The sequence below is a fragment of the Nyctereutes procyonoides genome, unplaced genomic scaffold (assembly GCF_905146905.1).
Source record: "Nyctereutes procyonoides isolate TBG_1078 unplaced genomic scaffold, NYPRO_anot_genome, whole genome shotgun sequence".
Lineage (NCBI taxonomy): Eukaryota > Metazoa > Chordata > Mammalia > Carnivora > Canidae > Nyctereutes > Nyctereutes procyonoides.
The window spans coordinates 27656-569836 of NW_026575052.1; the positions used below are offsets into that span (position 1 = coordinate 27656).

Below are 542181 nucleotides of genomic sequence, written 5' to 3' on the forward strand. Positions count from 1 at the left end.
TGGACTTCATCAAAATAAGAAATCTTTACCCTTCACAAGACACCACTGAGAAAACAAAAAGACAAGCCCCAAACTGCGTGAAAATGTTTGCAAATCATATATCTAATAAAGAACTTGTATTGAGAATACACAAAAACTTTTAGAACTCAATAGGACAAATAATCCTATTTAAAAAAAACAAACAAACAGGCAAAAGTAGGCTGTACTTAGCGAATGGCCTCCAAAGAATAGATCATGGAAAAGAGGAAAAAAATAACTTTATAGTGGGGAAGGTTGACAAACATTGCCTCGGCCGGTGGTCGGGACTCACGCCATCCCTGTCCATAGCACGTACCTTTGATACAATGGCAGGAGAACGGCACTTACCTCTGTGGTGTTCTTCCACAGAATCCACAACCCCAGTATAACCATGAGGAAAAAAATCCAAACCAAAGGACGGTCTATACAACCCCTGACCAGCGTTCCTCAGAACTGAAGGTCAGGAGGAGTGCCTGGCTCACTACGTCGATGGAACGTGTGACTTGATCTCGGGTTTGTAAGTTTGGGCCCCATGTTAAGAGTAGAGATTACTTAAGAATGAAATATATATTTTAAATATTTTATGTATTTGACAGAGAGCACAGCAGAGGGAGCAACAGAAGGAGAGGGAGAAGTAGACTCTCTGCTGAGCAAGGAGCCCAATGCGGGACTCGATCCCAGGACCCTGAGATCATGACTTGAGCCGAAGGCAGGCATTTAACCGCCTGAGCTACCCAGACGCCCCAAGAATAAAATCTTTACAAAAAAAATGGAATGTCATTAAAAGCAAGAAAAACAAACAAACAAACAAACAAACAAGAAATTGTCATAGCCCAGAGGAAACTAAGAAGACGTGATAACGAGATGGCCCCCCACAGGAAACGTGCGTTCCTAGAAAACGCAGTTCTAATGCCGTCTGGAGTTCAGTTACCAGTGGATGCGGATGCTGGTTTCTCAGTTGTGACAAACATCGTGGCAATATTAAGATGCGAACCACAAGGAAAACTAGGTAAAGCTTCTAAGGTTATTCTCTGAACTATCTGCAACTCTTTTAAAAATCTATTCTAAAATGTATTAAAGGCAAACAAACAAGGGGCACCTGGGTGGCTCAGAGGGTTAAACCTCTGACTCTTGGTTTCAGCTCAGGTCATGATCTCAGAGTCGTGAGATTGAGACCCTCGTCGGGCTCTGCACTAGGCGGGAGCCTGCTTACGATTCTCTCTCTCCCTCTCCCTCGGTCTCTTTCCTTCCTTTCCTCCCTCCCTCCCTCTAAAAAACAAAGAAAAAACCAAAAGGAAAAAATCTGGATATTTCATCAGAGATAGTGTATGAATACCTAGTGAGCTTTTGAAGATATGCTCTTTTTTTCCGCTTTATTGAGGTATACTAAGATTTAAAGGGTACCTGCTGATGATTTGGTGTGTACGTATAAGCTGTAAAAAGACACATCCCATCTAGTCAACCTCTGTCACCTGGTATCATTTGTATACGTGTGTATCTTGGGGAAACGTTTCAGTTGTACTCTCCCAGCAAATGTCAATCGCACAAGACAGTGTTACCACGCATGAGGAAGCCTGGGAGAAGGGTTCGATTCGATCCTATTTTCCACTACAGTTTGCATTTCTTCCGTGTCCTTTCTGTCAAGAAAGGCAGAGGCTGGCATGTGGGCATGAGGTCCAGATGCGAGTCCCTGTTTGGGTCATTTCACCCTAGGGCTACCTCTGAGGTTTTGTCCTTCCTGTTTTACACTTGAAACTCCTGAGACTCAAGAAATTTGTCCCAAATTGCACAGCCAGAAAGAAGCTACGGAGCGAGCTACGGACAGTGTGACAGCAGAACCCATTCCTCCTTCTCTATCACACAGCTTCCAAGAAAGACATTCCAGGTGGTCCGAGGAGTCATCTGATCTGACTTCTGCGACATCGTGCAGTCCTACCACTGAACCGTCTCGAGACCCCAGGGTCCACTGAGAAGGACCTTGAAGAGCATCCAATCCGTCCCCGAGGGGCAGTTCTGGTGCACAGCTGGGTTAAGCAAGTCTTGGCTCCCTGAACCCCAATTTCCTCCTCTCCAAAACAAGAGTGGTTTGTAAACCACTGCTCTCAGACCCTTTTATACTCTTAAAAATACTGACGATACAAAGAGCTGTCATTTATGTATTATCAATATCACCACTTTAGAAATTAAAACTGAGAAACTTTTGAATAACAATTTCCCAAAACAAAAGGAAATTCAGTGATCCATGTCATTGTTTGGCAGTTTTTGCAAATCTCTCTGACGTCTGGCTTACTACAGTTTAAGACAGCTGGATTCTCTCACTTGCTTCTGCATTTCATCTCTTCAAATCACGTGTCACAGAGCCTCTGGAAAGCTCTAAGAGAGATGAGGATGAGGATGAGGATGAAAGAGAATGAGGATGAAAAAGGCAAGTTAGATCTTGCTGGTGCTATTGAGATCGTTTTTGGGCCCACTTGTCTGCAGGGGTCCTGGACCACCCTGTGAGAACTATTTTGAAAGGTCGTCCAGAATCACCTGGGGTGATAAACACACACTTCCTGGCCTAGCCCCCATCTGTGGTGTCAGAGTTCATATTGATCAAACTTCCTTGAACACTGGAGTGTGGAGATACCTGGTTGGCAGAGCCCCAAGATTCCTGCCAGCCTGGTTCATCCAAAACCGCTGAAGCCATTGTGGGTGTATGTGAAATGTTTTTATGGGGATTGGGGTGGGAGCTCACCGGGTCCTGATTCGGATGGTTTGACTTTTGTGTTTCGTATCTAATAAATTTCATGTTCTCTAGAAAATATTTACATGCAAGGTAGATTGTGAGATTTTAAATATTCAGAGTGAGATTCCATAATGCATTTAAAAACCTTGTTAACTGTGATTTTATTCGTACCCATCCTCCAGTAGGAAAAAGCCACTACGGTGGGACCAGGCTTACATGTAAGTCATTTATAATGTATGTTAAAACCTGTATAATCTGTGCAATTGGTGTGATCCAACTAGCTTAGGCCTTGAATGAGTCACAACTGGGTCACTAACGAGCCATCAACCACCTGTGACTCGTTTCTCGTGAGCACTGTGTGCAAGGTGCGGTACGGTGTGAAGGCTTCGAAGGGTTCGCAGGAGAAATCCTCACTTGTGCTGGAGGCGCCAGGCCTGGTTCGCAGCACGGGCCTCCAGGGGGGTGCAGGGCGACGGGAGATGCCCGGAGGCTGCGGGGTCGCCCCTGGGTCCTCCGCGCCTCGGGAGGTCAGCGCCGCGCGGGCCTGGCCTCTCAGGCCCCACCTGCTCGCCGCCTCTCGGCACCTGCTGCGTCCCCCCGCGTTCCCCGCTCCCACCACACCCACCGGCCCGGACGAACCGTGTCCCCACGGGGTTGAACCCCGCAGCGCGCGGCAGCGATGGCAGGAAGGGGCGGGGGGGGCGCTCAGGCGACAGGCGTTGTCCCAGTCCCGGGTCCCCCCTGCCCCGCCCCGCCCCCCGTATCCCCGGCCCCCCCCCTGTGCTCCCCGGCCCCCCCGCCCCCTGTGTCCCCTCCCCCGGCCCTCCGCTGGCGCCGCGCCCTCCCCGGGCCCGTCCCGGGCACCCCCTCTCCGCGCCCGGCCCCCCAGCGCCCAGCCTCCGCGTGCAGGTCCGAGGCGCCCCGCCCCCCGCCCGCTTCGCGCGGTCATCGATGTGCTCGGCGCTCTCCTGGGCCGGCCTGGGAGTGGGCGGGCCGGCTTGCGTCGGGTGGTCTAACAGGCGCCGGGCGGGGCCAATGGCGCGGCCGCACGGCTCCGCCCCCTCCTTCCGATTGGTCGGCGCCGGAGGGGCCCGGGGGCCCGGGAGCCTGGGGGATAGGACTCAGCCTCGCCGCCGCGCCGCGCCCTCAGCTCCCGGCTCCGTGGTTCCTGCCCGGCCGCCGCCGCCGCCGCCATGGCCGAGTGAGTGGGGCCCGGCGGCCCCGGACTTCCCGGCGGGGCCGCCCCGACGTCCTGGGCCCCGCGGTCGCTGGAGCGCGGCCCGCAGCCCGGGTGCTTCGGGGTCGCCGCCTCTGGAAGGCCCGGGGCGGGGGAGGGCGGAGGGCGGAGGGCGGAGGGGAGGGAGGGGAGGGGAGGGGGCCCCGGAGCAGGGGGCCGGGGGGCCGGGAGCAGCCCGGGGGGGGCGGGAGCAGGGGGGTCGTCCGCGGCGAGCTCGGGCGGGCGCGCGCGGTGGGGACGCGGCGGGGACGCGCGGAGCGGAGCTGACCCCCCGCCCCCCTGCAGGGCTGACGTCGCGCTGATCGGGCTGGCGGTCATGGGCCAGAACTTGATCTTGAACATGAACGACCACGGCTTCGTGGTGAGTCGCGCGCGCTGCCCGCGGGGCCGGGGCCGGGGCCGGGGGCGGGGCGCGGGGCGGTGCCGGTGGCCCCGGAGCCCGACCACCTGCTGCTGCTGCGGCTCCCGCGGGACGGGGCCTTGGCCCAGGACGAGAAGCAGCGACCTCGTGGATGTGGCCCGGACGCCGCGGGTCTGCCCCATCCTCGATCCCGATCCCCGATCCCCGATCCCCGATCCTCTATCCTCTATCCTCGAGGAGGCGTCCGCCCCGCCCCGGGAGCGCAGAGTCTCACTCTGCTGCCGGGTGAGACCGGGGCCGAGCGAGGAGTGAGCGGCGCAGCCGGACGTGCCCGCTCGGACCCGAGTACTGGCGGCGGCTGCTGGCTCCTGGCCTGACGCTGAGCCCGGCGGGGGGCGACCCCGCTGACCTGCCGCGGCCGCTGGCTCTGGCCTCTGGCCGGGCTCACTCCTCGCCTCGGCCGAGCAGCTTCCCCGTAATCTAGGGTCTGAAGGTCCTCTGTGCCCTGGGTCCTCCTCATCCGACCTTTCGTCCTGCTAGGTCTGCGCCTTCAATAGGACCGTCTCCAAAGTGGATGATTTCTTGGCCAACGAGGCAAAGGGAACCAAAGTGGTTGGTGCTCACTCCTTGGAGGAGATGGTCTCCAAGCTGAAGAAGCCGCGGCGGATCATACTGCTGGTGAAGGCCGGGCAGGCCGTGGACGACTTCATCGGCAAGCTGGTGAGGCGGGCTCTGCGCCCAGCTGCTGCCAGCGGGGCAGCTTCTCCCCTTCCTTCCTTCGGTTATTTTTATTTAGGAGATTTTTTTTTTCTCTCCCGTGTCTGGATGCGAACTCCTCAGTTCAGACAAAACGATGCTTAAACGTCTCGGTGTTGGTTAACGTGATTGGCACTAATTAAGTCACCGCATATCCTCAGGTGGTATTAATTACGTAAGAATGAAATTCTGAGGACACTAAGACATTTCCATAAGAATTCATCAGCAGGGATCCCTGGGTGGCACAGCGGTTTGGCGCCTGCCTTTGGCCCAGGGCGCGATCCTGGAGACCCGGGATCGAATCCCACGTCAGGCTCCCGGTGCATGGAGCCTGCTTCTCCCTCTGCCTGTGTCTCTGCCTCTTTCTCTTTCTCTCTCTGTGTGACTATCATAAATAAAAATTAAAAAAAAAAAAAAAGAATTCATCAGCAGTAGGAACACACAGTATTCATCTCAGTCCCTGTCTTTGATATTCAAAAAAACTTATTATTTTGGTTGTACATTAAGCATGTTTAGTTCTCTTCACTAAAAGTTAGAAGACTTCATTTTTCTCAGCATATGTATAAAGTAACACCTTGTAAATCATTGTATGATTTATTTTATTTTTATTTTATTTTTTTTTTAAATTTATGATAGTCACACACACACAGAGAGAGAGAGAGAGAGAGAGAGAGAGAGAGAGGCAGAGACACAGGCAGACGGAGAAGCAGGCTCCATGCACCGGGAGCCCGACGTGGGATTCGATCCCGGGTCTCCAGGATCGCGCCCTGGGCCAAAGGCAGGCGCCAAACCGCTGCGCCACCCAGGGATCCCTCATTGTATGATTTAATATGAATGATGAGATTCCCTTAGGGAATCCTAGGAACTACAATGCTGGGTACTTCTTTTTTTTTTTTTTTTTTAAAGGTTTTATTTATTTATTCATGAAGACACAGAGAGAGGCAGAGACACAGGCAGAGGGAGAAGCAGGCTCCATGCAGGGAGCCTGATGCGGGACTTGATCCCGGGTCTCCAGGATCAGGCCCTGGGCTGGAGGCGGTGCCAAACCGCTGAGCCACCCGGGCTGCCCTGGGTACTTCTGAATGATTTGTTGACTCTAGCAAGTGTATCTTTTTTTGGAAGAAAAATACGTGTATGGACTGCAGTGGCCATGCTAGGGCAGGCAGGTGACAAAGTCCCGAGTGCCCCAGAGGTTCTGCTGTTGTACTTCTGGCCCTGAGTCTCAGCGGAAGGGGGACTGCTTTGCCTTAGGTGCTAATTCTGGTTCTTTAACGCTGTAGTCTGACCCCTCCTTTAGGCAACCCCCCATGGCCCCAGGGACAGGGCATGTGGTCTTTGCCAGGCTGTCCCCTCACAGAAGGGCCCACGACCACTCACCCACTGGGATGGCCGGGGGAGAGGAGGAGCCAATGGTGAAAATAGCTGTTTCCCCGGGGACTGTGCCCAGCAACATTGGTTGAAGCACCGATGCTGTGAGCGGCTTCTGGGGCACCTCTGGGGCCCTTCCCTCAACATACCTCACAGTTTCTGGCAACAAGCTTGCTCCCAGTGCCGTGCAGCCGTGGGTGCTCTTCCCTCCAGCAGAACCCACAAAACTACACACGGCATATGGGTGGAGGGGAACCTGGGGAAATGACTTAAGAAGATACTCAAAGCCAGGATCCCTGGGTGACTCAACGGTGTAGCCTTCGACCCAGGCGTGATCCTGGAGTCCCGAGATTGAGTCCCACGTCAGGCTCCCTGCATGCAGCCTGCTTCTTCCTCTGTGTGTGTGTGTGTGTGTGTGTGTGTGTGTGTCTCATGAATAAATAAATAAAATCTTTAAAAAAGAAAAAAGATACTCAAAACCATTTTGTAGGAACAGCTCTGAGAAAACCAAGGCATTAGCTGTTCAGAAGAAATGTTTCGCTGTGAGAATGTAGTGACAATAAACAAAGACAAGGGATGTTTTACGGGAGTCGTGTTAACAGTGGGGGTGTCTCCGCCGGGAGAGGACCTTGTAACCAGTGTGCCACCGTTAAAAAAAAGTGATCTAGAAAGGAAGAACACTGTGATAAGGAAAGGACGTACCAAGCTTTCTGTGTAGCAGGATGCTAAGCTGGTCACCATTAGCTACGCACAGAATGGACTGGAAAGTGGTAGTTTATTCTTCAGCATAAAAAAATACGAAGTCGTGTTCGCTGGAGCCTCGTGCAGGGAGTCTGAATAATAACTTAATAGAGTCAGGCTTAGCTGTGCTGTGGAAAGGTGTGCTAGTTTGAGGTCTGGTCTCCTGCCATCTCCAGACAGGGCTGATCACGTCATTTGGTCAGGCACCAAACCAACTGATGGCTACTTATGGATCTCCACTCTGCCCTGAGCAGATTTTACAGGAAGTGACGTGATCCTTTAGAACAAGTCCTGTTCCCAGTGTTTGGGGATGTAAAGCAGCCAGTGACACACAATGGAAATACAAAATTTTGCAGGTAGCTTTTGGTTGTCATGAAATTTTAAAGAGAATAATCTTACTGGCAGAGAATTCTGACTAGGCTGCTAGCCCTACCCTTGCCCATAGGATCCAGCTCTAGCCAAGGGAGGGAGGACTACTGAAAACTAAACTATATATGCTTTTAGGCTGGATTTATTTGAGAGAAATTCTTGTTTCAACTGGTCAAAGTACATTCTGTTTTTGTCTTTCATTTCTTAACGCTAGTATCTGGTTACAGGTACCACTGTTGAACACTGGTGACATCATCATCGATGGAGGAAATTCTGAATACAGGGACACCACAGTAAGTATTCTTCAGTCTGAGTTCTTCCTGGGTCTGAGAACATTGTAGAAAAACGTATCAGCATAGCACCTGTGATAAAGGAGTGGACTGTCCTTCTGTAGTGCTGACCCTGGGGCTTGGTGTGGAGCTGCCATCCTCAACCATTGCTTCTGCTAAGACATACCTGAGGTCTCTTCAATCACACGTGGAACTCAGAAAGATGACTTCCGCTTAGATAGAGTAGGGCTGCCCGTGTGTGCCTAGCTCGTCCCTCTGCCTCCAGCCCATGAGATGTCTGTACGACAGGGTTGAGAGCCACGGCTCTACTGGCCTCATGTGTAGGAGACCCTGAATGATCTCAAGTGCTGAATGGCAGAAAGTCATACTTGTATGAAACCAGCTCTTAAAAGTAAAACCGTGGAAAACCCATCAACTCTTAATGGAGTCTAATAGTCCTAGATCTTCTAGGGAACCGAGAATGTGTGTTGGCCTTATTATTTCCTTTTGGGGGAAGGGTAGCTATTTTAAACTTCATGAATTTTTTTTTAAATTTATTAAGTAATCTCTACACCCACATGGGGCTCAGACTCACAACCTCGAGATCAAGAGTCACCTGCTTTATTGACTGAGCCAGCTGGGCTCCCGGATTTTTTTTTTTTTCCTAACTCAAACTGAGGCAATCAAATTTCTCTTTTTACTTAATTAATTTTTAATTAATTATTAAAGTAGACTCCCACCCAACATGGGGCTTGAACTCACAACCCTGAGATCAAGAGTTGTGTGCTCTACCACTGAGCCAGTCAGGTGCCCCAGGATAAAATTTCTTTTTTTTTTTTTTTTTTAATTTTTTTTTAATTTTTTATTTATTTATGATAGTCACAGAGAGAGAGAGAGAGAGAGAGAGAGAGAGGCAGAGACACAGGCAGAGGGAGAAGCAGGCTCCATGCACCGGGAGCCCGACGTGGGATTCGATCCCGGGTCTCCAGGATCGCGCCCTGGGCCAAAGGCAGGCGCCAAACCGCTGCGCCACCCAGGGATCCCTTTTAAATTTTTTTTAAATTTTTTATTTATTTACAGGATAAAATTTCTTGAATGATCAGGTTCTTGGATCCTTGGGCCATTTCACATCCAGTGTGGGCTCTCCATACCTGTCCTCTACCTCCTCTTCATTCATTGAGAGAAACTATTTTATGGAAGCATAATGAAATTGTTTTTCTCTCCTGCCAGAGACGGTGTCGAGACCTCAAGGCCAAGGGAATCTTGTTTGTGGGGAGTGGAGTCAGTGGTGGAGAGGAGGGGGCCCGGTATGGCCCCTCCCTTATGCCAGGAGGGGACAAAGAGGCCTGGTGAGTATCCAAGGTGCCACCCCCCTGTCAGCATAAGGGAGCCTGAGCTGTGAGGAGGGTGAGGCATGGGCATTTCTGCCACCCTGATCTCAGTGGTGCCTGAGTGTTGGAGATGCTGGAAATATTTCTTTTATCTATACCTTTCGCTACTTTGACATCACATGTGTGCATATTCTCTTTTGCGTTTTGTCTTCTGTTACTTCCTCCAAGACTGACACTAGGACGTTCTCAATAGGCTTAACAGAGTTCAGAGGCTTTAAGGAAGGTTCTGTTCGAATAATGTCCTGGGCACGGTCTGAAGTTAGAAGTAATGTCTGCCTCTACAATTGATGCACAGTCCTAAAATAACTGTTTATTTAACAATTGTGAGTAATGGAAAAATCTGACACGGCCTGCCTGTTTTGTGCCTGGGAAAACGAGGTAGAAGTTTTCTATTTGACTTGTGGGAAAAACAAATTTTGTACTGTTCACTGTGCTGTATGTAAGAGGAAGTGTTGGCCATAGAGGGGGAGGTGCACTGGTGATGTAAGAGGAGGAGTGCGTAAGGCGTGGGGGTGGGGGGCAAGCAGGACAGAGAATCCAAATGAAAAGGTGCAAGTAGTAATCACCCCTGACACAGACTGAGAGAGCCAGACAGGGCTGGAGAAGCAGAAGAGAAAGAGCGAGCAAAGGAGGGATCTTGTTGAGGGAAACGTGGAAAGGTACCATTCTTTTCTGAATGAGTTTGAATTCCAAATATGCTAGAATTATATTAAGTATAAAAGTAAGGAGTGACCCAGCCTAGTTCCCAGAGGTGTAGGGCTTACTGGGGAAGATTATTTTTTAAACTCCCTGTCGTCTCGGGAAAAATAAAATAAACTACCTGTCTCGGGCAGCTCGGGTGGCGCAGCAGCTTAGTGCTGCCTGCAGCCCGGGGTGTGATCCTGGAGACCCGGGATCGAGTCCCACGTCAGGCTCCCTGCCTGGAGCCTGCTTCTCCCTCTGCCTGTGTCTCTGCCTCTCTCTCTCTCTCTGTGTGTGTCTTTCATGAATAAATAATAAATAAAATCTTAAAAAAATAAAAAATTCCCTCTCTGATGAATAGGTTGGGGAATTCCTGCAGCATGTGAAATCTAAAGATTTTATTTATTTGAGCAAGAGCGTATGTGCACAGATGCACAAGTTTCAGCAAGGGGAGAGGTAGGGAGAGAATCCCAAGCAGACACTCTGTTGCGTGCAGAGCCCAGCACAGCACTCGATCCCAGGACCCTGAGATCATAACCTGAGCCAAAATCAAAAGTCAGACCCTTAACCGACTGAGCCTCCCCAGGCGCCCCTGCAGTATGTGAAATCTAGAAGTAGAGAGAGGCCTTCCTTCCTGCCTCTCAGAAGCTTACGAACATTTTATCTCGGGCTAGGCACACAGACGATACACGTGAGAACATCTGATAAGGCGCAGGTGCCCCAGTTGCTCCTGGACTCCTTCTCCCAGGCCCAGCTGGAGAAGTAGAAGCCGCACCGTCATCTGAAAGGCTCAGTACGAGCTCCGTGATGTTCTGAAGCTTAACATTTAGCTGTCTGAGCTCTAATCCTGAACGTTAACTTTGCAATTCTGTCAATTCTGTGTCTTTACCAAACACTTGTTGTAAAGAAGCCTTTATTAGTAAGTAGTGAGGAGACCAGAAGCAGAAAGCCTTGTGAGCTAACCTGGCCTCCTGCGGGGCAGTGGGAGGGACGAAGCACAGCAGCCTTCCTCTGGGTAATAAGGAAACCTGCGCAGTTCTGCACTCCCGGGATTGCGCCCCGCCCGGTGACCTGCATCCAGACTCGTAAAAGGCATCTGTCTCTGCAGGAACTTCCCTGTTGCTTGCTGTTTGGAATCACAGCTCCTTTTGACAGTGCAGAGGAAATTTCTCCGGGTGCTTTCATGCTTCCAGCGGGTCTGTCTGCTTTAACCAGATGGTCTGCAGCCTCTGACGGGCTTACCCCGTGGTCTTGGCACATTGGTTACTTTTTCCATGAAAGGGAGCGCTTCCACCTCCTACTTGGAGAAAAAAAATCGGGGGTGGAGGGAGGTCCTTGAATATTTGAGATCTCAGTCCTCTTTTCAGCAGCTAAACTACATGGTTCCACCCCACAGGCCCCACATCAAGACCATCTTCCAAGGCATCGCTGCGAAGGTCGGATCGGGGGAACCCTGCTGTGACTGGGCAAGTTCTGGCTTCTCTTTCAAGCCAGGTGGTAACTTGGGCGCAAACATGACACAGTGCACACAGCCAGGACCACCTTGTGGCAGCAGTTGGTTGTGTGACAAGCATCTCAGTCTTGAAGTCGCTAGTGCAGCTGAGGCCCAAGATGCATGCCTGTTTTACTTGTCCTTGCATCTTAATATTTCAGAGCCTTGAGGCTGGTATTAGAAACAGGCCTCCTCAATTCATCTAAAAGTTGGATTCTTTAAGAAGGTACAGCAAGGATGAGGTGAAGCGAGATTTGTTTTAGCCGTGTGACTTCATGAAAATGAAGAAAATGTCAGAATCAAAAGCGGGCTTTCTCTGCCTGCATGGAAGGAGAACTGAGTGGCTGATGCGATCAGATGTCCTGGCCACGGATGTGGACAATCTCTCCCATAGCCTGGGACGCAGGTATTCTGTGCTTGAACAGAGTACGCTATACATGGCCTTTTGCCTTCACGAAATGGGAGGGAGGTCCAGGCTCACTCCTGTATGCCTCCCTCCCTGCATTTTGTGTTGCTGCTAAAATCAGTTTTATCCCTGCTGCAGCCTCGGACCATGCCATGGGTGGGAAAGGCACTAGGCTGGGAGACCTGGCCTGTAATTCTGGCTCTCCATTCACTGTGTGACATGAGTGACTCAGTACAGTGTGGGCTTCAGTGTTCTCGTCTATAAAATATGGGGGGTGGGCTGGATGGTCTCCGAGATCTCTTTAGCTCCTAATCCCATTTTTTAGTTTTATTTTGTATGAGGGAGGTTAAGAGGGGAGATGGAAGAGGCCTGAGGTGTACGAGGAATTGGGGAGGCCTGACCCTAACCCTGACCAGGCCCAGTGATGGCAGCGGGCACCCCACGCTGGTCCATACATCTTAACCAGCCATCATGGAGTTCGGGCAAAGTCTGCCTAGGCCAAGAGGTGCTGGGCTGGGTTTGGAGGGTTGAGGATTTTCTCATTAGTATGAAGGATTAGGAAGGGAACTTTCAGGCCTCAGTCGCTGATTACTACAGTAACAGGACACAAACAGTCCCCTCTCTGTAGACATGTTTAGGACAAAATGGTGAAGAAAAAACTAGCACTGGCCCTCAAGTGTCCCGGTCAAGTCGGGGATTGACTTTCCGTAGCCTCAGGGCGTTAATCTCAGGATATTGAAAAAGCTGGTAGAGATACTAAGAGCAGGGTTCATTCGTGAAGTTACAGGAAGGATGGGGTGAAGTAAGATGTTATTAGCCCTGTTACTCAGCAGCCGCAGAAGGTGTCCAAATCAGAAGGGGGCAGCTCAGAGGGTGGAAGTCTGTGATGTGGGCGTCCACAGTACGGCTCACGGCAGTGACAGAGCAGAGACGGCACACCAGGCCCGGCAGACCTCGCAGGGGGACGCCTGTCGTGGGGATGGATGCACCTGACGGCAGCACCCGATGCCACCGAGTATTTGACCACGATACCCCTTTTGTTCTGCCTCCCGAGCCACTAGACAGTTTTCAGATTATTTGGCTTCCCGCGCAGCTCGCCTGCAGGGACGGAACGAGCCAGTGGGACTGACACTGTAAGCACTAAGGATCCGTAGTCAAGTTTCTTGTCCTAAACTCACAGGCTGGTGTTCTGACTGTATACATCTTGCCAGTGTTCCTATAAGTCCGTGTCTTGGCCGCTGGGAGACTGGCAGGAACACGTTTCTGGGCTTGGTAGCCGTTAGAAACAACCACGACACATTTATGTTTTTAAAAGTACAAGTGATTTACTTAGCCGACTTACTGTAAGCCCGGTGAGTAGGAGAGCGGTGACCTCAGGAGGACGAGGGCTCCTTTCACTTGGGGGCAGGGCTGGGGGCACGGGGCCCTTAGTAGCAGGAGAGGATGGGAGACAGTGGCTGAGGAGCTGTGGGTGCTCGAAGTGAATTGGGATGTTTGGAAAAACCTTGAGAGGAACGAATTCAGAGTGAGTCTGCAGTCACGCCGGACTGTGCTGAGCTGTGTGGAGCTGTTATGGAGCGATTCTTAATTTTAAAAATACTGCAGATATTTGCTTCGTATTTGTCATTTTTTATAGGGGGAGGGAGCCTTGCCAAAGAACTTGACGTGGGCTTTTCTGAGGTATTACCCGCTGCTCTGACGGCCTCCTGGTGCCCGTTGCTCTGACAGGTGGGAGACGAAGGAGCAGGACACTTTGTGAAGATGGTGCACAATGGGATAGAGTACGGGGACATGCAGCTCATCTGTGAGGCTTACCACCTGATGAGGGATGTGCTGGGCATGGAGCATAACGGGATGGCGGAGGTGAGTCCCAGGCCTTGCCCCCGGCCGCAGGGGACTCTGCTCAGATGAGAGGGGTTTGCTGGCCACGACGAAGCCTTCCTCTGCCTCCTTCCTGTGGTCACTGCTGGTGGCAGGTTGGTCTCGGCCTCCCATCAGGGGACACGGTAAGATAGGACAGCTGGTCACTGAGCCGAGTCCCCAGGTTACCTGGGCGGCAGTCATTACCACCATTTAGTGACCATTCCCGTGTCAGGCCTGTGGCCTTTTACTGGTCCTCTCATCGTCCCCCACGGGAGGCGGAATCGAAACTTGCTTTCCTGGTCAGGTTGGGACCGGCTGTTTGACAGTTAATCAAAAAGGTCAGAGTGGGGGGGAACATTTTATCATGAACCAGATGTTCAAACATACAGCAGAGTTGAAAGAACGCTTGTGTGCGCACCACCCAGATTCTCCTCTGGGATTTTACTAAACCTGATCGAATATCTGCCCATCTATCAGTTTGATCTTTTAAAAATACACGTCGAGGTAGACATCAGGACTCCAGTCTCTAGACAGTCTGCATCGTTACTAGGTAACATTTATTTTAACTGAAAAGAGGAAGGCGCATTCATCACCCGTCCAGTCCTTTTCTCGAGGCGTGGCTCTGCTGGCCAGCACCGTAGTCCTCTCTCTCACCATCTGCAATTTCTGCTCCCAGTGACTTCATGTGGAACACGGTTTAGAAATACTTACTTGTGAGATGTCTGCAGCAGAACCCTTCCAGAATTTTTTTTTTTACAGGTTTTCCTCCTCATTTTTTGTTTGCTTTATTAAAGTTTATTACCTTTTTAATCGTCTTCACCCAGTGTGGGGCTTGAACTCACGACCTGGAGATCATGATCTGCACCCTCCACCGACTCAGACCGCCCGGCACCCGTCCTCCTGGCAGTCTCCACTTGGCTTCACTGATTTGCCTTGACTGTTCTTTCCAAAACAGTTTAACTTGATTTTCATTGGAAGAGCGCTTTTCATTTTTTGTGTTCAAATGTAACTGACTGACTTAGAGGTCAACGTATCTATTCAACAAATACTGCGCCTGCTGCTTTGTGTGCTAGAAACTGTTCTAAACCTTGGGGATGTGACCAAAGTCCCTGTCTGCACAGAGCTGGGAAGCCAGGCTAGCAATTACGCAGACGTTCGTTGGCGGTAACTGTTACACAGAAGAGGAGAGGGGAGTTAAGGAGGTCGGGGGAGCAGGGAAGGCCTCTGAGGGGGCAGCGGTGTGAGGTGAGGAGCGCTCGGCTCTGTGGGAAGAACGTGCTGGCAGGTGCTGGCAGTCACCGGCATGACCACCTGAAGTCACGTACCTTACATACCACCTCACATACCGCTGACTGGTGGTGAGCAGAAAACTCAGCTCGGGAGGCAGCGCTCGCTCGCATGCACTTAGAGCCCTGGAGCCTCGGGGCGGAGCAGATGGAGCGCGTGGGTCTGTATTTGCAGAGGAAGGCGGTGAGCCAGGGAAGGGGGCCCTCTGGGCAGCCCCTGCTTTCTCTCACCCGGTTTCCTCTCACGTCCCGCACTAGGCATTTGAGGAATGGAATAAGACGGAGCTCGACTCTTTCCTCATTGAAATCACCGCCAATATTCTCAAGTTCCGAGACAGTGATGGCCAACACCTGCTGCCCAAGATCAGGGACAGCGCAGGGCAGAAGGGCACGGGGAAGTGGACTGCCATCTCAGCCCTGGAGTACGGCGTTCCCGTCACCCTCATCGGTAACGTGCGGCCTGGCCTCCGCTGAAGCCTCTCGTCTCCCTGGTTTTGCTCTCGCTGTCTTGGAAGATGGGGGTAGCCTGGCTACTAGGGAGCGGGTCTTCAGGGGAACGTGGGCGGCCTCCGGTGCCTTCTGCTCCAGCGCAAGAGGCTGACGCCCTTGAATCTCTTCTCTCCCTCCTGTGGCTTTGAGATGCACTTGGGAGTGCCTGGCTTTCCTACCCAGTTCGACCTTCGGGGTTGCTTTTGTCTGAGTGACTGAACAGTGGCTGGTGACTCCCATGACTTTCTAAGGGGAAAGTCACCGTAACGAAATTTTTCATACACAAGTTTACCAAATGACATAAGCTTATGTACTCAGCATTTCTTATAAATGTTTTGCTGAGGTGTCCCCCTTCCCCTGATATTTATTACTTTATTTCATTTAAGGTTTATTTATTTTTAAGTAATCTCTGCCCAGCATGGGGCTTGAAGTCATGATCCTGAGGTCAAGAGTCACCTGCTCTTCCTACTGAGCCAGCCAAGCGCCCTTCCCCCAGATATTTTTTTTTTTCCCCAGATATTTTTTAAAAAGAGAGTATTACCTATACATTTCAGGTCCTTTATATTCCCTCCCTCCCTCCCTCCTTCTTTCCTCTCCCTTTAGAACAAAAAGCCACCATCCTGGCTATTCATGTGTGTCATTTTCATGCATGTTGTTTGTTTAATAGCAGTGAGCTAAGCATCAGACTCAAGATACAGGGGAAAGGAAATTCTAGAAAGCAGAAACACACAGAGAACAAATAATAAGAGGATTAATAAAACTACGAGTTAGTCCTTTAAGGATAAGATAGGTACACTTCTGGCAAGATTGAAAATGGAGAATAAAACAAGGTGGCTAGCATGCTGAATGAAGGGCTAATCGTTGCTCCGCCTCCAGTAAAACATTCTCCCCTCTGCTCATCTGGTCACGGGTGGCCTTTCCCTCCCTCGTCTCCCCCCTCCTTTTCATTTGCTAGAACTATGGCTCCCCGTGACCAGGGACGGTGCTGGGAGGTGCCCTGAGGGCAAGCTGGTTGCATAGCCAGCTCTGCAGAAGGAAGCAGTCACTTTTTTGCTAGTCGCTGGGTGCTGCCCTGGGCAGGGACCTCGGGGACGACAGCGGGGGACGGTTTCTTCATCGCGGACTCCAACAGGAGTACTGTAGGTTCCTCTCGCTTGAGAGACTTGGTCCCCTTCTGCCAGTGGAAGGCGGGCCAGGCCTACTCCCTGCTCGGTGCCATTCTCATTTGGGGAACTAAGGGGGAAGTGAGTCTCAGGCTGATCCTTGGGTAACACCGAGTGTTGCGCCACGCTGGCCTCCTTGCGCCACGCTGGCCTCCTTGCACCAGCTGTTACCCAGAGGCTTCCGCCCTCCCGTGCTGAGTCCCCCTCCAGCACCCAGCCACCGTGTGTGTGCGCTGCTGGCACGGCAGGGGTGCTGCCCCAAGATGAGCGATGCCTGCTCATGGGGTGCTTGGAGTTTGGGCAGGGTGGTCAGGTGTAGGGCTGGTTCTTTTCCTTGAAAACAAAGACCAGAGATTTGACTTCATTTTGTCTGTGGGGGAAGGAATATTTCGAGTAATCTATCCTAATTATATAAATTGTCAGCGGAGCAGGAGTCTTCTATAAGGGCTAATTGTTGAAGATGGTAAATGTCTTGATACTAAAGTACCGTATCATGATGTCATTTATTCAAATAAAATCGTGGTGCTGATGGACATACTAGAAACTAAATTTTAACAATTACGTGTGGAGTTTTTGTGGGGTGAGCCTGTGCTATTCCTCAGTACTCGTTTCAGATGAGCCCCATGTCCAGGCAGTGCCACCGTAGCCGAGCGTCCAGCCCAATCCCAAGGCAGCCTGACGGTAACTAGTTTTCAAGGGGTAGTGAGTGCTTCTAAGGAAGAGAGTTTGAACATTTAAAAATTAAATTTCTCGGGCAGCGCAGGTGGTCCAGCGGTTTAACGCGGCTTTCAGCCCAGGGTGTGATCCTGGAGACCCGAGATCGAGTCCCGTGTCGGGCTCCCTGCATAGAGCCTGCTTCTCCCTCTGCCTGTGTCTCTGTCTCTCTCTCACTCTCTCTCTCTCTGATGAATAAATAAATAAAATCTTTAAAAAAATTAAAATTAAGTTTCTCTCAAGTGAAACTGAAACTTTATATATGGACCAACAGACAAATTCTGAGTAACAGTGGTTTCACCTGTGTTGTGACTCGAACTTGAACTTACAACCCTGAGATCAAGAGTCGCATGCTCCACCGCCTGAGCCAGCCAGGCACTTCCAATTCCCCTTCTGAATGTTGTGTTGATCTTTGTGGTTGATACCTGTATTTATGTTGGAAGATTGACTTGTTTGGACTTGTAGTTCTCAAATTGTCTAGAGCTTTCTCAAAATTCAAAACCTTTTTTAAGCTTAAAAGTTCTTTCTGCACCAGGTTAGATGTTGTGGCCCAAGGTTGAGACTTCAGCTCTTTGCACTGCTGGAAATCCAGCTCCTTTTCTAGTTTTCCTCACCCTCTCTGGCTTATGTGTACTCTTTTCCCTCCGGTTTTCTGTGTGAACTTTGGTAATGTTATCCCCTCCCCTGCGCAGGAGAAGCGGTTTTTGCTCGATGCTTATCATCTCTGAAGGATGAGAGGATTCAGGCTAGCAAAAAGCTGAAGGGTCCCCAGAAGATGCAGTTTGAAGGTGATAAGAAAGCATTCCTGGAAGATATTCGGAAGGTGGGGCCCAGTCCCTGGCAGTGGTGCTTGTTGGCGCTTCGGGAGGCAGTGGGGTGGGAGGACGTGGGAGGCCCAGGTGGGGGCAGCAGAGTCCAGCCCTGTCCCGTTACCCCTGTCCATGCTAGGACCTGCACCGCGGGCGGGGGGCACGTGGCTGGCTCTCGCTCTGACGGGGCCGTGGTTCTTTAGGCCCTCTATGCTTCCAAGATCATCTCGTACGCTCAAGGCTTTATGCTGCTGAGACAGGCAGCTACAGAATTTGGCTGGACCCTCAACTATGGTGCCATCGCCCTGATGTGGAGAGGGGGCTGCATCATCAGGAGGTGAGTGCGGGGGGCACAGAGAGTGGTGGTCTCTGCGCCTGTGTGGACAGTTTCCCTGGGACTGGTTTACACGGTCACATCCCGCCTTTATGCCGTATGTCAGCTGTTAAACCAGATTGTCTGCGCTACACCCTTTAAAGTGGTCCTGTGAGAACCATCGTGCCCTCTGGCCTTGCCTCTTGGGACTCTGGCACCCTCTTCACTGAGCCAGCAGCTGGCTTAAAGGGATGAGGAGAGCAAGCTCGTACCCTGCTAGGGCGTGTGTCTGCTCCCGACTTCTCTTCCCGCTCTGCCGGCATTCAGCGTGCTGAGGCTAATGTTCGCTCATTTCTTCCCTCCTAATTTCAGCGTGTTCCTGGGAAAGATAAAGGATGCGTTTGATCGGAACCCACAACTTCAGAATCTACTACTTGATGACTTTTTCAAGTCAGCGGTTGAAAACTGCCAGGTAGGTATCCCCCCGCTGGGTGGTGGGAACCGTCTCAGCGGGTTTTGTCTTTCACTTACGGGCGTCAATGCACATGGAATTCTGTTGCTTTGACTGGGAGCGGTTATCTACTCTGTCTGTGGCTTGTGTTTGCTCAGGACTCGTGGCGGCGGGCAGTGAGCACCGGAGTCCAGGCGGGCGTCCCCATGCCCTGCTTCACCACCGCCCTTTCCTTCTATGATGGATACAGACACGAGATGCTACCGGCCAACCTCATCCAGGTGAGCTCTCGGAGTAGGTGCCAAACATCGACCTGGCTGGTGCCGAGGGCGGCGTGTCCACGTATTACTCCAACCAACCCAATTTCTTGTTTTCCAGGCTCAGCGGGATTACTTTGGGGCTCACACTTACGAACTCTTAGCCAAACCCGGACAGTTTATCCACACCAATTGGACAGGCCACGGTGGCAGCGTGTCGTCCTCTTCATACAATGCCTGACCAGACTGGTTACCCGCCACGATTCCCTAGACTGGGACATTCCACTTGCCACTTGCCACTGCTTACACAGCCCTCTGCCCTACTTTCTGCTCAGACCTTTTAAAGTAGTCTCTCATAAGAGACTCCTGAAAAAGTTAATGTGAGTTTACTTACTTGTAAAGTAGCTGGGTGAGCAGCACCGTGCCCTCTGGCCTGGCCCCTTGGGGCCGAGCAGGAGGTGCCCGCGTGCACACCAGCGTGAATCATGAATCAGCTCCCAGCAACAGTTTTCCACGTGTCCCCTGTGATTAGGGAGGCAGGGCAATTTCCCCTGATAGAGGCACGCATAGATGGGAAGGGTTGCTGTGGGATTTTCTCAAACTGGAATCTTTGTATCATGTAATAGATTTCCCATTCTCCACTTAATAAAAGGTACATTCTACTTACCGTCTTCTCTAGACTTCAGTAGTCTCACATTGGCCACAGTGAGCCGTCCTCACCCCGGCAGAAGGGTTTGCAGCAGGTTTCATCACATGGGAGTCTGTTTCCTTTGAGCCTTGTTCACTTTTTCCTCTGCATTTTCTCCAAAAGAAGACTCCAGAATAATACAAGAAACACAGCAAAGTTAGGATCCCGATTAACTGTGTGGGAAAAGATGAGAAGGGGATACAGGGGACCTGAATGTGTTCCCAGGTTGGGCACTGGGTCCATGGACGTGCACTGATGACAGTCCTCATGCCTTTTGTGTTGTCACACTTGATACTACTACACGACATGGTGGGCTCAGGGTGCCCACCTCTTTCTCTTTGGCCCTGAGCCAGGTGCTTGGGTTTGGGGTGGGATTTTTAGCAACCAAGCGTCCTCCTTGAATCTGGCCTATCGACTTTATCTTATTTACTCAAGGACAAAAGTTCCTGCCAGCATACTTCGTAGTGTTCTGTGGCCTGATGCCAGTGTAATTGTTTTATTCCAGCAGCCTAACTCCAGGAAGATTTCTCTGGAATGCTTTAGAAAGCCCAGAGAGTACCCTAGAATAGAGCAAAGGGCTTCCTTGTTTTGACAGCTGGTGCGGAATCTGACCTCTGACCTTTTTCAGAAAAGTGCAGGGGTTCACAGAGCTATCATGGGAGGCGACCCTTTTCATTAAATGTTCGGCATTTGAAGCTCTCAGCCTGGATGTGACTACTTAGCCAGACAGGGCCGGCACCCCTCCCCGCCCCACCTGCAAGTCTAAGAGGTGCTGAGTCACTGCCCATGACAGGGCTCTTTTGTAAGGGGGAAGAACCACTCGATGCAGCTTCTCTCACAGGTGACTGGTGACCACTTGCTCGAGGCAGACAGGCGTTCCTAGGATGGAGAGCGAGTTCCCTCAAAGAAACACTGGTGAGGGGTTGGGGACGGAATGTGAAGCTGGACTGTCCACAAGAGTGTCTTGAAATCCTAATCATCACCTGCAGTAGAAGCTCCTGCTCACTCTCCAGAAGCTGTGAAGCTTTAGATCCAGGCCCTTCACCTACTGGCTGTTGGACTTGGGCAAATTACTTACTATCTCTGCTCTGAGTTTTCTCATTTGTAAAAGACAATAATGGTACCGTCTCCTCAAGGCTACTTTGAGGATTCGCGGAGTAAGAATAGGCCAGTGCCTGGCAGATGATAAGCTCCTGTATGTGGCATTATTACGACCACGTCAGGGTGTACCTGTCCCTGAAGCAGTGGGATTTCTGAGAGTCAGAAACCAAATTACTTCTCAGCACCCAGTGGGGAGCTCACTCTGCAAACCAGTCCTCAGAAGGTTCCTGGTGGGGCTCCCCTGTGTGCTGCACAGTGGGGTGTGTGGGTGTGGCCCCACACTGCGCGACGCCACGTTGGCCACTCGCCCACAGGAAGTGCTAGAGCACAGACGGAGGGGCGTCAGTGCACAGGTGAGCCGGGACACCCGAGGGTACACAGCTCTGCTAACCGGCATTGTCCCCACAGGTAAGTCACCCCAGTCCTCCACCTTGCCATTTCTTCATCTTCAAAGTGGGGTTAAAAATCACTTCCTCGGGTTATTGGGACAACAAATGGGATTATGGATAAACTACTTGGCACACAGCAAGGGCATAGGAATCTGGTGTTAAAAGAATGAAACAGTCCTCTGCCGACGTCCTTGGTGGGGAGACTGGTTTTACTATATAGGCTCCTGTGCTTTTGAATTTTACCTTCCGTGACTGGCTTGAAAGATCAGTAAAAGCCTGTACGGGCTCTAGTACGGGCTGCCCAGCTTCCCGGGGAGGAGCCCAGGTCCCTATTCAGTCCCGCCAGGAACTCGCTGTGCTCCGTGTTACTGAGCCCAGGTGCCCGTGTCTGTTCTCATCCACGTGAAGGGGGTGATGAGCTGTTCTGAGGAGGAAATGAGTGCCCGCCCAGTGACGACTATTCAGGGTTCACCATTTCTTACCCAGCTCGTGTGGAAAGTGGGACTTCTGGCCCTGGCCAAGTCTGTCCCTGCCGACCCGACCATGCAGGGACAGTCTGGTGGCTAGTCCAGCAAAGAGCCTCCCTGTGCAGAAATCCCAGGCCCCTTCGTCTTCAGCCACAACTCCTGCTTTATTGGGGACACAGGTTGGTTATAAAGACCACTGGATCAGACAAGCGAGTAGACAGGATTTCTTGGCAAGGAGACCTTAGGTGGGGGATGGGCAAGTGGTACGCATTCTCTGACACGCGGAGTCCATCCCTTTGGGAGGAGCAGAGGCCTTTGGGATGGTTAGCACGTATGTGCCGTCTAGAAATCCTCTATGTTGTCCCAGGTACTACCGAGTGCTGTGTAACAGACCACCCTAAGCACAGGTAAGAGCCATTAGTAGTAGTGTCCTAGTTCTGTGGGTTAGGACCTGGAAGGGCCCGGGGGCACAGCCTGTCTCTGTTCCACAGTGTCCGGGCCACTCCGTGGCTGGGGTCATTTGGAGGGGTCTGGCCTCTTCATGCCTCTGGTGGTCACTGCTGGCTGCTGGCTGGGACCTCAGCGAGGGTGGAGAAAGGCACACGTGGCCTCACGCGGCGCTGGGATGCCTCACAGCACGGCAGCCTCGGGCTGCGCTGGCCTCTTACACGGGGGCTCCGCCCCAGAGGTGAGGGATCCTGCTAACAGCAGACACGACACGGCCCTGGAAGACGTAGCCTGGGCGCCAGCCAGCCGGCCGCAGGTCAGCCACAGTGCATCAGGTACAAGCACGTCATTAGCACCTCCACTTCAACGGGGGGTGGGGGTGGGGGGGAGGGTTAGACGTGACCTCTAGATGGCAGAGGATGTGGGGAGCGTGTGGGCCCGCAGATACTGACCGGATTTTTTGAGGAATTTGATTGTCACACGGGCTCCCCTGGAGAAAGACCATTCGTTACATGGAGAAGTCAGGCGCTCGGGCCTGCTTTGGGAGTCTTCCTTTTTTTTTATTTTTATTTTTTTAAAATGTATTTATGATAGTCACAGAGAGAGAGAGAGAGAGAGAGAGAGAGAGAGAGAGAGGGGCAGAGACACAGGCAGAGGGAGAAGCAGGCTCCATGCACCGGGAGCCTGACGTGGGATTCGATCTGGGGTCTCCAGGATCGCGCCCCGGGCCAAAGGCAGGCGCCAAACCGCTGCGCCACCCAGGGATCCCTGGGAGTCTTCCTGAGCCGCACGTACAGGAATTCAAGTCACAGGGTGCACCGGGCACTGCTCTAAGTGAACTCCTTTAGCACGACACTCTCTGCAGCAGGCCCTGGCGTCGTCCCCCATTTGTAGATGAAGCCCAGGGACGTGAAGTAACTTGTTCGAGGTCACGGAGCTCCTGAGCCCTGGAACCAGAACCTTGGCAACCTGGCGCGGGTCTGTGCCCTCAACCATTAGACTGTCTGACCGCTCCACGTGTACAATTCACGTCTTTCCTCGGCCCCTGGCACACCTACTGCACACCTACCATGTGCCAAGTGCTGTGCCGGGGACCTCGCGTCCGTGGGGAGAGAAGACGGGAGGCCCTGACTCCGTGACCCTGTGGAATCCACACGACAGCCAATGCAGGTTTTTTTTTTGAATCAGCATTTTACGGTGCCATTTTGGGAGGAAACAAAGGATGACTCCTCCTGAATTACGCGCTCACGGTGCCCAGTCTAGGGCAGCGGAGAAGGACCCAGTGAGCCCCCGGACGTCCGCGTCCCGTTTACGGCGAGGGCGCGGCTCAGAAGCCCGGATGCCCATGGTCCCAGCACGTGGGCCTCGGCGGAGCGCTCTCCCCTCGGGGCCTTGTTCCCTCGCCTATCGCGTGGGGCACCTACCTGCGCGCGGCGGCCGCTGAGGTCCCAAAGGGCCGGCTCCTGCGGGGGGCAGGGGGCGGCGCGCTCGGTGTGCACAAGGGTCGCCTCCAGCCGCCGCGTCGTGTGGCTCCTCCGCGGGGCGAAATCGCTCCCTCGCAATTGGGCCGTTTTCCGCGATGCGGTCACTCGGCTCCAGACCCTCCTCCGCGGACTCTTCCACGGCCCCCGGAGTCACGCCCGCGGGGAGGCCGCGGCCTTCCACGGCCGTGTACACGTGCACATCAGTTTTTCCGTCTTTTTTCCGAGCGGGCGGGTGGGCAGGGGGGCAGGATCTGAAGCCGACGGCGCACAGCGTGGGGCCCGACGTGGGGCCCGTCCCCAGACCGTGACTTGGGCGGGGGCCCGGTCAGGCCCTGCGCGCCGGGGGCTCGGCGGTTCGGCGCTGCCTGCGGCCCAGGGCGTGACCCGGGTCCCGGGATCGAGTCCCGCGTCGGGCTCCCTGCGTGGACCCTGCTGCTCCATGAATGTTAAATAAACAAGTTCTTTAAAAATAAAAGCCACCTCGGGCGGAACTACCTCAACATGTCCTTCGAGGTGGGGGCCGCTGTCCTTTGACGGAGGCGCGGAGCCCGCCCGCCCCGCCCCGCCTGGACCGCGAAGGCGCTTCCTAGAGCGGCCGCCAGAGGGCGCGCGGCGGGCGGGGGGGGCGGGGCGCTTCGCGGTTTGTCCCCTTGCGCGGCCCGTCTCCCGGCGCCGCGGCGGGAAATCCGAGGGGCTCCTCCCGGCCGCCGCCTCCCTCTGCCGTCGCGCGCCGGCCTCGTCGGGCCGCTGTCATGGAGGACGACGAGGGGGCCGAGGAGCAGGAGCGATTCTCCCACCAGCAGGTACAGGAATGCCGGGTCCCGGCCCGGCCGCGCGGGGGGAGGACGGCGTCCAGCTCCCGCGGACGGAGGGGCCCCAGGCCTCGCCCGGGCGCTCCTTGGGGCGCGTCCCCCGGGCCGGAGCGCGCGCTCGACCCGCCTGCGCCTGCGCGGCTGCCGCGGGGGCTGCTGGGAGGCGGTCTCCACGGTGACGGGGTCGCCGTCGGGTGGCTGGGGGCGGGCTGCGGGGGGGCGGCCGCGGTCTCCGGGCTCGCACGCAGCTGTGCTGCGCGTGGGGCCTGCGCCCCGGGACACGCTCCAGCCCACGCACTTGGCGCGGGCCCGGCGCGTGGCCGCCGGGACGGGCGGGGCGGCCCCGGAGCGCGCGTGCGCAGCGGGCTCCTCCCCGCGTGGATCCCGCCCCCTCCCCGCGTGGATCCCGCCCCCTCCCCGCAGCCCCGCCCCTCCCCGCAGCCCCGCCCCCCGCAGGCGGCATGGGGTGGGGGTGATGCTGGCCTCCTCCCGGGCGCCGTGACGGTCGCGGGCGGCCCCGGGGAGCACACGGGGCAGAGCCGCGAGAGCGGACCCTGTAACGGGGGGAACCGGGGGCGAGCCCAGGGCACCAGAGTCCTCCCGCCGGTGTTAGGCTTCGGAAGCCCTTCGTTCGCGGCCTCCCGTATTGGGGGAAGCACAGCGCAGTCCACGGCCGCAGCTCCACACCCGGATTCACCAGCCGTTAATCCTTTGCTGTATTTCCTCCTCTGCTCTCTTTCTTCCGAATCATTTCAGATTTAGTTGCAGGTACCTTGACACCTTCCCGTTAGGTTTGACGGCTCTGGTGTGCCTCCCCCGACGACGAGGGGATCCTCCTACACAACCTCAAATGGCACACTCAGGAAGTTTAATGCGGCGAATCCTGGTGTCTGATGATCCGTCCATGCCCACACTTCCCCAGTCGTCCCAAAGCGGTTTCTCCTGATCTGTTTTCTTTCCTCCAGGACCCAGGCAGGGGTCATAACTTTCATTTAGCAATCCCGTCCCTTTGATCTGTCCTGGGACAGTTCTCTCTGTCTTTCCCGACACTGGTGGTTTTGAAGCGTCCACTGATGGCAAAGGTGTAGTGGGAGAGAAACCCTGAGAGCCGGGCTGTGCTTTTCCTTTTCGTATTCTCAGCCCCCGGTACCTGCTGGCTGAAGAGATGAGTAAGGCTGCAAAGATGGGCTGAGAAATCGGTGAGCGGGTTGAGGATCCCACCACCCATCAAGCAGCTGTTCTTGGCCCAGAGTAGGGAACACAACTGACAGGGTCCTGCCCCTGGGGAATGTAGGGTCTAGGGAGTTAGCCTTGAAGTGCGGTGTCATCTCTGGCATTGAAGAGGCACTTGGCCCTGCCCAGGAGGCATGCAGGAGGAGGGTCAGAAAACTTCCTGAGAGGCTCCCTGTCCCGTTCCTCTAAGGACACTGCTACCTGTACCTAAAAAAGATGATGGTGGCAGGCCATATTCCTCCCAGGGTGATGGTCCTTTTGTCTCCTCCTACCATCGGTCTTTTGGTTTCTGAAACTAAGGAAGGTAATTGCCCTTGCTTATCTGCCTGGCCTCTACCCTGGGGTCCTGGACCTGTGTTTCTGCAGTTCCTCCTCATCCTGTCTCAGCTGTGAACACTTGCTGAGAGAGCTTATGCTGTTTGGGGTACAGCTGTCCCCCTGTCCGGTTCAGTTCTGTCTCCAGCACGGAGAAGGAACACAGCCAAGGGTGCAATAAGTTTGTGGACATGAGATCCTGGCTTGGCTTTGTTTTGCTCCTTTGCTCCTCCTCTGCATGGGAAAGATATGTTCTTCAGTATCTGAAAGGTTTGCTGAGGAGCAGTGAGGGTCCTGGGGAGGTGGGCTAGCAAGCCAGCAAGTCCAAGGAGGGTCCGATGTGCCCTCACAGGCCTTTCCTAACATGGCCCTAAGCATTTGTCCTTTGTCACATGCAGGCCTGTGCATGTCTGGCAGAGACTTAGAGCAGAAGGATGGGATCCTTTCGCATTTCACTAGATTCACCTTTGTCTGGTTGTTCATTGTTCCTGAAACACCTAGCATATGCCTTTACTCAGCGGGAATGGGTACGTATTTATGGAGTAGCTGAGTAAAGTCGTGCAGATTCTTTCTAAGTGCAAGTCTGACTTTTCTCCCTGCCGACCTGCCGCTGTAATTCCTTATCTTTACTTGACCTAAATCATAACCATTAACTAGGAAGTAACGTTTCTACAAGTCACACTCCAGAGGGCCTCATTAATTTATTAGTACACTTGAAAAGTCACTCAGCCATTAGGAAAGTGCCCAAGGAATTGAGAACAGACCCTCTCCTTGGTCTTAATTTTCTAAAATGTGAAAACCTCTTCTTTGCAACCTGACCTATGAAGTGTTTCAATTTTTGCTCCAGAGGCTAAAAGCAGCCGTGCACTACACTGTCGGTTGTCTTTGCGAGGATGTCGCATCGGACAAAGAAGTGCAGTTCAGCAAGCAGACCATTGCAGCCATCTCAGAGCTGACCTTCCGCCAGTGTGGTACGAAGCCAGGGCCTTCCTCTGTGTACAGAAATCCCCAGAGTTGCTTTTGCCTGGGAGCAAGGTGTGGGGTGGGCGGGGTAGCATCGGGCGCTGTGCAGGAAACACTTCCGGGCTGTAATATCCAGATGTTTTATGGGCAGAACTTTTGTTTTCTCTATTACCCAACACTGGGCATGAAGACCTTTATTTTATTGTGTTTAATTGCCTGGAACGTTACACGTTAAAGTTTTAGATCATTGCTCTCTAACATTTGTATATTGCCAGTGCCAGGGTTTAGTCCACAGCTGAGCCTGTAACATTGGTATCTGCTTGAAGTTCCAGGAAAGTAACATCTTCTCAAGCCCTAACTTGTAACAAGATTTAAAGTTAAGGGCCAGTTTCATGGAAGGAGGTGTGGCCACAATGACCACAATTATGAGGAGGAGGTCGCAATGAATAAAACGGCTGATAGCTCGAAAAACACAAAACCAAGACCGGCTAAAGGCTCCCGGTCTGGGGATGGGGTGGCCCAAAGTGCCTCAACCTGCCTTGGAAAGAGTGACGCAAGGATAGCTAAAGCACATCTTTTTCTCTTTCAGAACATTTTGCCAAAGACCTTGAAATGTTTGCAAGGTGAGTAAGGAGCTTGCGTTTTGCTGTGTGTTTGCATCCTATTCATACCCTCCACCTGGTGGTATATTTCAGGAGGGCTTTAGTCTTTCTTGTGTGTGCATTTTGTGGAGGCTCATCTCTAATCATGATTCTGCAAGAATAGGAAATCTGCTCTAATCACGTCCATTCAGACTTGATTTGGCTTGTTTGTTTGTTTTCGATGCCTTCCAAGTATCTTTTTGTCAAAGCCGCAGAGTTGTTCAGTTCCCGGTTAAGAAAGTAGTAAGAACAGCTCCGGGGCTGTGAACGTGCGGGGCGTGTGTGCTTTGAAGAACGTTTCTGCAGGACGGTGCGGGGCACGTGCGCGCTGAGTGCCGGGCAGTGATTGCAGGTGGGCCTCCGGGCAGCACCCAGCACCCGCCCGCAGTCAGCCTCGGGTTTGCAGCATCAGTCACCAGAGAGACACGCACTCCTTGAAAAGCGGGTGACTTGCTTTCAGCGGGTAAGCTTTGGCTTTTACAGGTGATTTATGCTCATCTCTTCAATTAGTACCTCAGGTAATTGAAAACAATCGCAACGAATTGCTTTTATGAAGCAATTTGAATGACTGAGGCCGGAAAGGGCTAAAGCTTTCCAATTTGCTCACACTTCTGATTTGGTGCCAGTCTCTCCCGCACCCTGAGCTTTTCACCTTGCTCCTGTTAGCTCTTGGTTGCTCGGGTGAGTATTTTGAATGAATTAAAGCAGTAGGTTCTCAGAGGGCAGACTCTAAATCTTTGCTGCCTCTGTGTGTATGAATCCCTAAAAACCGCTTAGCATCTCCAACTTGGCCAAAAAGGGAAAGATAATATGGAATACTAATAGCTCCTGCAGTTTATTCATCGTTAAATCAGGTGGTGGCTCCTTTGCGTGGCGCCCAACCCCACCCCCCAGCTGCTGCATCGCCTGTGAAGTACCTTTATCACCTTTCCTTGCCGTTTCTTTCCTTTTTTTGGGGAAAATACAACTTCTTTTTATTACAGAGTGGCACAAAAATATGAATATGTAAGCCAGTGATTATTTGATGTAAGCGTAAAGTTAATCAACACAGCACGGGTTCTCCATCTCAGCATCACTGACATTGGCTAATTCGGGGTTGTGGTGGGGACTATCCTGTGCATTGTACGGTGTTCATGGGCTTCTCTGCCCTCTGCCTGGTAGATGCCAGCAGTAAGCCCCCAGCTGTGACTTTTCCTGCCATTTCTGGGGTAGCTGTGGGAAAAGACAAGGTTTTTAGATGCTTTTATAAAAACACTAGAAATAACGACTTTGGAAATATTTAGCATTGTAATACCTTGAGCTTTCATGGGCTCTGTGTTGTTTTTTTTTTTTTTTTTTTTTTTTTTTTTTTTTATGTTAAGAGGCTGATTTCCTTTGCTGGGTACTTGGCAGGTAGAGGGCGTGGTGTGTGCGTTTTACTTGAGCTGTAAGCTCCCCAGGGACGGCCGGCACCTAAGCCAAGGGGTCTGCGCAAAGGCTGTCAAGCTGCTGTTGTCTAAGAGAGAGGCAAGGCTTGCTGGCTGAGCTGCCTCACCTTTTGCGTGTCCAGGGGTGTCCAATGCTCTTCACACTCCCCCAGCCCCCAAACCCTGAGCCAGCAAAGTGCAAATTTTCTTTGAAGACTGGACCTTTGCCTAATTTCACACTGATCTTCATAATACTTCACTTTGCTATCATATTAAAAAAAAGAATCGTGTTTTAAAATTTCTCACAGGGGTTGCCTGGGTGGCTCAGCTGGTTAAGTGTCTGCCCCCAACTTGGGTCATGATCCCAGGGTCCTGGGATCGAGCCCTTCATGGGGAGGGGGTGTCTCTGCTGAGCTGGGAGTCTGCTCTCCATCTCGCTCTGCCCTCTTCCCTGCTCTTGCGCGCGCTCTCTCTCTCTCTCTCTCTCAAATAAATAAAATCTTCAAAAAAAAAAAATAAAGTTTGTCATGGAATGACATTGATATTCCCAGGTCAGCTTCGTTTATCGTGTGGCTTTGTTTTGTCCCCGCGGCCACTGTCTTCTAGAACTGTGAGTCCTGCATGGAGTCTGAAGGACTGTTTTCAGGCCCACTGTGTATTAAAGGGTTTTTGTAGGCTGGGAACCCAGCCAGTATTTTAACATTGTTTCTATGGAAAATGCGTTTAAATTTAAATAGTTCTCCTGTAAACTTTGGAAAATCATCTCCCGATTTAAGTTGTGAATTTCCCTTAAATTTAGCTTTGAAATCTCTAGTCATCTAATATCATTACTATGTTCAAGATGTAACATTTTGAAGATAGATATTAGTAAATAAATTCTAGGAATATTTTGGGAATAGTCTTTAAAACCTGTGTTGCTGAAAGTATTACATGAAAAACTGCTTTATAATTTTCCCTTGGGTGATTTCCTGGAGTCAGAGGTTTGATTTAGGAGAGTCTCTGAGGTGTGGCGGCGGCACAGGCTGTACCTGCCCCTCCGTTTAGGGCAGTGTTAGCCTTAGATAGGTGTGTGGTGGAGGGGGTTGGCTTTGCCGCTTCCTAAATGCTTCCTTGTGAACTGACTAAACTTACCCTGTAGACAGTTCAGTAGGCTGCTTCCTTTCATCTGTTCCTTTTGTGGACTTGGCGAAGGACGTGAACACGGGTAGAGCGGCCGGACGGTGGGCCTGAGGGCCCCACTGCGACCGGCACCTAACCGCCTCCACCTGCTGTGGCCCCTTGCGGCCTCTTCCCTCCTCTCCTGGTCCCTTGCACATGGCTAATTAGGAGCTGTCTCCTGGAACGGTCCAGTCAGCGCAGGCGGGGTTGTCAGTCGTGAGGAGGGACACATGGTATCTGCGCATTTAGCAGGATGTGAAGGTTTAATTCGGCAAAATTATAGAGTGTGATTCTGTGTGATTTTACTGTTAACAGGTATTCGGTGAGGACTTTATGTATCTTGGCCACTTAACTGGTTATTAAGGGTACAGAGATGCCTACTTACTCCCGTGTGCAAAGTCTCTACGTATTTTTGGAGGAAATTGGAAATGGCAAGGAATGGTGTATTTAGAGCAATAAATTACTAACTAGAGCTTATTATCTGAAATTATCTCTTTTTTTAAAACGATTTTATTTATTTGTTTGAGACAGAGAGTGCGCACACGAGCGGGGAGAAGGGTCAGAGGGAGAGGGAGAAGCTCCCTTCCTCAGTGGGGAGCCCCACGTGGGACCCAGGCCCTGAGATCATGACCTGAGCTGAAGGCAGATGCTCAACCAACTAAACCACCCAGGCACCCCTGAAATTACCTTTTAAAGCAAAGATAAGAAAACTGGAATGAGAATTTGAGTCCCAAGTTGTGAGCAAGACACAGACCCCAGTTCCAAGGATGTTCTTTGTTCTGGCTTGGCTGTCGACGAGGAAGCACGTTAGCTCCTTGTTGGGAAGTGGGGTGTTAGGGGACACCTGCCTGAGCCTCTTCCTGTAATTTAGCCCTTGGAGAAGAGCTTCAGGATCTTGGTATCTTTGTTCTTGTCTTTAACGTCCGTGTAAGCACAGGCGATCTTTGTGTTGGGAGATACCGTGTTGTGTCATTTTCTCTCTTCACTAGAGGCGTGCCCAGACACTAATTGCCCCGACCCCGGCGTGTGCTGTGAGCGTCGTGCCCATGCAGGTCCCTGCTCGGGCACCCGTGGCCTCGGCTGGAGGTGGACAGATGGGCTTCTGCCTTCCATGGTCTTTTTATTTAATTAGTATCTTGGCTAAGTCACTTCACTCATCTTTATGTCACTGTTGGTTAATGAATTTAATCTAAAAAGATGGGCTACTTAGAGATCCTTGCTAGTTTGGAGTCTGACCATGAACTTTTGGGTTTCATCAAAACTTGAAATGATACTAAACATTTTGGTGAATTGTTCCTGCCCTTTCTACAGACATGCAAAAAGAAGCACAATTAACACTGAAGATGTGAAGCTCTTAGCCAGGAGGAGTAATTCACTGGTGAGAGATGAATTTCTTTCCTCACTCCCCTTTCCCATCAGAATACATTATTCCCAATTAATCACTCGCAGCCATGAAGCGATTCCCTAGGGCACCTTGCATTAAAAACGAGAGACGGTTGAACCATTCAGACCTGCCCGCAATTTATAGTCTCTCTTTCATCATGATGGATCTTGCTAAGCCAATTTGAAATTTTCTAATCAGCACTCTCTGGATTTCATAATTTGCCTTTTTTGTAACATCTCAAAACTTTGGCCCTGTATTTCATTTACAGCACGATGTCAGAGACAGGCCATGGGTTAGAGCGTGTGGGGATAGTTGTGTTACGGTGACCACAGCTCTGATGGGCCAGCTGTGGAAGGAGTGTGTGCACGGCTGGGACGGGCAGAAAACCGTGCACATTTTCTCTCTTTCCAGAGAAATCTAGACATCGTCTTGACTGTGCCCTCATTTTACAGGTGATGCTGTGATCATCCCGGGTTAGTGGCTGTGGCCTGGGGCCCACCCAGGGCACCTGTGAGGTTCTCTGACCTTGTCTAATCCTTGCAGTAAAATACTTTACGTTCCCTGTCATGTGAGCTCCACCAGGGCGGGGATCTTTGTCTCTTCTCTGCTGCATCTGCTGTGCCTAGAATAGGGCCTGGCACACAGCAGGTGCTCAATAAGTAGTTGTTGAATGAGTCTGTATAGCAGTTGACAGTTTGCAGGGGTCTTTTGTCATTATTATTTTACATACATTATTTAAAACCTCACAACCACCCTCTGAGGTTTTTAGTAATGATCGATTGGCCCGATTTTATAGGGGAGGCAGCTGGAGTTCAGTAACTTCCCGGAGCTGAGCTCGAGTCTCCCTGGTGGAGAGGGGCAGTAGGCAGCACCACTTCCCCTGGGCTCTCTTTCCCCCTCTGCTCTTCTACCGTCCTCTCTCCGAAGTCTAAGTCAAGGTGAAAGACACTGTGATTCCTCGGGAAAACAGCTAAGGTGGCGGGAGGGGCTGCGTATCCGTGGGGAGGACCCTTCTCTCTCTCCATACGTTCTGTGCGGGTCATACTGGTAGGTGGTTGGTCTCAGTGAGCAGTTTCTTCCTTTTGCAAAGGAATGGTCAGTGCAAGTCATCTTAGAATATTAATTGGGAAGTTACCTGTTTATTGCACATTTGTTTACTTCGAAATACTGTTTTTATTTTGGGCTCTTAATTTTTTTTTCATGACAGAGGTGCAGCTAAATTTACCCATTTGAGAAAATCCTCCCGGAGGGCAGGGACTTTGTGTTACTTACCTAGTATCCCTAGTACCTGGTGCATAGCAGTTGCTCAGTGACGTTAGTCGGGTACACTTAGAGGCGGGTCTTGATTGTACTGGTGCTTGGTAGAGTATACATAGGCCTGGCGTGCTCCTGCACGCTCCACCTTTTAACTCTTGATTCCTCGGGGAGCTCCTACCTGTTTGGTAGGAGTGTGGGCAGCAGTTGGTTGATTTTTGTAGTTGATGACCTCTTCCAGGAAAAACTGGAAGTTCTATTTTACTCTAAGGAACATAACCCAAGCTTTTCCACCCAAACTCTTATGGCAGGAGTGGTTAGGAGGGGTATAGATTCCCACCCCCCGCCCCCCAGTTTATAGAGTGGCTTCACAACCAGATCAAAATGGAATTCTTTAATTTTTTTTTTTTTGTAGCTAAAATATATCACAGAGAAAAATGAAGAGCTCACTCAGTTTAACATAGAGCAAAGAGCGAAGAAGAAGAAGAAGAAGTTAGAGGATGACAAGACAAAGTCATTGGCACTGGCAGAGGCCGCAGCCTCGGGAAGGGACAGTTCGGCTCCGTCGCCAGGGGCAGAAGCAGCCTTCCGGGAGGGCCGCCAGGAGCAGGTGCGGCCCTGAGGGATTTTTGAAGGGATCAGTAGAGATTAAAGGAAAAAGGCGAGGCGGCTTGTTGGGCCGCGCGCTCCGGTCGTGGCTGCAGAACTAGTGTCAGAGCCGGAGAGTCTCCAGGAAAATGCTCCTGTCTCCCCCGCTCTGACACACGACTCCGAGGGGCAGAGGTCGGAAATCGTATCTGTCGCCATTAATAAAATGATGTCAGCAATGAAATGTGGTCGGCTTCTTCAAGCAAACATCTTAGTTATTTCTTTATTCTTCTACATAATTCTTCAGGCTGACAGCCCCGAAAGACGAATGAAGCTCTCTGCATTTATATTGTCCTTTTGATCACCAGTGTGGCTTTGAAGCCTGTGCCACGTGTGGCCACGAAGCCAATGTGATGCTCACAGGTGGATGTTTGGAAAGTGTCCGTTCTACTTTTTAAAGGTGATTTTCCCCAGAAACACAGTTTATGCAGTTTTTCTCTGGCTCTTTTGTAATTTTACCACCGGGCAGGAGTTTGCTTGAGAGGAAGACCTGCTGCATTCCCAAGCGCTGCCATCTGTCGTGCTGGTTCAGTCAGCGAGGGCCGGAGCTTCCAGTCCTGCTGCCTTCTCTTCGGGCGTCTGGGGGCCCAGGGCGCACCGCTCCTCACGCGGGCAGGAGGGACAGGGAGCAGGACTGCATCTGGGGGCCGTCCTGTGCGCCAGGCTGCCCCCGGGGACCCGCGTGGAACCCCAGCGCGTCCTCAGCCTGACGGGAGGCATCTGATTGTCCCCGGGTCTTCCTGATGCGCAGGCCGAGGCTCAGAGGTGAGCCTGCTGCCCGGGATCTGCTGGGCCGTAGAGAAGCGTTCACCCTGACGGTGCTGCCTCAGGAGGACACCCGTTCTGGATAGAACCACCCATGCCCGGCATGATCCGTAGAAGACACCCCCCCCCCCCGCCCCCGTTTGGCTCTCGAAGGGACATGGTAAGCGGTGCCCCCAGGAAAGCACTCAAGCCAAGCTTCCTGGCCTCACGTTCTGCAAATGATGTTATCTTTCCACCTCAGAAAATGAGCGTGACATCCGTGTGTCATGTCAGTGAAAAGAAAAGGAACCCTAAAGCTTCTGTCCTTCCGATCATAGTCCGTGTGTGTGAGCAGCTTCCTTTTTGGGTCAAGGCGCTGCGACGCGGCATCAGGAGAGGTTAGAGCCGGACGCTGTGACCTTGCAGAGGTCCGCACTCCGGTGGCTTCCTGGTTTTGCGACTCGTGGCCGTGTCTCTAGCTTTGTGTCCTCATCAGCGCAGGAGAGTCCGCGGTACTTGGCAGTGGCCTGTGTGTGACGGGGGAGGTGCGTAGGATTGTTATGACGGGTCTTGGCTTTTGTTTTTTAAAGGTTTTCTTTGAGAGAGACCGAGACTGCGCAGAGAGAAGCCGCGGGGAGGAGGGGACAAGCAGGCCCGCGGCTGAGCGGCGATAGCGTGGGGCTCCGTCAGGACCCCGCATCGTGACCTGAGCCGAGGGCAGGTGCTCAGGCGCTGAGCCACCCAGATGCCCGAGCATCTCAATTTTCAATACCATTTGTGGGAACTTTCTTTTTAAATTTTTTTATTTTTTGTGGGAACTTTCTTAAGCAAAAGAATCCGTCTAGAAAGAAAGGGCGGAGCCGCTCCTCGGGCCACCACTTTAGCCTGGAATCTTCACAAGCCTCCGACCAAAAGGAGTTTAAGATGGACTTTCCCTCGGGGGGGCGGGGAGCCCGGACCTTGGGAAAGTGGAAACGTCAGCGTTGGCTTCTGGAGAGAGTGGCCGGTTCGGTGGCTTCACTCCCACCTGGAACGCTGCCTCGTGGCCACGTGTAGCAGGCTTGGGGCGGTGCCTCGGTTTACCCGCTGCCCCGCTGGGTGCCGAGGGTCTGCCGTGCCCTTGTGTGACTCTGAACCGGGTCGGGGAGGGCAAGGCCGGGGGCAGCCCGAGGCGAGCGCCGGCCGTTGAGTGGCCCCGCGCCCCCGGCTCTGCTCCTCCGCCTGCCGCGCTGGGGTTTGTTCCGTTGGGGGCGAAGTGCGAGTTTCTGGTCGTGAGCGGGGGCTCCAGCAGCGAGGGGCCCGGCGCCTCCCCGGGCGCTGGGCGGGGTGGCGGCCTCGCTGCTCCCTGGCCCGCGGGCAGCGCCCGCCTCTGCCCTGCGGTCTGGGTTTCCGTCCGGGTTGCGGGCGCGGGCGCGGGCGCGGAGCCGAGGCCGGGCGGGCTGGGGGCGCGGGTGCCGAGGCCTCCCCGCCCGGTCCCGCCTCGCGCCCACCGCGTGTTGCTCACGTGGCTCCCGCGGCCGCGGCGCGTCCGGCAAGTGCGCAGCCCGCTCTGTGGGCGCCTGGGGGGGCCGGTCGGCCCGGCTGCCGGCCGAGGCGGGCGCCCGGGGGACGGGGACGGGGGACGCGGGACGGGGCCGCGCCCTCCGGCCGGATGAGGGAGGGGCTGCAGCTCCGCCCCGCGCCACGGCCCCGCTGCCCCCGGCTCCTCCGCCCCGGCGGGCCCCTCGCCCGGCGACCCCCTGGCGTCTGCAGCCCGCGCGCGGGTCCCCGGCACCGGCAGGGCCGCCCCTCGGGGCCGTTGCTGCCCAGCTCGGCCCGCACGAGCCCGCGGCCGGCACCTGCCCGAGGGCGGGGCCCCCGCGGCCTCCCGGACGCTGCCCGCTGGCTCGGAGCCGTTGACGTCATCACGCTCTCCGCCGCGAGGGCCCCCGACTTCGTGAGGTGATTTACTTTTCTCGCTTTTCCATTTTGAAAAAGTTCCAGGGAAGTACATAAACTTGGCCATTAAAAACGGATTTTCCTCTAAAATCACCGGCCGAGTTTCAGGCGTGTCGTTTATCACCGGCTGCCCCCGGGAGCGGAGATCAGCCCCGACCCGAGCGCTCTCCCAGAGTGATTTGTGGGCGCCCGGGAGGCCCCCGCGGGATGACGGATCGCCCGCCCGCCCGCCCTCACCGCGGGCCTCAGCCAGCACGATGGGCCAAACCAGCCGTTTCTTCCGTCGACTGAAAATTCTTGACTTTTCCTTCTCTGACTAGAGCGATTTCCTTAAGGTCTTTGCTTAGCCTTCTCATCCTTCATTTTCTTTTTTCAAGGATTTTATATATTTATACCTGAGAAACAGAGACAGAGAGCGGGAGAGAGAGAGACAGAGAGAGACAGAGAGGGAGAAGCAGGCTCCATGCAGGGAGCCGGACGGGGGACTCGATCCTGGGACCCGGGGTCAAGCCCTGGGCCCTCCGGGCATCCCTAACTTTCTCATCCTTTTAATGGAAATACGATTTATTCTTCTGAAGCATCTCTCTCTCTTTTTTTTTTTTTTTTTGTTTGTTTGAGGAAGGAGTTATGGATCTTTTAATGCTGGCCAATCCAGATGGTTATTATTCTTTCCTTTGTCCTCTGCTTCTTTTCAAAAGCATCTGCAGGAAGGAAGTGATAGAAGTGATAGAAGAAAAGCCTCGTGACTTTCCTGGCTGGGTGGTCCCAGTGGATCCCCCAGGCAGGTGCGGCGCCCTTCTCAGGAGGGGCAGTAGGTCCCCCCCTCAGAGGTCCCTCCAGGAGAAGGCGCCCTGCAGGGTTTTCTGGAAGACCTCCTCCCAAAAAGAAAACTCCACCCCTGATTACCCATACAAAGGATTGTAAGGATGGATTGGAATAAAATGTATAAACAGCCGCGATCTTTCTTCTTTACGCACTTGTCTTCTCCTTCCCATGTAACTTGAAAGGTTTTATTTATACTTTAAAATATCTTATTTTTAGTAATCTATATACCCGACATAGGCTTGAGCTCATGACCCCGAGGTGAAAAGTCTTGTGCTCCACCAACTGAGCCAGCCAGGCGCACCCCAAAGTGATCATTTTTGTTGTGGTGGTTGTTTTTTAAAGATTTTTAAAAATTTTATTTATTCATGGGAGACAGAGAGAGGCAGAGACACAGGCAGAGGGAGAAGCAGGCTCCATGCAGGGAGCCGGACGTGGGACTCGATCCCCCGTCTCCAGGATCATGCCCTGGACTGAAGGCAGCGCTAAACCACAGAGCCCCCAGGCTGCCCAGGGTGAAGGTTTTATTTTATTTAATTTTATTTTTTTATTTTTGTTTTTTTAATTTATGATAGTCACACAGAGAGAGAGATCGAGAGAGAGGCAGAGACACAGGCAGAGGGAGAAGCAGGCTCCATGCACCGGGAGCCCAACGTGGGATTCGATCCCGGGTCTCCAGGATTGCGCCCTGGGCCAAAGGCAGGTGCCAAACCGCTGCGCCACCCAGGGATCCCGGGTGAAGGTTTTTAGATGCTAAACTTTGAAGTTCAGAGATTCATACCTAGAGTTACAGGAAGTTTCTGAGGGTCAGGCCTAGCAGGAGGAAAATTGGCAAAGGCCAGCTGGAGGAGCGCTGTAATCTTTCTCTCTTCTCTGGACACCAGGGGAGCAGACATGGAGTATGACTGCTGACCATTCCGTTCTGTTTTCTGCAGAGCTGAGCTCATATTCATAATTACTAGCTGAGTAAAGTATAATGTGACGGAGGAGCCTTAATAGCATCCATATTTCCAAACACAGCAGCTTTAGGCCAGTAATTGGGTCAGTGCACTGGTGGAAGATGCCAGCCTGAAAGGCCAGCTAACCTTCAGAACTTTGTCTTTTAACATTTTTCTAGAAGATAAACATACTGATTGTTTTTCAGTTTCAGTTGGGGTCATACATACACAGTCCTTAGGATGAGGGACCTAAAACTTTGAACTAAGTTATAGCTGAAGGATAATGAGGCCCTACTAATGAGACTGGCAGGAAATCCGTCAAGTTTAAGCTTACCTTAGTCCAGGGGACTTAAAAAAAATGTTAACTGGCTTTGACTGCATGTTAGACTAGATTAATATGCTCATGATGAATACATTAGGGTAAAAAGGGTATATTAGGGTCATTTTCTATCATCAGGTTTTGGGTAGACTGTTCTCAACGTATTCCTTTCTGTAGTTCAGTATAGACAAGTGTGTGGATGTGGGCCTCAGCACCTGGACAACTTATAATTCATCTTCATGCATTTTTTAAAAGATTTATTTATTTTAGAGAGCGAGATTGAGAGAGTGAGTAGGAGGGGCAGAGGGAGAGGGAGAGAATCTCAAGCAGATTCCCCGCAGAGTGTGGAGCCGGACGCAGGGCTCTATCCCACGACCCTGTGATCACAATCTGAGCCGAAATGGAGTCAGACATTCAACCAGTTGAGCCACCCAGGCACCCCGCTTGCTTAGTTCGAATATTTGGCACCAGAATGGATCCTTAACTGCTGAGGAAGAATTGAGTGTGACATAAACCTTTCACCACCCACATCTTAATAGCAACTTCTCCAATAGAGATATGAATTCTATTTTTTTAAGTTTATTTAAATAATTTTTACACCCAATGTGGGGTTCAAACTCATGATCAAACATCAAGAGTCACACACTCTTCCAATTGAGCCACTTAGGGAGCCCCCGAGTTCCATTTTCAAGAAATCAGAAGAGGAAAAGGTAGGTATTAAAAAGAAGGAAAATTTCAGTTTCTAGACAAGAAAGGAAGAGGCAAAGGGCACCTGGGTTACCCACTATTTCTAGCTTGTCATAACCCTAATAAAAGTAATGCTAATTTATCTGTTCCACTTATAATTAAATGATCAAAAATACATGCACTTTTTTAAAGATTTTATTTATTTATTCATGATAGACATGGCGGGGGGGGGGAGGCAGAGACACAGGCAGAGGGAGAAGCAGGCTTCATGTTGGGAGCCCGACATGGGACTCGATCCCGGGACTCCAGGATCACGCCCTGGGCCAAAGGCAGGTGCTAAACCGCTGAGCCACCCAGGGATCCCCCACTTGTCTTCTTAAAATAATTACAAACTGTCAGAGAAGCTAGATTTTTGACAATAGTTCTTGGAAATATTGAGGAAAATCCAGTATTTATGCATGAAGCAGTTGGTTCACTTCCTTGTGACTGCAAAGTGTGTTCTTTTACTTTTTATTATTATTTTTAAATATTTTACTTATTTATGAGAGACACATAGAGAGGCAGAGACACAGGCAGAGGGAGAAGCAGGCTCCCTGCAGGGAGAGCGACATGGACTTGATCCCAGGACACCGAGGTCACGCCCTGGGCTGAAGGCGGCGCTAAACGGCTGAACCACCCAGGCATCCCAAAGTGTGTTCTTTTAAAAAAGATTTTACAGGGATCCCTGGGTGGCGCAGCGGTTTGGCGCCTGCCTTTGGCCCAGGGCGCGATCCTGGAGACCTGGGCTCGAATCCCACGTCGGGCTCCCTGTTCATGGAGCCTGCTTCTCCCTCTGCCTGTGTCTCTGCCTCTCTCTCTCTCTGTATGACTATCGTAAAAATAAAAAAAAAAATAAAAAAAAAAAAGATTTTACAGGGGATCCCTGGGTGGCTCAGTGGTTTGGCACCTGCCTCTCCCTCCGCCTGTGTCTCTGCCTCTCTCTCTCTGCCTCTATGAATAAATCTTTTTAAAAAAAACTTCCACCGCCTGTGTCTCTGCCTCTATGAATAAATCTTTTAAAAAAAAACTTCAAGTAATACAAGACACAGCTGAGATAATTTAAGGCAAAACCCTACATATAAAATAGAATGGAGAAAAACCCTGAAGGAAAAAAGAAAAAATTTTTGTGGATGACTAAGAAATAAAACAGCTAAACAATCAATCTGGTTAGTAAAGGCACATTAATCATTTTTGTAACTAATGCAGGTTTTCTTTTCCCAGACTACTATTATTTTATCCCTTCTCTCTGAAAAATGAAAACCCATTCGCTTTTTTTTTCCTTTTGCTTTTCCCCAGAAATTAGAGGTTGGTAAGTGGTAATTAGCACAGCTCCTGTCAAAGCCAATTGCCTAATGGGGACCGACATTTGACTGGAGTCGGAGGAATGGAAGACGGCTAATGCGGAGCTCATTAGTCCCCGCTGGTTCCTTGGACGTTCTCCTCTCCTGAGAGAGAAGGGCAGGCTGCCCTGCTCGCTCTCCTATTTGTAGATATATTGCTGTGCTGCTACGTTTCTGTTCTAGAAGGCCTGGAGGCACGGGCACTGGGAAGGTAAACGGCACCAGGGGCAACATAATGCGTCTGCAGCTGTGCACGCTACGCACTTGGCTGGAGTTTGCAGACTAAGGTCTTCGCCTCATGGACCCAGACGGGAGCCTCCGCAGCTGTCTTGCTCCTGCTCCGCGCCGCCCCTGGGGAGCTGAGGGGACCTGCTCCGTGCCAGGTACTCGGATCTTCCTCAGCCGCTTCGTTTAACCGTTTCAGCTGCGGGCTGGGCTTGCCGCTCTGCTCGGCGTCGCCCGAGCTGCCGACTGAAGCTCTGCAGTGTACCGGACAGACTAACCCCAGCCAGTATTTTTGATTCGTGGGGCAAAGATGGAGATGTTGAAAATCTGTTCCAAATCGGTGTACGAAACCCTAAGAACAAGTCTGTACAGGAACAGGATGTATATGGACCAGAAGCCTCTGCTCTGCACCCAGAGACACACACAGTCGTATCGCATGGAGATCAATTTAATGACCTTTCCTCCCAGGGGCCGATAAAACAGAGTAGACAACCGGCAACAGACATAATCTCACAATTGGAAATGGCGAACCACACTCTCCCTGTGTCCCTAGGTCTGCAGACTTAATACGCGCCTTTACACAAACCGAGAAACTCCTGGAGAAACAAGTTTGCGGCTGTAAACCAACTCTGTTACGTCACCTTCTCCACCATGATTTGTGTCTGACATTCTGCAGCTCTGGCTTCAGAACAAGGACGGGGAGCCTGAAACACGGCCCTTTCTCTCCACTGCGCTTACAGCTTCTGTCCAACGGAGGACGCGAGGTGCCCTGGGAAGGCGTGGGGCGCTGTTGCCGCAGCTGAGCATCCAGGGCAGGCGGAGGGCTCTCCGGGCGGCGGGAGGCTGGTGTCTGGCCACTTGCAGGAGAGCGGGTGAGGCAGGGGTCGGGGTCAGGGTCGCACCGTGACGCAGCAGCTTGGGAGATCCAGGCACAAGGGGTTTATGGAAAATAAAACAAGGTCACGGGCCTCCCAGCTGTGGCTACGTGGGCTCCCTCCTGGCTCGCTTGGGCTCCTGCGGTTGTGCGGGCCGCGGGCTCCTCGCCGACATGCTCCGCAAGGAGCGCAGGCTCTGCACCTGCTGGAGGCGCAGGCTGAGCTCCTGGCGACAGGCCTGCTGCACGGCTTCCGTCTTCCCGAGGCCCCAGCTCAGGGCAGCGGCCAGCGCCCGGGGGTCTTCCCTGGTGACCAGCTGCGGCGAGAGAGAACCAGTGAGAGCCGCGGCCGCCCTCCTCAGCGGCGGCCCCCGCGCCCAGGGGCACAGCCCGCGCTAGTCTGCGTGCTCCAATGCCGGCTTCGCCCAGTCGGCGGTCACGGGCCTCGTCTTACCCTCTGACGCCAACAGGAGCGGGTCTCTGCAGGGAAGTTTCCCGGGAGCAACTGTAAAGTCCTCCACTTAGGGAAACGCGGCCGCACACCGGTCACAGGTGTCCCCCCTTCCAGCTACACTGGGGAGGCGCTCGCCGAGGAGGACGCGAGGGACCCCCCGGACGAGCCTTTCCCTCCGATGGTTTACGAGTACGGAGCCTCCTCAAGTGCCGACAGAGCCAGAAGCCTGAGCCCTGCGTCCCCCCTGCCAGCTTGGCTCGTTCTGTAGCCCTGGGCCCAGAGCATGATGTCTGAGGAGCAGAGCGAGGGCCCCATTTCGTTCAAGCCATTTTCATAGAGATTAAATGGGACAGCTGGCACAGCCCAGTCGAACGGCAGCTCCGAGTCAGCTGCGCTGAGCCTCATGCCCTCCCGCCAGGGGGGTCTGCAGGGCTGCACTGCGGGGGGTGGGGGGGCTCAGGGCCCCCGGTTCTCGCCCACCTCCAAATCCTGACTGGACAGGCTCAGCTCCGGGGCCGGCTTCTCCTTCAGCGCGGCGAGGACCTGGCTCGCGAGTGCGCTCTCGGAGGTGCTCTCGCCGTTACTGCCCGTGTCGCCCGCATCCACCTCGTCGCTGAGGTTGCCGCTGGACGCTGCAAAGCAGACGTGAGACAGGGATCGCAAGCAGCAATGAGCAAGACGGGAGCGCGCCACTTCAGGAGGCCAGCAGCTGTGGCTTCACCCTTCCTGGAGCACATCAGGAATGCCGGCTCCCCCAGGAAAGGCTCTCCAGGCCCTCGGCCCTCAGGGTGACTCCCCTGGCCACTGAGTCCTACCTTGCTGCTTTGACAGGATGCTGCCTTCCTTCTCCAAAGCCTGGAGGTAAAGCTCCAAGAGCTGCTTGGACTGACGGGCTTCCTCCCTCTGGTCAAGAACCTGCTGGAGAGTGTCCTGGAGCCCCTGCACTGTGATGCAACTTTGGCAAAGTTCCTGAGCCAGGTCTGAACACGGAACATCGATGAGCACCTAACAAGCAAACACAGACTTTAACCTGAAGATACTGTCAACACACGGCGGCCCCAACCTGTCCTCGGCAGGCTCCCTCCTTCCTTCAGCAATCCGTGTACTTGCCGCCTCTTGCGAACCTGCCAGGGTGCGGCAACCACGCTGCTGGGAATTTGTTTTATGGACAAGCACGTGTGCGAGACGACATTGGTCTAAGTTTTTTGCAGCATAACCCAAATGTCCAAGAGTGGGGGAGACCCCTTAAACAAGTCATGGTACATGTACAAAAGGGAATATTATGCAGTGGTGAAAAAAGGGGAACAAGTGTCTTTTATATACTGATCTAGAATACTCTCCAAACATTTTATCATTGTATTTATTTATTTGACAGAGAGAGAGAGAGAGAGAGCACAAGCAGGAGGAGCAGCAGGCAGAGGGAGGGAGATGCTTCACCAACTAAGCCACCCAGCAACCCTGGAATATTTTTTTTTTTAAGATTTATTTTAGAGAGATGTGTGTGTGCACGTGGTGGTGGGCGGGGGGGGGAGGGAAAGGGAGAGGGAGTCTCAAGCAGACTCCCTGCTGAGCGTGGAGCCACGACCCCTGAGAGCATGACCTGATCCAAAATCAAGAATTGGAGGCTCACCCAACTGAGCCACCCAGGTGCCGCTCTCCAAATATTTCTTAAAGAAAAAGTAGATATGCTTCAACTCGTGTAATAGAAGGGAGGAGAAAACATATTTGTCTGGTATATAAAATATCTGTAGAATGGGAAACTGAGATATTGCTTATCTCTGGGAAGGGAAACCCGGTGGCTAGGGGCAGGACTCAGATTTTTTGTGTGTATCACCCACCCTCCAAAAAACAGCTTTATTGGTATAGAAGACACATGCCACACGATTCATCCCTGTAGAGCGTACACCTAAGTGGGTTAGAACATTCAGAGTTGTGCAGTCATCACCACGATCCAGTTTAGAACATTTTCACTACCCCGAAAAGAACTGTACTCCTTAGTATGTACTATTTCTCCTCAAAGCTCCCAACCCCAGGCCCTGGCAGCCCTAACCTATCTTCTACTTTGTACAGATTTGCATATTCTGGCCACTTCATATAAATGTGACTATAAAATCTGTGGCCTTTTTTTTTTTTTTAAAGATTTTATTTATTTATTCATGATAGACACAGACAGAGAGAGAGAAGCAGAGACACAGGCAAAGGGAGAAGCAGGCTCCCGGATGGGAACCTGACATGGGACTCGATCCCGGGACTCCAGGATCGCGCCCTGGACCAAAGGCAGGTGCCAAACCGCTAAGCCACCCAGGGATCCCCCATCTGTGGCCTTTCATGTCTGGCTTCTTTTGCTCAGCATATTTTGAAGGCTTATCTGTGTCACAGCAATGGGTTAATACTTCTTTTTTTTTTTTAATTTTTATTTATTTATGATAGTCACACAGAGAGAGAGAGAGAGGGGCAGAGACACAGGCAGAGGGAGAAGCAGGCTCCGTGCACCGGGAGCCTGACGTGGGATTCGATCCCGGGTCTCCAGGATCGTGCCCTGGGCCAAAGGCAGGCGCTAAACCGCTGAGCCACCCAGGGATCCCAATACTTCCTTCTTTTTAAGGGCTGCATAATATTCCACTGTGTGGACAGACCACATTTACTCATTCATTGGTGCATGAGCATTTGGGCTGGTTTCACTTTTTGGCTACCAGTATACTCTTCTGTACCTCTTGGATTTTGAGCCATGTGAATGTATTTTCATTATTTATTCAAAAATATGTAAGTTTATAAGTTTAAAAAATTACTAAAAAGCCACCTCCTGGCAGGGGCCTCCCTGGAGCCCCCAATCTAGACTACTAGCCCCGCCGCCCTCGGCACACTGCCCCACCTACTCCTCCTCCAATATGCTTCCTGTTTTGTCTGCCTCCCTCCATTGGAATTCTCTGTCTGGCTTGTTCGTCACTGTACCCCCAGACAGAACCATGCCAGGCACAGGGCAAGGGCTCAAGAAATATTTTTTGGAATTAACACATACTATTTTCATACCAGTTTTACTGGACAGGAAATGCATGCAAAGAGCCTTACTGGCTCAAAGTCATAGTGGATGGAGCTGGGATTTAATCTGGCTCCTCCTGACTCCACATTCTTTGGCACTACATCCTTAACTCCTCTGGTGAGCCGAACTAGGTCTATGTGGAGCCTGAGCATCTTCCTGTCTTTTTTTTCTAAGATTTTATTATTAATTATTATTATTATAATATATTTTAAAGATTTTATTTATTTACTCATGAGAAACTCAGAGAAGAGAGAGAGAGAGAAAGGCAGAGACATAGGCGGAGGGAGAAGCAGACTCCATGCAGGGAGCCTGACGTGGGACTCGATCCTGGGTCTCCAGGATCACGTCCTGGGCTGAAGGCAGCACTAAACCGCTGAGCCACCCGGGCTGCCCAAGATTTTATTATTTTGAGAGAGAGGGAGAGAGAGTATGAGCAAGGGGAGGAGCAGAGGGAAGGAGAATCTCAAGCAGACTCTGCACTGAGCATAGAGCCCAACGTGGAGCTCAATCTCACAACCCCAAGATCATGACCTGAGCTGAAATCGAGAGGCGGGCCCTTAACCGACTGCACCCCCAGGTGCCCCCAGGCATCTGTATTTTCCACTGTAGGTGCGAGAATTAGAAAATGAAAAGTCTTGGTTGTCAACAAAATACTGTTTAAAAATTAAGAAATAATTGAATTATTATGGGAAGGCACATGGAAACTAAGGGGTTGGGGGCAGCGGAGGCCGGGTGACAGAGTGTGGCTGCAGGCTGCAGAGGGGCCTCACCTGGAGGTCTTCCTCCGACAGGAGGATGATGCTGGATAGATCTTCCTTCAGCTGCCTGGCCACATTCTTCCACTTCAGCCCTGCCCCACTGTCTGTCTCATCCACATCAAAGGACTCTTGGGAAATCCAGGCTGTGCCTCCATCTGATGTAGGGGAGAAAAAGACCAGTCACAGTCAGAGTGACCTACAGTGCTGTTTTCACCTCCTCCTCCAACACACAGGCCTCGAGGATATCTGTACGTCCTTCCGACTGACCATTTAATGTCAGTGGTGAAGGAAGCGCCTTTTCTCAAGGATTCGTGGGAAGCACAATCCTCATCCAAGACCTAGATTTTCCCTTCTCTTCTACCTTTTATCTATTTCCGTGGGAAACTGCTCTGTATCTTCCTTACAGAAAGAAGCCACTTTAAACCGGAAGCATTGTCATGCACACGCAGGACCCTACCACATTTCCCTTTAGGTGAGTTTTTGTGTCTCTGGGGCTTGTTTTTGTATACAAAGACATTCATTGTCGCCAGCACTTCTGTGCTTGGGATTAGTCTTGTCCCTGACTGGAGGAGCCGTAGACACAGTCCCTGGGGCTGAGTACAAAGGTGGCTGGCAGGGCCGCTGCTGAAGAGGGATTCCCTCAATTTAGTGGCATGGGGACCGTCTTCAACGGGGACACTTTTTTAGCCTTCGATCCCATTCATCAATATTAGTCCCTTTGTATCTATAGTAACGATGACGATGTTAACATTTACCGAGTCCTTTCTGGGTATCAGACAAGACCTAAATGCTTTTTATCAGTGGTTCTCAACTGGGAGTGATTTTGCCTCCCCAAGAAGACATCTGACAACGTCAGAAGGCATTTTTGGTTGTCAGGATTGGGGTAAAGGGACACTACTGGTATCTAGTGGGCAAAGTGCAGGGATGCTGCCAAACATCCTGCAATGGACAGGACAGATGCCACAACAAAGAATTCTCCAGCCCAAAATGTCAATAGCATTGTCAAGAAACCCTGGTTTGATATATATTATGTTCTATCATCCCTACAACACCCTAGGAGAGAGAGGTACTATAATCATTACCTCAGTAAGGTGCTAAGAAGTTAGGAAACGTGCCCAAGGTCACACAGCTAGTAAATAACAATCTGGAGTGAAGCCTGGCAGCCTGACTCCACCTACGGCACTGATCTCCCGTGGCCATGCTGCATTTTAGTTACTTTTGTTCTATGAGTTATTTGATAACTGAGCCCACATCTCATTCATCTTTCCCCCAAGACTCAGCACCATGCCTTGCTTGGCATGCAGAAGGTGCTCAGTAAACGTTGGCTGCATAAATGCCGAACCAGACGAGCAGCAACCAGGTGGCTGTGCACTAAACCGAATCATGGCGGCTGTTGTATTGCAGGTGATTTTGTATATGGCCAGAGTTTCTCACCTGAATTGTTGTATGTCCACTTCTCGTTACTGGCCAACGCTACGAACTTAGTATTGGAAGGCAGACACAGGAAGTAATCGTCATCATCCACGATGGTGCCATCCTCTGCCAGGACCAGGGTGACTGGTGCCAGGGACTTATCAATGGCCAGAATGTCACAGGCTGAGAGGAATAGAATATTTGGCAGTTGACAAGTATCCATAAGAAACTACATCAGGGGATCCCTGGGTGGCGCAGCGGTTTGGCGCCTGTCTTTGGCCCGGGGCGCGATCCTGGAGACCCAGGATCGAATCCCACGTCAGGCTCCCGGTGCATGGAGCCTGCTTCTCCCTCTGCCTATGTCTCTGCCTCTCTCTCTCTCTGTGACTGTCATAAATAAAAAATAAATAATAATAATAAAAGAAACTACATCAGTCTCTGGACTCTCACTACACATGTGTTCCCGGAGCACAGCAGAATTCTTGGTAGTTAACAGGAACTACAATAACAACTACAGTTACTAGCGTTAATATACCACTTCCCACATGCCTGGTAATAAGTGCCTTTTGTATACAGTATTTAATCTCCTAAAAATCCTGTAAGGTAGGTACGATTGCTATTTCCATTTTACAGATGTCAAACTCAAGGCCCAGGGAGGTCAGGTAACTTGTCCAAAGTCCCACGGTAAGTGTCAGAGTTGAGATTTAAACCCACAGCCTGACTCCTGAGACTTTCCTCCAGCTGCTCTATATCCACATTGGGAGGCACTCGCATCTTTACTTGGATGAAAAACAAAGTCTGATTCCTTGTGAACGAGCGGCCTTTCATTCATTTAAGCAGTGGTCACCTCAAATTCTGTCAAATGTTGAAAGAAAGAAATAGAAAAAAAGGAAACGGCTTTGTGTTCTTCGTGGCGTCGTTCTGCAGCCTTTCTAACCCTACACGAAGGCCCAAGAGAAGCAGAAGTTTGTATCGATGGCTTCTCAACTTTATGGTCAAAGGGCAAGAGGCTTGTCCAGGGCAGGTCTGTGACCATCCCATTTAGCGATGGCAAAGCCTAAGATGTGAAAGGGAGGAGAGAGAGCAGCAAAGTGGCCCGGAGACTACCGATCGGGCTGGGCGATGCTGTCCGGCACCCAAACAGAACAGCAAGCCTCCCGAGGCTGCTCCAGAGAACACAAGCTCCGACACCAGCTTCTGTGCCCCGTGCATCCGGACCATGCGCTCAGGGGAACTGAAACTTCAGCAACCCTAATGCCCCAGAAATATAGGAGCACTGATGCAGCAAGAATCGCGTCACTAAAGCCTTTATGATGCTTTGTCTGCTCCTGGGTCTGTGGGATCTTGTGGGTCTCGGTGACTCCGAGAGGAAGCACCGCGCACCGACACCCACCCTGGATGCAGATTCCCGGGGAGGGCTCGGCTCTCACCTTTCACCTCTCAGAGCTTCCCTGAATAAACAATCTATTGCTACTGGCTCATAATATTTCATGTAAACGCATCATCGGCTTTGAGAGTCGCAACAATCCTGTAAATAGGACTGGAAACCTCATATTCTGCTCGTGAGGAAGCTGAAGGTGCAGCAGCTGGGGCGCGTGGGGCGGCTTATGGCATGTGCTCCTCGCCCGAGCTGCAGCGAGGTAGCCAAACGCCCAGGAGCCCGCCCAGGACCCTGCAGGGAGCCCGCCCGGAGCCGCCCAGGAGCCCGCTCAGGACCCTGCAGGGAGCCCCCCCGGAGCCCGCCCAGGACCCTGCAGGGAGCCGGCCCGGAGCCCACTCAGGACCCTGCAGGGAGTCCGCCTGGAGCCCGCCCAGGACCCTGCAGGGAGCCCCGCCGGAGCCCGCCCGGAGCCCACTCAGGACCCTGCAGGGAGCCCGCCCGGAGCCCACTCAGGACCCTGCAGGGAGCCCGCCCGGAGCCCACTCAGGACCCTGCAGGGAGCCCGCCCGGAGCCCACTCAGGACCCTGCAGGGAGCCCGCCCAGGAGCCCGCCCGGAGCCGCCCAGGAGCCCGCTCAGGACCCTGCAGGGAGCCCCCCCGGAGCCCGCTCAGGAGCCCGCCCAGGACCCTGCAGGGAGCCCCCCCGGAGCCCGCCCAGGAGCCCGCTCAGGACCCTGCAGGGAGCCCCCCGGAGCCCGCTCAGGAGCCCGCCCAGGACCCTGCAGGGAGCCCCCCCGGAGCCCGCCCAGGACCCTGCAGGGAGCCCGCCCGGAGCCCGCCCAGGACCCTGCAGGGAGCCCCCCCGGAGCCCGCCCAGGACCCTGCAGGGAGCCCGCCCGGAGCCCGCCCAGGACCCTGCAGGGAGCCCCCCCCGGAGCCCGCTCAGGACCCTGCAGGGAGCCCGCCGAGCCGCCCAGGAGCCCGCCCAGGACCCTGCAGGGAGCCCCCCCGGAGCCCGCTCAGGACCCTGCAGGGAGCCCGCCCTGAGCCCGCCCAGGACCCTGCAGGGAGCCCCCCCGGACCGCAGGCCCCGCCCGGAGCCCGCCCAGGACCCTGCAGGGAGTCCCCCCCCGGAGCCCGCCCAGGACCCTGCAGGGAGCCCGCCCGGAGCCCGCCCAGGACCCTGCAGGGAGCCCCCCCGGAGCCCGCTCAGGACCCTGCAGGGAGCCCCCCCGGACCCCGCCGCCCCGCGGACACCCTCGCCAGGCCGGCTCGGCAGCGCCCGCGCCTTCAGCCCCCGCCCGCGGCCCGCGCCCACCCTTGCGCCTCAGCTCCTCGAGGCTCGAGGCCGCCACGCCGTGCTGCTCGCGGCTGTGGTTGCGGCGCAGCACACACGGCTTCAGAGTCCGGGTCTCGGCCTCGGCGGCCCCGACCAGCGCCATCCTCCGCAGAGCGGGCCCGGCCGACCCGGGGAAGCCGGCGAGGCCCTGCGCGACGCCGTCCCGCCCCTCCCCAGCCCGGGGCGTGCCGGGAGATGTAGTTCTCGCTGCGGCACGTCACGCGTGGGACCGAGGCACGCCGGGAGCTGTAGTTCCAGTTGCCGCTAATCACGTCTGGCTCCGGGGGCATGCCGGGAGATGTAGTCTCTGCACTCAGAGCCTACTTCGTTACGTTGCTGGATTTGGCAGAGAAGTGTTTTTTCTACTTTATGTTTAGTCTCAAAAGCGGGATCAAAATGAGGTCAATAGGGATTTATTTTGAATTATGAAAGACACATGTATACTCCCTTGGGTTTTTAGCGCACTCTTATTTACATACATAGATGCATGATATTAATGCCTAAACAGTCTGTCATTGTGCCGTATTAATTTGTTTTCCCTCTTCATGCTTAAAGGATCTGCGAGATGTCTCAAACCTCAGGATAATCTGAAGGAAGTCAATTTTTTTTCAAGATTTTATTTTTTTGACAGACAGAGAGCACAAGCAGGGGGGATGATAAGCAGAGGGAGAGGGAGAAGCAGACTCCCCAGAGAGCAGGGAGCCCAACGTGGGACTGGATCCAAGGACCCAGGGATCATGACCTGAGCTAAAGGCAGATGCTCAACCGACTGAGCCACCCAGGCGCCCCTGAAGGAATTTTAAAAATTGATGACTGTAGTTTTCAGTCCTGTTGAAAATTTAACAGAGAAGCATAAGACACTCATACGTTTCCACCAGTTGGATTCCCAGCTTTATCTGTGCAAATTGGGTTGGGATCCTGGAGCGAAACACTTATATAACCAGATTAAACATTCAGGTCTCAAAGAAATCAGAGAGGAAAGGGAAAGATTCGAACTAAATCACTGTTTGACATTGTCCAGCTGCTGCTTGGCAATAAATTCCTTTTTTTTTTTTTTTAATTTTATTTATTTATCCATGAGAGACACAGAGACAGAGACGCAGGCAGAGGGAGAAGCAGGCTCCCTGCAGGGAGCTTGATGCAGGACTCGATCCCAGGTCTCCAGGGTCACGCCCTGGGCGGAAGGCGGCACTAAACCGCTGAGCCACCCAGGTTGCCCATATTCCTCTTTTTTCTAATACTACTACTTACCCCCTCTGAAAAACGTTTAATATTAAAATAATAGTAAAAAACTTTAAAAAGTTCCTCGCTTAAAAGGGGAGGCCTATTGTGTAAATGAGAAATAGGCCATATTCATTCAGTCTCTTCCATACTTTGTTTATAAGAAAATAAGGCATTATCTCATAAGATAAGGGTAAGCGTTTAAAACAGTGTTGGGGGCACCTGGGGGGCTCGGTGGTTGGGCGTGCCTTGGACTCAGGTCATGACCCCGGGGTCCTGGGATTGAGCCTCACCTTGGCCTCCCCGCGTGGAGCCCGCTTCTCCCTCTGCCTCTGTCTCTACCTCTCTGTGTGTCTCTCATGAATGAATAAATAAAATCTTAAAAACAAAAACAAACCAAGAAACACAAAACAACAATCTTTGTAGGGAGAACTGTTCCTTGAGGCAGCCCTTTTGAATACTCCATAATCCATCAAAACACCGCAATATGGACTGGCCCATTGTGTAACACGTGCAGTCTTTGTGTGCGACCCTACACTCGGCCTAAAACCTAACAACTCGATGACTCTAGAGGACGAGAAGGATCTCCTCGGCGGAAAGCCGCGTTCAGCGTCCCCCCGGCGGCGTGCAAGCCGCGGGCGGACTCCTCAGATGCTGCGGTTGGGTGAGCATCCGCGGTAGGCTCTCCGCAAACGATACCGAGCCGGACCATTTCCTGATTAATTTCCACGTTCCTGGGGATCCCTGGGGGGCGCAGCGGTTGGGCGCCTGCCTTTGGCCCGGGGCGCGATCCTGCAGACCCGGGATCGAATCCCGCGTTGGGCTCCCGGTGCATGGAGCCTGCTTCTCCCCCTGCCTGTGTCTCTGCCTCTCTCTCTCTCTGTGACTATCATAAATAAATAAAAATCAAAAAAAATATTTCCACTTCCACGTTCCTTCCCATTCGTTCATTCGTTCGAGACCTAGCGAGTCCATGCCTGTGCCCGAGGCACCGTGGGGCCGGACAGCGACTTAACGCAGGGAGAATGATGCAGCGAGGACGGGCTCAGGATGCTGCCGGCAGCGGGGCCCGAGGGCACACGCGCGGTGACCCGGCCGTGCGAGCGCGCCCCGCTCGGGGTCGGGGCTCCCGCAGGCGCCCTCATCGACTGCTCAGTGCCGGCTGCTCTGGTCTGGGCGGGCGAGCGCGTGGGGGCTCCTGGGAGGCGCTCGCCCAGCGGCGATGGATTAGCCAGGCCTCAGGAAGATGGCGTCCTCGGAGCAGGCAGAGCCGCCGAGCCAGGTGAGGGGAGAGGGCTGCCCCGCCGCGGCTGCCGCGGCGCCCCGAGCCTCCCCGCCCGGCGGCCGCGACCTCAGGCCCCCGGCCCCGCCCCCGGCGGCCCCGCGCGGGTCGGTGCCGCCCGCGCTCGGCCGGGAGGCGGCGGGACCCTCGGGGCGCAGGCGGCCGCGGCGGCGGGGCTCCTGCCCGGGGGCGGCCGCGAGGGGCCGTGGGCCTCGGGGGGGGGGCGCGGGGGGGCCGCCGCCTGCAGAGCCGCCTGCTCCCGCCCGTCGGCCGCGGGGTCGGCCCCACGCCTCGCGGGCCCGGGGCTCCTGCCACAGCCGGGCCCCAGCAGGTCGCGGTGCGGGGCCTCCGGGACGGGATCCGCGGGCGGGGCGGCGCGGGCGGGGGAGCCGGAGGCCGGACCGCGACCCCGACCCGACCCGACCCGACCCCGACGCCGACCCCGCCCCTGACGCCGACCCGACGCCGATCCGACCCCGACCCCGACGCCGGACCCCGATGCCAACCCCGACTCCGACTCGACCCCGACTCCGACTCGACCCCGACCCCGACCCCGACCCCGACCCGACCCCGACGCGACCCTGACCCCGCCCCTCCCGCTCCAGCTCCCTCCTTCGTCGCCGGGGGGCGCCGCCTGAAGCCGCCCCCTCCGCGTCCCTGGCGGTGGGGCTTCCGCAGCCCCGGCACGGACAGCACCTGCCCCCAGACCAGCTTCTGCTCCCGCGAGCGCCTCGGAGACGACGCGCGGGTCGGAGCGGCGGGAGCCCCGGGCGGTCTGGGATCCCGAGGCGGCCGGGCCCCCTCCGGCCTCGCGCCGCGGGGCCCCTGGAAACCCGGCTCTGCCGACCGCCGCGTGCTAGGGTCGCCCACCGCTCGGACGGCGGCCGTCAGCCCCGACTCCTCCAGGGCCTTAGGTCGCCAGCGCGGGGAAGGCCCCCAACAGCCCGCCACCTGCACCGTCCTAGTGCCCGAGGGCCCCTTGGTTCAGGAGATTGTCCCCCGGTAGGTGTGCAGCGGCTCCCAGGCCCTTTGCGGGGCTTTGGCCCGCACCTGTTGGCTTGTCGGCTCTGCCTGTCCTTTGCGCTCCTGTCCAGAGCTGCTGGAGCTGGGGCTGCCCCAGGACGCTGGCCTCCATGCCGGATCCTGTCCGTGTCTAGCACTAAGCCGCAGGTGCTCACTGACCAGGAACCAGCTCCCGCAGGACTCGCTTGCCGCCTCGCTGTCAGATGCTGATCCACGCGGCTTCCCCGGTTCTGCAGTCAAAGCAGAGTGGAGTGGAAAGGATCACTTGCGAATTCCTGTAAACCTGGTTTGCAGGAAGGAACACATTTTACCTTCGGGACGAGTCAGTGCTTATTTCACAGAAGGTCTCCGTCGGTCGGCCTTGTGGCCTCGGTCTCTCGTTCCACCCTTCCCTCCTTTGAGAGGCCGCGGAGAACAGCGGCGTGGGCCCCGGCGCCATCCTGCAGGCGTAGGATCCTAGCCTCACGGCTCACTGCTTTCTTTGGCTTTGGTTTCTCCATCTGCACACTAGGAGTGATTCTGGTGCCTGTCTTCGAGGGTTTCTCTGAGGAGTAAACAAATTAACTTATTTAAACCTTTTGAAGATTTATTTGAGAGAAAGAATGTGTGCACCCGTGTGTGCAAGCAGGGCAGGGGCAGAGGGAAGAGGAGAGAGAGAGGGTCTCAAGCAGACTTCTCTGCTGAGTGTGGAGCCAGCCGGGGGCTTCATCCCCAGACCAGAGATCATGACTTGAGCCAAAACCAAGAGTCAGACACTTAAGCGACTGAGCCACCCAGGTGTCCCCAAATTAACTTATTTTGGAATAGTGCTTGCCATGCTGTGATGTTGTTATTGCATTCGTTGAACTCTGGATTTTCACTCGCCAACAAGAGAAATCTTTCTCAAGCCTTATTACAATGTTTTAGGATATGGTTTTTCACATGTTGACTACCAGCCCACTAAAGCTGTTCTTTTCTTTGTTCTGGAGCAATTTCTTTCCAATTTAAAGGAATACCCCGAATGCTGGTGTTTATCCTAGCTGTCCTTTGTGACTCTTAGATGGTGACGCACTTGCTTTTTTTCTTAATGCTGACCTTTTTGGTCTTTTTTCAAGACATTCTCTTGGACTTAGAAATCATATTTATTGCTTCTCATCCTTGTTCTGTTTCCCCCATGTTACTCCAGTTTGCATGGTTGATCTCTTAGGAGAGGCCCTTCTAGTCTGTTCGTGGTATGGCCCATAGGAGTGGGAGCTGTTATCCTGTTTCTGCACTTCTCCACCAGAAGAGCAGAAGCATGATTCAGTCTAATTGTTTAGTGGTTATTGAATATGGAACGTATTACAGAATATAGATTTCAGGTCCGTTGAGATTCCCTGGATAGACTACATTTGGGATTGAGAAAACACAGAAGCAGGGAAGGGAGAAGAACCCAGTGGAGACAGTAAGGAGTAGAAGAGCACGGCCTTGTGTCCCGACAGACTTTGAACTCCAGCACTCACTTGCCACTCCACCTCTCTGACCTATTTTTCCCTTTGTAAAATAATGATTACCCTGAAGCATTGTTCTGAGGGTTGACTGAAATCATGAATGTAAAGAACATCTGCTGCACACTAAGTGCTCAGTGAGTGTTAGTTTCCTTCTTGAAGAATCTATGCACAGGTTTGGAAGTCTGCCGAACTCTTGAGTAATAGTAGTTCAAATGAGGTATTTTTCCCCTCAACTTTTTTTTTTTATTTTGAAGAATTTCCAACCTGTAGAAATGTTGAAGGAGTAACAGAGGGAACTCTTGTAAAACTCCCATAAGAACTTTGAGATACAGTGTTTACATTTTGCTGAGTTTGCTTTATTCCTGTCTCTTTACATGTATTTTTTTTTAAGGATTTGAGAGTGAGTTACAGACATCATGGTATTCCATCCTAGAATACTTCACCTTGTCATAAGAGTGAGATTATTGTCTAATGTAACCATAATACCATTATCACACAAGAAATTTAATATCGATAAAATATTTAATAATACAGTCCACATTCAGATTCTCCCTATTAAGAAAACTCCAAATCCAATCAAGAAATAGGGATTGCGTTGATTTTTCTCTTAGTACGCTTTAATCTAGAATGATCCCCTAGTCTTTAAATTTCTATTTCTTTCTTTCTTTCTTTTTTTTTTTTTATTTATGATAGTCACAGAGAGAAAGAGGGAGAGGCAGAGACACACAGGCAGAGGGAGAAGCAGGCCTCATGCACCGGGAGCCCGACGTGGGACTCGATCCCGGGTCTCCAGGATCGCGCCCTGGGCCAAAGGCAGGCGCCAAACTGCTGCGCCACCCAGGGATCCCTTTTTTTTTTTTTTTTTTACTGAAGTTTAACATATACGTAGAAAGCACATAAGCCCTGTATCTAGCTTGGTGAATTTTCAGCGTGAACATACATATGTAACCAGTACTTACATTATGAAATCAAACATTACAAGGACCTCAGAAGCCTCCCTGGTGTCCTTCCTGTCACTGTCCAACCCCCTTAAAGGTTGCCCCTAGTCTGATTATATCCATTATTCATAATCCATAGATTAATTTAATAGTTTATTGAGTGACAGAGTCCTTATGGCCAAAACTTTTACTGTGGAATTCTAGTAGGTGTGTTGTGGTCAATTTAATGAGTTTTGACAAATTTATATACCTATATAGCCACTACCACAATCAAGATCAAAACAATTCTGGTATTCCTACATGTTCCCTTATGCTGTGTCCCAGTAAGTACTGGCCTTTGGCCTCAGGAAATCTGAACTGCTATCACTATTGATTATGTTCGGCAGTGATTTTAGTCCTTTTGAATGAATTCATAATGTATGCGTTCTTTTGTCTGTGTCTCTCTTTTTTTTTAAGATTTTATTTATTATTCATGAGAGACAAACAGAAAGAGGCAGACACACAGGCAGAGGGAGAAGCAGGCTCCCTGCGGGGAGCCCGATGCGGGACTCAAGCCCACGACCCTGAGATCAGGACCTGAGCAGAAGGCAGATGCTCAACCCTTGAGCCCCCCAGGTGCCCCTTGTGTCTCAATTCTTTTGCTCAGAGTAACGTTTGAGGAACTTACATTAACTTACATTGTTGTGTCAGTAATTCATTACTTTTTTTTTTTACTTTTTTTTTAAAATTTATTTATTTATGATAGTCACAGAGAGAGAGAGGCAGAGACACAGGCAGAGGGAGAAGCAGGCTCCATGCACCGGGAGCCCGATATGGGACTCGATCCCGGGTCTCCAGGATCGCGCCCTGAGCCAAAGGCAGGCGCCAAACCGCTGCGCCACCCAGGGATCCCAATTCATTACTTTTTATTCGTGTGCAATATTCTCTTGTATAGGTATGTCACAATTTGTTCATCTGTTCACCAGTTTATAGACATTTGGATTCTGTTAATCATCTCTTACTGCATAACAGTATTACAATAGATTTATACAGATTACCAAAAACACACATTCTTTGTTTCAGTTTTCGTGAGTCAGGACACAGTTTAGCTGAGCCTCACAAGGCAAGACATCAAGGTGTTTGCTGGGGCTGTGATCTCATGTGGATCTTGACTGGGGAAGGATCTGCTTCCTAGCACATATGGCTTTTGGCAGCATTTAGTTCCTTATGGCCTGCAGACTGAGTACCTCACTTTGTTACTGGCAGTCAGCCAGGGGCCACCCTCAGTTTTTTGGCACAGGGGTCTTCCTGACATGGTCACTTGGCTTCCTCAAAGCCAGTAGGGGAGTCATACGTAGTGTAATCACACACATGTTAATTACATGCTTCCTGCCACCTTTGCCATCCATGCCCTGTTGGCTAGAAGCGAGTCACAGGGGCCATTCATGCCAATGGGACCACTCGGGGCATGGATACTAGGAGCTGGGGATCCTGAAAGTCACCTTCGAGTCTGTTCCCCCACGTGATTGGTTCTAGTTTGGGATTACTATAAATACTCATGTATTGTGAAGAGATAGGTTTTCTTTCTTTTTTTTCTTTTTGTAAATACTTATCAGTGGAATTGTTGGGTCACATGATAGGTATATGTTTAGTCTTATAATAAACTACCTAAGTGTTTTTGCAAAGTTGTATTAGTTTTTATTCTCACCAGCAATATATGAGCATTCCATTTGTCCTACATCCACACCCACACTTGGTATTGTGTCTTTTTAATTTTAGCCATTCTAGTGAATATGTAGTGGTATTTCCTTGTGGCTTTGATTTGGATTTTGTGATGACTATTAACATTAGGATCTTTTCATATGCTTACTGGTAGAGGCCAGGGTTCATTTTATTCCCCCTTATGGATATGACTTATTTCAGTATCATCTGTTGAACAGATTACACTTTCTCCATTGAATTGTCTTGCCACTTTTGTCAAAAATTGAAAAATTGGGAGTGCCTGGGTAGCTCAGTTGGTTAGACATCTGCCTTTGGCTCAGGCTGTGATCCTGGAGTCCCGGACCGAGGCCCATATTGGGCTCCCTGCTCAGCAAGGAGTCTGCTTCTCTCTCTGCCCTTCACCCTGCCTGTGCTTGCGTGCGCTCGCGCTCTCTCTCTCTCTCTCTCTCTCTCTCTCATTCTTTCTCTGTAAATAAACAAAATATTTTTAAAAAATTAAAAAATTATATATACATAGGTCAGTTTCTGAGCTCTATTTTGTTTCATTTATTTCTATGTCTATCCTATTGCACATGAAATACTGTCTTTATTGCTGTAGCTTTATAGTAAATCTTAAAATCTTAAAATCAGGTAGTGTAATATATTTTGATTTTATTGTTTTCCAAAATTGTTTTAGCTTTGGTCTATTTCATTTCCTTACAAATTTTAGAATCAATTCTTTAAGAAAGCTTGTTGGGATTTTTACTGTGATTGTGTGGAATCTATAGATCAATTTGGGGGAGAATTGACACTTTGTCAATATTGATTTTCTGATTCATTAACATGGCATGTGTTTCATTTAGTTGTCTTTGATTTTTCTCAGTAGTGTTTTGTAGTTTTAAGTCTATAGGTCATGTACACATATTGTTAAATTTTACTCTAAATATTTCATAATCTGGTACACTGATTATGGAAGTCATGCAAATTTTTGTTTTTAATTGTTGAATGCTAGTATGTAGAAATAAAATTGTATCATTGTTTACAGTAGTCATACTATGGAAATAGCCCAAATGTCCATTGATAGATGTAAGATACATACACATACATATATAAATGAATATATAATGGAATACTATTCAGCCATAAAAAGAATGGAATCTTGCCATTTGCAAAAACATAGGTAGAGCTAGAGAGTATAATGCTAACTGAAATCAGAGGAAGACAAATACCATATGATTTCACTCATGTGGAATTTAAGACACAGATGAGCAAAGGAAAAAAAAATGATAGAGACAAACCAAGAAACAGACTCTTAACTGTAGAGAACAAACTGATGGTTGCCAGAGGGGAGGTTGGTGGGGGGGAAGAGTGAAGCAGGTGATGGGGATTAAAGAGTGCGCTTATCATGATAAAAAAAATAAATAAAATTGAGTTTGTATGTTGGCCTTGTATTTATAATCTTACTACACTCACTTATAATTCAAATAGCTTTTTTGTAGATTGTTTGATTTCTCTGTACATAATCGTGTCATCTGCAAATGAAGACAGCTTTACATATTTCTTTCCAATTTGTATGCTAGGACTTCTCATACAGTGTTAATAGGAATATTGAGAATAGATATATATTTTTTAAAGATTTTATTTATTTATTCATAAGAGACACAGAGAGAGAGAGAGAGAGAGAAAGAGGCAGAGACATAGGCAGAGGGAGAAACCTGCCCCATGCAGGGAGCCTGACGTGGGACTCGATCCCGGGACCCAGGATCAGGCCCTGGGCCAAAGGTGGCGCTAAACCGCTGAGCCACCGGGGCTGCTCGAGAACAGATAGTCTTCAATTCTTGATCTTAGGAGAAAATTCATTCAGTCTTCACATTTAAAAATGATATTAGCTGTAAGTTTTTTTGAAGGTGCACTTTATCAAGTGGAGGAGATTCAATTTTTTTCAACTTTTATTTTATTTTATTTTTTTAAATTTATTTATTTATGATAGTCACAGAGAGAGAGAGAGAGAGAGAGGCAGAGACACAGGCAGAGGGAGAAGCAGGCTCCATGCACCGGGAGCCCGATATGGGATTCGATCCCGGGTCTCCAGGATCGCGCCCTGAGCCAAAGGCAGGCGCCAAACCGCTGCGCCACCCAGGGATCCCTCAACTTTTATTTTTAATTTGTTGAGTGTTTTTGAAAAAAAAAAAATTGTGTGTTTTGACTGTTGTCAAGTGCTCTTTTTGCTATGTGTTGATCCTGTTGTTTTCTTTATTAATATGATGATGCACGTTGATTTTTCAAATGTTAAATCAATTTTCTATTTGTTAGGTAAATTCTACTTGGTTATGATGTATTATCCACATTATATTTTGCTGGATTTGGTTAGTATTCTGTTAAGGCTTTCTTCATTTATGCTTAAGAAAGATATTGAGTTGTAGTTTTCTTGTGTGTGTTTCTGTGAAATTTTTGTATAGATTTGGTATCAAGGTAACATTGGCCTCATAGAATGAGTTGGGAAATTTTACCATTTTTTCTATTTTTTGAAATAGTTTGTATAAGATTGGCATTACTTTTTCCTTAAATGTTTATGAGAATTCACCAGTGGGGGGGGGGGGGAAGAATTCACCAATGAAGCCACCTGGGTTTAGAATTTTCTTTTTAAATTTTCGTTACATACTTTCTTTTTTATTTTTATATTACGTATTTATTTTTGAAGACTTGATATTTTTATTTTATTTTTTTAAAGATTTTTTATTTATTAGAGACAGAGAGAGAGAGAGGCAGAGAGGCAGATACACAGGCGGAGGGAGAAGCAGGCTCCATGCAGGGAGCCTGATGCAGGACTCGATCCCCGGTCTCCAGGATGAGGCCCTGGGCCGAAGGCGGCGCTAAACCGCTGAGCCACGTGGGCTGCCCCGATTTTTTAAAAAAGATTTTATTTATTTATTCATGAGAGACACACAGAGAGAGACAGAGACAGAGGGAGAAGCAGGCTCCCCACGGGGCCTGATGTGGGACCCGATCCCAGGACTTCAGGATCATGCCCTGAGCCAAAGGCAGACACTCAACCACTGTGCCACTGAGGCGTCCCCCTTAATTTCTTTTTTTAAATTAAATATTCTAAATTATGTTAGAATATTGTTTAATATGCATTTTTAAGATAGATAAGGCTGTTAAACTGTTCTTTGGGCATTTTGGTATGTTGCATGTCAAGGAATTTTTCTTTTAATTTCTTAAAATATTTTATTTATTTATTCATGAGAGACAGAGAGAGAGGCAGAGACACAGGCAGAGGGAGAAGCAGGCTCCTCGCAGGGAGCTCGACGAGGGGGACACTATCCCAGGATCACGCCCTGAGCTGAAGGCAGACGCTCAACCACTGAGCCACCCAGGTGCCCCTGTGTCAGGGAATTTGTCATCATTTCAGTTGTCAAATTTGTTGCTTTAACGTTTTTTATAATATTACCTTTTAAGTATCTATAGATATGCAGTGATTTTCCCTTTTTCATTCCGAATACTGCCAGTTAGTGTCTCCTCTTTTTTTTACTGATTGGTTTAGCTGGAGGCTACCAATTTTAATACTCCTCAAAAAACTAGCTTTGGGTTGCCTGGGTGGCTCAGGGGTTTGCCTTCAGCCCAGGGCATGATCCTGGAGTCCTGGGATCCGGTCCCCGCATTGGGCTCCCTGTGTGGAGCCTGCTTCTCCCTCTGCCTGTGTCTCTGCCTCTCTCTGTGTGTCTCTCATGAATAAATAAAAATAAAATCTTTAAAAAAAGAAAAACTAGCTTTTATTTCATTGATTGTAGTTTTTTCATTTATTTCTTTCCTTCTATTTTGAGTTTCATTTGCTCTTATTTCTCTAGCATATTTTCTAAAGTTAGTATGGTACTTAAAATGTTATTTCCTTTCCAGCACAGTGTTAGTTGCATCCCACAAACTTAAATTATGTTGTTTTCATTTTTGTTCAATTCAGAATGTTTTATTTCTCTGTGATTTCTTCTTTCACCCATAATTTAGAAATCTAATTTCCAAACATTTGAGATTTTTCCACTTTTTTTTTTTAAAAGATTTTATTTATTTACTCATGAGAGGCACAGAGAGGGGCAGAGACACAGGCAGAGGGAGAAGCAGGCTCCATGCAGGGAGCCTGATGTGGGACTTGATCCCTGGTCTGCAGGATCACCCCCCCCCCCCCCCGGGCCGAAGGTGGCGCTAAACCGCTAAGCCACTGGGGCTGCCCTCCGCTTTTTTTTCTATTATCGATTTCTAGTTTACTTATTTTTATTTTTTTTGAATATTTATTTGAGAGAGAGAGAGAGAAAGCACATGCAGTGGGAGGGGTGGAGGGAGAGGGGGAAGCAGACTCCCCACTGAGCAGGCCTGATATGGAGCTTGATCCTAGGACCCTGGAATCATGACCTGAGCTGAAGGCAGCCACTTAACCACCAGGCGACCCTATTTATTTTTATTTTTATTGATTTTAATATTTTATTTATTTATTCATGAGAGACAGAGAGAGAGAGAGAGAGGCAGAGACATAGGCAGAAGAAGAAGCAGGCTCCCTGTAGGCAGCCCGGTGTGGGACTCGATCCCAGGACCCAGGGATCATGACCTGAGCCAAAGGCAGAAGCTCAACCACTGAGCCACTGAGGTGCCCCTTGATTTCTAGTTTAATCTCGTGGTCAGAGAACATCCTGTATGTGGCTTCAAATCCTTTAAATTTGAGATTTGTTTTATGGTCTGTCTTGGTGAATTTTCCTTGTGAACTTGAAAATAATGAATATTCTGTGGTTGTTGGTGGAGTGTTCTATTAATGTCAGTTAGGCTGAGTTAGTTGATAGTTAAGTTTTTTGTATCCTTACTGACTTTTTTGATTAAGGAAAGATTATTAAAGTCTCCAACTGTAATTGTGGATTTGTTTATAGCTTTTTAATTCTGATTTACTTTATGTATTTTGAAAATCCGTTATTGTGTGCATACTTATTCAGGATTATTAGGTCTTCTTGATTGATTCCTTCATTTTTGAAATGTCCCTGTTTATATTTGGTAGTATCTGCTATTTTGAGTTGTCAGAGATTAATATATGTATTGCACCTTCCTTATGACTATTGTTTGCATGGGTGTCATCTTCCATCCTTTGGCCTTTTACCTATGTTTATTTTTGTTAAACGTGGTTTTCTCCTAGACAGCATGCAGCTAGATCTTAGCTCCCACCACCCCCTGCCCCCCCACCAGCATAGTATGACAATCTCTGCCTTCTAGTTGGAGTGTTTCATTTACACTGAAGTAAACATAAATATGGTTGAGTTTAAGCCTACCATCTTGAAATTCTTTTCATCTGTTCTTTGATTCCTACTATCTTGTTTTCTCTTGGATTGAATTTTTTTTTAATTTTTATTTTTTCTTTATTTATGATAGAGAGAGAGAGAGAGAGAGAGAGAGAGAGGCAGAGACACAGGCAGAAGGAGAAGCAGGCTCCATGCACCGGGAGCCCGATGTGGGATTTGATCCCGGGTCTCCAGGATCGCGCCCTGGGCCAAAGGCAGGCGCCAAACCGCTGCACCACCCAGGGATCCCGGATTGAATTGTTTTTTTAGTGTTTCATTTGATCTCTACTATTGGTTTAGCTTCTGTTTTTTGTTTGTCAGTAATTGCTGTGAGTTTTTATGATATGTTAATGTTGCCAGAGCCTGCTTTCAAGTGATATACCAATTCACATGGAGTGTAAGAACCTTAGAACAGTATACTTCTGTTGCTTCTCTCATCCATTATGTCATTAGTGTCATAGGTTTTACTTGTACCTATGTACAATCCTGCAGTACACTTTAAATTATATCTTTTTAAAGAAATAAATGTATATTTAACATATCTTATCAGCATATTTACCATTTCTGGCATTCTTTTGTGTAGATCTAGTTTTCATCTGGCATTATTTTTCTTCTGGTTACAGAATTTCTTTTAACATTTCTTGTGGTACAGATATACTGTTGACAAATTCTTTTGGTTTTTTTTCCCCCCCTGAACAGTTTCTTTTTTTTTTTTTTCTTTTTATTTATTTAATTAATTATTATATTTTTTAAGATTTTATTTATTTATTCACGAGAGACACACAGAGGCAGAGACACTAGCAGAGGGAGAAGCAGGCTCCATGCAGGGAGCCCGATGTGGGACTCGATCCCGGGTCTCCAGGATCACACCCTGGGCTGAAGGTGGTGCTAAACCGCTGAGCCACCCAGTCTGCCCTATTTTTAAAATGTTATTAAGATTTAAATTTTAATTCCAGAGTAGTTAACATACAGTGTTGTATTAGTTTCAGGTGCACAGTTATGCAGCAATTCTATACCTTACAAAAATCATGGAATGTTTCACAAATTTGCATGTCTTCTTTGCTCAGGGACCATGCTAATCTTCTTTGTGTTGTTTCAATTTTAGTGTATGTGCTGCTGAAGCAAGTATATTTTATTTTGAATTTATTTTTGAAAGATATTTTCACTGGACATAGAATTTAGGTTGACAGGTTTTCTCCTCCACAGGTATTTTATTTTATTATTATTATTTTTTTAATTTATTTATGATAGTCACAGAGAGAGAGAGAGAGGCAGAGACATAGGCAGAGGGAGAAGCAGGCTCCATGCACCGGGAGCCCGACGTGGGATTCGATCCTGGGTCTCCAGGATCGCGCCCCGGGCCAAAGGCAGGCGCCAAACCACTGCGCCACCCAGGGATCCCATCCACAGGTATTTTAAAGATACAATACTATTGTATTTTTTATTTGGTTTGCATATCTTCTGATCAGGAGTCTGAAGTCATTCTTAGTCTTGATTAATATTTGTAGGTAAAGGTTCTCTTGTTTTCTGGCTGCTTGTAAGATTTCCTCCTTTTCATGGGTTTAACAATTTGATTGTGTAATGCCTTAGAATGCTTTGCTTAGGGTTTGCTGAGTTTCTTGGATTTGGGAGTTTATAGTTTTCATCAAACTTAGGAAATTTTTGGCCATTATTTCTTCAGATATTTTTCATTCTTTTTCTTTTTTCTTTGTCCTTCATTTTGGTCAGTTTTTATTGCTGTGTCTTCAGATGCACTTACCTTTTCTTCTGCAGTATCTAGTCTGCTGGCACTCCCCATTGAGTGAATTTTTTATTTCAGATATTATATTTTCTTCTCTAGAAGTTTTGCTTTCTTTTTATGCAATATATTTCTTCTCTTACTATGATCCTGTTTTCCTTTGAATTTTCTTTTTATTGAGGGATAAATGGCATAACATTATCAGTTTCAGGCACACAACATAATGATTCAGTATGTTTTTTTTTTTAAATTGCATTAAGTTCTTCAATAAAGTTATAACACCTGTCTTAATGTTCTCTTGTGTGCAAATTATTTCTTCTAATTTTTCTTATTATTATGAATCACACTTCTCTGCCTCCTGACATCTGTTGAGATTATTGATTGGGTGCTGGATACTATGAATTTTACATTGTTGAGGATCTGGATTTTGAGGCCTTAGTTTGAAGAGTTTTGAGATTTGTTCTGGTGGGTAGTTAAGTTGCTTTTGGCTCATTTTGATAATGTCCAGTCCCATTTTAAAACTTTATTAGGGTAGATCTAGGGTGGCCTTTACCCTAGGGATAATCTGCCCTTCCCCTACCAGGACATGGCCCTTCAGGTCTCTACTGAGTTGAGTGCCCTGACTGAGCAGTGAGGACACCCACTCTGGTGCTTGCGGCTCATAAGGCCTGCGAGGACCCTGGGAGCCATTCATCTCATGGCTTCTTCATTGCGATTTCTCAGCCTTGTAGAGTTTCACTCTGTGAGCGTACACTTTTAATATGCAGCAAAGATGTAAGGGAACCTCTGTGTGTATTTTTGGAGCTCTGTTTCTTTGTAGCCCTCTCCTCTGGAACTCTGTCCTGCAACTTTTAGCTGCCTTAGCCTCCCTGAACCCTAGTCTCTGTTTCCTCAGCTCAGTAAGACACCTGCCATGCTCTGCTGGGACCCCCACCTCCCCCTTCTTGGTCTGAAACATGCCTCCCAGCAGAAAGGCAGAGTGATCTTAGGGCTCACATCATTTGTTTTTGTTCTGTCGGGAATCACTGTTGTCCAAGGTCTACAAACAGTGGTGTCATGTATTTTGTTTAGTTTTTAATTGTTCACAGTGGGAGGTTAAATCTGGTCCCAATTACTCCATCACAGACAAAGCAGAAGTCTCTTAGTTGATTTTGAGCAGAGGAGTGCTAGGATATAACTTCTGTCATCTCACCCTGAGTGTGGGGTGGTGGTATTATTCCCATTACTCCCATGGATGGGGAGATGGAGGTTCCGAGAGGTTGAGCAGTATACCCACAGTCACTCAGTTACTGTTGCCAAACTTCATGCACTTGCCTCTGTGCCAGGACCTCTCAAGAAATAATTGTTGAGTTGAACCTTATTCTTTTCTGTGAAGATCTCTAGGCCAGACTGGCATAGGACATACCCAGAGTTACGCAGCCATGTGGCAGGTGCGGAATGGTCACTCTTGGACCTGGATGGTCTGCCAGGTGCTCGGGCCTGGGGTACGTGTGCAGCAGGTCTTGGCCACATCTCAAGGTCAGCACTGGGATGCACCTTTTGGCTGAGGGACGTCAGAGCCTGGGTGGCAGGAGTGAGAGCACAGTTGTGCCTGTCAAACTGGGAGCATTTCTCTCTGTCACTGGGGTCTTTTTTTTTCCCTCTGTCCTACATTATGGCTCTTCTTTTCTGCTCTCTGTATTCTCGCCCCTAAGGATCCTGACGATGCATTGCCTTAGAGCCTGTTTCTTACACCTTTGCAGTGGGCCTCAGCTGGTGATTTCTAAGCCTTACTATTATCTATTATTATTATTATTATTATTATTAAAGTCAAGACCACTCTGTCAAAATTTCCAAGATCAAGGTGGAATATAATTTGTAGAGATTTGTCTCAAGCCAGAAAATAGATTTGACCACTTAAAGGGGGTTGATGCAGGGGTAGGTGTTTGAGAACTGTTGGGCTGTCATTAAAGTTGGGCTGGTGAGACCGACAGGCCTGAAAGTGCTGGGAGGAGTGAACTTCTGACAAGCAGGTGGTTGCTTAGACCTTTGCCCTTCTTTGAAGCGACACCTAGAGCTGCATGTTAAAGATGGGAGTCTGGGGATCCCTGGGTGGCGCAGCGGTTTAGCGCCTGCCTTTGGCCCAGGGCGCGATCCTGGAGACCCGGGATCGAATCCCACGTCGGGCTCCTGGTGCATGGAGCCTGCTTCTCCCTCTGCCTGTGTCTCTGCCTCTCTCTCTCTCTCTCTCTCTCTCTCTGTGTGTGACTATCATAAAAAAAAAAAAAAAAAAGATGGGAGTCTGTGCCCCTCCTCATCATAAGGAAGCAGAATGGGCAGGATTCTCCAAGGGGTCCTGTTGGTGTTTGGATGGGACAGTTCTTCATTGCATGCAGTGCTGGGCATAGAGCCTCCCAGGCTCCTGCCTTCTAAGTGCCAGTGAGATTCCCTGGTCATTGTGACAGCAGAAACACTTCCACACATTTTCAAATGTTCCTCTGGGATGTGTGTGTGTGTCAAGGTGATTCTGGCCTGGCGTTGAGAACCATTGGACCAAAACACTGGGAGTAGGCCAGGTTTGCGTTAAGTTGTGGATGAAGTGTCCCAGGGGTGAACACGTGTCCTGCTGTGGTTCTCTGCTTGCTTCCTTTGTGTGTTTATATATGACTTGATTCCTTTGTTTTAACTTTTTTGGTTAAAAGAAGCTTAAGATCGGGATCCCTGGGTGGCGCAGCGGTTTGGCGCCTGCCTTTGGCCCAGGGCGCGATCCTGGAGACCCGGGATCGAATCCCACGTCGGGCTCCCGGTGCATGGAGCCTGCTTCTCCCTCTGCCTGTGTCTCTGCCTCTCTCTCTCTCTCTGTGACTATCATAAATAAAAATTAAAAAAAATATATATAATAAAAAAAAAAGAAGCTTAAGATCATACTTATTGGGTACCAGTGATATTTTAAGTGCTGAAGATTGGCCTTCAGTAAGATGGTAAAGTGCCTGCCTTTAAGGAGCTTAAAATCAGTGGGGATAGATAGGTAATAAACTAGTTATCCAATGAAGACTTTTGGGTGGTATTACCAAGGAAATCAGTGTGGAGAGTAGTAAAGATTAAGGCTGTTTTGGTCATCAAGAAACTATTTTCTAAAAATACTAAGATGAAAAATGGGGGATGGTCCATTTTAGACTGCAGGTATTCCAAAACGAGCTGGAGAATCATCAAAAATGTAATCAGCTTAGGCAATTGCTAGATTGGTGTGAGGGCTTCTGTGAGCTCACTGATACCGTCTAACAGACCTTAGTAGCTCTGTGAGTTTGAATAGGGTATGGGGAAATCTTATTCTTTTTAGTAGCCCTGACACTTGGGCCTGGAGTCCTGCCTTTGGTGTGCTGACGAAGGCTCTGGAAGTCAAGACTTGAGGAATTTGGAGAGTGTCGCTATTCACATTCCTTGATGGGGGTATGCACACACGTTTTGGTTCTTTTTTTTAAAATATTTTATTTATTTATTCATGAGAGACAAAGAGAGGGAGAGAGAGGCAGAGACACAGGCAGAGGGAGAAACAGGCTCCATGCAGGGAGCCCGATGTGGGACTCGATCCTGGGTCTCCAGGATCAGGCTCTGGGCTGGAGGCGGCGCTAAACTGCTGAGCCACCCGGGCTGCCCCCGTTTCGGTTCTTAAACACTTTGAATATCCCTGGAAGAATCTATAAGGAACCAGCATCAGTGGTGGGTCCTCTTAGGAAGAGGGGAGTGTTGGAATGAGAGGGAAGCTTTCTTTTTAAAAATTTTATTTTATTTTAAAGATTTTATTTATTTATTCATGAGAGACACACACAGAGAGAGAGAGAGGCAGAGACACAGGCAGAGGGAGAAGCAGGCTCCCTGCGGGGAGCCCAGTGGGGGACTCTATCCCGGGACCCCAGGGTCACGATCTGAGCCAAAGGCAGATGCTCAACCACTGAGCCACCCTGGCATCCCATCTTTTTAAAAATTTTAATATTTTATTTATTTTTCAAGCAGAGTTCACTTCTGTAGCTCACAGTTTAAAAAGGTACAAAAGGGTATATGATGAAAGGGTGTATTGTTAGTACCATAATACTGTTTGCCCTCCACCAAATGCTAGCTCTTCAAGAGATGAACTAATTTTAAAGGAAGTTCCTTGGTGATAATGATTCCTAGTGATTAGTTGTATTTAAACAAGAAGAAGGCTTCCTAAATATTAAAGCTGTTTGGGTTAGATTTAAGTCAAATAACCCACATTATTATTTGGGGGGTTGCATTAAGAGTGTCACTTAATGAAATGCGGTCTGGACAAAACTCGATGATTTTAAGTAGAATGGTTCAAATCCCTTTAGTCCCAGTTACTGACTGAGTCATCATGGGCACATTATTTAACCTCCTTTGCCTCAGTTTCTCATCAGCAATGATTTCCAGACATTGTAGAATTAAATAAGAAGTAAATAAATGTTAGCATTTCGTTATTTGCCAAGTAGAGCCCTCAGGAAGATAATGACGTTGAGTCTGTCATCCATTCAGTTGAGTAAGAACCATTGTTTTTTTTCCTTTCATTCATTAAGCAAATACCTTGGAAGCCTAGTGTGTGCCTGCATGAGCCCCAGGGACACAGTAAGCAGCACAGTTTCTGCCCTGTGGAGTTCGCAGCCAGTGAGGGACACAGACACAAGTAAAGGTGCAGTTCTGCTCAGTCCTTGAAAGAGGTGGATGGTGTTAGGACGTAATTGAGAGGGTTCACCCTGTCGTGGATGTCAGAGAAGTGCTTCCCCAACGAGGTGACGAGGTGACGAAGCTGAAACGAAGGACGAAGCTGAAACGAAGGACGAGTCAAACTGTCAGGGGCGGGGGAGGGGCGGGGCGGGGACAGCCTGTGCAGAGGCCTGTGCGTCTGGGGGGGTGGAGCTGGGCAGTGTGGTTCACAGAGACCTGGGTTGCGGTCAGTGGACACGAGGCCTCGGTCAGTGGACACGAGGCCTCGCAGCCACACCGAGAGGGTTTTCTGTATTAGAGCTTTTGGGGTTGTTTACTGGGTGGGCGAGGCGAGATCCGATTATTGCCATTTTGAAGTGATAGTCTGTTTGCGGTGTGAGAAGTGAGTTAGAAGAGAGCCCGGCATGGATGTGGAGGGACCCATGCAGAGGCTTTGGCAGTGGTCCAGGCAGGAGATTTTGGAAACTTTGACCCAAGTGATGGCAATGGCAGTGGAGGTGGAGAGAAGTGGGTGGACGATTCCATGGGTATTTAGGAAGGAGTGTTGGCAGGATTGATCATGTGTTAGCTCTGGTGAGTGGGGGAGAAAGAGCTATCCAGAATGATCTTTTGGACTCTGGTTTGTATGTTTTGGTGGAAGGCTGTGCCATTCTCTCAGACAGGGAACATTGGAAGAGGACAGGTGTGGCGAGGGAGAGGATGATGAATCTGTGGAGGAACTTGAGTCCAGAGGAGGCCAGAAGGTGGCTGGATGTAGAACCCCGAGGGGACTGGGCCAGAGATCTGAATGGGGGAGGTTGTTGCTGCTGCTGCTGCTGCTGGGAGCCTCGGGAGGGAGCAAGCAGGATGCAGGACGGGGGTGGGGGGTGTGGTGGTGGGGGGAGGCCAGGAATGCAAGCTCAGATTCCTTAAGACTTTCCATTTGGTTTCCTGTGGGCTGACCTCGTCCTGGGTCTTTGAATGAGGAGATAGAGTGCTCCCAGCAGAGGCCTGGCCACTGCGCTGTGTGCCAGCCGTTAGGCAATGGGGTGTGGGGAGATCTCTGGGGCCTCTCTGTGGCCTGGACTCTTTCCTCTCCCACCTTCTTTGCCTCCCCCTCCCCCACCAGGAGGCCTGACACTTGCCATCTGAATGAGCTGGGAGGAATATGGAGGCTGGAGGCTGGCTCTCGAGACCCACAGATTAGCTGCACTTGTCTGGATATTATCTGTAGATGATTGGAGATTGGCTTGGACATCAGTAACAATAAACTAATCCTAATTCTCTCAAACTGCTTGTTTTATTCTTTTGGAGATTTGTGAGTTTCCTCCTAGTCTGTCTGTCTCAGTCTCCCCCTTTTCTCTAAGTGGTCAGATCATCAGCCAAAGGGAACCAGTGGCTAGTTTCTTTGCTTCCTGGCTCCTAGTAGATGCCTGGAGAAAATCCTGAGCGTGGGCACCTGGGGCCCCCTTGTGGCTGGATCCGGTTCTCCACTTCGGCTCTGCTTTTCTCCCATCAGTTTGGTGGGAAGATGATGCAAAAGGGAAGTTTTGCTCTCGTGCTGCCTTTCCTCTGGATTTTGCCATTCCGTGGATCTTATGATGGTCCCCGGCCCTTGCTGCTTGGCTGCTGATCTTGGGCCCTCCTAAGCCAAACCTAGCCTTCTCCTGGAGGTGCTGTGGCAGTGAACCCAGCAGCAGTCTCTTCACATTCACTGGCAAGTTCAGACCCCACGGGCGGGCTCCTTCTTACAGGCAGCCCACCGTGGCACGCTCCGCAGTCTGAGAAGCTGGTGCTCTCACCACCAGCAGGAATAGATGTTGTGATGCTTCAGAAACGAGTATCTTTGGTTTTTTGATGTCCATTGGGTGGCACTGTGATCTTATTTTTGTTTCTGTTTTTCTGTGCAGCCAAGCTCTACTCCAGGAAGTGAAAATGTGGTGCCTCGAGAGCCTCTGGTAAGTACTCAAGATATATAGTGTCATTTTTCTAATCGCTAAAATACTGTGTGAGTGTGGAGAAACCCAAGGATCCTATAGTTTTGCATCATTAGTCTCTCTTCAGAAGTAGTTGCTGTGTGGAGACTAACTTAGTGACCTTTGACTTCTGACTTCTTTTCTGGCCTGCTGGAGTTAGTGGGCTCCCTCCTTAGTAAAGCCTGGTCTTTTCTGAACAGAAAGCATCTAGCCCAGGGCGTGATGCACCACTTTGTTTATTGCTGATCGCTATTAATCAGTGGGATGCCTGAACCCTTTGGAGGTGGAGTTGGGACCAAGTTGCTACTTGATTGTCTAATCAAGTCAATCCTACCCTTCAGGGTGAGAGCACTGTCAGGTGGCCTTTGAGGGGCAGGTAAGGCAGGGAGTTCTTTATGGTCTGGCCAGTAATTTGTGATGCTCACTACCAACATTATCTGCTTATAGTATTGACAGGGAGGCAGCCTCCTGAGTACTGAGGGTAACTTTCTTCACGAATTGCTTTTGCTTTGGTGGTCTGAGCCCCTGTCCCTGCCAGCGCCCCCTATTTTCATTCTAGCTTGCATTTCAGGGACTGCTGCAAATCCTGTTCGTTGGGTAGTAAGACTTGTTCTGCACCCATCAGATAAATTTATGAAGGGCCAACTTTTAGAACTTTGTCTTTGTTTGAATGGTGATAGCCAGCTTGGGGATGCACCGCCCAGCTTTGGTTTCCCAGGCCTGGTTCTCTTCCCTCTCCTCTGGCAGTAGTGGGAGGAGGTGATGTGAGGTCCTTAGCTGGCATGAACAGGCCTGAATTCTAGCCTGTACCCAGGCTTCCCAAGATGAAGGTGAGTTGGACTTGGCTGAGCTGTAGAAAGACCAGGGTGATGCAAGCCCTGTTGGGAAGTGCTGTTGTCTTCCGTGACACCCGCTGTTACCACGTGTTACTAAGTCCGGCTCCTTTCCCACCACGCCCCACAGTGGCTTCGTTTTTCTCTTGGTATTACCTGGGTTTGTCAGGGTGGTAGGAGAGCCAGAGGCTTCAGAAAGGCTTTGCTTTGCCAGGGCCTTAGCTAGGGAGCTGGAATGTGCCCCTGGGGTCTGCTAGTGCCCCGCAGGCTGGAATTGTGGTTGGTTTTGGACTCAAGTCCAAACTGAATGCTGTAGTTCTCTGCAGCCCTTTCCCTCCATGGTCTCCTTTTACATTTTTATCTACTGACTTAACTATTGATCACCGGCAGAGCTGGCCGGTCCTCCTTTTGCAGCGTGATTGGGTAAACTCTTGGGGGTTCTTTCTAGCAATGACCCATAGGCAACGGCAGCCTTGCTGATTTCTGGATGTTTGGAGCCCTGCAGCCAGCCCCTTTGCTCTGCTCACATTTCTGGATGCTGTTCTTTTCCTGCTGTACTCCGCATCTGCTTGTTGTTTGGTTGTATGTTCATTTCTTTCTTTTCTGGGAGGCCCTGAGCAGTCTTCAAACCCTAGTAGCTTGTGATCGTCCAGAGTTCAGACTCATTCTCTCCAGGCCAACTCTACAATTACCTTATATTTAATTAATATTTTTCCCCTCTTTACGTACTTGCTACATAATTGCTCAGAGGAAAGAAAACACATAGCAGCAATTTATATATATATAAAAAAAACAATAATTAAAAAAAAAAACGAAATAAACTCCCATCTCATTTGGGCTGATCCTATGAGTTGGGTAATTAGGGCCCTATTAAAAGGTGGACCCTTTCTCCTTCCCTTCTTTTTTTTTTTTTTATTAATTTTTTTTATATTAAACTCCCACAGCCTCTCAGTCATGCTCTTATTGCTTTTGGCCAACCATTCACAGCAGCCTGATTAAATGAGGGCACCAGCCGAGCTGTATGGTCTTGTGTGAGCTACTTCTGCCTCTCAAGAGTGGTGGTGGGAGGGTGCCAGGCAGTGGGGCCCCTTCTGGACTTGTGAGGACTCGTGGCAGGTGGGAGCACAGGACTTTGAGCTGGCAGTAGGTTGGATGAGAGTCACAGGATGCTGGCAAAGGGATGGGGTGGTATCCGTCCCTCAGAGAAAGTCCACAGTCCTCCGTCCGAGTCCACCTTCCCTAGGGGAACTTTCTTAGGCATGCACATTTGTGGGCTCTTGGATGCTCAGGGAGAACAGACAATTGAAGAATAAAATTAAGCCTTCTTCTTAAGTAATTTATGCATTTTATTGGGGGGAAGAAAAGGCATTTGTACACATGAAACAATTAGCAGACAGCACAAGACCATATATAATTTAAGCAAACAGTACAAAATCGCATATAATTTGGTGCAGAATTGCCTGGCTGGGAGTATAAGAGCCCTCATTATTCAGAGAAGGATGAGATCTGCCCGGGGTATACTTAGGGATTTTTTTTTTGTGAAACTTGAAGCCAGGTCCTGAGGAATAGGATTTTCAAGTGTTGGGGGGGACACCCTGCTAAGTGTCTTTCACTCTTGTTTTTAACTGAGAGCGTATTTTCCACAAAAAAAATTTTTTTTAAAGATTTTATTTATTTATTCATGAGACACAGAGATTTGAGGCGGTGGGGGGAGGGGCGTTGTTGTGAGCAGAGACACAGGCAGAGGGAGAAGTAGGCTCCATGCCGGAAGCCTGATGCAGGACTTGATCCCAGGACCCCGGATCACACCCTGGGTGGAAGGCAGAGCTAAACCGCTGAGCCACCCGGGATCCCCACCCCCCGCCAAATTCTGTCGTGGAAGCTGCCTGCTGTCTACACTAAAAGGGCTAAGCATAGGATACTGAAGGCATATAACCTTATTCTTGGTCTCCTTAACCAAGATCACTTTGGAGTAATTTTTCCCTTTATTGGAAAGGTGAGTTATGACAGAAAAGGCTCCATGGAATAGTCAGTACAATGCCGATGACATGGACGGTGATGTTCGGGGGTTAGCATTAGTTTTTTGCTTTATCTGTCAGAGAAGGAGGGCCTGATTTTCATTTCTGCTCTCCAGACCAGAAGAACAGTCTTGTGATTTTGTTGTTGAGGAGTATCGTCTTGAAGTCTCGAAACAATACGTTGGTGTTTTTAGCCACCCCCTTTCTGGTTCCACCCATGTAGTGACTGCATGTTACCTTCTCTCACCCTTCAGTCTCCTCCCCGCCATGAAAAAAACCACCTGGGCCACCTTGGCCATATTAGTGAGATAGTTGCTCTATAATGTTGTAATGCCCTCAGGGCTGGAGATTGTTGAACAGACCGGTCACGATAAGGTCTGTAAACTCCCAGTTGAAATTCCCTTATTATTGATGATAAAACTGTGCCAAAGTTAAAATGGCCAATTGCTTTTTCCTTCTTTATACTTTCTTCGCTGAGGTTGGCCTCAAGGAGTTTTGACAGACCTCCGGAGTATTGACCTCCACCCCCTCCCCATACCTGTTGAAAACTTGTAAATTCTCTCAGACCCGAGTTTTCTTTTTTAAAATTTTAAAAAAGATTTTATTTATTTATTTGAGACAGAGAGTGAGAAAGAGAGCATGAGTGGTGGGAGGGGCACAGGGAGAGGGACAGGCAGACAGCAGACTTCCCACTGAGCAAGGAGCTCAATGTGGGGCTCAATCCAAGGACCTTGAGATCCAAGGACCTGAGCCAAAGGCAGACACTCAACCGTCTGAGCCCCCCAGGTGCCCCTCATTCCCTGTGTAGGCATGTGCTTGGGCCCTGGGTCAAGTCCCTGCACCACTCGCCCAGGATCAAGCCCCACTTGGCCGGTGGGTCTTTAAATGGGTGGACGGGGGGGGGGGTGGGTGGGGTGGGTGGGGGGAGTGTGCCAGAGTGGCTCTGTTGGTTAAGCATCTGCCTTCGGCTTGGGTCATGATCTCAGGGTCCCGGGCTCGAGCCTCACATTTGGCTCCTTGCTCAGCAGGGAGTCTGCTTCTCCCTCTCCCTCTGCCCTTCCCCACTGCTTGTGCTCTTTTTCTCTTCTCTCAAATAAATAAATAAATAAATAAATAACCTTAAAAAAGAGTGGGTAGGCGGTAGTTTGCATGATAACTCGGGTTCTGTCTTGCTGGGATTCAGAAACCACGGTTAAGTAACCATCTGAGAGTCCTTTTAGTCATCTGAGTTTAGGTTATTTGAAGTGAGCAATAAATAAGGTTTCGTTTGCACGTTGCTCACTGGTTTCAACACAGGTTCCTCCATATGCAGCAATACTGCAGGCCGCCCACTTTATACAATGCTTATGGATTTGGGTTAAACTAGCATTTTGACTTTTTGCTCTTTGAAACCAAGTTCTTCCTAATGAATGAGTCTTCGGCCATTCTTTCTTCCTCTGACTTACAGGTGTAGTTTTTTTGTTCTGTTTCGGTTTTTATCTTTCCCCTGTATCCATCCCAATACTCCCAAACTACAGTGAATTTATTTTTATAAAATATGATGGTCATCTCTACTTTATCATCTTCCCTAGGGTTAATCATTTGTAGTAGGCTGAACTATTTTAAAAATAAGGATGCTCTGCACTCACAGAGCCAGCCCATATGTCAGCTTTGCTGTCTAACTACAGAAGTATCCTGTGGCCTCTGACTTCTCCCTCAGGCTCACAGAACCTTGCCTAGGGGGTCCTGCATCATGGATCTGATCCCAGTTCTTGGGGAGCTCATCCACATTATGCCTGGGACACTGAAGATTTTCTCTTTTGTTTTTAAGTCAGTTACCAAAGGCTGGGAATCAAAAGGCCATTAATATCTTGATGAATTCAGGGAGTTAGCCTGCGAGCTCTTTAAGAATACCTATAGCTAGTTGGCTGTCTCCTAGAGCCCTCTCCAGTGGATTCCTGGCACTCACCCTGTATTTCTATCTTTTATGGCTGGAGTACTTCAGTTGTTCTTGCTGGCGGGCTCACTGGGGACAGGTGCCTCTCGTGCTTTGTCCCCACCAGAAATCTGAAGGAGATTGTCATTCATGTGCTCCACCCATTTCTTTGTGTAGAGTCATGTGCATATGTGGTATGTCTATGTGCATATATAGAACATATAATACATAAATTTCATGAATTTCAAAGCAATTGGTAGAGAAATAAAGTGAATTTTTAAAAAATATTTTATTTTTAAGTAATCTGTGTACTGGACGTGGGGCTCAAACTCATAACCCCGAGATCAGTGGTCACATGCTCTATGGACTGAGGCAGCCAGGTGGCCCTAAATTCATTTTAATATTGTATTCATGAAGGTGCATTCACAAGCACAGGGGTATTCATGAAACTAGCCCATTTAAAAATTTCAGAAAATTGTCTTTTTTGTTTTCAGGAAAGATAAACAAACATGACAAATCTAAAGCATTAAGCATTATTATTGTAAGACTCTGTCATGGTTGATTCCTGTGCTGACTTAGGTTTATTCAAGTGAGCTGTAATTCCCACTCAGGGACATCTCTCTGGATACAGGTGAGTGGGGGTGACATTATAGGGATAACCCTAAATCTGATCTACTTATTTTTAAAAAGCAAATCCTGTGCAAATTTTGGTAAACTATTGTTAGCAGCACATGACAGGGGTGGGGTGGGGTGGGGTGGGGAGCACCACGACTGCTGCTGAGAAACTTGGGACTGAAATCTGGGTAGACAGCCGTCGGGCGGGGCTGGCGGGACACCTCTGTCTTGGGAGCAGGCCTGTGGCCTGGTGCCGTTCAGATGGGGAAGGTGTTTGGCTCTCCTCCTTCCCCACTCTCATCAATGGTGGAAATCCTTCAGTGATGAAAATGCTACTCTTTGAACACTGACACCCCTTGTGGGGAGGGTGCCAGAGAGTCCTGCAGGTCATGGTGGGGAGGAAGCCGATGAGAGTCCTGGATGAACTTGAGAAAAGCCTCATTTGGGCTCTGGGTGGCTGGTCTGTAATCTCTAGGCCACTTACTGATTTTGAAATTGCTGTCTCTCCCTACTTGGTCCTTCCTGTTCTAGAGGAGGTTTATTGAATTAGACTAGGTGGGGCCCTTTAAGTTCTTTCCTCTTTCAGGCCAGTGAAGAGGTGGTTTTCTTCAGTTGTGAGGTATCCTTTTACAAATAATTATTAGATGAATCGAAACTCGGAGGAGTAATAATTAGGGAAATGGAATTTGAAATAGTTAACTAAGCTTTGTTTATCCTTTGGGTTCCTGGCTTTCATAGTAATACTTGCTATTTGTTACAGTTCCTGCAGTCAGAGGCCCTGACTGCCGGACAGCCGAGCAGGCAAGCGTCCCGACTTAGAGAACCAGGACCGAGGAGCCGAGCACCCGTGTGCTCTTGCGGAGTTGCACAGAGATTGGGCGAATTCGGTCTGTAATCCTGTCACCCGCATCATTCTTCCAGAAGGAGAGGCTGAGGTTGCTCCCGGTCTCCTGGAGATGGTCTCCGAGTTCTTCAGGCGCCCTTAGTCATTGCTGAGGAGGGTGTAAAGGAAGCTCTTACGTGGGCCGAGGGACGGTCAAAGGTTTTTCTTTTGCTTAAAATCAACTGTTATCTTATTTGAAAGACTTTCCATTTATTTATTTATTTTTTTATAAATTAATTTTTATTGGTGTTCAATTTACCAACATACAGAATAACACCCAGTGCTCATCCCGTCAAGTGTCCCCCTCCGTGCCCGTCACCCATTCACCCCCACCCCCCGCCCTCCTCCCCTTCCACCACCCCTAGTTCATTTCCCAGAGGAAAGACTTTCCATTTAAAAGTGTTTTTCGTTGTTGCTTTTTTTAAAGCACGACCTAAAGGATGGGTATTCCCTGTGGCAAACTCTGTAAACCTCCCCCCAGCCCCTGGCTTGAAAAGCCCTGGATGGCCTGATGTACGGAGGGCAGCCAGGTGCCCGATGTTTTCCAGGAAAATTTCAGTTGAAATATTTTCGCGCATTCTCAAACCATGCAGACCAATTTGGGTTTGAAAAATACGATCTTGTAGTTAATCCCACTTCTGTGCTAGGAGAAGCCGCAGGAAGATGAAGTGGTGCTTTGCAGGAGGATGCGTTCGCCGCCCTGCCTTCTTCCCTCCCAGCTCTCCTTTCTTTTATGGTTTGTAGTTATAACCAAGATTTATGCTTGTTGCTCCACAAATCTTCTCCCTGCCATTATGAGTTTGTCTGAGCAGTCTAGAGACGGGGCCGACACTGAGTGATTCTTGAGGTAAATCTACCCGGGGGCACTCTCTGACGCTCAGAGTCACAGAGGAGCTAACTCAGAGCCCCCAGTGGATCGGATAAATTGCCCCTGTCGAGAAAAAGACGTGCTGTCACCTTTGTGACTTCTTGCCTTAGTTGTGTCCCCGGTGGCACAGGGGCCTGTGTGTGCTTCCTGAGTCTGTGGGGTGGCACTCTGGGTCGGCAGTCCCACCCTTCACCCAGCAGTGTCTGTCAAGAGGCCTTTCTCTGTCTCTGTGCCTCTCCTCTGTCTCTCCTCCTCCCTCTCTGTCTCCGTCTCCCTCTGTCTGCTGTGGCTTCCGTTGGCCAGAGCAAGAGGGTCTGTGGGGCAGGGCAGCCTTCTCCAGCCTGGTGGGGAGGAGCTGCTGACAGGATCGGGCACACAGATTGATTATTTGTATAAATTGTATAGTTTTCCCACACAGCACTGCATTTGGATGGAGAAGGGGAGAAAGTAGACAACATGTATTAAACGTCTTTTCTTCCCCTTCCTCCTACTTCTTTTTGCTGTGTCCTTTTGGCTTGTGTGTATTTCCGGGAGTTATTTCAGACCTCTTGTCACATGAAGCGGCAGCATCAGTAAATACATATTTTTTTAAAGTGTCAAGATCTCACCCTAGACGCACTCCTCGAAGCGACTGACCCGCGGTAGGGCACTGGAAGCCGCTCCGGGAGGCCCCGGGTGCAATGACGGCCCGACGGCTCCCCGGCTGGGCGCGCTCGCCCCCCGTTCTACAGGCCAAGAGGTTGTCGGCTTGCCCTGAACCTGTGTGTACCAATTGTTTTGTTAGTGGATGGGGCGGTTTTGTTAAATATGCTGTAAACAGGTGAAATACAAACATGAACGGAGGGAGCTACAAATAGAGAGTGTTTTATGAACATAAATGGGAAAAGAGGGTTCTGTGAAAGCTAAGCGGAAAGCTTTGGTAAATGTAAATTGCAAATAGGTCTTTTCAGGTGTGAGCAAGATGACAAACTAGAGGAAGATCCTAAAAATCTAGAAGTATTCAGTACTTTGATTTGCATTACTGGTGTCTTTAAGTTCTCACTTTGCTTTAGAAATTGTGAAGGGTGTGTCATGGGTGGGGTTTATGCAAGAAAGACGTCTGGGAACTTCAGTCTGTGGGCCCACACTCAAAGAAAAGGTCTTGGCTCCACATCAGAAAATTAGCAAATGACTGTACGTTTATAGGTTTTAAGTTAAAGTAAATTGTTTAAGGTATGCAGAGTAGGCTCCATTTTTAATGATTCCCGGCTTTAACCGATTTTTCGATTAACTGACCAATTACCGGCTCTGATGACCTAGGTCAGGAGGGCTGCTCCAGTGCGTTTTGCTGGCCTTGGTGCTGGTTTCTTTATGTTTGTCAGCTTGTTTCATCCTAACAAACCAGCAAGAACTACTCTCTTTTCCTCAGTTTACAGTGAGGAAGCCAGCCCGGGGCAGTCCAGTTCCTGCAGTTTGCAAGGGGCGGGACTGGAATTTAACCTCACGAGTGCATACAGCCCAGCTGTCCTGGGCGTCACGGGCGGGGACAGCGTGCTGTGAGCTCGCCTCCGCTTGGAGCCAGGGCGCGCAAGGGGGGCTTTGGCTCCGCTCTGTTCGGGGGCTGCCTGGTGAGTCTGTGCTGCCTCAGAAGCTGTTGCCTTCGTGCGCACTCCCTGGTTGCAGTCTTTTGTATGCATCTTAGCTGTTGAAAAGGCACCTATTAATTTATCACAGGTGATGTGGGCCTCCTCGTGCTGGAGGAGGCGTCTGCACCCATGTACCTCACTAATGACAGGTTAAGGGATCGAGGCGAGATAATAGGATCTTTTCATCTGTGTCTCTAGAGCAAGGTGCTGTGTCCCCCGGTAGCTTCTAGGGGGCAGCAGCTGCTTGTTATTTTACCTCCTGCTGGCGGAGGGGAGGAGAGGTTCCACAGCCCAGCAGTTTGCTTTTGACTCTGGCTCTTGACGTGGTGCTGGGCCGTGCAGGTCTTCAGGGAGTCACCTGAACCCACATTAAGTAAAGAAACTGCAGGATCCGGGATATTCCATCCCTGCTTTCTCTGCCCCCCTCAGGTAGATTCTTTATCTGCATCCCCATCAGCATCCATAAATCCCTCACTGTCAAGAGTTCTCAGCAGAGTTCACTTTGCTTTGAAGATAAGAGCCGCAGAGATGTCTTTAAGAGTAAATTCTTTTTGTCAGATCTTACTTGTTGCCATTGATAACCCACTTGAATAATGTGTAGATGTTTTGAAATTTTCCCCTGTGGGCACGTGTCTTTACTCTGTCGGGAACACGACTGTCCTATGCTCAATTACCTGTTCTTCCTTTGGGCGCTTCCCTCGCCCCCCCCTCCTTCCCTGCCCCACCCCAACCTGGGTTTGCAGAGGTGTGTTTTGGATTCTAAATGACGCACTTTGGGAGCATATGGAAGGGGGGACTTTGGATTTGCCAGTTCCTTTAGACTTTGGGGCCCAAGCCTGACACGTGGCCAGCTTGTGCCTTGTTGAAGTGAGAGGCTGGCACCCACCTTCCCACAAGCCCACGTTTCACCAGGGCCCTGGCTCTCAGATCTCCTTCCAGCTCTGTGGCTCAGGCGAGTGACGGAAGGGGAAGGCCTGGCTGCAGGCAGAACCGGATGGTTGCAGTAGGCACGAGAAGCAAATTGGCCACGACATTTCAGCCCTGGGAGGTTTATTCAGGATTAGCTAAGAATTCTCAGCCCCGGCTCCACTGTGGGAGGAGCCCGTGACTGATGGCCGCTCTCGGGGCTCTGCAGGCTTGCGGGGCTTTCATCTGCAGACCCCAGAGCACGGGGGACGGGTGGGAGTTTCCACTGCAGCTCCGAGAGTTGCTTTCCTCAAAGACAAAGGCATGCCTCTTCACCTCACCTCTCCAGCTCTCTCTGTTGTCTCTCTGAAAAATGGCAGTTAATAGAATCTGCTAATGAACAGAAGAAATAACTAGAAGTAGTGGCAGGTCGTTTTGACAGTGAAGTGGTTTATAACTTCTGTTTATCAAACGATTATAATTATTATTATTGTTATTTCTATTGGATTTTTGAAGAATTCAGCCTGGCCTCCAGAGCCCCATTGATACAACATTTTATTTCTTTCTTCGTAATGTCTAGAAAATAACTTTATTCCAGTGAAATCCAGATGGGGAGCCCTCCCCCTGGCTGCCGCCCTCCCCCCCGCCCCCCCCCCCCCCGCCCCCAGCTCCATTCTCTCCCCTTTCTGCGTATCTTCCAGGACCTGGGAGGGGGGGGTGGGGGAGAGGGGCTCCATCAGGTGGGGGATCCCCCACTGGCCAGCCCCCGCAGAGCTAACTGGCTACAAGAACGCTGTGGTGTTTGTTTTTGCAGTTCCTGGATTTGGTTTAATGTACAATTGATTTTTTTAATGTATTTAATCATTTTTTTCTTACCTCATAAGGATTAACCTGCACAAACCTCATTTTATCCTAAGTGTGGCTTTGGGAGGAAGGGAGAAGAAAATTGAGTTTCTCTAGCTCATTTTATTCTTTCACTTTTTATTTTCCGAGTGGCTTTTCCTGCCGAAGCAACTCCGTAAAATACAATGTCTTTTAGTGGCCATTACTTACTCATTACTAACTGGTCTCTCCTGCTTCCCTTTGTCTGTGAACTAAATACAGGGGGCCTAAAGATAATTGGTAGCTCTATCACAGACTCGCCAATTATAGATCAACAGGGAAGACAGCCCAGTGATGGTTTGTGGTTGGCACTGGCTGCCCACCTAGCAAATGTGAGTTATCACTCTGTATCTGCCAGCGGGCCGGGCTTCACTGGATCAGTCCTTTCCTAATTTTGTACCTTGGCTCTCCTAATTGCCGCGCATGGTCTCCCTGATTTACAGATGTCAACGTCCTTTTCATTTATCCCCATGTGTGTGGTTCTCACGTCCATCTTGTTCTTGCTTGGTTCCTGCCTCTTTGTTATGTCTATGAAGTATCAACATAGGTTTTGTTTCTGTTTTTCTTTGCGGTTCCCTGTAGGCCTAGAAAGGTTAGGTGGCAGGCTGCAGATAAAAGATGCTCTCAAAATTAGTGGTTTTCTGTAGTTTTGTCTGCTGAGTCCAAGTGAAGGCAAGTCTTAGTGGGTGCTCACTTTAGCCCCCTTTTCGAGTGTTCATCTCATTTGTATTATGGGAGACACAGGAAGGAAGAGTGTTGCATTTCACTGTTAGGTTGTTAGGTGCAGACGTAGCCTAGGAGTCCCCATGTTGTATGGTCATATTTCCAAGCAGAGGGTATGTTTCGTTTGTTTGTCTCCTGGGTATTCAGCACCCAGGCATCTTGCTAACCCCACTATGGGATGGGCAGATATCCTTATAGCTCGGATCTGGGCGGGAAGTAGGCGCTCAGTACATGTTTGTGAAGTGTGCGTGTGCGTGTGTACGTATACTCACTCTGGTAGTGGTGATGAGGAGCCTGGGAGCTAGAGAGCACAGCTGCTGCCTGGATCCTGACTGGGGACTCAGGGTGTGAGGTTCCCACTGGTGCCTACGTACGCGGGTGTGTAGTGTATCATTGCCACGTAAGCAACATAAAGCGGGCATTTTATGACAGGGAACATCAGAGGAAACATTATAGCTGAGACCTTTATAGCCTTTCCATTATTATGGTTTAAATCTTGACAGTCTTTATTCGTAGTGACACTGGGACCAGCAAAGACAGCGCTCACTCCCACCTCCCTGTCCTCTCTCCACATCCTGTTCTGTCGCCGTGATAGGCATCATAAGTGTGCAGGCAGCAGAGCTGCTTTGCAGTTTGTCTAGAAACAGCCCCTTTTGACTCAGAAGTTGGAAACCAGATGACTCACCGTTCTGTTTGTTTTATTGCAACTGTCATTTCGTAAAATGCCCTGAAAGCTTTAAACTGTAAATGCCAAAGTGGGCTTTTCGTCTTTTTCATTTTGTTTCCTCTTGTGTTATCTCTCATCTTTTCTCTCATGCCTCTCCTTTCTCCTTCCCTTTCATACTTCATTTCTCTTTCATTACTCTCTCTCTTTCCCTTTCTCCCTGCCTCCCCTCTGCCTTTTGAGGACTGTCATGGCATCTGCGTCGGAGCAGCCTGTGCTAACATCCTGGTGAGCTCTCTCCAGCCACCTGATTGAGAGTCTACACCTTCAAGTTTTTGTGTGGGGCTTAGACTTGGAAGCAAACGTCCATGAACATCAGAGTTTGTGAAGTATTCGTCGGTGGCAGCTCTAAAAGCTAAGTGCCATGTTGGACCATAACAGCTACTCACCTTTTGTGTGTCTAGGTTTTGCACAGTTGTGGGTGTGTCCCAGGTCTCCCCATGCATCCATCTCTTGCCTTTGTGGCTGCTGCAATGGTGGTGAGGGCACTAGGATTCCCTAGGATGGACTGGAGGACCAAGCACCGGTCTCCCTCAGCGAAGTGCTGATTCCCTAAGAGGGCCTGGAGCAAGCAAGCACCTCTTCCACTCTGAGATGTTATTTAACTGGAGTTCCTGAAGTAAAGAGCACCTGCTGAGTCTTACAGCTCAGGTGGGATATTGGGATCTAAATTTTTAAGGACTTGAGCGCTTAAACCAGGACTTGCAGGATCTTTTTTTCCGGCAGTTTCTGACACTGCGGCACTTGACTGAGTCACCTGATTGATGACATGAGCATCACTGGGTGTTAAACACCTGGCCAGGGAAACAGGGCCCCTCAGTGGATTTCCCCAAAGGATGGCAGACAGATTGTGGAATTTTAATGAAGGTGGGGTGGGTCCCTGATGTTCATCTGCTTTGAGGCATAACACAATCCCGGCATTAACTTCAGGAGTGTCGGTTGGAAGCCTGCACTGGTGTCAGTGGTTCTCTGCCACGTTTGTCAAATCCATAAATCCAACTGAACTAATTTTAGAAGTAGCTAGTTAGAGTTAAAAAGAGCGAGAACTTCAAACATACAGGAATCTCTCTTAATCGGATACTCCTTGTTTTTCTTTTTCTTCTTTTTAAAGGCTTTTGGTCTGTTTTGGCCTTCAGAGCGAGCCATCCTCTGAATTCTGTTATGATTCAACTTCTTTCCTATATGTCTCCAAGGAAGGAGAGTGTTTTCCAAGTGAATCAGGGTGGGGCGGTGGTGGGCCGGGGGTGGGGGGAGGGATAGGGTATTGTTAAAATGTTTAGTAGATTGATGACTGTGAGTTCTGTGTATCTATCTGCTGGGCAGCATTCAACGCAGAACGCTGTTTCTCACCCACTTGGCTGGATGTCTGATTCTGACACAACCGCCATCCCTGCTGCTGGAAAACAGAAAACCACAGGCTGTTAACTTAATACTCTTCCGTTCTGGGGCTAGGGTGGGAGCAGGGTGGGAGCAGGGCAGAATCGAGCTGGCAGGTAGGGGCAGAGAGAGGGGCCGTGGGTTCACATCAAGATCCTCTAACTCCCCACTGGAGACAAATGTTCCCCTGTTCCAGGTGACCATTTGAGCAAAGATTCTAGAGTTGCTGGCCATTTTAATTAGACCTCAATGAGAAGTGCCCCGAAGCCTGTGTATGACCTGGACGTTACTCCTTGGGACCAGGAGCAGCCTGCCAAGTGTCTGTTGCAGGTTCCCCCCGGATTCCCTACCTATGGATGTTTTCTCCCTTCTTGGGCAGCGCCTGTTTGAGAAGCAGAAGGATCATTTAGTGCTCATGGCTTCTCTGCTGAGCTATCCAGCAGGGGTGCCAATTCTTCCATTTAGCTGACTATTATATAGCCCTTAAAAGGGAAGGGTTTATTTTAGCTGGCTGCTATATTGATTGCTACAGGGACGTTTCTATTTTCACTGGCTGCTATATTGACTGGGAAAGGGAAAGGGGCCGTATTGCCGGGAGCTGTCATATTGACTGTTCCAGAAAAGATCTGTATTTAAGCAGTACCAGTGCACTGGGATCTCCCAGGCAGGATATTAATGCTAATTCATCCGCTCACCCCCTGCTGTGAGTGTTATTTGTTTAAATCTGTAGATTCCCACAGCGCGTTTATATCCTCACTAGAGTGAGCTCTGCTCCCTGTAATTATTTAACATTATATGCTGATATAAATTGTAACAGTTAAAGAATGGTAATGAGTAGCCAAAAAAGAAAAGAAACAGGAGGAAAAATAGAGAAAAAAAAAGAAAGGGAGAAGATATATTAAAAACACATGTAATGTACACGTATCATAAGCGTGTACTCGTATGACATTAGAAACAGCAGAGAACAACTTCTGGCATCCTTTCTCCGACTTCAGGCCGGCTCATACAGCGTGGCCGAGTCCATGTGTTGTGCATCTGTGTGTACGCGCACGCACATGTGCTTGCATCCCCTGCCAGAGGCTGTACTGATGTGCATTCTGCTGGGCCATTTGCACACTCGTGTATTACTCCATGCAGTGTGTGTAGGTACTCTGTGGAGCAGGGGGAAATTTGTCCATTAGCATTCAGTTTCTTGATGATTAGCTAATACCTGATTTTCTTTGGAGCTTCCGTGTTCACGCAGGAACTCTGGGCCCGAGACCCGCCTCTGGGAACGCCATGGGGAATGCTCAGTTGGGACTGAGCTAACAGGCCATTGGGTGTCACTGTCGCGCTCTGTTGGCTGCAGTTGAAAGAGAGCTTTTCTGCTGGGGAAACTAGATCTTGAAAGAAAGAAGTTCTGCTCAAGTTGGAGGTGTTGTCTCTGAGAGGTTTGTCTGCATTTTGAGGCCCTGTTCTAAAGACAGTGGTTTCATTTGCTTGTCTTTGCTCTGCCAAGCCCTGGCATTTTTATTGTTCTTGAAAACCGTGTGCTCATGGCCAGTTTGGATACCAGCCGGAGCACACAGGATGAGGAATTCCCATGAGGAGAGAACTTCCGCCTTGATAAAAAGAGGCAGCTTAACAGCATTCTGGAAACCCTTATTGAACAAGGAGAGAGGGTTTGAGCAAGAACTTTAAAACAGAGGAAGGGAAATCCCCTTACACAGCCTAAATTTGGTGAGTGCCTGCAGCCCATCCTGGACCTCGTGGAGGTGGCAAGTGTGCTGAGCGCCAAGCTGCTGCCTGGTCTCAGAGGAGCGGGCGCGCTCCTCCAGCTGGCTGCTCCGGCAGCGTGGAGCCGTGCCAGGCTTCACCACAATTCATACTGTGTCAGTTTAATAAATGCACTGCTTAAATTATGAAATTACAAAAGAAAAAAGAGAATGCACTTATTCAGACTCTTAATACATTAAAAATAGGGCATTAAAACTCTGACTTTTTTTTTTTCCTTCCAGGATCAATAATGAACAGGAAGGGTTGTAGACATTAACAGTCATGGACATTCAAACTCTTATACATAAATTATCTCAGAAAAATGCGCATAAGACTTGAATAATGTAAATACATTAATGCATTTAATAATTTAAACATTAAAGCACAAGCAGGAGTTTGAGGCAGAGGCTGTTCTGAGGTAAGGGATTGGTCCTAGAAGGCGTGTGTCCTAGGATCGATGGGTGATTTCCCCTAGAGACACCCTGGGAAGAGAGTGCCTGGCCTGCTGGTGTGAGCTCCCATGCCAAGAATCCCTGGACATTTCTGATCTCAGCTGCCTCCCAGCCCCACATTTTCGCATGTCCCGACCTTCGTCCTCAATTCCATGTTCTTGCTAGTTGCGTGCTTCTAATTATTTGTTTGTTAGAAAATCAAATGCTTCCACTTCAAAAACCAATGAACTTTGAGAGTGTCTTGGTTGGAAAACCAAGCCAAATTAAAAAAATCCTTCACCCAGCTCTGGCTGCTTGTATCTGGGAATACGGAAGTGGTCGTTATCATCATCAGTGGCGCTCTCCGCCTGGAACTCCCCCCTGCCCCTATAAGCCCCGTGGTCAGTGAGTCCGGGTTGCAGTGCACTGATGGATTTGGAGACAGATCTAGTGAGAGGGCAGAGGTGTTAGCCTCTGGGTGTTGGCCTCTGGGTGTTGGGCATAAAGGCCGCAGGTCACCATGCCAGGAAACAAGACAGGTTCAGTGGAGGTAGACTCTGGTCGGTGACTGATCATGCCTCATTTTGATTTGAGGGTTTTTTTTTTTTAAAGGTTTTATTTATTTATTCATGACAGATACACACACAGAGAGAGGCAGAGAGACAGGCAGAGGGAGAAGCAGGCTCCGTGCAGGGAACCCAACGTGGGACTCGATCCCGGAACCCCAGGATGACGCCCCGGGCTGAAGGTGGTGCTAAACTGCTGGGCCCCCGGGGCCGCCCTGATTTGAGGGTTTAACCGTCAGAGAGACTGATGTTAGTTTGTTACCCTATCCTCCAAAATCGTATTTACAACAGCAGAAACACTGGAGAGTTAAAGCCCCCCTTTCTGGCAGAAGGCAGAGGAGCTGGACTTGGCCTTTGGCACCCGTGCTGTAGCGGGCCCTCCCGCAGAGTAGGAAGCCTGGACAGCGCGTCTCGGGGTCTGGTTTCCTGTCCCTCGTGCAGTTCTCTGGTAGCTCCCCAGCATCGTTTTGTAGCCTGGCTCACACGAGAACCGGAGAACCCTTCAGCAGATGTGTTCTAGGGCACACAGTCTGAGAACTTTTTCTACCTGTAGGGGAAGTGTGTTTACTTGGTCAGTGATGCAGGTTCGCTCGCCTGGGTTGGCTGTGGCCTGAGGGACCTGAGAAATGGCCATCAGATGGTAGTGACCGGACAGAACCTGTTCTCGTGATCGCCAGATCTGTTGGAGTCGGGTCTCAGACCTCCTACCTGAAACTTTACCTGGGGTCGTCTTGATTTGACCTAGGCCGTGTCTGTTCTGGCATCTGTGGCTTTGTTTGCACCCGTTTCCAGTCTCTGTTGCAGCCAAAGGCAGCCTGCTCTCCAGCAAACGTGCTTCCAAGCCAGCTCATGACGATTCTCGGGAGCGGGTAGGCTGGCCTCGTGTGGGCAACGTACACACAGAATTGGGCTGTGCTGCCCAGACGACTGGCCAGAAGGAAAACCAGTTCTTTAGAAACTGGTAATCAAGCGTTGGTTTAGAAGGAAGTAGTGTCAGGAATGGGTGAGGGCCCCCTGGGAACAGATCTTGAGGTCATTTTGTCATCCTTGGGATGTACTCAGTTTCTTTTCCAGACCTTGTGAACATTGTCTTCATGTCACGGCCCCTTCCCCTCCTGTTTTGCGTTAAAGAGGCGCGGCATTCCTGGCCAGTTTCATTTCAGCTTTGGGATGAAATGTCAGTCCCAGGTATGACTGACCTTTTTCTTTTCCAGAATTTTTCAGAGACCAAGCCTGCTCCCTCTGTTGCTTGCTTGTTGACCCTTGAACAGTGTCTGCCTTTGCAGCCTGCACTCCCCACTTCATCCCGGCAGAGGGAAGGAAGTGAAATCGGGAGCCCTAGGACCAGGGGGAGTCTGATTCTCTTTGGGTTTTGCTGGTCACACCCAGGGAAGCCTGCTTCTCTTCCCTCAAGTTCCAAGAACTGTTTTATGGCCTTAACCGCATAATAGGCCTGTGCTAGACTGGGATGTGCCGCGGAGGTGGGGGTGATGCTGGGGACGGCCTCAGTCTCCTGCGCCGGCTGCCATGAGGCGGAGCGAGCAGATAGTGCTGCTTGGGGGTCAGTTCACCCCTGTGATATATCCCTTATGCAGATTTCCTTTGAAGAGTGAGGAGTCAGGTTCATTAATTAAAGGAGCCTGGCTCCAGCGCCCTGTAATTATAGGTGCTAGAAATCTGAATTTTAAGAGGTCTGTGCAGCTGCATTTTGAAAAATGTAGGGAGGCACCAAGAAATACAGGCTGTGGGCAAGAATGTGGCTGAACCAGATTTGGGAGGCTCGGGTTTTGGCAGAACTCCCCTTCAAATTCATATTTATTCTCTCGCTCTTTTTTTTTTTTTTTTTTAATAGGAAGCCGAAGCTCGGATTTTTATTTATTTATTGTTGTTATTATCATTATTTTTCTGGATGAAATTTACACCCTGTGATAGGCTGGTATTGTCAGAGAATGAAGGTAAAAAGTATAAACTAGAAGATGCTTAGTTTTTAAGGAAGCAAGGGATATCTTTGGGTTCTAGGGATGTAGTGTTCGAAAAAATTAAGTAATTTCTTTCTTGAAACGAGTGAGGGGGAAACGTAACAGAAAGCTATTTTGAATATGATGAAAGGAGAGAAGTCCCAGGCATGTGAGGGACTCTAGAATCTCAGAGCCGCTTCTCTTCCCCAGAATAGTGTCCCCTCTGCCATAAGTCACTTTTCGATGTGGACCCAGAAGTACAAACAGAAAATTTCAGACCTTTGTGGGAAGTCCTGACCTGTCCCTTTTCTTTCTCGTTTCCTTAATCATTTGTAGGTTGACCTTTGGCTTTGGGTGGTTTCTCTCTCTACCCTCCCCATCTCTTTTAAAAAAATTTTCTATTTATTTATTTTTTAAAAATATTTTATTTATTTATTCATGAAAGACACACAGAAAAAGAGAGAGAAAGAGAGGCAGAGACACAGGCAGAGGGAGAAGCAGGCTCCATACAGGGAGCCCAATGCAGGACTCGATCCCGGGACCGTGGGATCACGCCGTGGGCTGAAGGCAGACGCTCAACCGCTGAGCCACCCAGGGATCTGTCTGTCTGATTTATAAGATCTCTTTTTACTTCTTGTTAAAAACCTTGATTTTGGGCCGTGACTATTTTGCATCTCTGTTAATTAACATGGCTAATTTGGAATGTGGATAGGAGGGGGGAAATTAAGATGAATAGGGGTTCCTTCCTCACCTCCCCCAAGAAGGAAAGAGGAGGCAAATGGTGAGTGGGGTCTCACCATAGACCCATGTCTCTGAACACCCAGCTCAAAACAAACCTGATGCCTCTGTGAGCTTTCCTTGTCCGTACTGGCTGTCCCAAGAAGACAGCTTGCGGGGCGGGGGGTGGGGGGTGGGGTGGGGTGGGGCGGGGGGGGCGGGTCTTGCAAACATTACCCCATTTCACGGTATGGACCTTCTGACTCTCCTTTGGGAATTACGAGGGGCTGGGAAAATATTATAAATAAATAAATACACACAGACATATAAATATATATGTTAAAAGATAATCTTCTGTGCTCTTTTCTTCCATTCACTTATGTGTGTATACTGGGAAATCTTCTACTAGTGAACCCATAAAATGTGGAGTAGAACAAAAGTCTCGAAGGCTGTCATTTGCTGCATTTACAATATGCAGATTGCAATTCCAATTAGATTGAAACCTCTATTTAGCAGAGTGGTTTTGTGAAATAAATAACTTTTGAAGAAGGCCTACTACATATAATAAATACCTATTTTTCCTTCACTTGCTGGCATCAAGCTTCCTGCCTTCCAAACACTTGCCCTGAAGTGCTGATTCAGAAGCAGGCGGCATCTTTGGGCTCTTTACAGAAGAAATGCTTCTCCTTTGCTTTCCTGGCACAGGGATTTCATCCTTGATTTACAGTGCTCAGCTTGTTAGCGCCGGCGAAGGGGAGATGGTGTGAAGGTCATTATGTCCGTTTTGTCCTCTTGGAGAGACAGTGAGGGGTGTGTGTTTCTCCCTGTGTGCTTGTGGTGGTTCAGGTGCCCCCCCCCCCCCCCCCCCCCCGTCCAAATGAGTCAGCCAGAACTCTTGTGTCTCTTTCCCACCCTCTCTACTACATGTCATCCAACAGGGGGGTGAGTGATTTTGAAAGCCTAATTCAGAATTTCAGGAAGAGTAGCACACCACCTAGTAGAGAGCTTCCTTCCAGCAACCACCCCCCTTCATCCTCCTCTCCTTCTCAGCCCAGCCGTGACAAACTGGCGGGTAATGAACAGATCAGGTCCTCCTATTAGGGGAGTCCCGATGCTGGAAGCTGCTCTCACTTTGTGCAGGTCGGTTAGCAGCTCTGCGTTTGTGAGTGGTGGTGCTCTAAGTGGTCCTAGCAGAGGGCAGGGAGTGCTGTGGGGGAAAGCGAACAGAAACGCTCTTTGGAAGAGAGAGTGCTTAAAAGGGAGAGAGGGGGCAGTAAGGTGCCCAGCTTGAAAGCACCTGGTGAAAATACTTGGACTTGCAGGGTTGCGGTCCTGAACACCACCGCCTGTCTCAGCAGCGGTGCTCTGGGCTATAATAGGATGCCTGATTACAAAGAACATTCTGAAGGCCACTTAGTCCCAGGTCAGGCTGTGCATTAGGCGGCTAATCCTTTGCCGTAACGCTGGAGTAGAATCGCAAAATTGGAAGTAAGCGGTCTGTTGTATTCCGGCTCTGGCAGTAAATGGTTCTGTTACAGGTGCTGCCCTGTGTGGCTTTTTCTCAGCTTCCCAACTTTTCTTTCCCCAGTGGCAAGAAAAATTCGTGGTGAGAGCGTCCTCTTCTGCATACCAGTGACGTAAAAATGACTTTTCTAATCTTATGTGCTCGCTTTTCTCATCTTTGTGATTTGAAATATTGACATGTAGGTTAATACAGTAACATGCAGGGGCTACGCATAGACTCAGGTCCTTGAGCCTGGCATGTTAGAGCAGAAAGAAATACCTAATTGCATCAAAACCACTCTAAGTTCATATATGTGGAGCCCATCAAGCTGAAAGCATCCAGACAGCATCTGCTGTTATCAAATCACTCGCGAATCCAGCTAATTAAAATAGAGCTTCATTTTTCTGAACCATTGTTTGGCAGGAATTCGAAACGGGTCTAACCCAATTTCTGCGTGTTTATGAGCCTTTATTATATCAGAGGTACTTTTCTGTAAATGTACAGGGCAGCGTTAAATGAATTGACCCGCGCGGTATTGCTATAGACGCACTGTGGACTTGCTAATGATCTCTCCTCCAGCTTTCTGGTTTCCAGACAGACCCCGGAAAGCCTCATGCTCTCCTTTTCTATCCTCTGCTCTTTGTCCTTTTTTTTCTTTCTTTTTTTTTTTTTTGATTTTCAATTTTTAACTTTTACCTTTGACCGCCTTGCTTTCTTTGAAAACAAGACACACTTTTCATATTTGCTCCCTCGATGTTTGCTTTTCCGTTTCTCTGTTCTTCTCTTTTCTTCCTCCCCTCCTCTCCTTGCTATATTCTTCCAGGGGATCGGATTTGCCTGCTCCCGAGTTCTCTCCATTCCCTATTCCTTCTTCCCCTTCACTGGTCACGCTTCCCTTTGACATTCTCTTCAGTGCCTTTCCTCAACCTGCTCTTTTTTCCTGTCTCTCTTCTTCCCACCCCCTCCCATTTTTCCTAATAAAACGTTCTTATACCTTTGTCTCCACATGCAGATGCAGATTAGGGCAGAAAGTCGGTGCCTGTGGAGGTAGAGGCATTGGCTGCTGGGAGGTGACGTCAGCCTGTTTTGCTTCTCTGAATTTGCCTGCATGCTTTATTTTCGGTTTTAAAAAGATTTTTCAAACCACATCTACTCTAGTTTATAGTCTAATAATCTTACTTTGAAGATCAAAAGTGTGGTATAAATGCTAACTAATTCTTCCACGTGACACTGTGGTGTGTCTCTTGGCAGCCTTAGTTCCATTTTACAGATGAGGAGGTAGAAACGGGAAAGGTAGGCACCTCTTAGAAAGTTATCAGAGAAGTTGGTGACTGAGTTAGAAATAGGACTAGTTCAACTTTGGCTTTTGCTTCTTTGACAATCCCCTCCTTTTTGGAGCTTAACTCTTCTCCCTGTAAGAATCCTCTATCTGTAAGACGACATTGTGGGGATACTGTGCCTTTTTGCCCTTTTTTTCATGTACTTACTTTTAGCCTTCTGAAGTTTTTTTTTTTTTTACATTTGTAGTCTTTAGACATTAAATGAATTTCTAGGTAATTCCTAGGAAAGGAGGAGGCCAAACCACTTAGGAGCTGGTAAAAAACCCGTCCGTTACAGTCTTGAAGCAGAGCCCTCACTTTCTGCTTCCAGCAGCTTCCCGTAAGTGGGCCCACGTCACACGCGCTGGCCCCAGTGATCAGAGCATTGTAGGAAGCATTGCCATATTTGATTGAATTTAGCCATTCGGGAATGACGTGTGTATGAAGTCGTCTCTTGCATTATTGTGGCCTTTATTATTGCTAATGCGTTCTGACATTACAGGTGTAGCCTTGGCCCTCCCACAAAGGGCAAGGCTGCTCTTACCAAGCTTAAGAGCAGAATTCATGAAGCTGTTTTATACAGCGAAACTGGTGTTCACATTTAGTTAATAAGCAGAGTAAGGGAAATGCTTTTATAGAAAAGATAGCCAAGTGACAGAGGCTATCCTAATTCCTCATCCAGCATTGTTTCAAAAACTGAATCTGTTATTGTTCTCCTACAGAGAACTGGGGCCACTGGATAGAACGCTCAGGAAAGTAGATTTCAGCTCCGTTTAAAGAAGGATTCCTGAGGGGCACCAGGCTGAGACTCAGTCGGTAGTGTGTGTGACTCTCTTGATCCCAGGGGTTGTGAGTTTGAGCCCCATGTTGGATGTAGCGATTATTTCAAATAAAATAAATAAATAAAATAAAATTTAAATAAAGGACTCCTGAAAATGAATTGACAGTCTCTTGAGAGTGAGTTCTCATGTTTATCTTGTTTTATCGTAAGCATTCACTTGGAAGCCCACTGATCATTTGTCAGGGTTGTCGAAGAGGGAGGAGTCTTAGATCATATGTGGGACCAGATGGCCTACTAAGATCCCTTTTGACTTCTTTCCTTGTCTTGGATTGTAACAGCAAAAGCAGCATCTTTGCTTATTGTACTGGTTTTATAAGTGCCTGGTGCACTGTGCAGACCCGGTGGATGCTCAGTAAACTATTCATTATTTAATCTTTGGCTTCCTCCTTCTTAATCTAACTTGAATAAAAACTGTTCTTGTTCAGTCCGAGAAAACCACCATCTCTGGCTCCCTCCTAGAGGAGTCATTTTGGATAGGCACAGTGAGATGGCCATTGATATCTGTAGGAAAACCAAACAAAACACTCTGCAACTTTGGGCTGGGAATTACATAAAATGAGTTATATACTTTCTTACTTTATTAGGCAGAGTATCTGGAATATAATTTAGTCCTCATGACTCAGTATTGTCATTGTGGACATAAATGTTTATATTGTGTTGTAAGTGTAGCTCTGTTTTCAAAAACTGAAATTTAGATATGTTGTATATTTGCCCTTACTTGGAATGGTTCCACCTTTGCAAACGACCCCAAACTAATAAACTTTTTGAGTTTTTTGTTTGCTTTTCATAGATGTTTCTCTCTTGACATTTGTTGCTAGGCTTTTTTCGCTATCTGGTCTTTGTTCCATAAGTATCTCTCTATTAGCTGGCTCATTTCTCCTTTCTTTCTTTTTCTTTCTTTTTCCTCCTTCCTTCCTTCCTTCCTTCCTTCCTTCCTTCCTTCCTTCCTTCCTTCCTTTTTTAATTTTTTTCATGTTCTAGATTATGGATTTTATTAAAAACAAAATTTACCCTCTACCTGGTACAGAATCACTAAGGAAAAGTTTCAAAACAAGGTTAATAAACCACTAGTTCCCAAAGTCCAGAATCGTTTCTCCTTTCTTATTTGCAGTTTTAATCTTCTGTAATTTGGATATCAGATAACTAAGCTTGTATGTAAAATAAATCGTTAAGTAAGTAGTGTGAGTAAAGCTTTGCTATGTGCAAAATGTGTGGAATCTGTTGTTTGTTTTTTGTTTTTCGCAATGGTGATTTTTTTTCTTCCTTCTCTCCTTTCTCTTCTCTGTTGGTTTTCTCCTTTTTAAAAATTGTTTTTGAATTTATATATATATATTTTTTATTTGGATGAGATTAGAGAGCTGAGCTCCAGAACGGTTGGGTCTTATCCTTGACCTTTCTTGACCTGAGCCGATATCCCTGGTTGAGGTATCAAAGGCTGCCTCTGGGAGTCAACTTAGAATTTTATAGAGTGGCATGGCTGGAGGGTCCAGAAAGTCATCTGTGTAAGCCCCCATTTTACAGAAATGAAGGAATCTGTGGCACGGAGTGGGGACGTGAGAGGCCGGGTCTCAGGACATGTTAGTGTCAGGACTGTACTCCATGTGCAGATATCTTGAGACCCACCCTGCTTTCTTTCCTGCCATCCCACCAGGTTCCGTTCCCTACCAATTTGGAGCAAAACATGGGTGAATGAAGAAATAGAGGGTTTGTGTAAGGTAAAGTCATGGAGAAAAATTCTCTGCTGGCAGGTTCAGAATGAACCAGTACATAAACCAAAAAAGGCTTCTGTTTGTTGCAATGTTTGGCTGTGTTTGCACTCAAGGCTGATATCGATATTATAGGGGAAGCTTTAATCCTTTCATTCAAATTTACAAGAAATGCTGTTTCCTTTTAGTTAAAAAAAAAAAAAAAAAAAGTCCAAGAGAGCATTTGATTTGAGAAACCAAAAGTCTAGAAAATGTATCCGGGAGTCCTCGTCAATTCGGGGCATAATGAAATATAAAAAATACTCAATAAAAGCTCCTTTATTACTTTAACTGTTTAAATGTGGAGTTTTTAGCCATCAGGTTAATGTTTTGGTATCATTTTTTTATTTGATTGTGAGCACTTTTCCAGGTAGCTCTGCCACTCGAGCGCTAATCGGATTCCCACAGATGAATGGTGCTAGCTACAGCCTGACATCACCGCAGTTTTGCTTCGACATTATTTTATTTGGTTTTCCTGTAAAAGTTAATAACTCTGTGTCCATGTGTTTAAACAGGCAGGAAGAGAGAGAAAGGACAATGAGCAGAGAATGATGAGTGAGGTCTCAAGAAGCTTCTACCAGATTGTGGAAATGTGGGGATTTTTGTGATTTCCAAGTATTTCACCCTCTGAGTGGGGTGTGGAGAATCAAGAAGGTTGCAGAGCAAGATGGCAATTCATAATCCTTCAGATAGCAAAAAGTGAACTTCTGTTTCCCAGACAGAGCTGGAAGGAATTAGAAATGAGTTACTATTGATTTAGAGGGGAAGGAGGAGGAGGAAGAGGAGGATGCTCAATGGAACTGATTTGCTTAATGGTGAAAATTGTTTAAATGTTGCGTTAATTGTAAGTAAATTACATGCTCATTTTAGATGACCAAGATTGGTTAGAACGTCAGATGTAGGGTGTAAAGACCCTCCTTTATCAGAGGTGGGAGATCTGTAAGGAGGGCCTCATGGCCAACGTGGCTCTGGTGTCTAGTAGGCCTCTCTTGAATCTTTCATTTTTAAAGGTGTGGGGATTTTTTGTTTTGTTTGGTTTTTTTGGTTTTTTTTTTTTTTTTTTTTTTTTGGGCAGGGGGTTGTTTGTTTGTTGGTAGCTGTGGCTGTTAATAATAGGAATGTTCACGATGTTTAGTGAATGATTACGGAATGGTTCAAAGCCATGATGATTACCAATTGGTTCTTCCTGTGTGCTGTGGATTTCCTCGCTGAGCTATAAGTTTCCAAATTGGAGTTTATCAGAGAAGGCAACTGGAGTGATTGTGTTTGATTCACTCTTCTGAATTTACATCGTGGTCCTGTGAGTACAGATCTGACAATGGGGATGCCAGTCAGGTCTACAGCCCTTGTTTCAGTGCTTCTGGAAGATATAAGAGTGGTGACTCTTTCCCCATCTCTGTCTGAGGCATAGCTTGACTTGCTTTTCTGTTCCGTACTCTTGTTAGGGATAAGTTCCTCCTAAAGTCAGCTACAGAGGTGTGACCTAGGTCAGATACCACTTTCTTAGAAGATGGAACCTGGCCTTCAAGGTTCTAATATCATATGGATATTAGGTACCTCTGTCATCTGTCACCCTGCCTCCCAGCCTGAGTGGGTTCCACCGATACGGCCTATCTCTATAGACAGCCTATTCCTGTCCACTCTCTGGGGCTTGTGCGCTTGAGGAGGAGGATGCTTTTCCTCTGACAGGAGCTGATTTCATTTTACTTTTTGAATAGAAACTGTTTCTAATCCCTATCATCTTACTGTAAATTTGAAGACTTTTGAGTCTGCCAGTATTATGAATCATACTTTTGGATCTCATACTTTTATTTTTTTCCCTTAGGCCATAAGACAATCTAAACTAAGAGCAGAAACTAGGACTTGGTGGTCTTCTGTTAGTGCAGATCTTAACTATTTTACTTTCTTGTGCTCTCCCCTGGATGTGAAAGGTGATTTAAAGGCTATCCACGTGTCATTTTATATTTTATATTTTATTTATTTATTTACATGCAAAATATTTTACCTTTTTTTTTTTTTTAAGATTTATCTGTTTATTAGAGAGAGAGCATGAGCAGGAGAGACAGAGGGAGAGGGAGGGAGACTTAAGCAGACTCTGCACTCAGGGCTCGATCTCATGACCCTGAGATCACGACCTGAGCCGAAACCAAGAGTCAGATGCCTAACCGACTGCACCACCCAGGTGCTCCTGTATACAAAATATTTTCAATAATACACTATCCAGTTAAGCAGTATCTAGCCTCAAGGCCAAGGCAATTGCACGTGAGCTAGAATGGCGTGTATGCCGGCCTAGCTGAAAATTCTTTTTTAAATTTTCTTTCTTTATTTTTTTGTTTTGGCAGAGTACAAATTAATTCGGTAGGTTAAGGAGGGAGTACTACATGCAGAGAGGGAAGATCAAGTACAAAAGCAAAACAGTGTGGCAGAATGTCACTGTATGGAAAGAGGACCTGTCTCTCCTTTGTTTGTGGCACAGCACTATAGAGCTAGAGGTATCCTTGCTTCTGTTTATGAAAACAACTTGATACCTTCTTTTTTTTTTTTTTAAAGTTTTTTTTTAATTTTTATTTATTTATGATAGTCACACACACACACACACACACACACAGAGAGAGAGAGAGAGAGGCAGAGACACAGGCAGAGGGAGAAGCAGGCTCCATGCACCGGGAGCCCGACGTGGGATTCGATCCGGGGTCTCCAGGATCACGCCCTGGGCCAAAGGCAGGCGCTAAACCGCTGCGCCACCCAGGGATCCCATGATACCTTCTTTTTAAGACTGTCCGTCATCTGCTTATTTGTTCAATCCCAGTACACGTGTACAGTGGTATCAGGATTGTAGACTTGTACTCCCCTGGGAAACAACTTTATTAACTACAGGCCAGTGCTTATGTATGACTCCCTTAGTCCTCAGACTACAGTCTCCACTTGTTTCCTAAGGTATGTAGGTGATTTTCCCATACGCCCTTCAATGAAGTTCTGTCCTATAGCTGAAACACAGATTCTTTTTTTTTTTTTAATGAATTTTTACCCCTTCCCTCATTTCTCCTACCCCTCAACCCATCTTGAGCAGTCACCAATGTATTCTCTGTATCTGTGAGCTTGTTTTGGGGGGAGGGGGTTTAAGGGTTTTATCTGTTTATTTATTTGCAGCACGGGAGTGGCGGGGAGGGGCTGAGGGAGAGAGGGAGAATCCCGAGCAGACTCCCTGCTAAGCGGGGAGCCCACTGGGGTGGGGGTGGGGGTTCCATCTCACGACTCTTGGATCATGAGCTGAGCTGAAACCAAGAGTGAGACGCTTGACTGAGTGAGCCGTGCAGAGATCATATGGTATTTGTCTTTCTCTGACTTATTTCATTTAGCATAATACCCTCGAGGTTTATCCGTGTTGTCACAAATGGCAAGATTTCATTCTTTTTTTTTTAATGCCTGAATAGTATTTCTGTGTGTGTGTGTGTGTGTGTGTGTGTGTGTGTGTGAGAGAGAGAGAGAGAGAGAGAGAGAGAAGGAGGAAGGGAGGGAGAGAGAGAGAACACATAATAATTTCTTTATCCATTCATCCATTGGACACCGGTTGTTTCCATATTTTGGCTGTTGTAAATAATGACATTTGTCATTTTAAATTCTTTTCTTGCTGTCTTTGCATTCAAACTGTTTCTAGGCTATATCTGCTTCTTTTGTATTCAAATCTATCTCTTAACATTTAGTTTCTCTCTATTTTTTTGGTAGGATGTCTGGTAGGAGTGCCATTTAGTGACCCCTCAAAGGTTGTATTGTATTAGTGTTGTATTGTGTGTGAGGTGACTATAGACAGAATTTCTTGGTCCAGAGCTTATCTTCTGTGGAATCCAGGAGCCCATCTCATTGCCCTCGGAGCACAAGGTGCAAAACTATCGTGAAGGGACCCTGTCCTGCATCGCCTGGTGGTCATCCATTCATGACATAACCTTCATCCCCTTCCTCATCATCCCACGTATCGATAGTGCAAGACCAGGGAGGAGGTTTGACCAACCTCTGTGTGGCCCCGACTTCAAAAGAAGTGGGACTTGAAGCACTGTTTCATCTGCCGAGCATCTGAGAGGTACTGGTGTTTGAGAGCAGTAACCTTCAGAAAGTAAAACATTCAGCCTGTGGCGGAGAGAAAGGGATGGGGAAGTAGAAGCAGTGGTATCATTAGGAAGGTCCGGGGGACTGAATACTACATATTTGTAGTGTTGGAGTCACCAGCCACCGTCACCAAGTGAGCTCACAGTTCTCCTAGGGAGCATTGCTCTTGGACACTGAGTCATTACATTCTTTTGGAGTGATTCAACTCAACAGCTTGACACCTTCATTAATTTTACAACACGAAGCCTGGGTGCTCTCTGCTTCCTCTTTAGCAGCGCGGGGAAATTAGAGGAATATAGAAGATGCAAAACCGAGGGAAACTGGCAGAAGGAGCCGTCAAGGAGCTGCTGAAAGACACTGTGTTAAGGAATTGAACTCCTTGCCTTTTCTTGGTATCTCTTGGGATCGAGCACCCAACTCTAGCCACACGTCTCTGGCACATAAACCTTTTATTTCTGTTCCTGGCACGCCGGCTGGACCTCCGACTTGCAGCCAGCTCGTTTGCCTTCTCCGCTGAGGTCACTGCTACTGTGATCCGTGTATAATGGCATTTCCCTCCTCTTTTCAGTATGGAGGCTATTACAGTTTCTTCTCTAAGCAGGACTTCAAACAATTTGCTGCCAGTTGGATTTCAAAGCCAAGGAAAAGGCAAATGTCATCCTTTTTTCCTCCCTTCTTTGGGTAACTGCTTTGTTGGTTGCATCAAAAATTAGAGGGGCTGCTATCTAAATTCAGGTGGGGATGCATGGGGACAAGGCATTTAAATTTGCTTTTCTTTCTCCCTGAAGGAGAAAATCCTTTTCCATCTCAACCTTTCCTAAAAAGGAACTTTGATCTTCTCAACCCAGAAGCAAGGGTTTTCATTTCCTCCACGGCAAGTGTGTGTACTACTACGGCCCTGTCTGTGGTGCCGTGACAGTCGAGCTGTGCAGCAGCAGCTCCTCGGCTTTTAAGGCTCTGGCTGCCCCAACTGCACCAGCTCCCCGTGGGCTGCAGGGTGGCACCTAGAGTACTCGCCAGAGTCTCCCCCCATCCCCCTAAAATCACTGTCACTTGATATTAAACAGTGCGTGTTGGCTTAAGATGCTTTTTATTTCCATACACATTTCTGGAAGAACTAGTTTAATCAAATAACAAAACAATGACATTCTGACAAGCAGTTCATGCAATATTTTTAACTCGGGCCAAGAAGAAAAATTTAAATGCAGAGGTATTTCACTTTGAAAGGTAGTTTTTGTGCACGCGACGTTGCCACTTTTCGTGAAGGCTTTTACTACATATATCAGTGTGTTTTAAGAGAGACTAAGGTCAATAATGCGTGCTTTGGAATTCCCTAAATACAGATTTACACAGTAGACCTTAAAAATATTGTGTCCTATCATGTCAGCTCCTGTGCACTTCAGCCAGAGATACTTTATTTCTTTAATGTGAAAAACAGAAGGACAGAGGAGAGTAAAACAAAGGAAATTAGGGCCCACAAGCTTAATTAGTATAGGGTTGTAACCCAAATCAACAATGGGAAGGACACAGTGACAAAAACCAGGAAATTCCAAGTTGGAAGAGAGGCTCTTTCCTTTAACCCCCGAGTGCCGAGTGCCCGCACACTCCTGGCCCAGGTGCAGAGGCTGGCGCACGTACCCCTTACGCTGTCCGTCGTTATCTTTGAACTTCCTGGCTTTTGTTGACTTTCCCCTCTCCTTTCCCCCTTTGATGTAAATGAAACATACCTCTGTGTGTGTGTGTGTGTGTGTGTGTGTGTGTTAACTGTAGATAAACGGGCTAAAAGTACCTCTTGATTTTGTAACCCTCAGAGAAGGAGAATGAGTAAAAAAAAAAAAAAATTCCTGTCACTGTCATCTGTTCATTTTTAATGAGCAATTTTTAAAAATTGAAAATAAAAGAGGAAAATGAATAGGTGTTGAACCAGCCCGTGATATGTAAATGCCAACTAGTAATTACCTAAAACCTCAATTTTCATTCTGTTTCATCTTGCAAAACATTTCATTTTCCCTGAGTGAAAACACTTCTCTGGGGCCCCGTGCGAGTCAGCGGGCGGCCGCCCTGGGCTGCGTGGCCGCGGGCTCCGGCTAGGGGGCACTTTGGCTCTGCGCTTGGGCTGCGCGGCCACCTCAAGGTTATTCCCCTCCCGCCATTCAGGCGCCCTCCCCCACGCCTAGGCTGCTTTCGGGGAGCCTGGCTCCTCCTTGCCCTTGCGCGGGATCGCGGATCGGGTTCGGGTTCGGGCTGACCGAGCCTTCCTGTGCATATTAACTTTCCCTCGGCCTCCCTGAGAGGCAGCCTCCTCTGGAGAGCAGCTTTCTGCCGCCCCCTTCCTCCCTTGGGGATTTCAAGCACAACAGTCCCGGTTTTTGTGTTTACTGCTGCTGCTTTTTCTTCTTTCTTTTAATTTTGGTGACCGGGGTGGGGGCGGTTAGGGGTGGGTGGTGGGTGGTTGCGACTCCCCTGGCTCAAAGCTCACCCACGTTTGCTCCCCGTTTGCTCCCCTGCTGCCGCGAGAGCAAGGGTTCTGACGTTTCTTGTGCGGGCTCCTAGATTTCCTTTCACTCTGGCTCAGGATCTGACACCTTCTGGGTGCATCCGTGCAGTGTCCTGGTATGTGGCTCGTGGGTGCCCCCGCTTCCAGGGCCGTTACCCTTCTCAGCCCCTTCCCTAGCTAGAAGGAGAGCAAGGAGGCTTGAAAGAGAACGAAGAATCTGAGCTTGGCGGCCACAGATAAGAGAGGGTTCTGGATGCAGAGAGCCAGAATTATGTTGTCCTAGGACCCTGGATCTGAGAGTGCTCTGCCTGGAATCTCAAGGAACACGGCCTCTTTAGTGAGATATATAGCTTCATAATTAGCCCGTTGCATTTTTTCACGAGTGCTAGCATCAGCGTTCTACGATGTGTTTCTCTGATTAACAGCTGCTTTGCAACTATTTCCTTGTGCCACCGATGACCATATTTGTCAAGGAACTCCTGACAGAGTACTGATTTCTTACTAAAATGTAGCATTTCTGTTTGAAGAGGGTACTCTCCTTCTCGGCACTGCCCGGCTTTTAAAGTCAGCCCTTGTTAAAACTCGAGTTGGCTTTGGTCTAACGCTTGTTAACAGGATTCTGGGTATCTATCTACTTTAGAGCACGAGCGTAGGAACCTTTCACAGGCAATTTAATCTTCTGAGCAGCGCACGTGTGGCGGCGCGGCGGCGGAGTGGGGTTTCAGGCCTGCACATCGGTCATTTCTTTTGCCCTCTGGTTGTGATCTCTCTGGGTTAAAAAGGACTTGGCTTCGGTTGTTAGTATCATTAATTTTTGAATATTTTTAATATTTTAAAATGGCTAATGAATGCTCACATTTTAGGAGATAGATGTGTATGGAGCACACAGGAGTGCTGGAATTGGTGGCATTCCAAATAAGTGTCACCGGAGACAATGCATCCGGTTTACGAGTCAGGTGCAAAGTGCTAAGGCTTCCTCACACCCCAGGTTCGTTATTAGGCAAGCTCTGTTCTCCCGTCTCCCTCGTGCAGGAGATAAAGTGTGCGTCCTGAAGATGACAGTGTGTAGGTCCTTGTGGGCGAGTGGGAAACACACAGGAAGCACCTTTTCAGCAAAGACTGTCAGAACTTCGGTTCTCCTCACCAGGGATTACTTACCCTACACAGTGTGTTTAACAGCACTGCTCACCGTGGAGAGCCCCCGGGGATACTGCGTTCCATTGCTTCACAGTTACAAATCCTGGATCTCTCGCGGTTGGCAGATCATCTGGGGTCCCCTTCCCCTTGGCTGTGGCAGGCCCTCTGGAGCACCCATTGCAGAGGTGGGCCGTCACTTTAGTGATAAACAGGGAAAATGATCACATTTTCCTGAGCCTGAGGAGTTGATGGTGCCGGCGTCGTTTTATTTGGCTTTGGGGCGGGCAGAAGGCAGGGCCACAGGAATAGGGGTGGCGAGAAACTTTGCTTCAGTTTTCTTCCAAGTTGGCCGTCTATATTTTTATGACACCGGTTCCTGGTAATTCGAGGTGCACTCGGTAAGAACTCGCAGCGCAAGAGGAGGGGAAAGGGAAACCGATTCTGCCGTTTCTCGTGGACTCAACGGCAAGTGGCTTCCAACAGCCGCATCAGGTGCTTTGCACCAGAATTTTCCCGGGCTTGCTGCACTCCCACAACATTTGCAATAAAGTTCCTGTCTCCGTTTTACATCTTTGACATTGAGGCGGAAGATTTGGCCTGAATTTATGTAATTTAGTTGGGCACAAATATAACCCATGAATAGTCACATTCATTTCCTAATTAGAAAATCAAACGATAATACAGGACAGGCTGCAGGCACCCCATCATGTTGGCCAACAAAAGCAGGCTGTGTGTGTTGGACCTCTGCAGAGGAAGAGTCAGTTGAGTTGCTTCATGAAGTTAATGAAAAGTGTCCAACAATGGGCGAATGAAAGATGCCGACCGAGGGTGCTGGCAGTTAGTTAGTGCACTAAGATCTTTGTATTATGGAGAAAGATTTGGGGGAAACCTCTTACCATCTGTGGATGAATCCCCGGCATATAAAATTCCAGGTTGGACGGGCCTTTCCCCCCCTATTGTAGTACCGGGTCCTTGGGTGAGGGAAGTGGGGTGGGGAGGCGTAGAGAGTAGCCGAAGAAATAATTAGTGAAAGGGGGAGAGAGGTTTTCATATGTTCACACTTACACATAGCTGCTTATCTGGGTATCTTTCTTGTTCAGCACATTATGTTGGGGCTGTTAGTTTGGATGCTTTATATTTTTGCATCTGGTATAGCGATATCGATGCTGTTAAATATGTGATTTGCCTGTCGCCTGCATTTTCAGACAAAGATCAAGAGGAACATAAACAAGCCCCAAATATACTTTATGTAGGTGTTTGGCAGCATGATTTTATATGGCTTGAAATTAGTGAATGGAAACTTTAAAAGAAATTGTTCATATTTTTGCAAGTTTGAAGTGTGCCGGGACTTTGTCAAATTCCCGTTAAAATAAATACGTCAATTTCATCTCCCTTCCGAATTCATTTATCTTGCTTTTTTAAAAGGTGTTTTCTACTTTACCTGATGTTTAAATTGGATTCGCTCGTTTATGCTGTTCTTTGCTATATCCCCCACGTTTTTCTTAAATGAATTACTAATGACAGAGCACTCCATCATTCCCTCTCTACAGCCACTTTAAGGAAAGCATGGTGATCTAAACCTTTTAACCTATTAAAGATGATTTTTCCCAATTGAATCAGACCCACCACAGGTGTAATAACTAATCATTTAAACTACACCTGCTATTATGTATTTTTAAGCCATTATGCGTGTTGGATAGATGATAATTCATGTTTATTGCATTGTCCGATGGATCCGTTTTGCCTACAGTAGGCTGATTAATGTATTTAAAGAAATAAGAGATGCAATTTTTAAAAAAAAAATTGATGGAATGCGCCAAGCACTGCATTGAGTGCACCATTAAACCCATCAGAACTTTGCTCTCTGACCAGAAATGCATATACCAAGGACTATATTAAAAAAGCAAGGTGAAACCTGTGCGTTTTAGTGGTGGGATTCTGTTTTCTTTCTCTGTCATGGAAAATTTTGGAAGGATGAAGGAAAGGTCGATGCTTCTATGGGTAAATGAGAGGAGCCATGCTGTTAATATCTGCTGCTTACGGCCTGCTCGTCCACATTCCCTCTGACACCTGGAGCACACACCACAGCATACAGGCATCGCCGTGTGATACTGGTGCCGTAATTGTCTTGTGCGTGGAAGGTGTAGTTTTTTTCTCCAGGTGAAGAACAGGCATTCCCCAAGCCGTTGGAGCCAGGCCAATGGGCATCGACTGTGTGGGGCCTGTGGCTGTGTAGCTGTCTACTCCTTCCTGGACTTGGGCCTCCCTTCCCCATGTCTCTCCCCTCCCTCCTTCCCCATGTCCCCCTCCCACTTCTCCTCTCCCCTCTTCTTCTGCCTCCCCTTCTGCTCCACTTGTCCCATGGCTACCTTCTCCCCTGCTGCTCCCTCCTCCTCCCCAATCGCTCTTCTGTTTTCCTCTTCCTTCCCTCCCTTCTCCCATCTTTTCATTAAAATGCATCTGCATCCATTTTGTAGATGTCTCTCAGATTTTTCTTAAGTTTGGTGCGACCAGAGGAGATGTGGTTGAGTTGCCAAGGGGGCGCAGTGTGGAGTTTTCAGGTCTAGAATCTGGAGCATCAGCTTCTCTCTAGTCCAGAGCTGGTTGGTTACCACTGCAGCTCCTGATGGGGGTTAAGGGGTTTGCAGTGCTGGACGGATTACGACCAGTCTCCGGGAACACGGGTGCATCTTAGCGTTTTATCGCTGCCAGGTCTGAATCTGAAGGTGTGGGACCCCTGAATTCATCCTCTAGGGACAACATCTCAGGCTAGCCTCCAATAGAGGGATTACGGGGGAAGATACAAAAGGGAGTTGACCTGGCTTTTTGTGTTTCTTTCCCATTTATCCTCATATCTTTTTTTTTTTAAATTTTTTTTAATTTTTATTTATTTATGATAGTCACAGAGAGAGAGAGGCAGAGACACAGGCAGAGGGAGAAGCAGGCTCCATGCACCAGGGGCCCGATGTGGGATTCGATCCCGGATCTCCAGGATCGCGCCCTGGGCCAAAGGCAGGCGCCAAACCGCTGCGCCACCCAGGGATCCCTCCTCATATCTTTTGTTGCCAGAGAAGTCTGTCCGGTCTCAAGACTAACTTCATATAAAATAGGAGGAGAATATTGTAAGTCGTATTTCGTTGGTAGTCACGGTAGCTTATGCTTGCGTCTCTGGATAGCTGCCCGCCTTCGTTTGAAGGATCTTAGAAGAGTCCCTTATATTTAGTCCCTTAGAAATGTTTCTTTCAACAGCTAAGGAGCGAAGTCCAGGGTCTGTTGACTTTACCTGTAACATGAGATGATATTATTCTTTTGGTCTTGGTGAGATGAATAATGCCAGTCACTTAGAACAGCCCCCTTTCCTATCTGGGGCAGGTTGGCATGTCCCACCCATTGCGCTAGCGCCAGGGATGGAGAGCACGCAAGCCACGTGCAAACACATGCTTCACGTGTGCTGAGTGATGCGAAGGTTAATACCCTCAAGTGATTTCCTCCTACCCCCTCCCTGGCTTATTTGTAGATATGAAGATTTCAGTAAATAATGTCATCATCAGAGGTACGGGGATCATCTGTCCGTCTGTCAGCTTTTAGCCATGAAACCCCAAACTTTGTCCTTTGAAGTCTCTTCAGGATTGAGCTCCATTGCATAAGAGGGACCAGTGTGAATGGCTGTGTGCGTTGTTTCTTATATAATCCTTCCCAGCCGGTCTGTGCTCAGCACTTTGCCAGGCTCTGTGGAGGCAGCGTGGTCTCTTCTCCTCAGACGCTTGCAGTGTAGTTGGGGAGGCAGCCTGAACATTAGAAGACAGTATAATTATGTCTTCAATTATATGGTACACACTACGAGCATTAAAGAATTTAAGAGAATAGGGAGATCAGAGATGGCTTGCTTATTTAGGGAAGGCTTCGAGGAGTTAGCACAGGCTATGAAAGGGTTGTGCTGGCGTGTGTGTGTGTGTGTGTGTATACACGATTATGCGTGTGTGTGTGTGGGGGGGGGTATGCACACAGTATTTAGACAGGTAGAGGCGGGAAAGGCAGGCCTCGAAGAACAAGAGCATACCTTGAGCACAAGTATAGGGACATAGGTTCGCATCACCAGGAGAGGGTTACCTGCCGAGGAGTATGAAGATTCAGCTTAAACAAGGAGAAGAGGAAAAGATTATTGCAAGGTCTTAAAAGCTAGGCTGAGAGGATTAGATTTGATAGAAACAGGTATAGGAAGCCAGTTAACTGACATAGCCTTCTATTCAGGTAGATTTTTAAATGTGAGAAATAACTGCTTATAAATTTGACCACAGTGGTGTGCTTATTTTTATGGACCTGGGATAAACTGGTAGGATTTTTAATCTTTAAATTGAGACTATTGAAATTTACTTTTCTTCTTTTGTCTCCCTGACCAGATTGCCACAGCGGTGAAGTTTCTACAGAATTCCCGTGTCCGCCAGAGCCCACTTGCAACCAGGAGAGCATTCCTTAAGAAGAAAGGTACAGATTCCTCACAGCCATGCATTGTGGCCTGCAGAAAGGGACGGGACACGGGGCAGATGGAAGCCACAGTGTTGCTGTAGCTGTCCCACTGGTGTGGGGGTGAGGGGCACCCCCTCAGAGGAGCCCAGGCTTCTTTCTTTACAGTGGAGCAGAGAGATGATACCGTCTGGATTTAAGGTCAACACCTTAGCCCAGGACAGCCTGGCACGGGGAGCGAGAAGAGGCCCATTGGAGGATGCCTGATTCTGGTCCATTCTTCTGATAGTGTGAGCCTGGCTCACAGTGGCTGTAGGTTAGGAGGTCAGCTGCCTCAGTAAAGAATCAGGAAGAAAGAAATGGAAGGAGGAGGGGAAATGAGGGGACTAAACGAGGTCAGGTTAAGGTCAAGCTTTGGGTCAGCCTGGTTCACGGACCGAAGTGGTAAATTACTGGTTTTATGGTATTTCTGTAAGTGAGGATTAAATGGATCTTGACAAATTCAATATTGTCCAAAGCAGAAAGAATCCCTTCTGGCTGTTGCAATTTAGGATATTTTTCTTTTTTTGTAAAATACAAAAACAGATCCCGAAACAAACAAAAAAGGGATCTGACTTTTCACTCTTTGAGCATGTAATTTTCTTGAAAGCTGGAAAGTTGTATAGAGGCCCTTCTACACCATGGTAGGGGGAGTGAGTTTCTCCCCCCTCCCTCCCCAAAACCCTTTTTCTTTAGGAGCTGGAATGTCAGCTTTAGAATTCTACGTTGTGAGCTTTAAGTCATCTGTGGCTGGAAGAGAAGACCGAGTGGTTTGGTGGTGTTTCCTCAGTGTGCTCCATGGCGTCCCACCACAGAGATGCTTGCCGGACCGTGTCCCAGGCCCACACCCCTGGGGTTTGGGCAGGACGAGCCTGAAGCTCTCCCTTCCCAGGCATCTGTTCCGAGGCAGCCTCGGGGCCGGCCCCTGCAGCGGAGCTGTGAGGGGTGTTGTGCATTTGCTGGCGGCATTGTGCTCGCCCCCCATCAGTAGGAGGTTATTACAATTTGGAGTGCGTTGGCCGGTCTCTCCACTCCGCAACCATCATGCCATAAAAGAGTTTTTCCTTGAAATATGTGTACCTATGGGGAGTAATTAATCATAAAAGCTTGGGGATTTCAGCTCTCTCATCAAAGCATTGAAGCCGGCGAAAGCTGAGCCTAAAAGCTGTGCTGATTACCCGGGGTAACCTGAGACAAAATCTATGGTTGCCGAGAGATCCTCTGCCCCAGTATATTGTACAGTATTATAACTGCCTGATCTTCTCTTCCACTGACAATGACCAGTTATTCCTCATTTTCTCTCAAACGCAGCTGGGTTAGAATTTCATTTGCAGAAGGTATTTAGAGCAATTTAGAGACAAATGTCTCTGGTGTTTGCTCGGCACTTCCCCACCGCAGGCTTTGCTGAGCAGTTTTAGTATCAGGAGCTCCATCTAATCTGTTTAATTTTAATAAATCCCTGACTGGGAGAGGGAGAGAAAAAAAGAGAGAGAAACTCTGGACCAAATAATACTTCTTTTGAGTTAGTTGGCTAATAATTACTGCGGAGAGGAAACTGTTTTGTGCAATTACTATTTGTTGCTCCTTTAAAAACAGTGCGAAACAAAACCAATCGATGAGTTAATCCAGCGAAGAGTGCTTGCCCTATGCCATGCCCCGTTCTGGGCTCCGGGGACCCCGCAGAGAAGAGGGCAGACAGCGTCCCTGCCCTCCCCGGGCTTACATTCTAATGGGGAAAGCTAGACAGTTAACCAGCAGGAAAACGAGAGCCATGGTATTTCGAGTGGCAGGTGCCACGGAGAAAACTAATGCGGGGCGCACAGGGTTGAGGAGCCCCAGTGCTGGGGTGGGAACGGGTTGCACGCCTAGCCAGGGCCGCTCAAGTAGGCCTCTCTGAGAGCGTGGCGTGAGCACACGCCTGAGGGAGATGAGTTTGTCGGTGTGGAGTGGGCACAGTTCCTCCTCGACCCCTAATGTGGGCGAGTCTTTAGAATTTCAGGCAGCAGGAACCCCGAGGGGCCTCCTACCCTTCTTCCTCTGAAGAGAGCTACAGGAGTCTACCCTGAGCCTCAGTCCAGAATCTCTGGACGTAATCACCCATCTCCATTATCCTGTAAAATGCTGCTTCAGTCAGTAATTATCTGTTTCCGAGTTGAATCCCAGTAGGGTAAGTTCTGGCAGGACCTTTTCTGGGCAGAGGATTCCAAGGTTTGATTGGCATCTGGGCAAGAAGAGCCCCTTCGTGAATTTACACTTCACTTTTTGAATTTCCGGCTGTTCCTTGGGTCAGGTGTACATGGTTTGCGGAGTTTGGCGCCAGCTCCCTCATCCCCTGATGGGGTGAGGGAGGAGGGACTTTTGCAAAGGAGTGAGCCTCTCCCCTGTTCCTAACTGTTCTTGGGAAGGAAAGAGAGTTGGCTGGCTGGTCTGTGGGGGCAGGGAGAGGGTCCTGAGGGGAGGGACCAAGGTTCTGGCATGCTCCGCACGCCTCCCCTCCCCGCAGGAGTGTCCCCACAGGACTGGCTGCAGGGGTGGGTATGGAGCACCGGCTTTGGGCGAGCTCGCAGCTACTGTAGTCTTGGCTTTTCCTAGCAAATGTCACTTCAGGGAATTGCAGTGCAGCACTGCCTTGAATTATAATCTTGACTTTCTTTTTTTTAATAAACATCTCTTTCCTGAAAAGGCAAATCCAATTTTGTTTTTCTTTTAATATTATTTAATATTTAATATAGAAATTGAGGTCCCTGTAGTGCATGTCAGTTCAGTGGAAAATGAGGGTTACTTTAGGCACATCAGCTGAGTTTGTTTTAATGTGAAACCACAGCCCGGAGCAGGGCTGCAGCCTGCCTCTGTTACCGACAGGTTAAATGTTGTGCTCTCTCATTCGGGGGGCTGGGGAGACTGGGGGCGGGCTAGTGGGCAGTGAATGGGAGAGACAGGCAAGAGCATTGGTTTGCGAAGATCTGTGTCGGTGGGGGCTTTTTTGTTTGTTTTTTGTTTTTTTGAGTTCTCTTTTGGATGCTTCAAAGTCTGAATATGGAGTCATTAATGAGAAACATGAAGTTATTGGAATCATTTATCATTTTCCTTGAAGTCTGTACTGCCATTTTGTGTAATTTACAACATTTCTTTGTTTTATCGAGAATTTTTTGGATGAAAGAGAAAAGCAGCTGTTCACCTTAGGACTATTAGAATAAATGTTTTTGTTTTCCTTCCAACCACTTGATTCTGCAGATGGCACATCAACCGTGTAGTCAGCCGCGCATGAGCATCACTGGACTGTGCGTGGGGTTTAAGCCCTCCTGGAACCGGACTGTGTACAGAGGCAGTTCTCACCAGGCAGGCATCATGTCTGGCCTTTAAGTGGGCTGCAGTCCAGGACGTTAGAGTAGCTTAAAAACAGCAGTAGAATCGGTCCAGAAAGTTAGAGGCTTGGACAGCGTTGTCAATAGGCTTCTGTTGATTTGACACCCTATCCAACCACAAAATGTAGGAGGCAGGCTGCTTCTAAACATGTTGGCAGGCTGAGTGTAAGGTGGGTAAAAGTGATGCCTGTTTGGGGGCGGGCGGGGGGCAGGGGCGAGGGGAGTAGGTGAGGCGGAGGGGAAGATAGCGTTGTCTGTTAGCTTACTTTAATGTATCTATTGCAAAGCAGGTTTCTAGAAAAACGATGAGCATCATATGCTTCTCTGTATAGTCCTGCATAATGGGGTCTGGGTGGTGTTGGCCGAGACTTTTGCTTATTGTGCCTTTCTCAAGTGTGTAAGTTAAGGGCTGTGTTCTTGCTCATCTAATACGTAGTCCAGGGGGAAAAGGAAAACCAAACAAACGGGACACATCACCATCCTTTCTCATTCTAAAAGGTGAAACGAGATCTTATCTTTCTTCTGTTCCTGGAAGCAGAACCCCGGTAGCAAAGCCGCCTCCTTGCTGGAAATGAACTTGAGGAAGAAACCTGATGGTCTCAACCTTGGTAGTGGGGTAGAGGTGAAGGGCTGCTCTCACTGGAGTATTTCAAGGGGGAGTAAATTCTTAACGCAGATTTCAATTTAACTCTCTTTTATTACTTTTCTTTTTTATCATTTACGTCCATTTCATGAGGTAGTTTGCATGTCCTTGAATGGAATCTCGTTACCATGAAAGCTTTTTTAGCATTGATTTCATAACAGTCTTAATTTAATAGCTCCGTCATTACTGAGAAGCTCTGGGAGTGGGGCCCTGGCTTTCCAGGTCACTGACCTTTTAATTACAAACCTTGTTCTGATGGCCAGGTTATCGACTGGACAGCTCCCAGCTTGTGCCCCCAGGATGAGAATGAAAATAACTGTGTTTCCTCCCCCATCTCCAGGAAAAAAAAAAAATTGTAACCTCATGTGTTTCTAAAATTAATTTTCTCCTTCAGCTTTACTTTATAATTAATTCTTTAATGTGTCTTAGTGAAGCCAGAAGTCTTTTTATAACGCTGTTTTTTTTCTAGAGCTTGGGTCCAGCAGAGAGCTTGGAGGGGGCAGGGAAGGGAGATCCCATGGTTGGCTGTGGCCCATTTCCTCACCCTCAAAAACTCCTGTGGCTGAGCTGGAAGGAAGGGTATTGGCTCTGTGAGGGGCTGTCTGGCCCTTCTGATTCTTTGTTAATGAGATGCGGATTGTGGCACCAGAGTTTTAGATTCATTCCTGCATTTGCTGGAGTAATTGTGCCTTCTCTGACATGGATGTTTTATTTCTTTTAAAAAATATATCTTATTTTATTTCTTTATATTTTTTTAAGTCATCTCTACCCCCAAAGTGGGGCTCAGATCCACAGCCCCCAGGTCAAGAGTCGCATGCTCCACAGTCTGATCCCGCCAGGAGCCCCGAAGGTGGACGTTTTAAAAAGGTGCTCCCCTTTTGGGCAAAGATAAGGGTTGGGTGATTTTTTTTTTTTTTTTTATTACTGTCTTATCTGTTAGTCTTAGATGACTGGGAGAAACCAAATACCCTACCTGAGGAGTTGTGCTCAGTCATGAGCTTGAACTGCATTTGGTGATCTAGGTTCTTTCTCACTGATGATGAATAGGGAAAGAAAAAGGAGAGGATGGTGGCTGGTAAGTAGGGTGTCCACTGGTCCCCGTTTGCCCAACACTGTCCTGGCTTTAACACTGGAATTCCTGTGTCCTGGGATTCCTGTACCCCTTAGGCCTGCACAAACAGGACACACCCTGGCGGGGCAAGCCTTACCCCTGAGTGCGAGCTATCGAGACAGACAAGTGTAGGTTTTTTTGGAAGCTGGAGGAAGAAGTTCATCGGCAATCGGTCCCCAGGTCAAATCCCGCCTGCAGCCAAGTGGCATTTCCTCAAACACTGCCTGCTGTCACTCCCCCGGGCCCCGCCCTGGTGTGGTGTGATCCCGCACAGGGAGCCTCTGGGGCCTCAGGTACAGAGAGTCTCTGGGGCTGGGGCCATGCCCTGCAGGTGAGTAAGGAGCAGGCAGGGCTGTGTATGGCAGCCTCGGGCTTGTTCCTGAGGATGATTGAGCACCTCCATCCATCTGTTGTGAACGGACCATCTTCCTTCCCCGCCAGTCTTGCATCTGCATATCCGTCACCTGCTGTTCTGGACCAGCCTATTCATCACACTGACTGGTGTTCCCCCCATCAATTTTCCTGCTCCCCTTGTTATCCAAACTTGTTTTGAACTCCAGAGATTTTTTTTCAGCATCCAGGATGAGAGCTGCAGCCGCTAGACCGACTGAAGGCCATGGAAATGGGGGCACCATCGCTTCCCTGTCCAGAGGGGGAGCTGGTACACTTGCTACCCCCCAAAAGACTGGGTCATTAGGTGCCTACACTTCACCCTGCCCTGGGGGGACCGTGGTCCAGAGGAGCTTGCGGGGAAGAAAACAAAGCTCTTTTGGATTTACCCAGTTGCTTTCAGGTTTTCCCTAAAAATGAAGAATGATTTTTCTTAGCCTTGTGTGTCTACGACAGTGCTGCAAAGAAACCCAAAGTGACATTGTCATGTATGGTAGTAGTATTTTTGAAGCCAGCCTGCCTGCCTGCCTTCCTTCCTTCGTTCCTTCCTTCCTCCCTTCCTATTTTTTGGAAAGGTAAGCTATGTATGTGGCTTCAAAAATTCAAACTGTAAAGAAGCATATACAGTGAAACCTAGTCTTCCTTCTGTCTCTTGTTCCCGTCCCCCCACTCATTCTCTTTTCCAGAGGATGCTTGTTTATTCAGTTTCTTATGTATCATTCCCAAGATCATCTATCCATATAAAGGAATGTTAATATTTATTAGTCCTCCCAGAGAAACACAAACAATTTTAAATGCAGTAGTAGCATATTTTACACTTCACCTTTACACTTGACATTACATTTGGGCATTCATTCCACATCAGCACCTACAGATTGGATTCATTCTTCTCAGTGGCTGCGTAGTACTCCAGGATGAGCATGTATCAGAATTTTTTTAAACCAGTTCCAAATTAGTGGACATTTAGACTGGTTCCTACCTTCTGCCATTTCCGATGATGCCCCGGTAAATATTCTTCTATAGATATCGTTGGCCCTGGGTCTGGCACTAGGTTAATGTAAAAGTGTTTTGGGATCCCTGGGTGGCGCAGTGGTTTGGCGCTTGCCTTTGGCCCAGGGCTCGATCCTGGAGACCCAGGATCGAATCCCACATCGGGCTCCCAGTGCATGGGGCCTGCTTCTCCCTCTGCCTGTGTCTCTGCCTCTCTCTCTCTCTGTGTGTGACTATCATAAATTAAAAAAAAAAAAAATTAAAAAGTGTTTTGCACTTGTGAGTAGGCAAGGGTATATTTTTCTTGCTTAAAATTTTGTGAGACTATGAATATAAAGAACATAAAACTTTTCTATTATAAACATGACTATAGGTAGAAAGAAATTAGAGAAAAAAGGCTGCGTAACAAATTGTTAACGCTTAGCACAGATTTGGATTCTGAGGGGACTTTCGGGTCACTGGTTACAAGAAAAATGCTTTCTTTCTAAAAGAATCCTTTTTTAGCCTGTTTTTGAAGGGATATAGGCTCATTAAGTTTAATTTTTGAAAATTCAAATAAATGGAAAGCTTCAGAAACTTAGTTACAATTTGTTCCAAATGAAACACATGGTTTCATTTTCTTTTGTCATTATTGGACGTTTCATGGGTCCTTGGCCATCGGTCAGGTGGTCAGCCTTTATTCAGTACCTGTTGTTTGTGGAATATTATCACATTAGGCCGTTGCTGAGAGAAAAATGAAGCACCTGTCTTCCACGGCGTAAAAGGCTCATTAAAAGGGGGCAGGGATGCGGGCGGAGTGCCCCGGAACTGTGTCTACACTGATCCACGAAGGGTGGCAGGGTGGCAGTTAGAAGTTGGTCCTGTCCGACCAGCAGAGACTGGAGTATCAAGCTCACTGGGCTGTGAGTCCCTCGAGGGCAGAGACTGGGTCTCGTGCTTCCCAGCTGCCTCCACCCACGCCCAGCAGAGCCAGCCCCCAGCCCCGGTGAGAGGCTAATGAGGGAGGGGCTGAGCAAAACAGAACTAGAAGGCACTTACCAGGACAAGTTGCAGGAGGAGCTCAGCTTTTCTTAAGTCTACACTGCACATACCTGTTCATCTCTGGTGCACCTGTAAGGTGGTTTCAGGGCTGCCGGCCTGAATGCCGTTGCCAAACTAGAGTACAGCGTTTGCATGCAGTCCTTTCTGTCTTTAGCCTTACAGTATCCAGTGAAAATGCGCTTCTCCAGCGACTTAGGTTGGCAGAGCTTTCTTAACCGTCCTAACGCAGACATGGAGTGAGCGGCAGGGGATGTAAATGGTCAGAGGAGAGTGGGGAAGAAAGCGTTGGTGAGAGAGGCTCATGTGGAGGCTCAAGGTGCTGTTAGCTGGATTGGCCTGTGGGCTCCGTAGGAGAGAGAATTAGGTTGGTGAGATGGGCGGCGAGGGAGGAGGCAGCCTTCGGACTCTGTATTACAAATCACGCTTGACAACATTACTTGAACCAGTTGAAACTGTGACAGTGCTATCGAGGAAGTTAACTCTGGGCTCTATATTTAAACCAAATAGGCCTGGCAGTGGTAGAACCAGCCACAAAGAAGGCACTGCCAAGTCCGTTGTCAAGTGTGGAGGATCTGGACTGGGGAGGTGGCAGCAAAGATGGAAATAAAAATGCCAGCTTAGGGGCGCCTGGGTGTCTGCCTTCAGTTCAGGTCATGCTCTCAGGGTCCTGGGATCAAGCGCCACAGTGGGCCCCCTGTTCAGCAGGGAGCCTGCTTCTCCTCCTCCCAGCTCGTGTGCTGTCTGTTGCCATCTCTTACCTCTTTCTCAAATAGATAAAAATCTTAAAAAAAAAAACCAAAACTTTGTGGTTTACAAAAGACATTAATTTCTTCTTCACCATGGTCTTTTAGTAGGCAAGTTAATAAATATATATTTTTAAAGATTTTATTTATTCATGAGAGACAGAGAGAGAGAGAGAGAGAGAGAGAGAGAGAGAGAGGCAGAGACACAAGCAGAGGGAGAAGCAGGCACCATGCAGGGAGCCCGATGTGGGACTCGATCCCGGGACCCTAGAACTACATCCCGGGCCGAAGGCAGCGCTAAACCGCTGAGCCACCCAGGGATCCCAAGTTAATAAATATTTGTTGAATGAATGAATACATGATTTAACAAATCTCCATTTTACAGATGAGGACACAGAGGCTCAGAAAGATTAAGTAGTGCAAATATGTGGCAGAAGTAGAAGTAGGACCAAGTCTTCCGACTAGAATGCCTTGAACTCTACCATATACTTTCTGGGAAGGAAGGACAGAGCCACAGACTTTGTAGGAAAAAGAATAAGCCCTTCTCAGTAGTAGATTGGGGGTGTGAGGTGGAAGAGACAGGACGAAAGGTGACTCTTAGGGTGGTTTTGGTGTGTATAGCTGTATAGAGGGATAACTGACATACAATAAACTATACGTATTTAAGTTGTGCAAGATTTACAACTTTGACACATATATAGCTGGGAAACCATCATTGCAGTCACGATAGTGAGCACCCTAATCAGCCTGAAACGTTTCCTCCTGCCTTCCTCCTGCCACACGCCCACACTGCCACTCTGGTTCCCACACAAGCACCAATTTGCTTTCTTTCATATGGATTACTCTGCATTTTCCAGAATTTTATATAAATGGGACTGTATGGTATCTGTACTTTATCTGGCTTTTTTCATATAGCATAATTATTTTGGGCATCATCTACATCGTTACATGCATTAGAGCTTCATTCCTTTTTATTGCTGAATAGCATTCCATTGTTTGGATATAGTACAGCTTGTTTATCCATTCACCTGTTGTTGAATACTTGAGTTTCTGTTTTTTAGCTATTAAAAATAAAGCTTCTCTGAATATTTGTGTATAAATCTTGCAGGGACATATGAATCTTTCTCTCTTGAGCAGGTACTGAGGGATGGAATGTCTGGATCATGTGGTGGATCATGTATGTCTAACTCCTGAACAGATTTCCAGACTGTTTTTCAAAATGCTTGTGTCATTGTATGTTCTCCACAGTCGTGTATGAGTGTGCAGGGTTTGGAACCTGGAAAAGAGGAAGGTGTAGGTATCATATTTGTAATGTTTGTCCAGTGGTAAAGCCACATGGCTTCGGAAGCAGTGTTAGTAGAGACTAAATAGGACGCCTGGGGGGCTCAGTGGTTGAGTGTCTACCTTTGGCTCAGGGCGTGACCCCAGGGTCCTGGGATTGAGTCCTGCATCGGGCTCCCCGCAGGGAGGCTGTTTCTCCCTCTGCCTGCCTCTCTGCCTCTCTCTGTGTGTCTCTCATGAATAAATAAATAAAATCTTTAAAAAGAAAGAGAAAGAGAGAGAGACTAAATAATAGGTCATGTGTGGAGTACTCTAGCATGGGAGGTAATAGTGCAAACTGCCTGGTTTGCAATGCTAGCGTCACCACTTTTTTGCTATGTGGCTCTGGATAAAATACTGAACCTCACTGTGCTGTGATTTCTTTATCTGTAAAATGGAGTTCGAGGTAGCATTTACTACAAAAGGTTCTTGTAAGAGTTAAATGAAAATAAGGTGAAAAGCACTTAGCAGACTGCCTGGCGCTGAAAATAAGGGCTTGGTTGACAATGACCACAGTATGACAGAGTGTATCTTCTTGGAAGGCCTACTCCTAACGGGCTGTAGAGAGTTAGCTGTGATGTCATGTTAAAAAGACAAAGGTGTTGGTATCATAAAAATTCATGTCACAGGAATGTCTAGGAATTTTGAGCAGAGAGGGATTTAATATAGGCAGTTAGGAGCTTGCTCACTCTAGAAAGGGCCAGAGGAGTGGAACCAAGGCCTGGTCTCCAGGAATGACTTTCAGAACATGGAACGACTGACTGGCCAGGGGAGCCGCTCCGCCCTCCTGTTTCCGTCAGGAAAGTGGGGAATCGGGAGGCTGCCACCGGCACGTTCCAGTTGAAGAGCACGCCCTCGTAGCTGTGACTCGGGTCAGGAAGTTGCCACTGCCCCCACTGCAGCGCGTCCAACATTCATACAAACAGTGACAGGACATTGGAGTGTGAGCTTGGCTTCTGCATCTATAAAAGTGCCCCTTGGCGCCCGTGAAGGAGGCCTGAGGTCGGGCCTCGCCATAGGGAACCTAGGTATTTCCGGTGTCCTGCCTGCCGACTGGCCCATGTTTGCCACAGGTACAGATCTGTCACCTCGTTTCTACTTTTCATATCACCGGTGAGTGTACCTACCTCCCATCAAGAACTCTCTCTGCCAAGGAGTTTGGGAAGGGCAGCTTTAGTAGCCGGCTTCTCTTACGGAGGAAGGCACTCCAGGAAGAGGGGAACAGACGCGGAGTGCCGTTGGAGGAGCCCGTGGAAGAGAAAGACTCACACACACAACGTATTTGCCCCCAAACAGCGTCTAAGCATCTATTTGTCACAAGCCTCTTTCTTACTGAAGGCTTAACTTGGAATTTTTCAGGCCATTTAGGTAAACGGCCCACAAAATGAGGGAAGCATTCATTTGGCTCCAAAGCTGGCTAATAAAAAAAGTCATCCAAAAGAGAGTTCGTGGTTTCAGTGTTTAAGCAGGTGGCAGCGGTTTAGTTGTAAATCTAAAGTTATTTCATTCAACAAAGAGCAAATTGTATGTGTATGTGAAAGAAGGATTTTTTTTTTTTTTAGTCAACTATTTTTGTTTTTGAGAAAAGCTGTGCCTTTAATTTTTAACAAAAGCTGTGGCGATGTATTTTCTAGTTTGTCCAGGAGATAAATATTGACGTGGTCCTTATCGTCGCTGGCTTCTTCGTGAGATGGTTGTAAGAACACTTGTCACTCCTCTCTGGCTCACTTAGGGATGGGAGTTGTAATGAGATTTAGCGGCTGAGGGCGGGCAAGCGGGTTTTCAGCAAAGGGACTGCATGATATGTGGGTTTGGAAAAGTCGGACGCAGAGACTTCAGAAACTTAAGCTACGGTCCGTCCGACATTAGGCAATCGCTATGATATTTTATGTTGATGGGACTCTGGTTAGAAAGTAACTTGGACTGGCATTCATTAATGTACCAATCCATTGTTATAGTAACATTTTTGAGCCTCTCCTGCTTTGTGTGTGTGTGTGTGTTAAGAGGATCTGTATTTGTGAAGCATGAGTTAGTGTGCTTTTATTTTAAATTTACCTTTCATTGTAGGCTTGCTAGATTGGTCAGTTGACAGCTTTATCTTCTTCCCATTCGTGATAGTTAAGTAGATGTTGCTCCTAACGGTCCTCAGGCAGTGGCATGCTGGGGCACCTAGGCTCCTATTTAAAATGAACAACTTAGGACACCTGGTGGCTCAGCGGTTGGGCGCCGGCCTTTGGCTCAGGGCATGATCCTGGAGTCCTGGGATCGAGTCCCACGTCGTGCTCCTGCGTGGAGCCTGCTTCTCCCTCTGCCTGTGTCTCTGCCTCTCTCTCTGTGTCTGTCATGAATGGATAGATAAAAATCTTTTAAAAAAATAATAAAATAAAATAAAAAATAAAATAAAATAAAATAAACGACGACTACTTTTTCCCTTCCAACTTTCCACAGGCATGTGTCTGGTTTCTAAACCTTTCTGGTAGGAACTAGTCTTCTCAGATGATACCCCTTTCTTCAGACAGAAAACTTGCAAATGCTCTGGTCTCTTACTGTTAATTATTCTGTTTAGTTTTAAAAGCCTTTCGAGCCATCTTTCTGTAATTAGATTGTTGAGGAGATTGTACTAAGACGGTGGTCTTTAGATTTTGTGTAGATTTTTAGTTTAAGTGATTGCAGAGGCTTTCATTCATAAAGTTGAAGTTTACCTTATCATGGCATTTCAGGGGTAAAAATCATGACCCTCTGTGATAAATTAAATATCACAACCACACAAATGTCATCTTTTCAATGAAACCTAAAAGTGCAGAGGAATGGGACTCTCGTCCGCTCTGTTTTTGGCTTCAAGCTGGACCTGTACTCTCAGCCAACAAGAAAAGTATTTTACCACTGACAGGAATAAACCTATGAAGCTAAAGAACAAAGCCATACCCTCTCCTGCTTTGCGAGTCACAAACAGAATTGTCAATTAAATTATTCTAATTGCAAAATTTGGGGTCTTGGCCGAAAGAACACAGGTTGAGTTTGAAGAAGAGGCTGTTAGAAAAATCGGTTTAACTTACAAATGGAGCTAATTTGTACAGAATGTAATTGAAAGAGAATAAATATGGAGATTCATGATGACCTCTTTTGAGTCCATTTCTGATATTTACTTAAATTTTTTTCAGTCAGAGCCTCTCCGTGAAGCAGTCCTGAAAAGAGCAGACTAAGTATTAAAATAGATCAGAAAATAGTGCAGTTGTGTGCAAGACCTGAATACCTGATTTTGGAAGATTTTTACCATTCATTCATGCATTCATCCCAGCAAATATTTATTGAGCATATTTTTTACAAGGCATTGTGCCGGCCCTAGGACCAAGAATCTCAGGGTTAATAAGACACAGCATTCTGGGGGTGGAGACAGAAATGTGAAATGTGCAGAATTGTTGCAGTTAAGCAAGGTGCTCTGAGAGCGGGTAGGTGGGTGGGGAGGTTTGCATCGGGAGGGTTGCAGAAACCAGAGTACAAAGAAACCAGAGTACTCCGTGCTGGCCGAGTGACAGCCAGCTCAAAGACTGCAGGGCAGGAGAGGAGCCTGATTTGATCCAAGAACCCATAGTAAGCATGAGGGAAAGGAAGAGTGACATCTTACCCAGCTTCCATCTTAGAGATGCCATTGAAAAGAAAAGTTCTGTTGGAGTTTCATATCCCTCAGTCTGTAATTTTTTTGTACCATCAGTGAGCAAGTTCATCCCCGCTCACCAGGCATTCCTAGTGTGCAGTGTGCTGGACGCTATGCTAGGTGCCCGCAGTGAGGACACAAAGGGCCCAGGCCAGTGGAGGACCTGGTGGTGAGACCGTAGAAACGACCAGGGATACGGTTCCTGCAATTAGTTAGCAAGCTCAGGGTGGCTCGATGTCGAACCTGTAGGATCGCCTCTGGCCTAGGCAGTTTGCGCTACAGGTAAAAGAGCATTCTCACATATCCTGACTCATTTACTCTTCATGGTGACCCAAATTAGTTCTCAAAAATAGTGCCCATGAGCACGGAGGCTTCGGGCCACCCACGGAATCTGAGGCACGGGCGTCTTGTCACCCTGAGCCATCGACGTGCTGCGCACTGCCTGCTGGGACGCCCTCCGGGAAGGGTCCTGGTATTAGAAATGAAATCCGGAGTGACCATGGAGGTCATTTATTTCATGCACCCCTTTCATTTCTGCTATCAGGAATAGAAGGTGAACGTAATTCTAGTTTTATTTAGTCGGGGAGGCTTTCTGGCTGCCTCCACGAGGGCTCTCGCCCAGAGAGCTCGTTCTTGCGCTTGAGGAGAGGAAGGGTCGGGGTTGAGGGGGTGGCTGCGTTCCTAAGTGCCGGTGACTGTTGTTCTGTTTGGAGGCTTCCATCAGGACAATAAAGGGTAAATAGGGTGATCTCTGCTCCAGTGGAGAGGTCGAACGGCTACGTTACACAATCTTCTAGAGCATCTTGCAGCAAATACATGGGTTATATTAAAAATTGCAATCATATCATTTTTTATAGTAAATTGCTGACCTTATGCAGTAGAATCAGCTTTATTGAATTTCGCCAAAAATGCGTTTATAATTCTGCCGTACACACATGATATTCATGTCCTTGCTGTCCATGTGGAAATGTCCCTTTTTATGATGTTAAACAAATTAAATCGACTTTCTCCCAAGCCACCGTGCCTCACCTTTAAGATCCACTCTCAGGAGTTGAATGAACCTCAGTGGAGCAGAGCTCGCCCACCTCGGCTCGGATGTCATTACATTGCGCAGGACCTAGGAAGCCTTGCCCCACTGACACAGATCTGGCTTCGAGACTGTTTCGAGGTGGTTCCAGGGCTGTTAATGTATACTGTGTATACAGCTGAACGCTAACAAGGCCTTACCATAATCACTCTGTTTGTTTTGAGGAAATGGTAGGTGTTTGTTTAAAAGCAGTTCGTGATGAATCAAGAGTAGTACACACGTATGGTTAGTTCTCAGCTATTTGCTGGCGAGTATTCATCACAGAAGTTTAATCTTAAATCAGGTCTTTAATTCTCAGTAGCTCTGTCCCCTTTCCAACCAGTGATGGATGTGGGATGCTAACTAGTTTTCATGTCAGTCTCCCAACAAACTCAATCAGGAAGTTATAGTGCATGTTTAAGTGAAGAAAACATTTTTAAATTATCTGCTTCTTAGAATCATTGCTCTGAGTTTGTTTCTCTTTTATATGGATTGTTATATATGTCTATCCATGTGTTTGTCTGAATTGCTAGTTCCGAGTTTCATACACAGAGACAGTACGATAGAGTGGGAAAATCCGTCCATCCACTCTCTAGTTTACTGAATGTCCATTTCCTCCGTGGCAACATCTGTGCCAAGCACTGAAAATGGAGGATTTAATATTAGTGGTCTAGCGAGGTTCTGTGATATGCAAACAGGTGTCACACGGGTGTACTTATAGTAGGTGTACTATATATAGGGGGCTGTAGTAGGTGTACTTAGAGGGGCCCAGAGGAGGAGGTGATCAGTCTTGTGCTGGTGGAGGAGGATCGGAGTGGAGGGGTTAGAAAAGGTGTCATTATAGGGGAGGTTACCCTCATAGGAGTCCCCGAGAGGATTAGTTGTCTCTAGGCTTTAGCGAGCATGTTGACTTTAATCTCTTCAGGGATGGGATGGGAACATTGTCTCTGAGACCAGGAATGGCCTGGATATTTAGGAAACAGACTGGGAAGTTGGAGAGGTAGGCAGGGGTCAGACCTTATGTGTTTGGGTTTTATTACGTGCTCAGTGGTGAAGCTATGAAGAGTTTTATGTAGAATAATATATCCTGTTTGCGTTTCCGAAAGCTCTCTCTGAAGGCAGGGTGGTGGGCAGTGGGGAGTTCACAGCAGTAATTCAGGTGAGAAGTGATGGATGGACAAGGGCAGGTGGTATGGGGTTGGAGAGGGTGGATTAGCGAGGGTGTGAAGGAGAGTCTGCGGGAGTTGGTGGCTGAATGAAATGATGCAGGGAGTGAAGGCGAGGTAGGTGTCTGCGCTCACTGCCAAGGTTTTTGGCCTGTGGACCTGGATAGAGGAGAAGAGAGTGGAGAGAGTGCCGGGTGGGGAGTCAGAGGACGTGGTGTCCAGAGGCGGGCCCTGAGGAAGCCCTGGAGCCCCCTGTGGTGTGCTCGGCGCTTACGCTGTTGGCTGCGCCATGGTATGTAAACACCAGACACCAGTTGTGTGGTGTGGGTCTCCTGGCTCTCGTGCCGCTTCCACGGGTGACTGTCAGGCTTGCTCTCTGTGCGGAGAGACCCTGGTAAATGGTTTTACTGAAATTTTAAGCTCTCTGAAGAAAGAGAAGATGGTATTTGTGAAGCAAGTGGTCTTTAACCTGGAAATGGCTTCTCCGTGAGAAGGCTGTCACTGCTTTGTGGTGAAGCCGGCCTCTCCTTTCCAAGAAGAGGGTCCCACCAAATCAGACCATGATCATGGTGGGCTGCCACTGAAAATGCTTCTTCCAGAAAGTTCCTCTCTCCCCCTGCCATCTCTCTGTTCCTTATTTGTTCTTCCCTGAGTTTGGCCGTTTATTTTACTTTTTTATTTGGTCCATTTATGTCTGTATGTATTTCCAGTGATCTACTCATGATGGCCAGTAGGCTCTGCTGATGTGGTCTCCATGGGTGTCAGGGCGTCCCTGCACAGCGTACGACCTGATGCTTACAGCAACCTGACCCTGCATGTGCTTTGGTTTTCTGGTAGCAGATGGCCTTCTCCGTACCTTAACTCTTAGGGATTGATGAGTCAGAGGGTAAAACGTGTGTGGAGCTAGGGCAGGAAGCCTAAGGCAGGAGTGAGGGTGAGAGAGCCCCAGTTGGTGCTGTTAGTGCTCGAAGACTCCGTGGGAGGTCCCGGAGCTCAGCGCAGGTCCCCTGGAGGAGGGCTGGGAAGAGCGTTTCACTTCCTCGGGCTCCTCCTCTGCTGCTGGTCCGACGCCCCCCAGGCCCAGGCACTCAGCCTCCGCCTGCCCTGCAGCTCCCCCTGGGCCGTGTCTGTGCCTGGGGCAGAGTGCACTTGTTCTGGGGGGAGATTATGATCTCCAGTTTTAAAAAGCATATATGTCAGACACCTTAAGAAAGAAAAAAGTATATGTGAAAGCAAGTTTCTTTCCTGTAGGTGTCTGGCTCAGTTGGCTTTTGTCCAGCCTTTTCAGAGAAAACAGCCTCCTTGTTTGATTTGGGGCTGCTTTAAAGCTGGACATCTCCAGGATCCGCCCCTCCGGTCCCCTCATTAGTCCCCTGCAGGACGGCTCCCCCGCCCTGCCCTGTCGGGTCTCCCGCTGACCGTGTCTGTCTGGGATGGTCACTGTTGTAGTCCGCTGTGGGGGCTTTTGCCTCTTCCTTCCGCCTTTTTTAAATTAAGCTTTTTAAACATTTTATTAACAAGAAATGGTCAACGAGTGGTTTGGGTGTTGTATTCCCGTCCATTCGCGTCTGGTAACTTTTCAAGACATTGACCTGAAGAGCCTCTCTCCTTCCTCCCTCGCTTTGCACGTGGTAGGGGCGGGGGGTGGGGGGGATGGGGAAATTACGGAGAAAAACATGTTAGAGATGACTTCCAGTGTAAAACGAGAGGGAAAAATCAATGTTTAAGGAAACCCAAAAAAAGCACCTCTCATTATAGTAATTAAATGGCAGCATTTAACCTATCAGAATGTTCTGCATGTGAGAGACAAGCCGAGGAGCTGTGGGTTTGAAATTACAGCTCTAATCCTCAGGGAAGAGAATAGTTAAATAATTTGTTTTCGAGGTGCGAGAGCAGAGCCGGGGAGGCTGTGCGTGTGCCTGGTGTGTGTGCGTGCGCGCATGTGCGTGCCCCGTGAGGGTGAGGGGCCGGGTGCCCGTGTTTACCGAGAATCCCCCGGAGGTCGGCATTTATCAGCACCTGTGTGCTGTCAAGAAGAACACAAGCTGCTGTTGCCCGTTCATTAGGCTTCCAGAAGAGTCCGGGTCTCCCTTGGCCGGCGTTGCATCATAGCCGTGGGACTTGCTTCACCGTGGCCCCCGGGACGCTCGGGACAGCCTGGAGGGCGGCCGCGGGCCGCGGGAAGGGACCAAGCGGGATCATTAGAAAGACTGTGCGCGGCCCAGGCTGTCAGGACGACGCGCTCCGACCTGCGGGGCCAGGCGGACGGTCCCCGAGCCCTGGGCCAAGGGCAGGGGCCTCCTCGTCCTCTGCCAGCCCTCAGGGCCGTGGGCAGGGTTGGCCCTGCCGTGAAGCAGCATTGGGGCCTGCCTGAGTGACAGGGATTAACCGTGTGTCCCGTCTGCCCCGTCGGTGCCGTGACCTTGTCTCTCCGCAGCCCTGCCTGGAGGCTGGTGTTGCTAACGCTCTGGCCCTCTGGCCCCTGCTCTGTTTCTCTAGAAATCCCACAGCTCGGCAGCTGCGATCAGAATTCCACAGGATAGGCTGACACACGGCATAGGGCCGCCGTGCACATCTGTCCCCGTGCCCCTCATTAGATGAGCTCTTCGGTGACTTGGGGCGGGGGTGCTGACACACGTGTCCCTTCCAGGCTCACGGTCCCGCTGGTCGGTAGGCAAGCACGAAGGGTTTCTATTATACTAATAAGGAGCCCTGGGGACACTGGTTACCGCGTGACAATCGTCCCCTCGGAGGGCCCGAGGCAGTCTGTGCTCTGACCTCATCCTGAGGGAGAGCTGATGAAACAGGCTCCCGCGCTGCCTGCTGCCGGGGCGGGGGGGCGGGGGGGGGGCGGGCAGGGTTGCTGGGTGTTTCTTCTTCTGCTTCATTATTATCGGTCTTGCTTGTCTTTGGGGCATTTCATCAAAACTTCTTCAGTTTTGCTTAAGAACTTTAAAGAGCTGATGAACCTAATGGAAAATTTTCTGTAATAACTCAGTACAGCACCTCACTTTACAGATACCAGCTAATTGATCCTTAGAGCACCCTGGGGACAGTGGAGAGGATCAGAAGGGCAGTGGTGTCTTTTACTTTCCGTTTTATAGACTGAGAAACTGAGGCACCTGGAAGAATCTGTGACTCGGGCCGGATGGGGGCTACACAATCACCTGGGTTTTGATTCCCCCCCCATCCTTCCCCCTGATCCCCACTTGACACTACATCTGGGACCTAAGTTCATGTTCATAAATACAGATTCCTGTGATCAGTCATAATTGCTGCTGGAGTCTCTGCCCTTGTTCATTTTAGCCAGTCCCCTTGATGGGCATCTAGATTATTTATGTTTCTTACCAATATAGCAACTCTTCTTTAATGTCCTTGAGAAATAGGCATTTTCTTACTTTTGTGATTACCTTTTTTAGGGTAAAAACCTTAGAGTGGATCTCTGGGTTAGGGAAATGGGCTTGTCTTCGCCTTATTGTGCAGTGCTGGCCTGCACTCTGGCAGTCTGTGCCGGTTCCCACGTCAGCAGCTGCCATTGGTGGTGCCCTTGAGCCTGAGCACGGGCTCCATGTCGTCAAGCGTGTCGTCTTCACTGCGTCGTCTTTTGATCAAGCGTAGAACCCGCTATTCAGACACACACACACACACACACATGCACACACACCTACCTCAAAAGCATAGAAATATTCACCTGCTTTTTTCTTCTATGGATTTAGTTTTCTTTTATGGAATTTGCTTTGTTGTTAGTAGAGCAACAGGGAGTATAATTTTGTTTTTTCCTAGTGACCAACTCAATTGTTCCAGCACCATTTTTCGGACAGTTCCCACTCATGTCGCATATCACCATTATCATATATGAAACTCTTAAAGATGCTGATGTGTGATCAAGGATGTTCTGTTCTTGTTCTCAGATGTATATATTGCTTGTTGTTATCTTGATTGTTGTAGATTTGTTACTTTTTTTTTTTTTTTAATCTGTGTAGCCTAAATTGTATTCTTCCTTTGTTCTTTTGAAGAATATTCCTGGGTCTTCTGGCCCTTGTGTCCTTCTCAGCTCCTGTCAGAATCATCGTATCACATTTCCTCCTCTTCTCCTTGATCCCACCCCTCCCCTTCCCACGGCAATCAAAAATAAAATCCTTTTGGGATTTATATTATAATATCCAGTTTAGAAATGGCTTTGAAGAGAATCAGCATCTTTGTGGTGTGCATTTTCCACTCATGGATGTGGTGTATCTTTCAAGTAAAATATATTCCTCACTGATAAAGTTTGAGAGTTCTTGTATTTACACTTTTGGGCCTTTGTTTTCATGATATTTTTAAATTGATCTTTGCTGATATTTAGAAAAGCTATGGATTTTTATGTTTTAAAAATTATCTTACTGTGTTCTTTCTAATAGTCCCAGTTGTTCTTATCTTAGGTACTTTTCTTAGGTTTTCTCAGTAACACATTATGTGAAAATAACATTTTCACTTTCCAGTGTTCTATGACTTCGTTATTATTTTGGCTGTGCCTTCCAGAAGAGGATTAATTAAGTACATGTGCTTAAGGAGGTAAAATGCTTTTCTTCAAAGCATCAGTTTAGAAATGAAGGGCAGAGGAATATGAAAGAAATAATAATGATCCCTAGACTTTTCACCTGTGTTGGCCATTATGTATTCTTTGGCCAGAATTGTTTGACATACTCATAACAACTTTGTATTAGACTAGAAAGTCAACATTATTTCAATTTTATTCAGATGGGAAAGCTGAAAGACAGTGGACATGATTTCCAAAGTCACTTGGCCAGTAGATCAATGACTAGACTCCAGAATTGTTGCTACTTGCATGAAGCAGAACCACTGCCTTGGAGAGGGAGAAGGAGGGGCTGGTGGTTAAATAGAGCTGCTGCCACTCGCCAGCACTGCCACGGCCCTCCCTGCAGTGTAAAGTCTGGGGAGAAAAGGGCAGGTTTTTGACTTAAAGAGAACGTGAAGACTGTAGGACATCTCTACAGAAGTAGAGACCTCTCCATTCTCAGGATGTGTGCACTAAAGGCAGCTTCTGTGTCATCAGGCTGCTGCTACCCTCACCCCGAGACACATTATGGCAATGGATGGGACATGGAGTCGTTTTATTAATGTGTTTTTATTAATTGTGCAGCACAGGTAAGGGGCACTTGGGCTTCCATTGTCATCAGATGGTAAGATCCGAACTCTGCTTTTAGCTCTTTCCTGCACGGAAACTTTGGTATGTTCTTTCTTTCTTTCTTTCTTTCTTTCTTTCTTTCTTTCTTTCTTTCTTTCTTTCTTTCATTCATTGAGAGAGAGAGCATGAGTGGGAAGAGCGGAGGGAGAGAGAGAATCCCAAACAGTCTCCATGCTGAGCGCCGGGCCCAATGCAGGGTGCGATCTCACGACCCCAAGATCATGACCTGAGCCAAAACCAACAGCTCAACTGACTTTGCCACCCATGTGCACCTTTAGTTCTTCATTTCTTGTAGGATCAAATCCTGCCTGTGTATACTCTTTCCAACCTGGTTTTATTTATTTATTTTTTTGCCGTTTTTAAATTTTGAACAATTTCAGAACTATAGAAGAATTGAATGGTGCACTGAACATCTAGATACCTTTTATCCAGTCTCTCAGTTAACATTTTACCACATTTGCTTTCTCCCTCTCTCTCACTCTCTTCCTACACACATTTTTCTTTCTGTTTTAAAAGTAAGCTGCAGATATCATGATACTTCAACCCCAGTTACATCAGCATATCACCTAAAATAGGGCGTTCTCTCACATAAGTACACCACATTGTTACACCTAAGAAATTAACACTCATTCTGTAAAATCATCTCATGTTTAGTCCATACTTAAATTTTCCCAGTCCCCAGATTTCTCCTGTACCTTGTCATCAAAGTTCATTCAGGGCATTTCACTTGCCAGGTCTCTTCATCAGGAACCATCCTCTTGCCTTATCTCGTTTTACTTGTCATTGACTGCTTTGAAAAGGTTAGTCAGGTCAGTTTTATAGAATATCATACATACTGGATTTGTCTCATTGTTTCCCCTTGATAAGATTGAAATTAAACATTTTTGGCAAGGATACTTGATAAGCAGTATCGTGTCCTTATTATTGCATCAAGTCAGAAGGTGAGAAATGTTACATTCTTCCTAATGTGGCATTAAGTCAATCACTTGGTTTGTCAGGTGGCTACCAGATTTCTCCACTGTAAAGGCACATTTTCTCCTTTGTAAGGAATACGTCAGCTGAGAAGTGCATCTCAAAGAACATGTTCTCTTATTACACAACAACCTATCATTCAGTGGTTTTAGTGACCAGTGGAGATTCTTGCTTGAATCAACTATTTTTTTGAGGATTTTAAAAATAGTGACTTTCTAATTTTATTATTTTTTATACATTTATTGTCTAGTATTTTTCTGTAAAGAAGAACTTTCTTACTTTCCCTCTTCTGTCTCTCATTCTTGCTCTTACTTTGAGTATCACCATATACTAAAGAGTATATACTAAATAGTTCAGTGTTATAGTCCCTTTTTATCATATTTCATTTTAATGCTCACATTATTTCAAGTTAGATCAGTGGGTGCCTGTTCAGGTTAGCTCCTGGGTCCCTAGCTTTTCAACACAAATGTCTCGGGTGCACCTGTCTGTGCCTGAAGCCAGGAATTAGATATTTTCCTCAAGTTTCATTTAGTAGGAATGTACTTGGAACCTGGGATCTACACACTGGTTTTACACACACACAATTTTATTTATATTTATTCACATGGTACATATGTATGTACATATACACAATTCAAGCTGAATATTACAGGGTTTTCCTTAACATCTCTTATTTTGCATTTATATATTACAGTGAAAAACTGGATTCTGACGTTTGATAATGGTTATCTTTTATTGTTTCTAATAAAGAAAAATGGTTTTTAAGTTACAAACTAATATTATTATCAACATTTCTCTTACTGAGGAGTTGAGAAAAGTTTGAGCCATCTTTGCAGATCTTTCTGTCCTTGGATCAGTTTAGCAGTTTTCAAAGTTTTTGATAGACCCCTAGGGCCCCCTGACACCCTCACAGGGAGTCAGATCAAAGTGATTTTCTTTCTTTCTTTTTTATTTCTTTTTTAAAGATTTTATTTATTTAATCATGAGAGACACAGACACAGACAGGGAGAAGCAGGCTCCATGCAAAGAGCACGATGTGGGACTGAATCTCGGGATCCCAGGATTACACCCTGAGCCAAAGACAGACTCTCAGCCACTGAGCCACTCAGGTGTCCCGAAAATGACTTTCATAGCCAGCGATAAGACATGATTCCCCCGTGTCACTGTGTTGACATCTGCAGTGACAGTGCAGAAGTAATGGTGGGTAAACCTGCTGGCCTTTCACTGTAGTTTTTATTGCTGTGCACTTGCGGCTTTTTTTTTTTTTAAGCCATTTCATTGAAGACCGTCCTTGATAAAAGAGTAAAAATGATTAATTTTATTAAAACTTGCCACTTGAGTATGCATCTTTGTAATGTTCATGTGACAAAATAGGAAATCAGCATAAAGCCCTTCTGTGTACGCAGCAGAGTGGTTACCTGAGGAGAAGTTCTTGTGTGATTGGTTGAGTTACGAGCTGAACTGGCTGCTTTTCTCTTGGATATCATTTTTATGACAGAGGAACTGTGATAAAGTCAGACTTTAGTATTTAGAAGACATTTTCTCAAAAAATGAATAAAGTGAGCCTGTTGTTTTGTGGAAAACATACTGACGATATTTGTTGTCAATAATGAAAGTTGAACCTTCAAATGAAATTAGAATTTTGGAAAAACATGTATCCACCACCGTGAACTAGGCAGTTTCCCTGTGAAGAATTCTGATGAGACCATGGTGATGCTAATGAGCGTGCTGTTTTGTATGTCAACATTTGGAAGCTCTGCATAACTTAGTGAACCAGTATTTCCTGAATGGTCAACACATGATTTTATAAAATTACACAGTGAGTAAAATGTCCAAAGTGCGAGATAGACCAATGGATTTTAATGGAACAGGATATGAAAGTTTCTTGAAATGATTTCAGGTACCACATTGCAGCTGATCCTTAAGAAACTGCCGCTTGTGGAGTTTTGGTGTAGTATCACAGAACAATAGCCACAGTTATCTGAGAAAGCTCTTAAAAGACTCCTCTCTTTTTGTACTGTATATTTGTATTAGACTGTATTTTCTTCGTTTGCTTTAACCAAACCAACATATCGCAACAGATGGAATGCAGAAGCAGATATGAGCATCCAGTTGTCTTCTATTAAGCCAGATGCAAAAGAGATTTGCAGAAAAGCTAAATTGTGCTACTCTCCTCACTAACCATTTTTTGTTCTGGAAACTAGTTTTTTTTTTAAGGTTATTTGAGAGAGAGAATGTGTGAGTGTGCATGCAAGTGGGGAGAGGGGCAGAGGGCGAGAATCTTCAAGCAGACTCCCCACTGAACATGGAGCCTGATGTCAGTGTCAGTTTCAGGACCCATGAGATCATGACTTGAGCTGAAACTGAGAGTCAGACGCTTAACCTGCTGTGCCACCAAGGAGCCCCTGGTTATGTTTTTTAAAATAAAAATGTTATTCATATTAACACATAATAAATTTCTCAGTTTTGATTTTTTGTAAAGATTTTTTATTTTTAAATAATCTCTACACCCAACGCAGAGCTCAAACTCACAACCTTGAGATCAAGAGTCATGCTCTTTTGACTGAGCCAGGCAAGTGCCCCTTCAGTTTTGAATTTTAATTGAAGAATAATTGACATAAAATATTGTATTAGTTTCAGGTGTACAACATAGTGACTTAACATTTTATGTACATTATGAAATGGTTGCCAGAATAAGTCTAGTTACTGTCTGTCACATACAACATTGTTGTAGTGGGCAGCCGGGTTGGCTCAGCGGTTTAGCGTCTGCCTTCGGCCCAGGGTGTGATCCTGGAGACCCGGGATCGAGTCCCATGTCAGGCTCCCTGCATGGAGCCTGCTTCTCCCTCTGCCTGTGTCTCTGTCCCTCTCTCTGTCTCTCATGAATAAATAAATAAAATCTTAAAAAAAAACCCCAACAAAGTTGTTGCAGTATTATGACTATATTCCCTATGCCGTACATTATTATATCCCTATGTTTTATTTATTTTATAACTGGAAGGTTGTACATCTTAATCCCTTCTCCTATTCTGTTCACCTCTCCCCTAACCCTTCCTTCTGGCAGCCGTCAGTTCTCTGTTTCTATTAGTTTATTAATGCTTTATTTTTTAGATTCCGTATATAAATGAAATCAAACGGTATTTGTCTAACTTATTTCACTTAGTCTAACACCCTTTAGGTCCGTCCATGTTATCGTAAATGGCAAGATTTCATTCGTTTTTTTAAATATCCTATTGTATATATACCACATTTTCTTTATCCATTCATCTTTTGATAGACACTTAACTTGCCTTAGATCTTGGCTATTATAGATAATGCTGTGGTGAACATAGGAGCGTATATATCTTTTTGAATTAGAATTTTCATTTTCTTTGGATAAACACCTAGAAGTGGAATTGCTAGATTGTAGGATAGTTTTATTTTCAATGTTTTGAGGAACCTCCATACTGTTTTCCATAGTGGTTGCACCAATTTACATTCCCACCAATAGTGCAAGAGGGTTCCATTTTCTCTGTATCTTTGCCAACACTTATTAGTTCATGTCTTTTTGATAACAGCCCTTCTGGTGTGAGGTGATATTTTATTATGGTTTTGATTTGCATTTCTTAAGTGGTTAGTGATGTTGAGCATCTTTTTATGTGCCTGTTGGCCATCTGTATGTCTTCTTTGAAAAAATGCCTATTTTTAGGTCCTCTGCTCATTTTTAAAAATTGGATTGATTTTTATACTGATTTATATAAATTATTTGTATGTTTATATTGGATATATCATCTGCAAATATCTTCTCCCATTCAGTAGGTTGTCTTTTTGTTTCCTTGATGGTTTCCTTCTCTGTGTAAAATCTTTTTAGTTTGACATAGTGCCATTTGTTTTTTCTACTTTTGTTGTCCTTCTCTGAGGAGACAGATCTAGAAGAATTGCTAAGACCAATGTCAAAGAACTTACTGCATGTTTTCTTCTGGGAACTTTATGGTTTCAGGTCTTAATTTAAATCTTTAATCCATTTTGAACTAATTTTTGTTTATGGTGTAAGAAAGTTTCATCTTGGGCAGCCCGGGTGGCTCAGTGGTTTAGTGCCTGCCTTCAGCCCAGGGCTTGATCCTGGAGACCTGGGATCTAGTCCCACATCGGGCTCCCTGCATGGAGCCTGCTTCTCCCTCTGCCTGTGTCTCTGCCTCTCTCTCTCTCTCTCTCTCTCTATCTCGTGAATAAATAAGTAAATAAAATCTAAAAAAAATGGGAGATGCATTTTATTAAAAAACAACAAAAAAAGTTTCATCTTTTTACATGTAGCTGTCCAGTTTTCTCAGTACCATTTATTGAAGACTACCTTTTCCCAATTGTATATTCTTATCTTCTTGATTGTAGACTAATTGACCATTTATATTGGGCTTATTTCCGGGATCTTTGTTCTGTTCCATTAATCTTTGCATCTGTTTTTGTGCAAGTCCTATACTGTTGATTATTGTAGTTTTGTAGTGTAGTTTGAAATTTAGGAGCGTAATATATCCTCCAGCTTATTCTTTCTCAAGATGACTTTAGCTATTTAGGGCCTTTTTGTGGTTCCATACAAATTTTAGGATTATTTGTTCTAGTTCTGTGAAAAATACAAACTGGTGTTTTGATAGGAATTGTATTGAATCTGTAGATTGCTTTGGGTACTATGGATATTTTAACAACATTAATTCTTTTTTTTTTAAAAAAAGGATATTCATTTGTTTGAGAGAGAGAAGAAGAGCACAAGTGGGGTTAGTGGAAGAGGGAGAGGGAGAAGCAGACTCCCCGCTGAGCAGGGAGCCCAATGCAGGGCTTGATCCCAGGATCCTGAGATCATGACCTGAGTCGAAGGCAGACACTTAACTGACTGAGCCACCTAGGTGCCCCCTTAACGATATTAATTCTTAATTCTTCCAATCCATGAACATGGTGTATCTTTCTATTTATTTGTGTTGTCTTCAATTTCTTTTATCAGTGTCATAGTTTTCAGAGTATAGGTCTTTCACCTTCTTGGTTTAATATATTCCTAGATCTTTTATTCTTTTGGATGCAATTATAAATGGGATTGTTTTCTTAATTTCTCTTTCTGGTAGTTATTGATGTATAGAAACACAACAGATTCTGTATATTGATTTTATATCCTGCAGCTTTACTGAATTCATTTATTCTGATAGTTTCTGGACGGAGGCTTTAGGGTTTTCTGTACATAGTATCATGTCATCTACAAATAGTGACAGTTCTACTTCCTCCCTACCAACGTGGATGTTGTCCATTTCTTTCCCTTGCCTAGCCTAATTGCTGTGGTTAGAACTTCCAATTCTGTATTGACTAAAAGAAGCAAGAGTGGGCATCCTTGTCTTATTCTTGATCTTAGAGGAAAAACTTTTAACTTTTCACTATTGAATATGGTATTTGTTGTGGGTGTTTGTAATATAGGGCTTTTATTATATTGAGGTACATTCCCTACCTACTTAGTTGAGAGTTTTTATCATAAATGGATGCTGAATTTTTCAAGTGCTTTTTCTGCATCAACTGAGATGATTTGATTTTTTTAAAAAGACTTATTTCAGAGAGAGGGAGAAAGAGAGTGAGGGGAGGACCAGAGGGAGAGGGAAAGAAAGAGAAGAATCTCCAGCAGACTCTTCTCTGAGGATAGAGCCCGACGTGAAACTTGATCTCACAACCCTGACCTGAGCTGAAATCAGAGTCGGACACTTAACCATCTGAGCCATGCAGGCGCCCCAGATAACCTAGTTTTTTTTTTTAAGATTTTGTTTATTTATTCATGAGACACACACACACACAGAGGCAGAGACACAGGCAGAGGGAGAAGCAGGCCCCATGCAGGGAGCCTGATGTAGGACTTTATCCTGGACCTCCAGGATCATGTCCTGGGCCGAAGGCGGGGCTAAACCGCTGAGCCACCCGGGCTGCCCGATGACCCGATTTTTATCCTTCATTTTGTTGATGTGATATGTTGTGTTGATTGATTTGTGGATATTGAACCATGCTTGCATCCCTGGATTAAATTCCACATGGTCATGGATTATGATACTCTTAACATATTGCTGAATTCAGTTTTGCAGGTATTTGCACCTATGTTCATCAGGGGTATTGGCTTATGTGGGGTTTTTGTTGGTGGTGGTTTTATTTTGTTTTGTATTGTCTTCGTCTAGTTTAGATATCAGGGTAATGTTGGTTTCATAGAATGAGCATGGAAGCATTTCTTCTTCTTGAGTTTTTTGGACAGTTTGAGAATGATAAATGTTAACTCTTAACGTGTTTGGTAGAATTTACCTGTGAAGCCATCTGGTCATGGACTTTTGTTTGTTGGGAGTTTTTTGATTATTGATTCAATTTCATTACTAGTAATAGTAATAGTAATAGTAATCCTGTTCATATTTTCTATATTTTCCTGATGAAGATATGAGACTTGAAGTCTCGTATCAGTGAGGATCTTTACTGCTTCCCAACATGCCCCTTACAACACTTCCGTTTACTCTCTTTCTCCCTCTTGTGTTGTTGTGGGATTTTTTTGTAGTTTAGTACTATATAGATTTATTCAGTACTGTATATTTATTTAGTACTATATAGATTTATTTAGTACTATATAGTTATGGTTATTTTATACAATCAATATTTATTTGTATTTGTTTTTTCCTTTGTTCCTCATAATTTCTTGAATTTCTTTTTATTTATTTTTTTAAGATTCTATTTATGTATTTGAGGGAGAGAAAGAAACAGCAAAGCAAGGTTTGGGCAGAGGGAGAGGGAGAAGTAGACTCTTTACTGAGCAGAGAGCCTGACTCAGGGCTCAATCCCAAGACTCTGGGATCATGACCTGAGCCAAAGCAGATGCTTAACTGACTAAGCCACACAGGCACCCCCTTTCCTACATTTCCGCCTTCTGTCTAGGATCATTTTCTTCTGTCTGAAGAATTCCTTGAGTGTTTCATTTAGTGTCGGTGTGCTAGTGATGATTGCTCTGATTTTATGTCTAAAAATGACTTCATTTCTCTTCATTTTTAAAAAGGCTTTCTAATTTTGAAATTATTTTTTTAAAGATTTTATTTATTAGAGAGAAAGCATGTGTGAGCAGGGGGAGGGGCAGAGGGAGAGAGTGTCAAGCAGACGCTGTGCTGAGTGTGGAGCCTGTCACGGGGCTTGATCTCATGACCCTGAGATCATGACCTGAGCCAAAACTAAGAGTTGGTCACTCAACTGACCGAGCCACTCAGTTGTCCCTCCTTAATATTTTTTTTAAAGATTTATTATTTATTTATGATAGAGAGAGAGAGAGGCAGAGACACAGGAGGAGGGAGAAGCAGGCTCCACGCCGGGAGCCCGACGCGGGGCTCCATCCCAGGACTCCAGGATCGCGCCCTGGGCCAAAGGCAGGCGCTAAACCACTGAGCCGCCCAGGGATCCCCCCTCCTTAATATTTTTAAATAAATTGCAATAGTAGCACAATGACTTCCCATATACCTTTCACCCAGATTCCTCAAATGTTAAGATTTACTTCACTATATATCTCTTTCTCCCCACTTTTCTCACCCTCCCTCCTTCCTTCCCTCCCTCTTTTGTCCTCTCTCTCCCTTCCTATACACATGTGTGTGCATGTATTAGAATCAGGAAAATAGTTTGATAAAGTTCTATATTAGAATGTAGAATTAGAATCAATGCACTTTGTTCAAAATAGAGTCAGTTGTCTTATTATAATGTCGTTTGCAGTAAAAAAGAAATTTCTTTCCTGGTTCGCCATCCAGGCCATAATCATGAGTTGCTTATGACTCCCGTTGTCTCCTTAGCCTCCTCTGACTTGAAACATGAAAGGCTTTGTCCTGACATTCTTGTAGGAGATAGGACAGTCTTGTACCCTGTACATTGGTTTGCATTTCTGGTGTGTCCTGATGGCTAGATTTAGTTCATGCACTTCCGAGTGGGAATACCACTGCAGTGATATACCGTGGTGTTCTCATTGCATCACGGTAGGCGGTGTGCAACATCGGTCTGTCCTGCTGGTGTTGCTTTCATTTTGCTCTGCTGGTGTAGGTTGTGTGCCTCCCAATGTTCCTCTACTATAAATTTACTATTTTTCTCCTTTGTAATAAGTATCTTTTGAGGAGATAGTTTGAGATCATGTAAACATCCTATTTTTCATCAACTTGCATCTACTCTTTTTGCCATCCATTAATGATTTTTAATCAGTTCTTGTGAGGATTGCTGAATCTTCATATTGGTTGCCTCAGATCAATTATTATGAGGATTGCTGACTGGTGATTTTCTAATTCTTTCTTTTGAAATATGTTCTTGCTGGTACAGAATTCTAGATTGGCAGCTGTTTTCTTTCAGCACTGTGAAGACGTTATTGTGTTATTTTCTGGCTCCCATTGTTATTTATCAGTCTCATTATTGCTCCTTTGAAGGTAATATGTCTTTTTCTTCCCTAGCTGCTTTTAAGATTTTTCTTTTTATTTTTAAAGCAGTTTTACTGTGATTTGCCTAAGATGGTTTTCTTTATAGTTATCCTGCTTGAGTTTTATAGAGCCTTTGAATATGTGGCTTGATTGCCTTTTGTTAGCTTTATAAAATTATTGACCATTATATCTTTAAATATGCCTTCTCCCTTGCTCTTGTTCAGTTCTCTTTCTTGGACTCCAGTTATAATTATGTTAGGGCGTTTTTTCCACGTTCTGTATGTCTTTTATGCTCTATTCTGTGTTGTCCATCCATTTCCTCCTCTTTCTCTTTACTGACCTATCTTCTAGTTAACTAATCCTCTCTTCTGCTGCGTCCAATTTGCTGTTAAACTATCTATTGAGTTCTTAAACATTTTACAATTGTAGAGTTTCTGTTTGATTCCTTTGCATCTACTCTGATTGATCTCTCTGTGTACCAGTGCCACATTATCTTAGAATATGTTTTATTATCTCTTAGGGTTAATCTTCCCGCATTGTCTTTTCCATTTTCAGAATTTTTTTTGACTGCTATTATTACTTTCTGTAAAATTTTCAAAATTAGCTTGACTAGTTAGAAAAGAGACATAAGACTGTTGATGTTTTAAGTATTAGAATCACATTACATTTATAGATTTGTTTAGGACAGATGAAATCTTTATAATATTGACACTTCCTGTATAAGAATAAGGTAATCCTTTCCAGTTATTCAAGGTTTCTTTAATATCCCCCATTATCTTTATATAGATCTTGCCCATTTACTTTTAAATTTATGTTCTGATATTTTGTCTTTTATTGCTGTTTAGAGTCGTATCTGTTCTTTCATTATATCTTCTATCCAGCCTTTAAATTTATTTTTATTTTTATTTTATTTTTTAATTTTTATTTATTTATGATAGTCACAGAGAGAGAGAGAGAGGAGAGAGAGAGAGAGAGAGAGAGGCAGAGACATAGTATGAGGGAGGGAGAAGCAGGCTCCATGCACCAGGAGCCCGACGTGGGATTCGATCCCGGGTCTCCAGGATCGTGCCCTGGGCCAAAGGCAGGCGCTGAACCGCTGCGCCACCCAGGGATCCCTTATTTTTATTTTTTTTGAAGATTATTTATTTTTGAGAGACAGAGGGAGAGAGAGGGAGAACACGTGAATGCCCAGGGGAAGAGGCAAAAGGAGATGGAGAGAGAGAATCTCAAGCAGACTCCCTGCTGAGTGCAGAGCCTGATGTGGGGCTTGAATGAGGTCATGTCTTTAGCTGAAATCAAAGAGTCAGATGCTTAACCAGCTGAGCCACCCAGGTGCACTTGGCCTTTAAATTTAAAGGTGATTTTCATATATCGTTGACCCTTGATCAGTGTGGGCCTTAGGGGTACCACCCCCCCCATCCTGTGCAGTTGAAAATCTGTATAACTTTTGACTACCCCAAAACCTCACTAATAGCCTACTGTTGATTAGAAGCCATACTGATGACATAAACAGTTGATTAATACATATTTTATGTGTTATATATATTATATACTATACTCTTATAATAATAAACTAGAAAAAAAGAAAATGTTATTAAGGAAATCATAAGGAAGAGAAATTACATTTCCAGTACTGGACCGAAAAACTGCACGTAAGTGGACCCACGCAGTTCAAACTCATGTTGTTCAGGGTCAGTTGTACTAATTTTCAATGTCAATATGAAACTATATGATTTATAAAAGATGTTTTTTCTTTCTTTTTTTAGTTGATTCATATTAGTTTTTCTGGTATATCATTTTTCCAGGTAAAAACACATATTGGGAAATCACATTTTACCTATTTTTTACAGTGTTTCTGTCTTTTCTTATCCAGTAGCATCAGTTTATGCCTCTAGAAAAGTGGTAAATAATGTGATGCTTTGTAAATATCTGTGTCCTATTCTTGGCTCTAAATAACATGCATTTATGTTTCCCTGTTAAACATGATGTCAGCTTTAGATAGTGACACTAACCCACGTAAATCTGTCTGTCTGCATCTCCCCAGCCTCCCATCATGTTAAGAAAATATTTATTAGGGGATCCCTGGGCAGCTCAGCGGTTTGGCATCTGCCTTCAGCCCAGGGCGTGATCCTGGAGTCCTGGGATTGAGTCCTGCATCCGGCTTCCTGCATGGGGCCTGCTTCTCTCTCTGCCTGTGTCTCTGCCTCTCTCTCTCTCTCTCTCTCTCTCTCTCACTCTCACTCTCTTACTCTCTCTGTCTCCCTCATGAATAAATAAAATCTTTTTTTTAAGAAAATATTTGTTAAGAGTTTTTATTAATATATCATAAAAATATTTATTAAGAGATCCCAGGACTATTTCTGTGGTGGGGCAGGTTGCTGATTATTTTGTGTACTAATCACTAAATAATCCTCAGAATTTCAGCTGGAGCTGTAAAATTCCCCCTGGTATCACCGAAGACATCGTGACTTATTTTTTTCTTGGTGCCATTTGCTCTCCTGCTCTGGTCTGAACTTTTTGCTCTCCAGACCTGCTGTGTAGCTGTCATCCCTCTGCCATTATTTTGGGTAGTCCCCTTATTTCTCCCTTCTGATCAGTTTCCTCGTCTGGTTTCTCTGTGTTCTTTTCTTGGATTGCTTCTTTGGTTTGGTAGAACAAATCCTTTAGAAGCTTCCTAAGAAGCAGGTTGGGGGAGGGGGGGAGTGGGAGAGTAAACATTCTTAGACCAACCATTTCTGAAAATGTTCATAATTTTACCCTCACTTTCCATTTTTAGATTGGCTAGATTTAGAATTCTAGATTGGAAATAATGTTGCATCAGAATTTTGAGGGTGGGTACCTTCTATTGTCTTCTAACCTTCCAGTGTTGATGCTGAGAAGTCTGATGCCGTTCAGATCCCTGATCCTTTCTTTGTGAACTGTTTGTTTCCCTCTGAAGTGTTTAATTCTTTTCTTTTTTTTTTTTAAGATTTTATTTATTTGAGAGAGAAAATGAGCATGAATTACGGGGAGGAGCAGTGGGAGAGGGAGAAGCTGACTCGCTGCTAAGCAGGGAGCCCAATGTGGGGCTCAATCCCAGGACCCTGGGATCATGACCTGAGCTGAAGGCAGATGTTTAACTCACTGAGCCACCCAGGTGCCCCTGAAAGGTTTACTTCTTTTTTTGGTTTTTTTGTTTGTTTGTTTTAAAGATTTTATTTATTTATTTGAGAGAGGAGGAAGACTCCTCCCTGAGTGGGGAGCCCGATATGGGGCTTGATCCCAGGACCCAGAGGTCATGATCTGAGCTGAAGGCAGATGCTTATTAATCTGCTGAGCCACCCAGGTGCCTTACTTCTTATCATTATTCTATATATTCTGAAATTTCACTGAAATTTTCCCTGTGCATTAGGGAGGTTTTCTTCCATTCACTGTGTTCATCATTTGTTGAGCCTTTCATTAGAAAACTCATATCCTTTAGCTTTGTGGCATGTTCCTATATTCTTTCTTTAATCATTTTCTCTCCTTTGTGTTCTCTTTTGTTTTCCAAGAATTCCTGTTGGATGTTAGATGTCCTGGTTGATTCTCAAGTATATTTTTTAAACTTTTTATTTCCTGTTTTCCATCATTTTGATTTTTTTTGATCTACTTTGTGGACAGTTCCTTCCAATATTTTATCTTGTAATAATTTTATCTTCCAATATTTCTCTTGTGAAAAGATTTTTTTTTCCTCAGATCTTTAAGTGACTTCTTTTTTCTCTGAGTGTTCTTTTTTCTGGCATTCTGTTCTTGTTTCTTGGATGCAGCATCTCTTTTTTTCCCTGAGAATATTATTATTTTTTCCTGTTGTCTAAATAATTTGTTTCCACTCAGTTCTTTTTTTTATTATGTTTTTAGGGCTCTGATTTTTATTTTTGAGATTTCCTTTAAATGTCTGGCAGTCAAAAAAAGAAAAATGTCTGGCAGTCTTTTGCTGTCTAACATTTAAGACAGAGGCTGTAAAAAAACTAATTGGAAGGTCCCTGGGCATGAATCCTTTTTAGCATGTTAATATAGAATGAGTTAAAATAAAAATCAGAGCGAGGTGTTCAAAATGCCATGTGTCCAGCTGGAAGTCTCCTTTAAAAAGGGATTTCAAGAGCAATTTTGATTATACAAAATTTTTACTGTATTATACATAACTAAAGTCTCTGGCTATGATGTGATTTCATTTTATGTCCAACAAATCAACAGTAATTGCTTTTGGATGACAGGCTGCAGGTGATTTTTCTCATTTGGCTTCTCTCAGTTTTTCTCTGTTAAAACAGTTGTTTTCAGTTTTGGAATATTACTTTCATGATCAGAAAAATATCAAAAACAGTGGGTGTTTTCCATTTTCCTTCCCTTAAACATCATCAGTCTGTAGGATATTTGGAAAAATTGAAGCAGAACATGGAGTTTAATTAATTTAGTGCAATCAGGTGGCTAGATACTGGACACAAGTTAAGGATTTTATTCAGCTGTTTCCTCAGACAAAGAATCTTCTGAAATTAAGAGTTGACATAGCCAACTTGTTAAACTGCTCACTAGATTCCATGAGGACAAGAGTGGTATTTTACTGATTGGTCTTCAGCTCCAAAACAGTGTCTGATTTAGTAGGCTCTCTGCTATGTATGTTGATGGATAAATAAGTTAACAAAATGTGCCATTGCTCCAAAAAAATGGTTTTGGAATAACCAGATACTCATGTGAAAAAATCAACTTTGACTCTTACCTCACAATATACATAAACAATAAAGGTAAATCTGTGAAGTTTCTAGAAAAACACAGAAGAGTATCTTCATACTTTTTAGGTAAGCAAAGATTTCTTATTTAGGCTGTGAAACCTACTACCATATAAAGAAAAAAAGAAGATCTACATCAAAAGTAAAAACTTCTGGGATGCCTGGGTGGCTCAGCGGTTGAGTGTTTGACTTTGACTCAGGACCTGATCCCAGGGTCCGGGATCGAGTCCCACATCGGGCACCCTGCATGGAGCCTGCTTTTCCCTCTGCCTGTGTCTCTGGCTCTCTCCCTCTGTGTCTCTCATGAATAAGTAAATAATAATAATAAAAAAAGTAAAAACTTCTGTTCATGAAGCAATAATGGAGCGAGAGGACAAACAATATTTCTGGAAAAAGTTGCTCATGATATATGTATTCGACAGAGGTCTCATATTTAGAATGTATAAAGAGCTCCTACAAATCAGTAAGAAAAAGTCAAATAACCTAATTTTAAAAAGTGTTCAAAAGTGGCACCTGGGTGGCAAAGTCCATTAATTGTCTGGCTCTTGATATCAGCTCAGATCATGATCTCAGGGTCATGAAATTGAGCCCTGCCTCAGATCAGGTTCCATGCTCAGCATGGAGTCTGCTTGATTCCTTCCCCCGCCCCACCCCAATCGCTTGTGCTCACTCATGTGCTCTTTCTCCCTCAAATAAATAAAATCTTAAAAAAAAAAGTGTTCAGAAGATTTGAACAGATGTTTTATTAAAGAGCATTTCCAGGGATCCCTGGGTGGTGCAGCGGTTTAGCACCTGCCTTTGGCCCAGGGCACGATCCTGGAGACCCGGGATCGAATCCCATATCAGGCTCCCGGTGCATGGAGCCTGCTTCTCCCTCAGCCTGTGTCTCTGCCTCTCTCTCTCTCTCTCTATCATAAATAAATAAAAATTAAAAAAAAAGAGCATTTCCAAATGGTTGACGAGCATATAAAAAAGATGCCTATATCATTACTTATTGGGGTAATATACAAAACTGCAGCAAGTCACCATTATACACCCACCAGAATGACTAAAATTTTAAAAACTGAGAATACTAAGTGTTAACATGAATGTGGAGCAGCTGTAACCCTCCCATACATTGCCAGTGGGAGTGCGGTTACTTTGAAAAAAAACTGTCACTTCCCATTAAAGTTAGATATATCCTTATTCTGTGACCTAGCAATTCCAGTAATAGGTATAGACCCAAAGGAAATCTCCATGAAGAGACATGTACCTAAATTTATGTAGCTGTTTTATTTTTTATTAAAAATAGCTCAAACTCAGCCCAGGTGGCTCAGTGGTTTAGCACGGCCTTCAGCCCAGGGTGTGGTCCTGGAGACCCAGGATCAAGTCCCACGTCAGGCTCCCTGCAGGGAACCTGCTTCTCCCTCTGCCTGTGTCTGTACCTCTGTGTGTGTGTGTGTGTGTCTCATGAATAAATAAATAAAATCTTAAAAAAAAATAGCCCAAACTTGGGAGGAAATGTCCATCAACAGAATAATGGGTAATTTGTGATATAAACACATAACAGAATATTACACAGAAAGAAAAAACGGATCAGTTATTGCTTTGTGCCGCCAAATGGATGAATCCTAAAGAATTTTGTCAAAGAAGTCAGATATAAAAGAATACATATCATTTATATGAAATTCCAGAACAGGGAAGACTAGTATTAAGGATCAGAGTAATAGCATTGCCTTGAGGAATGTGTAGATGGGAAGGGCTGCCTTTTGGTGTAGTAGGATATTTCTGGTCTCCATCTGAGTAGTGGTTACACAATATATGCATATGTACAAATTCTTCAAGTTGTGTACATAAGATTAACTAGTATATTATCTCTCAATTTAGAAAAAAACAGGACTCATTCTTATTAGACTAGAGGAAAATAGAATTTGGAACTTTGCATTTAGAGGGAAGAAAAGATGATCAGATCGACAAAGGTCAGGAAAGGAAAAACAAAAACTATAAAACTAGAGGCAGTGAATATAATAAATATTCATGCATTAAAACAATTCCTTTTTAAACAACAGATTCCAGACCCACTACAATCTGACGGAAAAAAGGGCCAGTTTTATACTGTTTACAGGAGAAACATCTGAAATGAAACAACATAGGAAAATTTAAAATGAGCAATGGGCCGTATGTAGTGAGCAAACACAATCCAAAAGAAGCAGAATTGGCAGTATTCATATTTGCGGATTAGAAATTCCAAGTTAGAAAATATTAGAAAGAATAGTCAGTTTATACCATTAAAAGTTCACTCCACCCAGAAGGCATAACAATCATGTAACTTAATGTACTTGAAAACATTTTATAAAACTATATAAAGCAAAAGCTATTAGACATACAAGAATTTAAAATCATATAGCTGAAGATATTAACATATTTCAGAATTTAACATATCAACAGTCACAAAATAAATGAGTGTGAAATAATCAGATAACAATGAATAAACTTGTGTGGTATATAAATATATAGAATTTTATACCCACCAAATGGAATATTTAATTTTTCAGTACCTATAGTACATTTATAAAAAGTTAGGTAAATTGACCACAAAAAAAAATCTCAAAGTCGAAAGGCAGAAATCACATAGCACCCCTTTCTCTGACTAGAAGACAATGAAAGTAGAATTTACAATAAGAAGACCTGCAAGAAACTTTGGCCACTTGGAAAATTTAAAACATTCTTCTAAAGAATTCCCTTCATCTACTTTGGATTTTTCTGACATTCTTCTTTTAGTTTCTTGATATGAGTTTTTAATTTCTTTTCTTTCTTAATTTTATTTTTTTTACTTCTTTTTCTTTCTTAATTTAAAAAATATATTTTATTTACTTATTTGACAGAGAGAGAGAGAGAGAGAGAGAGAGAGAGAACACAAGCAGGGGAAGCAGGAGAGGGAGAAGCAGGCTCCCTGTTGAGCAGGGAGCCTGACTCAGGGTTTGATCCCAGGACCCTGGGATCATGACCTGAGCTGAAGGCACTCTACCAACTGAACCACTCAGGTGCCCCTTAATTTTTATTTTAGGAATTAGAAAAAACAAAAACAGAGAAGTCTGGTATTCCCTCAAAATACATTCCTGAAATGAGGAAGTACTGAACATAGGGTATGATTTTATTGACTCTGGATACATAGCAGTAGTTTTCCACATATTTTTACCAATTCCTTCACCAGAGTCTGAGAGTATCCTTCTTAATATACTAAATGTGTCTGGTCCCTAAAAAAACAACAAAACAGGAACAAGACCACTTTCTCAGATTACTTTCATTTGCATTTATTTGATTAATAGCACAGTTGAACTTTTAAAATATGTTTATTTCTTCTCAGAAATGTTTATTCAATCCTTTATTTTCTGCTGGGATATTAGTGCTTTACTTATTGATTTTTAAATGCCCTTTATATATTAAGAATATTAATTCTTTGTCATGTTTGCAAACATTTTCCCCATTGTTCCTTGCCTTTTATGTTTTTTAATATATAAAAGTGATTATTTTCATATAATCAAATCTATCAATCTTCTAATAACTTCTCTATTATTTTTATGAAAGAGATTCCTTCCCCATAATTATTAAATAATAATAATTATAGTAACAACAACAGCAACAGCTAACATTTATTGAGGGGTGATTATGTGTCAGGCAATGGGCTAAGTGGCTTTATTTAATCACAAGAACCCTGTGAGGTGGGTATTTTTTTTATTATCTTCTTGCATTTGAGAAAGAAACTAATGAGAGAGGTTCAGTAGTTTATCCACAAACACCAAAACAGCAATAAGTTAAATATTCACACACATTTTATTCTAGTATGTGGGTTTGTATTTTTATATTTAACTCTTTGATTCCTGAATTTAATGAAATGATATGAAGTGACACTCTTTTCAAACATCAGTTTTCCCAAAACTGTTCTTCAAATAGTCTTTTCCTCTTTGTTTGTTTTGCTTCCTTTATTATATATTAAATTTTAGTATATAACAAAGTCTCTTTCAGGAATATCTATTGTATTTATTAACCTATGCACTCTTGCACAATTGCCACAGTGTTTTAATTTTGTATCTTTATCATCAGTATTAATATGTATAAGAACAAAATTCACTCCCATCATTTTTCTTTTTCAAAGACATTCTGAGGGGTGCCTGGGTGGCTCAGTTGGTTAAGTGTCTAACTCTTGATTTCAGCTCAGGTCATGATCCCAGGGTCATGGGATCCAGCCACATACTCAGCAGGGAGTCTGCTCGAGATTTTCTCTCTCCCTCTCCCTTGCTTGCACATGCACATATTGTCTCTCTCCAATATAAATCTTTTTTAAAAACCCCAAACAGAGATGCCTGGGTGGCTCAGCGGTTGAGCATCTGCCTTCGGCCCAGGGCGTGATCCTGGAGTCTGGGGATCGAGTCCCATGTCGGGCTCCCTGCATGGAGCCTGCTTCTCCCTCTGCCTGTGTCTCTGCCTTCTCTCTGTGTGTGTCTCTCATGAATAAATAAATAAAATCTTAAAAAACAAAAACAAAAACCTAAACATTCTGAGTTAGAGTTCTGGCTTTTAGTAATAACCAAGTAGCTTGTATCAGAATAACATTCTCACCAATAACAGATATAAGTTCTGGACAAAATATTTTGAAAATGTTGTTTGAAGGCACAAGAAAGCAACCAAATGCAACCAGAAAATGGAGTGTTTTTGATTCTTGAGAGAAGGAACAACTCTGAGTGAGAACCAAATCTTACGACTTTTTGCTTGAGGGATTTCCAGTCCATCGGGTTCTAGCAAATAGAAGTTAAACAAGAAACTGCCAACACGTTTGTTTGAAGAATTGGGGGATGGATTTCAAGGATGCCAGAGTGGCTAGAACTTGAAATAGAAGTTGCAGGAAGAAGAAAACTTTGGAGGGAGTAACCCCAGCCTGCATATAAATGCTCTTCAAATTCTAGCCTAGCTCCTGAACTGCCCACATACAGGGCAGGTGTCACAGGTTTCAGGCTGATTTCAGCGGCCATCTACTGTGGAAAAGGCAGCATTTAGAGCTTGAGCCTTATCAAGTTAGGGAGTCTTGGTAAACCCCTTGGACTTTCATTTGAATCCCCAGAAGGAACACCCATTAGGAGGAGAAGTAGGAAATGCCTATAACTGTGGCATTTTTCCTAGGATTAAGCACAGAAAAGAAAGAAAGTATAAAATGGCCTGCCCCAGATTAGGGTGATCTGCCAGTAATTTGACTACCTACTGCGACAAAACTCAGTTCTTCAGAAGGAGACAGCAGGACCCACAGCCTCTAAAACCTATCATCCACAATGCCCAGTATAAAATAAAAACTTTCTAGACATGTGAAGATGAGCACACAAGAACCTGTGACCCTTACTTGAAGTGAAAATCAATAGAAATAGGCTCAAACAAAAGACAGCCACTTTAAAATAACTGAAAAAAATATATCGAAAGAATGTATGTGAAAAATATGAGTGAAAGGATGAAGAGGTGTGGAGTGTCTTAAAGATATGGAAGCTATCAAAAAGAACCAAGTGAAATCTTAGGACTGAAAAAGATTAAACCTGCCACTGAAATTTCACTGGATTGGATTAATAGCCAATTTGGCATGAGAGAAGAAAGGATCAGCAATCATGAAAACAGGTCAGTAGAAATCATCCAAACTAAAGTACAAAGTGGGTGGGGGGATTGAAAAAACAGGACCAGAGCTTCACTGATCAAGTTGCCTAACATTCAGGTAATCACAGTCCCAAAATCTGAGAAAAATGAAACATAAAACATATTTGAAGAAATGTTGGCTGAAAAACTTCCAGTTTTGATTACAGCATGCAGACACTCAGCAACCAGGAAGCGTGACCGACCTCAAGCAGGATAAATACAGAGAAAATTACATCTATTATATTATAGTGAAGCTGCTGGAGACTAAAGACAAGAAAAGGGAACAGTCATCAGTCTGATGGCTGAGTTACAGTCGGAAGCTGGTTAGCCCACGAGGTAGTGGAAGAACATCTTCAAAACACGGAAAGAAAAGACTGTCAATCTAGAATTCTATACACAGTAAAAATACCCATCAAATATGAAGAAATAACTGTTTCTCGGCAAAAGCTGAGAGAGACTGCTGTCAGCATAATAAATACCAAGGGAAGATCTTCATACTGAAGAGAAAATGATACCAGTGGAAATTTGGGTCCTCAGATGGATAAAGAGCATGGGGAATGTGAGATTTGTGGGTGAATATAAAATACTATTTTTATTTTTATTCTTAAATTTTGTAAAAGTTGTCTAAAGCAATAATATGTTTTTGGATTTATAACACATACATATATACGTAAATGTGATGAACATTAGAACAACAACACAAAAGGCACAAGGGGGTGTAACTGAAGTTGATTTTTAGTAAAACATGTCAGTATGTACACTATAGGCAGATATAATGATATGTATCATTTTAAGGTCCTTAATATGTGAAGTGGTATAACATTAATTCACAGTAGATTCTGACGAGTTAAGGAAGCATACTGAAATCCCTAGAGGAGCTAGTCTAAATAAAGTACAAAGAAGTATATTTAAATGTCCAGAAGAGGAGACCGAATGAACTCCCTAAACATTCCTTATTATTCTCACTTGTACATTTTTATCTGCTTTTGCAAGGTAAACTTTTGGAACTTTTGAAAAAATAAAAAAGATTGGAATTTCTATTGGATCAAATCTTTCAAAATAATTTGAAAAGTCTATTCCATTTATTTCACCATTCTTATTTCTCTTGCAAGGTTTCTTTATATAGATCTAATATATTTAAAGATTTTTCATAGTAATTTTGTGTTTCTTGTGACTACTGTGAAAGGAATTTTTCTTTTTTTTTATTGTTGCTGGTACATAGGAGTGCTATTGAATTTTTTTAAGTATAACAAATCTAGCCATTTCATTAAACATTTTTTGAATTGATTTTTCTGGATATGTTATCCTATTATCTACAACTGATTATTTTTTTATATTTTTTCCAATTCTTAAATATTTTATGTCCTGCCTTATTGCATGGGATGGAACTTCAAAAATAATGTTATATGTTGATTGTGGCAGTGGTAATGAGTTTTATGGTAAAACATGATTTTAAAGAGAGAAAAAATAGATTGTCCCCAAGTGTTACAAATGTATCTTTCAGCTATTGACGGTCTGCAGTCCATTAAATTTAAGTTTGCTTTTATTCACGTTTATTCACAAGTTGAACAAGTGTTCAGTGAATGCCCACTACAAGTTGATCCATAGGTTAGGCTTAGGGGATACAGCAGTGAATAAGACAGTAAAAGTTAAACATTAGAATCCTTAGAAGACCGTTCAAGACAAAAGGAAGGTTACAAAGCTATCTAAGTTTGGCAACCAGGGGAATATCGTATAGATGGCAATCACCACGGACTAGTGTCTGCCTGGGGTGACCAGAGAAAGCTCTGATGGTGGGAGAGAGCCCAGGACAAGGGACAAGGTAGGAGTAGGACTGGAAGGAGTCTGCAGTGGGTGGAGCATCAGGGTAGAGTGAGGAGTGCAAGGCCCGTTGGGCTACTGCAGGGTGAATATATGGCTACTGTTTTACACTCACCTCTGGGGCTCCTCGGAGGTTCTAAAGAGATGTTTCAGGGGCAAAGAGGGATCAAGAAGGTGGGACTCTGTGTTTGCTCCATGCGCCAGGTCTCTCCCCAAACCTAAGCAGCTGTTTTGCATATTAAGTTCCATTTATTTATTTATTCCTTCTACACAATTTTGTTGAACACTTACCAGTGCCAGTAGAATCAAAGCAGTGTTCTAGTTGCTGGGAGTATAGCAGTGAATAAAATAGCCCCCAGGCTCTGTCTTCATGGAGCTTATATTCTAGTGGTGGTGAGGAAAGGAGATCGTTAGGGCGATAAAATGGAACCATAATGTAAGTGGAATAAGAGCAATAGAGAGTTCTTGGAAGGTTGCAATTTTAAGTGGAATGGTCTGGAAAGTCTCCACCAAGATGACATTTAAGCAAAAACTTGAAGAAAATGAGGAAGCAAGCCATGCAAATTTCTGGGCAGAAAGAGTTCTAGGAAAAGGGAACCACCTGTACAAAAGCCTGAAGAGGGAGCATGTTTGGCAAATTCTAGGAACAGAAAGGAGGCCAGAGTGCAGGCAAGGTGGAGTGCAGTGAGAGCTGAGATCCCAGCATTGACAGGAGGTGAGGTCGTATAGAGCAGTGTTGATCCACGTGAGGGCTTTGGTGTTACTTTTAATAAAATGGGAGACCATCATAGGGTTTAAGCAGAGGACTTACATAATCTGACTTAAGCTTTTTCAGGATCACCTTGACTGCCACGTTAAGAGTAGACAGTTGGAGTACAATGATGGAAACTGGGAGAACAGTCAGATGTTAAGTTCCCAGTCACATCCCTTGGCTAACGTAACGTATGACCGTAAATCCAGCAGAATATCCTGATCTGTTGGATCTGAAGTCTGAAAGAGAAGCAGAAGTTAAAGATGGCTCTAAGGGTTTTGGCCTTGTGACTAGAAGGATGGAGTTGGCATTAATCTTGGTGGGGCAAGATGAGGAGCTCAGTGTTAGACACAGTAGGTTTGGGGTCTCTATCAGGGAGACGAGTGGAGATCCCAAGTGGGCAGACGGGTTAGTGTGAATCGAGTACAGAGGGGAGGTCTCAGCTACAGATACAAATTTAAACAACGTTAACTTCTTGATTTTGCTAATTGTATTGTGGTTATATATGAGCATAGGCTCCCTGCCCAAGAATTAGAAAATAAATACTGAAATACTTAGGGGAAAGAACTTAATCTTAACTGTAACTTAATCTTAAACAGTTTGGGGAAAATATATAGATAGATTGATAGAGTAAATAATAAAGCAAATTTAGCATTTAAAGAATCTGGGTGGAAGATATATGAGAATTCTTTGTACTATTCTTGCACCTCTTCTGTAAGCCTGAAATTATTTCACAATAGAACACTTTTTAAAAGCGAAGTAAAAATATAGACATTTCAGATAAACAAAACTGAGGGAATTCATTGCTGGCACACCTGCACTGAAAGGAACTAATGGGGTTTTCAGGCAGAAAGAAAATGATCTTACCTGAAGACATAGAAATGCAGACAGGCAAAGGGAAGGGACAAATAGAAATGGAGATTGACTGTGTAAAATAACAATGTCTTTCTTGTGGGGTTTATTTTATTTTTTTTAGATTTTATTTATTTATTCATGAGAGACGCAGAGAGAGGCAGAGGGAGAAGCAGGCTCCCTGTGGGGAACCTGATGCAGGACTCGATCACAGGACTCCAGGATCACGCCCTGGGCCTAAGGCAGGTGCTAAGCCGCCGAGCCACCCCGGGATCCCCTCTTGTGGGGTTTAAAACATCTATAATTGGGACACCTGGGTAGCTCAGTGATCCCAGAATCCTGGGGTTGAGTCCCACATTGTGCTCCCTGCATGGAACCTGCTTCTCCCTCTGCCTGTGTCTCTGCCTCTCTCTCTCTGTGTCTCTCATGGATAAATAAAATCTTTAAAAAAAAAAATTAAGAAAGCACTTAAAATTTTCAAAAAAAAAAACATGTATAATTGAGATGTATGATGATAACACAGGCAGAAGGATGGATGAAGTGTTGGAATTATTGGCAAAATGGTAACATTTCTCATTTCTGTGAAATGATAGTCAAGGGTGTGTTGCAGTATCTAGGGCATCAGTTCTCAGACATTTCCAACCTAGGACCCCTTTCACTCTTAAAAATCGAGGATTCCCCCATTAGGCAAACACAACGGTAATTATCATTGCAGACACACAATCCACTGATAGATGCTGAAATTAGAGGTGGAAGTTTGAGAGTCTCTCCTCCAAGCTGTTTTATAACTACAAAAGGAAAGTTAGTAACACTACAGTGAAGAAATCCATCAAAAGCCACCTTGACTACAAGCCAATGGAGGGGAAAGCTGAATTAAAAAGTTGGCAAGAGGAGAAAGGAGGGCATTAAACAGATCAAAAGGAAAACAAATTGTGAGATGAAAGAGATAAACCCCCAAATTTCAGTAGTCATGTTAAATGTAAATAGACTGACTACTCCATTAAAAGCAAAGTTTGTCAAGATTTTATTAAAAAAAAAAAATCTAACCCCCATTCAGTGCTGCTTACAGCAAACACAGCTTTAATGAAAAGACACATAGTATTAAGAGTTAAACAATGGGAAAAGATACTACACAAACACTAACCAAAAGAAACCATGTACTGATATCAGACAAGATGGACTTAGGAGTGGAGTGAGAGATAAGGAGATTTCAGAATGATCAATCACCAGGAAGATTTGACCTTTCTAAGTATGTATATACCAAATAGCATCACTTCATTATGCGAAAGCAAAAGTGGACAGAACTGAAGGAGAACTAGACAGATCTGCTATCACAAGGGAAAGTTTTAAAACCTCTTTCTTAATAATTGATTGTACAGACAGACAGCAATGAAGTTTCTAACAGCAGTTAACAAACTTAGGATAGTTTGTTACACACACAGTGCCTGTGTATATAAAACAGTGTGTATCGGCACCAAACCAAGACACTAAATATGCAAAAAGACGTTCAACGTCATTAGTCATCAGAGAAATGCAAATTAAGTTCAGAATGAGATGATCACTTCACACCCACCAGAATGGCCAAGATGGAAAACCCCTGGACTTTGGTGTTGGCTGTGGAACGGCTGGAAGTCTCCGGCACTCCTGGTGTGAGTGTAAATTGGCCTGACCACCTCGGAACGCTGACAGTGTCTGCTCGACTGAGAATACGCACACCCCATGTGATCCGGCAGTTCCCCCGAAGTCTGCGTGTAAAAATGTGATCAGCAGCACTGCTGTGGGACAAACGGATAAACTGCAGCTCGGGCTTGTCCTGTGGAGGCGACTCTGGGCAGTCAGGGCGGGCAGAGCGCGGCGCGTCCCACAGGCGCGACCCGAGCAGCGGCAGGAGTCCTGTGCGAGACTTTCTGCTCTCTGCAGCGCCCGTTTCTGCGTAGTTCAAAACAGACCCAGTTCCTCCTTGGCGGTAGAGGATAAGTGGTGACGAGGACACGGGAGGGCTGTTGCCGGAGGCTCTTGCTTTATTATTTTTTTTAAAAAAAATCTGGGTGGTATCCACAAGGATATTTACACCGTGTGAAAATATGTCAAGCCGTGTGCTTACACGGTGTGCTCGTGGCGGCCCGGGGGGCTCGGCGGTTTAGCCGCCTTCAGCCCACGGCCTGGGCCTGGAGTCGGGGATCGAGTCCCGCGTCGGGCTCCCGCATGGAGCCTGCTGCTCCCTCCTCCTGTGTCTGTGTCTCTGCCCGCCCCCCTCTCTCTCTCTGTCTCTCATGAATAAATAAAAATTTTTAAAAATTAAATAAAAAAATAAAATGTGTGCTCTTCTATATATTTGTTGAACGCCAACAGATGTACTTAAAACTACAATAAGGCCATTCTTTTATCTTTCAGGATGGCAAAGAAAAATCTTGGTAGCATCAGGAAGGCAGGTTGTGGAAACACACACACCGGTGGGAAGTGAGTGGAAACCATTCCGAGGAGGGAGGGTTAGTCAGTGTTTATCAAAATTAAAACTGCACATATCTGGGCTCACTCCCAGGGACAACTCGCACATGTACGAATGGCACATACAAGGACTTGTTTTGGGGCTTTGTGATACGTGTTCTGTAGGGGACGAGTTAAATAAATTATGGCATGTCCACAAAATGGAATGCCTGATAGCCACTAAGGAGAATGAGAGAGTGGTACAGGTACTAATAAGGAATGCTCTCTAAAGATCAATGAATTAGGGACGCCTGGGTGGCTCAGCAGTTGAGCATCTGCCTTCAGCTCAGGGTGTGATCCCGGGGTACCGGGATTGAGTCCCACATTAGGTTCCCTGTAGGGAACCTGCTTCTCCTTCTGCCTGTGTCTCTGTCTCTGTCTCTCTCTCTCTCTCTCTTTCTCATGAATAAATAAATAAAATCTCTAAAAAATAATAAAAATAAAAAATAAATGAATTAAAAATAGCAAGTTGTAGCATAGTGTTTACACCATGATATTATTTGAAAAAAATATATACATGCACATGTATACACTAATACATAAAATGTCTATTACATGGATATAGAAAGGCACTTTCCTATTCATAGACTGTCTCTAGGAGGCATGTGAGAGCCTAGTAGCAGTGGTTAGATCTTCTCTGGAAGATCTAACTGGATGGCCAGGTGGTAGGAGTGGGAGGGAGGCACCTTTGCGCTGTATACTCCTTGCATCTTTAGAGTACAGAATTGTACTATGGGAATATATCTGTTAAATATTAATTTTTAAAACAATTGTTAAAAATCCTACAGAAAAGTGTTTTGCAGGATACCACTGTATCGCTTCTCAGTAAGTCTGGTATGGCCACATTTTTTTTTCACATTGAAACAGATCTCCGGTTTAACACCAGATGACACAGTTGGCTTTGCATGTGGGTGCCAAGATGTATGGGGGAAAAGTTCCCCGTGGCAAGGTGCTCACACTGCTGGGTGTGTGCAGTGAGCTGACGGGCAGACGGCAAATTCAGACGTCCTATGTTGCGCCCGCTTGCAAACACAGCACTCCTTGAATGGGGTGGAGGGCCCTCCCTGCTGCTTGTAGTGTAATTTTTCTTTTCTCAACATCTATAAGTTGGATTCAGATTAAGTTAAAAGTGATGCAACTCTCCTGCTTCCTTTTGTTCTTTTTTAAAATGTAATTAAGATCAAGCTATGAATATAACATCTGCTTTTTATGTCTTAATGTACCAAAAGCATTTTCCCATGCTATCAGAAATTGTTCGTGAGAATGTGCACAGTTGAATAATATCACATTACTGAAATGTGTCCTAATTTGTCTAATCAGCCCTCTTTGGACATTTACGTTGTTTAAATGTTTTGCTCTTCTTGAAAATATAGTGAGGAACCATCTTTGTGCATTGGTCTTATACTACCATATTTAATTATTTCCTTGAAGTAAAATTGTTGAGTCAAAGGGTTATGAACATTTTTATTTTTTAAGATTTTATTTCTTTATTGGCGGGGGGGGGGGGTGCAGAGGGTGAGGGAGAGAGAGAGTCTCAAGCAGATGCCATGTGGAGCACAGAGCCCAACGTGGGACTCAGTCTTGTGACCCTGAGATCGTGACCCAAGCTGAAATCAAGAGTCGGATGCTCAACGAACTGAGTCGCCCAGGTGCCCCTGAACATTTTTAAATACTCTTGAGATAGAGTGCCGAATTGTCTTCTGGAAGCTTCTCAGTTTGTACTTCCACAGCACCTTTGCCAGCTTTGGTATTCTAATGCCAAAAATGTCATTTTTATTTAGAAAAAATTCAGTCTTAATAATCTTACCAACACGTCTGAATGATACACCAGGAGTCAGGGTGGAATGTCAGTGTCTCCTTTCAGCATGAACAGAGGTTTGGAATACTTCCCCTGTGTTGGCTGGAGTCGTGCAAATTCCTGTCCATCTGCGCCCATAGACACTAGGACCTGAGATAGACTGCTTACTGTCCCAGTAGCCCCACTTCCTTACCTGGAAATTGGGAGCCAAAGGGGCCACCCCTGGCCACCTGGGCTAAACACTGCACAGGCTCACGAGGTGCCCCGGGCACAGTGACGTGGAGCCCCAGAGTTGCTCTCCTTGGTGGCCGTGCTGTTGTTTGGGATTCAAACAGTTTAAAATGTAAAAAGCTCCTAAAATTATTATTTGAACACTTGAGCTTAATTAATTTTGGCTGTTATTTCTAGGTGGAGGATGGAAATACAAATGATTTTTACTTTCCGTGTTTTTCTTTATTTTCTGTGTTTTTTTTCTGTAGTTGAAAATTCAAATTCACTTGAACTATACGAATAGGTGTTATTTTTACCCTCAGTAGATAGACGGGTCTATGTATTATAGATCTTCTGTTTATATATTATACAATATTACATGTATTAAAAATAGAAGACAGACAAAATACTCTTTCAGCATAAGAAACTACGGGGAAGTTTCTTGCGGAAGAGGTCTTAGGGAGGCTGCCATTTAACAGGTAGGGAAGATGAGGTCTTGGCTCTCACATTGCCTAGCAAAATAAGCACTCAAATATTTATGGATTTGGTTGAGTACTAAATATTTATCTCTACGCTAGTAATGTTGACTATAGCAACCAATACCAAATTCATTTGAACTATACAAATAGGTGGTGACAAAATAATTTATGTACTATATTGACCTATTAGGACATAGCATGTTTTAATGTGTTAATATCAGATTAATATGAGGACTTCAAAAAAGTCTGATAGCTGCATGGTAATTTAAAACTTTAGGAATGGGACGCTTGGGTGGCGCGGCGCTTGCGTGTCTGCCTTCGGCCCAGGGCGCGTTTCCGGGAGACCTGGGATCGAGTCCCACGTCGGGCTCCCTGCATGGAGCCTGCTTCTCCTGCTGCCTGTGTCTCTGCCTCTCTCTCTCTCTCTGTCTCTCATGAATAAATAAAATCTTAAAAAAAAAAAGAAAAAAAAACTTGAGGAAGTAAGTTGAATGCCAAATCATAAGCCTTCTGATCATATATTTAAGATTCAAGATGTTAAAGAAAACCCCAAATGTACATTGAACCATCACTGCATTCAGCTGTGTCTGAAGAGTGACTTGGTACACTGAGCGCTTGTGCCAGCTTCTCCTTAAGGAACAAAAATCTCCACCTTGATTTGGGACCCACAGTAAGTTGTTTCCCAAATCAGTAACATACGAAACAGAGCTTATGGCTGGCCCTACCATCGCAAAGCAAATGTTTGTTTTGTTGCAGTGATGGAAACATTTCCATTGGTGAAGCAAATATTTAGAGCTGAAAGAAACATTTGGGCGGCCAGGATGTGTCAAAATAGAACAGATGCCTGCCTTTAAAAACACACACACACACACAAACACACACACACACACGCAAAAAGAAAGAAAAGAAAGCCACCTTGTTCTTGGCTGCTATGATTACAGCCACAATGGGTTAAGCAAGAAATTAGAAAATGTGGATAATATTCTAATCCCAGTTTCTGGGCCCAGCTCTGCACCTTTTTTCTGTCTTGGTTTTTCTCTTCCAGAAAATGGGGATAACCGTTTTAAGTGATTTTGCTCAGGATTCAGGGAGGCCCCCCCCCCCTCTTCCAGATAGTCTCTGTTCTTAAAAAATAATTTATCCCTTTGAATGGTAAATGGAATACAGTTCCTAAGGACAGACAGTGAAAAGTCTGCCTGCAGGCTCTGTCCCCAGCTACCAGTCCCCTCGCTGTCTGTAACCAGCGTTACCTGTGTCCTGTTTTATGCCTGTTCACACAACTAAATAGGTGTGTTTGTGGGTGTAGATGTATACATTCTTTTTTTTTTTTTAATAATAGAGGTTCTGTATACCATTTACCTTGTTTTCACCCTATGCTTCATATATATTCTTTTTATTTTTCTTCTTTTTCAAGACCATTGATTCTAAGAATTTGCTTATTAAAAATGTGCTAGGTGTGTCAAACAGTAGAGGGGAGCAGGCATGTCAGGCTGCTTGTATTTGACACACACACCCCCACTGCTGCCCTGTAAAAAAAACTTATTGTTGAGAATCTGGATCTGCCTCTGGGGCTCACCAGGGGCTGTGGGTGAGTCACTGTCCCTCTCTGTGTCCTTTTTCTCTTGATTTTAAAACACAAGAAAAAGGAAAGGAAAAGAACAGATCAACCAGATGAGCTTCAGCTTTTCTTCCAGATCTGAATCTCTTGTTTCTTGGTATGGTTGTTAAAAGGTGGGGAAAAAAAAATTTTTTTTTTTTTAAATACACTTCTCTGCTTCTTCTAAAACAGGAGCAGGATTCAAGTATAATTAAAAGTGCTTATTAATTTGGTTATTCTGCGTATGCACAAACATAACTTTGGCTTATCTGGCCCTTGGCATCCAAGTAGCTATGATTCCTAATTATCACGCCCTTCAGGCTTTAAAGACACAGTTCCTGCCCCAGGACTTGTTCGGGCGCAGGGCTGACTTCTCAGCCTGTTGCCAGGGCCCTGCCAGCTTAGATGCTGCCCTCCACAGTAGCCGGTGACGGTGTTTGCCGTGCTATGAATCCTTTGGAAGTGATGATCAAATAACAAAATCAACTCCTATTTGCTTTTGTTTTTAATTTAGCGGAGAGGGATTAAAAGGAAAAAAAAAAAAACCTTTAGACTATAGATCTAAAAGCAGACACTGTGGATGCTGATTGGAAGCCCTCCCAGTCTTTCATAGGAGAGATCTCAATTTGTGTTACACAGAGGGGCAGCTCACTTCTGTCTTGTTCACCAGTTATACTACTCCCCAGAGAAGCTCAATAAATTTTATAGGGAAGTTTCCTCCTTCTGCGGAAGGAGCTAAGCTCGGTGACTGGTGTGCCTGAAGTAATTTAGGGCTCCGGGGGACTAACGGATCTGAAGGAAAGGTACAAACTTGTGATCCTGGTCATTGATCCTGCTGAGCGGGGTTCCGTGGCCGGGCTTTGGAATGAAACTGCTCCCCCGGACTTGGGGGACAGCACCGCGCGGACAGCCCCGCATGTCTGGCCGGTGGGGCCTGCACAGCCCGCCGCTGGCGTGCGGGGCTTTTCCCCAGCGGTTTGAAACCTCCAAACTTGGACTTGGCTGAGTTTTTACATCTCTCGTCTGCCTCTCGGAGACGCAGAGAGAGCCTCTTGCACTGCATCAGGAGAGCTGCCTGCCTTCCCTTTTCAGACTTCACGGCGGAGAGAGGCCGCCCGCTTCCACAGGCTCGAAGCTAACAGCGCAGTACATTTTGCACTGGCTTTTTACTCAGTGATTTATACTAGGAGACGTGGCTGGGTGATATCCAGTGTCCTTTTGTCTTTGTGTTTATTTTTCTTGCACATTTAATGTATTTAAAGGATATATTGTCTTTATGGTTCACTGGGATAAGGGGGTGGGGTGGGTGCAAGTTTTAATGAGAGGTCCCCGGCTCCCTGCGTTGAGATGAGAATTATATTCTTGGTTAGGTATCTTTCTTTCTTTCCTTAGGTGGCAGGAGGCAGTGTTTTGCTGCTTTTTGAAATAGCATTTCTACCTAACGATTTTTAGAAGGGTACCGAGAGGACATTGAATTTCAGGGCATCATCAGCAACTTTTCTCCTGTTGTTTGAACTTTCCTCATTTAAGGAGACAGGAAAGTCTCATGTCTTGTTCCTGAATTTACATATTAGCATCAGGATCGTGGGAACCGGCCTAGCATGGCATCAATTTTTATTAAAAAACTCTTTCATTCAGGGGGTAATGATATTTGGAACTAGTTTTCTCAAAAACTGTTTTCACCGCTTGGGAATAGTTAATCAGTAGAGGAGAAAGCACTTGGCTTATTTGCTTAATATTTTAACCGAGTGAATTAGGTTGGGGGGCTGGGGGAGGGGATAAGAAAGTGGGTGGGGGAGGCCCCATAAACAAGGTGATATATAATATTTTTTTTGTTCTCCTTTTAAATAAATACCGATCAGCTTTATGTTCAGAGACAATAGGAGCCGTTGGCTTAAATTTGCAGTTTACTGTATTTATGGCTGTAATATCAAGGTGCTGCCGTCGTAATTTCATGCCCCAATGAGAAGAGCAAGGTCGAAGCAAATGCTTCCATCGGCATCTGCTAACACACTAACTCATAAACAAGGCCCGGCTGGATCAGGTGGCACGGAATAATACAGGCTAATGAAATACAGCACAGCTTTCCATTACTGTTAGTTTTTACAGTGTCGTCATTACGTGTAATTTATGTTTAAAAAATTCAATTTTATACAAGGCACTGGGAAATAGGGGTCTACAGGTCATCCAACGACTTTTAGAGGCTCTGAGAGTCCTTATTGTACTCTACTGTTCCAACGAAATGTTAATAAAATAAAATAAAAATACTTTTTTCCCTCTTCCCTCCCCTAGCCTTCTCTGAGAGAGTTGATTTTTCTTTTAATTTGGGGAGTATTTTTAGCCAGCTGTCTTCTCTGCCTCATCTCCTCTCAGAGTGTGCATGGGGAGATAACTCGTAGTGTTCTCAGAGAGGTGACCCCCGCATGGTTTCTGCGCGTCCCAGATGAATCACCCACGTCCTGTGCACGGGGGACGAAGATGGCCCCGGTGGCCAGCCTGTGACGGCCGCCCTTTGCTGCTGGCCCTCTGGCCCTGTTCCCTGATCCCAGCCAGACTTGACATTTTTATTATAAAACTCAGGCCGGGCTGGAAGTTGCCATTGGGTGTTCATCACCTTGCTTATTTCCAAACTATTCCTACCCCTACTGTCCTGGTTGCTGTTTGACCTACGAGATGCAGGGGATGCTGCTGTCTGCTGTCACCTGTCTTTCTGCTTCACCTGCATAGGGCCAGGCCCCGTGGCAGTGCCCAGCGGTTACTGGGGACAGCATCGAGCTGACTTATTCTGAGAAGCTCTTGCACAGCCAGGTCCCGCAGGAAAAAGTCAGCTCCTCCCAATGCCCGGTTTGTCTGAGTCCGTGGGAAGGGACCTGCAGTGGTAACGCTCCCAGCTCACAAAGTCAACCAGTTTGGTTTTGTTTGCATTTGAACCGAAACCTTTAGAAAAAGAAAACAGATCTGTGTATCTTCTAGGGGATATAAATAAGCAGGTGCAGCAGCTGCCCCCTCCCCCAGGCCTTTCACTTCAGTTGCCACAGCAGTAACAAGGGGCTTTATTAATCAATAGCTTGTAGCTTGCTTGCTCTGTTCTTTTAAAAGAATCCCACCCTGGGGAAAGTGTTGGAAAAGAAATCTTTGGCCAGCTTCTGCACAGGGGCAGCAGCCGTCTCCTTGTAAAGGGCACCGGTTCTGGAAGTAGGTTCCAGAGAACTGAGAGAACAACGAGTCCACGTGGATTCCGGGGTGTGTGTGTGTGTGTGTGTGTGTGTGTGTGTGTGTGTGTGTGTGTGCTTGGGACCTTCGTTTGCATAATGTGAATTGAGACCTCTTGGTTTTGCCAGTCAGGCAGCAGCAGTGGTCTTAAAGGTGAAATGACACTTCCTCTCACAGGCAGGCGTCCTGGCCTCCCGCTCACTTTGGACACGTGCCCTCGCTCCTTTCTCCTCCTCTTGGCCAAAGCTAGCGAGTGGATGGAATAACTGAGCAGGACTTTCTTAGTTTTACTCTCTAGCAGTGATACGTTTTAATTGTCACAGACCAGGGCTGGTAGCTCTTGGAATTGGCAAGTGGCAGAGGTGAAGTTACTGAAAGCATCTCAGTGCAAAGTGCTAGTGATATCGGATAATGCAAACTGACACCCCAGCTAAAAGGAAATCGTAGGCTTTATTGAAATTAGTTAATTCTTCCAAAAGCAGCAGCTAAAGGAAAGACTTGAGGTGGTGCACGGGGGAGGGCAGGAGGTTTGCCCGCCACAGGACGGCGACACCCTTTGCCCCCCGTCTCTGCTCTGCTCAGCCCTTGCTCGGTCCCTCTGCGGTTAGATTATTCCTTGCAGATAGCAATCAACTGGAAGGAAGTGTGTGTGTCTAATTTGCATGAGATTATTTAAAACAACAACAAAAAAAAAGGTCTGCATTAGTCAGGGTGATGGTAAACAACGCAAAGAGATGCCTTTTATAATATAGCCTGTGCCTCAGCTTTCGCAGCCAAATATAATTCACTTCCAATTGGCGGTTTCCTTTATTATTCCTTTTAACCTTTGGGATTCTGCAAGGTCTCAGTCTAAGCTCTCTGCTGTTTGTCTTGTGGGGAGCGGGGGTGGGGAGGGTGGACCTGGATGCCCTGTGTGTGGGTCCTGGGGCAGTCCCTCTTCCCTGAGGGCAGGGTCGATTCAGCGCCAGGAGCACACGGCCATCCGGGTGGATAACTGTTGTATTCTGCAGGAGATGACACCCCTTCCCGCCAAGTCTCCGTGAGTTCCCGATGACTCACCTGAGTGGAGAGAGGCCTGAACCTGGCTGGCCAGTGCCCCACCCCCACCCCCAAGCTGGGGGTGCCCCAAGGAAGAGGGCTGTAAGGGAAGCATAGGCACCGGGTTATGAGAGGCCTTTGGATTTATTGGGAGCTAGAATATTAGAAGGAGACGGGGACAGGGACACTCTCCCCTTGTCATTCTGGGGTTCAGAAAAGTTGTTCAGGTGTCACTTGCAGATAGGATCCTGTGTTGTTTTGGTTTAGGCCCCCAAACACCATTCGCCGGCTCTCACCTGTGGAAGGGGTGCCAGGTGGGGCTGAGAGAGACCATTTTGCACTGTTCTCGACCTCTCACCAGCTGGGAGACTTAAGACGTGATTTCAGAATCTGCCATTAGTGGTTTCTGTGCTAGAGGGGGAGGTCACCGGGGCAGATGGAGAGCCTGCAGCACCATGCCCTGCATCGTGGGGTCTGAGGCCCGTTTCCACCATCCTCCAGCCTTACTTGTTGTTCTTTATCTGTTAAATGAACGCAATGGCTGGGATCATGGTCCAGCTCTGAAATTGTATTATTCAGTGAGATCATGAAAATGCTTTTTTTTTTTTTTTTTTACAAGAAGAAAAGTGATTCATTTTATGTAACTAAATCAAAACCCTGACTCTCTGGAGGACTGGGCATATCAGAATTCCAGCCAATGTAAATTTAGAGCATCAAATGATAAGGTCTCTGAAAAACAAGAGCTTGGAAGGAAGTGCTGATGCCCTTTATACCACGGCCTCGCTAGTGGGCTCGGCTGCAATAATGCAGGGAACATGTTTTATTAGGAAAATAGGCTTCGTAAGAGCTCGGGGCCAGAGGGCAGAGCAGTGGGCAGGGAGCGCTGTCCCTTTAACCGGCTCTGGCTCTCAGGGCCGCAGCACAGCCCCTGACTTACTGTATATTTCCCCAGCGTTAAACATTATCGTACTTGTTTATATTTGAAAGAGCCAAAAGGGAACATGAGAAAGCAACTGAATGCTCCTTTTGGGAAAATTATCCTCATTTGCAGCCAGTGGCTGACAAGGCACATGAAGCACCAGGTTTATGAAATTCCATGGTGTCCCAGTGACCGTCCGTCCTGCTGACGCCGCACGCGTGCCTGCCTCCCCCGCGGCGGAGGATGCACTGGTTAAAACCGTGTCTTTCCTTCGAGAACTCTGAAAGGGCCTCCCCTTGTCTTTGGAAGTTGACCGGCCGGTCAGTCCCAGGTGGATGGAGCCTGAGAGGCGGCGCTGAGTTTTCCCTTCCTGGGGGCTTGGCCGTCTGCCCTGCCTCGGTCTCTCTCGGGGGGCCTTTGTGGCCAGCTGGGGAGCTTGGGAGGAGGAACGCAGCGGCCACATAGCCCCACGGGCCCAAGGGTCCTGTCACCTGCCCTTTCACCTGCCCGGGCGTGTGTTGAGAGCTGAGAGCGGGGTACGCTGGGGCCACCCCCCCCCCCCCGCAGCACTCCACTGGGGCTCCCCCCGGGGGGCGGGGAAGGGGCAGGGCTGCAGTTCCAAGGTGGGGGACAGCCCTCACCTGTTGGGCGGAGGGAGGGGGCCGAGGGCAGGGCCTGACCAGTTGCAGAGGCGCTCGGCCAACTTCCCGGCAGCGGCGTGGGGCCGCGCGGCGTTTGGCGCAGTAACGTGCCCGGTGCATCAGGCCCTGGGCGGAGCGGGCGCGAGCTCGGAGGTGCTGATCCCCGAAGCTCGGGGTATTTCATCCACCCCAGGGGAGCTGCGGCCCGGACCGAAGAAGCCCTCGGCCCTGGTGTGAAGGCCCCCGTGGCGGCTGCACGGGATATGGGACCCCTGGACAGCCCGGCTGGGGGGGGGGCCCTCTGCAGACCTGGCAGTCCCCTCCCCGCGCTGCCGGCCCGGCGCCCGAGCACTTCTGCACCCGCAGTACCCGCTTGGGGGGGGCGGCCCTGTGGGGGGCCTTTCTCACGCCTCTTTCCTGTTCTTCCGCTTGGTTGACACCCTCGTCCTCTTCCCCCAGGGCCCGCGTCCCCGGTCCGCCTCAGCCGCGTGCCCCCTGGAAATGGGTGCTGCCTGGCCCGGTACCCTCCCGTGGGCAGATCCTCTCCACGGGGCGTAGCCACTGCAGGTGGCGCCCTGCTGTCCCCTGCTGTCCCGAGCGCAGTGCGCCTTCCTGTCGGGAGGATTAAAACAAAGGGAAGCAGAAAAGCTAGCCAACGGCGATACAGGCAGCCTCTGCTAGGCTAGAGCAATAACCATCTGAAAGTTTGGGCCTGGCCTTGTTTTGATCTGTTTTCTTGTTTTATTTTCTCCTTTACATTCTATATCCCATTCATACTAATCACAGTCCTGATTTTTCTTTTTATTTCTGCATTTGTCATAAAATAAAGCAAATTATTCCCGTCTTCGGAAACGATCGAGACTAATTAGTCGTCTCACCCAATAATTAGTTTTTTGTTTCCCTGTCTGTTTTCATGCATTATTGTTAGTTTTTCCCCCTCTTTTTTTAACACCATTACAGATTAAAATGAGTCACATTTGCAGTTGATGGTATCTGTTTTCGGGGAAGAATGGAGAATTGCAGTACGGAGCGACTTCAAAAGCAGCAATAAACTCAAGGATAAATTAAGGAAATTGAATGAGCCACATTTGGAAGCAGTGTGGAGGCTAATATTCTGTCGCTTAAGGTTAAATTGCAACTGAGAGAGGTTCCGGAGAATCCGAAATCGGGGAGGAAGCTTACCGGGATCCTAGGCACTCTGTGGCTCCCAGGGTCTTGTCTCAGGGGAGACTTCGTTGCAGCCCGGGACGGTGGCAAAAGGTATTCACCTGCAGTTATGTCCTCTTCTCCCCCCAGGGCTGACAGATGAAGAGATTGATTTGGCTTTCCAGCAGTCGGGCACGGCTGCCGACGAGCCTTCGTCCTTGGGCCCAGCCACACAGGTGGTTCCTGTCCAGCCCCCTCACCTCATTTCTCAGCCGTACAGTAAGTCACCCGCTCAAACTCCTGCTTTAACCTTGACTGGGGTTCAGGATTCCGGCCAGAGAGCAGGGCTTCCCATCTCCCAGACTCAGCAAGCCGGGAGAAACCGGGACTAGTAGACCGTTCTTGGGTTCTTCCAAAAGAATGTGACACACCCAAATCCTCTCCTAGAAAAACTTTTAAATATGCGACAAAGGTTTAAGAAGAGATGAGGGACCAGAATAAATGAGTTTATTGTGTTGTTTCAAATATTTTGGTTACAAGTAAGAACCTATAAAAGTATTTCTTGGTTCTGTTTCTATTTACTTACATCATGCTTTTGCGTGTCACTCTTTCACGAACAAGAACCTGAACGTCTGATTCATGGCTGCATTCTCGTTTGTTCCCTGAAATGACTCCACTCCTAATTTTATTTTTTAAAGTTAATATTAGCAGACTTGGGGTGGCCTCTCCACCCTTCCTTCCTTCCCTCCTTCCCTCCTTCCCTCCTTCCCTCCTTCCCTGTCCTGGCTGTGCCATGTATATTTATGTGGTGACAGTCTGTTAGAGAATTTCAGGTTAAATGTAAAGGTCCTTTTTGAATTAGCTTTTAATTATTACATGAGAACATGACCCGTGTTTTTAAGTGAAGCTGTTTGAAGAATAATGGTTCTTCAAACTACTAATAAGTGTTCAATCTCCAAAATGCAGCCAGAACCCCTTAAGTCACTTATAAAAAGTCTGAAAAGGTTAAAATTACTTCAAAGTGATGGAAAATAGCTCGAGTTTTGTGTCTTTAACATAACTCAGCCTTGGATCTGTTGTCTTTCAAAATGGTTTTTTTATAATTATCTTCATTTTAATTGTCTATCTCAGAAGTTTTAGTTTTTCAAAACACGTTCATTTAAAAGCGTTAGATGCCAGATATTGGAAGGCATAACTTAAAATGCCAGGCTTGTTTTGACCCCCACCACGTGGTCTGGAGTGCCCCTCTGGCCCTTGCTTTGCTGTCTTCCTCACTGGCTCAGTCGGGGGCCAAGGGAGGGGCAGGAGGTGGATCATGATGTCCCAGATCCCATTTAGATATGCCCGTTCTTGAGCTTTCTGGATAGGGCTGAATGGGTGAGATCGAGTAGCACGAGCTCAAGTTCGCCTCATCCGTGGTCACCTTGTCTCACAAACCACTCAAGGTGACCTCTGAGACCCAAGAAACAGTGCTCAGCAGTGAGCCTTGTGTTGGAGCAACTGAGTCAGTAGCACCTACTTGTCGGCCTGGGACTCACGTCTCCCTCCTGGCCAGCATTCTTGCCCATCTACCGTTTTTGTTTTGGGTCACTGAACATGCTCTCCGTGCTTCCTTCTATCCAAAGGCTAGGTCTCCACACTTTTTCTTTAGTTGTGTCCCTGGGCACAGACAGTTAATGGGATTTGTTGAGGACAGGCACTGGCAGCTGGGGTGCAGAATTTTCTAAGACGCACATCTGTTCCATTCCAGCTGTTTCCTCCATGGCTTAAAACCAAACAGGTCTCTCGGCTACTTGGAAACCTCTTGCTCAGAACACATTGTTCTGGTTGGTCACAGAGTCGGCCTAAAACATCTTGCACGTGCCTACTTTCTGGTAGGCACAAAGGGTTAAACTGTTGGCCTTTCTGAAAGAGGCAAAAGAAAGGGCTGAAAGGCCTGGGGTGGCGGGTGGTGCAGACAGTGCTGTCCTCTGAATTCTTCTGTCCAGGTCTCTCTGAGAAAAAGCATTACGAGTTTAGGTATTTAGGTAGGAGTATTTTTAAGAGTCTCCCAACCCTAAAAATAAAATACATCTTAGAGACAGACTCCTTCCTGCTCTGACGCTAGTATAAAAACAATGGTAATGGCAATTTTAAATCCCTTAAGTTTCTACCTGTCATTGTTGAGCTTCATTCCTCTTGTACTGTTACACTGCTCCTTTCAGCTCCGGGGGTGACTCTCTCTACCTCTTCACTTCTGTACTTTTGCCAAGAGGTGTCAAAACTGCTCAAAAAAAAAAAAAAAAAAAAAAAGAAAAGAAAAAAAAAAAGAAAGCTTGATTTTGATTAATATAGAGAAACAAGACTTTGCCTGACTGATAATAAAACTGATAAATGACATTTGAATTACTTGTAGCGGTAATTTATTACATAAAATATCTTTTATTTGACATGCGATTAGTTGCTGGAAGCATCACTCAATCTGACTAGTTTAAACATGCTCTAAAATGAACCCCAGTAAAAACCAGGGCTGTCTGCTGCTGGCGTTATGAAATATACTAATCCTGGAGTGAGGAAAAAAATCTGACTTTAAATATTTAAATGATTAATTGGGTTTATATATTTTTTTTACCTTTCTAACCCCCTTAATTACAAGCAAACTCAGGGGAGTTTCTGAACTAGGTGTGCAATCTGCATGCTTATCACTGAGGCATTGTCTGCGTCCTGGGAGGGATTTATGGCCTCCACTCATGTGTGTTCCTGCCTATTTTATATCTAGAGCCCCTTCCTTCCCTTGTCTTGGCTCTTTAAGGACAGACATTCCATCTCTGAACCCAATCCTGGAAAATGGGATTCTCTGGGCGCAGTCCCAGACGCTCAGGTCTCAGGGAAGTGTAAGCTTTTGCAAGATGACTCCAGGGAGCCTGGTGCTCTTGGAGTGTCACCTCTGCACTCGCCAGCCCTTCTGCTTGGTGGCAGGTGTCCCACTTTGTACCTCTTTTGGTATCTCTGTTCTTTGGTGAACGTGGTTGACCTTGAGACGGTAGTAAATGCCTCCCGTGTCAGCGGAGAGAACTTGGACACCTGCCAGGAAGGTACCGGGTCAATCCATCTGTGTTTATTAAGCATCTACTGTGTGCTTATTAGCACGGTATCGTCAGAAATGCAAAATGTGATCCTTAAAAATCTTATAGGCTCTCTGGGAGAGAAAAGATAGACTCTTAAGAAAAGGATAATAATATAAGACATTGTGATTTAATGCCAAAATTAATTATACAGACAAGAAATTCCATAAGAATACAGAAAAGAGAAAAATTAATGTGGGCTAGGAAAGTCAGAGAAGGCTTTGTGAGAGCAGTAGGAGGTTGACGCTGAGGGGAAGCTTGGTGTCACCTGATGTGAGAATACACCAGTGTTGTCAGGGCTCTAAGGCAAGTCGGGCAGAGCTCAGGAAAAGTCAGGCTGGGATTTGAGAGGAAATCTGACATTCTCTGCTTCTCGTTTTGCTTTCTTTCTGTTTGACTTTGAATCAGGCTACACAGCACCTACCCACCCAGTCCCGAACATAAAGTTCTGATAAATGCTTGCTTGATTTCTTCGTTCCTCCCAAAGAAACAAGAAGCAAGGTAGCTTTGGGATTTAGGCAGGGCCAGTGTAAATTTTGTAGGATAATGTTTTTTTCTTTTCACTTTAGGCTCAAATATTTTCCCTCACTGTCTTTGATAACCAACTTAGGTCCTTCAAAGATTAACCTGTATAGCTTCAGTTAGGATGTTTGTGTGTGAGGTTGTTGGAAGGCTTTGACATTTGATTAGAAATCCTAAGAGTGGGCAGCCCCAGTGGCCCAGCGGTTTAGCACCGCCTGCAGCCCAGGGCGTGATCCTGGAGACCCTGGATCGAGTCCCATGTCGGGCTCCCTGCATGGAGCCTGCTTCTCCCTCTGCCTGTGTCTCCGCCTCTCTCTCTCTCTCTCTCTCTCTGTATCTCTATGAATAAATAAATAAAATCTTAAAAAAAAAAAAAAAGAAAGAAAGCCCTGTTTAGTAGTATATACTTAACCCTTGATTATCTTCATTTGCTGAGCAAGCATTTATTATCCTATACCTGCTATGGGCCAGACACTGTGCTAGGCCCCCGTCAGTGAAACGATTACTAAGGTCCCCTTGCCCTCTCCAGTTTTCCCTATCTAATAGGAAAGGCAGTTAAGGGATGCCTGGGTGACTCTGCCAGGGCGTGACCCCGGGGTCCGGGGATCGAGTCCCACGTCGGGCTCCCTGCATGGAGCCTGCTTCTCCCTCTGCCTGTGTCTTTGCCTCTCTCTCTGTGTCTCTCATGAATAAATAAATAAGTAAATCTTTAAAAAAAAAAAAAAAAGGAAAGGCAGTTAGGCAAACAGCAGTGCCTGTGGGGTAGGTCCAGGTGAGGCCAGTGGCACAGACAAGGCAAAGGGGCACTTCAGAGAGCAGGGGCTGTTTAACTGGATGGTGGGGGTGGGGAGGTGGGGATGGGGAATAGGGTCAGTTCATTGACCAGCCAACATGGACAAGACCAACCAGGCTGAGGCAAAGGCATATGGACATGACCCACGGGACGTTCAGTGGCTGGAGTCTGGGATGGCGGTGTCGGAAGAGATGCCTGGAGAGGGAGGTGGCAGCCAGGCCATCACCCTAATGGATGGCAGTCAGAAGCACGTGGATTTTTTTTTTTTTTTAACTTCAAAATGCGTCATCTGATTACCTTTGAGGCTATGTTGTCTATTTGACCATGTTACTCTTAGACTAGTATTAAAACTCTTGTATCATCCCAGAAGATGCAGTGTGGGGAGTTGGGGAAGACACTCTGGGAGTGCACGAGGTGTTGTCCAGACGCTCTTTGGCTGGCCTGCTCATTGCTGCCCCTCAGGGTTGGGGGCAGCCGTCAGCCAGCTCCAGGAACTCTTTCCAATGCCTCCATTTCGGTGGGATGGAGGTCCCGTTGGCCTGCTCAGTCCCCTGTTCTCTGCTGCACTACACTTAAATGTTTATCCACTTGTCTTTTCTATTAAATTGGAGTTACTTGAATTAGAAGCTTTTTTTTTTTTTTTTTTTTTTTTTTTTAATCTGTAACCCAGGGCTCTGATGAGTAGGTGCTCTAGAAATGCTTGTTGAATGGATAGATGGTGGTGGAAACATGCTTGGGAGTTGAAAGGTTGTCTTGTAATACCAGAGGCTGGGGGGAGCTCTCCAGGGAGCTGCTGAGTGGAGGCTCCTGTGTGCTCGGCTGTGCAGGCTGCAGGGGTGGAGCACAGGCCTTGCCTTCAGGAGGCCACCGTCCAGCTATTTAGTGGAAGCCCAGTGCTTGGGGAAGTGAAGACCGACCCATGCCATCTTGCTTGGGGTGATGGTGAGAGCTTTTGGAACTTATGAAGACAGAGCTCAATTTTGGCTTATATAGTAGTTTCTGGTCTGTATATTGAAGACAACATTTCTCCAATTTTTAGGAAATTATGTTTTTTCTTTTGTCCGTGTGACTGGTTTAGAACAGCAGCTTTTGAAGAGCTAGCGCCCTGTCTGTTTTGTTTGCTTTGTGCTACACCCATTATGGTGCCGTGTGGGTGCTGCATAAAACGCCATTTGTGGATAGCGAGGAGGACAAGTGTCCCAGGGAAGAACCAAGTACAGAAGCCCATTACTCAGGTTTCTTAGGCCATTGAAAGGGTCTTTGGTGGTGGTGGTGGGTAGGATTATATCTGTGCTCACGGTACAGCCTGTGTTCCTCTTGTAAGAGTCCGCAACAAATCACAGAAAACCCGAAGTAAGAGTGGCTCACGTGAAATGGAAGACTATTTCTCAGTTGTGTAAACAGGGACAGTTGTGTTCTTCATCCCTGACACCTGGCTGGCATCCGTCCCGGGCTCCAGTGTGGCTGCCCCAGCTCCAGTTGTCCCGTCTGCTGTCCACCCAGCAAGAGTAGGGACGAGGAGGGAAAAGGAGCAGCCGTCCGAGGACACGGCCTGGAAACCGCGCACATCATTTTCACTTTCTGCCCACGGGCTGGAGATCAGTCGCGCAGCCGCACCCGTCCACGCAGGAGCCTGAGAAGCGCAGCCCTGGACCTGGCGGGACACGTTCCCAGCTTCTCCCATCCCGCGCGACGTTTTGAATTAGAATAAACCCTAACCTCAGGATGTTGGTTTCCCCCTGGGTGGACAGGAAGGCGCACACGGCTAGTTTCAGTGGAGTTTGGGAAGCTTTACCTGGTGAAATAGGTGGGTTTAGGATTGCTGATTCTAGGTGTGTGCCCTGGCACCGAGCGGCCGCGGCCATGGCGTATGCCTGTCTCTTAAAGTACATCATCATCGGCGACACAGGTGTTGGTAAATCATGCTTGTTGCTACAGTTCACAGACAAGAGGTTTCAGCCAGTGCATGACCTGACTATCGGTGTAGAGTTTGGTGCTCGAATGATAACTATTGATGGGAAACAGATAAAACTTCAGGTGGGATACGGCAGGGCAAGAGTCCTTTCGTTCCATCACGAGGATTGCTGATGTTATTATCATGCTTCATAAGTTATATAAATGTTTATTCTTTTGTATGTGTCAGAAATCAGAGGAGGGATTTTAAAAAGTTGAATTCGAATTCTCAGGTCTTGCTTTTTCCCCCTGGTGTCAGCTGCTAACTGAGCAGAGAGAGAACCTAGAGCCCATGCTGCTGGCTGTTCACAGTCTCGGCTGGCTCCCTTCATCTTTTCTCTTTGTTTTAAAAATTCCAGCAGAGCCTGAGTGGCTCAGTCAGTTGAGCGTCTGCCTTCGGCTCGGGTCGTGATCCCAGGATCCTGGGCTCGAGCCCCATGTCAGGCTCTCCATGCAGCCCGGAGTGTGCTTCTGCTTCTCCCTCTGGCTGCCACTCCCCCTGCTTGTGCTCTCCTGCTCTTTCTCTCTGTCAGATAACAAATAAAATCTTAGAAAATTCTAATAGGTTTTTTTCTAAATCAGCCTTATTGAGGTATAATTTACCTAAAATAAAGTACACCCATTTTTTTTGTACAATTTTGAGTTTTGACAGGTGTACACTGCCGTGTAGGCATCACCACACCGTAGAACATTTGCAGGACCCCGGAACGTTCCCTTGTGCCACGTTCCCAGCCAGCATGATTCTGGGGCAACCCTCGGTCTGCCTTCTGTTGCTTCTGACTAGACTTCTCTTTCCTGGGGCTTTCTATAAATGGGAATCATACAATGTGGGCTCTCCCTTTTCTGGTCTTTCGCTCAGCATGATGTTTTTGAGCTTTACCCAAGTCGCTGTGGATATCAGGGGTCCCTTCCTTTTTATTACTGAGCAGTACTCCGTAGGATGGACGGGCCACACCTGCTTGTCCGTTCACTGGCGGATGGGCTGCGGGCCGTTTCCACTTCTGAGCTCTTATACCGAAAGCTCTCAGGAACCTTTGCGCACGGGTCTGGATGTCTTTCTGTCTCTTGGGTAAATGCCTAGGAGTGCAGTTTCTGGCTACGTGTTAAGTGCGTGTCTATCTCAGGAAGAAACTGCCAGACTGGTTCAGAGTGGGCGCACGTATCACGTCCCCATCAGCGACACATGAGCGATGTGGTCAGTGCGTAGCCTTGTTGTTGGTGTCCTTGGTCTTTTTTAACACTGGTAGTTTCCATGCGTCCACCGTGGTGTCTCTTAGTGGTTTGAGTTTACGTTTCTGGGATGGCCAATCCTGTCGAGTGTCATTGTACATACACGCTTACTGTGCCTTCTGCAGGCCTTCTTTTGTGAAGTGACTGTTCCATCTTTTGGCTCTTTTTAATCGTCTTCTTGAGTTGCAAGAGTTCTTTATGTCTTCTGGATTCACGTGCTTTGTTGGATGTGTGTGTGTGTGTGTGTGTGTGTGTGTGTGTGTGTGTGTGTTAGTATTTCCTCCTGGCCTGTGGCTAGCTTTTTCTTTTCCTTTACTGCCTTGTGCAAAAGATTTTAGAATTTATGATGTCCATTTATCTCTGGGGCTTTTGTTTTTTTTCTGTTTTTGTTTTTACAGTTTATGGTTTTGGTGACCTATCTCTGAAGACTTTCCCCAAGGTTGTAGAGATTTTCCCCATTTTTCTTCTAGAAGTCTTATCTAGCGTTTGCTTTAATGTTGAGATCTGTGATTCATTTTTAGCTGATTTTTATGTATGGTACAATGAAGGTCAAGGTTCAGTTTTGTCTGCCTGGATGGCCAGTAGTGCCAGCACCATATGTATAAAAGATTATCCTATCCCCATTGAGTTACCTGTCCTATCAAAATCAATTGTTTATATGTGCGTGGGTCTGTTTCTAGACTCTTCTTTAAAAAATGTTTTTTCAACAAAATAGTGAAATATATTTCACATATTGTAACACTCACCCATTTCAGATGACTTTTAGTATCTTATTGAGTGATACACTCATAATCAGGGTTAGATCACTTCATTCCCCCAAATAAGATTCTGTGTGCCCATTTTCTGAGAATCTCACCTCCCACCCCAGCCAAGCACTAATCTACTAATCACTACAAATTTACCTTTTCTGGACGTTTCACGTAAATGGAATCATACTCTCTGTGGTCCCATGCACCTGCCTCCTTTGAGTTGAGCACAGTTGAGGTTCGTCCATGTGGTGGCATATGGCAGCACTTCCTTCCTCTTCCTGAAGAGCATTCACTGTATGGGTAGGCTGTCTTTTTTTTTTGGTGGGGGGGGGCAGGCTGTCTTGTGTCTGGCAGTTCACCAGCTGATGGACATTTAGATTGTCTCCAGTTTTGGCTGATCTGAGTCGCACTGCTAAGAGCCTTTGTGTGCAAGTCTGATGTGGATGTATGTTTACGGTCCTCTTGCATAGATCTCTAGGAGTTAAATTGCTAGGTCCTATGGCAGTTTTATATTCCTAGATTTTTATTAATTTTTTTCTTTCTAGTCAGCTTTTTCGAAGTATAATTTATACATAGTAAGATTAATCAGTTTTAGGGGCACCGGGCAGCTCAGTTGGTTAAGCATGTGCCTTTGGCTCGGGTCATGATCTTGGGGTCCTGGGATCGAGCCCCATGTCGGGTTCCCTGCTCATGGGGGGTCTGCTTCTCCCTCTGCCTCTGCCCCTCCCCCACGTGTGTGCGTGTGCACTCACGTGCATGCGCACACTCTCTCTCAAATACACAATCTATCAAAAAGATTTTTTTTTATCAAAAAGGATTAATCAGTTTTAAGTATATAGTTTGGTGAGTTCCCAAATTGTAACTCATTTAACTCATGTCACCGACACCTACATTCACAATATAGAAAATCCCCACGACCCCAGGAAGCATCTTTGCGCCCCCTGCACCAGTCCTCTCTCCAATCTATTCTGGGTCATGAAAGTTCTGCCTTTCAGAAATTTTCATGTGAATGATATCATGTAGCTTGTAGTCTGTTGTGTCTGGTTTCTTTTCCTTGTTTGAGACTGATCCATGTTGAGATATATATAAGGGACGCCTGGGTGGCTCAGTGGTTGAGCATCTGCCTTTGGCTCAGGGTGTGATCCTGGAGACCCGGGATTGAGTCCCGCATCAGGTTCCCTGCATGGAGCCTGCTTCTCCCTCTGCCTGTGTCTTTGCCTCTCTCTCTCTCTCTCTCTCTCGAATATATAAATAAATAAAATCTTAAAAAAAAGATATATATATAAAACTGATCAAATTGCACACACACACACAGACATCTATAAATACACATGCTTCTGTGATCTATCCCCTCCCCCCACCCTCCTCTTCCTCATATTCCTTTAAAAATATAAAAACCATTCTGAATTCACAGCTGAATAAAAGCAGGCCGAGGCGGGACTTTGCCACATGGGCATAGTTTGCGAACTCCTGTTACTGACCGCACAGTTTGTCCATTGACCATTGATAGTTGTTTGGATTTCCAGTATGAGGCTATTAAGAAAAATGCTGCCGTGAATGTTCGTGTGCAGGTCCAAGCCTTTGTATGTATGCGTGCTTCCTTTTCTCTTAGTCTCATACCTGAGAGTAGACTGCCTTGTCCACACGTTAGGTGTATGTTTGACGTTGTAAGAAATTATAAAACTCTGGGATCCCTGGGTGGCGCAGCGGTTTGGCGCCTGCCTTTGGCCCAGGGCGTGATCCTGGAGACCCCGGATCGAATCCCACGTCGGGCTCCCGGTGCATGGAGCCTGCTTCTCCCTCTGCCTGTGTCTCTGCCTCTCTCTCTCTCTCTCTCTCTCTCTCTCTCTGTGTGTGTGTGTGACTATCATAAATTAAAAAAAAAAAATTAAAAAAAAAAAGAAATTATAAAACTCTTCTACAAAGTGGTTGTACCATTTTACATTCCCATCAGCAATGCAAGAGAATTTCAGACGCTCCACATCCTTGTCTGCACTTGGTTTTCTCCGTTTTTAGTTTTAGCCATTCTAATGTGTACGTCATGGAATCTCGTACTTCTAATTTGTATCTTCCTAATGACTAATGACATTTCCGTGTGCATATTGGCCATTCATAGGTCTTTCATGGAGCATCTCTTCCAGTCTTTCTCACGCTTTTTTCTAAATTCTGTCTATTTTACTGTTGAGTTCTATGGATGTAGCTCTTTATCAAATAGATGTTTTGCAGATATCTCCCCCTGTCTGTAACTTTCCATTTTGTTTTCTTGGCAGCGTCTTTTGAAAAGCCCCAATTTAATCTTTTGATCATGTCCATTTTATTCTTTTTTTCCACTTTTATGGCTTATTTTTGTATTTTAAGATGCGGTTGCCCACCCCAATGATTTTCTCCTTGTTTTCTTACAGCAGCTCTAGAGCTTTTGCTTCTTGGCTTCATGGTGTGATCCATTTGGAGTTAATGCTTGTGCATGACACAAGGTGAAGGTTGAGATTCACTTCTTCCCCTGTGGCGCTCCACTTATACCAGCACAGTCATTACACAGATTATCCTTTCCTCATAGAAGTACCTGGGCCTCCTCATTAGGAAAAAAAAAAAAAAAAAAAAAAAAAATATATATATATATATATTATATATATATATATATATATCCCTTGACTACATAAGCCTGGGTCTGTTCCTGGACTCTTCTGAATTCTTACAGGTTAATTGAGCACATGTATTTTATTTTTTATTTTATTTTTATTTTTATTTATTTATGATAGTCACACAGAGAGAGAGAGAGAGGCAGAGACACAGGCAGAGGGAGAAGCAGGCTCCATGCACCGGAAGCCTGACGTGGGACTCGATCCCGGATCTCCAGGATCGCGCCCTGGGCCAAAGGCAGGCGCTAAACCACTGCGCCACCCAGGGATCCCGAGCACATGTATTTTAATCTGTGAGGGTAATGACCATCAGTGTCCTTCCTGCCTAAAGATGACGCTGCCTGCAGCACCGCAGCCCAAGAGAAGTGGCAAGATTGTCTTTCACGTGATGTTCGTGTGAAGAGAGGCCTTGAATTTTCAGAGGTGACGACTGTGGGGCGTCCATGGTGCCTTTGCCTCACCGCTGCCCAGGTGCATCTCTCCTGAGCAGAGCTGTCGTGTTTCTGGTCGCTGCGCTCTGGTTGGTCTGTCCTTGCGGCCGCTGCCAGCCATGCTCCGCCGTGTGACCGGCGGGTCCATACATGCAGTTAGCCCCGCCACTCCGTGCTGTGACAAGCACCAGCTTGGCAGGCTGGCTTTTTTCCAGGACCTCACTGTGGAAGAGCCCATCTTATTTCATTTTCAGGGTGGCTTGTTGGGCTGATGTGAGCAGCCAGCTTCGGCAACGCGTGGAGTCCAGGCCTGGTGGGTGAGCGTGGACGGGACAGCAGCGAGGCTCGCCCGGTTGCTGGCAGCACCTCGCCCTGCGCTCAGGCCATCCGCCTCCGCGGGGCCGCGCCAGTGTCTCCCTCCCTCTCCCAGCAGGACGCGTCTGTGCAGTTGCCAGCTCTATATGGTTCATGAACCTTTCCTGGATCGTGGGATTTCCACAGTATCAGTGAGTCCAGGTCTGTGACTTGGGAGCTTCGGGTTCACCGCTGCTGAGTCGTGGTGGGAGTCCCGGGCCGCCCATGTTCCCCGATGTCTGTTCCCGCCTGCTGGCTCAGGCTCTCTTGGTCAGTGGAGGTTTGGCTAAAAGAATGGAGTAACGTCGGTTTAGTTGTGTTCACCGATGGTTTAGGAGCCACAGGGATGCGTCTCCCAGCCTCTGACAGGGCACCTTCCGCCGTGGATTCGCCTGAACCCCGGCCCTTTGGGCCGACAGACCTCCATGGAGACCATCTGAGCTCAAGCTAGTGACAGAGTGCCTGGGAGGTTCAAGGAGGCCTTGTTTCCAAGAGCCCTGTGCTCTTCTCCCTGCAGCGATTTGCCCTCTGACCTTGCCACAGCCTGAGGCAGGGGGCAGTGCCTGGGGGCCGGGAGTGGGGGGGGAGTTGGGGGGGGCTGACGGTCTCTCCATTCTTTGCGGGATGCCAGCGATGCGGTCTTGGTAAAGTGTCAGGCCATGCAGCTCGTTAGCTGGTCGTGCCTGCTGGGGACGCGCTGGGGCAGTTGGAGTCTGAGCGACAGTAAGTACATCACCGTCCCTCCATTCTTCCAACGTAGCAAAGCTCTGCCGTCCTCAGTCAAGTGGCCTGCTTGGTAAGGAGAGAACATCCTTGGGGGCCATCGGGTTGGTGGCTCCAACCTCCATGGGATCTCTGATCTCAGGCTTCTTGTCTTCTTTGTACACAGGCTTCCAGACGAGGTTCTGAAGCTTCTAAAAAGCGCATTCGTTGCACTACTTTTATTTCCAAGCAAGAGCAGAAAAGTGATTGGTCTGGTCTCTGTTCTTGACTGTAAAATTCTGGACATTTGGGGAGCCTGGGCACCCGGTGCCCTGCTCTCCATTCCGTTGTGTGGGTCTGCACTGGCCTTGGCAAAGATGGGCCCCAGGGTGGGCAGCTGGGAGGACTCCAGGTGGTCAGGGCTGGGGCTTTGAGCCAGTTTGGGATCACACCGAGTGCTTTCTCAGTCGCTCTGCTCGGCTACCCTTTGAAAGGCGTGCAGCAGGTCAGTTTCCCTCTATCTTAGTTTCTCTCTTTTTTTCATTTTGCCACAAGACAGAATTGTATCACACATCTCCAAAACGAGTAAAATGGCATTTCAGCTTCTTGTCTTTATAGACTCTCTGAACTTTAGGAAAGATCATTCTGGTCCCTTTTCATTAATAATGAAAACCAAGGGGCAATAAAATGTTCTTAACGTGAGCATGTCAGGGACGAGCCACAGTGCGGGGGGCGAAGGGTGCACCCGGCAGGGAGCCACAGGTGTTGCTTGGTGCTTGAGGAGGTCAGAGTTCTGGGAAGGTGGCAGCAGCTGCCGCGGGGGTTCCGGTTCGCGCACCCCTGAACTGCCAGCACCTGCTCAGCCTCCCGGCTCCAGTACCCACGGTGAGTGGCTGTGCTTCCCAAGACGCCATACACTGCGGGAAAGAAGGACCCAGGAACACTTTGGGTTCTGGTCCAGTTTCTTGCCCTGTTGCAGCTGTTTCCTTGCAGGGTATTGAGTGGGGATTTGAGAAGTCAGTGGTGAACACGATATACTGGACGCATGCCCATCTTGAAGGTGTTGTCTCTGGGGACTCTGACAGCACAGACGGGTGTGCTGGGTGTGGACGGAAGCTCTTCTGACCAGTGAGTCTCTTGAAGAGTGACGGGGTTACTCTATCTCCACCTTTTCCTCTTAAAAATGAGCTTGTACTGGATCTTGGTTGTTGCGTCAGAGCACTCGGAGCAGCGTGGGCTCAGAGCGAGACCAATGAGAAGGTTGCCAAGGACTCAGAGCCTCCTGGCTCCGCTGGGTCAGGGTGAGAGGTCCATCTGTGTCACGGGTCTCAGAGCTTTGGGTTCTGTGAGCCGCGGTGCTCACATAACACCACGTAGACGCTTGTAGGATGGGGATGGGATGTTCACTACAGCAGAGCAGCAGAAAGGAGCTCTTTCTCTTTTTGGAGATGGGGGAGGGGCAGAGGGAGAGGGAGAGAGACTCTCAAGCGGGCTCCATCCATCCCAGGACCCTGAGATCATGACCTGAGCCAAAATCAAGAGTTAGACACTTAACTGACTGAGCCACGCAGGCGCCCCAGTGGAGCTGTGTTCTGGAGGCAGTTCCTGGGACCCTGAGTGTCCCTGCACAACCCTGGAAGGGAATGAGGAGGTCCGGGCTTGCCATAACCCACTTCCCAGAGCCCGTGGGAGAGTAGATGGACACATTTATACACAACGTGGAAAAGCTACACACCAGGAGACACCATAGGCAGAGTCAAAAGAAAAATATACGGGGAGGGATTTTTGTCACAGACTGTCCAGGCTCCTCCATCACTGTCGCCTCTGCCTCCTGAAACTCCATTCAGCTATATAAGAACTTTCTACAAGTTGATGAAATTGATAAAGAAACTGAGAAGAGTAGGGATCACATACAATGTGCCGAAAGGGCCGCGGCAGTGCAGGTGCTCAGTGAGGTGGATGCAAATGACAATGGGCGTGAAGTACTCCTTTCCACCTGGTGTGGGCGGAGTCCGAGTGGCTGAGCCCGTGGTGCTAGAGTGGCCACAAGGGGATGGGCACTCTCGGACGTGGCTGGTGGGGGCGGCCTGGCTCAGCTCCCCGGAGGACCACCTGACAGGATCTCTCAAAACTACAGATTGCACGTTCCTCTGATCCAGGCTCCTACGAGTTCACGTGTACAGGTGTGCTCGAACACTTACGTGAGGTGACGTATGTACACGGCCCTTGGGGAATAGTAAGAGGCCGGAAATCAGTGGGGGGATAGCTTGAGTGGAATGCCACACGGCTATGAGGAAAGCAGGATGCGAAGTAGGGAAGCAGAAGGAACACGGTGCGTGTCGGGGTTGCCTCACACGTGCATTCAGAGCCTCCGGCGGGACGGACGGGAGGCTGTTCCAGTGGCTCTTGTGGTGGAGGAGCCTGTTGGCAGTAGACTGACGGAGCCACGTGCTGTTTGGACCACATGCCTCTATCGGCTGATTCAAAAGCTGTAAAACAGAAGGGGAGTTGAGGGCTGAGGGAGAGACCACCTGTTGATCACAGTTTGTGCAGGAGAGTCCAGGCCTGGGCCACTTCGGGAGGCTGGTTTGGGATCCACAGGCTGTGCCAGCAGTGGGGGCAGGTGGCCAACCCGAGACCCTTCCAGGCCCCTGCATCACTGTCACATCTGCCTCCTAAGACCCGATTCAGCAGCTCAGGGGGGAGGGAGCATCCACCCCGTCCCCTGGGAGGTCTTGGCCCCTTGGATCCCCCGGTGACCTGCGTCCTGCTCCTGAGCCTGGAGGAGGTCGCTCTCCTCCCCTTTGGTCAGGAGACGCGGGGGGCTCCTGGGGGGCTTGCAGGCACCGGAGGGGGGAGGAGGAGGCTGGGACACACGGTGTCCCGTGGGCTTTGCCCTGAGAGCAGTGGCGCTCTTCTCAAGAAGTTTGGGTTGCTCTTCTGCTTCACCTTTTCTCTCCCAAATGCGCATCCGGAGCCCAGCTCCCTTGTCGTAGCAGAAAGGGTGCCTCCTGGATGACTTGGCACGGGCACCGTGGTCTGATTCTGCAGACTGACCAGTGTCCTGCAGTGTCGGTCATTGTGGAGACGGTGGGCAGTGCCTTCCACGGCCGATCCCTTGAGCGGAGGCAGAGCATCAGAGAAGATTATGGACACACAGGCACCTTGTAAACAGTCCGTGGGAAAGATTACGAGGTAGCAAACCCCGCTGTGCTCCTGTGGGGTCGGAACTCCGCTCGGCAGTGGGGGCATCTCCTAAGTGGCGTTCTGGAGCCCCGGGCCGGGGGCCTGCTCCTGTGTGACTCCGGGTCCCCCACGGCAGCAGCATGCATTCTCCCCAGCCTCTCATCCTGTCCTGTCTGTCTTACTTTCCATGGTCCCGGGCAGCAGCCGCCTCCCCACCTCTGCCCCCCTCTGCCATCGAGGGTCCCCAACGCTGTTCTCCCTGAGCATAGAGCTGACTGGGTCACTCGTGGACTCAGAGCCTCCCGTGACCCTACTGCTAGTGACGATCTGGTTCGTGACCCTACCGCTTGTGACACGATCTGGTTCCTTGGCCACGCTCCACACCCAGCCACGGCGTGTCCCACCTCCCCCCCCCCCCTCCACCCTCCACCGCTCCCGCCTGGCTGACCCTCCCTGTTCTTGCTGGCCTCTCCTCTTGGGTAGGCCCAGGGGCTCACTCGGGCCACACTGGCCGCCTTCTGTCCTTTGAGCGCAGGTCAGCCTGCGCCGCCACGTTGCTGTCCCCTGCCTGGATCTCTGGCCCAGGGACCCCACATGCTTCAGCATCTGCCTCCTCCAAGGCTCTGCGGCCCCTGGCTCCCCTCCCCGGCCCTCCCCCACTCTCATCGCCTCGTTGGGCCTTCTTGTTGCTTGAAGATCTTATTTATTGAAGTCCTCTCTCCACCCGACGTGGGGCTCGAGTCGGGACCCCGAGGTCAAGGGTCGTACATTGCAGTCGTATAGCTGAGCCCGCCAGGCACCCCAACCGTTGGGCCTCCTCGAGCAGTCTCTGCACTGACCTTGTTTGGTCACTTGTAAGCTGCGTCCTGCAGCGGTTCCAGGGCAGAGCAGACGGGCACGGGGCCTCACTGCCACACGCTCCGGGGCCCCTGACCCTGTTGGGCGCACAGCTGACGCCTCATGCGGTCCTACAAACAGCATGCAGCCTCCTCCTGTCCCTCCCCCGGCTCTGAGGTGGCTCTTTGCTCCTCCCTGTCCGAGGGAGGGCCTGGGGACCTGTGTCTGCGTCAGCCTCACTGCACCCTCTGTCCCAAGTGTGGACGCCTCTGCCACCCGACTGCCCCGCGGCAGGGGTGCGGCTGAGGCGGGGTGTCCCTGGAGCGCTGTTCCCGCTTGTCCTGCTGTCCTGTGCAGCCGCATCACAGTTGACGATCCTTCGAGAGGAGGAGGCGGTACCTGTGCTCTCCCCTGCCCGGGAGAGATGTGTGTGCTCCTCCTGACCCGCCTCTGCTCCCACCCTCAGGCCCTGTGGGGTCCCGATGGAGAGACTACGGGGCCTTGGCCGTCATCACGACAGGCATTGTGTTCGGCTTTCACCAGCTCTACAAGGTATGTCCGCCCCCGCTCTGTGTCCCCCGACCCCCTTCTCCCCAGTCCCAAGGTTCACCTGTGTCGAGACGCTCAGCCCTGGGGCACGATGGCAGGAGAGGGGCCGTGTGGAGGCAGAGTGCACGAGTGAGCACGGTTTCTGCGTGGGGAGGGGAGGGCGGGGGGGGCGCCCGCCCGCCCGATTCACCGGTTCACTCTCCACCTGCCCCCCGCTTGGATGGGTGCCCTTGGCGACCTCAGACCCTGCGCACCTGCTGCCCTGGGTGTCGCACCTCAGAGCCCCCACTGCAGTGACTCTGGGGCCCGTCGGTCAGCAGGCCACGTCGAGGACTTAGAACAGTGCCCGCACGTGCTGAGTAGTCAGGACGTTTTTAAGAGACAGAATGACAAGGTAGTTGAGAGCAGGAACACTGAGCCCAGCTGCCGCATTACATCCCGACTCGGCCACTTAGTAGGAGCTCGGTGGTCCCATCTGTAAAGTGGGGACAACGGTACCGGTCTCACGAGGCCGCTGTGAGGCTCCAAGGGTCAGCGCACCCTCAGAAAGCGCCATGTGCCGGCGCACAGGAAGAGCTCTATGTGCCATTATTCTACTCGAGTATTTGGAACTGGCTTTGGAATCTCAGTATCATATTTATGGGCTCTGTTTTTGTTTCCTATATATTTTGTTGGCGTCTGTGTAAATCCCTAGGTTTATTTTTTCCCAAACTTCATAGTCAGCCCTCAGGATCCCAGACGTCACTGCTTACAGCAGAGCTGCAGGCATGACGGGAGCGTGTACTCCCTTGGTACCAAATACTGGCCAGATGCGAACTACCAGATCCTCACTTTGATTTGAAGCAAGTGAGTCTTTTCTGGAAGATGCAGAGCGGGGTTAGGTCCCGGAGACAAAAGGTAAAATAGGGACGGGAGGACTTGCCGTCTGCTGGTCCCAGAGAGAAGGCCTCTTTCCCCCTGAGGCCACCTGCAACTCCACCCCTTATTTGGTGATAAAAAAAAAAAAAAAAGAATCCGAATGAACACCCAGATTCAGTCACCATTGTAACTTTTAGTACGTGAAACGTGTTTGAACACTGTGCTCTGGGATTCTTAATTTTTGACTTCGTGCAAACGCTAGTGACAGCGGTGTAGGAGAGTATGGTTTTTTCAGAGCAACGTCTCTTCTTGGAATTGGAAATTTCCATGTCAGGAATCCCGAAGCAAAATGTCCTAGGTCCTGGGGCTTCTCCCACGACCCGATGCACGCCCCTCCTTACCCTGTGTACGAAGAGCCTGTTTCCAAGTAGCTAACTGCGTACAGTCACCGAGAAGAATAAAATGCTAAGATAGAATCCTCAAAATAACGTCCCAGTTCTACTAAGTGGGGCCCAGTCATCACGTGGCCCCCTCGGACGGCCGGGGTCCAGCGCAAGTGGAGCGCAGCTCCCGTCAGAGCAAAGCAGAGGTGTCTTCGGTTCTTGCCACGAAGCTCTGATCTTTATTCTTGGCCTTAAAAATAAAAGAGACATTGAAAGATCGGTTGCAATGCTGACGAGAATTTCTTTAGTTTCTTTAAACTAAAGAAGCAGTAAGAGCCACCACCTTACTATCTTAGGGATACGTAATGATCCAGGCTGGGGCAGCTAGCGTGTGTGCTCCTTCCTTCGGCTTTTTTGGTCTCAGAGTTAGAATTTGTAGTTTGTTACACCTAAGAATCTCAGGAACCTTTGAACCTGGAGTGTAAGGCTGCACATTGGATGAGTTTCGGCTCAGTTGTGGGTAATAACTCACACGGTGCTTGAAAAGCACTTTGCAAAATAGAAGATGCTTCTCTGTGTCTGCTGAATAACGATCTCCACTCAGGAGTCGCTCTTGAAGTGAGTTCTCCGCAAACCCCTCGTGAGAGCCCTCCTTCTCCTTCCCCAGGACAGAAACCCTGATGGACAAGTTGCCGTCTTTCTTTTCCCCATGTGGGCCCCAAACGGATTAGGAAAGCCAAGGGCTTGGGTCCCGCCTGCCGGTCACCACGCCTGCCAGCCGGGCTGTGCTGCCTCCAGCGCACCCCGAGAAAGCTGGGACTGGGCTCACGCTTCTGAAACGAGAGGCGCCAAGTCCTGAGCTTTCAGAGGGGAAGCGCGAGTAGCGTCACGCGGGCCTCCAGCGTCACCCTGCTGCCCGCCGCCTGCCCCTTCCCACCTCAAAGTAGGCAGCCGGTTACCGGCCACGTCCCCCTTGCCTTCTTTCTGAATGTCCTAGGACCCTCACCCTGCCCTGGGCTCCCGGATTCTGGGCCCCCTTGTTGGTTGCCCTGTGGCGTCCGCTTCCTTCTCCCCGGGGCCGGTGTCTTCAGCTTCTGCCCTTGTGTCCGGGGGCATTTGACTGCATTTGGCTCTTACCCGAAGGACACTGGTTCTGAGGGTTCAAGGCACGGTTTAGAAAAAAACTGAGGTGTGCCCTCTTTCGACGGCCTCGGAATACCTTACGTTATTCCCTAGTGAAAGGACCAGTGGCCCAGAAATCTGCTGTGGATTTCCATACAGTTTCTCCAATAATTTTGTTTATTTTCTTTTACTCATTTGTCTCTGAATGATAATTCATTTCGCGAGGCTCAGAACGCCTAAAGGATCAGGGAAATATACAGCGGGAACGTGCCTTCCGCCGCTCCCTGAGGCCACCTGTGGCTCGGGTCTTGTATCCCCGTCTACACTTCCACCTTACAACTTTTAAAGCAGAACTTCAATTTTTATTTGTTGTTGTTGTTATAGAAATATATGTAGTATCATTGAGATAATTAAATAAAAGGACCAAAAGTAGACCAACTTGACCTTAACTTGTCCCTACTTCCTGGTCCTCGTCCTTATGAAGCTTCTTCATCAGCCTCGTGACTCGAGTACCGCGTTCGCGGTGTCTGCGTCGGGTTCCCAAGCCCAGAGGGCCGGGGGGATCCGGGTGCTCAGAATCCCAGACCTTGCTGGGGAGACCCCGAGCACCCACGCCTGGGGGCTCACGCCCAGCCTGCTCCTCATAGAGATACCTGCTCCCCCTCATCACGGGCGGCCGAGAGGACAGGAAGCACCTGGAGAGGATGGAGGCGAGCCTCTCGGAGCTGAGTGGCAGCGTGGCACAGACAGGTAAAGATTAATGACTCCATCAAGTCGCCCTCCGAGCCTTGGTAAGCAGCCCCGTCTCTGCCCTGCCCCCCCCCCCCCCCGCTCCACTTTATGTGGTGACTTCATTTATCTGCTCTGAGAATCTGTTCACATTTGCAAATGAAGCCGCCGTCATTTCGGTTTAATTTGAAATTGCTTGTTTACTGTCGGCGCGGCCTCAATTAATTATGTTTTTACGGAAAGGCTCCCAACCTCAGAATATTAATAAGGGGAATAAAATGACAGCCTTTCTAAGGGCTGTAAAGTTCATTTTTAATTTCTGCTTCTGTGAGGTTTTCAGGGGGGTTTCAGTGATTTTTCCCCCTTCCCTCTAAGAATCCAACGCAAGGTCAAGAAAGGCTGTAATTACTGCGGCTCCGGGGACCCCGGCCACCTCCTCTGTCATCGACTCCACGGGGCTGGCGTTCATTACCCAGTGCCCCAGCGATGGCCCAGATTAGCTGGGACCTGTCGCACTAGAGGTGGCTTTTCCTCTTTAAAAACTTGTTTACTAGAAGGAGGCTCTGAATCTAAAAACTCAGGCAAGTGCCAGAACTTGTGTCCCAGGCGGGAGGCTGTCCCCCTGGGGTGTGTTTGCAGAGGCCCCGGAAACACTCGGATGTGTCCGCCCCGGGGAGGCTGATGCGGGGGCCCAAGGAGACTCGGTCCGGTGACCCCGTGACCCGGGGGCGCTCCGGCAGCCTCGGGGTTAGGTGCGGAGGGCAGCGAGGGGCTGGCAGCAGGAGAGCAGGATTTGTAGTCTCTCTCCAGGCCCTCAGGATCGCAGGCCTGAGGCGCGTTCCTGCCGGCTTCGGGGAGCCCGAGCGTTCCACGGGGACCCTGTGAGGGGCTGACGTGCGGGCAGCACTGAAGCCATAAGCACGTGTCATCGGAGGGGAGAGGTTCAGGACGGGTACACTGTTGGCCACGGACATGTGCCCAGTGGAAAGATGGAGCAGGGATGCGAGAGGTTAGACTCGGTGCAGGTACCTGGCCCGGAGCGCAGAGATGCCGTGCGTGGCCCCGGCCGGGGCGGGGGGGGGGGGGGGGCTGCAGATAAGTTAGATGCGGCAGCTCTAGGTGTGTGGACTGGGAGGGGAGGAATCTGTGTGTCGTTTAACAGATGCGACTGCTTTCTCCTCCCAGTGACTCAGCTACAGATGACTTTAGCGTCTGTCCAGGAGCTGCTGATTCAGCAGCAGCAGAAAGTCCAGGAGCTCGCGCACGAACTGGCTGCAGCCAAGGTACTTCTCCCTGACCCTCTCCAGATCCGGGCCCGCAGCTTGGGCTCTGTGGGGCCTGGGGCCCAGGGCCCAGGCTACTGTGTTGTGCGGGGTTCCCCTGCGTCCTGCCCGTTACACAGCAGGGGCCACCATCGCTCTCCACAGAGGCGGTCACTGCCTCCCTGTCCCCTCCTAGCAGGAGGGAGGAGAAGCAGCTCTGCCTGGGGGCCTCCCGTTCCCGTGGCAGCGCACGCCCGAGCTCGGGAGGTGGTCGGTGTGGACACAGGGTGGTCTCCATGAGCACGTTAGGCCACAGGTCATGGCATCGCCAAGAGCAAGTCCAGGCAACAGGGAGGTGGGGGGACGGTGCCCAGGCTCAGGGTGAACTCTGCTGCGGCGGGCGGGTCCTCCAGGCCAGGCCTGAGCAAGTCAGACTTCCCTGCAGGAGCACCAGCGGGGGTTGCCCGGGCAGGTCCATGCCGCACAGACCCTCGAACCCGGCTTCCTGGGCCACGGGTGAGCGAGCTGTGTGAGCACAGCAGGTTCCTTAACCTCGGTGAGGCTTAGTTTCCTCCTCCGTCCCTGAGGTGGAGCTGGAGCTGGAGCTGTGGGGGCGCCTCCTCCACCGGCCGCATGAGCCGGGAGCGCCGGGAGCGGGGGGTGCGTGGCTCCTCCAGCTCCGGGATCTCAGGCTGCAGTCTGGGTCCTTCCGAGGCAGGACGTCCGCAGTGCTCCCCACCCCATCCCCTTTCCCCCGCTGCTTTCTGGTTGCTTCTGCAGCCCCATAAGGAACCTCCTCTGAGTAGTTCTCCCGGGAGAAGCCCCACCCCCGCACAGAACCAGATGGGAGCCCGAGCTCAAATCTTTGGCATTTAGAATACCAAGGGAAACAGGAATCTTTCCATTTCCTAAGGAATCTGGGGTGGCTCCTGTGAAGAGGGCCCCCAAGAATCGCCTCTTGGGTCCCCCACACGGAGGTGCTGCCTGCAGTTCCTCCTCAGCTGGCTGCGGTTGCCCGGGGCCACCTCCAGCCACTGTGCGCGCTCCCCGTGGGCGGGCGGCCCGTAAAGCAGCCGGGAAGGGGAAGGCCTGGTTACGGACACCCCCCCCCCCCCCCGACCTATTATCTTTGGGAGTGGTGGCCTGCCAATGGCCAGAAGCCATTCCGGAAATTGGAAAACTGTTTGCAGACCTTAAGCATCAAGATTAAGACCACATGTTGCATTTTAAGAAGGGAGGGGGCCCCAGATCGTGCCGGGCGGCGCCTGCGTGCGCAGGGGTGCTGGCCCTCCCGCGGGGCCTCACCCGCGCTGAAGCGGGGCTCACTGCTGTGCTGTCTGAACCCACATGCGTGAAGACTTTGGTTTCCCCATAAACCAGAGACTCAGAGCTGTGTTTTGTCAGCTGTAATGTAAGTTTTTATATCTGGCTTCCAAGCTCCTACTGCAGCACTGTAAAAAATTAAAAAGAAGAGCGTTAAGTAATTAAAAAACCTACATAAAACCGAAGGCTGGGAGTTTTCTACAACTGTTTTTTAAAGAGACTGGCTAAAAAGCCCCAGATGTCAGATTTTATTTCTAAATCCTGGCATCTGGCACCATATGCGTTTGGAAATTTGAGTCCTTTGTAGGCCGGTGAGTGGAAACTGCTCCCTTGTTAATGGGCTGCTGTGGCTTTCGGGGTCTCTGAGAAGCCAGAACAGTGGCTCCCGGATCTGCGCTGTCTGTGGTCTGCAGGGGAGACCCCGAGGGGACGTGTGCACGGCAACTGCTGTTTGCGGGGGGCAGGGGCCGTGTGCACTCGCTCCAGGACCCCCCAGCCACTGGCCCCGACGGGCGGCCGGGACGTCCAGGGCCCCTGCCCTCCGCCGGCCTGGGCCACCCCGTCTTCTCCTGAGCTCACGGTTCAGGTTTTCTGGGTCAGGCCGGGGCAGAGGTGTTAGGGAAGCCGGGGCCCCGCACAACAGCTCCGTGCCTTGGAGCCTCCTGGGGTGGCCTCCAGCCTGGTGGGTGCAGGGCCTCACACCTGGGCCCCTCGTGCCTGGAACTGGCCCAGAAACCCTCACAGGCCGCGTGGCCGCCGGCAGCTGCGTCCGGGGCACCGCCGCTGGGATTCTCCCCTCTGTCTGTGCCACCAAGGTTTGCCCTAGAAAGGTGTGGAAAACGGTGCAGGGCAGAGGGGAAGGGTCTGCGGGATGGCCGTGCGGGCGGGGCGCTGTGGCAGCTCCCCCGCAGGTCCTCTTCGGGGAGGCCGTTGGCCTTAGGTCCTGGGGCAGCTTCCTTCTCTGTGGAGCCTCCGGAGCCTCCCGCAGCAGTGGCTGTGGGTGGTGGCAGGGCAGACGCTGTCGCAGCTTTGCGGATCGCGGGGCGCAGCCCGGGATGCGGCGGGAGCCTCGGGCCGCCGGCCAGCGAGGGAAGGTGCCCCCGGGCCCAGCCGAGCGGATGCCGCAGCCCAGCGAGGCGCTTGACTTCTTTGGTTTCCCAGTGCACGTAGACGTCACGTTCGTGCTGTCCCAGACTCCGCTGCGGACGCTAGAGCGTTACGCCCCCAAAGTGTGCATGCCCGACTTTGAAAGTACTTTATTGCCAAAAACAGAAGTAAAATACGCTAGCCGTCATCGGGGCTGCCAGCGAGTCCTGGTTGCTGATCGCCGGTCGCTGTAGCAAATACGATGACAATGGAAGTCTGCAATGCAACAAGTGCCGGAACGTGGCCCGGACACAGAGCCAAGCGAGTGGCGGTGGGAAGATGGTGGCGATGGGCTCGCCCCTCCAGGCTTCCACGCACCGCCCGTGGTGCCCTGCTCGGGGCGTGAGCGCAGGGAGACGGGCTGGGCTTGCGGTCCCGGAGGCCGTGGGCGCCGCCCGATGCCGTCTGCGCAGCGGTTGGTGAAGACGTGGGATTCACTTACTTTATTAGTTTAAACGAGATATTTCCGACACGCGTGGGGACGGAGGGCCGCAGGGCGGACGCTGTGCTCCCGCAACCCCGTGCCGGGCATGGTCCCCGCCACGGCCGCGCCCCACACTCTCCTGCTGCAAACACAAGGCTCGCGTCTCTTGGAGGACGACACGGGCTCTGGCGTCGCTGTTCCTTGTGTGGTCGGAGCACCGTCCTCACTCCCCCGCACACGTCTCGGCTGCTTGATGGCGTCCGGGAGGAGAGGTGGACACGCTTGGTTTGGGGTGCCTGGCGGGCGGGCTCCTGAGGGGCAGGGGCAGGGCCGTCCCCGGGACCCCAGGCTGCCGCGTGGGGCACTCACGCCCTGAGCCCGCAGAGCCTGCGGCCCCTCCTGCCACCCTGGCCAGCGCTGCACGGGGCGGGAGGGGGCCCCGCTCTGACCCTCGTCTCCCGTGTTTCGACCTCAGGCCACGACGTCTACCAACTGGATCCTGGAGTCGCAGAATATCAATGAGCTCAAGTCAGAGATCAACTCCTTGAAGGGGCTGCTCTTAAATCGGTAGGAGGGGGCAGCGCGGGCCGGGGGGCAGCCAGGGAGCGGGGAGCTGGGCCCAGGCCGCTCGCCGCGCGCCCCCAAGCCCTGCCAAGCGGACCTGACCCCCTGGTCCCCATGGAATCGGCTTCGGTCCCGGCCACCCTGGGGCAGGAAGCAGGAGCGGAGACCCGAGCTCCCTGCCAAGTGTCGCACGGGGAGGTTTTTAGCTAAGTGGGGCATTGTCACCCTGCTGGTCACGAGGCCACTGACCCCACAGCCCGAGGCCAGGCCTTCCCGCGCCCACCCAGGCCACAGACCAGGAAGATGGGGCCCCGGGCTCCGCTCCCTGCAGGCGCCCACCCTCTCCCCAACCCCGCTCCCAGGCGCGAGGGACCGGGGGGGCTGCCCACGGGCCGGGGCCCAGGGGAGGCAGGCCTGGCCCCGAGGAGGCGCCCTGCGGGGGGCGGGGGGCTCTGCGCAGCCGCCCCAGGGCCTGGTCTCTGGAGGGGAAGGGAGGGGCCTGGGGGACCTGGGTGTCACCGTGTCCCCTGCGTGGCAGCCCGGGGTGGGGGGGCTCTGGAAGGGAGGACCCAGGTCTGGGCACCGCCAACCCTGTTCCTTGTCCCCCCGTGTCAGGAGGCAGTTCCCACCGTCCCCCTCGGCCCCGAAGATCCCGTCCTGGCAGATCCCCGTCAAGTCCCCGTCACCCTCCAGCCCCGCTGCCGCCAACCACCACAGCAGCAGCGACATCTCGCCCGTCAGCAATGAGTCCACGTCGTCCTCGCCCGTGAAGGAGGGCCACAGCCCCGAGGGCTCCACGGCCGCCTACCACCTGCTGGGCCCCCAGGAGGAGGGCCAGGGGGTGCTGGACGTGAAGGGCCAGGTGAGGATGGAAGTGCAGGGCGAGGAGGAGAAGAGGGAGGACGAGGAGGACGAGGAGGACGAGGACGTGAGCCACGTGGACGAGGAGGACTGCCTCGGGGTGCAGCGGGAGGACCGCCGGGGCGGGGACGGGCAGATCAACGAGCAGGTGGAGAAGCTGCGCCGGCCCGAGGGCGCCAGCAACGAGCACGAGCGGGACTGAGCACCCGGGGCTCCCGGCGGGCCCTGGGCGGCCCCCTCGCCTGCGGGGCTCGGGGCGGGGGCCTGGTCGCCGAGCACCTGCCGACCTCGACCTCGCACCTGCATGACAAGAGGTAGTCTAAGTACCTGGCTCCTGACCCTCGGGGGCTGCTGCCACCCCTGCTGCCCACCTCCCAGGGGCCGGGATCGGCGCTTCCAGAAGCCTCACTCCGTGCCCTTGCCGCCGGGCCGCCCCCGCCCGTCTGCTGGCCTCGCTTCCGCCTCGCGACTCCGCTGCCCCTGCGGCGACACTGGTCCTCGCCTCCCCGAGCCGGCGTCGGGCCTCCCCGCCTGCCCGCCCGGGAACGTGCCCCGCTAGACGCTACTGCTGTACATAATTGTAATAAATACGAGTTGTCACTATTTACCTGCTGCCTCCGCTCCGTGTGTGCGCGGGCGCCCTGGGCCCGGAGGGGGTGAGCCCTGCCCAGGCCGAGGTCCTGAGCTGCTCCCGGTGCCTGTGCCGCGGGGCGACCTCCTGGTGCCGGTGGGGAAGGGACCTCGCCGCAGCATCTGGGCCTGGGGTGAGCGTGACCAGCTCCCCTTCCTTAAATGGACGCGTGTGTTCCCGGGAGAGCGTGTGTCCCGCTCGTCTGCCTCCCCGGCTCCTCGCCCTCCCCGCCTCTGGAACCTTCACGGCGGCTCCGCTGTGCCCAGAAAACGCACGCGACCCTCCCCCCGGGAGCCCCTGCGCCCAGGAGCCCCTGCGCCCAGCCTGGGCTGCAGCCCCGTGGGGAGGGCCGCGTGCAGGTGCCTGGCAGGCGCCAGGTGCAGGGAGCGTGGCCGTGGATGCCGTGCCCGCCGCCCGCCCGCCCGGAGCCCCGGGGCAGACGCTCGGCACTGCGGCTGCTTTGCCTTGAGGACGTTTCCTGCCCCCTGGGCCCTTCCGGGGGTTCGGAGCCCCCCACCTGCTGCTGCGGACTCCTGGCTGGCCCCGTGGCCCAGGGCCCTGTGCGGGTGACGGTGACTCGGGGTCCGGCCCCTGGCTCTCCGGTGTCCCCTCCGGGGCTCGCACCTCCTGTCACATCCCTGCCGTCCCTTTTCCCAGCACACGCTCACCCGGACTGAGTGTACCCCACATCACGAGTCCCCTCTGCCCTGTTGCTGCCCCCCCAGGAGCCCGGCTGCTCAGCCTGCGGGGGCGACCAGCCCGTCCCGTCCTGTCCCGGCCGAGGGCTCCCAGGGTCGGGGAGCCAGGCGGGCGGACCCCAGACCAGTGAGCAGAGGCCGGAGGCCAGGTCCCCACGCTGGCCCGCCACAACCCCGTCAGTGCCCGGGAGCCCCTGGTCCCCATGGTGCCGAGGGGTCTCCCCATCAGCTCTAAGGCTGGGGGCCACTTGTCGCCTCTGACAGGGTCTCGAGCTTTGCAGAGGGGGCACCAGATGGGGAGAGCAGAGGGCAGGGAGCCCGGCGGGGGGCGGGGGGGGGTGGGGGACTCCTGGACAGGGCTCCCGGGGCCTTGCCGCCCCCCGGCCCGCGGCGCACACACGGGGACGGACCTGGAGGCCTTTGCCCTGTGGGTCCCGGGCTCCCGTGTCCACGCTGGAGGACAGCGGCCTGGCGAGGTTTCAGGGAGGAAAAAACCCCTCCCCAAAACGGCGTGAGCGCTGCCTAATAAAGGCAGCTGCTGGACGGAGGGAAAACAGCCCTTTGAAAAAAAAGCCTTTCATTAGAAAAATAATGCATTTCATCCAAATAAGGTAAAAATATTTGGAAAGGGGCAGAAGTGAGCGGCAGGCAGCGCCCGCAGGCCTTCCTGGAAGGAGGAAGGTTCTTAGACCCAGTGACAGTGTAGTTTTGTAAAGTGTCTTTTAGAAAAGAAGCGGCCCCAGCACCGGGAGGTCGGGCGGCCCCGCGGCCGAGGGTCCTCACTGCCCCCCTGGCCCTGTGCTCACCCGCAGCCCGACGCCCCTCGGTGGGCCTGCCCCTGCGACCTGCTGTCGTGCAAGCACAGGTTGGGGGCTGCGGAGGTGGGGACACAGCAGGGGCTGGAGCGCAGGCCAAGGGTCCCCCCTTATTTTAATAAAGATGAGAAGCCCCCCCCACCGCCTGACCCTGCGGCCTGCTGTCTCCCTGGAAGTGAATCGTGTCTGCGGGGGGCTCGGGGGGCTCGCGCCCAGTGGGCTGGGTGGTGTGGCCTCCCCCGGCTCCCCTCCCACCCTCGCCTTCTGCCGGGAGCGCTGAGGAGCGTCCCTGGGTCTGGGCCCCCACCTCCCCCTCCCCTCCCCCCCCCAGCCCCCGGAGGAGGAAGGGCAGGCAGGAGACAACCTGATCCCCAGAAGTTTACTTAATCCTTCGTGCCCAGGCCCCGGAGGAGGGTCGGGGCTCCAGCAGCAGAGGCGAAGGTGCTGGTCGGGCGGCGGGTGTGGCTGCAGCCTCGGGGTCGTGCTCACCTGGGGTCAGGCCTGCCCCGCACAGAGGTCCCCCACTGCATCCGTGCGAGGCCCACACTAGGGGGGGACGCTCTCTGCAGCGCCCAGCTCCCCCGCCGCGCCCCAGCATTCTGGGGTGGCTTTCACCCGAATCCCAACAGACTTCGGTGGTTCTGGGGCTCCCTGGAGGTCACGCTCTTCCAGGGAAGGAGATGAGGTTTTACTGTTCCTCAAGGAGGACGCCCGGAGCCTTTCCCTGCTCCCTGACGAGTCCCGGAAGGATCTTTGTAGTGAAAGGTACCCGCGCTCCGTGCCCAGGCCTCGAGTCCGGGCGTTGGCGTCCCCGGGGTGCCTGCTGGACACGGGGTGACCTGGGGGGGGAGGGCTCTGGCCACGGCCGAGGGGTGTCAGCGGTCGGGAGCAAGCTTTGGACTCCACAGGCCACGCGTGTCCCCCGAGGGGCAGGGGTTGTGGGGCTCACAGTGGCAGCGGGGAGGGGCAGGCCACCCAGGTCCCGTCCGCCTCCCACAGTGCCAGGGCCCCCAGGAGCCTTGCTGTCCAGTCGGCCCCACAGGCCCCCAGGGCTGCAGCCCGTCGGAGGGGCCCTGCTGTCCCCCCTGCTTCCCCGAGGCCTGAGTGGGGCCCCAGGGCGGCCACACTTGGCCCGCCAGCGTCCTGCCCTGGTCCCTGGCCAAGACGTCTTGCCTGTGGGGCTGTGGCCCCGGGGAGGGGACCCTGCTGTCCCTGTGGGTCCAGGTGGGGACGGGGCCCAGCTCCCGTGGGTGACGCAGCTGCCGGGAGCACCCGGGCCGGGCCAGGTCTGTGGGAGGTAGGCAGGCCGCTGAGCTCAGCGTGAGCCTGTGCAGCTGGTTCTGGCTCTTTCCAAGAGGTTACAAAACTCTTGAATTTGCCCCAGTTTGGTGTGGGAGCATCACACCGCCGCAGCTAATTACATCCAGGAACGCAGACGTGTTTCCCTGCATTTCCCGCCGAGCCCAACAAGCCGGGGGCGGGGCTGTGCCGCCCGGGCCCACCTTGCGCCCCTCGGTCGTGGGCATGGGGACAGGGTCTGTGGGGCGGCTCCCGCTGGGTGGGGTGGGGTGGCCGCTCCGCTCTGTCCTCATCCCGGGCAGGGCCTGGCCCCGGCCGTGAGCTGCTGCGGCATCTGACAGGCATCCTGACGGTCACGGGCCTGGTCGCCCTCAGGCTGTGGGGAGGGTCACCCCGAGAGCCAGTGACCCCCGCCCCGGCCCTGGTGCCTCCTGCCTGCCCGCAGCTAGGCTGGGCCTCCCTCCCGCCCCCGCGGGCGGACCCTGAGGGCCCTCTGGGCCGGGGAGACCCGGGGGGCCCAGGAGCCCTTGAGGGGCCGCTGCCCGCCCCAGCCTCCGGGGGGCCCCCCGCAGCCGCAGGCAGCCGGGCGCTCAGCACCCCCTCGCCGCCAGGTCCAGGCTTGGCTCTGGGCCGCCCCTCAGGCCCCTTGGGAGGGCTGCTCGGCCCACCAGGGCCTGCGAAGCTCCAATAATGGTTTTAATTTGTTGAACTTGCGTTTTATCCCATAAATTAGTCACTGTTTTATTTAACAGAATCGAGATATCCACAAACAATAGGCGAGTTCCAACTTGAACATTTTAATAAGACAGAAAAAAGTATATATTTTCGCGTCTGTTACTAACATATTTATGTAAATAGCCCGTGGGCTGCGTTCCAGGAAGAAGGAAGGAAAGGAAGGGCCTCCTGTGCTGGGGCCGCGCTGGAAACGTGCTGCGGGGTGCGGCACCCCGACTTCCTCAAGGTGGACCCCGCGCCTCCGCTCCCTCCGAGGCCCAGCGATGCCGCTGGGAGCTCCAGGCAGGAGCCGGGCCAGCATCCGGATGGGATCCGGGTCGCGCCGTCCCGCCCGGGCAGGTCCCTGCAGGAAGGAGGAAGGACCCTGCCCAGCGCCTGCCCAGCGGCCTCGCCAGGCGCGGTGCCCTCCGGCCGCCCCCGGGTGGGCAGGGCCTGCGCCCCCCGACGGGCCCCAGCCCAGGCGAGACCGGCCCGCCGGGCCCTCCCGGTGCCGCCCTGGCACACGCGCCGTCCACACCGCCGGCTCCCCGCCAGCCCACCTGGGGCTCGTTTTAAAAATAAAAAACTTGATAGGTTTTTTTCCAGTTTTTATTGAGTGAAAATGTCAAACCTTGCATCAGTCATGCAAAAAAAAAAATCAAATAAATAAAACACATATATTAAATTTCTAATAGCGCTAAATTCAAGTGGAAAAATATTCAGTTAACCAGGTGCCGAGGAGACCAGATTCAAGTAATCAGAGCACACGCTGTTCAGTTCGGTTTTCACGTTCTGCAGTTTTCGTCTCAGAACCTCTCTATATATCTCTATATATCTATATATGTATATACATATAGATATATACACACACATATGTGCATACATATTATTTTATATTTATATATATACACATACATAGTTATAAAACATTAAAAAGAGCATTGGTGGATCAAGCATTATTTTCCCCACAGAAAGAAAATAAAACAAAAATTACACATTAAAATTCAAAATGAGCTAGCAATGGCTTATAGTCCTAGTGTGCAATATGAAGGTTACAAAAGGCTAGACTTCGCACTGTCGGCATCTTCGATTTTCTTTTTTTTTTAATTTTTTTTTTAAAGTCTGCTACATTGAAAAATGTTTTTGTGTTTTGTTTTTTTCTTTTTTTTTTTTTTCCTTTACAAAACTCCCTCCACGCACCCAGGGGCGGTGGAGGGCAGAGTCTGGGCGAGCGCTCAGCAGCAGCGCGGCGCCCACAGAGTTCGGGAGGCTCTGCGCGGGGCTGTTTCGGACAAGGATTTGCTCCTGTTGCATCAGGTGCGCTCAGTGGGACCCCCAACCCCCTCCAAGCGCAGGTGGTCCTGGCTCCCGGGCTGTGGGCGGCCAAGAGGACACGCGCGCACACGCACACACACGGACAAAAAAGAAAAAAAAAACCCAGTGCCCCCTGCCGTCACGTGAGGCCCCCTCGGCCCCCTCGGCGATCGGGGTGACAGGCCGAGTTGCAGGGTCCCCCGAGCCAGGCTGGTGGCCAGGACCCGAGCCGCCCCGGGCGCCCCTGCCGCGTGGGCCTTCCTCCCCAAGCCCGCTCGGACCTGTGGGCGCGGGGCGCGGGGACCTGGTCTGGGTGGGTTGCACCAGCAAAGAAGCATCCCAAACAAAAGTAATTTAAAATAACAAACTGGAAAAAAAAAAAAAGCCCTATAAAGCCACACGCATAACCAATAGAGAAAAACTCAAAATTAACTACAAACTTGTATCAACAGCAATAGTCCTTTTTTCCTTGTTTCTACAAAATTCAAGTTAAAAGTTGGAATCGCGCAGCTCCCGTCAGTGCTACTGTCGAGACAGCGTCACTCGGGTAAGGCCCCGAAAACGAATGGAACGAAATCCCACGTGAGCGATTGCACTCGGCGTCCACCCGGGGCGGGGCCGCGGCGGCCTGTGCTCCCGGGCCCGCCTGCCTTTTTTTGTGTTTTTTTTTTTTTTTTGTTCTATGTAGAATAATAACCTTTACAGGAAAAATACTGTACAGCTTTCTCGCGTTTTTCCCCATTTTGAATATTAAAGCCCCGAAGAGTGGTATCCTTCCGCTCCACGGCGTGGGTGGCCGAGGCCCCGCCGGGCCCTGCGCCCTCGCCCCGAGGCCCCCGCCGCAGAGGCCGCGCCCGGGGGTCCCCGCGCGGCGCCCCGCCCCACCCCCACCCCCACGCCCACCCCCGGGGGCTGGCTGGGCTCCCTCCGCCGCAGGGGCCGCGGCCCCCAGTCCTGAGCATGAGTCCCGCCGGCGCGGTCGTGGGGCCCGGGGCCCGCGCCCCGGGGGAGGACACCCCGACAAGAGCACCTTCTGTTTCCCTGAAGAAGAAGACCCCCGCCTGCAGCCGAGGGGAGGGGCGCTCGCAGCCGGTCCTCGCGGGCGGGGGGGGGGGGGGCGGGGGGCCCGGAGCACCAGGGGGGGGCCCCGCCTCTGTCCTGAGACGGACTCGGGGTCCGGAAGCACCTGCGGGGCGGCGGGGCGGGGGCCGCGGGGGCGCGCCCGGCTTGGCCCGACGCACAAATCGCATCTCGTACAGCGGGAGTCGCGGCGGCCCCGGGCGCCCCCGCCCGTCCCCGCCGGTCCCCGCGCCCCCCGCCCCGACGCCGGCTAGGGCTAGGGCGAGGCCGCGGCGGGCGCCGCCAGCTCCGGGCTCCGCGCCCCCGGCCCCGCCGCCCCCGCCGCCCCCGCCGCCCCGCCGCCTCGGGCAGCGACTCCTCCGAGTCGGTGCGCAGGTCCTCGTCGTCGTCGTCGTCTTCGTCGTCGTCGTCTTCGTCGTCGTCCTCGTCGTCGTCGTCGTCCTCGTCGTCGTCCGCGTCCTCCTCGGGCAGCTCCAGCTCCTCCTCGTCGTCCTCCTGCGAGGACTCCCCGGCCGCGGGGCCGGGCGCGGGCGCGGCGGGGCCGTCGCGGGGGCCGTCGCGGGGGCCGTCGCGGGGGCCGTCGGCGGGCCGGGGTCGCCGGGGTCGCCCAGCCCCGGCCCCGGCCCCGGCCCCGGCCCCAGCCCCAGCCCCAGCCCCGGGCCGGCGGGCGCGGGGGCGGCGGCGGCGGCGGCGGCGGCGGCGGCGGCGGCGGCGGCGGGCGGCAGGAAGAGCAGCGCGGGCTCGGGGCCCAGCGGCGGGGCGGCGTCCGGGGCGCCGGCGGGGCCGGGCGAGGCGGCGGGCGGCTCCCCGCGCTCCTGCTTGTCGTGCTTGCGCTTGTGCGAGTCCATCTGCGACATCCCGACCACCGTGTGGCGGCAGCCGGGGTAGGTGCAGTGGAAGTGCGAGCAGCGGAGCTTGTACTTGCAGTCGGCCACGGCGCAGTCGGCGCTCGAGCTGAACTGGCGGAAGCCCGCCGCGCTGATCACGTCCTGCTTGCCGTGGTGCTTGCGGTGCGCCGTGACCTTGGTGCTGTCCGTGCAGCGGAAGCGGCAGCGCAGGCAGTGGAAGTGCGTGCTCGCGCCCGAGAACGGGCAGTCGGCGAAGTGGCAGCGCAGCGACGCCTTGAAGCGCTTGAAGTCGTCCAGCACCAGGTTGTCCACGCGGTCGTGGTGCTGCGCGTGCTTGTACATGTGCGTGCGGCCGCAGAACTTGTAGCCGCAGTTCTCGCGCGTGCAGTGGTAGTGCGTGACCTTGAGCGAGAACTGGCACGCGGCGTCCTTGCAGTCCTCGTACAGGTCGAAGCGCCGGAAGCCCTCGAGCATCATGCCCTCGTCCAGCATCTTGCGCGACGCCGCCGTCTTGCGCCGCTTGCCGAAGGGCGACATGTCCTCGATGATCCAGAAGCGCTTCTTGGCCCCGGACGCCGCGGGCATGGAGATGGTGTTCCCTGCGGGGCGGGGCGGGGCGGGGCGGGGCGCGGTCAGCAACCCGGCGGCGCCCGGAGCGCTGACCCGAGGGCGCCGACCGCCTGCCCCCCCCCACCCCCCCCCGGCTCCCGGGGCCCCGCAGCCGCTCCCCCCCCCCCAGCCGGGAGCCCCGGGCGGCCCCCGGTCACCCCCGCCTGCGGGGCGGCCGCACAGGCTCCACGGCGGGTGGCGCCCGGCCGCGGGGCCGCGGGGCCGCACTGGCCAGTTCGGGCGGGAAGTGGGGACGCCGGCGCGGGCTGAAGCCGAAGGGGGAATGTGGGCGGCGCAGCGCGGCTACCCCGGCCCGGGCCTGCACCGCCTCTGATGAGGGCCCCTCCTCCGCGGCGCCCACCTGTCGGCCGGGGGGCCGGGGGACTGTAACTCCCCGCGGGAGGGACACCTGCCCGCTTCTTGCCAGAAGGCTCGTTCTGGTCTTGTTGGGGTCGTGGGCCCCCCCGTTTGCTGGGAGACACCGGCCCTGCTGAGTGGCCAGGGCTCGGCCAACAGAGGGGCGCCCACCTGTGCCCACCCTGCTGGACCCAACGGCTCCCCTAGACTTAGGACACCCCAGTGGCAGGGCTGCCTGCCTGTGCCCGTCAGCGTGGTTAGTCCTGTACCCCATTTCTGGGACGCACCATGGGCCCTACAGCTGCAGGGTGAGGGGCAAGCAGCCCCCTGGCGCGGCACAGGCCCCCGGGGGGAAGGCCGCGGTCCTCGCACTCCCTGCTCCACACCCTAGAAACCAGAGAGAAAGCTTGGGGCCCGGCCCTGCGCAAGGCCAAGGTGGGCTTCCTCCAGGCTTCCCCCTGGGCTGACCCGTGCAGCCCGCCCCAACCTGCCTACAGAGCCGCGAGCCTCCGGGGCCCCGCTGGGCGGCATCATCCGCCTAGGGGCCCTACCCAGCCACCCACCCTTAACAGGGGACACCAAGCTCTGTCGCAGGGTGGGGGTGCCCAGCACAGCACACAGGCCTGGGGCCTGGAGGTCAGGTGAGTGAGGAGTGGCTGCTTTGGGGCCAAGGTCACAGGGTCGTCTGGTTATGCCTGCGATGGCTTTCCAAGGGCTGCACCCCCTACACGGGGCCCCTGCCCTGCCCTTGGCCACAGCCCGAGACCTGGTGCCGCGCTGGCCCAGCAGTCAGGCAGAATGGGAGGCACAAATGAGCAAAGGAAGGTGCAGAGGCGGGTGATGGGTGCACCAGAGGGCGGGGAGGGCAGGTCCCACCCCTGCAGATCATCAGATCTGCAGGGGGGAGGGGGGACAGGAGTCATCACTGAGCACGGCCGGGGCCTGGGCCACAGAGCCTCCCTCTGTCCTCCTGCCCGGCTCCGGGGCTGTGGGTTCTGGCTGGTGGCAGGAGCCCGCCCGGACCCAGCGCCGAGCGGGAGTGTAGAGGAGCTGTCTGCAGGGGACCAGGTGGCCCTGTCCTCGGCCCAGCAAGGCCACAGGAAAAAGGCCAGGTCCCCGATCACAGCCTCAAGGGTCAGCTGGGGTGACAAAGGCTGGCGAGAAGGCACGTGCGAGTTACCTGCAGCATCCTGAACTACGGGGACGTCACTTTTTACTGGAGTTGGAGTGGCAGTGGCGGGCGGGAAGCGGGGTGGGCTGCTGACAGGGTGGCCCAGGCCCCGGGTGGCTCCGAGAGTGGCACTGAGCAGAGAGTATGAGAGACAGGGCGGAGAAAAGAGGCATGGGAGGGAGGGGAGGGGCGCCCGCAGCACGGCCGCTGAGAAGGACGGGGTCAGTGCGGGCTGCGGAGCCACGCGGGCAGCCTCGTCGCCAGCGGCAGCAGGAGGAGGAAGAGGAGGAGGAGGAGGAGCCGGGCAGCCTGGAGAGGGTGGAGAAAAGCAGAAAAAAAAAAAAAAAAAAGAAAACCAAAACAAACAAAAACAAACAAAAAAGAACCAAAATGAGAAACCCGATGGCAGAAGCAAGTATGGTATGAAAACACGTGGACAGATGAGGAGCAGAGAGGCGCCAGGAGAGACGGGAAGGAGACGGCAGAGGAGGAGAGGCCGGGGAGGCTGTGCGGGGGCTCTCGCAGGGCTCAGGCGGCGCCGCAGGGGTGGGGCCGGGCCAGGCGCTGGCGGTCCCCGGCCTACCTGCCCCTCCGCCGGGGCCTGTGCTGCTGGTCCAGGCGCTCGGAGGACAAGCCTGGGTCCTCGCCTGGGAACTGAAGCCGACGGCTGGGTGCCAGTGGGCGGTGGCCTCAACGACCCGTGTCCCACCGACCGGCGGGCCCTGTCCCCGCTCGGGCCACCTGGCTGGCCCGGCCGTCTCTTCCTGGCCCGCTGCTCGGGCCCGGCCGCCGCTCACCTGCCGCGGTGCTCTCGTTGCCCACGGGGGTGCTGGAGCAGCTTCGGTCCATGGTGGACGACTCGGAAGACATGGCGCCCGGGCTGCAGCCCGTGTAGTCCATGTACTCATCGGTCTCTGTGTCCATCAGGCTCGGGGGGCCCTGAAAGGTGGTGGGGGGGCACTCAGGAGGGGGCCGCCCACCCGCCGGAAGCAGGAGAGGGACGCGGGCCACGTCGGCGACTCGGGCAGAGGGGGCACGGCCTGGGGCGCCGCCCTTACCTGGGAGGCGGGCACGCGGTCGAAGTTCTTCCCCAGCATCCTCCGCATGTGCTTCCGGGCGTGGGAGGTCATTTGGTGCTTGAGGAGGAAGGAGAACTGGCAGCCCTCACGGATGCAGTGGAAGTGGCTGTTGACCTGGTTGTACTTGCAGCCTGCGGACGCACCCACAGCCGTCAGCCCCCGCGCCCCCAGGCCTGGTCCCACCCTGCGGCCTGGCGTGGAGCCCGTGACAGTGGCAGGCCGGGCCCCCTCCCCTGCCCTCAGAGGGCCCGGGCCTGGGGTGAGAGGCCCTGATGACCCGTCCCCAGGTCAGCCCCCTTCCGGCAAGCACGACGTGTCTCCATGTCCCCCGTGGGAGCCCGGGGGCCTGCCTGCCACCGGGGAGCCTCTGCCCTGCCCTGCCCCCACCCACCTCCGCCTCCCTCTGGGCCAAGAACAAACAGCAGGCAGGGCTGAAACAGTGTCAGCGTGGGGCAGGTGAAGGCCTGCCCGTAGCCATGGCACCGGGGCTGGCCAGGTGTCTCGTATCATCCCCAGCTTTGTTTGGCCCCAACTATCACCGACAACCCCCAAAGTTGAGTAAATACGGATGGCTCCAGAGCACCCCGACGCCCGTCAGAGGAGCTGGAGGACAGCACGGGCCACCGAATGTTGACACCTGTTGCTACGGCTACCAACCCTCTGAATTCTTTCTGAATTAATACTTGAAAGGAAGGTTTGCTTCCTGCCCTTCCTGGCAGGGGCTTTGAGTGCTCACCCGTTCCCTATGGAGGGGCCGTCCGCAGCAGCAGCGGCCCCACCTCTGCCCCCCACACCCGGCGCCAGCACCTGAGGCCCGGCAGGCCCGCCCAGCACCCCAGCCGCCTCCTGGCCCCTCGTGTCTCCCTGACCGATTCCCGCCCCACACCCGCAGGCCCTGAACATGGGGCTCCATCCTGAGGCCCTCCACCTGCAGACCCGCCCCCCATGGGCATCCCGAGGGCAGCTGGGGCAGGGAGCGACAGGGGGCCTCGGTCGGCGGGGGGGGGGCCCTCCGGACAGCTTCCCTGCGGAGGGCCCAGGTCTCCCCGACTCAGCTCCCCAGCATCTGCTGCCAAAGCTCAGGGCCATCATGTGTGGCCTTCCCGGCCCCGGGGCCGCCTCCTCCTGGGTCGCCCTGGGTCACAGGTCACATGCTCTGGGCTGACCCACCATGTACCTGCTTGTCCAGCAGACAAGCCACCAAGCATGGTGCCGGCCAGAGCAGACCCTGAAAACCCTTACTGCCACCACCCCTGCCACCTCCTGCCACAGCTGCTCCGCATGCAGCTGTTCCTCCCTAAGCACCTGCTGAACGAACCAATGAGCTGACGAAACAGAGTCCGTTCTGCACAAAGCCCTCAGAGGGAAAGCCCTGGAAAGAGAGCCCAGGGCGGGCAACTTCAAGAGCTCCTATGTCACCTGCGTGGCCTCTTGAGGGGGAAGCAGATCACAGGGTCAGGGCCTGCCTCTGCCACGTGGCAGTTCCCGGGGGGCAGGGAGGGGGCCGTTGCCCCCAGTCGCCCTCGGTGTCTGGTCTGCCATTGGGCAGGGCTGAGAGGTGAGGACCAGGAGAGGGGGCCGAGGCCACCAGGGCCCCGGGGGCCAGAGCTGACCCCTGCCGCCTGCCGCTGCCCCCAACCCCGGCCGCCAGTACCTAGCCTGCCACACTCCTCGCGCTTGGTGAAGTACTTGAATCCGTTGGCTGCGCGCCGCTCGGCTTTCTCGTGCTTCTTTATGTGCCACGGCAGCTTGGTGGTGATGTTGGTCACGAAGTAGCAGCCGGTCCGCAGGCAGTGGTAGTGGCCGCGCATCCGGAACTCGCAATGCTGCAGGGAGGGTGGGAGGGTCAGGAGCTCCCACCGGGCCGTGGCAGGCCCCGGTGCATGTGCCCTTCCCTGCTCAGAATCTCAGGTCAGAAAGCAGTGTGTCCCTCTGGCCACTCGACTGAAACATCCTACCTGGCGGTCCTGCCGGCCAATCCCACACCCGGGGCAGACATCGCTCATCAATGCTAGCACTGTCCTCTGGCCGCCAGCCCTGGGACCGGGCTCCTTCTCGAGGTGCTCTGCCCACCAGCCCCCTCCAGGACTAGGCCCTGCCTGTGTGTGACCTTGATCCGCCCTTCCTGTCTGGGGCACGGACAGTTCAATCTCTAGCTGTCCGATGGGCCTAGAATTTTAAAATTGTAGGCGTCTGGGGGAAGGGAGCATAGTTCCAGGACGGGCGGGACGATGCCAAGTGCACCGTGGCTGCCGGATGAGTCCCCACCGTGGGCAGGGATGACAACACGGGACCTTCCTGACGGACCACCAACCTGGACGCTCCTGGCAGCCTCCAGGGACGGGAGGAGAACCATTCCAAACGGGCGTAAGGAACAGAATCCCTGCCAGGGGGAGCTGGGCCCGGGCCCCCCCGCCCCCTGCCCCCGCACTGACCTGGTTGGGACAGAGACACTGAAGCGAGTAGTACGCGAACTGGTCCCGCACGTTGACCAGGTTGTTGTTGGGGTTGATGTGGTCCAGGCAGTGCGACTCCGCCTTGCCCGAGGTTTTGCAGACGTACTTGCAGTTCCCGAAGAGACAGTGGAAGTGGAACTTGTTGGCATACTTGCAGTCCGTCGCGAGGCAGGGATCGCTGGAATGAAACCACAGCCCAGAAGGTCAGTGGCATCCCGGGGCCTCCCCACCGACACCCTGACACCCTGACAGTCCTCGTGCTGTGGTGCGGCCCGGACGAATGGCCCCTGGGCTGCCCTCCTGCTCAACGAGTGGCTCCAGCCAGAGGAGACTACAGATCCCAGCATGCAGTCCTGCCTTCTTTTTGGAGCTCGGAGGTGCAGGAAGGATTGCAGTGTGCAGGCTGCCCAGAGCATTGCATGCTGGGACACGTAGTTTCCATGGCCACACCTCAGGATTATAGATAAGGACGGCTCCAGTAACCTCTTGGATGTGAAAGTGCGAGATGGCGCGGCCAGCCCTGGCGGGGGGCCAGTGAGGGCCTGGCGGCCTGGCACGGGCACTGCCCTGGGTGTGGCTGACTGACAGGGTGCAGATGGGTGGGCAGCCCTACCAGGAAGCTCCAGTGGGAATGTGCACCTGGTGCGGGGCCTGCTGAGGCGCATGGCTGCCGGGGGGGGGGGCCCCCAGGGTTGGCCCGGGGCGTGGGGCTCCTGCCCACTCAGAGGACCTCACAGGCCAGCTGAGTGGTGGAGCCTGGAGGGGCGGCGGGGTGCTGGGCGGAGCCCCCGTGCCGGCCTGCCCTGGCCGCAGCCGCCCTGCCCCACGGCCTGCCTCCTGCGCTGCACATAGGTGCGGGGGTGCCCTGCCCCGGTCTCCTGCCCTGGCTGGCTGCCCCCTCGGTGGCCCCGGGTTGGGAATCCTCCAAGCTGGGGAAACTGGGAGGGCTTACCGCCGTGGGGGGCGGGACGGAGGAAGGGGAGCTCCGGGGGGACGGAGAGGAGTGCAGGTCCCCTTCCATGCCACAGGCCCAGCCCCAGGTGCTCAGAGAGGGAGGACAGCTGCCACTCAGGCCGTGTGTGTTCACATCCAATTTATTACTTTTATTGAGAACAGGAAGCCGCACATATCACGATACAGAGTCACCGTTCTCGCCACAAGGCGCCACCACCATCCAATGAGGAAGGGCCCTTCCACCCCTGAGAGCTCAGACCACCTTGCAGGTGGGCATGGGCCTGGAGGGGGCCTAGCCCCCTCGCCCCCCCACCCAGGACTTAGCTTGCTCTGCAGAGGCTGGGCCGCGGGAGCGAGCCACAGACACCGACAGGGAGGCGCAGAGCCGATGCCGCCCTCCTTGCCAGGCGACGACCGCCCCTCCCAGCCCACCTGAGCCGGTCCTCACAGTGTCACCTCCCCCCACCCCTTGCCAGCTGCCCGCTCTGGGAACAGGCAGGGAGGTCAGAGCAGCAGTGTCTTTGGCTAGAAAGACCCGGCCCGACGACGGTGTCCCAGAGAGGCTGGGGACGGCCAGAGCTACCTGCAGAGGGAGCGGCAGTGGCCTCTGCGGCTGCCCTTGCTAGCACCTACTCCCGAGACACGCGGGGGACACGGGACTCCCGGCTCATCGAGGGACTCACTTCTCCTGGAACTGGAGGAATCCGGGTTTGACCTGGGGCTTGGCGTTTTCTAGAGAAGTCGTTGCCAAGGGCGAAGTGGGCAGGTGAGGCACTGGCGCTGGAATCTGAGGCATCTGGGGTATGGTGGAAGCCAGCTGCTTCCAGGCGAGCAGCGTGGGGGTGGAGGGCACGGCGGCCGGGCTGGGAGTGGGACCCTCCAGAGCGGAAACTGTGGCTGTGGTGACGGGAGGTGCCGACGGGGACGAGGGGGCCAAGGCAGGTTTGGTCTCGGCCGCGGTGGCAGGGAAGGCAGCCTCTGCGGTTCCCTTCACAGCTCCTCCCTCCGTCCGCAAGTGGAAGCTGCAACAGGCAGAGGCGCCAGCGTCTCGGGTGGGAAGTGATGAGAGCCCGGAGCAGGGAGCCCTTCCCTGGGGCCGGCCCCATCCACATGAGGAGCCGTGGTGCCCTCCCCAGCCCCCAGCTTGGGGCGGGGTCCTACCAGGAAGGAAGGACTGGCAGCCAACGGCTGCGTCCTCTGGTCCTGCACCTGGGCTCCCGGCCCGGCCCTCTGGTCCTGCACCTGGGCTCCCGGCACGCCCTCACTACACCTTCCCCTGTGACCCTCGCGCTGTGTCGGCCCCTGACAACAGGCCCTGGGGCACCAGGTCTGTGCTTCCAGAATCTGCTCGAGAGTTAAAGGTGGGTCTCAGCCTCCAAGGTTGGCTCTCCTGCAGCAAGTGGAGCCTGAGCTGGGGCCCAGCAGCAGAGAAAGTCTGTTTTAAATGTCTGCGCGTCCTGCGTTCCATTACAGCAGGCAGCTGGTCTGTGCTTTTCAGCTCAATGGGTTTACAAATTAATTTCATTATTTTTAGGCCAAAGAGGATCTACAAATCCACGATGCTGGGCTTGGAAAGGCCTGCTCCTAGGGTCCCTGCCTGGGTCAGAGCAGGGGTCTGTGCAGCTAACTCTCAGGGAGCATCAGGTAGGGCTGCCTGCCGGGCCGCAGGGGCGTGGGGTGTGGGGAGCAGGGGGCAGCAGGAGACTCTGCTCCGGGGCTCTAAGTGGGGCCTGGACGGGCTCCGAGGACCCTGCTAGGAGCTGAGCAGGTGGAGGGATGGGGCAAGCCCGCCTTCTCTCAGGCGGTACCTTCTAAGTGGCCAGCTCAGCCTCTGAGGTCTGCTGGGAGCTGCACACGGTCCTGCTTGGAAAGCAGCTGGAGGCCCGAGCAGCCCCCAGCCTCGCCCAGCCTCGCCCGGAGGTGGGGTGCAGGGCCCAGGACCCCCACTCACTTGGCATGCTTGATGGCTCCGTCCAGGGTGCTGAAAAGTGCGCCGCACTCCTCCACCACGCAGTGGAAGTGGGCCTTGTGGAGGAAGTCACACTGGGCGTCACAGAAGTCCTTGGTGCCAAACCTGGCAGAGGAACCGTGGTCAGAGGAGACCCTGGGGCACCGGCCACCACGACCCTCCCTGCTCCTTTGCTCTGCCAGGAAGCCCCTCACCTTCGGAGGTACACCTTCCAGGGCTCGGACAGCTTCTCCTGAACCAGCGCCTTCACAGCCTTGCCCAGGAAGGGCGAGGACTCCATGGCGGCGCTGGCCTCCGCCTCTGTCTTGATGTTCAGCAGGCTGCCGAGGTTGGGGTTGCCCTGAGACATCTGCAACGGGGACAGGGGCCGTGCTGCAGGCTGGGGACCTCAAGACACACATGTGCCACTGTGGGCGCCGCCACGGCTCTCGCAGAGGATGAGCGCAGCCGAGGAGAGAGGAGGCCTGGCCCCATGCAGCTTCGGCCACAGCCGAGCCCACTCTGGGTGGACACTGCCACGGGGCGCGGCGCTACCCTGGCCCCGTGGAGATGCCAGGGCTCCTCCACACAGACCCCGTGGTGCTAAGATCCATCACTAGAGCAAAGGCTGGGACTCTGGGCACACACTCCAGCCTAGCTTTTCCCAGACTTCGTGGCTCCCTGCTTATTTTCCTGCCAGGTTTTCAAAAGAAGTGCAGGAGGAGGAGGTAGGGGGAACCCCTAAGAATTCCTTGAGAACAAGAGAAGGCACACAAAGGAGGAGCGGAGAGGGAGGGCAGGAGGCTCTTGGGGGAGATGAGGGTGGCTCAGGGCTGCTGGGCCTCGACGACGGGGAGTGGGGAGGGTGAACCCGTGTCAAGGCTCGACCCACATGGCACGTGCCCCCCCCCCCCCCCCCCGGCCAACAGGAAGGAATGGGGGGGGCGGTGACCCGAGAAGGAAAAAGGAGAGCAAGAGAGCAAGGAGGGAGGGCGGGAAGGGGAGGGCACGGGCCCGCCGCAGAGGGCAAAGCGCATTGGAGGCTCCCTCGCTGCCAAGGGTCCAGCCGGGACCCCCCACCCGTGAGGTCCGGCCCAGGCCCGGCTGCCTTGGCAGTCACTCGTGTGCGGTAACCAAATTAATCTTGCTGTAGTCAAATTTATCATGTGAAGGGGGAAAATATATTTGAGATGATGTATAATTTACAAAGACCCTGCATTATTTAAAATAAATATTCCGGAGCGACCTCTGTGGAAGGCGTCCGAGACCATTACTCAACCCGAAAAGTGGAAATTGATGCTTTGCTCCCACTTTAGGGCCCCTCCCCCACCCCCTTTTTAAACAAACAAAAAAATATATAAAATAAATAAATAAAATTAATAACTGAGAGCAGAAGAAGTTAGAGGGCTCGGAAAAGCTTTTGGAGCCCTCCATCTGAAGGGAAAAAAAGGGTGTCAGAGGCTGGAATATATTTCTTCAGCCAGTTCATTAAATTAATTTGTAAGCAGTGGCTCTGAAATTATATCCGATGAAAAATGGCCTCAAAATTTAAATGGTACAAACTCATCTTATTAGAGGCAAAACATTAAAAAACAAACACATCCCCCCCACCCCCCAGCACAGCTTTAATTTCTCTGGGTGGGGGAACGGGAGGCGTGTGATGGATGGTTCTTACCTTATTCATAAGCGAGGATAAAAGAGATGAATTTGCCGGGACTGCGTGGCCATTTGATTCATTACTGGAACACAAACCAAGGGGCTTTAGCTCAGATGTACGTGGGACGGAGCCCAGATTCCCACCCGTCCCAGCCCACGCCCAGGGCCCCGCCGCGCCTGCTGCATCCACCCAGGCAGGAGGGTGGCCCCCTGCTCGGTGGGGTCCAACTCTGACTCTGAGGGAGCTGGTCCCAGAGCCTCCTGCCGTGGCACAGGGCTGGGAGGCCCCAGCCTCGCCTCACCTGGGCTCCTTCACCGTCAGGTCTAAACTGCGGTCCTGGGAGACCTCGTGGGGAACCGGGGCGCCAGCGTTCTCACCGGGCTCCTGCTTCACTGGGGCCGGGGGGAACCTGGCAGGGGTGGCCTGCTGCCCGTTTCCTACAGGGGAGGGGAGGGAAGACGGCCTTAGAGGGGCCTCGGGCCTCGGTGGGGGGCACACACTGGACCCCGCGGCCCCCAGGGCACAGAGCGCGGGGGGCTGGGTGGGCAGGAGCCCCTGGGGGAGCCCCGGCTGCTGGTCAGCGGTTCTCCCCACTGACATGATCGCTTGTGACGCTTACCCCTGTGTGGCAATTCTTCAAGTGATAATTATTGCAAAATTATGTCAAAGTTGTCCTGGCTCAGGGCCTCCTGGAGGAGCGGGGCGGGAGGCTGGGGAGGGGGCTGGCACGGGGGTGGGGGCCCTTCATTTTCTCCACCGACTGTCACAGTCAATTTGTGGGGCTGCCGCTTAGGCTTTTATTAAAGACTCTGTTAATGCTGAGGGGAAGTGGCAGATCCAGACTGGGAGCTGCGCCCCCGCCCCCCGCGGGTCCCCGGACCCCTGTTGCCGGGGCGACGGCCCTGCCTTCCACTGAGCATGCCTAGGAGGGGCATCCGCTGTGTCAGGGCTATGGAAGCTGATGGCCAATCAGAGCGGTTCAAACTATGTGACCTCGCCGTCAAGCTGCCCAGGGCAGGGACGTGAGGCCCACTCAAGCCGGGCGGGCTGCTCGGGGCTGGTGGGGTGCGGCCGCTGGGGGAAGGCTGCAGCCGGGTGGGCAGAGGACTGGGAGGCGGAGCAGAGTGGGGCGGAGGAGGCTGCTGACGGGGAGCGTGTCCACCGAGCTTGCCCTGCTGTCCCCAAGGGGCTGAACTAGTACCGTGCCCCGAGGCTCTGCTGCAGCTGACACGGCCGCATCACAGGCAGCAAGTGGCGTTTTATTAAAAAATAAAGGCAAGTGGGCCCCCTCCCCTTGACCTTTCTTTTGGGGGAAGGAGACTTTTCTAATGAAAAGGACGAATTTGCCCGTGTGGCCACAGAGCCCAGCGTGGCCCTGAAGGGGGCCCACCCCAGCCAGCCGGCAGCTGTCCAGGGGGGCCCGGCCCCGGGCAGACCTGCTGTCCCTCCCGCACCTGGGATGGAAGGTGGGCCGCTCCACTTCCTGCTGGCAGGAGCGTCCCACTGGGACAGCACAGTTTTCAGAGTCTGAGTCCACCTGCCGGTAGCTCCCCCACCCCCTGGGAAATGGCTGGGCCCCCTGGCCAAGCACTGGCAGGCCCTCCGGGAGGTCTGGGCAGGTCCCTGGGCTGGGCCGCAAGGACCTTAGGTCTCACAGGGGAGCAGGGCTCTTGGGCTCAGGAGCCAGGCCACTGAGGTGCGAGTCTGGGCTTGGCCACCTCCTACTGTGGGGCCCGAGCCGGCCGCCCCCACTGTTCCTTCAGCTCCTCCAGGCAGGACTGTGCCTCCCGGCTGGGTCCCTCGCACCCGCAGCTGCCTGGGAGGCCCTCCCGAGCACAGGGCTGCTGGACGGCTAAGCACGACGGGGGAGGGAGGGGAGGAGCCAGGTGAACAGAAAAGCCGGAGAGTTTCAGAAACACAGAAGACTTATTTAAAAAGTAGAAAACGTGAGAAAGGAGAACCGCGGCGCTTGGTGAGCCAGAGGGAGGGCAGCAGGGCTACCACGAGGCTGCGGCCGTGCTGTCCCACGTGGCAGCTGAGGGCCAGGCGTGACTACGTTAAAGCAATTCCAGTTGAAATCCAGTTCCCTGGTCTCACGGCCAACTTCAAGCACCTGGCAGCCCCCTGTGACTACTGCCTGCCGTGGTGGACAGCACAGGATGGAACGTTTCCGTGGTCGCAGAAAGTTCTATCAGACCTCGCTGACTGACAGGAAGAGGCCAGAAGGATGTCCCCGGCCTCGTGGGGCTGGATGGGTGTGAATCTCAAGCATCCCTTGAGAGCCCCCGCCAGGAGACAGAGAGGGGGCCCCAGGGAAACGTGGGGGCTCTGGGACTGCTCTCCTCGGGGGCTGGCCCTGGGACGAGGTGGGGTGGGTGTCAGGGCAGCGGGTGAGGAACAGTTCCCCAGGATGCAAAAGCTCCCCACGAGGCCGAGGCCCGGCTTAACCGCCTCCTCTTCACAGATGAAGGAACAGAGCTGCCCGGGGTGGGGTGCACAGGCCAGAGCGAGAGGCCCCGAAAAGCAAATTAACAGTAGGAGGCAGAGACCAGGCAAAGATGGGGGCCTGGGCAGGCAGAGGCCGCGGGCGCAGGAGAACACGGGCCTCGCCAACCCCCACCCCTCTCCCGCTCCATTCTGCACACCCAGGCTGTGGGCTCCGGGGGTCTGTGAGCCGCGTGCTTCCTGGGCAGAGCCCAGCCTGCTCACCTGGGTCAAAGGTGGCAGAGGGCTTGAGGGCGGCCGCGGCCAGCCTGGCCATCATGGGCGAGATGAGGCCCTTGCTCGCAGAGATCCTCTCCATGATGGAGCCGGGTGGCACCGGGACGGAGGTGGCAGCCGCTGGGGCTGAGTCGCCGGCTCCCGAGGCGGCCAGAGTGGGGGTGTCAGCGGCCGCGGAGGCAGCCGCCCCCGACGACATGGCGCCCAGGAGGCCGGGGGTGCCCACAGGCAGGGAGGTGCTGCTCCGACCCGGCAGGATGGGGAAGTAGGGGGCGGCGGTGGGCAGGCCTGTGTTGGAGAGAGCCAGCGCCAGCGGGATGGACGCAGGCAGGCCCTGGGACAGCAGCCCAGGGATCTTGCTGTTGGGAGGCTTGGAGGCGCTGGGCACGGCCTCGGTGGCGGTGGCGGCGGCGGCCAGGGAGGCGGAGGACTGCTGGCTGGTCGGGGAGGCGCTCAGGCTGGAGTTCTTGCTGCTCAAGGCCGAGAAGTCGACCAGGTCGTCGTTGCTCGACTCCTCGTGCTCCGTGTCCTTGGAGCCCAGCAGCGAGGACGGCAGCCCCAGCACGCCCGAGGAGCGGACGTGCCTGCGCTCGTGCTTGCGCTTGTGGGAGGTCATCTGGCTGGTGGAGGTGAAGGTGAAACCGCAGCCGGCGCGGATGCAGTGGAAATGGTTGGTGGCCTTGCTGTACACGCAGCCCTCGTACCTGCACTCCTCGTACTTGTAGAACTTCTTGAAGCCGTCCTTGGCGTACGCGTCATCCTTGATGTGGTAGCTCTTGTGCTTCTCGATGTCACACTTGTTCTTGAAGGTGAACGTGCATCCGGGGCGCCTGGACAGGACACGGGGAGCCTGTGGCAGGGCCCAGGCGGGCACCCGGAGGAGCTTCTGGGCGGCTCCCCGCCCACGCCCCCTGAGCTGTTGGCCCCATGGCCCGTCCCCGTCCCTCCCCGCGGGCCCATCCCCATCCCCATCCCCATGGCCCGTCCCCGTCCCTCCCCGCGGCCTGTCCCCATCCCCATGGCTGGTCCCCGTCCCTCCCCGCGGCCTGGCCAGCCCTGCTCACCTGCAGTGGAAATGCGTGGTCTTCTGCCCGTAGAACTGGCAGTCGGCCGTGCCACAGTCCTCGGTGGCTCGGAAACGCTGGAAGCCATCGTTGATGAGCTGGGTGTTCTTCTTGTGGAAGTTCTCGTGGGTCATCACATCTGACGTGCTCGTGTACACCTTGTTACAGCCCACCTGCAGGGCAGACTGGCCATCAGGGGGACGGAGGCCGGGCAACCCTGGGCCACAGTCAGAGGCTGACCTCCCTCCTCGGGGCAGCACCGGCCCCACAAACATCCATCCAGGCAGTGGAAAGCCTCTCGCACCCTCCGGCCCTCCTGGCCTGGCCTCTGCCGAGGGCTGAGTTGCCTTCGGGTCTCTGGACACCTGCTGGCACAGGTGCGGTGGTCCTGTCCCACAGGAGGTGAGTTCGGGGTCCTACTCTGTGGCTCTACTTCCAAAGCCCCCGGCAGTGGCCAGGGCCGGACCTGGGGGCCTAGCGGTCACCTTCAGCCCAGGACTCGATTAGTGGACAGTTGCTGGCACGGGGCCTTCCCCACCCCACCCCAGCTGGGCCAAGGCAGGCAACGTTGCCATATTGAGTAAAAACCAGTGGAATCTGAGCACTCTTGAAGGCTGGGCTGTGCCAGTGTCTGCACCATCTCAGGGCCCGGAGAGCGAGCCCCCCTCTCCTCCCGGCTGTTCCACGGAGCCCATAACAACCCCCTGACAAATACCGGGGGAGGCACGCCGGCTGCTATTTGCAACCCCAAGTCGCTCCCCCTGGACCTGACACCTTGAAAAAGCCCAGACTCTGCGTGGCATTAAAACAGAGAATTAAACAAAAACCTCCTCAGGAACCATTTGCAATTCTGCTCTTGGTGTTAAAGCCTGAAAAATGTCGGTCTGTATAAACAGCTCCCTGAATTTCACCCGCACCAAGTATGGCCATGGGGACAGCCCCGCCCTGGCCCGCCAGCCACTGCCCACGCCTGCGCCCCCCGTGCCGGGCCAGGAGACAGGGAGGCCCCTCGCCCAAGGCCATGTCCCCCACCGCGCCCCCACCCCGGCCGCCCTGCCCTGGGAGCGCGAGGGGCACCTGCATGCAGTGGTAGTGGGTGCTCTTCCCGTTGAGGTGGCAGCCGTGGTAGTAGACGCTGCAGTCGTCCAGCGGGCTGAAGCGCATGAAGCCATGCTGGAGGGAGTTGTCGCGTTTCTTGTGCATGTTGTAGTGTCGGATCACGTCCTGCTTGCTCGTGAACCTCTGCGGGAAACAGCTGCATGGGTGGGGGCCGGGCCAGCCACCTGTCCCGAGCACTGGGCCTCGCTCTCCCTGTAAGCACTCCTGCTCCCGGAGGGCCCCAGGCCAGCACAGGGCACCAGACACGGAGCGATTCAGAGGGTTCCGGAGCCACGGACCCAGCCCTGACCTCCCGCCAGGCTCCCAGTGGTCACGCCCAGGAGCAGAGAAGCCGAATCAGGCCGGGCCCCTCAGACCCAGGCTCCGATGGCTGAGAACTCAGGTTGCCCGGCACCACACATGGGCCGTGCCAGCTTGGGCTCCTTGGTGAGCCAGAGGGGACAGCCCGCACTCCTCTCTCATTGACCCGCCCCGTGCTCCCCAGGGGAGGCCCTGACCCTAAGTCACAGTCTGAGCCTCAGGGTTATCCTGTTAGAGGGGGCAGGACTACCGCCCTCATGAGGACACCAGGAGGGGTCAGGTAAGGTGCCGACGCCTGCTGGCCCGGCCCTGGGGCCGGGCAGGCTCCCCGGGAGGGGAGCTCCAATTACCATCCCAGGGATGCAGATGGCTCCAGATCCCATCAGATGCCTATTCAGCTGCTAGATTTCTGGGTTCTCTGCCTGCTTGAGTTAAGCTCAGGCAGCCTGAGCGGAACCGAGCACCCCCACCCCGCTTCTGAGGAGCCCCTCTCAGGGGCAGGGGCTGGGCGGGCACCCACTGGGTCCTACCTGGTAGTTACACTCGGGGTCCAGGCAATGGTAGTGTTCTCGGTACTGGTAGGCGCAGTGGATGTGGCCGCAGTGCTGACTGCCCGAGAACCTGCAGGGAGGACGGTGAGCTCAGGCCTCCCCGGACAGCAGCCCCAGGAGGACTCTTCCCAGGTCCCTGGCCAGAGCAGCCAAGAAATTCTTTGTCCATTCGCCGGGGACAGCGCCCCTGGGAAACAAGGGGCTCTGGGGCGGAGGAGGGGCGGGTAGTCCATGGGGTCAAGTGTCAGAAACCTGAGGAGGCCAGGGGGAGTGACTGCTCCTGCGGGGAATCCTCGAGCCACTGAACTGCAGACCTGTCTCCCTGTCCTGGGAATGAGGGCCCACTGAGGCACACGGGCCTAGCACCAAGATGGAGAGGAAGAAGCTGGGGCGGGCCAGAGGTCAGAGCAGAGACAGGCGCAGAGGCCTGGGGCGGGCGGGTGGTGAGGCCCCGCTGCCTATCCTGCAGGTGTCACCCGTCAGCCCCCCGGGTGCTAAGCCAGGTGCTGGAGATGCAGGCTGGGAGGGCCTGGCTGCTGAGAGGCGTTAAAGCCTCTCTCTGTCCTGGGCTTTCCTGACACTTGAAACAGCCCAGGGTTATGAATTTTTAAAGCACAGCATCTGTTCGGCTTCCTGCGGCAGGGAGCGTGCTCTCCAGCCGACTCCGCAGCCAGGAGCCCCACGCTGCCTGGCCGCTGCCCGCCGCCCAGGAAACCCCGTGCCTTGCCCGGGCCCCGAGGCTGCGGGGGCATGCATGTGTCTTGGTGACGGCTGCTCTGGGGAGAGCCCACAACCAGAGAGAAGGCTGGCCTCAGACTGCAGGGCAGGGGCGGACACCCCCACTTGCAAACACACATTTACATCGAAGCAGCCAAACGGGCCATCTGCTGAGGCCCTAATAATAATAATGATAATAATAATAATAGAGAGAACGGAGCAAAGCTAAAAAGACAGGGAAGGATGGGAAGAACCTAGAAGGTCAGGAGAAAGACGAGGCCGGGAGCGGCCCCTGCCCTGTGCAGCCTGGTCAGAAGCTGGCCCTCAGTGGCCTGACTTGGGGAGTCTGCGGAGGGGGGGTGCTTCACCTGCCTTAAAAATGTTCAGGAGCGGGTCTGGAGTCGGGCGGCGAGGATCAAGGCCTGGCCCAGGGAGCACACTGAGGCTGGAGAGGACACCCGCCCACACCCCCCACGCCGTTCTGCGCTGGCCCGCATCCCACCGGGGCTCTGTGTCCACTGTGGCGGGACCCTGGGCTCACCTGCGACCAGGCCCTGCCGAGGGCTTGAGGGCGTGCGGCCCAGCCCACATCAAGGGGGCAGACCCCAAGGGGCTCTGAGACGGGGCGCAGACAGACCCTCGGGTGATCTGAGGGCATGAGTGCAGGGGGGAAGCAGCAGGCCCCCCGGACTGGCCGTCACACGCACCTACGGTCCCACAGGCCCCAGGCTTCCTGGCACCACCCCACCTTCTCTCCGGGGCAGTCTCCGCCCCAGGGGCCTACCTGGCGATATATTTCTGGTAAATGTTTACATCTTCGGTGACAGCTGGTTTATCTGTGGGCAATCCATTCCTGGCGAGAGACACAGGGCACAGCCGATTAGCGGAGGGTAGCCTCATGCCCCGGGAGCGGCTGGGGGCAGCTCCCTGCCCTGGGGCCCTGGGGCCCTGGCCCTTCCTTCTCTTGCTCTGTCGTGTCCTGAGGCTCCTCCTCAGTCGTGGGCCTGACGGGTGTCCAGCGGGCTAGGAAGCCCTGAAGCTGGGGCCTGGCCCCCGTTGCATGCTGGGAAGCCCCCAGGGGAAGGGGCGAGAGCGGTGCCAAGCACAAGCGATTAGCTGGTCAGAAACCTGCTCCCCCAGCTCCAAGGCCAGCGGGTAGCTCCCTAGGTCAACTCCTAGGATTTGGGCTCTGCCTCAAGTGGGGGGTGGGGTGGGGTGGGGAGGGCCCCTCCCAGCCCCACACAACTGAGCCACAGGTAATTTTACCATTGCCTGGGGGTTAGCAATGAGTGTGGCCAGCCCCACCCCAGACTCCTGCCTTCTCGGGCTGCCTTCCCCAGGGCCCAGGCTTTCAACCCGGGAGCCAAGGTCACCAGGGTGGAGCCAGAGCCCCTAACTCAGACCTGGGCTGTGCCAGCCCCCCTCAAGGCTGCCTCTGAGGCAGAGAGCGCCTGTCACTGGCAAATGGGGGTCACAGTAGTGCCCGGCGTGTGTGTCAGCAGATGAGCACATGCACAGAAGCATGCGGTATGTGAGAGCGAGTGTGCATGCAGCAAGACGTCCGGTCCACACCCCGGGCATGAGCGAGTGCGTGTCTGTGTGTGGATGGGAACCTGAGCGTATGTTAACCGGGGTGCGTGCTGGACATGCATAAGGTAGGACGGGCTTCGGAGGCAGAGACGTGGGCCTCCCATCCTGGCGACCCTAGGCCCGGGCCCGGGCTCGGGATGGGGGGTGCCTTACTTGACGGTGGAGACAGTCCCCGTGGTGATGGAGTCTGTTTTGGAGAAGGTCGACTTCAGGTACTCGGGAGTGTTGAAAGGCAGGGAGGCAGGTGGCTCAGGTCCCGGCCCGGGGGCGCTGGGAGCGCTGGGCATGCTGGGGAGGGACGCAGGAGCCAGGCTGGGGGTGGGTGGAGCCTTGGCGGGACCTGGTTTCTGGATGGCTCTGACATCGTACTTGGAGGGGCGCCCCACCTTGCCGGTCTTGAAGGCGATGGCCCCGCCCATGTCGGGGCTGCCCTCCCCGGGCTTGAAGAGGTGTAGGTATTTGACATTCTCCAGGTCGTACTTGGATGGCTTCTTGTAGGTGCTCCCGTTCTGGGGCCGCAGGTTCTCGCCTGTCTTCAGTTTCTGGATGAAGAAGTCGTACTTGGAGGCGCGGGCCACCAGGCCCTGCATGGGGACGCTGCTGTGGGAGGGCAGGGGCAGGATGGTGGCCTTGGTCTCCAGGTGAGCTGTGCTGCTGGGCAGCCGCAGGCCGGGCAGGGGCCCCACCACCTCCTTGCCCGCCCGCTCCTCGGCCTTGCTGCTGTGGGCCGGCCAGGAGAGCTGCTCGCCGGCCTTGAGCTTGCGGATGTACTCCTCGTATTTGGAGAAGCGTGCCCGCTTGCTGAGGGCGTCCTCGGAGGCGGGAAGCACGGAGGAGGTGGCCACCTCGGGGGTGGAGCCCGCATGCAGCTTCTCGAAGCTGATCTTCCTGGCCAGCTCGTCCCTCGTGTTCTGGTCGTCGTAGCCGAACATGCCAAGGAACTCGGTCATGGTGGAGGCGGCGTAGTCCCGGAGCGAGGAGGCCTCTCCTGCAGCATGGGGAGAGCCAGTCACCCCTGGGAGGCGGCAGGGTCGCCAAGGGGTGGGGGGCACCCCTCCCATGAGCCGCCACCCACAGAGGGAGGAGGCTGGCATGGGGAGGGGGCGGAGCACGACATGATCTATGGACATTTGGCTCACTTGTTAGGTTTTACGACTCTTAAATTAATTTGTTTAAAAAAAAAGTAATTAATACCGGGGTAAAATAAAACGAGTTCATCAATGCCAGGAAAATCAATTTCCTAAATGTTCTGGCCGATGGCTTTTCAGTACATTAAACAAAGTTTCATAAATGTCTCCTCTCTCTCGCCTTGGCCTAATATGAAAGAGAAGTCACTTTACTGGAAGTAAGGCCAGATCCCAACCTGCCTCCAGGGCTGGGGTGACACGGGGGCTGGGGACAGGAGGGATATGGGGCGGCGGGCAGTCGGGGGGGGGGACCCCGGGGGCAGACACGGTCGGGGCGGGACTGGCTGAGCCCACCTGCATGGAGGACTCTCCCGGACCCCCCAGGTGGACACGCAGCCCCTCGTCCCTGGAGGTGGAGGGCCTGCCCCAGCATCCCCAGGAGCTGGCCTCTTGCCTCCCCACCAGCCCCCCACCCCCCCGCACGGTTGCTGAGGGTCCCAGGCAACAGGGCTGAGGGGGCAGGAGCCCTGCCAGCGCCTTCACTCAGACTCACTGGGGGCTGCTCGCCCCAGGGGAGGGTGACGCTGTGGGGAACCCTACAAGCCTCCTCCCATCATCCTGGAGCTCCGGGTACGGAAGGTCATCCTGGGGAGAGGGTTGGGGCCTGAGATGCTGGCCTCGCCAGCCCTGGCCGCGGACGGACTGCAGCCTCACCGAGATCCTGGAGCGACATCCCCGCTGGGACATGAGCAAACACACATGCGCACACCCTGGCCACCCTCGCAGGTCCACAAACCACCCCAGACCCTACATGCGTCTCCCAGGATGAGTCTCATGATGGTGGAGGCAAGACGACCCCACTCTGCCAGGGGGGTTCCTGTGGAGACCTGCCTCCTTGTGCACACAGCACATGTGTGGGGCCCCAGTGTACACAGGTGTGCTCACTCCTGTGCAGACACTGACACCTCCTACGTGCCATGCCCCGCATGGGGGGCGGACGTGCACAGGGGAGAGGCCCCCGTAGGCCTCAGGGACACGCGTGTTTCCTCCATGGTCGCCTGAGCCAGCAAAGCAGGGCGCGCTCAGAGTAGCAGGACCCCAGGCTGAGAGTCCTCAGGGCTCCGCAGGAGAGAGCACAGCTCACGAAGGGCTGGGAAGCCCAGGACCCGTGGGGGTCACCTCCCGACCTGCGTCCCAGCCCACGGGGTCTAGTGAGGAGAGGACAGTCGCAGGCAGCACCTGGCACCCCAGGTGGGCAGACAGCCGTTCCCTGGAGTGGGGTGGCTGGGGTGGGGGCGCTGACCTGCCCTCAGGCCACGTGGGGCTGGGGGCCCGGCCTGGGAGGAGTGGGCGCTGGCTGCGAGAGTCAGTGGTTCAGGGACCAGGGAAAGGGGCTAAAAATAGCAGGAGGCAGCTGGCCCTCACTATATATGGCAGAGACGAGGCTCAGAAGGGCAGGCGGCTCAGAGGAGGGGGGGGCCCAGCGGGGGTCTGGGGCAGCCCGGAGGCCTGTGCGCGTGTGAGCCCCCGGCCCCAAGGAGGGGCCTGTGCCTGGTGGGCGGCGAGGGCTCCGGCGGCTTCTCCCTGGTGCCCGGGGCGGACCGAACGGGGTCCCAGGGCGCCTCCAGCCTGGGGAGCAGTGCCGGGGGCAGTTCCAGCCCGGCCCCTACGTCCCAGCTGTCCTCCTGGGGAGAGCGAGGCCGGCAGCCAGGCAGAGCGGGGCCCCGACAGACCGCGGCCGGTCCCCGTCCCTCCCTCCCCTCTGGCTCAGCACAATCACCTTGTGTCTGGGAACGGCAAGGGCTTTTCCTATCAGAGGAAACTGAAGGTCACACTTTTCCTCATTGATCTTGCAATGTTTGTTAATTACTCTGTCACTGATGTGGCGAAGGATAATTAAACAGCTCTGTTTATATCTTATATGCATAATTATGTGGCTGCGCAGGGCTCCCCGCGCAGGGAGGAGATGCGCCCCTCGCTGCAGGGGAAGGGGTCGGGGAGCAGGCAGGGGAGCTCGGGGCCCCCCGCACAGGCCTGAGGGAGGCTGGGAGCCAGAGCCGGGACCCCGGACCTGGGGTTCCACCCTAGCGCAGGTGACCCCTGTCCCCCCAAGGCTGCAGGCCCTCCCCATGCAGTGGAAGGAGCTCCGGGCAGCTCTGAGTCTAAGGACAAGGAGGCAGCGGAGGGCCGGGCCTCGGCCACCTCGTGGGAAGAGGTCAGCCAGAGGAGCATGCCCGGGGCAGGTGGGTGTAACGGGATATGCACACTGGCCGGCTGGGGCCATCCTGCGGCCATTGTGCCCCAGCCCGAGGTCCCACGGGGGGCAGCCAGTGTCCCTGGGAAGGGGACGGCTTCCGGGAGAGGGCTGGGGCGGGTGGGCGAGCAGGCCCAGCCTGGAGCTCTGCTCGGCACTCCTGGGGCTCACCAGCCCCCGCAGGCTCCCCTGACGCAGGTGTGGGCACCGCAGTCTGTCCTCATCCGTCGCTTCCCCGGACCCACTGTGCGCACGGCCGCCCCCAGCCCGCGCACACCTGGGAAGCTGCGCTCCGCCCCTAGCAAGTCTCCCCTGTTCTTGCCATGGCCCCAGGATCCCCCCCTCTCCCGCTGGGCCCCCCACGGCATCATGCCCTCTGCCCCTCCGTCCACCAGCCCGGGCGGCCAACACCTACCTGAGGCCTGCTTGGTGGCAGGGCCGCTGTCGTCCTTGGAGGCCACGCCATCGGACTCCTTCTCCGCCACGGCGCTGCCATCCTTGGGGGGCTCCTCGCCGTGGTCCTCCTCGTCACTGCAGCCCTGGGGCTGCACCATGTAGACGCCCTCGGGGGGCAGCTCCAGGCCCTCACGGACGATCCGCCCCAGGCCAGGTGCGGGCGCAGGCTCCTCACTGTACTCGCCGTTGACCCACTTCTCGATCACCGCACGCCTCTTGTCCTCCTCGCTGCGGGCACCCCGGGCCACACCGGCCTCCCGGTCCCGCGGCCGCAGCGGGCTGCCCTCGGCCTGGGGGCCTGCGTCCGCCGCCTTCTCCACCACCACCTGGCGGCTCAGCTTGGCGCAGATGGCGTTCAGCTTCAGGCCGCCTTTGCGCTTAGCCGCCATCGCGGGCTTGCCTGCGGGCGGGTCGGTGCACCGGGTGCCTTCAGCTGCGGGCGTGGACGGAGGGATCAGAGCCCAGCCCTCCAGGAGCACCCCCCACCCCCTGACCCCAGGGCCCCGCAGCCCGCCTGCCCCCCCCCCAGCCTGTGAGCCCCAGGGACCCGGCTCGCCCCGTGCCCCGCGCTCCAGGCCCCGCACCAGGGCGGGCGTGTGCGAGGAGGCTCAAGGACACACCAACGGCACATCTTCCAACACGAGGGGCTGGCTCCTCCTGAGCACCTGGCTCCTGGAAGCCCATCCTATGCCCGTTCCCTAAACTCCTCTTCCGAGAGGCAGGCCAGGCGTGATCCCGGGCAGAGGAGGGGACACACAAGGACCCTGAGGCACGCACGCAGGCCTGCTCTAGCCGTGAGCCCGCCACCCCGCGAGCCGCCCTGCGCCAGCCTCCTGCCTTCTGGCCCGGCCACAGGTGGCTGGCACCCTCCCCACCTGAGCATCTCAGGCACCAGAGCCAGCGCCCGGTCCCCACGGACTCCCACCTCTGCTCCCCAGACAGCCCCGAGGTCTCCTCCGGCTCCCCCAGCCACCCGGGCCCTCTGAAGGCCTCTGTTTTTCCTCAGTCCCGTCCTCTCTGGCCATTTCCTGTCCCCAAGCCTCAGCGAGGGCCATTCAAGGGCAGAGCACCTCACGGTCCCAAGAGAGCTGCTCGTCCCTGTCCAGGGACCTCACTCGGCGTCCTCGGGGCCTGGCCGACTCCGGGAAGCCCATTCCCAGCCTGGAAAAGCCGCAGCTGGAGCAGGCTGGGGTTCCTCAGACCCCACGGAGGGCACGAAAGCTGTAGCATCGGTGCCTAAGTCCCGAACATGACCCCTAACTAGGCTGCCCGGGGTCTTGGCGCCTCCTCACGGCTGCCGAGTGTGGCGCCCAGGCCCTGGGGTCGCAGGTGCACAGCAGACCCACTGACCACACACGTGGGACCTGCCACAAAGGCCAAGGGTGGACGCACATACACATTTGTGTCTGTCTTCTGTCCTGCACCTCTCCGTCACTTAGCCCCGATGTGTGCCAGCCCCTGCGGTGGGCCCGGCAGACAGGCTCAGCCACCCCACAGGGGGCCCGCTGGCCTCTCGCGTGTCCCTCAGCGGAGGAACGGGCACGTCTGAGTCTCCACCCACAGTGGTCAAAAGGCCGAGTGAGGGCAGGGGCTCTGCTCCCAGGGCCGAGGGCTACGGGGCTTCCCTCTGATGGGTCAACGCCCTGAAAACCCCCACACCTGGAAGCCCCCGGAGGGCCCCCCCCCGCCCAGATGGGCTGGCCACACTGCCCACCCACAGGAGACCGGCTTGTACGCACGGGTGCTTGTACGACGCCCGGCAGCCATACGTGCCCAAAGCCGGCTGCCTGCGCGGAGCCCGGCCGGCGACCCAGCCCAGGGAGGCAGAGAAGGCTCCGCTGGGCTCTCAGCCTTGCCCAGGCCAGGGGCCCACTCTACAAGTACGCCCGATCTCCGGGTGCGTGCTGCCCACTCCCGGGTCTCCAAGCACGGACGCCGCTCTTCTTCGAAGCTCAGTGATGGGTCCCCTAGTCACACCAGCCCCGACCCCTGGGCCAGTCGCCAGGCTGTCTGCAGCAGACCTACAGGCAGCGGGCCTCACCTGGCCCCCTTCGCCCTGCCCCGGTGGGGAGGGGAGGGGGGAGTCGGGGAGCCTGCTCTATTTTTACCAGGAGGAGGTAAGCAGCCAAGTGTGTATGGCAGACAGCAAATGGATCTATAAATATTTATCCCAAGGAAGAGGAAAGCAGAAGCTCCCAGGGCTGCACTTGCTGCTGGTGACACCCCCTCCCTGGGCTCCCACCCATCCTGGAGCCTCCCACCACTGGGGCCCACCCAGTCCAGCCCACCCTCTCCTGGTCTCGGCCGCGGGCCCAGCTCTGTCCCTCCTGGGCCCCCACCAGCTGTGATGCAGCTGTGAGCCCAGGGCCCACCCCCAGCCCGCAGGCCCCTTTGCTCCGCCTACACCCCCCACACCTGCCCTCCAGCTGCTGCTCTGCCCCAGCCCACCTGCCTTCCAGATGCTGCCCTCCCTCTGACTCTACTGCTGGTCCCGGGGGTAGAGGTGGAGAAGGCATGTGGGTCTGGGGTGCAGGGCAGGAGGCAGAGGCCAGGGCAGCGGGAGGGAGTATGAAAGAGCGAAGGTCCAAGCGGCCTGCCCACCCGCCTTCCGGCCTACTCCATGGAGTCCTTCTCCCCCGCCCCCCATCAGGGCCCTGGGACATACAGACTACCCCCCTCGTGGTCTGACCCCAGGCTCCTGGCCATGTAAACATTCCCCCGACTTTCTTCCCTAAAATATAAACGCCGTGGCCAGGCCTCAATGGGAGGAAGCCATCCGTCCCCGGCCCTGTCACTGCCCCCTTTCATCTCCTTCCCGCCACCAGCCTGCCCGCTGCTCTATTTACACTGGACACTTCCTCTGGGAACAATACTGCCCAGGAGGCAGGCTTGGGCCAGAGGGTGGGAAGGCGAGGGGACTCCTGCGCTGCTTACTCAGGGGCGGGCTCCAGAAAGGAGACAAGGGGCAGCTGCGGGGGCCCAGTCCGGCCCCGGGAAAGAGCGGCCAGGCCCTGCAGCCAGGCCACAGGCCCAGGGCCTCTCCTGGCCTCTAGCCTCTGGCCCCGTGGGGTGAGCCTTCGGAGGTGGCACGGCACCAGGGCACAGCCTGGCTCTCCCCCTTGCCAGCTCAGGGCCCTGGGCAGGCTCTCTCCCCATGAAAGAACCACAGTAACTGTCAGGGGGGAGGATCCCGGCACACGAGGACCTGGGAGAGGGCGGCTGAGCCCTGGAGGGCCGAGCCGGCAGGTGCAGTGCACATCCAGGCAGGCGATCCCAAGACCTGGAAACCTCATCTGGTCATCTGGTCCAGAAGAGAAAGGGGAGAGCGGAGACGCTGGGGCCCCGGTGGGGGCGGCAGGCTGCCCACTCAGCAACGAACGGCCCCTCCCAGCTCCCGGGGTCTCCAAGCTCCACCAGACCACCTGCAAGCAGCTCTCCTGGCAGCAGGCAGGGGGACAGAACCCGGAGCCTCCGGTACATCCCTGGGGTCCTATCTCAGGCTGTGCCTCGTGGTGACCCAGTGAGGCAGGTGCCACCATCATCCCATTCGATACACGAGGCCACCGATCCTGGAGCCACGAAGACACCCCAGAGCCCGGGCTCACAAGGGCCGCAGGCTGAGCGAGGCGCCAGGGCTGCCACCGTGTCCTCAGCTCAGGCTTCTGGGTGGGCTGCAGAAGTCCCAGGCCTCTCGGCCCCGTGGCCCCCTCACCCCCACTCCTGGTTCCCACAACATGGAGCCCCCTAAAGTGTTAACTGCGATGGGTAAAATGGTGCAGCAGATTGCTACAATAAATAATTTACTGATATTTATAAATATTCAAATCAGCCAGCTTCAGAAATCCAATGACGGGAGGGCCTCGGGAGGAAGGCCCGTTATGGCAGGAATCTCATCACTCCCTCCACAGGCTGAGGAGGCCAGGGCTCCTGCCAGCTGCGGGGGGACGGGGGCTCCTGGGGCTGTACCTGGGCCCTGGCCCCTGATCTCTGGGGACTAAGGGGGTGGGGGCGGCTGGAACCACCGTGCCTGGGCCACCCGTGCTCAAGGGGAGAAGCCCGGGGTCTCAGGCTGCTGGTCCCGCCTTGGGGGGAGCCCCTGGGGGCTGGGCAGGCCTGGCATCCCCCCCTGCCCCCCCACCCCGTGAGTAATGTGTTTCGGGGCCGGGCAGCCTGTCAGCTACCAGGCTCCGGGTGCTTTATGGGCCCTGCCTGGTGGCTCTGAACTCCCTGGTAGGAAATAAAGTTCTCCCTCTGCGTCCCTTCTAAACATTTCACTCAGTGGAAACGGTGTTTAAGAAAAATGAGGACATATTTCTTCCTAAGGATGCAGTGTCCCCTTTGGGCAGCCTAACGCCTGCTGTACAGCAGGCGGGGGGACAGGGGCCAGGCACCCATCCCCCAGGTTGCGGGTGCTCCGGGGCCCACCTGCCCGCGGCCACGCAGCTCCAGGGCCACAGACGCCGCCAGGCCCGAGTGGCAGGGCAGCTGGCACCCTCTGAGTACCTCCGCCATGCCAGGGATCGCCCTGGGCACTTCACGGTGTCGCCTCCCTGACCCCCGACAGCCCAGGAGGCTTCTGACCTGTCCCCACGTCCAGACGAGGAAGCAGAGCCCGGCGAGCCTGGCAACTGCCTCCGGTCGCCCAGGGTCAGCGCTGCAACTGGACTCCCACGGGGCTCGGGTGTCCAAGGTCACGGTCCAGCACCCCCATGGCCAGGGGACGGGTGCGTCCATTCTCACGGCCTCCCAATCACCGGGGCGGCAACACTGCAGCCTCCACCCTGTCATCCCTGAGAACTTGCACCTGCCAGGCCACACACCCCCAGCTTTGGGGGGATGTGTCTGCGTCCACTCAACACGAGCTCCCTGTGCCGGCAGGGCCCTGGGCTTATCCTCAGGACACGCTGTGAGCAAGACAGACAGACCGTCCGGGTTCCCGCCATCACCGCCAGCTCAGATCTGGACCAGGGCGCAGACGTTCAAGTCAGTTCAAGCACCAGCACTGTCTGCGAGTCCAGGAGCCACAGGGGCAGCGAGTCTGGGGAGTGAGGAGGGGTCCCTAGAGACCGTGCTGCATCCCCTGCCCCCCAGCCCCCTGACTGTCCCTCCCATCTCTCTCCTCGCCCCCACTGCCAGCCTGTTTTGCGTTCATTGCTCGGTCCCCCATCTTCTCCAGCTGTGACTCCCACCCCCCCCCCCCCCCCCCGCCAGGACCTGTCCCCTAGGAGAGGAGGTTCCTTCTGTCTTGGGCCTGAGCCCACCCCCAGCTCGGAACAGAAGGGCCGCCCGGCTTTTGCAGGTAGGAGCAGAGGCTACGGCTCCCCAGGGCTCTCGACCACGCCCCCTGGTCCCCAACAGCTCTGAGACGGGAAGTGGGGGGGCCCCCGGCCGCTGAGCCCTACTCACCCCCCTTTGTTTATTTATTTATTATGATTTTTTAGTCCAGTTAAAAGGTTTACTATCCAGACGCGTCTAAGTGGCCTCACTTAGCGTAAGTAACTCTATAAATCAGGGGAACTGTTAGCATCCACCGCACAGGCTGGCTATCAATCTCCCCCAGGTCACAGCCAAACAGGAAGGGGAGAAAAAAAGAGCTACCACCCAGGGGAGATTTAAAACACACACACGGCGCACACACAGACCGAGCACACGCACACACACTCGGGTGTCTCTGTATTTGTACAATCATGTTATAAGTCACACGTGCACATGCAGAGCGGCCCGGAAACTGGCCCTGCTGTCTGTGGTTGTGGTAACAGAGCCCAAACGGGGCTCCTGCGGCCCAGAGGGAGTCAGAGCCCGAGGGAGGGGGCTCCACTCGCTGGGTCCCCACCACTCCACTCTCCGTGGCCCCTGTGCCTGCAAACCCGGAGGACCGTGCTCCCCCCTTTGCTGTGCCAGAGGTGAGCGCTCAGCAGGGAGGTGCAGGCGACCCAGCAGCGGGGGCAGTCCCGGCCACGCCCTCGACACACAGGGGACTCCAGGAGGGTGGCACCATCCCGGACTGACCGGCCGCCTCAGAGGGAGCCAAGGCCAGGAGAGCGGCCAGAGCTGCCCCCCTGGCCGGCCTCGGGGTGCCCCTACCTCTTCACCCCAGCAGGTGTGGCCCCGCATGCGGCCGTGAGGACACAGGCCCCGAAGGCTGCAGGCTGCAGGCCTCCCGTGTGGACCCCGAGTAGGGGGACGGCCGGCCGGCCCACGTCTCCCACCTCGCCCCGAGGCCTCACCCGCCCGCCTGCCCGCCGCATCTCCCGTGAACTCTATTTCTCTTTCCTCTCTGAAAACAACTGAGCTGTAAATACTGTTTAACCTTCTCCCCCCCCCTCCCCCCACCCCCTCCCCTCCGCACTATAAAAACACAAATATGCCATAACTCAGCCGGCCCGGCCGCCCAGCCTCCAACATGCCCCGCGCCCGGGCCTCTCAGGAAGGTCATTACAAACGACTTTCCGATTCACTGCTCCTGAAATAATTTTGTGTATTAAAACCTGAATCTGCACTTTCTGGGGCCGAAAGCCTCGCTTAATTATGGCGGGTGTCCTTGGGACGGACAGTGATCCTTCACTTGCCAGCCCGCTCCAGCCCTCCACCCGCCAGCCCGCCCCCCTCCCTGGGCCCAATCTGTTTTCAAAGTGTGTCTGTCCTTTATTAAATTGTTTTCTTTTCCACATTATCAGTTGCCATGGAGACCTCATCTCTCGGATTATTTGAATTTCATTATATCTATTGATTTGGGAGCATTTCATCTTTTTTATTGTTTTTCTGTCAATTTTCAAAACGAATAACCATCTAATTTGCGTCAGTGCTGATTATGTTTGTCCCTCAATAGAGGTCGGCAGCTGCGCTGGGGAAACAAATCAATGAAAAACCATCATAAAACTCCCCACTCCAGTCTCCGGGATGTGTGGGTGACATTCCACGCCTGTGAGAGACACACTCATCAGCTCCAAGTTCAGCTACGGTGGCAGCGGCTCCGCTCCACGTCCGCCTCCTCTGGCCTTAATATTTAATTTCGCGATTTGGGGCATTATTAGTGGTGTTTTTATTAGTGACTGTGCATGTGAGTGTTTGGTGGTGGGCCGGCTGTTCCGTTAATTTGTGGGTGAGGCTGGGAAAGCCCAGAGGAGGGCAGGGCGGACGGTGCTGGGTGCGGTGGGAAGTGGGAGAAGCAGGAGGGGAGCCCCGAGGGGGGTGGGGGGGGGACGGGGGAGGGCCCGGGAACAGGAGGACCAGCTCAGGGGCCGGAAAAGCGGGGGTCGCGGGAGGAGGACCGATAGAAGGGGAGGAAAAGAGGGAATTCAAATTGCTTACTTTGTTGGTTTTTTTTAAATAATTTATGCAATTTTAAGCATTTATGTATAAATTTTTTAATAAGCCACCCTGGAGCAGGATGGCCATTAACATCCCAACGTCCTTCTGTCCAATGGGCTGGCGGAGAGGATCAATTTCTGAGAGTACTTTCCCTTTTTTATGACATGATAAAATGCTTTTAAAGCAACTTACACAAATATGGAAATTTTTTTTTTCTTTTTTTCCCTGTCCCCTCTCCCTTCCCCTAACAGCCTTCTCACCCGCCAGGGAGGGGTGTGTGTGCACGGGCGCACGGCTAGGCGGGCGGGCACACACTCGCACACGCACTCGCACACACAGGCTTGTGCCCCTCCCGCTCCCTCTCCTGCTGCGGGGGGGGCTGGCAGGGAGACAGCCCCAGTTCTAACTGGAACTGGCCGCCTGTCCTTCTAACAAGGGCATAAACTTTCATTACCCATGCACGCAGTCAAAGACAATTTAGGGAAACGCGCTGCTCGGAAAAGGAAAACCTCAGCGATTCGTGACCTACGCCGCCGCCATCTGGGGGGCTCTCGTCTCCAGCTCCAGGGAGTCAGGGCCCTGAACCTCTGGCCCTGCCCACCGCGGGGTGGGGGGCCTCAGGGCAGCCGGCAGAGGGAGGGCAGGGGCCCTGCCCTGGCTGGCCGAGAGCACCCGGGCGGGCCAGCCAGGGGACAGGCCCCCTCGTGTTCTCCCCCCACACCCCCTCACTAGCCGCACCGGCCACGGGCCCTTGAGGGCAGGCACGGGGCTCATGCCTTTCTGACACCCAGTGCTGGCACAGAGCAGAAGCTCGGCTGTGCGGATGGATGGACGGACGGTTGGACGGAGGGACTGAGCGAAGACACAGTTAGGAAACCAGGCCCAGATGCCCTCAGGCCCCAGCAGGACACTGGCGATGCTGGGGAAGGCTCCCTCTCCAGGTATCACCGGCCCTGCAAGGGGGCCTGGGGCAGGAGTGCCTCTGGGTACAGAGGATGGGGGGCACTGGAGTGAGGAGACAGTGTGGGGGGGACAGCCTGGCCGCCACCCTCCCCTGGGCCTGAGCCCCAACTCCCCGAAGAGGACAAGCATCCTACGCCCTTACTGCCGGGTCCCCTTCACCCTGCAGCCCCTCCTCCTGATGGGCAGCAGAGGGGACGATCCTGCAGCCTCCGCAGCCTTGCCGTCTGGGGACAGTGCCTGCCCCCCCACCCCTGTACCACGCTCGGGCACGGGGACTGTGGCAGCTTCCAGATCAGACAAATCAACACGAGGAACTCGGTCCTCTAACAGCTCGCCACTTGTAAGAACCTAGTTAGGTCTGTGCCCGGGCCTCGGTGTCCTCGTCTGAAACAGGACTGCAGAAAGGATGGCGTCGAGGGACGTGTCTGCAGGGAACACGTGGGGCCTGCCCAGACAGCAACTGTGGGCGGGGAGGGGGAAGGCGCTTCCTCCGGGACCAGAGTCCAGCCTCCCCGAGATCTAGGATCTCCCTAGATCTCCCACAGCCCCGCTCTCTCCTTGGGCCATCAGCTGTCCGGGCGACTGAGACCCGAATGCCCGCGCCCGTGCCCTCGCCCCAGAGCATCTCCTGGGAGGCGTCCCTGGCCCCGGGTGAGCCTGACCCTCGGCAGAGCAGAAGCGCCCCTCCGCGGCCTTGGGGGCAGCAGCCAGACAGCACCCCTGCGGTAGCCGGGCCACCCCAGCCCACGGTGGGGACCCAAGGGGAGCCCACCCTCCCCTTCTTCTGTGTTCAGATCCCCACCCCACCCCCCGAACTGTCATTAAAATAACAAGTTTCTGTTACAATCTAAACATTCCCACATCGCATAAAGGGTTATATTACACCCGAGTCACTCCCGGGCCCATGTTTGCACAGAAAAGCTCACGGCAGGTCCCCCCTCCTGATGAAGTGACTTATTAAAGTTTAAACAGTAATTAACAGAACAATAAAAATAAAGGGATGTTTGGGGAGTCATAGCGCACACAGGGTTTTTGGCAGTGCCAGCAGTTTTTCAGTGCCCTGTGCTGGCAGCAAACTGCGACTGTGAAGCCAGGGGGGACGGAGGACGGGCCGGGACTGGGCCAGGCGGCTTCAGGCCCAAAGGGTGAGGAAGCACGGGGCACAGGGGGGGCCCGGAGATGCGGGTCGGGTGCAGGGCGGCGGGAGGCACCGCCCGGTGGCTGAGGCTCTGTGGGGCGCGAGCACTTCCGGGAGCCTGGTCCCGGATGGGGGAGCGCCATGGGCATCGCCAGGCCTGCCGTTTGTGATTCCTGGGCCTGGCCCGCAGTCCCCCCCCCCCCCGGCTTCTCCCCTGGATCCTGTGCTGGGGCACCTGGCACCCCTGGCCGCTGTGCCCACCACAGGGACTCAGGGAAAACCGTCCCCTCTGCCCGCTGTGGCGGGGCCACCAGCCAGCCCCAGCACGCCCGGCCCCACCTCAAGGGAGGAAGCAGGGGGCCAAGGTGGGACCACACTGGTGGGGCTGCTCATCACACGGGGCCTGGGGAGCCGGGCCTGGAGCGTGGGTCCAGGGCCGAGCCGGTCATCCTTCACGCCATCTGGTTCTCCCCGCACAGGCTCAGGCACCTGACTGCAAGGGACGGCGGAGGCCGGGGACAGCGGAGGCCCGTGATGAGCCCGGGAGGAGGACAGGCTCCACCGGCCCCAAGAGCCTGGGGGGCTGAGGAGGAAGGGACAGTATCTTCAATTCAGGTTCTTCCCACCAGGGCAGGGCAAAGGGCCAACTTGGGGACAGTGAGGGCCGTGAGAGCACTCCTCCCCTCCACCTCCTGCCACCTCAACCTGCGCAGGCCCTCCTGGGGATGTAAGTTCTCCTGTCACCTCTCTCCACCTTGGTGTCTGGGACCAATGGCCTGGACCAGCTTGGAGCCCAGAAACCGGCCCCTGGCCTGGGGAGGGCAGCCCCTCGGGGGCCCTGGCACAGGCTCCCAGGCTGGTTCTCCACATCACAGCTGCAGGGGGTGACGTGAGCAGCTGCAAGCCACACGTGGAGGTGAGGCGCTGGGCCGGGGCCAGACACGCTCTCCAGCCCTGTGTCTCCTGGGATCTGGTTCCTGGGCAGCTGCCAGGCACACAGGGAAGGGACTCTGGCTCTGGTGCCCAGCCATGCCCCTGCCTTTCGCCACACTCCTGCGGGCACAGCCCGGGGAGTGCTGGCCCACGCGACCTCAGTGCCGCCTGGCTCTAGACACGGGGGACAGCCCTGAAGATGTGGAGCAGAGCTCCCTTCCCTCTCTTTCCTGGGCAGAGTTCTTTGGGGCTCCACCCCCTGCCCCAAGATGAGTGACTCACGGTGCCAAGAGAGTGGAGGGCCAGGCAGATTCAGCTGGACAAGGGGGCAGGTGATGCTTCCTTGGGGAGCCAGCCTGGAAGGAGGTCAGGGGCTCAACCCTCCTGCAGCTGGAGGAGGCCCCCTGAGTCACCCAGCGCCAAAGCTGGGGTGGGGGTGCGGAGACACACTCAGGGTTAGGATAAGGACTGACGGGAGGAGGGCAGGTGGGGACAGCAGGCCCCTAACAGGTGTGCTCTAACGTGGGCACACTGCTGCTTGTCCTAGAACCCTCCACCTTCTCCCCTGTCCCGGGGGTGTGGCAAGGAGCTCTTGCCGGACTAGGAGCTCCCAAGGGTGGCAGCAACCGGGGCACATGTCCTAGATTTGCAAAGAACTTTAGAGCTGGAGGGGAGCTGAGGACCAGGACGTTGGGAGACTCGAAGCCCAAGTCACTAAGGCATCAGGACCAGACACATCCGGAGCCTCAGCTCCCACCAGGGCCCTCTCGTGACCAGATCAAACTGCCACGAATTTATGCTTCAAAGGGGAACTTTCTGTAGCCCGCTGGCCCCAAACCCCACAAAGGTTCCCTGCTGGAAAAGCTTCAACCCCACACTGGCCCATCTGGGCAAGGACCCCAAAGGGCTCTAAAGCAACGCTTCCAGGGTACAGGGCCTGAAACTGAGGCTCCCACTGCTGGAGGGTCTGTGGCCCAGCTCACCCGCTGGAAAGGGGCAGGACGTGTGGGTGGGTGACTACAAGAGGGAGAGGGTGTGGGATGCAGGGCAGAAGTGCACGTATTGGGAGGGAGGGGATGTTCCTTTTGCAGAGGTTGAGACTCCCGGGACTTGTGAGTTGTGCTGCGAAGGGGCAAGCAGGGCAGAGCAGCATTCTGGGATTCAGAGGAAGGGTCTGGACGAGAGACAGCCCCAGGAGGGAAGGGGAGGACAGCAGCAGGTGGCAGAGGGGTGCCTTGCCGGACGCCGCCACCCCACCCTCCGTACGGCCCATCTCCACAATCCCCTTGCTAAGGCCACCAACGACACGAGGGGACTAATTTAGGAGTATTTTTGAAACTGTGGCTCTGGTGGAGGGGTTTAGCAGTTGTCAGCCATCTGGAGTAAGGAATTACTGTCACCTCCCTGATCCTATAGCCCTAAACCCAAAGCTGGTTACCCGCTCCAGGGGGAGGCAGCAGGTGGGTGGGGCGGGGCCCCCTCCCAGGGAGGTGCCCACAGGCCCAGAAGCCCCTCCCTTGCCCTAGGAGGGGGCCTGTGGCTGGGGAGGGGGGCCCCGGAGCCCAGGGTCCTCTGTGCTCTGTGCCCACTCAGGCTCCCCCGCCCGCTCACGCACACTCACTCCCTGGGCCGCGCCGGCTCGCGCAGGGGCCGTCAGGTAAATTAGATCTGAAAGCTGACAATTTCTGACCATATTTCCTTGATTATTTCAAACAAATGCACAGCAGCCGCTGTAAGGAGATTAAAGTGACATAAACGTCCCGAGTGGGAGGGGGGAGGGCAGAGGATTCAGGTCACCCCCATCCGTCCCCCGCCTGACAGACGCTATATCGCTATCCAATCCAATAAAAAATCCCCCCCTTTTGCTTTAATTAATTTTACAGCTAGCTTGCTTAATTACTTTCAATCAAAATCCTCCTGCCATCGCAAAATTAGAGATGGTTGAGCTCCATTAGCCTAAATTCTTCATTTCCATATAGAAAAGAGGCTGTCTGCATCGCCAGCCTGGGTCCCTGGCAGGACAGACGCCCGTCTGCCCGCCCGCTGCCAGCCTGCCCGCTCCTGGCCTGCGCTCCGTGGCTGTCTCTGGCCTGTGCATTCCCCCGTCCCGCTCCACCACTGCTCCTGGGGGCACACGCCCCCTGACTCACGGGGGCCTGCGGAGCCGGAGCCGGGCTGGACGACCCGGACCAGGACCCGCTGCTCCTGGCTGGAGGAATGGCCCATCCTGGGACCTGGTGTTCTTGCTCAGGGGCCCCTGCTGCTCCCCTGGGGAGCCTGGTCCCCTGGCCACCCAGGCCCCCCCTCCGAGCCCCGAGCGGACAGTTCTGGTCCTCTGCCTCACCCCTCCTCAGCAAGCAGGGCTCCTAGGGACACGGGAGTCCTTCCAGCCAGGCACTCAGGCCCCGGCCAGCGCAGACCCCCGGAACCCACATCACCCGGGTCCCCTCTCTGCTGTTGCCTGGGCCGAGAGCCTGCGTGCTATCTGAGCGGCTCCAGGGCCAGCTGTCTGGATGGTGCTGACGGGCAACGCGGCAGCCCCCACAGACCCTGGTGTTCTCCAGGGGGCCCCACGTGGGCCCCTCCTCGTCCTCTCATGTCCCTGGTTCCCAGCCTGCAACAGCTGCTCCTCCACCCCCAGCCCGGGGCGGGTGGGTGGCGGCTCTGGGCTCCGTCCACATCCTGTGCCTGCCCGGGCTCTCTTCTCCTCCTCTCCACCTGCCTCCTCCTCGCAGCCCCCAACCCCAACTCCGGAAGCTCCACTTCACGTTTTCCACGCTACAGCCCAGAGTGTCACCACAGGGTCTGGCCCAACCTGGGCTCCAGCTGATTAAGGATCTGCAACAGGATGTGGGGATTACAGGAAAACCTGGCTCCGGATCTACAGGGGCAGGGGGCCAAGTCCTGGCCCTGGGACTCCCCTCCCCTCCCCTCCCCTCCCACTGCTGCCTGCCACCTCCCTCTCAGCTGCCAGGGGCCCAGGGAGGCTGAGTCTCAGGGTCCTTGCCGGGGTCTTGGCTGGACTCTGACAAGTGGATGACACTGGGTGGCATGGGGGGACCCAGCCCATTCTGGCAGAAGGGCAGGATCAGGGTGCAGTGGGGAAGGGGAGTTATGGCTGAAGTCTACCCTGGACCCTTTAATGGGGACAGGAAGCTAACCTGGTCCTCCCCGGGACTGGGACTGGACCGGATGGAGGCTGGGCGTCCTGGGTCTGACCTGTGGGCAAAGGCAGAGCCAGGTGGGGCAGGCCTGGAGAGGCCCTCCTAGGCAGCAGGCCTTACCCAAAGGCCCAAAGGCTGTGGGTGTGAGGCCAGCTTGGGTGGGGCGGGGAATCGGAACCTGGACCTCCAGAGCCTGGCTTCCCGGGCGTCAGGGGCCCAGCGCTCTGTCTACTGGCACCTCACTGGTCTTGCTCTCAGGGTCAGCCCACGTTCTCCTCTTCTGGGGCCCAGGTGAGGTTCTCAAACACATCCCCAGGAGCTATTGGCAGACACTTGCCGGGGTCCCGCTGGCCCTGGGGACTCGGGGAGCATGGTTTCAGGTGTCAGACGGCCCAAGTCTACTGGGGAAGACACACCAGCACCACTGAAGGCACAGGAGGGAGGCCAGCTGTGAGTTCCGGGAGGGCTTCCTGGAGGCCAGCAGGTGCAGGAGGTAAAGAGGGGTAGCAAGCAGAGGCACAGACGCGCCAGGCCCCAGCCGGGCTCCCCGGCTCCGGCTCCGGCTCCCGCTGCAGCATGGCCCTCCACGCAGGTTGGCAAGCTCTCTCTTGCCCCCCTCTTGAGTGAGTCATCGGCAGAGGTGCCTCGCAGGAGGAACAGTGGGAGCGGCCCACTCCTCAGTGCCACTTGCTGACTTCCTGGCTGCTCTCCTCCCACAGGGACCGGGCTGAGCCGCGTTCCTGCTCGGCCCCTAAGCACGGTGCCTGGCACAGATGGGCCAACCGTAGAAGGGCATCCAGAAGAGCAAGTCCTGGGCCAGTTACCCAGAGCCTGAAGGGGCACGGCCCTGGGGGGCTGGCACAGCTCACCGCCCATCTCTGGCCTGCCAGCCAGCACCTGTGGAACAGAGACCTGGCCACCCCCCTGGGCCCTCCCCTGCCCCCAGCGTCCTTCAGAGGTCCCAGGCAAAATTTCCTTTCCTCCTGGAAGCCCTCTGAGATCACCACACTCTGTAGGGTCCCTTCCTCCTCGTGCTCGGCTGATGCCCTGCCCCATGTGGCAGCATTTCTGTAAGAACTTGTTTAATTACCCTCTATCTCCCTGGACCGCGGGATCCGTAGGACGGGACTACTGCTTTAGCAGAGCGCCTGACCCAAATAAATATTTACTGAATGAATACAGAAAACTAAGTGCTTCTCAAGTTCATTAGGGGAAGAGCTGGGATCAGGGGCGTGGCGGGACTGCCGCACCAGGCAAGCCCCAGGATCTCTAGGAATCTCTCCTCCCTGGGCCGGCGGAGGCTGAAGCCCCCAGGGCCCCGGCCCTCTCGAGCCTCAGGCTCACCTCCAAATGCCCTTCACAGGGCTCTGCCTGGAGAACAAAAGAGGCCCCAGTTGTTCCAACATTTCTCTGGGAGAGGAACAACTGTTGCCAGCCAGGCCCCTTCGGAATAAATCCAGCAACTGTTTGCACTGCGGGCCGTGCGCTCCCTCCACCTCCTGTCTCTGTCCCGAAAAGGAGAAAAAGGAAATTGAGAAAAGTTGGGGCAAAATCCCATCCCGAGCCCTGCGCCGCCCTACGGCCCTTCGAGTCTGTCTGGAGAGGTCATGAACACAAGAGGGCACGGGGACAGCCACCTGCCACTGCAAACAACTGGGACAGCCACAGCCAAGGGTGAGGCCGTGACATCAGGACCCAAAAAAAGGAGAAGGGAGTACAGGCTGTGGGGAGAGATCAAAGCCAGGGAGGGGCTGTGGGGGGGGGGGCGGGAGATCTGGCCCCGTAGTGGAAGGAGAGCGGGGGTGAGGACCGGGGAGGCCGACTGGAGGCTCCTGGAGGCCAGGCCAAATGGGGAGGCAGGAGGCTTCTGTGGGGCAGTGGCTACAACGGGGGGCGGAGAGGAGGGAAGGAGAAGTTGACTGGGGAAGAGGGAGAGAGGTCTATTAAAAACCTCTCAGTGCATAACACAAAATGTCAGGGTTTATAGCTTCATTCTTGGCATTGCCGGGACCGAGAACCCAGCACAGAAATGTCACCGCTTGTCATGTTTAATCACCTGCTGTTTGTTAACACCTTCCCTGCAAGGAGCCTGTCTCAATCTGCCCCTGGGCCCCCAAGGGACCCGGAAACAGAAAACATCCCCGTCTCCATCCCTGTGCTCCTGGCGCTGCCCCGGGGTCCCCAGGGAGGAGCCCCATCCACCACCCATCTGCAGGCCTCCCAGGACCCCAGAGCGATCCTTCCCGTCAGAGAGGCCAGGGAAAGGGGCCCATGCGGTGCGAGCAAGAGGCTCACCCTCCGGTTCGGCCGGGTGCTCCCAGGCTGCCTATTTGCCTCCTGCCCCTTCCACCTGCCTTTTAGGGCCGGCTGGCTGGCTGTCCCTTCTGTCCAACCAGCCTCGCTCCCCGACCGGGGGGCCGGGGGTGAGAGGCGGCGAACACAGGCCGGCCCGCCCAGAGCTCCAGCGCCTGGCATTCACCAGTCTGCTTGAACAGCAACCGCCATATAACACGGAACATTCCCAGTCACTGTCCTCAGAGCTACGGCCCGGGATCACAGCATCTGCGGTGCCGGCTTGGCGCGCTCTTGGGAGCATGCTTTCCTGAGTTGTTCAGGCTAGATAGGCTCCGTCCTACTGCCCCTTAATTCCTTCCTCTGGGGTGTGTGGGGGGTAGGTGTGCGGTCGGAGGGTGGAAGAGGCCGCTCAAGCTGCCTCAGTTGGCCCAAGGACACCTGGCTGCTCCCTGCTTGTGAAAGCAGTGTGGTCAACACCTGCGAAGGGAGCTGGGGCCTCTCTGGGATGACACCTGCCACACCCCGTACGGCCCCCAGGTTCAAACCCCACGCAGGGACAGCTGTCTGTAAAGCAGCAAGTTCATCCTTGACGGTTCCCAAGGGGGCCCCATCACTTCTAGAAGCGATGAAGGCCAGTGGTGATATTCACCCCTAGCTGGGGCCTCCCATGACCCCAGAAACCATCCTGACCTTCCCCTCTGGCGCAGTCTCTGCTCGCACGGAAACACATCTGACACACATGCGTCCACCACCCTGACTCCTAGGAGAAAGCCCATTCACTTAGACTTTCTTCCTGAGGGGCCTGTGTTCTGAAGGGCCCGCTCGTTTCCATTTCACCAAAGAGACAAGTCAGAATGTTTTCCGACTCTCCTTCCACCCTTCCGGCCAACAGAAGGGATTACTCCCATTCTCAGGAGATAGGCAGTAACCAGGGCCTCTAGGGGGACGCTTCCTCCAAAATGCTGCGAATGCAAACTGCATGAACTAGTGCATTTCACTTGGCAGGAAGGCCCGGGATGTGTCCACATGTCACAGGTGGGAGACAGGTGGGACCCAGAGATGTTTGGGGAAGGGAGCCAGACTGCACAGTAAACATCCTGGGCTGGGCTACCAGGTGAAGGGTCCTCCAGAAAGCCCGTCTTCCCATTGGGAGGCAGCCCTACCCCCTGCACTTGGGAACATACTCATCATTGTCCCCGGGACTCCTGCTTCCCCACCTGTGAAACAGGACAACTCCCTGTCTTTCTCTCAGGGAACTGAGGACGAGAAATGGGATATTAAATGTGGCACGCTCTGCATCTCTCAGAAGGCAGGCAGGTAGTAGGTAAGCTCACAGGTGCAGTGGCATCCTCGCCATAGGGAGAAGGACTCAGCCATAAAGGGGCGGGGTGCGGAGGTGGGTGCACAGGTGCAAGTCCTCTCCTATGTCCAGCAGAGGTTTCCCGGCAGTGCCTCGTCCTGCCTGGGCAGGTGCGTGTCACACCCCCCGGAGTTCACGTGCACCTAGCTGAATGCAGCAGCTCATGGAGCTGGGTGTTTTAGGTGGAGCCAGTTGTCACCCACCCATCCTGGACAGAGAATATTCTGGTCCACGGGCTCTCCAGGACCCCAAGGGAGGCACCGTGTCAACCAGCCCATCCACCTGCCTCCAGAACTAAGGTGTTCACGGGACATGGGTCTTTCCAGTCCTGGGCAAACCAGGGCGACTGGTCGCCATGCTGGAGACTATGCAGTGTGACGGCTGGAAAGTGCTCCTGAAGCTCTGTTTTCTTGCCTGTCAAGAGCGCATGTCCTTGACACCCAAGACGTGCTCCCGGGTGAACGACCACACAGGGCCTTCTTATGCATCAGGGACATCAGACGAGCCTCTCCACCTAGGGGGTTTGAAAAGCTGCCCCTATTACGGACAGGGACTTTGAACACACATGAAATGTGTCCCTCAACTCAGCAGGCCATGGTGGAGCCCAAGAGGAGCGGGGGCCTGACCTGAGGTTTGGGGGAGCTCCGGGTCTAGACCGTTCTGCCCAAGCCTCTGGAATTTATCAGATGAGCACGGCTTCCCAATGAGGCCCCATGCTACAAGCCTTCCATTAATTTACTACTCGATGGGAAATTACTCCTCACCCAGGAATATAAGTTTTCATCTTATTTTAAGTTAGATTCTTAAAGCAATTAGCAAGGCATCTGGCGATGACCTCACCGCCGTGGCTGGGCCCTGCGGGGCAGAAGGGCCGCCCTGAAGCTGCACAGACCCCTGGCTCCAGGCCCACAAGGGCAGTTCGGGGAGAGCGGGGAGCCCCTAGACACCGGTCCTGGGTCCTGGGAGGGACGTGGGGGTGGGGGGCACACGGAAGTCTCTGATATTTGCTGTTTGTGGGAGACGGCCTTTCCAGCACCACCTGCCCATGAAGCTCCTGGTGGCAATTGCCGAAAAGCCTCAGCAGCTGGGGCCATGGGCACATTTTCTATTTTTAATTGTTCGATAGGAATATTAACTCATCTAGGACCGCTCTCAAGACATACTTCCCGGCCAGAGGGTTTCCCCCATTTCCCAGACCTTCCTCTCTTTCCCTCTCTCGAGTCAGAAATCAACTTCAAAATTAGTAACTGGAGACACAGACCTCGGTGATTTTGCAAAGATCAGAGTACTGGGGAGAAAATAAAGCAGACACCCCTTACCCTGAGGCCCCGGGACGGACCTCTGCTCCCCTCCCCGAGCTGCTGACCCAAGCACACGTGGGCACCGCCACTGCTGCCACAGCCCCGCTTTTCCTGGCTGAGGAAGACTCGCAGTCTCTCTCGCTCCCCTCGGTCAGCCCCACTGACCGTCTGCTTCACTCGTCAATCTCGAGGGCCACCCAGAGGGGCTGGGGACACTGAGGAGGCCCCTAGGGAAGGAGGCACGTGTCCCAGGGCCCAGACGGGCCTGGCAAAAGGCTGACTCTCCTTTTTGCTTCCATCTCTGAAAGGAAGGGAGGGCTGGGTCTCTATGGAGCCCAGAGGAGAACCTGCCAGCAGCTCCTCTGTGGGAGCAACACCAAGGGCTCCCGGCCCAGTCCACCAGCAGCACAGTCACACACCCCAGCCCGAGCCAAGTGTCACTTGAGCTTGAGACGGACCACACTGCCGGGAAGAAAGTGTTAGGGACGAACCCAAACCCTTCGGTCCCGTCACCCCATATCCCGGGAAGCCCCCCAACAGCACGGGACCACTTGGTCTCTTCTCCCCTACGTGCCCTTGGCCCCCCTGCCCTGCTCTTCCTTCTCAAGGTCACGGGGCTGTCCACACCAGGAATATTTACTCACCAGACTGGCCCTGTTAGCAGCACTCACCACAAATATGCTTTCTGATAAAGTTGGCAGAAAAAAAGTTCTAGGGCTCAAAACAATGTCAGAAATCATCCCCCACCCCCAGCAAGCGAGGGTGAGGTGAGGCCTGCAACCAGGCTGCACAGCCAGCCGGGAAGAGTCCTGGGGGAGGCTTTTGTCACTCTCACGGTTCTCCTTCCTGTTTTACTTCCCAACATACAGCCTGTTGCCAGGGCACCGGGGGCTGGGATGGTTCTGAGCGGGTACTGGGGCTCGGCCCCCACGAGGCGCAGCCTAGAAGCAGGGGCACGGGGGGGGGGGGGGGGGGGCAGGCCTCTGCCTCCCCCAGCGAGGAGCCTCCTGGGAGCCTCCGGAGGACAAGGCCGGCGGCCTCTTACCTCTGCTTCTCCCCGGGCCGTCTCACCTCACTGAGCCCCCTTCCCACCCACCCGCCCTCCCTCGGTGCACATGGGCTTTAATGTTTTTATTACCTGTTTGACTCGCTGCCTTATTGCTTCTCCCCTTAATGGGGCCGTAACCGTGGAAACGAGGAATAAACGGCCACCAGAAAATGAGATGATTAAACAGGTCACCCTGGCAAAACAAACTCAGCCAAGGAACCTCTGGGGTGGGAGGGGAGGCTCCCCCTCCCCCAGCAGGACCAGAAGGCTTGGACCAGGCCGCCCTGCATCCCTGTCCTTAGAACTGGGGCAGGTACTCGGGGGGGGGGGGGGGGGGGTGCCCCCTGCTGGGCAGTGGGGGCACCTGGCCGACCCCTCCCCAAGGCAGCCCGCCTGGCTTGCTGTGGCCTGGGCTCTCCGCCTATGGGGTCTCCGGCTGCTGCCCGCCAACACAGAGGTGACAACGGGGGCCGCAGACAGGCACGCGGGGACGGAGACGTGTGAGAGCCTCTGCCTACTCCTCTCCTCTCTCATTCAGCTCCCCCCCACCCCGAGGTCACAGAGAAAGCCCTGAAGAAAAGGCCTATGCGGGCCAAGCTCAACTCAAGAGGGTTTCCTCTGGGAACCCCTGGTCTCCAGAGACACAGAAATGTGCCCATCCCCCACATCTCCCTGCTCCCCGGAAGCCAGCGGTGCCCTCCCCTCAGGCCAGGAGGCAGCAGGGAGGCAGGGCCCTCTTGGCCTTCAGAGGAGTCTCCACAGCCTGGAGCCCAGGGCACTGGCTGAGGCTGTAGGGCCAGAAGCAGCCCCAGGAGGCAGCCCACGGAAGCTCTAAGGACCCCAGCCAGCTCAGGAACGGCCCAAACACTGTGCCAGGGGACAGAGGCCCGAAGTCTCAGCAAGGCGGGGGGCGGGGGCTCCTCCTGCCACAGGGTCTACCTAGCTGGAGGGGCCCTGGGACCCGGAGCAGGACCTGGAGAGGACAATGGCCAAGCTGCAGGGAGATCTGCTGGCGGGGAGATGGAGACAGGCAGAGGAGGAAGTAGAGTCCCAGACCACCCTGGCCCCCGCCCTCTGGTCCCCCACAGGTCGCAGGGGGCTGCAGGTGCCAAAGACTCTCCCAGGCCCAAGCCACGGTCGCAGTCAGCAGCTACTGTGGCCCCATCTAACCACACAACGGCTGTCTTTAGCCCTGGGCCCCCTTCATGTCATCCCTAATCCCAGCCCCACTCCTTCCTGTAAACCAGGCTATAGAGAGCTCTCAAGGAGCTAAAACTCAGGTCCCCAGGGAATGGGCCAGCGTTTCCTGCCTGCCTCCTTCTGCCCCCACTAAGAAGCTGGGAGGCACTTGGCGAAGAGGCACATCAATCAATCAACTGCGCCAGCACTAACAGTGGGAAGGCAGGAGACCAGCCCCGTACCCAGTGCCAGGAGGAGCCGTCCACACAGAGCGACTGTAACGGAGCAGGAGGAGCAGCAGAGCAAAGTTCTTTCCTGGCCTTGACCTTCTGGGGGCCTGGGTACAGAAGTCTGAGTGCCACCCCGACACACCACTGCCGTGGGCCCAACCAGATCCTCTGAGAAGCAGGCCCCCAACCAGCCCCTTATCTCCTATCTCTTTCCAGGGCCAACTGGGTAGGAGGCTTTAAAGAGGAGGGGCCAGGTAGGCTGGAGGGCCTGGCTGTAGGGAGCTGGGTGGTCCGTATGGAAAGGGCAGAAAGCTGTGGTTGCAGGATGGGAAGCAGGAGTGCGCCTGGGTGGGGGTGGGGGTGGAGAGGACGATAAGGCAGCAGGGAGAAAGGCCACCTGGAAGTCCACAAGGTGCTGGGGGTGCGGAGAACACCTGGCTGCCTATCTCCTGTCCCATTACTTCCCATCCTTTATCAAGTTCAAAGGCCACTCCTTCAGAGAGCACCCTGAGCTCCCCACCCTGTGCTCCTCGGCCGGGCCCGGCCCGTGTGACAGAGGAACACACCTGCCTCCCTCCACCAGGCAGGTCCTGGAGACCAGGGAAGGCCCCAGCGGCTGCGGCTTCACCACGGCAGCAACTCCAACAGGTGCTCCCTCAGGCCTTCTGAATCCCTGGCCTCACCACCCACAGGGGGCCTCTTCTGGGACAGGGGACACTATGTCCGGACCAAAGCGGGCTGTGAGGATGTCAGGCTGCCCTGAGGCAGCCAGAGGGGTGAATGCTGGACCACCAAGTGGCCGATTTCCACCACCCATCCGGGGACGCCGGCCTTCTCCTCCTCCCCTGCTCCTTCTTCCTCCTGGTGTACCGTGGCCCAGCGACCCTAGAACAGCAGCTGCCCGCCTTGGGGACCCACAGGCTGGAATTACTACAGAGCAACTTCCTTCTTGCCCCCCAAAGATGAGGAGAGGGAGGAGGAGATGTGGCAGGCGCCAGGGGGTCAAGGTTTAAAGCCCAGCTCAGACAGGAGCAGCCTTGTGGGCCCTGGGGCTGGAGAGAAACGGCCCGACCCCTGTAAGCAGGCGGGCCAGCCAGAGGAGCCTGGTGGTGGGCCAGCCCCACTAACCTGGCGGGGTTGGGGCAGGGGAGCCCGAGCCTGGACTCTTCCCGGCCCCACCCGATCCCCAGCCCAGGGACTCGAGCCAGGGGCAGCAGCTCTAATGAGGAGATGCTGCTGCGTGACTCAGCCCTCCAAAGGTGTCTCCATTTATTTTATTTTTCCATCATAAAAACCCAAGCTGCAAGTCAGCCAGATTCCCTGGCCATGGGGGCTGGGCGAGCAGTGGCAGGACGGCCAGGCCGTGCAGGGTCTCGGTGGCCCCGGGGCCCTTCTCGGAGTGGACAGCCAAGATCTCCTGGCCCGGCCCTCCAGGGAGAGAGGGCCTGGGGTGGGCCCTCTAGGGATCCTTCCAGAGCCGCCCTTGCTGCCTCTGGCTCCTGTTGCAAGAGAACGGCTACTCCAGGGCTTTATACCCTGGATTGTGCTCTGACGTCTCACGACTAGGACCACGGCTTGGTTCAAGGGCCACATCGCAGCCCAGAGATGCCTGTCTGCAATGCCTTCTTCCAGAGAGGAGGCCCAAGCCATGTGCTTCTGTCCTCGTCCACTCCCCCGCCTCCAGAGCTGCCTCGCAAAAGCGCCGCGGCACAATGGAGTTGGGAGCCGGGGAGCAAGAGGCCTGAGAGGTCCTCTGATGCTCGGGGGCCCCACCAACGTCACAGCCAGCCTGTGTGAATGGTACCAGGAAGCCGGCTACTTCCGAGACAGCCCATCTGTCCTTGGCTCTGACTGCTCCTTCCTGCCAAGATGGCACCTACCCCTCAGCAGACTGGCAAAACCGGTGCCCAACCTGACTGCAAGGACCGGCCCAGCGCAGACTGGTCGAGTGGGTGTATCTGGCCAAGGAAAGGCTTGAGGAAGGAACATCGAGGACAACCTGCTGGGGCTTCCTGCACAGCTGAGGCCAGGGCTGGGGTGCAAAGGTGGGGGCGTGGGTGTCCGTGCGCGATGCCTGGGGGTCCCAGCCCTCCTCCCGCTGATCTCCCCTTGACACCATGGCGACCCAGTGGACAGTGTCCCCCCTCTCGGCTCTCTGTCCATGGCCATCCCCTTGAACTGGCTCACTTGCACCTTGGCCCCTGACCTGCAGGGCCTCACTGATGGACAGGTCAGCCCTGGGCAGCCCCTCCTCTCCTCCTCATGCTCTCCCTGGGGACAGCGGGGCAGTCACAACCAGACCCTAAGAACCAAGGGCAAGTTCCTTCTCAAAGTTCCACTGCTGTTTCAGGCTTCCAGTCCTGCTGGGGCCCAGCCAGAGCCTAGCTGGGGGCCTAATCCTGGGGAGCTTCCCAACTGCGGGATGGATTTACCTGTGTCTGAAAGCTCCCTCCCTCTCCCCTCCCCTGCCCGGCTCCCTCCCCCAGGGAAATCACTCTAAAAGGGCCTAATGGAACTATGTCCTCCTCTCTTCCTCTCTCTCCTCCCTCCCTCCTCTCTTTCCCTTTCCTTTTTTTTTTTATTAGCATTTGTGGAATTTATTCCCAAACTCTCCTAATCTTCCGTACACAACCATTTGATTTGCATAACCCAACCCCCTCTCATAAAAACTGGCTGCTAGTTTAATTAAAAAATGTAAATTTGCTGTCATCTCGGGGCCTGGTGAATTAGGACGACATCGGCATTTTTTATTGCTAAAGACGTCCAGATTGATCCAGCCCTTGGCTGAACTATAGTGGGGGAACAAGGGTCCACATGGCCCCTGAGGGTCCTGGGGTCCTGCCGTCCCTCCTGAGAAGCCCAGGTTATCCAGCACTGAATGGCTTCTGGACAGGGTGCTTCAGGACCCAGACCTGTCCCAGGCGGGAGAGGACGTCGACCCCTGATCCCACGCTTACAGGGCCCCTGGCTCCCAGCAACCTCTATGGGGCTAGTGTCTCCACACTGCGCTGTACTGTGCCAGAGAAGCTCTCGGGGAAGCCCTGCCGGGTCGCCGGAGAACAGAGCCCCTCACAGCACCAGCGCGGAGCCCTGCTAGCCACGAGCCCTTCGGCCGCAGCCGGGGCCAGAAGCACACCCCAGGCACTGAGGGTGCGCCCCAAGATGGGCTCAGAGGGGATCTCAGAGTGCCCACCTGCTTCCCTTTTTTTGTGAAGAGGGAAAAAAGTGCTTTTCCTTGGAAGTTCTGAAATTAAGTGAAACTTCCAAATTCAGAGAAAAGGCTGAGCTGGTAGCAGCAGATGACTCCTCCAGGAAAAGTGCGCGCTAGGACACCTCAAGCTCCGCCCGCTGACAGGCCAGAGCTGGGGGGGGGGGGGCTTCGGGGAGAGCCCTGCTCCCTCGGGAGGGGGACCTGTCCACCTCAGTGGCTCCTCCAGAGCCTAACCCTGGGGTGCTGGAGCAGTCCGTCTCCCTCAGCCCCAGAGACGCTCTAGAAGGTTCTGCCTCCCACAGGCCCAGGAGCCTCTCTCTGGTCCGGGACACCCTCCAGAAAGGCTCTGGGGTCGTGTGCCCCCAGCAGACGGGGAGGGACCATTGGTGTAAGGCAGGGGGACAGACGCCAGCTCCAGCTGGCACCCAGGTTACAAGGAGGAAGACGAGGAGGGCCCGCCTGCCAGCTGAGTAATGCCTGGGCCCGCGGTGCCCGCCCACAAGCAGAGCCCAGGCCGGGCAGGGGGTGGTGCAGGGCGCCTGGCCCATCTCTAAGGCCTGCTCCTGGGCTGGGTTGGGCGGGGGCCCTTCTTCTGAAGAAAGGGGGTGGGGTCCGGGGGCAGGAGGCGATGAAACACCTGATTATACCTGATTACAGTGAGGGTGGGCGTGTGTGGAGGCCAGGGAGGGGCGGGGGCAGCAGTGGCCTTACAGACCTTCACCACTTTGCCCAGCAGGGGGTGTCACACCTTTCCTGGGCACGCAGGCCCCAAGGACCTCCACCTCACAGTACCTGAGATCACACCTGCTGGACACGGACAAAACTCAGAGCCACCGCCCGTGCCCGCACACACAGGCACCCACTTCCCAAAGCTGACCACCGTGTCACCCAGCCTGGGCCCCCCAGTACTGCCTCCCTCCTGCTCTTTCTGCCCACTCCCCTTTGACCTCAGAAGGTCAAATGTCAGCTCATGGGTCCCAAAGGGCAACGCCATGAACTTGGGCCCATTAAAAACAACAACCCTGACAGCCACCTATTCTCTCTAAGTGAGACAGGAGGGTTCAGAGATCAGCGTCAATGAATTATCAGTCTGTTTCCTACGGACTTCTTTCAAAAAACATTTAGAAAGAAGGCAGTGGCTTTTGTCAGGCCAGGATCTGAGGGTCCTGGTCAAAATGTGGTTTCAAGAGAGAGGGCTAATTGAAAGCCTGAGGCGCTTATGGTAAACCTCACTCTGGGCTCCGGTTGGAACCCCAGATGGGAAGAAAAGAAAAACACTGAAAAAATTAGATTCAAACCAATGAAAACACGAAAATATCAGGATAAACTGCCCCAAGCCAGCACCGTGCTACCTGGGAGCCTAGTCTCTGTGCCATACTAGGCCCCCCCAAAACCCACAGTTCAAATTCAGTAGTTTGTCTGGTGTACCCCTTGTGTGTGGGGGGAGCTACAAAAGGGGAGGGGAGAGAGTCCTGGGCCCCTCACTTTGAACTGATAACAGCCGCCTCATCCCACGGATTCTCAGGTGAAAAATACTCATTAGCCATAATAAGCAGCTTGATCATCCGACACAGCCTTGTCCCAAATAAATTAAATTCCTTTACCTTGACACAGTCGCCCCGAAACCAGACTAACCACCTTTCCCAACAGGACGCTGCTTTCAAAAACTAAACCACCCCCCACTAAAAAAATAAAAACACACACCCCAGAGCCTGACACACAGAGATCTTTGCCGGAGAAAAAGAACACACACACACACACACACACACACACACACACGCAACACGGAGCCATTCAAAAAACACGGAGAACAAAAACCCCCACAAAAAACCCCTAAATCCTCTCTCTGGGTGCCCCCCAGCTCCCTCTCCCCTCGGTTCTTTCATAATGACAAGCATCAAATTAGTCACAGTCACTAAGCAAGTAACAAATAATAACAATAATATCATCAGAAGCCTCGCAATCCAGAAACCAGGGCGAGAAGCGCAGCGGGCGCCGGACCCTCTCCAGGCCAGCCCCCACCCCTGCTCAGCTGCTACCTCATTGGGCTAAAAATACTAACTTCCGTAAAAGAACCGAAAGAAAAGTGAAAGAGCCTCCCCTGGTTCCCACCGCCGGTACCTGTACCAAGATCCATGCTCCTCTCTTTGGTCCCAAACTCTTCGAGGAACGCCAAAAACAGAAGGGGAAAGAAAAAAAACATCTGTTTAGTGTCTCGTGGGGCCCCCGCCGCCCCCCCGCCCCCGCGGCCGCCGCCCCCCCCCCCCCGCGGGCGCCGGAGCGGTCCCCGGACCCGGCGCGGGGCAGCGGCCCGGGCAGAGCCCAAGTTTCTGCCGCCCGCCCGGCCGCCCGCCCCCGCCGCTCTCGCGCTCCGGCATCGCGCGCTCCGCAGCTCCGCTCCGCTCTCCACTTTACTAAACTAAAAGAGAAACTATTTATAGACGCGGCCCGGGTCGGGGGTCCGGGCGGCCGGGCCGAGGGGCGCCCCCGCCCGCGCCCCGCGCCCCCCGCGCCCCCGCCCCCGCCCGCGCCCCCCGCCCGCGCCCGGCCCGAGCCCCGCGGCGGCGCCCCCTGCCCTCCCCCGCCCCAGCGCCGCACTCACCATAGTCGGAGAGTCGAAAGCCGAATTCACTTAAATAATCAACTTTCATAATACTTAATTAATGCCTAATTGCAACTGATTACTCCCCGAATAACAAGTTGTTTTAAAGCCCTGATGTCATTGCTCCTGACGGTAACACTCAGGGTAACAGTTTGGCAGGAGGGAGCGGGCGGGCGGGAGGGCCGGGGGCGCTGCCAGGCGCCGAGGTGATTGGCAGGGCGGCCGCGGCGCCGCCTCCTCCGGGCCCCGCGCGCCGCCCCGGCAGGTGAAAGAGCAGCGCGCGGCCCGCCCGTGCCCGCCCGCGCGCGCCCCCGCCCCGCCCCCGCCCCCGCGCCCGCCCCCGCGCCCGCCCCCGCGCCCCCGCCGCCAGAGTGAATGGGCGCGCGCTCGCCCGCCGCCGCGCCCCCGCCCGCGCCCCCGCCCCCGCGCCCCGCCGCCAGAGTGAATGGGCGCGCGCTCGCCCGCCGCCGCGCCCCCGCCCGCGCCCCCGCCGCCCCCACGCGGACGCGCGGCCCCGCCGCCCCCGCCCCGCCGGCCCGCCCCATTGGCCCAGCGACGCCCCAAACCTCAGACTTCGGGAGGGGGAGGCGGGGCCTCGGCGCGGGCCGGGCGGCGGGGGGGGGGGGGGGGGGCGGGGGCGGGCGGCGCTCGGGTCCCCGCGCCCACTCCGGCGGCCGCCCGCCGCCAGCCGCGCGCTCCCGCGCCCCCTCCCGCGCCCCCCGCGCGCTCCCCCCGCGCCCCTGCCCCGCGCCCCCCGCCCCCCGCGCGCTCCTGCGCTCCCCTCCCCCGCGTGCTCCCGCGTCCCTCCCAACCCCACCCCCCGCGCGCTCCCGCGCCCTTGCCCCGCGCGCTCCCTCCCGCGCGCCCCCCCGCGTGCTCCCGCGTCCCTCCCAACCCCACCCCCTGCGCGCTCCCGCGCCCTTGCCCCGCGCACTCCCCCGCGTGCTCCCCCGCGTGCTCCCGCGCCCTCCCAACCCCACCCCCCCGCGCGCGCTCCCGCGCCCCCCCCCAACCCCGCGCGCTCCCGCGCTCCCTCCACACACCCGCGCGTGGACTCGCTCCCTCTCCGCGCCCCTGCCCCGCGCGCTCCCGCGCTCCGGGTGCTGGCTGGCCCCGGGGCTCCCCGCGCACAGGGCCGTGCAAACTTTTCCACGAGGGTGGGCGCAGGGGTGAGCGCCGTGGGGCCACAGGGCCGTGCCTGCTGGGTCGCGCGTGCCCTGAGGTCTCCCGGCGCGGGGACATCCGGCTCGTGTTTCCCCTCCTTGCTGACTCTGACGGTGGGGGCAGTGGCGAGGCTGTTCGGTGCCCAGGAGTTAAAGCTGCGGGGAAGTGGGGGGGGTGGGCCTGGGGGGGCAGGCGGGACAGGACACACACGTGGGCCTCGCAGGGCTCTGTGCCACCCGCTGCAGGCTGCGGGGAGAGCCAGGACCCCTGGCTTCCACTTTGCCTTGAAAAGCACTCGGGTGTCCTCCCGGACCCCGGCTGCCCCGGGCCGACCCAGACCCCCTTACACATCCCTGCTCTTCACTAGGGCTTCTCTCCCCTTCCTCTGCCCCAAAGGTCAGCCCCCTGGCCCCACAGTGGGGTGAGGAGGGGCGTCCAGCACCTCCCCGTTCCCCCACTCCACTGGGCAGCCTTTACTCGGGTCACCCCACACAGACTCAGGCCAGCACCTGCCTTGGCTCCCTCTGCCCTCCTGCCCCTGCAGGCCTCAATAAGGAGTTTGGCCCCAGCATCCTGCCACCTGCCCCTCCGACAGGGGTCACGGTCTGCCAGCCCAGAGCTCCTGTGCCCTGCTCTTTCCCCGAGAAAGCACTCTGGTGGGTCTCTCTGTCCCCAGATGTCCCGGCTCTGGCCAGATGTGTTGAAATTCCTTTATTTTTGTGATCCAAGTTACCCATTGGACTTGGAGGGCCTCCAGGAAGGAGGTAGCCAGGTGAGCAGGAGCGTAGACAGCTCTGCTAGCCCAGTACCTAGGTCTCACTGTCACTAGCTCTCCCTGTGTCCCTTGGGTGCCAGTGCTGGGCTCTGCTCTCCTCCTGGTTCAGGGAAGGCCACACTGCCTCCAGGTAGGGGAGGGGAAGAGACCCTGGGTTTTCTCTGATCTTTGGGCAGGATTCAGCAAAATGGCACTGGCTTATTTTTGCAATATTTCTGTTTTGCAAAGGGAGAGGCCCAGGGAAAACTTGGGACAAAAAGAGAATAATCTTAGTCTATTCTTTCTCCCACTTTCCCCTTACTTTTGTTCTTCATCTTCTTTTTCTTCTTTTTTGTTGTTGTTCCAAATGGCCCAACAGAGAGATTAGCATCCCTTCCCTATCTGCCCTCCCCGGTGCCTTCTTGGAGAGACCCCTTTGCCTCTCCACAGGCAGCCCTCTGCCAGTCAGTCATGCCCGTTACTATGTAGGATAAGCAGCTGGAGAGACCCAGACACTTTACTGAGGATTCCCTTGACCCTGAAACCCTGAGCAGAGCTTCTGAACCAAGCCATGTGCTACCAGGCGGTGAGGACAAGCGGTGGCGCAGGCCAATCTCTGAAGGCATCTCTGCGTCCGGGACTACTCTGCAGTATACGCATGGCTCTGGCTGCCCTCACCTCTGACTCTCCAAAGCAAGGCTTACAGCTTTGGGCTGCAACGTCAACCCGATCCTGAGTGTCTGCCTCCCCACCTGGGCAGCTGGGTGTGGAAGGAAGCCTGGAGACCTACATCACATAGGAGTGGAAGGGTGATTTCTGGGTTTATTTGATGATGCACGTACGGGGAGCCCCCTGCATATGTGGCCCACACAGCCTTCTAGCTATCTCCGAAGGTCCTTCTGGCCTTCTGCTGATGGGGCTCAGGGCATGCCTTCCAGTCACCTAGACAAGGCCTGCTGACATGGCTGCATGGTGACTTTGGGGCCTGCGGTGGAAGGACGCAGGGCAGACAGGGCCAGCCAGAGGGACCCGTCAAGCACGGTGGTGGAGGGAGGAGTGGGCTGCCTGAAGAGCCTCTGTTGTGCCAAGGCAAGAGCCACAGTCGGCCACTACAGGCTTACAAGGGCTTGCCCAAGAGCAGATAGGCCAGGGAGGCACAGAGAATGAGGCCATCTTGGCGTGTTATGATTTGAGAAAGTCTGAGAAGAAGGCTGAGGCATTGAGGTCATGAGGTGTGAGTCAGAGGCTGCATAATGGAGGGGGTCCCCAGATTCCTGTGTCTCTCTCTCCCCTTGGGTGTGTGCTCAGAGGAAGGGGAGAGGCCCAGGACTCTGGCATCTCTAAGGTTATGGCCCATTTTTGCATTGAGGACCCCAATGCGGTGACCCCAAGGCCAGGCCCCAGGGAGGACATCTGTGCCTGGGACTCGGGGCATGGGAAGCCCAATGCCTCAATTCTTCCCGGTCTCAAGGCCCTGGGTCCAGAGACACCAGTACCTCCTTACATGCCCCATCCCATCCCCAAGAGAAAATGCAGAGCCATGCCCAGCAGTCCCGGCCGCCAGGCCCCTCGCGGGCCCGGGGAAATCCGTCAGCTCTCCCCAGGCCGCGTCCGGGGTTGGCTCCGGGTCCCCTCACACCCCCAGAGTGGGCCCACTCATTTTCTCCCCCTCCCGAGCCTGGGGCCTTCTCACTCACCAGCCTGTTTACACACCAGGTATCTCAGGCTTTATCTGCTCTCATTCTGAATTTGTAACTTTCACATAAACTTGAACAAAGCTCCTTTTGTTCCTGCACCCCACCCCAGGATCCCAATAAACTGGTTCCCTCTGAGGCGACTGGGCCAGGGCACAGGAGCCTTGGCCAAAGGACTGTGTGTACATGTGAACAAGCATGTTCGCACCTGTGAGGGAGTCCGTGTGTTTGCGTGTGAGTGCACTGCTCCGGCTGACAGTGGGAGGGTGTCAGGGAGAGCGTCGAGTGAGCAAAGTGTGGACAGGAAGCACCCCGGCACGGGGATGGGACAGTCTGCCCGGGCACTAGAAGTCGCGGGCCCTGGACAGGTGGGTGTCCGGGCGGGGGGCAAGCAGGGTCGGAGAAGACACAGGGCAGAGAGGAGCGGTGGAGCGGGTGGTGCAGCAAGAGGCCGAGGCCAGGCTCAAGCTGAGTATAAGGGAGATACAGGGATCGCATTATGGCAGTAGAGGGGCTGGCACAGCCGCACGCTCGGCCCCGTAATCCTGTTAGCCAGCAATCTCCATTCCGAAAGAGCTTCATTTCTTTGTGAATATTTGTAAACTAGATATCTAATGGAAAATTATAGGAAAATTATAGTGAAATTCATGACGGAGAAATCCGATTATCCCTAATTCAATTATGCCATCTTAGCCCACACAGCACATTTCCCATTTTTTTCCCATAAATACCGATGCCAGGGGTCCCGGTAATCAAATAAAATTGAAAATCATCTTCCCATTAAATTCAATTAGCCGCAATTTCTAAAGCCTATCAGAGATTTTAATTACTAAATTATAAAATTCTCCAATGCTAAATTGAAACCAAAAAAATTGCACATCCTTATATTTCAGAGAAAAAAAAAAGGGGGGCCAGCAAAATCCTTGGAAAAAATGCCCTCCTTTCTGTACCCAGCTCCGAAGCAGGTTCCCCACCTGGAGGGACCTCACATCACTGCCTACTTGCCCAGTTGGGGATGAATCCGGGGGCACGGAAGACAGGCCTCTGCCAGGGAGGGGTTGAGGCACGGTAATTTAGCAGAGGAGCAAACCACACCCCCAAGCTTCAGTGTGGCTGGCCCCGAGAGAGGACCTGCCTTCCTCACTGGCTGTCCCAGCTCCTGAAATACTCTCAACTCTGTCCCCCACAGACAGGCCTATAACTGCCACCTTCTTGGCCCGTGGACAGGGCGCAGGCTCAGGTCGCAGCTTGGCCTCGGGGCTCTGCATGGTTCTAGGGCAGCAGAGCAGAGGCAGTGCGGGTGCCCCAACCACACGCTGGAGGGGCCCCCAGATGGCCTGCGCTGGGTCAGAGGCGGCAGTGGGACGGAGCCTGGCGTTGAGGGTGGACAGCGATTGTGGGATGGCTCTGTGGCCCCGAGTCTCCTCTAGAGCATTCCCAGGGCTCATGGGTCCTGGCAGTGTACCAGCCTCCTGGGAGAAGAGCTGGGGGTGGGCCTGGCCCAAATCTGGCCTCTCCTCCACTTGCAACTCATTCTCTGTTCTCCTCACCCTCTTCTGGAAGGCGGGCAGCCATCAACTGGCCAGAGGGCATGCCCTGGCCCCACAGCAGCACTCGCTCTTTCACCGCTTCTCCTTTTAGCACAGTGTTGGCCACAACCCCAACGGTAGCCCTCCTCTCTATCCCCCACAGGCCACTTACCCAGCTCTAAGGGCTGCTCTGGAAGTCAGAAGAGCCTGGGGACGTGGCATCAGTGGTGGCATAAAGTGACCCTAGGCCTGAAACCCAAGGTGGGTGGCTGGGTGGGCGGCCGATGGGCCCGGCAGCTCCAGGGCAGCCAGCAGCAGAGTTGCCAGCAGCCCAGCACCCAGGGAGCAGGGAGCAGGTTTAATTTGCCAGGCAGGCAGGAGTGCCAGCAGGGGAGGCACCCGCAAACAAAACAAAAACAAAAAAGTTAATTATCTTTGGCTTTTTCTTAATAAATATCCAAACTGGCCCGGCCGGATCCTCCGCTTTGTAGGGAGAGAGAAGAAGGAGGAAAAAACCCCAAACCAAATCCAACAGACTCATTCTCTAGTCTACCTTTCCCTTTGTCTCTCCTCCTTGTATTCGTCTCTTATCAGAGGCAGTACGAGTTTCACATTAATTCCCAAATTTTGCAAGTCAGAGTACGGCCACAAAAAAAATTTTGCTTTGAAGTTTTGGGGAGGGAAAGCAGGAGCGTAAAGAAGAAAGCAGCAGGTGAGAAGGCCAGGACAGAAGGCCAGGAGAGCCTGAGAGTAGGACGTTAGGAGATCAAGCGTGATGTGGGTTCCCCGTGGGCGCCGCGCGACCTAGACCTAGCCCCTAGACCTAGCCCGTGGCCCAGCCGAGGCGGGACCTGGTCTGGAATGTGGTGTTGGCACTGGATTTCAGCTACAATGATCAGCAACGGCAACATGGAGATAGAGTCTCCTTTTAAAACCCTGAAACCACCTGGGTCTCCCTGGCCACATGGGCTCCCCCGCTGCAGCCCCAGGAGCCGGGCTGGGACGCTGGCTGGGCCCCCAGGCTGCGAGGCTCTTCTGTGTGGACTCGCAAGTGTACCCAGGGAGCGATGGGCGCTGCCGCCGCTGCCGGGGCCTGCCTGAGCCTGGGGCGGCGGGCAATCCCTCAAGGAGCACTGAGTCTGGAGCCCCCTGACTGGGTTCAAAGCCCAGCTCCCTCCCTCACTGGCTGTGCCACCTTGACCAAGTCACCCACTGACCCTCTCTGAGCCTCCATTTTCTCAGGATCAAAGAGAATAAAGAGAGACTGCCCAGGGCTGGGGGGCGAGGAGGAGTGTAGAGTGATTGCTGATGAGTATGCGATTTCTTTCTGGAGTGATGAAAATATCAGAGAGTGATGGTGATCACGCAATATATTGGGAATATACTAAAAAAACCCTGAATTGTACACTTGGCTTGTAAATTATACCTCAGTAAAGCGGATTATAAAAAAGTGCGGACAAAACCAGGGGGAGAATGGCAGCGCTCGCTGCACGGAGTGGTCGTAAGGGCGTAGCACGTAGCCTGGCACGGAGGAGGGAGCGCTCAGTCAGGACGAGTGAGGAGGGACGGACACGGGCCTGGCCGGAGGGGTTGGCACCGGAGGGCCGGGGCTGGGTCCCCAGTGCTGGGCTGCCCCCACCCGTGGATGGGGTCCTGGCGGCCGTCCCCTGGCAGGGATGGGAGAGGGCACGGCCCTCCTCCTGCCTCTCTGCTCGGGTCCCTGGAGAGGAGGCTGCCCACCGTGGCAGGCGGCCTCCGCCGTTCACTCTCCTCGTCTCACGGAGCACTCATATTTTCCATGTGCAGCAGACCGTGAATTCACCTTCATACTAGTTACAGGGTTATTTAGCTTCTCCTGACACTGACAATCACCAAACTTTAATTCGCTGCTTGGCTTCTCCCTGCTGTGCCCTCTGCCCACCCCCAAAATCCCTGGGAGAGGGTAGGAAGGACCTAGTCCGGCCCCCTGTTGCCAAAGTCTGCCCTTCGGAGTGATGGAGTGATGGAGTGACAGCAGGAGGGGGGTGCTCAGGAGGAGAGGCTGATGGGCAGAGGGTGGGGGCGGGGCTGGGGAACAGTCGGGAGAGAGGAGGGACCACAGGGGCAGGGCCGAGGGGGGCTCCCGTCCTGCTCCTCGGGCCTGACACTAATGTATTCAAGCCGACATCCATCCTATTGTGCATGAAGGCTGGGCTGACCGGGCTGTGGATCTGAGGGCTGGCAGCCCCAGCCAGGACCCACGGGGCCGGGGCTCGCTGGGCTCCCAGGATCAGGCCACTGGCACAGACTGGCCCCCTCGCCTGATGCTGGGCAAGGAGGTGTTCATCTGGGCACCCACCTGAGGGAGCCCATCCCTACTGACCTGAGATGCTGGCGCTCATGTTCTCCTGCCTTCCCCTGCGCCAAGTCTCCCGCGAGGCTAAGCCAGCTTGCCTTGCAGAGGCTTCCCTCTGGCTTATTGGTCTGCTGCCAGCATCACATCTCTCCATCACCTCACGTGGTCACTATCATCTTTCCCCAAATCCTCCTCAGAAGCCAAGGTTTGCTCTGAGAACCATCTAGTTCAACTAGGGGACTCTCTTATGCCCCAAATCCATGTTGGCCCTGTCAAGAGTCCCAGGAGCAGACAGCCAAGCCAAGAGGAGGATTCTCCACGACCAGAGGCCTGGAGGAGGACCCGGACTGGGAGGTGTGGAGCAGAGCCAAGAGGAGGGCAGGTGCAGGGAAATCCATCGGGGGGTTCGAGCTGTGTCTGCTTCCACCAAGCCTCATTCCACTGCCCCACTCCTGCTGGCGGAGGAAGTGGCCGTGGTGGCCTGGGCAAGAGAGATGTCACGGGGCCAATGGCACAGAGGGAGAAGGGGCTTGTTGACTGCAACTGTCCATTATGGCTCAGATTATAAGCATATTGCACAGGGCTCTCTGCACGATGCCGAGGAATCCAATACGCTGAAAGGTTAATGCAATCAATTAGGGTGACAAGGAAGTAAAGTAAAGCCTTCGGAGTAGATGAAAAGGAGAGAGAGAGAGAGGGAGAGGGATAGAGAGAGAGCACGCGCACCATGGAGCTGGGGGTGGCAGTATGGGTGGTGGAAGGCCAGGAGGAAGAGAAGCTGGCGGGATGCCGGGAGGGGGAAACAGATGCACAATAGGCCAGGAGCCCATGGAAAGAGGCCTAAGAGGGCCGGCAGCAGAAGCAGCAGGAGCGGACGGCCAGTGGATGCGGCACTTCATCCTCCCTGCCCCGGCCTCCCTCCCCGCCAGACCAGTCGCTCCTCTAGGGCTCGAAGCCAGGCTCCCAGATCTGTTCACAGCACCAGCGACGCATCAGAGCAGCCCTGGGCCCTGCCTGTGAATGGAACAAGTGCCCAGCACGTAACCTCTGGGGCCTTCTCCACCGCCACTGCAGCCTAGTCCCACCTCTCCCAGAAGGGGCCTGGGTTCTAACTCAGATTCTTCCCACGGCCTGCTTCACTCCCAGCAGCACCCCTGAACGCGACCTTCACAGCTCTCCCCAAGCACCTAGTTACTGCCTGCAACAGCCCGGGAGGCACGGAGCATGTGCAGGACAGCCGTTTATGGAGGATGAGAGAGAGGGGCCCAGGGAACTTATGGACCTCCCAGAGCCCTGTAGCAGAGAACCCCAATGCCCTCAGCCCGCTACCTGTGGGGCAATTCCTTCCATGGTGCCCACTGGAGTGAGGGCACTCACCTTCCCTAAGAAGTGAGACTCTCAGGGCCCTGGGCAGGGGTGGGGAACCCCTTGGAACCTGCCCAGGGACGGCCAGGGCTCTGGGAGGTGAAACGCTGTGAGGGAAGGAGTGAATGTGAGTTCTTCCGACCCATCAGGCCCCAAGCCAGGCACCTCTGACCACACTGACTCACTGGTCTGCAAAAGTAGCTATTCTGGGGGCACCTGGGAGGCTCAGGCGGTGAGCGTCCGACTCTTGATTTCTGCTGGGTCCTGATCTTAGTGTCCTGAGCTGGAGCCCCGAGCTGGGCTCTGCACTTGGCGGGGAGTCTGCTTGAGATTCTCTCTCCCTCTGCGCTCAGCCCCTCCCCCTGCCCCTTTCCCCAAAGACACGCTCTCTAAAATAAATAAATCTTAAAATAAAAAAAAAAAAAAAAAGAAGCAGCAGCAGCTATTCCGCTCACTTTACTGAAGAGAAAAAGAGCTTAGAAAAGGCTGAAGGCTACGCAGGGCTCCTGGGGTGGGATGCCAAGCTCTCAGGAAATGGTGGCTGTCGAAGACAAGCCTGGACTTCTAGGTGGGTGGGACCTGCAGAGGACAGGGCCCTGAGGAGGGCAAAGAGAGGGCATGGCCCCTCACAGACCCGGTCTGCAAGCCGCCCACGGCCCCCGGGGATGGACTCCCACCCCTGCCCGAGCCCCCAGTGCAACCCCATGGAAGTTGAGAGCACAGGGCAGCATGACAGGCAATGCTGTGCACCTACTTAGTGCCGGGAAACTCTACACTTAAAATTGGCTACAATGGTAACTTTCATGTTAATGTATGTTTTGCCACTTAAAAAAATAGAGCAGAGGTCAGGAGGCTCTCTTCCTCTAAAGGGTTTGAGAGTAAATATTTAGTCTTTGCGGCCCATGTCCTCTGTTGTTGCTACTCCGCTCTGCCCCTGTAGAGTAAGAAGTAGGCAGGACCAATATGCAAATGAGCGGGCAGGGTGATGTTCCAATAAAACTTTATTTACAAAAATGGGCAGTGGGCTTCCAGAGAATGGAAGCACCTAGGGCTGACTTTGAAGACCCAGGATGCCGTCCTGCCGCCTGGGGACAGAGGTATCCAATCTGGACCTTGCCGAGAAGCGGAGGGAGGGCTGGGCAGAGGCTCTTGTTACCAGCAGAGGATGGATAAAAAAAAGACAGAACAAGCGCTGGTACGGGCAGCCCCTGTCCAGGAACTGGCCCAGCACCTAGCCTGCCCGGAAGCCCTTCACTTGGCGTGCGATCCTCATGGGGATATGAAGGGGCCGGCGGGGCTGACCCGGAGCTCTCTACATCCTAGGGCACCCAGAGGTGTCCCGCCGCCGATGCCGAGGGGATGGGATGGGCAGCAGTGGGCCAGGCGGGCCAGAAGGGACGCCAGGGGAGAGGAAGGCAAGGACAGAGGCCCGGGAAGCGGAGCTGTAACCAGGGTGGAGCTGGCGGCAAAGGGAGGAATCTACGGGCCCCAGCGAGAGCGCAGGGCGCAGGCCGGGCCTGCCCTACACCGGCCGCCTCTGATCACGTTTTCAGGGCCACTGCCCGCAGGCACAGACAATGCTGGGGGAGCCTTTGAAGTCCCAAAGGGATGCCGCGGTGGGAGCCACGAATCTCCTCCCTTCCCCCCGTCCTCCCGGGGGAGGGGGCCAGCAGGACAAAACCCGGAGCCGGTCACAGCCAGGCCCGAACCGCGTGAGACAAAGGGAAAACAAACAGGTTTGGAGTCAGGCGCACGGTGCCGTGTCTGTCCCCCGCCCGCCGAGCTGGGATGATGGATGGCTTCAGCCAGCCAGCTCGCCCGCCAGGCAGGTCCCGCTATTTACATAACACTGGCGTTCCACCGGTCACCTCTGACACCGCGCTGCCTGGGGCCGAGGCCCGGTGGCCCTGAGGTTCCTCGAGCCTCTTGGGGACTGAGACAGCCTGTGAAGGCCCAGCCAGCGTGGGGAAGCCCAGGCTGATCCGGGCGCACGGCCCGAGGCCTCCTCCCTACCAGCCACTCACAGGGGGAGGAGGCCACTGGGGACGGGCAGCTCCAAGGACAGAGGCCAGGCTGCCGTCCTAGGGCTTCCAAGTCCACAAGGCTCCCCAGGAGTGACGACCAAAGCTTCCAGGGACCGCCAGCAGCGGCTGCCACAGCGGGCGGACAGCACCACGGAGCACTGGGGACGGTCCGGAGGGACGGCGAACCCTGGCACCGGGGGTGCTTCTGCCCACACGCCCTCGGACACATTCCATGCCCACGGTCCACAAGCCACGCGTCCGCACCCCATCCAGCCTAAGAGCCAATGTGAGACGTTCCTACTGGCGCCATCTTTTCTGGCTGGGTTCAAATGGGCAGGGTAGCTCTACTGCCTGGGGTCCGTCTTCCCAATCCCCCCCGGGTGCTCTGCACGGCTGGACCCAGCCCAGAGCGACACCTGTACCAGGCCACCAGTGCAGGGAAGACGCAGGACCAGGGAGGACTCTCAGGCCTTACCTCGTCGTGGGTCCTAGAGGCTCCTCTCTCAGAGTAGGGGCGTTACTTCATCCTGGGGAGGGAGAGAGAGGAGCCCCATTAGTCTTTCAAGGCAGGATGCCCACAGCAACACGGTGCCTGCCCTCCACCCTGCTACGTGCCCAGGGCTCCCTGCCACCTATGGGCCAAGGGGCTGATGCTCCAGGACCGAAGGAAGGGGGTCAAGATGGATTTTGTCTCATTGAAGTATATGCCAACCAAAACCTAAAAATATTCAGAAAGCAGGAAGAGCCGACGGGGTATACAGGGTCCTCGGGACACCCCTAACCGAAGAGAGAACAGTCAGACCCTACTGCACACATCTCTGCAGAGGCGGAAACAGGAGTCTGTGGGTGGAGGGATGCCGTGGCTAAACCGAGGGGCCTGGGGACCGCAGGATACAGCGGCGCCCGTCCCGCCACTCTCTTCCCCAGCCCCTGGGGCTTTCCCCCCACCCCATCATAAAAATGACAGATGCCAAGCTGCTCACTACAGTAAGGGGGTGACAGAGGGGCAAGGGTGGACCAGGGGCCATGGCACCGAGAAGCCTCACCTCCCAGGATCAGGCTAGGACAGCACCACGTACCCTGAGGTCCTACCAGTGACACGCAAGCCACGCTGGGGGCCCACACAGGGAAAGGGACACGGTCCAACCACACAGAGCGTCTTTAGCCAACATATAACTCAGCCCAGCTCTCCGGGCTCAGACCCTCCTGCCCAAAGCTGGGGTTTGGGGAGCCAGGTTCAAATGAGACAGACTCCTGATGTAGATAGAAAATCCAAGGAGCCCTCGGCTCCCCACCCCTCCTCCAGGGCCCCCCAGCCCTCCTCCACGCCCCCACCCCCCCACACCCCCCCACAGGGGCCTCAGAACCCTACCCACATTCGGGGAGGATTTTCTGTTTATTACGTTTTTTCCTCCCCACTCCTTCATTTGTGGCTTATCAATGATGCAAGAGGAATAACACCAATTTCCTTAGGCTGTGTAATCCCCAAATCAGATTGGGGGGATTGCAAGAGGTGAGGTGACCTTGTACAGGGCTCCGGGAATGCCACCCAGTCCTGCCGCCCGCCCTCTCTTTCCCAGGACATATTTAGACAGATAATGCTAATTGTACTTGACAAGTCCTCCTAAGGAGGGCTGGGTCTCCTGCCAGCTTTTGCGGCCTTTGCTAGGCTGCCTGGGCAGAGGTGCCTACCCGAGCAGAGCCCACCCTGCCAGGCACAGGGCTCTGCAGGGGGAGGGCACTGGGCAGCCGAGGAGGCTGGCCCCCTGGGCCTCCTGCACCCCCCTGCGCCCCCCTGACCCAGAGGGTGAGAGCAGGGGCCTGCAGACGGCTGGGCGGACAGTGATGGGGGGCAGTAGAGAGGAAGGGGGAGGCTGGTGAGAGCAGAAAGGGGAAGAGGCCAGAGAGGGGAGCTGGGGAACACAGAGGCCGGGCAGGGCGGGGCCACAGGGCAGGGGCTGGAGAGCCAGACCTCCGCTGAGAGGCGCTGGGCAGGCCTGGCTGTCGGAACCCGGCTGTGCATCCGTCCCAAGCTCACAGCCTGACATCTCTCTGGGCGCTCTGGGCAGCCTCTCTTGAACCCCCAAAGCCCCCCAACCCCATAACTCCAGTATCTCCCTTCCACCACCTTTTTCTCCCCTCCCATCCTCCCCTGCAACTGTGCATTTATTAATTCATGAGGCACTAATTAGTTCTTTGTTTAATTTTGTGTTAAACAGACTGACCGGAATGATAACGACTTGCTGCACCGTGCTGCCGTCCCCAACCGCCCCTGTTTTCTGACAACAAGGGAACGAGGGAGGCCGGAGCGCTGAACCCAAATCCCTCAGCAGTTGCACTTCATTAAGTCAAAATGTGACAAGAAGCTTAGAGAGCAACTTGCAGATCCGATCGCACACAACAATCGCAGGAAACTTTGCGGGAGTTGGCCAGGGTGGAGGAGGGAGGGGGAGGGGCGGGGATGCTGGCCGTTGGGGGCCTCTCAGGGCAGACAGGAGCAGGGACATCAGCTAGGTGCACTCCGGAGGCCCAGTGGGACCCTGAGAAGTTTAGCTTCACCCCTGCCCCCGCCCCGGGCATCCTCTCTGGTCTCTGCCCTGGCTGTCCCTGACCTCTGGTCTGACCCGTGTGACCTAGTGGCCGGGCACCCCCAGGTCCCCGTGGAGGACCAGAAAGGCTGTGGGGCTTAGGAAGGGATCCTGCAAGGCCAGGGGACAGGTACAGAGCAGGAAAGCACAGAGAGCAGGAGCCCCTACATTTGGCAAAAAAAAGAGGAGTAATGTGTCCGGGATCTCAGCCAACACACCGGATTCTCTGCCGGCTGTGCATCCACCACCCCACTGGCCATGCACCCATCCGACGGTCCTTATCCTAAGCACTCTGACTGGACAAGTGAGGACCAAAAGGCTGAGGTCTGTGCCGAGGCACACGACAAATCAGACACAGAAGGAGGCCCTCGGGCTTCTGGACCGCAGGCAGGCGGCTGAGCTGACCAGGCCAACGGGCAGCTGACCGGCTCCCTCCTGTCCACATGAAAAGCAGCAGCTTGGCCCCAGAGGCATCAAGCTGCTAACCCTGTTGGCCCAGGGCATGAGTGAGGATGGGCGGGCTCGCGATCAAGCCAGCCCTGCCCCAGTCTGAAGGCCGAGCCCCTGGCCCTAATTTCGATGATGTGGACGATGTCCCATGTGAACGAGAACACAGGGGGCGTGAGGCGGAGGAAAGCAGAAGTGCACAGAGAGCTGCCAACCCTGAGCCTCGTGTACCAAGGTCCTGTTGCCTTCCTCCCATTGGCCGCTGCACCCACCAGGTGCGGCCCGCCCTTGCTGTGCGAGCTGTCCTTCTGGAGCACAGCCGCCCTGGGCCCCGCGCAGCCTGGCCCGCCTTCGCCTGGCCATGCTGGAGTGCAGTGGTCTTTCCCCCAGCCTGGCAGCCCTGGGCTGGCTTCTGTTAATTTGCTGTCAGGCTGCCTAAGCAAACCAATTAAAACTAATCATTAATTATAAAAGAGAGCGAGAAGAGTAGAAGAGAGAGGAGAAGGTGAACATCTGAGGTGGGGAGGAGGAAGAGGGAAGTGGGAAGGACAGGAGAGACCCCAAGGGCCAGCAGGGAGCTCTGGGTAGGGATGCAGTGGGCCGGGGAGTGGGGTGCTGGAGGCTCCTCCAGACTCAAGGAGTGCTGGCCTGGAAGGAGCGAGGGAGGCAGGCCAGAGCCAGGGAGGAGGAGGAGGAGGAGGAGGAGGAGGAGGAGGAGGAGGAGGAGGAGAGGGGCTGCCCTGGTGAGGGGGTGCAGGGGCAGAGGGGAGGCTGAAGGAGCTGCTGTGACCCGTGTACCGTGTACTGGGACGGAGAGGCCTCACCCGGCTGCGGTCCCCTCTGGCTGGAGCCACCGACTATCCCCGACTTGGCTTCGCAGTGTCTCCCCCACGGCTCCCCAGCCCCATATTTATGAGGCTCAGCTGATTATGCAGCACTAGGCCAGGCTCCCCATCCCTGCGGCCCCTACCTGCGCCCCAGCCCTCTCAGGCCACGGAGGCTCGGGGCAGCTGTCGGCCGCCCCTCTACCCCCCCGCGCTGCCCTGGCCCCCTCCCCCAGCCTCACACACACACACCCTCTCCACGGCCCTTTCACAGGAGCTGAGGCCATGTCAGCGGCAGCTTGAGGAGGAGAGCAGCACAGACAACAAGGGGCAATGTCATGGAAACGGGCACTTTCCCCGAGAAATATTCTGTTTGGCCTCCTTCCTGCATTGAGGAGCTGTCAGGAGCCTGAGTGAGAGCCACACCACCCCGGGACCAGGCGTGACAAAACCTATTTTCTGCCTCAAATTTGATTGATTAAAAAACTTTTTAGGAAAACCATGTTAAAAGAGTGAAAGAGAGAGAGAGAAGGAGGGAGCGAGGGAGGGAGGGAGAGAGAAGGAGGGAGGGAGGGGCAGAGGGGAGAAAAGAAAGAATAGAAGGGCCTGCGAGAAGGGACTGAGCAGTTACCTCGGCAAACACACGGGATGCGTGTCAGTGTGACACCCGCAGCGTAACCAGGCCAAACGGAAAGGTCAAAGGAAGCCCGAAACTTTACACAGTGGTGACTGGGACCAAGAGGGGTCCCAGGGCTCTGCACAGTGCAGCAGGGGCCTGGCCCCTCTTGCGGGACAGGAACCCTGCGCCCCAAGGCAGCCAGTGGGCAGGGGTCTTGTGGTTGGCTCTGGGGCGTTTCCAAACGCAGTCTGGGCTGGAATTTGGCCAGATTCCTGAAAAATCCATACAAGGTCAGCAGGGAGAGAGGGTCCAGCAGTCGGAGGGTGGGAAAGGGGTTTCCCACCTTGTTCTGTCAAGTCTTGGATCAGGAAGTGTTTTTAATGAACATGTGAGTCTAAACGCAGGGACGCAGTCACTGACGCCTGCCCGCTGGGCCCGAGGCGCTCCCGCCCGGCCTGTGCCCCACGCTGCCCTGCGAGCCCCCCTGCCCAGCTGCCCCCTCCTTTCTCCCACCTCAGAAACCCAGCCCTACCCGCCCGGGGCCTGGCCTATGCTGGGCGGCCAGGCCTTGCGCTCAGGCTTCCAGGACAGGAGCCACCCCCCCACCCCCCCCCCACCCCCCCTGCCGCCCGAGACCTCATGGGGCAGGGGAAGAAACGCTCCCACTTCCCAGAGGCCCCGCCTGGCCACCAGCTCAGGTGCCTGACACCGTCCTGCTGGGACCCATCCTCTCCTGGTGGGAGGGACCTGAGCTGGGGCTGGGCTTGCTCTTCTCCACTCTGAGAACCCTGAAGGTCAAGGCCAGGGGCAATTCTGGCCGTCAGCAAGGAGGTAAGGAGGTTTCTTCGGGGTGCCGGGATGTGCGCTTGGCAGGCTCCTTCCCGCTGCGTCAGCTTGGCGCTCAATGTGGCCAAGGCAGTGCCTCCTTGGGCAGATGGGCACATTCTGCCAAACAGATGCCCCCCCACCAGGTAAACCAACCCTAGACCTCTCTCTGTCCCTGCTCCACAGGAGCCGTAGGTCGCCACTGGGCACATACTGTGCACCTGGCATGGTGCTGGACGTGAGCGGACGAAGCGTACGGCCCACGGGAGAAGGGCAGGGGCTGCAATCCTGCCTCTGCCACTTATCACCCCGGGATCTGGCGGGCAGACGCTTCACCTTGTCCAGGACTCAGCTTCTCTAATGGGACAGAAGGAGCAGAAGTCCCCGCCCCAAAGGCAGTTGTTCAGTAAGTATTTCTTGAGTATCTACTTAGTGCTGGATACTGTCCTTGGCCTAGAGAACTGTGGGAAACCACAGGCAGTCCCCACACAGCTTCTGTTCTCACGGCTGTCGGGAAGGTTCGCTGAAAGAAAGCACAGGCACTGTGGTCGGCACAGAGTAAGTGCTCAGTATCCACGTCCTGTTGCTAACTTCCAGGCTCCCTGCCTCTAAGAAGCTGGGGGGTGGGAGGCCTGGGGGGCTCAGGGGTGGAGTATCTGCCTTCCGCCCAGGGCGTGACCCCAGGGTCCCGGGATCGAGTCTCGCGTCGGGCTCCCCGCATGGAGCCTGCTTCTCCCTCTGCCTGTGTCTCTGCCTCTCTCTGTGTGTCTCTCAGGAATAAATAAATAAAATCCTTAAAAAAAAACAAAAGAAGCCGGGGGAAGATCCAGCTGTCTGCCCAAGAGAATAGAAAATAGACCCAAATAAACACTTGGACACAGGTGTTCATAGGTGCTCTTCACGACAGCTGAAAGGTGACCACAACCCAAATGTCCGTCGGTGGGTGAGGGAGAAGCCGCGTGCGGTGGCAGAGCCGCAGGACGGAACGAAGTTCTCATACACACTACAGCAGGCACGCACCTGAGAACACGCTAAGTGAGAGAAGCAAGACGCAAGGATCACATGCTGCGTGATTCTGCTCACACGCAATGTCCAGGACAGGTGAGTCCAGGGAGAGAGCAGGGTAGGGGCAGGGGGACTGGGTGGTGGCTTCTGGCAGGTACAGAGTTTCCATCTGCGGTGATGAAATATTTCTGGAACTGGAGTTGGTGATGGCTGCGCAGCACCGAGAAGGGACTCCATGCTGTCGGATTGCGCAGTTTAAGCTGGGGACGAAGCTAAGTTTTATCTGACGTGCATTTTGCCGCAACAGGGCAGAACGGGACAGCCAGAGAAGCCCGGCAGCTCGAGGCTGGAGGCAGATACTCCCCCACGGCACCCAGCGCGGGGTCAGAGACGCCAGGGGCAGCAGGGGACGCGCCACAGCCTCACGCGGGCCCGCGCTCCTGGATGGCGGCATGCGCACAGCCCAAGAACTCCCAGGCCTCCATGAGGCGCACTACGTGATGGCCCGGAAGGGGGTCCCCTCACACACGCCGCCCCGGAGCCTTGGCCCCTGAATCCCCGGAGGCTACCGTGCCCCTGGCGTGTGGATCCCGTCGTTTGCGCCAGGCTCCCCAGGTACCTTGTGCTGCTGCCCAGCCGCTCGGTACATACAACAAGCCACCCTCCAGCGGGGGAAAGAGGGCCTGCACCAAGGACGTCCCCCTGCACTGCGAAGTCCCACCTGGCGGGGAAAGCCAGGGGACCGGGAGAGCCAGGCCCTGGGGGCAGCCCCCGAGCCCCCTCCCCGGCCTCCTGCCCGCATCCGGAACGCGTGTGCACACAGAAACCCCTGCCTTGGCCCGGGAACTGTCAGGAGATCAACAAACAAAAGCTGCTTCTTGACAGGGAGTCATTTATATTTTAGCTTCGTTCCATTATCCTAACGAATCCTTCATCAGCAGATGCAATATTAACAGCAGAAAATCAGCTCATTACATCCGGGGGGAGTTCATCAAGGCGGCAATCATGTATGCAGCTCCCCAAGCCTGCAAGCGGCCAGTGTGGCTGTTATTTATTTATTTTGTTACTTATTTATTTAATTTTGGGGGTTCTTTCCACATAATTGCACTGCATCTCAGATCTTTAATAAATAATTTGTAGGTCCTGAACTGCAGACGGCTCTGCTCTCTGCCATGAGAGCCTGCATTAGCCAAAATATTTACCAATATTTAGAAGTCATTAGACTCAGGAGGGTAGCGGGGAGGGGTACCGTGTGCTTCCACAAACAGCCTGCTTTGGGGCTAAGGTGCTGGGTCCCCGCGCCGGTCCCCTGACCCCAGCTCTAGGTCTGCGCAGGGCCCTTCTGGACCGGATGCTGCTGGAGGGCAGGCCCGCATCCCTCGCTCAGGCCCACTGGGTTTGCGCAGGGCCTTTCCTGGGAGCTGAGGCACGCGGGGCTCAGGCTGGCTGCGGGCTGCCCACAGCTGACGGCGCAGCTGTGGGGCGCCCCGGGTGTGCGGCAGGCTCCTGCAGGGCGCCCCGGGCTGGGCAGCTGGGCGAGGGAAGCCTGACCCCTTCCTCCCTGCTTTCCAGGGTTTTGCCACGGACATCAAAGGGCAGGGGAGTTCAGTGGGTCCAGAAGGCAGACCTGCCCCCTCTCACAGGTGAGAAAACTGCTTCAACCAACGCAAGGTCTCTTAGCGAGGCGGTGCCGGAGACAGAGGCACGGAGCCAGGCTCGGACTCGGAGGGGCTCTGCACAGCCCGGGCCCCCAAGGCTTGGCTGTGGCCTGCGAGGCTGCAGTGGCCAAGGGCCTGCAGGCACCGCCCCCACGCCGGGCACACCCCCATGCCGGGCACACCCCCACAACGGTGGCCCCCCATGCCAGGCACTCCCACACTGGGCAGCCCCCCATGCCGGCGCCCCCCCACGCTGGGCACTCCCATGCCGGGCACCCCCCCATGCCGGACACTCCCACGCCAGGCAGCCCCATGCCGGCACCCCCACGTCAGCACCCCCCATGCCAGGCACCCCCATGCCAGAGCCCCCCCCACGCCAGGCACCCCACACTGGCACTCCCCCACGCTGGCACCCCACACTGGCAGCCGTGCTCCCAGGGTTTCCCAGCGGGGCTGGATCTGTGCCCGGCCAGGAATGTGCTCCCAGGACGTCAATTCTAATCTCCCCAGCGCCCTGACAGAATTAAGCTCCAGTTTGTCCGACAACATCCCAAAGTTCCAGAAATCCAGGGCAGACTCTCTAATCAGGCTGGAGGACAAAGGTCTGGCCTGACCCTGTCACTTCCACTTACTCCTCCTGTCTGTCTGGGCCGCGGCCTCTCCGCAGCCCCCCCGCCCCGCCCCTCCCGGAGCTCCTGCCCCCCCCCCCCCGCCCCGCTGGCCCCTCCACCCGCACTGCCCCTCTCTGCCTGCCCGTTGGGCTAATCCTGGGGCTCCGCAGCTAAAGCCCAGGAACTCCCAGGACATGGCCCGGCCTGGGCCTGCTGGGCTCCCTCCGGGTCACCGCCTCCAGGGAGCACAGACACTCAGTGCTCCTCGGCTCCAGGGACAGGGTGCTGGGTGCACAGCTGTTCTCCTGACTCTGGGTTCCCTGTAGCTGCCCCTGAGGCATCCTCTGGCCTCGCCCAGCCTCCATCCTGTTTGACGGGTCAGCTCGTGGGCCCTGTAGCCCTGTTTGGGGACCACCGTGTGGGCGGAGACGTCCCCTCTTCAACCAACCCCATGAGGTACCGGGGTGGGGGGGACCCTGGGTATAGCAAAGTAGCGGCAGGGCAGCAGCCCTGGCCCCGGCCTGTGGTAACCACCCTGAGAAAGGGGTGAGGGGCCCGGGGGCTGGGGAGCTGGGCTAGAGGCAGCCCCGTGCGGCGGGGCGGAGGACAGCCCCAGGAAGCCGCAGGAACAGCCATGCCTCCTTTTCCACCGCAGTTGCTGGAAGAAGCCGGAAGAGGCTAAGCCTTCACAGCTCATGCACAAAGGCGTCGTGGGGACCTGTGGCTTAAATTCGGTCTGGTCACATCAAAAGGTTCATGGGGAACAGAAGGCAAAGGAGGAGCAGGGTCACTGGGCAGGAACACGGGGTGCTGCTGCCCAGAAAGCCAGATGAGGGGAGGCCCCAAGAGAAAGAGGCGACAACAAACAGACGGGGTGCGGAGACAAGGCCTGAGGAGGAAGCCACAGACGTGGAAGTGCCGTGTGCCCCTCGGCTGCTCCTCTAGGAGCTACGGGGTCTAGAGCGGCCAGGACAGGGGCTCCCCCAGAGCCACCAACTGGCAGATAGCTTGGAAAGTCCTGGAACGCGGACTCCCGCTTCCTCCTGCACCCCGGGCACAGAGTCACGGGGTCACAGCCTTCCTGTCCCCAGCTTCCTCGGCCACGCTATGCTTGGCAGAGGGGGATCCCTGTTCTCTGAGTGGCAGCTCCCGTGTCTGACAGCCCGTCTCGCATTCCCCCGTCGCGCGGCGGGCCCTGCCCTCAGCAGCTCAGCCAGCGGACTGGCCTGGAGGATTCGCCCGGACACTGAGGTGGGCTGGGGGCCCAAGGGCCCCGGGCCGCAGATCAAAGCAGCCAAGGAGAACGAAAGGTCTCTTTCACCTGGAAGAATGAAGGTATTTATTGTATTTTTTTGCCGAAAACCAGAAAAATCTACAAAGGCCACCAGTGGAAGATGGGAGACCGCCTGGCCGTCGGCACCTTCGGCAAGGCCCCTGCGGCTCCCACGCACCCATCACCACCCTCACCTCCCACAACTCCACAACCCCCAAAACGTCCCAGTTGGCTTCTCTGCCCTTCCGCCTGCCTCGCCTTCTCTCCTTGCTGTGCTGGGTGTTGGTGAGATGTTGGGTTTTTTCTTTTTTGCAATTTATCAGCAGATTGTGTGGAGCTGAGTGGTGTGAGCCTCACCCTGCTAAATAAAGCTTTGGTATTTCTGATAAAGCCATCAAATTCCTTATCACACTGACACAAAGTGCATTTAAAGAGACAGACACCCTGTCCCTCCCACCCCACCAGCTCCTGCCCCCTCCGCTCAGTTGAGATTTCCAGCGGCTCAGGCTCTTCTGGATGGGACGCCAAACACAGCCCCTGAGAATGTGGAGGGGGCAGTGGAGAGGGGGCAGGGGAGAGGAGACGGGGGAAGCCCAGGGGCCAGCTGCCCTCTCCAACTCCCACCCACCCACCCACGTCAGAGCTGCCGGCACCCAGACCAGGGACCCCGGGCCACAGGGAGTGGCATGCACTTCCTGCCCCAACTCTGGAAGCAGGAGGAAGCTATCAATAGAAACGTCCCACAACAGGGGATGTCCTCATAAACAGAACAATCCTGTGTTAGGACAACAGCCGGCAGCTGGAGGAAGAGCTCCTGGCGGGCTGCTGGACCAGCAAACTTACTCAGTTGCCGTGGACACGTCCGGTCACCTCGGCCACAGCAGTACCTGAGCGCTGCCCCAGCCATAGCACTGCCAAACGGGGTAAAAGGAAGACCAAGAGGGGCTGCTGGGGCCCACTCAACACGGGGCTGACAGGCTTTCACATGAGGTTGACTCCTCACACAGCCCCATGAGGTGAGTGGACGGATGAGGAAACCAAGGGTGGCCCGAGGCCACAGAGCCAGGGGCAGGCCCAGCGGGGGCTCCAGCCCAGGCTGGCCAACAGCTCTGCGGAGCGAGAGCCCCTCTTCCCCTAATTGATTTGCCAAGCTCATGTCCACCTCCTCATTTATGATCCCACAAAGACAGGCCTTCCCGTGTCCCAGGGCCCCCTCCCACCCCCCCGGCCCTAGCTCGGCAGCCCAGGCCCTGCGCCCACACACAGACTGTTGGTTGAGGAATCAAATTTATTATTTTTAATTATTTTGATTTATCAAAGCAGCAGCTACAATCATATTAAACCAACTTGGCTTCTTGGCATTTAACAGATACAGCTGCTGCAGGACTCCCCCAGACTCCATAAAACACCCGGCCTGTCCACAGGCTCCTCAAGGAGGGCACCCAAGGCTCCTTCTCCAAGAACCCCAAATTGGAGGACCGCTAGGCACCCCCACCTGGCCTGCCAGGGCACATGCTGACCAAGTGGCTGAGGGCCAGAGAGGAAAATGAACAAGCTGGGCAAAGCTGCCAGGCCCTGTGGGAGCTCATCACTTCCACCGCTCAGCCCTGGAGGCCCTTCCAGGGCCCTGGCCCACTGGGGACCAGGCAATAGACCTGAGCACATGCCACCCCACCAGCCGGCATTTGTGGGGGCCTCTTGTATTGCAGGCCTGTGACTGGGCGCTCAACGTAGACAAGCCCGTGTCCGGAGGAAGAAATCCTGCCCAAGGAGCACAGCTCATGAGAACAGCCAGGCCAGAGTCCAAACAGATTCATTCTGAATGAAAAGCCCTGATTCTTTCTACCATACGTCCCCGCCTTCTCCCTTAGACCCAGGAGCAGAGTTCCAGTCCAAGCACTGCCACTAGTGGGTGAAGGTGGCCAAAGGAAAGAACCCTGAAGTTTAAGACGATGGCCCAGGGCCGCACACCCCGAATATTCAGGATCTGGGTGCTTATGGGACACGGTCCCCGAGAAGCAGCACCGTGGGACAGGCAACACTACCCCGACAGGCTTCCACGGGATGCTCGGACCCACTGCGGGGCACAAGGAGAGGCTGGCCCACCTTTCGAGGTGAGGTGAGCTGCACAGGTGCGAGGCTTCACAGCTCAAGCAGGGAGCTGGCCACGCCCCCGGGGCAGCCCGATCCCGGGAGTCCAAGTGCCCAGGGCACTGGCGGCAAGGACCAGCAGGGTGTGCGAAGCAGGCACTTCACAGTTCTAAGCAAAACCACACCCTAGGAGCATGGGTGGGCCTGAAACAGACCCCTCTGGCTCAGGGACCCACAGAACCCACTGGAGTAGTCAGCTGCCTGCAAAACCTTGTGAACACGGGCAGGGCTTTCTCGGCGGGGTGGGAGGAGGCCGCAGTGCTGAGAATCTCAGCCCACGTCCTCTGATTTCATACACGGAAATTACAGTCAGCTGCCATGAAAGCAGGAGCCAGACCTCACTGGTCCCCACTGCCCAGAGGCCCCACAGCCCTTGCGTGAAGAGCACGCGGCTGTGGCTGCAACTTCTGAACCCTGATGGCACCAATGGGTACCTTATCTGGCCTCTCTGAGGTCAAGTGTCCTTATCTATCAGATGCACGAGCTAATAGTCCCTATCTCAGAGGGCGGCGGTGAGGATTCAGGAAGACAATGAGCGCCGAGCTTTATCCAAGTGTCTGTACATTTCCCATGTGCAAAAAGTGGTGGCAGTCATCCCTGCCGTCATTGTCATCATCATCATCATCGTCGTCATCATCATCATCATCATCATCACCTAAACACCTAGCCAGGATAAGGCACAAGGGATTGTGGCTTTAGGCCCAGTGAGGGCAGAGAGGCTGGGGAGCAAATAAGATGTTGCTGACCGGCCTCACTGCTGTGCTCCTCGAAGAGCCTGGGGGCGCTCCGAAATGTCTAGAGGAAGCTGTCCCTGGTGCCTGCCCAGCACCCGGCATGAGCGGCCCACAGGGGCCTAGCCGTGCGGGCAGGAGGGGGAAAGCACGAGGACTTTCTGCAGCCCCATCTGCCTATCGAAAACTACATTCACTCAGCTTTCTCGGGAACTCATGCCCTAATATGGGGCCAGCAGCTTTCTGGGTTATTTCGAGTACTTGTGATAATGACTCCAGGCTCTGCTCCTACTGCCCCCAGAAAACTTTCCATGTGGGGACAGGGAGGATGGCGGGCGCAGGGAAGCCCAAGGCCAGACAGCATGCAGAAAGGGGGTGCAGGGGGGTGAGCCAAGGAGAAAGGAAGAGCAGGAGGCTGGAGGAGTAGGCTGACTCAGAGGTCAAGGTCAGGGGACAGAGAAGCCCAGAGCCCCAAGACCCAGGTGGGCACCGAACCAGTCCCCGTGCCCACTACTCCCTGCCCTGGGGAAATGCACCCAGGACAGCAGTCAGGCCTGCACCCTGCCTCCTCACCCATGTCTCTGGTCGGGGTCCATTCCGCACGGGGGCCAAGCCAGGCTCCTGGGCAACCCCTAGATGCTTTGGGGCCCCTCGGCTCCTGGATTTATTTACATATTAATGATCTTCTGCCCAAGCTTGGCCCATGGACTCCAGACTGCACAGGGTTAACTCAGACAGAGTGGCTGGCTTTGCCTTCACTCTACCTCAATTTCTACTGCACCCATCACCTACCTCCCCCACCCCCTGATCTTAGGAAAAAAAACCCATCAAAATAACTATTTTATGTCTCCAAATATGCAGATCATTTTCTTTAATGAAAGATGCTTGACGTCTCCGATCCAATTAATATGCAAATGCAGGAGAGGATTTATTTGTGACATTCTGTCTGGGTGAGAGAAAACAAAAAAGGCCTGTTAACCAAAACACTAATTGCTGTGACTGATTGTCACATATCATCATTTTCATAGGATCTCCTCCATTCCTAGCTCTCAGGGAGCTCGAAACCAGGACTCATCCACGTAGGCATCCAGGAGAAGCAGGGCAGACCGGCTACCTGTCCGCCCGGCCCCTCCCCACCAGACCTATGTGGGGGGGGGGGGCTGAGAGCGAGTCTCTGCTGGCTGCTGGTCCCAAAGGGCGGCTGCTGACCTTCCGCAGGACTCTGCCAGTCCCTTGGCCTTCCTAAGGCTCACTTCACTCAGGCGCTGGCCCGCAACCAGAGAGGGAGGCTCGGGGTGTGCTGGGTCTGATGGGCTCAGGGGCGGCCCCAGGCAACACACCTTCCTGCCTCACTTCCCCCACCGGCCAGTGCTCTTTTGCCGTCTGCTCCCACCTGCTAGGAAGTGTCCTGAGGGAGGAGAGGGAACCCCTTTGTGTCCTCTTGGTGCCCACCCCTCACTCTCTTCTGCTTCTCCAGATGTATCTCTCCCAGCACTTGTCGAGAGAGGCCACGGTGCCCTCCCCCGAGATGACACAGGGAGTCTGAAGGTGCCTGGGCACGCACTCTGGCTAGGCGGACGCCTGTACGGCAGCCTCCACGGTGTGACCGCACTGAGGTGGGTGGGTCAGCTGCCACAGCCCAGGCTCTCCAGGGCCGCTTAGACTCATCAGTAGGCCCATGAAGCCCCCTTTTCCTTTAGGGGGAGTCCTTTAGGGACACCCTTTAGGGTATCGACAGGCATCCTTATTCCCAAAGGCCAAGAGGAAACTGGAAAAGACTTTTTTTGGCTCAAGATGCCAGGTGAAAGACAAGAGGATTCCAGGTGTTAGGCAGTTCCAAACTCAAGGCCAAGAGGGAGAAGATTCACTTAAGCTCCCTTCTTTCCCACACAGTGGACCAGGGGAGACTGGAGGCTTGGGAGCTTGGAGGGCCGATGTCTTATCATTTGAGCTCAAACATTCTGGAAACTCAGAAGGCCTCTACTACCTTCTCGCCTCCTCCCTAGAACGCCCCTGAGTGTCCCAGGACATTGAAATGGGGGTTGGGGAGCCAGGGTGGGCCAGACCAAAGAGCCACGAGGGTCCCTGGGCACCTCCATGAGTGCTGGGTACAGCTGAGGGCACAGGGAGGGACTGTCTGCATCCTGCAGGGCAAGTCCCATGAGGGTCAGTGAAGCCACGGCCATCTAGTGGGCACCAACATGGACCCGCCCAGGACACTGAGGCTGTCCCTAGTGGAGCCACGGTTGTGGTGGGAAGGTAGCTCCATCCCAGTTGACTCCCATCTCAGACGTCCCCCTCACCTGCCCTGGCCCAGCTGCTGCCTCTGGCAACTCCAACATAGGCCTCCAGGAAGAGCTGGCGCCAGGGCAGCACGGGGCAGACGCTCTCCCCCCAAAAGGCCTGCCCCCGCACCCCAGGAACAGGCTCAACAGGATGCCATGCGGGGGAGCTTGGAAGCCTTCCGGGAAGAGCACAGCCCTGGCACCAGTCCCGCGGGGAAGAAGGTGAGCTGGGTCTGCCACTCTGTCTGCCGCTCACCTGACTCGCGCCCACGGCGGCTAAGCACCAATGGGGTGTGCGTGGGTGCAGACGGGAGGCGCGCATCATGGCGCCAGGAGCCAAAGGGGGAAGGGCAGGCGGCTGGGGAGTGGCAGCAGGTTGACCGGTCAGCTGAACAGTGCTCCGACTGTAAGCCCCTGGTGTGAGGGCCCCACCTGTCAGTGTGGAACGAGAGGAGGGGTCCTCCCGGAGCAGGAGGCTGGCTTTGCCCTGGCCGGAAGTGCCCACCTTCCCCTTGGCCTCTTCTCCACCATTGGTTCAGCGAAAGGGGACAGGCCTTGTTCCTACCTTGCATGTGTCTGTCCTGCAGCCCCTCTCAGGCACAGCCTATGGGGCACTGGCGGGCGGGGAACATCCATGTGGTCCCCTGGCACCATGACTTAAGAGTCCCTTCAAAGCCAACCCACCTGCACAGCAGACCTTCTCATAAAGCAAAGGAGCAAGTGGCTGTGGCTCTGAGCAGTGTGCTAAAGCAGGTACCTACCTGGCCACCCCCCACCCCCGGCCTCACCCTTGCCCTGGTGTCTAGCCTGGGAGCACGCGCCCAGCTGGACATGGCAGCCTGACCTATGGAACCTGTGATGATCAAGTTCGGGTAGAGCTTGACCAGCTTCCTGGCACCGGGCAGAGAGGCCCTGCCCTTTGCAGGTACCCTCATCTGGGAGGTCAAGACCCCAGGGCACCAGACTGGGAGCTCCCTCTCTCCCTCAGCCTTCCTTGGCCTTGTCTCCCATTTTTTCCCTCCACAATATGGTTCCAGAACCAGATGCCTAGAGAACATGTCTAATTGATGCATTTTCCCCAAACTCCTGCAACCTGGCTACTCCCACAGTCCACTTTGCACCAGCCATCCCGGGTGGCCACCTGGTTCAGCTCGGCCTCGGTTTCACGCACCTCCTTCCCCAAAGCTCTCTTTCTCCAGGACCTCGAGGTTCTTACCGAGTCCAAACCACGGCAGCATGGGTCAACCCCAAACTCACACCCAAGCCCGGGATCTCCTGGGGCCTCCCAGACCATTCAGGTTCTTGGTGGAGAAGAGTCTAGAACTTGTTTCCCAAGTCCAAGACCTAAGAGCTCTTTCTCCATGGGTCGCTTTCAGGAGGGTAGAAGCGTTCCTCCATCCTTGCAGAGGGGTGTAAGGTTAACGCCACACTAGCTTTAAAAATACCACAGCACAATCCACAGGGTTAGAGCAAAGGCCACATGGTCAGAGCCGGACTATAAATAACCAGCAAACCATTTCCCAGAGCCGCGGCCCCCTCCCCAGCACCAAGAACCTTTCCGAGGAAATCAAAGTGAACACAACTGTTACCAAGTCACTACTAAAATATTTACCAGCCTGGCGAAGTGCCGAAGGTGCTTGGCACCGAGTGTTTGCTTATTTACAAGGCTGTTTTAAAGGGTAGAAAGCAAAATAAGGTAACCTGAGCTATTAAATGGAGGGGCCAGGTGGTACGTACCAGCTGTCAGCTGTCCCAGGGACACCGGGAGCTGGAGCAGCACTGGGGCAGAGTCCCCCGGAATGGGCCAGGCAAGCAGACAGGCTTGGAGCTCCAGAACAACCCAACCAGCAGGGGGGGCTCGGGGTTATAAGTAGGGGGTAGGGGCTGTTTCTCCTTGGCCCCAAACACCAGCTAACCCAAGCCCCCAACCTGCTCCTGGACTGCACCCACACTCAGAGGGGACACAGGGGTCACCACCTTATCTGGGGGGGTGCCAGGTAAAGGGGAAGGACACCGGGGAAGGCAGGCAGTGGGGCCCCCAGAGGATGACATAAGGGGATACAGAGACCTGAGGAAGAGAACGCACTCAAGTGTTCTTGTCTCCCTCCTCTTCCTCTTTCTTTGAAGTTCCCTTGTGGTTTGAATTTCATTTTGATTTTTCTCAACTTTGGCAGATTGGAGTTGAAATAACCTACAAATTACTTAATGTGCTGTAAATCTGGGGGAATTCGGGAGTAATGGGGACCACATGTTGGCCAGGAGGAAGCCCACGGAGGGCCGAGGGAAGGCAGCCCTCGCAGATACACAGGTGGCTGTCCCAGGCAGGGACACGGGATGCCCGCGGTCCCTGTAAGGAGGGGGCTCGGGCTCCCTGGGGGGGGAGGATCCCCAAGTGGGCCCGGGAGCTCCAGGTGGACACACACAGCATGGTCAGGCTGCGGCCTGCCCACGTCGCCGCCTGGGGCAGCCCGGTGACCGTGGACGGGGGGCAGCCAAGTAGGCCGCATGCCAGGTGCCTGCCAGGCCCCTCGGCTTCACCAAAGCCGCAGCGCTGGCCCTGCTCCCCTCTGGCCTTCCGCTGCATATGTGTGGCTGTCAGCTGAGCTCCCACCGCCTACCCCTCCCGCCCTCCCTCTTCAGCAGATTTCTCTCAAGTACTAAGCCATATGGTTCCAGTTAAGCTCCATATTTTTCCTTGTCGATTGAAGAGACACACTTTCCTCTTTGCCAGACAGTTTGCAGATTGCTCTGTTGGCTCAATTTCTTATTGGATTTCTCAAAAAACCTGACATTTTAAATTAATTTACAGCCACAACAAAAAGAGTTCAGAATTTTAATGGTGTTGTAAGTAATTTTTAGGTAATCCACTCCAGATTTTGATATTAACCTTTGAAACCTGAGTTCATTCAGCTACTATGTTACAGTCCCAGTCAGACTGGGCCTGGGGGAGGCCAGGCTGGGGCAGGGGCAGGGTTCTGGGGGAGCCCTCTGTGCCAGGAAACCCCAGGAGGGGGGTGCCTGGGGAGCCCTGGACCAGGGGGTGAGAGCGAACCAGGGCACGCAGGGCCCGGCAGGAGGCCCGCATGACAGCTTGGCAGGTGTCGGGAGTAAATGTGGGGGTGAGGGGACCTCCTGAACATCCTGGGAGGACCAGCCAGACTCAGCGGGGGGCAGCATCCCCGGAATCCCAGGGGAGGACGAGCAGGGCTCCCGGGAAGTGGCACGCGGCAGGAGACACGCTCCACATCAGTGCACCAGGAAATAATAATGATAATAGTAATAATAATGGTGACAGCTAACATTTGCTGAGCTCACTGTATGTCAGGCGGTGTATTAAGTGCTTCACCGGCTCTAGCTCCTCCACTCCTGCAAACCACCCCGGGGCAGCTACTGCCCCGACCACCACGGCTACTACGGCTACGGATGCCAACATGCCTTATTAATGGGTATCGAGGGCTCAGCACAGCCCAGGCCACGCAAAGCCCTCTGTACCCACGACCTCGTTAAATGGTAACAGAAACCCGAGACGGGAGGTGGGCCATCGGCATCCTCGGTTACAGGGGAGGAAGTGAGGCTCTGAGAGGTGAGGTTAGGTCTCCACCGCCGGCTGCTGTTGACCAACAGCCAGGGAGCTCCAGGACCCCACCTTGCCTAGCTGACCCTGCACCCCGCTTCTCCTTCCCCCAAATGCCACAAAATTGCCGCACCGTGGTCCTTCTGGCTGGGGCTGGGGCTAGGGGGCACAGAGGTGCGCTCCTCCGGGCAGGCCAGGCCGGGGCCTGCCGGGCCTGCCGGCGCCACCTCTTCCCCGCCTGCCTCCGGCCCAGCAGAAGGCCGCACGCCAATCCGGACAGAGGAAACCCCGGGCATGAAGAGCAGCCCTAGCCAACGTCTTTACTCGGCTCTGGCACTGAGCGGCCCCGGCCTGGGTACGGTGCCAGCTTACTACACCAGCAGATTGCTCGCATTCCTTCCCTGCAGGAGCTTCCCAGGGCACCCAGGAAAGGAGATGCAAAGACAGAGGCCCAGCCAAGGCTGTTTGGTCCCTGGAGGGTCCTCACGCCCGCCGCGATCCAGAGCTCTGAAGGGGGGGCCAAGGGGAGGCTGGACAGGGCCTGCCCTGAAACCAGAGTGTCTCCCTTGGCCTCCTCCTCATCTTGGGGAAGACGGAACAGGGCTGGGGGCGGGCAGGGGCATCAGCCCGTGCCAAGCCCGCCGAGATGTCACATAAATAGTGCCGTATGGAGCCTTGGGAGCTTCCCTGTCATCAAAGCTAGGAGAATGGAGACAGCTGACGGCTGGTGGGGGACAGGAGGGAAAGGTTCTCACTTTACTGGCCCTGCCCATCAACAGAGGCCCACGCACAGGAGTGCGAGTGCAGTGCAGGGGACCCGGGACTGAAGTGATGGCCAACAGGGAGCGGTGGGAGCCAGTGTCCAGGCCTATGGCCTGTCAGGGAGGGCCGTGGGAGAACTGGACAGCTCCGGGTCGTCATGCAGAGCACGGGCTACAAAGCCAGGAGGCATAGGTACGCCCTGCAAGGCCAGCCCACAGCCCTCAGCACGGGACGTGGCTCTGGGACGTCATCTCTGGCTGGGCCATCCAACTGTCCGTCCATCCATCCACAACCACCTGCTGTTTGCTATTCTATTCTGGGTGCCAGGTTTTCACAAGGCCTTGGGAGTCCAGAAGAAAACCTAGCCTCCCAGAAACCCACAGGCTCAAGAACCTCAGCCCTTTAAAATCCCCAGGGACCGGGAGATTCAGCACAGCCTAATGCTGCCGAGCAAACGCAGACACAGAGCCCGCACTCTGACAGGCGCTGCCCTCTGGGGTCCCCTCCCCGCTCCCCTCAGACCTCAGGTTGGATTCCTAGACTCCAGGGATGAGGGGAGACCTCCTGAGGGGCTGGGAACCATCGACTTCTGACCTCTCACCACTTCCAAGGAGAAAGGAGGCCTAGGCCCCCAACGGCGGGGTCATTCATCGGCAGCCCTGAGAGATGAAGGCTGGGCCTCGAAGCTGGCCTTTGCCTACGTCCCGATCAGAGTTCTCAGATGGGTCAGGCAGCAGCTGCCAGGCTGCCTGCTGCCCGTGCCCAGACTGTGCCCAGACCTTGGAACCTGTGGAGCCCCTGGCTAGCGGCCAGACAGCATGTATGAGTATCAGGGGGTGAGGTGGGGGGGGTGAGAATTCAGGCTTTCCATGCCCCCGGCACCATGCCAACACGTGGAAGGTTGAACTCACCCCTGGCGGGATGCCACGTGCCCAAGGAGTGGGCATCTGCTGGCACGGCATCGCAGGAAGAACTAGGGGTCCTACCACTGCCTGTCACTCCGGGCTTCCCCTGACACGTCACATGGGTACGTCCGCTCCCCCCTCGCGTGGCACAGACTTCGGGGGTCCCCCAAATGTCCCTCTGGCACCATGCCCACCACATACCATGGGCCATCCCCACTGGCACCCGTCCGCACATGGAAGATTCAGACACTCTGCTGGACCCCAGCCAGGCTCGAGTGGTTCTCCCTGCTGGCCTGAGGCCATAAACGGGCATCTCTGGGTTGGGGCCCATGGTACCATCCACTCCCTGCAACGGCCTACAGGACTGCCCTACCTCCCGCTCTGTCCACAGACAACCACGCTTGGTCACTTTATGGACCACGGGACAAGGCCAGACACCTTTGTAAAATTAGTTGCAACATACACACTAGACGTAAAAATTAAAAGGAATGTCCTTCCCCTCTGGTCACTGGGACAATCCCATCCAACCGATTAAATTTTCATCTGTGTTCCGGCTGAGGGAGCAAACCCCAGAAACTTTCTGAATTGTATCCCCCTCCCCGCCCTCCGAGTTGCCTACTGGCCTCTCGCTCTCTTTCCAAGTCTTCCTTTCTTGGCTTTTTTTTATTATTTTATTTTTTATTTCCCCCTCTTGGTCAGGTTAAAGCGCTCCTGAGGGGTGATTGACGGGGGTTGCCATGGAGACCCTGGCTTGAAAAAAAGCCTCCTTAGTTGCCAACTCTGTGTGTTGTTGTTTTACAACTGTGACCGACCGTCACATGAGAGGGGGGACAGCTGGGGGCCAGGCAGCACAAAGGGGAATGGCTTTTTAATGGAGTGCCTGGCCAGCGCTTGAAGACTCAATAAAGAGATGCTGGTGAGTCCCCTCCCTGGGCCCGGCCCGGCACACGGGAGCCGGGGGCCCTTTGTTCCTCGGGAGCCGGGATGGGAAAGTTCAGAAGACCAGCCACGGGGAGGTGAAAACAAGAGGCCTTCCCCCACCGCTCACAGGACAGCTATTTTCTGTCACTCTCAGGGTGCCGGGATCGAGGGGACAAAACCCAGTGTCTCGGCCAGGCCGCCACGCTGGAGGAGGTGGCTACGAGGCAGCTGGGGGAAGCCCGTGGGGGAGCGGAGGGAGGGCGCGGGCCTGCCTCTGGCTCCTGCATGTGCTCCCCCACCCCAGCGGGAAGGCAGGTGGCCGCTGGGAAACCGGTACTGCGGGCGGGGGCGGGGCGAGGCCTGCACAGGCTGCGCCCCCTGGGGAGCCGGAGGGCAGGAGGCCCTTCCGGGGGAGTGACCCTTTCCCTCTCCCCAGGCCACGTGGGAGGACCCCACTGCAGGGGTCCTGTCCCCAGACCCAGGCCCGGGCGGGGAATCAGGCCAAGACCTTCGCCTTTTCTCAGGGTGGAGACCAAGTGCCAGAGAGAAGCCCTTCTCTTCAGCCCTGACCAGAGAGGAGACAGAGCGGGCGAGAGAGCGAGTGAGAGAGACAGAGAGACTGGGTGGCTGCGGGTGGTCGGTCCTCAAAGTGTGGCCCGCGGGCCCCTCAGGTGCCGGAGACCTTTTCATAATAATGAAAGGCGCAACGGCTTTTGTCACTGTGGTGACCTGGGCATCGATGGCGGAAGCCACAGTAGGTCAAACCCACCAGCACTGCCGCTCGAACCAGCGCGCCGGCGGCTGCGCGCTCATCAGCGCCATGCACCTGCAGTGAAAGAAGAGCCATTTTTGCTTTAGAATGTCCTTGAGGAAGCCGTAAAAATTGTTAATTTTTATGAAATCTTAGCCCTTGAGGACGTGTCTTTAGAATATTCTGAGGGACGAAATGGGAAATAGACCCAGAGCTGCTCTGCCGCGTGCCCTGGCGTCCGGCGCTCAGCCTCGAGGACAGGTGCCCCGCGACCCGCGGGCAGCCGCTCTCCACGGAATACCATCTTAGCCTGACTGACGACTGAGCACGATTTCTCAGACTTGGGACCCGGGAGACATCTTCACAGAAGTGAACAAAGTAAGACTCACTTCAAAGGGGGAACAAAACTGACCGTATTTGGTGCCAGTGATAAAAATCTGAGCTTTCGTGTGACAATGAGCTTTTGGGGAAGTAGGCCTCTGTGACTTTGCCAGCGCCGCACCAGGTGACCAGTCGCTCATTCCGACGAGACTGGTGATGATACCAAGGAACGTCATTTTCTAAAGTATCATGCGTGTCACAAAACATGTTGACATCTGGAAGGCCTGCACCCCTGGGCGAACCAGTATTTTCTGAATGACCCACGCGTCAGGTTACAAAATCACGTGTTGGGCAACGCTTCATTCAAGGTGCCAGGCGGACCAGGGGTTTTAGTGAGGAGTGTGCAGAGTTCACGGCTGTGGTTTCAGATTCCACACTGCGACTGACCTTTGGGAAACCATCACTTGCCGAGTTTTAGTGTAATAGCAAAGGATAACCCCCACTGCGGGCTGCAAAGTCTACTTCGATAATCCTCCTTTTTCCAAATACACATTCGTGAGAAGCTGGATTTTTTCCCATCGACTAATCAAAACAATGTATCAGCCAGGATTGAAGACAGAAGCACATGTGAGAGTCTGGCCGCCCTCCCTTAAGTCAGACGTTAAAGAAACCTGCAAACAGGTAACGCGGTGCCACTCTTCTCACTAAGGTTTTGCTCTGGAAAATAGTTAGCTCTCGTGAAAATATGTTCTTACTGCCAACATGTTATTGCTGTTATCTTTACAGAAATTAATAAATAAGTTTTGGATTTTTGTTCTCAATTTTAATTTCTCTTACAGTAAATACCAATGGCTATACCCCACATTAAACCAAAGCCCTTTGGGGCCCTCGACTTTTTAAGCGCTTAAAGGGGCGCCAGGACTGACGGTTCGAGAATCACTGGCTGAGGGCATGGGGGGGAGCAGACAGGAAGAGGGCAGAGGGCATGCGTTGCTGTGCTTTGTGGGGCAGGGCTCCAGGAGGGATATAACTCTGCCCCCACAGTTGGCCTTGGACTCAGTAAGAGCCTTTGAGGAGAATTACACATCACATCCTATGGCGAGAGAGGCAACCCTGGGCAGGATGGTGACCTGGGTGAAACAGTACTGGCAAGGAGAGGGAAAGGACGCGGCCACTTCCGAGTTGACCCAGGAGAGGAGGGGGTGGCAGTGGTGGCAGCTCGGGAACGCAAGCTGCAAGAGAGGTGACAGGCCCTGGGCCCCCTGCCCCATCAGAGAGTCAGGAGGAGCCAGTGGAGGGGGTGCCCAAGAATTTAGAGCTGAACAGGGAATCCTGCCACCAGCATGCCATTCACAGGATGCCCCGGGCCCTTCCCAGGGACGTGCTAATTACCTTCCCCCACTGGTCCCCACGGGTAACCAGGCTGGAAATGAGCAGAGGCGGGCTCCAGCTCACGTTGCTCTGTGCTGGCTAGGAAAACCAACGATCCCCCGCCCCAGGCTTGGCTCTGGTGCAGAGATGTGGAATTTCCCAGGAAAACATCAAAATCATCACTGAGAGGGGAAGACAGTTGGAAACTTATCTTGAAGAAGAGAAAGAACAGAAAAGGCAGGCCGGGCTCCCCAGGCACCGCTGTAACGCAGGCGCAGGGGACATGAACGCTGCAATGACCTGTTTCGCCTCACACACAAAGTCCCCAGGACAGCACCCAAACTTGACCCGGGGCCCCAGGGCATGACTTCCTCCCGGGGTTGGAAGCTCAGGGACCCATGGGCCCTACAGCTTGTGCTGAGAGCAGCATCTGAGAGGGAGCCTCTGGACACCCAAGCAGCCACACGTCTGTGTCCGGAGTTCCTAACACCTGACACCCCATGCGGAGGCTCGGGTGCAGCACTCCAGCAGACACACCTGCAGGCCCATCCATCCCACAGACAGCACTGAGAGCTGCTTTGTACCAGGCACCACATTACAGGCTAGGAGCCCATCAGGGACAATGGCAGAAAGCCCTCCACCTTCACAGGTCTCGGTCTCAGAGAAGCAACCAGGCAACTGGAGCAGGCACCTTGACTGCGAAGCTGTGGGAGCACAGGAAGAGAACCCTAACTGGCCTTGGGTAACCCGGGAAGGCTTTTGGGAGGAGGTGGTATCTGGAAGACCTGCTCAGAAGAGACGGGATAAGTGTAGGTGGTAGGAGTCTTGGGTTTGAATCCTATTTCTTGGCTCAGTGATTCCAAGCCATGGCCTCTTCCCTGTACATCAGAGATATTAGTATCTGCATCATAGGGTTGCTGAAGAATTAAGTAAAATAATGCAGAGAAAGAACATGAGACGAGGACTGCCACATAAATATGAGGTGTTATATTTATAACCAAGCCAGCTCCTGCTCTTACCCCCGCCAGGTCCAGCCGGGGCAGATCCCCAGACCGGCCCACACCACGTGGGAGCACTGACAGGTCCCCCGGCCCTATCAGCCTCAGCCCTGACCCCCTCCACACCAGGCCCTGGGCTGGGAAGGGGACAACCCCAGGGCCCAGTGCAGCAGATGACAAGCAGGGGTGGCAGCTGCCCACCTCTCCTGGGTCTGTGGAGCGGTGAGCACGATTTAGTGCTGATCTGGAATGAGTGTTATCCTCCAGCAATGGAAACTCCAAGTCACCTGCCTGGGAAGAAGCAGGGAAAAAAATCCCACGGCCATGCCCTCTCCTGGAAAAAAAAAATTCTAGGAAACAAAATACAACGACATCTTTTTATTTTGTTTTTTTCGGTAATTATACTAAAGATGAAAAACTCATAATAAACATCTCCCAGTCCCCACCTGCTAACAGTAATTATAATAGACTCAACAATAAATGGTAAAGCAGGGCAGAGCTGCATCTCGGGAATTCTCTAGGGCATGTGGATTAGCTCGGAAAGCCTGAATGATTAAAATACACTAATTAAAATTTTGTGTTCCTTGGTAACTCGTCTGCCTGGGCCCCTGGTGTTGGCAAAATGGGAATTAACGTGACAAAAGCAACACAGAGGGTTTTTGTTTTAAATAAAGAAAAAGAGAGAGAGAGAGAGAGAGAGAGAGAGAGAGAGAGGGAGAAGGGAAGATCTATATAAACAAGTTAGACACCAGGAGAAAAGAAAGACGAGGTGGTTTTCTCTCTTTTTCTAAGTGGAGCATCAGGATGTTTAGGACAGGGAAGCTTAAGGGGCAGGGTCTGGGCCTGGAAGGGAGTCCCTGCGCCTGCTCTGGGGTCCCGTGAGGGGCACAAGGAGCATGTGTCCAGGGGTCACTGTTTAAAAATAATTACTGGAGGGAGGAGGGAGAGAAGTCGGGGCAGCAGGCGCCCACCCAGTCTGGCTTTCCAACGACATTCCTCTAGGGCGGGCCGCAAACCCCCAACTCCCCGCCCCACGGCCAACGGGACCCTGGGAGGACGCAAGGGAGCTTCTACCCCATTGCAGTTGCACAAAAGAAATTGAACACTTTTGAGTTGCCCTTAGCAACCTAATTGCATCAGTACATTGCACACAGGAGCCAAAGTAACTGAATTTTGATGAAAAGACGGCGGTAATTTACGGCATCACAAAATTAGTTGTCATGGCGACGGGTTAATTACATCTCAAATTAACAATGCAAGTGTGGTGAAATTAAATATAAATCATATTTTCTGCATAAATTATAGGGGTTGATTAGACCGGGGCTCTGGGAGAGGGAAAGGTTGAGCCGCCACGGGCCCCAAGCTGCATTCTGAGCTGCCGAGAGAGGCGCCTGCAAATGCGGGCGCGGATGGGGAGCTCTTGGAGGGGACGGGGGACCAGTGGAGTCAGGCGCCAGGGCTGCCGAGGCTGCCTCCCTCTGCTCCCGCCGCCACTCCACTCGCAGGCTCAGCTGGCTCCACGCAGCGCCGGGGCTGTTCCCAAAGTTTGCTTGTGTTTGGATCAAACTTTGGCTGGGGGAGGGGGCGGCAGGCGGGCAAGAAGGAGCGCTGGGACAGAGGTTCCACCCGCAACCATCCTAGATGACTCTCCTGCGTTCTGTGCCCTGAGCCCCAGAGCACCCTCCACAGATGGCCGGCTTAACCTCGCTCTCTTCAGTTAAACGGGGTCAAACGGTTTCTGAGTCACAGGCATCTGCCTACCAAGGGACAGGCCCCATGCCACCCGCCAGGCAAACAGCACAGGCCAAGTGGGCAGCATTCGTGGTAGCGGCCTGGGGTGTCCAGAGACAGGCTGTGGGTGGCAACAAGCACATCTGGCTGGTCAGGCACCCATGCTATTGACGCCGCTCCCCCCACCAGGGGCAGGGCAGCCTGACCCTGCCTTCCTTGAACTGCAGACAGTAAAAAGCAGAAAAGACCCCAAGGAGCACTGCGCCCACGCCCTCTGGGGGCTCTGCTGGCCGTACGCAGCTCAGGCGCCCAGGCCCCAGTGCCACCCACCTGTTGCTGAGGGCAGCCCTGCCACTGAGCACGACTGGACCAAGTCTGGCTGGGTCTCTGGGAACCCCCAGGCCAGGTGTTTCCCGGAACGCCCGGTTGACAGATGCTCTAAAACCATGCCTCTCTCCTCCTGATCCTGGCCTTGTTTCTCGACTTCTGGAGAACAAAGTAGAACTCTGGTTCACAGATGAAAGCCCCACCTGCTACCTGGACAGAGGCGTCAGGAGGCAATAAAGCCAGTTCCAAACTTTAGTGAGCAGCGAACTGCTGGAGAACTTCCTTAAACCTGCAGAGCCGTCAGGCCACAGCTTCAGAGACCCTGTTCCCCACCTGGAGGGACCAGAATCCACGTTTTTAATCTGCTCCCTGAGAGGGTTGCTACAGGCGGTCCCAGGCCCACACTTAAAGGGCACTGGCAACACGGTGTGTGATCCCAGTTTGCAGAGGAGGAATGGGAGGCCCAGCGGGGTTAAGTCACTTTTGAAGACAGGGCAGAACTGAGATTCAGAGCCACATCCCAGCAGTCACCCACCACGTGCAGTGCCCCCCCCAAGGCCGCTGTCACGTACCATGTGGGGCCACGTGGGAAACACAGGGACCAGGGGAACCACAAGCTTGTCCTTGAGGAGGGCACAGCCCAGGGTGGACACGGAGGGTCAGGCACAGAGACATGGCCCAACGTGTCCAACCCATCACTAGGGCACAGGGACAGGGGAGCAATGGTGGGAACCAAGGGAAGGCAGGGGTCACCACACAGTGAGTCAGCCAGCCCAGGGCTGGAGGCACTCCCCTGGGGTACCTGGCTGGGGTAGCGGGCTGTGCCATACGTCACCTGGCCCAGGTGGGAGGAATTTCCTGAAAGGCCCCTGCAGAGAGATGAGGTGGAGGAAGGAAGAGAAGGCCCGTGGCGGTCCCCCTGACCACGGATGTGCATGTGCAGCTCATGAATATTTCAGTGGCCATTTATTTATCCCTGCACCATCCAGCTGCTGGGGCCACAGGCCCAAGGTAGATAAATATAGCCACTGGGCGATCAATGAGGCATCCGCTCCCCCCAGCCACATCCATTAGGCCCCTCGTTCCCACAACCTGCTGGCTGGGCACCTTGTCCTGCTCAATTGGTTTCCGATTTTCATTAGCGGTGGAGGCACAGCCCCACCCCGAGCCTGGGCATCCCCTCCCCCTGAGGGCCCTCCCCCCTTGGGCCAGGCCTGCCGTCAGCCTGGAGGGGTCTTTCCGAGAGCCCAGCCCACCCGAGTGGTGAGGCAGAGAGGTGCAGACTCGGCGGCCCCTGTGCCGCACAGAAGGTGCTGGGTTTCCCTAGGACTCTTCACCCACCTCGAGGCCAGCTGCTGAGTACCATCTGGTCATAGAAACCTGAGGTTCCCGTTTGCTGGTCCTGAAGTTTCTAGAGAGGGGAACCTCCACTTTCCACACCTGAGGTGAAGGAGCTCGAGGGAGAGTCTGCAGGTTGGGCTGCCACAAGGGGATCCCGGCTCCGTTGGCCACTACTGCTCCCCTAGGCCAGAAGTTGCGCACAAGTCACCCTGGGCTCCTGGCCTCCAGGGTCAGGCCTGCCTCTAACCTACTGCCCCAAGGAGGAAGAGCAGGCTAGCACGCTCTCATTGAGGCCTCGAATCAGACTGGAAAGTGCTAACCAATCCCCAGTCCCGCTCCTCTACCAGGAGGGGCACCTCTCACGCGGGCTGAGTGCCGCACTCAGCCGGGTTGAGACCCCGGGAGCAGTCTCAGCCCTGCCCAGGGGCCTGGTGCCCACCGCTTCATCCCACAGACATCCCTCAGCACCCCGACGTGCAAGACACTGTCCTGGGGGCTACAGCTGGGAACGGGACAGACCCAAGCCCCTGCCTTCCTGGGGCTTGGCCTCTGTGGGGCTGAGCGGGAAGAGACAATGAAGACAAGAAACGCCAGAGTTCTAGAGGACAGTAGGACACGGAGCAGGATACAGAGATCAGAGGACAGAGGGAGGGTGACGTGAGCTGCCTCTGAGGAGGTAACACCAGAGACCAGATTGATAAAAGGGAACGTGGCACCCTGGGCCTTCCAGTCTGGGTCCCAAGGGGCTGACGCAGAAGAGGCCAGAGGGGCACCCACCCACGCCCTCCTCGGGTGCCAGGTGCCCACAGACCTCGGCCAGTGGCTGGCAGGATGGGTGCCCCGGGGCAGGCGCAGAGCATCCCCCTGGCCTGGGGAAGGGCAGGACGAGTGAAGGGAGACAGGGAGACAATGGCTGGCAGAGGCCCAGGGGCATGAGGCCACCTGCCCCACCGCTGTGAGCACAGGCCCCTCCTCCAGAGCTGCCGCAGGACAGAAGGGAGCCAGGGCGGCCTGGTGGGTCCTGCCTGCACGGGTGACGAGGGCCCCACACAGAGGGCCTTGACCCTCCCTGGCCGCCCGCCTGCTGGCGTCCAGGACACCAGGGGGCTGGGAGGTGAGAGGCAGAGTGAGCACAAATTCCAGAGGGAGCAGGAGAGGGAGGCAGGCCTGTGCCTTTAAAAGAATTTTCATTTAAAGGCTCTTCTCTCTTCCACCATTTCAGTGATCTATATGCAAATATGCTAATGCATGCAAATTAAGACACCACTTTTAGTCCCAATTTAATAGAAAGCATTAAAATACCATTTTTTTTTCCAAAAAACTCCATATGCATGAAGGAAGGATTTTTTTTCTTTCTTTTTTTTTTCTTTTTTTTTTTTTTTTTACTTTTCACTAAAGTCACATTCCGGCAGCAATTTTATGCTGTCAAAATGTTCTCAACGAGGGGAGATTTGACTGGCTTCTCTGAGAGCCAGTCATAGGAAGCTTGGGCTCTGCTTCTCATGGAGTTTTATCTTTTTTTTTTTTTTAATGGGGGGGGGAGTTGCAGGGGGAAAAAAAGAAAGTAAAGGAAGGAAGGAAGGAAGGAAGGAAGGAAGGAAGGAAGGAAGGAAGGAAGGAAGGAAGGAAGAATGGAAGGAAGGGAGGGAGGGAGGGAAACAAGACACGAATTTTCTGAAGGGTCCAATCCACTCTGCGTAAAGCGTGTCATTAAACCACAGCCACCAAAGATGTGCAGGGCAGCCCGGGCCTGCGTGTGCTCAGGTCCTGCTCCCTGGTCCGGGTGCATGCAAAGCTCGCGGGTGCCGCTCTTCGCGTGCCACTTGGGGGACAGGCTCCCAGGGGCCCAGAACAGCCAACCACAAATGCCTGGGGAGGGCAGCACCCAGGAGAGGAGGGGCTGGAGGAGGGCACCAGGGCTGGGGGAGGCACGGGTGGGGGCGCACGCCAAGGGCTGTGGATCTCCACTCCACCCGCTGCTCTGTATTGAAACTCAGTGGCTCCCACTTGGCTAAGAGACCTCTCCCAGAGCGCCCCAGCCCCTCCGCGGGACCCACGGCCCTCTGCAGCCTTGCTGGCTTTCCCTTGCTGGTCTTCCCGCGGACCCTTCAAGACACTTCACATTCTTGATCTGAAAGGCCTCTGTCAAAAGCACGGCCCCAGCTCCCTGGCCACCGCAGCTGTGGGCCATCCTCCCGTTGCCCGGCCCCCTCCCCGGGCTGCGGCTCCTAATGCGAGCTCCAGGGCTCCGACTCCGGCACATGCTCCGCCATCGTTCCCGCCTCTCCTTTCTGGTGAAGTTACCTGAGCTCAGGAAGAAGCCAGGGGCTCCGATCCCAGCCCCCAGCCCCTCCAGGGGCGATGCCCAGACATTCAGGGGGAAGGGGTAACAGCCAGCCTCCTGCGTGGGTGGCACCCTCAGTGGACAGGGAGTCAGCCCAGTGTCATACCGGGTCCTCGTTTTACAGTCAGGGCACCGCGGAAGCCACCGCCTTCTGTGGAAGGGCGTCCCCAGGCCAGGCGCCCACGTGGGGGCTTGTCCCGTGCTCGCACGTTTACTCTCCTCGGGACCTTACAGCTTAGGGACGACCAGCTCCAAGTCACAAACACACAACAGCAAGGCCCCGAGCCGGGAGGCCGCTTGCCCAGTCTCACATGAAGTCCCGCCAAGGGGCAGTGGGGCCTGTGGGTCCCTCCCACTCCCAGAGCTGGCTGGCGGGCAAGGGTGGCGCTGCCCAGCACGGCCTTGCCCATCCTGGCGGAGCCTCCGCCCGTCCCACGCGGGGCTTCAGCTCTCCGTCTGTATAATGGGAGAGGGAGGCTGCACTCAGCCCGGCCCGGTCGGCCCCATCTGTTCACAACTGTGTAACAGATGGAAGGAAATCGAGGGGGGGCGGTGGGTGCTGTTCTCCCCAAGCCAGGGCAGTGAGGCAGCCTGGCTCCCCAGGGCCGCCCCACACTGAGGAACAGCCCTGAAAGCAACGGGCCAGGAGTTGAGTAGGGTTTAGGAACATGCAGGAGAGAAGGGTCTAGAAGCTGAGACAGAGGAAGGGGAAACTGCAGGTTGGGGTTATAAGAGGAGCTTCACGAAATTAGAAAAGTGCTTAGACTGGGCCTGGAGGGACAGTGAGGCCGAAGCCCTGCTCCAGAGACCACTGCGTGGGAAAAAAGAGCAACGGACAGAGAGCACCCAGGGGCGGTGGCCGTGGGCTGGGCGAGGGCTGAGGATGGGGGCGCAAAGCACACAGGAGGTGCGCAGGGTCTACAGGGGCCCAGGGTTGGGGTGCTGGCGGGCCAGGGGGTCGGGGGGTTGGGAGGTCAGGGGGGCTGGGGGTTTGGGGGGTCAGAGGTCGGGGGGCTGGAGTTGGGGGGCCAGGGGTCAGGGGGTTGGGAGGTCGGGGGGCTGGGGTTGGGGGCCTGGGGGTCAGGGGTTCTGGGGTTGGGGGGCCTGGGCATCGGGGGGCTGGGGGGTTCAGGTGGGCCAGGGGCTGGGGGTCAGGGGGTTGGGAGGTCAGGGAGCTGGGCGGTCAGGAGGTCAGGGGGCCGGGGTTGGGGGCTTGGGGGTTGAGGGACCGGGGGTTCCGGGGGCCAGGGGGCAGGGGGTTGGGAGGTCGGGGGGCCGGGCTCCACACGCACTCTCGTCCAGCGCACGTGGCAAGGCAGGAGGGCACGGCGGCACGGGGCTGACGCGGCGGGCCACCCAGCAGAAGCCGTGGTGCAAAGAGATGTAGACATTTACCCGATGGACACCGCTTGGTGCCAAATCCCTGGTTTTATTGTCAAGGGAGAAAACAAAGCCAACCACCGAAACTCCTCAACTGAGAATCCACACAGAGGGAAACGATTTCCCCATCAAACCAGTTTTATTGGATATAAATATCTAATTATTTGTACCAGGCCCTGGAATGCCAGACATTTTGCAGCTTTTATAACACGTGTAGGAGTCTTTACAAACGACGTATACAGCGACACACACTCATCGCTGCCCACCTCGCCGTGTGCATGGTTATACACACAGATACGGCTGTGTAGTAACCACCCTGATTTGAATTTCATCTGAATTTTCCGCTTAGCGAGCAGTTGTGTGTGTGACGCTCCCAGAAAAAAAGCTACAACACATTGGTGCTGCTCAGACCCTCTTTCTGGGGGGACATTTCTGCCCCAGAAAGCTCAGGAGCAAGGGACACGGCACCACTCTGCAGTGACACACGTGCCCTCGCCTCCCACAGCCCCTCGGCGGCTCCAAGACGCACTCCGGCTCGCGGCGCTTTAGACCACAGGACCCACGGCTGCAAGTCAGCACCTCACACGTGGCGCAGACGCGATGTCCCAAACACACAGAAGTACTGACTTTTCAAACACAAAGCGCACAATCGCGCTTCATAGCAACCCTCGTGTCAGCCTGGCACAGACCGTGGAGGGCGACAAAGAACCGGGCAGGGGGCGGGGGGGGGTGTCTTGTGGGGAATAATGTGGCTCAGCCTGTCATCTGGAGACCCATCCTCATCTAGAATTAATGCACTAAAGTTCTTTTGTTTTTCCCCTAAATGGTTTTAAAGAGACAGAGAATTCTCCGTCCGGACCCAGGGCCGCGGTGTGCAGCTGGCCGGGCTCTGCGGAGAACAGGCGGCCGACTGCAGCCAGGCCGGGACCAGGGTCCATCTACCCCTGCCCCCCCCCCATCCTGCTGCCGCGGGGGCTTCTCCCAACTTGGAGAAAGTTACAGAGCTCCTGGCCTGCTGGCCGCCTCCCTGCAGCTCAGGGCCCGCATAGGGGTGTGGCGGGCCGGCCGGGGCAGGGCGGCAGGGGGTCGGCTGGCAGGAGGGGGGCCGCCGGCAGGGGGGCCACCTGGGTCAGTGCCTAGAGAGCTGCAGGGGGGCCGCGAAGGCCGGTTCCCCAAACAGGAGTCCCCAGGAGCTCCCCAGGGGTCCCTGAGGACAGAAGGGCTGAGGCTGGGGACAGCAGGAGCCTGGGCACGGACCACAGCACTCTGGGCGCCCCAAGGGGAATCGCGGTCGGGGGAGCCGCCCCTCGAGGCCCGAGGCACGAAGGAACCACTTCAGTTTGAGCGCTACCTGGGCAGACGGGCCAGAGGCTGGCTGTGCACTCTGGTGCTGGGAAGGGGCCCAGGCACATGTCCGGGCGCCGCTGGCTCAGACCGAAGGGCTCACGGGGAGAGCGGGCTCTGCATCTCCAGTGACAACGTTCTGAGAGTGCCCGCACCCCCTGTGCCTAGAGACCTGTACTCAGGGGGCCGGGGGCTGGGGGCTGGGGGGCCGGGGAGCCGAGAATAAACAGCAGCAACAGGAACAGAGTTGAGCCATTTCAATTATTCATATGCCAGATGGATTCTTTTCCTGCCTTTTTTTTTCTATAAAAATAAGGAGGGCGGGGGGAGTAGGTCTTACGACAGTCTCCAAAATGGGGGGAGGAAGGGGAAAGGGAGAAAACACGGAAATCAAGCCCCTCTTTTGTGCCCATCCCCTTCAGCGGAGACCCTGGTCTCCCGACGGGGGGCGGGAGCAGGAGGAGCGGAATACCCCATCGGGCAGAGATCAGAGGTGTCCTTAGGTTCTCTAGGAGCGAGAGCAAGAAGCGAGGAAATGGTTGAGGGGAGGGGGAGAGAGAGAGAGAGGAGCACGGAGCATGGGGGGGAGGCAGGCAGAAGAGGGTTCCGACCTTCTGTGAAGGATATAAAAAATCCAGCCGCCTCGGGGGACACCCAACTATCTAGCATATTGCTGTTAAAATGTCTGCAAAATTTAATACACTTGGCATGCCATCTAATCAGTCCTTGGAAACTCGGGCACTCTCTCCCTCCCATAGTCACACCACCTCAGACTTCACGTCTGTGGGGTTCCCACCCCGACCCTGTGCCCCAATTTTAGATAAAGTTCCCCCCCTCCATAAAACCAGCTGGTGTGGCTTTCAGGACACGTTTCATCCTGAAGTTCATCCAAGGTCCAGAATCTAGAAGGTTTTGTAGGAAGCAGGTGGTGCCGCAGAGAGAGCCAGGGGTGGGGTCCTGCGGCCAGGGCTTTGGTTCCCAGACTTGCGGTGGGGAGTGGGCTGCATCAGTAGGAGAGAGGAAGAATGTGAGGGGCGAGGGAACATGGTCCCCGATGGCCAGGCAAAGGCAGCTCCATCCAGCGAAGCCAGCGAGAGCCTTTAAGCGGCTGCCCGGCTGGCACACAGCAAGCGGCAATCTCACCAGAACGCACACACGCGCCGCGGCACACGTGGAATATGCCCGACTGGGTGCTCTATCGATCCATCCACTACTGGGAAACTTCAGTGAGCCCCAGAGGATCCTCCAGCTACTCCAAGTCCCCAACAACCAACCAGGAAGTTTCCAGATCAGCCCCAGGAATGGCTGCCCGACCTTCTACCCCAAGCACGGCAATCAGAGCCCAGCATGACTTGGATATTTTGGCAGGTCACCACCTGCTTCAAAGTGACAAAGAGGGATCCCTGGGTGGCACAGCGGTTTGGCGCCTGCCTTTGGCCCAGGGCGCGATCTTGGAGGCCCAGGATCGAATCCCACATCGGGCTCCCGGTGCATGGAGCCTGCTTCTTCTCCCTCTGCCTATGTCTCTGCCTCTCTCTCTCTCTCTCTCTCTCTCTGTGTGTGTGTGTGTGTGTGTGTGTGTAACTATCATAAATAAATAAAAATTTAAAAAAAAAAAGTGACAAAGAGAGACCTGTAGAGCTCCTGAACGGGCCTGGAGGATCCATTCCCAAGACCATCACCTTCCACCCTATGGAAATGGAGTTCTTCTTACCAAATCTTCTTTTGTATTTCCTCACCTCCGACTGACTCAAAGTCTCAGGAGGCCTTAAGTAGGCCGTAAGAGAGTCAGGGAGCCCCAGAAAGCCTGCACCATGCTAAGGCAGTGGCTCTTCACGGGACAGCAGTCACGTGGGACAAGCCAAGGGTCAGGGGAACCCAGAGTCCCCTCCACCTGCTGGAGAAAACCACGGGGGCCTGGGACGCAGAGCACAAGCGACCCCTACTGAACTTCCCTTCACCTCACCAGGCAGGTAGGAGTGTCGGCAAATAGGGGAACAGAACCCAAGGGGGTGGAGACCGAGGGTGCTACCCAGGTGGGCAACCCACCTAGCTACCCAGGGCCCCACACTCAGAAGGGCACGTGCTGTGTTGTCACTGTTGTGAAACTTTTTTTTTTTAAGATTTATTTATTTGAGGAGGGGAAGGGGCAGAGGGAGCGGGAGAGAGAGAGACTCCCAAGCAGACTCCCCGCTGAGCATGGAACCTGACCTGGGGCTCAATCCCATGACCCTGAGTTCACGACCTGAGCCCAGACCAAGAGCTGCACATCTAAGTGAATGAGCCACACAGGCGCCATGTCATGAAATTCTTTGGAAAAAAAAAATACTCTGATCTCCCCTATTTTCATTTTGCATTGGGCCCTGCAAATTATGTGGTTGGTCCTGGATGTGGGTTTTGGGAGATCAGAGGATCTGGATGTGAATCCCAAGGCTCTGCCCCTATAAGCCAAGTGACATCAGAAAAGCCACTTATTATCTCTGGCTGTAGGGAGCCTCGCCTATCAAGTGGGGTGATCACACCTGCTTTCCCGGGGGCCGGGGGGGACTTAGGGGCAAAGTGGGCAAAGAGCTTTGGGAACATGGTTGCACGCTCTTTAAATACAGAGTGCACTGACCAAGAGGAAAGAGTGAGGCCAGTTCATGTTGTGGTGGCTTCCTCCCACCCCAAGGATGACTTGCCCCTTGTAGCAACATGTCTGCTTTCAAAGCACTGTGGAAGGGAAGCCTCTGGCATACCCAACCCGCTGGCCCCATTCTCATTGAAGAAACTGGGACAGAGTCAACAGATGACCTGCCTGTTGTCACAGAGCCGCCTCCAGGCAGGGCAAGGCTAAGGACATACTGTTCCTGCTGTCCAGGCTCTGCTGTGGCCACAGGACACTTGAGATGGGGGCAGTGAGAAGGAGAAGGAGGCAGGATTTGGAACGGGGGGACGGAAAGGCTTCATTCCATTCCATTCCATCACACACACACACGCGCACACACAACTTGTGTATGCATGTGAGCGCGTACGCACAGAAAACTAAAGCCGAGAACTTGACCAAAAAGAAAGATCCTACCCCTGTTCCATCGAAACTTATTTTAGGGCAGGAGGTAATTGCCAAAGACCCAAATAAAAAGCCAACCACAAGCTGTAAAGGGCTCCAAGTCTTTAATTAGACCCCAGGAAAAAACTGGCAAAACGAAAATGAACGTAGGAGAAGGCTCCCCAAGGAGGGAATATGCATGTGGCCCCTTCCCAGTTCCCCAGGCCAGGAGCTTTGGGTGAAGGCACCCCTTCCTGCGCTGGGCCCCGGAGTGTCGGCTCAGCCCTCCATGAGCACGGGCACCACGCCAAGCACTGCACACCCCAGGCGAGGGACAGGCTTGGTCCTGGCTCCTTCTCTCAGGGCCTTCCTAGGCCCCGGCCCCGGAGGCTGGCCCAACATTGGGGTGCCTTGAGGCTGAGGGGAGGCTGAGCTCTTCCTACCTGGAGGTGAGGGAGCAAGGAAAGGGGAAAGCTTTGGTTCTGGAATGGCCTTTGACTCACTGAAAAATGTGCCCATCAAGTCACAAGACCTGGCTCCTTGGCCACTGCCCAATCCTACCCACATGACACTGCTCCCATTGCCTGGAGCTGTCCTCCAAGCTGTGACTCTAGACCCTTGTCCTGGGTCCCTGTGGAGTTGGGTGGCCCTGAGTCATGTAGGCAAAGCAGATGCCTCAAGGCCTTTCCTCACACGGTCCCTCCAGGTGAGGGTGTGCTCTCAGGAACCCTCGGGGTGACGGGGTGACGACACGCTGTCCCACCCGGGCAAGGGAAGTGTGCAGAGCCCTGGGCTCCAGGTGGCGCTGGCCACCCCATGATCCATTCTGGAGCCCCTGCCTGGCCCTGGTCCTTGGAGGACACAGGGGACCCTGGACTGGGGGGGGGGGGAAGCAGGGAAGAAAAAGGAAGGTGGGGGTGTGCAGAGGAGGATGTCCATACTCTCACCCGTCATATAAACAGATGACCCAGTAGACTAACCAAATCCCACGGTGGGCGGATCCTGCGAAGCGCCAAGACCAGCATGAACCCTAGCGCTGCAGAGGCAAAGGCCTGCATCCACGTGAGAACGACAGCTGGCCCCAGTGGCAGAAGATAGGCATTCCACCCCAAAGCCGGGGAAGAACCCGGGAGGAATGGGCCCAGCCCACAGGCAGTATAGGGCAGCCTGCCGCCCGCCCCACCCCCCCACCCCGCCCCGTGCGGCGTGGCAGGCTGCTGAGATAGCTGTACGAATGGGACCCCGCCTCCCTGGGGCCATCAACGGCAGCGGACCAACCATGCTGAAGACCCCGGTCCTGGGACACCTGGGGGGCTCAGTGGTTGAGAGTCTGGCTCTGGCTCAGGGCGTGACCCCGGGGTCCTGAGACTGAATCCCACGTCGGGCCCCCCAAATGGAGCCTGCATCTCCCTCTGCCTGTGTCTCTGCCTCTCTCCGTGTCTCTCATGAATAAATAAAATCTTAAAAAAAAAAAAGACCCTGGTCCTGCTGTCATGCATCACCACAGCTGCCTGAACTGGAGCTGCCACCCCCATACCTGGCTCCCCTACCGCAAGGGGCCCTCACTGAGCGGGCTGCACGGTGCTCCCCTGGCCCTCCTCTGCCCCTGCCTCTTCTAAGCCTTGCCTAGGAGGACGTGCTCTAGAACCCCGCCGAATGGATGGGCCAGCCCTTACCTGCTGCCAAGACCACCGCCTGCTGGAGTGGTGGGCCGTGCCCTGCCGGATATGCTGTATTCTTTACCAACTTCCTTTCCCAGCTCTCAAACAGAAGGTCAGCGGCCACAGATTAGCAGCAGGCCAAACAGCAACAGGGGCAGTAGCACCTACGGGGCCCGGACCCTGCTGCGAGCACCGTAGAGGCCACATCCCTGCAAAGACGGTACTGTTGTGTCCATTTTACAGAGGAGGACGTGGAGGTGAAGCGCGGTGAAGTGAGGGCCACACATGGACGGGGGCGGGCGGGACGGCAGCCCAGGTGCCGCTCTCCATCAGCCCCTTCCCCCACCCAGTTCTCGTGTCCGGCCACTCGTTCTAGGCCTGGCTGACCTCTCCCTGCTGGAGGCTGGATTCTCTGGTTACTGGTTTAACGCAGGTCCCTTGTACAGAGTGTAAAGCAGGTGATAAGCACGACTCCATTCCTAGCTCCCCACCACGCCCTGTGGTGAAGGTCAAGGGCTGCATGGCCACAGCAAGCTGGAAGGTCTCCCCAGGAGGAGAAGCAGGCGTGAACCGGCCTCCCAAGGCAGTCCCCCTCAGCATGCCCCCACGCCTCCCACGGGCCCCTTGCTGCTTGCCTTGGCCTCACAGGCTTCCATCCATTAGGGGGAGTGGAATCCCTCCTGGATGAGCCCAATGGCCACTGCTTCCCAACTTCCTTCCTAGCTTGGGAACGGGATGGGAGAAGCAGTCCAAGCTCCTGGCAGAGGCAGCAGGAGTCCTGCTAATTAATTAGCTTTGCATCTTCCCCGAGTGCTCACCAGGCACAACCAGATGGTCCCAGAGACGTGCCCTCTACACCCATCCTCCCCTTAAGATGATGTGACACCCTCACCTCACACCTGGCCTCCAAGGTCCCTTCCTATATTGCAACCCCCCTCCCCCCTGCAAATCCCCTTCTCTCCCCCAGCCAGGCCTGGGCCCAGAGAGCCCCAGAGGGACAGGAAGGAGAACGAGAACGTTGGTTCAGGTTTGCAGTGGAGACAGTTCTAAGCGGAGGCAAAGTTTAGACAAGACTCCACTTTCTTCCTGCCTTCAAACAACTCGGCTGGGGGTAGGGGGAAGGGGACCCAGGGCTGAGCCTGCCCCTGTTTCTTGGAAGTGTTAAGCGATGACTCTGTGTTCAAAACACACTAACTTAAACCCCAAACAATCAAGAGTCGGCCACCCTGCCCCAAGAGAGCACCACACAGAAGCTGCTCTAGTTAGAAGCAAAAAGCTCACTGGGGCCTCGGCAGGACGACTCCTCCACTGGCTCTCTGTTGACCCCTCGGGGTCCTTGGTGGGGTGATGCCTGTCAGGGGCATGACTGTGCCCGCCAGGTGGCCAGCCTGTACAAGCACAATCATCCGGGCATCGAGCAAGGGAACAGCAGGGGCCCAAGGGCAAGCGAGGCTGGAGGCACAGCTGAGCAGCCCTGGTGGGGACAGCAATGGGCCCTGTGTCCGGAGGCCAACACCTGGGAGATGTGGGCTCCAGCTGGGGAACCTCAGTCTTCGGTGCCTTGGTTTTCCCACTTATAAAAGGAACCTGAGCGGGATGACCCCTGGGGCCGCAGGGAGCAGGCCAGAGGTGCTGCACGGCCGTGGCCAGCACCAGGTCTGCTCGCGGTCGGCACCCAGGAGATGCCAGCTGCGATTTTTACTGTTGTTATTCTTATTATCATCATCGTTTTCAGGAGCATCATTCCTTTTGATTCCAAACACTCCGTGGGCCTCTTTTCAAACCGAGCTACGGAGTCATGGGGCACATCTGAGCTCACCGCCTAGAAAAGCCACATTTCCCAAAATGTTTAGTCCAGAATCAAAACCGGCGAGGAGAGGGTAATGAAGATTTGATTAGAGACTGTGAGGGCTCTGGCTGTGTCACGAGCCCGCGTGACCCCAAACTGGCCCACCTGGGCTCCACGAGGCACCCACCTCAGAGCACATGACTGGCCCTTCCAGGCCCATGGGGTGGGGGGTGATCTTTGGGACAAAACACCATCACCTAGGGCAGCAAGGGTTAACGCTGGTGCTGGGAGAGGCCGGCAGCACGGAGCACTCCCCTGTTTATTAATAAGCTATTTATCACCAGCTTTGCTTTTAATGCCATTTGGGCTTAATGTCGTTAATGAAATATAAATGCCCATGCTAACGATGTGGGTCAGAGGCAGCACGGGCAGCAGACGGTTCGCGAAACAGGGCCAAACCGCCGGGCACGCTGGGGAAGTGGCTGAGAGCTCGCAAGCGGAAGAGGTTCCCACCGGCTCGGCACCCCCAGCCCCCACTGCCTGGCTGGCTGTGCCGGGAAGGCTGGGAGGGGGGCAGCCGGGCTGGAGAGAGGAGGCCCCGGGGGCACAGGACCCGTTAACTCCTAGAGAATGGCTCCCACCTCCCCCGGCCCCAGGGCCCTGAGCACTGCCAACGGAGGAGGAGACGGCAAGAAGGGTCCCGAGGGCACAGTGGGAGCACAGTGGGATCCCGTACTAAGGACGGACTCCAATAAAGCCCACCCAGAGTGCAGCCCAGGCAGCCCGACCCCACTGCTGGTGCACCCTGGAAACCTGGCCCGGGTTATTCGGCCACCTTGGGGTGGGCGCAGAATGGTCAGCAGATGGGCCTGCCTGTTCGGGATCCCGAGGCCTTGAAGCTGGAGGTGGCCCTACGTGGGGGTCAGGCAGGCTGTTGTCCCTGACCTACCTGACCTGGTCTGCCCCCCCCAGGGGGCCCTTCCTGCTGACCTCTCCCTAGGCTCAGAGAGATGATGACCACCTAACCCAGATTACCCTGGCAACGGCCCGCCTTCCCCTCGGGAGAGGCCCAGACTATTCCCAGAGGGGACGTGGCCCTGGGACATCCTTCCCAGGCTGGAGGCCACTGATCCCTCAGAGGAGACTTGGACTCTACTCATCCAAGGGCCACCTGGGCCCAAATAGAGCTGACCTTTGCTCCACCCTCCTCATCCCGCAGCAGCAGGCCAGTGGAGGCCACTGGGCCCTGGCCCCGCCTTGCTCCTCCCAAGGGGCTGCCTCTTCCAGAGGGAGCTCCAGGCTATGGCTGGGAGGGAGCCCAGCACCCTCTGCCCCTCCCTGCTCAGGACTGTCGAGAAAATGCAAGACGACTGGCGAAATCTGAATTTCACATAAACCTGGCAGGCATACTTTTTTAGTGTACATCCCTGGTATTACATAGAACACACTTAACTAAAACTTAACTTGTGGTTTATCTGAAATTCAAATTTCACTGAGCACCCTGTATTTTTTTTTAAGTTTTTATTTTAATTCCAGTTAGTTAACATACAGTGAGTGTTATGTTTATTTCAGGTGTACAACACGCAGGCTGTGTTTCCATTTGCTAACTCTGGCCACTGTAGCCCGCTTCTCAGCAGGTGACACCTGGCAGGTGGGTGAGCAGGGCTGCAGCAGACAGGGAGAGAGGATGGAGACCCCCGCCCATCTCTGGACAGCAGTCCTTCTTTCCAGAGGCTCTGTGGGTCTGCCCCCCAACCCCCCGCCGACCCTCTCCCATGGTCACTGCTCACGGTCCGGTGCCACGGCTCACCTGTGGGGGGGGTCCCCTCTCCCTGCACCCCTCAAAGTCACCTCCACGTCCCCAAGGAGTACAGGGCTCATTTGCTGGGGCTTGGTGGAGCTCAGCTCAGCGGCTAATCCCCTGGGTGGCTCCTGTCAGATTATTAATTAGCTAAAGCGGATCGGTCCTGGAACAACATGCACTTGGACTTCAGATAAAGCAGGCCAGGGAAGCTGGGCGGGGGGCTGCTTAAAGTGACAAGAGTCTGTTTCGGAACTGCTCCCTGAAGAGGACCGAGGGGCAGGCAGAGACGAGGGTGGGCGGTTTGCAACAGAGCCCTCAGCACCCCCTCCCCTGCTCTAGAGAGCACACCTGGACGGTGCAGACGCTCCTCGGGACCTGGGAGAGGAGAAGCCGTGACAGCTAGGTCTCACTTTTTGATAAAGAGCTTGTGTCTAATCAGAGCAAACCACCCTGAGCTCTTCCAAAAGCTTCTGATTTCACTTGGGGTAACAGCTACGAGGCCTGCGGGATCTGGGGCCCCCCAAGCATCCCTGTGACCTCACGTGGCATCACCCCACGAGCCGCCCTCCAACCAGCCAGGCCACTCTCGCGTCCGTCCAGGAGCTCACACTTGCTGCTCCCCCAGTGGGAACACTCTTCTCTGGGGTATTAAGTAGGGGGGCTCGATCCCTCACCCTCCTCTGTCCTTACCCAAACATCGCCGTCCCAGTGCTGCATCTCTCGGATGCCACGCCTAGAATTACAAACCACCCCCTACCCCCATGGCACCCTGCCTGCATACTACTCTCCAAACCTGCTGGCTTTCTCCTGGACACACATGGCCATCCAACAAATACTATACTTCTTTATCTCGTTTGTCATTTGCCTCCCTCCACTAAAATGCAAATCCCACAGCACAGGAGGCCTTGCTCTGTTCATTCACTGTGGCGGTTCGGGTCCAGTTTGCTGTGTCTCTCAGTAAAGGCTTGACAAATGAATGAAAATGAGAAATGAATGACCTAGGTGAAGGTCAAGACTCGGACCCCCACCTCTTCAGCTCTGAGCCGACTGTGGCTGAGCCCTAGGCTGCCCTGGGGGCTCCCTCGGCACCTGCCACCTCTCCCACCGACTCCCCCTTCCCCAGCTCTGGTCTCACATAGGTAGGTGCTCCTCCTACCCCCTCCTACCGTCCCCCTAAGATGCATTTCTAACTCTGGGTCTCCTGAGGGATGGCCTTGGGGACCCATCTCCCGGCCACCCAGACCTGCCCCTCCTAGCCGGGCCCCCTGTGGGCTCTGTCCCAGAAGCAGGGGGCGGTGGGGTGCCAGTGAGGGGTGAGGAGAGGGAGCAGGGACTCCCAGCTGTTGCCCTGGCCCAGCTCAGCTGCCGGCAAACTCCTGGGCTTGGATTGTTTTGACTTGAGTCGGTGAAGCTGAAATATTGAGTCACGACGGCCCTAAACTTCATTACCAGCTTTTAGCGCAGATTACTAAGGGAAAAAAGTTGCTTTTAATTGCTTCTCCCGATTAGCATTTCTGGAGAAGAAACTAGTGATTAATTACACCTTCCCATTTCCACCCGCGGGCCACAGGGGTCCCAACCCCAGGCTACCACACGGAGGCTCAGGGGCAGGAACCGCGTCTGCTCCCTTGGAGCCAAATCAGAGCCAAAACTTAGAGTGGGCAGCGCAAGGGGAGGAACAAGCCCTGAGCCGACTTAACGGAGTGGCCATAGCTAATGGCGGGGGACGGCCAAGGGTCCCCACACTGGGCTGCCTCTGGCCCCTGTGGGGTGTCCTCTGGGCTGAAGGGCTTTCACCCAGACCAGCTGTACACCTGGGTGGATCCCGGAATAGCAGAGGCTGGGGCCGCTGGGGACACAGAACAGCAGGAGCTCCAAGATCTGCAATAAAGGACGACGGGTCCACAGCCACTGGGATTCCTCTCTGGATGCAACCCGGTGGTCCAGCTCCCCCAATGCCCCAGAGCCCTCTCCCCGTGGAGGTGCCAAGGTCACGAGGACAGAGGCAGGGCACAAGACCTTAGACCTCCAGAAGCCACAGGCCGTTGTCCCCCTGGAGCACCCGTGTCACCAAATGAAGAGGGGCCCCTCGGTAGCTCCAGGCAGGCAGGCACCACCCGTCCTCCCCAATTCCTCTCCCCTTGGGTCGGTGCCTGGCGTGACCCAGGGGCTTCCCCAGTCTGCTAGGGAACAGGGGAGAACTGAGGAAGGAGGCCCAGGGTCGGGGGTCAGCAACATCAGGCCGAACTCTCACACAGAACAGAAATCAGAAGGGTCAGCGACACTTCCCACACCTTATTATTTCTTTCCCGCCTCTTCATGGACCCTTCCCCACACCTCGCAGCTCAGCCATCCTCCAGAGCATGCGGTGACCCAGGGGGCACAGGACTGGTCCCCTCAGCCTCTCAGCCAGCACCTCCCCGATCCCACCATCCGCATGGCACCCCAGCTGCCTGCCTGCAGCGCCAGCCCCACACCAGATCAAAGCCCAGGAGGAAGGAGTCGAACTGTCCAGGTCAGTTACGAGTGAAGGCCAGGGATCTAGAGCAGACGTGTAGGCTGAGAGCAGAAGAGCCTCCCACGCATGCAGACACATGCGCCTGCCCACCCAGACACGCCCGCCCCGGGGCTGAGCCCAGGGTCTGGGTGCTGACTGACACCCCCTGGGAGCCAGGCAGAGGCACCAGATGCATCCTGGGACATGCCTGTCACCCTGCAGGATGTGGCCAGCCTGCCCTCCTGCTCCCTCGCCCCTTCCCCTGGAGGTCAAGCGTCCAGAGCTTCCCTGGAGGCCGAGCTGGCCCATGTGGCCGGGAATATGTTGCCAACACGGGCAAGTCCTCACCGGGGTCCCCGCCACCGGCTGTGACAGCTCCCGCCCCTTCCAGCCAGGCCTGCTGTTTGAGCCGTGCAGCCGTCGGCCGAGGGTCGAGGATCGCTTCACTGTTAGCACATCACGGCTGGGGGGCCTGCCCCATCCTGGCCCAAGCAGATGAGACCGAGGCCCAGGAGAGCAGAGCCTCGTATCAGATGCCCAGGAGAAAGGGACAGGGGCCCAAGTCTAATCTGATGGGGTCCCCACGGGAATTCACACCACGAACTGTGAGATGACGGACCACGCGTGAAGGCTGCTGGGCTCCCGGCCCACACACTGGGGCTGGAACTAAGCTGGCCCCGGTGGAAACGCGGTCTTAGGCTGTGTGACCGGAAGCAGGGGAGAAGTCATGCAGACGCTCAGCCCTTGAGAGCACGGATCACGCTCCAAATCGCAGTGACAAGAACTGTATGAACTAGACCCAATCTCAAACCCAGCGCTGAACCCTCCGGGGCCATCTCTGGGCCAGAAGGAGAGCGAACTTGGAAATCCCTACTGAAAACAGTGCCAGAGACGAGCGGGCCCCTGGCCTTCCCCCCACGTGGTGCCGGCCAGCGGTGCGCAACCCACCCAACAGCACGGTGCGGCAGGGTGCCTCGCCCTCATCCACAAAATGTGTGGCCTCCAAGGGCCACGGGTGGTTCCTGGCACTGTCGGGTGGGGGCGTGAGAGGGGAGGAGGTGCGGGCCCACGTCGGGGCGCCCAGAATGCCTGTGTTGACCTGGTGCCTTTGTTCGCCATCTGCTTCCACAGGGAACCCCTCCTAACGCCTCAACGCGCTTCCATGTCCTCGAGGCAGCGGCCCCGGCAGCCTCCCCTCCGGCCTCTCAGGTTCTCTCTTGTGCCACCCATGCTCCCCACTGCAGCCCCAGCCATCTTTGTATTTATTTTATTTTACTTTTTAAAAAGATTTTGTTTATTCACGAGAGACACGGAGGGAGAGGCAGAGACACAGGCAGAGGGAGAAGCAGACTCCGTGCAGGGAGCCCCACGTGGGACTCGATCCCGGGGCTCCAGGATCACATGCTGGGCCGAAGGCCGATGCTCCACCGCTGAGCCCCCCTGGGGGCACCCCAGCCACATCCCATTACCTCCATGCTCAAAAATATCCGGTGGCTTCCCCAAGGAATAAACCCCTCTCCCCTGGCACACCCACCCTTCCAACTGTGACCACCTCCTGGCCACCAGGACCTTCTTTCTGCCATGAACGTACTGAGCTCACCCCACCCCAGGACCTTTAGACTGGTCATCTTCTCTTCCTGGGACATTTTCTGCCTGCTGCTCCGGTGGCTGTCCACTTCCTGTCCTTCTATCTCAGCTAACCGTCACCTCCTCAAGGGGCCTCCTCTGACTGCTGCTCACCTCACACCACTTCATCCTAGGTCCACTCTGCGCCAATGGGCTCCTCCTCCCCTCTAGGGGACTCCTTGTCTGCCGGCCCAGCTACAACTCCACGGGAGCCGGGGCTTCCTGGCCCACTCTGCCCGTAGACACCAGGCCCCCAGTTGCTGTTGATTGAATATAACCAGGTTGAGGGGCGTCTGGGGGGCTCAGCGGGTTAAGCGCCTGCCTTCGGCTCAGGACATGATCCCAGGGTCCTGGGGTCGGGCCCCACCTGGGGCTCCCTGCTCAGAGGGGAGTCTGCATCTCCCTCTCCTCTGCCCCTCCCCCTGCTCGTGCTCTGGCTCTTACATAAATAAATAAATAAATAAATAAATAAATAAATAAATAAATAAATAAATAAATAAATAAATAAAATCTTATTTAAAAATGTATAACCAGATCTTACAGGGCACCGCCAGAAAGGCGGAGAGTCTGAACCAGACAGGAGTAGGTCTGTGGACCGGGCCCGAGCACAGACTCCCTGTGGAGCTCGGGTGAGGAAGGACACCTCTGAGACACGGGTCAGCCCTGCCCCAGAGGACACAGGCCTGGTGCCAAACCTGGGAAGGGGCGGGTGAGCGCGCAGGGCCTTGGCCACCACAGCCCTTTCCAGGGCCCTCCCAGTTCCTGAGCTTCATTATTAAGCCTTAGACGGCCGATGCCAGGATGCAAAAGCCCCACAGGACTCGCAGAGCCCGTCCCCTACGCCAGCATCGCCCCTGGGAGTCAACAGGGAGTGGAAACTTCAGAAAAGGAAAAACTAATAGGCATGTTTTGCTGAGGGAATGAAGAAAACAAAAAGCTTGTCACTGAGAACAGAAGGGGCCACGTTCTGCCTTCAAAGCGGGGGCTCCGCGGGCCCGTTGGCAGCCTGCTCCTGAACTGGGCCCAGACCAGGCCGGGGAGACCAGCCGGAGGCTCGGAGACGTGAGGGCCTGCTTCCTGGGCCCCATGACCATCAGAGAAGCAGAGTCAGGCAAGAAGAGCCCAAGGGTACAGACATGCAGGTGCTTGTGCCAAAAACCCGGCAAGACAGCGGTGCCAGCAGTCTCGACACGGCCATCAGGGGACAACAGAGGCACATCTCAAATGTGCAGAGGCCACTCCTGAAGCGTGATGGCCTCCAGACGCCAGGAAGAGCCGGCCACCCAGCCACTCTACCACAGCAGCCCAAGGTGGTGACATTTACATCTGATTTGCACACCCCTGCCCTGTACCAGGTTTCCACTAGTCCCCGAGGTGGCGCGGCCTGGAAGGAAGCAGGCCTACAGCTTTGGGGACCTCTCAAACCCCAGTGGGCACCAACACACCCGTCGCTGCCAAGTGCTTCCTCCCTGCAAGTTCAAAGTCCAGAGCTGCGGAGCCCGGCCACAGAGGGAGGGGCAAGACACACCTGCCCATGGCGCCCCTGGGGCGGGTCGGTGCTGGGAAGTAAGCTGGGGCTGCTGACTGCTGCTTGGCACACACAGGAGGCGTGGCTTGCGGCCTCGCCCTCCCAGCCATCCTCTGGGCGCTCAGCCTCAGCCCTGACCTCACACCATGCCCGCCAACTGCCTCAGCACCTGACCCCGCTGGCCTGGTTCCCCCGGGATCCCAAGAGAACACTGACAACCAGGGTGCGCGAAGTCACCCACTGTGTGTCAAACCCCCACCACAAAAACCGCCAGGTCTGCTACCCGCAGGTAGATAGGTGACAGCACCAGCCTCCTGGACCACCCGTCCTTGGTGGGAGTGGCTCATCAAAAGACACCTATGGGGGCGCCTGGGCGGCTGGGTCGGGTGAGTGCCTGACTCTTGATTTCAGCTCAGATCGTGATGCCGGGGCCGTGGGATCAAGCCCCTTGTGGGGTCCCGGGCTCTGCACCCAGCAGGGAGTCTGCTTGAGACGCACGCTCCTCCTCTCCCCCTCCCCCTCTCCCTGCCCCATGCCACTCGTTCTCTCTCTAAGAAAATGAATAGAATCTTTAGTAAAAAAAAGACACCTTTGGTTTCCTCTCTGAGGGTCCTGCCTGGGCTGGAGGACCACCTGAGCGTGCCCCAGCAAGTCACACACGAGCTCAGAGCAGTGCAGTGGCCTCTGGTCATGCAGAAGGACTGGACCTACTGCCCCCAGAGGGGACATGCTTGGCTCTGGGAGTGCTGTCTGCTAGGGCACAGGCCTCACCTAGAGTACCATGTGCTGCTGGCACTACTCAACGTCATACGGTGGTGACGCTGGGAGGACTCTTAAAGGCCAGTTATTCCAATCTCTTTATTCTACAGGTGGTGAAACCAAGACCCAGAGAGGAGAAAGCAGTGACTCAATGTCAAAGCCAGGGCCAACGTGTGGCATCCTGTCCCTAGACCAGGGGTCCGTCCTCAATCCTGCATCCTCTTACTCTCACCTGGGTGCCTGAGCTACCACCAGCCAGGTCAGGACCCTCTGAGAAAGGCCTACCAGGCCCTCTCCTAAGAAGGAACCCCCAAACTGGCCAACCATAGCCCTCACCCACATTTCCCAGACACATCTTGGGGATCAGGAGCAGCTACCTTTGCATCCCAAGAGGCCGGGGTCCGAAGTCCACTCCAATGCTGGAGCTGCAGGATCCCCTTCTACAGCAGGGGTTGACAACCGTGGCGGCTAGAAGGGCAGGTGGGATGGAAGGAGTCTTTGCCTTCGGTCAGCGAGGTCTGTTTGCCTACCAAAATGAGAAGGGAAAACAGGTTAGTAGGCTACAGTGGAGACCCACAAAACGACTCCAGAGAGGAGGACAACAGATGGCGTGATTCCGACACTTTGCATGGTAACCGTTGGCCAGAAGTTCTTGGTCAGAGATTCTCGGACCCTGCCTGCCAATCAGCAGACGGCGCTGCCGTGGTGCGTGCCATGCCTGACCCTACAGCCAATGCACCCTGTGCACAATTATTAGCCAACTGCTAAGCAGCTGTCACACCTGACAAAAGAATCAAGATAATAGGCCAATCAGATGCCTCCCCAGGTAGTAACAGAGTGATCACACCTGGGCTCGGCACCCCGGGTGAAAGGTCAGCCTGACAGCGGCCCAAGAGGACAGTGGAAGCCAGATCAGAACCACGCGACCGAACCAAGCCTTGGGCTCCCCAACGGCCCGCCGCTCCCTCCAGACTTTCCCAGGGCGGGAACCCAGCTGCTCCCATGACCCCCCGGTGGCCTTGTGGGAGTCTCTAAAAATGGAATCAACAGGTGTCTCTGCAGTGACCCGGGATGGTCAGTTTGGTTTCTTCCCTTCCCCCCCCCCCCCATCCATGCTGGTCCTATACCATCTCATCCCATAAAACAGGATAGAGGGTGCGTACACACCCCTGGGAGGGGGCTGCTGAGATTCATGTGATAGGTGCTGGGCCAAAAAAACGTGGCCAAAGAAAGTTGGTGCCCTGCTACCAGCAACCTTTGTGTCAATTTAAGCAAATATTGTGGTGTTTCCATGGTGATTCCTGTTTTGAATATCCACTACACTCACTTTTTAAAAGGCTTTTCCTGTTTGTGTTTCAACTTCAAATCTGTAAATATTTTCAGCCTTTTTAGAAAAATCAGCCCATGCGCGTGCAAACACACACACACACACACACACACACACACATACACGGCACCTGACCTCAGTGCACAAGCTCACAGGCCTGGAGGTCCAGCCTCATGGATGGGAGCGTGGGGTGTGGAAACCCCAGGGGGTGCTCTGCTCTATCTGCTCCCACACCCACACTGCACATGGGGCTGGCATCAGGGAGGGTGGTGGCTGAAATTCCGGTCCTTTCCTTCCCCCTCGGCCGGGGGATGGCAGCTTCCACGGTGCCTGTGTGTTCCCGGAGCATGTGAGCGGGCTCGGCCTGACTCTACGGTGTGGCGTGGTGTGGGTAGCTACCCAGCAGGTTCTCCAGTGAGCCCAGCCCTCAGATCCCCAGCTCCCTGGAGTGCAGGAACCACCCCCCCCCCCTGCCTCCTCCTGAGGTTGGGCCTTGAGTGGAAGGGTTGCTGGGCTGTGAAGGTGACAGATTCCAGCAGCAGCTCCCCCCACCTCTGCTCTGGGGCACTGCCACCAGGATGGGCCAGTGACAGTGGCCCGGGGCTTGGACCGGCCCGCTCCCACCCCACCCTTCAGCACCGTACAGGGTTAACAGCGGGTTTCCTGGTTTCCATGGATTCCCGCCAGGCCCCTAATGTGAGTTTCGTGTGATTTGGGGGAAGTGGATTTCCTTTGTTTTCCAGTTTGGGAATATTTTTTTCTTTAAAAAAGAGGAAAAAACACTTTAATGGGAACTTCAGGGCCACTGGGAGACTTACTCTTCTGGGCTCTGACATTGCCCTGCCTGTGGGTCCAGAATCCCCCAAAGCCCCAGGGCAGCCCACCCATCAGCCAAGTATCTCCGAGCCAGAGGAAGGGGTGCCTCAGCCCACCTATGGTTCCCTGCCCCCAGAACATACTTCTGCTGGTGTTGGGCGGGGGAAGGGCTCTATTCCAATATCCCATCAGAACGACCCCTGCCCCACCTGAAAGCCAGCATCCCGTGCAGATGGCCTGCACTGTCCCCTTCCAGACATATGTACACTTCCCAGGGGAAAGGTCACAAGAAACGCTCCAACCTCCCCGACTCCTGGCAAGGAGCTACAGAGCCCAGAGTCTGACCACACACAAATGGGAATGTGAACGATACCAGGCTCTGCTGTCCTGGCTCAGAAGGGGATTCCAGTTACAGGCGAAGGGGGTGTTCCAGGCCCTGGGGGCCTTGTCTGGCCTCTTCCAGCTGAGGGAAGGGCCTACCCAGGGCAGAGGGAGCTTCTCACCTTGGCAGCAAAAGCAACTGGGTAAAGGGTGTGGCCAGGCCTTCTCCTCCCCCTCCTCGTCCGTCTTCCCCATTCCTGCCATCCTCCAGCCCTGCCAAGGTGTGGCCTTGCTCAGGGACTGTCCCCAAGCAAGTGGCCTGACCTATTTACCAAACCAGGGCACAGGCCTCGGGGCCTGCCATGGACGGGGCCCTCCCACGGCACCGGCCCCCGGGGCTATGGTGGCACTAGGAATCTCGGTCAGTAGGTAGAGAGCCCAGAGGACAGACCTCTCTGGCCAGCAGCTCCGGGGTGAAGGGGTGAGAAGCCATGTGCAGGTACAGAAATAACACTGGGCCGAGAATCAGAAGACGTGGGTCTGAGTCCCAGCCCGGCCACGTAACTTGCTGTGGGCCCTCGGACAGGCCACACCATCTCCCTAGGGCCCCATTTCCTCATAGATGGAGGTAACCCCTTCCTCCCTCCTACCTAGCAGATGGGCTGGGCCATCGTCAAGAGATGTGCAAGGTGGTAGAGCGCTCCAGAAACGTTCTCCACTACCACCACCTTCTTCTTCCACACCTCTTCAAGGTAACCTTCCAGAATCTGCTCTGAGCAGGCCCATATGCCTCTCTGCTCTGCTCTGCTCCTGGCGCATCCTTCATTGAGGCATTTAAATCCGTACCGGACTAAAGTAATTTGTTCGCGAGTCTGTCCCCATCACTGGGTTTTTAACTCCTCAAGGGCAGAGACCAGGTCCTCGTTATCTCTGCGTCCCCAGCATTTAGCACAACAGCTGGCCCACAGTGGGCAGCGTAAGTGCTTGTGGAGCTCAACCAGTCCCCGACCTCATGTCAGAATCATCCCTCTCCAGCGACGGAATGCTTCCCCAGCTGCCTTCCTGCCCCACTCCCTCTGGCTCCCCGACACCCCACCTGCATCTGGGCCTTCCCCAAGCTCCTCCACTGGCACCATGAGTAAGTAACTCCAGGTTCAAGGGGACCCCTTGTCACCGGATCCTCCTCCAGCCGATGCCAGTAAGAACGGACTGACCACCTACTATGGGACAGAGAGCGTCCTGGGAGCAGAGGGCACACCACACGGGCCTGTCGCCCTCTGCCAACAGGCCGGCTCACCTGGCACCGTGCTAAGTGTTGTACTCATGTGATCTCGCCAAATCTTTACAATACAAGGTCGGAAGGATTAGGGTCCCTGGGGATCGGTTAGGGAGGGGAGGCTCAGAGATATGAAGTGACTTGCCAAAGGTCAACCTCTCAGGCCCGGACTCGGGCTGACAGGTGCCAGGCCCAACTCACATGAAAGTTCTCCTTTGTCCCCACCCTCGTTCTCAGCACCGACACACACCCAACGCTCATCCCACTCCTGCATCTCAGTCCTCCGGCCCCCAGACGTGTCTCCCTCGAGCCCCCTAGAGCCAGCAGAAAGCACCCAGAGATCACAACCGGAGGAAAGACAAGGGTCGTGCTTAGGTGCTTCCTTCTGGCCGGGCTGCGAATGGGGGGAGGTGGGGCCTCTGGTGAGGATGCCCCGGACCACTGGGTACCTGGGACCCCAGCAGCGGGCATGGCTCCTGGAGGGGGAGGGGCTGAGCCGCCCAATGCTGTCATCCGGTGAGATGGGGACAAGAGAGCCACCCAGGATCTCCCCAAAGGAGAGAAGACAACAGGAGGTGACGGGGAAAGATCGACGCCTGAGAGGCCAGAGGGCTGGAAGATCAGGCCAGGATGGGGAGAGGACAGAGCCCTAATGAGCAGATTTCATAAACCACCTGGAGTGAAAACAAAAACACAGACGTGTACGTTGCCCAACTTCAGGCTGTATGGAAAAGGGGGAAAAAAAAACAATAAAAAAATCCACATCTTAATACAAAAATCCTACATGATGTGTTGTGGCACGAAAGTGTTTTTCACTGCATTTTTCATCTGTGATCTCACACAGCCTACCACGGGTCCGCCCAAAGCAGTTGGTATTTGATGGTACACAAACAGAGCAAACACACAGACAATTAACCAGAAACAAGGGCACCAGATATTCAAATTGGTCCAAGCTGGCATCTCGGGGCTTCGGGTGGCCTCCGGAGACGGCTGTGCTGGCTCTGCGGACCGGCCCCTCGGCCCCTCGGTGTCCGAGGGGGAAATAAAGGGGCGACAAGATCGCGGCGCAACTGGAAGGAAACGTGGAGTTCTGCGAGTTCTCAGAACTCCGCAAGCGGAACTCCCGGCTGGCGCTGCGGCACTTGAGGTGCTGTCCCGCTCGGCCGGGGGGGGGGGGGGGGGGACACGGGGACACGCAGGGGACCGGCGCCCCAGAGGCCGCTCCCCCCCGTCGCTCACCCAGTTGCTCTCCGTCTCCTCTCTGCTCCTCCCCTCCCCCCAGCCGCTGGATGAGTTTACGGAGCCGTGTGCCAAAAACAATCGACTCCAGGGAACAGAGTTCTACAAAAAAAGGGCGTGTCGCCAGAGAGAGGCGGATACCATGGAAACCACCGCCTTTTCAGGGCAGCCTAGGTGAAGCCAGGCTGAGGGGGGCATGGCCTGGGGGCGGGGAGGGACACCGCAGGCACGACCGACCGGGCCCAGAAAACGCCGGGCTGGCCGGTGACCTGAGGGAGCCGCCTGACGTGTGGAGGGTCAGGAGGAAGGGCTGGCCCGGGTCCACCGGGAGGGCAGGCCGCCGGGACGCGCGCGAGCGCACACGCACACACGCGGGCCACCCTGCGAGGTCACGGGCGCGGCGCCACCACGGTGGCTCAGGGCACGGGCGGCTCTCTGCAGCCGGACCGTGGGTACGAGTCCAGGCGCTGCCATTCACCGTTTGGGCGACGGCGGGCCGACAACGTTAACCTCTCCGGGCCTCGGTTTCCCTGCCCATGAAATGGAACGATAAACCAAAAAGGCCAAACGAAGGCGGGGGCAGCGTTGCCAGGCTCTGCCGCGCTGCGGGAGGGCAACGGCTGTGTGTGAAGCAGCACAGACGAGGGGCTTCGAGGCATTAACGCGCGTCGTGGTCACAAGAACCTGAGGCGGTGCGTCATCAGCTCAACTGGAGAGTCGAGGGCGTGAGGCGGGGAGGAGGGACGTGACCTGGGGTCACCCCAGGGCCGACAGCTCCGCGGCGTGCGAGTGGCGAGTGGCGCGGGGGGGCGGGAGGACGGGCCTCTGGACGTTCTCTTCCCACGCGGACCCGAGCCTGAGGGACCGCAGCGGCAGCGACAGCCACAGCGACGCTGCAAGGACCGGCGGGGGCGGGGGCGGGGGCGGGGGCGGGGGCGGGGGCGGCGACCCGGGCTGACCGCGGGAGCCCCCAGGCCCTCACAGGCCGCGCCCGCGGGCCCAGCCGTCCCTGCCGCCCGCCACCCCCCTCGTTCAGAGACTTCCTCTCTCGCTCGCTTCTTAAAAAAATGTAATAATGTTCCCCATAATTCACCCGCCCCGGAAGATAATCGATAGAGCCGAGATGAACCCGGAGCCGTGGTTTACGACCCGCCGCGCGCAGAAAGGGCCACATCAGCAGGTCCGCTCCGCGCTCGGCCCGTCCGTCTTGCCCGCCCGCCGCCCGCCCGGGGCCGTGACCCGCCGCGGCGCCACCCGGCACTCGGCACCCGGCACTCGGCACTCGGCACCCAGCACCCAGCACTCGGCACCCAGCACCAAGCTCTCAGCGCTCGGTACCCAGCACCTGGCACTCAGCTTCCAGCGCTCGGTACCCAGCACCTGGCACTCAGCTTCCAGCACCCGGTACCCAGCACCCAGCACCCAGCACCCATCTCCCTGCAGCGCTGCGCTCCGGCCTCGCCGCCCCCCGCCCCCCGGCCCTTCCCTGGGTCTGGAGGCCGCCGCCCCGCCCGCGCCCCCGGCCCCCCGACGGCCGCCCGCTCCTCGGGGCTCCCTGGCGGGGAGGGCGCCCCGGCTCCGAGGCACACCTGGGGCTCGGGTCGGCGGGCGGGGGCCGCTGCTGCTCCACTCCGCCGCCTCAGCCGCGTCCGACGTCGTCCGCGGTCGGTCGGGCCGTGAGGTGACGACGCGGGCGGGCGGCGACGGCGGGGGCTGCGTCCTCCTCAGCCGCGTCCTCCTCAGCGGCGGCCCGCGGAGCCCCGCCCCCGCCCCGCCCGCCCGCCAATCGGCAGGCAAGGCTCTGCTCCTCCCCAGAATCCCTTGCTGTGCGGACCAATCAGGGGGCGGCGCGGCCCGGGCCCCGCCCCGCAGGCCCCGCGGGCGCCCGCGAGCCTCGGCCTCCGCCACCTGAGCCTCGAGCCGGCGACGGCGACGCACGTTCTCCCGGAGCCCCCGGAGCCCCCACCGCGCGCGCTCGGAGGCCGCCCCGGAGCCGCGGGAGCCGCGGGAGCCCCGGAGCCGCGGGCGGGGTCCTGGCAGCCGGGTGGAACGGCCTCGCGAGGCCCGCGGCTGCGGAGCTGGGCGGCGCGGGTGGGCCAGGTGTCATCAGAGGACGGAAGCATCTGGAAGCTTGTGCCTGAAAGCAGGGGCATCACCGCCAGGAACCCCGATGTCGGAAATGGCCGCGCGCCCGGCCCGGCCCGGCCCGGCCCGGCGCTCAGCACTCTACAGCGACCCGCGCAGCCTGCCCGCCTTCCAAGGTGCACACGGTCACTAGCCCACTTTACAGACCAGGAGACTGAGGCTCCGCAAGTGAGGCCGCCCGCTGGCCCGGGGCCTTTATCCACGGCGCTGCAGATTTTTTATTTCTTTTCTTCACGCTTTCTTTGCATTTCCGAATGAGCCATAGGCATCGGTCCTAATCGGGGAGAAAGATGTGTTTTTTTTTTTTAAAGGCTCTAAAAATAAATAATTTAAAAGGCCCTAAAAAGAGGCAAACCCTTCCTCCCCGGATGGGGAGCGCACAGAGGGATTTCTGGGGCCGCCGGGCCACCCGGCCTCCAAGTCGCCGCTGGAGGAGACACCAGTACAGACACGGGCCCCCGAGGCCCGGCAGCACCCGGAGCCGGGCCGGAGGCCGGGCCGCAGACCATGCGGGGCCCGGGATTCTGCAGCAGCCGGGTTTCCTCCCGGCCCCACCCCACAGGCCGCTCCTGACAGGTTTCTCAGCAGTTTTGCAATCACCGCCCAGGTCTGCACCGTAAAGAGGGCCACGGGGCCGCCTGCAAAGCAGCACACGCCACTCTCACCCGGGCCTCCCGTTCCCAGCACCCCGGGGAGCCGGGAGCTCTGCGCCGGCCCGAGCCTGGGCCGTGCCGTCTTCCCTCCGTGGCCGGGAGAGGCTTGGAGGGATGGTCATCGCCCCCATTTGCTCCCCCTTGGGGCTTCATCCAGGCTCAGGACAAGGGGGCACAAAGGAAATCCTCCTGAAAGGTCTGCGATGCAGGAAGCAGCCCCAGCAAGTACTGAGCCCGGCCAGAAATGGAACCAGGGAAGATTCCAAGTCGTCTTTTGCCCTTTTTTCCCCCATAGCACCAACTGGAGGGGGGGGGGAATAGGGAGCGATTACCCCACTTGGTCTGCTTTCCATTTCAGCTCCCCCCCACCCCGAGATGCACACACAGGTTCTCCTTTCGAGGCAAACAGGATAAACATCCCTACTTTTTAGGGCTTTTTTAATTTATTTTTTCTTAACATTATGGATTTCTGGTTCCCTGCTGTCTGCCTTTCTCTGTCATTGCCAATCTACCTTAAGTTTCCCCTGGATTTATATATTTATTTTTTTGGGTTGGTTTCAGGTGCTTCTAGTTTATCAAACAATCAGCCCTGTGAGGTACACTGGGTGTTTCCAGAAATTACATCACAAAAAATCATGCAATTAAAGTGTAAGGGAAAAAAAAACATAGCTGTTGCTTCATTTTGTATTTTAATTAGCGACTTATTGTAAACGTAGACTTTTAAAATGGAGGCGCCTAAACAAAGCCAGTAAACAAGTTTTTCTAATGAATTAATTTCACCTCTTCCCTCCTCCTCCTCCTTCTCCTCCTCCTCCTCCCAACTGTCACCTTCTAGAACTTCCCGGCCCTCTTTTTTTTTTTTTGTCTATTCCACTTTTTAATCCTTGCCCAACACGTACTAGAAAAAGAATACCCCAACATAATATTAGGAGCCCCGGCTTGTAGGATCCCAGAAGCAGCTCGGTGGTGAGCGTCATGGCCGAGGACCCTGGCCCTGACCCTGTAAAGCCCTCTCAGCTGAGTCCCACAGATCCCCCCGCTCCTGCGGGTGCCCTGAGCTCAGAAAGGGAGACAGGGAGCCCAGCACCCTGCTGCGAGTGTCCAGGCAACGGGGAGAGGGCACAGATGTGGCACACCAGCAGGATCCACGACACTAGATCACCTGGAGGGCCAGGGAAACCCAAGCGATTGTCCCACTGGGGAGGAAGGAGAAGGGGCGCCCAGGAGGAAGAGGAGGGAACCCATAGCCAGGGAAGGAGCAGGCTCTAAGTCACAAGGCAGCTCAGAGAAGGGACACATCCATGCGTCCCAGGCCCCACCCCCCCCCCCCCCCCCCCCGACCCCGGAGGGTAGATCCAGGCTGCCACCAGCGGTGAAGCTTTAGAAGGCTGGTGTAGAGCCTTGCTCCTCCCTTTCTAGAAAGTTCCCAGCCTGGGGGGGGGGGTGGTGGATGGGGAAAGTAAGTTAACCTGCCCCTTTAGCCTAGTTTGTGAAAGAGAAGGCTGAGGATGGGGACAGAGTTCCCAGGAAAGGTAGATGAGCCCCGGACATCCCAGAGAAACTGCCTCTGCCCCATATCAGAAAGCGAACATCGGGGGCGGTTGAGTGTCCCAGGTCACGGCGGAGACTCTGGGCCCTCCTGTCACTCATCCCAGCGCCCAGGCCAGCTTAACAAGCGCAGGCAGGAGCACACCTCCTCCCTAGTCCTGCGTCTCCAAGCGCCGCACAGACACCCCGGGGGAACGGGTTTGCCTGCGGACTCTCGTGGGGCAAGCCGGGGTATTCGGCATCAGGAGCTCAACTCCACATTGGCCATTTTATTTTTGAGCGGGAGGAACCATAACGATGTGCTCGGGAGAGGCTGCTGTTCACCTGCTCATTCCCATCTCAGACCATCCGCAAGCTGGGGTCCCCCTTGCACCCGACGCGAAGCCCACTCCGGGATCCCCTCCCCTACGGTACAGCAGGTGGCCTCAAGACGAGACTGGTGGGGAAAGGCGCACTCAAGAAAGCTCTAGAACACCTGGCAGCAGAATCCTGGCCCCCACTCCCTAAGATTCCCGAAGAAAGGAAGGAGGAGAGGAAGGAAGAACCAGAGAGGAAGGGGCTGGCCCTCCATGTCATCGTGCACCGGTGGGAAGCCAGACCCAGCCTCACGACAGATCCTGCTCGGTTCAGCTTCAATCGGAAAGGAAAGCTCCCATCAAACATGGGCTGGGCAGGGATGTGGGCACCGAGATTAGGAATTTGGAAAACCATCTGAGGAACCTGGCCCTGGGAAGACAGCAACAGGATTTAATACCTTATCCCTGCTGTCTGGTAAACACCCTGAACCATCCCCGCACTCCGTTAGGCAGCCTCGGATCCTCAGGTGTGCCGGCGACGGGCAGGTAGAGACAGACGTGGGCAGAGACAGGAAGGGAGGGAGTGTGGGCCTGGGGGGAGGGGGGCGGGGGAGGAGCTGGCCTGGGAGGTAGGATGGGTGGCAGCCAAGCCAGACAGTCAATGAAACAGCTGACAGGTGCAGGGAAGGGGGGCAGGGAGAAGAGAAAGGTGAGCCGGGGGTTTGGAATACTTGGGGATGCCACGGTCACACCCCAGGGGGCTGAGCAGGATGACAAGAAGGGTCACGGCATGTGGGCCAAAGGCCTCGAAGTTCTGGCCACCTTTTCTCCCGATGAAAAGGGCAACTGGGGAGGTGCTGTGGACCAGCCAAACAGGACGAAGCCACGGACAGGGAGCCGGCTCCCCGGGCCACCTACGAGAGCAACCCAAGGTGTCCTCCAGGGTCACCCTTTCCCCGACATGCACGAGTTACCTCATGCAGAAGACAAAGTCAAATCAACCCAAGTGGAGCCTCCTTCTATTCCAGGCTGGAGCCGACGTGAAAGCAAGCTGTCGCGAGGAGCAGGAAGGGTGGGCAGGCCCCTCCAGGGCCGCGCAGGGGAGCCTCCGCTCTCGGGGGTGGCCCGGGGACTGTTAGCCTAGACCTGCAGAGGAGAGGGCCCAGGGTCCCGCTGTTCCTGGGCGTCGGGGGCAAAGCACCTCGGCTCCGACTCTGGCACAGAGGTGGAGCCCGAGAGGTTCTCCTGGGGCCACCTCCACCTCTAGGCCCAAGCGGGCCACACCACTAATCCTCTTTTCCCATTTCCGTCTGCTCCTTGATGTAATTACAGTTTGGGATTGCAATGCACGGAGTGAGCCCCCGCCCCACGCGCCCTCTACATCCTCGGGTACGCCGCGGTGCATCTCGCCGCTCTGAGAATCGGAAACTACTCCAAAAGTCACCCCACTTCTAAATGCCCCCGTCTCTGGTTTCCTCCAGCAACCCTCTCAAAGCCGTCCTCGCCCGGCCACCGCCATCAGCTCCGGTCATCCCTGCCTGTCCCGTCAGCCACCGGGGCCTTCTGTGTAGCCAGCAGTGGACAGAGAGGTTCCTGACCTGTTAGGGGGCTGGGCCTGCAGTCCCTTGCCTTCCACGCGAACCCCAAGATCCCAAGAAATCCCCTAGATCCGAAAGGAAGTCGAGAGGCCCCGATGCAGAACCTTCCAGCGCTGACAATAACCACGTGGGGTGCTGGCTCTGCTGCTGGACGCCGGTGACCCTTGGAGATTTCCCAGCACCCAGTCGGCTCCAAACGGGACCCCATAGGCCCTCAGAAGCCATCAGCAGAGGCTGGGAGCTTGTGCCCACCCTCCTCTGCTCCGGTGCCAAATTTCCTGCAACCCACAGAGTGCTGACACCCAGAGCTCACGCTGTCTGCAGCCGAGGGATCTTCGACTGCCTTCTGCCACCGTTCTGCTCGTTTCTCAGCTCCGGTCTTGCCAGTATCAACACTTCGAATCTTTGCACTACACACACTCTCTCTCTCTCTCTCTCACACACACACACACACACCACTCCGAACGAGGGAGACAGAACACACTGACAAAACCCCCACCAGACCCAGGGTTGGGGCTGGAAACCGGTGTCACCAGCTCATTGTTTCCCCCACGTCAGGCAGGCGGCCAAAGAACCCTGGGCAACACATGTCACAGACCTCGCCAGACATCGGTACACTTGTTCGGGTCCCTACCCTTTGGAAGTTGGTCCCCCAATGCATCGCTTCGGGCCACTGCTGCTGATAATTTCTCAGAGATAAACAAACCGGTTTGGATAAAACAAGAACCAACCTGAATTCTTCACCCAAAACTCAAAATGAAACTCTCCGATCTATTTCCTTCCCTTCTCCACCTTCCTATGCCATCATCAGGTTCCCTAAAACTCAGACAACTGGATTTTCTTTCCTTTTTTTTTTTTTTTAAATAAATTCAGTTCTCCAGGCTTTTTGCACATAGATACAACCACACCTGGGACCACCGGGCCCAACTGGAAGGGATGCTGGCTTACTGAAAAATGCTCTGCTCCCCGACTCGTAAGCATGCATCGGTCAGAGGGAAGAGCTGACAAGGTTCGGAACATGCCTCAGAACCTGTGCTGGGCTGATACCTGCCAGGGTCCGAATTTTCTTCAGCTCCTTTTAGGCTCAGGGTCTTTCCTCCACGTTCCTAAGGCTCCCCTCAATTTTCAGCCCTTTTTTTTTTAAAAAAAAAAAAAAAAGGACTGGACATCTGGTCTACCCGTCCTTCCTAGCAGTTCCCCTCAAGGAGTCACCTGGTTAATCGGGGCTCAATGTCAAGACAGGAAGGAGGCCAAAGGGCGGAGAGCAAAGATGTAGGCCTGAGGTCTGTGGTCACGTGTGTCTCCCTGCAGGTTCAGAGGGTGACATGCTTGCCTACCACCAGGCATCCGGGCCTGGCGAGCCCTCACCCACCGCCCCGGCCCTCCCAATCTGACCCCTGTGCCCCTCCGGCCTCCTGGGGAGCACTCTCTGCTCCCTGCTCTGAGCTAGTCTGGAACCTGTGCCAGGGCTCTCGCCTCCCAAGCCCCCATCAGTGGGGTCTGCTCGGTCCCTGTAGCTAATTTACACCCGTCAGGGTTTAAAATAGCAGAGGCATAAATGAAAAGTCCAATTTCTTCAAATTTGCATTGTAAAACCATCCTTCAACTTCCTTGAAATAAATTTTACTATTTTATTAGTGCAAACAAAATGGTAATAAAACACTAATACAGCGCCTTGTATCCAGGGGAAGAGCTAAAATTAACATAGAGCGAGCAGTGTTTGCTATTACATTCAATTACCTTTTTACTTGAGATTTACATTCTCATCCCCTTAATCTCCATAGTAGTGGCTTCAAAACCATTCCTCCCGGGCTGTGCCCTTCCGGAGCCCCCACAGCTGGAGCCAGGCCTCCTGCCCAGATGGCGCTCACCGGGCACGGCGCCTGCCCTGCCACCGCAGCTGCCTGTCGCAGAGGGGACGCTTCTCCCCCACCGTCCTGCCCTCACGTCTCGGCCTCCCGGGGCTCCGCGAGGTCGCGCCAAAGGCTGTGGGGTGCAGGGGGCCTGGGCTGTGGACCAGCAGGTGCGGGGGCCCGCGCAGGACAGGGCCAGGAAGCTCAGCCAGGAGCCGCTGGGGCAGCAAGGCCGGGGCCGGGGGAGCGCCCACGGGGCCGGGCCCTCCAGCCAGCGCCCCCCTCAGCTCGACAGGCCCTGAAACCACACCGGCCGCTCCCACCGGCCTCACGGCGCCCGATGCTCCGGGAGGCTCCTCGTGTTACCCGGAGGAGGAAGAATCCAGAATCTCTCGCCTCGCCCCGAGCCGCAGGCGGCGGTGACCGCGTTTCCGGGCGGCCCCCGACTCTGTCCTGTTTCCAGGTCCGCCCGACGGCCACGTGACCATGACACGGTGCCCTCCTCTCCGGGCCTCAGGGTCTTCGCCTGTATGACAGGCACGATGGTCCCCACCCTGCCTTCCTCTCGGGAGGGATCGCCGGGACCCCAAGATCAAGGCGACCCCTTACAGCCTGCAGGGCCTCGGAAGCTCAACAGCCATTCTGTTCCCGAGGCGGCCTGGATAAGGGGGGGCCCGTAAGGGGCCCGTGGATAAGGGGGGCCCTGGATAAGGGGGGCCCTGGATAAGGGGGACCCCATGGATGAGGGGGACCCCGTAGGTGAGGGGGACCCCGTGGATAAGGGGGACCCGTGGATAAGGTGGGATCCCTGTGGATAAGGGGGGACCCTGTGGATAAGGTGGGATCCCTATGGATAGGGGGGAACCCCCTGGATAAGATGGGACCCTATGGATAAGGGGGGACCCCCGTGGATAAGGGGGACCCCGTGGATAAGGTGGGACCCCATGGATAAGATGGGACCCTATGGATAAGGGGGGACCCTATGGATAAGGGGGTACCCCCATGGGTAAGGTGGGACCCCATGGATAAGGGGGACCCCGTGGATACAGTGGGACGGGGGACGCAGAGCTGGAACCGCAGCAGGGCCTGGACAAAGCCTCCCAGCCCCGGGCCAGGCCACCCACACCGCCGCGTCTCGGCCCGTCACCCACAGGACGCCTTTCCCTACAGGTCAAACCACTGCCGAGACCCCGCCTCGTTCCCCAGAATCCTCTGAACTAACCGTGACGAAAGAATCGCCAACAGCCGGGGTCCAGGCCGCCCGACAGGTGCGCCAGGGGACGGCCCGGCAGGCGTGGGGCGGGCAGGCCGGGGCGCTGGGAGAGACAGGTCGGCGCTGGGCCCAAGTACCCCGGGGAAGAGCGCTCCGGGGACGCACGCGCACACTCGCAGCCTCTCACGCTGTGTCGCACGCCCGCGGCCCCGCAGGCAGTCACCCGCCGTGTCACCTATGCAACCGCACACGCACCCCAATTCCCACCCTAACCCCGCGCAAGGTCGTTCTTCCCGAATCTCACTCCTGCTGGACGCGGGGAGGCACGTCCTGGCCCAGCGGGTCCGAGACAGGCTCCGACGGCGGGGAACTCGGAGTCCCCAGCACAGGGCTGCCCCCGGGACGCCAGGGGTCGGAATCTTACTTAAACCCAAGCAGAGGGGGGTGAGGGCCGCGGGCGTGACTGGCCGCAGCAGCCAAGGAAACCTCCAGGCCCCCGCGGCCCAGCCTGGCTGCCCCCGCTCCAGCCCTCTCTGCCCAGACCCTCCCGCGGCCCGGCCCCAGATGAGCTTCCAGAAGCAGCTTTCTTATTCAACAAGCAAGAGACAAAACCCACTGCAAGGAACGACCCCGTGCACCAAACACGAGGCGTTTTCTTTGGTTCAAACCGGCCCTCTGCGTTTTTTCCTGCCTTATTTTCTTTTCCCTCCCCACGGGGGAAACAAAAGAAAGTTTGTTGGTTGAGGCTCAAACGTTTCTTGGGCCTTGTCCGAGTTCTACCTTGTTTTTCTTTTCCTCTCTGTCTGCCCCGCACCCCCACCCCGCCTTCCCTGCCTCCCCACCTTGAATAAATAAAGCACCCGAAGCTGGCACAGGCTGGTATAAGGAAAGTACAAACTATCTCATAATTTTATAATTTTTTTTTAACACACTGGCCTAGGGTTTTGGGCAAAGGACAAAAGCTATTGTTGAGGAGCATACCACGGAGGTCTGAGTCACTGATACGCCTCGGCTCCCGGAGATCTCATAGGTCTCTGCGGCTGGCACAGCCGGTGAGCTCAGCACCCTGCGGGGGCCGTGGGTGCAGGCGCCCTCCCGCCCGGCGCTGCCCCGCCCCCGCCCCCTCCCCAGGCTCCCTGCCGCGCCGCCACGTTGGCTTTGTTGGTTTTTAATCATAGGGGGAATTTAAAGAAAATGTTGTGAAATAAAAAACAAATCACCGTGGTCCCACCGCTCACGCTGTAATTTTCATTTTGGAGGATCACCTTTCAAGCTTTGTCCGTACGCATTTGTGAATTTTCCCCCCATACACTTTCTCTCGTGGCGCTCGCTCGCGGCCTTGGGTGTTTTGTTCTCCCCCCCCCTCGCGTACTAAACATTTTTGCACGTTTCGAAATCAGCTTCAACATTTATTACTCGTATAGGTGACCCGGTGTTTCTTCCGCCCTGTTACTCCTGGGCGGACGTGACGAAGCCCGGGGGGGACGGGGCCGCGGGGCCGCGCCAGGCACTGGAGCCTTGGCCACACGCGCCGCCCCGCGGGGTCGGGGTCCCCGGGCCTCGGAGGGTGGGCCCAGAGGGCGGGCAGAGGCTCCAGCCACCCCGTGCCCCGCCGCCCGCCCGGGCACGCTGGTTCCGCCAGTGGCCTTCATCCTCACGCTGACCTTCACCCCCACGGGCCGTACTTCCTCTCTCTAAAGCGCCCTGGCAGCAAAGGGCCCATGACAACACTCTGCTCTCCGTTTTTATATCTGAATATCTCCAAGCACTTAGCAGAGACTTTCATTTTCTCATTACCCCAAGGAGAGGAGGTCATTCGGGAAAATGGTACAAATATTCCCATTTGTCAAGAGCAAGAAGGAAGTGAGTTAAAAGGAAAATGGTACCACTTAACCGCGCGAGCAACCCGGGGGAACGCGAGGGTCCTCTGCGCCCCTCCGCGCGCCCCGTTTGCTTTTTCCGACCCAACTTTAGGAACCTCGCTGCGGAAGACATGGCTCGGGGCCAAAGCCAGGTTTCCATTTGGCTGAGAACCAATCACCCCCCAGCGGCCCCAGCTCGGGAGACCCTCTCGCTTCTCAACTAAAACCATATTCTCTTATTACTATAATCACGTAAAATGTGTATTATCCACACGCACGCAGTCACCAAAGGGGCGAGAAAGACACCGGAACACACGCGGTCCTGGGGCAGGTGATACCACAATGGTTAGGTTATGGCTGAACGTTTTCCCTTTATTTATTCTCAAAAGCTACTTAAAACATGGTTGTGCTTTCCCAGCGTGTGCAGGGGCCCAAGCGCCGGAGGCAGGCTCCCCCTTAGCCGCCGGGTGAACTCGGGGTCGTTCCTTGGCCTCTCTGGGCCTTATGTCCTGACTGGCGCTACAGGGGCCGACCCCGACCTGCCTCGAGTTCTTCAGTCCCGCAGGTCACAGCCCAGCATCTGACACCCAGCAGGCGCGCGGGAATGTCCGTGTCCTGCCCCTTTTAAGAAACTGAAGAGGTGGGGCCCCTGGTAGCTCAGGGTTGGAGCAACGGCCTTGGGCTCAGGGCCTGACCCTGGGGTCCTGGGATCGAGTCCCGCATAGGGCTCCCGCTCAGAGCCTGCTTCCCTATTTGCCTGTGTCTCTGTGTCTCTCATGAATAAATAAATAAAATATTTAAAAAGGATAGAAAGAAACTGAACAGGTACAAGCGCCTCAACTTGCTGGTCGCCCCGTGGGGATAAAAGCAAGAAGATTCCCCACATCCTCTCCATCCTTCGTCCCCTTCCTGGCTCCGCCACCCCCCGCCACCCCCAGCCCCCGCCGTCTCCACCGACTCACCTGGAGGGCTCGGAGGGGCACTCGGGGTGACAGGACAGGCCCTGCTCCAACCTCCTCCTGCGGGCCAGGCCCAGGCGAGCCCCTCCGGGCCGCCCCCTGGGTGCAGGTCCCAGACCTCAGCCAGGCCGTCACCTGGGTGCGGGTCCCCAGGCCTCAGCCAGGCCACCAGCTGGGTGCGGGTCCCAGGCTTCAGCGGGCCACCACCTGGGTGCAGGTCCCCAGACCTCAGCCAGGCCATCACCTGGGTGCGGGTCCCACGGCCTCAGCCGTGCTGCCAGCTGGGTGCGGGTCCCACGGCCTCAGGCGGGTCGCCCCCTGGGTGCAGGTCCCCAGGCCTCAGGCGGGTCGCCCCCTGGGTGTGGGTCCCACGGCCTCAGGCGGGTCGCCACCTGGGTGTGGTCCCCAGGCCTCACCTGGGCTGCCAGCTGGATGCGGGTCCCAAGGCCTCAGGTGAGCCGCCAGCTGGGTGCGGGTCCCACGGCCTCAGCAGGCTGCCAGCTGGGTGCGGGTCCCATGGCCTCACCCAGGCCACCACCTGCGTGCAGGTCCCAGGCCTCAGCTGGGCCGCCAGCTGGGTGCAGGTCCAGGAAGCCCCCATGGGTGGGGTGGCCCTCCCCTGCTCCCTCCAGGCCCCACACCAGGCCCACACGTCCAGGCGCCTCACATTCACCCTGCTGGTCTGGCAGGTGGCATCTGGGGACATCTCGGGGCAGACAGGCCTGAGCCCTCCGGAGCCCTCCGCCTTCCTGCCTCACCCCTTCCTTCCAACCGGGAGCAAGGAGGAGGAACAATAAGGTCACGACGGTCGCTGCCCCTCACTCCCAGGTGCCAGGCCTTGTGCCAAGCACCTTGGCTGCGTTATTTCCTTTAATGCCAACAGCCACCCCGGGCTTAGGGCACTAGCATCATTCTCCCTTTGCAAGTGAAGAAACAGAGGCTCACGAGGGTTAGGGATGGGCCCAAAGTCACAGTACTAACAAATGAGGAAGCAGGGATTGGGACTTGTGCACTCCATTATTCTAGAACATTCTACGGTGCCTCTGCACGGGGTGGGGGGGCTTCTCCCAGTACAGCAGCGAGAACAACCACACTCTACTGGGTCTCGTCCAAAAAGGGACTCCCGAGACGCTTCCCCGGGCACTGGGGACACAACCCCCCGACACAGCCACCAGCAGGCTGTCACCCTGCCACAGTGAGTGCTGCTCCTTTGCCTCTTGCTCCTGAGGAAGAAGAGGGACTCCGCAGCTCCCCTAAGAGGATGGGTAAGCTCAGAGCTGCCATTTCACAAACACGGGGGGGCCCGGGAGGAGCACCTGTAAGGCGGCACCTGCAAGGCAGGTCCCTGCCTGGCTCTCTTGGGAATGATCGAGTGGGCAGGCCTAGGGACATGGGATCTTGCAGGGCCAGGATGTCTGTTGACCAATCTGCTAGTGAGGGCACGGTGGTGAGGGGAATACGGGGCGGGGGGCACGGCGTGTACAAACCCTCAAAACCCTGAGCCTTCCTAGCAAACCAGGGACCGTACAGCTCAAGATGAGCCACCCCTTCTTTTGAAATTAAAAGAGGTCTCTAGGGATCCCTGGGTGGCGCAGCGGTTTGGCGCCTGCCTTTGGCCCAGGGCGCGATCCTGGAGACCCCGGATCGAATCCCACGTCGGGCTCCCGGTGCATGGAGCCTGCTTCTCCCTCTGCCTGTGTCTCTGCCTCTCTCTCTCTCTCTCTCTGTGTGTGTGTGTGTGTGACTATCATAAATAAATAAATAAATAAATTTAAAAAAAAATATAAAAAAAAAATAAAAAAATAAAAGAGGTCTCTAATGGGAGGCTGGATGTGGGGACCGCCAGACGGGGTTGCCCCGTTGCCAGCAGCAGGTCCCATGGAAGCTGGCGGAGCCCAGCAGGGTGGGGGCCGGTGGGCCACGCGGGGCAGACAGTCTCCAATCCTGCTGAGCACAGCACATCGCTTCATTCAGGAACCCAGAGTAAAACGTACAGCTGAGTCTAGCGTTGATTCAGCCGTTAACTCGTTCGGGATCGCTGGTGGAGCCACCGCGGGGACAGGACGGACGGGACGGACGGGGTTAGGGCATCCCTGGGGAAGGGGGCAGGCGGGGGCCGCCCCCCTGCTGGTAACGTTGACGCGTACAAAAAGGAATTGTCACTCTCGGTGGTTTTTTTTTTTTCTTCAAAACCCCTCTAAAAACCCAACAGGCTCTGGAAGTTTAGGGAGGGATGAGTGAGTGTGTGTTGGGGTGGGGGGCGGGGAGGGGAGCTTGTTTCCTACCCACTGCCAAATTCTCATTTACTGTCAGCTCCAATCCATTCAGAACTCACTGACTCAATTGCCTTTTCACGGGGAGAGGAGCCTGCACAATGCAGGGGACTTTACAGCTCCACATTAGCACACAGAGCACTGGGCAGTGTCCAGGAATAAACACACACGTCCCTGCCAGGGGCCGCCGCCCCCACCCAGGCCCCAAACAATCCGCTAGCCCCGCCTGGCCACATCTGCTCTCCCCTATTTTAATGCTTTGGGTTGGTTGCGTTTTGTTTTGTTTTGTTTTAATGTAGTTTGGCCAGTAGAGAAGTGCGTGTGTGTGCACGTGTGGATGTGCACATGGGCACAACTTCATGCGCGCTGGGAGCAAGCAGAAGGGCTTGCAAGAGTAACCCCAGCGCAGTTCCAACTCTTCTTCTTGCCGGAAGAAAGGAGGGATGGGGCGAGATGGCAAGGGATCCAAATTAGGCTCCCAGAAGGTCGCAGTTGGGGGGGCTCCTTTAACCTAAATCTGGAAAGTGTTGATCATAGAGAAATTAGCATTTGGTCTGGGAATGTCCCCAAGAACTTGGCAGCCACAAAAGCTCTTCAATAATCACATTAAAATAATATCAACCATAATAATATGATTATTATAAAAACCGTGGTCCCCATTTTCCGCGTGTCTACTGTGGGCCAAGCACTACGCTAAAGGCTTGTGCCCACCCCGGGAGCTCGGGCCACGCTGTCCGAGACCCCGGGCGCAGACACCGCCTCCCGTTAGCCCACGGCCACGTAGACAGTTACGACCCCTGCCCAGGCCCTGAAGACAGCGAGTGAGAAGAGGATTCCAACCCGGTTCTGCTAACTTGGAGATGCACCATGTGGCCCCGTCCCCAGGGCAGGGGCCCCTAAGAGGAGGCGGCCGCGGCGGCAGGGGGGCCTGGCCCCAGGCAGGAGCCCACAATCCGTGACCCCAGGGCTCGGGGTCGGGCAGCCCAGGCTCCGGGAGGAAGCGCCCACCCTCTCCCACCTGCCTCCCTGGTGCCATAGAGCTGGAGACGCCCTCCATCCGCGCTGCCCCACGGTACCCCGGGGAGGTCTGGGGCGCGGGAAATGTGGCCGGTTCGTTGAAGAACTGAGTTTTTCATCTCGGTTCCTCTCAACTGCCACCGGGCTTAGAGGCCACGGTCCTGGACGGTCCAGATCCTGAGCCCCGCCGCTGCGCCTGCCCTCCCAGCCCAAGAGCGACGCTGCACATGAGCGTAGGAGCTTCAGAGGACAGAAGCGGGGATGTCGCCGGCTCAGCCGCCGGCCTGTGCTCCCTGCGGGCGCAGCCTTTCCAAAATCACTGCTCAGCCTCCAGCTCCTCTGCCTCCCTCCCTGCCTTCCTCCCTCCCATCTTTCTTTCTTTCCTTTCCTTCCTTTCCATCCTCCCTCCCTCTCTCGGCCCCTCCCTCCTTCCCACTCCATCCTTCCTTCTCTCCTTCCATTTCTTCTTCCTTCTTTCCTTCCTCTCTTCCTCTCTTTCTTTTCTCCCTTCCTCCCTTCCTTTCTTTCTTAGAAAAAAAAAAAAGAAGAAAAAGCATCAGTTTAATTAGATAAATCCTCTGAGCACGTGGCCTGGAGTTCGTCATGGAAATTAACCTGCTCCCAGATCCAGGGAGTGAAACAAGAACCGGGGTGTTCTGGCAGAGCAGAGTGAAATGGGAGAGGCCGGGGCGAGCCATATACCTCGCCTTCCATCAGCGCCCCTCGCCCCTCGGGTGCCCCCAGCCCCGCAGCCCCCGTGTCCTTGCCTCCTGAGGTCACTGCCTCGAGCCTCCCCGGCTGCTTCTCCTGGCCCTTCCCTCGCACCTCCGCCCAGGCCGGGCCGCTCCCCAGGGCAGGATCACCCTCGGCGGGGAGGGGGGAGGCCTGGGCTCCGTCCCCACCGTGCCCGCTTCCCTGCCAGCTCGCTGAGCACTTAGTAGGAGGCCCTCCAGGGGCCGGCTCGGCCCGGGCCAAGGTCAGCCTGCTACTCCTCGAACGTTCATCCTGCAGCCCCTACTGTGTGCTGCTCACCGGCCAAGTGACTTCCACGGATGACGCGCAAAATCAAGCCTCTGTGAATGGGAGCCGTGACTACTGTGCTTTCACTCAGGGGCCGCAGATGGAATCCCAACCCCATTTTATGGACCCAGGAACAAAGGATTAGAGAAATGAATCCGCCCAACCAAGAGAAACATGGTTCGCGTTGGGTCCAGCCAACCTCTGCTGGCCGCACCAGCTCCGCCACGGCGGGGCCCCCACACGGCGGCCCTCGGCAGGAACTCGCAGGCTCTGGCAACACGGGCAGAGGCCACCAGCCCCCTTGCCTCTCATCCCATAAAGGTCCCGTGAGGAATCTCCCTGCCTCCAGCTCCGGGAACATCCACTCCGGCCGCAATGGGGACGAGAGACCAAGGGCCCCTCTCCCATTTGGGGTCGGACTCCAAACGTGGACACGGTCTTGCTTCTTGACGTCTTCTGACGCATCACCAAACGTACCAGGAGACCTCAAGGGAGCCCCGGAAGATAAAACACAAAATCAGAGTTTCCAACTAACAGCATCACACCCCGGACCCTCGGGAATCCCAGACCCTGGATGGAGAGCACAGCACGCCCCGGTGGGCAGCAGGTGCGCCCACACTCCCTCCCATGTGAGTCTGGAGCACCCACAGGTGCCAGGCCGGTTCCAAACACTTCCCAAGCCCAGGTGATCTGATCTTCACATCAAACCCACAAGGCAGGCAGCGTTATCCCCATTTTACAGATTAGAAGACTGAGGCACAGGCTAGTTAAGTAGCTGCTGTAAGGACAGGAGTTCGGTGCCCAGCTAACTGGTTCCAGATGCTCAACGTGTAACACACACGGCTCTCCGAGGCACCCCCCACGCTGCCCGATAAGCATCTCCCCCGACACACTTCAGCCCCAAGCGCCCAAGGATGAGAAGCAAACCACAGCCTGACACAAAAATGCAACCCCAGCTCCACACACGCCACGTCCAGGCCCTCGGCTTTCTGGAGTCACTGATACCACATTATATGAAACCGGCTCATCGACGCGGGGGGCACCCGCACTTGACGACGTGACCGTGATAAATTCCTCATTACGTTTCACGATTTCAAAGAACGCTCAGAGCTACAGGGCCAACCGACCAGCAGGGCGACCCTGACAGGGAAATCGGGTCAGAGGCCATTTGATAAGAGAGGAAACCGAGGCCCGGAGAGGTCGAATGACTTGCCCAAGAGCACGCAGTGATTTACTGCAGAGCCAGCCTGGGAGCGGGTCCCGGACCCCCGTGAACCCCCGCACGTGGACCTCCGCAGAGCTCGGGACCACCAAGGTCTCCCCCCGCCCCGGTGCCAGGCCGAGGATGCGGGGCTTGGCCCACGGTCCCCCGGGATCAGATTTCCCTGAATCTCCCAAAGGAGCCTCCAGGACTAGTGGGCCCGGAAATGGCCCTCGCAGAGCGAGCTGCACAGCTGAGCTCCCCGGGGGCGAGGGGGGCGGGCGGGCTGCAGACGCTGGCACGGCCCCGCGGGTTCTCCGCCAGCAATTAGTGCTGGGGAAGGGTGCCAGCCTGGCAGGCTGGTTCCCCACCCCGTGCTCACCGCACGCACACGCACGCACATGCACACCCACCCCAAGACCCCCCAGGGGCAGCGCAGCGAGCACACGCGGGGTGCAATCTCGTCACCACTGCTTTCAAACAACAGGACAGCAGGATCCACCCGCCCGGTCCTGCTCTGCCCCCGGGTTTCACCCCAGCACAGTCACCAACCAGCCCTCCTCGCTGACGCCCACGCACCCCCTCTGTGAGCTCCCCAGAAGCTGCTTTCCGGTGAAGACACGCACGCCCTGACGGTGGCAAGTCAGACCTGAATTGTCAGGCCCCAGAGAAAATCACGCAGGCTTTGGACATGTCCTCGGCTGAGACCCTTCGTCAAGTACCCTCAGAATCCCGGTGGCGGGGCCGCGGCCTTGGTCCCGCAGAGGGGAAGCTACCTGCGCAGGTGCGCTTCTCGGAACGTCGGCCCCACCCACCTGCAGGGGACCTTGCTCGGTGCCGGTGCCTCCGAGGCTCTGCTCCCCGAGTCCAGCAGGCAGGTGGGAATGGACCTGAGAACTGACGTGGCCTCCTCGCGTCCCTACCCCGCCACAGTCCCGCAGAGCTGGAAGGAGGCCACCGGAGCAGGGACCCCGGAGGCTCCGTGCCTGCGGCTGTAAGAGCTGCGAAACCCCTCAAAGAATAAGCAGTATTTATGCTTATGAGACTTTTCTTTATTAAGAGGATTCTCAGAGGGGGCACAGGAACTCCAGAGGAGGAGCAGAGGCCCCCCCCCCGCGGCCGCCTCCCGCCTGGCCTCGAAGCTGCTCCGGGAGCGCCGGTCCGGGGGCTGTGCCGGGGCCCTGTGCCGAGGCCACCCACCCGCCAGGCGGCCCGCGGGCCCCACGGAGGACGGGCACAGCGAGCCCACCAGCGGGAGCAGAGGGAGCCAGCTGCTCGCCTCGGAAAACCTCGAAGATCCTCTAAGCCACCTAGTGTCCAGAGCTGAGCTCCGGCCGCTGCTCCGTCCCTGCCGCTCAGCAGAGCGGACAACGCGGGGGGCCCACGGGAGCAGGACGAGGCCCCCCTGCAGGAACCCGAGACGGGGGGGCAGGGGCCGAGCCTGCAGGCAGACAGGGCCCAGGAGAGAGCAAAGGCCCTGTGGCCCCTCCTCCCCACCCCGAACCGAGGCAGGGCTGCCCGGCGAAGATGCTTCCCTCGCCCTGCCCTGCGCCCCCGTGGGTCGCCCTCTCCTGGGAGCCCTAGTGCCATCCCACACGCCGCCCGGCTGGGCATCTCCGGACCCCCCGCTCCGGCCCCCAGGCCTCCTGCAGAGCCTCCGAGCCCTGGACTGCCGGCCCCCCTTTCCTCCGTGTCCTCAAGACTCCTCTCACCTTGAGAAGTGTTAGGATTACCCAGCATTTACACTCAACGCTCTTCTTTATTCCTTAAGGCTTATTAAGAATGATAATGAGTTCCAAAGGAGCCACACGTCTCTCTCTCTCTCTCTCTCTCTCTTCTCTATCCTTCCCTCTCTCCCCACCCCCTCCTTTGCTCTCTTTCTCTACGTGTCTTTTCCACCAAAGACACACAGGACAAATCCAGACCAAAAGGAAAAAAAAAAAAATCCCAACAATATGGAACCAGGGTACTTAAGGATTTATATTCAATAAATCCCTCTCTCTTCTTCCTTCTCCCTAGTTATTCTCAATTATTCAGATTTAAAAAAAAAACCCAAGTCCCCTTGTCTTCCCCACCCTCCAGGCCACCCCCCACCCCGCTGGACTTTGAGCAGGGGGCCCGGCGGGCCTGCAGAACCTCGTTAACGGGCGGCTCTTAAACGGTTGATTAATTTTTGCAGAATTTATGACGGGCTTCGGGTCCCCCCCCGACCGCCACCCCCCGACCCACTCGGTGGCCTCCGCACCACAGCAACTCCACTGGTGAACTTGAGGGGGGCAGAGCGGGGCCGCCCCCTCCCCGGGGGCTTCCTGCGGCCCAGCGCCAGGCGGAAGCCACACGGGTGCCAAAGGCCAGGCAGGAGCCGCTCGAGGAACCGCGTGGCACCCGCGGGGGGCGGCCGGGCAGCCAGGAGCCGGGGCTCAACTCGTGGCTCTATGGGGTCTGATTCCAAAATCAGGAGGCCACGAGCAAACGGGCAGCGAGCACGGGAGCCCGGGGTGGGGGGGGGTGGGGGCGGCAAAGGGTGCCAAGCTCGCGCCCACCGAGCCACGCCACGCGTCCCAGCACGGGGACCGGCCTTATCGGTCTGCCGGGCTGCCCTTCAGAGAAGGGGAAGAACAGATCCTAATGAAATTACAGTTTTTAAAATGTCTATAAATTAAATCTCCCCCCTCCCTCGCCCTCCCTCCCTCCCTCCCTCTCTCCCTCTCTCTGCATCTCCCCCTGAGCTCCCTCCTTTACAAGGCTTGTTTGCCTCTCCCTGGTTCCCTGTGCTCATGTCTGCTTTTCTGATATAGACATCAAGAGGTTACGGGCTCAATTACAACTCCACTGGAGTCTCAGCACCAGACTCGCCCGGCCTTCTCCTCTCCTCTTCAGAAACCAGATACCAAAGAAATCCTCTTCGGCTTTTTATTTTTATTTTTAATGCCAAAAGCCTCAAGATTCATTCAGTTGACTCATGGTCCTTTTTTCACTTGCTTCAAATGGGGGGGGGGGCGGGAGGGAGGACGACGATCCTTTTTAATTGTGTCCGAGTATAAATAAAATAGAAATGCTTTTCTCTTTATCTCATTCCACTTTCTTAAGGACACACACAGAACCTCAGCAATACGTGGAATTTCAACAAGAGGGGGGACAGGGTGTAAGTGTGCTTAATTAATGCACATCTGTCCGGGAGGGGGGGGCAGGAGAGCTGCTGCAGGGTATCCGGTTGGACATCCAGCGTATTTCAAAAGTTACGCAGTGACATCATAAGACTTCTCATTAGCAAAAAGTCCATTTGAAAAGGGTGGGACATACATGGTGATTTTTATTTTTTTCCAAAGGAAAACATTTCTTTACCTTCCACAACACTGTCACTTGATACAGGACAGAGATAGGCCGTCTATATGATTTTACATCCACAAAAAGCCACTCCCCCCACCGAAGAAGGGAAAAAAATCCAAGTCCTAGTCAATCATCATAGTCGATTGCTAAGAAGCAGAAACCAGTTTCGAACTGTGGGTCTAAGGGGAAAAAAAAAAAAAACAAACAAACAACACCTCTGCTATAATTCTGGAAATATTAACCAGAGGGGATTCCAAAAGGTACTTTTCCAGGAAAAAACACTTGAAGACAAAGGCTGGAGAAAGCTGAAGCTCAAGGTGAATCAAAAAAGAAAAACTTTGTCTTTCCAATTAAGTAGACTAGGAAAAAGAAAAGGGGGGGGGGACACATTACTACCAACTCATTAATTCTTTCCTGTAAACAATTTAATTAAATTCTGCTAAATACAGGAGAAATACTCATTTTGGAGTGCTCTCCCCCCACACACACCTCAAAAGCAAATTCCTGCAGGTTACTCCCCCCCCATGCCAACACTTCCCCTGCTGCACAACCTTCAAATGGATTTCCAGCCCAGGCGTGGATTGCTCTGCTCACGGCTGCCAGCATGACAGCCTCATATGTCTGAAAGCTGACACTTCAGCTTTTAAAAGAAATGGGGGAAAATAAGCTGTTGACTTCTTGGTTAAAGTATTTTCTTGTTCTAACTCATGTTCTTATGTCACTGGGCTAAAAAAAAAGAGAGAGAGAGAGAGAGAGAGAGAAGGGAGAAGAGAGAGATATGACTTTCCTTGAATGATCTGTTTAACCTAAGCCAGAGGAAAAAAAAGAAAGTCATTAATTACTTATGTGAGCTATTGCTTCAGAAAGACAATAAACCTGCCCGGTCGCCATGGATATGACATATTTGCTCTGAAAACAACACAATAATTAGCAAAGGGGAAAGATACAAGGAGAATATGCAAACTCCTGAGTTTAAAGCCACAGTGCTCTTTTCTCCCGTAAGCCTGTTCTGTTTGCAATCCAAATCAAACAAATTTTAAAAATATAGCAAAGGGGGAAAGATCAGAAATGGCTCCTCTCTCCTCTGAGCTGAGAAGCAAGAACCACTCCACCCCCTTCCCAAAATAAAATAATGTAAAAGAGAACCAGGATGGCATGGGGTGGGGGGGGGGGAGAGTCAAGTATTGACTCTGTTTTATTTCCTATATCAGGGGTGGAGTCAGGTTTGTTTTTGCTTCTTTCCTTTTTTTTTTTTTTTTTTTTAAGTGTACTCTTATTTAAGCTTTGGACCTTCTGGCCAGATATAAATTTATTTATGAAAGCCAAATGCCCTGTGTGTGCCTCACCCCTCCCCAAAGTAAATGGAAATGTGAAGGGGTGGAGGTGGGGGATCCTAGTTGAAAAAGCAAAACAGTATACTCAGAAAGCATCGGCTCTACAGAGGGACATCCACTCCCCCACCGCCAAGAAAATGGAGCCCAGGCCTTACTTTAAAATTAAAAATGCATTAAATGGTTTTACCTACAACTTAGTCCCAGAGGATCATTAGGAAATGCAATCGCTTTGTATCATATCTGTCAGCGTGATAAATATCTGAGTTCAGAGTAGGTTTGCAATTTTTCAGAGTGTCACAAACCAAGATAATTTTTTTTTTCCGCCTTACTTTCTTAATTCACTGTACCCACCGCCTCCAAGTCCGGAGCCTACAGAAAAAGAACTGAGAAGACGACAGGAGGATCAAAGGAGAAAAAGTTGCTGTGCTCTCATACATGGGACAGAGGTTCCTGATAATCCCCCCCCCCCAAAAAAAAAAGTGGGAAAATTAGGACTGCCAAATATTTGGGCTTTTTTTTTTTTTTTAATTTCTTTAAGTACTCCATTAACTTTGAGTAAGAACTTTCCCCCTCCTCCCAGAGGCTAATTTTCCAAAAACAGATGGTCAGGATCTAGAAGAGAAGCAAATATACCTCAACCCCCACAGGCAGGGAAATCTAACTTTGAACTTCTTTTTAAATTAAAAAAAAAGGGGGTGGTGGTGGCAGATAAACTATTAATAAGTATGAAAAATTAGCTGAGCTACAAGTTTTGTTTTTCTTATTTAAAAAAAATCCAACACAAGGGGAGCAGATATAAAGGAGAGATTCACATTTGACTTTCTATTTCTTTTTTTTTTTTTTTTTGGACAATAGTTGGGTTTTTTTTTTTGTTGTTGTTGTTGTTTTAGATTGGACTCTTTGATCTTGAAAGAATTTTGCTCTTATACGATGGGGAAGAAGGGGGTGGCGGTGAGATGATCTGTTTTAAATGATGATGCAACTTGGAGATCAAAGCGCCCGCTCTCTCCTAGCCATAATAAGCTGTACTTGCCACAAAGCGCGAGTCTCCGGGCTCCTCTCCCTCGTAAGAAGGAAATAAAGTGCACACGGAGACTCCGGGGAAGACGCGAAGCCTCTGCAAGGTGCAAAGTCTAAAAGGCAAAAAAAAAATCAGAAAGGCCCGGGGAGAGAGGGAGAGGCGCTGCCCCTTTAAACGCTTTAGTGCATATGGAGTTTGATTTCTGAAAGAGATCAGTTTAGCATCTCCATAGAAACCAGCAACAGATTATCATCAACAGAATAAATAACTAGTCTAATAAATTAAACAGGAGGCATAAGATCGCTGGAAACCTGACTACTGAAGTCCAACAATATTCCCCATAAACTCTCGTTGCCCGCCGGGAAGGTGGCGAACCAGGCGGGGGCGGGGGCCGGTGCGGCTCGCGGGGTCCCGGGAGGGCCGGTGGGCGCCCAGGCGGGGACGGGACGAGCCCCGCGGCCGGCGGCGCGCAGGGCCCGGGAGCCGGGCAGGGCCGCGCCGGGGAGGGCGCGCGGGGGCCGCGGGGCGCACCTGGGGCCGCCCGCGAGCCGCACGCCCCGGGCTCCGCGCTCGGGCTCCGCGCCGCCCAGCGCCCCCTCTGGGCACGCGGAGCGCAGCCCCCGGAGCCGGCGACCCCCCTCGCCACGCCCGGCGCAGCTGCTCCTGCTCAGCCCGGACAGCTCCCTTCAGGACGGCGCGCGCGCGTGCGAGTGCCCGGTGCGCGCATGAGTGTGCCCGCGCGTGTGTGCCCGCGTGTGCCCGCGTGTGCCCGCGTGTGCATGTGCGCGTGTGCGCGTGCGCGCCGGGGGCGGGGGGCGCCGACCACCCTGCGGTCCGCTCTCCAGCCGCTCGCGCGCTCTTACCGCGCGCCGCGCCAGCTCCGAGCCGTCCTCAATTCGCCAACTTTGCCGCCCGACTCCCCTCGGCCTCGCCCCTCGCCGCCCCCAGCTCTCCGGGCGTCCGCGGGCTCGGGGTCGCGGGCCCACCGCACACTGGGGGCGGGGGGGGGGCGTGCCCCGGACCCGCGGGGGCAGCCGGGCGCGGCCCCCTCCCGGGCCCCCGTGATCCAGCTGGGCTGGGGGAGCCCCGGGCTCGTCCGAGGCGTGTTTCCGCTGCTTCCTCCCCCGGCCGACAGTCCAGCACCCGCACCCGCACCCGCACCCGCACCCGCACCCGCACCCGCACCCGCCGCGCCGGGGCCGCTCCCCAAGCCGAGGCCGGGTCCCGGGAACTTGCGAGCGGCCGAGGCGGCCCCCTGCGCCCTCCCGGGCCCCCCTAACTCCGGGCCCGGGTCGGGGACGACTTGGAGCAAGAATCCGCGCCCACCCCCTAGAGAAAGATCTATTATTATGATCCTAATCTGCGCCCCCGAAGTGTCCCTCCCGCCGTGATTGATTGACGGCGCATACACCTGTTCCCTCGCCAGGAGCTCCCGGCGCTGGGCACCGACGCCCGCCCGAGCGCTCCGCCGCGCCCCGGCCCGCGCCCCCCGCGCCCCCGCCCGGCCCGCGCCCCCCGCGCCCCCCGCGCCCCCCGCGCGCCCCGCGCCCCGCGCCCTCCCCTCCCAGGCCCCGCGCCCCGGCCCGCCCGCTCCCGGCCGCGCTGGCCTCGGAGAGACAGAAAGAACAGAAAGCAAAACTTCCTGGCGGCCGACGGCCATCAGCTGCACATTCTGCAAATGCCACCGAGTAAAAATAAACCTGCCGCCGCTCCGCCCGGCCGGCTCACCCGGGGCGCACGACTCGGGCCCCTGCCCCGCGGGCTGCGGGAGCGGCGGCCCGGCCCCACCGCCGCGCGCCCCCGGAGCCCCGCTCGTGCGCCGGCCGCCACGCGCCCCGCGGCCCCCGAGGTCGGGCGCAGGTGGCCGGGGTCGCGGCCCCGCTGCCCCCGCTGCCCCCGCTGCCCCCGCTGCCCCCGCGCCCCGCTGCCCCCGCGCCCCGCGCCCCCGCGCGCTGCCCTCCTCCCCGCCTGCGCCCCGCGCGGCCCCGGCCTCGAGGCCCCGCAGCCCACCCGGGGGTCCCCGCCCCGCCGAGCCCCGGGCGCGCACCGGCTCCGCCCGCCCGCCCGCCCGCCCGCCGCCGCCCCGCGGCCCGCATCCCCGGGCGCAACTTCTCCCGCAGCGCGCGCCGCCGCCGCAACTCCCCGAACTTTTCCCCGGCCCCGGGCGGGCTCCGGCGCACGGGCGCGCGGCCCCACCGCCGCCCCGGCCCCGAGCCCGCCCGCCGCGGCCCTGCGCCCCGGAGCCGCGGGTGGGGGTGGGGTGGGGTGGGGGGGGGGCGGGGAGCGCCGCTCGCCCTCGCCGCGCCCGGAGCCGCGCACTTGAGACAAACTTCGCAGGCGGCGATGGAGAAGGGGCGCCGCTCCCCGGGCCGAGGAGGCAGCCCGGGCCCGCGCCTGGGCGGACGCGCCTACCTCTGCCGGCAGCACCCACAGCCCGGCGCGGGGCGCGGGAGCCGGCTGCGGGGGCGCCGCGCCCACCCCTTCCCCCGGGCAAAGTCTTGCAAAGTCACCCCGGGCCCTCGCCCCTGCCCCCTTCTCTGCCCCGGCGGGCGCACGCACCCCTGCAGCAGGGGGTGGGCGCGCGCGCGGAGGGGGCAGGAGCGAGCCCCCGGGGCCGGCGAGCACCTGCCCCCCCAGGCTGCAGCGCGGGGGGCGCCCCCACCCTGTGTGCGAAGTCCTGCGCTCGCGCCGGGCGCCTCCCCCCGCCCCTGGGCTGGGGCGAGCGACCCCCGGGCGGCGGGCGCCCCGCGCCCCGCGCCCCGCGCCCCCCGCCGCCCGCGCCGCCGAGAGGGGAGGCAGCCCGCGCGCAGGCAGGCGGCAGGCGGCAGGCGGCAGGCGGCAGGCAGGCTGCTGGCTCGCCCGCTCCCCGCGCCCTGGCCCCGCTCCCCGCGCCCCGCTCCCCGCTCCCCGCGCCCCGCGCCCCGCTCCCCGCTCCGCGCTGCAGGCGAAGCCCGGGGTGGGGGCCGCGCGGGTCGGGGGGCGCGGCGGGGGCGCGCCCGGGGGGCCCCGGGGGCGGGGGCGCGGGGGGCCCGCGGCGGAGGCAGCGCCGAGTCTCTTACCTGCACTTGGGGCGGCTTTGGGTGACTTTCCAAGTCCGGGGGAAAAATGTGTGTGTGTTTGGGATGGAGCGCCCCGGGCGCGCATGCGCTGCCCAAAGTTGCCGGATCCCGGATTTTTCGCTCCCAGTCTCCGCTCTCGCCCGCCGTGATTATGGAATTCTCCGCGGCCGGGCGGGCGAGCGGGCGGCACGCAAAACCCGGGCCGGATCGCGGGCCCGGGCCGCGCTCCGCCCTCGCGCCCCCGGACCTGCGCTCGCCGCTTCCCCGCACCCCGCGCCGGGCCGAGCTGGGCCGGGGCGCGCGGCGGGGCCTGCGGGGGAGCCTCGGCCCCGCGGCAGCTCCCAGGCCCCGGGCACAGCGGGGCGAGGCGGGGGGAGCACGGGGCAGGGCCGGAGCGGGTTACTTTTCACCTGTTCTGATCCCCGACAGCCGGTCTGCTTCCCGCTCTCCCACTGACGACCCAGCTCCATTCTGCAAGTTAGAATGTTGGGATCGTCGAAGCCAGAGGAACGTGCTGTTCTCACCGTGTGGCATCTTACTCGTTGCAAGGGAGCCCTTCATCCAGCCCATTGTGCAAGAAATAAACCCTTAAGTGAGCGAGATGGAAGATAGGCCGTGAAGAATGAACCTGGGAGGGTGGGGGGGGGGTGAAGGCAATGAGCATTAAAACGAATGAATAATGTCATTTCAGAGAGTGAAAGGGGCCGTGAAGAAAATAAGGCAATAGGGTAACGCGTTTTGGGAGAGCTAATTTATCCCTCCCAGGTGACGGAGAAAGGCCTCTCCGAAGGTGGGGGACGTTGGAACTGCCCTAGAGGAGCCCCCTCATCGGTCCCTTTGTCCCCGCTGCCCGCGTCCCAGGTGACCTGGAGGTCAGCTGCTGTCCTGGCCCCGTGGCTCTGGTCCTGCCTTTCCCTGCCAGGCCACCCCTGTCCCAGGACTGAGCTAGCCGCTGTACCTGTTTTTCCTTCTCTAACAAGGACGTGACGGAAATAACGTCAGACGGGGAGAGAAACGGGTAAACACTCGGATGGCGAGAGAAGTGAAAAATTGACCGGGGTACGTCAGCGAAGCAGCTAAATGATGGGTCGCGTGAACGAATGCAAAAAGTATGACCCACAGTTTGGAGAAGTGTTCAACCGGATGCAGCGAACGGAGAGGAAACGCCACGGGCTGGGAGACGTTGTTGTGGGCTAGCGGACTTTGGGATGTAATCAGCAAGGTTTGGGCAAAGCTTCTCCAGGCCAGAAGTTTCCAGAAGCCCTGGATGGTAATTGGCCAAGACAGACATCCACTGGGATGCATTCCATGCCCTGCCTTAAGCTGGAAGCTAATTGGTAAATGCATAGAGACTGGGGACTCCGAGGCCGAGGCCCGCTGGCCCTGAGGTGGCCAGGATTTGCCCTGTCCCCTAATAGAGCCTCCAGATTTGAGGGAAAAGGCCGGGCCGCCCCTCATCCTGCAGCCGCTGAGTGATCTCTACCTGTTACACTAGCTGAGAAAATAAAACAACTCAAGGATACAGCTTGTCTCCTTACCGCCTGGAACGGGTCCGAGGATCCCACGTTTGGGATTTGTCGGCACAGGAGAGCCAGATTTGGGGGTGAGACACGCCTCTCAGGTTCAGAGACTTTTCTCCCAGCTTTATCCCCGTAACTAACAGGAAGCAGCAACGCATCCATAACTATCAGTCCTCCCGGAGCACTGACCCATTGCTCTCCATCACCACCCCGCACCCTCAAATCAGGTCCGAGTCCTCAGTTCCAGGAGTCGGCTTGCTGGCCTATTGTGCGTGAGACCCTTGTGACTCAGCAGAACACACGGCCCTAAAGATCCGAAGCCAAATCCTGCCATTCTGCAGAAGGAGAAACTGAGGCACGGTGAGGGTAATGACCTGAGGAGCAGGGAGGGAGGTTTTCTAGCTTTTGATGTGAGGTCGATTCCACTCCCGGGGCTGTATAAAGAAGTGGCTCACAGCTTGTGCTTTGGGGTCAGACCCCAGCTACTCACCAGCGGGGTGACCCTGAGTAAAGCATTTGACCCCTCTGTGCCTCAGTTCCCTCAACCGTAAAATGGGGATAATAAGAGAACTACTGCCTGGGCTTGTCGAGAGGCTAAAATGAGTTAATGTAGGGAAAGTGCCTGAGCCAAGCGAGTGATCGATAAATGCCAGTAATTGTCATTGCTCCTTGGGACATCCGGTGCTCCCTCTACTTCTCATTTCTTCCTGTCCTCTCTCCCTTGCTTCCTCCCCTCTGTCCTTTCCTTCCTCCGGGACGTGCCGCCGGAGGAGTCCCGCACACAGGCGTCCTTCAGCAGGAGCAGGGAAGACACAAAGGAGCCCGGCGGTCCCTTCCCGCCTTGCCCTGGAAGGCTCTGCCCCCGCAGCCGCATCCCCAGCACCAAACTTTCATGAAGACGTTTGTTCTTCCCTCCATTCTTCCTCCGACACTTCGCGATCCTCCCATCGTCCAGGGAGCCCTTCTGTCTCCTCTGGAGGAAACTCCGAGTGGGGGGGCTGGAAACAGGGGCAAGATGGGGCAAGCGGCGAGGACTTTGGGGTGAGGTGAACAGGGGTGCTTCCTCTGCCTTTCCCAATCCCCACTCCCCCAACTGAAACAAAAATCGTGTTCTATTTTTATTCTCTTTCAAGATTTTATTTATTTATTTATTTATTTATTTATTTATTTATTTATTTATTTGAGAGAGCGGGTGCAGCGGGGCGGGGGGTGACAGAGGGAGAGGGAGAAGGAGATGCCCCCGCTGAGCGGGGGGCCTCACGGGGCTCGGGCCTCTGACCTGAGCCGGGGACAGATGCTTCACCGACTGAGCCATCCCGGCGCCCAAAATGTTGTGTTTGCCAAAACTTGTGTTGCAAACAGAGCAAAGGGCTGGGAGAGAACCGCAGGCCCGAGAAGGAGCCCACGGCTCCGAGCCTCTCGCCGTCTTGCCCCCACCCCCGCCCTGCGCCCCTTGCCCACGCGGAAGTTACACGCTCTTTTCCTCACTTGCTTCGTTTTATCGCTTCCTAAGCTTTCCTTAGAATAAAACACAAACGCCTGTCCCCGCTCAGCAAGACCCGGCGCTGGTCCTCCGGCAGTCACACTGTCCCGACACACTGGCCTCTTGTCCTGGACGAAGCCCGTCCTTCCTCGGGGCCTCTGCCCGGAGGGCCCACGGCGCCTGCTTCCCCGCGGCCCTTGGTCCAAGGCTCTCCCGAACTCTCCAGCCTTCTCTCTCCCGCTACCCCATTGCACTGTTTACAATGATTTTGCTAATTCACTTGTTTCCACGCTTCCTGTCCAGGTGCCCTTGCTAGAACAGGAGCTCCTTGGGTGCAGGGACTGTGTCCTGTGTCCCCTCGTGTCCTGAGCACCTTCACAGGGCCTGGCCCTGGCCTCCCTTCACCCCCTGGGAGTCGGGCACCGAATCAAGAGAGGCCTCGTGGCCCTGTCTCCAAGGGGCCCGTGCTGCAAGGGAAAGGCTGCCGGGACAAGGTTTGGGGGAAGCAGGGGGAGCTGCACAACCCAGGAGTTCCGGGGAGTCGCCGGGTTGACCCCGGGGGCTTTGCCGAGTTTCCGCACTGCTTGACCTTAGGCCAGGGGGACAGTGGGGACCCACAGCTGGTTCTGGCAGACCGTGGCCCCACGAGGAGCCTCCGGAGGCAGGGGGGAGGCAGGGCGAGCCATCTGTGTGGCCCTCGCCAGGCGGTGTCGTCTCCTTAGACCCTCGGGACCACTGTGGTGAGGGGGATACGGCATCTGCCCATTACACGGAGGAGGGAAGCAACGCTGAGTGACCTCCAAGGGGGGCCGGCGGCCTGAACCACGCTCTTCACGCTTGGGCCGGGACGTGACACAGGGATTCTTCCTCTGAGCTCCCAGAGCTGAGATCTGAATGTTGGGAGACGAGGGAGGAGAAGGAGCACAGACCCGTCCTTTAACCGTCAGTTGTATCTCGATGTTGTAAAAGACGAGAAAAAGGAACCAAAGAGATCACAGGACCGAGCACCAGATTTAGTATGTATGCAGTAAGCACTCAATAAGTGCTGGCAAAGAATGATGGCTTTTAAATGAACAAACTATGGACCATGCGCTCCGCCTCCCTTTCTCCTAAGCGGCTCCTGGCCTTGACCTCCGTGGGCGAGGTCGCCGGGTCCCCGGGCCTGGCCTGGTGCTGGCATCACAGTAGGTGCTCAGTAGATGCTTAGTGACTGAATAATTAAACAAACGCCCGAGATAAGTGATTATGGTGATTACTGGGCAAGTTGTAATTAAAAAAAAAAAAAGCTGAGTGCATTTCTTTTATTTACGAACGCCTCTCTCGGGAGTCCTGGAAGGGAGGATGGGAGCAGCGCCCCGTCCCCAGAGCCAGGCCTGATCCTCAATCCCATCAAGATGCTGAACCTGACAAACCCTTCGACCCCCCCGAGCGTCCTCATCCTTTTTGCGAAGTACGAGGTCGTTGTTTCTGGCCCCTCGTGGGGGGCGCATCTTCAGCGTAGGGAAGTCACAAAATACAGATAAACAGGAAGGAGAAAACCTGCGTCACCCGTCATCCCGCCCGCCACGAAGGATCACTGGTGATGTTCTGGTGAACCTCCTGCCAGTCTAGGGTTGTTTGTTTGTTATCTTTCGCTGGGTTTTGTTTTATAAACTCGGGACCAGGCCGAGCGTCGCGGTCGCCGTCGTCTCCGCTAGCACGTGCGTGCAGCACCGACACTTTCTCACGCCATCGGCTCTCCCCGCGTGCCGGGATTCTTGATGGCCGGGTGATGGGGTTTGTCCTAATTCGCTGGGAAAATTTTGGACGTCTGACTCATTTCCAGTACTTTCCCTTGTTATGAAGACCCCTAGTGAATATCCTGGTCCAGAAAGAATCGGGCGCCTCCCTGCAAGTGTCTACACCTGCAAGCTCTTGGTGCCCGCGGCCCCTCCCCGGGAAGGCTGTGCTCTGCTGTCCCGCGGCCGTGCGTCCCGGCAAGCGCTCCAGCCTCGGTATCCCCTCTCTCTCCCTTTTTTCTTGACCCCTGTTAATTAATTTATTTTTTTTAACCCCTGTTAATTTAATGGGTGAAAGCGCCTGTGACCCTAGGAATGGGTCCTCAGCAGAGCCTTGCCGGCCACAGGCCGGGGCTGTCTCCAGGCCTGGGCAGCCCCAGGGCCACAGCCCCGCCCGGCTCCCGGCTCCCGGCTCCCGGCTCCCGGCTCCCGGCTCCCGGCTGGCTCCGGTGCGGGTCTGGGTCCTTCAGGGGCTTCTCGGGCATCCCCCCAGTGCTGGGGGTGGAGGGGTGGGGTCTGTCTCAGTGTTTGAGCCTCGACAGAGATGAGCTCCGCTCCTCCTACCTCTCGGCGCCCACACCTTCCAGAAACCTCTCGACAGAAGAGCCTTGGGGATTTCTGTGCCATAAATACTATCTGTTTTCCAAGCTCAGGATCCATACTTTGTACCTGCTTTCCTTTTCCCCGCCTGGGCTCTCGCTCAGCTCCGTGCAAGCCTCCTCTTTCTAGTTCGTTCTAGTTCACTCACTTTTTTGGGTGGGGAGGGGGGTGGATTTGTGTTTACTCCTGCCTGCTCAGGATGAGAATGGCAGGTGACTAATTCTTTCCCTTTTAGGAAACATTTTTCTGGTCCCGGGGTCTCCGATCTCCATGGCCCTTTTCAGTGTTAATACCCTCTGGACCATCTAACTTAAATTTCAGAAGAAAAGGGTAATTCACATTCGGTGCTAGCAGTTCAGGAAACACAGAGAAATACAAATATAAATACAATGCAGGAAAAAAAAAAAAAACACCCGCGATCAGAGAGTCCTGTGTTTGGGTGTGAATTGGATTCCAAAAAATTAGAAGAATGAATTGAAATGAAACCCACCGGGCACCCTTTTGGGCCCCCAGCGGGCGGGCGATCGGGGGTGTGTGGCTGGGAGTGACGTTCGTGGCTCGCCGGGAGGCGCGTGCCCGACTCCCTCTGCAGCGTGAGGTGCCCACACGCGTGGGCCCGGGGGGCCTTGAGGGAGGCTTTGGTCCTGGAGGACCTGGAGGCCTGACTGCGCCTGTTTGCACACCGGAGGACCGGCAGCCGCCCAACGCGGAGAACCGGCCAGGTGGAGGGCAGGGTGACGAGCTGACGTCACCTCTTACCCCAGGCTCTGCAGGGACAGCTGCCGCCTCCCGAGCCTGCCGGGGAGGGGCGGCCTGGCTCCGGGGCCGGACAGCCAGGGACCCTGGTGATGGAGAAGAGGAGGGCCCGCCTGTGCTCAGAGCCTCCGCCAGGCTCTCAGGGGAGCTCAGAGCCCCGGCTGCGCCCAGGGGAGCCCGGGGCTCTGGGGGCAGATGGGGGCAGAGGTGGAGGACCGCGAGGACCTGCTCCGAGACTGCGGAGGTGGCCGGGCTGCCTGTCGGGCCCTCCACAGGTGCCAGCACCGCCGCCGGGGGCTCGAGGGCGGGGTGCCGGGAGACGAGGAAGGGCCCTTCTGCGGAGGAGGTGCCCTCGTGTTGCGCGGACGGGCGTGCCAGGTCGCTGCCGGGAGGGGAGGGCGCCCGCCGTGCCAGCCTGGCCCGGATGTGAGCGAGGCCCGCCCGCCTCTCCAGCCTCACCTCTCCAGTTCCCGGCTGTGCACCTGCACACCCTCTGCTCGGGCGCAGGGGGCGCGTAGGGACCCGCCAGGCCTTTGTCCAAGCTCTTCCTCCACCCGGAAGGCCTCTGTCCCCTTTCTCGGCTTGTCTTCTGCCCTCTCGCCTGTCGAGACCACAGCAGATACCACCTCTTCCAGGGAGCCCTCCCCTGAGGTCTTCCTCCCCAAAACTGGCTCGGATGCTGCTATTCGGGCTCCCACAGCCCCCTTGCTTCCCCTGTCCTGGCGCTTAGCACACTGGTATAACTAACTTCCGGCAGCGGACTAGGTGTGTGCGTGGTTTTTAAATAATGGGTGTATTGGGGCATGGATTTCTGAGCCGGGTAAGTGGGTTCGAATCCCAGCTCTGCCACTGACTAGCTGACTGCACGCTGGCAGCATGGCCTCGGGCAGGGCCTGGCCTCCCACCGCTCGGAGCACCCGTCTGTGAAACGGCAACAGAACCAGCAGCTGCCTCCCAGCATCGTCAGAAGAATCACTGGAGACAATTCCTGCAGGGCCCTGAGCCTGGAATCCTGCACAGCGGCTGTCGTCTTACTCCCAGAATCTAGCAAAATGCTTAGAGCACGTCTGGCGAACGAGCGGCATCCCCGTGTGGATGGACACGTGTGTGGCTGTGCGGTATGTGCTGGGGCGGTGGCGGGGGGAGCCAGCACTTAGGAGGCAGGTCCTGTATGGATATGTGTGTCCACTCTGAAGGGTAATGGGCTGGTTATTTATGGTCATGGCTCAAGAAAAAAAAAAAGAGACAAACCAGTGTTCAGTAATGACAAAGTAATTACCTTTTTATTATTTTTTCAATAGGATTCAGAGGGAGTGAGGGCCTCGGCTGTGGCCAGAACAGCCCTGCTCTGAGCTACCCCCATTCCAACGCCACCGAGCAGGGGAAAGGCTCCAGAGGCCTAAGCGGCTCCCCCAAACGGCGGGGGGCGGGGCCGGAGGCGGCTGCCCAGACTACAGAAGAGGAGCTGCAGGCGCAGAGCGCTTCCAAGTTCACGGAGTTGTCTGCACCCACAAGACCAGACTCTGAGCCCAGAACGTTTACCAGAGACCATTTCAGAGGAGGCAACGAGGCCAGAGAGACGGCGCGCAGGTTCATGGCAGAGGGGGAGCAGAGCCCCGGTCCTCTGCCCCCTGACCAGTGCTCCTTACCATTGACTCACCTGAAAGCAGGGCCTTCCAGGCTGCAGAGCCCTGCCTCAAATTTCTACCTGGAAGGGGTCTGACTTGCCAGAAGGTGATTTTATTCTGGGGTCCTTCAGGAGATTGTTGGAGACCCCAGAGGTTAAGTGAACTACACTGTGACGGGCTCACCTATCTGGTGATAAGCTGGTGGCCAGTGAGGGGACCAAACCAGCCTTAGCCTCTATTCGTCCATCCATCACTCATCTGTCCATCCATCCATCATCCATCCACCCCTCCGTCCACCCATCCATGTATCCCTCCATCCTTCCATCTCTCCATCCATCCATCCATCTACCCCTCCGCCCACTCATCCATCTTTCCCTCCATCCGTCCATCCATCATCCATCCACTCCTCCATCCACCCATCCATCTTTCCCTCCATCCTTCCCTCCATCCATCCATCATCCATCCACCCCTCTGTCCACCCATCCATTCACCCATCCATCCATCCATCCATCCACCCCTCCGTCCACCCATCCTTCCATCCACCCATCCATCTTTCCCTCCATCCTTCCATCTCTCCATCCATCCATCATCCATCCACCCCTCCGTCCACCCATCCATCTATCCCTCCCTCCTTCCATCTCTCCATCCATCCATCCATCCACCCCTCTGTCCACTCATCCCTCCAACCCTCTACCCACCCATTCACCCCCTCATCCACCCATCCATCCACTCACTGATCCTTATATCTTACAAACATCGGGTGAGCACCCCCATGTACCAGGAACCTTGCTAGAACCTGAGGGTCTGGGGATGCTGTGATGCACAAAACGAAATACCAGGAAAAGCCTGCGGAGAAAGCTCAGTGGCACAGGAGGCTTCTGCAAGACACCTGGAGGGTGATGTGAGTGCATGAGGCGTGGCCTGTCAGGGAGTCAAGCCCCCAGCGTTCCAGATCCAGCTGTGCCCCCAGCATCCTGGGGGGTCTCGGATGCGTCCCTCCATTCTCTCTTCCCTCCCTATGGTTTCCTCCTCTATCAATTGAGAGAGTTGGACTAGCTCAGGGGACAGCAGACGTGATACGGAGAGGACTCTTTGGGTGGGTAGGCTTTTCAGAGGGACAGTGTCCCCTCCAAGGGGGCAGGTGACAGGACAAGGAGTGAGAGGGTGAAGAGCAGAAAATTCTGGGAGAATAGAGTCCATGAAGGGTGGAGCGTGTGCTGCAGCTCCACCCCGCTCCCTGGGTCTTCACACCAGGGCTCTGCTCTTCTTGGCCTGCCGGTGGGTAGCCTGGGGCAGCGCCTGGGCCCAGGTAACCGAGGACCGAGGAGGACCGGGCCCTGTCCCTTTGTCCTTCCTGCCCCACCTCCCGCCCCTGCCTCCCCACAGCTGTGATAACCCACACGTAGCACCCTGCCCTCTGGAATTTATTTTAAGGCCTTGGCTGTTTATTTATTTTATTTAGAGATTTCTCGGTGCTTGGAAGGGAGGAAAATTCGAATGGGGTGATTATGAAATACTATTTCACCTCGCTGTTCATTCACAACAAACAAAGAGAAATGATTGGTGATTAAAAATGCATTCTCTCTGCTTGTTTTCTTTTGTTTTACCATTATGGAAATATTATAAATACTGAATACTAATCTGGACCTGCGGGGACCTCACAGACCTTCCGGAAACCGAGTCTCCTGCTCTTCCCCGGGGCAACCTCGTGCTGTCCTCCCCGGCACAGAACCGAGGCTCAACCGCGGCCCCGGGGTCCGGCCGGAGGGCCTGGCGCTCGTCCTCGCCAGGGGTGTGAGTCTCCCCACTTCCTTGTCCGGGTTCCTGCTGAAGAAGACGGGGCCCAGGTGAGCGGCGCCGTGGGAGGCCGGCGCCCGACGCTCCTAGTCCAAAAGTCGCACCGCGGGGCTCTCCGGGCCCAGCCCCATGCTCTGCCCCCCCCCATGCGACCTTGAGCGCTGCTCCACCTCCCCGAGCTTCCCTGTCACCCCCATAGGTGGCCGTGGGGGTCCCCATTCGAGGACGGCATCCCAGCTCCTCACCACGGGGCCTGGCAGACGGGAGGGCCCGAAATGTTGGTTCCTAGAGCGATGAACAGTCTTTACCCTTTGGGGCTCGGTTTCTCCCTCCGGGAGGTAAGGGAGCGTGCAGGGGACCCTCACAGGCCCCCCGGCTCTGGTGGGCGAGGCCTCTGCCTCCGGGAGGGTGCGGGGGTGGGGGGTGGGGGTGGGGGGAGCGTCCTCAGCCTCCCTGACCCTCGTCGGAGACTTGGGCTCCTTCCTGGGGCACCGGCACCTGTGCGCAGGCCCCCAACCACAGCCTGCTCCCCACGGCCGCTTTCCGAGCGAGAAGCCCGGCGCTTCCCCATTTGTGTCAATCACAAACAAATAAATAAGAGCCAAAGGGCCGGAGCCGATTCCAAAGTGTTCACCAAGTCCAGATAAACCGCGAGTTCTGTGGCGTCCGCGTGCCTTTTATCTTTCACTTTATTTAACCAAATTAACTGCTCTCCGTGTCCCCTGCGTGTGAGTGTCTCTCTCTGTCATATAAAATACAATCACGCTTGCTTGCTACATGTTTCAGATACTTTATCATTAACATCAATTCCAGCCAAATTAGGAGTTTCTCCCAACATAATTGCCCTTCCCATTATCCAGCACTTTATTTTTTCAAAGCACTTTCCAACCATTAATTAGTTAACCCTTAGGACGCCCCAGAGCCGGCGCTCAATGTCACCCTCCCCGTCTCCCAGCCGGGAAGGGGGGCGGGGGTCAGGTGGTTTGTTGGAAGTCACCCTGGATGTGGGGGCTGGGGGCTCGGTGGGACCTTGGGGATCCTCCCTGCACCCTCTCAGCCTGTGGCTCACCGGCCGGGTCGGGGCCTGGGCTGTGGTAGGATCGGAGCTGCCAGGGCCGGGGGGTTGGGGGCTGGGGGGGGGCAGCACCTTCCAGTCCGTGCAGTTGGTTCTCTCTATGGCTCCTCCAGAGAGGGGAGCGGGGAGCAGGTTGCCGGGCTGTGGCACATCCTTCGCTACGGGGCCCAGGCCACAGAGGAGAGGACACCCCGGAGCGCCCAGGTGGGGAAGTACCCGTGGCATTATGGTCGCGATCGCCCACAGCCAAAGTCAGGGGTGCAGACGGGGTCTCCCGGGCACCCGTGCCCGACGGGGCCGTGGCCCCCACGGGGTGCAGCTCCCTCCATCACCCACCCTGCGTCCTGTCCCTGGCAGGTGCGCCCGCGGCCATCAGGGCCCTGGCAGGTGAGCAGGTGGGCCGGTTCAGGTTTGGGGCAGACGTCCTGAGAAGGTTCGGAGGAGCCATCCCGGGAAAACAGAATGATTTACTTCCTGGACCGTGGTCTGTCCTGTGAGGATGAACCGTGCCTGCGGCTGCTGGGGACACACTGTCGAACCACCGGTATTTTACATTTACGGCCTCTCCGTCGTCCTAACTTCTTTAATGATTTTTTTTTCCCTTAAAATACATGAGTTGGCTCCCGCAGGGACGGTGCGGAGCCTTCGGAGAGGCTGGCCAGGCTGCTCATACCTCGGAGCTGGGAGTTCCCAGGCGCTTGTGGCTCTGCAGCCCCTTCCCTCCTTGCAGGTAGGACCCCAGCAACCCTGGGCGCCCGCCTCTGCCCCCCCCACTTGTCCTGTGCTCGGAGATGCGTGACACGGGGCTGCGGGGGGCTGGCCCAGCGTGGGACGGGGCTCGCCGGGCAGCAGAGCCCCCCGGACCTCAGACCCCCGGGCCGAATCCCAGGTCCGCGCCTTACTAGCAGTTTGACCTTGGGCAAGGTGACCTCCCAGCCTCTGCTTTGCGGCCAAGGGGGGCTGTTTGGGGGCCCAGGGAGATAAGGCCCGTGAGGTCCCGGCCGCTGGCCTCGGGGATGGTGCAGGGGACCCGAGCCGTCCTGCTGCTGGAGGAGCGGAGTGCGGGCGCCACCAGGCCCGGCCTGAGTCCACGCAGCGCGGCTCGCGAGCGCCCCGTGTCTCAGCGCCCTGCGGCCCCCAACGTGGTCCCCCCACGAGGCCGTCCTGTGGGGGCCGGAGGCGCCCTGAGCCCGTCCCAGCGCCTGGCCCGGAGCAGCTGCTCCAGGTGAGGCAGGACCCGGCCTGGCCCTGGCTGGACCCTCCCTTCAGGCCGGGGCTTTCCCTTTTCTCCCCTTTCTTCCCTTAAACTTCCGGGCTCCGCGCAGTAACAGGCGACGCCTGGAGGTAACACGAAGGCCGGGGGGCGCTCTCCTGGCCGCCCCCAACCTTTACAGCTTCATTGAAAACAGGAGCCCACTCGTTACCCTCTGACCAACAGCCTCCTGCCCCACGCACCCACCCGCTCGCTTATTCACTCAGCAAACATTCGCCCCGTGCCCGGTGCGGCTGACCCGGGTTTGAATCTCGGCCGCGCCTCTTAGCAGGGGAAGAACTGGGGCGAGAGACTGGAGCGCGGCTCCCGGGACTTGTCACCCGCGAGGGGGAGAAGGGGCGGAGGGCCCGGTGCTCAGCAGGATGCCGGGCACGCAGTGGGGCCTGCGGAGACGGCTCGGATGTTCACGGAGCGGGAAAGCCGGTGTGAGGACCACGGCGGGTGCGGCTGCGTTTGCGTCTCGGCCGGTAAAGGCCTCCGTGGCGGACAGAGGCTTCGGCAGGACCGGCAGCACGTTTCGGTCCCCAAATAGCAGAGTCCCTGAGGTCGTGTGACCTGCTCTCCACGCGCGGAGCTCTCAGCCCCTGCGGGACCGAAAACCGAAGCTCAGAGAGGTTGTGTGGCTTCCTGCGGGTCAGGAGCGGGGCCGGGCGGCCCACCCAGAGCCCGGGCTCAGCGTCTCGTCCTCCTGGGCCGCCCGCCCCCGCTGTGCCTGCCAGCCCACCCCAACCTGCACCCGGGTGCCGCTGGGGACCCTCTCCGGGGCCGAGTGGGGGCCGTGCTGGAGGCTGGCATGTGGCGGCAGGCAGCGAACACCAGCCCCGGGCCCGGCCCTGCCCCGTGGAGCCAAGGGACAGCGAACACATGACAAGAGTCCGGAAAAGAAGGAGCGGCTCTGGCTTTGCCTGCCCCGCGGCCCCCTGACGAGGACTCCACGACACGCCTCGTCCCCACGGCCCGACGCCGCCTGGGGGGGCCCACCCAGCGCCCCAGCAGCCAAGGGACCGACCACCTCTCCAGGTGGGTCCTGTGGGCCCAGCTGGGCGAGAAGGGGGCGGCCCCCTGCCTGCTCTCAGCCGGTCCTGGGGCCCGGCCAGCACCCAGCAGAGTGGGGCTCAGCCCTGAGCTGAGGGCAGGGGCGCACGGCCTCTCCCCGAGGCCTCCCCTCGGAGGCCGCTGGTCAGCAGCCGCATCCTGCCGGGGCTCCCACCGAGCCTGGGGCCGCAGGACGTGCTGGGCCTGCCCTGCAGGGCGCCGGGGCGAGCATCTGGCGGGAGACGCTGGGGACACGGAGGCGAAGAGCTGGGTTCGGGGGCCCCACGCGCCCACCGCCCGCAATCGCTCTCGCATCTCCGCGGGGGTGCCCCGGGCGGGTCCCTCGCTCACCACCTCTGTCCACGCAAAGCGACAGCCAGGGAGGTCACACGATGCCCCCGCCGTGTGGCCGCCGCTGCGCCGCGCTCTCTGCCGGGCGGGGTGCGGGGTGCAGGGTGCGGGTGGGCCCGCCCGGCTTTCTGCCCCCCCCCCCCCCCGCGCTCCCTGCGTCCGCCGCCCCCGTGTCCCCAGCCGGCACGCGAGCGAGGGGGAGCTTGTGCTGAGTCCTGACCGCTCTCCCAGGCACATTCCCACCGTTACCTACACAGGGAATTAAGACTCAAATCCTCGTTTGACACGATGCAGGAGGATGCTAAGTACTTAAGCGCTAATTAATTAGTGAGCTGTACCCACCGCCACCAGCCGCTGGAGGAAACCTCAAACAGACCCCCCCAGCGAGCGCCAGCGCCCTCCCCGCCAGGCGGAGGGGACGGAGAGGAGGGGGCCGCGCGGGCAGCCCCAGGCCCACCCCGCGCAGGCAAAGGGGTGCAGGTCCCCCGAACCCGCGGGAGCTGGGGTTCTGGGGCCCGGTGAGGCGGGACCCTGAGTGGGACTGTCCCGCTGAGCAAGCCTGAGGCTGACTCGGCGGCAGGCCCCCAGCGGGAAGCAGGAGTCCAGGCCCACGCGGACCCTCCACGTCTGGGGCAAGCTCGGGGCCCTTCAGATAAGCCGGGAGCATCTCATGGCCCCAAACCAGCTGGTGCGTGTTGCTCAGGGCTGGGGCCTCCCAGTGCTGCCGGGCAGGGGCGCCGGGCAGCCACCAGGGCACGGGGCTCCCTCCAGCTCTCTTGGCCTTGGCCGAGGTCAGTCTGCGCGTGGGTGGGAGAGGATGGGGACCCAGGGCTGTGGGAACGCCCCGGGGTGACCTGGCCGCACGGCCTCGCGGGGTCAGCTTCTGAGCCTCCATCCTCCCGGCTGTAAAATGGGCCTCACGGTGCCAACCACTCGGTAGCGGGTGCCATGAGCATCATCATCTCCGAGAAATCTTCCCCGCAGACTCCCAATTCCTGGACCCCTGTGGGGTGACCAACCTTCTGCTTCGCTCAGGCCTGGCCCAGTTCTAGCCCCGAAAGTCCCGTCACAGAAACCCCAGAGTCCAGAGCAAAACCCCCCTGTTGTCCTGGTCGGGGCGGGGGGCGGCCGGGCGTGTCTGCAGCCAGGACTCCCCGGGACCCCAGCCCCTGAAGGGTCCTCCCACAGGTGGTGGACAGGGCACCCGGGGTCCCACGGTGGCAGGCGCCCGTAGCCTGAGCACACCCAGCCTGCGTCAGCCCCAGGCCCGCCTCCTGCAGTGTTTGCTCAGCAACCAGCCCGGGACGGCTTTGTTCAGGACCAGAACCAAAAACACTGGGCTGGGGCTTGTTGCTCTTTCCTTGTCCCCAGGTCCCCCGGGCCCTCGTGAGGGGAGCTGTGTCTGGGCACCCCCAAGGACACGCAGGAGCAGGACCTGGCCCCCGGGCTCTGTCCCCCCTGCACCCCAGGGGCAAGGGAGCGGGTCCTCAGTCTCCCCGGCACTGGCTGAGCTGAGGGGCCGCCCCACGCGCTGCACCAAAGCCTCCCAGCCACGTCGGGCTTGCCTCAGCCCACTTCACAGAGGGGGAAACTGAGGCCCGGAGTGGTGCACTGGCTGGCGGCGGTCCCTGGCGGCAGAGTGTGGGCCCATCAGGGTCCGGGCCTCAGGCTCACAGCCGCCGCGCCCCTGATCCCTCGTGTGTCAGCTCAGCACCCTGTCTCCCTCCCCAGCCTGGCCCTCCGCCTGTGCCCCCACCCATTTCCTGGCAGGATCCCCTTCATCCTCAGCCCCTGGTTCCGATCCATTCCCGAGCCCTGGTCCTGCCAGGTCCACTCGCCCTCCCACCTGTGGCCCGAGGTGCCCCCGCCCTGGACGCCCAGCACCCTCCCCTGCTCCTGGGGTGGAGGGGCCCTCTGGCCTGAGACCCGGGCCCGGCTTCCCGTGGGGCTCCCTCTCCAGCTGGACGCAGCCCGGCCCCGGCGCTGGGCCTCGTGCCCCATCGGGGAGCCAGACACAAGGCGACCGAGCCCTGAGCGACCCTGAGCTAAGTCCTGGGGGCCCTGGCCTCTGGGCGCTGGGGCCACCGAACGGGCCACGGGCGCTGGCCCCCCGCTGCTGTAGCCCTGCTGACCTGCTGACCTGCGGCGACGTGAACAAAGCCTGCGGGGGCTCCCGGGGCCGGGCCGATGGGTCACACGAGGTCCCACCTGCTGCGGCCCCTCTGTCACCTTGTCCCCTCCTCCCCCCGCCGCCTCCTGCCCCCCCCCCCAGCCTCAGGTACCTGTCTCTCCTCTAAGCTCCCGGCGACACCTGCTTTTCCTGAGCTAAGGCCACCTGGACCCTGCCCTCAGGAAGCTTAGATTCCAGGAGAGAAAATGAGGCGAGTCCACAGTAGTGGCTCATTCATTCGCTTCCTTCTTCATCCAGTACTTTCTGAGCTCACAGCAGGGCTGAGCCTGGAGCAAGTGCCCTGGGGACTAGGACCTGGGGACCCAGGGACCCTGGGTGGGGGGGACGTGGCGGGGAGGGGCTCGTGCTATTTACACAACAGCTGCAGGAATGAATGAGGCCATGTCCCTCCCCTTCAAGCCTGGGCTGCGTTAATGCTCTTCCTCCCCCCTCCCTGCAGAGAGCGAGATGCAGGGACACGGGGACATCACACAGGGGCCTCGGTCAGCACACGGGTCTCTATTAGCACTTTGGGGGGGTGGGGAGGGGTGAAGGGGGAGGAGATCGTTGGGGCTGCGGGAGACCCGTGGCCTTAGAGGGAGGCATTAGGAGCAGGGCCCTGAAGACCCTGCAGGGAGGAGGGCGGCGAGCACTGTCCAGGGTGGTGGGGGTGGGGGTGCGGCTCCAGCTGGGGAGCAGGGGCCGCGGGACGGAAAACAAACGGGGGCCGGGGGCATCTGTGCAAACTCTGGGGGTGAGGGTCTTGCTGCGAATCATATTTAGGAAGGATGCAGCAGCCCATGTGGCCCCCGTGCCTGGGAGCCCGCGGTCCTGCTCTGGGGATGCCTGGGAGCCCCGGCTCCTGGGGGCAAGGAAACCAGGGCCCGCCTGAGATGTGGGTGCTCCCCGAGCCCCAGAGCATGGGGAGTGCCCTGGGCAGGGCTTGCCCAGGCCTGGCACCCGGGCTGCGCCCTCTGCCCTGGGACGTCCTGTACCAAGAAGGACCTATTAAAGGGACAAAGGTCCTCCCAGGGTGCAGGCACCCCGGCTCGGCCCTGGCAGCTGGCCCAGGGCTGCAGCAGGAACCCCCACCCTCGGCCCTGCCACCCCGGGCCCCGGGGCAGAGAGAGGAGCAGGTTCCCAGGGCCGGCTCCTCCGGGGCACGTGAGGCAGGATGCTGCGGGGCAGGTGTCCTCCACCTGGCGGAGCCCAGGCGGGAGGGGAGCGCCCCAAAGTCCAGACCCTGGGCTCTAGCAGCCCAAGTGGGCATCCTGACCGTCCCCAGCCAGCGGCGTGGTCTTGGGCAAGCCGCTTGACCCCTCCCAGCTTTAGTTTGCTCACCTCTGAGTAACCTGGGAGAATGAGGCCTATTATTTAAGCTTTATTGAGAAAATGCTTGGAGCACTCACCACAGAGCCGACACACACGGTAGCGGTCGCCCGCGGTCGCAGAGAGCGTGATGGGTGGACGCCCGCGGTGGGTCCTGGGCACGGGCCGCAGGCCCTGGAGGAAAGGGAGCGGCTTGGGGACACGTCCAGAGCCGAGAGGCCTCATCCTTCGCAGGGGCTGGGACGAGCGTGGCCGCGGAGCCGTGGGACGCAGGGCGGGGGGGGGGGTTCCTGGACGCGGCTTCGTATCGCGGCTTCGTATCGCGGCATCAGGGCGTGGGGCAATCAGCTGTTAGAAAGTGGAGTCGGGTTTATTATTGCCGAACGTTATCATCCCGATAAGAACCAGATTGAAGGGAGGGAGGGGGAGGCAGAGGTGGGGTGAGGGGTGACGGGCGGGGGCGAAGCAAAGGGCAGCCCTGCTGCTGCTGAGCAAGGCCTCCGCCGGCCCGGCCGGGACCCCTTCCTGGGGACACCGGGGACACGGGGGGCGCAGGGGCTGGTGGGGCAGCCACGGGCACCTGCTGCTGGGGGGGGCACGAGGACGGCCGCAGCCCCCGCCCGGTCCCCTCGGCTGCCAGCCGTCACCGGCGCTGCTCCAAGAGGTGACCCGGGGGCGAGACAGATGGGGGCGTGAGCCCGAGCCCGGCCCGGGCCTGGGGGGGGCCGCCGGGAGCCCCCAGCTCCGTGAGCGCGGCGCAGACACCTGCTCCTGCCAAGGCCCAGGCCGGGAGGGTCGAGTGAGGCGAGGCCTGCCGCCCTGTCCCTGCTCCCTCTCCCCGTCGCCCTCCCGGGGTCCAGGCAGGGGGCCCGGGTCCCCTGCCCCCTTCGCTCCAACCCCTCGTGACCCTTCCCCGCTGCCACGGGAGGCAAGCGCAGCCCAGGGGCCCCACTGCACAGACAGGGAGACTGAGGCCGGAGAGCACGGTGGCTTGGCCCCGTCCTCCTCGGGCAGCCTCCCCGCGCCTGTGGCACCCGGGGGCCTGCGGGTCCGGGCCTCGGGCAGGCCTCCCCAGGACGGGCCCCACAGGCATTCCTTGCCGGCAGGGAAGGCTATAAAAAGCAACACTTTTCAGCCCCAGAGTGTGACCTGTGCGACTTCACAGAATCCAGAGAAAAACACAGATAACCTTGGGGAGGCCCGACCTTCAGGAGCGTGGGGACAGGAAGGGGGCGCTCGGCCGGGCCTGGGGCGGGGCGCGGGCCGTGGTCCCGAGGTGCTCCGGGCGCAGCCGCGGGCAGGGACAGCCCATCCCGCAGCAGCAGCAGCGTCGCCCCCGCGGGCTGCAGGCACTGCCGCCTGGCCCCCGGCGCCCCCCACGTGGGTCCTTTATCCTCATCCTCTCCCTTGACGGGGCAGGGACCGCGGCTCGGGGAGGACAGTCACCCTGCGCGGCCACGCACGCCCGCCCGCTCTCGCAGCCACCAGCCAGCCCTGCCTGCGGCCCGGCCGCGCGGTGCCCTCGGACCCCGGGCTCGTCCCTACTCTCCCACCTCCTACCCTGCCACCCGCAGCCGGGGTGTCGCCTCCGTAGCCCCCTCAGCCTCCCTCAACACGCATCTCGAGCGCCCACTTCCAGGCCCTGACGACCCGCAGCACCCAGGACTGACCGCCCCCCTGTGTTTGTAGCCCGGTGCCCACGGGGACCGTTACCCTCCGAGCCGTTGGGGCGCTGGGGGGCTCCGTCGCCAAAGCGTCTGCCTTCGGCCCAGGTCATGATCCCCAAGTCCTAGGATGGAGCCCTGCGTCGGCGGGGGGGGGTGTCCCGGCTCAGCGGGGCGTCTGCCCCCCTCCCCAAATAACCTCGGAGCTTCTCTAGCAGGGGCGCCGTCCCCCAGCTCCTGCTGCCCCACGCCTGGGGGGCCGCGACCGCGGGACAAGGCCTGCACCACCCCAGGACAGCGGCCTGGTGGGCAAGGCCAGGGAGGGGCCCACCCTGTGCTTCAGCAGAGCGGAGTCCGCACGGGGTCCTCACGGGTCCCCCACCCAGGTGAGGGGCGCTCCTGGCGGCGCTCCAGGGGCCTGAGGAAGCCGGGCGCCCAGAGGACTCGGGGCTCGTCCGGCCCCGCCCAGAGCCGGGAGGTGACGGGGTGCTGAAGCCAGAGTCCAGCTTGAGTCGGGGCGCCCCCACCGCCGCCGGAGCCCCTCACCCCGCCGGGGCCTTTGTTCCTCGGGGGTGAAACGCTGGCAGTGCTGGGGCATCTCCGGGGGCCCTGACACCCCGTGTGACTCGCCGGGTCCCCCGTGCCCCCTCTGCCCCGACCTCCCGCCCGAGAGCCCGCGGGGGCCCAGGCCCTGCCCACCCAGCGCGGCCCGGCGGCCGAAGGGGAGGCGGCAGGAAGGTCACATTCCTACTTGGCCCGCTGCCTGGGTTTCATTAGGCCCACTGCCTAATTTTCCTGGGCGGCACTTGCTTTCTTGGCTGGTCTCCCCTCTTTCTTAACCGTTTCAGAGGGAAGAGCTGTCACACCCGTCCCCCTTGCCGCCGCCGGTATCATGGCCCCGAGTGCTTCCTGCCACGTCACCTGGGGCCTCTCGCTCCCACGTCAGCCACACGGGCCGCGTCCCCTTCACCCGGAGTCCCCGGGCTCCGCAACGGCAGCTCCCACGTTCCCAGACTTGACTAATAAGGACACTAATTATGATCATTAGTGTTTATTGAGCGCTTACTACGGGCCAGGCCCTGTGAACTCAGTGGCTTCCTCCAGCGACCCTACCAAGTAGACTGTGATCATCGCTGCCATTTTACAGACGGGGAAACTGAGGTTCAGAGAGGTCACGTAGTGGAGGTGGGACCCAAAACCAATGCCAGTGGCCACCACGCACAGGGACCCCAGAGCCTCCGAGTATCCCTCCTCGGGTCAAGTGCACCCTCCCCCCGGCCCTGCACCCTTGCCCCCGGATCTCTCCGTGTCTGCTCCAGGACGGGTAAGCGCCAGGCCCCACATACGATGCCTTTGGGGTATGCGCAGCCCATTCTAAAGGTGGCAGAGGTGAGGCCGTCTAGGCAGGACCTCTGGCCCGAAAAACCGGTTTCTGGGGAGCTCCACGAGCGCAGGATCAGCAGAAGACGGCCCCAAGGGGAAACCGAGTCACCTGGGAACGGATGAGGAGTGTCGGGGTCTTCACAGGGATCCGAGGCCCCCGGAGCGGGAGAAGCAGGCAGAGAGCCGATGCCGGAAGCCAGCAGCCCCCTGGACGGACCAGCTGTCCTGCGGGCGGAGGCGCCGGGCGAGGGAAGGGCGCACTGGGCGCTCCTGCTGGTGCCTCACGGGGTGGGGGCCCCAACACCCGGCTCCCCGGGGCCCAGCCCTCGGCTGCCGCCTCTGGGGCCCCCCAGCCCTTCTGGCCGGGCCTGCGATAAAAATCCTGCACTGATGCAAATCAGAGAGGGAGAGGGAGAGAGAGAAGGAGGGAGAGACGGGGAGAGAGGAAGCGAGAGAGGACGGGAGAGGGAGAGGGGAAAAAAGCCCTCCAGTGCCTGACATTCTTTTTAGGATGCCCATAAAAGATAATGTGACCTGTAAAATCTGCAAGCTGCTTCCCCGCCTGTGACCCCCGGGCCCTGGGCCCCAGGCCCCGCTCCCACCCCAGGTCCACGTTCGTTCTCAGACCGAGGGCGCGACCCTGGGCGTCCCCGGGGATCCGGGCCCCCAGGCCGGGACGGCAGCCCCAGCCCCTGCGCCTGCGCCACGGGCCCTCCCTCCCCTGCGCACACAGGCCTCGGGTCAGGGGGCGGGAATGTGCCGGGGCAGGTGCTCTGTGCTCTTGCTCGGCTCCCAGGTGAGTCACCCCCGTGGGAGTGTTGATGAGTCCGAACCCCAACCCCGGCTCTTTGTTTGCAGCTCCTGGGAATTCACGCGCTGGGGGCAGACACCGGGCGGCCGGCCGCAGCCAGGTGGCCCCGAGAGACGGGCGCGAGGCCGGGGCTCTGGTCCCAGCTCCGCCACCACCTGGCTGCTTGAAGCTGTGTCCGCTGCGCTGATTCACATCCCGGCTTCTCTGCCTTTCAAACAAACATAAACGTCTCGTCATTTGCCATTTTGCTGGGAGGGAGTGAAGCAGGTGTGTGCCAGCGAGGCTGGTTTCCGGGTGGTGACGCCTCTGCTCCCCCAGTGCCCACCTCGTGGCGGGCGCTGAGCCCGGAGGTTGACCCGAGGGGTCTGTGGGATTCTCGGCCCTGGCTCTAAGGGAGGACACACCGCGGCTCAGGGAGGCCGCGTGACTCCCCGGGGGCCACCAGACGAACGCCCGACCACCAGGCTCCCTGGCTACCCACAGCGGGAGGGAGGCCGACCCTGCAGGTGCCGTGACCACCTGTGGCCGAGGGCCCTGCCTTCCAGGTGGAGGCCAGGCCGGAATGAAACCAGTGTCCCCTCCCCAGCTTCCCCCTTGTGACCCACCCACCCGGGCCCCGTGGGGCTCGCAGCACCCTCCCCACGAGCGAGCCTCAGGCCCTGCCCCAGCTCTTGGACGCCCTGGCTCCTCCCAGCCCCTCCCGTGGGCGGACGCGGCTCAATCTGTGTCCCCAAACCCAGAGGCACCTGCGTCACGGCCGCGGAGCCTTCCAGATCTGCAGATCTGCCTCGGGAGGGGCCCACGGGCCAGATTTCCCAATTTCCCAGGCTCTCCGTCTTGGCCGCCGCCGGGGCAGGAAACGAGCGCCTCGTGGGCCCCCAGGCCGGAGGACAGACCGGGGCCGCCCTTCCCGCGTGGGTGCAAACCTGAGTTCCAGGCCTCTCGTCCTCTCACGCGCCTTTCCTGGGGCCAAGCCCTCGGCTCAGGCCTTCGGGCAGCTCGCTCTTGATTTGGGTCCAGGTTGTGATCCCGGGGCCTTGAGATCAAGCCCCGAGGTGGCTCCGGGGTCGGCAGGGAATCCGCCTGGGACTCTCTCTCCCCCTCTTTGCCCCTCCTTCCCCCACCCTTTGCAACTACATGCGAGCACGGGCCTCTAGCTCTAAGATACACACATAAATCTTTAAAATAAATAAATAAATAAATAAATAAATAAATAAATAAATAAATAAATAAATAAATAATAAATAAATATGAATGTGTCCCCCCCCCTCCCCGGGCGGAAGCCCTTGGGCCCATGCGTCCACCCTCCTTACGTTCACATTTTCCAATTCCCTACGTGGCTCAGGAAACCCCCATCTCCGTGTCCTCACGGTGACAAAACGGCGACGGTCGCCGGTGCCATGAGCCGAGCCGAGCCGAGCCGAGCGCCTGCTCCTTATCGGGGCTCTTCCGACGGCTGCTCGTCCCGGCCCCGTCCCATGGCTGAGGGGCTGACACTTGCAGACGGCAAATGACTCGAGTAAGGTCGCAGAGCTCGTCGGCATGGAGCCGGGAGCCGGACCACGTCTGCAGGCACCAGGCGCCGAGGCCCGAGCGTTGCGGGTCCTGCCTGTGTGCAGAGCGGCCTGGTGCCCTGGTGCAGGGGCGCCCGGGGGGGCTTCCAGGGCCAATGAGCCCCCGAGACGCTGAATGTGTGAAAGCACAAGTGAGTGAACGAGTGACCTCCACCCTCGCCGTCGCCGTGAGCTGCGGGCAGCGCTTAGCCCAGTGCCTCCGACGGGGAGTGGAGGCTCGGGCGGGAAAGCAACGGGCTCGGGGGCGCGGAGACGGGCCGCATGTCCTGGCCAGCCCTCCCTCCGCCCGCTCGGTCCAGCCCCGCAGGGATGGGAGGCTGCGGGCACCGCGTCCCTAAGCTGCCCTCTGGGGGACGAGCCAAGGAGGGGGCTGGGGAGGGGCCTCCCCCCAGCACGCAGGGCAAGGAGCCCAAAGCCGTCCGTCTGAGATGGGGTCAGCGCGGGGGGTCCTTCTCTGCAAGCACTTACGGCACAATTGATGGGAGAAGCTCTCATCAAACGAGGGACAAATCATAAAGTTCGGGAGATGGAAATTAGGCACGGACAAACGATCCAGGTGCAGGGGAGATTTATGGGGGAGGCTGTATTCTGGCTAATGATTTCTGCTAATGATTCTCCGAAGTGTACAGTGGCACGGAGCCCGCGCTCCATGGGGTGACATGAACCCTGCGGGCCGGATGAAGGACATTCCTGGGGACACAGGGACGGCGCGGGGATGATGGAGGATGCGGGGGCACCCACAGTGCCGGCTCCCCGGGGCGGCTGGACGAGACGGGGCTTTCGGGGCGCGCACGGGCCCTGCCAGGGATTTATCGCTCGACCCGGCTCCTTGGCGCTGTCTCCACCTGCCCTGAGAGTGCCTCCCTGCCTGGCGGCTGAGTGCCGGCGGGGTCTGCCCACTGCTGACACACACATTTTCCGAGCCCACCACCATCTTTCATCCCCGCGGCCCCCTCGCACACGCAGGCTTCTGGCTGCACGTGGTCCCTCCGTCCCGCCAGCCCCGCAGGGCCATCACCTCCAAACGCCGCCGCCCCTTCTCCGTGGCCCTTCTCTCTCCGTCGGGAAGCGCCCGGCCCCCCCCCGCTTCCCTCCGTCACCGAGCCAGGGACGCTGACCCTCTCGGCTGGGACGGTCCCTCCCGAGTCTGCCTTCAATCCTCCTTAACTGCCGACCACGGCCTGACCTCCTGGCTGTGGAGCGGACGGCCCTCGGGGGAGCGGCGAGGCTCCGGCTCTCAACCCGTGACCAGAAAATGTTCACAGTAGTTAATTCACTGGGGCCGAACCATCGGGGAATCTCATCTGCTTCCCTAGAATCCTTACGTGTCTCCTGATTTCCCCTCGTGTCGTTTTCTTAAAGCGAAGAATAGGAGTGAGAAGATGAGCGGGCGTGAGGAGGAGGGGCGGGCGGCGCGGGAGTCGCCCGGCGCCCGGCCCTGCCTGCCCTGCCTCCCTGGGCAAGCCCTCCGCCGTCGCTTCGTCTCCGCTCCCAGCTCAGGACGGGCCCCCACCCATAAAGCTCACGGATTCCTCACGTTGGCCTGAAAAATGAGTTTATGTCCCCAACCGTTTTTGTAGGTTGGGAAACTGAGGTTCCCAAAGATAAAGAGCTTGTTCAAGTCCTCGTGGTTCACACGAGGCCGGGCGACGCCTCGACCCAGGGGCTTGCACCCACCCCTGGGCTCCGTCCGTGCCATCGACCCCTGGTGGCCCGTGGGCTGGGGACACAGCACGAGGTGAGGCCGAGGTGCCCGGCCAGGCGGCCGCGTCCCCGAGCCCAGCGCGAAGGAACGGGTGGAGCCCAGCGCGGCGAGGACGCCCGGCCGTCGCTCTCTCGGAGCAGAGCCCGGAATGCACGGGACACGGGCCAGGCGGTCCGAGGGCCGAGGCAGGGCACCCTGTGTCCCCGGGGAGGACGACCTCAGGGGCGCAGGGGCCCCGTCGGCCACGGGGAGGGGCGCTCGGGGGCTTCTCTCCACGGCCTGAGCCTCACAGACAAGCATCCGGGCCTTGACCTCAGGGGCCGCCCAGCAGAGCTACTTTCGCCTGAAAAACAAAAAAAAACCAGCAGCCCGAGGGTGGGCGAGAGGCAGCCGGAGGGGCCTGGCGTCGGAGCCCTGGCTCGCGGCCACGCTCGTCACTTGTCCTCGGAGCATCACTCCTGACAGCGGATACCCGCGGGGAGGCTTCTCCTTGGAGCCCACTCCGCCCGCGGCCCGGCCCCCGGCCCACCTGCCACCCCCTCCGGGTGTGAGCAAAGGCCAGAGTGAAAACGAGACATGAAATTCAAACCTGGATCGGCAGCGAGGCGCTGATGCCGGATAAGGAGGGCTCGCCGCTCACCAGCTGGGCACCCCCGGCCCGGGAGCCACTCCCTCCCGCGGCGCAGGCCCCGGCGGGGACAGTGGGGACGTGACCCCGCGAGCCCCCACCTCCTCCGCCGCGACGGCGGGTGAGACGCCCCCTGGACTCAGGCGGCGTCTCCGGAGGCTCCCTTGACGCCGAGATGACGCCGTCGAACACAGAGCCCCGATGGGCCTGGACCTGGGACAGGGGCTCGGGGGACCCCCGGCGCTCAGGCAGGACGGAGGGCCGCGAGGGAGCTAGGAGGGCACGAGGCGCACAAACCGCCAAAGCATCGCGGAAGACCACGTGCTGTGGCGGCGAGCAGCGCGGCGGGCCTGGCCCGGCCGTGTGGCAAGCCGCTCGCCCTCCCTGAGCGTCCTTTCCGTCCCCCGTGCGATGATGACAATAGTGACAACCCCGCCCGGCAGGCTGAGTGATTAGATTCAATGTACGAAAAGCAGCACATAACTGGGGGGTGCTCGGCCAACGGCAGCTGTGACTACGGTCGGCGAATTCAGAGAAGAAGAGACAGGGGCCTGGGAGGACCAGAGAACTCGCCTGGCGCAGGGGACGTCGGGCTGAGCAGTCGCGGTGTCGGCCTGGCCCACGCGCCGGCGGCGGGCGGGGATGAGCGCAGGAAGCGCCGGGAGCGGGCGTCACTGGGGAGGTGGCAGGGAGAAGGAATGGCCCTGGTCTCGCCCCATCTGGGTCACCAGCTGCGCCCCAGGGGTGCTGACTCAGCCAGGGAGCAGAGGTCCCCGCCCAAGACTGGTCCCACAGGCTGCGGCCCGGACCCACGGGCACGACAGATGTGCGGGGGAGGCCCGGGGTCACCGTGGGCACGGTGGGGTCCCTGCCTCCTTACGGCGCAGCCAGGCCGCGGCCTCCCTGACGCAGGGCAGACCCAGGGCTGCAGGGCCACTGAGCGTCACTCGCCGAGGCCCTGGCAGGGGCGGCTCGGCCACCTTCTGCTCCCCGAGCCCAGGAGGCAGGGGGCGCTCGGGAGGGGTGGCCCCGCGGGCCTGGTGCCCACGACCCGCCTGCCCTCGGGGACTCCCTGCACCCCCGAGCTCCCCCAGCGCCTCTCCCTCCCCTGCTGAGAGCTCCCTGGCCTCCTCCAGGCAGCCTCCCGGCCCCACTGGGCCTCCTGAGCCGCGCTGCGCTCGCCCCCACGCCGTGGCTGGGTCACCTCTCCGGGGCCCTTGCTCTTGCCCTCAGGCTGCGTGTGCACGGGCGCGCGGGCGTGTCTGTGCACGTGTGCGTGTGCGTGAGCCACCTTGTTGGGGTCCTCACGGCATCTATCGCCGTGTGTGACTGTCCTGTCCCCGCCGACGCGCCAAGCCCCCCAACCAGAGGCTTCCAGCACGTTCCTGGGACCCCAGGCCAGGCCCACGCGCTGTAAGCAAGTGACTCTTGTAACTTATCCGCCCAGGACCGGGGAGGCCCGACGCCGCCACAGTCCCTCAAAACCGCCGGGGCTCCTGGCCCCTGCACGGGGGACGTGTCCACAGGGGTCCGACCTGCCCGCCACGCCCTGGGCGCCTTGGGCTGGGTGACCAGCCTCCGGGGAAGCCCGCCTTCCCCTCTGCTCTGGGTGTGGCATTCAAGGCTTCCCCTGATCCAGCCCCAGGAGGCCTCCCTCCCCAGTAGAAGCACAGATGATGGTGGCAGGGGTGCTTGACCTCCGCCAAGCACCCGCTCGGTGAGGACAGCGGGTGTGGTTGTCACTCGCTCGCTCCTCACATGGACGGTCAGCCCTCATCCTCACTGCAGAGGAGGCGAGAGGACATCTAAGATTTTCGAGCCCCAGGGTCACACCCCTGAGTTCAAGGCCACACAAGTCCCCTTGGCGGCGGCCTCTGCTGCCGGGCGGCCCGGACAACCCCGACAACCCGTGTCGCCGACCTGCTGCCCCTCCTGAAGGTTCTCCCTCGGCTCGTCCCCGGGCCCACCTCCTACTGATCATCTCAGAACCAGCCCTGAAGTCCCCTCCTCCAGGCTGCCAAGAATCAGGGCCCTGGGGGGCCCGGGGTGCAGACCCCCGTGTGCACCAAGGACGTGGCCCGAGGGCCTCATGAGCGTCCCCTTGCTGACCCAGGAGTCCAGCTGCGCCCTTGGGATGTGTGGGCTCCGCCGCCTCCTGATGCTGACCCAACACCTGCCAGATGCCGGGGCTCGTGGCCAGCACCCGAGGAGGGCCGGACCCTGCACGTGTGGCGGGACGCGGGGACGAGGCGGTGTCGGGCCGCGGGAAGCACACGGGTGACGTTCCGGAGACGGCGCAGGCGTCCTTCCCACCGCGGCCCTACGGCGGCCGCGATTACCGCTCACTCCCTCGATCGATCGATTGATCGTAGACTCGCTGAATCCCTCGGTCGCCGAGCGGGTCGCGCCGCGTGCTGTCGTCCGCGCCCCGGGCTTGCTGCCGAGGCAGAGCGGCTGTGGGTCCCGGTGACCTCGGGGAGCCCGCGGCCGGGCGGCAGAGAGCGAGGGGGGCTCCGCGGCCTCGGCCACCTCCCCTCCCTCTGATCACTCATGCTTCCTAATTCAATAAGGTGAGAAGGAGCATAATTTGATCATATTTGTTTTGCATCACTGCAAAAACAGAAAATGAAGGGGCTGCAGAACCGCGCCAATTTACTTCATCCGACCTTGATTAAAAGAAAATTAATTGTCGCATCTCTCAGGGTATCACGGGCAGCAGCCGAAGCTCTCCAGGATACCGCAAAGAGGGGAAGGCGGCGAGGGCTGCTCCCTGCCCTTCCCTCTGCCCACGTCCAGCCCGGCTGGCAGCACACGATCAGGCCGCAGAGGCCTCGTGCGGCGGCGGCTGGGGGGGGCGGCAGGGCCCTGAGCCCCGGGGACCCGTTCCCCCCGTGCCTGCCCGCTGCCCAGGACATTCCGTGGGCTCCGGTCCTGCCCCGGCGGCCCCCAGGGGCGCCCCTCCCTCCCGAAGCCGGGGAGCCCCGCGAAGACGCCCCCCCAGCGGCCGCCCGGCCCCCCCCCCCCGCCGTCCCCCCGCAGGCTGCCCAGCCCGGCTGCTTGGAGAGGGAAGGAAGGGAGGCGGGTGCTTGGCGCTGCCCGGGTGAGCCAGGGCAGGGGGGTGGCGGTGTCAGTGGGGAGAGCATCTCATGAAAAGTTAATGCCCCCTTGCAGGTTGTTGATTTTTGTTTGTTTTTCTCTTTTTGCCAGAAGAGAAGCCTCTTTCATTAGCCCAGACTGTCATTACCCGGCATTAAATTTTCATAGAGCGGGCGGGAGGCCGGGCAAGGGGAGGCAGGCAGGGGGGCGGGCGGGGGCGGGCAGGGGGCTCCCCGGGCTGGGCCTGCTGGGGGCTGAGCCTGGCTCCCCTGGGCTCCCGTCCGCACACTCCCAGGTCTTAAAAATCATAATGGCTCTTCCCTGTCACCACGCGGTATTGAACGTGGCCGGGGTCGCAGCCCCTGATCCTCCCAGTGCTCCTCCGCCCTGTGTCCCACGTTACCCCCATTCTCCAGGCGACAGACCGAGGCCCCAGGCCTGTGTCTCTTGCCCATCGCAGGGCGAGCGGTGGTGCCCCTCACGGACAGGTCATGGGCTGGGACTCGCGGGGGCTCAGAGGGGAAGGGGGGCCCCCGGGGGCTGCGGGGTGGGGGCTGGGGAGACAGACGCCCCCGGACAGGGACTGGGGTGTGGTGGGCGGTGGGTGCCCTACGGGGCGGGGGGCAGCCCCTCTCAGCCCGGAGGGTCCAGCCGCACAGCCTGCGCCGCCGGGCAGGTGTCGGGCTCACAATGGTGCACCTGGCGGGCGCCCGGCCTGCACATTCAGCCCCGAACAATCAGGGCTCTGCAGCCGCCGGCCACGGCCTCAGGGGGAGGACAGGAGGGCGGCAGATGGGCCTCGGGTGTCGGATTTCCAGCCCGGGCAGGGGGTGGGGGTCAGGCTCCTCCCCACCTTCAGTGGCTCCTCCCACCGGGTGGGAGAGGGTGAGAGGGACAGAGCTGGGGGGGGTGCCGCCACCAGGCCGCGGGGGTGGGGGGTGGGGTGGGGGGGGACTGGACGGGGACAGGCCTGGCCCACTGAGCTGGGGCCCCTCGCGGCTGGGGACCCCGGAGAAGCCCTGCTCTGGGCCCACCGCCCGCTGCAGCCGCGCACAGAACGTCCCTGGGCCTCTGTTTCTTCATCTGTAGACCGCGGAGCGCTTGCTGAGCACCAGGCTCGGCCCGAAACGCAGCCGCAGCGGAGAGAAGCAGATGCAGACCCTGCCCCGCGCCCACCTCCCCCCACGCCCGCGCAGGGGGCAGACACTGAATACTCCGCAGGATTAGGCGGGAAGCGGGAAGTGCAGCAGAGGTCACCACTTGAAACAGGAGGTTAATCCCGGGAGGTCTGGAGCCACCCGGCAGCGGCAGCGGCCGCGAGGGAAGGGCACTCCTGGCACAGGGGACCGCAGGTGGATCGGAGAGGAGCCGCCTCTGGCTTTGGGGCGGAGGGCTGCCTGGAGGCGGAGACAGCCTGCGCGCCTGGAGCAGGGCCGCCCGTCTGGGTCACAGCCCCAGGTTGAGGGCAGCGCTGGGCCCCTGTCATGCCATTGCCCATGAGTCCACCCACCCCAAGGCCTCTGAGCTCCGGAGTGTAGACCCATCAATGCCCATTTCACAGATGAGAGCACCGAGGCCTGAAGGAGCAGCACTGTGAGAGGCCTCGCCCGGCGCTGGGCACTGAGCTTCCCGACCCAGGTCGCTGCGGGAAGTGGCGCAGCCGGATGCGTCCAGCGGGAGCTCCCAGCCCGCAGAGGTCGGGCCCCGGCGGGTCGTGCTTGGCCTGTCTTCACAGGCCCGGGGCGACTTCAAGACCCCGCAGTCGGGGCGACCTTCGGGTCCCTGGGAGCTTGGTCTTGAGGCCCCAGGCCTGTCGCGGGGGAGGCGGTGGGGACATAGGTGCAGCGGGCGACTGCACAGAGCCCCCCGGCCAGCCCAGCCCCCGCCATGGCACCTGTGCATCAGGCAGGAGGAGCCCCCAAGGGACCCCGCGAGGGCCTGGGGCACCGGGGGTCCTGGGGCGTCCCCACCCCGCAGCCTGCCCTCCCGAGCTTCTGTGACAGCTCAGCCCTGGGCCACCAGGCAGGGCCCCGGGATGTCCGGAGGGCCTCCCTGCCCAGGGCAGACGGGGGGGCAGCCTGCTACGGGGGCTCTCAGGCCAAGCCCGCCACGTGCTCACGGGACCCCAGCCCTGCAGGCCTCCCCACCCCCTGCAGCCCTCCACCCGGCCTCAGTGTCCTCGTGGGGTTAGCGGGAGGACTTGCTGCAGGTGCAGGCGCAGGTGCAGGCACAGCCAGGCACGGGTTTTAGGGGTCCCGAACGCCCCGCCTGTGGGAAGGGTCCTGGGCCGAGGGGTTCAGGCCTCCACCAAGGTCGCAGGGCCGACGGGGAGAGTCAAGACTCGAACTCAGGTCCACCTGGTTAGGGCTGCAGCAGCCTGTCTGGCAGCCGGTGTTGAGGGAAAGGGTAGTGAGGCAGCTCTCAGGCCCCCCGCGGCCCGGCCGGCACCCCAAGGCTCACCCGGGGGGCTCGGGCTCCCTGAGCGGGCCGGGCTCCTCCTCGCACCCCCAAGCACTCCCTCCGCAAACAAGGCCGCTGGCGGCACAGCCCGCTTCCTGGCAGGGCGACAACCTCATTCTCTAGCCCACAAGGACCCCAGGGAGCACCCGCCTCCGCCGCCCCCAGCACCCCAGACCCTCCACCCCATGGGACACGTTCCCGCGAGGCCAGGGATCGGTGTGTGCAGGTGTGCAGGCGGGTGTGCCCCGACACAGCCTGGCGGTGGGCGTGTGTGAGCAGGTGGGCTGCGGGGTCGGGTGTGGATGTGCAAAGACGAGGACGCCAGTGTGCAAAGAGGAGTGCGGACAGTGAGCCTGTGAACACGTCCGCGGGACTCAAGTCATTGCCTAGGTGAGCGTCAGAAGAGTGTGACAGGGTGTGCGAGTGTGGACCGGGGTGAGGCTGCTGCAGGGGGGGGGGGGACCTGGCGGGGAGGGGCGGGGAGGGGGCGGCCCCCAGCCCGAGGCCTGCTTCCTGCGAGGGAAGGAAGTGCCCACCTGGGCAGGTCGAGGCTGCAGATGCAAAAAGACTGAGGCTGATTTGCACCTTTCATTTGCATACATTTCCATAAGGCCCACCGATGGGTTATTTGGAAGCCCCCACACCACACGCGTGCACACACGCACATGCACACGCACACGTCTGCTTGCAGTGGCCCCATTCGGGGGAAAATAAAACCATGGCTGGGTTCTGCTAGACAAGGGGGCTGAGCACCCACAGCCTGGTGTGGGGGGACAGTGCCCCGAGAATCAGGCCGGGCCAGAATGAGTAATAGGGCCGCCAAGAAGGTGCTGGCCCGTCCACCTGCAGTGGGGAGGTTGCAGACCGGCCCAGTGGACACACGGACCCGGCTTCTCCTACCCCCCGGCCCTGCTGCTAGGACGGGACCCACAGGCCTGACTCCCTCTGCCCCCCGCCACATGCCCCCCGGGGGGTCTTTGGGAACCGCTGCTCCCCCAGGCCTCCGAGTCCCCCCACCACCCGGAGGGCAGCGACACTCTGCAAGTTCTCAGGGGCGAGGGGCGTGTGAGTGTGTTGGTGTGTCCACGAGTGCACACGCCTGTGAGCACGACAGTGTGGCCCGCCTCGGGCACGCTTGCTGCGGGTGTGCATGACACAGTCTCCGCAGAGGCGAGGGGACGTGCGTCTTGGGCTGCACACGTTCCTCAAGCCCGCAGGTCTGTGGCACCGGGTACATGCATGTGTTGGGCGCGTGTGCTCAATAACGTGTCAAGGAAAGCAGAAGTTTCTTTTTTTTTTTTTAAATATTTTATTTATTTATTCATGAGAGACACAGAGAGAGGCAGAGACACAGGCAGAGGGAGAGCAGGCTCCATGCGGGGAGCCCGATGGGGACTCGATCCCAGGACCCCGGGGTCACGCCCTGAGCCGGAGGCAGATGCTCAACCCCTGAGCCCCCCGGGCGCCCCTGAAAGTAGAAGCCTTCAGCGTGAAAGCAGCGAAAGTGTGCATGCCCCCCCCATCTGTCTTTTCACCCCAGTTGCCTGATTTTTCCCTACAGGGGACGATTCACTTGGACAACCACACAACTTTTACATTTTCCTTTTCTCAGAAACGTCACACACACGCGTGTAAGCACGTGCACCTGGGTGGCTGTGTTGCTGGTATGTGCACCTTGTGTGCGCACACGATAGGTGGATGCGCACAAGCACCGCACACGCGGACTGCAAACACGCCCGCGTCAACAGCCGCGGTACCGTATCCGCGCTGGGCACGGGCTCCCCCACACGCACTATGTGCCCGTGTGCTTGCGTGTGGCTCCCACGTGAGTGCTGTGCAGGTGTGCGCGTGGACACGGCCCGTGCTGGCACGCGTGTGCCGAGGGCCCCCGTGGCTGTAGGCGTGTGCTCGGCCGCGTCGTTCGCGTGGGGAGTTGAGGACGTGCGTAATGAAATCCCCTTCGGCCTCTGCACCTGTCTCCTCCTGAAAGCTGAGAGAACAGACGTCAAACGGGACAACGGCTGCATTGCACGCAGCCAATTCTGAAATATTTATTAGCTTGCGACTCCGCTCGATGGAGCGGGAACGCCGGCCCCTCCGCCCCGCGCTGCTCGCCGCGGGGACATTGTTCTGCAGGGACTTCTTACGTTTCCGCGAGTGCCCACCCTGGGCAGACTCGGGAGGGTCTTCACCTGGGCCCAGGGGGGCTCTCGGGCGCTCTCCCTGAGGACCCCAGGCCCAGACGGGAGCCCCCCCAGGCCGAGCGCTCGGGAGCTGGGAGGCAAGCCCGGGACCTCCGCCCGCCACCGGCGCTGGGGGGTGCTGGGGGACGCCCTCTCCTCTGATCCTCCAGACACACGATGCGCTAAGCGAAGGGGATCAGGCAGTAGGTTAAGAAACCAGGGAAGTCGGGAACGTTCGACACATAAGGGAACCAGGTCCCGAGTGATGAAGTGACTTGCCCCAGGTCACAGGCTACCGAGTGCTGAGCCGGGGTCTGGCCCCGGGGACTCAGCCCCGAGTGCAAACTCCCGACGGCTGCACCTGTTGCCTCCCACATGAGCCACCGCCAGGGCCTCCTGCGCGCAGGGCGGGGAAGGCTGTGGGGGTCGGTCAGTGACGCCCGCCACGGGGACAGGACGATGGCTCGGTGTGGGCCGTCCCCACCCTCACCCCAGCCTAGGCCTGCTCATCAGGAAGCCCTGCGTCCCTGCACATGGTAGCTCGACACCTGGACGGCCAGCCCCAGGCTCCAGGTCCTGTCTACCCCCATCCAGCCCCTGTAGGCAAGTCCACGTCTCTACTTCCCGAGGATACTGATCAGCTCCGCCCCCCTCTCCGGCCGCGTGGCACTGCTCCAGGCTGGGTCACCATCATTTCCCCCTTGGATGATCGCAATGGCCCCTAAACAGTCTCCCTCCTGCCAAGCTCGCCCCTCGAGGTCCCCGGTGAACCTTCCCAGACCCTGTTTAGACCCACGGCCCCTCGAGCCGCTCCAAGGCTCCCACCCGCCTCGGGGTAGAAGCCAAAGTCTCCACGTTGCCCGCAAACCCAACCTCCTGACTCGTGCCGATGGAAGCCCAGCTCCCTCCCACTGTGTTGGTGGCTCTTGCTCCTGGAGGACGCCAGGCCTGGGCCCTCGGGGCCTCGGACCCACTCATCTTCTGCCCCGGAGTCTCCTTCCCCAGGACTCCCAAGCCTCTGGCTCCCCTGCCTCCTCAGGCTCTGCTCAGACCTCACCTTATCAGACCCACCCTGTGGAAAACTTCCTCCCCGGGCCCTGGCACTCCCTTTTCCTCTTATCTTGTTTTATTGTTCTCCTAGCTTTTATTTGACATTCTATATTTTTGTTAATTTTTTTTAAATATCTCATTAATCTTTTTTTTTTTATTCATGATAGTCATACAGAGAGCGAGAGAGCGAGAGAGGCAGAGACACAGGCAGAGGGAGAAGCAGGCTCCATGCACCGGGAGCCCGACGTGGGATTCGATCCCGGGTCTCCAGGATCGCGCCCTGGGCCAAAGGCAGGCGCTAAACCGCTGCGCCACCCAGGGATCCCTATTTTTGTTAATTTTATCCATTTCAATAGTTGGCAAATATTCATTGATTGATTTTCCCAGGCACTGTTCGTCCATCACAGATTGGTTCTCAGCAATTTGCCTGTGATGTTCCCAGGTGCGGCTTCTCTCGGGGCTCAGGACGCATTGGGGACTGGCGGCTATAAGGTCCTCATCAAATTTGGAAACGTTTTAGCAATATTTCCTCAAATATCTTTCCCCACCATCTCCTTGTGGGACTCAATTGCACGTGTGTTAGACCTCTTGATGTCCCACAGGTGCCTGCGGCTCTGCAACCAACTCCCACCCCTCACTTGTCTTCCCCCTTGCATTTTATTTTAGGTCACTTCTACTGCGGTGACCCTAAGCTCACTGACCACCGTAGCAGTGTCTCAGCCGCGGTTAATTCCATCCAGCGTATCTTTCACGTCAGACACTGGCTTTTCCACCCCTAGAATTTGAGAGTCCTCCTGACATTCTTAAACTTCTCCCCTCGTGCTCCTGCTTTCCTCTACCATCTTCAACGTGGAAAGTATCTTAATAAGAGTCGTTCTAAATGTCCTCGTCTGCTGATTCTATCACCTCTGACATTTCTGGGTCTATCTCTATTGATTGACATTTTTTTAAGGTTTTATTTATTTATTAATGAGAGACACAGAGAGAGAGAGAGGCAGAGACACAGGCAGAGGGAGAAGCAGGCTCCATGCAGGGGGCCCGACGTGGGATTCGATCCCAGGACTCCAGGGTCACAACCTGGGCCGAAGGCAGACGCTCCACCACTGAGCCACCCAGGGGCCCCTCTATCGATTGACTTTTTTTTTTTAAGATTTTATTTTTAAGTAGTATCTACACCCAACATGGAGCTCGAACTGCAATTCGAGCTCAAGAGTCTCGAGATCAAGAGTCACACACGCCACCTACTGAGCCGGCCACACGCCCCAAAACTTTACTGACTGCGTTTTCTCCGGGTTATGGGTCGTACTTTTCTCCTTTGCTTCCCTGGTAATTTTTACTGGATGCTGGGCATTTTTTAAGCAAGCTTTTTATTTTGGAATGACTTCAGACTTCCAGAAAAGTTGCAAAGATGGTGCAGAGAGTTCGCGTATGCCTCCCAATCAACGTCTCCCGTTGTTGACATCTTACGTTACCCCAGTGCATTCGTCACAACTAAGAAACTGACATCAGCACATTCGATTAACCAAACTTCAGACTGTATTTGGGAGTCACCGGTTTTCCTATTAATGTCCTCTTTCCATTCCAAGATCTAAGCCTGAATATCACATTGCCTTGAACTGTCATGCCTCCCCAGAGTCCTCTGGTCTTGTATCAATTTCTTAGTCTCTTCTTATTTTTCATGACCTTGACAGTCTTGAGGAGTCCTGGCCCAGGTGTCTTATAGAACGTCCCCTGAGCTGGGTGTGTCTGTTGTGTTTCTCATGATTAGATTAAAGATATGGATTTCTGGAAAGAGTATCATCAAGGTACCTTCCTAGGACATCGTAGTAGGCGCAGCGAGTATTCGCATGGCATCACCGGCGTTGTTGAACTTTTTCACTTGGTTATGGTGTTTGTCAGGTGTCTCCACTGTGAGGTTACTGGGTTGTTTTCTTTTTCCTTTCCCTACTCTGTTCTTTGGAAGCAAGTCACGAGGTCTAGACAACACTAAAGGAGAATTAAGCCTTACCTCCTTTTTTTTAAGATTTATTTATTTATTCATGAGAGATACAGAGAGAGGCAGAGACACAGGCAGAGGGAGAAGCAGGCTCCATGCAAGGAGCCCGATGTGGGACTCGATCCCAGGACCCTGGGGTCATGACCTGAGCTGAAGGCAGGTGCCCAACCACTGAGCCACCCGGGCATCCCTAGCCTTACCTCCTATAGGAGAAGCATTGACATATATTTTTGGGAATTCTTCAGTAAGAAAGATTTACCTAATCTCCCCATACTTCCTTTATTTATTCAATATTATATTTACATCAGTATCAACTTATTTATTTAATTTACACTTTGGATTATAATCCAATAGACACTATTTATTTTATTGTCCAAATTGCTCCTGCTTTGGTTAGTGGGAGCCCTTTCAGGTTGGTTCCTGTGTCCCTTTGATGTGCCCCATACTTTGGGTTTGGGAGCACTTCCTTACTTTCCAGTGATAGAAAATGGTTTGGCTCATCTTGAATTTTCCCTACTTTCATCCTAAAATCTTTCATTTCTCCTTTTATTGGAGAATGGTATTAAAAAACAAAATCTGGCTGGGGATGCTTGCTGCTGCGAGCATATCAATGCTTCTAGGCCCTCCCAACAGACACAACCCATGTATATGCACATATCAATAACCGGTTCAGCATTTATCCATCTGTATCTACATTACGCTACACACGAGTTCATATCGATGTCTTTAATCTAGTCCACAGATTTCATGCTGACTCTCCTTCCTTGCTTATCTGCAATTTCCTCTCCAACCATAAGGTGCCTGGATCCCACCATCCACCATCCACGTACTTATTTGCTCCACCAACATTTTGAATTTTACATTGTTGAAGACTGGATTTGGTTGTATTCCTTTAAATATTCCTGGCTTCGTTCCGAGATGAGTTAGGCTACGGGGAATGGGTCTGACACCATTAAGGAAGGGTTGATTTTAAGCTTTGTTAGCGTCAGTTCAGCAAAGCCTTCGAGGGGGGGCTCTGTTGGCCCCACTACAAAGGCAATGCCCCTGCAAGGACTCCGTTTGCGCCCCACGTAGCAGGAAGTCTTTCCACCCTGCGAGGTGCAAGAGAGGCCCTCTCCTCGCATCTCTGCACGCACACTCTGCATGGGCTTCCTCTTCAGTATTAGGCTCACAGCACAGCCTCCCTGAACCCAAATGGTGTCTCTTCAACTCAGCGAGACCAGCAGGCTCCACTTGGCTTCCTCTTTCCTTCCCCACACCCATTCCTTCCCTTGCCGGGTTCTTTTCTCTCGGCGGGAAGCGGAGGGGGCAGTCACAGGGCTCACTTTGTGTTTTCCTTCCCTTAGGGGATCTCTGTCTTGTGCCATCTGTTGCCCAATGTCTGAAAATCACCATTTCCTAGGTTTTGTCCAGTTTTCCTAACACCTTGGGTGAGAGGGTAAATCCGGCCCTGATGCTCCATCTGTCAGAGTGTAAGTCCAATCACCATTCTGGATGCCAGGGACGCGGTCAGTAGCGAGTAAATAGACAAAACCCCCGCCCTGTGAAGCTCGCTTTCTAATGCAGGGGTCAGCAGGCTTCTGTGAAGGGCCAGATAGTAAATATTTAGGCTTCGTGGGCCAAGAGGCAAAGTCGAGTTGTAACCATGTCACCGTGATTTGTAGCATGTGGGCAGCAAGCAGCGCGCTGCAGCAGGAGTGCCACATGCGGTCCCTGCCTTTACGGTGTGAGAGCAGCCGGAGACAGCACGGAAGCGAGTGAGCGTGGCCGTGTTCCAATAGAACTTTATTTATGGGTATTGAAATTTAGATTTCATATCATTTTCACGTGTCACAAAATACTATTTTTTTAAAGATTTTATTTTTATTTATTTATTCATGAGAAACACACAAGAGAGAGAGAGAGAGGCAGAAGCAGGCTCCACATGGGGAGCCCAAATGGGACTCAATCCTGCGTCTCCAGGATCACACCCTGGGCCGAAGGCAGGCGCCAAACCGCTGCATCACCCAGGGATCCCCAATACTCTTTAGTTTTTCTTAACCATTTAAGAATGTAGAAACCATCCTTAGCTCACCAGCCCTACGTAAACAGGCAGCGAGGCAGATCTGAAGGACCGGAGTCCGCCAACCCCTGATCTGGTGGGGGACACGGGAAATCACCGAGACAAATACATGAAGTGTAGGGTATTCCGGATAATAAGAGCCAAGGAAAAGCAAAACCTAAGAAAGCAAAAGGGGTAGGGGGACCCTGGACAAGGCCTGCAAGCTGCACCGAGGGAAGGCAGTTTTGGGTCAAGACCTTAAGGAAGTGTGAGAACAAGCTCCTGGAGATTAACTTGCCATTGGTCGAGAGCCTGCGTGCTGATCCGCTCCTCCTCCTCGGGTGCAGAGACTGCCCTGCTGCCCCGCCGGGCCCAGAGCTTGGTTAACGTGCGTGTGTGTGACTTGACTTGACCAAACGACTCCAGTGGCATCAGGCGGGCCGAAGCTCCGGTGCAGACCCCGTCCCACTGTGTAGCCTGCGGCTCCTGTACGTGTCTGAGCCTCGGGTGCCGGGGATCAAGCGGAGGGCATCCCGGCAGACGGCTGTGGGGCGGACCCGGGCGGCACGTGGGGCGTGTCCGGCTCGTCCCGGGGCTCAGTGACACGAGCCCTGCCCCCTGTTCGCGGCCCCTCACCGCTGCGCCGGCAGCTCCGGGACTCCCCACCACCGGGCCCAAAGCCCCGGGACCCTCCACCCGCTTCACCCTAGGAAGGGCGCAGGCCCGGGAGCCCAGGCCCCGCGCCAGTCCTGACTTGATGCTGCCTCCCCGGAGACTTGTGCGGGTCGCGCCCTCTGACTGGCCGGGGGTCCCTGAGAGGAGAACGAACAAGGTGGGTCCCACGGCGGCCCCGGCTTATTGCCTGGAGAATGAATGAATGAATGAGTGAATGAAGCGAAAGTGGCGTAGTAAGCAGAGGAGCCAGGGCTGAGGGTGGTCGCGGTCCAGCCCTGCCGCCTCCGGTCACGGGAGCCCCGGAGGCCCCGACGGAGGCTGGAGGCCGCCCTGGTCCGACCACCACCCCCAGCCTGGTTGCCCTCACCGGGTCCCCCGTTTCCCCTTCCCCAGTGCCCCCCCCGGACTGCAACGGCCACGGAAGCAGGGCCTGGCCTGGCCCATGTGTCACCGCGCCCCCGGCTGGGCCGGCATAGGGCAGACGATGGGTGCTCAGCGCGTGGTGGGACGAAGCCAGGGAAGCTCGGCAGCTCCTGCACCTTGGCCCGGCACCCCCGCGGCGGTTTGGGGGAGCTGAGGGCTGCACGCTGCTCCTCTCGGGCCTCAGTTTCCACCACAGGACAGTGGGGCGTGGGCGGCTACCTGTGGCAAGCAAGCGGGACACCTGCCAGGGGAGGGCGTTGGAGCCGTGGGCCCCGGGCAGGCGAGGGCAGAGCTGCCACCAGCACCACCGTCGCTAATGTCCGCGCCCTGCGTCCTCGCGGGCCGTGATCCGGTGCAGGAAAGCACTTTGTTCTTCGCGAGTCTGCAGCGCGGAGCCAAAGGTGAGGGGCCCTGTCTCAGGACCACAAGGTGTTAGGCCCCGCCCGGGCCTCTCCCCGGGCGTACAGGCGGCCGGCCCACGTCGCCCTCCCTGGCTAATCCTGGGACGTGGGGCAGCTCGAGGGCTTGGGTTGAAGGCCCAGGACCTGGAGAGCCGGGGTGCCTGGCCAGGGCCCCGCTGGCCCCCCCACACCCACCCAGCCCGGGAGCCCTCCCGCCCCTGCTCCCCGGGTCTGCCTCCAAAACCCAGCCCCTGGCCCGCGCCCCTCCCTGAGCGGCCTCCCCTCCAAGGCAGGTCCCTTGGGAGGCCCCAGACCCTGGGCGAAGGGACGGGTCAAGGGCAGGCGAGGAGGGTTTGTTCTGATGCCGTTGAGTCCCCTGTGCCCAGGCAGCCACCAGGCCGCCCCAGGGACAGGCCAGGCGGTGAGGGGCTCAACGCCCAGGAGCTGTGACCCCCAGCCCCAGTCCTCCTCTGCCGGCCAAGATGGGCCGCTGAGCCAGGCCTGCCCACTCCGTCCTCTTGTCCCAAGGCCCCGAGGCCCAGGCCCACCCGAGACCTGAGTGGCAGAGCCAAACCCGGGGGCTGGGGGGGGCTCGAATCGGCTGGGGACCACGGAGGACGGATGCGGCACTTCCTGAGCCGGGCCCCCGGGGCCCCGGAGGGGAGGTAGAGGCAGCTGGCTGCCCACAGCAAACCCACACGCAGTCGGATGCAGAGTGAGAGCGATCGCCGGCCCACGTGGCGATCCCAGAGGAGGCCCAGGCGCGGCCCGGGTGCGGCCATCCCCGAGGAGGAGGCCGGGGCGCTCCCGGGGGACACCCCCCACCCCCCGCGCTGCCCGAGGAGACACTGAATCCAGGCAAAGCAGTTCCCTCTCCGTCAGTGAACAGCGGCGCCCAGCCCCAAGCGAGGCTGCGGGTTTGTAGGAGAGGACGGAGGGGAAGTTCTGTGTTCTGCGGGTCACGCGGGAGGAAGTAAGTATTTAGACCCTTAACCCAGACAGCGACCAGCAGCCCAGGTCCCCAGATTCGTCCTCAGGCCCCCCCAGGCCTGTGTCCCTCTGCTGCTCCCAGGACCCACATGGCCGGGGCTCACACTGTGGTCCCTGGGGCGAGTCCGGACCCTGTAGGTCCCCTAGGTCATGAGGCCCCGCCAGGGCCCACGCCAGGCCCCCTGCAGACGACCGCTCCCCACCCCCCCAGCTCCCTGTCAACAGACTTGGGTCTGCGCCCTGTGCCTGAAGTCCCAACTCTGTCTAGCTCTCAATCCTCCTGACTTGAGGCCTTTCGCTTCTTGCCATCCCTACCTTGACGGTCATCCTTGGCTTGTAGAACTCAACCGTGACCTTCTTGGCCTCTTCATGCATGATCAGGGCCTCTTCTTGCCTAGGGCCACCCGGGTTTGATTCAGGCATCACCATGACAACCATCAAAGGATCACCACCATCGCCATCACCACCACCACTGTGATCACCACCAGCACCACCAGCACCACCATCATCACCACCATCATCACCACCGTGATCACCACCACCATCACTTGCCTCACCACAAGCACCACCACCACCATGACCACCATGACCACCTCCACCGTCACCACCACCACCACCACCGTGATCGCCGCAGTGTTGTCCTTACCGACATCTGCATCCCCATGTGCCCCAGCATCGTCACCTCATCATCACACCCCGTCTCCCTCACCATCTCTCTCGGTCGCCACTCTGCCACCATCTTGTCATCTTATGTTACCTACAAAAGGACCTTTTTTTAAAAAAGATTTTATTTATTTGCAGTGCAGAGAGCACAAGTGGTGGGGAGGGAGAAGGAAGCTGCCCTTCGAGCAGGAAGCTTGATGTGGGACTTGACCCCAGGACCCCGGGATCATGACTTGAGCCGAAGGCAGACGCTTTAACCCACTGAGCCACCCAGGTGCCCCCAAAAGGAACTTTTTAAAGCCCATTCCACCCCCCGCCCAGGAGCCAATGGTCGTGGGCCTGGCCCCTGCTTCCTGGGGTCTGTGCACCTAAGGCCCCGGCAGTCTGAGGGACGGGCGTGCGGCCGGCGGGCGGTTGGCGCCCTTCCTTCCCAGCCTCCCGCTGAGCTCAGCCCCACCGAACAGGTGCCCCCGGGGCTGTATTCCTATTTGCCCCTGTGCCCCTGCCCTGTCTGCCTCCTTTGCTCGCCCTGCGTCTCCCTCGACAGCTCCATGCACCGGCCCCTCCAGCAAGCACTTCGCCCCAAGACTCGAGGGGGACCCCTTCTCTGCTCCGGCGGTTCTGCCCACGCGGGTCGGGAGCCCGGGCACCGTGCCTCGCTTGTCCTACTGCTGTGCCGCCTGCCCCGCGAGGGGGTGAGCTCCTTGGGGCAGGCCTGGCCTCCCTCAGCTTCCCCGGCTGGCGCGGAGCCTGGCGCAGCCGGGGGTCAGCAGGGCCGGGTGGACCCGCGCACGCTCCTTAAGCGAACGCACGAAATGCTACGAATCGTGACTCGGAGGGCGTGGGGCAGGGAAGGGGGGGGCCTTCTCTGTTTCTCCGGGTGGGGCCGCGGGGGAGCAAGTGAGGAGCAGACCCTGGAGGGAGTGGGGGTGAAGCTCCGTGAACACTCGTGCGGGGTGGGGAGGCCCGACTGGGTGCGGGCGCCCTCGGCCAGAGCCCGGGGGTGCTCGGGGCGGTGGGGTCGGGGCTTGGGGCCGCCAGCCGGCCCTCCCCGCGGGGACCTGCCACCCCGCCCGCGGCCGCCGGCCGCACCGACCCCTTTAAGGCAGCGCCGCTTCCCCTGCTTGTTGAAACTGTTGGGTTTTCGGACAGGACAGAGGAGGGGGGCGGGGGAGAGGTCACACCTGTTGTGGAACTTGAGAGAAGGCTTATTTATAAATGTTCAGGGCTCGGGATTCTTGCGGAGCTGATGTCCGGAGGGGAAGGTCACCAAAATGCTTGTTTATTAAAGCAACAGCAACTGGGACGCCATAAACGGGCTCCGCGGGGAGAGGAGCAAGCTCCCGGGGCGGGGCCGGGGCTGGGGGGGGGCCACCGCCGCTGGGCAGAGCCCCAGGCCTGCCTCTGCGCCAGGTCCCTCCCGCCCCGTCGCCCCGGGCTCCAGTGCCTGCCCCGTGCCTGCCCTGCCTCGCCCCCAGCGACCCCCAGCGACCCCCAGCGACCCCAGCGACCCCAGCCTGGGCAGCTCCTCCAGGACACCACAGAGCGGGCCCTTCTGGACCCCACTCCTCCCGAGCACCCCACGTGGGTCACCTCGGTGCCAAATGGGGAAGTTTTTGGTTTTTTGTTTTTCATGGAGTTTTTTGGGTTTTTTTTTTTTTTCTTCCTCTCAGGCCAGCCGCAGGCGGATCCCTGCCCGGCCCGGGGAGGCCCTGGAAGTGGCAGGGGCGGGCGCTTCCCCGGGCTCACCCCCTCCCGGGACGCTCTGTCCAATTCCCAGTTTCAGGAAAGCTGTGTTTTCCTTGGGTGACTGATGGCTGAACAGGTGGCTTCTGGGCTAGAGAGTGTCAAGTGAGCCGCGGCCAGAGAAGTGGCCCTTTTACGGTTCACTTTCACTGCGGCCCGGTCGCGGCTGCTGGCGGCTCGGGCCTCCCTCCCGCGAGGGCGTGTGTCGGGCCGCCCACCCACCCCGGGCGGCGGGACAGCTGGCGGGGACACGGAGCCCTGCCCCCACCGTGCACCGTCACACGCTCGCGTGCGTGCACACGCCACACATGTGATCCCAGGGGCCCGGGACAGTGACACGGGGAGGACACGCGTTCTCTTGGATGCGAAACGCCTGCCCCCACCTCTCCGTCGTCGTCACACTCAAAGCGTCGTCCGGGCTGCCGTGTGCCCAGCAGCGTGCCTGGGGGCTCGGCCCAGCACCCGTGTGCCAGCCGTGTAGGCCGCGATCCACACCCGCACATGGGCTCCCGCGGGCCTCGTGCTCCAGCTCGTTCTCCGGGATCCCTCCCGGGGCGTCCCTCTGGGTCTCGGAGACTCGGGCTCCTCCCACCTCTCCATCATCCCCAGGCCTCTGGCTCTGCTTCTAGGCCCCGGTCCTCCGCTCCCCCCTCTGCATCTTTCCCACACCCATCTGTCTCCTGCCGTCTTTCCGGGCCTCTGGGTCTGGCTGTCCCCCCTCCCCGTCCCGCGTGGGTGGGGGCACAGCTCTCTGGGCCCCTGGTGTCCCTGCCGCCCCCCAGGGACGCGCGGGCTGTGAGTGGCTGCCAGCCGGGGGCCTGTCCTTGGCGCCAGAGTCAGTGGGAGTGAGATGTGGGTGACTGGCACCCGTGGGCCGTGGCGGTGGGACGGGGCTGTGGGGGGCACTGCCAAAGTCCCTTCTTTATCCCCCGTGGCCACTACCACGGGCTCCCCGGGGACGGGCACCTGCAAAACCTGCTTGGAGCACTGGGCTTTGGCTCCGCGGCCGAGGGCGACAGCCTCCCTGGGCAGCGGGGTCAGGCCTGTGCTTGGACCCTGGGGACGGCAGCTGAACTGTCCCGGAGCATCGTCCTCCCCAGGGGCCAGGGAGGGGCCCGCCAGGAGGTGAGGGGCGTGGACTCAGCAGGCGGAGAGCCTGGGAGAGGACACGCGGGCACCCGGCTCGGAGAGGGCCCTCGCCCACCCGTGGCCCCCACCAGCCCCACCAGCCCCTTGCACCAGCTCCTGAATCCACAGGGAGGTGGGAAAGCTCCATCCTGGTGACAGAACAGGGACAGGCCCAGGGGTCGGGGCAGGTCCAGGACGGAAGTAAGGAGGGCCCAGGAGGCCGCCCCCACCCCCGAGTCCCCCGTCCATGGCCCTTTGCCTCCCACTCTTCTGCGTGGGCCTCATTCAGCTACTCCCTCACTCAGCAAATATTCGGGAGCACCTGCTATGTGGCAGGCGCTGTCCCGGGGACCCGGAGAAGCCCGCCGTCCAGAGACAATAAGCAAGAAACCAAATAGTTACCAGCTGGGATAAGCTCCGTGGAGGAGGGAGGGCGCGATGTCGCTCCGCCGGCCTCGACCCTCCTGTCCTGCGAGGCTGAGGAGGTGGAGGAGGGAGAGGGTTTGCATCCCCTTCCCAGGGCATCTGTCCCCATTCAAACCCTCCAGACGGGACCCTAGTCCCTCTCGGCCTCCCGTCTCCTGAGGCCCGTGGACCCACAGGCCCCAGATGCTCCCAGCTGGCTCAGGCCTGCAGCCTCCGCGGCCCGAGGCGGGCTCCACACCCTGCAGGCTCCGAGCGCAGAGGAGCCCCCAGTCCCAGGTCCCAGCCGTCACTGTCTCCTCCAGACAACCATTAGCATATGTGCAATGCAATTACCTTCAGCTCTCCTGGCCTGGGCTGACACGGAGGTCCCATCCCCGGTGATTTGGGGGAAAGGGGGGTTATTACAACTCACAAAACCTTAAATTAAGAATGAATAAGGGAAGCGTCGCATGCCACTTCTGAAAGGCTGCCAGCCCAGCCTGGGGTGGGTGACGGGTGTATTATATTCCTCGTCGCTGAGGAGCTGATGGATGGGTGGATGGCGCTGACGACGGGGGGTGGCCGGGTACCTGCCGTGGGGCCCTGCGCGTGCACGCTCTGGCCTGCTGGGCGCGGACGGCCAGGCCCCAGCGATGCCCTGTGGGGGTGGGCTTCGCCAAGGGCAGAGGCGGGGCTGGAGTCAGACTGGATTTAGGGGGACGGGGGTGTGATCAGAGGTCTCCCCAGGGAGCTGAAGCAGAGCCTGAGGTCACGAAGCGGGAAGAGCGGTGACCAGCGGGGCCGCCGTCCGTGATGGAGGGACCACGGCAGGTAGGCGGCCGGCAGGGCCAAGGGGTGGGCAACGGGGCAGAGGGCGCGGGCCTGGGCGCGTGGGCAGGGCCACCCCGGTGAGGCCTCCTGGCGGGCACACAGGCTCGGGATCAGCCCCGGGAGCACAGGAGGGCCCACGCCTCGGCCTCCACGCGCTTCACCACGGTCTCCCGGCCACCGCACAGAGAGCAGGCTTGGGGCCACTCCGGGGGCCCGCACCGTCCCGGGAGACGCCTGTGGCGGTGGACAGACGTGGGCAGCCTTGAGGGACCACGTGTCAGGAGGGCTGGTCCTGGGCGTGCTGGGGCGGAGGCAGGGACGCGGCTTGGGGATCCCAGGTGGGAGGCCGGGGAGGGGGCGGCCTGACGAGGGAGGGATGCAACGGGTTCACGGGTTCACGTTTGGATGCGAAGGTCACCGGCCACCTGAGCTTCGATGGCTTCAGTCTGTGCAGCACGACCGGGGCTCTCAGGGGTGAGTCTAGGGGTGGGGCTGGGGGCCCTGAGCCACCCAGGACGCACCCCAAGGGTGCACGGACCCAGCGTCCAGTGGGCTGACGAGGAGGCTGGGGGTGGCAGGGCTGGTAGGGCCGCGGGGCAGGAGGTGCCTTCCCGGATCCCTTCCCAACGCGCATCTGCGGACTTGCCCTTTGCCGTGAGCCCTAACTCCCCGGACGGCGCGTCCGGCTCTCGTGCCCTCGGCAAAGGCGAAGGCGCACGGCCCCCTGCCCGGCGTGGGGGGCGGCTGCGGTGCTCGGATCTGCCCCCCCATCATCAAGCAGGAGGCTTCCGCTCACCAGCCCGGCGGCCTGGAGCCAAGCCATGTTCTTCTTCACCAGAACTTGCGGTTGAAGGGGGGGTCCCCAGCCCGCTCCCCTCCTGTCTCACCCCCTGGCCTGCACCTCCGGGGGCCGCTGCCTGTGCCCGGGGCTCTTCCCTCCCTGCACACACCTGCCGGCTGGCAGGTCGGCCGAGCGGACACGCGCGTGGCGCCAAGGTCAGGGGAGATGAGCTCACGGCAGGAGGGAGGTGGGGCCGGATACCCCCACCCCATGGCTGCTCCGTCCAAGCCGCGTGCCCCGGGCTGCAGGGGAGTGGGGGCGGGAGGAGAGAGCGGCCCCTTCCCCCGCCCGGAGCCCCGGGCCGCTGCTCGTATATCTGTCCCTGGATAATGTATATCCAGCTTATGGAAAATATTCATAATGCTCCTTACACCGCACTGGCCCCCTTCCATAGTGCGTGATCTAAAATTAAATCCATTTCAAATATACAGTAGATCGAGTCAAGCTAATATAAATGAAACATGATTAATAGTCGGAGCGCTGTCCTCCTTCACAGGGACGAGGAGGCAGGGCTGGGCCACCCTCCCTGCGCTCCTCGCGCTCCCGAGCCCCCGGCCTCACCCCACGCGCTCCCCGGGCCTGACACGGGAGCCAACCCCGGGATTTACCCAAACGGTGCCAGGCCGCCAAGCAGGGCGGCGACGGTGGCCGTCGTGGGTGTCGGGCCGGAGCCGAGACCGTGAGCACGTGACTGCGCCTCGGAGCTCGGCTTCGCATCCGCACGGGGGGGACGCGGCCGACGGGACAACCGCCGCCTCGTGGGGTGCCCGCGGTGACGGCGCTGATGAGGCAGGGACAGCACGAGGCGCGGAGCAGCGTCGCGTGTCGCACACCCACACGCCGCCAGCCCTGCCCCTTCAGCCCCAGCGGGAGCCGGGACCTGTGCCCCCCGCCCCCCGGCCGCCGCGGCTCAAGGGCCAGCCAGGACGCCTGCCATCGCCCGCGCTCGCCGGGTGGGTTATTTTTAGTTCCCTGGCAAGTGACTGTTACTGAGCAAGTGTTCCCACCCCCGGGACAGACGCTGTGAAGAGGGCACTTGTGCGCTGGACGCGGGGCGGGGAGGGCTGCTCGTGGCCCGTCCCAGGGGCTCCGCGAGTGTCCCTCGGGCACACAGGTCCGGACACGGGTTCGAGGCCACCGATGGAGCCGCAGGGCCTGGCCTTCCTCTTCCCCCCGCTGGCACGGGGCCGTCTTGGCACGGGGCGTCACGCTCCTCCTTTCAGGAAAGACCCCCCACCCGGCTGAGTGTGTGCACACGTGTGTGCGGTCGCCGCCCCGCTCCAGGGTGGGTGCTCCTCCCGCCCGCCTGGCCCACCCCCTCGGTGCTGCTGGGTCCTGGGCCCCAGCCCCTGTCCCCACCGGGGGTGCTCCCCTGAGGGCGGCCCCGCGGGGGAACCGCAGCCCACGGGAGCCCCGAGCTCCCCAGCTGTCCGTCCGTCCGTCCGTCCACGCACTCGCTCCTCGCTCTTCCTCTCTCCTTGTCTCCAGAGGGTGGGAAGGGGCGAGCCCCACGAGGGGGTGCGCCGCTGTCTCCTTGTCATTGGCCGCTTGCCGCCTGCTTCACCAGGCGTGTTTTGAGCGTGTTTGCATAAAGTGGATGCAGGCTGCAATTCCGTGATGAATTCTATGAATACTAATCCGCTACTACCCTTGACCTTGGGGTCACTGAAAGATCAAAACCAAACCATTTAATATTTTCCTTTTGCAGATCAATAGAAGCATAAATTCCCCCTCAATGACAAGTATAATTTCAAACAGATCTATAGGAGGCATGCGTGCATTTCCAGCCGGGCCGCCCGCCGCCTGCTTCGCCTTTTGGGGAGCAGACGAGGAGTCTCTTGCCTTTTCTACCATTGAATTTCTTTTTTGCCTCTTTTTATGGCTCTGAAATGCTATTTTCAGCAGCTGCTGTCATATAAATATCTCTTGTTTTTCTTCTCCTCTTTCCCTCCTGGTGAAAAGGCAGGGGACCTATTGAAAATTCTGCTTTATCTCTTTCAGTCGGGTTCAAGTACAGGTCGAATAATCGATCCCTCCTCCTTTTCTTTTTAAGTTTCCTGTCGTTCTTTTGGCCGGATCAGCAGCGGAGAGGAACCGGGAGAGGGCAGCTCCCCCCACCCCCCCAGGGCGGGCCGCCCGCCGTGCCCGGGTGCACGCGGTGCCCTGGGCCGGGGCTGTGCGAACGCGGCGTGCACGCGTGTGTGTGCACCTCCTGCACGCGCCGGGACCGCTCGAGCCGGTCAAACTCTCACTCAGAACTCAGGAGGGAGGACACGGGAGGCGAGCAAAGAGGAGTGGAGGGCGCACGTGGGCAGCGTTAACCCCGCCGCTTCCGGCCGGGCGAGGCCCTGGGTGCCCCCCGCGCCCCCGCCTGCCTGCCTGCGATCGCAACTCTGAGGAGGGGAAAGAAGATGCAAAAGGAAGAGGAGGGGGGCGGCTGGCGAAACAAAACCGAACAAAACAGGAGGCAGAGGGGAAAACGCAAAAGAAAAGAGAGAGAATTAAACCATTAATCTGCCCGGATTTTCCACTTCACAGAGTAATCAGTCTGGAAGTGACTGAAATAAAGTGGAATGCGCGATCGCTACCACCTCCTCCCTCCAGCTCACACCGCCTGTCGGGGAGCCCGGAGCGCGGCCTCCGTGCCCCACAAAGGCCCCCCCTCCGCCCCCGTGTCTGCTGCAAGGGGGACAAGGACCCCGGCCCTCCCCGCAGCTGCCCCATGCCTCGACGCCCGGGCGACGGCCGCCCTGAGCTAGAGGTGCAAAGCCAAGATGATTTAATTTATAGAAAGGACAAGGATGTCGTGTAGCAGATTTAATCATCGGAGAGTTTAAAAAAAAATAAGGACCGGGCTAATGTCGTAATTTACATTTCAGGATAATAAAGAGAGAAAGACAGAAAAGGAAGAGCCCATAGCCTTCAAGAGGGAGCAAGGAGGGAGGCCGGCCAGGGGGCCGAGGGAGCCCAATACATTCGCCTGAAATACCAATAAATTTAAAAACAAACCCAGAAAGCTAAAGACAGCCCCTGGAAAGTGCTGGCAAAATGGACCATCGATTTCAGACTTGATCTGCATTTTGTATTTTAATAATGCTCTGTCTTTCCTTTTCCTCTCTCTCTCCTCTCTCCCTCTCTCCCTCTCTCTCTTTTGCAAAATATAAAAGCTGATCTGATAAATATTAATTTGAACCATCATAATGTATTTGAAAATTCCAGCTAAAATGTCACCACATGGAACATTAATGTAATATTTCAAGGCCCTGAGAGCAATACTCATATTGATTGCATTTATTTCACTCTGGGGAGGAGAGATAATTCTTCAATGTGGGACACATCTGGGAGCCAAGGAGGCAGGGGCTGAGGGGAGAAATGCGAAATTATATATGGTCATAAAAAATACAAAACAGAAAATCCTCCCCAAAACTCTCCCCTCTCCCGTGGCGCCCCACACCCAAAGTTGGCGCTTTAATTTCCCAGCACGGGTGCCAGGCAGAGGGAGGCAGACGCGCGGGTGCCTTTGGGCAAGAGGCACAGGCCGGGGTGTGTGTGCGCCTCCGGGGGCTCTGGTTGCAGGATTCAGCAGCCTCTCCCTGGGCCCCACGGCTCGGCCCTGCCTCCCCTCGCCTGCCTCCTGGGAAGGCGGCGGGGGCCCAGCTGGGGATGGACGGACAGAAGGACTGGCCCAGCTGGGGCCCCCCGAGCTTCGGGGTGAAAGTTTGTGGGTGCGGGAGAGCTGTGGGGTCCCTGGAGGGGGGAGAGGGAGAGGAGGGGAGGGCAGAAGGGGAGGGGAGACGAGGCAGGACCCCAGAGCAGAGACAGGAGAAAGACAAGAAAGACAGCAGGACAGAGAGAGACGGCGAGAGACAGGGACGGGCCTGTGTGAGAAAGGAGAGAGGACACGGGATGGGGAGGAAGGAGGAAGAGGCCGGGCAGGGGCGAGGGGAGGGTGGGGGGCCGGGCGTCTGCAGTCCGGCTCCTCTCACTGTCATTAAGGATATTGATGTGCTCAGGCGTCAACGAGTCTTTGCACAAGTGAAAGGAAATCCGATGCTGGTGATGACCGCGGCCCACGCCCTCCGTGCCCCCTGCCCGCGGCCGAGGCCAGCCGGGCCCTGGGGCCCGCCAGGTGGGGGGTGGCGGCCGGGCCCGCAGGGTGGGAGGGGACACCCTGCACACAGATGCCCCGCTCCAGGCCTTTGCTCGGCTCTGCAGCCCAGAGGCAGCTGGAGGGGACGGCGTGGGGCTGGGCCCAGGCCCCTGGGGGCCTCCAGCTTCTCCCTGCCGCTGGCATGGGGGGGCTGACCTATGTCGCCCCGAGGAGGCCCGTGGTGGGGCGGGAGACCAGAGCCCGGGGCCCAGGGACTGCAAGGTCAGGCACATGCAGGCCAGGCCTGGGCCGCACTCAGCAGTCACCTCGGGCTGAGGCCTCCCTGAGCAGTGCCCAGCCTACGGGTCGCGGTCCAGGCACCTGTCACGGCCCCTCATCGTCTTAATGATGTGTGTCCCCGCTTTTCACCTGCTCCCCCCAGGTGGAGATTAGGTACTGTTGGGGCGGGGACCGTGCCCCCCAGGCTCCCGGGAGGCTGCACAGCGAGGCGCTTGCTTGGGTGTTGGAAGGGAGGGTGGACTGACGACCGAATGGGACAGACCGAGGGAGAGATGCGGAGGAGGGGTGTGGGGAGGGATGGAGGGAGGGGTGCGGGGGGAGGGATGGAGGGAGGGATGCAGGGGGAGGGATGGAGGGAGGGATGGAGGGAGGGATGGAGGGAGGGATGGAGGGAGGGGGTGTGGGGAGGGATGGAGGGAGGGATGGAGGGAGGGGTGCGGGGAGGGATGCGGGGGAGGGATGGAGGGAGGGATGCGGGAGGGATGCGGGGTCCGCGCTCCGCCGAGGCCCCCCGGCCGCGTGACCCAGCATCGCCCCCCCCCCGCCCCCGCCGGCCGCGGAGCTGCCACGATTCTGTGAAGGCGCCGCTCCCAGTCCCGCTCCCAGTCCCGCTCCCAGTCCCGCTCCCAGTCCCGCTCCCAGTCCCGCTCCCAGTCCCGCTCCCAGTCCCGCTCCTGGAGCCCCGGAGCCGCAGCCGCAGCCGCGCGGAGCCGATGAATAATGCATGACCAAGGCGCCCCCTACCGGCGGCCGCGGGCGCGGCGGGGACGGAGGACGGCGCGCGGGGACCCAGGGGCGGGCTCCCTCCGCGCCTCCCCGGGGCGCTGGCCGGGTGCGGGGGGTCGGTCGGGGTCGCCGAGGTCCACCCACCCCGACACAGGACCGAGCCCGGGGCAGGCGGGGCGGGCCGCGCAGGGCCCCCACGTCACCTTCTGGGTGGCACAGGGCCCGCCCCCCATCACTCCCCAATCACCCCCCGCGCCCCCCATCACCGTCCAGGCCGTGCAGGGTCCCCCCATCACCGTTGGGGCCGCACAGGGCCCACCCCCCTATCACCCCCCATCACCCCCCATCACCCCCCATCACCCCCCCATCACCTCCCCATCACCCCATCACCTCCCCATCACCCCATCATCACCCCACCATCACCCCACCATCACCTCCATCACCCCCCATCAGCCCCCATCACCCCATCACCTCCCCATCACCTCCCCATCACCCCCCATCAGCCCCATCACCCCCCATCACCCCCCATCACCTCCCCATCACCCCATCATCACCCCACCATCACCCCACCATCACCTCCATCACCCCCCATCAGCCCCCCATCACCCCCATCACCACCCAGGGCACGGGAGGAGAGGCAAGCCCACCACCCCCTCCTGCCCGGAGAGCAGCCTGGGGCGACCCGCAGGAAGGCACGAGAGCACAGAGGACCGGACTTAATTCATCGATAACAATTAGCACAACTGATTTGGTGACACTTTTGTCTCTATAGCTCATGGTAAATACCTAAATATACAATTATCTGATTAAGTTAATGATACTTTTTTAAGAAATAGTGCAAGCAGTTTCACAAGTGTTTCCAAGTTTCTGCAGAACATCGAGAACCGTGAGGCGCCGCCTCTCAAAGAGTTGAGACAGAGGAGAGGCCGCCGGGCAGCTGAGAGCAGCCCCCTGTTTAGAATCAGGTCCTGCGGGGTCTCCCCAGGGCTCCCGGCTCGGGAACGGAGCCTCCTGGCTGCCTTTGCCCCGGAAATGCCAGGCGGCAGGGGACGTGGGCCAAGGGTGATCACCAGGGGCGGGCCCTGCAGGGCCTGCATGTCCCCACGGTGGGCTTTGGCCTCTGGGGTCCTGCCCCACTGCCCGCTGGCGACAAGCAGGCCCTGAGCAGGGGAGCGAGGTCTGGGCGGAGCTCCCCCCCCACCCCCCCCCACCCCCCCACCCCCCCCCCCCCCCCCCCCCCCGCAGCCCATTGAGCTCCCAGTCATGCTGAGGACGATTGTCCTGAAAGCCCCACGCCCCCAAGGGTCTGCTGTCACCTGACCCACTGTCCTGCCTTAGGAAGCTGGAAGGGAGGGGCCGCCTTCCCGAGGTGGGGCCTTGGGCCTCTGGGTCCCCCCTCCAGCCCATCTGTCCAGCACCTGCTGAAGGACCGGCACGTATTGGGATCTCTAGTCCCAGCAACGCCCTGTGCAGTAGGACTGCGAGCCCCGAGTTCCATGTCGTTGAGGAGACTGAGGCCCAGAGACGTGCCGTCGTGGGCCCCAGATCGCACGGCAGACCTGCTCTCAGTCTTACACTCTGCAGGGCCTGAGCCTAGGATGGAGCGGGGCGACCAGGAGCCGGAGGAGGAGCCCCACCCTTGCACCCGGAGAGGCCTCTTGTGTCCCAGACCCCATCCCCGAACATCGGACGTGGACCTCGAGCCGCACCACAGGCCCTGTGGGTCACTAGGGACAGACTGCAAACTCAAGGGCCCCGGGCCCAGATGGCAACGCCACCCACGGGAGCTATATGGCTCCCCAGGAACTTCCCGAACCGTCTTGGCTCTTGAGAAAATGGCAGTTCAGGGCAGTGGGGACAGCCCGGGGGCAGCCTCACCCTGGGATCCTGCCCCACTCGAGAGTGCCCGAGGTTCCCGCGGCTTCCTTCCACTTTGCTCCCTTAGCCCCGGAGGATCTGACCTCTGTGCGCCTCTGTGCCTGGCTTCCTGCACCTGTAAAGATGGGAACAAAAGCGGTGCTGGCGCCACAGAGGCTCACAGGGGCCGAGTGAGACGAGGGAGGCGCAGGGCTTGGGGGGCAAACCAGCCTCCTCCGGGGTGGCTCCCGTTAGCGGGGGGTCCTCATCTGGTTGCCCTTTTAGTCTGGGCCTCCCCATACGGGACCAACGATCCGGGAGGCCTCTGCAGGGCGGGGGCGGGGGGGGGGCTCTCATCACCGGAGGATCCTGCACAGACCAGAGCCCGGCTCAGGACCGTCCCGCAGGGCGCGTGTCGGCAGCGGGGCAGCCGGGGTATTTGTCCACCAAGTTCCATGTGTCGTTGGTTGAGAGGCGCAGGGTCCTTGGGTGGACCGGTGGGGACCACCAGTGAAAGCAGCAGGAGCCTTCCGGGACAGGGGCCTGCCAGCCTCACTTGTCATCATCGGTGCCACCGTGGGCCGTGGTGAGGCTCCGGGGTCGGAGGCGCCCGACTTAGCCCTCGCCCCGCCAGGAGGTAGAGAGGGACCCCGCTTTTCCGTAGAATTAGTGCTGAGGACGAGGGGGTTCCCTTGGCCGTGTAGGGGCCTCCACTAGCCTGGGTGCTGAGGCTTCCTGGAGGAGGGGACACTTCCCTAGCAGAACCGTGAGTCGGGGGCCGTGCTGGGGCCTAGGGGCCTCATCCCCCACGTCCCCGTCCTCCAAAGCTCCTTCTGGCGCTGGCCTCCGTCGCCCGGGGCCCCAGGACCGCGCGGGGTGCAGACCGGGTCCTGCCCCGACACTCACGGGGGGCGTGAGGAGAGAGGGCAGGGCTGCCTGAGGACCCGAGGCGCTGCCCCAGACGAACCAGTGAGACCTTCCCAAAGCTTCCAGAATGCCCGAGAGCTTGTTTTAAGTAAGGACACAGGCCACTCAGACCTGCTGACTCAGAACATTCCAGAAAGGATGAGCTTCTGCGTTTTCAAGCAAAGCACCTCAGGGTCTGGTCCTGAGGCCTCGGATGGGGTTAAGGACACGTCCCTGCTCCTGGCTGAGCACCGGACTTCCCAGGGCCCGGAGTCCCTCGGGCAGGCTCCTGCGGGGGCTTCCCTGCGTCGTCCCTCCCCACCTCGCGCCGGGGGAGCCGAGGCCGAACAAGGGGGGCGAGGATGGGGAGGCTGCGAGACCGGCCACCTGGGTCATCCTTGTCACCCCTGGGTCGTCCTCCTCACCCCCGGGTCATCCTCGCCACCCCCGGGAGCCCTGTGGCAGATCCTCCCCGTCCCTGCAGGGGTGTGCGGGGCGCCCCTGTGACTGAAGCTGTGACCTCCCCGTTCATTCATATGCTGGATCAGATTTGGGAAATGCGATTAATTGCCTGTTGTTGTGTCTGCTTTAATTATTGTCGTGTTTTCTATGCACTTGACACAACTTAATAAACATCTGGGGAGGGATCCCTGGGTGGCGCGGCGGTTTGGCGCCTGCCTTTGGCCCAGGGCGCGATCCTGGAGACCCGGGATCGAATCCCACGTCGGGCTCCCGGTGCATGGAGCCTGCTTCTCCCTCTGCCTGTGTCTCTGCCTTTCTCTCTCTCTCTCTCTGTGTGACTATCATAAATAAATAAAAATTTAAAAAATTAAAAAAAAATAAAATAAACATCTGGGGAAACAGGATCTTGGCGGGGCCGGGGCGCAGGGGCGCTGGGCTCTGCACGGCCTGGCAAGCGCTTCCTGCGTGTCCCTCGTGGGGACGTGCACTCACTCTCCGGCTCGTGTCTCCCCCACCCTCCAGTCATTGATTCAGTCGCATGGTCCCTCATTCGCTCAGAAACCTGTTCACTCACTCATTCGTTCATTCGCGGCCCCGGGAATGCCAGTTGGCACAGCCCTGTGGCCAGCTCCAGGAAAGGCGCCAGAAAAGCCACGAAGGTTCCTGCCTTGGAGGAGCTGACAACCTGGCGGCAGAGACAGACGATAAACACACGCGACGCATACAGACAGGGCTAGGACAGTCCGGGAGGACTTCTTGGAGGAGGCAACATTCAACCCCACATCCTGGTCTATTCATTTATCCATCCGGTGGGCGGAGCAGGCTCTATTCCTAGAAAGGGCTGCGATGGGAGGGCTCGGGGCCCAGGGCGAGAGGCAACCAGGAGCCAGACCATTACGGGGCGGTGGGAGACGTGGTGGTGAAGGGATGAACCAAGTGGGGTGGAAACGGAGAAGATGGAGAAAGAGCCGGAAAAAGCTTTCCTGGGGGGAGGGCGGAGGGGGCTTCCTGGGGGGACGGGCTCATGGGGGCCACGCCAGCCTCGGCCTAGGGAGCGACCAGCAGGCCCCATTACCCTGCTGGGCACGGGGGACGGAGGCTCTGGTGGCCGCGGCCTCCTGCTTCCCGGGCCACGCCGCTGCTGTCGGGGGGACTCAGTGCGGCTGGGCCTTTGCGAGGGAGCAGGTATCACCAGCAGAGAAGGGCCCGAGCAGAGGTCCGGGGTCGGGGGGTCAGGGAGCCGGGTCATGGGGCGGGGGCACAGCGCTGGGGGCCGGGGTCTCCGACCTGACGGACCTTGGGAGTCCCGAGCCCCGAGCGCGCCCGCGTGGCTTTGCCGTATCCTCACGGCATCGGCACGGTCCCCGCGGGACACACGGGGACCTGGGGGCGCAGAAGGCGGCGACATCTCCCGGGAGCCAGCGGCGGGGCCAGGAGGGCAGCTCGGGAGGTCCCGGCCCCCCTCCCCATCCAGGGACGGCTGGGGGTGCAGGTGCGGGGCGCGGGCGGAGAGCCCTCGGCCACCCCTCCCCTCGGGCCTCGGCTGCCGCATTCCCCTTCTGCCGACCGAGGCTGGTGTTTTATGAACCCAGAACCGCAGCAAGATTCTCCTATTAATTTATTGGTATTGCTAATTAAACATCATATTCGCAAATGTAAATTTCCTAATGGCCTCCCTTCCATTTCCGAGGCTTCCTTGAAGAGCCTCCTTGTTATGCTCGTCGATTGAAACCAATTAAATCCCGCGATGGGTGGGCTGTGGCTGGCTCCGGGGTCACCCGGGGGCCCCGGGGCCTCTGGACAGGGCCTGGAGGGGCCCTCCCCGGCCTCCACGGCAAACGGGGCAGGCGGTGCTGGGGACCTGGGGACAGAGAGCCCTTGAGGGCCGCTGCTTCTCCCCGGCACGCCCGGCCCACGGCAGGTTCTCCACGTCGTCCCGCGTCCCTGCAGGTGCCCGAGGCTCCGACCAGGAGGAGGGGCCGGGGGTAGAGGGGAGGAGGAGCCAACGGAGCATCCAGGGGCGCATGACAGGCCTTGGAGGGGCCTCCGAGAGGTTTCCAGGCAAACCCCTAGTTTGAAAAATGGGGAAACTGAGGCACAAGGGAGGAAGCGACTTGCCCAAGGCCCGCAGACTCACGAAGTCCAGGAGCTGGGACTTACCCAGAGGCCTGTCTCTGACCCATTTAAGAATCCAGGAATAGGGATCCCTCGGTGGCGCAGCGGTTTGGCGCCTGCCTTTGGCCCAGGGCGCGATCCTGGAGACCCGGGATCGAATCCCACGTCGGGCTCCCGGTGCACGGAGCCTGCTTCTCCCTCTGCCTATGTCTCTGCCTCTCTCTCTCTCTCTCTCTCTCTCTCTCTCTCTCTCTGTATCATAAAGAAATAAAAATTAAAAAAAAAAAAAAGAATCCAGGAATGGACGCAGAGTTTGCCTAATGGCTGGACCCTGCTACCCCAGCCGGTCACCGCACGGTGTTTGGAACAACGGCCCTTGGCTGGGAACCCCCACCCCGCAAGCTCTGGGCCCCGGGACCCCTGTCTCTGTCTCTGTGACGTGGGGGACAGGCTTTCCCGGGCGGGGCCGCCGGGAGGACCGCTCCACAGGGCGTGTAACGAGTGGCCCGCACAGGGTGGGCCTCCGCGCGGCACAGCCCGCGGGCAGGGGCCGGGGTGCCAGGGGTCCAGGGAAGGCGGCCGGGGTGAGCCACCCGGCCCGGGCTCGGCCTCGTGTCTGGGAGGATGAGCACCGTTTGCTCAGCACTGACTTCACGCGCGGCATCCCTAAGCCCCCCAGCCGGGGAGGGGCTGCTGCCGTGGCTCTCTGAACAGGTGAGGAAACTGAGGCTGGGAATTGAGCTCCCCGGGGGAAGGTCTCCCCGGTGACTGCTCCGTCTGTGCTGAGCAGCGGCAGGAAACTTTAGGGCTGACCGTGGCCCCGTTGGCAGCTCTGAGTCCTGCTCTGCGGCTTCTTCGCGGGGAGACCCTGAGGGTGCCCCCCCAGACGGGGCCCCCGGTTCCCCCGAAATGCGCTGTGGAGGACTAGCGGTGTCTGCAGGCTGCTGGACGGTGCCGGGTGCACAGGTGGTCGGTGCCGCCCGCTACACCCCAACACCCTCAGGCCAGGGCCCCAGAGGCACAGGCAGAGAGGGAAGCTGTGGGTGACTCTGAGTCCGAGGGGGGGCACTGACGAGACCCCGCGGGATGCAGAAACCCCCCTTTGCTTTGTCCCTGGCACCTCCGGATAGAGCTGGGGGGCTAGCTGGTGGGCTGTGGGGATGAGGGGCACTGCCCTGATGCCAGGAAGCAGCCACCTCACCCCGGCCTCGTGGCCCGATGGCTTTTATGTGTCAGTGTCTTTGGGGGACCAGTGGGTAACCTGAGTGTTCTGGTTGCTGCTTGGGAATCTCCATTAGGGAAAGTTTTAAAAATACACTCTATTGTTGTTTATTATTAATGGTAATGACACAGGGAGCGAGGCTGCCCGTCAGCGCCCTGATGTCCCCGCTCCCAGCGAGCTGGGGTTGAGCAGCCGGTGCCGAGAACCCCGCACAGGGCGTGGGCCGGGCTCAGGGCGTCCAGATGTTTTTTAAAAATTTCATTTTTTTATTGGGGGGAAATACACAGAACACAAAATTTAACACTGTCAGCATTTTTAAAGGACACAACCAGTGGCATTAAGTGCATTCGCAATGTTATGTGACCGTCCAGTTCCAGAACTTTTGCATCACCCCAAAAAGAAACCTCATACCCAGTAAGCGGTCACTCCCATTTCCCCATTCCCCGGGCAGCCGCTAATCTGCCTGCTTCCTCTGTGGATCTCCCTTTGCTGGATTCGCCCCCTCTGTACCCATTAAACCCTGACCCCCGCCTCCATGCCCCTAGTCCCCGGTCACCGTTCTCCTTCTGCGTCTCTGAATCCGTCTGTTCTCTGTACTGCGCACAAATGGAGTCATGCGCCATCTGGCCTTCTGTGTCTGGCTCTCACTGAGCATCGCGTTTCCGGGCTATTCCATGCCACGGCCAGGACCGCATTCCAGTTTATAGCAGAATAATATTCCGTTGCATGCATGTACCGCACTCTGTCCATCCACCATCCGTCCATCCATCCGTCCATCCACCATCCTCCATCCATTAATCATCCATCATCCACCGTCCACCATCCACCATCCATCCATCCACCATCCATCCATCCATCCACCATCCACCATCCATCCATCCACCATCCACCATCCATCCATCCACCATCCATCCATTCATCCACCATCCACCGTCTATCCATCCGTCCATCCATCTATCTGACCATCCATCCATCCACCATGCATCCATCCGTCCATCCATCCACCATCCATCCATCCACCATCCACCATCCATCCATCCACCATCCATCCATTCATCCACCATCCACCGTCTATCCATCCGTCCATCCATCTATCTGACCATCCATCCATCCACCATGCATCCATCCGTCCATCCATCCATCCACCATCCATCCACCATCCACCATCCATCCATCCACCATCCATCCACCATCCACCATCCACCCATCCACCATCCATCCACCATCCACCATCCATCCATCCACCATCCACCATCCATCCACCATCCATCCATCCACCATCCACCATCCATCCACGATCCATCCATCCACCATCCACCATCCACCATCCATCCACCATCCACCATCCATCCACCATCCACCATCCATCCACCATCCATCCATTCATCCATCCACCATCCATCCATTCATCCACCATCCACCGTCTATCCATCCGTCCATCCATCTATCTGACCATCCATCCATCCACCATGCATCCACCATCCACCATCCATCCATCCACCATCCATCCATCCACCATCCATCCACCATCCACCATCCATCCATCATCCACCATCCATCCATCCACCATCCACCATCCATACACCATCCATCCATCCACCATCCACCATCCATCCACGATCCATCCATCCACCATCCACCATCCACCATCCATCCACCATCCATCCACCATCCACCATCCATCCATCCACCATCCATCCACCATCCACCATCCATCCATCCACCATCCACCATCCATACACCATCCATCCATCCACCATCCACCATCCATCCACGATCCATCCATCCACCATCCACCATCCACCATCCACCATCCATCCACCATCCACCATCCACCATCCATCCACCATCCACCATCCACCATCCATCCACCATCCACCATCCACCATCCACCATCCATCCACCATCCACCATCCATCCACCATCCATCCATCCACCATCCACCATCCATCCATCCATCCATCCATCCATCCATCTGTGGACATTTGGGCTGTTGCCACTTTTCAGCTACTGTGAATAATGCAGCTATGAGGTGTCCAGTGTTTGCTCATCTGGATTCTGAGCAGGGAGATGTCATGATTCTGGGGCACAAGTATCCTGAGAGCAGACACCTGCGTATGCTGGACATGAGAGTGTCTGGGTGGACAGGAAGGTGTGAGGGTGCCCAGACTTCAAAATCCCAGCTCCGGGGCCTGAAAGGCCACCCAGGTGCCCACATTAGGTAGGTAGACTACCACAGGGTCCAGTCCTAAGCCCAAGGGGAACTATCTGCAGCTTGAAAAGGTACCAGTTTGGTGCGCCTGGCTGGCTCAGCTGGTAGAGCATTGGACTCTGGATCTCAGGGTCATGAGTTTGAACCTCATGCTGGGTGTAGTTTTTTTTGTTTTGTTTTGTTTTTAAGATGAGAGTTTGGGCAGCCCCTACGGCGCAGCCGTTTAGCGCTGCCTGCAGCCTGGGGTGTGATCCTGGAGGCCCAGGATCGAGTCCCACATCGGGTTCCCGGCGTGGAGCCTGCTTCTCCCTCTGCCTGTGTCTCTGCCTCTCTCTCTCTCTCTCTCTGTGTGTGTGTGTCTCAATAAATAAGTAAAATCTTTTAAAATATATATAAATAAATAAAGATGAGAGGTCTTTGAGGTGAGGGGAAGAGGGGCGAGGAGCACTGTGGGAGGATGGGGGCCTGGTGAGAGAAACCTCTGAGGGCCCTCTGTGGGCTGGCACACAGGCGGGTCTCCCCACCTCGGCAGAACCTTGCGGCACAGATCATGGAACACACGTTGGAGAGAGACAGGCCTTGCTATCGTCCAGTTCAAGTGCCCCACCCACAACATTTTAGACACAGGGAAACTGAGGCCAGGGAAAAGAAACGACACCTTCATTAGTGTCACCCTCCTAGCTACCACTGGCTGGCCCGTCCCCTGGAACTGCAGTCAGCAGGGGCTCCCTTACTCCTCACTCAGTGAAGGGCACTCTAGTGTTACTCCCATTTTGCAGATGAGAACGTGAAGGCTCAGAGAAGTAAACCCATTCTCCAAATTGTAGGGAAGGGGGCACCCGGGGGGCTCAGCAGTTGGACGTCTGCCTTCAGCCCAGGGCGTGACCCCGGGGTCCTGGGATCAAGCTCTGCATTGGGCTCCCCGTATGGAGCCTGCTTCTCCCTCTGCCTGTGTCTCTGCCTCTCTCTCTGGGTCTCTTATGAATAAATAAATAAATCTTTAAAAATAAAAATAAATAAGTACATACATGGTAGGGAAGGGGTGGAAATTCTCAGGTGTCCCAAAGGAAACCAGAGGTTTTCTGGCTAATTCCACGCCACTGTGGCCAGTGACAACGGTCCTCGAGGTTGGCCCTCAGTCATCCTCGGCCGGTGGGTGCAGCCCGTCCGCAGCCCCTGCTGGCGCCCCGGCTCCCAGCCCAGCCCCTTGGTAAGCGTCGCCCCCCCAGCCTCAGCGTGGGCACCTGTAGAGGGGAGAGTCTCACCGACGCCGCGCAGGGCTGTCCAAGAGTCGGGGAGGCCAGGCGTGGGGGCCCGGCGCGGGGAGAGCCCAAGGCCGGAGCCGAGCGAGCGCGCCTGCCTCCGTGGCGTCCGGCCTCCCCGAAGGCCCCGCGGGGGACGAGGGGGCGAGGGAGCATCGGAGCAGAGAGCGGGGAGCTGGGGCGGGCCCCTGGGAGTCACAGCCGAGGAGGAGCGGCTCGCGGTCTCCCCGGGATAATCGGGGAGGACACCACCTTAATTCCACCTCCATCAGACCTCCGCCAGAAGACACGACCCTTTCACCTCATCAATATTCAAGAGCTTAACAAAAAAAGCTATAACTAGGGAAGTCAGAAATAATGGAATGCAGTATTGATTATTTTATGGTGCGATTAGGGGTAATTACATCTCTCAAATTTTATTTTAATGTTACTTTCTACTACTTTTAGCCTTTTAAAATTATCCCAAACATCCCCATTTAATGGAACACACATGCCTTCAATTTCAATGTGAAATACTTTTTTTCTGCTAAAGTGTGACCTCAATATATTTGAAAACATAAATTACACCATGTATAAACCATAAAAAATGAATGATGAATTTAATTCTGGTGAAGCGTGAGGGATTGAGGAGGCAGGCGGGTGGAGGTGCTGTTTATCCAGTGCGGAGGGGACAGTCAGAGGTGGGAGGGGGCAGCGGGGGCCAGAGGGGCGGCCTGGCCTTCGGGGTCACCGGAACGAGGCTCAGAGCTCTCGGGACACGGGCCAGGGAGGGACTCGGGCTGTGCCTGCCCCAGCGCCTGCCAAGCTCCCCTTGGGGACCGCGGCCAATTCCTCTGCCCACCTCCCCCCGCCCCCGGGGGGCATTTTCCAAAACACTGGCTGCGTCGTGGTCGTCGTGGTCGGGCTTCGGCCTCCCGCCCGTCTCTGTCCCCGCGGGCAGGGAGCGCGGTGGCTCAGTGGGTTGGTCCACTAGACGGAGGAGCGAACGAAGGCTGCGGGGTCTCCCCTCGGGGAGCTGGGCGGGCAGGTGCCGTGGCGCTGGGGCAACCGCCAGCCAGACGGGGCCTCGGGCTGTCCGAGGGAAGAGCCTCTGTCACTGCCCGTGTCCCCATGACTATCTGGGCATTGAGAAGTGGCTGAGGACACAGGCCACAGGGCCCCGAGTCCGAGTCCTGACTTGGTTCAGGAACGCTGTGAGGACCCTACCCGTGCCAGGGCCCTAGCGGGTGTCTCTATTCTTCCCTGGTGAGGCCGCTGGGGGGAGGGGGCGGCCTGGCCCGGGCGGGGGGGGGGCCTTTCCCTGAGCCCAGGGCAGGGCCCCTGCACCTTCCTTCTGGGCTTCCCTGGCTCTGGCACCTCCCCCTTGACCTGTCCTCAGGTGACTGGCAGCTCCCCACCTGGGGACCCTCTGCGTCCCCAACGCCCACCCTGGGCCGCTCTCCTGTCCCTTGTGACACCTCCGGCCAAGGGCAGTTGTGGGAAGTGGGGAGCAGCGGATGAACGAGTCGCTCTCAGCAGCTGTGACCCAGCCGCCTGCCCCAAGGGTCACCTGGGGTGCCCCCAGCTCGGCACGGCAGGTGCCTAGGGCGAGCCCCCTGCTCCCAGCGCTGGTTGCCGGGTGCCCCCTGTTATTCCTGCGACCTCCGCCTAGGCCTCTTCTGGCCTCCCTCGGACTCCGGCTCCGCCTCAAGCTCCTCACCTGGGGGGGTCCAGGCTCGTCCTTGGCTGACACACGGGGCCCGGCTACACCAGCGCCGCCCTGCACAAGCATCATGCAGGCCTCTTAGACCGCGAAGCAGCTTTTTGGTAGCCACATTTTTTTTTTAGGTGAAAAAAAAACCAGGTGAAATTAATGTAAATTATGTATTTTATCTGACCAAATATATCCAAAATAGCGTCATTTCCACTTATCAGTAGAAAACAGTTATTAATGAGCTGTTTCATTCCTTCTTCCCCGCCATCCTTCGCCTTTGGACTCCGGGGAGCGGGCTGCGCCGAGGGCTCGTGCGGGGCTCTGCGCTGGGGGCTCAGGGCGCAGCCGCCAAGCTCAGGAGCCCTGGGTGGGGGGCCTGGGAGGCTTGGGGAGGGGCGCGGGAGGCTCCGGAACACGCGAAGGGGTGGGGGAGCTGCGGTCAGCCCACTGCAGCCGCCCCATAGACGGCTCCCTGCTGCCACTGTAGATGGCAGCTCCCCCCCCGCCCCCGCCCCTGTAGACTGCAGCTCCTCCACCTTATAGACCGTGGCTCCGGCCCCCATGCTCAGATCAAGCCCCCCACGTGGCCCGGCTCCTCTCCTCCCTCGCCCACCCAGCCTATCAGCAAATCCTGCTTATCTTCGAAACACATCCAAGCCCCAGGCCGGCCCAGCTGGTAACCGCAGGCACCACCCGGCTCTGGCGCCCACGATCTATGCTCCCCCAGCCCCCACAATGGTCTGGTTAAAGCAGAAAGTGGCCCCTGTCACTCTGCTGTTCACAGTCCTCCAATGCCTGCCGGTCCCTCAGGGTGAAAGTTCAAGTCCATATATTAGAGCTCAAAACCCACAACCATGCTCCTACCTCAGGGCCTTTGCCCTGCCCAGTCCCGGAGCTCAGATGGCCCTTCAGATGTCTGCGAGGCCAACGCCCTCGTCGCCTTTGAGTTTTAACTGAAATATCACCTTTTTTTTAAAAAAAAAAGATTTTATTTATGTATTTATTCATGAGAAAGAGGGAGAGAGGCAGAGACACAGGCAGAGGGAGCAGCAGGCTCCCTGCGGGGACCCCGACGTGGGACTCCAGGGGTCACGTCCTGAGCCGAAGGCCGATGCTCAACCGCTGAACCACTCGGACGTCCCTGAAATATCACCTTTTCATTGACGTCCTTCCAGTCCTTTCTATTTTAAACCGCCCTTTCTCTCCCCACCCCCTACCCTTCCTTTATCTCTCATAGACTATAGAACTTACCTATTTATTTCATTGATTGACTGCCTCTCTCACCAGACGTCAGCTCCACGAGGCCACAGGGTTTTGTCCCTTTGTCTGTTCTGGTCACTGCTCCACTCCAGCGTCCACGTGCATGGTGCCGGCCCGTGTTCAGCATTCACAAGTATTTGATGGATAAATGACTAAATAGTCACCACCAAACGGATTGCAGTTTAAACCAGGACCGTTTGTGCAAATCTGTTTGTTTAAAATGTCACCTTTATCGTAAGCTGAACTTCCATCTAAACACGGACCTGGTTCTTGCCACTGATCAATCCACTTGATCTCATTCTAATACTACACTATTGCTTATTGCTATTGGTCTTTTTTTTTTTTATCCTTAAGTAATCTCTATGCCCAACGTGGGGCTTGAACTCATGACCCTGAAATCAAGAGCTGTACCCTCCACTGACTGAGCCAGCCGGGGCTCCTCCAATACCACACTATTTTAATTACTATGACCCAAGTAATTTAAGTACTATGACCCAAAATACGTATTTTGGCAGCTATTCCACTATTTACTTTTGAATTTTTTTGAATCGTGCATTCTCTTTTTCATATGAACTCTGACACATTGAATAAAAATGTACATCGGGAACTTCATTGAGATGGCATTAGTTTAATTAACTTAAGAAGAATTTATTTTATTTCACTGTTATCATCACACCCAAAATATATCTCTCCATTAATTTTTTAAATTTTTAACTTTTTTTATTTTTTTAAAGATTTTATGTATTTATTCATGAGAGACACAGAGAGAGAGAGAGACACACAGGCAGACGGAGAAGCAGGCTCCCTGCAGGGAGTCTAACGTGGGACTCAACCCCGGGTCTCCAGGCTCATGCCCTAGGCAGGCACTAAACCACTGAGCCACCCAGGGATCTCCTAATTTTCTAATTTTTTTAATATATTTTTTAAATTTTTATTTATTTATGATAGTCACAGAGAGAGAGAGAGAGAGAGGCAGAGACACAGGCAGAGGGAGAAGCAGGCTCCATGCACCGGGAGCCCGACGTGGGATTCGATCCCGGGTCTCCAGGATCGCACCCTGGGCCAAAGGCAGGTGCCAAACCGCTGCGCCACCCAGGGATCCCAATTTTTTAATTTTTTAAAAAATATTTTATTTATTTTTTCATGAGAGACACACAGAGAGAGGCAGAGACACAGGCAGAGGGAGAAGCAGGCTCCCTGCAGGGAGCCCGATGCAAAACTCCATCCTGGATCCCGGATCATGAGCCGAGCTGGAGGCAGGTGCCCAACCGCTGAGCCACCCAGGCGTCCCTCCTTTTATTTTTTAATATGAACATATTAGAGGAAAGTATTTCCACAGCCTTGGGGTAGGAAAAATAGGACACAAAATCCAGGCGCCCAAAAGGAGGAGGGTCGTCCTCTTTTTATGACATCAAATTTTAACATTTCTGTTTGACTAAAGACCAGGCTATGAGAAAAATAACCCACACCCAGACTATATAAGTCTGAATTTCCACTTCTGGGGCTTACAAAAACCACCTAATTCGGTGCACAAAGATGTAAAGATATTTACCTCTTTCGTAATGGAAAACATTTCTGAAAACCATGTATGTCCATGCATCGGAAATGGGGTAAATACTTATTGGGCAGCCACACTAGGAAACCTTGAACAGCGCCTGAAACACAGTGGGGGGCACCTGGGCGGCTCGGGGGCTACACATCTGACTCTTGATTTCAGCTCAGGTCATGATCTCGGGGTCGTGAGGCCGAGCCCCGGATTCGGCCCCGTGCTGGGCGTGGGGCCTGCTGAAGGTTTTCTCTCTCCCTCTCCCTCTGCCCACCCGCCCCCACTCTAAAACAGTAATAATAAGGGATCCCTGGGTGGTGCAGCGGTTTGGCGCCTGCCTTTGGCCCAGGGCACGATCCTGGAGACCCGGGATCGAATCCCACATCGGGCTCCTGGTGCATGGAGCCTGCTTCTCCCTCTGCCTGTGTCTCTGCCTCTCTCTCTCTCTCTCTCTCTCTCTGACTATCATAAAATAAATAAAAATTTTAAAAAAAGACCTCTTCAAAATAAATAAATAAATATAATAAAACACTAATAATAATAAATCTAAAAAAAGAGTAAGTGAGGCCAATCTATAACGATCCTGGAAAGATCTCCAGACCTGCTGCCCGACACAGACACCGGTCAGCACGGGGTTGTGATGCCGTCTTGTTAGAAGATAATTAAGACGTTTCGAAAAGGGGCAAAGGGTTTGAACAGACATTTCTTCGAGAAGATACACAAACGTCCAAAAAGCAAGTGAAAAGGTGTTCGCCGTCATTAGCCTCAGGGACGAGCTCATCCAAACCTCAGTGAGAAACCACTCCGCACGCCCCCCCCGGAAGCTATAATCAAAACGGCGGCGGGGGGGGGCGGGGCAGCGGTTGAGCGTCTGCCTTCGGCTCAGGGCATGACCCCGGGGTCCCGGGATCGAGTCCCGCGTCGGGCTCCTGCATGGAAACTGCGTCTGCCTCTGCCTGGGTCTCTGCCTCTCTCTCTGTCTCTCATGAATAAATAGATAAAATCTTTAAAAGAAAAGATAATACAAGTGTTGGTGAAGACGTGGAGCCCGGCCGCAGCTGATGGGGCTGCAGGAGCCGCTGGGAAACAGCCCAGCAGTTCCTCAAAGGGCCGGATGTGGGGCCTAGAGAGCACGATAGTCCGTGGAAAAGCCCGACACAGGACACCGCCTGTCGTGGGGTTCCATTTACACGAAGGATCCATTTACACGAAGGACCCGGAATAGGCAAATCCGCAGAGACCAAGAGATTAGAGCTTGCCGAGGGCTGGGGAAATCCAGGATGGAGAGCTGAGCCCGGTGGGCGCAGGGATGCGTTGAGGGGTGATGAGAATGTTCCAGAAGGATGTGGTGATGGTCGCACAACTCCAATGTACCGGAAACCGTTGACTTGGACGCTGTGCACGGGTGACCTGTATGGTACGTAAAGGATCCAAACGCCAATTAAGGTGCTCGCCCGCCGCCCTCTTACTGGTTAGGGTGGGAGGGTCCGCGAACCCGCGTCAGCCTCCCTGCCCTCAGGAACAACCCCGGGTGGACAAGCCACCACTGCTTCCTTCTATTTTATTTTTAAAGATTTTAAGTAATCTCTACACTGAACGTGGGGCTGGAAGCCACAACCGGAGACCTTGAGCCCTGCATGCCGCGGACCGGGCCAGCCAGGCTCCCCGAAACACCAACATTTTATACAAAACGGGACCCTCTTCCTGATGTTTCCTCTGCGATCGAGTCCCGAGTCCCGCGTCGGGCTCCCCGCATGGAGCCGGCTTCTCCCTCGGCCTGTGTCTCTGCCTCCCTCTCTCTCTCTCTCTGTCTTTGATGAATGAATAAATGAATAAAATCTTTAAAAAATAAATAAATAAAATATTGATATTTTGTTCACCGCAGACTTCTTTGCATTAGGTCTCTTTCTGAAAATATTGCATGAAAGTGTTACTTTTATCTTGATTTCTGAGGAATTTGTGGGGGGACGCTCCTCAAGTTTGGGCTGAATGCTTCATGCGCCCCACCCTGGTCTCCCTGGCCTTGGCTTTGTCCACCTGGGACCCCGGGCTCCCAGCGGGGAGAGGGCTTGTGAAGGGGAGCCCCAGCCGGGGGTGGGGGGCAGGAGGCCGCAGTGTCACCCGCCAGGGCAGCTGACCAGTCCTGGTCCTCCCCAAGGCCTGGATGGAGAGACAGAGACGTGGAGTGGAGTGGGAGGCCTGGGGCCCATGGTGGAGGGTGGAGGGCACAGGGCAGGGGAGGGACAGAGGCAGGGGAGGAGGGAGGGAGACGGGGCAGGGGCAGGGGCAAGGGCAGGGGAGGAGGAGGGTCAGGGCAGGCAGGGGAGGGCAGGGGCAGGGGAGGAAGGGGGGGCAGGGGAGGAGAGGGGGAGACAGGGCAGGGGCAGGGGAGGAGAGGGGACAGGGCAAGGGAGGCAGGAGCAGGGGAGGGGGGAATAGGGCAGGGACGGGCAGGGGCAGGGGAGGAGGGGGGATGGGGCAGGGGACGGCAGGGGCAAGAGCAGAGGAGGAGGGGAGGGGCCAGAGGCTGCAGACAGCGGCACAGAGGAGCCCCTGACCCGGGCGCCCCCTCCCCGCCTGGGGCTCCACCACCCCAGCCAGAGGCGCCAGGGAGGGCCCAGGGAGGGGTGCCAGGGGGAGAGGCGCTCCAGCCCTGTGTATTGATCGCTGGCCGGGGTCAGCGTGGGGGCACCAGCTGCCTGCAGGCGGGGACCCTCCCCGGAACCTGCAGCGGGCGGGCCAGAGGGTGCAGCCCAGGGATGCGGGACCCCCCCACGCCCCACCCCCATCCCTCCCCCACCCCCCTCCCTTCCTCCCCAGGCCCTTACAGGGACCCCGCCCCCCAGGCCTTCCCGAGCCCCGCGCCCCCCCCAGACCTGCTGGGCTCCCCCTGCGCTCATGGACCCCTGGCTCCCCGGCTGGTACTGGGGACCCCGGTGGCTCCTCCCAGCTGGTCCCGAGCCCTTGGGGGCCCTCCCGGCCTCACCACCTGGGCCAGCCCCGGGCTCGTGTCCGGGAGCATCTCCCTCCAACACTAGTGGGAGGAGGCGGGTGCAGAGCCACAGCCCCTGGCCGAGGAGCTCTGACCCCTCTGCTTCTCTGAGCCCGGGGAGGCTGTTGGGCACTGAGGGTGGGTGGTCTAGGCCACCTAATAGCTGTGCGACCTTGGGCGGACTGTTTGGCCTCTCCGGGGCCTCTGTTTCCCCATCTGCAGCACCATCCAGGGGTGAATCCCAATTCCTGCCCCCCACCCCCACCCCAGGGATTAGTGCCCAGGCTAGGAAGGGGCCTGGAAACCCCATAAGGCTTCTCCCCGGGGGCATGAGATGCTCCAACGAGGGTGGGGTGTGCAGGGAGGGTGGGAACGGGCCATCCCCACACGCTGCTGCTGGCGGCCCTCTGCACCCAGAACTGTCCTGCCTTCAGGCTCTTTCTCGTCGGCTTCTCCGTTGTGGCGCCCATCAGCCCTTCCTCGAGCCCGGGTGCCCGCCACCCTCCCCACCCCGCACCTTGGTCTGAGCAACGAGCCTCTTCCTCTCCAGTCCCCCCACCCCGTCCTCTGGAGCCGAGGCCCCGCGGCCGCTCTGCTGCAGGACACCGTGCGGCTAACCCCTGTGGTCACTTGTCCGCTCTCGGCCCTCCCGGGGTCGGGGTCCCCTGGTCCCCTGGGAAGCCTCTTACTTGGTCCTGCCCCTTTCCCGGCCGCTGCTCTGGTCTCCACCAGCCAGAGACCCGGGGCGCGTCCTCCCCACGTAGCGCCCCCCTCGGTGACCCCCCAGCGCCCGGCACTTGCACACGGTGTCCGGGACACCCCGGCTCTGCGTCTCCAGCTCAGACCTCCCTCCACAGGCCCCGCTCGCCAATAACCTGTTTCCCTAAGAAAATAGGTGAGTTCCTCAAGAAGGCGTCTGCTGCCGAGTTATGCGGGGGGGGGGGGCGGGGGGGGGGGCGGCTTGGGAAGGAAGGCCGAAGGCACTGCCCCCTGCCCCACCCCAACCCCACCCCCCCTGTCAGGACGGACCAGGCCTCGGGGATGGGGAGCCCCAGCCGGGGCTGATCGGTAGCTCCCAGCTTAACCTCACGTGAATGGCAGTTCCATAAATCAGACTTCTTGTTAAATCTGTAGCCGAAGCATATGTATCCCGTTAGGAAGCAGGGAAGCTTCTGGAGCGTGGCTGTGCCCCCTCGCTCACCCCTCAGCCGGGCCCAGATCTGCCGGGGGGGGGGGGGGGGGGGGGGGGGCAGGCTCGGGGCCGTCAGGGCGGGAGTTAGGCCCAAAAGCCCAGACCCCGGAGCAGTCCCGCCGCCAAGGCCTCTGGGCCTCAGGGAGGAACCGGGCGCCCGGGGGCTCCGTCCAGGCGGCATCTGGCTCTTGATCGTCCGCTCTGGCCGGGATCGCAGGCCCGGACTCAGCCGTCAGCCGGGCTCCTGCAGCGGGGGGTCTGCTTGGCGACTCTCTCCCTTGCCCCCCCCCACTCATTCTCTTTCTCTAAAATCAATGAACACGTCTTTTAAAAATAATAATAACCGACACCAGAACCTCATGTCTCAGTAAAATGAACGTTTATTTCGGGTGGGATGTGTCCGGCGGCGGCGCAGGGCTCCGGGGGTGACCACCCCGGCCAGGCAGGTCCCACAGCGGGGTGCAGGGGCAGGGGGCGAGGAGGCCGCTGGAGTCCCAGGCCGCACTCGCCCTCAGGGGGCGCGGTCCCCCTCCCGCAGGCCCCAGGCGTCTGCTCCGCACCACGCGGCGGCTCGCCTGTCCACACCGCGCTGCGCCCGGCTCCCGGGGAGACATTCCTGAACCCCCACCCGGAGCCGAGCCTCTGTGACTCCTGTGCACTCCGCGTCACACACCACATCGGGAGGGAAACTGCTCCCCCCGCCACCCCCCGCCTCCCCCCGCCCGGGCTGAGCCGCCATCTCCGGCCTCCACTGTCCAGGGGGGGCTCCCGGCGCCGCCTTTGCCCCTGACGAGGCTCCCCACCCGCCCGCCCCAGGGATCCCGTCCCCTGCGGGCCTGCGCTGCGAGGGTCACATCGCGGTCTGCTCCCACACCCTCCGTGGCTCCCGCGTCCCTGGGAGAAAAGCCCGAGTCCTCACAGCGGCCCCTGGACCCCTGGGCTCAGACCCTCCGTGACCCGTCGGAAGTCACCTCCTCCCACGCTCCGGCCTCCCCGGCCTCCCTGCTGCCCCTCTCCCGGTCAGCCCACTGCTGCCTCAGGGCCTTGGCACCTGCACATCGTTCTACCGCCTCTGCTCAGGGGTCAGTCCTTCCCTGACCCCTGACCCCCACGTCTTAAATCGCACACCCACCCCTGCATTTCTCCTCCGTTTTCCTTCTTGCAGGGAGACGTCCCACTTTCTAACCGTCTAGGATTCCCCTGGTTGTGTTTACCGTGTGTCTCCCCAGGAGGAGTGTAGGGCAGAGCCGTTCACACCTGCCTCCTGGAAGAGAGCCCGGCACGCAGTAGGTGCACCGAGGAACTTTTGTAGGACGAGACGAGCAAACCAAAGCATGGGTGGCACAGTGGCCAGGAGCTCGGCCTTGGGACCCAGCTTTGCCACTTTCTACCGTGGAATTTGAAGCAGTTCGCTCAGCGTCCCGGCCGTGGGGCCGCGCGCCCCGAGAGCCCCTGCCACGCGCAGCTGAGCATCGCCACGCAGGGAGGAGCCGATTTCCTTTAAGATTTTATTTTTGGGGACCCCCGGGTGGCGCAGAGGTTTGGCGCCTGCCTTTGGCCCAGGGCGCGATCCTGGAGACCCGGGATCGAATCCCACCTCGGGCTCCCGGTGCATGGAGCCTGCTTCTCCCTCTGCCTGTGTCTCTGCCTCTCTCTCTCTGTGTGTGACTATCATAAAAAATAAAAATTAAATAAAAAATAAAAAAATGTTAAAAAAGATTTTATTTTCATAAGTCTTCGCCTCCCGCAGCGCCGGCCCCGGGCGCTGGGAGTCAGGGGCTTCCCGGGCTCTGCTGGCCACCCTGGCGCCCGGGGGCAGGGGCCGCATCATGACTCTTTCCTCGGATTTGGTTCGGGGGGGAAAAAAAGAAATTCCTGCTCCTCATCATCACGCCCGCCGGGTCCTGCCGGGGGCTGCGCGGTCCCTCCTGCCGCGCGTCTTCCGGGGGCGACCTGCTGTTTGGGTGTGATGCCCCGAGGCCTGGCCCTGTGCACACGTGAGTGCGTGTCGGTGGGTGGACGTGTGTCGAGGCGGACGGGGGATCTAGGGCCACTAGGAGCCTTTGTAAGACGCCCGAGCTCACGAGTGTGAACACCGGGAAATGGGCACGGGTTTGTGCATGTCGTGTGCCGGGGGCACGTGCGCCCGTGGCTCCCCGATGCCTGAGCTCCCTCCTCCCCCAGCGGCCCCTGGTGAGCTCCGTGGGTCTCCGGGTCTCGGGGCCGCAGTCCCAGCCGTCCCGGGGCCTGCTCGGGGCCATGGGGCAGATGCTCCCGGCCCCAGGAGTCGCCGCAGAATTCAGGCCATGCAAGGGACAGCCGGGGCGTCTCCCTCCCCGAGCCAGGCGGGCCGCTCTGGGGGAAGGGCTGCGGCCTGAGGGGCCCCCTCCCCGCGTTGCCGGACCCCCAGGGCCCCTGCCCCCCACACGAGGGAACACCTCGCCCCCCGCCCAGGGAGACCTAGCTTTGACTCACAGCCACGAACAAATGGAGTGAGGACCCCTGGCGCCCCACACCCCTCCCCGGTGGCCGCTCTTCCTGAAAATCAATCATCCTGCCGCCTCGTTTGCGGGAAGCGGGGGCAGGCAGGAGGGCTCTCGGGGCGCCTGCTCCCCGGGGGGGCTGCCGGTGCAGGCGGAGGACGGGGCTGCCACCCCAGCACACCCCATCCCAAGTCCTAGGCTCCTTCCCTGGGTCGGGCCCTGAGCTGGGCGTGTGGAGTGGGCACGGGTCAGGCCAGGGGCGCCGCCAAGGGTGCAGCGGAGGCAGCTGGACCCTGCACGGCCCCCAGGAGGCTGGGGCTGGGGGGTGCCATGCAGCCCCCCAAGTGGGAAGCTGGACCCGATTCCTTCCTCCTCGTGCTCAGGAGCCCCCCACACCCCACAGGCCTCCAGGAGCCGGGTGTTAGGGTGCGGGCCTCGCGGGGGGCGGGGCAGGGCGCCGAGGGTGACAGACAGCCCCAGGCACCTGCTCCGGGCCTCACCCCTGCATCCACCACTAAGAGCCGTCTGCCCACCGGAGGGGTGACCTCCGCGGCCCCCCTTGTCACAGGAAGTGCCCCCGGTTGGGACGCAGGTGCAGGGGCAGCGTGCCCGGTGAGGGCGGCGGGGAGCAGGGGCCACCGGGTCCATCCCCGTCTCGCAGAGGATGTCACCGAGGCTCCGGGAGGCCCACCTGCCTGAACACAGGAGGCACAGGGCGAGGGGCCCAGTGTGCAGAGAGCGTGGGGGGGGCTGGCGTGGGAGCGGGAGGACCGTCTCCCGGGAGACTCCGTTCTCGTGGGAAGAGCACTAGACCAGGAGTCCTGCAGCCCGTGTAGAGCCCTGGCTCCTGCACTGGCTCGCCCTGCAAGCTGTGGCTCCTCCCCGGGCCTCTATTTCTCCTTCTGTAAAATGGAGTTAATAACCCCTGCCCTGCCCTGCCCTGCCCTGCGGGACGTTGTAGGGAGCGAACCAGTGCTACTGGCTCCGACAGTTCTGGAAACCGCGGGAGCCCTGGGCCGGCTGCCCTCCCTCCAACGTCTCTGCCCCCCCGGGGGGCGGGGGGGCGGCACAGCTGGACCCGGGTGCTGAGGCCGCGGCTCGTCAGCTGGGAGTAGCAGAGCCGCAGGCTTGCCCCCTGCCCCCCACCCCCCAGGCTGCGAGCTGCTGGGTGCTGGGGCGGAGGTGGGGACTGAGCCGCAGCCCGGGACGCACGGAGCCGCCTCCACCCTCCCCGGGCCAGGCCGCCAGCGTGGATACGAGCCGGTGTGAACTAATTTGATGGTGCTGATAAAGGCTGGGCCGCCTGGGGCCCCTGAGCCCCACCCAGCACCCTCCGCCCTCCCGATAACATCGGGGCTGAGCTGTCCCGGCTCCCCATTCTCGGGTGACGAAATCCCCACCCGGCTCAGTAGGGCTGGCGAGCTCTGCAGTTACCAAATCGCGGTAATTGAGATTAATTTGGGCGCTTGATTGGGTCAGCCCTCACAGGCACCCATTAATTAGTGGGGGAAGCTCTAACCCCAACAGCTGGGAGCTGCGCCCAGCAGGGCCGGCCGCTCCCTGGTCAGGGGCTGCCGAGAGATGCCCGAGGGGGGCGGGGGGCGGGGGGGGGGTGGGGTACGGGGCAGCTCCTCCCGCAGCCCCTCCCTCCGAGCGTGGCCTCCCCTGCCCTTCTGAGCCAGGCCCTGAGGGGGCTCTGGGTCTCCAAGGGTTAAAGGGCTCATTACAGGGGTGGGGAGCCTGTGTCGGGGGTGCTCAGAGGCTTCTTGGACATCAAACGGCTCTTGCAAAACTTCCAGATGAGTTAAGTGCAAATGAATTTGAAACAGACAATGAAGTTCCCTTTAGAGACACCTGGGCAGAAAAAATGAAGGGAACAGTGCCCCAGGGAGAGCTCATTTGGGGATTTTTTTTTTTTCCTGAACCCAAAACACAGGGAAAAACAAACCCACCCGTCTACACCGGGTGCCAGAGGCGGGCTGGCGCGCCCCGACTCGGCGCTGGACTGGCAGGGGGCCGGGCTGGGGCTCGGGGGGGCCCCCAGCAGGTACGTGAGGCCACAGCTCCAACTGGAAGGGCCGGTCCCCTCGTGGGGGGGCCTGCGGCCCCAGGTTGGAGCGGGGCCCAGCTCACCGGGCGGACCAGGGCCCTGGGCGTGGGCGCCCGGACCGAGGCCGCGGGACGTGGGGCAGGCGGGGGCAGAGGGGCACGGGGGGCAGCGGGCAGGGCTCCCCCATCCGGGCCGGGCGAGGTCCTCCGACCGCCGGGCAGCCCTGCCCAGTCCCACGCACCTGACTCGCTCCAGCTAATTGCCGGCCTGTTTGATTTTTTTCCCCGTGAATCTCCCGGAGGGACACGGGCAGGTTCTGAGTCACCAGGAAGCAGCCCCCACTCCCACCCACTCTGGAGCCTGGAGCCCGCCCCCACCCTCTCCAGGGCCCGAGACTCCCGGGACGCTGGGGCCCGCCCAGGGTGACCACAGAGAGCCCCAGACCCCACTGGGTGGCCTGGGGGTCCTGTGCCCTGCCCAGCACCCAGGGGCGCAGGGCGTGTGACCTCCCCGGGGGCCTAATGGAGCAGCCTCCTCACTGCAGCGCATTTGCAATTCATGGCTCCAGCCGAGATTGCATTAGGGCCCGGCTGTCACTCGTGATGAATGTCGCTTGTTTTCCAGAAAAAAACGGGCCCTGGATGTGGAGTGACAGAGCCCAGGGAGGCACCGGCCCTCCCGTGGCCTGGTCGCCGGGGCCGCCCGAGTCCTCAGCGGCCAGTCAGTGGCCTTGGGACGCGGCTCCTCCCCAGGGCCGTGGGCGCCCCCCGCGCGGCCGGCCGAGGTCTGCGGAGGCGGGAAGGCCATGACAGCCGTGGTGAAGGCCCACTGGAGGCCGCGTGGGGCTCGCAGGCTCAGGGCTCCCGGGGGAGAGTCAGGGTGTCGGGGGAAGGACCCCGTGTGGTCGCCGCCTGCGTGCTCCCCGGCGCCCCCCTTCCTGCCCGACACAGGGCCTACCTCGAGGGAGCGGGGAGCGCCCTTTCCCTCCCGTGCCACCCTACAGGCAGGCCTACAGCCAGGTCGGGAGCAGGGAGCGGGGCGGGGGGCAGCGGGACGCCTTCCCGGGTCCCTCCCGTGGGCCCTGCGCCCTGGCCTCTGCGGGAGCGGCCTCCCCGGGCCTGGGAACGGCCGCCTGGACGGCCCCCGCGGGGACCCGCTGTGGCCCGAGAGCCCCCGTGGCTCCACTCCCCAAAGTCCCACAGTGGACCCCGTGTCCCCTCTGCTCGGGCCCTTGGCCCCGGGGGCCTCAGCCTGGCGGGGACACAGACAAACAATCTGGTCCGAGAGCGTCTTGTCGGGTCCATCGATCAGAAAAAGCGCAACAGCTCGCTCGAGGCAGCTTTGGCCACGGCCCGTGCACCTCTGTGCTGTCGCAGTGCTCAGCCAGCGGGGACACGGGCCGAGGCGGAGGCTGTGTCTCGGGCCCCGGGGGCTGCCTTGTGCCCATGCGTACCCGTGGCTGCAGTACCACGGGCATGCGCCCCACGACAGAGCAGCGAGTGAGCACCCTCGGCGGGAGTCCGCCCTTCAGGCCGCAGGGCTGGCACCAGGCCCCGATGCCCCCTGCCCTGCCCCCTGCCTCCCCCGTGCCCCAGGGCAGCGACGGGCCACCTGCTGGTGCAGCCCTAGGGGCGTCCCCCTGGAAGCCAGGCTGGCGGTCCCCCAGTGCGAGGCCCGGTTCTCTGGCAGCCAGCCCCGCACCCCGAACCCACCCGGGGAGACGACGGCAGGTGGACCAGAAGAGCGACGTCTCCCTCCTTGCAAGGTCTGGAGCCGTGATTGCTGCCCCTGCGGAGCCACCAGCACACCAGGGGGCACCTGCTGGGACCCGCCGCCCAGGCCCGGGCCGTCTCTCTCCCCATTTCACGGATGTGACGTGAGACTCAGAGGCTGACGGGTTGGGCGCAGGACGCGGGTCCGTGGGCTCCTCCTGGCTGCCGTCCTCGCGGGGCCGTGACGGGCGGAGTGCCCCTCGTGCCCCCCAGCGGGAGCTCCTGTCCTGGCGTTTCTGCCCAATGAGGACGGTCTCCTCCACCGCCAGCTGCTGCCCTGTGTGTTCTCGGGCGGGTCCCCAAGGACGTCACTGTCCGGGGCTTCCCTCTGTCAGCCCAGCGCTCGGTTTTCCTCTTGCGCTGGCCCCACCCGAGTGCAGGGGCCCCTCACCTAGGGGTCCAGAATCCAGCTGGCCGAGCGCCGGGCCCTCCCGCCCCCCGGGGCTGTGACCGTCCCCGCGACCCGGAGCAGGCCGGAGCCCTGGGCTCAGAGCCCCCGCCATCCCGCCCTCCGCCCGCACCCTCCAAGAGCAGCGTGGACCCATCGCAAGAACGTGGGCTCCAGAAAGAGCTGGCTCCGGCAAGCCGTGCCGCGCCCCAGCCGTGTGGCCGTGGGAACGCGCCGCAGCACCCGAGCCCCCGCTCTCTCCTCCGTGAAATGGGCACGACCGCGCCTCCCAGCGAACGGCCCCCGCGAGCCGCGTGGGAAGCTCCCAGCGCACAGTAGGTGCCTGGAGGAGTGGGGGGATGATACGGCCACCCTGTGCGGGGTCCGGGCTCCGAGCGTGGGCTTCACCCGCAGGCCCGGGTCCTGTGGGCCCCTGCGCCCGTCTGTCAGCACAGCCGCCGCCTCTGCCATCAGGGCACCCTGTGGCCCAGACGCCCCGGCCCGCCCCGAGCTCCAGCCCATCGGGCCCCAGGGGAGGGGCCGCAACAGGGCACCCCGCACCCGCAGCCCGGGGCCCTGGGCACCGCGGGGGCTCCTCCCGGAGGCCTGGGCCCAGGGGCCGCACAGACACCCCCCACCCCGTCCCCCCGCCCGCCCCGCCCGGCCCTGACCACATCCTGCCGGCAGCCCTGGGTCTATTTCATCAAGCCAAGGATTGCTTTTTAAATAAATCTAAAAAACTCCACTTCCTCCTTGGCAAGTTCATTTTAAGTCATTTTATCTCTTTCCCCCCTATATTTTTCCCAAATAATGTGATTAAGTGACTCAGCGCCGGCTGCCTCTGGCAGGCCTGGCCTCTAATTCAGTTTGAGGACGGCCACCTTTGACCCCACTCCACTCTGGCTAAGAGAACACTTAAGCGCTATTTTACCGCTTCCTACAGAGAGAGGCTGGGGGGGCGCGGGGGTGGGGGGCGCGGGGTGGGGGGCGCGGCGGGCGGGGGGGGGAAGCGAAACAAACTTTCACATAAAATTATGGTATATGGATAATTGAGAAGTTTAAAAACATGAATCTAATTGTACAGTCCCCGGAGAAACCCATATCGAGCCACCCTATAAGAGGCCTGGAATCTCCCGATGATGATTTATTGCTAAATCCTAGTATTTTTCAATACATTATAGTTTTTAAATTGTGTTTAAATTGAGTGTAGAGGAGCAGAGGCCATTAGGAGATGCAGAAATGATGATTATATTTAAATATTCATGCACGCAGTACCTTATTATTGAATCTGAACACTAACAAAATCAATATTAAGTGCGGTTTGACATGAATTTATTTATGAATTTCGACTTTCTAAGTACTGTATTTTTTCACTCAAAAATTGTGAGTATAATGTAGTAATGATATCAAAACACAGTGTCAGAGAGCATTAGCTGGGGAGGTTATAAACCTCTGGATTAGGGGGCCCCAGATTGCCCTCAAAAGTGCTTAGTACACAAAACCCGATTCTTTTTTTTTTTTTTTTCCTTCCCTGTTTCTGAATCGTGCAAATCCACATATACTCCGGGGAGGGTGAGCGGGGAGGGCGGGGAGGAAGGGAGGCTCGGCTGGAGAGGCAGGCGGAGCGCGGGCGCTGGGCGCAGCCGGAGCGGGGGTGTAGGGGAGTCGTGGTTCTCTGTGGGGCCCCCCCCGAGCTCGGCACCCCGGAGGCAGAGCCTGGCTGAGGGGTCCCCGGGGTCCCCCCGGGGGCAGGGACTGAGGGTCTCCTTATTTCCCCAGATTTGTGATTGTGGGGGCCGGGTGCAAGCTGGTAGGGTCTGGTCCCCGGAAACCGACACCGAAGGAGCCAGAAAGAGAGGCTCCCCCCGCCCCCGCCGGGATTCTGCATCCCCAGGCGGACGGCGTGGGCCACCACCCACCTCTGGCTCGGCCCCCAGCACCTGCTGCCCACCCTCCGGCAGCGATGCAGGCCAAGATGCTGAGTGTGGCTCATCAGCCCCCCCCCCGCCAGGGCCCCCGTCCCTTCTCTCTCCGGCCACAGCGTGTCCTCCGCGGGGCCTGGGACCCTGGCCCTACCTGCTGCCCCTACACCTCCGCCCAGGAGGCCACCGCAGCCTCCCGGGATGATGCCTGCCTCCGCCCAGCCCCGCACACCCGCCGGCGGCGGTCCCCGTACGCGTGGGAGCGCTTTGCCACCGCAGGCTCACACACGGCCAGACCCCGCAGAGCCCCAAGTAGACACACGCACGCACGCGGCTACATGGGAAGGGATGAGCAGCCCGCCACGGGGAGACCCCATTTTTTCAGGTGGAAAGTGACTCTTGCATCTGTAATTTTTTTGGCAACAGCCAACATGCGTCCCCCCGACGGGGACCTGGCCTCCTGTTTGGTCCCTGACCTCCGCTGACACCTCTCAGTCCAGGCACCCCGTCACCGGGGTGGGCCTCACCGCCAGTGATGCCAGGGTCCCCCACATGGGCCCCTACCGCCCAGACCCCACGGCCCGGCACCGCCACCCGCTGCCCCCAGGCGCCCAGCCCATGGCACAGAGACACACACGCCCCGACGCCCTCGACCCCCCAGGACCCCCGTCCAGAAACGTTCACACGGGTGCTCGCCAGCCGGTGCCGGCCATGCCCTAGTGCAGTCGGACCATCGTCATCTCTGCCCCCAGCCCCCGCCGTGCCCAGCGCACACGCCCCTGCCCTGACGCTGGCCGGGGGCCGGGTGAGCTCGCACCTCCCCGACGGCGGGCACAGCTGAGACCCAGGTCAAAAAGCACTTAGAAGCTTTGATTCAGAATATTCATCAGGCTTTGGGGGGGAAAAGAAAGAAGCCCACACGAGGGGAGGGGGAGAGAAAAAACTCAACTCCGACCCTAAACTCTTTTCCAGTAAATCGATGTATTTTGCTATAATTTTATTAGGAATATAAAAGGAGCCTTTTCAAAAGTGCTTAGGACGCAAAAAAAAGAGGCGGGCGATGGAAACATTAGTCTGTCTGTATTAGCAATCCCATAGTCACATTTTATTGTTACTGTCAGGATGCAAAAGCTGTGCTTAAAACAAAATAATACATAATGTATTACCGAGGCATAAACATCAGCGGGCGCGAGCGGCCGGCGTTTTTATTTTAAAAAGGAGATGCGAGGGGAAAACCAGATGGAGGGACACGGGGTGGGGGAGCGGCGCGGCGGCCCTGGGGTCAGCGCGCTGGGATCCCGCTCGGGACTGGGAGCGGGAGCCGGGGGACCCCGGGGGGACCTCAAGGTCCTCCTCCCAAAGTAGCCCGGGGCTCAGGGCTTCACCCTCCGCGCCTCCCACCCTCCGGCCTCACCCTCTGTGCCTGCGGCTTGGGACGCGCTGGCCCTTAGTCCTGCCCCATCCCGGCCCGCCGCGCCCCGGCCCCACCAACACTCTGACCCCACCTGCGCCCCGACCCCACCTGCGCCCCGACTCCACCTGCGCCCCGGCCCTACCTGTGCCCCAACCCCACAGCGCCCCCACCCCACCTGCGCCCTGAGCCCACCTGCGCCCCGACCCCCTAGTCCACTCGCCCCAGAGTCCACTCGCCAACCCCAACCAGTGTCCTCTTCCAAAATGCGGAGTCTGTGGCTCTCCAGGCACATTCCATCCCACCTGGGAGCGGGGAGCGTCCTGCCCCGGGACCCTCCTGGTCTGGCCCTGCCCCCTGCCCTCCTCTGCTGCCCTCACTCCCGCCCCTGCCCCTTGCTCACCTGTGGCAGGGCCACGACCTTTGCTCCAGCCACTGAGCTTGTGCCCGTAGAGTCCAGGCTCCGGCTGTTCCCTCTGCCTGAAATCCTTTCCGGGCCTTTCCATCAAATACTGCCTCCTCCAGGAAGTCCTCCTGGATCATCCAATCTGAACTAGACTCTCCATTACTTTTCGTCTTATTGCTCAGGTTTGTTTTTTTTTTTTTTTAAAGATTTTATTTATTTATTCATGGAGACACAGAGAGGGGCAGAGACACAGGCAGAGGGAGAAGCAGGCGCCATGCGGGGAGCCCAATGCAGGACTCGATCCCAGGACCCCAGGGTCACGCCCTGGGCTGAAGGCAGGTGCTCACCCACTGAGCCACCCGGGGGTCCCCTTATTGCTCTGTTGTACGTTGACTTGTTTATCGCCAATTTCTCCCGAACCAGAGCGTAACCCCTCGGGGACAAGGGTCCCACTGGTCTCGCTCCCCGCGCTGCCCCAGTGCCCGGCACCTCCCGTGTGCAGACGGAAGGGCCGGGTGAGCGACGCACGCGCTGCCTCCTGGCTGCCCTGGTGGCCAAGCCGAGAGCACGGCCGAGCCCAGGCACTTCTGGCCCATGGCCCATCCCGCTCGGTCCCCAAAGCCCCAGGGCGGGCCCAGCTCCCCTTGTTCGGGGGTCCCACCGCGCCGCCCGAGCCAGCGCCCCCGTCAGGGCCCAGCCCACGGCAGCCTGCAGTCAGACACGGCTCCCAACTCCAGCACCATGTGGACCCGGGACCTCCCGTAACATCTGAAATGACTCCTCCTCCATCCTGCGCCCTCCCCCCACCCGGAAGTTTCTCCCAGCTGTTCCTGGCACCCCGGGGCGCTGGCTCTGCTCCCCACCGTCCCTCCCAGGCCCTGACCCCCTCCTTGGGGGGGCGGCTGCTGGCGGAGCAGGAGGGACTCTTCCACCTGAGCCTCCGCCCTGCCGGGAGGCCCCATTCCTCCCTCCACAGCCTCCCCAGCCCCCAAGCAGCGTCCCCCCGGGACCCGGATTCACTCGGGGGGGCCCTGACCCTTAGGCGAGAGCTTCAGGGAGGCATCAGTTAAGAAGAGACCAGGCTCGGGGCGCCCGGGGGGCTCAGCCCGTGAAGCGTCTGCCTTCTGCTCAGGTCATGATCCGGGTCCGGGATCGAGCCCCACGGCGGGCTCCCTGCTCAGCGGGGCGTCTGCTTCCCCCTCCCCCGCCCCCTCCTCGGGCTCTCGCTCTCTCTCACAAATAAATGAATAAAATCTTAAAAAAAAATAAGCACCAGGCCCTGCTTCTTATTAGCTGTGGACTTGGGCACGCTGCTCCAGCCTCTCCACGCCCAGGTTCCTCATCTGTAAAATGGGGGAGGAATGGGGTCGAGCCCTCAGGCCTTTGTGAGGCTGCTGGGGTGAGGCGGCTGGGAAGACCCGCCGGCACGGGGCTCAGCGCTTAGGGGCTGTTAGCTGTTCTAAGGGGGGGCCAGGGCGGCAGGAAGCCCGGTGGGCACCGGCACCGGCAGCAGCACCCAGCACCAGGACAGGCACCGGGATGGGCACCAGCACCAGGACAGGGATTCTGGGACCGACCCACCCCTGAGGCCTCCGGGGGCCGCTCCCCAGTGTCTCAGGGCACTTGGTGCCACCTAGTGGTAGGCAGGGGCAGCAGGGGGCCGGGCCGGGGCAGGAGGGGCCCGGGGGCAGCAAGGGTCGAGGAGGCAGCCAGGAGCAGGGGTCCCCCCGCTTGTCCAGGCGCTGCCCGGGGCCCGTGTGCCCCCAGCCTGGTGTCCCGGGGGGAGAACAGAGGGGGAGGCCAGCCCGGGGCCCTCAGCGCCCCGCTCAGGCACCCCCGTCAGCCCCCGGCCGCAGCTCAGACGTCTGTGGCCCCAGGTCCTGCGTCACAGGCCTCCCTCCCGGGACCGGGACAGCAAGAGGCCGTGTGTGCCCCACCAGGAGGCCCTGCCTTATGCACCGTCCTTCCGAGCAGCGCGGTGCCCGCGGGTCCTACTCGGGGCCGGGACTCTGGGGACAAGGGGCCAGACCTCGCTAGGGAGTCTGCGGGGTTTGCGCCACGGAGGGGGCGGGTGGCCGGGAGCAAAGAGCTCAAATCCAGTGTGTTTAAAGCAGCACAGACGCTTAAAGTGCTGGGGGGCCCTGGGGCGGGCGGGATGGCGCGGGGGGCGGTGACGGAGCAGCTGGCAAGGGCCACACAGTGGCACAGCATCACGGCAGGGACGAGGCCCGGGGCGCGGGGGCCCGGCTGCCTGGCTCTGCCCCCGCCGTGTGGCCTCCGGTGAGCTGGTGACTCCTCTGAGCCCGACCCAGGTGCTGATTTCCACCCCCACCCCCGCCCCCCGGCTCTGGCCTCCGGCAGCCGTGCAGCCTCTCTGAGCCTCGTTCCCTACGAACTGGGGGATTCGGGGGTTCCGGGGAGCCACGGTGCTTCTGCTGCGCTGACGGCCTCCCTGGCGGGGACACGGGGGCTGCACCCACCCCCCCCCCCAGCCTCCAAGTCCTCCGAGGTTGCCGCACTGCTGTCCCGTCTCCAGACGAAGAAACGGAGGCCTGGGGGGGGGCCTGCGCCCGCACACGGTGAGGAAGAGAAGCGGACTCGGGCAGGCCCCGCCCCCCGCCCCTCGGGGTCCTGACCCTGTGCCCAGGGTGCACCCGCTCCCAGCCCACCCTCCATCCTGCCCCAGTTCAGCCCCGGGCCACCTTCCGCTCCGTGTCACCAGACTTCAAAGTCCGTGGAAAGGAACTAGGACGGCCACACACAACCTCCTCCCTGTCCATCCCCATCCCCATCCCCATCCCCATCCCCGTCCCTGTCCCCATCCCTGTCCCCATCCCAGTCCCCATCCCCATCCCCGTCCCTGTCCCTGTGTCTCTTCCCCATCCCAATCCCTGCCCATCCCCATCCCTGTCCCCATCCCCGTCCCCATCCCCATCCTTGCTGTCCCCATCCCCATCCCTGTCCCCACCCATCTCTGTTCCCCATCCCTGTCCATCCCCGTCCCTTGTCCCCATTCCCGTCCCTGTCCCCATCCCTGCCCATCCCCATCCCTGTCCCCATCCCCGTCCCTGTCCCTGTCCCTGTCCCTATCCCTGCCCATCCCCATCCCTGTCCCCATCCCCGTCCCTGTCCCCATCCCCGTCCCCATCCCCATCCTTGCCGTCCCCATCCCCATCCCTGTCCCCATCCCTGTCCCTGTCCCTGTCCCTATCCCTGCCCATCCCCATCCCTGTCCCCATCCCTGCCCCTGTCCCCTGTGTGGTTCCCATCCTTCAGCCCCGGCGCTTCAGAGGGGCCCAGAGCAGAGGAGCCGGAGGGTCCCCAGCCTCCACTACACCCAACGTCATTTCCCGGGTAGGAACTGGGTCCCGGGAGTGGGAAAGCCTGAGAGCCTGAGCCCGGGTCACTGAGAGCCCAGGCCCAGCCCTGGTGTCCCACGGTGACCCCGACCCCGGGAGCTCAGGGGACTGGGCAGGAGCCGCGCACAAGCTTGAGGGCCTGGCACACACTCTCCGAGCCTCCCCACCTGTCGGGCCGCGCCTCTGCCGGGGGCAGGGGGGCCGGGGCAGGAGGCCGGGGCGGGGAGCAGCAGGGCGTACAGGCTGCCCCCCCCGAAGCTCACGGCCTGCTGGGAGAAACTGGGGTCACTCGAGCAGTGGAGGCCAGTGAGCTGAGGCCGCGGACTGAGCCCACACCTGCGCGGGGGGGCCCGGGGGGCCGGGAGTTGGGGGCACATGGGGTTGGGGAACTGGGTCTATTCTGTCTGCAGAGAGAATGGAGGAGCCCGGGTGAGCCGGTCCTAGGAACTGCGGCTGCGTCACAGCCACCCCAGGACTCAGGGGTGCAAAACCACCGTCTTCCAAGGCCCACGACTGAGTGGGACTTGGGGGCATCTGTCCCGTGATTCCACGGGCCCGTCTGGAAGACTCGGGAGCGGGGCAGGGACGGCTTGCTGTTCACCTGGCCTCGGCCGGCCTCGGCGGGCTCCTGGCCAGAACCCCGTGCACCCCCCGCTGCGGTCCCTCCCCAGGGCTGAGCGTGGTGCCGGGGTCCCCAAGGCTGCTGTCCCCACACACAAGACACAAGTGTGTGGGGCTGTGACCATCCCGTGTCGCAGCCACTCGGCCTCGCTGCCGTCACGTCCGCGGGTCCGGGCGCTCACAAAGTCCATCCACACTCAAGGGGGGTCACGGACCCCAGCACTGGATGGCAGGACCGTCACAACGGCCCCAGGCACACGTGTGGGGCGAGAACCAGTGGCCGCGTATCTGGAAGGCAACGGCTGCCAGGGGCGTCCTGCGTGTGGGGCTCGGGGTGACCCCCCAGCTCAGGGGCAGAGAAGAGCCTCCCGGGGGGTCCAGAGGGGCAGTGGCGGGGACCCGTGGGGGTCACTCACCCTTTGGGGCAGAAGCTCGCATCTTGAACCCACGCGCGGGGCCTGGGAAGCCTGGGAGGCGCCACAGCTCACTGGGCACAGGCAGGAGGGGCAGCAGCAGGGGCTCCCGGCTCCCACGCCGCCCCCCGAGCAGGCCCAGGGCATCCCCAGTCGGCGGGAACGCTCACGCGGAGCAGCTGCCCCCTGTGGGGCCCCAGAAGGGACGGGCTGGGGAGGAGAAGCCGGCGCCACTCCCAGCGCCTGCCAGCCTGGCCTTGTGCCTCCCACCCCCGGGGCTCGGGTGGACGGGCGACCTGTCAGCCTCACAGGTTGTAAGACCTCAGGGCCGCCCCTCCCCCTCCACCCCCCCCCCCCTCCGGGGCAGCCGGGCACCGACCAGGCCTGGCCTCCCAGCCTCGCAAACGCACTAGCTGCTCATCTGCTTGGAGGAGCGTGGCCCAGCTCCGGGGCAGCAGCCGAGGGTGGGTCCTGCGTCATCTCCGCGGCCGCGCACAGACCTGGCACCTAGCGGGTCAAGTGGCAAATGAGGAAATGAAAGAATGGATGGATCTCTCTTTTTTAAAGATTCTATTTATTTATTCACGACACACGGAGAGAGGCAGAGACACAGGCCGAGGGAGAAGCAGGCTCCATGCGGGGAGCCCGATGGGGACTCGATCCCGGTACCCCAGGGTCACGCCCCGGGACGAAGGCGGCGCTGAACCGCTGAGCCCCCCAAGGCGCCCAGATTATTGAATCTTTTAAACACCTACATTCCTGGTGCGGAGCCCGGTGCTCGGCAGCTGTAGATGCTCAGGAGGCGTTTATTGGAGGAATGAATGAATGAGTGAATGAGTGAATGGACGAGTTTCGTGCTCCCTGGATCCCCAGTGCCCAGCGCATCGTGCGGGGTCAGCATTTGTGGAACCGAAGTGACGATGAGGGTCCCCCGAGGGCCTGTCTGGTCCGACGGCTCTTGCTTAGACCGGATAACGGAGCCCCAGCCTTGACGGGTCGGGGGGGCCTGGGGCCTGGGGGTCCCCTCCCCCATCCCCGTCCAGGGCAGGGGTGAAGGCAGTGAGTGGGGGGAGAGGGGAGAGGCCGACACCCCGACAGACTCCTAACAGTGCAGCTGCCGTGACCCCAGGGCCCCCCAGCCCCGTGGGGGGGTCTCTGCAGGCCCCTCCCCTGCCAACCAGGCCCCCGCATGTGCCCGGGTGGGAAGGGCTCCCCACGGCCCCCTGCGCGCCGCTCGGAGCCTGGCTCTGCCGTCGTCGTCATCGTCGCCCAGCGCGCTCAGGGAGTCGGGGGCGGGGGGCAGGTCGAGGGGGAGACAGCCTTCTTCCTGACAGTTTAAAGAGTTTTGGCATTTTCACGAGGGCACATGTAATATTTAAATTACTTCCCCTCAGCACGCCCTCATGCCTGCCTTGGCTTCCCCAGGTGAATTTGTAGGCGCTGAAATGGTCTAATTTCCCACACAAGCCATGTCAAATATAATTTGGGTGCAAAGTTGGTAATTATACGTAACATCAGTCTGATGTTAAAAACACTGAAAAATTTAGCAAGAAGACACTACTGGAGAGACATAAGTCTGAGGCCCAGCCAGGAAAAGGCAGGCCCGGGCCCCACCGAAGCCAAAGTCTTTAATTAATAGTGGCATGTTTTCAGGGACTCAAAGGACGCAGGTCCCCAACTGTCTGAAGCGCCTTTGTCTACCAATTACCAGCCTTTGGGGAGGAGAGGCGGAGAGGAAGTCGCAGGGGGGACCCGGATCCTCGCTGAGGAGCTGCCGAGGCTGGGGGGGCTACAGCTCCCCGGGGGCCCAGGTCCCCAGGTCCCGGTCACCCCTCTCCGCTCACCCGGGTCCAGGGCCAGCGGCAGGGGGCCTGTCTCCCCCGGGCTCCGGGGCTCAATCACGGGCAAGCGGGGGGTTTGGCTACAGGCCCAGCAGCCCCGCGAGGCCCAGAGCACCCCAAAACAGCGCCCGAGCCCCTCTTGGTTTGCGGGGCCAAGGGGGCGCTTTCTTCTGTCCTTTGCAAACAGTCTATGGGGCTGTCACCGCGAGGCCAGAGGTGCCGTCCTGTCTGCGCCCGTGCAGCCGGCACACAGTAGGCACTTAATAAATAGGTGCTGAATGAGGGCCCCGCGCACCCCAAGCCCTGAGCACTCCCCGCTCCAGCCCCATGTGGTCTGAGTGAGGCCCGGCACCCCGCGGCCGAGGAGCACGCGACACACGGAGGGGCAAAGGGGACGGGCGCAGCCTCGAGTGGGATCACGGGCCCACACTCACGGGCCGCCCCAGAACCGTCGCCAGAACCCGCCTCAGTCTCTCCCCTGCGCACCGACCGGGCAAGTGGACGCACCGCCCAGATGACAGCAGGGGCCCCCGTGGGGAGCCCCCCGTGCCCGCAGGGACGTGGGGGACACAACTTCGAGGAGCTGCTCTCTAGGGAGGGTTCCCGAAGGCTGTCCGAGGATGAGGAGCGGCCTCCAGGAGCCTGCGGTGGAGACCGGCACCTCCTGGGGACGGTTTGGAGACATTTCTGCTGTTGGGGACATGAGGGGGATCCCTTCTTCCTTGATGGCCCAGAACCTTCCATAACAGCCTCTGCCCCATGCCAGGCGCATGGATAGGCCATGGACTTGTGTGACTGTCGGGATGTGCGGCCTCCGGGCGGCAGGGATGAGCCTGTGAACCTGGACACGGGGTTGGGGGGGGCACAGCCGAGGGGGCGCTGATGCTACCACTAACGCCAGCGCTCGGGCAGGTCAAACCACAGGCCCGGGCTCACGCTCTGGCAGCTGCTGTCCCTGCACTTTCACCTCCGTGTCCCGAACCTCCGCCCCGTGTGACAAAACAGCAGCTGACTCGAAGCACTTCCCGGGGCCGGACGTCCCCGTGTCCCCCACTTTATTCCAACTGCCCCAGGGGCCTGTTAGCATCTCCTTCTCAGGATGGGGCAGCTGCGGCGTGGAGGAGCGGAGCCACCTGCCCGGGCTGGGACCTGGGACCTGGGACCTGGGAAGTGGCGCGAAATCCAGGCTGAGCCCGGGGCAGCCCCTCACCGGGAGGGGACTGCACCCCAGACGCCCTCCCGGGCTCCCGGCCCTGCACAGTGCACTGAGCCGCCCGCCTTTCCAGCCACTGACCGGGTTTAAGTGGCCTGGGGGCCGCCTGGGCAAGGGCGCGTCTGCTTTTTAGCTGCCGGAGAATCCTCACCGCGGGACCCGCTGCCTTTGCTGCGCTTCAGCTGAGTCCTCTTGAACTGAGTTCCCGACCGCGGCGTGGACACCAATCCGGATCAAATGCAAGTTCTGATCCAGGAGGTGACTATGGGTTGGAGCTCGGGGCTCTCTTTCTAACGAGCCCCCAGGTAAGGCTGAGGCTGCTCGTTCAAGGACTCCCTCAAGGCTCTCGAGGTTTCTGCACATTGGAATCAGCTGTGGAGTTTTAAAAAATCCAAATGACAAAATCCAAACCCAGAAACTTTTTTTTTACATTTTTTTATATTTATTCATGAGAGACACAAAGAGAGAGAGAGAGACAGAGACACAGGCAGAGGGAGAAGCAGGCTCCATGCAGGGAGCCCGACGCGAGACCCGATCCTAAGACCCTGGGGTCACGCCCTGAGCTGGAGGCAGGTGCTCAACCCCTGAGCCACCCAGGCGCCCCCAAACCCAGAGATTTCGAAGGCATTGGAAAGGATGGCCAGAGATGTGGGGGATGCTCTGAGAAAAAAACAATGCCCAGGCCGCCTCCTAGATGGATTGAACGATAGTCTGGGTGGGGGGCATCTGGTCAGCTCAGTCGGTAGAGCACGCGACTCTTGATCAGTAGTGAGTTCCAGCCCCACATTGGGCATGGAGCCTACTTAAAAAAATGGATGGATGGATGGATGGATGGATGGATGGATGGATGGATAGATGGATGGATGGATGGGTGGATGGATGGATGGATAGATGGATGGATAGATAAATAGATAAAAATTGAAAATAAATGGTGCAACCCTCTCGGGTAGCAGCTGACCACTAATATTTATTAAAGCAGCCCAGGGATGAGCACGACAGCTTTGCCCCACCGCAGCCAACTCATACCGCACCCAGGCCTTGACCTCCCCCCTTCAGGGCTCAGAGTCCCCAGGTCTGGGGTGAAGCCCAACAGGTCACCATTCTTAATACACTTCCCAGGGGGTGCTGACCCAGGGGGACCCAGGCCGTGTAGACGTGCCCTTCTATCCTGCTCCCCCGTAGCCTGTGCTGAGCCAACGGTCTATGCAGCCTCCCCACCTCCACCTGCAGGAAGCGCTCACGGGGCTGGTGGGGCATCGCTCCCCGGGGCTCCCGGACACAGGGGCAAGAGAAAGGCCACGGGAGGGGGCAGGCGGCCAGGCTGAGGGGGCCAGCCCAGGCTGCAGGCTTCCGTCAGCACGCATGTGGCCGGCACTCAGGTCAGCTTCACCCCGGAACAGGCAAGGAGGCAGGACTCCTGGCTCCCGAAGAGGCGGGTGGGGCAGCGCCGGGAAAACCAGACAGAGGGCTCCTGTCTAGCCAGTCCCCCCCCACCCCGCTGCCCGAGCCACCCACCTGGGCAAGTCAGGGCAGCCCCCCACCCATGCCTCCATTCTCATGTATCTAAAATAAAGGGAATCGTCTCACCCCACCTCACCTTGTATGTGTGATTGTGCGTAGTTTTATTTTTAGATTAAAGTAGTAGCTGCTCAAGGCCATGTATGCAAGCAGATCAGAAGCGTGTGGAGTGAAACGTCTCTCTTGGACGTACCACTCTTAGTGGCTTTTCGTGTGTGGCTCCAGACGTTTTTTGTTTTGTTTTGCTTTGTTTTTACGTGTACAAATGCACATTTATTTGCATATACTTTTTTTTTCTAAAAACACGGGATTGTACAGGTTGCAATTTGTTTTTTGGACAATGTATCACGGGTATCCTTCCATGGAAGTCCATAAGGGTCCACCTCATTCTGTTCGAAGTCCGTCTAATGCTCCATGGTCCGCATCTGTGGTCCTCCTATGGGTGGACATTCAAGGCTGTTTTCATTTCATTTTTCCCTGCAATAGACACCGTGATAGGGGTGCTTCTGGAAACTTCTACAACTATGTGCACAGCACGTTTTTGGAGAAGGGCATCGAAGTTCACCTCACTTTCCTGACTTTTTCCTTTTTCGTTTTATGAGAAATTGTCAGGCAGGAGGCTGCCATAGGCACAGATCTTTATTTATTTATTTTCTATTTTTTTTTTTAGGCACAGATCTTTAATGAGAAGGGACAAGTCGGTGACAAATAGCAACTCTGTGCACAGTGGACAGGGCTGCCATAAGTCACAACCTAGAAATTAATCAACAGCACCTCCCTTGCTCCATTATAACCACCAGCCCCACACTGTCATCAGGTCACAGCTATGAGCACCACCGTCCCCACAAGCCGACTGTTGACACTGTGCCATCACCATAACCACCACCACCACCATTTCCACATCCGTCTGTGTTCTCAGTTGCAGACAGCAGAGCCCACTCTGATTTAGGTGGAAAAGCATTATAAAACAGTATTAGACGGGCAGCCCGGGGGGCTCAGCGGTTTAGCGCCGCCTTCAGCCCCGGGAGTGATCCTGGAGTCCCAGGATCGAGTCCCACGTCGGGCTCCCTGCATGGAGCCTGCTTCCCCCTCTGCCTGTGTCTCTCATAAATAAATTAATAAAATCTTAAAAAAAACAGTATTAGGCAAATACCTAAATGTAAAATCTCAAATTATAAAATTCCTGGAAAGAAAAAAAACATAAGGGATCCTGGGGTGGCTCAGTGGTTGAGCATCTGCCTTTGGCCCAGGGTGTGATCCTGGAGTCCTGGGATCGAGTCCCATGTCGGGCTCCCCGCATGGAGCCTGCTTCTTCCCTCTGCCTGTGTCTCTGCCTCTCTCTCTCTCTCTCTCTCTCTCTCTCTCTCTGTGTGTGTGTGTCTCTCATAAATAAATAAATAAAATCTTTAAAAAAAAAGAAAAGAAAAAACATAAGAGAAATATTTTTAAGATCTTGAATTAAGCAAAGATTTCTTAGGACAGAAGCATAGAACCATAAAAGAAAAAAAATGATGCATTTAACTTCGTAAAAATAAAAAATGACTGCTCTTGGAAACCACTGTTAAGAAAATGAAAAGATGAACCACAGACTGGGAGGAAATATTTGCAAAATGCGTATGTGATAAAGGACTGGTAACCACATATACAAAGAACTCTCAAACCCCCAAAATAAGAAAAGAGACAACGCAGTAAAAATATGGGCTAAAGATTTGAATAGACACGTCAGCAAAGAAGATACATGAATGGGAACAAGCACATGAAAGACGCTCCACATCGTTAGTCACTGGGAAAATGAAAATTAAAACCGCAATAAGAGGCCACCACACACCTAGTAGAATAGTTTGCATTTTGAAAACTTAACCATATGAGGGCGCCCGGGGAGGGGGGGGGTGCGGTGCTCAGCGGTTGAGCACCTGCCTTCAGCTCTGGGCGTGACCCCGGGGTCCTGGGATCAAGTCCCGCGTTGGGCTCCCCGCATGGAGCCTGTTTCTCCCTCTGCCTATGTCTCTGCCTCTCATGAAAATAAATAAAATCTTTAAAAAAAAAGAAGCTTTATTCATTATCAAAAATCAGAACCAATCCAAATGCCCGTGCACAGGTGACGGAACAAGCCAGGATGGCGCATCCATGCAACTACTACCCAACCACAGAAAGGAGCAGATCGCTGATGTAGGCAAACACTCGGGGATCCTCCAAAGCAAGTTACTAAGTTAAGGCAGGCAGACCCCAAAGGCTACATATCGTATAATTCCGTTGGTAGGACATTCCAAAACAGGCAAAACTATAGCAACAGAAATCGGATAAATGGCCACCAAAGGCTGGGAGTGAAGGAGGGCGTATCAATGATGCGCTGCTAATGTTTGACAACCAGCTCGCGGAGGCATCTACGCACACGTATATGTGTGATCACGTGTGTGTACAGATAGATGCGGGATGCCACTGTGTGCACAGCATGTACACACACACGTACGTGTTTATTATGAATCTTGCTGATATAGAAGATGAGTAGCGCTTTCCTTTTTGAAGGTTAGGTGAAATCCACATAACATAACATTAACCGTTTTATTTTTTTTAATTTTTATTTATTCATGATAGACAGAGAGAGAGAGAGGCAGAGACACAGGCAGAGGGAGAAGCAGGCTCCATGCAGGGAGCCCGACGTGGGACTCGATCCCGGGACCCCAGGATCACACCCCGGGCCAAAGGCGGCGCTAAACAGCTGAGCCACCCAGGGATCCCCAAATTAACCATTTTAAAGCACACAATTCAGTGGCATTCGGTGCATTCACAGTGTTACTCGACCACACTTGTCTCTAGTTTCAGGACATCTCATATCCCATAAACCCTATACCTGTTGCGTGTTCATTGCCCCATCCCTCGGACGACCTCCTTGCCGCCTCTATCGCTTTGCCTGCTCTGGACGCTGCACGTAACGGAATCCCACAACGTGTGGACTTTGTGTCTGGCTCCTCTCACGCAGTGTGTTCTCGAGGCTCACCCGGGAGGTGGCGCATAGGAGAACTTCGCTCCTTTTCGCGGCTGAATAACATTCCACCGTGTGGACGGATGTGCCACAACCGGTTTATCCATTTATCTGTTGATGGGTATTTGGCTTGTTTTCTGCCTTTGTATGAATAATACTGCCGGAAACATTCACATACAAATTGCTCTGTATACATGTGTTTTTTTTATTATTTTTTTTAATTTTTATTTATTTATGATAGGCACACAGTGAGAGAGAGAGAGAGGCAGAGACATAGGCAGAGGGAGAAGCAGGCTCCATGCACCGAGAGCCCGACGTGGGATTCGATCCCAGGTCTCCAGGATCGCGCCCTGGGCCAAAGGCAGGCGCCAAACCGCTGCGCCACCCAGGGATCCCCTACATGTGTTTTTATATCTCTTGGGCCTATACCAGGCGTCAGTTCTCGCTTCTGCTGTGTTTAACTTCCTGAGGCATTGCCAGACTGCCTCCCACAACGGCTGCACCGTTTCACGTCCCCACCGGCAAAGCACAAGGGTTACTGTCTCTCCACACCCTCACCAGCAAATGTAATTTTCCTTAAAACAAAAAAAATTTGTGGGGCCACCTGGGTGACTCAGTCAGTCGGGTTTCGGTTCTGGTCATGATCTCATGGGTTTTGGGATAGAGCCACGTGCTGACCTCATCATCATTCAGCAGGGCGTCTGTGAGGAAGAGAAAAAAGAAAGAAAGAAAGAAAGAAAGAAAGAAAGAAAGAAAGAAAGAAAGAAAGAAAGAAAGAAAGAAAGAAAGAAAGAAAGAAAGAAAGAAAGAAAGAAAGAAAGAAAGAAGGAAGAAGAAGAAGGAAGGAAGAAGGAAGAAAGAAAGAAAGAAAGAAAGAAAAAGAGAAAAAGAAAGAAAGAAGAAAGAAAGAAAGAAAGAAAAGAAGAAAGAAAGAAGAAAGAAGAAAGAAAAAAGAAGAAAGAAGAAAGAAGAAAGAAAGAAAGAAGAAGAAAGAAAGAAAGAAAGAAGAAAGAAGAAAGAAAGAAAGAAAGAAGAAAGAAAGAAAAAGAAAGAAAGAAAGAAGAAAGAAAGAAAGAAAGAAGAAAGAAAGAAAGAAAAGAAGAAGAAAGAAAGAAAGAAGAAAGAAAGAAGAAAGAAAGAAGAAAGAAAGAAAAGAGAAGAAGAAAGAAAGAAGAAAGAAAGAAAAAAGAAGAAAGATGAAAGAAAGAAAGAAAGAAAGAAAGAAAGAAAGAAAGAAGAAAGAAAGAAAGAAAGAAGAAAAGAAAGAAAGAAAAAGAAAGAAGAAAGAAAGAAAAAAGAAGAAAGAAGAAAAAGAAAGAAGAAAGAAGAAGAAAGAAGAAGAAAGAAAGAAGAAAAGAAGAAAGAAAGAAAAAAGAAGAAAGGAAGGAAGAAAGAAAGAAAGAAGAAAGAAAAAAGAAAAAGAAGAAAGAAAGAAAGAGAAAGAAAGAAAGAAAGAAAGAAAGAAAGAAAGAAAGAAAGAAAGAAAAAACAGGGTCCCTGGGTGGCTCGGCGGTTGAGTGTCTGCCTTCGCTTCAGCCCAGGGCGTGACCCCGGGGTCCTGGGATCGAGTCCCACGTCGGGCTCCCTGTATGGAGCCTGCTTCTCCCTCTGCCTGTGTCTCTGCCTCTCTCTCTCTCCCTTTCTCTCTCTCTCTGTGTGTCTCTCATGAATAAATAAATAAAATCTTAAGAAATTTTTATTATTTCTTTTTTATTATTTCTTTTTTTATTCTTATTTCTAAATAAAAAGAAATTTATTTTTATTATAAATAAATAAATAAATAAATAAATAAATAAATAAATAAATAAATAAATAAAATAAGACGCTGCCGAGGAAGCTGGGCCTGCCCGACACCTTGATCTCAGACTTGCTCAGTCTTCACATTAGGAGAAAATACCTTCCTGCTGCTCAAGCCACCGACCCCGCAGGACTCCGCTGTGGCCGCCCGAGCGCGCTCACACGTCATTCCTTCAACTTGGCTTTTCTTTCCCAATATTCTTTTGACCATTTGGGACCTGAATGATTCTGAGGATCGGCGCTTCTATGTCTACAAACAAGACTGGCGGAATTTTGATAGGGATCGCGTTGGACTGTACATCTCTGGGGAGTATTGCCATCTCAGCAGAAGGACGTGGTCTCCGATCAGGGCATGTTTACCCATTTATTTAAGTCTTTGATTTCTTTCAATCATGTTTTGTTTGTTTTGTTTTGTTTTTGTTTTTTTTATTTATGATAGTCACAGAGAGAGAGAGAGAGAGAGAGGCAGAGACACAGGCAGAGGGAGAAGCAGGCTCCATGCACCGGGAGCCTGACGTGGGATTCGATCCCGGGTCTCCAGGATCGCGCCCTGGGCCAAAGGCAGGCTCCAAACCGCTGCACCACCCAGGGATCCCTCAATCATGTTTTGTAGTTTTCAAGTGCAAGTCTTTCACCTCTTTGTTTTTTTTGTTGTTGTTGTTGTTTGTTTTTGTTTTTGTTTTTGTTTTTCCCTAGGTCAGCATTCCCTGGGTATTTTACTCTTTTGGATGCTATTGTAAGCGGAATTTCTTGATTTCCTTTCTGGGGTGTTCATTGCATTTGTGGAAAAAACACACCTGATGTCCATGCGTTGATCTTTAACCCTGCAACTCTGCCGGATTCATAGCTCCGAGTTTACAAATAATAAAACTAAACATTTCAAACCGCCAAATGATTCTCAAAGAATCTGGCCGAACTCATGCATCTGTAACAACCTGTGGCTGCAAGTAACAAAGAAGTGTGCTCCAACACGAATATTGGTTGGGATTTTCTTCTTTTTTTTTTTTTTTTAATTTTTATTTACTTAGGATAGTCACAGAGAGAGAGAGAGAGGCAGAGACACAGGCAGAGGGAGAAGCAGGCTCCATGCACCGGGAGCCCGACGTGGGATTCGATCCCGGGTCTCCAGGATCGCGCCCTGGGCCAAAGGCAGGCGCCAAACCGCTGCGCCACCCAGGGATCCCTGGTTGGGATTTTCTTTAACACCAAAGAACAAGAACTAAAACTACCTGCCCTCACCCAGCTTGGACTCTGAAGCCTGAAACTATTTCCAAACACACACACACAATTAATGTCTACATAAAAAAGTTGTATTTATTTATTTGAGAGAGAGAGAGAGAGAGAGCATCAAAGTTGGGGAGGGTTAGGGTTAGGCAGAGGAGGAGACTCTCCAAGCAGGCTCCCCGTCCCCGACTGCGTGGCCTACCTGGGGCTCGCTCCCACAGCCCCGAGACCATGACCTGAGCTGAGACCAAGAGTCGGGTGCTCAACCGACTGAGCCACTCAGGCGCCCCGACATGAATATGACTTTCTATCCCGTTGTCTTCATGCGATTCCAGGAAACTTGCTCAGGTAAGTGACTCAACTATTCATTATATGAACTTCCCCAAAGACCCATCCGTTCTCCAGCGGAAAGCATCAACAGACAGTTCGTACCCTTAGATTCCTTGACTCCCTTGCATTAAAAAATCCTTAGCTTGCAGTCTCCACCAATTCTGGACTGTTCTCTCGTGACCCTAACTCAACCCGAATCAGACCCCTGCCCTGAAAGACCCTCCTTAAGCCAAAGTCACAATTCTCGATAAATTCCGATTGTGCCTCCCCACCTTGAGACGCTGACAAAGCCCCGATGTTGTGTTCTTCTCAACCACGGGAAGCAATAAACTCAGCTTCGTCTTACCAACAGGTTGTATTGGGGTAAGATTTGGGGGAGCCATCATTTGACAATCGTAAGACAAAACCAAAGCAGCTAAGACATATGAACGTCATTCATCGGTGATTGGGTGGCTCCTTTGCCGAACCAGATACTAGTTTTGAAATACTGGAAGAGTATTCCCTTAATTTTTTTTTAAAGATTTTATTTATTTATTCACGAGAGAGACAGAGAGAGAGAGAGAGGCAGAGACATAGGCAGAGGGAGAAGCAGGCTCCATGCCGGGAGCCCCACGTGGGACTCGATCCCGGGACTCCAGGATCACGCCCTGGGCCAAAGGCAGGCGCTAAACCGCGGAGCCACCCGGGCTGCCCCCTTAATTTTTTTTTTTTGTCCGATTCACAAAGTAATGGCCCCAGACACAAAACACTTTTAAGTTTAATTTGCATTATTCACATTTTCTCCATCACTCTCTTATGTCTAGACAATCAACAAAACAAACCCTGATTTGTAGCCTTTGCCAGTTTCCCTGGCATCAATCCCCTCACCGCGGCCAACCCCGCACCATCAACATGAAGTCAGCAGACTCGGCTGAGAAGAGCTTCTCAGTAGCACCTCATTAGCGAGTATTTCCGGCACACAGATATAATAAACGCCATCTCAGGGGCATAAATACTAAAACGTAGCAAAATAATTAGGACGTGATGAGTTTATTACCTTTGTTTTTAATATAAGTTATTTGCTAATTTATATAATTTAATACTTAATAATGGCCCCGTTCAACAAGCAGCTTGCAAAGTTCCTGAAAATTCAACAGTTGCCTCTCACACACTGGTACCAGCCGGCTCTGGCATCCCCCTGGGCCGACCACAGCGTGGCCCTTGGGGGGGCCCGGCTGGCTCAGTCGGTGGAGCCTGCGACTCTTGATCTCAGGATCACGACTTCAAGCCCCACGTTGGGCACAGAGCTCGCTCCCAGAAACAAATAGGGCTCCTGGGGGGCTTGGGGGGCTGAGTGTCCAACCCTTGGTCTCGGCTCCGGTCATGATCTCGGGGTCCTGGGGATCGGGCCGCACATTGGGCTCCGTGCTCAGCACACAGTCTGCTGGGGACTTTCTCTCCCTCTCCCCCTGCCCTGCCCTCACCCCTGCCCTCCCCCAGCTCTCTCTCTCTAAAATAGATGGGTGAATCTTTAAAAAAAAAGTTTAGGGCTGTCTGGGGGGGCTCAGCTGGTTAAGCATCTGCCTTCGGCTCAGGTCATGATCCTGGGTCCTGGGATCGAGCCCCACGTTGGGCTCCCTGCTCAGTCAGGAGCCTGTTTCTCCCTCTGCCTCTACCCTCCCCCACTCATGCTCTCTCGCTCGCTCGCTCACTCTCTCTGTCTCAAATAAATAAATAAAATCCGGGGCAGCACTGGGGGCTCAGGGGTTTAGCGCCGCCTTCAGCCCAGGGCGTGACCCCGGGGTCCTGGGATCGAGTCCTGCGTCGGGCTCCCGGTGCATGGAGCCTGCTTCTCCCTCTGCCTGTGTCTCTGCCTCTCTCTCTCTCTCTGTGTGTGTCTCTCATGAATAAATAAATAAAATTTTTCAAAATAAATCAAATCTTTTAAAAAAAAAGTTTAAAAATAAACAAAGTGGCACTTGGGAACTTTTGAGGGTGACCCAGAATGTGGGACGCCTCGACGGTGGCGGTGGCCGTTAGGCTGTAAGTCCGTCGGGATACCCGGCACTGTGCCTCTCGGGGGTAACTTTCCCGTATCAAGTCAGGCTCCCCGAAGGCGGCAACGCGGGGCTGGTAGCTGGTCACCGCTCCGCAGGCCCCACAGACCCCGCCCCGGGGACCAGCTTCCGCCGCTGCGAGGAGCACAGGCCGAGCTGGCAGTGATGCCCCCGCCAGGCCCGGCCGCCTGCTCACAGCCCCGGGCCGAGCCGCCGCCTGCTGGGGACGGGGTCACGCGGCCGCACTCTGGCTGCAAGGGAGGCTGGACAAGTGACTTGCGGGCTCTCGCTCCGGAGACCAGGATCCATCATGTGGCCGATGCCTCGAATCCGGGAAGAGGGTTCTCAGGATGCGCAGCCGCCACACGCGCACGGTTGCCGCCCACGAGGGCCACCACTCACTGCCACCAGCAGCAGCGCCACCCCCGGGATCTGGAAAGCCTGGCCCTGGCCCTTCCGGGGGCACGCTCACTGCCAGAGCCCACAGGTGGGGCAGGGCCCGGCCATCGCTGCCCGGAGGAGGCGGCCTGGTGGGAAGGCCCGGGGACCTGCCCCGCTGGGCAGCCTGCTCTCCGGGGCAGGAGGGAGGGCTTCCTGGAGGAGGGAGCACGGGAGCCGGGCTGCAAGGGTGGGAAAGGCCTAGACGGCGGCAGCCGTGGGAGGGCATCTCTCGGGGACCCGTGTGGGCAACGGCTCGGAACACGAGTGTGCTCGTCCCGCGCGGGGGCTTGGCTGGCGCGGAGATGCGGGCGCGCAGCTTCCCAGTAAGGAGCGCTTCTCAGGCCGTGGCCGCGCTGACCACGCACAAGTACAAGCAGGAGGGCACGCGGGACACACACTCGGGCGCTTTCCGCACTAACGTCTCTCACATCATCATTTTTTTTATTTTGCAAACGTAGCCACGGCTCCTGAGGTTGACCTCCTGGTCCTTCGGGGGGGCGGGGGCCGCGGAGCTGGGCACAGGAGCCGGGCCAGGGCTCCCCTTGGAGCACCCCAGCCGCGGCGTTTGCACCCCAACCTGCAAGCTCCCGAGACCAGAGGGCTGGGTGCCCTGCCGATTGGAAATGAGCGGTGGACACCGACCATCAGTATTGAAAATGCACGTGACTTCTGCCCCGGTAATTCCACCTCGAGGAGCGCAGCCCAGAGAAATACCCGGCGAGGAGCCCCGGGCGCCACCGACGGCAGCGCTCACGGCCACGCCGGCCAAGTCGGGCGAGTCCGTGAGCCCCACGCAACCTTCCCTCCAGGCCCTGAGAGCGCCCCCGGCCCAGGGGGGGGGCCAGTCACAGAGCAGATGAGCCGCAGGCTCTGGGGTGCTGGGGAAGCTGCAGCTGTAGACATGCACACACGTACACACCTACCCGGGTGGTTGCCTTTCAAAGAGACTTAGAAGGAAAGGGGGACGCACACTACACGTACGGGATGGACATAGCCGTGGCCCCGGGGCCTGGGGGAGAGGTTGGGGTCGGAGATGCCTAGGGGCAGGGAAGATGTGGGCAAGGAGGTTTCCCCGTCCCCCGACCCGGGGCCGAGGGCAGGGTTGCTAGGGGGGGTGGGTGTCCAAGTGGCTCGCTGGAAGCGGCGGTTATGATCAGGGAGGGCTTCCTGGAAGAAGGGGCTGGAGCGGGAATTTGGAGTATGAGCAATGAGACCCAACAGTAGCTATAGAGACCCTCTAGGGCCCAGAGCCCGGACCCTCAAGCATCCCCTGGGCTGGAGGTGAGCGAGGGGAGGGCTGGGCCTGGTTGGGGGTGGGCCGCCTGACCCTCCCCAGGGGTTGGGGTTTCTGTCCAGCCCCAGCTGCACGGCACCATGGGGGCAGTGGGTCTGCGGGACCCCGCCTGCAGCTGCCTCACCCTCCAGCCCGCCCTCCTGCGCAGCCCCGACCCCAGTCCCACCCGGTCCACTTGGCCCTATGTGGGTCCAATCGTGCCACTTCCTGCTACTGTCCCCAGGCCCCTGACCATGACCCCGACCCCAGGAGTGGGGACGGCCCCATCCTGCCCCCCGTAGTGTATTAAGCACGTCCTGTGCAGCGGGCTCCCCGACAGCCTGGGGTCCGCCCTTGACCTCCACCATGAGCGGCATGGCCACCCCACTGCCCAGGCGCCCCCGGCCTGCGGCGTCCTGGCTCGGGCAGCGTGCAGCCCCCACAGCCCAGCAGCTGCAGCCCGGCCCCTGGGAGGCCCGCTGTCCCCTCTGCCTGGACGCTCACCTCCCAGGGAGGGGCCTCCTGGGTCAGGCACCGAGCTCGGCTCCCCAGACCCCCAGCCCTCCCGGGACGGCCCTTGGTGAGAGTGCGTGTTTACGGCAGGGCGGTTCTCTCCAAAGAAGAAAGTCATTAAAAAAAAAAAAAAAGACTTTATTTATTTATTCATGAGAGACACAGAGAGAGAGAGAGAGAGAGGCAGAGACACAGGCAGAGGGAGAAGCAGGCTCCCTGTGGGGACCCTGATACGGGACTCGATTCCAGGACCCCGGGATCATGCCCTGGGCTGAAGGCAGCCGCCAAACCGCTGAGCCACCCAGGGATGCCCACCAAAGAAGAAAGTCCTAAGTCCACTTCCAGGGGCCACGGGCTTAAGGGACAGAGCTGGGGGGGGGGGCGGTTCAAGGACCAAAGGGATGGGGGGAAGGAAGCCAGGAGGGGTGCTTACCTCCAGGCACTGCGGGCCCACAGGTGGACCCAGAGAAGAGCCCCGGTGTGGGGCCGTGTCCTGCTCGTCGCACTCCGTGGCCTCTGTCCTGCCACCGCCAATGGCTGATGCACAGCAGCCCCATTTTACAGATGGGAAAGCTGAGGCCTGAGGAGCTCACGTGACGGACCTGAGCAGGACAGCCCGGATTTGGGCACAGGAGTCTCTGAGTCTCTCTGCTGTTCAGGGGCCCAGGTGCCCCCCACCCCACAGCGCTGGGCTCTCTAACCCCTCCCCCCCCGAGCTGGACCAGACCCAGGACTAGGAGCTCCTTGAGGGCAAGGAACGGGGCCAGGATTCATCTGTGCTCCCCGGCAGCCAGCACTGGACACTCACGCATTCACTCATTCACTCATTCATTCATTCATCCCATAGGGTTCACTGAGTAGCACCCCGGAGTCCTGTGCCCAAACCCTGCTGAGCCACAGGCCCCCGTGTTGTCTGGGGCTGAGAGGTCCCAACAGAAGAAGCGGGCACATAGGTCACTTGAGTCTCCTGCAGTCGTACTCAAAGGAGTAAGAAGTAACAGGTGGATTTAATCCTAAAAACATACCTTGTAAAAAAAAGTAATAAAAGAACTAAAATGGGGCACCTGGGTGGCTGGAAATTAGGGCATCATCCGACTCATGACCTCAGCTCAGGTGTCGATCCCAGGGTCGTGTGTTCAAGCCCCGCACTGGGCTCCAGCCGGGGGGGGGGGGGCCTACTTAGAAGAAGAACTAAAAACTTACCTTGTGAGCCCCACACTCCAAAACACCGTCATCGCAGCATGGAGCCCAGGTAAATGATAAACGGGGAATTTCACGTGCTTTTGTTCATACTGGGGCCGAGGTGGGTATTTCAGCCGCGGAATCTGGGGCCCAGCGGCCACTGGGGCCGTCACACGGGACAGCACGGCCCTAGGTCGCAAGGTTCTGGAGAGATCCGAGGGCGAGGGGCGCACGGGGGACCCCACCCCTGCTCCCGACCCCTTCCTGCCGCGGGCGGCCCCTCGGGGAGCCCCTGGGACGAGCTTCCCAGGCTTTCCAGGGAGGAGCAGGGGGAGGCGAGCACGGGGCCCGGGGAGGGAGCGCCTGGCACAGGGACAGGGTTTGTTTGCACCTCTTTGAAGCGGGAGATGAAAGCGGGGCCCACATGCTGCCTTTGATTCCGTCCTCCGGGGCCCCTCCAGCTGCAGCTGCCCGGAGCCCAGGGCCCTTCTCCCCCGGAGCCCAGGGCCTTTCTCCCCCGGGTGGCTTGGGGGACAAGCGAGGGTGCTCCCTCCCCTGGGGGTCATCCTGCCTGCACGGGGAGGACCAGGGACAGCCTCCCCCAGAAGAGGACCCAGGGGCCTGCGCCCCAGCTCTCCGCCCCGGCGTCCACCCGAGTGTGTGGTCCCGACCAATAAACACGGCCAAGGAGTTGGGGGCACTTCCCCTCGCGGCCCCGGCCCCACACACGGTCTGCTCCCCGGGCCCTGCGGCGCCTCCCGAGCACACAGGGGAAGTGGCGCAGGGAACGCGTGGCGTGGGGCCTGCACCTGGGAGCTGCCGCTCGGGCCCACACAGTCACCATCGCCACCGCCTCGGCCCTCGTGCTCTGGCCTGTGCTGCAGCCTCGGCTCCCAGGTGCCCTGGGGTGGCCTGAGGAGGGGGCAGGACCACCCACAGGGACCGCGACCCCGAGGCCCCGGCTGGGCAGGCAGCTCAGTGCACAGGGACGCTCAGACGGCCTCCGGGCCCAGGCATGCGGCGCCTCCAGAACCTTCCGCAAGCAGTCGGTGGCACAGCTTCGGAGCCACCGGGGGCTGGGCTTGTGTGTTCCCGGGGCGGTGGCCCCGCAGCCTCAGACCCTCAGCCCTGGTCCCCGGTGGCCCTCCGCTGAGGACAGAGCACCTTGGTCCACTGCCCTGTCCCGGCAGAGGGTGCGGGCGCACCTCGCCTGCCTTGGCACCCCTGCACGGGCTTGGGCTTGGTGGGGGGGCCTCAAGGCCTCGGAGTGGGTGGGGGGACAAGTGGCCAAGCGGGAGGAAGCAGGTCCGGGGCGCTCGTGAGGACGGCTGGGTGGGTGGGTGCATGGGGCGCCGCGCGGGTCTGACCTCCCATCATGTTTCCACGCAGGGGCGGTCGTCCCTGGTCCCAGATGGGGAAGCAGGTGCTGGCGACAGCGCGGACAGTCACCGGCGGCCTTGGCCTTGGGAGGGAGGGCTCCCGGCACCCGACCCGGCAGGCAGATTTCCAAGTCTTCCGTTCAGCCCGCGCGGCCAAGGCCCGAGCCCTCCTCCTGGGGAGCCCAGGGCGCCCCAGGTGGCTCTCCCAAAGCCTGGAGCTCTGCGGCCGCCCCGGGACGGCGGCCATGGAACCAGAGGGGCTCTGGCCTCGCCGACGGCCGCCTGCTGGGACGCCCGACCGTGGGGCCTGGGGGCGCCCACTACAGACCTTCCTCCAGTGTCCCCGGGGCTGCGAGGACTCCCTGCGGGGGGCGGGGTGGGGGCAGCGGCCTCAGCCTTCAGCTCCGGGCGCCAACCGTGCCCGGTCCTTGGCTTGGGCCGTGCCCCGTGTGACCAAGGCAGCTGACGACAACTCAGGCGGCTGCGGCGACCGGTGTGGACCAGAGGGGGACGCCCAGGAGGTGGGGGCCGCGCCACGCGGGCTGTGATGAAGCCCATGAAGGCCGGGGAGAGGGCGAGAGGGCGAGAGGGTGGCACGCAGCGGGCGGTGGGCACAGAGGGACAGCGGCCAGGGGCCCAGGCTCGCCGGCGGCCGCACGCACCCGGGTGCAGCCGAGCCTGGAGGCCACATTGCGCGGCGCAGCTGGCTGATGTAAAACACACATGTTTTGACTGAGGCCGCCCCCCGCCTCCCGGGAACGCCGACATTAAAGGGAGCAGCTTTGTAAAACTGAAACTGTAAAACGCTTCTGAAACCCAGCCCGGGGGATTAAAGAAGCCACATGAAAGGGGACTTGGGACGACCTGGATGCTGACTTCCTGTTCAGAAGTTCGCTCCACATGTGCCTCCCACCCGGCCGGCCAGGGGCGTGTAGTGAGGAAGAGGAGGAGGGTGAAGAGGAGGAGGGGGAGGAGGAGGAGGGGGGAGGGGGAAGAGGAGGAGGGGGTGGAGGAGGGAGAAGACAGAGGAGGAGGAAAGTGGAGGAGGAGGGAGGGGAGGAGGAAGAGGGGAAGGAGGGGAAGGAAGGGAGAGGAGGAGGAGGGGGAGGAAGGCCAGGGCTGGGGGGCTGGGGGCCCCGGGAGTCCAGCGCTTTCGAGGCCGACGACCTGACAAGCATCCAGGCGGCCTCCCGGGCTCTGCGTCAGGGGCTCCATGAAGTGGGGCCTGTGCCGCCCTCGGCCTCGGGCCCTGCCGTCCGGTTGCAAGGGGTCCGGAGTCTGTCGGGCCCCCGCCACCCAGCACCTCCGGGCCCCGTGGACCCCAGCACCGCCTCCCGCTCGCTCGCCCGGTGAGCAGCCTCCCCCAAGCCCCCAGGCGACCCACAGCCGCTGCAGGGTCACGTGTCCCTGGTCCCCGGCGCTCAGCAGGGGACAGGCAGGGCGCGGCCCCGGGAACCCGGCACCTGCTCGCTCCCCGGTCACCGAGCCGCGTGCCAGCAGAGCGAGCGGCGTGTGCGCCGGGTGCTGTGACCGGGATGGCACGGCTGCTTCTCACCCTGCTCTCACTGGACTGAGGCCCGAGTCGCCCCGTGGGTCTCCCTGCTGCTCTGGGAAGGCCCCATGGCCAAGTCCCGCGTCCCCTCTGGGATCAGGACCCGTGTCCTTGGGAAAAGAAGAGGGTGGACTGGGCCAGAGGGGGGCAAGCCTCCCTCGCACACGCACGTAAGCACTCCTGGGGACGCTCGTCCCATCGCAGACACGCACATCGCAGGCCCCTCGCTGGCCACCGCCACCCCCCATCCCCGTTACCAGCCTCCCTCCATTATATAAACTCCCTGTGCCCTCCAGTGTCCCCCGCAATCACTTACCTAATATTAGGATATTAAAAAATATGGCAAGATTTTAAGAGACTTATTAAAATGCAATTAGCAGCGTGTACGACTTAAGCAGGAAGATTATTTTTAAAAATGACTTGATTGTGCGGAATACCACGCACCTTCCCGAGGCCGTAAACCTGCCAATCACACACGCTCCGAGGAAGAGGTTGCCTCGCTTTCTCTTTGTCCTTCAGGGTTTTCTCCTGCCCCCGGGGACCAGGGAGGCTGCGACCCCCCACCCATGAGAGCCGGCGCAGCTCGCACCCGGGGCCGGAGACACCGACCGCTCAGAAGGGCGCTCTAGGGTGAACAGGCCCCAAGTTGAACCGGGAGAAGTTCGGAGACCCTGGCGGAGGGCAGGGAAGGGGACGGAGGGGGCCCCGGCCCAGGACCCCTCCCTGGGGTGCTCTGGATCCAGCGGAGGCCGCAGCCCTGTGGGCAGGCGGGGGTCACAGGGGGAACAGGCAGGGTTGCAGGGGGGAACAACGGGGTTACAGGGAGGGAACGGCGGGGGTCGCAGGGGAGAAGTGCGGGGGTAGCTGGGGGAAGGATGAGGGTCTCAGGGGAGAAGAGTGGGGGTAGCAGGGCAGAAGGGTGGGGGTCACAGGGGAAAAGGATGGGGTCGTAGGGGGTAAGGATGGGGTCGCAAGGGGAAAGGCGGGGGTAGCAGGGGGGAAGGGCGGGCATCTCAGGAGGGAAGGACAAGGGTCGCCGGAGGGAAGGGCAGGGGTCGCAGGGGAGAAGGATGAGGGTCTCAGGGGAGAAGGACAGGGTGGCAGAGGGAAAAGGCCGGGGTCGCAGGGGGGAAGGATGAGGGTCTCAGGGGAGAAGGGCGGGGGTCGCAGAGGAGAAGGATGAGGGTCTCAGGGAGGAAGGATGAGGGTTGCAGGGGAGAAGGGCGGGGGTCGCAGGGGGGAAGGATGAGGGTCGCAGGGGAGAAGGATGAGGGTCTCAGGGGGGAAGGCCGGGGGTCGCAGGGGGGAAGGGTGGGGGTCGCAGGGAGGAAGGATGAGGGTCTCAGGGGGGAAAGGTGGGGGTCGCAGAGGAGAAGGATGAGGGTCGCAGGGGGGAAGGATGAGGGTCTCATGGGGGAAGGCCGGGGGTCGCAGGGGGGAAGGGTGGGGGTCGCAGGGAGGAAGGATGAGGGTCTCAGGGGGGAAAGGTGGGGGTCGCAGAGGAGAAGGATGAGGGTCGCAGGGGGGAAGGATGAGGGTCTCAGGGGGGAAGGCCGGGGATCGCAGGGGGGAAGGCGGGGGGGGGGGGCTCGCACGGGGAAGGGCGGGGTCGCAGGCGGTGCAGAGCCCGAGCCCCCCTCCCCCTCCCCTCCCCCCGCCCCGCCCCGCCCCGCCCCGCCCCCGCCGCTGGACCTGCGGGTTTGCTGCCCCCTGCCGCCCGCTCGCCGCACTGCAGCCCCGCGGCCCGGCCGAGCAGGTGCGGGGTGGGGGGGGCGGGTCGCGGGGTCGGGGTCGCGGGGTCACGGCCCCCGCACCTGGGCCCCACCCGCGCGGGACCCTCGCATCCGAGGCCCGGGTCGCCGCGTCCCCGCCGAGGAGCTGACCCAGCGGCTCGCTACTCCCGGCATCAGGCTCCCGCTGGCCCTTTTATTCCAACCACAAAAAGGCCGTTTCATTGAGAAATAAAGTCCCGCCTCCGCCGGTGACTCCTTCCAGAGCTCTCAGCAAAGTTCATGTTTCCCGGACGCTCCCACCTGGGATTGCACCTGGAGGCCGGGTGGGGGGGGGGGCTGCAGGGGGACCCTCCCCGACTTGGTGCTCGCTCGGGGTGTCAGGACCCCCAGCCCGGTGTCAGGAGGGAGCCCCTGCCCTGGGGCGAGGAGGCCGGGCTTTGAGCCCCCGGGTGACCTCGGTGACATCCGAGCCTCAGTCTCCTCACCTGTGAAATGGAAGAGCAATGCCCGCCTGCCTCAGAGAGATGGAGCTCGGTGCCCCGAGTGCCCAGAGCCGTGGGGACGCCCAGCACTGCTGTTGCTGCGAAGGCCCAGGACTTCTGGGCCTTGGGGTGGGGGGCAGGGGAAGGGTCGCTGCCGCAGGTCCTCCCAGCAGTGAGCGGCGCTCGGCTCCCGGGCATGGGATTCCCGGGTCGGCTTCTTACAGCCCTGATTACCGGGCCCCACCCCCTGGGTTTTGGGATCATAGGTCTGGGATGGAGACCAAGAATTTGCTTTTTTTTTTTTTTTTTTTGACAATTTTTTAGGTGATGCGGATGCTGCTGGTCTGGGGACCCCAGCTTGAGAAGCACTGTTTTGGGGGCTTTGAGATCTGGGACGTGGGACGCATCCAACTGGGCCTGGGAGGAGGAATGAGGAGCTGGAGGGAGGTCGCCTTTGGAGCAAAGTAAGGGGGGCTCTGGCCAGCTAGACGGGGCGGGGGACCTGTCCGCACAGCCCGCCCCATCGCCCCCCTCCCCACTCCCCTGGCCTGGCCTGTGCTCCGGTGGCCCCACTGCCGGGGACCAGCCCTGTGAGCAGGGGAGACGTCCAGCGGTGGCCGGGGGCTCAGCTGAGCAGCCCCCTGAGGATGGACTCTCGGGGGCAACGGGTTCCTACAGAGCTACCCGGGCGACGCTTGACTTGCCGTGTTCCCAGGACGTGCCTGCTGGACTGGACGTCGCCTGGCCACCCACTCCTGCCCCTGGGGCAGCCTGTTGCTGAGACGGGCGCCCAGGGAAGTGAACGGACCTGCTCAGGCCACCCAGCTGGGGCGGGACCCCCAGAACCTGCCCTCCCCCCGCACTGCCTCCCTGGCGATGCAGCACCTTGGAGGGTTGCTAGGATGATGACCCCAAGTCCAGCTGAAGTGCATCCAGGTACCCAGCGGAGGCCGCGGCTGAAGCTGGAAGAGCGCGCGGTGGAAATCGGCCACGGGAGCGTCTAAAATCTGGGAATTTAAGAACTTGGATGAGCGAAGGACGACGAGCCTGGATGTTCCAAGGCCCCGAAGCTGGCTTGTGGGTCAGGGAGGAAAACCCAAACCCAAAAGGGAAACTGGACTATGGCTGCTCCATGGAACAGGGCGGAAGGACCCTAAACGCACCAGAGACCCGGATGGAGTGAAAAAGATGGGGATGGAGGCGACGGAGGCTGGGGCACGCACGTCTAACCACCCAGGTCCTCGCCCGTCTGCCATCCCGCCCTGCAGGGTCTGACCTGGAGGGGAAGCCACGCCTGGTCACGGTCCCACGGATCACAGACGCGTCAGCCTGGAGAGATGACTGCCAGACCTGGACGGTCCCAACGGGACAGGTGGGGGTCCCCAAGCCCGGTGCCACCCAGCCCTGGAAGCCGGACCCCGGGCTGTGCGGTGTTGAGGGAGAACAGGAGAACCCCCAGGGGCCTGAGCTCTTTCTGATTAAACGCGAGTGTCCCGGTTTCGAGTGGGCGCCGAGCGGGGCAAGGGGAGAGCGGGGCGGGGCGTGGTTGGTCGCAGCTGCGCAGCCTGCTGAGCTGGGCCCAGTGCCCGCCGCCCGCCCGCGGGGACAGGTGACGGCTGCCCGTCGCAATAGCTGCCTGCCTTTGTGTCGCCTCCAAGGGCTCGGGGCGGCTAAACACGCAGGACTTGGTAAAGGGTCAGCCCGCTTATAGGGCTCTCTCGATGGGGGGGGGGGGTCCCTGGTCTTCAAGGTCCCGAAGCTGGTGGCTCTGCAGAGACGGGGGCCGGGAAACAGGCCAGCGGGTGGCTCGTCTCAAACATCCCCCGCGGCACCTTCACCAGGTCATCTGGACGCAGGGTGGGGGCGGCACGAGCCTCAGCGAGGGGCCTTGGGTCACCTGTGCTTCCGGGCGAGGGGGCGGGGGGGGGTGGCCTCTCTCATTGGGGGCCTCCCCGCCCCCCTCCAGCTGCTGTTTAAAGCCAGAATAAAGTCTGGGCTCCTGGGCGCTGGCTCCTCCCGCCCCTTCTCCCTCCACTCGGGCAGCGTCCGTGGCCTTCCCGGCCTCTCCGCCCCGGCCTTGCTGCCTCCCCGGGTGGGTGCTGCGGCTGCCCCCACCCTGCTCCTTCCCGGCTCCCCCACCCAGCCTGTGTGTCTGGGCGTCCTCGGGCCCGTCTGACGGTTTACGTCTCCGACACTAGAACCTTCTCTGTGCGAGTCTCGTTTCCCTTCCCAGAGCTGGAACAGTGTCTGGCACAGAGAGCGCACTCCGCGAACGTCCATCCAGTGACGCCCCCCCGCCCCGCGATATGCACCCTGGGAGGGCGAGCAGGGTCCGGAGACCCAGGCAACGGTGCACCCGCAACATTGCCCCTTCCCTGCGCGCCTATGAGGCTCCCCCAGCCCCGAAGCCTGGGCTCCTGGGAGGTGACCCCAGCCCAGGGCAGGCGGGTGCCCCTCCTTCCCCCAGGCCAGGCCCCCCAGCCCCGGGCCTCCGGCCCTGGCTTCCCCTGTAGGCGTCAGGCTTGCTCCGGGCGTGGGGGCCTCGGTCCCGGGCAGGGCCGCCCGCAGGGGAACCGCCTGGCAGGCCGGTGGGGCGGGGGGCGGGGGTGGCCTTGGAGTCACGGCTCCGATTCAAGAAGGGAAATCATCCGAGCTTTTAAAAAATTAAATGGAGTCAGTAATTTGATTTCAGAGAGAAGCTGAAAACCTCGTAATGGCAGGAGCAGCTCAATTCCGTGGTGAAAAGGAAAAGCCTTAAATGGAGCTATTAAGCTTTTGCCTGGGATGGATCTGCCCGGAGGAGGAGGAAGGCGGGGGGCGGGGGCGGCCGCGGGGACGTCGGCCTGGAGGTGGAGGCCGTTTATCAGCCAAGACAACCCTGATTATTTATTTATTTATTTGTTTCGCGTTCCGGGCGGTGCCCACGGCCTCCTCTCCTTGGCCGCGTTTCAAATCCCACTTCCAGCGACGGGCGGGCCCGGAGGGGGCGGGGGCGCCACCCTTCCAGGGAAGGACCCGGGGCTGCTCCCCATCGGCCAGCGCTGCGCTTCGGGGCCAGGGGGTCTGGGAGCCCTGGGGTCCCCGGAGGTCACCAGGGGTCCCCGCTGCTGCCGTGGGACCCGGGGGGCGGTGAGTCTCGAGGACGCGGCAGTGATGCTCCCCATTCTGCTCTCACAGGTCCTTTAGGGACCAAGGGGCCGTGGCCTCCGAGGCCCGGGGGAGGGCATCTCACGCTGCGGGGCCTCGTGGTCAGAGCCGAGGCTGACGGCCTCCGCGCCCTTGGGGAGGAGCCAGCAGCCCCCGCCCCCGGCCCCCCACCAGGCCCCCCACCCCTGCTCTGATTTCTCCAATGGCAGCCGCCAGGAGGGCTCCCAGGTTGAGCACAGGCCGAGGGCCAGGCCCGCGCTCAAGGCTTTAGGTTTCCTCACTCACCCCCCAACAGGAAACTGAGGCAGAGCTGAAGAGAGGGGAGGGTCGGTCGGGCCTGGCCGGCCCGTCCCTGCCCCGCGAGCCCCCCCACGCTCCACGGTGAGCAGCAGGGACATGCACACACGCTGTCCTCCCCGCTCCTCTGTCCCCGGGACGCACCCCAGCCGGGGACCCCGGAAGCCCCTCCACTGTCCTGAGGCTCAGGGGCCCATGGCTCAGGACTGGGGCCAACACGGGCGGCGCTGGCTCCCGCGGGGCGGCCCCTGGTTAGCAGAGAGGGTCCTCGGGCCCGGCCAGGCAGGGCCACTGGGGGACCCACGGGTTATGAGTCCACCGGACGTGTGCACAGCCCCTGCTCAGCCTGCTCCATGTCCGGGGCTGCCCCTGCAACCGTCTTCGTGGACGTGCAGGCCAGGGAACTCTCCAGAAGAGCCGTCGGGGAAGCCTGCTGCGGCGGCTGCCTGCCAGGCCCACCCCCAGCCTCCCGGGGGCCCAGGGCCTGCCCCCTGCACAGGGGGGTGGGGGGGCCTGGCTGCTGCCACCACACCTCGCAAGGGCTTCCAGGGGCCGTGACTGTGGCATCCACTGCCCGCAGGAGGATGGGTCCTGGTCCTGCCGCGTCCCCACTTGGTCCCGGGCATGACGGGCCTGGGTGCCCCTTAGCCTCCGGCCCGATGGCCCTGCGGCCCCCACCGCGGAGGACGTTTCCTGGGGCTCCCCGGGGGGACAGCAGGAGCCAGCGCCTCCTCAGCCAGGCTGCCCATCCAGGGCCTTGTCAGAGGCCGGGCCTCCGGCTGGCCCGGCCCCCCCTCTACCCCGGGCTAGCTGGTGGCTGCCCCCCGGGGGCGCCCGGGGCCACGTGTCCCTTCCAGGCTCAGCTCCTGCAGGACCGACCCGAGCCCCGTCTTCACGAGGGGCCACTGGACCCAAAAAGAACCTCCAACGTGAGAGGAGGCGAGCCCGGCTGCGGAGGACGGTGCTGCCCCCGCTGCGCCCCGCTCGGCTCCGGCCCCGCCACGAGGCTGAGACTTAGGCCTCTCGCCGGCCTCGGGGTCCTGGGGAATGTTCTGAATTTGAGGAGGAGTCTTGGCCAGAGGTCAGAGTGGGGCGCCCTTTGGGATACTCGAGGTGACGGAGAAGGTCTCCTGCCTGGCTGGGTCCCCCGGCACCTCCTGGGGACGGGCCCTTCCGGGGGGGAGTCTCGGCGGGAGGCCGGGTGACGAGGGGCTGGCGTCGCAAGGCTCGAGAGCGAAGCTCGACAAATCCCTTCCCAGCGGCCACCCGGGGAAGCGGACGGCAGGTGGGACCGGGAGGGGCGGACGGCATTCCCACCGGAAGGGTCTCCTCTCCTGGGGAGGTGGGGAACGAGCAGCCCTCAGCTCCTTTCTAGAACTTTCCAGAAAAGAAGCGGGGGTCAGCTCTCCTCCCAAAGAGACAAGGTCCTCCCTGCACCTGGCGAAAGGGCCACGCAGTCCCCCTCGTACAGGCGGGAAAACAGAGGCTTTGGGAGCTCTAACTCAAGCACCGGGTTAGGAACCTGCCTCCGCTGGCCGAACTTCACGGGCCTGGGCCGGGAGTCCTCGCGGAGAATGCGTCAGTGCTGGAACCTAGGCTTGAAATTGCATCGCAGAATTTCAAGTTTTCTGTAAGGACGGGCCGGGCCCAGCTCTTCCGCCTGCTTGGGGCCGCCAGCCGGGGATCCCTCTTTTTTATTTTATTTAATTTATTTGAGAGCAGCCCGGGTGGCTCAGCGGTTTAGCGCCGCCTCCAGCCCAGGGTGTGATCCTTGAGTCCCGGGATCGAGTCCCGCATCGGGCTCCCAGCATGGAGCCTGCTTCTCCCTCTGCCTGTGTCTCTGCCTCTCTCTCTCTGTCTGTCTCTCTACGAATAACTAAATAAAATCTTAAAAATCTATTTAAAAAATTTTGAGAGAGAACGAGCACGAGCAGGGGAAGCAGGAGAGAAAGAAGCAGGGAGCCCCTCCGGGGGCTCGATCCCAGGACCCCGGGATCACGACCCGAGACAAAGGCAGGTGCTTAACCCATTGAGCCTCCCAACGTGCAACGGGCCTTAAAGATTGTTCTTGGATGAACGGATGAAATTTGTAACCGGCTTCTCCGGGAAAATCAGAAGATTTGGCGGGCCCTGGCGGCAGCCAGCGGGGCGGCGTCTCCGGCCCTGTCCTCTGCCCGGCCTTCAGCACCTCCCTTGGGCCGCGGTTCCCTTCCCCTCACTCATTTCCACTCCCTGCCTGACCCCTAGAGGCATTTTTGTCAGAACCTCTGCTTTAAAATGTCAACCAGCTGTAGCTTAACCACCCTGCTGGTTTCCCCGTCCCCGAGCTGGACAGCCCCTTGCTTCCACTGTCCTTGTCATCCCTGATCTTAAATAATCAGGATTTCTCCCATAGGTTCTAACCGCCTTGCGGGGAGAGCCGGGGGCGGGGGGGGGGGCGCAGAGGGGCAGGGATGAAAAAGACTCTGTAACCGCAGAGCGCCTCGGCGATCCCGGCGCATTAAATATTCCAGCGCATTAGTCATATATTTACACAGAGAAATGTTCTTTGTCTAAAACGTTTTTTAAAAATTCGTGGTGAAAATGTAGTCCGACAAGCATCTATTAAGCGCTTACCAAGGGGAAGCCAGGATGATAAGTCCCAGGAAGCATAAAATGCTGAACAAGACCCAGCCGTCGACCTCAGAGAGTTCCCCTACGGGAGGGCGAGCCCATGACCGTAACAAGCACAGAAAGACCTAGAAGCAATACAGGGAGGGTGAGCGCGGCCTGTGCGGGAGGCGGACACGCAGATTGGTGAAGGGTCCCGTATTTAAGAAAGAAAAGGAAAGAAAGAAAGAAAGAGAAAAAAAAGGAAGAAAGAAAGAAAGAAAGAAAGAGAAAAAAAGGAAGAAAGAAAGAAAAAAAGGAAGAAAGAAAGAGCTAGAAGCTACAGAGGCGGCGGTGCAGGGAAGGTGTGCCGGGAGCCGGGGAGCGGAGAGATTCATTCTGGCTCCTGATATTAAATTAATAAAACGAGGAAGGGAACATTCTCTCCCCGTGTAAATCTTTCCAGAGAGGCCAGAAAGTCTTCCTAAATTGTACTTCACAACTGTCGGCTGTGCTATTTTTGCATTTTATTTACTCGGTCCCTATCGAGAACCCACGCTCGCTTCAAAGCCCGGGCGGGACGAGGGCCGCCCCCTGGCCCCGGGCCCGTCCCCCGCGGCCGACTGCCCTCCCTCAGAGCCCGCTGGACATTCCTTCCCTCCCCTTCCAGGCCGGACGCCCCCCGGGGCGCAGGGACGGGAGCTGGCGACCTCCGATCCCTCCCGCCCACCCTCCCAGGGGCGGAGGCGGAGGCGCGGATCCTGCCCTCCGGTTCCAACATCCATGTCGACGCTGCAGGAAACCGTTAAAATAAAGACGGCCGAAACGTGTAAAAACTTTCAAGAAACGTTTCCATCCTTGGCCGACCGTGCGAGCTCATCCCCCACCCCGCTTTTTCCCTTTGTTTCTAATTCTGAATTTGGGGCTAGATGTGGTAGGCAGTCCCCCTTTTAATCTTTAAATATAGTTCTGAATATAATTACATTTTTATGCAGCACCGAGACATCATATCCTGGTAACGGGGCATTCTTGCGCGGTTAACATCTGCGTTGAATCTCCTTCGCGTCTGTCTTCTATTGAGGACAGTTGTGAAGTCGAAGATGAAAGTGATCGACATCATTTGTGAATTATGTGTATTTCCTTACGCTGGATTTCAATGGGTTTTGCTCCTGGTGGTTTTGCGAACACCGGGTCGTCTGCTGGCCGGGCTTTCACCGAAAACCCCTTTCAAGACGTGGGCGCCGCGTCCCGGCACAGAGGACACGCACCTCGTCTGCGGGAGCACGCGTCCCGGGTGAAGAAATGAGTCGCATGGCGGGCGCCGTGGCCAAAGAGCCTGACCCGCCCACGCGCGGCCCGAGGAGCTGGAGCCCGTCCAGACAGCCGGGGGTGGGGTGGGGGGCAAAATGGAAATGGCCCGTGGCGTGTCGGGGACGCCGCGAAGCTCCCAGCCCGTGATCTCCGGGCCTCCCTACGGGACCCGGATTCCCATCCCGCAGATGAAAACACTGAGGCTCCACAGGGTTCAGCGACTCCAGGGGCCCCGCAGCCAGCTGGGGTTGCTGTGCCCCTCCCCACACCCCGGGCAGCCTGACCCCAGAGCCGGTGGCCACATCACCACGGAGGAGTGAGGCCAGTGCGGCCCCGACAGGGAGAAAGGAGCACAGGGCCCGGGCAACGGGGTTGGTGGGACGTTACCTGGGCGCGCCCTGATGGTGACCCCCCACCCCCGGAGCAAGCCCTCCAGCGTCCAGGGGACGGGCAGCGCCCTCAGCAGACGCCGGGCTCAGGGTCACCCGATAGGAAGCCCCCATTCCCGACATTTCGTGGGCCTCCCGGCATTGCTGCGGGGCCAACAAACCGTTGTGCATGGCGGTGCCTCCGGGACCCCTTGGCCATCCCCGGGGGGGGGGTGCCCTGCCAGGACTGCCCAGCCCAGGGGAGCAAGTGGCAAAGACCCACGTTCTGCCGGCCCCACGGCTCTGCCTCCCACGTCTCCCACACCACCTGGTGTCAGGGGCCCAAGGAAGAAAGGGCTTCGGGAAAGGCCAGGACAGCCGGTGCCGCCATCAGGACACCGAGCGGGGACCCGGAGCACCGCAGCCACCGGGTGGACGACCGCCCAGGCCCCTGCTGAGGCTCGTCGGGACGGCGTGGGATCCTGGGCTCCTCCAAGCGTGAGCCTCCGTGTGGCCAGACCAGGTCGCCGCTTTGGGATGTGACACGAGACCTCTGGGTCCGGCTGGGATGGCCCTGGAATGGGGAGGGACACGCGACACGGGGAAAAGCACACTTTGGGGCGTCTGGGTGGCCCAGTCAGCTGGGCGTCCGACCCTTGATCTCGGCTCAGGGCTTCATCTCAAGGTTGTGGGTTCAAGTCCCGCATTGGGCTCCGTGCTGGGTGTGGAGCCTGTTTTTAAAAAGAAAGAAGGAAGGAAGGAAGGAAGGAAGGAAGGAAGGAAGGAAGGAAGGAAGGAAGGAAGGAAGGAAGGAAGGAAGGAAGGAAGCGAGCCCGGCTGCAGGTACGTAGTCAAGAGGTGGTGCGGAGGCCTCAGCAGGGGCTCACGGGGTCACACACTCCCGGTGGGGACGTGATGTTACTTGATGGGCAGGAGACACAGGCCACCCCCAAACCTGCGGGGCCCCTGCAGTCCGTGGGGGCCGGAAGGAGGCAGATGCCTGGAGCAGGGCCGCCCCGGAAGCTGCAGTAACGTCCCCAGGAGGTAGGACGCCAGGCCCACCCCCCGGACCCCAGGCTGAACACGGGGACGTGGGACAGACGGGGTCTCTCTGGGGGAGTTGCAGGGCCCGAGGCGCCTGCTGGAGGCTGCAGACGCCCTCCCACCTTCGTCCTCAGACCCCCTGGAGCCCTCGCAGGACCTCCCAGGAGAGTCAGGACCGCGGGGCTGGCCGTCTCCACGCCACACCCAGCCGTGCACCCTCCAGGCCCGCGACCGTCTCTGTCCCAAGCAGTTCAGGGATGCACAGAGTGACCCCCCCGCCCCCTGGACCCCGAACTGCCGCTTCCAGAAGCAAACCCCCTCCAGAGCGGCCCCTGGACCAAGCCCCCGGTGTCACAGAGCCCGGGTCAGGGCCTGCTGCTCCGAGGCATCCAGGAAATATTATTTAGCCCGGATATTTTTAGCAGGAGTTGAGCTCCGAGCAAATGTCATGTGAGCCGTCTTCTCTTACACGGCAACTTTGGGCTATTTAAGGAGACGGTAATTATGCTCCTGCCACCACCATCAGGACGGGCTGAGTGCGTGATTGCAGGAGCCCCTCATCTGCCACACGGAGCGCGTTGCGCTAATGGGGCCCAATTTTCGAAGCCGCCTGCCTAAATCTGCCCGGTGTCCCAGGTGGACATTTGAATTCGCACCGGAGGGGCAGCAAGCTGCTCTTTGGGGCCCCGTAGCCACCCCGACAGCAGCTCCTCGGGTGCCAGGCCACCGGACCCCCAGCCCTTCAGCCCCACGTGCGACCCCCCCGGGCTGGCATCTTTCAGAGAAGCCACCGGGTCCCTTGAAGGGACAGCAGACACGGGGCTGAAGAAGCAGGACACTCGTCAACAGTCGGGCCGAGGGGACAGGGTCGCTGGGGTGTCCGGGAGCCAGCAGCCCTCGGGGCCCTCGGGAAGGTGACGGGCCCAGGAGGGGATGGGCAGGACCGGAGGCAGGACCGGAGGCAGGCAAAGTGACGCTCGGGGGCCCCGTACCTGAGGGGAGCAGCCGCCTCGCTCGGCACGCAGCAGGCTCCCCGTGTGGCCGCAGGTGAGAGGCGTGCGGGGTCGGCCACAGCTGGCCTGTCCTCGGGCACCAGTGGGTGCTGGCGGCAGGGACCTGGAATAAAGGGGGGGCAGACCCTGTCCTGGGGGGCAGCAGGAGCCCAGGGGCGCCCGAGGACGGGGAGCCGGCTGGTGCCCATAGCACGGGAGGGGCCCCGGCTGCAGGGAGCGCTGGGCAAACCGCCGGAGTGGAGGCGGCTGGCCTGGCACCCGGAGACCCGGGGAAGCCTAGCGGGACGGGGACCGGCCGAGGCAGAGCCCTCCCGGGTGTCCTCCCGCAGGCCCCAGGCCTCTGCCCCGACGGCACCCGGGACGCTTCCGGTTCTGGCCGAGGCGCGAGCCCCGAAGAGTTGGCACCGGCACCAGCCCTCTGCAGAGGGACAGGAGTCCCCGCGCCCGGGCCTCGCGGAGCCTTCCAGAAAGTCGCTCGGCCCCAGCCACGCGGCCTCGGGCGCCTCCGGGAGCAGCGTCGGGGAGACCCAGAACAAAAGGGAAGCAGCGGCCTCCTGGCAAGCGGTGGGCAAAGGTGAGCGAGTAAACACTCCTGGCTGCGCACAGCGAGCGGGCAATTACCCAGCAGGAGGCCGGCGAGCGGTGCCGGCTGGCTTGTTTGCTCATTAAGACAAGAAAATCATTTATGTTCTGGGACTCGAGTGTCAACAGACCCGGGGAAACGCCGTTGCCTCAGCTGCCGCCCCGGGGCCGGCCGAGGGGGCCGCGGGGTCCCGGGCACAGCTGGCGGCCGGAGCGGCTGTGCGGGGCCCAGATGCGCCTCCCGTCGGGTCGTGTCCGGGGCCCCGGGCTTGTTCCCGTCCCTCGCCGTCTCCCTGGTCCTCAGACCCGGCGGGCAGGGTGGGGAGAGCGGCGTGGGCGCATGCACAGGGGCGCCGTGGCGGGGCAGACCCATCCGGCAGAGCCGGCGGCTGGTGGCCGCGCGTCCTCACCAGGTGCCACGAGGCTGGCAGCGCGAAGGCTCGGAGCTCCTGTGGCCGCCGCGGCCTCACCCCCCCCACTCCCCCCTCCTCTCCTCTCCTCCCTCTCCAGCCCCCCGGCAACTGCTGCACAGGGAGCGAGCTGGACCCTGGGAGACCCTGACCAGCCCCTGCCCTGGAGCAAGGCAGGGACCCCCGCCCCGGGGCGCCCCGAGCCCTCCGGGCAGCCGAGCAGGCGGGAGGAGCCCCCAGCCCTGGGACAGGCTCAGGCCGCCCCGCGAGCCCCTCGGTCCCCCTGACATGGGGCTGCCTTCATGCACAGGGAGGCTGGAGCGGGGAGCACGCCCGAGGGGCGCCCAGAGGATGGACAGGATCCGCCGTCCCCACACCCGCCACTCGGCTGCACCCCAGGAGCTGGGCCTCAGGAGGGGAAGATTCGGAGCAACAGGGAAGGGAGGCGGTGATCGGCCCGTGCTCTTTAAGCCCCTCGCAGTGGCTCTATTTAGGGCCGAGGACGTTCCGCGGGACCTCGGGCAGCCTGCACCGAGCCATGCTAACGGCCGCGCTGCTTTACGGGTGCCCCTGGGCACACTTAACCCAGGGCAATGAATAGTTATTGCCGGCCTCCCGCTCGGGGCCTGTGGGCACGCTTGGGCTGGAGCGCAGTCGCTGCCGGCGGGCACGGCCCGGGTACACCCTTGGGCACCCTGCGCCTTCGCGGGGGAGGCGGAGTATTAAATATCTATGTGCCCTGTGCCCGCAGCTGCATTTAGCCAAGGGCAAGGCCGGGGAAACGGCTTTAATTAAAACTTAATGCAAGTTCAAGGGGCAGGCCCGGAAGCAGCGGCTGCAGGAGTCACCGGGAATGAATCAGCCAATTCGATGAGGCTCTCAGGTGGGGCAGAGGGAGGCGGGAGGGGCTGGGGCTGCGGGCAGCCGGGCTCCTGCGGCCACGGCCACGTCCCGGGACGAGGGGCCGCCGCGCGGGCTCCCACCGCCGGCGAAGGACGCTGGGCTCCGGGCTTCAGAGGCAGGTCGCTGGGGACGGTGGGGCCTGGGCGGGCGGGCCCTGCTCTCCTCGGTCACTCGCCCGTGTCGCGTCGCCCGCGCTGGCCACGCCGTCCCCCTGGCGGCAGCTCCCAGAATTACAGGCCCAGCACAGGGGCTGCGGAGACCACCCGGGATGTGGGGTCCCAGGTAGAGCCCGCGACTCCCAGGAGGACCCGCATCAGGGCATCGGACGTGGCAGGGGGAGCCCTGACCCCCACCTCCCCGCTGCTCTCGGGGAGCGGAGGAAAGTGCTCAGGGGTCCAAGCGGGAGGAGCTCAGCTCTCCCGTCCCGGGAAGCTTCCCAGAAATGGGGCTGCCCAGATGGGAACGCAGCTGTAAGGTCTCCTTGGGGCGACGCTGCACAACGCATTCAGATCTGTTCCCCTGGGGGATCCCTGCGTGGCTCAGTGGTTTGGTGCCTGCCCTTGGCTTAGGGTGTGACCCCGGGGTCCCGGGATCGAGTCCCGCGTCGGGCTCCCTGCATGGAGCCTGCTTCTCCCTCTGCCTGTGTCTCTCAAGAATAAATAAATAAAATCTTAAAAAAAAAAATCTGTTCCCCTGGCACCAGCATAGTGCCTGGCATACAGTAGGTGCTACATAAGTGCTCGTTTGAATGACCGGCGATGGTCACGGGGGCCCTCTGTCTCCCAGCGCCTCCCTTTGTCCTCTCCTTCTCTCCTCCCCTCCCTCAAGCTTCCCTTCCCCAGGCCCCTCTCCTCCCATCTGGGGCAGGAGGTCCCCGAAAGGCCAAATCCGGCGTATGTTTTTTTTTTTTTTTGAATCACCTCATGTTTACAAAATCACAGTCAACTTTTTAAAATTAGAAGATCTCACAACTGCAGATTCCCAGTTGCTCGTGCGGAGTTGGAAAGTCTGGCCCGACGGACAGGGCCGGGGTGGACGGAGGCTGCCCTCCGAGGAGAGCGGTCGGGGGGCCGGGTCGGGAGGCCGTGCTGACCGCGGCCCCCCTGCCCGGCCTGGCTCGGGCCCGGCTCCGTGCTGGCCTCCTCACGCTCTGCGTGGTTGCCCCACCTGTAGGAAGGGGACGCGGACCCGGCGCCCGGCCTGGGATTGCTGCGAAGGTGACCGGGTTCACGTCTGCAAGGCCATAGCGTGGTGCCCGGCGTGGAACGGGCGCCTGCAAGTGTTGGCTGCGTAAGGCAGGAGTGAAGTTCTCCGCGTCCTCAGCCTGGCGCGCTCGGCGGGGCGGGTTCGCCTCGGGAGCCTTCGCACGTGCGGGCACCCCCCACCCCGCCAGGCCCCGTGTGGCTCGCGGAGGCCCCCGGGGGCCCCGGGGCAGCCTGGCTGCGAGGCTCCGTGAGGCCGAGGAGCAGCTCGCCGTGGGAGGAGCCGCTACACCCACCGTCCCCGAAGCTCTTCAGGGGCTGCAAGTCTGCACACGACTCCTCGGCCTTCCCGGGTCCGCCAGGAGCGCCCAGTGCGCCGTTTTCCCTTCTAGAAAGGAGAACGCGAGGGCACCATGCGGCAGCCTCAGCGGGAAGCCCAACGTGCCCACCATCCCCTGCACCAGCTGGCCCAGGACCCTTAACCACCACCCTACTCGCCTCCCAACTCGCCCGGGTGGGGCCGGGCACCCGCCAGCGCCCACGAATGTCTGTGGGCGGGCAAGCAGCACCCCGCGGCCACCTCTCTGCCCCGCCGGGTCTCCAGGCTCAGGAGCCGCAGCCTCTGGAGAGAAGGCCAGTCTGGGATGTGTGTCCCCCGACGCCCCCCGTGCCCCTCGGGGCCCTCGGAGCCCCTGGTGACGGGGGCGGGGGCGGCAGGAGGAGGCGGCCAAAGACAGAGGAGGAGTAGGCCTGCTCCGGGGCCCCCCGGCCCCCCCAGGACCACGGCCCCTGGGGGAGGGCAAGAGAGGAAGGAGAGACGAAACGGCGAAGAAGAGGAAATGTGAGGGGCCCGGGGTCCGGCCGGGATGGGCGAAGCAGGAGCCCCCACCGCGAGGACATGGCTGCGGCCACTGCACCGAGTCCCATGGTCCCAGGAGCGCAGCAGGGACGCTGAGGCCCCGGAGCTCGCAGCCCTGGGCACCGAGGTCAGCCTCCTCGGCGGAGCACTTATGCAGCACCTACTGTGTGCACACCTGTGCCCCCTCGGCCCAGCCCCGAGCAGTAGGCAGGTACCTTTGGGTCAGGGCGGCAGGTGCAGGGGCCCAACAGGGTCACCACACAGAGTGACCAACCCCGGGCGGCCAGCCTGGAGGAGGCGGCCCCACGCTGCCCGCATTCCCCACGGGCAGGGCCCGGCAGCGTCTCCTCCGTTTCTCTCCGTGCGGTTCCGGCGACGCCCGCCTCCCTGACGCCCGCACCCATACTTGGCTCGCTCTGTGTCCCAGGGGGACGCGTCCCAGCCACACGCCGAGCCTGGGGTCACCCAGACCCTCCTCCCCCCCGCAAGAAGCCCGCGGGCACTGGGCTCAGCCAACAGTCGCCTTTGGCGCCGGGACCCAGGAAGCGGCCGCATTTGGTAGGAAGAGAACTCGGGTGGTCGGGGACGGAGAGCAGACAGGCAGACGGGGCGGGAGGCCGCAGAGACCAGGTCCCCGCCAGGTCACGAGCGCCCAAGGCCACGGACAAGCCCCGACCCCCTTGTCTGGAGTCGGGCACAACGGCAGGAGCAGGACGAGGCTGACGGGCACACGCTCCGCCCGGACCCGTGCCGTCCCGCCTCCTCCACCCCGCCGGCCTCTGCCCCCGACGCCAGGCCCGGCCTCTCCCTGCCTTTGTCCTCCGGATGCGGCCCGGGCCCCGGTGGCCCGTGTGACCCTCTGCCTGCTCTCCAGCCGACTTGTCGCGGCTGTTGCCTGTCCCCTCGCACCCACGAGAGGCCCCGGCCCGGAGGGCTGCTTTCCCTCCTCACCGCCTCCCCAGGCCCAGGAGCCAGGCCCCTCCGCCGCTCGCGCTCTCGACGCGCGTTTGTCGAACGCACCGTCGCGGAAAGAGGGAGGGCCCGGGGAGCGCTGATTACTGTCTTCGCGTTTTCTCTAGTTTCCGTAAGGAATTGTATCGCTTTTGTCACGATTTTGTTTTAAAGTCATTTTTATTTTTTTTATTATTATCTTTTTAAAGTCATTTTTTTAATTTTTATTTCTTTATGATAGTCACAGAGAGAGAGAGAGAGAGAGAGAGGCAGAGACACAGGCAGAGGGAGAAGCAGGCTCCATGCACCAGGAGCCCGATGTGGGATTCGATCCCGGGTCTCCAGGATCGCGCCCTGGGCCAAAGGCAGGCGCCAAACCGCTGCGCCACCCAGGGATCCCTTTAAAGTCATTTTTAAAAAGAGCTCGCAGTTTCGCTTCCCGGTGCTTGACTCCATGGTGCATTTGGCGGGAGGAGAAGACGGCCGTGGAAGCCTCGCGCGGGATCCTCGGCCACGGGCTTTGCTTCCGAAGGCGGCGGCTTCTGCCTCGATCTTCAGCAAGAGATGGAGCAAGAGATGGATGGAGGCCGCGCCTCCGGCGGAGCGAGAGGCTCTGGAAGGTGGGAGATCACTGGGGAAATAAAGTGTCTGCGCCTGGATGTGCAAATTGACCTGGATCGGTTTAGTTTTGCATTCACGTTTGCACTTTGTAAATATTTGCCTGGCATCCCGCTGCTCACACCTGCTCGCTGTCCCCTCAAGGCTACGAAGGCAGCAGGCACCCTCGCGGGCCTCCCCACCTGCCACCGCCGCCGCCGCCCGCCGCGGAAAGGAAAGGAAACTCGGCAGCGACAGCCACAGGTGTCTCTGACAGCGCCTGAAACTAATGGCCTGTGGCCGGCCGCTGTGACTAATTCTCTGATTATTGACTTTATGATTTTACGCTTAAAACTTCTTTATAATAACACACAGAAATGTTTAATGGGCTCTATCCAGAGCCATAAAAATTACTTATTGAACAAGCGTTTTAAAACTATTAATCTATTGTTTTCCATTAATAATGGCTCTCCAAAGATCAGGCGACAGCTTAATGTATCTGCAGCGTTTCTCCCCGAAAAGTGGCCTTTTAATACATAAATGCCGCTCCCAAGGCCTCGTGGGTTGGCCGGCCCGGCCCCGTGGGGCAGCTTCCCTCCCAGGACACATGCGGGCTCCGACCGTCCCGAAAGTGCTTTCAGGATTTCCCTAAAAATCCATCCGGGGGGCCGGGGCGATCTTCCTGGCGTCCGGGAGAGACAGGAGAGACGGAGGAGACCGCATCACCTGTCTCCGTTTTTCTGTGCTAAAGGGGAACTTGTAGGGCCTGCTCTGCGGTGCCCCGGTGGAGGGCGCAGACGGAGGTGGGCGACGTGCACCTCTCGCTCCTCTTGTTCCCTCCAGAAGGTTCCAGGGAACCACCCGTGGCGCCCACCCCTCCCCACTTCTGTTGGCGAGCCCTCGGCTGAAGGCTCCTGTGACGCCTCGCCCTTGCCTTCTGCTGTGTCCACCCAACCCCACCCCCCGCCTCGGTGTGTCAAAGTCACCCCTGCAGCCCCGCATCCATTTATTTTTCCAAGTGACTTAGATTTTGAAGCACATGAGCCCCGGGTGGGCATTTCTGCCAGGGCTTCATTCGGGCCAATGTGTTCATTCGAAGGATGCTCATCGAGTGCCTGCGGGCACCGGGCGGTGTTCTCGGTTCTGGAGGGACAGCGACAAGCCAGGAACAGGTGGGCCGTGCCCTCGTGGAGCCGCCCTCTGGGGAGGAGCACAGACAACGAAGGATGGTAGAAAACCACTTTAAGTAGTGATGAGCGCTGAGAAGCCAGCGGGTGAAGTTGTGCCCAGGGGCGGGGGGTGGGGGCCTACGTTAGATGCAGAGTCCAGAAGGCTTCCTGGGGTGGTGGCCTGTGAGCAGAGATGTGAGTGACAGGGAGGAACCGGCAGTGAGAAAGGCGGCGGAGCATTCCAGGCAAGGGAAAGGCAGTACAAAGGCCCTGGGGTGAGCTACGCAGACAGGGATCTCTCCCTAGGCGGGGGCCCACCCAGCCAACGGCTGCTCCCTACCTGGCAGGTGCAGGATTCTGCTCAGCCCCTGCCTTAAACTCTCCGCGTGGCCCCTGGGGATCCTCAGGGTCAGTTAGTGTCTGAGAAGCGTTTGACCTTATCTGTCGAACAAGAAGACGTTTCTGAGAATGAAAGAAATTTCTCCTCCCAGCCTCGCTTCAGTGGAACGGTGAGGAAGGAGCGTGTAGGAGTCACACTCTCACCCCTGAGGGGCCCGTGACTCTATGCCGAGGTCAGGGTTCGCAGGATGTGAGCCGATGGTCTTGGGGGGCTTCTCAGTCTCCAGTGTGCCTATGAATCCCCTGACGGTCTTTTTAAAACCCAGACTCTAAAAAAAAAAAAAAAAAAAAAAAATAAAAAAAAAATTAAAAAATAAAATAAAATAAAATAAAACCCAGACTCTGATGCAGTAGAACCAAGGTAGGGCCTGAGAGTCAGCGAGTCTAACCAGCTCCAGGTGCTGCCGAGGCTCTCTGGCGATGGTTCAGGGACCATAGTGAGTAGCAATGTCCTGGAGGTCATTAAATCTAACCCACTGGGCTTTACAGGGGGCGGCAGGGAGAACTGTGACTTCATGGTGACGGTGGAGCACTGAAGTCGGAGGACCTACCTGGGTTTGAATCCCTCCTCTGTTCTGTGTCCGTGTGTGTACTGGTTGCTCAGTTCTGGTTTCTCCCTGTGAATTGAGTGTATGATGACAACGGTGGTGACGATGGTGATGATAGCAAAGACGGTGATGATTGTTGGGCTGGTGAGACTGGGGACCTCAAAACGGCCGACCCCAGGCCAGCAACCTCCCAATAATGCCGCCTTGCTGCCTTACCCTAACTTAGCTTACAAGACCCGTGACCCTCGCCCTAATAGGAATGCCGCCCTGCCCCCATCTGCCCGCCTAAAACTCTTTATAGACCCCCTGCCGTTTGCCTGGGCGCGACCTCCCTGGCCCGTGACTTCCCTGCTTTCTCCCTCTCCTGCGGGCCGCGGAACCTCGCCCGAGAGTGCGTCCCATGAAAAGCCTGTTTCGACCAACTTCTGCCTGGCCTCTCTATTCCATTTCACTATCAATCGGATTAAACCTGACAATGATGATGCTGGTGGTGATGGTGGTGGTGGTGATGGTGATGATGGGGTCACTGTGTGGCTCAGTCAGTTGAGCATCCAACTCTTGATTTCACCTTAGGTCATCATCTCAGGGTCGTGACATTGAGCCCCATGTGGGGCTCTATGCTTAGCGTTGAGTCTGCTAGAGATTCTTTCTTTCCCCCTCTGCCCCATCCTCTCCTTAAAAAAAAAAGATGATGGCAAAGATGATGATGGTAGTGATGATGGTGATGGTGGTGGGGATGATGGTGGTGATGGTGATGGTGATGATGATGGTGATGATGTTGATGGTGGTGGTGATGGTGGTGATGGTGGTGATAGTGGTGATGGTGACGGTGGTGGTGATGGTGATGATGGTGGTGATGGTGATGGTGGTGATGATGGTGGTGATGGTGGTGATGATGATGATGGTGGTGATGATGATGATGGTGGTGATGGTGATGATGGTGGTGATGGTGATGATGGTGGTGGTGGTGGTGATGGTGGTAATGATGATGATGGTGGTGGTGGTGGTGGTGATGATGATGATGATGGTGATGATGGTGATGGTGATGGTGATGATGGTGGTGGTGGTGATGATGGTGATGATGGTGGTGATGGTGATGGTGGTGGTGATGATGGTGATGGTGATGGTGATGATGGTGGTGGTGGTGATGATGGTGATGATGGTGGTGATGGTGATGGTGGTGGTGATGATGGTGATGGTGATGGTGATGATGGTGGTGGTGGTGATGATGGTGATGATGGTGGTGATGATGGTGATGGTGATGATGGTGGTCGTGAGGGTGGTGATGGTGGTGATGTTGGCGGTAGAGATGGTGGTGAGGGTGGTGGTGGTAGTGATGGTGATGGTGGTGATGGTGGTGATGGTGATGGTGGTGATGATAGGACTTTGTAGGGTGAATGTGAGGGTTGAACGAGTACATACTATAGTCTTTATAGGGTGCCTATAAAAGACAGTGGTGCCTAAAGATGCCAGCTCTTGTAATGGCAATTACTGTCACCAAGAGATAAAAGCACTTCTTGATGGTCACAGAGCGGTAGGACCAGAGGCCCAAACATCCCTACTACCATTTCCAGCTCATCACATAGTCAAACAAATTCGAGTGTCAGAAGTTGAATAAAGGTTGGAACACACATGACCCTGAATCAATATCGAACCTATTGTAAAATTCCTCTGCTGGTACAGGAGGTACACCCGACCTCTGGGAGGCCTCAGGGTCATCACTGGAGGCACAGGCTCCCATTGTCTGGGAGAGTCAGTAGAGAAAATGAGGACTCTGGGATGCATCTGCACAGCACAGACGTGTGATAGCCTGGTGCAGTTTAAGAGATGAGTAGGCCCTGGATAGGAACTTGTTTATCAGTCGCTTGACTCATAAAAGTTGAGTAGGGGCAAGCCAGGGCATCCCTGGAGCTTTGTAGCTCAGCTGAGGACTGCAGGTAGAGGGCACAGCCTAGAGGTAGATGGCTAGAGATGAGAGGCAGCACACAGTGTCCTGGGGATACCCCCACCCCTACCTCTGCTCACCCCAAGCCACTCCAGCCTCCAAACGGCAGCCAAGAAGGATCTTGAAAATGTAAGATCACGCCAGTCTCTTCAGAGAATGCTTCAACAGCTCCCCACTCCCCTTGGAAAAACCCAAACACTTGAGCAGCCGGGCTGTGGGCTGGCCCTGCCCACCTCTCTGAACCTTCCATCATCACATTCTGGCCGCGCTGGCCTTTCCTCTACCTCGGGGCCTCTGCACACGCTGTTCCCTCTGCTAAACGCCGTTCCTCTTTCTTCACATGGCCAGCTCCTCTTCATGCAGCAGGTCCCAGCTTCAGTGTCGCCCCCGCGGGATGCCCTCCCCGACCGCCTCCACCTATTCTCTACCCTGGCCTTGTGTCGCTTACCTTCCTGGTTGGCATCGCTGTGGGGAACTACGTTATCTAGTGGCTCACAATGATTTCTGGATATTTCTCCCGCTCGAGTGAAGAAAAGTGCAGATCGGCTTGTCTCCCCTCGAGTGAGGGTGAGCTCGAAGAGGGCAAGGGCCGCGTCGCCCGGGTCACACTCTGCTCCCAAGGCCATTGACCCGTGGCTGGCACATGGTAGCGATTCAGTAAACGTTTGACCAGGAAGTGGCTGGAGCTGGAGCCCAGGAAGCCCAAGAGGAACAGTGGATGTAGTTTGTGGGGGTTTGTCTGCTTCCCGTCTCCCCACAACACATAACCCATAAGCTCCACGAAAAGTCACAGACTGTGTCTAACTCACTCACCATAGCACCCCCGACACCTTGTCCGGTACCTGGCATCCACAGACCGCCTGATAAATATGTGTTAAACATGTGTTTTCTCCCCAAGTGTGCTGGAGTTTTCTGTAACCACGCTGAAGCCACGCTATCAAGGGTAGTACTTGGGCCACAGTAAGTAGACTCTTGTTGGATGTGTCACAGTTTCCCAAACAGGTCTCTATCCACGCCTCCCTGAGGGCGCAGAGTTGATAGAGATCTTTTTTCTTTTTTTTATTATTTTATTTATTCATGAAAGACACAGAGAGAGGCAGAGACACAGGCAGAGGGAGAAGCGGCTCCATGCAGGGAGCCCGACGTGGGACTCGATCCCAGGACCCCGAGGTCACACCCTGAGCCAGACAGATGCTCAACCGCTGAGCTGCCCAGGGATCCCCCCGATAGAGATCTTAAATTCAGTTTATTCCAGACCTGACTTACCTAATGACTGAAGAAATGGGAAGATGGAAAAAAAAAAAAAAAACCTCATTTCCTGGGTAAATGTCTCTCTCAACAGAGGCATCAAAGCTGCCGGGAAGAACACAAGATGCTTGGGCTCCTGGAGGGGCTGTCAGGGGTCAGACCCTGGATCTAGCGACGTGGCCATTTAACATCTCCAAGACTCCACTTCCTCTTCTGGGAAATGGGCACACGTGCAGTGAAGGGCTGACCGCCTGCGGAGAAGCTTGGCGCTTTGCCCCCGGCTCCCAGGGGCCGACTCCAAGCCCTTGGAATATTTCACCGGATACGCATCCTAGTGAGGGGGGGGGGGGGCTCGGGCCGTACCGCACAGCCTACCGACCCTCACGTCAACCTCTGGAGGGCTGGAACCTGAGGTCGACCCAGCGGACGGTCCACCATGGCCCACGAGTGACACCACGGCTCCGGGGAGCCTCTCCGGCTGCGTGCCCGTCACAGCCCCCATGCACACACCTCCCGGGGAACAGGCCCGGCGGGAGCTTGCACCCCGTGCCTCCCGGATCCTGCCCTGTGCGCCTCTTCCCTTGGCTGAGCCTAATCCCTCTGCTCTTGGGGTCAGAACCTTAACAGGGGAACAGCGACCTGCCTGGGTTCTCCGAGTCGTCCTCCTTGCGGGTGGTGGGAACCGAGGGTGGTCCTGGGGACTCTGGAACCTTTCAGGCCCGCACTAGCACCTCCCTTGCTGCAGATCAGGAAAATGCGGTGCAGCCTGAGCGCAGGCCCGGCCTGGAATTCGAGTTCACCCTTAGCGTCTTCTGGCCGCTTGGTGGCTGTGTGGATACCTGGAGCTCTCCCGCCCGGGCCAGGGGACCCGAGGCTCGTCATCCCTCCCTCCGGCCTCCCTCACTTCGCCTGAGTCCTGCTGCCCCAAAGGATAAGCTTCCGGACACAGACCCCAAGGCGGGCCCGGGCACCACCTGCTCCGCGCGCTGGGGTTTTACTCTTGCACCGATGCTGAACTCGGGGTCGGAGGGCCCCAGGCCCAGCCCCATTTCTGGCCCCAGGTAGCCGCAGGACCCCCGGCACTTGCCCTTGGGGAGCCCCGTTTCGGAGCTGGGAGGATGAGGTACTGAATCCGGCGCTGCTGCGGACAGCCACCCGGTCTCCGCGGGTGGGGGAGTGACCTGTGGGGGACGCCAGGTCCAGGGCCCCGCCCGCCTTGTGCAACCTGGAGCGGAGGACCCAGGGGCGAACGAGGACCGAACCCGGACGAGTCAGGCGGCCCTACGGGTGAGGAGGGGCAGGGGAAAGCGGCGAACCAGGAGATGTTACAAGCAAAGGGGAAAGCAAACAACAGGCACCGCAGAGACGAGGAAGGGTAAAGTGAATTCGCAAATAGATTCGAAACCGGCTTCCTCCGTGTTGTGCAGCCGCGGGTGGCGTGGACGGCCGTGGAACCGCCCCGACGCGGTGCACCCGCCTGAACAAACGACTCTTCTGCGTGGCCGTGGGCGCTCAGCTCATACCCCACAAACAGCTCCGAGGCGACGGGAGGAGGGGAGTCAGGGGAAGGGTGACCTGGTGACTGGCGGGAGGGTGACCGGGTGACGGATGAGCGACAGTTTCCACCGGAGGCGCCTGATGGCCTTTGGCTTGTTCCCGCGCTGCTGGTGACATAAACCACCGCTGAGCAGGGACGGCTGAGCCAAGACGCCACCCAGGAGTTCGGGGCAGGGGTGTGGGGAGAAGCCGAAGCCTCCCCGGGGGCGGCAGCGGGGGGGGGGGGGGGGGTGCTGTAAGTGGAGATTGTGGAGATTGTGGAGCAGGGGGGGAGGGGCCAGGTGTGCTTAAGGAACTGAATGGTGGACGGGCCTGGGAGCCGAGACAAGGGACCACATGTGGACACAGGTGGGAAGAGCCGCCACAGCCACAGGTGGGATGGGGCCAGGGCCGCAGAGCGGAGATTTGGTCCTAAAAACCAAGGGAAGCCCTAGGGAACCCGGAGCAAGGAAGGAGCAGGATCTCACTTAACGTTTTATGTTTTTTGTTTTTGTTTTGTTTTGTTTTTTTATTCATGAGAGACACACAGACAGAGACACAGGCAGAGGGAGAAGCAGGCTCCATGCAGGGATCCCGACCCAGGACTCGATCCCGAGACCCAGGGTCACGGTCCACCGCTGAGCCCCCCAGGTGTCCCTCACTGAATGTTTTAGAAGATCCTCTTTGGCCCCGGAGACAGCAGCAACCAGACCCCCGGGAACGTGGCCCGGCGCCCCCGTCACTGGGTGACCTGAATAAAATCCCCGACACGCGTTCATTTTGTAGCTGTAGGAAAGCTGTGCTTATGCCCTTTTAGGAACTTTACCCTTTTGCAAAATCTGTATGTTTCTGTGTGTGAGTGTTAGAATTCTGTTTAAAAAGAAAAAAAGTTAAAAATAAATAAATAAATAAATAAATAAATAAATAAATAAATAAGAAAAGAAAAGAAAAAAGAAAAGAAAAAAGAAAAAAGTTGGGCAGTCCGGGTGGCTCAGCGGTTTAGCGCCGCCTGGGGCCTAGGCCCGATCCCCTCCTCGGGCTCCCTGCACATTGGGGAGTCTGCTGCTCCCTTTGCCCTTCACCCAGCCTGTACTCGCTCTCTCTCTGACTCTCAAATAAATAAATAAAATCTTGGGGATCCCGGGGTGGCGCAGCGGTTTAGCGGCGCCTTCAGCCCAGGGCGCGATCCTGGAGTCCCGGGATCAAGTCCCACATCGGACACCCGGCATGGAGCCTGGGTCTCCCTCTGCTGTGTCTCTGCCTCTCTCTCTCTCTGTGTGTCTATCATAAATAAATAAATAAATAAATAAATAAATAAATAAATAAATACACACATCTTTCAATAAATAACTAAATAAAATCTTAAAAAATCCGAGTCCAGCCTGCAGCCTGGGCGCCGAGGAGCCCGAGCTGCCCGAGCTGCCCGCGGCCTAGTTCCTCACGTCGGCCCCTGGACGCTGGGCCGACCCTGCTCACTCCTCCTCGGCGGCGCTGCTGGGCCCAGGAGGCTGCGCTGGCTTGGCCTTCGGGTTCCCAGCAGGGGGAAGCGCTATTATTATTTGATTAATTCACAAAACAAAGACCTGCCTGGGGCAATTGTGCTTGAAGTAAGGTTCTCCGAGGGCCAGTAAATCTGAAAGGGGGGGGCAGCGGCCATCTCTGCCATTGAGCACCAGCCTTGCAGGGAAGCTCCTGCCCCTGCCTCACTTCCCCGGAAGCTGGCCAGGCCAAGGGTGCCGAGAGGGGCAGGGGGATTGGCGATGACAACCCCTCCTTCTGGAGCTGCTCCAAGACTCCCCCCTTGAGCTTCTGCCCCAGGGACAATTGACACAAGGTTGGGAGAAGGATGTGGGTTTGGGGTTTGGCCCCCTCGCTTCTGCAACCCAGCTGAGGCGCCCCTGAACCTGCCCGGCCCGGCCGTGGGGTGGGGGCCGTGGGGTGGGGCGACACTCCATCCGAAAGCCCAGGCCCTGAGCCCCCAAGGGCAGCCTTGAGAAGTGGGTGGGACCCCAGGAACTGGTGGCAGGGGGAAGGGGACAGCGCTGGGGGTCCCCCCTTCACTGTCATTACAGGAACCTCACCTGCAGCTGGAGACAGAAGCCTGGGGTGAGCTCCAGCCCCCACCCGGGACCTGAGCCCGCGGCTCTGCAGGCCTGGCCCCCCACTGCCCCGAAGGAGCTGTTTGAAGTCTTTCTGAAAAGTGGGCTCCGCTGGGGAAGACCCGGCAGCGGTCGGGTCGCCAAGAACAACGCCCCCTTTCCATCCAGGAGCTGGTGACCACAGCCCCATGGCCTGAGGACTCCTTGCAATCACACTCTCTAGGTCGGCCTCAATCTCCACTGGCCTGAGACCCCCCCACAAAGGGATCTGCGGAGTGTCCTGTTCCCTCCTGGCTCTGGAGAACTCAAGATCCCGGCGGCAGACACCTGAGAGAGCCCACCCCGCCCCACAGCACCCCCAGACCCGGTCCAGCCTCACACATCTCCCCCCCCCCACTATGAGAAAGGAGGCAAAGGCCCCAAACGGAGTCATGGCGTGAGGCCCTGTGGCGGCAGGGCGAGGCCCAGTCCCTCCCCAATTCCAGGTGCCCTCAGCCGGGGCCTGGCTCTCCCGGCCAGCCCTGGGGACACCCCGACCCCTCGCTCCCCGCAGGACGTGGGGTGGCCTCAGGACGTGGGCCTCCCCTACGTGCGTTCCCTGCTGATGATTTCCTCTTTCCTGTTCCCTCTCAGCCTTTCCTTGCATCCCGCGGAGCGCCCTGCCATGTGCTAGGTGGGTGCTGCAGATTCACGAATCACTGGGTGAAGCCCATTCGACCTTTGGATTTACACGGAAGAATTTCGCTTCTTTAAACACCACATAGACGTGCGGTTTCAGGCTTCTGATGGAAAATATTTGGTGCCTCTGCTCCACGGCGTGTGGAGATGTTCAGCGCTCCACTGGCGTCACCAACTCCCACAGTGACCAGGGAAGACCTTTCTGGATGGCCTACGTAGGGGACCCTTAGCAGACAATTGCTGGGGGCCCCCTGCGTCCTCGGCTCAGCTGTTCTCTCCTGCCCTGCACAAATTTTTTTTTAAGATTTTTTATCTATTTATTCATGAGAGACACAGGCAGAGGGAGAAGCAGGCTCCCCGCAGGGAGCCCGACATGGGGCTCGATCCCAGGACCCTGGGGTCACGCCCTGAGCCGGAGGCAGATGCTCAACCGCTGAGCCTCACAGGCGCCCCTGCCCCGGACAACTTCATCCAGAAGCAGAGCCAAGACACAAATGCAAGGTCAGCCTCTTTCCTTCCGCGCCAGCAGGTCTCAAGGGTCACTGCGCCGCCAGAAAGCCCAGGTGGATGCCTCCATCTCTCAGCCCCTCCTCTCTCAAGCCCTCGTCTCCAGTGAGCTGAGCGGCTGCAGCGCCCGGAGCTCAGGAGGCTGGCAAGAGATGCCCTGCAGAGGCAAGCCTCCCGCCTCGGCTTGAGGGACAAGATGTTGCAGGGAGGAGGAAAATTCCCTCCACTTCTTAGGGTCCCTGGCAACACGGGGGGCTGTAAATGAAGCCGACAAAGACAGATTATCGGAGAAAAGCACACACGTCAACTTCACGTGAGTTTTACAGGACGCGGAAGCCTTTGTAAGGAAATGGAGACCGGAAGAAACGGTCAAACCAGAGTGTTTTTATGCTACTTTGATGAAGAGCGGACAGTCGTGGGAAGACACAACAGGGCAGAGGCGTGCGCGCTCAGGGTAGTGACTGGGGGAGACCTAGCGAGGTCTGCTCGCTCAGATCCCTCTGTCCTGGGGACGGGCCCTTCCTCCCGGTATAGGGAGGGCCCCTCTCCCATGAAGGGTCCGTGACCCACCTCAGAGTGCCACCCGCGCCCGCCAGTTGAGGCTTGGGGGGTTTCTGGGAGAACGAATGGAGAATTTCTGAATGAAGCAGCTGAGGTGAGAGAAATCGTGAACAGAGGAGGAAAATGAACCGACTTGAGGTTTTTATTTTTTTATTTTTATTTTATTTTTTAATTTTTTAATTTTTTAAAATATTTTATTTATTTATTCGAGAGAGAGAGAGAGAGGCAGAGACACAGGCAGAGGCAGGAGCAGGCTCCATGCAGGGAGCCCGATGCGGGACTCGATCCCGGGACTCCAGGATCATGCCCTGGGCCGAAGGCAGGCGCCAAACCGCTGAGTCACCCAGGGATCCCCCTATTTTTATTTTATTTATTTATTTTTTACGACTTGAGGTTTTTAAAGGGTCACTGTGGCTGTGGGGTTGAGAATGGCCTGGACGGGGGTGAGGGAGAGCTGAGAGACCAGCTGAGAGCCTGCGTCCTCCAGCCTCCGGGACACAGGTGTCTCCCGCACCGCACATGACCACCCTCTGGGTATGCCTTGTGCAGTCTGCACTCTGCTCTCCCAGCCACCCCTCCCTGGGCTCAGCAAGGCCCGGCTGGCCGGGTGAGCGTCCTCTGAGCTTTCCAGCACACACAGTGGTGCCTGGGGCTTCTCGTGGGACAGTTTTAAGCGTGTGGTGCTTCAGTCCCACAGAGCAAGGCTGCCGTTAAGACTGGAAAGAACCAGAGCAGAAGTTCTGCTGCCGCGGAGTTCGGACACCTGCTGTCCCGGGCCTCCCCAAACACATAGGTTGGGGCCCTAATCCTCAGCAGCTTAGGAAGGGACCTTCTTTGGATGTAGGGGCTTTAATTATGGGGGTAATTAAGTTCAAATGAGGTCACTAAGGGTGGGTCCTGAGCCAGTCTGACCGGTGTCCCTGTAAGAGGAGTCAGGACCTGGACACATGCAGAGGAGAGGCCACGTGAAGACGCGGAGAAGGCAACCACCCATGAGCGCAGGAGGGGGCCTCAGAAGAAAGCAACCCTGCAGGCGCCTTGACCCCGACGTCCAGCCTCCACAGCTGTGAGACAATGACTCTGCTGTTTCTGCCACCGGGGCTGCGGTCCTTTGTGACGGCTGCCCCGGGAGCCAACACACCCGCCACGGGAGGACTTAAGGACCCACTTACCCACGGCTCCTAACGCCCCAGGCGAGTCGACAATACACGTCTTCACTCTAACTGTTGTCATTTTATCTGGACCCGCACCTCCTCCCAAGGCGTTGCCCTCATTGAAAAGCCAAGGAACGTCCGATGCCAGCCCGGAGCTGGTGGCGCCGTCGCTTCCCGCAGACACCTCCCGGATGAACGCGGGGACAACGGGGCAGCAACAGTAGGGAGCAGCGAAACAGAGTAGACGCCTATTGGACAAGCGTTTGCAGAACACCTACTACGTGCCGGGTCCTGCTCTAGGGGCTGGGGTCACAGCCGCGAACAGGACGGGTCTTCTGTGCCCTCGTGGGGGTGACATTCTGGAGTGGGGGGAGCAGAGAGCAAACCATAGACACGTGACGTACGGAGGTGATGCTACGCTGCTCATGGGCCAGTCCCAGCTACTCACCGAGCGGCGCCGTGGCCCGGGACCCACCCAGGGAGCAAAGCACCCTCCTCCAGTCCAGCTACAGCCCCGTCAGCCGCTCTATTAGCGTTCGAGGGTGCCACAACCTTGGTGGCGAAAATCAAGACCGAGTCTCACCGTTCTGGAAGCCGGGAGTCCCCATCACAGAGTCGGGAAGGCTGTGGGGAGGATCCTTCCCTGCTTCGAGCCTCTCGGGGCCGCCAGCACCCTTTGGCGTCCCTCGGCGTGGAGCTCGCCTCTGCATGTCTTTACACCCTGCTCTCCCTGGGGGTCCCTGGTCCAAATCTCCCTCTTGTACAAATGCCAGTCGTCGGATGATCGGAAGCCACCCAGGTCCAGGATGGCTGCGTTTTATCGATGACATCTGCCAAAATCTACTTCCAAATAAGGTCCCGGCCACAAGAACCAGGGGTTTGAATACACCTTTTGGAAAGACACGGTCAACCCACGACAGCCACCACCTGGTTTTGCCTGCCTCGTGAGCAAGATCACGGCGGAGTTTGAGGGTCAGGAGTAGGGGCGCCCCGGGGGCTCGGCCAGTGAAGCGCAGCCTTGGGCTCAGGTCATGACCCCAGGCTCCTGGGATGGGATCCCGCATCCAGCTCCCTGCTCAGGGGAGCCTGCTGCTCCCTCTGCCCCTCCCGCTCCCCCTGCTAGTTCTCGCTCTGTCAAATACGTAAAATCCTTTAAAGATGTAAAAAAATAATATGTCAACTATTTTTTTAAATTTTTATTTATTTATGATAGTCACACACACAGAGAGAGAGAGGCAAAGACACAGGCAGAGGGAGAAGCAGAGACACAGGCAGAGGGAGAAGCAGGCTCCATGCACCAGGAGCCCGACGTGGGATTCGATCCCGGGTCTCCAGGATCGCGCCCTGGGCCAAAGGCAGGCGCCAAACCGCTGCGCCACCCAGGGATCCCCCAATGTCAACTATTTTTTTTAAAAAAAAGGTCAGGAATATATCTATTCTTGGAATGCAATTAATTCTGCTCATTTTGGGATCTGTTTTTTTGTTTGTTTGTTTTTTCTTAAAGTCGGCTCCAACGCGGGGCTTGAATTCATGAGCCTGAGATCAAGGGTCACTGGCCCTGCCCACTGAGCCGGCTGGCGGCCTGGATTTCCTTTTCTTTTTTTTTTTTTTTTTCTTTTTTTTTTTTTGGATCTTCTTTTCTAAATGAGGCAGAAGAACGCCATCGCAGCGACGTCCACATTCGGGGGGCCTGGAGTAATATCCTGCCTTTGAACCGCTCTCTCTCCTACCCAGGATCTCTCTGTGATCATTTTTGATCGCACAGAAAAGCCGGACGGGGACAGGGAGCGCGCACGTGTGTACCTGCTACTTGGATGCTGCCAGGATCGTGGATCTGCTGCTCCTATGGTTTGGATTATCTCTCCCTCTACCTCATCTCTCTGCTAATCAATATTCTCCGGCCCCACGGTGCTGTGGGCCGACGCCAGCGCCCTGAGCCGACGCGGGGTTGGAGGCCGGTGCCCTGCGCCGTGGAGCCTGGGTGCCTGCAGGGTCGGCTCCCCCGGGCCAGGACCCACGGCGGCCTAGAGCCTCACCGGGCTGAGGGGTGCCAGAAGGGCCTGCAGGCCTTGCTCGGGGCTGCCCAGGCCGGGCCCACCCCTCACCCAAGAAGAGCCGAGCCCCCTGGGGGCAGAGAGGAGGACCCGGAATGCGCAGATTTTCCCGCCTGTTTGACAACCTCAACCCCCTCCCTCCCACCCGCGCCCCTGCACGCAGCCTGACTCAGGAGCCTTCGCACACCCTTACACGCGCAACACGCGGGCGGGGCTCCACCTGGACGGTCGGAAAAGCAGTTTCACTGGGTCCTTTCAGTTGAGGCCAAACACCCTCTCTCCATCTGGGAAAAAATCCCATTTTCACAAGTGCTTTTGCTCAAGGGATGGGAAGCCCCGGGGCGGCTGAAGCACAGCCCGGCGCGGTTTCTGGGCTTCACCTCGGTTTTCCTACCGAGCCCGCCCTCTCCTGCAAGCGAGCGGTTGCGGAATCCTCGGAATCCTCGTTAAACTGCGGGCGCTTCTCCCTGCCAAGCCGGTTTTTCAGAAAAGCCGAAGCCGCGGAGCCACTCGCGGGTTTCTTTTGATACTTGGAGATCAAAGATTAATAAACTCCATCGCACCCGGGGCCGGGCTTCCAGGGCGTTCTCCGTGCGGCCGTGGCGGTGAGGCCCAGCCGCCATCAGCAGCTCGCGGTGGGGGGGACCCATGGTGACCCCAAGGGTGACCGGCTCGGCCGAGCTCCCCGCGAGTCCAGTCGCAAACCTGCGCCTGGGAGCCGAGAAGCAGGAGGCCTGTGCCGGGAGGAGGGACCACGAGGGGAGGCTCCTTCCTCCCGGGAGCACAATGTGCAAGTGCTGGGCTCTGCCTGCGTCCGGGCCGGGGCGGCGGGCGGGATTCTTCCCCGGGCCCAGCCCCAGGCTTGAGCAGAATCGGGGTCCTTGACCTTGGATGGGGGAAAATCACACCTTTATTTCCACTAACTTCTCACTGGGATTCGGCCTTTGTTTCTGTCACCAGGGCAGGCAATGAGCCGCGTAGCGTGGCTCTGTCCCCCACGGGAATCCCCAGGACCATGTGCCCCAGGCCGATCGCCCTCGTCCTCGCAGAGGCCTCCCGAAATCTTTTCCGTGCGTGCCTCGTCACTCGTGACTTAAAGCAGTGAATTGACCGCTGACATTTGATTCCTAATAAAGCAGCGCTCATTGTACCATACAGCATACGCCTGCTTGATATTTTAATAACTGAGTTCTGATATGATTCTGTCCTGTAAAGCGCCTCTTTTTATTATTTTTACATGTGGCAAAACCCACATAACATAAATTTTACTATCCTAACCATTTTTAAGTGTACAGTTCAACGGGGGGGCTCCTGCGGGGCTCAGTCTGTGACGCGTCACCACCCCGGGTTCCCGGGGTCGAGCCCCACGTGGGGCTCCCTGCCCAGCGGGGAGTCTGCTTCTCTCTGCCCTCCTGCCCCCTTCCTGGTGTCCCCTCCCCGCTCGTGCTCTCTTTCTCCCTCTCCCAAATAAATCTTTTTTTAAAAAGTCAGGAATATATCTATTCTATCTATATCTATTTAAAATCTTAAAAAAAAAAAGGGATGCCTGGGTGGCTCGGCGGTTTAGCGCCGCCTTCAGCCCAGGGCGTGACCCCAGGGTTCCGGGTTCAAGTCCCGCATCGGGCTCCCTGCATGGAGCCTGCTTCTCCCTCTGCCTGTGTCTCTGCCTCTCTCTGTGTGTCTCTCATGAATAAATAAATAAAATCTTTTTTTTTAAAGTGTACAGTTCAATGGTATTAAACACATTCACACCGTTGTGCAACCACCACCCCCATCCACCCCCGGAACCCGCTCTGTCTTACAAAACAGGAATGATGCCCCATAAACACCGGCTCCCGTTCTCTCCTCTCGCTGCAGCCCCCACCTGCCTTCCTGTTGCTGTGAATCGGGTTATTCTAGGAACCTCACACGGGTGGAATCACACAGTCTCTGTGGTTCTGTGACAGGCTCATTTCATGGGTGTAGCGTCCTCCAAGTCCGTCCCTGGCGCTGGGCGACAACTTCTTGAAGGCTGACTGATACCCCACTGCTGTGTGTAGACCACACTTTGTTTATTCACTCACCTACCGCCGCACGCTTGGATTGGACGTGATTAGTTTTCTTTGTAGTCCCATTCGGGTTGTTGGTTTTTTTTTTTAATATTTTATTTACTTATTTGAGAGCGAGCGAGCGCTCAGGGGCACAAGCAGGGGGAGCAGCAGAGGGAGAGGGAGAGGCAGGCTCCCCACAGAGCCGACGCGGGGCTCGATCGCAGGACCCCACGATCATGACCTGAGCCCAAGGCCAACCGATTGAGCCCCATAGGCACCCCTGTCGTCCCATGTGTTTTATTACAAGCTTTTTTTTTTTATGATAGTCACAGAGAGAGAGAGAAAGAGAGAGAGAGGCAGAGACACAGGCAGAGGGAGAAGCAGGCTCCATGCACCGGGAGCCTGACGTGGGATTCGATCCCGGGTCTCCAGGATCGCGCCCTGGGCCAAAGGCAGGCGCCAAACTGCTGTGCCACCCAGGGATCCCTATTACAAGCTTTTTAAAACATTATCTAGAGACGGGGTCCATGGGCTTCCCCAACCACCGGACGGACGCAGGTGCAGCATGCACAAGGCGAAGAAGCCTAGGGAGACACATGTTAGAAAGATGGGCCCAGAGAAGCGAAAGCACGCGGCCAAGGTCACCCCGCCGGGCCTCACGCCCAGCTCAGTCAGCCCCCCTGGATGCTGTGACTTCCCCAGTGAACTCAGACGACGTGGAGTCCGGCTCCCCCAGACCGGACACCTGCTGCCCTTCCAGTGGGCCTGAAGGGAATGAAGACGTTTCTATCCCGGGACCCAAGCCCCAGGCAGGAGTCAGTGTCCGCAGGTGGAGAGGCCCACCTGCCCCCCACTCCCATTTCTTGGGAGGTGCCCACTGCATCTGGGTCTTCACTCAGCCTCTCTCGGACCACCCCCCCCAATCCGGGATCCCGGGGCCATGAGACCCAGAGGAACCCCCGGGGGCCTCCTCGAGAGCCGGTGGGGAGGGCCCCAAGCCCCAAGCCTGAGCGAACTACTGGAACATTGTCCCTCCCACCTGACAGCAGGAGAGAGCCAGGGTCCAAACCCCACGTGAAGTCACGCTGTCAACCGCGTCCCACTCCTCGTATAAACTCCCGGCCCCTGGGATCCTCCAGTGTAGCAACCTTCCCCTCGGAAAAAGTGGAGACCCAGGACCATTCAGGCTGCCAAGGGAGACTCGGGAAGTGCCACGTCCTGCCATCGCAGCACGAGCTTTCCCTTCCTCAGGCGCCCAGAGGGTTAACCAGCAGCTCAAGTCCCCGCACCGTGGGTGTGCAAGCGCTTCACTTCCCCGCAAGCCCGTGGGGAGGGCCGTGACTGCCCCTGCTCCACGGGGAGCGCGGGGCCCAGAGCAAGAGTCACACAGCTGGTGAGCGGCTTGGACTGTGACCTCCGGTCGTCTGCACGTCCTCTTTCTAGAACATAAGCCTCAAGTTGCAACAAGGGACGAAGACCCCAAATGTCTGTGGGTTTCTCTGCGAGAACTTCTGCTTTCACTTCGTTTAGAAAATAGGCTAGAGGGATCCCTGGGTGGCGCAGCGGTTTGGCACCTGCCTTTGGCCCAGGGCGCGATCCTGGGGACCCGGGATCGAGTCCCGCGTCGGGCTCCCTGCATGGAGCCTGCTTCTCCCTCTGCCTGTGTCTCTGCCTCTTTGTCTCTCTCTGTGTGACTATCATTAATAAATAAATAAAATCTTAAAAAAAAAAGAGTCAAGAGCCCAGATTCCAGAAATATTCAGATTCACTGGAGATCAGAGAAATGCAAATTAAAGCCGCGTTAGGAGGGAGTATTTTACACTCATCAGAACGGCAGAAATGAGGAAGGCCGAGATGAGAAGCTGGGCATGGGCGTGGGCGCAGGGCAGAGGCAGGAGAGCCAGGTGGGAAGCGCCCCAGCCTGGAGCCACCCCGCCCCGCATTTCCCAGCTGCTCCTATGGGGCACCTTCCTACAGGGCAGGATTGCCCTGAGGGCTCCACCCGCCATGGGCCCGGGTGCTGGGAAGGACGCCCGTGCCACGAAGGGCCCCACGGACACAGCGCGGGGCACCTGCAGCCCCCGTGGAGGGGGGGCGTCACCAGGACCCCAGTGCCCAGGACGCCAGTGCCCAGGATGGCCAAGGACTCTAAGGCCAGCGCTCCATTTACGGTTGGATAAAGACGTGTTTGTTAGTGGAATGGGGAGAGGAAAGAGCTCAGCCCTGCTTGATGCGACGTCGAATTCCGAAAAAAAAGGGAAAATCTTGGAAATCGTGGCAACACAGAAGGAAGGAAAATTAAGTGTGTGTCCACTGCCTGAGCCAGCTCTCTCACTCAGACGCGGCTCAGAGAGGGTCCTTCTCGGGCTCACGACGGGTAAACCTGGTGCACGCTGGACATTTGCAGGGGAGACACAGGATACAACAGCCCAGCAGCTAGAAGCGGTCACCCAGGGGCACCTGGGGGGCTCAGGTGAGCGTCAGACCCTTGATTTTGGCTTGGGTTGGGATCTCGGGGTCCTGGGACCGAGCCCCGCCTCGGGGTTGCCCTCAGCACGGTGTCTGCTTGAAATTTTCTCTCTGCCTCTCCCCCTCCTCCCCCAACCACCACCCCCATCGGCATCTTCTCTCTCTCAAATAAATAAATAAATAATATCTTTTTTTTTTTAGATTTTATTTATTTATTCATGAGAAACATAGAGAGAGAGAGGCACAGACACAGGCAGAGGGAGAGAGGCAGGCTCCATGCAGGGAGCCCAACATGGGACTCGATCCCGGGTCCCCAGGATCACACCCTGGGCCGAAGGCGGCATTAAACCGCTGAGCCACCTGGGCTGCCCAATAATATCATTTTTTTAATGATTTTTATTTTTGAGAGACAGAGAGCATGAGGGGCAGGGGGAGGGAAAGACGGACCCCCCCTGAGTGGGGAGCCCACAAGGGGCTTGATCCCAAGACCCTGAGATCATGACCCAAGCCAAAGGCAGACATGAAATTGATGGAGCCACTCAGGAACCCGAATAAATACATTTTAAAAGAAGAAGATGAAGAAGAAGAAGATGAAGAAGAAGAAGATGAAGAAGAAGAAGATGAAGAAGAAGAAGTCATCACCCAGAGCACAGCTCTGCAAATCCTTTTATAAAAGGCCAGAGAGGGATCCCTGGGTGGCTCAGCGGTTTGGCGCCTGCCTTTGGCCCAGGGCGCGATCCTGGAGACGCGGGATCGAATCCCACGTCGGGCTCCCGGTGCATGGAGCCTGCTTCTCCCTCTGCCTGTGTCTCTGCCTCTCTCCCTCTCTCTCTCTCTCTCTCTCTCTCTGTGTGTGTGTGTGTGTGACTGTCATAAATAAATTTTAAAAAATTAAAAAAAAATAAAATAGAATTTCTAAAAAAAAAAAAAAAAAGGCCAGAGAGTAGATACTTTAGGCTTTTGGGACCATGAGGTCTCTGCTGCAGCCTTAGATGATATGCAAATGAACGGGCGGAGCTGTTCCCAGGGAACTACGGACATTGAAATTTGAATTTCATATAATTTGTGTGTCACAAAATATTATTCTTATTTTGATTTTTTTTTCTCCCCAACCATTTAAAAATCTTCGATTGCACAGAAACTGCACAGAGACTGCCGTGGCCCAGATCTTGTTGAGCCCTGTTCTAGATGTGTACCCATAACATGGCAAATTCTTTTTTTTTAAGTTTTTTTATTTATTTATGATAGTCACAGAGAGAGAGAGAGAGAGAGAGAGGCAGAGACACAGGCAGAGGGGGAAGCAGGCTCCATGCACCGGGAGCCCGACGTGGGATTCGATCCCGGATCTCCAGGATCGCGCCCTGGGCTAAAGGCAGGCGCTAAACCGCTGTGCCACCCGGGGATCCCAACACGGCAAATTATAACGACACAACGAAGGAAGCCGCTGATGTCGGGCAGATGATGGAGAGAGATGACCACGCACCCTAGTTTTCCAGAGACAGCCTAGTTTACCCCAAGTTGTCCCACGAATTAATAGCCTCTCTTTTACTCTCAAATGCCCCAGATGCGGTGATGAATTATAGGCACCCTTCCACCTGGTTAGACCATCATTCTTCTTTTATAAATTAAAAACATGTTCACTACTGTACCCTAACATCTAGAGCGGGGGTCAGCAGTTATCTTTCCTGTAAAAGGCCGGACAGTAAATATTTTAGGCCTTGTGCCTTGAAGCCGATGCAGCTTGAGAACAGCTGTAGACAACGTATAAATGGATGAACGTGACCAGGCACCACTAAAACTTACTGATGGACACTGAAATTTGAATTTCATCTATCACAAAACATTCTTCTTTTGATTTTGTTCCAACGAATTAACCATGTAAAAACCATTTTAAGCTCATGTGTTGTACAAAAGCTGACAACGGGCTATAGTTTGTTGACCTTTGGCCAAGAATCACACCTAGCTCCTGGTAAGCACTGTATGAATATCCGGTTTTGCTGAATACACTCACTGAGCAACTGTGCATGTTTTGCAAGGATAGGTACAAATTTAAGGACAGATAGCAGACGCCTGAGTGAGGGTCCTGGGGGAAGGTGGGAGGGGATTGGGATTAGGAATATATGGGGAAAATAATGAAATAAGAGAGACTTTACTCAAATATTAGAGGATGATGGATCATGAACTGCAGGGGGTGGTAAACTCAACACCACTTCTGAGGCCCAGAAAGAAAATGGAAAAGACAAAGAAAGGAGCGCCCTGATGCTGGAGAGCCTCAATTTGAAATCCAAATTGCTGTCACTATCAGGTGACCAGGAGTAAATTTAAGCTCTCCAAGGTTCTCTGTATGATGCAACTAAAGGCAATACCTGCTTCGCAGAGCCATTGGCGGGTTACATGAACCCATCCAGGCAACGCACTTGGAACCATGTCTAGCCCTTAGTAAATGGTCAGTAACTGTTATAATGCTGTGGTTGTTTTCTATAAAGAATAGAGAGGGGCACCCGCGGGGCTCAGCGGTTGAACGTCTCCCTTTGGCTCAGGGCATGATCCTGGGGTCCGGGATCGAGTCCCACATCGGGCTCCCTGCGTGGAGCCTGCTTCTCCCTCTGCCTGAGTCTCTGCCTCTCTCTCTGTGTCTCTCATGAATAAATAAATAAAATCTTAAAAAAAAAAAAAAAAGAATAGAGCAGCCCAGGTGGCTCAGCAGTTTAGCACCCTGGGTCTAGGGCATGGTCCTGGAGACCCGGGATCAAGTCCCACGTCAGGCTCGCTGCATGGAGCCTGCTTCTCCCTCTGCCTGTGTCTCTGCCTCTCTCTCTCTGTGTGTCTGTCATGAATAAATAAATAAAATCTTTCAAAAAAAAAAGAGTTGAGAAAAACTTTTTGGGGGTGTGAGCAAAATGGGTGAAGGTAGTGAGAGGTCCAAGCTTCCTATGAAGAAATGAATAAGCCATGGGGATGAAGGGGGCACAGCACAGGGAATACAGTCAATGGTATTTGAAAAGTGCCGCAGGGTGACAGATGGTAGCTACACGGGTGAGCGCAGCATAGTGTAGACTTGTCCAATCACTATGTTGTACACCTGAAACCAACGTAACCCTGTGTGTCAACTGTACAATAAATAAAGGCAAATAAATAAGATAACTAAAAGCAATTGTTCAGGGGATCCCTGGGTGGCGCAGCGGTTTGGCGCCTGCCTTTGGCCCAGGGCGCGATCCTGGAGACCCGGGATCGAATCCCACGTCGGGCTCCCGGTGCATGGAGCCTGCTTCTCCCTCTGCCTATGTCTCTGCTTCTCTCTCTCCCCCTCTGTGTGACTATAATAAATAAATAAATAATTTAAAAAAAGATTTTTTTTAAAAAAAGCAATTGTTCCCCAGCGATCCAAGTAAGGTGATTAGAGGGGATTAAGAGGACGGGTTCTAGAGCCAAGAATCCCAGCTCTGCCAAGTACTGGCTGTGTGACCTTGGCCAAGATACACGGCCTCTCTGTGCTTTAGTTTCCTTAGCTGGGAAATGTTGATAATAGTAGTACTTCCCTGATAGGTTTGAGGTCAGAATTATTCAAAACAGGGCCTACCCTATAAGTGCTCAAATAAATTATTATGTTATCATGCTGGACCCTTAATTTCTGCCCCAGGAAAAGTGATAAAAGGAGTCAGAACAAAAACCCCCTGTGAAATACTCCAAAATGTCCCAGGAGGTGGCTGTGGACTCTGAGCAAAAATTCTGCTGAGAAAACCTCTAACACGAAAGACAAGACCAAAACAAACAAACAAACAGGAAATAATTATCCTGATGAAGTAGACATAATGTTGTGTGCATGAAAGCATCAAGGAAACTATCATTAATGTTCTCAGAGAGTTAAATAAAAATATTACTTCTGTGCGAAAAGAACAGTCGCTATAATTGGGGAGAAATCTATCTACAAATGGGAAAGATCTTTGGGAAAATAAAAACATAGATGCTGAAAATTTCTTTTAAATATTTTATTTATTTATTTATTTGAGAGAGAGAAAGCATGTGAGAGAGGGGGAGAGCACAAGCAGGAGGAGAGGCAGGAAGAGAAGCAGGCTCCCTGCTGAGCAGGGAGACCAATGCAGGGCTCCACCCCAGGACCCTGGGCTTATGAACCAAGCCAAAGGCAGACACTTAACTGACTGAGCCACCCAGGTGCCCCGAAAATTTTTTAAAAAGCCAATAGAAGGGGATCCCTGGGTGGCGCAGCGGTTTAGCGCCTGCCTTTGGCCCAGGGCCGGATCCTGGAGACCCGGGATCGAATCCCACATCGGGCTCCCGGTGCATGGAGCCTGCTTCTCCCTCTGCCTGTGTCTCTGCCTCTCTCTCTCTCTCTCTCTCTCTCTCTCTGTGACTATCATAAATAAATAAAAATTAAAAAAAAATAAAATCAGTACTTTAAAAAAAAAAAAGCCAATAGAAGGCAGCCCAGGTGGCTCAGCGGTTTAGCACCACCTTCAGCCCAGGGCCTGATCCTAGAGACCCCGCCCAGGATAGAGTCCCATGTCCAGCTCCCTGCATGGAGCCTGCTTCTCCCTCTGCCTGTGTCTCTGCCTCTCTGTCTCTCATGAATAAATAAATAAAATCTTTAAAAATAAATACATAAAAAATATAAAAAATAAAAAATAAAAAGCCGATAGAAGGATTGAAGGCAAAGTTGAGAAGTTCCACAAAAAGTAGAATGAAAAGGAAAATTTGCACAACAGAAGAAAAAATATTTTCTTTTAAAAAATGGTGGATCATTGCAGGAGATTCAGCAGCTAGTTAATAGAAATTCCAGAAAGAGAGAACCAAGAAAACAGTAGGGAGGGGATCCCTGGGTGGCTCAGCGGTTTGGCGCCTGCCTTTGGCCCAGGGCGCGATCCTGGAGTCCCGGGATCGAGTCCCGTGTTGGGCTCCCGGCATGGAGCCTGCTTCTCCCTCCTCCTGTGTCTCTGCCTCTCCCTCTCTATGTCTATCATAAATAAATAAATCTTAAAAAAAAACAGTAGGGAAATAATTGTTTATGTAATACTAGAACAAACTTTTCTAGAACTGAAGAACAAGAATATCAAGAATGAAAAGATTAAAAAAAAAAAGAATGAAGAGATCACCATATGCCCAGGACAATGAACAAAAAAAGTGATTGTCTTGAATTTCAGGCTGTGGGTGGTGATAAGGGGAGGATTATGAATGTTTCCAGAAAGAACATGCAGATTATATGAATGACCAAGGATGCAATAGACTGCTCAAACAAAACGAGAGAAGCTACAGCATGGTGGAAAATGTCTTCAAAGTGCTGAGGAAACGGACACCTGGGTGGCTCAGCAGTTTAGTGCCTGCCTTCGGCCCAGGGCGTGATCCTGGAGTCCCGGGATCAAGTCCCACGTCAGGCTCCCTGTGTAGAGCCTGATTCTCCGCCTCTCTGTCTGTCTGTCTGTCTGTCTCTCTCTCTCTCTCTCTCTCTCTGTCTCTCATGAATAAATAAATAAAATATTTAAAAAAAAAAGTGCTGAGGAAAAAGTGACCTTCAGCCTAAAATTCTATATGCAACCAGACTATCAGTCAAGTGTGACCACGGAATAAAGCCATTCTCAGACATGTAAAGATGTCCCTGGAGGACAGTTGACAGATTAGGCTATAAGGAAAACCTTGAGAGATTTATACGGCTTTTTGAGGGTGTAGGGAGATTTGGATGTTCAAAAAGAACAAAACAAGTGGGAAAAACAAGGCAATTATTAACTCCAGGAAAAAGGAAAAGTTGCACAAGAAAGAATACTTCTTGGCTCAGTGTTGAATAAAATTTATTTAGTTATAATAATGAAAACATTGAAGGTGTACTTAACTAAAAATTATGATATATTAAGAGGACGGAGGACATGATTCAGGGGTGTTTGTGAGATGAAAACCCTCACTGATCATAAAAAGAAGTCAACAGATAATCTCTAAAATGAATGAATCAAAACATTACAGAATAGATTCATTATCTAAATATATGTAAGTATATATATGAAGAGAACGAGGGACTGCAGTTTTTGTTGTTGGTATTTTTGTACTAATTGGCTGTTTACAAAAAAAAAATAATTTAAAAAACCTAAGACCTAGGCCATACAGGGAGGCATACCTTAACTTTGGCAGGTTCTAAGACTAAAAAGAAAGTAAATTGTGATGAAATAAAAAATAGCTTGCCTTGATATTATACATTTTTACCTTTTAAAAATGCTTGTGATAACCATAGTACCATTGAGTATACCAAATGCCCAAATTTTAGTTTCTAAATACCTTTTCAGACTAAAAGGAATCAGAGCTCTTTAGAGGTATAGCTGATTCCAGGGATGGTGCAGGGAAAGTATAAGGTGAACCTGGAACATCTTGTGCCAGAGAGCTCATGCTCAGAGGCTAATAGGGACACATTAAAAGGACCCAAAGCTAGCTTAAGGGGCTCCCCAGGCCTCTGACTCTTGATCTCAGCTCAGGTCTTAATCTCAGGGTCATGAGTTCAAGCCCCATGTTGGGCTCCTCACTGCATTTGGAGAATACTTAAATAATTTTTTTTTAATTCATGAGAGACATGAGAGAGAGACAGATACAGAGACAGAGCCAGAGGTAAAGGGAGGAGCAGGTTCCATGCCCAATAAATTTTTTTAATTAAAAAAAGGAGAGGGCAGCCTGGGTGGCCCAGCGGTTCAGCACCACCTTGGGCCCAGGGCCTGATCCTGGGGACCCGGGATCGAGTCCCACGTTGGGCTCCCTGCATGGAGCCTGCTTCTCCCTCTGCCTGTGTCTCTGCCTCTGTGTGTGTGTATGTCTCTCATGAATAAATGAATAAAATCTTTTTTTTTTAAAAAAAAAAGGAGAGAATAAAATTTTGTGTTAGCATTGGAGGTGACTATCATGACAACCTATCCTGAAAGTTGATAAAAAGGTATTTAGAGGGAATTGTTGTTTATCCCCAAGAACTTGATGAAGTTCTTCTTTACAAAAGAATGTAGATGAATGACAGCATTTTAAAATTTGCCATTTTGTGGGGATCCCTGGGTGGCTCAGCGGTTTAGCGCCTGCCTTTGGCCCGGGGCGTGGTCCTGGAGTCCCGGGATTGAGTCCTACTTCAGGTGCCCTGCAGGGAGCCTGCTTCTCCCTCCGCTTGTGTCTCTGCCTCTCTCTGTGTATGTGTGTATCTCATGAATAAATAAATAAAATCTAAAATAAATTAATTAATTTAATTAAATTAAATTTGCCAGTTTACAAACCCCAATGAAGTACCTGCACCAGGCAAACATCATCAGGGGATGCTTAACCCATTAAGTGAAAGGCTGTAGGCAAATGGGATATTTGCCTGTGCCAAAGTATCATCTGGAAATTGTAATGCTGTGTGTATATATAAAATACATATATTATTATTAGTAACAGCGCTGTGATTTATGTATATTGTTCTATATGTATAGAGGAGGAATGATAAAGCACATGTGACACCTTTTAGCAGTTGGTGAATCTGTCCAAAGATTACACAAGAGTTGTTTCAACTATTCTTACAACTTTATCATTAGGTTTTTTTTTTAATTTTTTTATTTATTTATGATAGTCACACACACACAGAGAGAGAGAGAGAGAGGCAGAGACATAGGCAGAGGGAGAAGCAGGCTCCGTGCACCGGGAGCCCGACGTGGGACTCGATCCCGGGTCTCCAGGATCGCGCCCTGGGCCAAAGGCAGGCGCCAAGCCGCTGCGCCACCCAGGGATCCCTATCATTAGGTTTTAAACTATTTCAGAGGGGTGCCTGGCTGGCTCAGTCGGAGGAGTACGCGACTCTTGATCTCTGGGTCATGAGCTCAGGCCCCACGTTGGATGTAGAGATTATGTACATATGCACATACATATATAAACAAAAAAATGAATTATTTCAGAGTAAAAAATTTTAGAAAAATCTAAGTTAAAACTAGACCAGCTGGAGAGGCAGCTTCTAATTTTGGTGGGACCTAAACACACATGGACTAAGAGGAAAGTAAATCTTGATAAAGTCGCTCTTATTTAAATACTTTTATTATCTTGGTATTTCTTGCAGCGTTCACGAAGGCATGGAGAGCTCCGGCCTGTACACCTTCTGGGGCGGGCAGAGCCAGGAATCTGATGGGGGAAGAGGGAGGTGAGAACTGGAGCCCGTTCCCAGACACTCTGCTTCCCTGCCCGGTGTCCTTTCTTCCCAGCTGAGACTCCTCATCCGTATACTGGAAGCCAGCACCCCAAAGAGCCGGCGGGGAGCCCCTTGGTCCCTCAGCATCTGCCTAGCACCGACACTCGCGGGCTTTGTGTCTCCCGGGATCGTCTTGCAATCGTTCCGTCCCTGCCCGCGCTGGATTACAGACGCTCCGCACCCGCTGCGGCTGGTTTTCATCTTTGTCGCATGTCCCTACCCCGTAGTTTTGGCGCAAGTGCCGGATGAGGCGGGACAGCTCCGTGTAGCCTTTCTGATCCATTGTCTTCAGAAAACAGTTAATAAATGCTCAGAGGAGAAGGGAAGGGTAGGAACGGGTACGCTGGGCCTTCACAATCCTCCAGCTTGACGTGTGCGGCTGGGAACGGACGGTGGGCGAGCCGGGAGGACCTACAAGACACAGCTCAGACGTGCAGGACGTTTGACAGGCCCCGCCGTGGGGCTGAGGCCCAGAGACGAGCTCCAGGGAGAGGGGCCCGCTCCACTGCCCGGCCTCCCTCCGGCCTTCTCGTTGATTCTCTCCCCGGAGGAGGCTGTTCTCCTGAAGTCCGAGTTCGCTGGTCTCTCAAGGTTTTGTCCCCGATTGACTTTTCCCCAGTTTCTGCAGCCCAGCTGCCCCCACCCAGGGCTGGCATCCAAGGCCCACGGAGCTGCCCACACGAGACGCCTCAGTCTCAACCCTGGCACAGAGAGGCCCAGGGAGGAGGACAGGACGCAGCCTCGGGGGCTGATACACCCAGAGAGCAATTCCCGGGCTGGGTGGCATGCCGGGGCAAGTGTGTGACCTCGGCCAAGTCACACGGCTTCTGAGCCTCCATTTCTTCTTCTGCAAAATGGAGAGACAATAAAACTAACTTCTCCCTTCCCTCCCCCCCCCCCAAACTGGCTGAGTGGATTAATTCAGATGACTGGGGCCTCCACGCTTCCTCTAGTGCTTCAAAATGTTCGTGACCACCAGGGGCCACGTGCCCAACTCTGCGCGAAGGGCTGCCCCTGGAGGCAGGTAAGGGTTCCTCGTTCCGTCTTCTTCACGCTCTCTTCCCTTACCTCTGCAAACTGATTCAGGCATAATCTGGTTATGCAAACAGCAGGCACCTGGACCTGCCGGCCTAAATATTTATCCCCTGGGAGGTTGTGAGGACGAGGCAGTGCAGCTTCTCCACCGCAGAGCCAGACTGCCTGGGTTCCAACCCTGGTTCTACCCTTTACTGGCCCTGTGGGCTTGACCAAGGCGTGTCCTAATATAGAAGTGTAGCATTGGGACGCCTGGGTGGCTCAGTGGTGCAGCGTCTGCCTTCGACCTAGGGCACCCTCCTGGGGTCCTGAGATCGAGTCCTGCATCAGGTTCCCTGCAGGGAGCCTGCTTCTCCCTCTGCCTGTGTCTCTGCCTCTCTCTCTGTGTCTCTCATGAATAAATAAATCTTAAAAAGAGAGAGAGAGAGAGAGAGAGAGAAGTATAGGAATATTAGAGACCTGTAGCTGGAACATGTCAGCATTAAAGTTAGGGCTCGACACTGGGTGTTATTCTGTATGTTGGCAAATTGAACACCAATAAAAAATAAATTTATTATTAAAAAAAAACAAAAGTTAGGGCTCGAATCCCAGGTCCACCGTTGATGACCTGGGTGACCTCATGCAAGATGCCTAACTCCTCCGTGTCTGGTTTCCTCCCCACCTGTACATGCAGACAGTGTCAACAGTACCTTCCACCTGCAGGACCACAGGGGCAGCGAGATCTCTAAGGACTTACAGAACACCTGGTACGTCGCAGGCGCTGTCATTTGTTTATTTGAAACGAAGTCATTGCTCCCAGGTGTGGAGGTTGCCTGGGGGAGGGCGGAGAGGATGCACCCACCTGGCTGCTTAAACAAAGCCCGCGTGGCTCAAGCCTCCCGAAGGCCCGGCTCCCCGCCCCTGCTTGGCCACGCCCCCGTGCGGCGTGTCCCCGCCCCTAGCTCCGCCCTATGCCCCGCCCCGCGCCGCCTGGCCACGCCCCTGCGCTAGTCTCGCGCACTTTCAGAGTGCGCGAGCTCGGGCCGGGACCGGGGGCCGACGGTTGGCCGGGCGAGACCATCTGTTACGCTGCGTGGGGGGAGCCGACGGCCCGGGCCTCCGCGTTTTCTCAATTTTCAGCGTTTCTGGCCCCGCTGCTGGCGTTCCTGCGGCCGTTCGGTGCGCGCCGCCCTCCCGGCCTGCGAGCGGGAGCCCCCGGCCTCCGGGGAGGCGGTCGCCGTGGCCCCGCGCGGCCGCCCCCCCCTCCGGACGCGGGGCCGGTGGGACAGGACGACGGCGGCGGGGGGAGGCGGCGGCCCTGGCGCCATTTTGTGGGAGCGAAGCGGTCGCGGGGCTGCTCGCGGGTCTCTCGCTGCTCCGGTTTCCCTGTCGGGCCTCCCAGCCGCGGGCTCGCGGGTGAGTCGCGGACGCCTGTCGCGGCGCCCGCCCCGGGGAGGGAGCGGCGGGGCCGGGCCTGGCGGGGGGGGGGGGCGGGGGGCCGGGCCTGGCGGGGGGGGGGGGCGGGGGGCCGGGGGGCGCCGGGCCGCGCGGGGGCTGCTGGGAGGTGGGCCCCGGCACGACCTGCAGCGCCGGCCGCGTCCCCGGGAGGCCCTGGAGCCCCGACGGGGCGCGGGGCGCCGGGGGCGGGGGAGGGGGGGAGGGGGAAACGGTTGCCCGGACACGGGCGTGCGTCACGGGTGTTGATTTTTCCCGTTTCAGAGCGATAAAGAGAAGATGTCCGAGTACATTCGGGTGACGGAGGACGAGAACGACGAGCCCATCGAGATCCCGTCGGAGGATGACGGCACCGTGCTGCTGTCCACCGTCACCGCCCAGTTCCCCGGGGCGTGCGGGCTGCGCTACCGGAACCCGGTGTCCCAGTGCATGCGGGGCGTGCGGCTGGTGGAGGGGATCCTGCACGCCCCCGACGCCGGCTGGGGCAACCTGGTGTACGTGGTCAACTACCCCAAAGGTTCGCAGCCCTGGGCCCTGCGGCGCTGGGGGCACGGGGTCGGGCCCGGCCGCACGAGCAGCCCGGGTTCTCCTGAATTCTTTTTTTTTTTTTTTTTTTCCTTTGGAGATGTTATTTATTCATTTATTCATGAGACCAGAGAGAGAGAGAGAGAGAGAGGCGGAGACCCAGGCGGAGGGAGAAGCAGGCTCCGTGCAGGGAGCCCGACGCGGGACTCGGTCCCGGGACCGACCCCCCCCCCCCCCGCCCGGGGTCACGCCCTGAGCTGAAGGCTAAACCGCTGAGCCCCCCCTCCCGGGCTGCCTTCAAGTACTTCTTTAAACGCTGCTGTCAGACTGGTTTGGAATGCCACTAATTTAATTGATGGAAATTGGAAATACAGAACAGTTTCTTTTTTTTTTTTTTTTTTTAGGATTTATTTATGATAGGGAGGGAGGGAGGGAGGCAGAGACACAGGCAGAGGGAGAAGCAGGCTCCACGCAGGGAGCCCGACGCCGGACTTGATCCCTGGTCTCCAGGATCACGCCCTGGGCCGAAGGCACACTAAACCGCTGCGCCACCCAGGGATCCCCCCACTTTTCTTTTCTTTTTTTTTTTTTAAAGAGAAAACTGTGTATTTAATTATCTGAGCAAGTGTCGCCCGGTTAATGCCAAACTTAAGGAGCGACTAAGAATACTTTTGCAACGATCAGTCTGCAGTAGTGAGTAGGTTCTTTTGAAGTGCCCCGACATTTCTGGGTTTTGTCCCTGCAGGCTTCTGTCATTCATTCGGTTAATCTTTTTCCCTCCTTAAGTGAATATCAGTTGCAATCCCCCAGATCCTGAACTAGTGCAATTAAAATTTGGGGATTTGGTCTTATTTTCTCACTGCCTGTCATCGCTGATGTTGTAAACCTTAAAAAAAAAAAAAAAAAAAAAGGAAACGTGAAGTTTGCCAAGGAAGTAAGCACATTTTAGCAGTAACAAGTTGCTTTAGTTGATCTGTGTGTTACTTTTATTATAACTTGATGTTGCAACAAAGTGTATTATTTGCTTAGCGTGCAAGACATTGACTTACACTTTGAGACTTTCTTTCAACAGCATCAGCTTGGGTTTTTTTTTTTTTTTTTTTTAATTTTTTTTATTTATTTATGATAGGCACACAGTGAGAGAGAGAGAGGCAGAGACACAGGCAGAGGGAGAAGCAGGCTCCATGCACCAGGAGCCCGACGTGGGATTCGATCCCGGGTCTCCAGGATCGCGCCCTGGGCCAAAGGCAGGCGCTAAACCGCTGCGCCACCCAGGGATCCCTCAGCTTGGGTTTTTTTAGTATGCTATTTCTTGAGCCATTGGCTGTAGATTAATACTTATCCAAATTTAAAATAATGTTTTTTAGATGATGTGTTAGTGTAGGTTCCATCAGTTGTAACAAACTGTACTGTCCTGGATGGGGCGGATATGGATAATGGGGGAAGAAGCTATGCACCTCCGGAGGTAAAGGGGAGTGTTGGGAAATCTCTCCTTTCCTTTCCATTTTGCTGTGGACCTAAAACTGCTTTAAAAAATAAAGTCCAGGGCAGCCCTGGTGGCTCAGTGGTTTAGGGCCGCCTTCAGCCCAGGGCGTGATCCTGGAGACCCGGGATTGAGTCTCATATCAGGTTCACTGCGTGGAGCCTGCTTCTCCCTATGCCTGTGTCTCTGCCTTTCTCTCTCTCAGGAATAAATAAAATACTTAAAAAAATAAGTAAGTCCATTTTTAATTAATATATTTTAGAGATTTTATTTGCTTAGTTGAGAGTGTAGGGGAAAGAGCACAAATACAGTGAAGGGGGGCAGAGGGAGAGAGAGCAATGGACCCTGCTGAGCAGGGAACCCGGTCCAAGGCTCTATCCCAGGACCCTCGGATCATGACCTGAGCCAAAGGCAGATGTTTAATCAGCTGAGCCACCCAGGCACCCTAAAGTCTATTTTTTAAAACGTCTATTTAGTTCTTCCTTTTCCTTTACAAATACAGGTTTTTTAAAATAACCCAAGATTTTTTTAACTACAAAATCAACATGAGTTAAAAGGAAGAAAATTGAAATCACTCTTAAATCCACAGCAGGGGATAAAAGTCTGATCGTTTTTGGTATGTGACTTTTATAAAGTCAAATGAAGTAGAATTATTTTTGTTTTGATGTACCTTTTGAGAGAGGAGAACAGATCATCATAACCTGGAGATCTCACAAAACCCGAAGTGGGAGTCCCTTTCTTTGCACCAGCAAAGCCCCTCAGCCACTTCCTTAGTCCCTCTGTCCGTCTTTGAGAGCTCATCGTCTTTTTGCTTATTGTTGTTAGGTATAGGGGTTAATGTGTTCTCAGACCTGTTACGTGCGGAGTTCTGAAAGGTTTCTCATTTTGTTTAGATAACAAAAGAAAAATGGATGAGACAGATGCTTCTTCAGCAGTGAAAGTGAAAAGAGCTGTCCAGAAAACTTCTGATTTAATAGTGTTGGGTCTTCCGTGGAAAACGACTGAACAGGATCTAAAAGAATATTTTAGTACCTTTGGAGAAGTTCTTATGGTTCAGGTAAACTTTGATTTTATATAATTTCTTCTGGTGAATGAACATCCAGAACTCTTATAGTTTGGTAACACTGCCCTTCATGCTCAGCAGACAGTAATTTGTTTTTAAAGACTTTATTTATTCATGAGAGCCACACAGAGAGGCAGAGACACAGGCAGAGGGAGAAGCAGGCTCCCTGCAGCAGGGAGCTCGATTGGGGGGGGAGGGGGGGGAGCTTGATCCTGAGACGTCCTGAGCTCAACCAGTGAGCCACCCAGGCTTTCTCAGCAGACAATATTTTTATTTATTACATGCACATAGGGGATCCTGAAAAGAAATTTGGGTTGGGGCCCCTAGCAGGCTCAGTGGGTAGAGCACATGACTTTTTTTTTTTTTTTTTAATATTATTTATTCATTCAGAGAGAGCGAGAGAGAGGCAGAGACACAGGCAGAGGGAGAAGCAGGCTCCATGCAGGGAACCCAATGTGGGACTCGATCCGGGGTCTCCAGGATCACACCCCGGGCTGCAGGCAGCGCTAAACTGCTGTGCCACCAGGGCTGCCCAGCACATGACTCTTGATCTCAGAGTTATGAGTTCAAGCCCTGTATTGGTCCTAGAGCCTACCTAAACAAAAAAACAGACAAAATTTGGGTTATATTCTTTCTCTTTACACATATATCCTGTATTTTTGCCTTTATTGTTAATAAAACCGTACTGCATAAGGGCTTAAGGGAAGAAAGTGACATTAGCCTATTTCTTTTTAACTTAAATTGCTGGGAGATTAAAAAACACTTACTACTAAAGTGGGGTGGGGAGGGTGCCTGGCTGGCTCAGTCCAGGGAGCATGTGACTCTTGATCTCAGGGTCAGGAGTTGGAGCCCCACATTGGGTGTAGGGATTACTAAAATAAATAACTTTAAGGGTGCCTGGATGGCTTAGTCAATTGGAACATTTGCCTTGGGCTTAGGTTGTGATCCTGGGGTCCTGGGATTGAGCCCCATGTGGGGCTCTGCTCAGCAGGAAGCCTGCTTCTTCCTCCCCCTCTGTTCCTCCCCCCTACTCATGCTTTCTCTCGCTTTCAAATAAATAAAATCTTCTGATAAAAAATAAATAACTTTTTTAAAAACCCACTTATTTTCTGCCTTTCCCACTTAAGATTTGTAGACATTAGATCTAATTTATTTTAGGATTCTAAAACATTGTTAAAATTCTGTAACATGATTATTACATGATCTGGATTTGACGTTTATTACCCTCCTGTTGCTTTTACCTCAAGAATAATTTGGTTTAAGTTTTAATTAAGCAGCTCCATCAAAGTGAAGCCATTGAAATTACCAAGAAACTGATTTGGTTGTGCCTGTGGTTCTAGTAAATTTCAGTGATTTTTTTTCCCCCCCCAGGTCAAGAAAGATATTAAAACTGGTCATTCAAAGGGGTTTGGCTTTGTTCGTTTTACGGAGTATGAAACCCAGGTTAAAGTAATGTCACAGCGACATATGATAGATGGACGGTGGTGTGATTGTAAACTTCCTAATTCTAAGGTATTTTTGCTCTTTTCTCCATACTTTGGGAATTTTTGCTGACAAACTCCCTTAGAAGACACTGTAAAATGTTGCACAAAATGCCCTTGGAAAAGGTGGTGGCAGGATGTAGTCCTGAAGCCTTTTGCCTTGTTAATAAAACCGTATGATTGTCATGCATGCCGAATATCTTATGTTTGAAAGGTTTAGTTTATTCCCCCTTGAAACTAAAAGTTTGTTCATTTTATTGTTATTTCTAGTGAGCAAACAGATTCTTGGGTAGTTACGTGTTAAAATTCAAGGACAGCTAGAATCCGGTGATCTTGTCGGGATGGCCTGACTTGTTCCAGGCAGGCAAGGCTGATTTGGAGAGTGAGCATCTTTACCAGGGCATTTCTGTCATTGACTTTGCTTAATCCAAACATACGGTCTTGAACTTTAAACTTTAAAGCGTTGGGGGCACCTGACGGGCTCAGTCAGTAGAGCGGGTGACTCTTGATCTCGAGATTGTGGGTTCAAACCCCACAGTGGGTGTAGAGATTACTTAAAAATAAGGTCTCTTGAAAAGTAAATATTATTCTTCCCTGAAGTCTTAAAGAGAAGTGCTAATGCAGAAAAGTAAGAATGTACCTACTTTTTAATGATAGAAAAGGCAGATAGCTTTTGTTATATCCTCTATCATATAATGCTCTTCGTCGCTCGTAAAATACTTTTCGTGTTTTTCTTTTCTTTCGATTTGACCAGCAAAGCCCAGATGAGCCTCTGAGAAGTAGGAAGGTGTTTGTTGGGCGCTGTACGGAGGACATGACCGCCGACGAGCTGCGGCAGTTCTTCTGCCAGTACGGAGAAGTGGTAGACGTCTTCATTCCCAAACCGTTCAGGGCCTTTGCCTTTGTTACATTTGCAGATGATCAGGTATTTTTCTCTTTAATAATTTTGTCACAGCTATTTAGGTAATTTGTCTTGAATTTCTCCCACCCCGCTAATTGCCATCCTTAGCTGAGCTCTCTGGCCTTGTGAGCTGTGGGATACGTAGGTTTAGATAGTTGTGATAGACACTTGAGATATTTCTTCAGTACCTGGCATTTAACTGGGAGTGTTGTTTTGCATCTTTTGAAAATAAGGTGAAAAATCCCTGTTGTCTTACTAGAGCTAAAGGCGATTTTATGCGTTTAAATTAAGTGAGCTGAGCGTTCATTGCTTATTTTTCCTCCAGCTTAGTCAATGGCTTGAAATCTAAGTGTTATTGCTACTTTTGCTGTGTGAGTCAGTGGTTTAATCTCCTTTATTTACACCCCTTATTTCTTATAGGTTGCCCAGTCTCTTTGTGGAGAGGACTTGATCATTAAAGGAATCAGCGTACATATATCCAATGCTGAACCTAAGCACAATAGCAATAGACAGTTAGAAAGAAGTGGAAGATTTGGTGGTAATCCAGGTGGCTTTGGGAATCAGGGTGGATTTGGTAACAGTAGAGGGGGTGGAGCTGGTTTGGGAAACAATCAAGGTAGTAATATGGGTGGAGGGATGAACTTTGGTGCTTTTAGCATTAATCCAGCTATGATGGCTGCGGCCCAGGCAGCGCTGCAGAGCAGCTGGGGCATGATGGGCATGTTAGCCAGTCAGCAGAACCAGTCGGGCCCATCAGGTAACAACCAAAGCCAAGGCAACATGCAGAGGGAGCCAAATCAGGCCTTTGGTTCTGGAAATAACTCCTATAGCGGTTCTAATTCAGGTGCAGCGATTGGTTGGGGATCCGCATCAAATGCAGGGTCAGGCAGCGGTTTTAATGGAGGCTTTGGCTCAAGCATGGATTCTAAATCCTCTGGCTGGGGGATGTAGACAGTGGGGTTGGTAGAGACTGGTGGGAATTCAAATTTTTCTAAACACATGGTAAGTATATTGTAAAATACATATGTACTAAGAATTTTCAAAATTGGTTTGTTCAGTGTGGAGTATATTCAGCAGTATTTTTGACATTTTTCTTTAGAAAAAGAGGAAAAGCTAAAGGAATTTTATAAGTTTTGTTACATAAAGGGTTGAAATATTGAGTGTTTGAAAGTGAACTGCTGTTTGCCTGATGGGTAAAAACCAACACACTACAATTGATATCAAAAGGTTTCTCCTGTAATCTTTTATCCCTGGACTTGTCAAGTGAATTCTTTGCATGTTCAAATGGAAACCATTGATTAGAACTACATTCTTTTCTCCTTGTTTTAATTTGAACCCCACCATATGGATTTTTCCCTTAGGAAAATCTCCTTTTTGGAGATCATGGTGTCACAGTGTTTGGTTCTTTTGTTTTTGTTTTTTGTTTTTTTAACACTTGTCTCCCTTCACATGCAAAAGTACAATATGAAGCCTTCATTTAATCTCTGCAGTTCATCTCATTTCAAATGTTTATGGAAGAAGCACTTCATTGAAAGTAGTGCTGTAAATGTTCTGCCATAGGAATACTTCTGTCTGCACGCTTTCTCATTCAAGAACTCGTCAGCACGCTGCACAGGCCGCGTCTTTGACGGTGGGTGTCCCATTTTTATCCGCTACTCTTTATTTCATGGAGTCGTATCAACGCTATGAACGCAAGGCTGTGATATGGAACCAGAAGGCTGTTTGAACTTTTGAAACCTTGTGTGGGATTGATGGTGGTGCCGAGGCATGAAAGGCGAGTATGAGCGAGAAAAGGCGAGAGCGCGTGCAGAGACTTGGTGGTGCATAATGGATATTTTTTAACTTGGCGAGATGTGTCTCTCAATCCTGTGGCTTTGGTGAGAGAGTGTGCAGAGAGCAATGATAGCAAATAATGTACGAATGTTTTTGCATTCAAAGGACATCCACATCTGTTGGAAGACTTTCAGTGAGTTTTGTTCCTAGGTAACCCACGTTAGTTGAATGTGTTAAGTGAAACGATACTTGTACTTCCCCACCCCTTTGTCAACGGCTGTGAATGCTGTATGGTGTGTGTTCTCCTCTGTTACTGATCTGTAAGTGTGCTCATGTGACCTGAAGCTGGTGGGTTGAGAACATGGACTGAGCTTGTGGTGTGCTTTGCAGGAGTACTTGGAAGCAGAGTTCACCAGTGAGCTCGGGGTGTCGCACAGAAGGGTGGAAGTCCTAATGTCTGTTAGCTCCCCTAAGAATGCTGTCTGAGGCAGTTCTGTGTCCTGTGCTTGGATGCTTTTTATAAGAGTTGTCAATGTTGGAAATTCTTAAATAAAACTGATTTAAATAATATGTGTCTTTGTTTTGCAGCCCTGAATGCAAAGAATTCATAGCAGTTAATTCCCCTTTTTTGACCCTTTTGAGATGGAACTTTCATAAAGTTTCTTGGCAATAGTTTATTTTGCTTCAAATAAACTTATTTGAAAAGTTGTCTCAAGTCAAATGGATTCATCACCTGTCATGCATTGACACCTGATACCCAGACTTAATTGCTATTTGTTCTTGCATTGTCCAAAGCGAAAAGTTTTTTTTTTTTTCTTTTTAAATCTAGTTTTTAATAAGTCTGGGTGACCACACCTAAAATGGTAAGCAGTACCCTCCAGCTTTTTATTAGTGCCTCTGTGCATTTGGGTGATGTTCTATTTACATGGCCTGTATAAATCTCCATTGGGAATCCTGCCTTCTAAAAATATTCTTATTTGGGGGAGTGGGAAAAAAACAATGTTAATTATTTTGAAATGCTTTGTAGCAAAGCATAGCAGTCGAAAAGAAGGGAATACCAGCACCTTTCGAGTTTGGGATTTGAAAAGTGGAATTAATTGCAGTAGGGATAAAGTAGAAGAAACCACAAATTATCTTGTGCCTGAAATCCATTACAAAGCCTGATAGCTTTAAGAACTAGCAGGGTGGGTCGTCTGTCTGGAAGTGCTAAGTGGAGTGGGCTCTGTCCTCCACAGGTGGGGGAATAGAGGAATGTTGGACAAAACCGTTTACAAACTCAGATTAGACTCTCACGACGCGTTGTGAAGAATGTGAAAGCAATAATCTATTGATCCTCTGTTGTACTTTTTAATGTAACTACTGTGAGAGCTGAGCTTGTTTTCTGATGGAAGAATGTTAACAGTTTTTGTGTTGGTAGTTTTACCTGATGCCCTTACCTGATTAGAGTATGATAAATAGGTCTGTCATTTTGCAAGTTACGTGTTTTAAACTTTTAGAAATGAAGTCGTCCTTTAGGCTTGTGATCGCCACGTTGTTTCGTTATTCAGTTTCTTCTGTAAAAGGATCTTGCGTTGTTTTAATTTTTTTCTGCATCTAAGTTGCATGATTTCCAAACCCTGTACCATCTGAATTTTGCATTTTAGCACTTGCACTATTACTCAGCAGCAGTAACATGGTAACACTTAAAATGGTATTCGGGGACCTCCAAAGACTAAACTGACAAGCCTCCAAGGAGCCCAGGGGTAAGTTCACTTGTCAATGGCATGGTTTTAATCCCTTATTTACACTTGTTGTAAATCTAGTTACCAGTCTTAGAAGGCTTTCAATGTGGAGCAGCCTTCTGTTAACATGTTTGTGGTACCAGTAGCTGTGGGTATTTAATTCTACCCTAAAAACTTAAAAAAAAAAGAAAAAAGAAAAAGAAAATGAAGTCTAAACTATTTGGCAAAGATTTGTTTTTAAAAGTCTATTTGGTCATCTCGATGCATTCATTCTCAAGATTTTTTTGAACCCGTTGAATAAAAAATTTGTTGCCACCACAGTTTAGTGTCTGGAGTCTTACTGGAAAAAAAAAAATTCTTTTTTATGTGTGACAAAGGTGATGGAAAGTTACCTTTAACGTGCACAACAGAAATTGGGCCAAAACTCACAATGAATTTTTACATGAGTGGTAATTATTTGGCTAGAATCAAACCCTTTGTTGAAGGTCACCTATTAAAACTTGTTGAGGAGGGAACATCCAGTGAAAGTGACATGAGACCTTAAAGGTTAAAGCAGAACCTAAATTGTGTCCTTAGGAAAAAAGATGATGTATGTGATAATCAGAGTCCTTTGTTGTTGAGTACTAGGTGAGTAGCTCTTCACTGTGTGAGTTCTCTACTCAGCCGTTGTATGATTTGTGCTCTGTTGTTGTTAAGCGTGCCCAAGTATTTCCATGTTTATTGTAAGAGGGGAGAAAAACCCACTAGATCTACCTAGAATAATATCACCATTTAATTCTGATGTGTTTCTTCTTAAGGAAATGCCACATTTGATTCCGCTGTCTTCTGTATGTGAACATTATTTAGGTTATTTCCAAGCACCAGGAACATCCTCACAGCTAGATTAAATTACTAACATTGGAATTACTAGGTCAGAGACCATGCATGCTGTCAAGGCTTTTCAGATCTATTGCCAGATTGTCCTAAAGAAGATGTTCTTTAACAATGCGAAATAGTGCTGCTCCATGTTCTCTTCGTCTGCCAATTTGAGGAGTGAAAAATTGTATCTCACCGATTTGTGATACTGGTTTTTAAACCTGGGAGTCGATCAATACCTAAGCTTAAAGTATAGATGTTTCCAACTAAAAAAAAAAAAAAAAAAAATCACCATCCAAGGTTATTCCTGCGCCAGTACTGCTATAATACACAAAGCCGTGCTAGAGATCAGTGAGAAGCGTCCCCAAATGGTGGAGAAGTAGAGAACACAAACAGGCAGTTTATAGAAATGTAGATATCCGGTACAAAAGACTGGACTTTGTAAGTAATTAAATGCAGATTTAACCAGTGAGTTTCTGTTGGTTTGGGGAAGGTGATGCCACTTAATCGTTTGTATCCCCTTGGATCAAAGAGTGGGGGGCGGGGGAACTGGCAGGTGAGGAGCACCTGTAATGACGGTCTGGCCCGTGGTGTGCTTGGGGGTGGTTGGGGGTGTTCACGTCTTCTCCGGTCACGGTGCTGCCAAGATCTTTTACAGGGATGTTTTAACTAAAGAATTGGTTGATTAAATCAATTGATTGTGCAGACATGCAAATCAAAAATTATTAATTATGTTCTCGATCCAGGGAATATAGTTAATGACTTTGGTATACACCCCATACTGATTGGCTTCCCCGCAATTAGTGGAACCCCAGGACACTATTCCTCCCACAAACCATCTCTGTGTCTCATTGTCTAGAAACACTAATGCCCCCCCACTGTCCCCTCTGCAGCTGTCCTTGCCCCCACCTTCTAAGCCAGCGCAAAGCATGTTCTCCGTGACCCTCCCCCCGGGGTAGGACAGCTTTTCATACGCAGCGGCACATTTCTGATGGTCGACGATTGGTATGTCAACAAACATTAGATGTCTGGCAAGAAAACCCCTCTGGGTTAATCCCCATCCAGATGCGGTTCCAATGTCATTGGTCCTCATGAAGGATTCCGCTTCCTTTCTTGGCAGACAGATCGGCAGGACGTTGCTCCTGATCACCACCCTGTTCTTCAACCTAATCAGTGCTATGTCGTTGTCAAAACCAGCACCAGGAGTGTAACCTTCATGTATAAAGATGGCCTCGGCCCGGGCCTGGGTGTACTGAGCCGACAGTCTCTTCAGGGTACCCATCCTGATGTCCAAGGAGGAGGCAGCCGCCTTCTGTGTATACACCGCGTGAGCCGCGGTTAGGATCCAGTTGTCCCGCAGGAGGGCGCCCGCTGCCGTAGTCCGACCCAGTAACAGGACTTGCCAGGGAAAGTCCCCCAGCTTGCCTTCTGCCCCGTATCGACTTCTGTGGTGCGAGTGGATAGTCCACAAACTGGGGAAAGAAGCAGATACACAGCCCTCGTAGTAACCCACGGGCGTTACCTCCCCACGATTAGTGCCACGTTGATTCGGGTCTGACGTCACCCAGAGGTTGCAGGGGGTTATTTGGGCATCCACCTAGACAGGCAAGCGAGGCGGCTCTAAGACCGTTCAAAGACCCGATAAAACCTCTTGGTATTAGCTCCTCAGAAAATGAGGTGAGTGGAAATCAACTTTGAGAAACTGATCTGTTTTGCTAAAGTAATTTGGTCTACACGATTGGGAAAATTACTTACTAGGGCAAACAGGAATTGTCTGAGCTGATGTACTGGGTGATGTGATTAGAAAGTAAAAGGAAATGACCCTTTTCGTCGCTTCTGTTTTCCTACTTGTGATATTGGGTATTTACCTTGTAGTTCTGGGAAAGAGGAACTAAAGTCGCTATCCCAGGGTTTGAAAATTCCTTGCACCTTTGAACATCTAAATGTTTTAAAAATCCGAGTGTTGCACTCGTAGCCAGGAACCTCCAGGTCCAGGAATTCCTATTTCTGGTCTAGTTGATTCTTCCAAAGTAAATTTTACTGTGTTATCTGCTCATTAACGTAGCAGCTGTGTTTCTCCTTGTGGCAGAGAACTTGGATGGGACTCCGCGGAGGTTGTGTCAGCTAAGATGTAGGGTCTGTCTTTGAACTAAGCCAGATAATACAGGAGTAATGACTACGTTACTACCTTTCTGATGTTTTTTAATCACTGAACTCCACTATATCTCCAGAGCCAATTCTAGTAAAAAAAAAAAAAAAAAAAAAAAAAAAAAATTTAAGTACTATTAAAAGGCAAATTGCATTAATGTTTAAAGACTAGATGTCGTTGAAAACAATTGCTTAGGGAAATAATGAAGTTATTAGCTTTGGGTTTTAATAGCAGCTTTACAGAGAAGAAAAGCAGCTCCGCAGCAGAACTCGTGTTTATAAATGTATAAATGGTTCAAGATGATTTTTAAAATCATTTAATTTTTTATGCTTGCCTAGTTGTAAGGTCAGAAACCATCAAATGAATGACGCAGTCAGCACCTAGCAACCTCTCCGCCCAGAAGGGGGATAATGAGAACGTATTATCTGGAAATAACAACTTGGTCTAAGAGCCAAGTGCTGAAGTTCATTTCTGCCTACCGCAGCGAAAGCCCAGAAAGCTCCGCTATCGTCTCCCACCCGCTCCTACTTTCCATCAATCGCGAATCTCGTACAAACGTGTCCATTACCGGGCTCACAGACGGGGGGCGATTTTTCTCCTTTGGGGCCCGTCCAGAATCCGTCAGCCTCACACACATATTTACCTGCAAATCATTGGAAAAGCAGAAATGTGTAACTGCATGCGTAAGGTGGTTGTCATTTGCTTGAATACCCCCTTGAAAAATGTTGATTCTTGAGCATCAGTGGGAAATAGAGGTGTCTGAATAACCATTTTACATGATTTCATAAATAGGAGGTCTCTGCATTAACCATGTTTGCTTGCGAAGTGGAAACCTTTTAGACGTGTAACTTGAATATGTATCAAGATCTCAAGTGCTTAATGATAAGGTTTTGACTTGTTAAATTAAACCATTTGGAATATATTGTGTGTTTGCAGTAGTCATTTACTAGATAAGATCTGTTTTCAGATTCCTGCAAATTGACATTAAAGTCGCTCCAGCTGTGGTACTTCACTTAGCGGGTGGGAGAAGTGCCTTTAACCTCTCGTGTGGCCTTGGCCGCCCACCAGGTGTGCTCACCGTCGTCCGCGGTCATGGTCCTCGCGTAGAAGCTCCCGTTACAGCGGTAGCGGATCCCCGCTCTGTACGTGGTCACCCCGGGGCCTGTGAGGAACTCCACGCGGCCGGCGGGCAGGTCGTCGGGGGGGCCGCAGTCTACGGCTGGCACGGGAGGGCCGGTGGGTGAGCGGCGCGGCCCCCCGCGTCGGGCGTCTCCCCGGCACGATTTTAAGGCCTCCCCCCCCCCCCCCGTCGGGAAGCGCCTGGCTGCAGCGAGCCGGGGCCCCGGGGGTGCCCTTCAGAGCGGGAGGGGCTTGAGCCACTCGGGCTCCCTGTCGCCCTGGTGGGAGCCTCGAGGTGGCCGCGGAGCAGCCCTGCAGGGGCCCCGGGAAGCGGTCCTGGCCTGCGGCTGGGGCGGCCTGGGCGCGGCAGCACCAGCAAGGGCTTGGCCGCTGCTCGGGCTCCCCCCAGAGATACGTAGGACACCTCGCACCCGCGTGGGAGTGGGCGCTCGTGGGACGGAGCCGCTGTGGGGACTGCGGCGGGGGCACGGCCGCCCCGGGCTCCCCCGCACGCCGCTCTACAAACCCACGTGTTTCTCTGCGCGTCCTTAAGGGTCACGCTTAGTTTTCCGCAACTTCGGGGCTGTGCGGCTGGTCCGGCAGGCGAGCTGCTGCCCCGCGTCGGGTGGCCGAGCCGGGGCGCGGACCTGGCCCTCGGCTCCCAGCTCTGCCGCCTTCACTGAGAACGGACCAGCTCCCTGGTGAGCGTGAGTCCACGATCGGAGGATACGCAGGTCCCCAGCAGTTCTGGGGAAGCCTTTGCACGAAGTGTGCGCAAACCAGTAGTGAAGTGGGTTCGTGTTCACAGCCTCGGGATGGGGGGATGGGCCCCGAGTCCTCAGTGGTAGTTTGGGGATTTGGGCAAGAGGCTCTCACCCATGTTTTTGTGAATTTGTCCCAATTTACATGTATTTTCTAAGAAAAAAATATGGAAAAGACGTGATTCTTACAGAACGGGAATGTCCGCCCTCACCCCAGCTTGGTGAGCCCCGTCCCTGCAGCTGGTGCCTGCACGTGTTTACACGCGTGTGCGAGACGTGTGTGAGGAGGGACGTGGTAACGGCGGCCTTCTGGGCATGAGGGGGTCTGCTGTTCGGTTTCCCATCCTCAACGAATGTTTTACACTTGGAAAAATATGTTTTAAGGGTCACACTATTCCAAAGGCAATGCTTTGCCTGGTTACGTGGTCCCATCCGAACCCGTAAGAGCACGAGACGCCGGGAGCTGGGAACGGAGCCCGGGCGGACCGCGTGGGACAGAAGGCGGCAGCGGAGGACAAGCAGGACGCGGGAGCGGCCGAGGCCTTACCGCTGCAGCGCGGCGGCGGCTGGTCCCAGGACCCGTCCCTCTGGCACACGGCGGTGAAGGATTTCAGGGCCGAGGAACCCTGGACAGGCGTTCAGAGGACATTACTTCCCTGGTTTCCACCACGACGCCCCCCTGTGCCCGGCGGCAGCTCCCTGGGCACCCGACGCACCCCCGCTGCCCGGTGTCTGTGCTCACTTGTCCCACGCCCCAAGGGCCTGTCCCCTGTGGCTAGAGCCGCCCTTTCAAGGTGCCGCTGGCCCCATGGGAGCCGGATGTCGGCCTCTGCAGCGATTTATGACCGTCCCCCGCTTCCACCGAGTCCAAGGACAATCAGGCCTCACAAGATCCTGCTGCGTTTGCCACCATTTCTTCACAGAAGGTGCCAACGGGTGGTGGCCGAAATTTGGGGAAGGCCGACCCCCTCCAACGGGGAGCAGAAGTGCCGGGGTTTTCCTAGGCCCTGGCCGTTACCTGGAGGACAGTCACTAAAAATACGCTGGTGGCCTTCACAGGTGCGCCGTGTTTATGGCTGGCACCGCGCACGGGCACGGGCACGGGCACGGGGATGCTTTGCTCTAAAGGCCGTGAAACATCACCTTGGCGGAGGGGCCTTTACGCCTCGCAGGACGGCGGGCTGAGGGCTTTCCCCAGACCAGACACGGAAGAGGTCGCGGTCCCAGGGGCTACGGGAAGGAGCCTGCGCCCGACACTCCGCAAGGCGGGGAAAGTGCCTTTTTTTTTTTTTTTTTTTTTTTTTTTTTTTTTTTGTGGCTTGGCCCCTCCGCGGGGCGGGCTGAGCGGCCGCTGTCAAGCGCGTCCGTGTTATTACTTTCTGCCGCTGGGATTCAGTGACAATTTTGAAGAACATAAAGAGGACGCGTTAAGCTCCCACCTGCGCCCCTAAAGCAACGTGCTAAGCATTTTTCAAAATTGTCCTCCCCCTGCCGGAGCAGAGGTCACTACTTATAACCTCGCGGCCTGCAGTTGCCCGCGGCCCGCAGCAGGTGCACGGCGGCGCCCGCCTCCCTCCCACGAGCTGCCGCGCGGCGTCCGCAGGGAAACGTCCGTGGTGACCGGCAGCTTCCACTCGGGCCTTTTGAAAGCTTTTCGGATGAGGGCCCGAGCCCGGGCATGAAGGCCCTCGGCCGCCCGCGCTGCTCGGCGCCGGCCCAGAAGCCGCCACTTACCCGGAGCAGCTCGTACCCGGGGTCGCAGGACACGGCCACGCGGTCCTCCAGCACGTACTCGGCTTGCACGGGGGCGATGCGGCCGTTGGGCGGCGCCACGGGACTGGGGCAGGGCCGAGCTGCGGGGGACGCGGGCTCAGGGCCACCTGGAGGGGAGCGCCCGGCCCCCCAGCGCCCTGGGCCTCGGTGGCCGCCTCTGTAAGCCGGCGACCGGGGACCGGGGACCGGGGACCGGGGACCGAGGCCAGCCCCTCCCGGGCCGAGCCGACGGCCGAGGCCGCGCAGCTGAGCTGCTGTCTCGAGCGCCGGGCGGGAGCAGCTGCGGGCGGCCCCCAAACAGCCCTCGGCCCGGGGTCCACACAGCCGCCCCGCAGAGGCCCGCGCTCCCCCTGCACCCTGCGGCCTCCAGCCCGGCCGCCGGCGTGGGCCTTCGCGAGGCCCCTTCTCCCTCCAGCAGCTGGTGCCCTGCAGGCCCGAGGCCCGTCCGCAGGCACAGCCCCGCGGGCCGCCCGCGCCGCCTCCCTCCTGCACCTCCCTGCCCCCACCGGCCTCAGGCCCGTCCTGGCCCTTCCCCCCTGGCCAACCTGATGCCCCAGCACCGGAGCCGTGGGAGTCTCACTGCTCTGACCGCGGGGAAAACGAAAGACTTTCCAGAATGACCAGGACACGGGGTTCTCCCTGCTGGACTCCCTCCTCCCAGCCAGTCCCGCCCCTTCCCGCATTTCCAACAGGGGTGGCCCCACGGGTAATCTTTTTAAATCCAATTTTCTCACTTAAAAAAACTACTCCAATCCCTATAATCCAATTATCACTTCCCTGTGCCACACCCCGCACCCAGGGCCTTCCCTGCGTTAGCCCGTGCAAAACAGGCGTCCACCTTTTGAAGGAGACATTTCCTCACTTAGAATAATTGGGACATTAGGGCTCAGAGAAGTTATGTGAGAGGTTCGGTGTGGCTGGACACCCCAACCTGAGCTCCGACCTTCCTGGGTGGGTGGCTGGTTAGAGAGAGAGACGGAGGGAGGGAGGGAGGGAGGGAGGGAGGGAGGGAGGGATGGGTGGGTGGAAGGAAGCATGGAAGGGAGGAAGGAAGGATGGAAGGAAGGATGAAAAGATGGATGGATGAATGGATGCATACAAGAAGGGAGCCAAAGTAAAAGGAAAAAAAGGAGAGGTGCTCTTTCCCCTAAGAGAAGGTGATCTTGCCCAGAACAATCCTTTCTTTTTTGAAAAAAATATTTTAGGGCAGGCCGGTGGCTCAGCGGTTTAGCGCTGCCTTCAGCCCAGGGCATGATTCTGGAGACCCGGGATCGAGTCCCGCGTCGGGCTCCCTCTGCCTGTGTCTCTGCCTCTCTGTCTCTCTCTCTCTGTGTCTCTGTCTCTCATGAATGAATAAATGAGAGACAGAGACACAGAGAGGCAGAGACACAGGCAGAGGGAGAAGCAGGCTCCATGCAGGGAGCCTGATGCAGGACTCGATTCCGGGACCCTGGGGTCACGCCCTGAGCTGAAGGCAGACATTCAGCAGCTGAGGCCCCCAGGAGGCCCCAGTCCTTTTTTTTTTTTTGCTTATAATTCCCTGCCCCACCTCCCTTCCTATGAAAACCCTCCATTGTGTACAACTCCCTTTGGAGCTCCTGGTACATGGGATGCTGCCCAATTCACAGATTTTTTTTTTTTTTGAGATTTTATTTGTTCATGAGAGACACAGAGAGAGGGAGAGAAGCAGAGACCCAGGCAGAGGGAGAAGCAGGCTCCGTGCACCGGGAGCCCGACGTGGGACTCGATCCCGGGACCCCAGGGTCACGCCCTGGGCCGAAGGCAGGCGCCAAACCGCTGAGCCGCCCGGGATCCCCACAGATCATTTAATAAAGCCCATCAGATGTTCAGATTTACTCAGTGGAATTTTGTTTTTTGTTTTTGATGAATGGACGCGAAGGGCAGCAGGACACGCCCCTCCAAAATACGCCTCTTCAGGGGCGCCCGGGGGCGTCAGTCAGCTAAGCATCCGCCTCCAGCTCGGGGCAGCATCCCGGGGGGCCTGGGATCGAGCCCTGCCTCTGGCTCCGCACCTGGGGGGCCCTGGGGGGCGCCTGCTTCTCCCTCTCCCTCTGCCTGTCGCTGCCCCTGCCTGGGCTTGCTCTCGCTATCAAATAAATAAAAATCTTTTAAAAAATAAACAGAAAGTGCCTCTTTGGCGCAAGGGTTATTTTGGGCTGATGTTTTCAGAAACAGCAGATGCAGGAGAAGCTCTGAACACAGAGGAGAAGGTCTCCTTTTGTCAAGGGACTTTCTATTCACGAAGGAAACGTCCGTGTTGCGAGAGCGGCTCCGTCCCCGTAGCAGGGGGACCACTAGGCACAGCCACGACCCCCTGCAGGCGGCGGGGCGACCTTCCCTCCGCTCACGGCCCCCCAGCGGGCTCCCCCGGGCCCTCCTCTCTGTTGTCTTTAGCTGAAGCCGGTCCTGACGCCCGAGTCCTGGGTCCCGTGTCCCTGGGGGATCTCCCCCGTCTGCACGACACACGCACCTTAACAAACTGGCTCCCCGTACACTTGCCGTGACTTTCCTTTTTCCCACGACTGTGTCCTCTGAAACCCCACACACGAGTCCGCGGGCCTCACTCTCCCTTTGGGCCTTTAGCTCCCCATGAGGCCCCCCGGGCCCCGCCACCCGGAGCGTCCACTGCGTCAGCCTGGATGTCGCTCTCCCGGCCTCCCGGTGACCCACCCTCTCCGTGCACCTTTGAGACCGGCCCAGGACCCTAAGAGGCGGGGGAAGCCCTCCCTGCCCCGCGCCCCCGGCCCTCACCCGAGCTGCTGTAGCGGATCCTCCAGCCCGCGTGCTCCCCCGACTGATCGGTCACAAAGCTGATGGCCACGGCGCTGCTTTGGGTTTCGATCCTCTGGGGCAACGTCGTCCCGCAAAACGGCCCATATTCCTCTTTGTCTGTTCGGACCTGAAAGCGCAAAGGGCCGCGTCACCCGAGGACCCTCCAGGGCCGGATGAGGCCCGAGGTCCCGGAAGCTGACCTTGAGGGAGTCGTAGGGGCACAGGGCGTCGGGGTGCGTCTCCACGTCGAAGGGCGCCTCGAAGTCCAGGACGATGCTGAAGCCCTCCTCCAGGTGGATGCTGTAGGTGCAGCTGGAGAGTTTGGGGTACGGCTGCGGGTATTCAGGGCTGCTGAGCACCCCCGACCGGCCGGTGAAGACCTGACCTGCGCACAGGGCTGAGGGGACGGGCCGCCGTGAGCGGGTTGGCTCGCGGCTCCAAATCACACCGGACCCCCCACCCCAGGGCCGAAGGAACCATCTAGAGTGTCTGGGGCTTCCTGGCTTTGGCCGAAACGGGCGGCACTCCGAGGCACGCGCTCCGGGCCCGCTCACACCCCCGGGGGCTCTGGGGGTGAAGAAGTGAGCGACGTCGACTCCCCAAGGGGGCAGGACGGAGGGGGGCCCTCGTCCACCCCCCCCGCAACTCCCAAATTCACCCTCCACGGGGCTCCTGCGCACCCGCACCCAGCTCGGGCCGGCCCACCTTTCCTGGGTGCCCGCGGGGAGCAGAGGGGCCCCCCTGGGTCCTTCCCGTCCCACCCTGCGCCCGGCCCGGCTCTGGGGGTTCGTCGAGGGAATTTCGAGGGAATTTCAAGTTCACGCGGAGCAAAGCACATCCCACGCCCCTTCCCCGGCCACGGCTCGCACCACCGCCCGCCCCGCCCCAGGCTGCCAGCTGAGCCGGGAAGCTTCCGGAAGGGAGGTGTGGCCGTCCTCCCCCTGGCTGCTGCCCCGGGACGTGGGGGCCCAGGCCGCCCCCCCGTGGCTGCCCCCGGGCTCTGGGCCGTGGGCCGGGCTCCGGAGTCCTCCCCTGCGCAGGAGCCCGCCCGAGGGTGCTCCCGGCTCCGGCCCCGGGACTGGGGAGCACTCGGGCCTCCCTGCGAGCTCGGCCCGTGCGGGCCTCAGGGCCCGTCTCCATAATGGACTGGGGGTGCTGGGCAAGCCTTTCTGGCAAACCGGCCTGTGGCCCCACGGAGGGGTCCCACCAACTAAGCCTCACGCCGGGTGACGGGGGAAGGGGAGGGGCCAGGGCGCACCCCACTGCCCTCGCCCCACCGCGCCACCCGAGACACGAAGCAGCTGCTGGAGGCCGAGGCAGGTTTATTGTTAGGTCTGCGGAGGGGTCGGGGGGGGGGGGGCTGCAGGCGGCAGCGATCTCGCCCGACCCAGGCGGGAGCCGGCGTGAGGCTAAGGGCTCTGCTCTGGAAGAGAGAACAGAGACAGGGAGAGACACTGGGGGAGACGCGGAGTGGGGCAGGCGGGGCTGCTCCGAGGCTTGGGCCGCCGCCTCCCCGGGGCCCCCCGGGCTGCCCATCGGGGCACCTGGCACCTGGCAGGAGCTTGCAGGGGGCGGGGGGGGGCAGGCGGGAGGGGCCGAGGGGGGGCCTTGGAGCACGGCCTGCCCCCCCCGGGGGGTTTGTGCGGGAAGCTTGAGCCCAGCCCGTTCCCCAGTCCTCCACCTGGGAGCGCGAGGGGGCAGGTGGCAGTACAGGGCCCAGAGCTGGACACAGGTAGGGGGCAGCACGGGGACTCCATGAGCGCGCTGAGGGGCAAGGAGGGGGAGCCGAGGATGGAAGGGGGGCGGGGGATTGGGCTGTGGACGGATGGACGGGCAGGAGGGGCCAGAGGGGCTGGAGTGGTCCCTCCAGGCCCCCGGGCAGAGCGGTGTGGCCTTGAGGAGCTGCCTTGTGGCCAAGGTGGGGGCTGGGCACCTTCCCAGCCGGGGTCCCCGGGCAGGTGCAGCTCACCTGAGCAGGTGCGCTTGTTCCTGTGGAGAATGTAGCCCTGGCGGCAGGAGCAGTAGAAGCCACCCAGGTGGTTGTGGCAGTGGTGGTCGCAGGGCGGGGCCTCTCCCGGGGGCACCTGGCACTCGTCGATGTCTGGGCGGGGACAGGTCAGCCGGGCGGTCAGAGGCGGCAGGTGAGGCCGCCCTGGGGCCCGGGGGCAGGTGTCTGCTCGTGCCCGAAGGTGGCTGCCGCGCGAGGCCAAGCCTTTTACGCCCAGGTCGTCACATGGCCCTGAGGACACTCCCTGGGCGGTGGATGCGGGAGCCCCAGTGTCCTGCTCATGGTCACCGCGCCAGTGGGTGGCAGGAGCCGCGGTCAGACGGCCGAGCGGGGTGTGACCCGGTGCCAGCGGGTCCCGCGTGGCCTCCTGAGGAGCAGAGCAGGGGGCCCGGCCCGAGGTCTCACCCCTCCCGCCCCCCCCCCCCGCCTCACCCTCTGCCGCATAGAAGGCCTCAAAGCCCGTGAAGGGCTGCTCGTTGGAGTAGTCGGAGCGGAAGGTGACGTCCAGGCTGGAGCCCGGCGAGCGGAAGGTGTCGTTGCCCGGGGCCCGCTCGGTGTCCGTGCTCTCCTGGCCGCACAGCGTGGCCAGCACCTCGGTCCCTGAGCTCAGCTGCGGGGGGGGGGTCGCGGGGGGGCGGTGCTGGTGGTCTCCCCCCGACCTCCCCGTCCCCCCCACTCCCCGCTCCCAGGACCCCGTCCCCCGCCCACAGGGTCGCGGTCACCCAGCGGCACCTTGACAAAGTCGTACTCGCACAGGTAGGAGAGCTCCAGGTGGAAGTGGGTGAAGTAGAGGCGCAGGCGGTAGCCGGGGGGCGCCGTCAGGGCCCAGCGCCGCTCCTGGTGGTTGGCGTAGGCCCCGGGGAAGCCGGGGGACGCCAGGCGGCCGAACAGGGGCTGCGGCCACGTGGGGCCCGGGGCGGCGGCCGCCCAGCCGCCCAGCAAGCCCAGGAAGAGCAGCAGCCTGCGGGCAGGGCGCGTGAGGGCCGCGGGGGGCGCCGGGAGCCCCCACCCACGGGGGACCCCGGGCCGCTCACCTCATGGTCCCGCGGCGCTCGGTGCCTCACCTTTGCCCTGTTTGCCCAGCGCCGGGCCGCCTGGGATTCCGGGAACTGGCCCCGTGACCCCGCGGGGCTGTGTCAGGCGTGGGGACAGGGCGCGCCAGGAGGCGGGGGCTGGACCCGGGCCACGAGCCCCCGGTGGGCCTCCCGAGGCCGCGGGGTGGGGGCCACGGTGAAGGCGGGACGAGCTTCTGGGTGCAGGCGAGCACGGGCGCCTCTGCTCCCCCTCCTGCGTCGACTTCCCCCGGGACAGGGACGGGGACACCGGGCAGGAGGCGGCGTCACCACTCGGAAACGGAAACGATGGACACGGGGGGAACCGGCCTCGGGAAGTGACTCCAGGTCGGCAGGGGAATCGGGAACTGGCTCGGGAATCGCCAAGGCCCCAAGTCCTCCCCGGGGCGTCAGAAGCTGCCGCCCCCCCCCCCCCCCCGTCCTGCCCCGACCCCTGCGGGAGCCCGGGCAGCTGGGATGAGGCCCGGCCACCGCGCAGGGACGTGTGACGAGCACAGGGCCGAGCGCGAAGGAACCAATGTCGAGGCCCAGCCTCCCCCGATTCCAGTCCGAGAAGCCGGCAGCCCCCGTCCCTGGGCGGGCGTCCCCTGGCCTGGACCCCCCAGCCCAGACCCCCCCAGCTTGGATCCCCCTGGCCTGAAACCCCTGGCTCCGACCCCCAGCCTGGACCAGGGGGAAGGACGCCCCCTGGGAACCTTCTCGCGGCGAAGGGCTGGGCGGCCCCCGCGGTGGGGGCAGCGCCGGGCTCCCCCGCAGGAGCAGAGCCTGAAGGGAAACCTCGGAGCGAGCAGGCCCGGAGCGGGGAGGGGGAAGCACCCCAAACCGAAGTGAGGCAAACATTACTATCTTCAGAGGGAAAAGGGAAACAAAAATAGCAAACAGCCTTCAGGGCGGCCCGGGGGGCTCAGGGGCTTGGCGTCGCCTTCAGCCCAGGGCCTGATCCTGGAGACCCGGGATCGGGTCCCACGTCGGGCTCCCCGCATGGAGCCTGCTTCTCCCTCTGCCTGTGTCTCTGCCTCTCTCTGTCTGTGTCTATCATGAATAGATAAATCTTTAAAAAAAAATCATGACAGAGAAACACACATTATGTATATTGATATTTCCTGTTAGTGAATATTCCATTAAGTGGGATCAGAATTAACTGTAAATTATAACGGGGTGAATACTAGGATCTCGTAACAAAAAAATTGATTAGCGCTATGTGCAGGCCCTCATGACGTGTATGGAGTCAAAAGATCTTATTTTTTTTTTAAGATTTTATTTATTTATTCATGAGAGACAGAGAGAGAGGCAGAGACACAGGCAGAGGGAGAAGCAGGCTCCCTGCAGGGAGCTTGACGTGGGATTCGATCCCGGGACCCCAGGATCACACCCCGAGTGGAAGGCAGATGTTTAACCGCTGAGCCCCCCACACGTCCCTGAGCCCAAAGATCCTTTTTTTTTTATTAAATTTTTTTAAATTTTATTTATTTATGATAGTCACAGAGAGAGAGAGAGAGAGGCAGAGACACAGGCAGAGGGAGAAGCAGGCTCCATGCACCGGGAGCCCGACGTGGGATTCGATCCCGGGTCTCCAGGATCGCGCCCTGGGCCGAAGGCAGGCGCCAAACCGCTGCGCCACTCAGGGATCCCGAGCCCAAAGATCTTAAAGAGTTTTTGAGATTTGGTAAAAAGTTCAGGGCTGAGCTGGTGATGAATTTATTAAAAATGACGCAAATGCGAAGCTGCGCCTCCGGGGGAACAAGAAGCGGAGCAGGACGTGGGGTGTCTGGGTCCCGGGCCAAAGCCGAGGTGGGGCGGCCGCGGGGCCGCAGGCAGGGTGGGCTCAGGGACGGAGAGGACCGACCCCAGCCCCCCGCAGAGGGTCACCAGACTGGGGGGAAGAGGAGACCGACGTGGGGGAGGCCAGAGGCGTCGGCGGGCCGAGGGGCGCGGGCGCCTTCCTTCCGACGACCCCCCCACTGCCGGGGCCCTGGAAGCGCGGGGCTCAGGGGTGCTCGGATCCGAGCTCGGGCTCCACGTGGGGCGCAAACCTTAGAGCAACAAACCCCGAGAAGCTGTAGGTGGGGCTGGTCACAGCCTCGGGGGCCGGGATCCCTGGGAACTCTGGCCGGGGCCCTGCCTCGCTTCAGCGTCAGCCCGTGTCTACACCACGTCCGCGGGCTGTGGGGCGTCGGCCCCTGCGCGTCCCCTTCGGGGAGGCTGGCCTGAAAGCCGGGGCCGCAGGGAGACCTGCTGCGGGCACCTTCGGCGCCCGGCTCGGCCCGACCCGACCCCCTGGGGGCCGCCGCTCCCCTCCCGCCGATGGGTGGTCCTGGCCCAACCGCGTGACGTCCGCTTAACGGGCCTGTCACCGGCTGGGCTCCCGGGGCCCGAGGGACAGGGTGGCAGGGCCCGGAGCCCCTGGGGGCAGCGCCCTCGGCCGCCGTGGTGGCCCTGCTGGGTCCGGGGCAGCCGCTACTCCGCAGGGGCAGCTGTGGGCTCAAGGGAGGACAGCTGCGTGGGGTCACGGCCCTGCAAGCGGCTGCCACGTCGTCCTTCCACAGACACCCGGGCGTGCGGCCCACGCGTGCCGAGCCTCTGCCTCACGCCCCTGGGTGGGGAGACCCGGGAGCAGCGTCCTCCCCAAGCCTGGGGCTGAGCTTGTTCCAGGGCTGGGGCGCAGAACGACGAAGCTCACCTGCCACGGGCCAGAGGGGGCTCCAGGTCGTGAGGGGGGGCGTGGAGCCCAGGGAGGGCAGCGGCTCAGGACGTGGGGCCGTCGGCGCCACCCACCCCACGACAGCCACAGTCCCAGGCCCTGGACGCCGCCGGGTGTGCAGTGGTTCCCGGGGCAGGTGCGGGTGGATGGTGTCCCGGGCCCCGCCCCCTGCTGGGGCCACCCCCCCTTCCTGCCAAGTCTTCGGGGTCAAGCCGTCCAGGTGAAGGGCTGGGGAGGCCAGCTTTCCCGAGAGTAGGGCCCCCTCCTGCAGACCCCAAGACATGCGTGGGCTGGGCCCTGCCACCCGCACCCTGAGGTGGCGGCGCCTGAACCAGGGCAGGTCGCGGGGTCAGGAGGGCGCGGGCGTGGCCCTGGGCAGAGGCGCAGGTTCAGGACCTTGGAGAGGGCTCAACCCCGCGGCGGCCGCACCTGCCCCATCCCCTGGGGGCCGCTGGATCTCGGGGAGCGCACAGGGGCAGGATCAGAGCCAAGTCAGGGCCAGGTGATGGGACCCCAGCCACGCAGCAGCGGCGGCCCCCCGTCACCTCCAGCGTCACCGCCACCCCCAGGGTGGGCCCTGACAACCTTGCAAGTGACCCCAATTCCTCGGAGACAACACAGTCCCCGAGGGGCCCCACCGTGATCTCAAGCCCGCACCCCGGGCCAGGCTGTCCCTCCATCCTCCGTGGGGCTGGGTAAAGGAACGGCCAGGGTCCGTCTGGTGACCGCTGCGGCCCCTGGCGCCACGAGAGGCCAGCCCAGGGATCCCCAAGGACCCCCAGGGAGGGCCGGGTCTGCCTGGGGACGCGGGGTGGACACCGAGAGGCCAGGTGGTGGCCGGCTCGGAGCCCCACACGCCGCGCCCGACAGAGGCCGATGTGCCACCTGCCCCGGCCCCACTCAAGGTCTGGGGACACACGATTAGAATTTGTTATAAATACACGTGTTTGGTGAGTGAGGGCGACAGAAGGTGGAGAAGGTGCTGTACACAGCTGGTCGAGGCTCGGAGGTGGACGCCACAGACAGACGGACAGTCCGCCCAGCAGGGCAGCCGGGGCAGCATCTGGGGCCTGTAACACTTGCTTGGTGGGCACGCCGGCGGGTGGGGGTCGCGTCCAGGGCTCGAGGCGCCCAGCGCCCCGGAGGCTCCCGCGCAGCACGGGCAGCGGCGCCCGGGCTCAGCTCACGTCGTTCAGGGCCTGGGGGGACACAGAGCCTCATCAGGAGGACGCCGGGCCGCGTGAGGGCTCAGGTGGGCCCTCGGGGGGCCCCGGGTCCCCTGCCCGGCCCCGCCGCGGCCCACCTTGCGGGCGAACTCGGGCAGGACGAAGGCCGCCTGGTGCACGTCGGAGTTGTAGTACTTCAGCTGCATCTGTTCCACCTGCTTCTGTGTCAGCTGCTGCACAGGCTTCTGGAAGTCGGTGCTCTGGGGCGGGGCACGCGGCCATCAGGGGGGGCGCTTCCGGCGCCCACCCAGTCCCCTCCCGGCCCCAGGAGGCAGGAGGGCGCCCAGCTCACCGGGTTTTTGCTGCACAGCATGAAGCCTATCTGGCCGCTGGGGTAGGTGGGGATGGTGCAGTAGGCGTAGGCCACCACGGGGAAGAGCGACTTGCAGAACTGCCGCATCTGCTTGATGAGGTCCAGGTGCAGCCACTGACACTCGCCTGCGGGGAGCAGGGGCCTGAGCGCCAGCCACCCGCCCCTCGTCTCCCGGGCTGCAGGACCGCGCCCCCCAGCCCGTCCCCCAGCTCATCCCCAGCCTGTCCCATCCCCCCATCCTGCTCACCCCCAGTCAGCGCCCCCATTCCCCCCACCGTGTCCCCCAGCTCATCCCCCAGCCCGTCTCCACCGCTCACGCCCCTCCAGCCCGCTCACCCTGGCAGCAGAGGACGCCGTTGTCCTTGAGGGCTGTCTTCATGAGCTGGTAATAGGACTCCTTGAAGAGGCTTTCTGCAGGGCCTGTGGCGGCGGGGACAAGGGACAGGAACACGCTGTTGCCCCACAACAGACCCATGCGGCTGCCACGGGGGCAGGGCCGGGATTTGCGTCCTGCTCTGTGGATTCAAACCGACCACCAAGGGGATGCTTGGGAGGAGTGCAGGGGGGTCCAGTGGCTGCTGTCTGGGGGGCTCCATGCTTCCATCCCATTCGTGGGGTTTTCTCAGGTGTCAGGGACTGTCCACCCTGGGCCCTGGGTGGGGACTAGCTCCCACCCGCGCCCCGATGCTGCCTATTAAGAGCAGAGAGGAGACCGGAGAGGAAGCTGGGGCCTCAGTGGGCCACGGCCAGAGTCCCCCTGTCCCGTCAGTGTGTGACCTCGGGGTGGTGGCGTGTGCTCCCCCCTCGGCTGGGCCGCGTCTGGGGCTGGCTACAGAGCAGGGACGGGAAGGCACAGCTCTAGCTCTGGGTCGTCTGTCATCCACTGCGGGCGCGGAGGGAAGGCCAGCCCCGCTCACCCATGGGGTCTGACGAGTCCGTGATGATGACGTCAAAGGCATCCTGGTTCTGCTTCATGAACTCAAAACCGTCGCCCACGTGTAGGGTCAGCTTGGAGCTGGAGTAGCCCACGGCCATGCCCGGCAGGAACTTCTTAGAGACCTGGATGACGTCCTGGGGACGGAGGAGGGACCTGGCTGGGCCTGGGGGGACCCGCAGCCGCCCCCACAACCCGCCCACTTGGGCAAGCCAACGGTTTGTGGCAACCGGCTCAGGGATGGGGGGCCGGCCCCTGCCTGCGCCTCGGCCCATGTCCTACTGCCCACCTGTCCAGTCCCAGTGACTTTCTGGCTGTGTCAGAGGGAGGAGGACCTTCCGGCCGCCCACGGTCACCTGCTTCTCATCCAGGCCTCGCTGAGACCACCTGCCACCCCCCGAGCTGTGCACTGCCCCGCCTTCACCCCCGAGCCCTGTGCCCGCTGTGCCCTTGCCCCGGCTCGCCCTTACGGGCCCATCACGTCCAGGGGCCGGTGCAGCGACTGGACCTGGCCGTTCACACTGCACCCCGCGCCCTGGGCAGTGGCCGCCACGGGACAGACGCTCATTAAAAGCCCAGGCGTGGCACACAGAGCGTGGGGGCACGGGCAGGCCCGGCGCCTCCCCGACAACCCCGTGGGGTCGCACCAGGGACCGGCCGGGGCCTCGCCGACTGTGCACCAGGCCCCAGCGAATCCTCCCAAGGAGCTTCCGATTGGAACAAAGAGGCCGCGGGGTGGAGGCCGCGGGGTGGAGGCCGCGAGTGGCCGCCACCTCGGGGCAGGGCCGGCGTCCCGCGCCCCGCGCGCTCACCTCGTCGATCTCGCACTGCACCACCGACTCCACGGAGGAGTGCTTGAGCACCTCCCGCAGGACGCCCCCGTCGCCGCCGCCGATGATCAGCACCTAGGACGGGCTCAGTCAGGCGGAGCGGCCCCCCGGCTCCCCCGGCTCCCTCTCCCCCGGCTCCCCCTCCCCCGGCTCCCCCGGCTCCCCCTCCCCCGGCCCCCCGGGCCCTACCTTGCGGGGGTCGGGGTGGCTGCACAGCGGCAGGTTGGCGATCATCTCCTGGTACGAGAACTCGTCCCGCTCGGTGCACTGGATCACGCCGTCCAGCACCAGCACGTTGCCGTAGCTCTTGCTGGGGGCGAGTGACAGTCGGGCCGGGCCCCCCCCCCCCGCGGCCCCCGCGGCCCCCGCGGCCCCCGCCCAGGTCCCGGCGGACACGTGGCGGGCGGCGGGGCGGGTCCGACTGACGTGTCCGGGGCTGACACGTGGAGCGCGGCGCGCGGGGCCGGCGGGGTGTGCTCCCGCCCGGGGCCGCCCGAGCTCGGGGCCGCGGGGGGCGGCGGGGGGGGGGGGGCGCGCCCCAGAGCCCGACGGAGCTGCGGGGGGGCGGGGCGGGGCGGGGGCCGGCGCCGGGGCCGGGGCCGGGGCCGGGGCCGGGCGGGCGGTACCTGCGGAAGACGAGGATGTCCTGGTACCGCGAGCGCTGGTGGTGCAGCAGCTGCTCCACCTGCAGCGACAGGGCCTGGCCGGGCCACAGGCTGCACGTCTCGCGGAACCAGCCCTCGTGGATGTCGGCGGGGCCGAGGCCGGCGGGGCCGTCGGGGCGGGGCTCCATGGCGGCGGCGGCGGCGGCGGCGGCGGCGGCGGCGGCGGCGGGGGCGGCGGGCCCGGGTGCAGGCCGCGCGGAGCCGCAGCACAACGGGAGCAGCTCCGCCCGCCGCCCGAGCCGCAACCTAACCCGGGCGCGGGGGCGGGGCCTCGGCGGGGGCGGGGCCGGGGCGCGCTCCGCCAATGGGCGCGCGGGCGCGGGCGCGCGGCGCCGCCGAGGCCCCGCCCCCCGGCGTCCGGCGCGCGCCCATTGGCCGGCGGGGCTCGGCGGCTGCGCGGGCGGCGGCGGCGGCAGCAGGCTAGTGCGGCTCCGGGGCCACGTGGGGCCGGGCCGGGCCGCTGCCGCCGGGGCCTGCCCGCGAGCGGCCGCCGCGCCCCGAGCGCCCCCGCCGCGCCCGCCCGCCCCCCCAGTTTCTGTACTTGCCAGCGGCGCCCGGAAGGGGCCGGCGCAGGCACGCTCAGCCCCGGGGAAGCCGGGCACGCGGGCTTTTTTTTTTTATTTTTTATTTTTTTATTCTAGAAACGGCGTTGCTCTTTGGAGGGTGCGCGGGAACGTGCTGCTTTCAGGAAAGTGTGCAGCCGCTTCTCGGCACCCCTGAGCTCGCTGACGACCCAGTATCAAGCGCTCACGGCTCTGCACGCAGTTGCCCGCGCGCCAGGGGAGGGAGACGCCGGGCGTGAGCTGCGGGGCGGCGGGGACGGGGACGGGACGGGGACGGGACGGGGTCGGGGACGGGACGGAACGGGGACGGGATGGGGGACGGGATGGGGACGGGGACGGGATGGGACGGGGACGGGATGGGACGGGGACGGAACGGGGACGGGACGGGGACGGGACGGGGTCGGGGGGACGGGGTCGGGACGGGGACGGGACGGGGTCGGGACGGGGACGGGACGGGGACGGGTCGGGGACGGGACGGGGACGGACTCCACGTGGAGGCGGGAAGCCGCCCCTGTGGGTGAGTGCGAACCCCGGGCTCACAGCTACAGTGTATCCTGCTGGAGCTAAGCTACTGTTAGGGAAGGGGAGCCAGGACAATAAAAGAGCCACTAGCACAGGCCCCACACGAGGCTGTTTTCGGAGCCGGGTCATTCAGGTAAGACACAGCCCCTCTGCCCAGTTCCCGCAGGCCTGTCCGGCTTCAGCCCTGTACTTACTTGGCTCGGGGTGTTTGCATCACAGCCTGTACTTCCGCCATCAAGACACTGACCCCTCTGAGCTGTGACGGCCTGTTCGCCGCTGCGTCCCCAGCCAGACTGTAGGCTCCAGGAGGCTGGGATGGTGTCCGGGGCCGAGCGCCGGCGGACAGGCTGAGCCGGTGCTGGAGGCCCGGGTGCTGGTCCCGGCACCTTGTAGTCAGCTGTCTTGGCTTTCCTCCAGGGACTGCACAGCTGAGCCCAGGCGGGCCCTGGCATTCCAGGATGGCCCCACAGCAGGGTGGGGGTGGGGGGCAGTGGGAGATCAAGTCCGTCCCACTCCTCTTGCAAGCTGAACAAAGCTGCTCCGGCATGTCTATGCTCAGGAGAGAAGGACCATAAATGACACCTTACCCCGTCCTGCAGGAGGTGAAACCGCGGTTTGGCCTCCACACCAACAGGGAATGGAATCTCTAGGACGGTGTCAGCAGTAGCTCAGACCTTCCGAGTCCAAAGAAAACAAAGACCCTGAAGAAAAGTACTGGCAGAAAGTCCCTAGATGTACAGGGCCACGATCCCATACATGTCGCTCAACTTCTGATCACAAGGAGCAGAAGCCTATGGTTGTGCCAGAAGTAACCGACCATCCCATCGCGGCCCAGTCACATTCACGACGGATACGGAGGAAACCAAGGCAGAAGGTGAACGCTTCCCCGAATTCAGACCGACGCGCAGCGAAGACTCAGTTGTGAGGCCGCGGGTCAGCACCCCAACCTGTCAGTGTGTGGGGACTTAGCGACGGGAAGGGGGGCGGGCAAACGGCCGAGGTCGGGGGCAGAGGCTGCGGTGGCTCTGCCGCAGGGCAGGTGTGGGTGCCGGTCACGGGGAGACTTCAGCAGCTGGCGCCGAGCGCAGTGTCCGGCCGGGCCGGCGGCCGGGGCTGCGGGAGCGCGTCAGCCTGGCCACTGCGCGGCGGGACTTGGTGCAAACGCTTGTGGCAGAGCCGAGGCACCGGACGGCGGCGCGCCCCCGTGGGCAGAGGCCCTTGCGGTCTCCGTCCGCCTCCAGCCCGCGGGCCCTGCCGCATCCCTCTCCCGGGGCTTGGAACTCCCGTGAAGGCCCTACAGCTCGTCTCCAAACGTCCCCAAGGCTCTTGTCTCCATCCCGTGGCTCAGCCGTCCTGGGCTTCGGGCTTCAGGGGCCAGTAACATTTCCAAGACCCGTCTGGGGACCGACCTCAGTTTGCCAACTCTTCCTTTCGCAAGGAAAGACATTTAGAAAGGCCTCAACTAGCACTGTCTATGGCTCCCATCTTTTTATAAAACAAACACAAAACACTGCCACGGAGACAAAACGAGTAAGGGCAAATTCCAAACAAAGGACAGAGAATGGGGCGCCTGGTGGCTCAGCAGTTGAGCTGAGAGAACCAGGGCGTGATCCTGGGGTCCCGGGATCGAGTCCCGTATCGGGCTCCCGCAGGGAGCCTGCTCCTCTCTCTCTGTGTCTGTTGTGAATAAATAAATAAAATCTTCAGGGAGAAGAAACCAACAACTAAGGACAAAGAACCCCCTTCCCTCTGTGAGAAACGGAACACGCTGTCTCCTTGCGGTTGTGTCACCTCCGGCCAGGGCTAAGCCCACCTGGGCTGCTCAGCAGGGCCCGGGGCACACGGCCGGCCCCACTCTGGAGGCTCTCCGAGTTCTGCCAAGGGCACAGCGTGCGCAGCCCGGCTCCCGGGGCCCCCGTGCCGCCATCCCCTGGCAGAGTCCACACTCTTGAGTGGCAGTAATGACAAGGTCCTCTGGATTTTCTCCCCTGCTCATCAAGGTCCAACCCAGACGGACCTTTCATGAAGTCTCCTCAGGCCATCCGCAGGAGAAAACCATTTTTCACTCTTATAAATTCCCATCTGTCCTTTTTTTTTTTTTTTTTTTTAATTCTAGCAGGGACTCTGCCATTTTGGGGCAGACGGCTTATTGTTCCTCATGTCTCTTCTCTCCAAATTCTGTACCAGAACTCTGGACCCAGAGGGGCTCATGGACACTGAAATGACTTTCCCAGCAGCCTCTGCCTGGTACGTGACTATGTGCCGGCCCACGGAAGTGCAAACGGGCTGCATCCTTTTTTTTTTTTTTTTTTAAAGATTTTCTTTATTTATTCATGAGAGACACACACAGAGAGAGGCAGAGACACAGGCAGAGGGAGAAGCAGGCTCCATGCAGGGAGCCCGACGTGGGACTCGATCCCGGGACTCCAGGGTCAGGCCCTGGGCCGAAGGCGGTGCTAAACTGCTGTGCCGCCCGGGCTGCATCCTTTAAAAGGGAGACCAGGTGTGCATCTCCTCCTTCCTTCCTTCCAGCTGAATGGAATGTGGATGTGATGGACGGAGCTAGGCCAGCTACCTAGCCCATGAGGTGGGTGCCCCGGGTTCCAGGTGAAGACAGAAATGGAACAAGAGCCAGAGTGGGAACTGCCAGCGGCCACACTAGCTCTGGACTGAGACTGAAGAGAGAAGGAAAGCATCTGCTTTGCTAAGTCACCGAGAGTCTGGCTTTTCTGTCCGTTGCAACCATTCTAGTCCTAACTGGTCCAAACTTCAGCCCGTGTTGGGCCTGGGCTGCTCGCTGGCAGCAGGGCGACGTCGGGATCCATGCCCCCCAGGCTACTGCACGCACAGCCAGCCCTCTCACTCATCTGTGAGAAAAGCTTCTAAGAAAATACGTTAAGTGTCTGTGAAAACAAAACTAATGGCATCATCTTGTGCTTTCTGGCTTCAATAGCCCTCCCAGGGTTAAAATCAAATGGAATTCTGAACGAGCTCCGTGCCACGTTACTACGAAGGATACCAAAATGGAAACCTACGTGCTCAAAAATGGTGGTGGGGCTGGAGTGAATTTTGGGATGAGAAAAGATAGAACCTTGGAAAGTGAAAACCTGTAGAAACATACACCCGAGTTCAGAAATGAAAATACACGTGGCACAAAGCACTGACACCAGAGTGTGAACGCTGCCCTCGGTGTGGTGGGATCACAGATGACGCGGTTCTTCTCTTTTCCTCATTTCCTACAGCGAATGTGCTATTACTTTTTTAGTTGGGAGAAACAATGTTGAAAGCAGAAGGGAGCGAGACAGGAACGGGGAGGAGAGCCGGCCCTCTGGAGGCCACAGCCGGCTCTAGAGCTCCACCAGGAAATCCTCTGGGGTGTTTGTACCTTGTGGCTTCACTGGCAGGACCTGAAGGCACGTGACAGGCCGCCCTGACGTCCTGACAATGGAGAGTTCGTGCTCCCGCCTCGTGGACGCGCCCTTCTGAGACCCTGGATTTCTCCAGAGATCGCAGCGTCCTCAAGGGCACACTTACCCACAGGCAACTGAAGACGGTGACCTGAACAGGGTGGGGTCTGTCCTCTCCTGCCGGGACTGTGGTGGCAGCAAAGGAAAAGTCAGGAATCCCCCTTCTTCCAGTAAGAATTATCTTTAATGGCTTAAAAATGAGTCTGTACAAAACCAGCACCCCCATTTGGTGCTTGCGGTCCGCTGGGGAATTCCAAGGGTCTCCTCCAACACTATCTCTTTGGCCAACTGTGCCTGAAACCCCTGCAGAGACAGTGGGAAAACAAGAGTCACGTCTTCCAGTTTGGCTGGAGGCTTATTCTCGGCTCGTTTACAAAGTGCCGCAAACCTTACTAACCCACAACCGGCGGAGGCGGAGGCGGAGGCATGGTGTGTTCGGGGCTCCCGCAGAACGGGGCTGGGCGGCGGCGTGACCCCCACGCCCGGGGACGGAGTGCAGTGCGCTGGGGAAGTGCCCTGGGGCCCCGGAGCCGGGCTGCGCCAACAGATCTAAGGGCAGTTTCCCTCCTCCGCAGGCCACACCCTAGGGGTGAGTCCTGGACTCCAGGCTTTGCCCCGAGGAGGTGGGTTTCATGTTTTTAATGGAAATATTCTTAAATGACAACCCGCATTTACTTACGGAGTTTTCCCTTCATTCCTCAGAAACAGGCAGGGCTGGGAAAGCTCTGAGCCTACGTGCTTCGAGGCGACCCGGGAAGCGGTACGGTTATAGGCAGTGAGTGACGGGGTCTGCGTCCTGGGACGCGGCGACGGTCGGGGTGCCACTCGGCCGGGCCCTCCCCTCCGCCTGCCCCGGCTTCCAGAGTGACAGAGGGGCATCTGGGTTCGCGGGGCCGCGCTGGCCTCGACCACGTACCTGTCTGACTTTCCGGTTGGAAAGGACATGCTTTTGTTTCCCGACTGTTTAAGTTTTTTGGGTGCGGCGCATTTCTGAAAAAGATAAAAAGCCATTTGGGCCCAGTGACAACCTGACCACAGGACACACAGGAAACACTCATGCGCCCAGCTGGCCCATCCAAGACTCCGGCGCCACCGGTGTGACCGGTTTTCTCGCAAATGGACGTTTCTGGGCGCTTCTGAAGGCTGGGCCGTCAGGAGGAGCTACTACTGCGAACAGGACGGCTCCACGCACGCCTCAGCCTCCGCAAGCCAAACCTGCGGCCACGCTTGGCTCCGACCGGCACCAACGCCCACGGGGGCAGATGCAGGCTTGTGCGGGCGCCCGGACAAGGGTGTGTGGCCTGCAGCTGTAATTCCCGCGGGAGCAAACAGAAACCAGCCCTGCAAACTCACACCCGCCTTCACAGCCTCTTCAGGTTTCTTTGATTGCTGGGATCGCTGACGGGTATTGCGTGTACTGGGGAGAGGTGAGGGGAGGGAAAGGATGTGCAGAGGGAGAGGGCTGCTGGCCGGGCCGCCGTCTTGCCGGCAGAGGAAGAGGGGAAAAGCACCGCGGGCACGCGAGCAGGTGGCAATTCTCACGGACGGGTTTCTTTTCTCTTTAGTGGCAACTTGTATTTTGTTTCTGAATTTTTAGGCAACGCACAGCTGACATACACGACGTCCTTAATTGTACGTGTCGGGCATATTTCTTACCTTGCCGGGCTGGGTCTGCTTATTTGGATCAAACTGGGAAGAAGGTTTGGATTTGCTGTTTCCTGGAAGGTAAGAGAGGCGATACCAGTGAGCGCAGCGAGGCCGACTGCGAGGGACTTAGGCTGACGCGGATCACGTGTCGCGTGCTCCGTCCCGGAGGGAGTCCCTACAGCAGGCTCGTCTGTCACGGGTCTGTCTCCATGCAGGGCAGGTGCTAAAGCGCCAGCTCCTCTTACTCCAAGGACGTCCGTGCTGGTCCCTGCACGCCGGCCATTCCGTGCCACTGGCAGTCACGGGGCCCCGAGACACAGTCCTGCCCTGCCCTCCCTGTCTTCCAGACAGGGGCTCCTCCAAGGTGGGTGGACTCAGGGCTAAGGGACCACGGAGCACCTCCCGGGCATCAGGTTTCTTCAGGTAACTCTCTGCCGTGTTTGTCTGAGAAAACGCGTTTCTGGGCTCAAGCTACCGTGAGGACACATGGAGTCACTACTGGAAAGGACGGCACCTTGCTCGACTACCAGGGTGGCCACGGTGACTCAGCTCCAGCGCAGGGCGCCATGGGCGGTGCCTTCTGTCCGGCCCCGCTTTCCCTGGACGGTGCGAGCCCTGGTGAGCCCTGCCTGCCCTGGGCTGCTCCGGTGCTGCCGTCTTCACTCCCAGCTCCCCCCCCCCCCCCCCCCACGGCCCGACACTCCTTGAAGGGCACCAGTCCCGGCCTCACCAGCAAAAGCCTTGAAGTCCGACTTGCTGTAGTCGTAAGGGGTGAAATCTTTTTCTGGTGGATCTGGGTCTTTGGGCTTCTTAGCAGTTTTGAGTCGTTTCTTCTCTTGTTTCTGTTCTGTGGTCCTCGGGTCACTTGTGGTTCGCTCCCTCTTCTTGGCGGCACTTTCTAGCTGTAGGTGGGAACACACCACGGGAAGGAAGCACGGGCGTGGAGGGACAGGCTGCGGACAGGCCTGCGAGCCCCCAGGCCTGTGCACCACTAGGGGGTCACCCGCCCGCCGTGCCGGCACCCGCGGGCTCGCGGACAGGGAGAGGGTTCTGGCGGCCGAGCTGGGCGGGGCTGGTGCCAGGTGGGACAAGCTCCTCGCGGGAGAAGGGCACCAGGTCATTGACAGGCAGGGGCTACGCAATCCGGGGGCTCGAGGGTGGTGGAGAATGGAACACATGCGGGGCAGAGCGGGACGCACAACAGGCTTGGCCACTAACGAGCGTCGGTCCCTTGTCTCCTACCAGAGTCAGGGGGACGGTCTATTTACTGTAAATCCAGCAAAACAAATCACCTAAGAGGAGTTCGGATGTAATCTTTTTTGAGGGGAATGAGGAGGCACCGACTGATAACCAAGAGGAGCTAGAAAGACGAATAAGCGTTATTTTGAAGTGCAGGGCAAGCCCTCCCGGTGCGTGGGGGAAATCCTGACCAGGACCAGGGGCAACTCCTTTCTCAAAAGAGAAAGCAGAGGAGCCAGCACGTACGGCAGCCTGCTGTCGGACAGACACGGCCTGCTCCGCGGTCGCTCTGTACTCTTCCTTGGCCTGGTCCCGGGCGGCTGCAAGAGAGCAGGGTCCATGGAGCTGCGGCCCCCAGCAGCCAAGCCTCCCCCCTCACCTAGCCGGGGCACCCCCCCGCCCCACCCCCTGCACAGCCCCCGGAGGACAGCCGCCTGGCGGCTCATCCCACCCTCGGCCCGGCCGTTCACCTGCCCCCCCCCCCCCCCCCCCCCCCGGGAACCCAAACCGGACACGGCCAGCCCGGTGGTGCCTCTCCGAGGACCTCTCAGAGGGGCGGCAACCAAAACACACCAAGGACCAGAACAAAACCATTTCCCCAGCGGGCTCTTGTGCGCGCTCACTCTGCGGCCGGCCACCCCGTCTAGTGGCTCAGGACCAGCCCTTCTGGCCCCCGCGGCTGCCCCTCCCTCCCCTGGGCCACACGCCAATCGGTCCTCACGCGCTGTCAGTGTCACCATGGGGCCCATCGGCTTCGGGCCACCTCTCACCACCTCTGCTACCACGCTGCACAACAGAGCACCTAGCACCTGGCCTCCCGCCCTCGCCCTCTTTGCTAGACCCTCCACGGTCCCCAAGGGGCTTTCTGAAGCTCAGTGCCTGTCACTGCTCCGCTCAAACCCTCCACAGCTTCCCAACCCGCTCAGAGTACAGGCCGCGTCCCGGCACCGGGTCCCGTGCCCCCCGCAGCCACGCTGTCCTCCGGGGCACCCTCTGCGCACGCCCGGCGAGGAGCCACCACAGGCCTTACACTCGGTGGGCCAACAGGACGGAGCACTCTTCCCCTAGAAGCCGCGGTCCTTGCGACTGTCACATTATCAGACCCGCTTCTGTAAACACCACGTGGAAGCAGCCACAGGGCCTCATGCCCACCCCGAGCACTTCCTACCCCGCTCCCTGCGGAAGCGCCATCTGGGGAACGAACACCACGGGTCCCTGACCCTATCCCCCAGGAAGAGGCCAGCGCACGGGGTGGGCAGGGGCTGTGCTTCGCCCCCTGTCCCGCCGGCACTTTGTGGAACAAGCAGAAGGATGTACGAGGCCCGTCCTCCGACAGACACTCCGATGGGCTCAGTCGCAAGAAATCGAGAGCTACCTGTTTGCTCCGCTGCCTTCTCCTTGGCAGTTTCTTTAGATTCTTTGTGTGCCTGTACCTGGCTTGCCAGCTTCCAACGGTTGCTGATCTACAATGAAAACAAACAAAACAAAAACACTCCAAAACTCAGCCACCCAGGAATGCTTTATTTTTTTAATGAGGCGATGCCGGGCGTGCTAACCTAGCAGCCACGCACACTCCAAGTCACAGATTCCAAGTCTGAGGACACAAAAAATAGAATCTCACGCTGGCTTTTATAAAATACTGATCAAGAGGACAAAGCACCACAGTATTCCCGGCACAGGGCCGGACGCCTTCCTGCTCATCCTCTCATCCAATCCCTTCTATGACCCCGGGAACAAGGCATTATCGTCACCCCCACTTTGAGACGGAAACAGGCTCTGAGAAGCTACGTTCTGACGGGACACGGTTAGCAGACGGTAGAGCTGGGCTCCAAGGCAGGACTCCTCAGGGCGAGAGTGCTGCCGGGATACCTCACGTGGCTGCGGTGTTAGAAGGCATCTCACAGATACGACAGCTGGCGTGGGAAGGTGTGCCTGGGAGCGGGCCACAGCCAGCGGGGGAGAAAGGAGGCAAAAAATCCACTGGACTCCCCACCGCTAAAGACAACAGCCTAACACCAGCGACGGGAGGGAGGGGGAGGCCCGTGCGGTGCCGCCTGCACTTGCTGCCTAAGGAGAGCGCCGGGCAGCGGGAGCCAGGCCCCACCGACCCGACCCGGGCAGGCACTTCCCGCAGGAAGGCTAACGATTAACACGCGGGCTCCCAGGAACATCTCATGGGGCTCCGGGGAAGGGGCTTCCTTATTCTTAGAGTGCTGTTAAAGACAAACCAACAACAGAAGACAGAGTGTTTTAAAACGTAAGCTGTCACCTGTGAGAGCCCTAAGTAACGCTCGAACGTCCAGCGGTACGCCCAACACGGACCGCCTACCGCACGTAGGCTAAACTCCAATTAAAAGCCAAACACAAAAACCAAAGGCCCGTTCAGGTTCCCAAATGCTTCTGAAAATCAGAATAAAGTTCTGGCCCCGCTCTCTCAAAACATTATCGGGACACCCGGGTGGCTCAGCGGTTGAGCAACCATCTTTGGCCCAGGCTGTGATCCTGGGGTCCCGAGATCGAGTCCCGTGTTGGGCTCCCTGCGGGGAGCCTGCGTCTCCCTCAGCCTGTGTCTGTGCGTCTCCCTGTGTCTCTCATGAATAAATAAAATCTTTAAAGTAAAAAAAGAAACACTGCTTATATATGTCTCTCTATATTTATACATGAAGCGTCTTGTATTCCTTTTCAGGAGGTTCAGGATGGGCTTAACAGAGACCTGGTTCAGATGATTAAGGAGTCCCCTCGTCTTAGAAAGTCCCTCTCGGAAAGGGTGACAAATCCACTTACTTCGTAGATCTTTGACGAAGGATCAAACTTTGCTGCCTGAGAAACGTGAGCGCGGTGTTCGAGGGAGGGCAGGAACTGGAGGAATGGAAGGAAACAGTCACTGAAAGGCGCGCGGGCCCCGGACGGGGTTTCCTGTGGGCTGCACGTGGGACGCCTGGTCTGTGCGTCGGCCCGGCCACGGCTCCCGGGCACCCGAGAGGTGTCCTTGCAGCTCTCGTCTTAGAGGACCCCGACTCCATCCCAACCCGGACACCAGGCGCAACCGACACGCCGGGCTCAGAAGCTCCCTCTCCAGGACTCCTGGCCTCTTTTCCGGGCAGGAGGCCCTACGAGCCGCAGAAGGCTGGGCCTCCCGTCAGCCCCGGACACACACAGCGCTCCCTTACCATCTTAAACGGATTTTCGAAGGACTCCATTATGTTCTGGGCTTTCTTCTGTGCAACTGTCAACGGGCTCTTCCCGCTCTCTTCAGCACTGGGTTCCTGCAGGGACGGGCAGAAAGGGACCAACTTATCACCGCGACCGCCGTGTGGCTTTACGACGCAAGCCGCAGAATCCTCGTGGCGGCAGCAGAACAACCGCTACTCTTCGGGCCTCTCCCACGCGGGGGGCCCTCCAGCAGCGTGGGCCAGCACGCAGGAGGGCGTCCTAACACATTTATTGAGCCAGCGAATTCTCAGGGTGCCCTTACAACATATGAGGTATGTGGTATTATTCTCCCCATCTTACAGATGAGGAAACTGAGGCGCAGCGTGGTTATGTCTTGCAGAGCCTGAGAGCCAACAGGGCAGGATGAAGACTGAAACCAGGTCTGGGTGGCTCTAGAACTTGAGGTTGTAAGCAGACACTTGCAAGTTAAAAATCAGAAACCATTATGGGGAATCAGTAAAATCAGGCAACCGGGTGTTGCTTCCAACTGGGTTCAGAACGTGCTTTCCTTCTGCTTTCTCCGTGGCGACAGTCCTGCCACACAGCACAGGACACCCAAGCACAGCGCTCCCATGCTCACGCAGCCCAAAGCTCATGCTCGTATCTTTAGCTGCCGAGTCACCTCGTTGGCCCAGTTAAAGCTCCCGGACTTCTCTGCTCAGGAATTACCGAAGCAAGACCCAATCTAAATGTGTGGGATTAAGTGGGGAAAAAAAGTTAACTCTCGGGGAGTACACTTTGCAGGTGGCATTTTGCCTTTCTGGCTGTGGCCCCGCGCTCTGGCACGATGGACCAGCTGTGACCTGTGATCCTGGCACCTACTGAACCACCAGCTGTTTCTCCCGTGAACACGTGCTAAGCTGGATACTCGTCTTTATCCATACAGATCGTACGCTTGCTTCTCTTTCTTTTCAGAAATTGTGATTTTTCCTTTAGCACATCTGTTGTTTGCACTATTCAGAGTTTTATCTGTGCATTTTCCTTTCAAGCTGGTCATTTTAGTATCCACCCATCTTGACCAACAACTGCACCCTGGTCCTCCTCTTGTAGGGAGCCCGTAGTTCAAGCCCTGGCAGAAACAAGACAGACACCTGCTGGGTAGGACAGACCGGGACGGCTCCGTCACCACCCGCTGCCGAGTGCAGGAGCATAAGCTGGGCCCAGGTTGGCCACACGCGCTCCCGGACCAGACGGGGCCACTGTCTACCATGACGCAGCCCCTCTTTGGGATGGGAAACACATTTCTACCCACGTGCTGGCGCCTTCGTATCTTGCTCTTCACTGTCCCTACTCAGCCGCGCTGTACAGAAATGCTTTTCAAAGCCTCCTCTTTTTCAGCCTGAGCACGTGTAGAAGGTGCTGACTTGTCTTGTAAAGGGAGGCGCGGCCCCGTTGAGCAGGGGCTGAGGATGGGCTGTGCCTTCCCTGCAGCCGGAAGGGAAGGTCCTGCCTCTATGTCACCGCAGCCCACGCCCTCCTCCCGACTAGGCATTAGCCAGCGTCCAGATGTCAACCCTTCTTCGGGGGTTTCTTCTCCTGAGACAACCCTCCACCTGCCTCTCATGGACCACTGGCAGATCTGTCCCCATGGCTGTTCCCACTGCTGCTGGCCTTTACTTCTGGCGTTAATCTCAAATGCAGATGCAGCAGGCCGGGCAGACAGCCTGTTTGATAAACCCAGTAACTGCCTACGGGTCTGCGTCACCTCACCGCCATCTCCTAGCACTCACGTTAAATAGTGTGATGACCGCAGTGGCGATGAGGCATCCGGTATCTGGCAGGGCCTCCTCTTCTCTTCGCTCAGGGAAGAGGCTTGCCTGTTTCTGCGCTGGCACAGGCCCTAGAGGGATGGAAGTCAGTACAGTCAAAGCCTCGTGGAGAGTGCGTGAGGCGGTTTCCGGGACATTCCAGAGACCTCTACATTACCGTTGCTTGGCATCATAGGGTAGCCGTCCGAAGAGGCGTGGGAGCAGTCGTGAGGTCCAAAGAGAACATTCTCCAATCTCTGCAGCAAAAAGAAACCCAAAGGCCTCGTGAAAGACGTGCAAGCGTGCGGCAGCTCTGCTGCACGGCCGGGGGCTGGCTCTGACAGGGGGCTCATCCCGCCCTGGTGCCGACCAGTGTCCTCCCCCGGAACAGAGACGACAGACACAGCGCTCTACCTCGGGACCGGGCAGTGGGCCGCTCTTCTTCACGCCACTTGAGACTTCGGACTGGGGAAAAACAAAAGAGCATCTGAGGAAAGGTGGTGCCTAGACGCGGCGACCACATTTCCCCAGCACAGACTGCGTCCCTCCACCGGACGCGCCTTGCAAGAGCCCGCAGACGTTATGCCGTCCTTCATCCCTTACAGCGCCTGGCACTATAACCACGTAGTGCTCAGCAATTACTTGTTGAATCAAAGAATGAAAGAAAGAATGTCTCTATCACAAGACCCAGTGCAGATTTCTGAGAGCTTGAAAGAGAGTCTCCTCTAGAAACCAGGGCTTCTCTCTTTACTTGCCCAAACTGTAGAGTGAATAAAAGAAATCTTTTTTTTTTTTTTAAAGCAACGTTAACACGAAGACTGAAATGTGTATATCCTGAGTTTCTTCTTTATCGCCCTAAAGGAACTGATTTAAGTCTTTCTGGATTCATAATCTCTCAAAAAACTGCTAATACGATTTATTATAGACCAATATCACCACCGGGGCAACACAATAAAAAACTGTCCCCCCAAATTCAAACTGAAGCATGCAAATCTATCCGAGCACGTAGTCCCATCCCCAGAGGTGCGCGTGTGCGCCCAGGCTGCTGTTCGCACCTGTGCACCGTGCGTGCGTGGACTTTGAGCTGCACAGCCTGCCTTCACCCAAGCCTGCGGAAGCTCAGCATCTCCTTCATAAACTTAGCTCTTCCTGAATTCCCCGTTTCTAGCCAAGGCCCTATCTTCCCAGCCACCTAGGCTTTATGTTGGGAGTGGGTTGTCTTTGACTCCACTTCCTATCATCCTCCAATCTGCTTGCCGTTCAGAGAACGCTCTGGAGTACTTTGCAAAGTACTCAAAAAACCAGCAGCAACTTTCACGTCTGTTTCTAAGTCACATTAACCCTTCTTCTGATAGTGCTTCTCGTGTCTTTCTTTTCCTTTCAATTTCCATGACCACCAAACTCATGGGGCCTTATCATTTTACATCAGAGCTTCCAAAACATGCTCCTGGTACTGAGACCCCACTCCACTCTTTTTTTGAAGGTTGTTTTTGTTTTGTTTTTTAACTATTTATTTTAGAGTGAGACAGAGTGGGAGCAGGAAGGGGGTAAGGGGAGGGAGAGAGGAAGGGGAGAGAGGGAGGGAGGGAGAGAGAGAGAGAGAGAGAGAGAGAGAGAGAGAGAAGCTGACTCCTTGCTGAGAGCAGAGCCCAACGTGGGGCTCAATCTCACGACCCTGAGATCATGACCTAAGCCAGAATCAAGAGTTGGACACTTATCTGACAGAGCCACACAGATGCCCCTCGAGTTTACTTTAGTAACCTCTACACCCAGCGTGGAGCTCAGACTCCTCACCCCAAGACCAAGGGGCACAGCCTTTCTGCGTGAACCAGCCAGGCGCTGTGACCCCCAATCCATTTTATTCCACCAGATTAACTGCCTCCAAAGGATAGCTAACTGGCCTAGTCGTTAGACTTTACTTGGTGATGGATTATCGAAGATAAGAAGATAAGATCATAAACAAGCAGGAATGGGGCGCCTGGGTGGCTCAGTCAGTTAAGCAACCAGACTTGACTTCAGCTCAGATCATGACTTCCAGGTCGTGAGACTGAGCCCCATGTCAGGCACCAGGCTCAGTGCAGTTTGCTTGAGATTCTCTTTCCCTTTCCCTCTGCCCATTCTCCTCGATGGTGTGCACCCGCGTACATTCTTTTCTAAAATAAGTAAATAAAAGAAATCTTTAAAAAAAAAAAGTAATGAGTACATTTAGCTTTTGACCATCATGAAGAAGACACGTCAGGGTGCCTGGGTGGCTCAGTTGGCTAAGTATCTGCTTTCAGCTCAGGTCATCATCTCAGGGTCTCTGGATCAAGACCCGCATCAGGCTCCCTGCTCAGTGGAGAATCTGCTTCTCCCTCTCCCTCTGCTCCTCCCACTGCCTGTGCTCTCTCTCAAATGAATAAATAAAATCTTTAAAGATTTTTATTTTTTATTTTTATTTTTTTATCTTTAAAGATTAAAAAAGAAGAAGACATGTCCACTGCCTTTCCTAACCCCTATGATTTTCTCGGGGTTTTTTAGAATGGAGACCAGATCGTGTATGGAGAAGACCACAGGTGCCAGCAGAGAGAACAGGCCTGTCGACCTGGAACCTTTAGCAGCAAAGCTTCTTACCTTGAGCAGGGGCATCTCTCGAGCCTGCTGGATTAAAAGATGCATCTCATTGATCTGCTGCCGCACAAGAGGTGGAACAGGGTTACAGCAAGCTATGATACCCTGAGGTTCCCTGAAGACAGGAAAGAACACATTCAACTCGTCATTTAGGGACATGGTCCCCTGAGGTTTCCAGACGAGAACAGAGAGCGACAACTAAGATGAAGACCCGGGAAACACATTCTTATCAGGGCAGCCTGGGCGAGCGGCTTCTAGGTGAGCTTTACTGCACCAAGCTTGGAGTAGACACCTCTTGCCGTTCGCCTCCGGCTAGCAGGGAGAGCTGGAGAGGAGCCCCATAGCTCTACATGGTGCTGCAACGGGGTCAACAGAAGATCACGAATTTAGATTCTTTGGTTATTGTTCCATTAACACCAAAAAGCATTCACAATCGTTAAGATGTCTTGGTTTGGAACAAATTACAGCTCAGAGACTCTGAGATCCTTTCCTCTCTGAGCTGGAGGCTCAGATTTACACTGAACCCCATCTGAGGCATAACCACTGAAATGGCTGCAGCTCAGGTTTAGTTCCTACAGGGTAGCCAGAGGGCAAAATTCTACATTCCTTGGACTTCCTTAGAGCACTAATCTTCTCTGAGTCAACAGCCTTGAGGTAAGAACTATCAGAGAAACTGATTCTGAAGGATAAAATCTGTCCGCTGAGAAAGTCGGGACATAGCTACCAGTTCTCAGGCTCACTTGGGCAGTTCTTCAGCTATCTTTAGCATCATGTGGTTTGGCAGTACGTATCTAGAACAAAACACACAGTGGGATCACGTTAAATTCCGCCAGAAAACCCCATTAAAGGCTACAACCCGAGGGAAAACGTAACCAACTTTCATGGCGAAAAGAAAAAAGGCCTTTTTATTTCCTTGTTACCCGAGCTGCTCGGTCTAGGAGCAGATATTAAGAGAATGTCTAATCCCTTACCCGTAACTTTCATCTTCCCTACGAGCTGTTTTATCCCTCCAGGCAAACAGCAGCTGAAAGGCCGTCAACTGCTGTATGTTGAGATGCTTTTTCTGCTTCCTGTATAGTTCAAGGTAGGACTCATCCGTGAAGAGAGGCTTGACGAATTTCTGTAAAATAGTACAGGACATTCAAGATCAATGGGCATCAGGCTTGTGCCCTGGGCTCTTCAAAACACTTGGCTCTTTTCAGGAATGTAAAGACCAGAGCAAAGAACGAGGCCCCAGTCAGAGACAGAGAGGCCGTGGCCGGCCAGGCTGTACCTTGAGGCAGATGTCCCTGCTGCGCTGCCACACCACCTGCAGCTGGACAGGCTGCTCGTTGCCTCGCTCCCACAGCTCCAGCCTCATTTTATCATAAATGTAAAGCAGGTAATGGGTGTCATCTCGGGCGTAGTTGAGCATTTCCTCAGGCAGAGGTCTAGAATTGCAACAAAGGAAATTATTTTGCTGCGAGGAGCAGCGACGTAATGATCCCTTTGATAGCACAGCCAATGGTACGGGTATATCAATATATCCTCCATCTAATGTGACAAGCCATTGTTTTCACAGCAGGGAAGAGAGGGCAGCAGGATAACAATGTGGCTGAAAAGGGAGGCCCTGCCATCCTGAGTTTGAACCTCAGCTCTGCACACCTGTCCTTGGACAAGTCACTTAAGCTCTCTGGGCTCAGCTGCCTCACCTGCGGAACGAAAGGCACTTCACAGGCTGCTGTGGGACCACCCAGCACGACAGCCCTGAAGCTCTTAGCTCAGTGCTTGGCATGTGACAATGGCTCGGTAACAGGGGCTGGCGTTTAGACTTCTGTCAATTTTCATTTTCTATTTCCGCTTTATCAGATTCTCTTTAGAAATTCTGGCGTGCGGACCTGGAGGGAAGTTGAGTGGCTTCTTCGTACAACAGCTGCAACCTCGGGGAGGAAGCTAGCCACCTGACAGTGATCGAGTGGAGCCCAAACTCCAGAAAGTGTCGCGGGAACATCATGCTCTTAAGCACTCATCACAAGGTGCAATCACCTATGTACCTTAGAATTCTCTCGGACCTCTGGGAGATCACCACACACACCCCCATCTGTCCACTAGGGATCCGAGTGTCAAACCAGAGACTAGCAGGGACATAAATACTGACAAGCCACGCCTCTTCCAACCACGGTCTGGGCGAAGCACGGTGTGATAGCCCAGCACACACTCCACACGGTCACCCTAAAACTTCCAGTTGTGCTTATGTCGCTGAAAACAGCTGCAGGAAAGACTAGCGACATTCAACTCAAGATTCAGCTAAACGTCACAGCCTGCGCATAGGTCCGTGGGGCCGAGAGGCTGGTGAGCACCCACGCTTCCCGCTGCCGGCCACACTTCCCCACCAAGCACACACCGTATTCTCCAGTCGGCCAGCTGATACTGCTTGTTCGATTCCACACTGCAGTAGAGTTTGAGCAGATGGTCCAGGGAGTGCCGGCCCAGGTTAAGCAGGCGCGCTGCCTGATGGGTGTCAAACATGTTCACTACATACAATCCGAAGTCTTTCTGTAGCCATTCTATGTCTGAATCGGCACCATGGAAGACCTGAAGATAAAACGGGAGTCATGCGGCACGATGTGTACAAGGCCCCTGTGCTCTGAAACAAGCCCTGCCCCTAGGTCATTACAACATTGGAATTAGAAGCCAGAAGGAGGATTAAGATGGGTGCAGTTTTAAAAATCCTTTTAATTTGGATCAACGGCCTTCTGCACTCCTAACTGCACACTCTTAACGTCTGAAACTGCCAAGAGCCAGTGATTCTAAGGAGGCAGCTCTACTAGCTACAAGGATAGTCATTAAGTCCAAAGGATCCTGATGGCTCGGGCTCGTTGCCGTAGTCATTAACATGATGTAACGTGTCGCCGGGTGGTAACGAGCTATAGCTTAAGCTGCTCTAATTGGGGCTTAGAAATAAAAGCAGTTTAGCGTGCGGGACCGGAAAGTAGGAAATTACAATTATTTCTCTCAACTTCACCAGGTCTGTGTTGAAATAATGATTCAGTAAACTGAGCAACACTTAAATCTCATGCACAGACAAATGAGCTACAAAAGGCTGGCTGACCTTAACGATGGTGGGGTCTGTGAGGCTCTCGTTGAGGATGTACATGTCGCTTCGAAGCTCCAGGGTGTCGACAATGAAATCTTCTGTTCGGGTGGAGATTTGCATCAGGCAGGTCAGCCCCAGGAAGCTCCTGTATGAGTGGTGCTAAAACCCAGAAAGAGGGGAGAAGAGGGAAAAATGATTACACCAGGCTTTCCTTTACTGATTTCGGGAGGGCGGCTATAAAGGCAAAATTGTATGACTAATTTTTACCAAAACACGCATCTGCTAGTCTCAGTTTTATGATCCTCCGGTGGGAGTGAGCCCACAGAGAATGTAAAATTTCACTCAAGGTCAACTTACCTCTAAGTCTACCGCGAACTCTTGACAAGTCAAGAGCTTTTCATTAAGCTCCACCAGTTCGTCCAGGGAGGACACAAAATGGCAGGGCGTCTCTCCCACAGGCCTGTACAACTGGAGCATGAAAGCACAGGTAGAAAAAGAGAGGAACGTTACGAATCATCCTTCACTAAAGCACAAAATGAATTAGGAATTCAAGAAATGATCCGAAGTTGCAACGTTTTACTTTAAAGTTATTTAAGGAAAGCCAAAATTGCACTGATTTGATTCTTCCTGGACTACTTGGATATCATCCACAAGCCAAGTTTGGGTGCTGACCTGGGGTTGTGGCTTTTGAAGGACTGACTCTGGAGGAGTGAAGTGATCTAGTTCATACTGGTAAGGATGTGCAAACCTGAATAAAACAAAAAGAGAAATCCTTTTGATGAATTCTGTGATTCAAGGAGAAACGATGCTTTAATCCAATTTGTAAAAGCAAAGGAGGAGAGACCATTGTGAAGACATTTTCTTGCTATAAAAAGCACCATTATTTTAATAATTCAAGGGCATCAAAAAAAAAAGGTCATACTGGTTCGTGCTTATAATGTGATCATTAAAACTCTACTCATCTATAAAGATTTGAGCTCCTATTTCAAAAACACTGCGTGGCTGCCATTGCGGATGATACAAAAACATGCAATGTGCAATTTCTTGTGGTCTGGAAAACACAACCCATGGTGAGAGAGGGTGGGGGAGATATCTCAGTGGGGCAGATGCCAAATGCTATTTTTTTTTTTTTTTCCGTTCCTCTATCATCTCTACTCGCAGAAAAATCCTAAGTCTGAGTTCCTTGAGGGCAGGGCTGCCTCTCATCACCTATATTTCTTTAGCACTTGGCCTGTGGCCTCAAGGCGCAGAGCTGTGCCCGAAGGAATGCTGCTCAGGCCGATTCTGGCTCTGCGTGGGGAAAAGACCAACACTAGCAAAGTTCTTACCGTCTTTTTCCCTCGTGCAAGGTCCATTTGTCTATGTTAAGCAATTGTCTTTTTTTTTTTTTTTTTTTAAGATGCTTATGCTGCCAGTGAAAAATGCCTTTTCCTTGCTGAGTTTATGAGCGGGCCCCTACCTCACTGTATGAGTCGTACCCGGTAAGAAAGGCAGAGCGGCAGGGGAGGAAGGACGGTTTTAAGAACACTTGGGGTTTCAAGTTCTGGTTGGATGGGAAGTCAGCACCCTTTGTTTTGTTTCTGCCTCTATACAGTGGGGGGGGGGGTGTCGTGGCTGCTTCCCAGGGGTGCAGTGAGGGTTACCCAAGATACCGTTTGTGCAGGCCCTCTATGAACACAAGCCGGAGGTTTTACCAAAGAGATCCACATTAGGATAAGGATAGCAATCACCCATTCCTCAGATTCTTTGTTTCATTTATGTATTTCACAAAAATGAAACCGAGTGAGCATGTGGCATAAAGGTTCAGGAGCCACAGCAGGAAGTTCCAGCAGCAAATACTTACATGTCCTGCTCCACCTGCTGGGTTCTCTGCTGATGGATGAAATCAGCCAGGGCAGGGGGGACATCCAGGTCCTCCGGACGATCCTGTGGGCGCTCTCTCCTTTCTTTCGAGAGTGCTGGAGACCCAAGCAGTGACAACACCACCATCAAAAAAGAGGTGAAAACATTCACATCTTAACTCGTCACAGAGTGGCTAACTGGCTCTTTTCGAAGACAGAAAGGTGGGAGGGAGAGGTTTTCCTCTGTCCTTAGGCAGAGTTTGCATGCCTTACCCTGAGGGAGGGGTTTCTGAGCATTGGGCTTGATGAAGATCTTGGGAAGAAACGGAGTGTTGGAGTTGTCGATCTTTTCTCGGAATTTAAGCTGAGGCCGGACGATGTTTTTTGCATGAAGCAACCGAAAAGTTTCAGATTTTGTTTTTTTGCTATATTCTCCTGCCTGTGACAACAAGGAGTTTATAACATAGCAACTTGATGAATTAGAAAAGTAAATTCCCACTTATGCCTTCTGCGGGCATTCATTTAAGAAAGTATGTGTATGTGAGGTTGCGGGGTACAAAGGAGACAAGACGTAATTAGGTTGGTCGTGTCTGTTTATGGGAACAAGTTGTGCAATGGCCACTTCTGTGTCCAGTAAATCAGAACAGAAGAGGCAAAGGCCCTATTATAAAGCTGACGTCTGAAGCTCCAGCCAATCTGAAAAGAAGCCCTCACCTTACGGTTCCAGCTGGACACTATTGTTTTGGGAACCTGCAGTCCTGCCGGGAGGACAGGCTGTTGATTCTTATTCACACCTGATGCCTCATCCAGTAAAATACCCTAAGGGCAGAAGACATAATAGTTTAGCATCTTCCTTTCAGGGTTAACAAGTTAATTACCTAAAATTCTTAAGAAACAGATTCAGAGAATGACATGTAAGAACATTTTATATTATATTACATTATATTACATTATATTACATTATATTATATTATATTATATTATATTATATTTATTATATATTACATAAAATATTAATTATATTTAATTAATCAATAATTATATCTATATTATATACATATGTTTAGCAGATACACACACACATATATACCTGAGAGAGTCATCCAAAGTAATTAAAGCATTATTTGCTCAAAGACGGGGCAGAAACTGGCCACTGTCCACCCCTGATCAACTCCCTTTACAGCTCTTGGTGGGGCTGACAAAGCAAAAGTGACTTACAGTGTGATGTGGCCCACCAAAAGAATGAAAAAGACCCTAGACTGTAGCTATTCAACACAAAAGGCTGGTACCCAGAGTGAGAATGAGGGTGTCCTGATCTACTCTGTCCCATCGAAGCAGACATGCGGTATCGGTTCGGGCGTCCAGGTCACAAGGAGTAACATGGCAGGACTTGAAACCATAAAATATGAGAAACCGCTGAAAGACCTGTGGGCATTTAGACTGTGGAAGAGATGACTTCATGGGACAGGAGAGCATGATTTAAACGTCTGCAGGACCGACATGGTTGGGGGTTAGCTTTATTTTGGATTATCTCTACGTATTTCTGTAAATAATGTTCTGCTGTAGAGTTAGAGGAGGCAGTAGAAGTCAGCTAGATCATATGATGCGCATTTCCTTCCAATCACACAAGTCAGGCTGTTTAGCAGATTGTAGGTAACAGGAAAAAAAAAAAAGACTATATTTTGGTTGGCCTCTCCCCTTGCCATACAATAGGATTTGCATATCTGGAACACAGATTTATAACAGGCCTCCACTGAGCGGTGATAGTTGAAGACAACTGTAGTTTTTTCTTTGGGGAAAAAGCAGCCAGCTGTCAGGAAGGGAATGTTGTTGGAACAAGAAATGCTAAACTTGTCATTTCCTCGGATGTTCCGGTTTCTTTCCATATTGTAATACTGTAAAAGCTCTTCATTTCTTTTCTTTCTTAAGCTTTTATTTTTAATTAATCTCTATGCCCAACGTGGGGCTCAAACTCACAGCCCCGCGATCCAGTGTCACCTGTTCTTCTGACTGAGCCAGCCAGGAGCCCCTATTTGTTAATTATCTCAAGAGTAAGATGAAACACTCACCACTCTTTCCAGAATGACATCATTGGTATCAACTAGTAAATCAAACTTATCCTCCAACTCTGTCACTTTACTTCGGTCCTTAATGTTGCTTCGACACCCGTGGTACTGCATTACCCTACTCATGCTAGGAAGGACAGAAAAACCAATGTTAGTTCACATACTTTATTCCATTTGTTCCCAATCTGAGAGAAAGCTTGAAAGGCTGGGCTCAGACTGCTCCCACTATTTTTTTTAAGATTCTATTTATTTGTTTGAGAGAGAGCGCATGAGAGAGAGGAGGGGAGGAGCAGAGGAGGAGGGAGAGAGAATACCTGAAGCAGACTCCTCACTGATCGTGAAGCCCAACGCAGGGCTTGATCTCACAACCATGACATCATGACCTGAGCTAAATTCAAGAGGTGGAGGCTTATTAGAAACGACAAATACCCCCCATTTGCTTCAACGTGGATGGACCTGGAGGGTATTATGCTGAGTGAAGTAAGTCAATCGGAGAAGGACAAAGAGCGTATGTTCTCATTCATTTGGGGAATATGAATAATAGTGAAAGGGAATATAAGGGAAGGGAGAAGAAATGTGTGGGAGATATCAGAAAGGGACCAGAACATAAAGACTCCTCACTCTGGGAAACGAACTAGGGGTGGTGGAGGGGGAGGAGGGCGGGGGGTGGGGGTGAATGGGTGTCGGGCACTGAGGGGGACACTTGACGGGATGAGCACTGGGTGTTATTCTGTATGTTGGTAAATTGAACACCAATAAAAATTAAAAAAAAAAAGAGGTGGAGGCTTAACTGACTGTGCACCTCCCCAAATACTTTTTGATCAAACTAATAAAACCTGTACGGTCACAGCAGAAGCATTGCTAGTTGTGTGGTCTTGGACAATTCCCTAAATCTCACTCAGACTCCCTTTCTTTGTTAATTGAAAGGGTGGAAGAAATTACCTCAAAGCTTCCTTCAAATTCTAAAAAATATATCATACTATGTAAATAATATGCTTTGCATTCATTGCTTTATCACAAAATCTAAAATAGGTGCTCTAATTTTTTTTTTTAAGATTTTTATCTACTTATTCATGAGAGACACAGAGAGAGGCAGAGACACAGGCAGAGGGAGAAGCAGGCTCCACGCGGGAAGCCCGATGTGGGACTCGATCCCAGGACCCCAAGGGTCATGCCCTGGGCCGGAGGCGGACGCTCAACCACGGAGCCACCCAGGGGCCCCCAGATGCTCTAAATCTGTCCTGCAACAGTTAAACGAAATCACTATTCGTGTACTGTCCCCATACACTTACTAAAAAGCTGATACCCATGGCTCTGCAGCTGTGTGAGAGAAATCTTGGCTTAGGCTTTCAAGTCCCATCATTAACTCAAAAATTCACCGTCCACAAATAGATGTAAAAGCCAATATATTCATTATTCTTATTTTTTTAAAGATTTCATTTATTTACTTGAGAAAGAGAGAAAGAACACACGCAGGGAGAGTGGAAGAGGGAGAAGCAGGCTCCCCTCTGAGCAGGGGGCCCGAAGGGGGACTCAATCCCAGGACCCCGGGATCATGGCCTGGGCTAAAGGCAGATGCTTAACTGTCTGTTAAGCACACCCAGGGGCCGTGTCAGCAATATATTTTTTAAAAGTCAAGCAAAAAAATTTACCAAATAACATTCCCCTAATCAAAATAAAAAAACATCTACCAAATCAACACTGTCTAATTTATTTTTTAAAGATCTTACTTTTCTTGAGTACTCTCTGCATCCAACAAGGGGCTTGAACTCAATCCTAAGAGTCGTAGGCTGCACTAAGCCAGCCCACTGTCTCATTTTTATATCTCAAAGCTCTTTTTTTAAAAAAGATTTATTTGAGAGAGAGAGTACAAGCATGTGTGATCGCAGGAGGAGGGGGGCAGAAGCAGAGGGAGAAAAGCAGATTCTGTGCTGAGTGTGGAGCCTGACACCAGGGTCAAATGCACGACCTTGAGGTCACGGCCTGAGCCAAAATCAAGAGTCAGACTTGACCAACGGAGCCACCCAGGTGCCCCTATAGCTCTTCACAGCACAGAACAATACAGTTAAGAGAAAACCAATTTCCGGGGAAATCACCTATTTTTCTGTACTCATACCTGTCAGTACGAGAAAACGATACGGAGTACTCACCAGTGGAGCAACCTGTCTCCCTGTGTCTCGCAAAATGCCTGGAAGCCAGGGAAACTTCGGTAGAAATCATACTCATCACCGAACTGCGGCAGGCCCCCGGATGCCTTGGTCACTGCCACCACCGACCCAAGAGCAAACTGTCAAAACCCAGAGAAACGAGCGAGCTTTGAACCCCCCTCCCCGTTCACTCCCCCGTTAACTCGCATCTCTCAGGATCTGCTGCACTCGGGCAGCTCGGGGGGGGGGGGGGGGGGGGGGGGGGGGGGGGGGGGGGGGCGGGGCGCCGGCCCGTGACGCAGGATGACGTCGCCGCAGAGCCAGGCGGGGGCTCCCGGTCTAGTAAGAGCGCGCGGGAGGTGCGCGCGCCGGGTCCGCCCGCCCGTATTTGGGGAGCAGCGCGCGGCTCAGACGGAGCCGCCCGCACCCGCACCCGCACCCGCACCCGGAGACGCGGGGACCGGAGTCGGGGCAGCTCCGACAGGCGGCGGGGCCGGGGCGTTGGGGGCGGGGCCGGGTCCAGAGGGCGCCGACGGGGGACGCTGGGGGCGGGGCCGGGGAGCGCCGACGGGGGCGCTGGGGGCGGGGTGGGGGGGTGGGGGGGCGCCGGCGGGGCCGGGGCCGGGAGGCGCTGGGGGCTGGGGTGGGGGGGCGCCGGCGGGGGCGGGGCCGGGGCGCTTGGGGGCGGGGCCGGGGCGCTTGGGGGCGGGGCCGGGGAGCGCCGGCGGGGGGCGCTGGGGGCGGGGTGGGGGGGTGGGGGGGCGCCGGCGGGGCCGGGGCCGGGAGGCGCTGGGGGCGGGGCCGGGTCCAGAGGGCGCCGACGGGGGGCGCTGGGGGCGGGGCCGGGGAGCGCCGACGGGGGGCGCTGGGGGCGGGGTGGGGGGGTGGGGGGGCGCCGGCGGGGCCGGGGCCGGGAGGCGCTGGGGGCGGGGGTGCGGGGGCGCCGGTGGGGGCGGGGCCGGGCGCTTGGGGGCGGGGCCGGGTCCAGAGGGCGCCGACGGGGGGCGCTGGGGGCGGGGCCGGAGCGGCGGGGGGCGCCGACGGGGTGGGGGCGGGGCCGGGGGAGACGCCGCCCCGCGCGTCCCGCTGCTGGCGCCGAGGGTCGGCCGGGGGCGCGGGGGCGCGGGGCCCCGGGTCGGCAGCCCCCCCGCCACCCCCCACGCGGCTTGGCGCGGACGTGAGGACGAGCGCGGCGCCCTGGGAAGCGGGTCGCCCCGAGCCCGCGTGCGATCTGCGCCCAGAGAGGCCGCGGGGGCGCCGGCAGCCGCCCGTGGACCCCCGCTCGCGGCTGGGGCCCCCCGCGGGCCCGGAGCTCACCTTCACGAAGCTGTCCGCGTCCGGGAAGCCCGGCAGCACCATCTCCCCGTCGGGCTGCGCCGCGCTCGTGGCCGCCGGGGCCGCGGGCTCTCGCGGGCTGGGAGGCGCCATGTTTCCCGGCCTGACGGCTCGTCTCGCGAGAGCGCCGAGGCCGCCGCGCCGGGCGCCACTGCGCATGTGCGGGGCGGGCTCCGGGAGCCGAGCCGGCGGGGCGTGCGAGCCGGTTGTTGGCCCGGGCCCCACCGCGGGGCCGCACGTCTCGTGGTCCGGGCGCGGCGGGGCCCGGGGGCCGCGTTCCCGCCCTGCTAAGGCCAGTGCCCCCCCCGCACCTGTCCGCTCCCCGGTTCCTAGCGGCCCAGCCGGGGTCGCGGCCGCCTGCGGGGGCGCCCGACGTGCCCCGCCGGCCACACCGCGGGGAGCACGTGCTGCGCCGCCTGCTGGGGCCTCGCGCGTTGAGCGGACCCGGGAGGAGCTTCTGTTGCGAGGGAGGCAGCGTCGGCCGCGGGCGGGGAAGCTCCGCGCTGGGCCCCCTGGACTCCGGGGCTTCGGACGCGCAGTGAACGGCCGCGCGTCTCTTGTTCACGGTCTTTTTTTTCTTTTTTTCTTTTAAGGTTTTATCTATTTATTCCGGAGAAGCAGAGAGAGAGGCAGGGGGAGAAGCAGGCTCCACGCGGGAAGCTCGACGCGGGACTCGAACCCAGGACCCCGGGGTCACGCCCTGGGCCGAAGGCTGCCGCTCAGCCCCGGAGCCCCCGGGCGCCCCAAGATACCCGATTGCAGGGAACGTGCTTCCACCCCCGGACCCCACGCACCCCACCGCACCCAGCACAACAGAGACTAGCCTGGGTCATTTGAACAGCACGTGTTTGTGAGCTTATTCCACTTGGGTCAGCCCTACACCACCCGGCAGGCTGTGCTCTGTGCCTCCCGGGGCTTAGCTCAACCTTAAAACCAGCTTTCGGGCGCCTCATACTGTTATCCGCAGATCAAGGAACTTGTTCAGAGTCACACGTGGCTACAGTGGAGCGCGGTTGAGATTCGAAAGTCGGGGATTTGACGCCACAGCCTTAATTCTAGGTGCTTCCAAGAGTTCTGATGCCGTAGCCTGGAGAACCGTATCCTTCTCGGACTTACCTCACTTAGCATAATATTCTCTAGCTCCATCCACGTCATTGCAAATGGCAAGATTTTTTTGATGGCTGCGTGATATTCCATTGTCTCTACGTATAGATCACATCTTTTTTATCCATTCATCACGGGGTCGTGGGATTGAGTCCCGCCTTGGGCTCCTCGTGTGGAGCCTGCTTCTCCCTCTGCCTGTGTCTCTGCCTCTCTCTGTATTTCTCCAGAATAAATAGATAAAACCTTAAAAAAAAAAAAAAAAAAGATATCACGATGGACGTCCGGGCTCTCTCTCTATAGTTCGGCTACTGTGGACGCTGCTGCTGTGAACACTGGGGTGCAGGTGCCCCTACAGATCACCTTTGTATCTTTGGGGCAAATACCTAGCAGTGCAATTGCTGGGTCCTAGGGTGGTTGTATATTTGACTTTTTGAGGAACCTCCATCCTGTTTTCCAGA

The 542181-nt window shown here is 56.0% G+C and overlaps 9 protein-coding genes and 2 non-coding genes across 12 annotated transcripts; 5 read left to right on the forward strand and 6 right to left on the reverse strand.

Moving 5' to 3' along the window:
* Positions 1 to 3834: 3834 nt before the first annotated feature.
* Positions 3835 to 19829, forward strand: PGD (phosphogluconate dehydrogenase). The gene is made up of 13 exons (XM_055331090.1): positions 3835 to 3947; positions 4269 to 4344; positions 4885 to 5064; positions 7806 to 7871; positions 9078 to 9196; positions 11316 to 11385; positions 13546 to 13680; positions 15225 to 15414; positions 18025 to 18155; positions 18345 to 18478; positions 18827 to 18926; positions 19064 to 19186; positions 19284 to 19829. The coding sequence occupies exons 1-13, from the start codon at positions 3940 to 3942 to the stop codon at positions 19401 to 19403; spliced, it is 1452 nt and encodes a 483-aa protein (XP_055187065.1). The 5' UTR covers positions 3835 to 3939; the 3' UTR covers positions 19404 to 19829.
* A 4542-nt stretch (positions 19830 to 24371) lies between these two features.
* Positions 24372 to 34424, forward strand: CENPS (centromere protein S). 2 transcript variants are annotated; one of them, XM_055331092.1, is made up of 6 exons: positions 24372 to 24541; positions 26946 to 27069; positions 27651 to 27684; positions 31578 to 31644; positions 33320 to 33514; positions 33800 to 34424. In XM_055331092.1, exons 1-6 carry the CDS (start codon positions 24491 to 24493, stop codon positions 33851 to 33853), a joined length of 525 nt encoding a protein of 174 aa, XP_055187067.1. In that variant the 5' UTR covers positions 24372 to 24490; the 3' UTR covers positions 33854 to 34424. The 2 variants fall into 2 exon arrangements, with proteins under 2 accessions (XP_055187067.1, XP_055187068.1); XM_055331093.1 differs by having other exon boundaries at positions 33320 to 34418.
* Positions 34425 to 39179: 4755 nt separating this feature from the next.
* On the reverse strand, positions 39180 to 50038 carry DFFA (DNA fragmentation factor subunit alpha). Its single transcript, XM_055331091.1, has 6 exons — positions 49843 to 50038; positions 47165 to 47326; positions 45743 to 45885; positions 42748 to 42937; positions 42413 to 42564; positions 39180 to 41795 (listed from the first exon to the last, which is right to left on the reverse strand). The coding sequence occupies exons 1-6, from the start codon at positions 49964 to 49966 to the stop codon at positions 41586 to 41588; spliced, it is 981 nt and encodes a 326-aa protein (XP_055187066.1). The 5' UTR covers positions 49967 to 50038; the 3' UTR covers positions 39180 to 41585.
* Positions 50039 to 52292: 2254 nt separating this feature from the next.
* Positions 52293 to 191363, forward strand: PEX14 (peroxisomal biogenesis factor 14). The gene is made up of 9 exons (XM_055331209.1): positions 52293 to 52366; positions 71114 to 71161; positions 107523 to 107607; positions 165186 to 165314; positions 182002 to 182087; positions 185095 to 185197; positions 186362 to 186459; positions 189807 to 189898; positions 190511 to 191363. Exons 1-9 carry the CDS (start codon positions 52331 to 52333, stop codon positions 190956 to 190958), a joined length of 1125 nt encoding a protein of 374 aa, XP_055187184.1. The 5' UTR covers positions 52293 to 52330; the 3' UTR covers positions 190959 to 191363.
* Positions 63811 to 63913, reverse strand: LOC129514363 (U6 spliceosomal RNA). Its single transcript, XR_008665423.1, has one exon. It is a non-coding gene; the product is annotated as a U6 spliceosomal RNA (small nuclear RNA).
* A 4141-nt stretch (positions 191364 to 195504) lies between the features above and the next one.
* CASZ1 (castor zinc finger 1) lies at positions 195505 to 247176 on the reverse strand. Its single transcript, XM_055332818.1, is given in 21 exon segments — positions 195505 to 197632; positions 197635 to 197865; positions 197868 to 198754; positions 201090 to 201231; positions 201351 to 201502; positions 203026 to 203197; positions 203807 to 204005; positions 205465 to 205803; positions 206733 to 206855; positions 206945 to 207099; positions 208405 to 208468; positions 208688 to 208823; positions 211096 to 211937; positions 212172 to 212344; positions 213249 to 213413; positions 214121 to 214211; positions 215643 to 215711; positions 216602 to 217436; positions 220245 to 220718; positions 246540 to 246578; positions 247021 to 247176. Coding segments are annotated over 21 exon segments (5406 nt in total). The 5' UTR covers positions 247070 to 247176; the 3' UTR covers positions 195505 to 197563.
* Positions 247177 to 396490: 149314 nt separating this feature from the next.
* Positions 396491 to 396563, forward strand: TRNAQ-CUG (transfer RNA glutamine (anticodon CUG)). The gene has a single exon. It is a non-coding gene; the product is annotated as a tRNA-Gln (tRNA).
* Positions 396564 to 486812: 90249 nt separating this feature from the next.
* On the forward strand, positions 486813 to 496265 carry TARDBP (TAR DNA binding protein). The gene is made up of 6 exons (XM_055331485.1): positions 486813 to 486959; positions 487263 to 487515; positions 489900 to 490063; positions 491441 to 491581; positions 492305 to 492475; positions 492872 to 496265. The coding sequence occupies exons 2-6, from the start codon at positions 487278 to 487280 to the stop codon at positions 493400 to 493402; spliced, it is 1245 nt and encodes a 414-aa protein (XP_055187460.1). The 5' UTR covers positions 486813 to 486959; positions 487263 to 487277; the 3' UTR covers positions 493403 to 496265.
* A 1008-nt stretch (positions 496266 to 497273) lies between these two features.
* Positions 497274 to 508719, reverse strand: MASP2 (MBL associated serine protease 2). The gene is given in 12 exon segments (XM_055331484.1): positions 497274 to 498225; positions 498228 to 498272; positions 499518 to 499592; positions 500028 to 500168; positions 501377 to 501455; positions 502564 to 502682; positions 505375 to 505522; positions 505596 to 505792; positions 507365 to 507496; positions 507836 to 508013; positions 508136 to 508364; positions 508438 to 508719. Coding segments are annotated over 12 exon segments (2058 nt in total). The 5' UTR covers positions 508443 to 508719; the 3' UTR covers positions 497274 to 497515.
* A 3379-nt stretch (positions 508720 to 512098) lies between these two features.
* SRM (spermidine synthase) lies at positions 512099 to 515306 on the reverse strand. The gene is made up of 8 exons (XM_055332919.1): positions 515107 to 515306; positions 514670 to 514790; positions 514463 to 514555; positions 513634 to 513787; positions 513053 to 513136; positions 512696 to 512841; positions 512481 to 512603; positions 512099 to 512376 (listed from the first exon to the last, which is right to left on the reverse strand). The coding sequence occupies exons 1-8, from the start codon at positions 515271 to 515273 to the stop codon at positions 512356 to 512358; spliced, it is 909 nt and encodes a 302-aa protein (XP_055188894.1). The 5' UTR covers positions 515274 to 515306; the 3' UTR covers positions 512099 to 512355.
* Positions 515307 to 517703: 2397 nt separating this feature from the next.
* Positions 517704 to 540805, reverse strand: EXOSC10 (exosome component 10). Its single transcript, XM_055331567.1, has 25 exons — positions 540602 to 540805; positions 539288 to 539424; positions 537141 to 537264; positions 535786 to 535890; positions 535345 to 535510; positions 535074 to 535188; positions 533903 to 533978; positions 533588 to 533698; positions 533246 to 533389; positions 532538 to 532728; positions 531428 to 531584; positions 531126 to 531274; positions 530895 to 530945; positions 530158 to 530269; positions 527959 to 528009; positions 527723 to 527801; positions 527527 to 527636; positions 525754 to 525849; positions 525368 to 525442; positions 523959 to 524046; positions 522830 to 522903; positions 522075 to 522246; positions 521354 to 521415; positions 520614 to 520687; positions 517704 to 520000 (listed from the first exon to the last, which is right to left on the reverse strand). Exons 1-25 carry the CDS (start codon positions 540776 to 540778, stop codon positions 519970 to 519972), a joined length of 2727 nt encoding a protein of 908 aa, XP_055187542.1. The 5' UTR covers positions 540779 to 540805; the 3' UTR covers positions 517704 to 519969.
* Between the last annotated feature and the right edge of the window lie 1376 nt (positions 540806 to 542181).

Excerpts from the sequence above, each read along its gene's own strand:
- SRM (XM_055332919.1), bottom strand. The coding sequence starts at position 515,273 with ATGGAGCCCCGCCCCGACGGCCCCGCCGGCCTCGGCCCCGCCGACATC. Across the intron at positions 513,788-514,462 it reads TGCAGTGCGAGATCGACGAG|GACGTCATCCAGGTCTCTAA; the intron begins GTGAGCGCGCGG and ends CTCCGTCCCCAG. Across the intron at positions 513,137-513,633 it reads GGACTCGTCAGACCCCATGG|GCCCTGCAGAAAGCCTCTTC; the intron begins GTGAGCGGGGCT and ends CCGCCGCCACAG.
- DFFA (XM_055331091.1), bottom strand. The coding sequence starts at position 49,966 with ATGGCGCTGGTCGGGGCCGCCGAGGCCGAGACCCGGACTCTGAAGCCG. Across the intron at positions 42,565-42,747 it reads CATCCTGTCAAAGCAGCAAG|CGTCCAGCGGCAACCTCAGC; the intron begins GTAGGACTCAGT and ends TCTGCTTTGCAG. Across the intron at positions 41,796-42,412 it reads TGTCCAGTCAGGATTTGGAG|CTGGTCACCAGGGAAGACCC; the intron begins GTGGGCGAGAAC and ends CTCTCGCCGCAG.
- PEX14 (XM_055331209.1), top strand. The coding sequence starts at position 52,331 with ATGGCGTCCTCGGAGCAGGCAGAGCCGCCGAGCCAG. Across the intron at positions 71,162-107,522 it reads TGGTGCCTCGAGAGCCTCTG|ATTGCCACAGCGGTGAAGTT; the intron begins GTAAGTACTCAA and ends CTCCCTGACCAG. Across the intron at positions 107,608-165,185 it reads AGCATTCCTTAAGAAGAAAG|GGCTGACAGATGAAGAGATT; the intron begins GTACAGATTCCT and ends TTCTCCCCCCAG.
- EXOSC10 (XM_055331567.1), bottom strand. The coding sequence starts at position 540,778 with ATGCGCAGTGGCGCCCGGCGCGGCGGCCTCGGCGCTCTCGCGAGACGA. Across the intron at positions 530,946-531,125 it reads AGGGAAGATGAAAGTTACGG|ATACGTACTGCCAAACCACA; the intron begins GTAAGGGATTAG and ends GTTTTGTTCTAG. Across the intron at positions 522,904-523,958 it reads GAAGGCAGCGGAGCAAACAG|CCGCCCGGGACCAGGCCAAG; the intron begins GTAGCTCTCGAT and ends GCTCTCTTGCAG.
- PGD (XM_055331090.1), top strand. Across the intron at positions 4,345-4,884 it reads TGAACGACCACGGCTTCGTG|GTCTGCGCCTTCAATAGGAC; the intron begins GTGAGTCGCGCG and ends TCGTCCTGCTAG. Across the intron at positions 5,065-7,805 it reads ACGACTTCATCGGCAAGCTG|GTACCACTGTTGAACACTGG; the intron begins GTGAGGCGGGCT and ends ATCTGGTTACAG.
- TARDBP (XM_055331485.1), top strand. The coding sequence starts at position 487,278 with ATGTCCGAGTACATTCGGGTGACGGAGGACGAGAACGACGAGCCCATC. Across the intron at positions 487,516-489,899 it reads CGTGGTCAACTACCCCAAAG|ATAACAAAAGAAAAATGGAT; the intron begins GTTCGCAGCCCT and ends CATTTTGTTTAG. Across the intron at positions 490,064-491,440 it reads GAGAAGTTCTTATGGTTCAG|GTCAAGAAAGATATTAAAAC; the intron begins GTAAACTTTGAT and ends TTCCCCCCCCAG.
- CENPS (XM_055331092.1), top strand. The coding sequence starts at position 24,491 with ATGGAGGACGACGAGGGGGCCGAGGAGCAGGAGCGATTCTCCCACCAG. Across the intron at positions 27,685-31,577 it reads GACCTTGAAATGTTTGCAAG|ACATGCAAAAAGAAGCACAA; the intron begins GTGAGTAAGGAG and ends CCCTTTCTACAG. Across the intron at positions 33,515-33,799 it reads GGGAGGGCCGCCAGGAGCAG|GCTGACAGCCCCGAAAGACG; the intron begins GTGCGGCCCTGA and ends ATAATTCTTCAG.